Source organism: Lepidochelys kempii, chromosome 5 (assembly GCF_965140265.1).
Source record: "Lepidochelys kempii isolate rLepKem1 chromosome 5, rLepKem1.hap2, whole genome shotgun sequence".
NCBI lineage: Eukaryota > Metazoa > Chordata > Testudines > Cheloniidae > Lepidochelys > Lepidochelys kempii.
In genome coordinates this window covers 43,132,007-43,708,722 of record NC_133260.1, presented here as the reverse complement: position 1 = coordinate 43,708,722, position 576,716 = coordinate 43,132,007, and the positions used below count along the sequence as shown (strand labels likewise).

General features: G+C 41.4%; 2 protein-coding genes across 6 annotated transcripts; one reads left to right on the top strand and one right to left on the bottom strand.

Moving 5' to 3' along the window:
• Window positions 1-87,404: 87,404 nt before the first annotated feature.
• On the top strand, window positions 87,405-97,797 carry CD180 (CD180 molecule). The gene is made up of 3 exons (XM_073346196.1): window positions 87,405-87,569; window positions 93,792-93,958; window positions 94,761-97,797. Exons 1-3 carry the CDS (start codon window positions 87,480-87,482, stop codon window positions 96,490-96,492), a joined length of 1,989 nt encoding a protein of 662 aa, XP_073202297.1. The 5' UTR covers window positions 87,405-87,479; the 3' UTR covers window positions 96,493-97,797.
• Window positions 97,798-109,263: 11,466 nt separating this feature from the next.
• On the bottom strand, window positions 109,264-555,139 carry MAST4 (microtubule associated serine/threonine kinase family member 4). Of its 5 annotated transcripts, XM_073344102.1 has the most exons (29): window positions 554,729-555,139; window positions 445,040-445,193; window positions 406,275-406,396; window positions 312,201-312,232; window positions 208,031-208,119; window positions 197,539-197,608; window positions 193,912-193,990; window positions 186,997-187,154; window positions 183,497-183,572; window positions 180,753-180,962; window positions 177,132-177,233; window positions 171,807-171,939; window positions 160,023-160,090; window positions 155,830-155,915; window positions 145,425-145,633; window positions 139,769-139,907; window positions 138,452-138,584; window positions 137,525-137,690; window positions 132,709-132,810; window positions 128,390-128,512; window positions 128,041-128,153; window positions 126,388-126,515; window positions 126,010-126,242; window positions 124,438-124,638; window positions 121,706-121,935; window positions 119,987-120,109; window positions 117,759-117,895; window positions 116,422-116,603; window positions 109,264-115,582 (listed from the first exon to the last, which is right to left on the bottom strand). In XM_073344102.1, the coding sequence occupies exons 1-29, from the start codon at window positions 555,050-555,052 to the stop codon at window positions 111,693-111,695; spliced, it is 7,812 nt and encodes a 2,603-aa protein (XP_073200203.1). In that variant the 5' UTR covers window positions 555,053-555,139; the 3' UTR covers window positions 109,264-111,692. The 5 variants fall into 5 exon arrangements, with proteins under 5 accessions (XP_073200203.1, XP_073200206.1, XP_073200204.1 ...); XM_073344105.1 differs by lacking the exons at window positions 406,275-406,396; window positions 445,040-445,193; window positions 554,729-555,139 and adding an exon at window positions 372,850-372,918; XM_073344103.1 differs by lacking the exons at window positions 312,201-312,232; window positions 406,275-406,396; window positions 445,040-445,193; window positions 554,729-555,139 and adding exons at window positions 275,144-275,224; window positions 279,125-279,226.
• Between the last annotated feature and the right edge of the window lie 21,577 nt (window positions 555,140-576,716).

Genomic DNA, 576,716 nt, shown 5'->3' with positions numbered 1-576,716 from the left:
AAAAATCCTTTCTCTACAGAGACAGCACAATATGGGCTAGTTTCTTCATACCATCTCTCAATTATGGGGAAGATGCAGGAACCACTTGGTTAAATTTTATGGTCTGTGTTATATAGGAGGGCAGACTAAGATGACCATAGGAATGTAGGGCTGCAGGGTACTTCACTAAATTATCTAATCCATTCACCATGCGTAGGAAGGATTAAATACACCTATGGTCACTGTTGTCCTTTCTGGCTACTAAATCTATGATTCTGTAAGTGTGGGAGAGTAATTCAGCTTTCTTGACTTATCTAATCTTGATCTTTTTGCTGAGCGTACCAACTAAGGCCAGTTTGCTATGTGTACATTCAGCTGCTACAAACTAGGCTGAGAACACCCACGTGCTTCACACAGACTACAAAAGAGCATCCCATGTTCGTGATTTTTATCCACCACCAACATGGTCCAGATTTCAACCAATTATGAACTAAAGATGAAATGGCCTGTACCCTATTTTCAACTCCAGTTCCCCACAACTTTATATACTCATTTTTACCAAATGCTTGTTGAATGAAGCTGCTGCACTGGCTGCAGTGTGTGTGTGACTGTCTTGTCTTTTATGGATTGCATTTAGTGTCTCATGCAGTAAATAGTTTGCAGACTAAATTCCATTAAGATGTTTTACTCCAAAAGTGTGATCAGTTAATAGAATCATGAAATGATTTAAAACATGTTATGAACCATAACAAAAAAGACACCGATTTTTAACAGTTCTTTTTTAACAATGTTATAAATTATTTTGAAGGTCTTAAAAGAGATTATTCTCAAAACTTTTATGCCATGGAATCGGTCAGTTTTAGTTTTAAAAAAACTAAATTACCAAATACGTCAATGTTTCTTTGAAATACCAGGGCACAGCATTATTTGTATGTCTAGCTGCTAGGTTCTGAAAGTGGGGCAGTAATCACTGGTAATTCCTAGGTATTTAAGATTATCATGGAATAATACTAGAAATAGCTTAGCAAATGATTTAAGAATACTTCAGACTGTAATTATGTGCAGATAAAGGTCCCTGGATAAAATTTTCCTAATATGGTTAGAAGTGTATAAAACAGTAACAGCCTTATTGTGGGGCACTCCTAATCCTATTTTGCATAATTTGGTTGGGAAAGTGGCAGCATGTTACCCTCCGATTTAATTTATATGTAATCAGTATCTTGCTAATAGGATTTTTCCACTGAACAATAGGATACATAGGCAGTATGTGAAAGAAGGGTCAAGGAAAAAGGGAGAGTCTGCACATATCAAAGGGGCAAAAACCATCCTGAATAATTTGCACCTGTTTGACAAATGAAGAAAGTAGACACACTCTATAAAAAGTCAACATGCATAAAATCTTCTACCTCTTCTTGATATCCAACCTCTTTAAATGTTTCCTTTGTGACAGGGTCCCCACTACTAATCCCTACCTCAATCCGTTGTCTTCTTAGTCATCTCACATTAAGGCAACACCCACTGAGAGGAAGTTTGATACAGCCACTCTCTCCCTTTGTAAAAAGAAGGGTTCTCTTGTGTTAGGAACCGAACTGGGACTCAGTCAGGAATCAATGCCCAGTTCTGCCAAAGGCTTATTGGGTGACCATGGGCAAATCCCTCTGTGCCTCAGTCCTCTATCTGTGAAATGGGAATAATAATATTCCCTTTGTCTCTCTCATTTAGTTACATTGTAAACTGTTTGGGACCAGGGCTGTTTTTGACTATGTACTTGTGCAGTACCAAGAACAAGGGGGTGCTGATTTGGGCTGATGCCTCTCAGTTCTACCATAATATCAGCACAAACAATCACTGCTGAATTAGTGTTTGCCATGAATCACCAACATATGCAAGGTCACTGATAACACTACAGAGAGTTTTCCTGTACACGGTAGCCACTGTTACAGCCGAGTAAATACTGCCCCCCCACCGCTCCCCAAAAAAGTGCACACAAACTTTCAGCTTCAAGAAGACTACTCAGCTTCACCATGTTCATGTCTCTTTTCATTTCCTATTTGCAGAATAGCTGTTCTTCACTGAGCATGTCATAGTTCAGGGCAACTGCTTCTGTATTTCCCCTCAGTGGCCCAGCAAGGGCACAAACACTCAGGCTTTCGCCTCCCCTGGCTGTCACCTCTCATGAGTGGAACCACATTTCTCCTTCCCTTCTGACCAGGGATATTTCCAAGATGCAGAGTTCCCAAATCCCTGCCTTCACTGTGGTATTCCCAGCAGAGACACACTGCCCAGGCAGGCCTGCTTGCTTTCTCTGCAGAGATGGTAAACAGTGTGACCGCCTATAATTATAGGTACCACACAGCTCTTTTTATGCCAGGGGCGAGCAAACTTTTTGTCCCGAGGGCCACATCAGTGTTGCGCAACTGTATGGAGGGCTGGGTAGGGAAGGCTGTGCCTCCCCAAACAGCCTGGCCCCCACCCCCTCCCACTTCCCGCCCCCCTCAGAACCCCCGACCCATGCAACCGCCCCTGCTCCTTGATCCCTGACTGCCCCCTCCCAGGACCCCCCACCCCAACCGCCCCCTGGAACCCCACCCCCATCCAACTCCCCCTGCTCCACGTCCCGACTGCCCCCCCTCCCAGAACCTCTGCCCCATCCAACCGCCCCCTGCTCCCTGTCCCCTGACTGCCCCTCAGGACCCCCTGCCCCTTAGCCAACCCACTCTGCTCCCCGCCCCCTTACCATGCTGGAGCCAGCCACACCGCCATGCTGCCCGACAGTTTGACAGCGGGAGAGGGGTGACAGCAGGGGAGGGGCTGGGGACTAGCCTCCCCAGCCGGGAGCTCAGGGTCTGGGCAGGACAGGCCCGCGGGCCGTATGTGGCCCATGGACCGTAGCTTGCCCACCTCTGTTTTATGCAAACCTATTTTAATCTTAAGGTAAAAGCACTACAGAGAAAATATATTAAAATAATAAATGAACCTAGATGCAGACTAACATGCTTACCAGAGATCACCCCAACCCTAAGGGGCTCTGGTAGGAGCAGTCCTTCAACACCCACCCACAGGGTTTCCTTGTGGCTTCAAGTTCATTACAGCTTCAGCTCAGAACTAGCATCCAGTCTTACATGGCCTCAGTATGCCAGGTCCTGCCAACCCTCCCCTAAGGACTGGGGACCTTTCTGGACTAGGGGTCCTGTCCATTTGCTGGATTAGAAAGAAGGCACTGAGCCTGTTTACAATCAGGCTATTTATCCAAAAATCCTTCCTCTATCTGTTGGTCCCTGGACAATCCTATCGGAACTAGCATATGCAAACCTCTCTGGGGTGGGACTCCAAAGGGCTGGTAACCCAAGGAATTACATAGCATCCTCCTTGTCCCAGAACAGTTACATACAATTCCGTAATAACACATACACAATTGCATTTTTAATACAGTGGACCCCAAAAGTACTAAAACGAACTGAACAGGGTTTAACTTTATTGAATTAAGTTTATCTCAATTCCATAAGGTTTGTGCAGGATGGTGCAGGATATTGTCAGATGGCCACAGGCCAAACTTGCGAAGGCCTTACACTCAACCCAATAGGGTTTCTCAGTTTAATCTGTATGTATGTACGTAATGCCATAATTTCTGAATGCCCCATCCAACCAATTCCAGAATTTCAGGGAATGCTCACGGCATCAGTGGCCAGAACCCTGTTGATTTGGAGAAAATTGAAAACCCAAAAGGGGGGAAATGGAAGACACATGAAGCCCCCTGAAAGTGCTTTAGTGTAGCCATAGCCTCAAGCACCTCTGCAATTGTCTATAGATCAAAGAAAACTGGTTAATGACACCAATCAATGCCTTCCAACATAACAGTACTCCTATCTCATCTCTGGCTTCAAGGTACTGTGCTTGGTAAGTTTATGGAGAGGATGGTATGATGAGCCTGCCTACAATGGCACATGGGCCCCATGTGACTTCTAGTAGGAAATATCCCCAGTGGCCGGATATGGGACACTAGACGGGGAGTTGTGATTGCAGAGCCATTGGCCATTATCTTTGAAAACTCTTGGCGATCCAGGGAGCTCCTGGATGACTGGGAGAAGGCTAATGTAGTGCCCATCTTTAAAAAAGGGAAGGAGGAGGATTCAGGGAACTACAGGCCAATCAGCCTCACCTCAGTCCCTGGAAAAATCATGGAACAGGTCCTCAAGAAATCAATTTTGAAGCACTTTGAGGAGAGGAAAGTGATCAGGAACAGTCAGTATGAATTCACCAAGGACAACTCATGCCTGACTAACCTAATTGCCTTCTATGGTGAGATAACTGGCTCTGTAGATGAGGGGAAAGCAGTGGACATGTTATTACTTGACTTTAGCAAAACTTTTGATACGGTCTCCCACAGTATTCTTGCCAGCAAGTTAAAGAAGTACGGGCTGGATGAATGGATTGTAAGGTGAATAGAAAGCTGGCTAGATCATCGGGCTCAACGGCTAGTGATCAATGGCTCCATGTCTAGTTGGCAGCTGGTATCAAGCGTAGTGCCACAAGGTTCAGTCCTGGGGCTGGTTTTGTTCAATATCTTCATTAATGATCTGGAGGATAGCATGGATTGCACCCTCAACAAGTTTGCAGATGACACTAAACTGGGAGGAGTGGTAGATACGCTGGAGGGTAGGGATAGGATACAGAGGGACCTAGACAAATTAAAGGACTGGCTTAAAATAAATCTGATGAGGTTCAACAAGGACAAGTGCAGAGTCCTGCACTTAGGACGGAAGAATCCCATGCACTGCTACAGACTAGGGACCGAGTGGCTAGGCAGCAATTCTGCAGAAAAGGATCGAGGGGTTACAGTGGACAAGAAGCTGGATATGAGTCAACAGTGTGCCCTTGTTGCCAAGAAGGCTAACAGCATTTTGGGCTGTATAAGTAGGAGCATTGCCAGCAGATCGAGGGACATGATCATTCCCCTCTATTCGGCATTGGTGAGGCCTCATCTGGAGTACTGTGTCCAGTTTTGGGCCCCACACTACAAGAAGGATGTGGAAAAATTGGAGAGAGTCCAGCGGAGGGCAACAAAAATTATTAGGGGCTGGAGTACATGACTTATGAGGAGAGGCTGAGAGAACTGGAATTATTTAGTCTGCAGAAGAGAAGAATGAGGGGGGATTTGATAGCTGCTTTCAACTACCTGAAAGGGGGTTCCAAAGAGGATGGATCTAGACTGTTCTCAGTGGTAGCAAATGACAGAACAAGGAGTAATGGTCTCAGGTTGCAGTGGGGGAGGTTTAGGTTGGATATTAGGAAAAACCTTTCCACAAGGAAGTTGGTGAAGCACTGGAATGGGTTACCTAGGGAGGTGGTGAAATCTCCTTCCTTAGAGGTTTTTAGGGTCAGATTTGAGAAAGCCCTGGCTGGGATGATTTAGTTGGGGATTGGTTCTGCTTTGAGCAGGGGGTTGGACTAGGTGACCTCCTGAAGTCCCTTCCAACCCTGATATTCTATGATTCTATGAGTTACTACAGTGAATTCTTTCCCAGGTGTCTGGGCTGGTGGGTCTTGCTGACATACTCAAGGTCTAACCGATTGCCATATTTGGAGTCAGAATGGAATTTCCCCCCAGGTCAGATTGGCAGAGAGCTGGGGGCGGGGGATGAGGGGGGTTGCCTTTCTCTACAGCATGGGGCACAAGTCACTTTCAGACTTAAACTAGAGTGAATGGTGGGTTCTCTGTAACTTGAAGTCTTTATGATTTATGGACTTCAGTAACTCAGAAGTTTATTACAGAAGTGGATGGGTGAAGTTCTGTGGCCTGTAATATGCAGGAGGTCAAACTAGATAATCACAAAGGCCCCTTCTTTAAAGTCCATGAGGCTATGCCCATCCTCCCAATAGAGTTTAACACCCTGGATTACTTCTCTCCTGGGCAGAAATCAGCACAATGGGAAGGGGAAACAGGAGGAGAGCATGGGGGCTTGTACAGTGCCCTTAGAATATGGGGGACCTGATGTGGGGACACAGGAGCAGGCAGCATCTAGCATCAGGGGAAGGAAGGAAGGGGGGGAATGAGGGACGCTGGAATGTAGGACAGGGTGCCACAGAGCCCCTGACATTGTGGTAAATGGAAGGAAGACAAGCCTCTGTCATGGAGTAACAAGGGTTCACACAGACCCACTGCCATGGAGGAAGAATGTGGGAGGGGCGGTCACGAAGAATCCTTGCCACCAAAGAAACAATGGGGGACCTGGTAGAGGAGGAGGGGGATTGGGGTAAAACAGAACACAGGGTGGGGAGAGATTGGGGGTGGGGGAGTTGCAGTGAGTCCATGAAATAGAGTGGGATGGGAGAGTTGCACACAGGGAGCTTGTGAGGCAGGGAATGGAAGAATGCAAGGAGTCCCTGGAGCATGCAATAAGCTTGGCCTAAAGACGTTTTGAAGTATGCACCCCCTAGTGTAAATACCTGTGTTATCATGCAAACAAGGGAACTTCTGCGCTAACAGGGAGTATTCACTACTTGCTGTTATCAGCTATTTGCGAGTCATCGGTCATTTGTTCTGCTTTTAAGAAGTTTAATTATCCAATCAGGGACCAAATACCATTGTTTGTGTTTTAGGTGGGCACTCATACACACCCTACGAATAGTCAAGCTGAACAGCTTGCAAACAACTCAGACTGACACTTATTTGCACACAAAAATAACAGGTAGTGCATGGATCAGAAAAACTATATGTGAACAGAAAGAAAGGCTACATAAAATTGGCTATTTTATTCACAGCAAATAATTTGGCTCGTTTTGGCCACTAAAACAAACCCATAGTCTATGTGATCAAGATTCAGAAAGTAATTACAGTTATATCATATGCAGGAAGTCTCTCTACAATTAGATCATCAGTTTCACTGCCTAATAGTTGAATTAGAGAACAGAGAGGTCAAGGAGAGGGGGCATGGCACTAGAGTCATGCAAAGACGTCAACGTGAAACTAACACTCAAAACCCGCCTATTTTCGAGTCAGAGGAGCTGCCATGAACATACTGGGGTCTTTAGAAAAATATAACAGAGTAATGTGGATTTATTATAAAGAAAAATAATTCATTATAATAAAAATAATATTTTGAGAAATTACATGTAAATTATATTTTGCCAGGAAGCAAAAACTGACTATCAAATAGAAATTTTTGAAGGGTCATTATGGCAGCACATATGTGCTTCTGTCACATTTCACTTCAACTCATCCTTCTCAAGTTGATCTAAAATAAATAATCAAATCAGAACATTTAGCAGCAGGATATCGGCCTTTCCAAAGAGCCTGGTCTGCAAAACAATTGCTCCTAAAAAATAGTTCTTGGAAACTGAAAGAGCTGAACACAGTTTCAAAGAAATCTGTTTGCTCAAATTGAAGCTGAGTGCATTTTCTGGTGGGAGTTGATCAACTACCCTACTGCCAACAAATCAGTTTTTTTCTTTTTGACAAGCCCTCTGTACTGCTTACCATGAGCATTTCATGGAATTAGACTGAAGTTCAAAGTCAGGGCAGAATGTGCAGTTCTCAGAATATCAAATAATTTGTCTGCTGGGAGAAATCAAGTGCTCCAAACTATCACTTTAAAAACTGTGTGGAAAGTGCTTCTGTAAAAGCAAACTTTGCATACAGGATACAATCTCTTTTGATTTATGTCAATGAATGTGTATAAAGTAATGACTTCTGTGCACGTTAGACATGAAGGCTTTTCTTTCCAAAGAATCTGAGGGAATAGGCACCCAACTCTTTTTGAAAGTCAATGTGAATTTGATGCCTCAACTTACTCAGGACCCTTTGAAAATACCAGCCTAAAATTCTGGATCTCTGGAGGCATTGCCATTATAACCTTCTGTTGGAGTAGTTTTATCATAATTCACTCATTAAAAATTGCTTCAGACTGAAATCAATAATAAACTACATTTATTTTAAGTTGAATTAGGAGTTTCAGAAGCTTTTTGTCAATTGAAAAATGGGCTTATTTTGGTCTTTGCCCTGCTACTGTGCAATATTTTGCAGGGTGTGTTAGGGTGTTGTGCTATAGTGAGTAGTACATGTTACCAGAGTAATAGCACTGATGCAGGCAAATGGCTGCTGCCTGTCCACAGCTCAGCTGGATGGATCCTAGCTGAACTGCAGACAGGTGTGATTGGGGTCTTGCAAGCATAACTTGTGGCAGCCCTGAATGAAATACCTAGCTATTCTAATACCTAGCTCATCTGAATATTCTTTAACCTGTTCTTTCCCTTTTTGGCTTGCAGTCCTTCCCCCCTTGTTGTACATATTTATTGTGTTAAGTATCTGGTCGCAATTAACATTTCTAGTGGAGACTGACTCAAGATGGGTATTAAATACCTGAGCCTTTTGGATGTCATCAGTTATTAACTCTCCTTCCCTGCTAAATTAGAGGACCTTTATTTTCCTTCATCTTTCTTTTGTTCCTCCTCTTATTGCCTTTTCATGTCCCTTGCTAGGTGTAATTCATTTTGTGCCTTAGCCTTTCAGATTTTGTCTCTACATGCTTGTGCTATTCTTTTGTACTCCTGAGCAATTTGTCCATGTTTCCACTTTTTGTCAGATTCCTTTTTTATTTTCAGGTTATTAAAGAACTGCTGATGGAGCCATATCAGTGCCTTACCATCCTTTGGATCTTTCCTTTGGATCAGAATAGTTTGAAGTTGTAGAAAAGTCTCATCCACCTCCTCTTCCTGATTTGGTGGTGTATAATAGACGCTATCATGACATCACCCTTATTTTTTCCCATTTTATCTTTACCCAGAGACTTTCAACTGGTCTGCCTCTCACCGCTTTCTGGACCTCAAAACAAGCAACACCACCTCCCTTTTTTCCCCTTTCTATCCTTCCTGAAAAAGTTGTACCTCTCTTAACCAGTATTCCAGTCATGAGATTTATTCCACCACGTCTCTGATGTCATGTAGGCACTACTTCTGTTCTTTTTCCTTTGGTTGTTCTTTTAATTATAAAGGTCATTGTGACTGAAAGCATATAGTTGTGCTAGTTCTGTGGAAAATTTAGATGTCTCTGTTTATTGCTCCTGGCTGGAAAAAGGAAACAAAGCTGAATAAAAAAAGAAGTGGCTCGAGACAAAAAAAGCATCCTTTAAAAATTGCATGTTAAATCCTACCAAGGAAAATAGAAAGGAGCATAAACTCTGACAGGTCAAATGTAAAAGTATAGTTGGGCAGGCCAAAAAAGAATTTGAAGAGAAACAAGCCAAAGACACAAAAACTAACAGAAAAATAAATGTTAGGTACACCAGAAGCAGGAAGCCTGCCAAACAATCAATGGGACCAATGAATGATTGAGGTGCTGAAGGAGCACTCAAGGAAGATAAGGCCATTGCAGAGAAACTAAATGAATTCTTTGCATTAGTCTTCACTGCAGAGGATATGAGGGAGATTCCCACACTTGAGCCATTCTTTTTAGATGACAAATCTGAGGAACTGTCCCATACTGAGATGTAAATAGAGGTGGTTTGGGCACAAATTGATAAATTAAACAGTAATAAGTCACCAAAACCAGATGGTATTCCCCCAAGTATTCAGAAAGAACTCAAATATGAAATTGCACAACTACTAACTGTGATATATAACATATCAGCTGCTGTACTACCTGACTGGAGGATAGCTAATATGACATCAATTTTTAAAAAAAGACTCCAGAGGCAATCCTGGTAATTATGGGCTGGTAATCCCAATAAGCCTAATGTCACCACCAGGCAAATTGGCAGAAACTATATTATCAGAGACATAGATGAACACAATTTGTAGGGAAGAGTCAATACTGCTTTTGAAAAGGGAAATCATGCCTCACCAATCTATTAGAATTCTTTGAGGGCGTCAACAAGCAGGTGGACAAGGATGATCTGGTCTATACAGTGCAGTTGGACTTTCAGAAAGCATTTGAGGTCCGTCACCAAAAGCTTTTAAGCAAAGTAAGCAGTCATGGCATAAGAGGGAAGGTCCTCTCAAGGATCAGTAACTGGTTAAAAGACAGAAACCAAAGAGTAGGAATAAATGGTCAGTTTTCAGAATGGAGAGAGGTAAACAGTGGTGTCCCCCAAGGGTCTGTACTGGGACCAGTTCTATTCAACATATTCAGAAAAAGGAGTGAGGTGGCAAAATTTGCAGACAAAACAAAATTACTCAAGATAGTTAAAAGTCCAAAGCAGACTGTGAAGAGTTACAAAGGGATCTCACAAAACCGGGCAATTGGGCAACAAAATGACAAATGAAATTCAATGTTGATAAGTGCAAAGTAATGCACATTGGAAAACATAATCCCAGCTGCACATACAAAATGATGGGATCTAATTTAGCCACTATCACTCAAGAAAAAGGTGTTGGAGTCATTGTGCGTAGTTCTCTGAAAACATCCACTCAACGTGAAGCAGCAGTCAAAATAGTTAACAGAATGTTAGGAGCCATTAGGAAATGAATAGATAATAAGACAGAAAATATCATAATGCCACTATATCAGGGGTGGGCAAACTTTTTGGCCTGAGGGCCACATTGGGATTCCGAAACTGTATGGAGGGCCGGGTATGGAAGGCTGTGCCTCCCCAAACAGCCTGGCCCCTGCCCCCTATCCGCCCCCTCCCACTTTCCGCCCCCTGACTGCCTCCCTCAGAACCCTAGACCCATCCAACCCTCCCTGCTCCTTGTCCCCTGACCACCCCCTCCTGGGACTCCTCACCCCTAACTGCACCCCCGGGACCCCACCCCCTATCTACGCCCCTCTGCTCCCTGTCCCCTGACTGTCTCGACCCCTCTCCACACCCCTGCCCCCTGACAGGCCCCCTGGGACTCCCACATCTATCCAACCCCTCCCCCCCGTTCCCTAGCCTCTGTTTGACAGAAGCTGGGAATGGGCAACAGGAGATGGATAATTTGATGATTACCTGTTTTGTTCATTCCCTCCGAAACACCTGTAATGGGCCACTGTCAGAAGACAGGATACCGGGCTAGATGGATCATTGGTCTGACCCAGTATGTCATTCTTACACTCTTGATGAAAAAAGGTGAACTACACCACCAACTGTTTTATGGGGAAAGAATTACATCCAATCACATTTTCCCTGCCCTACCTCCCCCCACCACAAAAAAACAAAACAAAAAACATTCTGTGAACATTTCTGCGACATAGATCCACATCCGTCTCAAAAAAGGAGTTTTCAGCACTGTCCCATTGTGCTTAGTAAGTAAAAGCTGTTTTATCAGGTGTGTTGCGAGAAGGGGGTATGCCAGTAAATGAAAAATGCCGGTTAACTAAGAGGGAGGGAGTTTGGGTGTGGGAGGGAGTGTGGGACTGCAGGGCAGGACGTGGGAGGCGGAGCAGGGTGCTGGACGCGGGGGGCACTCATCTCAGGCGGCTCCCTGCAAGCGGTAACTTATCCTGGCTGCTCCTAGGTGGAGGTGTGGCAGAGGGCTCCGTGCACTGCCCCCACCCCACCCAGGAATTTGGTCTGGGGAAAAGCTGTCCTAGGTTCTCTGAAGTTCTTTTGAACCTTCATTCCTGCAGAAGAGAGAAGCTGAGGAATTTTCACGCATTAAAAGCAAAGATGGCTTTTTTGTTCACAAACCACAATGCAAATTCCTTCATTTACATATATTCTGCACCTATTCTAGAGAACTAGGAGACATGGAATGTTTATGAAATTCATCTAAGATCTTTCCATGCCAGATTCTGATGGTATATATGCAGCCTGGTTTTTCCTCATCACTGAATATGTTAGTTTTCTTTTCAATATTCACAACATTTGACTTTCATTATAAAAGGATTCATGTACAGATTTGCAAAGTAGGAGGTTTATGTGATGAGAATCAATTGGATTCCTAGTCAAAAAGTGTCTCTAATTCTACTAACATAACTGAAGAAGTTTTTTTCTGACATATCATTTAATGGTACCTCTTATAAATGGATGGCTGAAGGAGGATGGTTTCTTTCATTCCTTTATGGGCTTTAATGCTTCTTAATTTACAATATTTTGCTTTATTATACAAATATGGTTCATCAACATTGCTTCCTTTTCTAACAGATATTTCTTGATAACCCTACGAGTCGTTGCAACACACAACCCCACAAGCATTCCTTCTTCCCAGATCAGCAACAATGAGTGCAAATGAGATTAGAGATTACTACATTCTTAAAAGTAGGGTGATGCCATCTACTGATGGAGGCATTATATGCATTTCTCATTACAACATGTATATTCAGTTTCTAAAAAGGCTCCCTTTGAAAGCAAACTTTCTTTCCAGTAGAAGTACTTAGTTAGATGAGACAAATATAAATTAAATGTCTTTGTAAGAAAAATTTTCTTTACTGTTTGCTTGTTCACCTGCACATCTACCAATGTGATATATGCCATCATGTGCCAGCAATGCCCCTCTGTCATGTACATTGGCCAAACCAGACAGTCTGTACGCAAAAGAATAAATGGACACAAATCAGATGTCAAAACTTATAACATTCAAAAACCAGTCAGAGAACACTTCAATCTCTTTGGTCACTCAATTACAGACCTAAAAGTGGCAATTCTTCAACAAAAAAACTTCAAAAACAGACTCCAACAAGAAACTGCTGAATTGGAATTAATTTGCAAACTGGATACAATTAATTTAGGCTTGAATAAAGACTGGGAGTGGATGTGTCATTACACAAAGTAAAACTATTTCCCCATGTTTATTTCTCCCCGCCCACCCCACTGTTCCTCAGACATTCTTGTCAACTGCTGGAAATGGCCCACCTTGATTATCACTACAAAAAGTTCCCTTCCCCTACCCCCTTCCCCGCCCGCTCTCCTGCTGGTAATTGCTCACCTTACTGATCACTCTTGTTACAGTGTGTATGCTAACACCCATTGTTTCATGTTCTCTGTGTATATAAATCTCCCCACTGTATTTTCCACTGCATGCATCCAATGAAGTGAACTGTAGCTCACAAAAGCTTATGCTCAAATAAATTTGTTAGTCTCTAAGGTACCACAAGTCCTCCTTTTCCTTTTGCGGATACAGACTAACACAGCTGCTACTCTGAAACCTGTTCATAACCAAGTTGCCTTCACTGACATTATTCTGCTCATAAACAGATCTCTTCATAATTTCTTCTCAGAGTGAATTACTAAGCAGATTGACAAACTGAGCAAGGAGAAGCAAAGATGTAAATTACTATGATTCGTTATTATACTCGCACAAAAAAATATGCATCTTTAATAGCTGAGAGAAACCAGGAACCCTTCCATTTGATGCATTACACAAGTTACAATCATGGCCATGCCTAGGTAGTCACACATGCCCACACACTTCACCTCTAATCTGAATTTAAATCCTCCACCTCTTGCCCTCAAGCATCGTAATTTACATTGTGTGCATGTGTTTACTTGCACGTGGGTGGTAATGTCTGTAGGTAATTTTGCTAATCATCTGGCTCCTAAAATAAGAATACTATGCCCATATTGCACATTTTCCATATTTTATTGACCCATCAAAAAGAGATGCTGTACTTGGGACCAGAGCATATTCTTTTTCTTAAAATAAATAAAAATAAAATACCTCCCACACACTCTTCTTACAAACAAAAGATCTGAACTTCACCTCGCTTTGGTGTCACACCTAATAAGAAGAGAGAAACTCTGTTAAAGTCACACACAAAATGGCTGAAATTAACATCACTGATCGTGAGCTGATGGCTGTAATATACTACAGTATATACGTTTGTTTTAAGCTTTTGCCTGAGATTATGGAACACAAACAGCATTTTTCAAACACACACACCTAACAACCCAAACTACAACAGGAATTAAACACTAACTCATATATGTAAGGAACACTCTCAGATTACCTTACAAACGGGGATGCTAGGCAGACTGAAAATTTTGAGGCCTATGATCGAAAAGCACTCTGAGTGTGAGAACTGCTGATCGCTAAAACTGATAAGTGACCACGGTAATATTTTCATGCATTTGGTTTCCAGCCTCTCTTGATACCACTGTTCTTTAGTATGGTTTCTGTTAGAGAGGCACACAAACAACTGCGGCCCTTACCAAGCTCTTCTTGAATAAATAGGCAATACACCTACCTGGTACGTAATTAAAGGGGACCAGAGCAGACCAAATTCATCTCTAGCATAAATCCAAGCAAGTTAGTGAAGTTACTAGCAATGAATTTGGCTCAGGATGTCCGGAACTCTGTTTTCTGCCTCCTTTTCTCCCTCCCATTGTGACTTGCCCTTGTCATCACAGTCACATACTGGTAAATTTGCATTCCTGTTGTTACTCTGAATTTAATTCCCCAACTGGGATTCAGTGGCAGAGAACAGTGAGATTGTGAGCCCCCAGCCTGTTTCATTCTGGCTGGACAGATCCGCCCCAGGATCCAGCAGCCACACTCAGGTTGCTTAAAGCCACCTTTGACCCTTCCTGTCCCAGTCTTGTTTTGAACACAGCTCATGTGGACCAGAGAAAGTAGCCCAATAACTTGCTCTAATTACTAGTTCTTACATTCTTTTAATTCTGGTCTGTTTACACAGAGCTGCTAATTATTAAATTATCACAGAGTTGAAAAATATGGGAACACCCCTGCCACTCTTACTGAGTTCATCTCAAACCAGTGGAACTGCTTGCAACATAAGGAGTATGCCTGAAGCTTTGCCTGTTGGGCCCTACAGAGTAAATGTCTAGGCCAGGGGTGGCCAACCTGTGGCTCGGGAGCAACATGTGGCTCCTTGTATAGGTACTGACTCCAGGAGTGGAGCTACACGCGCCAACTTTCCAATGTGCCTGGGGTGCTCACTGCTCAACCCCTGATTCTGCCACAGGTCCTGCCCCCACTCTACCCCTTCCCATCCTCTCCCCTGAGCCTGCCGTGCCCTCACTCCTCTCCCCCTCCCCCCACCACCCCAAGCCTCTTGCACGCCATGAAACAGCTGACCCAGAGGTGCGGGAAGGGAGTGGGAGGCACTGATCGACAGAGCTGCCAGTGGGTGGGAGGTTCTGGGAGCTCTGGTGGGGGGAGCTGATGGAAGGCTGCTGAAGTATTACTGTGCCTCTTTGGCAATGTACATTGGTAAATTCTGGCTCCTTCTCAGGCTCAGATTGGCCACCCTGGACTATGCAGACAGATTTTCCAGAAAGAGCTGCATTCCTCTGTAGGCACCAAAATAAGAGGGCAGATCTTTCTAAAAATGTTGGTACACTGGGTATCATGTTCTTTTAAAATCTGGCTAGATGCATCCAATGGGAGCTTGTGAGTGATTAGCACTTTTGAAAAACTGGCCCCTATTTAACAGGGAGCGAAGGGCCTTGAAAAACCAGGTCCCCATTGTGGGTGCTGGGAATTTGGAAATCTGGCCCTGAGCTGTTTTGAAAAGCTGGCCTATAAGGAAACCAACACTAAGCTTGAAATATAGTAGCACCTCTGAGGCAGGATGTGGCAGTCATACAATGGCAACAGTAACATTACACCACAATGTAAGGACAGAAAGTGAAGAATACTGTACCCAGCTAAAATGAAAAGGAATTTAATTAGGTGGAGTGTAATTGGGAGGCACTCCTGCTCTTGTGAAAGTTGTCATGGGATCTTTATTTCAGGATTTGCATTTGGAGCCAAGCTTTGCACCTAACTATTCGGTTTCTTTTTCTGTTTGTTCTTGTAGTAAAGTCATAAATATTATTATTACCTCAATTTGTTGTCCTGGAAATGATTGACATCAGCAACTCACATTGTTTCACTTCAAGATCAAGTAAGAAGAGAAGATTGGGTTAAGTGGAGAAAAACTATTTAAGTTAGACACACATTGCTTATGAGTAGCAAACTGGTACAAGAAGGTGTTAAAAATGTGTGTTTGATGAATAGATTTAAGGTCTAGGTAAAATCCTGGAATATTTTCCAAAATGTGAGTGTACCTCTTTGGGTATTGTCTATACAACCTGCAGCAGTGAGCCTTCCAGCCGGTTCAACAGATTGGCGCTTCAGGGGCTCGTGCTAGCTTTTGAAAAATAGCTGTGTAGACAGCCCTTTGAAGTTGTGGCTTGACCTGCAGCTCTGAAACCTAGGGAGGAACTGGGCTTCAGAGCCTAAGCTTCAACTTCTAAGCACTGTCTACACAGCTATTTTAAGAGCAGCATGAATCCCTCAAGACTGAATCTGCCAACCCAGGCTGGGAGGTTTGCTGCCATGAGCTGTGTAGACATAATAGCCTTGCAGACTTGACAAATTGGTGTGATAGCTAAAGTGTCAGTCACTAGACCCCCCCCCCTACTTTAACACCACTTCTATTGCTTTGTGTTTACTGTTAAATTTCAGATCATTCCACCATTGTAAGAGTTCCAGCCAGGAACTCTCTGCCCTCTTACTCCTTCCTCTTTTGCAGATAAACTAAATATTTGCTACATCCATTGTTCCACTCATCAAAACTATTTCAGATGGCACATCTAAAAATGAATAGCATCAATTCCTAAAACAGAGCTATTGATCTAGATGAATTAGAGCTATGCTGTTGGTAAGTTACCTTAAGACTATAACTTCAAGCAATAAGATAGGCATTTGTTTTGGATAAGATGTCTCTCACATATGACCTATGTTTCTTTATTAGGTCCCAGATAAAGTTATGACAGGATGCAAATTGTAAGGGAGAAAAAAAGAGATCAATTTTCTGGTCAGACACCCACCATTAACTCAGAGAATGATAATAAATAAAGTTATGTGCATTAATTGGAGATGGCCAACCTCCAGAATTCGTATTCATACTAGTCCAATCTTCTCCAAAGGTTTGGATGTGGAAGAGAACATTCACTCATGTTATCATGCTAGGAGCCCTAAAGCCCAGTCATGAAAGTTTGGATCCAGGCTTTTGATTTGGGCCCAAGCTAGTACCAATATTTCTTTGTTCAGATTCTTCCCTTTATCCACCCATAGAAGACCCTGCTACCACACCATTTAGAGAATTCCGAGTCCTGAAAAAGAGAGGTACCGGTACATTCCTATGCTTGTTTTACAATAAAAGTACACTGTAAACTCTTTAAATATTTCCATCACTTCAGCACACAGCAATACAGATTAATCTGCTAAAGATATGGCCTGTAAGAACCGAGCTGTCAGACTGAGGTAATGTGAATGCTTGGGTGTCCGGGAGGTGGGGAAGGTGAATAGCACAGTCTCTTGATTCATGACCATGCTAGATGACCATACTAAACTATTTAAAATTACATTTTAGTTTAGGCTAATCTCAGCCTGTCTCTGGGACAAAATGTTTCTCACAGGAGGACAGGACTAAACAGGCAATATTTACTACAGTTTTGTTCTCAGTGACTCTTTCAGTGTAATTCTCATGTGCTGGCTAATAATGTGTTTGTCCAAAGCCATAACTTTCAGTGGATAGCAAAGAAATAAACTTAAAGTGCTCACAATTCTGTATCATCTTCTGGCCAGTGATCTCAAAACACTTTTTGAACTAATGAATTTAACTTCACACCTCCCTTGTGAGGTTGGTAAAAACTGCTGTCCGTGTTCACCATTCAAACATAACTACAATACCTTTGTAAAAATCAATATTTCTCACCCATACTCCAGCACGACAGGACCCATAGTTAATTTAAACTGATTCACAACAAGATCATTTTTAGCACTTGACAATCTTTAGCACTTGAGTCTCCTCCATTGCCTTTCATTTTTTTCATAGATATTACACCCTAGCACTAGGCTAGGGTTTCTATCACAAGAGAGGAGTACTTGTGGCACCTTAGAGACTAACCAATTTATTTGAGCATGAGCTTTCGTGAGCTACAGCTCACTTCATCGGATGCATGCCGTGGAAACTGCAGCAGACTTTATTTATACACAGAGAATATGAAAAAATACCTCCTCCCATATTCTTTGTGTATAAATAAAGTCTGCTGCAGTTTCCACGGCATGCATCCAATGAAGTGAGCTGTAGCTCACGCTCAAATAAATTGGTTAGTCTCTAAGGTGCCACAAGTACTCCTTTTCTTTTTTGCGAATACAGACTAACACGGCTGTTACTCTGAAACCTATCACAAGAGAGGTTTCAGCTTACTCATGGCACAACCCTTGAAACAGTTGTGTGTGGCATAACCTGACTTGAATCAGTGCACACACCATAATCCTTTAGCAGTTACAATTAAAATGGCCTCTCTCTTCAAAGAGGAATTCCAGCTCTACAACCCATGGGTCAGTCGAGATCCTGAATTTCTTGATACCTGAACTGTAAGCACTATTGTTCAGCAAAAAATCTCTGTTGGGAGCTGTTTTCCCTGCAGGAGATAGTTGAGGGAGATTTAAATCACTCCCACCAAAATGATCAGTATTCCATAAGAAATTTTGTGAAGGAGCTAGAGAAAAGCAATTTCTCCATTTCTGTGATTTTTTGAGTCAGTGACAGCAAGCGTCTGCATCGTTAAGGAGATCTTTCAGCACATACTACCTCAAACACCACACACAATTCTCTTGGGATGGAGAAAAACTTACTAGTTCTAACTCTCTGACTTCACAAAAAGAAGCTGAAGACGTCTGGAGAGGAGCAGGAAGCTCAGTTGCATTAAACATAATACATACTTACAGTCTTTGTTTTAACTGGGTTCCAGTAATACCTCTTGGTAAGTCTTCAAGCCCAACTGTATTCAGATGAAATGCCTCTGCCTTTGTAGGAATCAAGAATAAAAGAGGAATGATCTTCTTCAGAAGTATGGGTTACAGAATCTGTCTCAAAAAAAAATTGGTGCTGAGTCCTCAGAAAGCTGTGTGAGACTTGCACGATGGTTTAGGGGGTTCTCTTGCTTCTCTAGTGGATAGTTGCAGGCCGTTGAGCAAACCCATTTCATCTGAAGACTGGCGGGTCTGGACTGAGAGGACTCATGCTTTCCCACAGTCCAGTTACAACAAGTCTGAATTTGGCTGTGAGTGTCGTTATGCAAATGAGCAATGTCCTAGACTGAACCATTTATGCTTTTCAGAGGCACAAGACAAGGTCCTCAGCTGATATAAATCAGGGCAGCTCTGTTGAAGTCTTCCATTAAACAGAACTCATCACTGGTCTTTTGGGCCTGATTCACCATACCATTACACCAATTTTTCAGTAGTACAACTCCATTGAAATCACTCCGTATATACTTACACTGGTGTAACAGAGTGATGAATCAGGTCCCTTACATTCAAATTAAATGAAGCAGAGCTAAGGGCATGTGGCCTCCAATCAGTGCTTTGTGTTACTGATCGTGGGAATTGCTTCTCTTAAACCATGAAGTGAAAGAATATGTGTACTAATCCCTTCCTGCATTGAGGGAACTGCTGTTCACCAAGCCAAAGAGTCTCCCAGGAAGAATGGCACCTAGCATTCATTAATAGCTTTATGCTTTAGATAGTAGAAGAGGAATGTTTAAGAAAACGCCCTTGATTGCTGATACCTGAGCTAATCTGTTTTATTATAAGATTCTGACCACCCCGTGAATTGGTTAGAGGATGCAATCATTAAAATAAATGATCTCTGCTTTTTCGGGCTTGCAATTCAGCAACTCAAGCTACCCTATTATCTTATAGTAAACAACAGACTGTAATCATACAGATATGTAATTAAGCCAACTAAACATTAAAAAGAAAAAAGTCGAAGGATTCCCTTGTTTGTTTCTCCCCTTCTCCCCCCAAGCTGAGTTATCTATTAGACATTCCATGTGCTCCCAGTCAGCCCTCCAGTCTAACTCGGCTGAAAAAAGGGTCTTTCGAACCTCGTAATTAGTTAGATTAAAGGTTTAAATGTCTTTTTTCATGAAACAACTAAATTAAATGCCGATCAGAGGGAAAGCAGCTATTTATGTACAGGAGTCCCCATAAAAGCTTTGCAGTGTGTTTATCATTTGAAGGCTGCTGTTTGTTGCAAAGGAAAGTGAGGTGGGCTAGATACTTATGATATAATATATGTGAGTTTACGTGCCAAGACATAGAGAGCTTTTTTGAAAAGGCACCTCTTATCTAGGTTTATAATAAATCCTAACAAATAAATGTGCAAATTAAACTGGACCCAAATTCCAGTCTTGCATGGAAAATTGACCATGTTGTATTGTACACTGAGTTAGGGCTTGATTCTTGCCTTTTTCAAGAAAAAAATCAAATCAAATATGTGTTTCTCAGTTTGCTGAAGAGGCTATGTAACATATACCACATACTTCTCTATTTGGTAAGGCTGCAGATTTCACACAAATCTGCATGTATATGTATATTGTGACAGGGTCAGGCCAGGTGGCTACAGGAGAATAATAGAAGGCAGATATATTAGCCCCAGGTTAAGTAGGTCCCTTTTCCCTGGGTAAGGAAACAGGGAAGGTTCCAGAACAACCAGGAACCTTCTGGAGACAATTAAGACAGGCTGATTGGCTGAAGGTGTTCTAATCAAGAAGCTGCTACAATCAATTAAGACAGGCGAATCAGGGCACCTGGGTTTAAAAAGGAGCTCACTTCAGTTTGTGGTGTGCGTGTGAGGAGCTGGGAGCAAGAGGCACTAGGAGCTGAGAGTGAGAACACAGACTGCTGGAGGACTGAGGAGTACAAGCATTATCAGACACCAGGAGGAAGCTCCTATGGTGAGAATAAAGAAGGTGTTGGGAGGAGGCCATGGGGAAGTAGCCCAGGGAGTTGTAGCTGTCACACAGCTGTTCCAAGAGGCACTCTAGACAGCTGCATTCCACAGGGCCCTGGGCTGGAACCTGGAGTAGAGGGAGGGCCCGGGTTCCCCCCAAACCTCCCAACTCCTGGTCAGACACAGGAGGAGTCGACCTGGACTGTGGGTTCAGAAAAACGGCCAAGCTGAGGGCTGCCTTGAAGCTCCAAGGCGAGCAAATCTGCCAATAAGCGCAAGACCCACCAAGGTAGAGGAGGAACTTTGTCAGAATATGAATTTCCGTATCTGTGCTTCTTGCATAAAGGTTCAGATCTTCATTTACAGGTTGATAACTAGCAAGGCTGTCAATATCAAGAGATGAGCCTGACCCTCTGTGATGGGATACACCCCATCCCACTGACTGTAAGACTAACTAGCATCCCTGCACTTGGGCAGTGCCAGGTAAGTGCAACTTTCTTGGGGAAAATTTGCCCAAGAAGAGAGGCTGCTAGAGACTTCTAGGAAGCCTAGTAGTCAGGGGAATGCAGCTCAAGGCAGTGATTAGTCTTCCCTTTTTTCCCCTCCTTGTTTAGGGCAGACAGACACTACAGCCCTGAAAGAGGCTATGGACATCTGCTCTCCATCAGTGTCCTGTAGCTGGACCTAAGAAGCAGTGCCAGGAACTGCAGATAATTAGAGTCAGAAAGGACCCTGGGAGTGAGCCAAACTCCTGCAGAGAACAGTGAGCTTGCCCTGGAGTGGGGTTCCAGAGTGGATCCAGGGCAAGAGACATAGAGAGACAACAGTTGAGCTTAGGCTGACAGCCAACTGACTAAGCCCCCACAATAGCATTCTTAATGACCAGCTGCACCCTGGCCTCCTAAAGGGTGTAACTGAAAATATCATGCCCAGTAATTCTACACTGGCCTTCAGGAAGAACATGATCCCAACATGCGGGTTTCAGCCCAGTGCACCTCTACTAATTGTACAACCTCAGTGAAGGTCACCAGATAGAATTCAGTAAGAGACCAGTGAGCATATGTTCCTTTGAGCTGCGTTTCCACCAGAGAAGCTGACAGCTATGGCTGGATGACAGCAATTTTTTAGGCAAAGCAACATGAAAAGGCAACACAGTGAAAGAAAAACCTAACTAAGTGAAGGCAACCGTGTTTAAAGAAGCTGCTGTCCACCCGGAACAGTTCAGATTTTCAGAATTCTGATGCTACTGAGATGGAGGTGAAAACAAGATTAAGACCCTCCTGTGTAACCATGAGTTCTAAACATCTTTATGCTGCAGTTCACCAGACTCAGCAATACTTTAATCACCCCACACACACACTTTTACTTTGTCCATCACAGACCAGCTGTAAAACCATGGTGCTCTTTGAGAATGAAGCCAGGGGACAGAGTATTTAGGGGCCACTGAAGATTATTATGAAGTCCTCGCAGGCAACTGATAAATTGGTCCATCTGCCAACCATTTTTTCCCCTTAAAGCCATTTGAAAATGTACAGGTTTCACTAGCCTCTGAGGAAACAGCATTTTAAAAGTTCCAATGGGAAAAGTTTCAGAGTAGCAGCCGTGTTAGTCTGTATTCGCAAAAAGAAAAGGAGTACTTGTGGCACCTTAGAGACTAACCAATTTATTTGATCATAAGCTTTCGTGAGCTACAGCTCACTTCATCGGATGCATTCAGTGGGGAAAAAAATGGGAAAAGTGTGTCTTACCAAAGGAGATAATAGTTGGCCCATGACAAGGGTTTAACTTCCAGTTCCCAAATTCTAATCCCTATCCTAATACCAGATCTAGATTGCAGCCAACAGTTTCACTTGAGCCAAAACCCAACTGTGACAGTCATAGCAACCAATGAAATTTTGAGCTAACCCCAAGGAATCACTGTCACAGGGCAAGCATGCCCCATCCCCTTTTGAGGCGGGGTAAGGGTTATTATAGCCCCTGACTAGGTGTGCGTGATCACCCTTAGTCTCAGGGTATTGTGGCGTAGGAGCCAAAGCCAACATGGCTGCCCTTTCTTTCAGGGCTGTGTGGCCCAATGGTCAGAGTCAATATGGCTGCCCTTTCTTCCAGGGCTGTGTTGCCCAATGGTCAGAGTCAATATGGCTGCCCTCTTCCTGAAGGCTGTGTGGCCCAATGGCCAGAGTCAATATAGCAGCCCTCAGAGTTGTGTGGCCCAATGGGCAGAATCAACTAGGCTGCCCTCCTCAACAGGAATCCTGTCAGCCCGCGTAGGAACTCCACCATATTGCTGGATGATCATCCCTCTCATCATAACCCAAACCTGGTCTCACACACAAGATGCACATTCTCAATCAGATCTAATTTTAGGGAGATAACTTCCTGCATTTGAGGTCCTATGAACAGTTACATAACTTCCCCAGCTCACAATCAGCTCTCTCTCTCACCTCATGCAAGCTGGAGACAACTTCACCAACATGGATCCTGCAGAGTCATCCAATCAAATCTAGATTATACCTCAAAAAGCAGGGGATTCATCCTTAATCAAGTAATATGGATGATTATAACTTTATTAGCTGCTGAAATTGCATTAAACAGCCTGGATAGTGATCAATTTATTCTGTTATATCTGGGACTTACACATCTCAAAAGTCCCACCAATTTAATTGGGTGGTAGAGTCATAGACTCCAAGGTCAGAAGGGACCACTGTCATCATCTAGTCTGACCTCCTGTATAACACAGGCCATAGAACATCCCCAAAATAATTCCTACAGTGTATCTTTTAGAAAAACATCCAGTCTTGGTTTTCCATTGTCAGTGATAGAGACTCCACTGTCACACTTGGTAAATTGGGCCGATGGTTAATTATTTTCCCCATCAAGGCATGCATTTTTATTTCCTGTCTGAACTGATCTAGCTTTAGCTTTCAGCCATTGGGTCCTTATTCTGCACTGCCACTCCCACTGAATCCCAATTTAGATGCAGACCACTAGAAAATGCCTCAGTTACATATATGTAGGGGTAAATTAAGGCCAGCTCCAAGTAGTTCCATGGTCCCCTTAAAATCTGAAATCAAAGATCAGTGAGGAGACACTGATGAAAAAGGTAGCATTGGCAGGACAAGGACGCAAGAGTGTTCAAAGGCATTTTAGGAAGAGTCAGCCCTTTGATTTGCTGCAGAAACCGGCAGGTGGGGAGTTGATTTGTTGGGAGCACTTCAGCGGGATTGATCCTAGGCTCTATTTGATCTGTTACTGCATACGTGCGTTTAATGTACACCTTTTTGTACCACCACTCCTGAATCTGGTCATGGCCTCACAATCCAGAATGGTCTTCATGTTTATTTTTTAATCAGGCATTACACAGCTCTGTGAGATTGATGTTAGCTGAAAAATAAAATCTTTGGATAAAACACTTTAGGCAACATATGTGTAACAAGGAAATTAAGCAGGCTTGTAAAATGTGTGTGTGTATGTATAGTAATTCATGCTTCATTGTCGCATCCTATTCCTGAATGTTACAAGAAAAACAGTCATATATCCTAGTGATACAATTCTCTCTCTCATTCTATATAAGCAACATCCATTCTGTGTTCTGGCACATATGATATTCCGAAGCAGTTAAATAGCAGGAAGTGTATTTTAAATTATATTAGTACTAACCTGTATTGAATTGTTCTTCAGTCTATTAATAAACGCAGATTACACATAGACTACCTACCACATATGAAATAGCCTATTTACAGTATAATGATGAGTGTTGTATGCTCATTGGTTTATGGATACAAAGACCTCTAGGGAGCATCACAAATAAACCATACCCTGCTTTAGCTGAAATTTTGTAAAAATACACGGCGACAGATAGCTTACAATATAAAAGACATTCAAAGAGGTCTGTGTAACTTGTTTGTTCCAGGAAAAGATCAAGACTCAATTACACCAAAAATGTTGTTTCTGATCGGCTCGGTTTATAGCATATGAATAGTTCGCGTGCAGAGCTAAAACCTTCCACTTTTGGTCAAAGCAACCCCATTTTCAGATTTTTAAGCAAAGGCAAATTAGACAAGCCTGTCCCTCCTAATATGCCTTCTGGAAAGGCAGCAATATCCTGGAGGCTGTCCAAGGTTTTATGCAGCAACTGATGATCAACTCCTCAAACACATAGATTATGCCAATTTTGAGAACGTCATGCTAAAAGGTGTTAATGGCTGCCAGCAGGGTAGTCTTGGAACAAAAGCCAACTACAGACCTCATTAAAGCAATGGGTATGCCAAGCACTCTTTCAGGATTGACAGAAGGAGCAAACAAGTCCCTTTATGTAGCAAAACATCCGGAAGCTAGGAAGCTACTACCCACGGCCTAGGCTGCATGATAGGTCAGAACTAAGATATGTGGACTTAGGGGTTTCCCTCCCTGGTTGCAAACACAGAAGCTAGGAGATCAGTTTTGCAGTCCATGTGTGCTGCAGGCAGAATGCCAATGGGAGGAAATGTGAGTGTGACCCTGAGAGGAAGCAGAGGGACAGAGCTTCTTGTGCACAGAAATCATTGGAGTGGCAGAATTGGGGATTTTTTGGCCAAGAAACTGCTGGTTTGTTTCCACTGTATTCAGAGAAACAGGACTTTGTGGACATTTTTGTAAATAAACAAGATTACACCAAGAAAGTACATGACTCAAATCACTGACATCTCATCCTAATGGAAACAGCCCTGGGAGGACCTGAAATTTAGCTAACCACTCAGTCCAATGGAGCAATAATAAAATCTTTGTGCATAACAATTAAGTCCTTCAGCTGTAATTAAGACAGACTATCTGAAGGATAATTAACAGTGTCTGGTATTCTTTTTCTTGGTAAGTCACTTTGCTCACCATCTTCCAAGTTCTATCATATTTGATGTAAATTTTATTCAAGATTATATATGCTTTTTTCCCTCCATGATTATTTAGAACACGCCCATCTGGATATTTCTGCAATTGCAGACATCATATAGTGAAACAAAATTAATTCAAAATCTGTAACAGCACTAATAATAATTCTAGGGATTAGTTTTTGTAACAGTTGTAAATATTTGTTTAAACACTTGGGTTTGTCTCCATTGCCTATCACAGATGTATCTAACCCTGGATATTATTACTATGGACCCCACATATTTTTGTGTAACTTATGTATTCAGCTTTTCCCTCAAATACTCTAGCATACTTACCTTTTCCAAGCCTCCCGTATTATTAGAGGGTTATAGCTGATAAACAGCCTTATTTATTTTAAGTTAAGTTTTCTGTTTCTTTCAATTCCTCCATTAGGAGGCTAGGTCAGTCTCTGAGCTAGTACTTCAGTGCTAAAGACACTCTTTTAGTCTAATACTTCTCTTGTAATTGGAGAATTTATAATGTTCCTATAGCCTGCCCTGCATATTCCCAAAGATTCCAGCATGTTAACTGTAATGTATGAAAAGCCTTGGGTATATTCAAATTATGCCAGGGAATCCGTGTTCTCACAAAAAACAGTAAGAGAGAAGCAAAGGCACTGACAATTTGGCGAGTTTCATTCTGGCTACTCAGGAATATGATTTAAAGTTTAAAAGCGTTCACACTGTGCCTGAATTTACAATCAGTTTGTGGCTTCCTTCCTACAGCCTAGTTCCAATTCCAGATAAGACAGGAGCTCAATGTACTAGGAATTTAAGGGGGAAAAAACACAGACATATGCTGCAAACAGGGATGGCCTCTGCCTGTTGATAGTGTGGGAGCAGAGTGCAGGCAGCCGACTACAGCACTGTTACTGAACATGCTCAGTCCAAGCCAAACAGCAAATCTAGGGGGCATGTGACCCTGCATGCCCTCCCCATGAGTTGCCTCTGGCTGCAAAGATACTACAGTGATGAGTACCTCTTAAACACAGATGATAAAAAATTAAGAGCCGAAATCTTGAAGTCCTCTCTCCTTCCCCCAATAAACTCCTAGTGAAATTAATGAGAATTTACCTGTGTAAAGACCGAGTGAAAAATGGGAGGCTGTACCCAACAAATAATAAATACAACGATGATCAACCTGAGAGTTCACGGGAACATTTTTAAGGACACATGAGAAATTCAAAGGAAATACTGGACACTGTTTCCAGATAAATAAACAAATACCCGCGCTGGCTCTGCATTGTAATCCTATATCTGCTCTCTGCTTCTTTAGCAAAGATTTGCAGTTTGCAGCATATCGTCTTTCTGGGATTTTTTGGCTAATAGCTCTCCTAGTCGTGTGATTATATCTGAAAGCTTCCCACTGACTCCAGTGAGTATTGACTCAAGACTTTGCAGTATTCTGAAGCTCTTCTAAAAGGCATCTAACCTGGCAAGACCAGTCAAGGAATTTAACCAGTCAAGCTGGATAACTGTATCGGGTGGGGTCCCGCAAGGATCAGCTCTGGATCAGGCTCTGTTCAATATCTTCATCAATGATTCAAATAATGGCATAGAGAGGACACTTATAGAGTTTGTGGATGAAAGCAAGCTGAGAGGGGTTGCAAGTGCTTTGGAGGATAGGATTAAAATTCAAAATGATCTGAACAAACTGGAGAAATGGTCTGAAGTAAATAGGATGAAATTCAATAAGGACAAGTGCAAAGTACTCCATTTAGGAAGGAACAATCAATTTTGCACACATACAAAATGGGAAATGACTGCCTAGGAAGGAGCAGGAGCCCTGGAACTGAGGGGATGGGGGAGCCAAGGGGCGATCACCCACATCACTTTTTACCAGCAATCAGAGCAAACCACAGGGGAGAGGAAGTGGAGAGGAGCGAGTGGGGGGCAGGGTCTTGGGGAGAAGAGGCGGCGGGGGAGTAGGGCATTGTGGGGAGGAGCAATGTGAGGGCGGGGGCTCAGGGGGAGGGGGTGGCACAGGAGCGGGGCCCTTGGGGGGGGCGGCATTGTGGGGGCAGGGGGTCATGGTTTGGGCACCAGTGGCTCTCCACACACTTTTAGAGAGCTTCCACCACTCCTGGGAAAAAGTACGGCAGGAACGGAGCTGGGGGTCATATTGGCTCATAAGCTAAATATAAGTCAACAGTGTAAAGCTGTTGCAAAAAAAACAAACATCATTCTGGGATGTATTAGCAGGAGTGCTGTAAGCAAGGCACAAGGAGTAACTCTTCCGCTTTACTCTGCACTGATTAGGCCTCAGCTAGAGTATTGTGTCAAGTTCTGGGCGCCACATTTCAGGAAAGATGTAGACAAATTGGAGAAAGTCCAGAGAAGACCAACAAAAATTATTAAAGGTCTAGAAAATATGAACTATGAAGGAAGATTGAAAAAGTTGGGTTTGTTTAGTCTGCAGAAGAGAAGACTGAGGGGCACATGATAACTGTGTTCAAGTATATAAAGGGTGGTTACAAAGAGGAGGGAGAAAAAATGTTCTCCCTAACCTCTGAGGATAGGACAAGCAGCAAGGGGCTTAAATTGCAGCAAGGGAGATTTAGGTTGGACATTAAGAAAAACTTCCTGTCACGGTAGTCAACACTGGAATAAATTGCCTAGGGAGGTTGCAGATCCCTGTCACTGGGAATTTTTAAAAGCAGATTAGACAAACGCCTGCCAGGGATGGTCTAGATAATATCATGCTGCCATGAGTGCAGGGGACTGGACTAGATGACCCCTCCCAAAGTCTTTTCCAGTCCTATGATCCTAAGACCTATTCGGATGCATTTAAGGTCTTACATTAACTGGTTGAATTTACTTGCTGTATTCAGCTGGCTTCTTTCAGTTATGTCAACATACCACCTGCATGGAAGGAATTATCATACACAGTGCCATGCTATGGCTGCTACTCAACTTGTTTTAGATACTTTTGCCAATGTGAGATCAAGGATTCCTTGTTTTGCTATTGCATTCCCCTTCCTCCCTTCCAAACAAAGAATCTTTCCAGTCTCCAAATGGCCAATCTCCTTCACCACTTCTCCATCCACTTATTCCATGTTCCCTGTTCCATCAGGCTTGAGAGATGCAATGTCATGTTGGCTTATTATTTTGGGATAGCCCGTTACCTTTCTCCCTTTCTCAAGTACACAGGTATTGAACGGACTTTTGTAAAAGATTTTTTGATGCAGGTGGCGTATGAAGTTAAGTCTCCACTTGGCATTTTCATCTGCACTATAAATCTTCCATCTTTCCCTTTTTTATTTCCCAAACAAATCATTTGCTGTTCTTACTATTCCATTTCTAAATTGATGCCCTGCAGTTTTGTAATCACCAATTGGTGTTTTGTACACCTTGGAGGGTTTTTAAGCTTGCAATGCAGCTGGGTTTGTGTATGGGTTTGGGTTTGGGTTTCTGTTTGTATGTGTGCACGCGTGACACTCACCCCCCTGTGGAATGCATCCATCTTTTTGATCTGAGTAATTATGTTGCCTGCCTGAGGGGCATTCTCTCTCATTTGTTGAAATGAAATGAGCAAGCCATCAGTGTTCCCCTCAGATAGCCTTAAGGGATTTCCAGCATATTGCAGGTGATGTAAAAGACAGTGGTACTAATTAATTTCTTTCAGTTCCAAACCATGGTTAAAGTAGTTGATTGTCAAAGGTCCAGAATCTTTCTGCTTTCCAGAATTGGTATTTCTGCTTTCAATACGTCCTACTGATGGAAAAGTGAACTGAGCAGAGTAGGATAATGTTCTATTTTTGGTATTTGTCCATTGTACTTTTGGATACTATGAGCAAGAAAGCTACAGTGAGTGAATGTACTTTTATTAGCATCTAATTCACTCCAGATGCTTTACAGTAATTAAATAGACAATATTTTAAATAAAATTGGACACACTAATGGAATTATCTATGCAACTCTAATGTGACTGGCCACCAAATAATGATAACCCCAACATCAAACCTCATAGAGTAGATGTGATGGACTAGTGAAATCCTTGTGTGAATTCCTCTTTTCACATACCAATGAGATTCAGTTCTTTTAGATATTGTTTATTAAGTTTGCAGATGATGCAAATCTTGCAAGTGGGACTTAATTTTGCTAACCCATGATCTAAAAATACAGCACATCTTGGGCTCATGCAAGATGTGCAGTGTCTGGGTTGCCTCTGTTATGCTTGTCATCAATACATTACTTACATGCCACTCTGACAGAATTTTGGATCTCTCTAGGTCAGTATTTCCCAAACTTGGGACGCCACTTGTTCAGGGAAAGCCCCTGGCGGGCCAGGCCGTTTGTTTAGCTGCTGCATCCGCAGGTTTGGCCGATCGCAGTTCCCACTGGCTGCGGTTCACTGTGCCCGGCCAATGGGGGCTGCGGGAAGCAGCGCAGGCCGAGGGATATACTGGCCACCGCTTCCCGCAGCCCCCGTTGGCCTGGCACAGTGAACCGCGGCCAGTGGGAGCCGCAATTGGCCGAATCTGTGGACGCGGCAGATAAACAAACCGGCCCAGCCCGCCAGGGGCTTTCCCTGAGCAAGCGGTGTCCCAAGTTTGGGAAACACTGACCTAGGTGATTCATGCACATCTCAGAAAAACTTTAAGACCAGCTCTGTCTAAAGAAAAAAAGCTAAATTACCCTCCCAGATCAGTTCCTGAAATTCTGCCTTTGCCAAGAAAATGCAGTGGTGAGATTAAATCACTCCACATGTTTGGGCTATACATATCTATGTTTGTGATTATTAGTTATATTGGGGTATATATGTAGGGTACCATTTTTAAAACATCAAAATTTGCTACTTTTTAGTCATTGCGGGAGTCTGGTATCTCCTATTTGAGGTCTAAGAAAGACCAATTATACTAGTTACTTGGGAAGAGAAGTTAATGTTGAGTTTTTAATAGTGCCCATTGTAATGGGGAGGGTCTGTGACCACAATTAAATGAATGCAGATCTTCTGCGTGATTCAGGGAACCCGTGCAGCGCTCTGCACTAGAGCTGGCTGAATGCTGGGGGAGAGGGAAGCAATACCATATAGTTTCACAAATCAGAGTGTCAAGTCTGATCTGCTGCGATTAAGGGGATAATATTCTTTGCTTGTGAGCATTTGAACCAACACAATGTATTTACAAACATCTTCCCAAGTCCTGAAAGTTGTGCACTTTTTAACACAAGTAATTATTCATCTGCAAATCTGCACCAGCAGTGTGCTCCCTGGTAGTCCTTATTCTGTCTAAACTGGTTCATTTAGCAGCTGAGGCAATATCTCCTGCACCCTGGGACTTAGGTGCCCAGTCACTCAACGTGGACAGCTGAAGTAAAGCACTCACGGTCACGCCATGAGAGGCAAGTTACCCATCCCAATGAGTTGGCGGGTATTAATAAAGAAAACCAGGCTCTGCTCCTGGGTGACATGAACAGGGCAACAACAAGGCCGAAAGAGCCCAGCAGCTCAGAGGCAGCTCTGCTCCTCCTTCCCTTCCCCTCCTGTAAAAGTAATTTCCGCCAGGCCTGCTCCATCCTCACCCCTTTCCTATCCAAAATCCACTGTTGGCTCTTGGGTAGTAAAGGCCTCAGAGCTGCCCAAAGCTTCTATTTTTTTTTATCCCCACCACCTTCTCCCTCTCCTATGCTACCTGAGAATGCAGTGCAGTGGGACAGGGTAGCAGCATGAACTTCACTGCAGTACGTACTGTAACAGTGCAGTACGCTTGAGAGCTCTGCATTTAAAACAGGTTTCACTGTATATACAAATGTGCCATGTTATACTATTATCTCACTGGCCTCATGATTCAGACTTCTAGCATGTAACAAGCTGTGGAGTATGAGTGCCTCAGTAGAAATCAACTGGCAGGCTAATATAGTTATCAAATGTATGCCCCCCAGAATGACAAAGAGGGAGGACTATTGTAGCATCACTGGGAACATGAGAAAGGCTAGGAGCAGCTTAAAATGCAAGATCAGAGCCGCCAGGGAGCAATCACATAAATCTGAGAAACTGGGAGACAGAAGTAGCTTAGGCTGTGTGCCGGAGAAGAGATCAAAGGGAGGCTGTGAGAATGAAAAAGATCAGATCTAAAACTAATTTAGCAAAGAGCAAATGGGAGAACTGACACAAATAGCTGTGCATGCTATTTACCAAGACACTAAGTTAGTGGCTCTCAACCTTTTCAGACTATTGTACTCCTTTCAGGAGTCTGATTTGTCTTGAATACCTCTAAGTTTCACCTCACTTTAAAAATTACTTGCTTACAAAATTAGACATAAAACCACAAGAGTGTCATAGCACATTGCTACTGAAAAATAGCTGACTTTCTCATGTTTACCATATAATTATTAAATAAAACAACTGAAATATAAATATTGTACTTACATTTCAGTGTATAGTATATAGAGCAGTATAAACAAATCATTGGCTGTATGAAAGTTTAGTTTGTACAGACTTCACTAGTGCTTTTTGTGTAGCCTGTTGTAAAACTAGGCAAATATCTAAATGAGTTGATCTACCCCGTGGAAGACCTCTGCATAGCCCCAGGGGTTGAGAACCACTGCATTAAGCGAACCTTTTTGATGATACCCTATTTGTCCCCCAACATAGGCTCTTACACTAGTACCATGAATACCTCTCTCTGACTTTGCAAAGAGAATTATGGAGGGGACTGAGGAATTATAAATACAGAGCATTATAAACAAGATTGGGACAGTGGAGGTACAGTTAGACTGAACAGTCTATAATGCAATTAAAACTGTTGCGTTGTAATCTATTGCTTCCATGTTTTAGCTTCTTCCATTGTCTAAGCAGGTCTCAAATAGGGATTCTAGGAGTCAGGAGGACATTTGAAGTTGAAATATTTGTGTTCTGTGGCTCTCGGGTTGAAAGGAGTCCTCTATGTGCGTTCAAAGGAAGATGTCCCATGGAACAGTGAGCTGGAAAATGTCCAAGAAGAATTCCAGACATTTGAAAACAGAAAATGGTCTCTAAGATTGAAGCCACTGGGAAGTGGTCTGTGTGAAAGTGAAGTTCTTTCAGCCAGGTTTTTTCAATGTTGACACACTATCTGTAATTTAAATCATGTCTGGAGATGAAATGGTAGGCCAGATCCAGCCCCTGCATCCTCCATTTCATGCTCTAACCCTTTCACCCCAGGACAGCTGTCTTCAAGAAAAATTCCAGTGCCATTATTCTCGTTCCCCAAAGCATCTTCCTTAGAGAAAGACAATCCTGTTTAAAGGTACATGGCCTACCACTCTATTCCCCACCAACCTCCAAATGGGTTATAGACCCAGGCCTTTTAATTTAGAAAAAAAATTAATCTTAGAAAAAACATTTTAAACTTATGAAACACAGGTTTAGAAAACATAGTGATAAACTGGTGACATTAGACTGAAATAGTGATAAGGTCCCTACATTAGGGGATACTTTGGGGTTGGGCCAGGATAAATGAGCCCTAGGAGAATGATGACCATAATGCCTAGTCTGTGCACACAAGGAACACTGAGATGAGGCTTTCACCAGCAAGAACAGTTTTCAGAGGCAAAGTAGTACCACCAACTAGTCAGAACTCCTTACAGTGCTAGAAGCTGAGAAATGAGGATAGTTTACGAAGGAACAGCCCTCGAGCCCTGATGTACCAAGGTACTTCAGCGCTTGCCTAACTTACCTGGAATGGAGAGGGAAAATCAATGGCAGCTGACTGGAGACTGAGGTAACAATACCTTTTGCCAACTGTTTAGTAAATATGCATTTTCAATATTAAATGTCTTTTTGCTCCTTCAGGGACAGGTGGGGAGGATAGTTCTAGATAATACTTTCAAAAAAGAGGCATTTAGCAGCCTGGGTGCACTTTAATGTATCCTAACGCCCAGGCAGCTTTGTTGCCCAGTATTATTTAATGTATCCTAAAGGTCTAATTCCCCTCATACCAAGATGACCAGAGAAATACTGCAACACTAAGAAAAGCTGTTTTCTTCCGAAGACGCTTTATAGTGAATTAACACCATTTTGTGACCCGATCCTGCAGGCTGATCCCTGCACCTATGCAGAGTTCATTAAAGGATCTGAGCCTTAGTTAGCAGTCTAGGTAGCAAAGAAAGCTCGCTCTCTACCCCACTGCCAACATAAGGAGGTGTAAAACAGATTAAGAGTCAGTGAGTGATTGGAAAGACATATAACATTTTTTTGATTAATTAAAAAATAAGGGGACTATCAAATACAGCAAAAGGACCAGAAAGGCATGTAGGGAGACACTGGGAAAAGGCAGCAGATGTTGTAAAAGATCCACTTTCATGTTCCTCGTGCATCAGAAATGTGCAAATGTATGTTGGCAGAGCCACAATCACAGTCCACAGTGAGGCTATATCTTACACATCTGGAAGCTATTTGGCAAAATGTAGAGTTCAAATGCTTTCTGTTTCAGTTGGTTTCAGACATACCTTTTCAGTGCAGGGGCTGAGCTCAGTGCGGTTCAATGCACAGACTCATTAACTGGGAGTTGCTATAGCTTTAGCATAGCTGGGTTCAGCTCTTTTCGCAGGCATGCATGGTGTTTTTTTTCCCCTTCTATATTGTCAGCAACACCAAGAAATGGGAATGATGATAAAGAACAAGGAGGAGAGGAGGGAGGGAGAAGGAACGGCACCACAACTGAGTGGAGCCTGGCCTGGTATCAAGAAACAAAATGTTCTTGGACAAAATCCAGTGCATGAGTTAACTTAAGTGCAAAGCAAACCATCCAGGAAATAAACGACTGCGCTACACAGTAACATGGAGGGGTCACACGCCTAACCAGTTTACTCTCCACAGAAATCCACCACATTCTGCCTCTCTTTTAAAAATGATAATGCAAAAGCTTGCTCTGTCCTGGGAGAATTGGCCATTTTACATCAACTGTATGAACTAATTCTACAGCAGAGAAAGACAATCTGTATGGCTGGGTTCAGGCTGCAAACCGTTACGCTGCTCTGGTATGCGAACTATGGGCCTCCCCAGATGTGCAGCTCTTGTAGGAAGCAAACTCATCTTTGAAACTGAATGTCTCCCTGCAGAGTAGGGCTTCTGGGATTGCCCCACTTTCTAGACCGTTTTTGTTTTACAAGCCTGAAGACATAATTTGAGGTAAATAATGTCCTACAGAGACAGATGGGAATATGCCTGGGTAGCACGTACCACCCAAAATAAACAAGTACACAGGTTGCCCGACCTGTGTGTAGGATCTATGGGTGTCCTGATTATGGCTGAGCAGTAATTAACCTCTCATTAGTGTTCTGTGGTGCCTTGATATAAGCCAGCTCAACATTATCAGCTAGCCATCTCATGACTTCTCATCAACACCCACTAATATTCTTATGACAACTATGGTAATACCTGGCACCTAAATTAATAAACTAAGGCAACATCACAGGGGCCAAGTTTTCCTGGCGCCGGTGGGTGCTCATGCCCCCCTGCCCTGTCCCCATTCCAACCCTTTCCCCGAAGTCCTCGCCCCAACTCCGCCCCCTCCATGCCCCTATTGGACCCCTCCCCAAATCCCCACCCCAGCCCCACCTCCTCCCCTGAGAGCTGCGTTCCCCCTCCTCCCCCCTCCCTCCCAGCACTTGGAGCCAGGGGGAGAAGCAGGATGTGGCAGCGCGCTCAGGGGAGGAGGCGGAGGCAGAGATGAGCTGGCTCGGAGGGGCGGGGTGGGGAGTTGCCGGTAGGTGCAGAGCACCCACCAATTTTTCCCCGGAGTCAGCGCCTATGGGCAACATAAGCTTTTTTTCCCCCCACATCTTAATCTCTCTCTCTCTCTCACATACACACACAGTGCTGACCGGTTGGACTTGCTGGTGGATGACTGATTATTAAGTACGTATGGCTATGGCTGTACAAGGGACAATCATTTATGGAGAAAGAAACTCCCACTCTGACTGATATATTAAATGGAACCTAATCATCTTGAGGTAACTGCAGCTGTCCCTTTGAGACAGTACAAAGATCACCAAACTGATGTTTTCCCCACAGATTTATTATATTTTCTCTGTTTTACCTTTGATGAGTCCCAGACATTCAAGTCTTTGAATGTCACATCAAACCTTTGAGTGGCATAATAAATTGCTACAGCTTTCTGAATTCAAGACTTAATGCCTATCTAATTGAGTTATGCTACTGTACTCCACCAGTTCCACCTTGCAGATCTCTATCTAGAAGAACACCTTGATTAAAATGGGGGGGATAAACGATCCAGTGGAATTCCTAGCACCTGATCTTGCGTTCCACACTATACGGACTTCACCATATACGGACTCAGTGGCAGGCCAGGTTTTGCAACTGGGTAGGAAGAGTGCTGGGTCAGTGGTGGTGGGCTGGAGAGTAAGCCCACCCCGCATTCACCTGGCAGTGACAGCTCCTGTCCCATGCTGCTGGGCGTGGCTCCACACTCTGGGCATAGCAACCTGGCACATGAGATCTCATTGCCACTCAGATTTGGCCTGGACACCCCTTTTATCATGATCTGATTGGAGCCAATGGGATTGTGATATGGCACATGAAGTCACAGCATGTTGCCATGTTGCTGTAGTAGGGAGCCAGGTCCAGCCCTGCATGACAGGAGCTTCCATTGTCAGGTGAGCGTGGAGTGGACTCACTCTCCAGCCCCTTGTGAAAAATCTGTGTCATACATCTCCTTTTTGTCAATTACATAATGTGTTTGAAAAGGTGCCACACACACAGGCTGTCGGTGGGACTGGGCAGTTGCCCCCCTGCCCTCCTATTAACTCTGCCACTGTACGACCTGCTGTCCTTATTTGTACTCTGCACTCCCATTAAAGACCTTTTGTCCTAAGGATGTGTGATTGTATGTGCTGAGCTTCAGTTCTCACTTGCCAGCTTGTTTTATTATTTATACAACCCAGTTTTATGGGTACACGTTTCACTGGCCAGTTTCTCAGCCAAACACCTGGGCATTCTTGGTAACGATTCAGAATGAAAGGAAAGCTATGAAGGGGAAAGAGAGTCTTCTATTCCATCCACCTATCTACATAGCTAGTGTTCATACCCTGCAATCTTGCCTTCCTAATATACGTGCCTGATCAAGGAACAGACTCCTTTCTGGAAAACATTTATGGTAGTTTCTGCTATTTCGGTACTTCTGGTGTGGGAGGAGATTTTAGAGGTGCCGCTGAACGGAGGTAGTACACTAGGATCATGAGGAAGCACCACAGGACCTTGTTGGGGGAGGTAAATCTCCTATACTGAATGTTTTCCAAAACTTAAAAATGTTTGGAGTTCAGGCAGGTTCTAACCAGTCCATCCATCTCTACCCATTAGCCTCTAAACACTTCTTGTGGCAGCCACCTTCACTCCCATAAGCTCTCTCAATTTCAACAAATACAGGCCTAATTTTGCTAATCTAATCCTGTAACCTTTGATACCTATTGTTTTCTTCAGAGCCCTTCTTATTTCTTCCAATAATCCTATTGTAACATAGTGCCTACGAATCATGCACAATACTGTGGGTGTGGTCTCACCAGCAGCCCTTTGAACAGTCCCATAAACTATTTCCTTGGATTTTTTATCTATTCTACGAGTGACACAGCCCAGTATTATGTTTACTTTTCTAATTGCTGCCAGACATTGGCTGATGGTTTTAAATTTACATCGCTATGATTGCCAGATCATTTTCCTTTTAGCATCATGCAGCCTGTTTCTATTTAAGTCATAATTCCTTTTGCCATTGTTTCACCCAGTTCTCTGTTCTCTACCTGTTTTCCACATTAAACTACATTATACCATCCCTGCCAGATAGAACATTGATATTTTCCCCCAGTTTAAACCCACTTTTTCAGACCCAGAAGACTGAATGTGATTTGCTTTGGAGATGGTTAATACAGCTAGAGAGGCCAGAGAGATTGTTGTCGAATCACCTGGGGCATTCCCTTTCTCATCACTCATTCACTGTGCTGCCTCCACAACAGTCAGACACATGCCAGCCAGGGAGCCAGAAGAAGGGCAATGAACACAGATTCTGTCCTGCATGGCAGTGTTGATCAAAGCCAGCACTTAAGGCCCGAAGTTGGCTTAAAGAAAAATATGTACTATGCCCTGCCTTATGCTAGACCCTGTACAAACACATAAGAAGGCATGATCTCTGCCCCAAAGAGGTACACACTAATTTGCTGTGCCTTGTTTCAAATTAGATTAACAAACAGTATGAGGGGGAAGAAAGCTGAGAACACAACGGCAAAGTTAAGCTTGCCCGGTTACATAGGTGATCTATAACCCTGAGTCATTTGAAAGTGTTTTCTGTATATATTGTACGTATGGCTGACCATCTTATCCAACAATGATGTCACAGCATCATCTGTGTTCTTAAGTGGTAGCACAGTCTTATCCATGAGGTGCGTGATCATGAACAGATGTCACATAGGAACGCGAAGACTCCCACTGAAGACTTAGCATGATGGTTGGCCCTTTTTTCGATCCATTTTTTGCATTTGTCTTCCTCAGAGTGTTTAAAATCTTTATTGATAGCTGCTCTCCATTCAGGTCAGTGCTTGGCTGTGTCTTTGAAGTTATATCAATATAGCATGAGGTGAAATTCTGATTAAGCTTGTCCTTTAAAGCATTTCCCTTGGCCAGCCCTCCTGAACTTTCCAAGCTTCAGCTTGTTAGGATATAGATATTCAGGCCTGTCTGCAAAGGCCTATACGCTAAGAATTTAGGTGTATTCTTATCACTTAGCTAGTTATAGAGGTATAATAGAAAGAATCAAAATCACTGTCTGCTGTCTGTCTTACTGTGACAGCCTGAGGCCCTGTTCTTAGGCTAATATTTCTGGCTAAACAGCAGAGGCAGCCATAAACTGGGAAGCATATGGTCACATCCTCACATTCCAAACTAGTCACATTGAAATAAGGCAATCTGGGGCTGTTGGAAAGGTGATCCAATCTATCACCTCCAGAGAAAGGAAAGAGCCTAGAGGATGTAAAAGGAAATTTAGTTTGATAGTTTTCTGTTTGGTAAGAACTCACTTATCAATAGACACAGCTGGGAAACCCTTATGTCTTTATAGGTATAGCTGTGAAATCCTCACTTCTGTGTTGTTTTGTCATTATAGTTCCCACTTTGCTATTGTTTGTCTGTATAATCTGTGTCTGGTTCTGTGATGGTTTCTGTCTGCTGTATAATTAAGTTTGCTGGGTGTAAACTAATTAAGGTGGTGGGATATAATTGGTTAAATAATCATGTAACAATACGTTAGGATTGGTTAGTTAAATTTCAGGAAAATGATTGGTTAAGGTATAGCTAAGCAGAACTCAAGTTTTACTATATAGTCTGTAGTCAATCAGGAAGTAAGGGGGAGGAATGGGAACAGGGACACAGGTAAGGCTCTGTGGTGTCAGAGCTAGGAAGGGGGGCACTACAGAAGGAAACTGGAATCATGCTTGCTGGAAGTTCACTCCAATAAACATTGAATTGTTTGCACCTTTGGACTTCGGGTATTGTTGCTCTCTGTTCATGCGAGAAGGACCAGGGAAGTAAGCGGGTGAAGGAATAAGCCCCTAACACAGCTCACCATAGAAAACTTTTTTTCAGGAGTCTATCATCACCCATTCTGATAACATGACTTGTCCATCTAAGCTGAGCTTTGATACTTGTTGCTTTGATGCTGGCTGGCTTTGCTCTTCCAAGGATGTTAATGTTTTAAGACTCTGTCTTGCCAGTGGACCTGCACAACAGAGCGGACACAGCACATGTGAAATTTTTTAAATTGCTTATGTGTCTGCAGTAAACTGTCCATGGTCCACAGTCATATAAAAGAGATGCCATCACGACTGCATTGTACATCATCAGTTTCGTTGATTAACGGTGTGCTAGTTGAGTAGCCTATGGCAAAGTCTTCCAAAGACCTAGCTCACCTTTTAGATTCTATTTGATATTTCTTGATCCAGGGATACCCTCATTTGATATGGTGTGGGCACTATGGCACTGCCAGGTTTGTCAAGTTGTTGATGCTCTTTAGTTCTGCACCATTGGTGGTGATGTTTGACCCAGTGGTGACTGGAACTGGCTGGAAGAGGACTTCAGTTTTATCCATGCGGATAGTAATTCCAAACTGCTCAGGCTCATCTGTCTAAGTAAATAACAGCCTTCCTTGTCTCTCAACTTGGCCTTAGCTGGCTGCAGTCTTGTAAGTGTCCCACAGAAGAAGGTCTCAAGGAGGGATCTGAAAGCTGAGACCCCATAGATTAGTTCAGGAAGGGTGTTCCAAGGTTGCCTATGTCTGCTGGGTTTACCTGTGCACAGCTAAGCTCCTTAGGAGCTGCTAAGGAGGGAGGGTATGGAACAGGGCAAGTTGCTGAGACAGGAGGGACAGGAAGTTGGAGTATAGGAAGTAGCAAGGTATACAAAATTGCCTCTCCATAAGCCCAGCCCCCGCAGTTCCAGAGTGCGGTGTCCCTAGTGGTAGAGGAGAGAGAGAACAGACTATAATGAATACAAGGAGGATTTTTTTTATTGATGCCATGGTAGTCAGTCAGGATCCTGTTCCTCTCCCTCCCCCCAACCCCCCCCCCCCATCCCAGCTCTCTAGCTTGCAGGCAAATTAACCAAGCTTATGCTATAGGAGTGTCACCACACAGGGCCTCCCTAATTCTCAGCTTGGGCTAAGAAGTCAAGAAAGAGGCTGCTGACTACACTGCACTGAACATGGAGCTCCTCTCCTGCCAAGCTTGAAAGTTCAGTACCCAGGAAGGCTGGGCAGAAGGACAGCTGCTAATGGAGCCAATGGCTTAAACTTGTTCTAGGGGGATCTCTGTCTCCTCCACCTCCTATACAAGCCTTGCCTGCCTGTAACTCACTATCCCCCACAGCCTGCCCTGCATCAGGACTCTCACTTCTCCAGAGGAACCTGCCTTGGCCTGCATGCCGGGCTCTGCTTAGTGAAGTGTGGAAGCACCACAGGAGTTATGTTTTGGCCTGCAGAGCTACTAAGCTTCATGGGAGCGTGGCTATAGGTTATCTGAAGGCAGAGGTGACACTTGGGGGGGTGTCCCCCAGATTTCTGCCAGGGTTCATATGTCCTGCCCTGAACTCTGCTTCATACCACCAGAACCTTTATATTGTGCCCCCCCACATCAATGGTTACATCTCTGTCTGAAGGTTTCTGCTATTCTTTTTGAGACCTTTGGAATATCAGGTCTTATCTGTAAAGGAACAAATATAAAGATATTGAAAATCACTAAACTTTCAGAGTAACATAGCCATGAACAGTGGGCAGCATGGGTTAATAAAGAATAAAACTTGCCAGACAAACATGATTCCTTTATTTATAGGATTAAAAAATTAGTGGGAAATGGGAACACAGCAGACGTAGTGTGAGCTGGGGTTAAGTACCTAGCAGCGTAACACAGGGATTGTTATTATACATCTCCATTAATGATCTGAGTTAAAGAATAAAGAACACTCTAATGAAATTTGCAGATGATACAAATTGTGTTAAAAAAAGAACTAGCTAAGTTCATAGAGGATAGGTCCATCAATGGCTATTAGTTAGGAATGCAAACCCATGCTCTAGGTGTCGCTAGACATCTGACTGCTAGAAGCTGGGACTGGGTGACAAGGGATGGATCACTCAATAATTGCCCTGCTCTGTTCATACCGGCTAGATGGACCGTTGGTCTGACCCAGTGTGGACATCTTTATGTTCTTATGGGAAGAGTTGCAAACAGCAGCAAGACAAGAAAACAATGCAAAGGGACCTTGAAAAATGAGGTTTTCTTCCTCTCTGATTTCTATGATTCAGAAACGCTTATTTCAAATGACTGAGCAAATCTTCTTCAGGAGATATGTGGGAAGGGGTGACTAGCGCAGGCACATGAAAATTGCAGGCATCACAACCCAGAGGCCAAGAACAATTTTTTCTAGAGCAGGGGTGGGCAAACTACAGACCACAGGCCGGATCCAGCCCCTCAGGGCTTTGGATCCGGCCCATGGGATTGCCCCCCATGGTGCCACAGGCCCCGAGCCGCTCTCAGAAACGGCCAGCACCATATCCCTGGGGCCCTGGGAGGGAGGCAGCAGAGGGCTACATGCATTGCCCATGCCTCCAGGCACTGCCCCCCGCAGCTCCCATTGGCCGGGAATGGGGAACCACGGCCAATGGGAGCTTCAGGGGAGGTACCTGGAGGCGTGGCAAGGGCAGCTCGAAGAACCCTGTGCCGCCCCCTCCCCCCCCCAACCCCCTGCCATGGCCGCACAGGGACGTGGTTCCGGTCACTTCCCGGAGCAGCGCAGCGCGGGGCCAGGGCAGGCAGGCAGGGAGCCTGCCCTGGCCCCGGTGCGCGCCGCTGCCACCGTGGAGCCACTTTAGGTAAGCGACGCCAGGCCAAAGCTCAAACCCCTCCTGCATCCCACCCCCCAACTCCAAGCCCTGCGTCCCCTGCCTGCATCTTGCACCCCAACCCCCTGCCCTGAGCCCCCTGCTGCACCCCAACCCCCTTCCCTGAGCCTCTTTATACACCCCGCACTCCTCCTTTGCCCCAATCCCTTGCCCTGAGCCTGTTCCTGCACAACTCACCCGCTCCCACATCCCACACTCCCTCCTGCACCCCAACCCTCTGCCCCAGCCGTGCATACAATTTCCCCACCCTGATGTGGCCCTCAGCCCAAAAAGTTTGCCCATCGCTGTTCTAGAGACTGAAACTGCACAACTGGCTGATCAAGAGAACTGTGTCTGCTGTTGCTACTTTTGCTATAAGTTCTTTATTTATTGTTAAGGAGCAGCTATTGGCTGTAAAGTTAACAGTTCACTCATTAAGTACAAGGAAGAACTGGAAATGGCATGCGGTAAATAAACTAATCCTGTTCAGTACAATGAATAGTTTTGTCAGGTTTCAGGAATTCTGTCCTGTCTTGGAGGAAGTGTTCTTTGGCTAGACGGCACCCCAGGAATGGACAGAGCAATCTCAGCAGCAGTGATGGTACAAAGCTCATCTACATCTATCAGCTTTTACGCATGGCAGAGAAAAAATAGCACATAGACTTTACCACACTTAAACACTGAAGCACTAGTGTTTAGATACAAGTGGAGTCTCCCCATAAATCCTAACAAATGCCATGACTGCCTCTCCTCCTGGCCCTGCCCAAGACAGCAGTGTGGGGCAGCCCCAGGGCTGGGGGACATGTCACCCAGCACATGAGATAATGGACTGGGGCACCAGCATTCCCGCCCAATGGGGGAACCTCTGAAGAAGTCCCAGTTCTGTGGGCTGGGAGGGGAAGCCCTGGCAGTTCCCTGAAGCCCCTACCTCAGGCAGGGCAGCAGCAGGAAGCGGGGGACTGCAGTCCAGATGCAGGGGTTTTCCATGGGGAGCAAGAGTGCTGGATGCCCTCAAACCTGCACTGTACCTCCTTCCAGGCTATGTCCTGCCCTGACACTGGTGGCCTAGGCTCCCCATGCCCCAGGGCTTCCTTCCCCAGCTGCAGCCCTGGGAATCTGCTTGAACTGGCTCTACCTTTAGCAAGCCATGTGCCAAACCGTGGCATGCCCATGCAGCACCCTGCCGCCCACCATCTTCTCCACCCTGGGACTGGTGCCCTGTTGGAGAAGGGTCTTGTCCCTGGGCCCCCTCCTTAGGAAAACTGCGGTTGTGCCCCTATCCCAGGGTGAGCTGGAAGCACACCTGGAGACAGGAACCCTGATGAGTGGCTGCCTGCCTAAACCCCTGAGTAAGGAGAGGAGAGTGCCAGCCCCGGTCAGTGGGGTTGCTGGATCACAGGTGGTTGGGGTGAGGCATGAGGACAGATTACAGCAGCAAAGGTGAGCCTGTGAGGAAAAGGTGGGTTTTGATTTTTTGGGTTTGGCGGGTTTTTTTGGTTGGACTTTGATAAAAGACTCTGTGGCTCCAGAAGGGGTTGGACTGTGCAAAGTGCTCTGGCTGGAGGGCCAGGTCACTCCTAGAGCTGGAGTAGGCTAAAGGACAGATAGGGGAAACTGAGGTAGAGTTGCTGCAGCACTACACCTAATGGGAGGGCATGCTGGAGTGGCAATTTTGCTACACTTCCAAGCAGCGCTGGACAGAGGACGGAAGTTCCATTTCACTAAGGATTCGGAGATTTTTAAATCTGACTTTGGAGTGAAAACCAAAAATTTCAAAATTCTCTATGAAGGAAAATTCTGGGGGAAACAATTGTTTTGGGTCATTCAAAATGTTTTATTTTGATTTCTACATTTTTATTTTGCACTGTAATATATAATAAAATTAATATCTTCAGGGTTCTTTTTCTAAATGAAATTCTGGTGAAATCAAGCCGGTTTTGAAAAGTATTTGATTTTTGACAGACCCATGACAGAATATGGTTCCTTCAAAGTGTTTCTGACCAGCATTACCTCCAAGGCCCTCAAAACACTGAGGCTTCCAAGGTCCTGTAAAGAACCACCAGTGAAACGAAACTAAGGTTGAGAGCCAGATATTTCAGACCAGTTTGCATATTTAGTACTTTGCTTCAGCCCCACCTAGAAGCCTATGTATGCACTGGAATGAAATCTTATGACAAACAGCTCTGGAAAATATTATTCCTGAAAGAAATACCTGCTTCAGTAAGAATATGAACAAAGACGTCTTTGGTAATTAAGAACCAGCAACTACTGTGTGCAGACACACAGCAGATGGGGCACCAGACTGCTAGAGCCAAGCTGGACTTTGTAAAATTCATCATCTACTCCTTGTTCTTTACAGGCTGGATCTTGCTAATGTACCTCTTTACTGAGAAAAACCACCAAAGCCACATTCTTTCTAGTGTTGTTTTCTGCCTCCTCTCCCAGCAGCATCATGTCATTTCATATTTTACTATAAAACAGACTGACAGAGGACTAATTACCAAACCAAGAAGTAGCACACATCAGGTTACCAAGAAGTACTGTCTGATAGCTCCCTTTATTTGGCCATACTGCCTACCACACAACCTGATACCGCATCCTCCAACAGCCACACTAAATATAGCACATAGTTAAGCAATCAGCAACAGCCAAGTTCAGAGCTGCTGTTGAAAGCCTCCAAGGTTAAGATTCCAACTTGTACTCAGTAATCCCAGATCTGAATCTGGCTCTGTGTGTCTGGCTGCAGCAGCATTACCTTGACCCAGTACACAAGCTTCACTTTTCATTTCCCTTGTGTAGTCTGAGGCCCAGAGAAGGACCTGTGAGAACAGCTGCTGTGAGAGGGCTCTGAGTGCCATGAGCTGGCTAAGTGTTTTAGGCTGAGTAAACCCCAGGTCAGGGACTCTGGTAAATGATTTTGAGGAATCCTGTGAAAGATTTGCTCCTGCTGCAAAATCCTGCTGATTATGAGAGTTTATTTCTGCTGAGTCACCCCATCAGTGATTTATCTTTCGTTTTCATTCCTCTGTGGAGTGGGAGAGTTAAAAAGAGGGATAATATTGAGGCAGCAGTGGAGCAGAGATGTGCTCCAAACTCTCCAGGTTCACCTTGCACAATTGAACAGCTGCCGAGTATCATGCCCACAGAACCTAGCAGCTTGCAGCAAGTTAGAAGCCAAAACCTCACATTAAATATCAATTACCGTTTCAAAGGTTTTAGTTTGCTGAGCAGGGACATTTCAGTACAATTCATTGTCTGATGTTCTAAGGAAGTAAAGTGCTAAGGGACCAGCAAAGTTCTTTGCCAGAGCAAATTTCAGATACAGAAATCAATTAGGGGGAAGGTAAAGTGGGCAATACAAGGTAGGGCTGAACTATGGTTATTCTCATGTCACTGTAACAAAAGCCCCAAAATTAGCATTTGTAGCCTTCACAACAAGAAAAGTTTCAGTCCACTACTGTAGAGACAAGGTGGGTGAGGTCATATCTGTCATGGGACCAACTTCTATTGGTGAGAGAGACAAGCTTTCAAGCTATACAGAGCTCTTCTTCAGATCTTGGAAAGATACTCAGGGCATGTCTACACTACAAAAGTTAGTTCGACCTACAGCCACTGCAGTAATTAAATCAGCTCTTCGTGTCACACTAGGCTCCTTCTGTCAGTAGTGTGCGTCCTCACCAGAAGTGCTTGCAGTGAGTTAAGTGGGGCATCGTGGGGCACTGACAGCTGGAGCCCTATCAGATGGTGGGGCTCCAGCTGTTAACCCAGCAGGGCTCTGACTGTCAACCCTAGGGGCGTGGGGCTCCAGCTGTCAGCACTGGGGCAATGGATCTTCAGCTATCAGCCCGGCGGGACTCTGGCTTTCAGACCTGGGCAGTAACAGGCCATGTAAAGACTGTGTTGACAGAACTACATTGACTCACGCACTATGACTCTTGGAGATAGTTAAGTCGGTGTAGTGGGCAACTTGCATTGGCGGGAGGGACATTTTAATGTAGACGGTTACAGAGTTAGGTCAATGTAAGCTGCCTTATATCGATCTAACTGTGTAGTGTAGACCAGGTCGCAGAGTGTCACAGCTAAGAACAAGCTGGAACAGATTGTTTAGCATAAGTAGTTAACACATATTCTAAGGGACCATTCAAGATGAAGTTAACACCCCTGTAGTCATAGGACAAAAAGGGAGGTTAGTGGATTGCAGGTTGTTGTAATAAGCCATAAATCTGATGTTGATGGTGGATCACAAATTGAATATATGAGCCAACAATGTGATAGATTTGCAAAAAAAAAGGCTAATATCATTCTGGGATGTATTAACAGAAATGTCATATGTAAGACATGAGAGGTACTGTCCCCACTCTACACAGCACTGGTGAGACCTCAGCTGGAGTACTGTATCCGGTTCTAGGCATCACACTTTAAGACAGATGTGGACGAACTGGAGGGAGTCCAGGGGAGAGCAAGAAAAATGATAAAAAGTTTTGAAAACCTGACCTATGAGGGAAGGATTAAAAAACTGGGCATATTCAGTCTTGGAAAAAGAAGACAGGAGAATGGTGAGAGGGAGGGAAGACACCAGATAACAGTCTTCAAATATGTTAAGGCTTTAATAAAGAACGCAGTGAGCAACTGTTCTCCATGTCCTCTGAGGGTAGGACAAGCAATAATCTATTTAATCTTCTGCAAGGGAGGTTTAGACTTTTGTTAAATATTGGGAATAACTAAAGATAGTTATGCTCTGAATTGGGCTTCCAAGGGAGATTGTGGAAACCCTATTACTGGAGGTTTTTAAGAACAGATGAGACAAACATCTTTCAGGGATGGTCTAGCTCTACTTGGTCTACCAGTGCAGAAGGCTGGACTAGATGACCCTTTGTGGTCCCTTCCAGCTCTACGTTTAAATGATTCCATGATCTCAGCAAAACAAGGAGCTATTAGACTACAAAAGCCCTTTGGGGCCTGTTCTGATCTCACATGCAAACATTCATTAGCTCCAGCTAAATAGATAGTTGTGGTTAGCTAAAAATGTATTTAGACAATAAAGGGGAGATTTTTGAAGGCACTAAAGGCCCTGGTCTCACTTTCCATGGGAGCTAGGCACCTAGCTTCCATTTGGGCCTTTAAGAATCCTCCTCAAAAGGTGTGTTGTTGATTCAGCTAACCCTGTATATCAATATATGCAGTATATGCATTCTGGTTGGTTCATACTACACCAATCAGTGTGTCCAGAGCTGAAGTTGAGCAGAGCCTTCTGTTTAAGAGCTGATTTTTCAGTTAACCTAAGATGCTATATTTAGACTGCAAGCTCTTTGGGGAAGACACGATGTCTTTGTATGGCATTTAGTACAATATAATTATTAAATGGTAGTAATAATCTACAGACCCAAGAAAACAGATGATTTAATAAAAACACTAAATACAGCTTTTACCCAGTTATTATGAATGGACGAGCTATAATGAATCAAGTGTCTAGTTCTGAAACACAATCATTTGTTGAATTTGAAAAAAATATTTTAAAAGAGGGCAGCTCAGCCATTTAGTCAAGTAACCCTTGACATTCACTAGACAGAGGTTTTCAAACTGTGGGGTGTGCTTCCCTCAAGGGGTGTGGAAGAATGTTCAGGGGGGCAAGGGGCAATGCCTGGCAGAGCTTGAGCTGGGAGCAGCGACACCCAGAGGGGCTCAGGCCAGCAGCACCACCTCCACCCCATGATTCACCTCAGCAGGCCACCCAGCCTATGGGTCAGTGTCAACTGCTACAGCCATGCTGATTTCCACTCCCAGCAGCCTTTGTGCCCACTGCTGGCTCTTCCCCTAAGAGACCATCACACGCGCCTTCCCCAATCCTGAAAACCCGAGTTGGGAGGGGCAGGTATTGTGTCTATTTTTGTCTGGGTTGGGGGTGGGCCACGCAACCAAAAATTGTAACTCAAAAGTTTGAAAACTGCAGTTCTAGACACTGCAAACCAGGCAACGTTGCACAGATCTGTACACTAAACCCCATTAAAAACAGTGATGTGTGCCATGATATACATCCACCATGTCAATCTCAGACATTCCAACAATACACCAAGGACACAGCCAAGGACTGAGAAACCTATATGCCAACACTTCATATACTTATCGTTCAGAAATTTCTTCAACCACTTTCTTTTCCAGCCCTGGCATAGTCCGTTCCACCTTCATGGTATGCGAATTGTGTACCTAATGATGAGAAGAAGGAATGTTTTATAAAGTCACTAGACTGGTTATTGTCAGAAAGAAAGAGAGGTCACATAGGCTTCAAATGATACCTTTGCCTCTCCATCAGAGAATCCCTGATTCAGGAAAGCTTCCCTATCAAAATCAATGGGGCCTAAGCATGGGATTAACATTATGTGCATATATAAGTGCTTTTTTGAATAGAGATGGATTTAAATATGCGCTTAAGTGCTTTTCTAAATCAGAGCCAGTCCCCATTTCCAATGGAATAAAATGTCAGATCTACAGTAGATTTTATTTAATCCCCACTTTAAGTGCAAAACTCAATTAATCCGTAACAATGGAGCTGTGGTTGGCATCTCCATACTATTTTCAATGAGAATACGAAGTTTTAATATACATAGGACCACACCTACCCCAGCAATTGATGCCATGGAAACCAAGGAGGGAACTTACATTTATTTTGCTCTACAATGTGTAACACAAACTGTTCCAAATTACAGCAGGCATCAGCATATTTTAAAGTCTAATTTTCTCTAAAAACCACTGTGATGTTGCACCTCATAATGTTTTATGGAAATATGCTTATGAATGTATATATGACATAACTGGAATATGTTTTATGCTACATATGCCATGTAACATATCTCTGCAAAGGTTATGATCTACTGAATATATTCATCCTATTTGTATACATGTATCATTTTTGTATTCAAAGTTATGAATATTGGCTGTGTACTTGTTTGATTTTAAGTAGCCTTAGTAAGGCATTTGGTCAGCTTCTGAAGAAAGGAATTTGCAAGTTAAGTGTCCAAATCAAGTAACACTTAATCTGACAATGAACTTTGAGACGCCAATCCACATTTGAGCTTTCCTGGGAATGTGGCCTGGCTTGTAAGGACTGAGTTATGCATGGACATGTGACTTGCCCATGTGACTCCAAAACTCCATCTTGGAGCTGGATTCTGCATAGGAGAGGGTCTCCACCCACAAGAGAAAGTCTATTTAAGCTCCTGGGAGACCCCTCTATTTGGTCTTCAGATGGCTCAAGAAATAGCCTCTCCATGCCCAAAGGATACCTGAAAGAAACTGGAACAAAGGACAGTAACCCCAGGGGTGTGAGTGATTACTGGATCCAGACTAGAAGGCGCCTAGTCTGTAAAAGAAGCTTACTGGAACATCTCTGAGGGTGAGATTTCATCTGTAATCACTTTCTTACTGTATTAGGCATAGGCTTGCGTGTTTTATTTTATTTTGCTTGGTAATTCACTTTGTTCTGTCTGTTATTACTTGGAACCATTTAAACCCTACTTTTTGTATTTAATAAAATCACTTTTACTTATTAATTAACCCCGAATATGTATTAATACCTGGGGGAGCAAACAGCCATGCATATCTCTCTATCAGTGTTATAGAAGACGAACAATTTATGAGTTTATCCTGTAAGCTTTATACAGGGTAAAATTGATTTATTTGGGTTTGGACCCCATTGGGAGCTGGGTGTCTGAGTGTTGGAGGCAGGAACACTTCTTAAGCTGTTTTCAGTTAAGCCTGCAGCTTTTGGGGGACATTATTCAGACCTGGGTCTGTGTTTGCACCAGGCAAGTGTGTCTGGCTCAAACCAGGCAGGGCACTGAAGTCCCAAGCTGCCAGGGAAAACGGGCTTAGAGGTAGTCCCAACACATCAGGTGGCAGTTCCCAAGGGGTTTTCTGTGATACAGCCTGTCACAACCACCATACCAGGAGCATTTGTTTGAAAGAATTCATGTAAATTCGCTTAAAAAAACAAAGCTATTTGTCTGCAATACTTACCTCATTCTACAAACTAAGTGGTGATTTTATACATTCTGAACAAGTGTGCACTTCATTATTCTATGAAATATGTGCAAGTGTCACATTCCATTGACTAAATTTAAATACTGCCATAATATAAATGTTTTTTAAAGAAGATACATCTGCAAAACTATTTGAACATGTATGATTTTTTGTTAAGTCCAGGTAAATATTTATTTATTGATCAGATGATATCAATATTTCCTCTCCATAGGCTCTTCCACCACCATTTTATGAACTAAAAATAAAAAAAATAACTATGATTACATCTTATGCAGAGTCAGTCAACCAGAATGAGCAGGCATCAGGCCTAGTGGTTGGAGCAGGCATCAGTAATCAGGAACCCAAAGCCTAGAGATAACAGTGGAGGGCAGGAATAGGATACCAGAGCCAATGGGTCAAGCTGGAATCTGTAGTCAGAAGCCAAAGCGAAGGTTCAAATGGGAGAGCAAGAACGGGAACTGTCATAAATATAAAGGGAAGGGTAAACCCCTTTGAAATCCCTCCTGGCCAGGGGAAAGCTCCTCTCACCTGTAAAGGGTTAAGAAGCTAAAGGTAACCTCGCTGGCACCTGACCAAAATGACCAATGAGGAGACAAGATACTTTCAAAAGCTGGGAGGAGGGAGAGAAACAAAGGGTCTGTGTCTGTCTGTAGTCGTCTTGGCCGGGGACAGAACAGGAATGGAGTCTTAGAACTTTTAGTAAGTAATCTAGCTAGGTATGTGTTAGATTATGATTTCTTTAAATGGCTGAGAAAAGAATTGTGCTGAATAGAATAACTATTTCTGTCTGTGTATCTTTTTTGTAACTTAAGGTTTTGCCTAGAGGGGTTCTCTATGTTTTTGAATCTAATTACCCTGTAAGATATCTACCATCCTGATTTTACAGGGGGGATTTCTTTATTTCTATTTACTTCTATTTTTTATTAAAAGTCTTCTTGTAAAACACTGAATGCTTTTTCATTGTTCTCAGATCCAAGGGTTTGGGTCTGTGGTCACCTATGCAAATTGGTGAGGCTTTTTATCCAACATTTCCCAGGAAAGGGGGGGTGCAAGTGTTGGGAGGATTGTTCATTGTTCTTAAGATCCAAGGGTCTGGATCTGTAGTCACCTAAGCAAATTGGTGAGGCTTTTTACCAAACCTTGTCCAGGAAGTGGGGTGCAAGGTTTTGGGAAGTATTTTGGGGGGAAGGACGCGTCCAAACAGCTCTTCCCCAGTAACCAGTATTAGTTTGGTGGTGGTAGCGGCCAGTCCAAGGTGTAATATTTTGTACCTTGGGGAAGTTTTGACCTAAGCTGGTAAAGATAAGCTTAGGAGGTTTTTCATGCAGGTCCAAGGTTTGGTAAAAAGCCTCACCAATTTGCTTAGGTGACTACAGATCCAGACCCTTGGATCTTAAGAACAATGAACAATCCTCCCAACACTTGCACCCCCCCTTTCCTGGGAAATGTTGGATAAAAAGCCTCACCAATTTGCATAGGTGACCACAGACCCAAACCCTTGGATCTGAGAACAATGAAAAAGCATTCAGTGTTTTACAAGAAGACTTTTAATAAAAAATAGAAGTAAATAGAAATAAAGAAATCCCCCCTGTAAAATCAGGATGGTAGATATCTTACAGGGTAATTAGATTCAAAAACATAGAGAACCCCTCTAGGCAAAACCTTAAGTTACAAAAAAGATACACAGACAGAAATAGTTATTCTATTCAGCACAATTCTTTTCTCAGCCATTTAAAGAAATCATAATCTAACACATACCTAGCTAGATTACTTACTAAAAGTTCTAAGACTCCATTCCTGTTCTGTCCCCGGCCAAGACGACTACAGACAGACACAGACCCTTTGTTTCTCTCCCTCCTCCCAGCTTTTGAAAGTATCTTGTCTCCTCATTGGTCATTTTGGTCAGGTGCCAGCGAGGTTACCTTTAGCTTCTTAACCCTTTACAGGTGAGAGGAGCTTTCCCCTGGCCAGGAGGGATTTCAAAGGGGTTTACCCTTCCCTTTATATTTATGACAGGAACAAAAAAGGTTATCAGGCAAGGAGGGGTTCAAGGCAGGGACGGGACAGAGGCAAGGCTAGGAGCAAGGCAAGACCAGGAGGAACAAGATCACGCAAGAGGAGTCAGAGGGATGAGAATGAGCACTGAGAAGCCAGCAAGCTGCTTCTGCTGGCTTAAGAGCCAGTCTGCTGGCCCCTGCAGCCAAATAGGTGACATGGCTAATCAGGCAGCCTGCTGCAGGCCAGCTGAATTGATGAGGGGGCCTGGAGACTAGCTCTGCTGCAAACCCTGATTCCTGAGGGAGGGGGAAGGAAAAGGAAGGTAGAAAACCACAGATACTAACATTCGAATGACAAAGACTTCTGAATAAATTCCAGCCACCAACCATGTGATACATGTGTAACATTTCCACTCTGAGTCACACATAGAAAAAAACTGTTATGAAACACAGGCATGATCACACGCGCACATACACTCAATGGGCTTACAACACAAAACAAAATTCTAGCCTTTTCATAGCATTAACCAAGCTTCAAGAAAGATTTTTCATGTTTCACCTGAGATTGGCTCAAGCTGGCAATGTACTTCCCTTGCACATTGGAACAGGGCACCATAGTTTGGATATTTTAAAGGTACAGCCAAGGAAGGTGTTGAGCCTATCACAGCACACGAAATACCCAGTTCACAAAAGAGGGTAATCCTCTTGGACCCTGAAAATTCAATCCCATTCCCTCTCCCTTAAATAATCATTAGCTTGAGCCACACACTCCAATGTGAGATCATTGGAAAGTCCAAGCAGTCTCCAGCACAGACCTTTCAAACCATTACATCATTTATATGGAGATTACCAGATTTTTTTTTAATCTTCTGATAGAACATGAAAAAGCACCCACAGCACTGTTGTTTATTACCAGCTACCACATGGAATCTTCTCTTCGACAATGGTTTATGTGAAAGAGCTGCTTATTGTTCCTTATAGTCTGTGGCCATGAATAAGGCTGTGCGTCTTTCATGGAGATCACGGCAGTCACGGATTCTGCCACTTTCCGGGACCTCCAGGACTTCAGCGGTGCCCGGTGCGGCTGACCCCAGGGCTGCACGAGTAGCTGGGGCAACCCCAGGGCCAGTCACACCAGCTGCTGCTTGGGTGGCTCCAGGCAGCTGGCCCCGGGGGCCCCTGGAGCAGCAGCAGTCCCAGGCACTGTCCCACAGCAGCAGTCCCAAAGCAGCGGGGGGGCCTTGGGCCACACACACACCCCCACCATAGCAGCAGCGGCGAGTCCCCAGGCCACACACCCACCCGCCGCCGGAGCAGCAGCGGCGAGTCCCCGGAGGCACACCAGAGAGCTTTCCCCCAGAGCACTTGCAGCGCCCTGGAGCCCCCTAGGCTCCCCAGGGGGAAGGGGCGCCTATCCTGCAACCCCAGGCCTCGAGCTCCCGCAGCAGGGAGAGGCAGCTCTCCCCCCCAGCCCAGGTGCTGCTGTGGGGGGAGAGAGAGTTGTGGGGAGTCCTCTCTCTCCACCGTAGCCCTGGAGCACCCTCCAGCACCCCAAACCTCTCATTCCCAGCCCCACCTCAGAGCTCTCACCCCCTGCACCCAACCCTCTGCCCCTCATCCCCGGCGTCCTCACACCACTGCACCGCAGCCCTCTGCCGCAGCCCCGAGCCTCCTCCCACATTCGGAATCCCTTAACCCCACCTTAACCTCCTCCCACATTCAGAACCCCTTAACCCCCACACATCACCTCCATATTGGTGCACATAACAAAATTCATTCCGCACTTAGGTGGGAACAATTAGAGGGAATGCTGCCCATGACTAAATCATAGCCTTAGCCATGAACAGTCTCCCCTTACCATTCTTTTTGTGGCTGGCTACCTCAGGAGCCTATATACAACTTGCTACCTCCCTTCCCTGTTTTGTTTTGTCCTCCTGCCTGAGGCAGGGACCTGAACGGAAAGAAAATTATCCAGTTTGGCTCATCAATTTTTCACCCATCCCTTCATACCAGAGCTAACATTCTCTGTATTTCACTCCCACACAAAGTAATCAATTTGTTCCCTCTCATTGTCTGGGCAGCTCTCCCAGAGGCAGATTAAGGCAGGTGTCTTGGGATCTGGGCTAGGTGGTCTGAGGGAATTTATGCCATAGTATATCAAGGTAAAGCTAAGTAAGGACTGGATGCATGCACTTGTATCTTCAAAAATGTACGTGCAATCCTGAATCTAAATTTCATGCACAGCTGCACATGCACATTTGTATGTGGACATGCAGATTGCCATTATGCGTCTACACAGCCATTTGTATGTGTATACCTAATCCATATGTACAGTTGTGGTAATATTATATACAAATTGGTACAGAAATAATCATGCTCAACTGTGCACACATATTTCTAAAAATCAGGCCCTGCTTAGGGAAGCTAAATAGAGGAAATCTAAAGAGTCTGTTGGGAAGGGGGGTGGCACAGGTAGGAAGAGTTTGTCCAGGGAGAGGGGCTTGGAGAAAGTCCATTTGGGGGCTTGACAAAGGAAGATCAAGGAGTTCAGCTGAGTGAGAAAGCTCGGGGGAGGAGGTTGCAACATTGCAATAGTCAATCTGAGCCCCCATTTAGCCTTTAGGGACTCCCTGGAGCATTCCTCAGGCACTACAGGATGTTCTTAGGGTGGCATGCACAAAACCTCCAGCCAGCCTACCATTTTCCCACTGAGAAGCAGGAGCCCAAGGGGCATAAATCTATGTAGCTAGAATAGATTCTACCCCTACCAACCCCCGCCCCCCCATGTTTCTTAGAAAATGATGGGATAAATGTTGACATTTATTGTGTCTGGGAGCCGTACCTCAGAGTATTACATTTCCACAATAGATTCTTCTATCATATGTCACTAGTTTTTTATTTTTTGGAAAAAACAATAATTATGGGCTGGGCTTTTTTAAGACTACTTGGAAAAAATGTTTATGGACAAATTAAAGCCCTTGCAAGCTAAGATTTAAAATGGAAACTCTGGCAGATGCTGCTATGATCACACACTGTCCTAAATACCAGCCCCGTTTATCCCCAGTGATATCTATCATACCATCTTCTGCAGCAGAATAACATGAGTAGCTGTGACCAACTTTACTGCTGCTGGCAGTGGAGGCAAGCTGGGGAAGCCAACAACCTTCCACCCTCCTGGCCTTTCCTCAAGCGGGAGACCTTCCGTCCCACCTCTCAATCCACTTACTGCAACTATCGCCACAGAAGCACAGCCACAGGCAGTTACACATTTGCAGCGTCAGCTTTTTACCCTGAGAGCGTTTATCTTCCGGCAAATGCGTTCGCTGGGTATGGTCGATATTAGCTCCTTGCAACAGTGTGAGCACCACACCAAACCGAGCACAATACAAACACTGAGTAACACATTTCTAGCAAAGCAAACTCCTTTTACAGCATTGTTGATATTAAATATTTCCATGCAGTAGTGCTCCAACAGCCTGTTAAGCTAGGCCTTGTGGAAACACCCAAGACACGGTTTCTACCCCAATGAACTTGCAGGGTAATTCAATATAAGAGACAGCCAGTGCAAAACAAACCACAGAGATGGAGGAGGAGAGGAACAGTTACAAGGATCTGTGGTGTGGTTACACACGTGACTTGATGGTGTCAGATCATTCAAAAGGGGATCTTAAAATATATATTAGGGAAATGTTATTTTAAATGTTTTGCTGGTGGTGTATCTATTTATAATGAGGCCGAGACTGGGTCTGGGAAGACAAGGAAGAGGCTGAGCGGTGGTAGTGGGTGGAAGAAAACAAGGGACAGGGAAAAGGATAAGACTTGTCAGATACATACATAAGGGAGGTGCTATTTGGGAAATGTGTCCATGACATCAGCAGAGCAGGTTTAGGAAGGCAAGGATCCCGGAGAGGGTAGGGGGAGAGGTGTACTGCTAGGGCCTGCAACATCACCTGGAGGTGACTCTAAGCTGGGCAGGCAGGTTTTAGCTGTGTCAGGTTGAAAAGGGAGCAACCCACACTCACCCCTTTATTAATTAGTAGTAATGCTTCAGCGAAACCCAAAGCTCTCAGTCAGAATCAGGGCCCCATTGTGCTAGATTCTGTGGCTACAGCAACAGCTGGAGGCCAGCTTCCCCACAGTCACTGCCCACTCAGAACCACATTTCTTGGAGGGCCAAGATCCAAAAACCTGAGTCCCTGTCAACTTCAGTTTTCTCCCCTGCAGTGAAATGGGGCCACAACAATTTTCAAGCAAAACTAGACACTAGAACTCAGTCTGAAAATTGATTGCATGTGACAAACTTTACCAATCATTCTGACATTAGGAATGGAGTACTGCTGAGCTGATCCCAAGAGATCTGGTTGGGATTCAGACTGCTAGTGGTTTCAGAAATGGCTGGTTGATTTCATTCATTAGAAGCCTCTTTACAGTGCTACCTAAAAAAAAGCTTGCCTAATGTCACATTGTTTTTCTGGATAATTATTTTGTGTGGAAGCATATCCAGTTAAAAAGTATCTCCATAGAAACAGAATATACAATAGTGTCCAGTTTTCATCTCTCTTTGAGTCTTTTTTAGGGAAAGGTGAAAAGTATAGCTCTAATATGTTAGAATAGCGCCAGCTTGTGGAAATTAGTTGCAGAAGCCAGGGTAACAAACAGTAAACTAGAATTACAGCTACACAAAAACTGGGCGATTTTGCTTCGCATGGGTTTGTGCTGATATCTGATCTGGTTTCCACCCACAGGAGTTTGAACAGCCCCTTCCTTCCTAGAGTTTTACTTTGAGTTGCAGGTTTGAATTAAGTAAAAAAAAATCTCAAAGCGAAGCCCCACTAAAACAGCAAATGTTGCCCAATTTCAACGTCACCCCGGAATTGAGTATGTTCACTCTGTGAACCTATCTGAAGTTTGGGACAAAGATTTAAGGATGGGCTTGGTTCAGGTTTCCGGCAGAATATTCTACACAGCTCTCCCCAGCATTTTTCCAAAACTCAACCAGCACCAACCTCCTTTACACACTGCTTTCTCCGTTAATTTACAGCTGCACCCTGTATCCATATTCAGCAATATTTGGCTTTCTTCTCTTTGCTTTGCAGTTTGCTGAGCTTGAGGGATCAATGTTACAAAGGAGTTTTTAATCACAAGCATAAGCATCTGAGTCCCCCCGACAGGCATCTCCAATTTGGATACTTTACATAATTTAAATGGCTGAAAGGAATTAATCATACAGCCTTAGGCCATGTATAACACTTTAAAACAATAAATAAGCCTCAAAATTGTATGAATAGCTTCAATACCTGCCAACAGAGACTTTATGCATCCATCTACCTCAAGCTTCTTCCTCCACTCCTGGGAGCAGCTGCTAACATGATTCACACCGCAAGGCCTATCTAATCCATGTTTTTTTGGACAGGGGAGAGAAGCAATTTTGAGAGAGAAGGACCTCTCCCTTCTTCTCTCTTTCAGCCAAGGGGTTATTAGCTCAAACACTTCCATCAGTCAGAGCTCTGCAAAATTCCCTAATAAAATAAGTGTTCTTGTGGGATTTATAGATTAAAAACCAATCCCATAAGCTGTTCTAGGAAATCAACTGGCAGCCAGTGTAGGTCACAGTGCACAGATGTAATGAGCATTGTGTGTGAAACTTCATTCAGTCCCTGAGTCAGCAAGATACTTAAGCACTTGCATAACTTTATGTACCTGAGTAGACCCCTGGACTTCAGTGGAACTACTCATGGGCTTGAAAGTACAAGTTACATGCTAGAAAAGTCATCCAGCCACTCTAGGTAATTCAGAATTTGGGCCACTGATCAGAGAACATGTTGCCGTTTGCACAACTCACACTGCTGGAAACAAAAGAACAGACTTAGTAAAAATAAACAACAGGCTGGAAGGGTAATTTATGGGCAGTTTGTGGGAAGGCTCATCTGCAACACAGGCATTTCTTTTTGTCCTTTATTTTTCAAACTGCTATTAATCACTAACTTCCACCTATGTGAAAAGGCTTCTCCCTCTGGGACTATTGTCCCTCCTTTCATTTAGTCATGGCAAGCCAACTCTGAGCAGGAAACGCTTACCACTCACAAACAACAGCATATTAAAAGGCATTGATATTCCGTTCACATCAGCACCAGACAGCACAAAGGTTCTCAAGAAATTGTTTGCTTGTTTATTAAATGAGATGTCCATCCCCCTAGCTCCTCTTGTATTTCCTTAAGAGCCACTTTTCATGCAATGTAGTTCTGGTGCCAAAATGTATTCAAATGGAGTTTTGTAGATTGACAGACACTTGTGTGTATTTGACTCAACTCCATGGTTCTGGCTTCTCTCCAGCTCTTCTGAGAATCAAGATAAGGCTTGTATTTGGTGAGAACTCATGCCTGACAATGTGTGTGCCAGCTAATCAGCGTGACAGTGTAGCAAAATACAATTAATGCACCTGCTGGGGGACACTGGTTTAAGCTTAGTTTTGTTTCTGTGAGTTGGAAACTTGGTAATGTGAAGAACAGCTAAAAAAGCTGAACATATAAAAATCTTGAAAAATACAGCTGATGGGGAAAGGGGCATAGTAGTACAAATATCTTACAGGATGTAACTCAGAGGAAAGCGTCAATTATTCTCACTAGTCGAGGACAACAGAACAAGGAATAACAGAACTGAACTGGAGCAAGGAAAATTTAGTTTAACCAATAGGAAAAATTTTCTAGTTGACTGCAAGCATGATTAGATGATGGAACACACAGCCAAAGGAAATGCTGACAACAACAGACACCATCCAGGCTAGACTTCATAATCATTTTGTTATAGGATATTGGAGGCCTGCCACAGCACAGCAGAATGAACTACGTGACCCATTAGTAACCCCTTCCTTTTTGACTACAGAGATTATCCTCATAAGAAGGGTTCCCAGGCCTTCCCTGCAATTTGGTATAATGTTCCAAATAGTACATCCATTGTATAACTACTATACACTCGGTAGGGAGAGATCTTGTGCATTTCTAGACATTTCTTGGGCATTCATGGGAGACAGCCTCAGTCATTCTGCCAGCTGCTTCAAAATCACTGCACAAAACCAAAAGGAAGAAAACAATATTGCTTGCCTGGTGCTGTAATTCAACATGAACATTAAATAAATGTCTCATCCCACCTTTGATAGCCCATTTGATTATCCTTGGTTAAGTATGTTCATAAATCAACATTTCTTATTTAAAATTGGAGGATATATATTTTTCAGGACACTTTAGGTGTCTTAGTAACAGAATTTCCTTTTACGATGCATCTCTCCAGGGATCTGTGCCAAAAATATTTTAAATAGCCGTAACTTTTGGTTTAGTTTCTTAAACTTAATCCTTTTCTTTATCTAAATTTGATTTCATGTAATCAATAGTTTAATCTCCACAATCTCCAGAGGCAACAGGAATAAGATAAAATACAACTTCAAGCCATGCTTCACTGTAAACCAGATCACAACAAAGGAAAACGGGATGCTCCTCTTTCACAAATGCACCTTTCTTCAAGCTGCACCTGCAGAGTGGGAGAGTTTGTTACTTTTTCTTTTTTTTCCCCCTCCTGTGACAGCTGCTCAGATCTCAACAGACAGACAGATGTGACGAAAGCTTTCTTCCTGTCACTCCCAATTTCACTGTGCAAGCCTACAGCAATCCTGCTCTTAGATGCTGTGAAAACAGCTCCACTGGGCCTTATTAGTAATAATAAAAATCCCTATTTTATTACTGTTTTGCCATGTCAGAATGCTATGTACAATTCAGCCACTGCCAAGTTTTTACTTGGAACTAGGGAGAGTCCAGCATTACCTTACACAATAGCTAAAGGAATTCTATTCAAGGACTGTGGTATTCAAACATATTTTTAAATATGATTTTTGAAAGGTAACCGCATTCCCCCCATTGTCTCCCCTGAACAACCCAGCAGCTACCATGCATAATAATTAAGAAGAAATAATATTTGCAGGAAGAATTTTAAAAGGAACGTAGTTTCCAGATGAAATTTGGATGTTTTTGGAAAGTATAGGGGACAATTTCCTGGTGCAAGTGCTGGAGGAACCAATTAGGGACAGAGCTCTTCTTGACCTGCTGATCACAAACCGGGAAGAATTAGTAGGGGAAGCAAAAGTGGATGGGAACCTGGGAGGGAGTGACCACGAGATGGTCGAGTTCAGGATCCTGACACAGGGAAGAAAGGAGAGCAGCAGAATACAGACCCTGGACTTCAGAAAAGCAGACTTTGACAACCTCAGGGAACTGATGGGCAGGATCCCCTGGGAGAATAACATGAGGGGGAAACGAGTCCAGGAGAGCTGGCTGTATTTTAAAGAATTCTTATTGGGGTTACAGGGACAAACCAGCCCGATGTGTAGAAAGAATAGTAAATATGGCAGGCGACCAGCTTGGCTTAACAGTGAAATCCTTGCTGATCTTAAACACAAAAAAGAAGCTTACAAGAAGTGGAAGATTGGACAAATGACCAGGGAAGAGTATAAAAATATTGCTTGGGCATGCAGGAGTGAAATCAGGAAGGCCAAATCACACCTGGAGGTGCAGCTAGCAAGAGATGTTAAGAGTAACAAGAAGGGTTTCTTCAGGTATGTTAGCAACAAGAAGAAAGTCAAGGAAAGTGTAGGCCCCTTACTGGATGAGGGAGGCAACCTAGTGACAGAGGATGTGGAAAAAGCTAATGTACTCAATGCTTTTATTGCCTCTGTCTTCAGGAACAAAGTCAGCTCCCAGACTGCTGCACTGGGCAGCACAGCATGGGGAGGAGGTGACCAGACCTCTGTGAAGAAAGAAGTGGTTTGGGACTATTTAGAAAAGCTGGACGAGCACAAGTCCATAGGGCCGGATGCGCTGCATCCAAGGAGAGTGCTAAAGGAGTTGGCGGATGTGATTGCAGAGCCATTGGCCATTATCTTTGAAAACTCATGGCAATCGGGGGAGGTCCCAGACGACTGGAAAAAGGCTAATGTAGTGCCCATCTTTAAAAAAGGGAAGGAGGAGGATCCGGGGAACTACAGGCCAGTCAGCCTCACCTCAGTCCCTGGAAAAATCATGGAGCCGGTCCTCAAGGAATGAATTCTGAAGCACTTAGAGGAGAGAAAAGTGATCAGGAACAGTCAGCATGGATTCACCAAGGGCAAGTCATGCCTGACTAATCTGATTGCCTTCTATGACGAGATAACTGGCTCTGTGAATGAGGGGAAAGCAGTGGACGTGTTGTTCCTTGACTTTAGCAAAGCTTTTGACACAGTCTCCCACAGTATTCTTGCCAGCAAGTTAAAGAAGTACGGATTGGATGAATGGACAATAAGGTGCGTAGAAAGCTGGCTAGATTGTCGGGCTCAACGGGTAGTGATCAATGGCTCCATGTCTATTTGGCAGCCAGTATCAAGTAGAGTGCCCCAAGGGTCGGTCCTGGGGCCGGTTTTGTTCAATATCTTCATTAATGATCTGGAGGATGGTGTGGATTACACCCTCAGCAAGTTTGCAGATGACACTAAACTGGGAGGAGAGGTAGATACGCTGGAGGGTAGGGTTAGGATACAGAAGGACCTAGACAAATTAGAGGACAGAGCCAAAAGAAATCTGATGAGGTTCAACAAGGACAAGTGCAGAGTCCTGCACTTAGGACGCAACAATCCCGTGCACCGCTACAGACTAGGGACCGAATGGCTAGGCAGCAATTCTGCAGAAAAGGACCTAGGGGTTACAGTGGACAAGAAGCTGGATATGAGTCAACAATGTGTCCTTGTTGCCAAGAAAGCTAACAGCATTTTGGGCTGTATAAGTAGGAGCATTGCCAGCAGATCGAGGGACGTGATCGTTCCCCTCTATTCGACATTGGTGTGGCCTCATCTGGAGTACTGTGTCCAGTTTTGGGCCCCACACTACAAGAAGGATGTGGAAAAATTGGAAAATGTCCAGCAGAGGGCAACAAAAATGATTAGGGGACTGGAACACATGACTTATGAGGAGAGGCTGAGGGAACTGGGATTGTTTAGAGTGCAGAAGAGAAGAATGAGGGGGGATTTGATAGCTGCTTTCAACTACCTGAAAGGGGATTCCAAAGAGAATGGATCTAGACTCTTCTCAGTGGTAGCAGATGACAGAACAAGGTGTAATGGTCTCAAGTTGCAGTGGGGGAGGTTTAGGTTGGATATTAGGAAAAACTTTTTCACCAGGAGGGTGGTGAAACACTGGAATGCGTTACCTAGGGAGGTGGTAGAATCTCCTTCCTTAGAAGTTTTTAAGGTCAGGCTTGACAAAGCCCTGGCTGGGATGATTTAGTTGGGGATTGGTCTTGCTTTGAGCAGGGGGTTGGACTAGATGACCTCCTGAGGGCCCTTCCAACCCTGATATTCTATGATTCTATGTTTAAGATGCCAGTAATGGTGTGGCCACTAATCCCCATCAGCAGTTCCCACCCCACCCATCAATTTTGTTCTGGCTATTCTCAGTTCACTTTTTACAATTCACATTTCAATTCCTGTTGTTTGTTAGGTCTTTCACTTCCCCGATGATGGTGCGCTCTAACTTCCTGCTGACACACTACAGGATGTGTGCTTGATTGCCTTTGGATACAACTTCTCTGAAGCTTCTGGCAAACTGCAAGTGTTAGCTGTAAATTGTTATTGTCTTTTTGCTAGCTAACTGTATTGATTCCCCCACCTTCCCAGAGCCTGAAAATGAGGCTTCAATGACTAAATGTCCCTGCAGGGAGACAGTGCCACCCAACTATAAATCCACATCAAAGCTGCCACAAAGTGAAGTTGAGCAATCCTGCTGGGTCAGAGGAGTAAGAGCCCATTTTTATTTTGGGGGGATAATTATATGTAAAATGCTCGAGTCATATTACTCCCCATGGGTTAATCACACAGAGGGAACAAGAAGATCTTGTGGGTTTGGACCATTATTCCGGGGCAGGTGAGAAGGCCCACTGAGCAGACAGGGATTGAGCCTGCAGAAACTGCAGATCCATACAGAAACCCTGTGAGTATGCCCTACGTCCTACATTAACCTTCCTTCCATGTCAGTATGGCTCCAAAGAAACCACACGTCCACCAGCTTCTGCCCCAGAACACCTATTCAGGGAAGGGGAGCAAAAAGAAGGAATCCTAGTTATAGGGAAGGATGATCCAAAGAGCCCTCCAGCCCTGCCCGTCCCCACCTGCAGATCCCAACCACTAGAGCATTTGTGGAGGGGCTTCCACATGGTCAAACCAAAAAAGCAGGAAGGATTTAGGGGAAATAGCACTTCAACCTTTTTTCTGCGTCCCTCCCTAATACCAAGGCGGAAAGGGTGTTTGTCCCCATCTGCAGGTGGAGGGAGCATACTGCCTTTGGATTCTGATGAGTAAGTCTGACATTGTTTCAGGTGCCAGCACAGTGTGACACAGTGACAGCCCAACCAATTCAAAACACAGTCACTGTTTATGATTTTATTAAACTTAAAGGATTTTTGATTCTGACTAACCAGTAGTTTCTAGTCCTTACGACACATGATTTGCTGTTCTTCAGCCTGGACAGTGGCAGGTGCACTCATGTGATACCTGTAATTCGCAAACACTCTCCAAGAAATTCTGGACACCTTCAGTATCAGTGGCTATGTGTACATGTTGAGCCTCACTCAGCATTTTATTCCATACCTAATGTGACTGTTCACGGGAATTGCACCTGTACTTCCCCTCAGTGATTCAGCAAGGGCACCCACTCTCAGCTTCCAGCTCCCTAGCCATTGCCTTTCTGGGATGGAGACCTACATCTCTCTCCCTCCTCAGTAGGGTATTTCCAGGCTGAATAGTTTCATGCCATCACTGTGTTATTCTCAGAAAAGGACAGTCTGCCTAGACAAGCCTGCTTATTTTCTCTTCAGCGACTAACACCACAGTAATTGCCCACAGTTATAAATGATCAATTATCACCCAGCAGTTCCTATGCAAGCCTATTTTACTCTTAAGGTAAAAGCGCTAGAGAAAATATATTAAAACAATTTTTGTGTATTTTTTACCTTGCATAAAGATATATACCAAATTAATTTTCTTGGGGAAAGACATGGGGCCCTATTACTCTACCTTTGAAGGATTTGCTTGCCTAAAAGTGACAGCCCCTGTCAGGCATCATTTCTGTAGGGAGGGTGATGGGGTAAGTTAGAAGCGTTGCCACCTTGCACAAATCATCCAATTTAGACCCCACTTGGAGCCAGTCTGCCTCTGATGATAGAAGTCCCAGTTTTCATGGGAATTCCAGACCTGCCTGGGAAAATCCCCTTTTGAGTGGTCGTCTTCCACATTTCCCCACCTCCTGTAGAAGTGCAGCCAATCAGAGCTGCCAGAGGAGACAGCGCTCTCTCTGCTCCTACCCTCGGGGGCCAACAAAACTGTTTGCGTAGTGAATGGTGAGAGGGAGCAGCCAATATCACTTTCACAATGGGGGTTGGGGGCAGGAGGTGAAAGAACCCAGCAACTCAGGAGAGGCTGAAGGAACTGGGTTTATTTAGTCTGCAGAAGAGAAGAGTGAGGGGGGATTTGATAGCAGCCTTCAACTACCTGAAGGGGGGCTCCAGAGAGGATGGAGCTAGCCTGTTCTCAGTGGTGGCAGATGACAGAACAAGAAGCAATGGTTTCAAGTTGCATTGGAGGTGGTCTAGGTTGGATATTTGGAAAAACTATTTCATTAGAAGCGTGGTGAAGTACTGGAATGGGTTACCTAAGGAGGTGGTGGAATCTCCATCCTTAGAGGTTTTTAAGGCCCGGCTTGACAAAGCCCTGGCTGGGATGATTTAGTTGGTGTTGGTGCTGCTTTGAGCAGGGGATTGGACTAGATGACCTCCTGAGGTCTCATCCAACCCTAATATTCTATGATTCTATGAACTCCAGCCTCTCTGTGTTCCTCTCCCCTCCCCAGTACCACTGCAACCCCAGGCCTGGGAAGGGGGCGAAGATGACCCTCCTGGAGCTGAACCCCACGCTCAGGCCTAGGGGGAGGAACCCTGAAAGCTGGCCCCCACCCATTCCCTCAGGTCTGGAGGAAAGGTGAAGAGCCCCTGAAGTTGCCACCCTGTCCATGGAAGGGTGAAGAACCACCACAGCAGCAAACGGAACAGAACAGGGCAGATGTGGGGCTTGGGTGTGTGGAACTGTTGTGTAGCTGGGTGGGAAGAGTTGATATAGGCCTGGGGCAGATATGAGGGCTTGGGACACAAAAATAATGAAGTGGTGGACAATTAATTGCTGGCCTGGGTGGATGTGGGGTCGGGAAGAAGGGATAGAGAATAAATTAACTGGAATTTGTGGGTTTGGGGGGAAGCTGGAAGCTCCACACCATCGGGCAGCACTTTATACAAATTTGCATCTTCTGGAAGGAGCTTCTGCCATGGAGCCAAACCCGCATGACTCACTATAGTTTAGTGAGAGCTGGTAACATTAACTGTCACACACGGATACTTGAGGGGGGCAGGCTGGTCTCAAAATCCAGAACATGCTTCTTAAAACTATCCCTCAAAACTCATGCTTTGGAGGTCTAGCTTATGATTTTTAAACTTTTGGGGTTGGCAATCCTAAATTAGGTAAAACTATCACACTGCCCTTTCCTATAACGCGGCATAACTCATTCAGGACTTTTTGGAACACATTACCCAGCATCAAGCCCCAGAGATATTGTATTGAAAGCCCTGTTTGTTGGTGCTAGTAACAGCTACCAGACAGCTTCAGAGATAAAACTCCCAGATCGTTGCTTAGTACACAAATATTTAATTCACAAAGCTTGTAAACAGTATTTGCAATACCTTTGAATAACTTTTATAACTTACATAGACTTCCTTCTCTCCACTTCTGTTACACATAGTACAAAGGAAGATTTCCACATAAACGTGTGTGTTTCTGTATTTTAGAGAAACAAGGTGGGTGAGGTAATATATTTTATTGGACTAGTGTCTGTTAGTGAAAGTTACAAGCTTTCAAGTTATACAGAAAATTCTGTAATGTGACCTTAAAATGTGGCGAGTGTATGTTACCTGGATTTTTCTTCAGAGCTTGAGAAGAATGGCAGCATCTTTGTTTTATTCCATACACTTCAGCCTTTCCAGCAAACAAAAGTGTAAGTTCCTTAAAGGCTTCAGCATTTCAGGTTTATAGTTGGCTGGTGAGACAGGAAATATGTGGCCTGAATCCAAAGTAATACAGGTTTATGGGAGGATTGGGATCAGGATGGAAAAGATCGATTTCCCTAGATTTTTGTAAGTCTTTCTTTGGAGAACTCTCTTTTCACCATAAGCCCAACTAAGTCAGTTAAGGATAGTTCTCTGAAAACATCCGCTCAACGTGCAGCAGCCGTCAAAAAGCGAACAGAATGTTAGGAACTGTTAAGAAAGGGATAGCTAATAAAATAGAAAATACCATAATGCCACTCTATAAATCCATGGTACGCCCACACCTTGAACACAGCACGCAGTTCTGGTTGCCCCATCTCAAAAAAGATCTATTAGAACTGGAAAAAGTACAGAGAAATGCAACAGCTTTCATACAAGGAGACATAAAAAGACTGGGACTGTTCAACTTAGAAACGAGGCGGCTAAGGGGAGGATATGATAGAAGTCTATAAAATCATAAATGTTGTGGAGAAAGCGAATAGGGAAGTGTCATTTACCCCCTCACATAACGCAAGAACTAGGGGTCACCCAATGGAAATTAGTTGGGAGCAGGTTTAAATCAAACAAAAGAAAGTATTTCTTCACACAGTGAACAGACAACCTGTGGAACTCATTGGCAGGGGGTGTTGTGAAGGCCAAAAGTAAAACTGGGTTCAAAAAAGAATTAGATAAGTTCATGGAGGATAGGGTCATAAATGGCTTTTAGCCAAGCTGCTCTAGGTGTCCCTAAGCCTCTGGTTGCCAGAAGCTGGGACTGAACAACGGGGGGTGGATCACTCAGCAAGTGCCCTGTTCTGTTCATTTCCTGTGAAGCATCTGGCACCAGCCACAGTCAGAAGATAGGATACGGGGCTAGATGGACCGCTGGTCTGACCCAGTACAGCTATCTTATGTTCTTAAGGATCTACTAACCCTCAACTCACTTGAGCCCCTGTTCTCTCTTTTACACAGATAAAATCTCAATTTAAGACAGTTAGTTAATAGTTAGATGTAAATTACACAGGCTCTTTAGCCTTAGGGGCAACAAATTCTCTCTTTCCATCTCCCTCCCAAATACACTGCAGCAGACCAGACATTCTAACTGAGGGCTTTCCTAATATGTAAAGATGGAATAACACTCACCGCTATCCAAACTGCTTTAGGTATTGGGACCCAACCTTGAAAGTAGACAGATCTCTTGATCCTGAATCAATCAGCCACATAGTCCACTACAGTTTTATTTAACTTCTATATTTGTTTCCTCTCCCCAAGATCTGTCCAGACTACATCTCCCATAAAGCATCGGCAGTCATGTGCCTCCCATGATGCATCATGTGGCTTGGTTAGTGGGGAGACTATGTTACATCATGAGAGTCATGGGTCAGGGACCCTGGCCCAGAGGAGCCAATGGGGTATCTGGCACCCAACTACAACTCCCATGAGGCAATATGGCACCACAAGTAGATGTAATTTAATGTTGAACTGATGTGAAATGGGATATTCTGGATCAATTAAAAAAGCAAAATACTTTAAGTTAAATAGACCCAAAACAAAATATTTTATTTCAATTTTTCCTTCGGGAAAACCAAAAAAATTCTGCTAAATCAAAACTTTCCTGTGGAAAATTTTGATTATGCACAAACTGCCTTTTCCATGAAAAACCATTTCATTGGAAAACTTCCAACCAGCACTAATGAAAACTTTCAATACAGCTTCAGAAAAAGGTATTTAGCATGTCTAGTAACCAATAAACACAACTTTACTTCTGGATGGTTCCGGCTGAATTGCCCTGTCCTGCTTTGCTCTCTACATGGGTGCAGACACACACAGGCAGTGTTACCAACTCTCATGATTTTGTCATGAGTCTCATAGTAATTATTGTTTTCATTGAAGCCCCAGCTCCTGGAGTCAAGTGGATAAGTGATTTCAGCCTTCATGCTCAAAGAAAAATATTTCTAGCCCTCGTGGCTATGGAGAAAGCTTCAAAATGTGACCCCAGTGCACCCTAAACGCTCAAAAAGCAGAAGGCAAATAAAAAGAACACCAAATCTGCTATTTTTACATAATCTAATTATTTCAAAGCCAATCTCATGATTTTTGAACATTTGAAGTTGGCATCCATTGTTGGATTCAAACAAAAAAATGTCTCTCTCCTGCTATTAATATTCTCCCTTTCTTTGGACTTAAAACAAATCAAAGGCTGCAGTTTAAAGCATGTGGGTTACACTGGCTTAAAGTTCAAGTAAGTACATCTGTCTTTCTTAAAAGGTGGAGGGCACAGTGGTACCTTTTGCCTTCCCCAGTCTGATTTACATCTGTAGTGCCTCAGATTATATTTTAAATGTTTGCATAGCAGTATCCATTATAATATGTGTCACTTTCTACAGCATAGCACACATGTTCTTTTTTCTTTTTCTTTCTTTTTTTTTTTGTTTTGTTTTTTGACCAGAAGATAGATGTTCCCAACACAGTACAGGAAAAGACTAATTGATCACATAATACAACATGAAGCTCTGTAATTTCCCTGCCTCCTGCTATTCTAACTAGACACTGGGTGGCAGTATTGTATGAACGTTAACAGCCATACAGTCCCGTCTGAGTTTAAAGAAACGTATTGATACATGAAATCAAAAGCAAGCTTTTCGTTTGATTACCCTGTGGTACTGGCTAATTCACCAAAGAAAACAGTCACAAATTATTTCAATTTCTAGATGCTGTAGTTGTATGCAGCCTTGTTGTAGTCCTGTTGGTCCCACGATATTAGAGAGACAAGGTGGATAAGGTTATATCTTTTATTGGACCAACTTCTGTGGGTGAGCGAGACAAGCTTTCACACTTACATAGAGCTCTTCTTCAGGTCTAGAAAATATCTTCAGAGTGTCACAGCTAAATACAAGGTGGAACAAACTGTTTAGTATAAGTAATTAACATATTTCAGAAGACAGATGAAGTGGCCCATTAACACGTCTCCAGCCAGGGCAGGGGAGTGATGGGGGGGGGCGCTAGTGTTGGTTTTAGATGATTGCAATAAGCCATAAATCATGGGTGCTGTGTCCCATAGGCTGGCAAAGGCTGCGCCTCACCAAACAGCCCTAAGTGGCCCCACCCACACTCCTCCTCAAAACCCCCTCCCCTGCTTGCTTTTCCCCCGTGGCCCCAGCCCAGGCAGGCCAGGCTGCTCCTCTTCAGTTCTGCTGGGGCTAGGGCAGCTGGGACCTGGGGAGGTGCCTCCTAGCACCACCAGAGAGAGGGCTGGAGGCACTGGGGCTGCCCGCACTGTGTTTGGGGGAGAATGGGGGCACTGGGCCTGGGGGGGCGGCACCCACTGTCCCTGTGGTCGGAGGCCAGGGGGGCCACGCACTGCAGGCCCTGCACTCGGAGGCTGGGGGGGGGGCGGGAGGAGTCATGCACTACCCACCCGCCCTGCGCTCGGGAGTCGGGGGGGGGGGTGCTCGGGGGCAGGGCTGCACACCATCCGCCTGTGTACCCAGTGCTTGGGGTTGGAGGGGGTGCACGCCACCCACCCTGCGCTCAGAGGCTGGGGAGGCAGTGCTCCACCCACTTGTCTGGCACTCCGGGGCTGGGCCGGGGGCGTTGGCGACTGGGGGGAGGGGGTCTCCAGGCTCCACCGGGGGAAGGGGGCCGAGTCCACAGGGGGGCGGGGCCTCCCCTGCCAGCGGTTCACCTGCCGCCCATGCCATAAATCCAGTGTCTCTATTCAGGTTTCAGAGTAACAGCCGTGTTAGTCTGTATTCGCAAAAAGAACAGGAGGACTTGTGGCACCTTAGAGACTAACCAATTTATTTGAGCATAAGCTTTCGTGAGCTACAGCTCACTTCATCGGATGCATTCAGATGAAGTGAGCTGTAGCTCACGAAAGCTTATGCTCAGATAAATTTGTTAGTCTCTAAGGTGCTACAAGTCCTCCTGTTCTTTTTGACTCTATTCAGTCCATGATTTTTAGTGTCTAGCAAAGTTATGAATTTAAGCTCCGAGTCTCATCTTTGGAAGGTGTTGTGCTGGTTTCCTTTGAGGATGAGTACTTATTAGAACAATCTGTAACCCACTAACCCCCAGCTCCACACACACGCGTCCGCACACACACAGAGCTTTTTTTTTTTACTCTCTCTCTCTCTTTATGGCTGGAGAGCTGTTAACAGGCCACTCCACCTTGAATGATCCCTTGAAATAACTCCTTATGCTAAATAATCTGTTCCACCTTGTGTTTCGCGGTGACACTCTGAGTACATTTACCAGACCTGAAGAAGAGCTGTGTATAAATTTGAAAGCTTGTCTCTTTCACCAACAGAAGTTGACTCAATAAAAGCTATTGCCTCACTCATTTTGTGTCTCTAATATCCTGGGGCCAACACAACCACAACAACAACACTGGAAGATACCAAATTTTGCTGACTGAAATGGAAACTCCACAACATAAAGAAAAAGGAAGCAGAACTTAACAGCAACATGTACTTCCTGAGCAAATGCAAGAAACAAAACATCATCCCCAGAGATCTCACCATCTATATCTTGCTGACCACTACATACAACTACAAATATGCCGAACAGCTCTGCAGAAGAACTTCAGAAAAGCTGAACAACTTATTGCACCTCACATACTCCAGAATGGACCACCTCAAATAAGAAATCATCACACACGCCAACACACTGGGAAAAAAGAATTAGGAAACTTACCTGGAAATCATGCAAGAAAGCCAAAACCACTATTAAAAAAACCTGATGACAGCCATCCAACACAGAAACAAAAAGTGGAATCAGCTATAACAACTCCACAACCAATGAAACACCACCTCTGGGAGAAACCATGGCACCCGGACCCACCACATGGACTCCATCATCATCAACTTATCAAGTCTACCCCTAACCAGGGCTGAATTCTCTATGCTCTCCAAGGAACTGAACTTCTGCCCCACCACCGAACCGGAACCATTCTCACATAAGAAGAAATAAAAGAATTCTTGCGCCTGCTCTGCTTCAAAGAATTTTTTCACAGCAATGATGAAACCACCCACAATTACCACTTTCCCACCATCAGTCATAAGAAAAAAGAATCATCCAACTGGACACCACACGGCAGATAAAACTTCACTCTCGATCATTACATTGATTGCTTCAGGAAAAAAAAATTGACTGTGAAATCCTTAACAAACATCACATCCATCACAATCTCTCCACAGCCAAGAGGACAGATATACCATCCCTGAAATCCAGCCACCAGGTAGTGATCAAACCATCAGACAATGGGGGTGCCACTGTAGTCCTCAACTGTGATGACTATGTTAACGAGGGCAACCGACAACACTCCAACACCACATACTATAAAGAACGCAAAGACGACCCCATACCACAATTTACCCAGGCATTTAAGGATATGATTAAATCCTTTCCCAAACAACTCTAAGAGAAAGTCTACAACCTCATCCCCCATGAACCCACCTCAGGGACCTTCTACATGCTTCCCAAAATACACAAACAAGGGAACCCAGACAGGCCCATCATATCTGCCCACTGCACTCTTACTAAAGGAAAATTGGGATTCATAGAAACCATCCTCAAACCATTCACCAGACAAAGAGCCAACTTCCTCCAGGATATTGCCGACTTCATCCAGAAACTCTGCAACATTAACAGCCTCCCTCAGAATACCATCCTTGCCCTCATGGATGTTACTGCCCTGTACATTAACATCCCTCACAATGATGGTATCACTGCAAAATGTTTACAGGATAATGGACAACACTCAGATATCCACCCCAAACATAGCCACACCGATGACAATTTTACATTCAACAAGAAACACTTTTCCCAAATCATGGGAACCGTCATGGGTATTAGGATGTCTCCCCAATATGCCAACCTCTTCCTCAGCCACCTTGAAGAAGTCAATGATAAAGCTGAGATACACTGATGATATTTTCATCCTCTGCACAGCCAGCCTAAACACCTTCATAGATTTCCACCCCAACTTCCACGATCACCATCCATCAATTAAACTCTCTTTAGAACACTCCCACACTAGCACCAACTTCCTGGACACCACAATCAGCCTCAACAATGAAACCCTACAGATAACCATATACAAGAAACCCACCGTTCACCACACCTACCTTCACAGATTCAGTAATCACCCCAAACACACCAAAAATCACTTATCTACAGCCAAGCACTCAGTTATCACAGAATAGGCTCCTAGGAGAAAGTCTGGGATATACACTTTAATACACTTGAAAGTACCTTCACCGAACAAGGACATTCCATCAGAGAAGTAGATCACATCATGGAATGGGCTACCCAAATACTCCAAGAGAACGTGCTTCAATACAGAAATAAAATCCCCTCCAACAGCAGAACCCTAGTTGTCACCTATCATCCCACACTGGAACCCATAAGGGGCATCATCAAACAATTACAACCCATATTCAATGGAGACCACATCCTGAAATAAATCTTTCCTGAACCCCCTCTTCTGGCCTCCAATCAACCCAGGCAACCTTGCCAAGCTCATCAGAAAAAAGACCAGGACACACCAACTCAAAGAGGCACCAGACCCTGCCAGAACAACAGATGCAAAACCTGCAGAGGTATCTTCACTGGCACAATAATCAACACCCCCCACAATACACCTTTCAAGATCCATCTGTCCTACACATGCCCTTCACAATGTGTGGTTTGCCTCATCCAGTTCACTAAATGCCCCAACAACTATGTGGGTGAAACCAGACCTTCACTATGCTCTTAAATGACCAAACACAGAAAAATGATAAAGGACATAAACATCATTTCACCTGTGGGTGAATACTTTTCACTAAGTGACTATCCATATCTGGCTTCTCAGTTTCATCCTCAAAGGAAACCTGCACAATACCTTAAAAAGATGAGCCTGGAAGCTTAAATTCTTAACTTCGCTAGACACTAAAAATCATGGACTGAATAGAGACACTGGATTTTTGGCTTATTACAACAATGTATAACCCACTAACCCTTTTCCACCCCCCTGCCGCCATGAGCTGCCCTCCAGTGACTGAAGAGGCATTAAAAGACTACTTCACCTTGAATGGTCCCTTGAAATATATATTATCTATGAATGCTAAATCATTTGTTCCACCTTGTATATTAGCCGTCACACTCTGAATATCTTTCCCAGAACTCAAAAAGAACTCTGTGTAATTCAAAAGCTGGTCTCTCTCACTACCAGAAGCTGGTCCAATAAAAGATATTACCTCATTCACTTTGTCTCTCTAGATGCTTCAGTGACAAAAATCCCACGAGATTAGATAAGCAGTACTCCCTAAACTCAGTTATAGCTGCAGGACCAAAATGAATGGCATGGTTTGGTTCTTGGTCAGTAGAAAAAGTTAGTGCATCGTTGTAGGCTATTTTAAAAAATAAATTAAAAAAAAATGTATGGCATCTTTCTGTCCCAACTAGGAAGGGCAAAGAGTCTAAACAGGCTTGTACTCCTTAAAAACCAGACCCTGCAGTCCTTTGAAGCCAATCAGAGAGTTATAGATCTTAATAGAGAATGAGGGCTGACATTTTCAAAAGTAACTGATCATTTTGGTCCTTTCTATTTTTGGGTGCACAATTTGAGATAAAGGGGCTGAATTACCAGAAAATCCACAGTGCTGCAACATCAGAGGCTTCTGGCAGGATTAGACCTCATGAGAGTTTGGCTTAAGCAAGAACCGCAAGATTTGGATCTCTAGATCTATCCAAACTTCATCCATCACTGGCCGTGATGTAGGGGGGGAGGAGGGGAAGAGAGATGAGGCAAAGGTGGCTGTTTATCATTTCCCAATTTTTAGGGCAACCAGGGACAAATTCAGCCTCCAGCATAGCCTTCAGGCTACTCCAAGCTGTACTGGATTATAATGGCTTTTACTGTGGCTGGGGATTGCAGAGCCATAACATATGCTGGCCAGGCTCCTGTATGTCTCTTACATTGGTGAGCCAGGACTGATAGTGCAGTACCAGATATGCCAATTTTATAGTCAATAGGGATTTCACAGGGGGAATGCTGTTTAACTGGAGCAGAACAAAGAGATCATTAGCAGGGCCAGAACTTGGGACTGAAAATAGACCCTGTCATATTTTTTCACATGGGTACAGACCACAGATATACCAATACAATTTTACTATCTGATATCAATATGATATTTGGGACTACGTCATGCCAGCCCTGTTGGCTGCTAAGGAAAATGATTCTATTAATTATGGTTAGTAATAATAATTTACATAACTGTTTCCATCCAGAGCAAGAATCATTATCCCCATTTTACAGAGGACTGTGTCACAGAACTGTTTAATGATTTGCCTTTGTTGCTCATTTCTGTTAGCTTCCTGGATGGTTCTTCTATACAAACTCAAACTAAAAGTCAAAAAAGGAACTTCAAGAGAATTTATAGTTCTTTTTATGCCATTTTTGATTGCAAGGGAAATGTGAGTTGTCTGAAAGAGTTGTCTTCAGTGCAGTTATAGTTACAATACAGGACACTCTTCGGAATTCTTTAATCATGCAGCAAAGTTTAACTGTGGTGACATTCTTCCTGAGTAAGGTTGGAATAAGCAGTGTGGAATATACTCTAACAGTAATCTACTACTAGAAACATAGCATATTCTAGAGCAGTAGTTCTCAACCAGGGGTACACGTACCCCTGGGGGTTGGCAGAGGTCTTCCGGGGGTACATCCACTCATCTAATATTTGCCTAGTTTTACAACAGGTTACATAGTAAGCAGTAGCAAAGTAAGTACAAACTAAAATTTCATACAGACAATGACTTGTTTATATTGCTCTATATACTGCATGCTGTAATGTAAGTACAATATTTATATTTCAATTGTTTTATTTTATAATTATACAGTAAAAATAAGAAAGTAAGTAATATTTCAGAAATAGTGTGCTGTGACACTTTTGTATTTTCATGTCTGATTTTGTAAGCAAGTAGTTTTTAAGTGAGGTGAAACTTGGGGATACGCAAGACAAATCAGACTCCTGAAAGGGGTACAGTAGTCTGGAAAAGTTGAGAACCACTATTCCAGAGAACTCAGCATGGGGCTGATAGCTTGTAACTCCTATGTGCTAATCTCAGATTTGGCTTTGACCTTGGACAAGTCACTTAACCTCTTTCTACCTCTGGGTCCCTCATCTTTGAAGAGGGGATAATATTTACCTCACTAGGCTGTTGAGAGACCTAATTACAATAATATTTGTACAGCACTCTGGATGTGTAAGTTCTTAGTAGTTACAAATATTCTTGATACTAAAGCTTTACCGCACTGGTACTCATGGGCATTTGGGGAGCAGGATTACAGTCACAGAATGTACACAGAAAACAAAAGCATCTGCAAGTATTATTGGGAGCAAATAAATATTCCCAAGAAGATCCTCACTACAACTGCTCTTGCAGTTCTTATGGACATTTTTTTATATGTACAAGATTCATCCAACAATTACAAACAGCAAACCAATTCATACAAATCAAAACATTCCAAATGAGATTCCTCCAGGTTTAGAAAGCCTACATCAGTCACTTAGGGAAAAAAAATGCCATGTTAACCAATAGCATGCATAGGGGAGAGACCTCAATATTGATGCCAATATGATATTAATAAAATTCCTACAACTTAATATTTTAAGTTGTTACAAAACTTGTTTACATCTTTACTGAATATTAAGATAAAGGCACAAGAATATTATAAACAGGATCCTTGGAAATAACAATAGATATGTTTAGCTAGTCGTCGTCTTTTTCCTTTATGCCGCTTTTCCTGGTGAGGTTCGTGGTGGCAGCATGGAGAATAGAGAGGACCAGACCCTCTTTTCCTCCTTAACAGTTTCCATCTCCTCCTGGGGGATTCCCCAGTGTTTCCAGGCCAGCTGGGAGATAGGATCCCTCCAGCATGTCCTGGGTGGGCCTCGGGGCTGCCGTCCAGTGGGACTTGCCCAGTACAGTTCCAATGGAAGCCTCCCAGGGGATTTCCTTATCTGGTGCCCGAACCACCTCAACTGGCTCCTCTCGATCTGGAGGAGTAGTGGCTGTACTCAAAAGCCCTCCCGAATAGCCAAACTCTGTTTAGCTAGTTATGTTACAAAATGTTAAAGCTAATCAAAGATATTCCAGAAGGTTTCTACTTCTATCTCCCAAGAACAAGCAAACCTCAAGAAGACAGACCCTGTAAAACATTCATGTTTTAAGTAGAGGCCTAATTGTAAAAAAGGAACATAGAGTGTGTTATCAGAGCCAAATATCTAGGCAAAGTGGACTCTACCAAGACCCACCTTCTTGCAAGAAACCTGATTGTGTTCTTAAAAACTATGGAGAAAAACACGTGTAGTTGGAGATGTTTTAAACTTTTGTTTATTTCTTAAATATTGACATGACAAACACCTTTGTGAAATGCAGACTTGCAAATATATTAGCTAAATGAAAAGATCCTAATATCATTGCTGGGTAAATGCTTTATATGCCAACATGAAATCTAATTACTTTGCCAAACTAGGGTAAGGAGCCAATTAAGTATATGATATTTATATTAATGGATAATTAATTAAGTACTAACAATGCACAAGCAAACTCTCACCACTGCAGAAGACAAGAATCATCTCTACAAAGCCAACAACTTTGAATTATTTAAGCTAGAGACTTTGTAAGAGTTATTTAATTTTAAAGGACTGTTTTGAGAACTAAATCCTTTTGTATAAAGAACGGGAATGGTTGGACTTTTTGAAAACAGAATTTTGTTTACCGTCAAACGCTAATAATATTGAAGAAACACTTAGAAACTGGACTCCATAAAAAGAAAATGTTACAACTAACTTTAAAGGTTATTTGGACCTTTTCTGACACAAGAAGAACAAAGGCAATTACAGAAATGTAGCATATTCATTAAACTGATTGCATGTTCAGGAGCTAAGTGTGTCACCTGAGCCAACATTGAAAGGGTGACAACAACCAACTCTGAGTCTAAACAAGCCTGAAAGATGTGTGTTTTCCTGTAATTTTATGACAGTTGGAAGAAGGGTATAAAAACTCTGAAATGAGGCCCCTCACACTCAGTTTCTGCTGTACTCCACAAGCAAGTTGCCACAGGCAGATGCGAGAAACAGCGAAGACTCAAGAAGAAACCAGTCCATGGAAAACTTTCCCAAGTTAAATGAAGTTAACTAAGACACTGCCAAGGGATATGATTTACAAAACTTGTAATGATTTTGTTGGAAGATTGAAATGCTGTTGTAATTTAACAGACTAAGAGTTTCTCCTGTTAATCAGCAAGTGGTTTGACCACGCATTCCTGGAAGGGAGACAGGGGCTAAACACTGGTAAACAAGGAAATAGTGGGATGTAACTGGATTTAAGACTCTTAATATTTTTAATTGGCCTCTCTTAAGACAGGCAAAGAGTCCTGTGGCACCTTATAGACTAACTACGTCTGTTAGTCTATAAGGTGCCTCAGGACTCTCTGCCACTTTTACAGATCCAGACTAACACGGCTTCCCCTCTGATACTTGTCTCTTAAGACAGTTCCTTAAATGACTCTTTCAAGGTAACTAATTTAAATATCTTCCCCTATTTCACAGGACTTAGTTAAGATTGCTTTCTTTGTCCATCTATAAACTGTTTAAGTTATTATTAATACCTAGACAGGCTTCACTGCCACAAAACAAATTATTTTGCTGATCATAAACAGTTTAAAGTATCTAATAAGCTACGAAAACTGAATTTACAATAATTTTGGAAAATAATATATTTTGGTGTTAACTTCCCATGAGAAACGTACCCTCAGAGCTCACTCTCAAAGATGTCATCTCTGTTAAAAGCTCTCCACAGAGACATAGTGAAGAGATTGTAACGGAAGTAATCAATTTATCATTTGTGTTTGGTCCTTTGTGTTGTTTTATCTAATGTCTTCTCTTCCTTTCGTGAATAATAAAAAAGCCCTGGTTAATAATTGTGATTATTTTGCTTGACCATGGTGTTCCCCTAAGCTATGTAAATGAACGCCTCTGACTAAACAGTGGGAGCTACACCCTTATTTTGACAGTAAGCATAACACCAATTAATAAGAGCTGGTGCACCATTTCTCATTTCTCTCAACTAAATATTTTTAGTAATTTTTAAAATAAAAGTAGTTGGCGTCCAACAATTTGAAACGAATCCTTTCCACCCCACACATGGCATCAACACCAAATAGCAACCAGCCTTGAAATAAGCTATCAGCTAAAATTCATTCACTCAAGCTGTTCAAACAGTGAACCACTCATATAAATTATGACTTGCCCATGGATAATTTGTGAAAACAACATTTATCAGAGAAATATACGCAGTGAATAATTAAAACACCTCCAGTTATGATATATGGTTTTACTAAACTCAGCATTTACGCAGGCTTATGTACAGGTCAAACTTTTAAATGAAATAGATCTTCAATTATCCAATACCCTTTTATATTGAAATCTCCATTAGCCAAAACTGGGCAGTCCCTGGAATGCATAATTTGCACTGTAAAGTTCCCCTTTTCCTCAAAAATCCATTTGGCTAGATAAATTCCATTAGTTATCTCTTTGGATTAATGGGGTTCTGTCATATGGTCTGTAATAAATCCACTGGTGGAATGTAATAGCCTATTTGGGACATATAAAGGGGTCTCATATTCCTCATTCCTTTAAAAGTCACTCTCTACAAAAACAAACTTGTTTTCTGTTCAGAGATCCAAGTTTTCAAGTTGGCTGAATTCAGCTTGAGAAGAAAGTAATTCTACCTTTCTACTCCCATTCCCATTCCAAGGCTTGTGGGCATCTCAGCAGATTATAATTTATTTAGAAATACATAATTTGCAATATAAAGCAGTGACTGTCTTCACAATGTTGTCTGGCTTTTATTATGGGCAGATTAAGGAAGGATCCATGCATCAGGCTGCAAGAAACATTGTTGAACTTGCACAGAGCTTGGACCTAATGAGTTACAGGAAAAAAAACAAGGCCAGAATATGTTGGGGATGCCAGGAGAACTGCGGAGGAGGGGTTTACTAAAGCTGAGAGCCAGGAGTGACATGAACATTTGGGGGAGCTGCCTTTTGTTTAGATTGGAAACTGGGCCTCATCATCACACAATCCACCCTACACCAGCCCTTTTTAGGCTGGGTGAAGGAATGGGAGAGATACAGGAGAAATTGCGTGCCTACACCTTTACGGGTCATTATCAGCATTTTGTATGGGGAAACAAGCACATAGCTCACATTAGTGATGAGAGTTGCATGTTGCCAGATTTAGAATTCATTTCTAAGTGGCTGCTCATGTCTGTCTTTATACCTTCAAAAACCACCTTTCTGGTTCTCTTACAGTAGCATAGCACAGACAGTCATCCTACACAGAGACATACTGAAAGAGTTTTCCCACATAATGAGCAACAAATCCATGGATCAAGGTATTGGACAGAGACTCAGAATACCTAAGTTCTGTTCCCGACTCTGCCACTTAACTGCTACGTGATTATGAGCAAATCACTTTGCCTTTCTCTTTCCCTTTGCCTGTCTTGTCTCTTTAAACTGGGGGAGGATGTAAGTCAATCTGGAGAAGTGTGAATAACTAGATTCTTGTAATACTGTTAGTTCATAAGATGATGGAGACAGGTCAGTTATAGAGACTGGCCTGGAATGCTTGGTAAGGTGAACTTATTTGAACAACATGTGTTTTACTACAGCCAGATGCAAGGTCATATATCTAGAAACAAAGAATATAGGTCACATTTATATGATGGGAGACAGTATCCTGGAAGGCAGAAAAGGACTTGGAAGTAATGGTAGATAACCAGTTGAACAGGAGCTCCCAATGCAACACTGTAGCTAACAAAGTGAACACGATCCTTGGATGCATTAGTAGGGGGAACATCAAGGAGGAGTGAGGAGGTGGTATTACCTCTGTAAATGACATTAGTGAGCCCATTATTAGAATACTATGTCCAGATGTCCACACTTTTAAAAGGCTATTGAAAAAGAAAGGATTCAGAAAAGAGCTCCAAGAATAGAGATCTTCTAAAACATGCCTCATAGAAAAGATCCTAAGAAGCTTACTCTGTTTGGTTTATCCAAGATAAGATTAAGAGATGACATAATCAGAATTTAGAAGTACCTCCAAGGGGAAGAGATTTTTGATAGCAGACAGTGTCACAGTTCCTGTATCCCCCCTCCATGGTCCCTCAAGGACTCCCACTTTAGGCTCCCAGAGCCTCAGCTGTCACCTCTCTTGGGTAGAGTCCTAAGTCTCTCTCCCTCCTGACTTGGGCTTTTCCAGGCTGCATGGTTCCTGCCTACCCTGTGATATCCCCAGCAAGCCAACCTGCCAAAGTAGGACTGGATCTGCACTTTTCTTTCTCTCTGAAGGCTATGAACAGCACCACACAACCTTTTCTGGTGAGCACATTTATTAAGGTGAAAGCATTACAGAGAAAACACATTAAAAACAGAAAAAGAACCTACACACATGCTAAAAAGCTTACCGAGGTCACCCTGACTCTAACCACAGGCTCTGGCAGATGTTAGTCTTTCCAAGCCCACAGCTAGGTTTTCCCCATGGTTACAAGCTCATAACTGTCTCAGATTCAGACCCCAAAGAGCTATGAGTAGTTCAGTCTTTCCTTTATACATCTTGGGCCTTTGATCTTGAGACTCTGGGAAGAGGTAATCAGCACATAATGATCCTTTCCCCAGGGAATATCTTCAAAAGGCTAGGTTGTTGCATAACCAGAGGTGGGAATTTGCATTCACTTCCCCCTAGAGATTTCCCCAGGCAAACCACTTGACACTGTTTGGCCCAAAAGTCTGTTCTTTTCTAGCGCATTGTTCAGTGGAGTCCTTGGAAGTTTGTAATACTTCCCAGGCTTCACATCACATTTCCCCCTACCCCCCTTCTCCCTTCATTCCCCCCAGAAAGATTACAGACAATCCCAGCCCACAATAATATGTAAACTTTGCATTTAATACAGCAGATTCCAGAGATACTTAAACTCAATTCCGTAAGGTCTCCCAATGTTATTGTAATTTCTTTCCATATATGTCACAGCTGGCTCTTCAATCTAACACACGAAGACACAACAAAAAGCCAATGGTTAGAAGCTGAAGCTATATAAATTTAGACAAAATGTTACAATTTTTAAACAGTGAAGGTAATTAACCACTGGAACAATTTACCAATGTATGTGGTGGATTCTTCATCACCTGAAGTTTTAAATCAAGACTGAGTAGCTTAAATGGAAGTTATGGGCTTGTTGTAGAAATTGCTGGGTGAGGGTCCATGGCCTTTTTTGTGCATGAGGCCAGACTAGATGATCACAATGGACCCGCTTCTCGCTTAAAATTTATGAATAAGGCCCCAGTGGAGAACTGGCAAATGAGACAGGTGAGGAGATAATGGAGTGAAAGACAAAAATTAAGGCAGAAAGATAGAAATTGAATAGTGGGGAAAGGATTATAGGGCAAAAACAGGGTGAAGGGGAAATGGAAAGAGGAAAATTCCCCTCAGGAGACGCAGCATCAGTTTTCAGGGAACATAACTTTTTGTGCTTTAGTTTACAGAATTATTGGGTGTAATTGTAAATAAGGACACCTTTTCAGTCCTTTCATAAGATGTAAATATAAAATAAATGTAGGAGTAAGACATACAGCTGAAAATATAAGGGTGCATATGACAATGGTATGCATCTTCCCATAAAACAGCTGAATGAGCCTTGTGAGTCCTACCTACCATTCCTGTCCAGATAAATTCTCTCCAGGAAGAGCTCTAGTTTCTTGAGATTTACGTGCATAAGAATAAAAAAACAACCAGCCAAGTCAGGAAAGCACAAAACCAGCCCAATAACAACAATACAGAGCCGCAAATCCAAGATTTCCTGATCCCAAGCTCCTTCACAATATATTTGGAACTCCCAAGATCCTGCAAGTGTTTTAGACTGTGTAATTTTTAACCTTAGCTCTGCACATTAACCACCCCTCCTCCCCCATTCATTTTATGTACTACTTTAGGCTTGTGCTGCAGGCAGCTGTCCAATTGACTTGTCCAGCTCCAGTTAATGGAGCAGTGATAGGATGTAATCCAGAGACAGAGGATACAAAAGGGACGAGCAGCAACACACTGTAGGGCCATTAATCAAGAAGAGATGTGTTCAATCCAGTAGCTGCTTTGTCATCATTTGGGGTTCCCCTCCTTTATACTACATCTAAAACCTAATAAGCTGATTGTGATGCATGGCAACTATACTGAGGGTTTTTTCCCCCAGCATGTGAAATGTAAAGCCTCTAGCTTTCAGCAACAGAGGGTGCTTGAGTTCAGCACTGTATTTTCTGTGTAATTAAGAAAACTGTGTCAGTGTGCGGCTGGCTGCAGCCTGCAGGCCCAGGAATTAAGTATGCATGTCCTTGGCATTTAGAAAGTCCAGATGTCTTTATCTTCTCGGGCATCGCGTCAGAGTTTGTCCAGATGGCATCTTGATTGCTGGAAGCTCAACTGATTGAATTACTGGGGCCGTTATCTGCGCGGCAGTTTAGGCACCTAATGCTTTCACCATCATGTTAAAATGTGTTTGCCAAGTGCCAGGTAGGAGGCCAGATCACTAACTAACAAGTCGGTAGCATTTCTAAGCACGTGTAGTTAATGCCCCAGGCCCGAGTAAAGCCGACAGCCCCCGGTCATTGGCGGGCACGATTGAACCAGGGACCTTTGGAGCTTAATGCATGAACCTCTATCGCTTGAGCTAAAAGCCAACTGGCTCTTAACTAAGACTGTAGAGCAGATTCATTTTATCTCTCTGTGTCTCTAAGTGTCTCGGTGCCACTAGATGGGACAGAACACCACACCCAGGAGGTGTGTGGCTTACACCTGCTCTAGATTTCAGCTTAATTTAGCTAAGCCCTCTGTGTGGAACACCTGGTGATACCTTTGGTCACCCCCATAGCCACCAAGTAGGGAGGCTTCGGTGTTCTACCTGTTGGAATAGTTTCATTTTAAGACAGAAACATCTGTGTCTGCTACCAGGCACAGCTAACAGAACAGACTGTGCTGCACAGAGGCATTTTCTAAAGCGCTCAGCACTGGCCTAACATTGCTCCCATTGAAATAATGTTTTAATTAAGCCAAACTGTCCATCTTGGACTTGTTTTTATAGTTCCCTGCTCCCAGTCCCCAGAGTATGTCTGAAATTCCCTTCCCAGGCAGAGCATCCACCCTCTCTATATTCAAATCCCTCTTCCAAATTCACAAACACTGACTTCACGTCAGCAAAAATACCGAAAGAAAGGCCCTTCTCCTTTGGGTCTCCTAGCATGTTCTATGTTGTCCATTTATTTAAAAGCTGCAAACTCCTCAGGGCAGGGACTGTGTCATCTTCTGTGTCTTGTGAAGCACCAACTGCACAGTCAGCTTTAACTCAGAAATAATAACGAAGTGAGAGCACGAGCATGTCAAAAAGAGGAAGGACTGCTTTGCAAGAGGATATCCCACCCACAACTTGCTCACCTTTGTCACACAATTACCTCTCGTGCTGCAGCTTTCCACAGTCACCTCTTCACCCTCTTCCCCTTTCCTAGCCTAACAGGTTTTGATCACATTGCTCCCGGTCTGACTGCTAATGAAACACTGTCTACAATTCTCTTGAATGCCGGCTTGGTTTCTTCTTCTTAAGGAAGAATAGGAAACATATTCTAGTTCTAATGGAGCATAACCACAGTCAGGTGGAACAGTGAAGTGGTATTTCAAAGCATCTGAATTCCATTTGCTAAGCCAGGGAACTTGCGTCTCAAATGTACTGTACATGTTTCAACTGAGAGCAGGACAATGCGGGTGTAAAGATTAGATCCAACTTAGATATAAGGTGGGGTTTTTTCAGCTACAGTTATTAGACCAAATCCTGCCCTCACACCCCATGCAACCTCAGTGAAAGAAATGGGCCCATTTTAACTATGGAGTAAGCAGGAACAATTCCCCAGAAAGCAATGGAATTGTAATCCACTTGTGCGAACAAAGTCAGTTGGAGCCCATGGGGTTGCACAGGGTCTAAAGCCAGAAGATCAGGCGATGTTGCAGGGACTAATGCCAGGCAGTTTAGGTTTGTTTGTTTTCCTATTTGCATTCTTGCATTTTTTATATGTAATCACAAAATGTTATGAATCTCACGCCCTGCCCTTTTGTTTTCAGCTGTGGCTGTGCAGTGAGAAACACGGTTAAAAAGGGAAATGCGTTTGCTAATTCACTGAAAAGCTGGCAACAGCCAAGGACAACTGTGAGCCAACCTGCTGATTCAGCAGAAGTAAAATGTGCAAAATCTCAAATTCAAGACGTAGGCTCTGTCCTTCACTCCTTGGAAGGCGAGGGCTGGGGGCAATAGTAAATTTTCATTTTATTTTAAATGCAGCCACCCTTTCCCTTCTCTCTGTCAATGAATTTCACCCCAGCTTTCCCCCCTCACTAATCTTTATCCCTTCTTCCAAACTGTCCAGGACCCCTGTAGCCCTTTTTCTATTCCACTGAGCAAACCACTTGTAGTGTCCCTCATGGGAGAGAAGAGATTAGACCTGGTTGTACTAAATGCAAAGCAGATTGTTAACTGTAGTTCCTGCTCTGTTGCTCTCTCTGGCTTGCCAGCAGACAGGCTGGGACTGTCTAGTAGCAACACACAGGGTCTGCTTACTGTGAGTAGTCAAGGAAGAAATGGCTGATGACAGTACAGAAGTCACCCTTTTGTTTGGCAATGCCTCCTCAAATTCAGTTCTGCAATACCCAGAAACATTGCGCAATGAAAGTGGAGTACTGTCACACCACTCTTTATAAAACAGCCAAAATTGCTCTCAGATAAAACCTTCTTCTAGATCTCTCAGTGCATTCAGGTCTGATAGATGTTATCTGGCTGGTTAGACTGTAAACTCCTTGGCGGCAACCTGTCTCCTTCTGTACCTTGTACAGGGTGTCTTGTACAGGGCTGAGTATTGTTCTCTCCTAACAAACAAACAGCAGCAATCATTCAGATAATCTACCAACTCAATCCCATGCATTTTGGATTGGAGATGATTCTTTCCATAGCCACAGTTTTTGAGTTTCTAAAGCCCAGAGGCTGAGATTTTAAATGCTGCATAGGGGGATTTAGATGCTCAATTCCCATAAAAATGTACTATGAATTGTGTATCCAAATCCAAGAGGCAGCTTTCAAAAATGTCAGCCATAGTGTACAAAGAGGCTCAACATACTGTAAATATATCCTATACCTAATGCAACAGTTCTCCATAAACTCATGGTCTGTTGTCCCTGTTTGCAGATCATGGCTATTCGGTCTACATCAAGTGATGATGGGTAACTACAGTATCAGGTGTGAAGATGAATGTTCCTATAAAAGCCAGCAAGGAGGGAATAAGGAATTTGGAGAAGAATTAAAAGGTAATTCAATGTGTAAAGGTTCTCTTAATTGGCTAGAGTGCTGCTGAGTAAAAATGTATTGTTTTGGCTAGGGAATCCTGCTTGGCTAGATAGTCACATGGCTACAGTATCATAATTGTAAAAATATGTACATCATGGCTGATTTACCCTCATATGGCAGCATGACCTCCACAGCACCCCTTTCTGGCCCACAGCTCTGCCTTTATTGCCCCAGATTCATGACTGCCTCCCTCTGTCCTTATTTTGGGGGTCAATCGAGAAGCATACATTCTCCCCCATTTGTGATAGTCTTATCTCACAGCACCCTCCATGGCAAGACTCAGCCTTGCAACTACTCTGCCACACTCTCCTCCTTAGGACTTGCATGGTCTGCGATGGTGAGTTGGCCCTCTTGCCAGGTCACTCTAACTAAAGTCTCACCCCTTCTAAGGTACCCAAAGTCCAAATTAAGTGCATACAAATGTAAATTCTTCTGAGCTCAGTCCTTGAGAGACTCTTCACCGCCTCCTGGGCTCTGCAGAGCTCTTTCCCAGGGCTTTCTCCCTAGGTGGCTAGTTCCTGCCATGCCACTGACCTTCAGATCTTCTCCCTTGGAGTCCATTTCTTGGACTGAGTCTCTCCAAGCTGGGTCTGACCTTGTCCCTGGTTTACCCCCAGGCTGTCTGTCTGTAGTGTTGGTCTTCTCCCAAGCCTGCTTCAAGAGTGACCTTTGCCCCTGCTACACTCTCACCTCAGGGCCAGTCCCAGGATATAAGCCTCCTCTCCCAGCTCCTCCATGGTTCCTTTCCCAAAGAGAGAGCAGAAACTCCAAAACTACCTCTCTCCTGGGTTGGTTCCTCATCCGCCTTAGGATCTCTCTGGTAAGTTCCACTCCTCCCATCCCAAGCACGCCCTCTCCAGGTGTAAGCAATAGGCCTCCTCAAATGCTCCAGCTGTTCATGAAAACCTTTTCAGCCTCTAACTCCACAGTAAGGCATTTACATAACAATGATCTGAATTTCAAAGGTGCTGTGCACCTGCAGCTCCCCATTGCTTTCGGGGCTGAGTGTGTGGCAGCACTCAGCACGTCTGTAAATCAGACCTCTTGTACTGAAGAGCTTAAATAGGGATTTAGAAGCCTAAATTTTAGGCATCCAGGTTTCAATATTTTAGTCCATACTAGAGCGGATTTGAAAATTTGGGGGAGGGGGTTCTTGCAGTAAGTGGGGGGAGGTTGGCAGAAATTCAAATACCAAACAATTTCATCCTTTCATAGCCTTCTGTGACCCTCATAACTGATACAGTGCCATTTATCTGACATGGAAAAGACATGAGATCTCTGGGAAGTTAACATAAAAGAACCCCACTCACATTAAATTATTTATTGGTGAAAAACACAATCCTAAACCTCCTGATTCCTTTTTCTAGGAGACTATTTCTGCTCTGACTCCTAATTTACATTGGTGTAACCCCACTGACCTCAGTGTAGCTATTCCTGATTTACAGAATGGTCTTGTGCATAGCACACTGGATAGGGACACATAGAAGATCTGGGTTCTAACCCACACACTGCCTCTGGCCTGTTGGGCGACCATGGACAGTCACTCACCCTCTGTGACTCAGTTTCCCCCCTCTGTAAAATGGGAATAAAGATACTGACCTTTGTAAAATGTTTTGAGCTCTGCTGATGCAAAGTACTCTATAAGAGCTAATTGTTATTATTTATACCCATGTGAACCAGATCAGTGTCAGTCATAGGTTTGTCCCTCTATTTTCATTTTCTAGATAAGCTCTGGGCCCACAAAACATCATTTCTCTATCAGTCATTTGAATGACTATATTTAAAACAGGGAACTTCCCCTTTCAAGCTGTGACTATGATTTCACCATGCTAAGCCTGAGAGGTTTATCAAACTTTTTTTCTTTTTCTGCCTTTACCATTTAGTTAATTTCCAGCAGACTGTTTCAGTTTATGTTGGTTTTGCTTTCATTAAGAGAAGATACCACAAGATCATCTGAGTTTAGAAGCCATCTAATGCCTTAATGGCTTGCCATATATATTGGTTGATTTTGATGGGGCTTTTCTGTGTTAGCTGCGAAGTATCTGAGCCTATAGATACGATGTGCACTGAGGTGAGTGATAGTTATTTCTTTCTCTTGAGGCAAGGGTGTAGTATACATAGAGAATCAATAATGAATCTTTGGTGATTATTTGCATGCTAACATCTGATCGTTTTGAAGTGCAGGAGGATTTGTTGGGGGGTGGGAGGGGGTATCTGTAAACCTTGGACTGGGAAAGTAAGGCAGGCCTTTTCAGATACACTCCATGATACTGCCCAGGCACTAATATGGCCCTTTTATATGGGATCCTTCTGTATCTGCCAGAAACTGACAGTGTTTTATACATTTCATAATGCTTTGGGCATATTGAAATCTCACATGCATGTCTACAGCAAGACATCAGAGCTGAAAAAAGAACAGGTTATAAGGGGTTTCTTTCCTGTCATTTTTGTCCAAGAATTTGTATACACCAGTACAAATGGGCAAGACAGTGATTCTCTTTCATGTAGTGGATAATTGTAGCTGAACAGATATAAGATTCCACACCAGAGCAATAATATAAGGAAATACCAGGCACTCCTTAGTTCTTTTTGTCTGGTCTGATTCGTTTTTAATTAAAAGGGCAGGGGAAGAAGGCAGGGAGGAAGAATGAAGGCAAGATGCTTCTCAGGGTTCTTTTGGTTGGGGAGGGAGGGGTGTTAGAGACTCATAGGAATTGCCTTCGTATTTTATGTGCCACAGAGGCCTATAATAGATTCTTTGCTTTAGTGAAGTTGTGCAACTCCCATAATCCTCCTAATTGTGCAAAACTGTACCATGAGGGAATTTCTTCCTCTGCTCCATCTGGAGACCAGTTTCTGCCCTGAAGCGGGAGGGCTGATGGCTCCTGTAATTTTATTTGAAAGGGCATAATGCAGGCAATCTTCTCAATTACATCAGCAGCTAAACCTTTCTTTTCTTTCTTAAATCTTACTCAGCCATTTTCCCCAATAACAAACTATGGCTGCAACTTCTACAGGTTAATTATAAAGTGCGTAAAAGCAGTGTTTTTCTCTCATCAGTCTGGAATGTACTGGTTTTTCTTAGGTCTGTATTTGACATTTCCCTAAAGTGATCGTCTAGGAACTTCTAAATTAGAACTGTCTCTTGTTATTTAATTCGGGGATAGAGCACATGGGAGCTACTCATTTGCTGTCACTCTATGGTTATTTTATATACTTCTTTATATTTCCTGTTATTCATAACTCCTGTTTGTGGTTCTACTGTCTGTATTTGTGTTACTTGCAAAATTCCTACTGAGTGAAGAAAATTTTGAGTGACCTAGGAATAATTGGAGCCTCTACTTGTAAAGAAATGGAATTATTTTGTTACAAGTCAGTTTGCATCAGTAGCTTTCTGTGAGCACGCCCTGTCGGCCACCCACTGGGACTGCTCTGGGGGGAATACAAGCCTTTCTGCACTGGATCTCCTGGGGTGTGTTAAGCTTTTAGTGCCCAGGCAATGTGGCAGAGAGGCCAAGGGAGGAACCAGTGCTGTAGCCTACCAAGGCTCAGGCTATTACCCTTTCTCAGAAATGGGGCTCCTCAGCCCACCCGCCCTAGAGGCCCCCAGGACCAGCACTGACTCCCAAGATACCCCAGTTACTCAAACACACCCCTCTCCCGGAACTCCACCCTGATGGTGCATAGCTTCCGGTCCTCAGCTTACCGCTCTCAGGGGCATGCAGTAGTTGTGCAGTGGTTAACATACAGAGACACGCTTTGTTCAGAGTCTGTCACCTCTATGCCCTTTTACACTTACGTAAAGCACAGGAGAGTACAGATCATACAAAACAATAAGCACTCAATGCGTGTCCCTGTCCAGTGGTGCTGGACCTAGGAGTGATGGGGGTGCAGCCACACCCCCTCGCTTGAAGTAGTAAAAACTAACATCAAATATATGGTTTCCATTAGCAGCACCACTACCACTCTACAAATTGTTCCAGCACCCCTGGCCCTGCCTCGGTTTCCTCACCACTCTAGGACATTCTTTAGGCTGGGGTCCAAGTCTCTTCGGTCGTCCAGAGTCCCTGGGGCCATATGGGCTCAGGAAAGCAGGCAGGGTCCCCCAGCCCCATGAGGCTGCTGTCTTGCTGGGTGACCTCTTCCTCCTGAAGGCCCCCACCCAACTTCTATGATTTTGTCTCTCCTGCCTCATGTTTCCTTTTCCTGTCTGCCCTCCTCATCTGTGGGTTTCTTCATCTAAACTGCTGCTGGTCACCTGGTCTTTTTTGTTCTACTCCTGGTAACTTTCTACTGCGCCTACCTTCTCTGGTCCCTTCAGACAAAACAGTGAAACTTTTCCCCCCCTAATGATTTCTTTATTAGCTGCTTTATTAGCATAAGCTTGGTGCGGTCTAAGTATCATTGTTAACCATAAGTATTTCCCATTGTCCCAGCCTGGTGTGTATCTGCTATAGGTCTAGTTAGTAATGGTGGATGCATGTTCATATAGGCACAGAAGGATGCAGCAGTTTTTCATAATATAACTTCACATCATCAATCAGAATTCATAAATGGTCCAGACATAGCCCAAATTCATCACACCTTCCCATTATGTGCTGCAGGCATCTATTTGCGATAAGGACAGGTCTACACTAGGAACTTATATTGGTATAGCTACATCTCTCGGGGCTATGAAAAATCCGCCCCCGAGAGACATAGCTATACCAACCTAACTCCCGGTATAGACAGCACTAGGTCGACAGAAGAGTTCTTCCATCAGCTTAGCTACTGCTTCTTAGGGAGGTGGATTGCCTGCATCAGTGATGGGTGAACCCCTCCTGTCGGCATAGGTAGTATTTACACTGAAGTGCTGAGGTGGCGCAGCTGTAGCATTTTAGGTGTAGACGTTCCCTGGAATAATCCAGTAATCATTTTGGTTGTGCATTGAGGCACTGCTCTTTTCAACACAAAATGATTTAAATAACGCTTCTCCTAGTTAGTAAGCCAGGAACATTAAGAAATCTTGTGGTCTGACTGGCACATTTTGGAACCATTGCTAGTAGGGCGTATTGAGATGTGGTTAAGTAAACAAAAATAGCTCCACCTCAGAGCCTCCTGCCAGGATCTCGTAGTGGCTGCTAACCAGTCAAATCAAGATTTCCCAACATAGGGCAAGCTCCTCACCCCTTCTCAGTCTTCTTGGCAAAGTGGCATAAAGGAAATCTCAAATTCCAGGATCTGGCTGGGGCAGGATTCCCCCACTGCAGGAACAGGGAAAGAGAGTCCCTCGCAAACGCTGGTTTTGTGGGCAGAAAGCAGCATAGCTGGGGGCAAGGAGGACATGTTTAAGTCAGGACTGCAGCAAGCAGTGCTGCATCCCATAAGGCAATGAACGGAGGCTGCTGTAACTTCGACACTCCCTCGGGACTGTATAATTTACGCCAGGAGTCCCAGAGCAGCCCAGGATCAGGAGGGCACCATAGGCGCCGACGCCATGGGTGCTCCAGGGCTGGAGCACCCACCAACAGTCCCCCTATCAGCTCCCCCCATCCACTCCCAGCAGTTCCCGCCTGCCGGCAGGCCCAGCAGGTCAGCACCTCCCCCTCACTCCCAGCATCTCCCACCTGCCGCAAACAGCTGTTTCCTGGTGTGCAGGAGGCTGGGGGAGGGAAGGGGAAGGAGTGAGGATGCGGCGCTTGGGAGAGGGGTGGAGTGGGGGCGGGAAGAGACAGGGCGTGGGGAAGAATCGGGAGTTGAGCACCATCCGGCACTTTGAAAAGTTGGTGCCTGTGGAGGGCACCTTAGGCTCTGTCTACACTACCGCGGTAAGTCGACCTATGCTATGCAACACCAGCTACTTGAATAACGTAGCTGGAGTCGATGTACCTGAGGTTGAGTTACTGCGGGGTCTACACTGGGGGGGGGGGTCAATGGGAGAAACTCTATCGTCAACTTCCCTTACTTTTCTCGTCGGGGGGTAGAGCACAGGGGTTGACTGGAGAGTGATCTGCTGTTGATTTGACCGGTCTTTACTAGACCTGCTAAATCATCCGCCGATGGATTGATCTCAGAGTGTCGGTCCAGGCTGTAGTGTAAACATAGCCTTAGTTTTTCCTCAGTTAGGAGTTCTGTGCTGCAACTCTTAGAGACTTGTCCACTTGGGCTGGCCCAGATGTTTTGTCACCCTGGCAGAAAAATTTTTGGCACTCCCCATGCAGCTACATAAAAGGCACAAGCAAAACACACACACACACACACCCAAAAAACCCAACCACCCCAAAAATGAGGATTTTTGGAACACTGAACGTTGGTGCCCTAAGTGACCACCTGATCACCCAGCCACCCCTGTTGCCCCTAGTTTCATAATCAAATGCAATGAAAAAAAGTGTTAGTTTAGTTCTCCATTTGGCAAAGTTGTGAAATTCTCAGCACTGCTGCATAGCAATACAATAGTCCATAGTTTATTAGAGGACACCATTAAAATCATTCACATCCCAATAGCTAATGCAAGGTGAAGGCCACACGCTCCTTGCATTACCCATCTATGGGATGATCGAAAATGAGTAATGGTTTATAAATGGAAGTGTGTAGATTATCAGCTACTAATAGACTGATACCTGCTCTTAAATCTGGCTGGCTTCTCTTGGAATCTGGTTGTTGCATTAACAATAGTTTCCAATGAACGCATTACTGTCCAATGATAGAAATTCTCTATTAAAGAACAGAATAGGGTTGGTCCAAATATTTTTATATCCAAAATTTCAATGAAAAAACAGGAAAAAATTAAAGCGTTCACAACTTTTTCTTTCTTTTTTCGACCAGCACTTGTATAGATCTGTTCTTTCAAAGCTTAGCTGTGTTTTCTGTAGCGAGTTGAGAGTTATTTTATTTAAGACTTTAGACAATGCCAGTTATATTTAATCTCAGCATTTGAGAATCTGTAGAGTAGGCTGGGAAATCTTCAAAGGATTTCTTCTCTCCTTGGAGCTAATTTCAGCAGTAATTAAGAGTCTTTGAGGAGACAACATAGCCTTTTTCTGAAGGTTCCTTTAAGAAAGAAGGCCTGGTCTTACTTAAAGGAAGGCTTGAAGTCCTCTGGTGAGTGGCTGCCTCTTCCCTGCACTCTCATTCCATTGGTTCTGATGGGCAGACATTCCTTAGGCATTGATTCCACTGCACTTGTGAATGTCAGCCTGTTTGCTTAGGCAGCGATCATGGGTTTGAAGCCTGAAATAAAGATGGACTTTTCATGCACCTGTTTTTCACACATTGGCGCCGATCAGCCTACTGAGGACTGTGCCTGAGCGTGCATAACACCCTTGTGTTTTGATTGACAATATAGTCCCCTGTGAAGTCAGAGGCAGGTCTGGTATATTAATGAATCCCTCTGTTTTAACTTTGGAGGGGTGAATATATTTGCATAAGAGACAGATTATTCCATTTCCAAGACTGAAAAGTCTTTAAAAGAATTCAAAAATCTCAGTTTCTCAGATACTAATTTTTGTCTAGTTTCAGCTAAATGTGCTTAGCAGTCCCTTGCTGAGAGTATAAACACAGCTCAGCTCCTTTTTTATTTGAGCAGACATTTTCTGTTATAAAACAGTATTTTAGCACTCTGAGCCAAGCTCTCTTTGCAAGATCTTCATAACTCCCTGGGACTTATTTTACAGTGAGCCTTGTTACAAAACCCACAGATTATTTATTGGGGATTAATAATTTATACTGTCCTACATATTTTAATTGGTTAATGAAATACAGAATGATGTGCACTTAATATTAGCATAAAAGATCCAAGCCTGTGGTTTAAAAACTGCATTCCACAAAGTCCCAGGATTGCATATTTCAGGTTGATATTAAGAGTTCAAAAAACACTCTCATATGTTGCCAATAGACTCCTGTTAGGCTTTCCTGCTGCTGATCCGCGGCACTCCCACCTCCATCCTTGCAGAATCCAGCAGTTTGGGGTTTTTTTAATTGAACTCAGTTTCCTCACCATTAGGCATCTGGGTCATAATAGCTCTTTCTCCACTCACTTCACTGCTATCCAGACGTTTAATCTTTAAGGGGGGATTGTTTGTTTCTAAATACAGTGCTACATTAGGTTTTTGAATTGTTCTAATTCAAGATTTTGGAATACAGTGGAATGTGATCAGGTATTGTAAGTGCTATAAGATATGTTTAGACTGTTATGTTTTTAAATGATTTATTTCTAAGGCAGCTACTTGGTAGAATGTGCATGTCAGAGCTTCGTGTTTACATTCAGAGTATGCCTATATTGGTGTATTTAATAATAAATATATGATTTCCACAGGTTATAGCCAACAAAAGCTATAGCTGTGAAGATTTAGGACTGAGAGAGATTCCTGAAAGACTCCCAGCCACAACAGAAATCCTTGACTTCAGCTTTAACTTGCTTTCTTCCCTTCACAATTCAACCTTCAGCAAACTAAAGAATCTGGTATATTTAGACTTAACAAGGTACTGGAAATCTTTGTTACTTCCACTGATCACACAACTCATAACTTATTTTGAATTTGCCATTGCTTATATGCCATTGTTTCAACCTTTTGCAATACCAATAAAGAACTGAAGGCTTCCATAGCATACCATGGCAACCATCTTCACAGCAGAACCTTCAGAGACTCTTGCAGATAACTGTTGCATTGTCTTGCCAATTAAGAATGCCTAGATATTTGGAAATAGCGTTTGTTTGGGCTCTCTCCTGTTAAGGCTTGGAGTCACTGGACCATTTGCAGGACAATGGGTGAAACCCTCACAACCTATTATTTATGTTAGCACCAACAAATTTGCTGTAGGAAACATCTCACCTGCTTTTCCATGAAAATATCATTCATGGAATGTGGGGAGAAGGAGATTCTAGCCTTGTAAGAAGTGCCCTTATTATAGGGATAAGATTTTGGTTGTGTTGATTAGGGAAGGCAATGGGAAAACCCCCCCTTACTTATCATGTCTCTGTGTGACTTTCATGAACAACGTCACAGTCGGGACCTCCACACCCGATCAGCCCTAGACAGTTTTCACTTCCCATTATGTCATCTTCTTATCTGAGTTTAAAACATAGGGGCTTCTGAATATCAGCTATGTGCCACCAGCAAAGAAAATAATAGCTTTTAACTCAAAGAAGACCATAGTTCATTGGGTTTTCTTTGTACATGAGATTGCATTTCGATTGTTGTTTTTAAATGACCATGTAACAGTGGGAAAATTTCATCAGATTGATTTATTACTAACGTCATTGGATTATTGTGTTCTTTTCAAGGTGTCAAATTAACTGGGTGTACGAAGGTGCCTTTCAAAGTAACACTGATCTGAACATTATTGTCTTGACTGGAAATCTACTCATGTTTCTGGCTGATACAGCATTTGTTGGCCCACAGTCTCTGAAGCATCTTGTCTTAACTGAGACAGGTCTAACCAGTTTAGCATTTATTCCAATGCAGAATCTGGATAATTTAGAGACTTTTGACTTGGGCAGCAATCACATCTCCTCACTGCAGCTCCCTCCAAGCTTTCCAACCAGAAACCTCAAATACCTTGATTTTCAAATGAACAACATACAAAGAATAGCAGCAAAAGACATAGATATTCTGCTGCAGACAAAGAATTTAACTCTGATCTTGAAGGGAAATGATATTATGCACATTGAAGCTGGGGCATTCCAGTCCAACTTATTTTACAGCTTGGACTTTGGAGGTTGCGTTGACATTTCTGTGGTTTTAGCAGGGATGCAGGATACCAAAACCCATACTCTTTGGTTGGGATCATTTGAGGATGTAGAAAATGGGCTTCCCATAAACCCTACTATGCTACAGAACCTGTGCAATATCTCTGTGGTGGATATCAATCTGCAAAAGCGGCATTTCCTTCACATGACTGCTGCCACATTTCAGTGTTTGAGCAAACTCCAAAGGCTGGATCTGACTCACACCTATATCAGCATGTTACCTCCTGACATCAGTGGCATGAACATGTTGGAAGAATTAATTCTCAATAGGAACGCCTTTAAGCACATTTGCAACATTAGCTCCACCGCTTTCTCCTCCCTCACCCACCTCCATATCAGAGAAAATGCTGAGAATCTGGACTTAGGCTCCGGCTGTTTAGAAACACTGTCAAAGCTTCAACACCTGGATTTAAGCCACAGTTACATAGAAAATGGAGACTGCTGCAGCAAGCAGCTAAAAGGCCTGATCGGATTACAACACCTGAATCTGAGCTACAACAAGCAGCTTCAGCTCCAAGATTTGGCCTTTAAGGAAGGTGCGAACCTGGAGCTCCTGGATTTAGCTTTTACACGTCTTCACATCAATGCTTCCCAGGGTCCTTTCCGCAATCTGCATCTCTTGCGTGTCCTGAACCTTTCTTACTCCTATATTGATACCAACATTCAGCACCTTTTACAGGGGCTGCAAAACCTTTTCCTGTTGAACCTTAGGGGGAATAAGTTTCCATCAGGGACCATTCTGCATGACAATCTCTTTCACCAGGTATCCAGTTTAGAGGTGTTAATTTTATCATTCTGTGATCTGACAGCTATACAAAACCAAGCATTTTACACCCTCAAGAAGCTAAAGCATGTTGACCTGAGCCACAACAAGCTTATTGCATTCAGCACAAATGCATTTTCCAATCTCAAGAGCATCTATCTCAATTTTGCCAATAATAGGATCCATATTATACCACGTGACATGTTAACTAACTTATCTGACCAGAGTATAATCAATTTAAGTTACAATCCACTGGAATGCACCTGCTCTAATATTGGTTTAATAACTTGGTACAAGCAGAATATGGATAAAATTGAAGACTCTGAAGGGACAGTGTGTTGTGAGCCCAAATCTCTAGCAGGTACTAAGCTGTCCACTGTAACATTGTCCTGTGGGATCAGTGTTGCAGGAATTGTTTGTGCTGTGCTGGTTTTGATATTGCTTGTTGCTGTTATCTTGGTTTGGATCACCCGCTTTTTAAAGAGACATTACCAACAACTCTAAGTGAAGGATGGCTCCACCAGTGTCATTTTTAAAGAAAGGAAGAAAGGACAGTGAGTAGACAAATTCTGAAGAAAAGGTCATTTTCCCTACTTGTTGCTTTGTTCCTGGGCAATATTCCTTTTAATATTAGTATTACACGCCCCATTCTCATTTGTAGCAACTGATTAAAGAAAAATTACTATGAAAAAACAAACCAGGGCCAGAACTTGTGAAGAGCTTTAGCCACACAAGTAACATATTTGGGTCCTGATCTATGACAAGGGCTCCTAGGCTCTCAGGTAATACAAATAATAATAGTTAGTCCCATTGAAGTCTGTCACTAGCCCTCAACTATAGGCTTGTCCTGGGGCCTCAGGCAGCTGAGTGGGCTAAGGGAATGTCACCGAGGAGGAAAGGGGTGAGAAATGAAGTGGGAATACCGGTTCCCCCAAATGAATAGGCTGCTCTGAAGTCAGAATTTAGACACCAGTGCTGTCTGAATGGCTTAGGCAATAGCACGGCTGGTCCTGCACACATGGTTGCTCTGAAAGAAAATTAGACTGGCCTCTTTCCTGATCATTGTTCACTGAATCACTGGGTGTAGGTGAAATGCAGGGCCTTATTTCTTGCCCTCAAAAGTGTGTGTGTTTGTGGGGGGGGGAGAGGGGCGCAAGGGTTTGTGAGGAACCAGAGGCAGCTTGTGGGGGAATCAGGGCAATCTGAGGAACTTTGCAGTCACTGGCCAGAAGGGAACCTCTTATCAGGGAATATCTAGACGCAGTAGTTCGTGTCTTCTTTACTAGCCTGTCACCCACATCTCTTCCATATTAACCCCTTCTCCTCCCTTAGCTCCTGTCCACTTCCTTTCCCACCAGTAGCCCCTCACCTTTTCCTCAATAACTCCTGTCACCCCTTTCTACCTCTTGCCCCACCATTTCTCCCCAGTAGTTCTTGGTATCCCCATCAGAGCTCAAAGCCCCTGCTGGGGCACTGACCCTGGAAAAGCAGGAGGAATCGAGCAGGCAGAGAGGCTGCAGGAACATGAGAGGGGGGCCTGTGTGGGGGGGTGTGTGTCACAGGAGCCGTATGCATTTTGCAGCATTGAACATGCTATGATGATTTAATGAGAAAATATTGTTTATTTTCTCCATATACTAATTGTGGGGCATTTGTAACAGCGGTCGTGACAATGACAATACCCCTTCACAGCTGGGCTTGTACAGGGGAAATAACTGAGCCAACAATGCAGCTGTGATCTGTGAAATGCAGTAATGATGACAGCCAGGGCCAAGCATTTCCTGGAAGTTGATGGCCAGCTGTTTTCAATTCCTCCAATGCCAGGAAGTGCCCAAAGCTGGAGGTCCTCACTGTTCAAATGAGTTACTCTCCTCAGAGCAGAGAAGTCCTGTGGATCCTTGTCTGTAATGTCCTTTACTGAGGGGCTAGAGAGAACTCAGTCACTCACAGGTTAATTTTTCAGCCCAGCTTCCCACTTCTCAGCTCCTGCTTCCACTCCCCAGGCAAGCAGCACCTTTCCCTCTCCCTCTTAGGGCGGACCAGGGAGAGCTAAGCATGTTCTCTTGTGGCTCACAGCCTGCACAACTTCCCTGCTTCTGGCATGTTGCAGGTTCTCCCAATGCAACCTGCCTCCCATCTATTGGTTCATGGACTGAGGGAGGGGCCAGGAACATGCAGCAAAAAGAGATGGGTCATGTCAAAAGGTCAGGACAAGTGAAGAGGGAGGGAGATTCCTGTGTGGGGACCATCTCCACCAAAACCTCACCTTGCCATTCAAGCAGCCAGAAATTCTCCTTTCTCCCCAGGACCACTCCTCAGCTGAATGATCACAGATATCAGTCGCACTTACATAGCACCTTTTGTCAGAGGAACTCAGAGCACTTTGCGAAGTTGGGTTAGTCTCACTTCCCCTTGACAGATGCATGAACAGAGGCAGAGAGGTTAAGTAACTGGCCTCAGGTCACATAATGTGTCAGTGGCAGAGGTGAGGAAAGTATCCAGATACCATCAATCCCAGTTTTTCTTCTCAGTTTTGATTTCAATGCTCTGCAGTGCACTATTGTAGTGGCATGGGCAGTGGGATGGGATAGTTGCTCAAGTACCCAGGGTCCAGAGTAGGATTGTATTCAGAGCCGTTAGCCTCTCCTGCTTCCTGCACCATTGAGGCTACTCTGCTATTTTTAGTGCACTAGCTTGATCAAAGCTGATGCACATATGTCTACCGAGCTGGAATTTACACCTCCAACTCAAGTGTAGACATGGCCACAGAAAGAATGACAAACTAGCACACAAGAAAGGAAGACCTTAGGGAATAAAAGATGATATTCAGTCCAGGATCATGAATGTGTGTTTGCAACTCTTGATATATTAAAATACCCTCCAAATATTGCAGGCATTTTACCTATTTTTCCAATGTATTAGTAAATTTGCCATTTTTTTTTTTTATAAATTCTATTGGGTACCTAACTTCAAAATGTGTTTTCTACATTGCAAAAAGATGCATGCTAGGTTAATAAGTAAAAGGATTTTTTGGGGACAGGGGAGGGACATGCATGGATCCAATCTGTGGTATGTAACCTATCATTTAAATCAGCTTCTGTACAGATGACTGGAGGATAGCTAATGTGATGCCAATTTTTTAAAAAGGTTCCAGAAGTGATCCCAGCAAATACAGATGTGTAAGCCTAACTTCAGTACCAGGCAAATTGGCTGAAACTATAGTAAAGAACAGAATTATCGGACACATAGATGAACATGATTTGTTGGGGAAGAGTAAATATGGCTTTTGTAAAGAGAAATCATACCTCACCAATCTATTAGAATTTTTTAAGGGGTCAACAAACATATGGACAAGGGTGATACAGCGTACCTGGACTTTCAGAAAGCCTTTGACAAGGTCCCTCACCAAAGGCTCTTAAGTAAAGTAAGCAGTCATAGGATAAGAGGGAAGGTTCTCTCATGGATTTGTAACTGGTTAAAAGACAGGAAACAAAGGGTAGGAATACATGGCCAGTTTTCAGAATGGAGAGAGTTAAATAGTGGTGTAGCCTGAGGTCTGTACTGGACCCAGTCCTATTCAACATATTCATAAATGATCTGGAAAATGGGGTAAAACAGTGAGACAGCAACATTTGCAGACAATACAAAATTACTCAAGATAGTTAAGCCCAAAACTGACTACGAAGAGTTATAAAGGGAGCTCACAAAACTGGGTGACTGGGCAACAAAATGGCAGATGAAATTCAATGTTGATAAATGCAAAGTAATGCACATTAGAAAACAGAACCCCAGCTATACATATAAAACGACGGGGTCTAAATTAGCTGTTACCACTCAAGAAAGATCTTGGAGTCATTGTGGATAGTTCTCTGAAAACATCCACTCAATGTGAAGCAGCAGTCAAAAAAGCTAATAGTATGTTAGGAATCATTACAAAAGGGATAAAAAGACAGAAAATATCATAATGCCTCCATATAAATCCAGGGGATGGATCACTTGATGATTGCCTGTTCTGTTCATTCTCTCTGAAGCACCTGGTGTTGGCCACTGTCGGTAGACACGATACTGGGCTAGATGGACCATTGGTCTGACCCAGTATGGCCATTGTTATGTTCAAACACCCTCTGCTCCTGACAGACTTGGACATGAAAGTCTGCAAGGACTCTGGGTCTTCCCTATTTTCTGAACAAATCTTTGGTCCTTGGTTCTCATCTCTTTGATCCATTTTGCCATTTGGACTCCTCTGTTGTCTCAGGAATATGCCTTGCAATTGGTCTATATATTTGGCCTACCTGGTCAGCACCACCCCTTGTTAACAGGGAGTATGAACAAAACAAGGCCTGAAAGCCCAATCACATGCTCCACAGAAACAGAACTAAACAGAACGTTAAAATGCCAGACCTGCCCCAGGGCCTGAAAGCAGAATCCTCACAAGGTTGCAGCTACAGATATTATCATTTAAAAAGGCAGAGAATATTTTATCACATATAATTATATTTCTCTTGATTTAAAAGGGAAGACGGCTGTATTCTTATTCACACGATTATTGCCTTTTGGTGGGGTTGGCTTTTATGGAGCATTGATCTCTGAAAAAAATATAGAGAATTTAATTAGTAAATGAATATATAAATACATCATAATATTGAGAAGTCGGACTAAGCCTTGGAAGGATTTATAATTAACTTAAATTGTAAATGGGGAGTGGCTGGACTAACGTTCCACTAAAGCCATATCACCACTTCAGTTTTCTCCAACCTTAGTATCTGAATGTTCATAGAATCATAGAATAACAGAGTTGGAAGGGATCTCTGGAGGCCATCTAGTCCAACCCCCTGCCCAGAGCAGGACTAATCCCAACTAAATCATCCCAGCCAGGGCTTTGTCAAACCTGACCTTAAAAACTTCTTAGTCCAGATGCTGGATGGGCGGAGATCAGTGTTGTTGGCAGCCTTTGTGTCAGCTGTGCTGGTAAATGCCAACAATTTCCCTTTGTGGAAGTGCAGAAAAGGAAACTAAAGGATGTAAGCAAAATGAGATGAGATGCCTAGTAGGTTCATGTGCATTCAGATACCCTGAATGCTCATGGAGCTGATGGCTATTTCATAGTGGGACTGGGGTCTGTACTTCTAGTGCATGGCCTTTTCTAGTGAGCTCTGCAAAGTTCAGAAAAGACTTAGCATTACTTAATAGTGTTGAATTAGGGAGTTTCTGCTTTACTTTATCACAGGTTACTAAATCCAAACAGCAATAGTTAGGAGTTAATATTTATACTTGGCCCAAAGCCTGACAAGTACTAGGTGTGTCTATTAGTGGCTAGAATGCAAGTTTTTGCACCAGTGCTTCCATAACAACTCAACCCTGTTGTAAAGAGCCAATCCCCTCTAAAGCTGTGCACTGTTCTCTTTCCACAGAAATGTATATACACTGTATGGAACAAAGGCTCTCAGTTGTGATGAATGGAATGTTGCATTTACTCTATGCATGGGAGCTGAGTTCTTCTTTGAACACTCTATACAGTTCAACTTCAGCTATTATCCCAGAGGCTTTTCCTTGAATGTTCTCCCTATAAAGTCTAAGACAGTTAATGTATTGAAGATCACCACTGAGTTGGAAAGTTTCCACTCCATTCGCGAGACTTACAAGATAGAAGAGAAAACATTGATAATATTTCTCTCCCTTTTGTAGCAGGTACCAAGTTTGGCTCGTGTAAGTCTACAAAATGGAGACTCTTGTAGCTCTTTAAAATGTCTGCACTTCACGTATACAGATTGACCTACAACTTCCCTCACATATTATACAGCCCCCAACCTATTTAACTTAGATAAACAATTATCTGACGGCATCCCTATTTTAAACATGAAAGCCACGTTGAAAATCGCACAGTAGGCAATTTTTGATGTCTGCTGTCCATTTCACAGCTGTGTATATCACTGCCATATCTTGGTTATGATAACATAGCATGTCCATACACTAATGTCAATTGTTTTTATACATTACAAGTTGTTGCTGTCAGAGGCAAGCTATCCAATGTAAAAATGACCTAGTGAGCTGACCCTGTCATGCATATGGTATTTGTATAGACAGAAACAGCAGAACAGGCAGCCTCCATCAAAACGATGCTTGCACCCAGAGTGATCTAAGACAGAAAAAATGTCTTGGGGCAAACCATGTCTATGCAAAGCCCCCTTTAACACTGGATTGGGTATTTGCCTGGTCTGCAAATAATTCTTTGCAGTGTGGTTGGAGCCAGGACCTGAGGAAGAGCTCTGTGTAAGATCGAAAGCTTGTCTCTTTACCAACAGAAGTTGGTCCAATAAAAGATATTACCTTACCCCCGCCCCCTATTTGAAAAACAATTGCTCAATTGACCGGACAAACATTGGTCAATAATGTCAAAAATGGTCAAATATTGTACAGCACTGGTTTATTAGAAGAGTAAGAGTAAGACTTTATGGTTGCCAGTAGGCTTAGCCTTAGATAGATACTTGTGGCTAATTACAACAAACATTTAACTGAGTAATTTAAACTCACAATAATGGAAACACAATGAAATGAAGTGCTAGAAAAATGAAAGAAGCATGATGCAACCAAAAAGGGAGGCCACCAGCTACAGCAGGGCATTCTTGCTGGAATATTGAACAATATTTGACAGTGGCCAAATAATAGGTGGTCAATTTACATGATTTGACTGACTTGTCAAGCCTACATCAGCATATCTTTGAGAACAGTGCAAAGCGAGCTACATAAAACCCAGAAACTGCTGAACTTTCACTAGCTGATTCAAGGCACATCTTCCAAAACAGAATTGGTTCAATACAGTAAGCTCTGCAATTATTTATTTGTATTACCATAGTGCCTAGGAGCCCCAGTCATGGACCACTATGTTAGGGGCTGTATAAACACAGAACACAATGATGGTCCCTGCTCCAAAGACCTTACAATCCAAGTCTAAGACAAGAGTTAACGGTTACAAATAGGGGAGTGAAAGGAAGATGACGACAGTACTGGCCAGCACGACAGGCAGCGGTCTTAGCATATCAGCCGCCTAACCGTTGTCACATTTTTTGAAGTCATCACAACAAAGAAGAATTTTAAGGAGGGATTTGAAGGAGGACAATGAGAAAACATTGTGCATGTTTATGGGGGTGCAGCAGGAGAAAACATGAAGGTGCCTGCTTGAAAATGTAAGTGGAAAGAAAGATGCATCTCGAATAATTTATTCTCTACAACAGTTTGCTACAGAAGTGATCTACAAACAGTGGAGTCAAAAGTGAACAGAGCAGCATTACGGCATGTGAAAGCATTGTGCCAAGGTTTCCGAAACATTTCTGCTGACATACCTCAGTTGTCAAACTGCAGCTCGGCAAGTATCAACTACTCACCCTGCCTGGGACCCAAAACTGTAGCATCAGCACTCTTATTCCAGCATGCATCACCGTGCCTTCTGCAACACCGCCTCACCTTGAAAGAGGAACTTTAGGCTCAAACCTTGCTCAGCTCCCAGAGACAAAATCTCCAATGTGATCCCCTTTGTAGCTGCAGAAACCCGACCCAGTCTCCTAGGGCCATGAGCAGAGCTAAACTTCAACCACTTACAAGTCAACTAAGAAACAAAAAGTCAGCAAAGAAGGTAAAAAACTGAAAATGAGCAAAAATAATTTAACAAGAATTAAGTGTACCAGGATGCTTGGAGGGCCAGGTGACCTAGTGGATGGTGTGCCTGACTTCCAGTCCCTTGTTTCCCTGGGTCAAGGTGTCTCAGTTTTTCAGGCAGTGGGGGGGTAGAGAGACCTAGGATCTCCCACTCCACCGGGTCCCAGCCCAGGACCTTGTGAGAGTCAACAGAAGGGGGGCTGAACAGGGGGCACTGCAAGCAGGGGGAGAGAACGTGCTCCCTGGGGGCTGCCTTGGCTTCTTCCTTTCAGGCAGCTAGCTCCTGCCTCTTCACCAGTCAACCCTGAACTGGCCCAGGCTCTCTCCTTTTCTCCCCACTCCAGGCCTGTGGTTGGCTGCAGGTATAACGAGGTGGGGCTAGCTGGGCCCACAGGCGCTCCTTAACCCCTGCTGAGCTGGCAAGCAATTTCTCCACTTCATCAAATGAACATATTTGCTCTCTCTGGGAGATCTGTGCTTCTCCAAGTACAATACAATACACGTCTCCGCCACGTTACCATCTCACTTCTTTTTTATTTTTATCCCACCTTGGTCTGCTGTCATTTTTGTTTTCTCTTTTATTTAATTTAGAATGTGAACTCTCTGAGCAGGGCCTTTGCTTTTTTATTTGCCTGTCAAGCACCATTCACACCTAGAAGTTACACAAATAATAAAGGTGAACAGCATACGTTGCTCATTACTAGGTATGCAAATCCTAAATATACAGATTGGACTGCCCCTTCTGAAGGAATATTTTTATATGAACACAATGCAGCACAAAGCACTGATTATATACAGGGAAATTCAAAGTCTAAAGGTTTAGTTTTTTGGGGATTACTTAGTGAGGATATAAATCAACAGAAAGTGACATTGGATTTATCTTTCTTTATAGGATTTATTTTACCCAGTAGAGCTCTGATCTGATGCAGCACTTGGTTTTCAGTCAGATTTTGCTTTTATCTCTTATTTTTTAAACACAGCTGGAGAGGTGACACACAAAGAGATTAAGTGAATTGCCTGAGGTGAATGATGTCTGATGGATTTGAACTCAGGACCATCCTGGCTCCCAGCTCACCAATGTAAACAACATTACAATACAAGTACAAACCTTACAGTGACTTGCAATGTAGTTTTTGAAGTCATTATTTAGATGGGAAATGAACCTAAACTGCTTGTAACTAACAAGTTGAGTTTCTGAGATTAGGGAGTAAATTGTTAGATTTAAAGTAGCAGTTCCCTTTACTCCACATTGAAAAACCAGCAATGCTCAGAGCAAAGTTCTTCCTTCCCCATCTTTGGCTAGGAAAAGGCTGATGCTCTAACCAAACTGCAGACCTCCATGGCAAGATGCAGGCCAATTTCTCGAGTGAATAACTTAAAAATAAAGTGTGTGTGTGTTCATCCCTTTCTTTCCATCACCAAGCTTGTCCATGCCTGGGACTGAACCCACCTTGACCAGTCACACTTCTGATTCTGGGCCAGCCACTCAGACCATGATACTCTCCCATCTGAATCCCTCCACTAGTTTCCTCTGGTCTTCTGATTCAAGTACAAGCTTCATGCCTACACCTTCAAGATGCTATATTACACACCATTGCTACCTGCACTTCTGCCCTTGTTTCTTCCTATTCTTCCCTAGCCCTGCCAGAGCCTCGCCTCCCACCTTGCTGTACCTATAGCCTTCTCTAGTCATTGTTGTGCTGTCATCTAGGCTCCCTCCTTTAACCTGACCTCTATATTCTGGTGTTACCTATCAGCCTCCCGTCATTCAAATCCCTCAAACACACTTCTGCTGAGCTTATCAATGCAAACGTACCCACAGCCTGGAAGAAATGCTGTTACGCACCTGTTGAAACATGCAGCGTGCCCTCCTTCTGGTTATCTAGGGCAGATTATCTGCTCATTTAATCACTGCCAAATTCTCTGCAGCTCCCAGTGTGACATCTGTACAAATTATTTTACTAATTTATTATCTATCATTTGTATATGGGGCTAAGTACCATAGGCGCTGACTCCATGGGTGCTCCAAGTCCGGAAAAAAATTAGTGGGTGCTTAGCACCCACCGGCAGCCAAATCCTCCCCCTTCCCCCAGTGGCTCCGATCCACTGGTGGCCCCACCGATCAACTCCTACCCCTCCCTCCCAATGCCTCCCACCCACCACTATCAGCTGTCCCGCGGTGTGCAGGAGGTGTTGGGGGGGAAGGAGAAGTGGGAGAAGTGGGGGGGTGGTGCACTTGGGGGAGAGGGCAGAACTGGGTGGGAAGAGGTGGGGCAGAGTGGGGGCTTGAGAACCCCAGGGCCTTGAGGAAGCCAGCGCCTGTGCTAAGTACCTGTTTTGAAAACACTGTGTGCATTTCGTGCTGGTGAAAAGCATTGAATAGAGGCTAATTTCCCTTTCACACTTTTCCAGAGCTCCCCTGAGCAGCTGGGAGCAGGTGTGGGGAGTGTGGCACTGCACCCCAATATTCTTCACAGTGATATTATTATGATATGAGTATGATGTATTTTATGCAAGATAAGTTATGTGAGATGTCATTGGAAAGGTTATGGTTTGTGGAATAGAATTATCCTATTTGTATGCACGTATCATTTTTGTATCCAAAGTTTTCAGTATTTCAAAATGTTGTTACACCTGGGCAACTCCCACTAGGCAAAATGCTCTCAGTCTAGATGGCTGACTGGGAAGGGCCAATTCAGGTTAACGAGCCATTAAAAAGAAACAGGCCTTAGGGGAAGCTTATCTCCCACCTGGGGAGCCTTCCTGAGGCTATAGACAGCCTCCGAGTTATGGCTACTGTGACACTACAGGGACGAGTGACCAGTTCCCCTGGTGCTGAACTCCATCTTGGGATGTCAGTATTTTTCCACTGACTGGTGTGGGAACCAAGATTTGAAACAAAGGGCTCTCACCATGGCTAAAGGGATTTTTAGCCTCTGAATGGAACACCTGGGGATTCCGATGGGTAAGCAAGTGCAGCTTGCCCCTTAAGAATCTGCAGTCTGCTTATATCATCACTTTGGGTGAGAATCTGCTATTCATAATCAATCTATTTAGTATATTAAGATTAGTTTGTGTATTTTTGTTTATTTGCTAGGTAATCTGCTTTGATCTGTTTGCTGTCCCTTATAATCATTTAAAATCTCTCTTTTGTAGTTAATAAACTTATTTTTGCTTTATCTAAAACCAGTGCGTGGAAATTATAACTCAGGGAGACAAACCTGTTGCATATTCCTCTCCACATTGAGGGAGGGGGTAAATTTTAAGAGCTTATGCCATACAGTTCCCTGTGCAGCACAGGACGGTATAATTTTGGGTTTACACTGCAGAGAGGGTGCGTGTCTTAGGAATTGGGAGGTGCCCTAGCTGAAGCCTTCCCATGCAGGGGCTGGTTAAAGAGCCTGCCTGTGTGTGTACTGCAGCTGGGTATGTCCCTACCTGCATGTATGCTGGTGAAAGTGCAGGCTGAAGCCTGCAGGTCTTGTAAGCTTGTCAGAGCAGTACAGTGTAGAAGGGAGCCCAGGCTGCTGGGTCGGGGGGGCTCAGTGGTACCCCACTTCCAGGTGGCGCCCTGGGGGAGGAAGGAGAGCCTATAACTCAGGTCACTTCACTTGTGTTGCCAACTCTCATGGTTTCTTTTGTGAGCAATAACCTATGATTCCCACTCTCCTCCCTCCAGCTTCTCATCTGACATTATACGGACCCCTCCTCCTCTCTGCTAGCTAGGAACGCTGGAGACAATACTGGGAGAGGCAGAGAGCAGCCTACTTGGCAAGTGCAATCACCACCCATGGTGGCGACAAGTCTGACCGGCAGCTTCTACCTTTCTGCTTGCTCAGAGTCCAGCATGGCATTTAGTGTAGGTCATGGGTGACCATTCCAATATTAGGGGCTTTGTCTTATATAAGACTATTACACCACAACCCCGATTTTTCAGACTTGCTATCTGGTCATCCAAGGGGTGGCCTACACGTATGTCAAGCAAGATGCTGGACACTTGGGAGATTTGTCAAAGAGCTGTAGATCAGCGACTGTCTTCCTATGTATTTTGTACAGTCCTCGTTTAACCAATAACTATATCGCTATAATGACACTGACACCTGGTTTTGTAGGGGGGAAATAACTGAGGGAACAATGCAGTTTTGACTTAATAGCAGCAATAATGAGGGTCAGGCATTTCCTAACAACTGATGATCAGCTGTGTTCAAGTCATCCCACTGTCCAAATCTGGAGAATACCACTGTCTCAATGAACCACCCTCCTTGGAGCAATAAAGATCAGTGTACCCTTTTCCGTAATGCCCTTTACTGAGGGGCTGGACAGGACTCAATCACTCCCAGGCTAAGGACTCAGCCCAGCAGGAGCCCCACCCGCTTTCCACTTCTCCTACAAACAGTACCCTTCTCTCTCTCTCTCTCGCCCTAAGGGGCCAGGAATGCTAAGGATGCTCCCGCATGGCTCACAGCCCCCTCAGTCCCTCTACTTCTGTTCTCACTCTCATAATAAAAGAATCAGGGGACATTCAATGAAATTAAAAGATGGGAAGCTCAATAAACAACACAAGAGAATACTTCTGCACACAGCCTATGATTCAGCCGTGGCACACGCTGCCACAGGAAATTGTTGAGGCCAAGAACTTAAGATTCAAAGAGGGATTGCATATTTACACAGACATCAGGTATATCCAGAGTTACTGTAATTAAAGATAACATTTTGGAAGGGATATTGAAACTTGTGCTTCAGGGCTTTCTCCAGTCTCTATCAGATGAGAACAAATACCACATGTATGCAGTGGAGGGTTCTTACACCTTCAATTGAAGCATCTGTTCCTGGCCACTGTCAAGAGACAGGACACTGGACTATGTAGATCTTGGGTCCAGATACAGTACAGTAAATCAGTCATACGTCCCATGAGGAGGGGCTCCCACTGTCAGACCCGGGGATGGCTGAGAGCGGGAGGGAAAGAAATCCTGACATTTGAGAAATTTATCGCGAGATCACGAGTCAGACTAATTTTACTTAGAAATCACATCTCTTGCAATTAATTCACGAGAGTTTCACACTTCACAGATGAGAAAACTGAGGCAGAGTGGTCACCTAACCAGCCCCAGCTCACATGGCATGTCAGCGGCAGAGTTAGGGAGATCACCCAGAGAAACTGAATCCTAATCCCCTTCTCTAACCACTATTCCAGTGAGTCTCAAACTTTTGTACTGGTGACCCTTTTCACATAGCAAGTCTCTGAGTGTGACCCCCCCCTTATAATTAAAAACACTTTTTTTATATATTTAACACTATTATAAACAAAGTGGTTTTGTGGTGGAGGCTGACAGTTCATGATCCCCCACATAATAACCTCATGACCCCTTGAAGGGTCCTGACCCACAGTTTGAGAACCCCTGCGCTAGAGCATGCTGCCCCACGCAAAATATTTGGTTAGCCTGTTCCAAAACTGGCTTGGTGATAAGAAAAAACTAACAGAAACAAGTTTAGATCACACCAGAACTTAATAAATTAGAGCATGTGCCATCGAATCACATGTAAATGCAGCGTAGTACAGAACTGCATTGAGTGATGGGCGAAAAGGGGATTAAAGAAATCTAATGACTATCTTTTCATGCTCAATTTTTATTTCAGTTTTATGCAACTGCATAAGTATAAATATTTTTGTTCAATATACAACAATTATGACATCCATAGGGAGTTTCTTAAAGAAAATAAGACTGCAAACACTTTATTGCACAGATCCTAACAAACTGGTTTTGTAAGCTGATAAATCTACAGCAGGAAGTCTACAAAGGAGCACGTCATAATCAACAATCACACAAAGATAGACCATCTAGTACACAGGTGAAAGGATCTCGAACAGTTCACTGGTAAGGTAAACTCCAACAACAGGTACTACATGAACACGAGCTTAAGCACTGTTACGCTTCCAAAATGCAACAAAAAAACCCAACAACAACAAACCCCCAAACAAACAAAACAAAAAACCAACAACCCTTATTTGGCAGAAGTGATAATGCACTATACAAAATATACATAAAAGATACATTTGTAAACAAATAGCTAGGTGTGTTTTAAAGGAAACAAGAGGACAGTTTAAAAATGCAAAAGACTGTAAACTAGGAAATACCTCCCAGCCAGAAATGTCATGATACCTAAGTGCATTAGTGTTTGGTTATAAACAACCGCCAAAGCACAGATATATACTGTAAATGCTGAGACCACTTTCTCTTCAAAATTTTTCAAAACTATTTTCTCCAATTGTATTCTGTGAGAGCACAGAAAAAGAAATGAATGTAATAGCGCAGTGTGAAAAATTAGGAGGACTTGCTGGCAATTTTATCTTTAATTGGAATGAATCTAAACCCAACTAACCAATGGGGGTGGAAAATTAACACACTAGTAGGTGCCTTACAAATCTCCAAGCCTAAATTACACTGTGCTTTGAGGAAAAATTGTATAGCTCTAGAAAGAGAAAGAAATTCCAGAGGAAACTGATAGTAGATTGGCTCTTATATGGATATTTAACACAAATAAGCAAAAATACCATCTTATTGATACCAGTAATTATAAAATACTCATCTGTGTGGATATTTCTGTAGTGCTCCTGTACATATTTCAAACTTTACCTTTTGTCCTTCAAAACAAACCAAATACCTCCGCACTAGAATGACCAGACAAATTCAACATGTTCCACAGTATACAAAATTTAAATAAGGCTTAGCAAAAGTAATAAGGACAGTCACATTCTAGCACCAAATAGCTCCAACACGTCCCTTCGTTACAAAAATGCTGCTTTTTTAAATTACAGTATTTACTTTTTTTTTTTTTGCATACAAATAAAGAGATCATGTTATGAAATGCCCGGAGCTACTCAATGCATTTAGAAATGAATGTGAAACCCAGGGATTACTTGCTAAAAACAGCAAGTTTACTCTACAACATAAGGCCGCAGCTATGTATTAAAATGCATCAGATGTCCTGATCTTTTGTGAAGATATGATGATACTGAAATCACTTTTTTCCTTTTTACCAGACTTGTCATATAAAAGAGAAAAAAGCTAAACTGCACGAAGCTAGTTACTCAAACCTACATACCATGATAATTGATATTCTTTAAATTCATTAAAAAACAGGGATGGGAATAGTACTGCAAGTCATTTGCTTCTACTTGTGCCTCACCTCTATAAAGGCCTGAATTTAAAAGAGCTAAAAGGGAGCCAAGACAGGATTGCAGCAGAAACTAAGCACCCGTGCTTGCAGTTTCAGCCTTGTCTGAAGCAAAGGTCCCAGGTAGCCTCCCTAAAGACAAGATGAGAACATCTGTTTCACCAGATAATGCTACTCAACTGGGTGAAGTGTTAACGAAGGCTTTGCCCTTCACTGTAACTATGCCTATTCTAAATGAGGGGCGGACTGTGCACTGGGGAGATTCGGTTAGGTCTTACATTCGATCCGGTGAAGCAATTAGCCAGATACAGTACTATCAAAATCTGTGGTTATTTAAAATATACATAAAAACCTCACAATAAGCCACCATATTTTTTCTATTGTTTTTAACACTATATAGAATTTTTAACACATAAAAATGTGGCTTATTTTCTTTCCCTTTAAATCAGACCATATTTGTATGTGTTTATCCGAGGTCTGAGTTTCAGTAATTCTGCTTCATATTTGAGTATGGCATATAAGTGGCAAAGCAACTTTCTCTAAAGAAAAGGTAACAGTAAACAATGCAATCAGCAGCAACGTATATATGCTACATTCAAAACCAAACACGTCATGAGATATTTACAGAGAAAATCTTTTTCTCAACAACTCTCAACTGTAAAGGTACTTTTATACAAATACTCTATGGTAACAGTTTTACCGGTTACATTTGGGAAGGCATTTTGAAAAAGGTCCTCTCTTTGTACATGCTACCCCCTCCTGGAGTGGCATGAAAGCTTTGCTGTGTAAAGATACCACACAGTGCTGGTTTCAGAAGGTAGTCAAGTCACAAACAATTTTCAGTTAAAGTCTAAGTCATATCCGCCAAGTTACTGCTATTGAGAGGACTTTTTGTGAGGACTGCTCCATGAAGCATCCTTTCCTCGCCTCTGCCGCACTGAGTCTTTATCAGATGAAAGTGCATTAGGACCATCAGGGGTGGTTACTGACCTGGGTAAATCTTTACCTACATTCTGTTTTTTCGCAGCAGGAGGCTGAGCTTGAATGGCATCTTTTCCCTTTACATCCACAGTGTTGATTGCAGAAAGAGGCTTTTCTTGATTTCCAGGTTTACTTCCAAGGTTTGAAGCAGGATGAAGGGCTTCTACTGGAACAGCAGAGCTATGCAAGGTCAACAGTGAAACGCTCTTTGTGATTTCTCTTTTACCATCCTCTGTAGAAGAGGTGGCTTGCTTTTCCAGTTCCTTGCAGCTGGTGACAGGAAGCTCTGGTGAGCCTGTTTTAACCTTGGTTGAAGTCACATCATTGTTTGCTGAAGACAAACGAGATGCTTCTTGCCTACATTCCGGGAAGTTGGGTGGACAAATCAGCTGCTTTGATGGAGTTACAGCTGAATGACATGAATTCTGCACAGTGGAAGCTGATAAAAGCTTTGCTGTAATCTGCTTGTTCGCATCTGTTAACTGTTTTTGATTAACTTGTCCCTTCCCTTTTGAATCTGGAGAGCCTTTGCTAACTATGGCTGCCTTTTCTGCTACTTTCCCCCTGTCACAGTTAAGGAAAAGTCTGGGCTCCAATTTCCCATTGTCACTCTGAACATAAAGTGCTTCAGTGCATTTTTGTCCTTCAGGTCTTTTGTCTGCAGTGATGGCCTGATTACTGGGGCCCTTGTCTGCCAGTTTGTTCAATAAGAGACAGTCTTTCACAGTGGAAAACTTTGGAGGCATGTTTTGCTTTTCACTTACGTAGAGTTGCTTTTGATCAGCAGTCTCACTGAAGCTTGCTGTTTCCTGACTTAGAAAATGCTTGGAGTTTTCTGGGCCTGCTGGTGCATGGCCGTTACAAGAGGATTTAGGTTTGGTTTCAGGAGTGCTGCTATTGATTTGGATTGAAGGTGCTGACCCACGTTCCAGACCCAGAGGCTTTTCTACCTGAACATGCTCATTGCTTAGTTTTCTCTGAGAAAGTGGAACAAAAGCAAGAGAATCCTGCACATTTTTATTGGCATGTTTCCCATCTTTCCGAGAGCCAGCAGAGGGCTGAATAACTGTTTCTTTTTCTTTTATGTTTGCAGTGTACTGTTTTTGTGCAAATGTGAATTTGTCACAGTGCTTAAATTTAGAGGAACAAGTTTCAGTTATTTGCCTGGATTTATTATTACTGCTTTCCATGCAGGCTGAACCAGCTTTGACTTGCTCTTGAACACCTAAATGCACATGAGCATCTATTACACAGTTTCTGTTTACAATTTCTCTTACAGAAGGGGAACCTGAAGAGCTAAATTGCTGCCTAGTTATCAGGTTGGGTAGCTCTCTCTCCGTAGTTTGAAGCTGTGTATTGCTGGACTGTTTCTGATCTTTCTTTCTCAAATCTTTGGAGTTGTCCTTCTGCACACAGGAACACACAAGTGATTTCTCACTTTTAGTATTAGACTCTACTGATTGTTGTACAGGCCTTTTGGGCAAAGACATTTCACTCTTTGAGTCCATCACTTTCTGCTTGTTCATGTCCCTCTCTACAGAAGTACCAGCAGGGGTAATGTCATCTTTGGCAAATTGTTTTGGTAGATCTTTGCCATCTTTAGACTCCACCTTAGAGCCAGCTGCCTGCACTCTCGTTGTTCCATGTGTTTGAAGGGGAATGGCAAAGTCAGCAGAGTTTCTCTGAATGGTTTTGGAGTTGCTTGTTTTAAAAGCATCTGGGGTAGATTTCTTGACAGATGAATCTCTGATCCCCTCGGCCTTCGCAGGGAAAGATTCGTAATTTCTTTGTGCCTCCGGGTACTTGACAGGCAACTCCTTTTGGGTTTGCCTCTCTTTTGCTGCAGTTTTTTCAGGTGTGCCTGGGACTGTGGAAGGTGTGGCAGATGCCAGGGCAGTGTGGAGACACTGATTTTGGACGGTGTGTAATTTTGCCTCAGTCGCATGGTCCTTCTGTTTTGAATGGGAAGCCTCTCTCTTTTGATCAACTTCTCTGACAGAAATGTTGCATGTAGCAGCTGGGCTGGAAATCTTTTTTCCTGTTTCTAGTTCAGAGGTCACAGGGGTTGTTGGTGCATTTTGAAAACTGTTGCTTGACTGTGAAAATTGGGGCTCTAGTAGATTAGATTTATTAGACTTTGAACGGGGTGACACTACCTCTTTCTGACAGGATGTCTCCTCCTTTACACCATTGAATTGAGATACCAGAGGCATGGAGGAACCCACATCATTGCTGGTGTTTTGACTTTCTGGTAGCAGGCATGAAGGCAGTTCTGTCTTTGAAGCCTGTGGCCCAGACAGTAAGGCAATGTCTAAAGTGCCTTCAATTGGTTTCAAACAAGAAACCGATCTCCCTTCTAGTTTATACTCGGATGGACTTTTTCTGGCAGGAGTCTCAGTAGAAATCAGGGCTGATTTTTCCACACCCGTTTCCACTCGGCCATTCAAGGCTTTGAGAGGAACAAAAGAAACTGAGCTAATCTGAGCAGCATGTGCACTACTAATAAATGCTCTGCTATCAGCAACTGTAGTGGAATCCTGCTGTATATTGATGGGTCTGACTGTGTTAAGTTGAAGGCATTCATGAACATTTGATGTCAGTTTGGGCTTTAACACTGGACAGAGACTGTCACCTTTTTCTTCAAAGGACATTTTCTTTCTGAGATAATCAATATTTGCAAGCTTACCATCTATTCTTTCAAATTTGACAAATTCTTTTGTTGGTGCATTTTTATCTGTGTTTTCTCCCTTTCCATTTAGCAGCCTGTCAGATGAGTGAGGTAGCACATCTTGCAATGTACATGGAGGGGAAATTCTTTTGAAGTCATAAGAGAGATGACTGAGTTCATGAAGAGGAGGCCCATGACATGGCATGTGTGTATCTAAAGGAACGGAGTCATTTGGTCTCATGTTTGCATTCTTGTGAAGGGTGTCTTTGAGTATGCCACCTACTGATGGAGTCTCCAGAGCAGTAATTTTAGTTTCAAAGTGATTTGATCTTTCCAAAGCCTTCTGAAATGTTTTTTTGTCTCTTTCTTCCAGTCTTAAGGTAGCAGGATTTTCTGATTCACCACAAGGCTCATGTATAGTGCTTGCTTTCTGCAGACAATCTTGTTTCTCAGCAAGATCTTGCTTTTTCATAACTATCTTGACCTTTAATTTCTCTCGATCCAGCTCATCAACGGACTCTTGCCTACCCAACTTTCTGCAGACAGGGCGTTTCAGGCAGCCTTGCTCTGCAGGTCTGACTCGGGTGAGTGATGGTACATCACACACGTTCTCCTCCAGGCTCTGAAGAGTTATTTCTCTTTGGGACAATTCCCTATTCACCTCTTCTTGAGTCACTTCCAGACTGTGTTTGCGTGAACATAAGTGTTTCTTGTCACAACCATACGAAGGCGCAAGTTTCTCTTCAGACTGGACCCTCTTTAGCAGTGGAGACCTGGGTGGCTCGGCACTCTTTGGCCTCACTATATGTCTTACAATAGTTGGAGGGGAGTGCATCTTGCTAGGGAATGCCTGAACTATTTTTGAATTTCCAATTGAATGCCCCAGTAAAGGTGATGGAGATCGTTGAGGGGATGGTGGCTGGGGTGTTGGAGAAGGTGTTCGTGCCAAAGGGGAGAGAGGAATGCTGCCAGCTGACTTGCGTCTTCCTGACCGGTATCTTTGTCCACCAAGCTTTGGACCCAACCCGTGAAGAGTGCTGGGTCTTATGTGACCTGAGCCAGCTGGAGAATTGGGTGCACTTGAGCTAGGCGAGCTGCTCTGGGAGGAATTGGTACCTAAAAAAGAAAAATATAAAACTAGGAAAGTTCTTCAGCTCTTGTCTCTAACAACTAACACGGACGCAGCACACAAAAAATGTACTGATAAGCATTTGTTCTATTTGCCAAAGCATTCCATGGTTTGGTAGGCTGTATGTTACTGGACTATAAAATAACATTACTCTTATAAACATGTTTTTTCCCTTATATTTAAATTAGCAATTATTTTCTGCCATTTCAAAGAAAAGTTCCAAGCTTTCAGATGATTTACACCTTCAGCAATGGATAGGAAGCAAAAACACCACTCATTTTTACTGTTGCTAAAATCATGAGAGAACTAAAGTGGGGCTAGGGCAGGGGAAAATCTAGAAATCAGAATGATGTGACATTTAAAGTCTACTGTATCTCTATGCCCATCCATCTTTCCAATGGTAATCCACATTTATTATACCCCACACACTGGTCTCATGATCTAGCCATGTTTTTTCCAATGTAATTTTCATTCCTTTATTAGTAATATTCTCTCAACTAGTTTTAATTTTTCCAGAGGTAGTTTCTAGACATGATTTATGCATTCTTTACGTTTTATTTTCTATTAATTTTCTATTTTAAAAAAACGATCAATAATAAAATTTTGTACACAAACGTACCACACAGTTTCCTTTTAAGTGCTTCTGTGCCATACTAAAATCTTTGACTTAGTTTCATGGTTTTTCTTAATCCAAATGAAATCAAACTATTCAAAGTGTCTTGGATTTCACATAGCTGACTATTCTCATTTGGAATTCAGTACAGACTTAGCTTCATGAAGGTGGCACATATTTCCATTTCCCTTAATTTTCTCCCCAACAACTCACCGGATGGGAAATCAGGAGTGGAGCGGTAGCTTGGGGTAGGAGACCTGGGAGACAAGCTGTGAGTTGGGGAGCCAGGCAAGCTCTCTCCTGATGAAAGGGATCGGTTAAGGCAGGAGAAACTTCGGCTCGTGTGAAGAAGGGGAGAGGGCTGCTTGGCTAGCTTTTTGAAGAGAGACCTCCTCCTAGTGTGAGAATGGTACAGAATTCATCAGGAGAGACGCTGCACAAATCATCATCCCAGCAGGAGCTCTTAATGCTGGCTTTTAATAACATCCCCATTACCTTCCCCAAAAGTGAATTGTACAAAACTGTAGAACTGCTAAGGCTTTAGAAAACAGGATGAATTGCAGACAGATGGGATAGAAAACGTGACCACAATCTACCATCTCTAAAAATTACTCACTACACTTCCAAAGAAAGTTTGAGTTACATATAAATGAGTGTAAAATCTGGTATATTATTCCTTTGTTTCCTTAGTTTAAGACCATACCAAAATTTATGGAATTGTTTAGTGCCAGTAAGGGGGGCCGGGGTGGGAAGGGTGCCCTCCAGCCCCTCACACTGTCTCCCCAACCCTGGCTGATGCCCAAGGGGGTTCTTGTAGCAAACAATCAAAAGTCCTCTCCCCTCTTTCCTCCCTTATGAGAGAGGGGAGTCTGTGGGAAAATACAGGGAAGTAAGAGTGACCTGGAACTCAGGCAGGACGAAGCCACTTTCAATAGTGTTCTCTTAACCATTGTGCCACTGTCTGGCACATTAACCATTGTGCCACTGTCTGGCACATTAACCATTGTGCCACTGTCTGGCTCTTAACCATTGTGCCACCCACCCACTCCTGCCCCAGGTAGAAGAGGCCTTGCAGGAGCATCTCATTGGTACTGGACAGGCCCAGAGGAGTTTGCTAGTCTCCTCTCTGCCAGTATGAGGGCATGTCCCTTCACAGCCAGCAATATGTTTGGAGCTGTAAAAGATACACAAGACAACTCTAGTCTCAGAGAGGTTATTTAAAACAAAGATGCACTGGAAGACCCAAAAGAGGGGGCAACCACAGTTATTCACTCTCTCATTTCTATTTCTGTGCCTTGCAGAAACAGTGCATCTTCAGGAGGGATTTAAATAAGGATAAAGTGGGAGGCATCCTGGCACAATAGGATGGGGAGGATGTTTCATGAGCATGGGATACAATGGATGAAGGTAAAAAGATGAGTGTGGGAGGTCAAAGAGAAAGCAATGGTGTAATAGGACGTTTTGTGGATGTGGTTATACCATACATTATCACATGCCTACACACACATGAAAAAGCAATATATTTGTCATAAAACAAAACTACCACTCACCTTTCTAGGCTCTCTTTCTTTTTGGTTTTCTTACTGCGTCTAACCATTCGACTCCTGTAGCTATTCCTCCTGGCCGGGCCTGTTTTGATTGAAGTGTTCTCGAAGGGGGTTGTAGTAATTGACACTTTGTTTCCACTCTGCCAAAACGATTAGAATGTTTTGGAGTGAGTAATACAGAACCACTGTCCTGTAAATTGGAAGCTCCATTACACTGCAAATGCACCAAAACACAACTCCAACTTGGGAGTAGGAGCTGACAACGTATGCAAGCACTCTATATACTTATGAATCAATCATGTTGTAGGGACTAGTCACAAGGAACCAAAACACACACAAATTGGCAGGTTACTGTATTCACCACTTACAAATTCAAATCAGGTGCCTGCTATTAAACATGAGCACAGACAATTCTCAGTCAAGCTTTTGTGAAGGTGGTCACATTGTAAGGGACTCAAAGTTTAAAAATTTCCTTCATGCCCAGACCCGTAATTTTCAGGACTAGTGTAGATTTTCAATTATTTTAATTAGTTAAAAGGAGACCATGGGTTGGCCAAAATTGCAAATTGTGAAATAATTTAATAGACTCCCCTCCCACACCCATTTTCCCACTACAGGAATTATAGTCATTATATCTTGAGTGAACTACTTCAGTGAACACACACACTCTCTCTCTCAAGAAACCAGTTATTGCAACTGTGCAGCTGAGCTGGAGAGCCCACCTCAATGCCAGCCTCAAACAAGTAGCAGCAAAGACATTTATACATGTTTGTTGTTTACACAAGTGATGACTTAGTTATTTTAAGCTAAAAGCTTCTCGGAATTGTTTAACTGAACTGCCATGGGCTGTCCCAAAATTCCATTCGCATATAAGCCTGACTGAAAAATAAATAAATACCTATAGTTCTATGTTAATAACAAAACCACTCGACAAGAATAGTATAGCATCAGGATAAAGTTTTCCTTTGTAACAAGACTGATGATAAATCAAATTAATTAATTCCAGGTCTGGTTTTTGGATGAACTGCATCATCGTATGCTGAATTTACTCTTATGAATATTGTAAATACCATCAGCTAATCATTTTTTCTTTTCTTTCTGTAATTTCTTATGAGCTTTAAAAAATACTACTTTGGCTAATAAAAACTCAAATTTACATTAATTCTTTAGACAAGGAACACACATCCAAAGAACAGTGAAGAAACCTACAATAGGCAACTGGCTGCCTAAAATTATTTAATCACTGAGTATTCTATAACATATCCTTCTCACACAATTTATTAATTTCAGAGTTCCTCTGGTTTCAGAGAGGAGAAAAATTTATTTCTGAGCAAAATATATATTTTTGACCTTTTTATTATCTCTATATTTTGTTACACGTGTGGCTTCCTAATCCACTTTTATGACTGACTATTCATTTCGACGCATGAAATTGTTAATAACGTAGGAAGCAAATGTACTGCTGTCTAAAATAATGCTGACCTACTTTTAGTCTGTGCTGCAAATATTATAGAAGAGCTGCAATATAATGAGCTACAGTGAAGCAATGTGTAAGAGAATACTGAACTCTGAAAAACTCTGTAAAGCCTCTAAGGAAAAACAAATATAAAATGATCTAATAAGGCAAGTCCTGGTCTGCCTTGCAGAACCCCAATGGAGCTGTGTAAATGTTCAAGTGTTTGTCCACATGGATCCATCTGCAGGATCAGGACCTTAGAAGCTCAGTTGCCTTGCTACTTTTGAGACCTCTGGAATCTGAGACTTAATGGTCCCCACTTTTCTTTCTTTATCTTAAAGAACAAGAGATGTTTTTTATTTAATTATTTTCTTTCGGAATTTTCTCTACCGATTCCATTTTAAAATGGGCATAAAGCGTAATTAATGACATTAAAGGAAATATGCTTTCCTATTTCTCCACTAAACGTTATCTTCACTTTTGGAAGGAGAATGGGTTGCTTAATGTGGACATGTCAGTATCCTGAACGTACTCCTAGCTACCTGCTACATCAATAGCAGTGTCAAGCACTAGCCCAGAAATGAAAGGCTTCGTTGTGCTTATGGATTCAGTGGCTTCTTTCCAGATCTGTCCAGCTATCAGTTTAGGATCTGTTCAAGTATAAAATAAATTTTCTGATAACTAAACTTTGAAGGAAAGGGATACGTACACCAGACAGGTAGGGTGTAAAATATGAACTAAGATACAATGCTGGTCTAAAAAAGTAATATTGTACCTTTAACAACAGCTCTATGACTTCAGTGTGAACAAGACCATGAACTGGCTCTCCATTGATATGTGTGATCAGATCCCCAGCCTTTAGGCCCGCTTGATAAGCTGGGCTTCCTTCTTCGACATTCTGGAGGTTAGGGAAAAAGAGAAGAGTTCTTTGAACAAAGCAGACTCATGGTAATCCTCATTCTTCTGAACAGTGCTCTGTTTTAATGAACTAATTATCTGCAAACAAACTTTGACTTTCAAACAGTAAACTACATTGAAATGGCCTGATGGCTTAATGTGATATCAGAAAAAGGAATTCAGACAGTCCATTCCATCTTTAAGAATTCATTTGTGTCCAAGTTTTATAGCTCACGTTGGTGCAAAACGCACTGAAATCTTTCCACTCACTTCAATGGGCTTTGGATCAGGCCCATTATTCCTGGCATGAAATAAAAAAAGTGAGTGATATGCTCACTAAAGCAGAGAGTGCAGATGTGGAATCAGATTTTGAATACCCCAAAGTTTACAGATGTGCAAATCTAATATATCTAGTTGAAACCATAATAAAGATAGTGATTATTTGCATATTTAGATCCAGACTCTAGTTTCTGTACATGCCTCCTTCCTTCACTCAAAAAAAATAAGAGGTTTAGGAAGGTTCATATCTGGGATTTTGGTATGGACAGTGCAACATCAAAGCACTGAATTCAAATGGTCAGATATAGAAACTCTGTGAAGAGGATGCTCCTGCATCAGCACTCTGGATATTTTCAAAGTTAAATATTGTAGTAATTTAAAATAAAGACATTTTAAATTTAATTGAAAAATAAATAAAATAAATAAAAAAATCAGACTACAGGTGTCATCCAAATTAAAAACTGCCAGCAAAATTTCATTAAAAAAATCTGTTAGTTCATTTATTTTTTTACAGTAAAAAGAAATCAATTTCCAAGAAAATGAATGAATGGCAATGAATACAGAGCAACCAATATCCCATCCTTTGGCCTAGTTCAGTAGTGACCAGAAGAGAATATGTAACCCAAGAATAATTATTTATTAAATCAGTTTAATCTTTTTTTCCTCGTCATAAGATGTCCCATGAACAGGTAATAAAATCCACAGATTAATTCATTCTTCAAAATTATTTGCAGACTTCTACAGTAAATATTCTTCTTTAAATTATTCTAATTGTGACTATTATAATCAACTATACAATTTGTGCTTAGACACTGAATTCAACTAGTTATATAAATTAATTACATATGTAATTAACTTAAATAACTAATACATCTTAAGCAACTAACATACACAAATAAATTGCTAACACAGCATGAATTTTGAATTGTATACTGAATTGTCATAAACGTAATTCATTTAGCAATTCACACTATGTTGATTCAGTATAGAACTCATCCAGCCAGAGAACAAAATCAATATCATGTGGCTTATGAAACTAACCAACACAGCACAAATTGCAAAATGTATAACTAAATATATAGTTTGAAAATCATTTGAATATTCAAACATTCTAATTAATGGTGGCCCTTTGCACAAGGACAAATGTCACCCTAAAAAAATAATTTGCCAGATTGCCACCCTTTAAATAATGACTGCATACAAGTGGATACACTGTCTGTGAGATATAATCTGATGCAGTTTGAAAAGGCTCTTAACTGCAAATATATCAGGTTCAAACTTCTGTTGTGAGAAATGCTGAGGAAAATTTTATTCTTACCCAAACAATATGGTGCACTGTGTAGATATCACTGTCACCCACATAGACCCTGATTGCTCGGATGGTGAAGCCATACTTTTTTCCTGAACTGTGAATTAATATAGGTTGATACGGGGTTGAAGAAGCAATTGAGGAATCGCGGCTAGGGGAGGAATCTCTGGAGGATGAAAGGTCTGAAGAAAGGGAATGTGGGGACATAGGACTTCCCAAAGGAGAAACACCAAACACATCTGGAACAGATGAACTTCCTGTTAGAGCACATTCCAATTCTACAGAAACATACACAGATCAAAACAGTGACAATTTTAAACTTAATAAACTGGATAAAGATTTATAGCATAAAAAGCAACTTATTTAACGATGCTTGAATTGTTAAGAACACAAAACTTCACTTTCATGATCAACATTAAAATGACACTGGAAAGATATTTTCAAAATATTTATAAACTCTATATTTTATTTAGTCTTTATAACTCCTCATCAGAAGCTTGAAATGACAATCTACTCTTGGAATAGATTTTTTCTTCCACCACATGCACTGTTTTATTACTCACCAGCTCCTCTAATTCTCAAGCTGTAAACTGTTTGTTTTTTCTTTGAATGGAAAAAGGTGATCAAAGACTCTGTTTTGAAAAACAAGTCTCCAATCTATTTCCCAACAAACAGACACAGAAGGAATGTCGTAAACTTTTCTACTAAATATATCACACAGACTTGTAGGCCCCAAAATAATGGAACTGTCCACTAGCAAAAAAGACAGTTTTCATGTAGCTGGATTTCGGGTAGCTTTTCTGATAATTCCAATTTAAAATGAATACTGTAATCGAAACCATTAATTTTAGTTCCAACTTAAAAGAATAACTTGACATTGTCCCAGCAAACCACTATTACTTTTGTCCTGCTAGTTTAATTAAGGCCACATATTTATGTTTGCCAGTATAGCAATGATATTTAGGGGTGCAACTTTTTGATAACAGTTCTATGCTGACAAAAGCCCTAGCGTAGATGCAGTTATACCGGGATAAAAGGGCTGTTGCCCGGCCTAGATTATTTCGCTCGTGAATTTGTACAAGCATGAAAAACAACTTTTTTGCCAGTATAAGCTGCATCCACACTAGGAGGATTTTGTTTTATAGCTACATTACCAATTTTTTAAGTACATTATGCCTAAACTCTGATTACAATGTGATTTCATAGAGCCATATCCAATTTAAAATAAAAGAAAAGCTTGATTTAATGCTTTTGATTAATAACAAATCAACCTGCACCATCTTTGAACTATTAAACCCCTTTCGTGACAGGGGTCACAGGATGCTCAACATACAACTACTGCACAGCTGGATTCACAGCACTGAGTGCTAACTGGATGTGTAAATTACCCGGTCATCAGTCTCTCAGCCTGCTGTAACATCTAATCTAATGTGCCCCAAAAGTGAAGATTACAGCCACTCCTCAAAAAGAAAATCTGAAACACAGGACAAACTCTAGACTTACTGGTAAAGGATTGCTCAGGAACACATACGTAACATCATATAAAGATCCTGTTTGGGGGAGGCAGCATATACAAGGAATAAGCAAGGAATTATGTATTGGGCACTCCTGATTTTTAACCCCAGCCCTGACACAGACCTGGGTTTATCATACTCCCTCTTTCTCCATCTGTAAAATAAGGATACTTTCTCTTCCCTCACAGGTATGTTGTAAGGATTAATTATTGTTAATATTTGCACAGCACTACAAATGCTAAGTATTCTTTCTATTGCCAGTGGGTTGGCCTGCAGGCATTCAAGAACAGGCAAATGCTCTTCAGACTTTTCCTCTGATTTCCCTCATTTGACACTATTTGTGAGCAGCAAGTGCATGGTGCAGAAGACAGAAAAGCTTACACTGTTCCTTTAGTTGTCTAGTAAGTAGGGAGAGAAGAAATTGAGTGATGCATGGGAACCCTTTGCAGTGGGAGTGGGTGGATTGGCTTTTGTCTCCCCTCAGCATTTGTATGCAAGCGCAGCGTTATCATATGTGCATTTTCCCACTGTGATTCTTGGAAGGGGTGGGAGTTTAATGTTTTATTCACACTCCTTGCCTGACTACGAGAGCATCTTTCCTCCCTCGCCTTAGAAGACCAAGCATAACATTTTAACAATGTATATAACTTCCACTAGCCTGATGACCAGGGTCCCTGCTGAAGCTATTGTCAAATCCATCTCTTCATTTGCACAACAAGTGCAGTGGGTTGGTTACCAGACTAACAAATATTCAAATATCATGCTTGATATATGGGTCTGAAATGGACAGGTGTCCAGGCTGAAAAGCTGAGATCCAGCCCTACTTATTAAAATCTCTCCCTCAAAGTACAGGGGTGCTTCGATCTTGAATTTGGCCTATAATACAGAGAGGGTCCAACAATGACATTTTTATCTGGATTCTGCACTCTCCACAAGTATGGGGAGCTTCAGATCACGGTTTACTTTTACTCTAGTATAAAGACAAAATATATACGTTTATAAAATAGAAATTAGTTCTTCTTTCTTCCTGGAGCATGAAGGAAAGCAAACAAGATTGAAACATGGAGTGCTCCACACAGTGACCTGTGAGAATAACCATAGGCTTGTAGGTAAACAAGGGAAACAAAGACAAGTCCATTTTGGACTCAAGAAACCTTGTATTTAGATCATGTTCCACACTGATTATTCACAAGTCACACAATTTCATACTAATAGATTTATTTCTACCTCCTGGAATCATGAGGGACAGAGCACTGGCAGACAGGGACTTTGTGACTTTTCCAGATATTTTCTTTTTCTCTGTGCTTTCTAATCGCTGACGAGCCATATGAGAGGCAGGTTCACTGGATGGCTTTGAGGAATTATCTGTACTGTCCACACTCTCGTTTCTTCCGTTTATCTGATCTAAGTGCTCTGAAAAACTGCCAACTGTACAAAGAAGAAGGGATAAACACATTGAGGGAAACTGGGGGTCAGGGGGAGGAAAACAATGCAATCGCAAGGTGGGACTATGTATTTTAGTTCACAAGTTCACACAATATTACAGGTAAAATAAAAACGACTAAAGAATTACAGGTTTTACAAAGGTTAACAGGGTAAGGTGAAGTAATAGTAGCTGACATGGTTTTACATCACTGACATAATTAAAATGTAAATAAAATCTTCAGCATGTTGGTAGCACAGACAGGCGACACACAACTTCTACGACTTAACCGTACACTTATTCTGTATGTAGAACTCCCACTAAGGTCAATGGGAGATTTGAGTGTGGGTTTACTGCAGCATCCAGCCCAATCAGCTCTTCTAACAATAAAAGAAAACACCCCTTGTGAAAGCATTAAAGTACCAAGGAGGATTCCCTTTCTAAGTTTTGGGTGTTTGGCGGGGGCAGGGGGTGAGTTCTGTGCCGCGTACCACAAACATAAGTATGGGGCGTATAATAGTTGGTAATTTAAGACTCAGAAGCACAATGATGTACTTTGTTATTTATGATAAAATGATACCATTTCAGACACTACTGATCATGGAAGGAGGAGAACACCACTTAAAATAATAAAAACGGAGAAAAACCTTATACCAGCTGATCTACTGCAAAGGACCTGTTGAAATGTACAGTGATGGATGCAGGAGAGTTCTGTGACCTTACGGGATGGGCACATAGAAAAGCTCAGCCATTTTATTTAAGCGGCTATCAATAAGAGCCCAGCAATTTCACAGATCAAGGAACATCCCTGCTGCTAGCACTTTGTAGAGCAAATAAAAATATATTCTCTAATTTAACTGACATTTGCATATCTTAAAGTGACAAAAAAACCCAAGCAAACAGCTTGAATTATGCCTCGTATTGGTCTGTAAATTACCACCAACCACACACACACACAAAACACCTTATTTTAATGTCTATGATCTAGAACTCTTGAACCTGCATTACAAGGAAAAGGAGCTGGTAAAGGAAAGTTCATACAAAGTAAGAAAACGTGAGTAGAACAGAGCTGAAGCAGCTAAAGAGAAATATATGGAGGAAAAACTGATTTTCAGCAGTTAAGTAGTAGCAGTAATTTGTGAATTTGTTGTGGATAGTTTAATTACATGTAGCAGGAGAACAGCAGATTGGAGAGACTCAAGCAGTGAGCTAAGGGAGAGGTGGAGAAGTCTTGGCAGCAGGAATGTACAGTACACTCATGGATTTTGGTGACAAATAGAAGGAGGGAGATAAGATAGTATTAAAGAGGTAGATGGGTGGGAGGAGGTCTACCGTCCTCCTCTGTCCCCTGCAGTATAAGAAGTTAAGCTCCTTACCTGATAGTGTTGAGCTGCTGATGGTACTGGCTGGAGTGGTGACCTCAGGCTCATCTTGAGCAGCCTCCTCACTTAAAGAAGCAGCCTTTTCTTGCTCCTCCCGGGATCCTCCTGAGCAGGTGGTTTCATCTTGATCCCCCTCAGACGATATGGCCAATTTTGGAAGCAAACCTGAACTGTGCCGCTGCCTGGTACTTTCAGTATCAGAGGAGTTGGATGTAGATGGCTGTTGCCTGAATTTAAAACAGCATTTACACAAATCGTGTTTAATGATATTTTTTAAGCGAAGGCCAATCATAGTGGAAGTGACTGGCTACAAAGCAATCATTAATGGCTGTTAACTTGAATTTGAACTCTCTGACAGTTGTTTCTACTTACATTTCAGAATATTCTGAACTCCAGCTTAAAGATTCCACAGATGGCAATGTCACATTTTTTGTTTTGTCTCCTGTATCTTCCTTTTCTTCACTTTGATTTCGAGTTATTCGATCTATGCTACTAAAAACCTATTACAGAAAAAAATTGCATCATTAACACGCATTTGATACAAAGAGATTTTCAGGAAAACACATCTAATGCAGGGCTCTGGATACACGCTTATGCAGTGTCCTGGAGTTTAAAAGGACTGAGGTGGTTTAGGTTTAAAGTCTAGGAGTTTGTGTTCTTGAAATGCTTTTCAATTTTATTTTCTTGGTTCCTCAGCTACAGGGTCATGAATAACATCTTTTAGTTATGAATCCATCACCTTTCTCTCACCACTTCACTGTGTGAGCTCCAAGTTTGCAAACAAAATCCATAAATGCTCTTGGGCTTTTAGATCACAGGATCAATGCACATTCTGAGATGGCTTCTTAACCATAAAGTCAATCAAAAAGAACCGCCACCCAAGCTAGTAATTCAATGGCCACCAATGTGGGGTGGGAAGCAGAAAAATGAATTGGAATGGACTGTGAAGAGGAGCATAAATTACTTGGCTAAAAGATTTAGAAAAAATAAATTCTGGTACTAAAACGTCAGTTGTTCAGCTGATGAACTGCACACAGAGACTGTCAGCTGTGTGTTCTACAGCCTCTACGCCACAGCTAGAGATACAAACAATGACATACTGGCAAGTTTTAAGGTATCAAGCTGCTCTTGCAGGTTCACTCCTTACAAAAGGATAAAAAACACCTCTAAGGAGGAGATTAAGAACTCAATCATTCATTCCTCCCTCTTTGAATCAGGTTCATGCTGCTAAGTCAGGACAGAGCTCACATACCAGGATAGCAAGACCTGCAATGAGACTACTGCCCCACACTCCTCCAGTCTAGCATGGTCTCTGTAGTATAGGGGAGTGGTATTATGGAGTGTACATTTATGAAAATATAAACCAGGATGAATGGATTAGAAATGTAAGCTTTCCTTTCCTTCATTGGCTTTAGATTTTAATTAAATATTTTTGAGAAAAAACACCAGTATCTGAAGAAGGTGCACAGTAAATGTCTATTAATGAAAGCTTTTGAAACTCAGTGCTGACTACCTTTTAGGATAAAAAGCCCATTATATAAGACATTCAATTCTCTAACCATTTATTGTCTGCTGTTTTTTCTTATAAAGCATCTCCAAAGTCTGTCTGCTTTCCAACTGCTAACTTTTATCCAGGTCCTAATCATCTTTCATTTGACTACTGCAATCTCCCCTTTTTGAATTCCCAAGTTCGGCCCCTGTTTAGGGCATTCAAAATGTGCCACACACAAAAAAAAATCTATATACCGGTAACTCAGAAAACAAAAATTGTGGAACAAAATGTGCTAACCAGTCCCAATCAATCATTGGATACCACTTTCTATTACATTCTCTAGAGTTTTAGCGTTTTCACAGATGCCATATTAAATTTTGATTTGAACCCTACTGGTTTCATCCCTATTAAATTCCACAGGATTATTCAATAAGGGAATAACGTACCACATACACACACTGCTAGCCCTTTTCAAACCCCACAAAAGTCATTGAGTGTGTATGCAAACCAACATATACAAACACTTGACTTACTTTTGAAAATCTATGTGAACATGAGGAAAACTGCCTTATCTCCAGATTAAAGTCTTCATCATTTGTGTCATCCTCTTCTTCAGTTTCCATATGGTGGTATTTCTCAGAACGAGCTATAAACAAGGGGAAAAATGATTTAAACTTATCATGCAGCATCAGATTCCAAGGCTTAATGTTAATTAAAAGGGTAATTTTATTTTTAAAAATTAGTTTTCCTGAAATGTCAGACTGGCATTCCACTGGTTCTAACAAACAGGATTTTCAACCCACGCTGAGGAAAGGTAAAAATCAAAGACAATTATTACGTAAATTCCCCCAAAATGCAAACATATTTTTATACAATACATACTGTCAAAATAACTTGTGTCATCCTCAGATTCCAGCTGTGGAATGAATTCTGCTTTCTGTCTCAGCAAACTATTCCAGTCTAAGCTACGAAAGAACTGGTGTTGCTTTACTTCATATGCGCCACCTGGGGGAGCCAGAGAAAAACATGTGGGTGATTTCTAAACAAAAATACTTCAGTAAATTCAAAGCTAAATCCTTGGTAAAAGAAAATGTTAATTAGCATGAAGAGGTACAATCACCATTTCAGGCTGGCATGTCGAAGTCTAGCGAACTAGCTGCAAAATCATGGATAAATATATTTCTTCAGCATTTTTGTTCAGTGAGAAATGTGTGCTATTGTGTTGGCATTGCTATTGTTCTGTGAGCATTTCCATCAAAAACTTGTGTTTTAGGAGTTTAATTACTATATATCAAATACATATTAGGCTGAAACCTGAGACTGAGTGTTGTTAGCAAAGATACAAATCTCTTCAATACAAAAAAGTGTATTTAGCAGCACTTTGTAACAAGTAGAGGATTGTTTGGATTTTAGTATACTGTATTTTAATAAGGTTCATCATTAAGAATCTGTTTCATATTTTTGGGATGGTAATATGGAATTTCAATGGAATATCTCTATAATTTAACTTTCTATGGATTAATGTGCACTTATTATAAAGTGCTTTAAATACTGAAATAAATTAATCTATTTCTGATCAAAAACATCCATAAAACCTCCATGGATTACCTGGAGTTTCTGCCTCTTCTCATGGTAACCTACTGACCACCATAACATAAAAATGATTTCGAAAACTAAATGGAAAAGTGACAGGAAGCTCTTACACAACCTACTTTACAAAAAAGAGTAACTATGAGAAGTGCTGAAGTTAAAGCTTCAAAAGAATCAAATCACTTTAGCAATTTTGAAACAAACTCATCAAATTAAAAAACCCAATCTGAAACAAACAGTTGAAAAATAACCTGCAGGAATTCATGAGAAACTTTTCTTTTTTCAGTTCATCATTTATTAAAATTTGTTATAGTCTGTGAACATTTTTGGTTTATGATTTCATTGAGAATTTGAGCAGTATGATGTGGAAATAGTGAAACCTTGGAGAATAATGAAAGTATCATTTTACAGGCTCACCAGCATTAATGCATGCAATGCTGTTAAAACCAAGTTAAATCCTGACACATTTGTTGGGTTCAACACACATCCTGATATTGCTGTACTGTAACATTATTGCAAAGTGTAATATTCTTGCAACCTAGAATACCTTCCTAAGAAAATAACAGACTATTCTTTTTAAAGGTTTCAGAGTAGCAGCCGTGTTAGTCTGTATTCGCAAAAAGAAAAGGAGTACTTGTGGCACCTTAGAGACTAACAAATTTATTTGAGCATAAGCTTTCGTGAGCTATAGCTCACCTCATCGGATGAGGGGTACTCATACTGGGAAATACTGGGAAATGTTATATCTGTAGAATTTGGACAACACAGATTATTTTACTGTGTTGGTTACCTTTGTCTCATCTAAAATCATCCATCATACCAAGAAAGTTTACAAAAGCTAACAAATCTAGCATACAGTATTTACCTATACACTCTTCTAGGCTCAAGAATGGCCTTCAACAGGCATTTTAACCAAATTATGACTTGTTCTTACTGGCAGAAAAAAAATATTAGGAGAAACAGTTTTGAAAAACAGATTTTTAAATAGTTTATCTTGAACTTGTCTTTTTGCTAAGACAAAAGATTCCCCTCCTTCCAATGTTTTTGGCATGAGATGGGGCTCTCTAAACAGGATCTAGCAAGCTAACTGTGTGAAAAAAGGGGTCTGCAGGAAGTGTACACAGTTTATGCTTGTTTGAGTCTGGGATGGGGAAGAGAGACAGAAGAAAGAACAGAACTGCAGCTTGTTGTTATTTAAGTAAGGGTGTCTGTCTATTTTTTTAAAAAGTCGTGTTTTGGGTTCTCTATCTTGTTTCTAAAGAGGGAGGTTGGCCCAAAATACTGTTTCATGGAAAATTTAAAACAAATAAAATAATAAAAACAAAAGTGGTCTAATGGCAAGAAACTAGTCCAGATAGTCGAAAAAGGGAAATGCAACAGCAGAATCTGTTGTTTTTTTTAATTGCAATGGCAAGAGTACAATGATTTAACCCCAACGCTGATCTTGAAGCTATGTGATTATTTTGTGCCACATTTTAGTGTAAATACAACGTTCCTCTTATATTTCTGTTATTTTTCCTTCTTTTATGGAAGTGTTTTAGAAAATCTGTTCATTTCCTTACAATCTGACCAAGCCACTCCAGTCTCCTGAGTAAATATGCAATTATATATTTTCATGGAGCATTATTCAGCCAGCTAAATATGTATTATATACACAAGGCTGTCATTTGAAATGCGTGGCAGAGCAGTATTTTCCAGTGCCCCTATGGGACCCATCACATTGCAGCCGCTGTTTTTGTGAGCTGCTTTTGACACTTCAAAAGCTTTGCTTTAGTTTTTTAATATCCCTCTGAGCTTCAAAGCGGCTGCAGGATTCCCCTTCTCAGATTGTCAACTCTTAAGAGACCAAGAACAGTTGAAGAAATAAACTAGTAAATAAATTGAGCAGATGTTACATTTGGAGGCACTGACCATTACCACACGAGAGAAAGAGACAGTGCGCGCATGTGTTGGGGGAGGGGACAGAGACTCTACTAGTGACTCAGTCTCTCACTCATAGAAGAACAGCTTTGGCATGAATACTACATGTATTATGAAGGATCAAGCGATAAAGTGAAGGGGTCTACAATGAATATATTAAAAAAACCTTCCATCAAGTGCTGAGCTAGTTTTGGCTCTTCAGACATTTGCTTACAGCAATGCCCTATGTATGTGGTGGTACAAAGCTGTACAGCCTCAGGAGAAGCCATGGGAAAGAACTGTGATTACCACCTTGCTCCGAGGGGCTGTGATATGGGGGAGAGAAGAGAGTAATCTGATATAGCTCTCTCCTGGATGTTGCATACTGTATGCTAACAAGTGCATTGGAGGTGGGGTCAGAGTTGGAACCAAAGCTCTGCCCACTCCCTGCCCACCTATTTTGGGACATTGGCATGTGGCCTCTCTTCCTGCTCCCACTTCACCTCTCACCACACCACCACCCAAGGTCTGGAGAACTGTAATGTGGTCATAAAGGCACTGCGGATGGGTCACCCCTGCCTGGGCTGTGTTAGGGCCAGTCAGAACGTAGTCCTTACTATTCAATTGAAAATGACAGTTCATATTTTAAAATTATCTCTGTAAAAATGCACATCACTGAACATTTTAAAACTCTGGACAATGGACCCAACCTCTGCAATAATTTTGTGACTCCTGCCCCTTCCCCAAACTTATAAATCCCCAAATAAGTCCATCTGTAGGTGAGCTAACACACACACACACACTTTAATATGGACTGCTGCATTATGGGCCTATGCAGGTCTATCTGCAGTTGACTTCAGATGTCAGCCTCTTTACCTAGCTTGGCTTGGGAGCGGCACTGATGAGAGAGAGAATGCCCACAGCACAGTAGGCAGCAGCTTATCTTAACTGATTGAAGACAAGACGGGATCATTGTGATCATCTAGTCTGACCTCCTATAGAGCCATAAAACATCCCCAAAATAATTCCTAGAAGAGATATTTTAGAAAAAATATCCCATCTTGATTTTAATATGGTCAGTGATGGAGAATTCACCACTGCTCTCCATTTATTCCCTTAACTTCTCATGCTTTTCATTTTATTCTTTTTCGTACTAAGGCAGTATCACAGAATAAGAGTAATAAGACAGTTCATGATCTAATCTCAGGCAGTCATTTTTGAGTAATTAGTTCAAGTAGCAATCATATGCCCTGAAGCCGGTGGGGGCTCATTGGCCAGGTCATGGTATTTGTGGCACACGAAGTGGCTCTTGTATGTTGGTTCACTGCTCTCTATTTTTGCAACTAAGTAACTTAACAGTCTGAATTTTCATCAGGTTAATAATTCCAAGCACTAAATAGATTGCCTTCATGAGAAGTTTATCTTTTATTTATTGAAACAAGATAAGAGGAAAGGAGAACAATTGTATAAGATGAGAACTGTATAAGATGACAACTGCACTAATATATGTCCCCCTACAGTATTACTGCTCTGAATCAGCAAAAGAGAAACCAAACCAGCAAAACACACTCGTGCTCTAATGAGTTGGCATCATGTTGTACGCATGCACAGATGTTTCCTGGGCAAAACAATAAAGCAAATAAAAGCCTCGACATGTTCAACATAGATGCTATTTCTAGCGCATGCGCAAAATTTAAATCCTGTCCCCTAACCTGTTCCCAGTCTCTCCAGGGGGTTTTGTCTGAGCAGTAGAGTAATCAGATCCTGGGTATCTGGAGGTGGGGCTTCATCCTTTTCAGGCCAGTTGATCTCATCTAGTATGAAAGAAAGATGTTCGTGAATTTATTTTAGTCCCATTCCAGTACCATAAAGGATGCTGGGTATCCGCTGGTCAGCTTAGTCAAAATGAAACAGACCTTTCCTACACAGCATATTAGTCAAGTTGTTTTTTGTTACGTGTTCATTGCTTTCGAACATAACGCAATCTGCACCTATTCTTCAAAACTCAGTTATTTAATCATCATTCATATTATTTGCAACAAAATGTGATTTAAACAGATCTTAATAACAAGAGGCAGAAGTGATTATTGTGTTTACAAAATATTTGTGCTTAGCACTGCTATGCTGTTCTTCCCTTGAAAGATGGTTATGGTTTAAATTCTAGTTCTGTTCCTTGGTCACTGCTGCTAAAATAGACACATCTGGCCTGATCCTGTAATCATTGCTCACATCTGTAATCCTTACTCATGCTAGTCATTTCACTGAAGTCATCACTCACATGAGTGAAGGCTGTATGATTGGCCCTTATGGTTTGGAGCACAGGTGCCGGCTTCTAATTTTCCCCAGGGGTGCTCAACCCCTGATCAGCCCCAGACCCCACCCCAAATCCACCCCTTTCCCCCAAATCCCACCCTGCCTCTTCCCACCTCAGCCCCACCCCTTTCTGCCCCTTTCCCTGAGCACTCCCCATCCCTGCTACTCTCCCTCCCTCCCAGCACTACCTGCATGCTGCGGAACAGCTGGGGGGTGGGGTGGGGGGGTTGATCAGCAGGGACTGCCGGTGGGCAGGAGTGGCGGGGAAGAAGGGGAGCTTGGCTGTTGGTGGGTGCTAATTTTTTTTCATGGGTGCTCCAGCCATGGAGTCAGTGCCTAAGGTTTAGAGAGAGACAAGCCAATGTGGTAGTTTTTTTTCCTACACCTCTTCTACTTAAGAGAAAAAAACCATCAACATACTTCAGTTAACCCTGACTATTGCTAAGGTCTTATGTACTTCATGACAAGATGGACTTAATTTCTGTGGCAAGGCTCCCGGATTCTGCAGCACCCCGGTCACAGCAGACTGAAAATTCTGCCCAACCTTCCTTTAAATTAAAGCATGGGAATTGGCAATGACTTCACATAAAAATGAACACCAAAACCATAAGGAGGAAGGATGGTCCAGTAGTTAGCACATTAGCCTAGGATATGGGAAACCTGGGTTCAAGGGGCCTGCTCTGCCATAGGCTTCCTGTGTGACCTTAGGCAAGTCACTTAGCTTCTCTGTAAAGTGAGGAACCAGTATTTCCCTAACTCACAGGGGCACTGTGAGGATAAGCATATTTAAGACTCTGAGGTGCTCAGATACAATGGCAATAATTTTCGTATTAAATTCAATTTATTCTTTGTGCTGATTTTCCATAGGTTTTCCATGTCAGATTTATCTTAATCTACATATAGACTCATTGTACAAGCTGTCAGAGAGAGGCTAGAGATGTTGGCAGCTGGATGGGGACAACTGGGACTTTAGGTACCAGTGGGAGACATGGGTGGTAGTTTGGGATTTTGCATTAAGCACAATAGAAAAATGGATTTTTCTATTAAAATGACGAGCAATTAAATAATTAGCAAAGACGACATTTAAATTACCATGTTTAGATTGCAGAGGTATATAAGATATCGAGAGGATGGGGTACGGGGAGTTATCGCTATTGTTTCAGGCTTTCTGGAGACTCATGCAGAAAATACTACAGAGGTTAATGTTTGGTTCATGTTCTTAAGGGATTTTCCCCACATCCATATGGACTAAAAGACTTTTTTTTTTTTAAATGAATGCTTAGCTAGAGATTTTGCTTCTACTGTAATTGGCATTAACTGACTGTCAATTTTCTGGAGCTAAGACTTTGGTAACCTGACATGCCAAAACATTTGTTTCAGGACACAGCCAAGGGTAAACTACAAATGACCCTGGAGTGTCTAGCTCACCAGTTACAAAGATCTTAACTAACTCAAATTAATTAGTAATCAATTTACACAAGTTACAACAGGAGCAAAAACTATTCAAAATATAATCAGAGAGAGGTTCAGAACTGTGGGGCACACCCTAAGGTCCCGAGGATCTGATGGGCCATGCTCAGGAGGGTGGTCTATCTGGCAGGAGTAGCGGACAGTGCTCTTTGCGGGAGGTCTCGGCTGCCAGGACCAGGCTTCCTGCCTGTCTCACTTCCTATTCCTGCAGTTATGCTCCTCTGATGGGGATGCTGGGGAGAATTCTGCAAGCGAGGAGCAGAAGGCTGCACCCCAGAACTACTGACCGCCCCCCTGCTGAACAGAGGCCCCACCGGACTCCACCTTCTCACTGCAGTCCCAGAGCCCCATTCACTTCCCCTGCCGGACAGGGCTGTGGCCGTGCTGAATGGCTGGGGTCAAGAGGGAGCTCTGCCTGGCAGGGAGCCAGTGAGGTGCAGCCTTCGACTCCCCTTCTGAGCTCGGCCCTTCAGAGCTACCCCATTCACTTGCTGCATGGGAGGCAGGCGAGACTGCCCAACTGTGCAGAGAGCAGGCGGCTTCCTCAGCTTCCACATGATGAGTACACTTTGCCTCTCCCGTGGGTACCAGCCATCCCTCCCCCAGGGGTACAGGTGGCATACACAGTGCATGAATCTCTGAAGTGGAGAGCTTGACAAAAAGTGTTTGGGAAGCTCTGCTGTAGGGATAGGTCTATAGAGCAGCCAAGAGGTTTGATTCCCAGTGCAGGTAGACGTACACATGCTAGCTCTGAGTGTGCTAAAAACAGCAGTGTGGCTGGCGGCAGTGTAGGCAGTGACTCAGACTAGCTGAGCGAGAACTGTCCCGCCCAACCGCCCTGTATGTACTCAGGCGGCTAAGCCCAAGCCACCAGTGTCACACTGCTATTTTTAGCTGCTAGCCTGAAGAGAGTTAGCGTGAATGTCCGTCTGTGTGGGCATTACACCTCTCAGCTGGTGTGCAGACACACACCTACAGTGAGCCTGTGGCACCACTGACGGCAGTTTTCCCATTAACTCCAGTGGGGTCAGAACTTCATCCATGAAGCCCGGAGGACAAAACCGTGGCCAGGGTTAGATTCTACAGCCAGTTCCATGGCTGTGCAATACATGTGGACCTGGCTATTTTCACTGCATAAAGGAGTTATCTTGAATCATTTGGCAATAAGAATGACTTCAATAAAATAATTACAATTAAACAGAAAGGAAAAATCTGACAAAGGTAAAAAAAAGTCAAAATCTGAATCTAAAATAAAATAAAATGAAAAAAAAAAGGGGCTGAGTTTACAAATACTTCCATGAATCACCCATATCAGGTCATTTGGAGTGGTCAGACACAGAAAGTTACTCACAAGCTTATGTATCGATTGGATCAGGGCCTCAGATTTAAAATGTGGCCATTTAATTTACAAAAAGAAAGAATATAACATGGACTATAAAATTCCAAAATACATTTTTTAAATTGTTATAAATAATAAAATATTTCTCCTTCCCCCCAAAATCTAAGAGATCAGCCTAACGATCTATACTTTGGGTGTGTGTGTGTGCATGTGCAAATGCAATAAAAACCATGAGCTATTTCCATGTTTGTTTGCCTGCAGCTTCTACTGCAGTTTAAATCTGATTTGGATAAAATAAAACATGAATATGCATTTCAGCCGTAAGGCATCAAGAACAAAGCCAGCATTTGCTGCTTGTGTTAATTAAACAGTTGATTCCCCTTGCCACTCAGGCCTTGGTGTATCACATCAGAAAACAGCATGGTTATAAATCCATAAACAGCTAGGATATTGTATAAAGAGGTCATATACTGCAGGCAATTCACAAATCCACTTCATTAAAGATTACAAACATGCCCGGCTTGCAAAGTTAGAGATGGAGAACAGTGATATAACAGAACACCTCCTTACATACTAAATGGGATTTTTTTCTCTTTTTTAGCTAGTGGACCTTTTATATATACTGTAAAATGGACTGGGAGACATTCAGTAACAGAGATGTCATTCTGATAAACTTTTGGCATAAAACGGAGGCCATCTACATCTATGCATTTGGGAAATTTATGGAAACAGCAGGTAGGATAGTGAGAGATTCTGTTTAATTATCATTTAGTTTTGCCACAAGCTGCATGACAATACTTAGGGTCAGCTTGCAGGTTAAGATCTAAAAGGTTATTGAATTTTAAATGAAAGAAGAACAGCTGTTACAGAAATAACATTACACTATAACAACCACCAATGAAATCATTAACAATCTGTGAATTGAATTCGTTTCCCACTCTTTTTCATTATTTATTATTTGGGAGACATTTGTTTTAGGGTTTTATTACATTTTTGTTAATTTCTTCATTGTGCCATTAGGCATTTTTCCATTTCTGCAAATGCAGTCCACATTAACCTTTCCTTCTCCGGCACAATTCCTGGAAAGACTGTGACAGTCAAATTATTTGACTGTCCAACTGTTAATAGTTATTTTCTTTTTAAACAGTTTACTTACAAATATGACCTATCATGTTATTGCATTTCTGAACTCATTACTCAAGTATAATACAAGTTCAGTTTTTAGTTCAAATTTCACCCGTCATTTTGATGGCTTGTACTATGGGAACATGAGTGATTTCATTTTTTAATTTTTTGGCACAACTAGTTGAAAAATGCTAGCTTTTTAGTAAATTCTTAAATATCTTTTTCATTAAGTGATTGGTTTCAGCAGGTTAAGAAATTCAGTTTTTCATGGTGATATTTACCACTGATAACTTGTCCAAATAGCTCTTCTGGTGTATCACCAAAGAATGGCACACACCCAACAAGAAATTCATAAAGGATAATTCCCATGGCCCACCAGTCCACTGGCTTGCCGTAACCCTGCCTCAATATCACTTCTGGTGCTATATATTCAGGTGTGCCACAGACCTAAAAATGAGAAAAAGAAAATGTTTAAACAAGCAAAGTTTAATAACCCTAGTTATTGTGCTTAAATTTTCCCAATAATTCTCATGATGTAGCAAAATCTTACAAAAAACATGGAGAATTTTAAACTTTCTTTTCAGCATGTTTTACACTGTTCAGCTTGCAACACAGTTAATATTTTTAGAAGAATGACCTACATTAAGTGGTTGTATTGTATGCGAAAAATGCATTTTGTGAAAAATACAGTTTTAAAAGATTGTTTTTTATACACAAGAGTCAATTAAAACAATAGTTTTATTTAATCTAAACATATCTTCATTTTTACTTGAAAGTTGTGATGGTTTTACCTTAAGTAACTTTTACAGTGAACAGATTGTGGGCAAATGGTAATGAGGCATGCTTAAAGGGAAATGGGCCATAGCTAGGATTTTAGCACCCTTGATTGTACAATGCATCATGAGTTCTGCAAATACTCTGCTGAGACTCCTGAATTCCCTATAAAAACAGTTTTCCATTTGTCTCTCTCATGATCTCACTTGCACACAATTAGATCGTTCATCTTACTAATAGACCATAATGTGGGGGTGGGGAGGAAGGGGAGCATGGAACAGTCTGCAGTGCACCAGTAAAGGTAACTCTCACACATACATCTGAAATACCAATGCAGAAATAATAATGGCTTATATAATATTATGGTATATCCCATTGGTAAATATGGCTTTATTTAATCTCTCAGTATAGAAATGAAAAAAAGCATCTCTTACCTGCTTGTCAAGGAACTCTCTAGCATCCTTCTCAATGTGACCCTCATAAAGATTTGTAGTCATGCTCATTAGCCCCACCTTAGAAAGCCCAAAATCTGTAAGCTTTATATGTCCCATGGATGTTACCAATAAACTGCAGATCAGAATGACACTCAATTACTATAACAAACTGAAATTGTACTAGTTTGTTTATTATAGTCACAGGATAATGCTTTAACAGCACTACACAACTGTTTAAAAAAACCATTTAGGAAACTACTGGGCTAGACACAGAGGCATCCTGGAAGTTACCAAATGCATGATACATATGTTGTTGTTATTGAATTTAAACAAACCATAATCTATATCTGCTTGAACACCTAATAGTTAAAGGATCTTAAAAGGATCCACATAAAGGCTACAAAAAATATGGCACAGCGTAGTTAGCACAAGAAGAAATGGCAAGCATTCTGGAAGACGTACAAATAGATTGTAACTTTAAAAGGAGAAACAAAGAGTAGTCCGGTGGCACCTTAAAGACTAACAGATTTATTTAGTCTTTAATATGCTGTCGGACTCCTCGTTGTTTTTGTGGATACAGACTAACAGGGCTACCCCTCCGATACTTTAAAAGGAAAAAGAGGCATTAGTTTTTTCTACCTCTAATTAACTGTGCCATTCATTTAAATAGGGGAGAAGATGGGGAAAAAAAGGAAATTGATGGATATTAAGTTGGCAGACAACAGATATCCAGTACCAGGTGGGTATTTTGACTCAGACTCATTTGGGATTCAAATGTGTTTAGAAACAAGTGACAATGAAAACTAGTGGAAGATATGTCAGGTTCTGTCTTTATTTCAGCAACCTGCTGTAATGCAGTTTACATTTATAGAAGACATGAAATATTGTAACCCCAAATACTGCAGAAATGTGACAGAGGGGAAAGATTTCCCATTTAACACTGACCTTATAAGAATTTGTATGTACAATTTTTTTTTCATATTCAGCATTAAATAGGGTACAAAGTATATGTAGAGAGAGCTTGCTCTTATTGGCCAGACTTTATTATCCTTCATTTCAGCCTCAAGAAAAAAAATGTATTTCTCTCATGCTAGTCTTACAGCCTCTCGTTGCCTAAAGGATTGTAAAAATCAACACATCATCTATAATTATGGCTAAACCACCCAACTCATATTATGAATCTATTATCTGAGAATTCTGAATGCATGGGATAATATTCATAACCAAACATCCATTTTCTGCAGAGCAAAATTACACCTTTCATATCTGACTAATTTTCAGACAAAGTTCTTTTGTGGTTATATTCTATACACTTACTTGTCTGGCTTCAAATCCCTGTGCACAATTCCATAATTATGCAGATATTCCAAGGCTAGCACAGTCTCAGCAAAATACATCCTTGCCATATCCACAGGTAAAGGACCCATATTCTTCATTAAAGTAGCACAATCTCCACCTGAAAATATAATAAAATGGTCTAGCTGGTATCATATTTTGAGGTGCACAGACATAACTAAAAGAAAAGGAGGACTTGTGGCACCTTAGAGACTAACAAATTTATTTGAGCATAAGCTTTCGTGAGCTACAGCTCACTTCATCGGATGCATCTAAGCCATGCTCCATATGCAGGCATACGTGGACCTCCATATATTTACCAATTGTACAACGGGGATTCTGAATGTTCACTATTTGAATACTGTCTTTTAGGTTTATTTTACAAAATATTTTCATACAAGCAATTTTTTTTTGAGAGGGAGAGGAAGGAGAAACTTGTGCTGAAACAGCATAAGAACATAAGAATGGCCATACTGGGTCAGACCAAAGGTCCATCCAGCCCAGTATCCTGTCTACCGACAATGGCCAATGCCAGGTGCCCCAGCGGGAGTGAACCTAACAGGGAATGATCAAGTGATGTCTCTCCTGCCATCCATCTCCACCCTCTAACAAACAGAGGCTAGGGTCATTCCTTACCCATCCTGGCTAATAGCCATTAATGGACTTAATCTCCATGAATTTATCTAGTTCTCTTTTAAACCCTGTTATAGTCCTCCTCAGGCAAGGAGTTCCACAGGTTGACTGTGCACTGAGTGAAGAAGAACTTCCTTTTATTTGTTTTAAACCTGCTACCCATTAATTTCATTTGGTGGCCCCTAGTTCTTATATTATGGGAACAAGTAAATAACTTTTCCTTATTCACTTTCTCCACACCAATCATGCTTTTATATACCTCTATCATATCCTCCCTTAGTCTCCTCTTTTCCAAGCTGAAAAGTCCTAGCCTCTTTAATCTCTCCTCATATGGGACCTGTTCCAAACCCCAATCATTTTAATTGCTCTTTTCTGAACCTTTCCTAATGCCAGTAATCTTTTTCGGGATGAGGGGACCACATCTGTACGCAGTATTCAAGATGTTGGGGTACCATGGATTTATATAAGGGCAATAATATATTCTCTGTCTTATTCTCTATCCCTTTTTTAATGATTCCTAACATCCTGTTTGCTTTTTTGACTGCCGCTGCACACTGCGTGGACGTCTTCAGAGAACTATCCACGATGTCTCCAAGATCTTTCTCCTGATTAGTTGTCTCTAAATTAGCCCCCATCATATTGTGTGTATAGTTGGGGTACTTTTTTCCAATGTGCATTACTTTACATTTATCCAAATTTAATTTCATTTGCCATTTTGTTGCCCAATCACTTAGTTTTGTGAGATCTTTTTGAAGTTCTTCACAGTCTGCTTTGGTCTTAACTATCTTGAGCAGTTTAGTTATCATCTGCAAACTTTGCCACCTCACTGTTTACCCCTTTCTCCAGATCATTTATGAATAAGTTGAAGACGATTGGTCCAAGGACTGACCCTTGGGGAACACCACTAGTTACCCTTCTCCGTTCTGAAAATTTACCATTTACTCCTACCCTTTGTTCCCTGTCTTTTAACCAGTTCTCAATCCATGAAAGGATCTTTCTTCTTATCCCATGACAACTTAATTTATGTAAGAGCCTAAGTACACTATGTCCACTGGATCCCCCTTGTCCACATGTTTGTTGACCCCCCTCAAAGAACTCTAATAGATTAGTAAGACATGATCTTCCTTGACAGAAACCATGTTGACTTTTGCGCAACAATTTATGTTCTTCGATGTGGCTGACAATGTTATTCTTTACTATTGTTTCAACTAATTTGCCCGGTACTGACGTTAGACTTACCGGTCTGTAATTGCCAGGATCACCTCTAGAGCCCTTCTTAAATATTGGCGTTACATTAGCTATCTTCCAGTCACTGGGTACAGTAGCTGATTTATAGGACAGGTTACAAACCATAGTTAATAATTCCTCACTTTCACATTTGAGTTCTTTCAGAACTCTTGGGGTGAATGCCATCTGGTCCCGGTGACTTGTTACTATTAAGTTTCTCAATTAATTCCAAAACCTCCTCTAGTGACACTTCAATCTGTGACAATTCCTCAGATTTGTCACCTACAAAAGATGGCTCAGGTTTGGGAATCTCCCTAACATCCTCAGCCGTGAAGATTGAAGCAAAGATTCATTTAGTTTCTCTGTGATGACTTTATCGTCTTTAAGTGCTCTTTTTGTATCTTGATTGTCCAGGGGTCCCACTGGTTGTTTAGCAGGCTTCCTGCTTCTGATGTACTTAAAAAACATTTTGTTATTACCTTTTGAGTTTTTGGCTAGCTGTTCTTCAAACTCCTTTTTGGCTTTTCTTATTACATTTTTACATTTAATTTGGCAGTGTTTATGCTCCTTTCTATTTACCTCACTAGGATTTGACTTCCACTTTTTAAAAGATGCCTTTTACCTCTCACTGTTTCTTTTACATGGTTGTTAAGCACGGTGGCTCTTTTTTAGTTCTTTTACTGTGTTTTTTAATTTGGGGTATACATTTAAGTTGAGCCTCTATTATGGTGTCTTTGAAAAGTGTCCATGCAGCTTGCAGGGATTTCACTCTCGTCACTTTTAATTTCTGTTTAACTAACCTCATTTTTGCATAGTTCCCCTTTCTGAAATTAAATGCCACAGTGTTGGGCTGTTGAGATGTTCTTCCCACCACAGGAATGTTAATTATTTTTATATTATGGTCAGTATTTCCAAGCAGTCCTGTTATAGTTACCTCTTGGACCAGATCCTGTGCTCCACTCAGGACTAGATCGAGAGTTGCCTCTCGCCTTGTGGGTTCCTGTACCAGCTGCTCCAAGAAGCAGTCATTTAAAGTGTCGAGAAATTTTGTCTTTGCATTTCGTCCTGAGGTGACATGTACCCAGTCAATATGGGGATAATTGAAATCCCCCACTATTATTGAGTTTTTAATTTTGATAGGCTCTCTAATCTCCCTTAGCATTTAATCGTCACAATCATGTCCTAATCAGGTGGTCAATAATAGATCCCTACTGTTATATTCCTATTAGAGCACAGAATTACTATCCATAGAGATTCTATGGTACACGTGGATTCATTTAAAATTTTTATTTCATTTGCTTCTACATTTTATTTCACATATAGTGCCATTCCCCAAACCGCACAACCTGTTCTGTCCTTCCGATATATTTTGTACCCCGGAATGATTGTGTCCCATTGATTGTCCACACTTCACCAGGTTTCTGTGATGCCTGTTATATCCATATCCTCCTTTAACATGAGGCACTCTAGTTTACCCATCTTATTATTTAGACTTCTAGCATTTGTGTACAAGCACTTTAAAAACTTGTCACTGTTTATTTGTCTGCCCTTTTCTGATGTGTCAGATTCTTTATGTGACTGTTTCTCGTCCGATCTAGCCCATACTTTATCCTCTTCCATCCTCTCCTCCTGACTAAAACCTAGAGAATCTCTATCAATAGACTCTCCTCTACGAGAAGTCTCTCTCTGATCCACATGCGCCTCTGCAGCAATCGGCTTTCCCCCATCTCTTAGTTTAAAAACTCTGCATCCTTTTTAATGTTAAGTGCCAGCAGTCTGGATCCACTTTGCTTTAGATGGACCCCATCCTTCCTGTATAGGCTCCCCCTATCCCAAAAGTTTCCCCAGTTCCTAATAAATCTAACCCCCTCCTCTCTACACCATCGTCTCATCCATGCATTGAGACTCTGAAGCTATGCCTGCCTACCTGGCCCTGTGCGTGGAACTGGAAGCATTTCTGAGAATGCCACCATAGAGGTCCTGGATTTCAGTCTCTTTCCTAGCAGCCTAAATTTGGCCTCCAGGACGTCTCTCCTACCCTTCCCTATGTCATTGGTACCTACGTGTACCACGACCACCGGCTCCTCCCCAGCACTACACATAAGTCTATCTAGATGCCTCGAGAGATCCACAACCTTCGCACCAGGCAGGCAAGTCACCATGCAGTACTCCCGGTCATCACAAACCCGGCTATCTATGTTTCTAATGATCGAATCTCCCATTACTAACACCTGCCTTTTCTTAGTGACTGGAGTTCCCTCCCCCGGAGAGGTAATCTCAGTGCAAGAGGATACCCCATCATCATCTGGAAGGAGGATCCCAACTATGGGAAGGTTTCCCTCTGTTCCCGTTGACTGCTCTCCTTCTCTGGGCTTTTCATCCTCCTTAACAGTGCAGGGGCTGTCTGATCGGAGGTGGGAAAAATCTACAGTATCCCAGAAAGCCTCATCAACATACCTCTCTGCCTCCTTTAGCTCCTCCAGTTCCACCACCCTGGCCTCCAAAGCGCATACACGGTCTCTGAGGGCCAGGAGCTCCTTGCACCAAATGCACACAAACGAGCTTTGCAAACAGGGACCGCTAGCAGGGAGTTTCGAGAGGGGGTTTGGAAGGGGAGTGGAAAGGGGGCGTGGTACACTTGCCAGTCTTTAAAACCTTTAAACTAAACTATAAGCAAAACTTCTTGATTTAAACAAAAATCCTATCATTAACCTAGGTAGCTGTAGGAGAAAATACAGGCAAAAGCCTAGCAGCAGAGTGGGGGCTATCCTGTTTATTGCACTCAGTGTAGCATGTATGATTGCCTGCCCTGTGGCCGAGTGGCGTACGTGTGCATTTGGTGCAAGGATAAAGATATCCTAGACCCTGAATGAGATTCAGGTGTTTTCAAAAAGAATTTTTTTATTTTTTTTTACTATATTTTTATTCACTACCTTAAATATCATCATCAAGACTTAGGCTTGGCCTACACTACTATGTCACTCAAAGGTGTGGAAAATCCACGTAGTTATACTGACCTAACCCCCAGCATAGACGGCGCTGGGTCAACAGGAGGGCTTCTCCTGGGAACATAGCTTCTGCCTTTCAGGAAGGTGAAGTACCTACACCGACAGGAGAAACTCTCTACTATCTACCTACCTAAGATATTTATATGGACCCATCAACATAGAATCTGCATGCCTCTTACTCTTTAATGTATTTATTCACAATACCCCTGTAAGGTAGAGAAGTAGTGTTATACTCATTTTACAGATGGGGAATTGACACCCAGAATGACCAACCAAGATCACACAGGATCTTTCTCTCCTCCACGACCCAGGCTAACAATCTAACCACTGGACCTTCTTTCTCTCAATGTCAGGGTCCCCTTGAAGGTGTCTCTTTGGTGTTTCAAGCTTATTACTGTAAATTGTTTTCAGATACACTATCATTTTCACAGTGGTGAAAATTTCAAAAGCAGAAGATAACTTCTTAACTTTATTTTCACATGAATTTCCAGTGTTACAGGACACTTATGATTATAAATTATAACAAACTCATTCATTGAGCATTACTTCTCTTTAGAGCTGCAAGATAAGCAGTTTACAGGCAATCACCAAAAGATAATGATTGGGAATGAAGCCATCTCATTGGTGGATTTAGATCCTACGTGTACATAGCTACTGTACAGAGAACACACAGGCGAGCTTTTGTAATGTAAATACAGTGTGGGTTGATTTTCCTTTTTTGATGCTAAAATACACTGTTCTTCCCACTGTAAAGAGAACAAATACTTTACCTTCCACATACTCCATGACCATACATAAATGGCGTCTAGTTTCAAAGGAGCAGTACATGCTGACGACAAATGGATTTTCTGCAAATGTCAGGATATCACGCTCAACAAAGGCCTGCTGAATCTGGTTTCGGAGGATGAGATTCTGTTTGTTAATTTTCTTCATGGCAAATCTCTGTCTGGTTTCTTTATGTCGCACAAAATAAACGGCACTGAAACAGCCCAAACAACAGGAGAAAAAAGGGATTGGTGATGAGATTTATTTATATTTATATATAGTACAAAACAAAGATGGCAGTGACTAGTCTTTCAAATCTGAGCTCCCGAATACTGTTTTGTTTCGTGACCAAGATGCAGCCTCAATTGACACATCAACCTCACACAATTAAAAAACCTAAATAAAGCCTGCAAATGGTCTCAGCTCAAATGGACTCTGGGCATTTCCACCTGCAAAGGATTTATAGAGAAAAAACAGCTATGGCCAACATTATAAATCATTCTGACAAGTGCCTATTCTGCAAGTGTGTGTCATAATTATGATTCAGCCTCCATTTCAGGGAATTTTCAAATAAGTCATGGACTTCTCATGAGGTTTCATATGTGAAATGCCTGGAAGGGCAAAAGCTGCTCAGTGGGGTGGCTCTTGCTTTGCTAGTTGCCAAGTGCCTCATCTGTTACCATCACCCTGTCCCTGACATCAGCATTTACCACTACCAAGGGCAGATCAGCAGTGGCTGATTCCATCAAAATGGATCACTGTGTTAGCTTCCCTATTAATGTGGGATTAAGTCTTGCCCTAGATATGTAGAAATTCCATTGGGGCCACACTGACTGGGCTTCCTGTCATCTGGGATTTGGGGGTGAAAGCAAAGCAGAGTGAAAGCAAAGCAGCATCTGAGCAGCCCTGGTTGCTTCCAGGATTTGGTGAAAGAGATCACTCATTCCATGATCCCTGCACTGGAGCATGGACACAGGATGTAAATTACTACATTTCCTAAAAATCCCTGGAGGCAAATCCTGAAAAATCTTTATATTGCATTACCTCTATTTTGTCATATTTATTGCTTAGGGCATTTTTAGTATGTAATTATCATAGCAGTTTGGGTGTGTGGAAAGGAAAGGATGAGACAGAGAAAGCAGAGAAAAAGGGAGAAGTTGATTATGTCGTTTCTAATTCAATTTGTGCCCCCCAGAGGCCCACTTATATCTCCATATAATTATTTAAATAAAAAAGGCAGCTCAGAATTTACTTTTTGTCTCACTATTTTTGATAAAGAGTACTCTAACCCCACACTAGAGTAATTTATAAACCCTTCTGAACAGCCAAAGTTGTTTTTCATTTCTTTTGTGGCGTGATATTCCTGGTGAGTGTTTTCTCTGATTGAAAAGGTTGTCATTAATCTTTTCCATTGTCTCTGAAAGTACAGTTCCCAACCAAGGGTAGGGCAGCTGAAAGACATTACATCATAATGTTTAGGTAGAAAACACCTTGGGCAGGGAGTGAAGTGAGTCAAGCCCCACCCTTTGTGCCTTTTACAAAGATCTGCTCCTGTTTCATGCCCCTCCCAAGGTGGAATAAAAAACTGAGTTAGTTACGCAACTTCACAGATCAGTTCTCCTCCCTGTTGGCTTCTTACTTTTCTTCCTCCATCTCTTCCCACCCCTCCCTGAAATGGATTTTCCTCTCTGCCCCCACCCTCCCTTTCACTGAGTTTCTAACACCCTTCTTTTCTCATTTTCTGTCCTCCCTCTCCCTTCTCTTTGTCCCCATTTCCTGTCAAGCTCAGCCTCTGTCTACCGATTTTGTCCCTTTGTCCTCCTCTCTTTTTCCTATTTCAACCCTCTTATTCTGGTTACCTTCCTGACATCTTACGTGCGGGGAAAGTGACCCCTTCACCTGCCTGAAACCTTGATCTTCCAAGGAATTCTTATGTCAATACACAGTCTCATTGAACTCTGCAGGACTCTGTGCAGGAACTCCCATTTCAGGATTGGGGCCAATGAAGCACTGCTGATGGACTCCAAAAGCTGCCCTTCAGCCAGGCCTGGCAAGTTGAGCTCTTAAGGATGCAGTAATAGGTATTAATTGGAGGCTATTAAAATTGAGCCTTAATACAAATGCTTCCTTCTGCACAATCTATGGAGCTGTGCAGCTAGTAATTTAAATTTAAAGACAACATCACAGGAACTAGTAAGATAAAATGTATCTGACCTGCCAAACAAATTATCATCATGATTAATATCAGAACCTTTATCTAATTAATGTTACACTTCCTTATGCCACCACCTCAGCCTTTAACGTCACAGGTAGGCACCCATATATGCTTCCATGTAAACAGGGCTCAGCAGTCCACATTTCTTCAGAAAATATTTCTCAACTTCAAGCAGTATCAGACTCAACAGGGAGCGGGAGCAGGAGACAGCACAATTATATAAACACATGCATGCATTGTTTATATTGTGCAGCGTTTTACATTCCCATGTGTCTGACAAAGAATACACACTCATGGCACCATTCACTATTCAATTCCGGGGGATCTCACACTGCCATATTCACTCAAGCAACCAGAAACTGAGTATTCTGAGTTTCATGCAGGTGCCACAGGAGGACAACTCAACTTGCAGCATTTTTTGACTCCTTGTCCTTTTGTTTGTATTTGCATGTGAAGCAATGCCCTGTGTCAATATGGATGGAGACATGGGTAAACACAGGTTTTTGAAAGTGTCTAGTGGAATTCTCTCTCCATATTTGTGCTTGCTGAAATGAAGAAAGTGGCTCAAGATACACTCATATTGTAGATTTCCTTTCTTCCGCTGAATTCATGGTAGTTATGCTACTTTTCTCTCCCCACAACCTGTCAATATCCTGAGCATACCTGAAACAACTCTATACCACAGTTATTGAAATCAAAGCGCCGAATCCTGAAGTGCCCTCAACTCCCACTGAGTTAAAAGTTGGTAGTTAAATGTGCTGAATGGTCACTGAAATGGTTGTTGAATAGCAAGACTCTCCAAAGTAGAAGAGTTAAATGAAAAGGTACAAAAATTGTTGCAGTTTCAAAAAATGGGGGAAAATTTAGTAATGTGAATTGCCATCTATATACATCACCAAGAACGCAGGTGCTTGTCTTTTAGGCCAGCTGCTTTCCAAGTCTTTGTATATGTTGCACTCCGAATGGAAGGGAAGGCTAGGAGGAATATACAGTCACAGAGACACTTGACTGAGAAGCTGAACTTATCACAACTTCATTGAAATAAGACTGAAAAAAAATTACAGAAACTTCTCCTGCTGCATCTTAACATTCCTAGGCAGGCCTCTTTTCTGTACCATGCTCTTTTGTACTCTGATCTGCCCCGAACCCACGGAACTGGGCTTCTATGACTGTACCATAGCTTACCAAATAAAGGGTGAAGTCCCACATTATACTGAAGGGCCCAGTCATCTTCCCACATCCTCTACACCCCCGCATCTCACTCCCTCTTTTTTCTTCCCAGGTCTGATTTTCCTGCCTTTCTCCGTTTCCTTACTTTTAATAATGACACAGCGGTGCTGCTTGATAGGAGCCACAATGAACAGCTCACCCTACTGGTCCAGTTTACAACTATACCTTGATTTTAGAGATTTCTTCTAGGATTGGAGGGTAACGATAAGCCATATAAATTAATTAATAGTAGCAAAAATTAATATAAATTAATAGTAGCCAATATAAATTAATTAATAGAAATTAATTAATAGTAGCCATATAAATTAATTAATAGTAGCAAAAATATGGTCTCATGACATCAGCGGAGATGTTATTGCTATAGATGGGAAAACCTGGAGCATACTACAGATTATTCCTCAACTGTTCAGTGAGACACATTTCAAAGTCACGATTTCTACCTTCCTTGAATGCAAGTGGTAGCTTATTTCTGTCTTGGATAGATGCTTCTGATCAACAGGCTATTACTTGAAATGTACAGCACTGCAGCTGAAACAATATTGTCCCCCCATGTATTGGCTGAAGCATCAAAGTGCAAAATGAACAGCTGATCAAACTTGGGATACGTCATCACACAGGAGGGGACTGATGAAGAGGAAGCAGATAACAAAACAGGCCTTCAGCCTCTTAGTGGATATCTGTCCAGCTGACTTTGATAAGACAATTGGCTTTCTCTTCCAGCTCTTTCCTTGTTTTTTATTATTTTTAGCAGGTCCCAAGAGTTTAGTAACATGAGAACAGCCCCTAATTAACCCACGATAGCATCCTACAAAATCCCTTCGCTTTTGTAATTCATGGACTATTTTTGTCTTCTTTTGCTTCCAATTTTGCATGCTGACCATATTTAAAGGGTCAGCCCAATGCACTTCACTTGATATTAATCTTCCCAGCTATCAGATTTCTTTTAGAGAGACTATATTTACAGGTTTTAATTTTACTTCACAGCTAAACAATTGCTTTAGCACTTTTCCATATGTTGGTCAAAACCCTTGCTATAGACCATGATAATATGTAAAATGGGATGCATATTTAATCCCAAAGGCCCATCAAACACTCCTCTGTATAACATTGGAAAGCTGCCAGCGCAATAGTCAACGCTGAAGGGAATACAAGCTCACTCAGAGTCCACATGGTGTTACAAGAGATTCTGGGCATCCTCACTCATAAATCCCTGGTGATAAGCTTTATTTGCAACAAGTCAGCAAGCGATTCATTTCTACCACAAGTAGAAACTAGTAAACTATTATTTCTAGCACTCTGGAAGCTCTGGCCCATTACTTACCAGGACTTTTACCTGGCCGCATTCACTGCTTGCAAACCAAAATTTTCCTTGGTGCCCAGACACTCAGTAAGTGGGCACAATCGCACAGAGTAAATACTTTTTCATCCAGACTACATTTAGGAGACTCATTGGGGCACCTGTTTCTTACATTGCACTTGTTTTTACGTCATTTAAGCAGCATTCAACTAGAATTTCGTCTCAAACAGATGGACAATCCAGAGTTCCAGGTTCTGAATGGCATTATTCTAATCCTCTAGTTTCTGGAACTGTGGATTTGGGTTTTTTACCTTCCTTTCTATCTACTTTCTTGGCATGGCTGCTGGAGTTTGCTTCCATGGTCTGTCTCACTGTGATGATTAGCATTTATATTTAGTGACAAAGTTTTGCACTGGTATCCTATATTTTATTGATCTTACATTTAATTACAATAAACAAAGTTTACTCCTCCAAAAAAGTCTCATCACTGACATACGGATCTTTCGAATATTGCCTCCTTTCAGCTCTAATATTAATTACTTCAATAATCCTGTCATTATTGCCTGAAAACATTGGCTCTGATTTGGCTGGGCTAGATGCAGAGGATAATACACTCCTACAGACAAAGGAGGTTTAAAAATAAAATTTCAAAAGGTTTACCTAATCAAATGCAGATGTTAATTGTGGAAGACTTTTCCTGCACAAGGTAGCCTCAAAATCTGCCACAGGAGAAAGAGCATTTGGGTTTCTCTTAAATAACTACCGTGCTTCAGTCCTGGTTTAAAGCCCTTATTACAACTTCCACAATTGCATTAGAGCCATTTTGTAACCTGGGGTAGATTTGGTGCTTGAGGCTAAAGAAGCTGCATTAGTCTCTTTGACCCGGTTCCCTAATTTATCAAAGAACCCTGGACTCCTTAGGGAATAATCAGATACCTTGCTGTATTTGCAGTTTAAAAGAGACAGTGTCTATCTTTCAAGTGCTAGCAGCTTTATTTTCAAGTAGTTTCCTGAGAAGAGATTTGTGAATTCTGCATCACCCTAGAATTGAGGCTTTGTTGTCTATGATGTAGGGAAAACATCCAGGCAACTGTGATTTATGGTTTGTCAATGTAATATGCATATAGGTGATAGTGAAATATCCCTACTTCTGATCTTAAATTATCTGCCAGCTAGCTGATGCCCAAACACTAAGTGATCAACTACCCATCTCATAAAACCCAATAATTTTGCTTTCCTCCTACTACTAGTTGCAGGTGTTTGACTACTTCATGTAGATTTTCATTCTGAAGCTGAAAAAAGCATCTCTCAATATCTAAGGGCAGGTCTACACTACTGCTTAAGTTGATCTAACTTACATCACTCAGGGGTGTGAAAAAGACACCCCATCAAGCAACGCAAGTTACAGCAACCTAAGCACTGTCCACACTGACGCTATATCGGCAGGAGATGCTCTCTTGCTGACATAGCTTCTGCCTCTCTCAGAGGTGGAGTAATTATGCCGATGGGATAAAGCTCTCCCTTCGGCATAGAGCATCTTCACCAGATGCACTACAGCAGCACAGCTGAGCCAGTGCAGCACTTCTAGTGTAGACCTGCCCTAAGAGTATCTCCTCCCACTTCTAATACTGTTCGTAAAAGTCCATGTAAAACAATGATACTACTGCCCAGCTTGTTTATAAAATGAACAATCTCAGTGAAAGTTCCACTTTGTTGCATTCCGAATAAAAAAAGAGGGCTGGGAGTAATTGAAACACTCACTTGAGAAATTATTTTCCAGCCCTTTGAACACACCCTACAGTCAGCAGTGATTGAAAATGGGACTTTCAGCATCAAAAGCATCTGCCTCTACTACTTGAGCTAACTCCGTAGCTGGTAGCTTTAGAAGGATCTTATTCTCCTCTATGTACCATCCACTGGAGAGAAGCAAGACACTTATCCAGGGTGTTACTCCCCTTATTATGGGACATGTATCTGAAGGGCACAAGAGTTCAAATTCCCAGATAGGCCACCATGCACAGGCCCTCAATGGGGACTGAACCTAGGGCCTTCAACATCAAAAATACGAGCATCTACCATTTGATTGACAGAAATTACTGGATTTGCTAGTAGCAGTATTAGGCCTTTTTACTCTAAATGGATCAGATGCTAATGGGGAACGAGACACACTAGGCCAGTATGTCATGTGTACCCAACCCAAATATTCAATTCATCACCCCTTTTTCAACTGATGTAATTGGCACCAGATCATTGCGTAAAGCAGGCACTATTACGCAAAACTAAAACAACTGCCTAACAAATCCAAATGGGGAGTTCACATGCCCAATAAAACTAACTGTAAGATGTAATTGATTGAGCTTGTTTATGCAGCCATGCTGACGGCAGCTGCAGCACGATGACCAAAGAGTTCCTATATGTTACCATTTGAAATTTTAAAATTTGGAGAAAATCTGCTTGAACAGTAATGAAAATTAAAAATGTGGGGAGCATTAAAGGAATACCTTTTGGCTGGTGAGAGAGTCTAAGACAGACAGCTTGTGAAACCATTAATGATTTGGCCTGCATCCTACATGTTTACTGATTCACAGCTTGTTTAACTTCTTGTATATTCCCAACCATTCCCAAAAGCCCGATGTACCTCATTACTATACAGTCATTTAATTACACTACAAATGAGTTTATTCAACCAATTACAAAGCAGAATACTGCTAAGATATTTACTCAAACTTTCAAAAAAAACCAATGGTTCAAATTTAAACTCATGAAGTTTAACATATCTGACAAATCTCTGCTACAACGTGCCAAGACCAACAATTACACTGTCAAATTGTCAAAGCCTTTAACTTCACTGTGAAGGCAGGAACATCCATAGCAAAACCAATCAAACAAAGACACTGCACTCAGTAACATTTTCTTCTCATTTGGTTCAGGAAGAATCCTTTCACTACATCCTTGAAAGAAATGAAATATTACAACAACATAATCAAGTATTAGCAAGCCACATCACAAAATACACCTAGTGACATATTCCTGAGAATAAATCAGTGAAGCACAGGCAGAATTCACACACATTTAGATTACTTCAGAGAGTTAATGAAGTGGAAAAACACTGGAAGAGAAAAAAAAAACCCGTGTAGCATAACAATAACTTTAATTTCAGCTGTTTATACTTGTAAATAAACTGTAATAAATTCCTATGAAGAAGTTTATTGCTTTGTATCAACAGATGCAGACATTATTGCTTAATTATATTCCATTTCTTAGACAGGATAAGAGGAATTCAGGGTACTAATGATACGTTACCCTTTAAACATACTGATAATAAATGTACAGTAAATCAACCAATCACATGCTGCCAAGTCAATTAAACACACTAAATGCCTGAAAAATGTCAATGCAAATTAATCTACCTCCTACCTTGTAAAGCGGAGTGGAAATCTAACCAGAAAGGTGCTTATGAGTTCCTCTTCCAAGACATGAATGCTTTACAGATATGGCAGAGTGAGTACACCTGGGCCCAGAGTTGCTGCTTGAACCCTTCCTTACAGTGCGGGGTTTGTATATCCCACTACCAATACTCCATTCTACATTGGTTCTCACAACACCACATACAACAGAACAGAACACAATACTCATTTCTCCTCACTTGCTATGAAAGTTTGTGATGTGTGGGGTCCTATTATATGCAGCTTGAGAACATATCGACAGCCACTGTTTATTCATGAAAACATCTGTGAATCCCAAAGGTTTCACACATTTTAGCCTGAATTCATTTGAAACCACAAGTTATTGGGCTTGCTTCAAATTACTGGGTGAAATTCAGCCTGTGTTATGCAGGAGACAAGACTAGATGATCATAAATGTCCATTTTGGCTTTACAGTTCTATGAAACTTGGTCTGCTCTGGGCTAGAGGTGACTCTCTGCACTATGTTGCTCTATGACTGGCTGAGGCTCTTAGAGTGTAAGGAGGACGAGGCACAGACAGACCTGCCTAGCCTTTGCCCTTTGGGTGGGGGCTCAGGGTTCCTGGCCCCATCTCTCTTTTCCTCTCCCCACCAGGAATTCCTCCAAGGTTGGGTGGGTACAATGGCTAAGATTCTCTTTTGTTCTTCACCGGCTGGCCAAGTCAGTGCCTTCCCTATCCCTTTCTGAGCAGCTGTCAGGGGAAGGAGAGAGAGACGTATGCACTGGTGAAGCAGCGGTGGCAGCAGCTGCTACCTACCTAGAAGAGGACCTTTTCCTTTTCGAAGTACTGAGGCAATTGCAAGAATTGAATATGTGGTGATGAGGTGCCTAGGGGAAAATCATTGAGGGGATGATTTGTGTGAGGTTGAGAAATGAGAGCTGTGTTTGGATTTTTATGTAATTTTAATGAAAATTATGCTACATTTTCTTCAAGCTTTTTGCTGAGCCACATAAGCAAGTCTGGGCACAGACAATAGCCCTTGCATGCACTGTAGTGACTGACCATCACTGGCATGAAGGGTGAATTAGCTGCAGCCCGAAATACTCCTACTCCCTGGGTCAACGGGTCACAACAAAGAAATAACTAACTGTGACCAGAGAGGTGCATTAGCTATGACCTTAAGCCTCTGGCCATTAAAAGTGAGCATGAGATAGGAAGGTGGACTGTAGCTGCTTTCTCTTTTACATTCAGGAATTCTACAGCGAGTGCTCAGTCGTATAATGCAGCTGCCCCATTTGGGCTGAGAGCAGGAAGGGCTAGAATCAGCATGAGGAGCTCAGGACCAGGAAACAGCTCCTCATCCCACAGCAGAGCCAACTTTTTTTGGTAGTGGATTCCTCAACCACCCTGGGGTTGACCCAAATTGTTTTTTCAGCCTCTCTTAGCACAGCAGTTTGGATCTATGGACTTGCCTTAATCCTTTCGTGAACAGAGGGGGAGCCCAAAAAAACCACAGGGCACAGCATGCAATGTCTGATCTTAATCAGAGCCTGCAATCTCTATGTGATGCATTTCCAAATGAAAGATGAGTGGTCTCCATTTTTATCCAGGCAAGCAAGGCCCTTGAACTGACAAATTGCCACTGGAGCTCTCGGTAGGACATCATTCAGGCATCTTTGGTTTAAAGAGACTGGTATAAGCGTATTTTCAATTGGGAAAAAATATGTTATGTATTCACTTAAAACAGTGACTATGTTTTCTTCAACTTATGTTTTTAGGGCAAGAACACTATTTTACAGTGTACTCCTTACGAATCAATTACACTCCTTTCCAAAATTTGAAAAAAATTCTGCTTTCAATATTAAGTTTAGACTTCTTAAATTTTCTTCAAAACTCCATTTTAACATTTCATCTTTAGCTTCATGTGGCATTTAGTTCTACAGGTTCACAAGCATCTTTTTTGGTGAGAATATATGTTATCTTAATTCACAACACTGAAGTATGCTGGCTATACTGGATTTTGTTACTGACTAGCACCAGTTTGCAGAAGGCTCAGTTGTTTCTTGTATATCACAACTGTCAGTAATAACATGGGAAATGCATTTGGAATAGAAACCAGAATTAGAAAAGCACCCAGGCACACATGGGTACATGCACACACATACATTCACACGCCCCTCCCTGCTGTTTACAGTAAGAAATAATGGGAAATTATGCAAAAACAAAATACAGAAGAGCTGTTACACTCATGCATTACTCACCCATAAGCTCCATTACTAATCAGTTTAATTGTTTCAAAATCGCTTTCACGAGGTTTCCTCTGGAGCTTCACTGATGTATTAGAGCTCTTTTAAGTAAAAAAGGGAAAGAGAACAAAGTTAACACTCTACAGACATATAGAGAACAGAAAAAATTATTTATTGCTTTCAGGCTGCAACATGCTCATCAAAACCACGATGGAATGTTCTTATGGCTCTGGCCAATCAGCCACAGCTCAACTGGTCAGGGGCCAGAGAAGGCTCTGAAACAAGCTGTCATTCCATCAGAAAATTATATGCTATTCTGCATCTACTGATCTACTCACCTGTGGTGGGGTGCTGGCAGATATACATAAGGCCAGATTTACAAAAATATTTAGCAAGCTAAGGATGCAGCTAGACATTGGACCTGCTGAGGCACTTAGGTGCCTGAATACTTTTGTAAATCTGGTCCTTGATGTATAGATAAGTACTAAGAAAGGATGGATGAACTCGTTGCTTAATATGGGAGGTCAGAGCAGTGAGGGGGAAATGCGGAGAGGTGTTGGAGAGGCACAGGAAAGAGTGGGGTGGAAAGGAGGAGGTCAGAGCTGTGCAGTGGGGCATACTAGGGGGCTTCAGTTCTGTCCCCCAAAACTCCCCACATCCATGCTGCCCCCTCATGTTTTCCCCCGACTCCAAAAACATTCCCACTGCCTCCATGGCAGTCCCTGAATCCTCTCCCCAGGTCCTCAGCCTGTGGGGCCCTCGCCAACACCCGCCTCTCCTTAGGGAGGAGGGCTGAGATTGGAAAACTGGGCTGGACTGGACTGGCAGAGAGATTGGAGATGAGGAGATTATATAAAGGCAGCAGCGAGACTAAACAGTACATTTTGTGACTGGGGTAATCATTGCCAAAGAACCAGAAGAAATGGAGGCAGAAACCTGGGCTGTGGTACATGGGGAGGCTGAGAATTAAGGGTCCAAAACCTTAATGCAGAGTTATGGTTAAGATTGCCCAATGGTGCATCATGTCCTTCCAGAATGTCAAATCTCTGAAAACCAGGAAATTCAAAGTTTGGCCACTCCCACAACACAACCTTAACCCTGTCCCCTGGAACTGGCAACAGCCACTAAGAATGGTTCAGTACCTGGGGGTGGGAATAATTTACCATAATAAACAGACATGAGGAAGGACTAAGAGAATGTGTTGTTTATGTTGTGCTCCACATATTTGAATTCTAGCATTTATTGACATGCACTCCAACAGTGTCAGTGTAGTTGTATCGAATGGTGGAGGGATTTGTTGGAGCATACTGGCACAGCTATTACGAGACGTGCACGAGGACTTCAAAGGGATCAAATGTGCCTCATTTCAGCACAAAGTTCTGTAGGTTGCGTTAGCAGTGGTGCACAGCGGTGTACTCGTCCTGGGAATTATCAATAATGTGGTGGCATACTTGAGAGTGATTTCTGGGGCTAAGTAGAGGATAAGTGAAGACACTATCTTGAAAGAAATCATCGGGGAAGAATGACAGGGGGCAGGGAGGTTGCATTTTGCAAGTCTGGGGGTGGTTTGTGTGGAGAAGGCCCAGTGCTTGAGTGTAGGACAGATAGTTCCTTTTCACTATGCTTGAACCTAAATCCCAGTTTTGCCTTAGCAAAGAGACATGTCAAGACAATGTTCTAGAGAGCTCATGTGTTCGGTCCTCAGAGTGTTCTGTATAAAATGAAAAGACTAGTATGCGCAGAGGACAGATTTAAGGTTACACTGTAGGGGTGGCATGTATCTCAACTCTTCATATCCTGGTTGCGAGAGTTTGGAGTGTAGCTGACCTTGACATTCTGGAAAGGTGTGAAGCACCACTGGGAAACCTTAACTCTTAATTAAGTTTGGGGATACTTAATAATACAAAGCTTTCCTATATGTATGGCAAAGAAATCCTTCCTCCTACTTGATTTGTTGTTTATGTGCTCAGCAACTTTTTCATTTCCTGCAGGACCAGTTTAAATAAATGTTGAACCCCGGTGAAGCCACTCAATTGGGCCCCAAGATTTAGTAAAGAACTTTCTCTCCCATATCCTTCCTCAAAATAGGTCTGATATGCCAGATGGGAGGGAGGTTTTAGTTCCAGAGAGTATGTCTGAATTGGTATGTATATTTCTTCACAGAGGGTTCAGGATATTTCCACAGAGCTTTCTAGCAGCAGGTACCCTCCCACACCAGGTGGCACTGAGGTATGAGTGGTAAACACCTAATTATTTTAACCTATCCCTGGTGGGTATGGCCCAATGTGGCAGCACTAAATGAATTAGCCTTGCTTTCCTGTATTGCCAAATTGCAACTTGCAGGTCTTCAGAACCTCTGAAACTATCCCCCATTGAAAGGGGAGGGACCAACACTGATGTCGGTCTGGGCATTTTGAAAAGGACAGGAGGCAGTGGGGAAAAAGCACTCATATATATATTGTTATATATACCCTATTTTGCACAAATAGGGTATATATAACAATATATAACAATACAGTACATGAAAGCAACTAGGCATATTAATAGAATGATATAATCTGAAGCTGGAAGTGAAGACCTATTAAATCATTTAATTCATCTGCTTGCCACAACAAGACTGTTCCTAATTACACATTTATGAGTGTTTTGGACAGTCTAGTTTTACATTTGCTAAGCAACGTGGTTTCCAACACGTCCCCTGGGTGATTATTTCAGAGACTAACACAATACATTATCATGAAGCGTTTCCAGATATGTTGCCTCATATCTAGACTTATGATCCCCTAGTCATTGCTTATCCAAAGCCATACGCATTTAATTGTTGGTCACTCTGCATAATTCAGTAACTCCAGCCCCCTAATCATTTTTGTTATTCCTCTTTCATAGAATTATAGAATATCAGGGTTGGAAAGGACCTCAGGAGGTCATCTAGTTCAACCCCCTGCTCAAAGCAGGACCAGTCCCCAATTTTTGCCCCAGATCCCAAATGGCACCCCCAAGGATTGAACTCACAACCCTGTATTTAGCAGACCAATGCTCAAACCACTGAGCTATCCCTCCCCCCCCAGTTTAACCTCTGTCCAGTTTATCAGTATATTTCTGATAATTAAGTGCCCAGATTTATGCAATATTTCAGATGCAGAGGGACCAAAGGTGTATATAAAGGTACAGTTACCTCCATGTCACAGCATCCGAATGCTTTGTAGATGGCATCCTGCCACCAAATCAGGAATGATCATAATATGAAAAAACCCCAGACACACTCCCAGGCCTTTTCCTGGAAATACTGGAAGTATTTTCATCAGATACCTGAGGATTCTATTTTACACGCTAGCAATACTTGTATAGCTTGTCATGCCAATTAACTATTACTGAACTGAATTATGTATGCAGCCCAAAGGCATTTGCTTTTTTTGCTGCAAAGGTACACTGCAATCCTACCTCTGTGTTTTCTATGTTTGTTTGGATTTTTTTATTATAATGGGCCAGATTCTGCCCTTAAGCACACCAGTAATTCCAGTCATCTCCACTGACTTTTATTCTACCTTGGGGCAATTTAAACAAGTCACCACAAAGGATTATTTTATATTACTTATTACTACCCACAGCCCTAGTAGAATATCTTCACAATATGTATCTTCAAGGTGCAACAAAACATGTTTTAAACTTAATGCACAATCCTCCTACTCACAGATCTTAATTTCCAAATCTAGAGCTACCACTTTAACCTATTGACATTTATCTGTCCAGTGCATTGCACCTTTTAAAATTTTGGACCACTGTGTAAATGGAGCACTTAAAATATGTGCAAATATTTCTAGTTTTATTTTTGGAGGGATTTTTAAATCCTTTTCAAAAAGAGGAAAAAAATAGTGATTAAGCAGAAATGTAAAAAGTACCAAGAAAACAAGCGAGTCTCTAGCAATAGCTAACTCCATACACAGAAGTAAATATTAGTAACTTTATGAAAATAGTGAAAATTACAACTTCCTGAAAACAGAAGGCATAATGGGGCTATTGCTTGTTGCTATCTTTAGTCCATTATGCACCTTGGTATTAGTTTGAAATTTAACCTATATTCTGTTTAGCCAGCCATGTACAAAATCTGCTAGAGAATGTAATGAAACAATGCAATTAACACATCATTGTATTTTTAAAACTGATATGCTAAAAACATCAGCCACCACCACTGTAACAGGAAGACTTACACTTAGTGATTCATCTGTTTCTGGAGTTTCTGATGTGCCACTGTCATAGTTAGCTAGCTGAGCTATTTCTGAAAACAACAAAGGACAGAAACTTCATTTTAGAATACATATAGCAAACAGAAGCAAGTGCCAAACAAAAACATGAAAAAGTCTCTTCTCTGGAACAGAGAATTAACAAGTGTTCTATTATCTATATTAGTGATTGAATGACCTTTAAAATTCAGTTAAGTCCTCCAGTTTAGGAGGATAATTCCCTTTTGGAAATTCTGACCAGTTGTCCAATGCCTTTATGAATCCTTCTGTGACAGAAATGGAGCTGCTATGTAATCATATTATGAATACTGAGATGTAACAACTTTATGAATTCTGTATGTGCCTGGGGCAGCGAGAAGAAGTTACTGTATACTGGGGTTACAAAACTTCCCTGTCGGAATGTATTGATATAGCAGGAGAGGGCTGTGGGAACACCATACAAGGAAGCAACACAAAGGCTTCCTAAATACGATCATTTCAGTAGACACTTGAAAGTCAATGGGGCAAACTGTTGGCTTAAAAGATCCTGTATCCTGTTTCAGGTATGTTGTAAACCTTGTTTTGCCAGAGCTGGGAGTTACCAGATCTAAGGAATAAAATAATTAAAAAGTGATTCCTGTGAAGGGAGGTGAGTTACCAGGGGCTGTCCAGAGTCAGTTAGTGAGCTCCAACAAAGACAAGCTGACACAGATGCACTGGGAAGAGCACAAGAAGCTAGTCCTACTAGGGGCCCTATGTGGAAAATGTTAACCACCTAGTAAACTAGACACTCACATGGTGTGTTTGATTGTTTTTAAGATATGTTTGCTCTGTAATACTTGTGCTCTAAATAAATGATACTTTGCTTTAATGATGCTGGTTGGTCATTGATCACCACTGTCATTGCCCCTGAAGGAACAGATCTGCAGGGTCTAAGCCTAAGTTGGACCTGCTGAGGCAATCACAGTTAATCCAAACTTGAAGAAAAGTTCTGTGTAAGCTTGAAAACTTGTCTCACCAACAGAAGTTGGTCCAATAAAAGACATTACCTCACACACCTTGTCTCTCTAATATCCATCTTAACGGTTTCTACCATGAAAGATGATGGAGAAAAATATACTGAATAACCAAATAGCTCATCTTAGCTTTCACTATCCTGCAGAAATAGAGGTTACTTATCTGTAACTGGCGGTTCTTCAAGATATGTGTCCCCCTCCCGCCTCGTCCGTATTCCACATGCTGGTATGTATGCACACCATGCGCCTGAGACTGGAGATTTCTAGCAAGCAGCGTCCATTGGTCTGTGCTGTTGCCCTCCTTGTGCTCTGAAACAAGGGGCAGTGCAGACCACTGCCAACCCACTTCCTCCTCTTACCGCAAATCAGTTAAGATCAAAATAGAGGGGAAGGAGCACTAGTAGTGGAATACAGATAGGGAACAAACACCTCAAAGAACTTCCAGTTATAGATAAGTAACCTCCATTTCTTCTGAGTGTTGGCTTCTATGTATATTCCACATGTGACTGACTGGTTGGCAGAAGTCAAACGGGGGTTGCAGGGATGCAGTTAATATAGATGTCTGTAAAACTGCTGTTCCAACTGTTGCCTCTGCAGAAGAGGCCTACACTGAGGCGTAATGTTTCATGAAGGTATGGATGGCGCTCCAGTAGAGCCTATGCCCTACGAACATCCAGCATAGGCGCTTCTCAAAAAGATACTGTTGAGGTTGCTTGTGCTCTAGTAGAATGGGCCCTCACCCTGTCAGGAGGAATACACACCAAGTGATAACAAAGAATGATGCAGCCAGAGATCCATTTAGAGAGTCTCTGAGCAGATAACGCTGGTCCTTGTGATAGCTCTGCTACATAACCTTGGTGGTTTCCCAATTGGTTTTGTTCTTTGCAGATAGAAAATCAAAGCCCATCTGATGTCGAGAGAGTGAAATCTCTCCCCATTGGAAATCTGAGCTTCCAGAAAGTGAATAGGTTGACTCATGTGAAACTCAGAAATTACCTTGGGGATGAATTTCAGGTGGAGTTGAAGGGTAACCTTCTCCTTATGAAGTATGGTGTATGGCGAGTCACTCATGCTTCTGGCTGATGTGACTGTGACTAGGAAGGTGACCTTCATGGACAGGTGGAGCACGGAAAATGTTGCTAATAGTTCAAAGGGTGGTCTGGCAAATATTGAGTGTGCAAGGTTGAGTTTCCATTGCAGTGTTGATTTCGCCATTGGTGGGAAGCTCCTAATGAGACCTTTCAGAAATCTAACTGCTGTTGGGTGAGTAAAAATAGAGTGGCCTTTTACTGGAGGCTGCTAGATGGACCTGCAGTGAACAAATGGGAAGCCCTCAAGTCTTCAGGGACAGGAGATAGTCCAAAATAGTAGGATTATCTGCTGACTCTGGGGATAACTGGTTTTGTTGCATCCAGATAGAGAAATGCCTCCATTTAGTTAGATAGCATTTTCTAGAGCCTTTTCTGCTTTGACTGGGGATAGACTGAATGGCCTCTGAACATGAATGCTCTAGGTCTGATGCTTATGCAAATACCAGGCCATATGGTGAAGAGAGTACAGTTTGGGATGTTTGATCTTGACATTCTCCTGAGTTAAAACAGATCTGGGAAGGAACAGATGCTTATGATAAAACAGGTTGACATTTGTAAGACAACCGGAAACCAGAACTATTTGAGCCAGTTGGTTGCAGCGAGAATGACTCAAGCTTTGTCGTGATGAATCTTTCACAGTGGTAGCAGTGGGACAGGAGGAAAGGTGTACCTCAGGTGGTCTGTTCAGGAAAACAGGAGGACATTGCCCTGGATTCCCGGCCTAGTGCTCCTCTACAGCAGTTATAGATGGAATTTCTCGTTCATCTGGGAGGTGAGCGGATCCGAGGATGGCATTCACCATCAAGTGGGGCCATCATTCAGGACAGAAATGCATATCTCCCATTCGTGGTCTGTACATAAATGCCTGCTGAGATTGTCCACCACAGAGTTCTGTGCACCTGGAAGGTATGTGGTTCCTGATGCACCAATACCATAAACTGACTACCTCTATACAGAGAGGAAGAGATTTTGCTCTGCCTTGTTTATGTAGAAGACTTCATCATGTTGTGTGATGTTATCTGGATATGAGGAGACCATATAAGTGGAAAGACTGTATTGCAAGCTGAATGGATTGCGCTCAGCTCCAACAGACTGCTATATACACTGCCTCCCCCCCCCCCCCCCCACTCCCAGGAAACTATGTGCCTTGCACAATGTGGGCTCCCTAGCCTATGAAGGATGTGTCTGTGATTATGGTCATGTTGGGTGTGGCTGGAAGGAAAGGAACTCCCAGGTCCCAGTTGTTCCAGGTTTGTCTAACATACGAGAGCAGCTGTGACCTTAGGATAGATTGTTATCTTGGTATTCATATTGTTTCTGTCTGGTGAGTAAACTGACCAGAGCCAGGCCTTTGGGCAACGGAAGTCTGGTGAACGAGGTTATGTAGGCACATGAGGTCATGTAGCCTAGACAGACCTTGACTGCAGGAGGTCTATGGGAAATTGGTCATATCAGCTGTTCATGGCCTAGAATCTGTCCATAGGAAGCTAGGCCTTCGCTGAGATCGAGTCTAGGGTTGCTCCTGAAAAGATTCCTAAAAAGTGGACTTTTCTTTGTTTACTCAGAGTCACAAGGATGCCAGAAGAGAGTAAGAATATGGTCACTGACTGGACTCTGGATTGGATTTGCCCGTTAGTAGCTTATCATCCTGGTACCGGAAGACGATGTAGCTCTTTACTCTCATCTGGGCCACCACCACTTAGAAGAACTTCGCAAAGATAATGCGAGGTCCTGTCGCTATCCCAAACAGGAGTACTCTGACCTGAAAGTGCTCCTCAGGAATCTGAAGAACCTTCTGTGGGATGGATGAATGTCCACATGAAAATAAGCATTTTTCACATCAAGAGCCACGAACCACATGCCCTCCTCCAGAGAAGGCATTATTGATGTCAGTGTGACCAGGCAAAATTTTGATTTTCATAAAAAAACATTTAGCTGGCATAGAACGAGAATTGATCTCCATCCCGTTTTTCTTGGGAACTATGAAATATGTAGGTAGAATCCTTCCCTTGATTTTGGGTGCCACTTGCACTATAGCCCCTCACTGCAGGAGAGGAGTTCACTTCCTTATGGAAGATTTCATGACAACGGTATCTGAAGAGGGACCCAGAAGAGGGCTTGTGTGGGGAGGGGGAGGGAGAGGAGAGAAATTTGATTATGTAGTCGGAGTTGATGATCTGTAGTACCCACTAGTCCTTTGTTATGTCCCTCTCTGGCAAAAAGGGCGAGGAGGCCACAAAGGTTTTGGGGGCATTAGGGAATGGCATCAGTAAGGGGATGCATTTCTCAAGCTTCCTGTCAAAAGAAATCCCTGGTTGGTGGGTTGGGTTGAGCAGCGGTGGTTGAAGAGAAAGCTGTATACCTAATCTTTGTACCCTCTAGTATTTGCACAGTGGTTTGTAAGGGCGCTGGTGGTAAAACAGCTGGGGGGGCAGTCTGCCTGTGGTGTTTTCTCTTTGTGGGCAGGGTATGAATGCCCAGGGAGCGGAGCGCTGTCCTGGAGTGCTTTACCAAGTGTAATGTCTCATCAGGTCTTTCACTGAAGAGAACAGACTCATCAAAGGGCAAGTCCTTGATAGTATTATCAAAAGAGTATCTTGACCACCAAAGAATGAAGCCATGATTCATACATCACGACTATGGCTGTAGCTATAGCTCTAGATATGGTACTGGATATGTTTACTGCTGTTTGGAACCAGGTTTTAGCCACCAGCTTACATTCATCTAGGAGGGCTTAGAATTGAGCCCTAACCTCTTCGGGAAATTTGTCATTTAACTCCACAACTTTAGAGTAATTAGTAAAATGGTATTTTGCTAACTGGGCATGGTAGTTAGCAATTTTAAATCTGAGGGTGGTTGATGAAAATACCTTCCCTCCCAAGAAGGTCAAGGCATTTGGCGTCTGTGGGTCTTGCTTGGGGTGTTGCAGTCGGATCTCTCCATGGCTGCCTATGCCACTAAAGATTTGGGTGCTGGGTGAGTAAACAGAAACTCTGCCCCTTTAGCTGCTACAAAATATCATCTCTCAACCCTTTTTGGGGGCACAGGATGCAGGGGGTATGCTATACTGTCCTGGCTGGTTCCATAAATGGCCTTGTTGACTGGGAGGGACAATCACCAAGGACCAGAGTGTTGTAAGATGTCTGGTAGCCTATGCTGCATGTCATGAATGTCCTCTAATGGAAGCCGGAGCCTGGGCACCACCCTCCGCTATGCTGCTGGTATGGTCTGTGATCATTAGTAAGGCTAAGATTTTGGCATGCATATTTTATTAAAAGTCACAGACAGTACATGGGCAATAAACAATAAAATCATGGAAATGTACACAGGGCCGGCGTTAAAGGGTAAGCAAGTCCAAGCCCCGGAAGTTGCGGAGGTCTCATAAAATCACAGAATCTGTGACTTACTTGTAGCCTTAATTATCAGTTGGGGATGGCGATGATGGAGAAATTGCCTCATTGAATGAGGAGGAAGTCATGCCTGTTGGAACCATCGGTACTGCCGGATCCAGTTTGATTTTTTCCTCTGCATACTCAAAAGAAGTTTGGTTTTGGCTAGGAAGAGAAGGCCAGTGTGAATCATGCACAAATCCAGAGTGACTAGCATAAGGATCCCATGCCATGGACCCTAATGTGACCAGTATGAAAGTTTGACCAGTTGAGGAGAGCCCCATGGCACTGAGTAAAAACAGTCCCTTGGGAAGTCATATCTGGGAGGAGGAGGGCTGGAAGATCTTCTGGAGTCTCTATCTAAGCTTGCCTCCCTGTGAGGCAAGGGTTTGTCTAGAACACTGGATTCAGTTGACAAGAAGGTGGATTCAGGTTCTATCAGCAGTGCTGATGATATCAGTGAATACCAACTCTGACTTGTAGAAAGGATATGGGACAATCCATTTCTCCATGAGGTGGTTTCTTTGTCTAATGTTGACAAGTCCCTGAGGAGGACTGGAACTGAATACAGAGGAGACTAAAGGTAGGGAAAGGTAAAATATGCCCTGGAGAGGTAAAGGTTCCAGTACATTCTGATCTAGAGTGTGAGAGGTCCCAGCGGTGGTAAACGATGGACCCAGTGCATCCAAGGGCTTGGGGGTTAGTGGATCCTTCTTGAAGTGTGGCAGTACCATTGAAGGGAGTCCAAAGTGCAGCTCCAAGTTGGTGCTGGCAGATGCCAATCCTTTGGCTTCTGAGTTGGAGTAGGTGCTGGTACCAATGGACAGGACCCTTTCTCCTTCACACCTTACCCGCTTGGTCAGGTTTATGCGGACCTAAGTATTTAGGAGCCATGCGCGGGGACTCACCTGACCGAGACGAAGTCAGGGAGTGATCTTTTCTCTTAGAGGCAAACCTAGAAGGGGATCAGTCCTTATGCCTATGTCTCTTACTCTCGTGAGAGGTCTGAGGGAGTGATTTCTTACGCTTAATAACTCTGGCCTCTGCTCTGGTTTTCATCCTTGGAGGCACGCTGCTCGCAGCCTGCAGCCATTGTATCAGGGGTCTCTCCATCCTGGGTCCAACTAGGGTCTCATGGTTCTCTCCATGATATGTTTCCTCAGACAGAGCTCTCCTCCCTCACATGTTCAGAGAGGGAAGGAGCAGCAGATGCTGCACTTGGTGGTGACGTGAGCCTCCCCAAGGCAGCAAAGGCAGTGCTGGTGTTTGTCACTGACACAGAAGAAAAAGGGACAGGGGAGACAGTTCTTAAACCCTAGAACTTTAGGCACAGTCTTTCTCCTGAGGGGAGGGGCGTGGGGTAGGGTCCCTGCGGTGAGGAAGAAACTAGAAAAACACTAAAAACAGTAAAATACTAAAAGCTATTTACAATATGTATTTACAGACAGGAAAGCTATGCAGCAGCTTCAGACACAGAGGAATCCCACTCAGGCCATGTGGGGGTAACAAGGAACTGGAGAGGTGTGTCCACACCTGCTCCTCAGTAGGGAGACGAAGAGAGCAACTTTGCAGACACAGATCAATGGACGCTACTTGCTAGAAATCTGATCTCAGGTGCACTGTGGGCATGTGTATCCATAGAATATACAGAGACCAGCACTCGAAGAACTCCTAATTCTGCAGATCCCCTGCCTTGTTAGACTGAGGAACTCTCCAATGTAGTGAAAATTAAGGGAGGCAATAAAGTTGCTCAGAATCCTGTGGAGTTTAGGACCTTCCTCAGGGCATCACTGGTATTTAGGAGCAGCTACTGTCCTAGTCGGGCTTCTTAAAGTCTCATAGTACTAGAAGCTAACTGGCTAACAGGTGTCTAGTTTATCCAGATAAGGGCTTCAATGCTTTAAATTTTATGAAGACAAAAGGTGAAGTGCCTAACAAGATCAGCTAAGAGCCATTTTCTTGTCTAGAACTTTAAGAAATGTAATAGGGTTTTTGGCTACCCCATATCTACTACCCTGGGGAAGTGCTAAGATTCCCAAGGTCTCCAATTACCTGGTTGTCCCTCTCAGCTTCAAACTGAAACCCCAGAGTGTGCTCTGTGGATCCAGACACAGGAACTCCTCAGGGTAATAAGAGCTAAATGGGACAAGTGGTAGCTGAAAGACCTTGGGAAGCTTAGTCTTACTCTAATCCTATACATAGTTAATTACATACTTTACACAACTGAAGATACACCTTTTAGTTCATAAGTATATGTTGAAAGAGTTTGAGAGTACGTGCTATGATAAGAGATAAGGTTGCCAGAAATTTGTAAAGTTATTTTTTACGTGTCAATATTGTCAACTGAATGTGTAAACTCTATGGATAATGGAATATTTATATAAATTAACTTAACTGGACATTTCCATAATTTTAATACTTAGGGGACTTATTTTATGCATCAGAACAAATTTAAAGTACACAGTTCTTGTTAGGGAATTACTATACAGGTTTTTAGAAGTTACTCCCATGTGTGGATGATGTGTTTTAAATGTAGATAAGCCTGTTGCTTAAAATAAAAAGCAAGACACAAAAGGAACAACTTAGTAAAATATGTGAACCAGAAGTCTGTAAAAAGTCATGCTGAAAAAACAAAGATTTCTTTAGCAATACAGAAGTACAAGAAAATCGTTCAAGGGAACAAAGTCAACAACAGTACATTTTTCATTAATGTTCCAATTTTTTTTTTTAAATTTAAACCGAAATAAATTCTCCTGGGTTAAGACTACTTATACCAAAAAGATTCAAGCTGGAGTGAATTCTACTGCCAAGTTATAAAGCTGTGTATCGGGTGGAGAGGCAGGGGGTTATAATGGAAGTGTTGATGTAGCCTTTATTGGATGGGTGAGAACCAAGCCAGTATAATGTACTTTGACAGCCTTCTCAGCCCAAATTGCTTTCATAAATAGCAAATTAAAAAAGGTTCTGTTTTAAACAGAACTTTTGCAAAATACCATTATCTGAGAAATACATATTATTTGCAAACAGTAGGTAGTAATGGAATGGAACCAAGAGTCAGCTTCTGAAGCAGGGAACTAAGGAACCATTTTGCAATGCCTGAAGAGATTTTTAAAACTCATCTAAATACCATTAAACATCTGCCCTTTTTATTTCATTGATTTAAACCATTTCTGAAGACTCATGATTCAAAAAGGTAAAGATGGTAATTTAAAAGCCACAGGGAAAAATCTCTCCCCAGGGAACTTTTCAGAAATGCAGCCACCAGTTTTCTGATAAGTGATGAATCTGTTGTGGTACTGCTTTCAGTACAGTATACATTTATCTGGCATTATCTCCAAGTAACGCATGCACCATTTCACTTGAAGAAAAGATACTATGGCCATGGCAGCAAACAAAGGTGGAAAAAGTATAGAAGGGTTTACATTGGCAGCTTCCCTTGCAAGGGGAAGGAAATCCTTTCTGTGACCATTTGCCAACATTGTATACACATTTTAATGAACTGTCTGGAAATCCAACAGTAATTCAGGGTGACATTTCTGATTGATAACAGCTATTATTGTGTTTTAGATCTTTTCTCCATGCAAAATTTAAAGAGTTTTCAACAGGATGATCTAGGTATAATGCTCAGAGAGAGAGAGATGTTTCCAAACATTTCTTTGTGAAATCACTATATTGAAATGTATAATACCACTAATGCATATTTTTTAACCTCTGCTTCTGAACTAAAATGGAGGATGGAGATGTCACTTTTTAAGAGACATTTAAACAAATTATTTATACAGATACAAAAAAAATGGATTTTTTTGGCCACAATAATAAGCAATTCATGGTATTTATATTTGTTACTTTTCTGTGAGGAGCAGAAAGAGAATTAGTATGAATTAGATGACCTAGTTTATTTGATGATAAATTTACAGAGAGAATTAACCTTTAAAAGATACACAGAATAACCCATTTCTCTGAATCTCCCATTTAACCAAAGGTCAGTAATCTCCTTTCCCCAGCAACAAACATTATATATTACAGCCCCACTTTAGCCCATTTTTCTGACAGGTGTGGATAACTCTGAAACCCTCTAAAAACTGAAGTTATATTTTACACTATTTAGTTTAATGTATATAAAAACATGTATATAAGTGATCTATTCAAAGTACAAAGACAAAGTAAACATTCGGTTTGACAAAAAAAAATCCTTTTCATTTCTTTCGTTTTTTATTTATCTATGGTGTTCTTCTCTCTACTTCTCTCACAATTACCAGAAGTTTACATGAGGCCAAATCCATATTGAGTACCATACATGTGGCCTCATTGATTTCCAGGGGGCTATTTGTGGAGTGACAATTAGCGAGGGTGGCAGAATCGGGTTCATAATATTCAAAAGAGACAGACTCTCAGCCTCCCACAGAAAATCAAACCCTCCTAATTCAACCCACATAGTGTACAGCAGAAACACAGGCATTGTCATACTAGATCAGACCAAAGGTCCACCTGTCCCACGGTTCTTTGAGCTACAGTAAGCTGAGCCACTCTGATTCTTTTCCATTGAATTGTGGGAGAAATAGTCTGTCCTTCTGGGCACGGGGAGAATTGTGGGAAGGCAGCAGAGGACTGTCAACACTTGAATTATTTAGCCTCTGTTCTCACTACAAAGTGGGCAGGTTACCAGCCCAAGTGAAAGCAGCACCCAAGCTGTAACCCATACCATCAGCTGGGCCAGCTAGCCCAGCTTTAAAGCAGCACTAAACTCAGGTGAGAGGCTTTTGTGTATAGACAGGAAGGAAGTTAGGGGAAATATCTGAGTAAGAGGCTCAGTTAATGTTGCAGAAGACCCTGCAGAAGACAACTGTGGAATGACCTGCCCCATAGGCAGCTTCTTCCTAACTTCCATTAGTTAGAAATTGGTTTATGGCCTTCCAAAACTCTTGAAGTTTTTTTTTAAATCCTGACTATCAACAGTCATCTATAAAGTGTTATCCCTATATATGTCCAACCCTTTTTTGAATCCTGCTAAGCTTTTGGTCCCAGTAATATCTTGTGGCAATGAGTTCTACAAGCTACGTATGTCTGGGTGAAAAAAATATTTCCTTGTGTTAGTTTTAAATTCACTCCCATTTAATGTTCTCTTATTCTTTTATTATGATATTGTATATGATATTATAATTTTATCTATATTCTCTATTATACATGTTTATATAACCTCTTTTATGGGTCTCCTCTCTGTGGTATTCTCCACATGAGTTTTGCTATGTCTCTAACCAGTATCATCACCCGTCTCTGAACCCCCTCTGTCCTGGAGCATTACTGAAAAAGGCAGGCAGGCAGGCGAACATCACATATTATTCTCTGCCTTTCTTATCAACATTTTCTTCCTGACTCCCAGCCTGCAGTATTTATACATGGACCCTCAGCCAAATTCTTCATTAAGAAACAGGTGTAATTCTAATTCGCCCTGGCATTGTCCGTAAAACAAGATCCCAAGTGATGAGATTTCTGTATTGAACCAGCAACTAATGGGATCTTGAGTCAACCTAGTAAAGTCATCTTCATGGACACAGAAATCACCCAGGACAATAAGGCTTTGTAATTTGAATGCCTGTGCAAGAAAATCAATTAGCACCTTTGGAAAATCTGAGATGTAGCAGGGCTGCTCATACAACACAGAACGTTAGCCCTATCGTGGGACTCTCAAACAAGCCAGGCCCACACAAATCCAGTTTGGGAACAGAAAACCTCCTACATGTAAGGTCAAATGCAACCTGCAAGGCACACCACTTCCCCAACCTTCTTTTCACTCATACTGAACGGAGCACCTCTCAGGACACAAGAGGACTAATAAAGAAATCTCTGCTTAGTCCAGCCATGTCTCAGTTACGCATCCAGAACCTGGAGCTTCATCTATGATCAAATCGTGGACAGTAACCATCTTATTAGCCACAGTCAGCACATGCAGATTTGTATTGCTTAGAGTGATGGAGAGTTACATCATTAGATTGCATTTCTACTAAAAACTCAAGGCAGTCTTCAAAAATAAAGTCAGAAATCTGTGATGGAAGCTCACCCCAGAAATCTAAAGAGGCTAATAATGTTCAGAGCTTGTCTCTAAGCAGGTGCAAACTAGTTAATATTTGTATTTTTGCCCTTCACCCCCACTCCCGCCTTAGATTTATTATTGGACAGTCACACTGCATCACAGAGACCAACCAGCACAGCAGAAATAATTCCATTTCTTACCGTCTTGATTTGGTAATTGCTAGTTAGACCATGACATACATTTACCTTCCAGAGGATCCTTATTCAGGCCCAGCTGGCTTATAATATATCTAGGGATGTCCGTTTTAATCACATGCCCCTCTTTGGCATGTCCTTCTGCAGCTTCCAAGAGATAGTAAAATTCTTCAGGATCAAATTCCTGGAAGAGAAGAAAAAATACTCACCATAATTTTCCTTGTTAGAAACTGTACTCCTAAACTCTCACATCAAAGCTTCCTTTACAACTCCAAGCCTTTTGTTACTTACCTAATTAAAAGCAATACTACATCATTCCATTACTAGTGGTCCAAAACACTATAGTAACATGCTGTAAACTGCAATGTTTTAGACTATTACTACCATAGGCCACGGAGCCCCAGGGGCCACCCAGGACATAGCCTGACCACTTTTAAGTAGTTAGGGTTGCCACCTGGCTGGTTTTGGACCAGCCTGGCCGGTTTTTCTACAGCCTTGCCCATTAGCAGTTGTGATGTGCTGGGCAGTTTTTAAATTTTACAAGTGGGAAAAAAACAACCTGGCACATTGCAACCAGCTACCGTAAGCCGTCCACATGCATGGATGTGGCAGGTGCTGCGCAGATATCTTCTAACTGTGGCATGCAGGCACGTGGTTGGGAATGCTGCTAGCACAAGCACTCAGGTCCCGCTCTGTGTGCCAGGCTCTCGAGGTGCCAAAACCTTGGCAACTGAGACTCCTGCTCCTCTTTGTGCCAGGACTGGAAATTGAGACGGTTGGACCAGAGGCTTGCCAGCAGGAAGGGCTGAGGTGGGGAAGCCAGGAGCTCCTGGTAGGGGGGCTCCCTTGAGATTCCTGGGAGGGAGTGGGTCAGGGGTTTAGTGATTCATGGGGGGAAGGCACCTTCTGTATCTAGGTGACCTTGGGGGACTCCCCCTTCCATGAGGGCTAAGGGAGGCTCCTGGGAGGGGATGGGTATAAGGTCTCATGGGAAGGTAGCAGGCAAAGAAGACCTGCACTGCTGCCTGCGTTCAGGAGGAAGGGATGGAAACACCTGAGAAAGGAAGAGGAAGGTCCAACTGGTGGGTGGCATACTGTTTAGAGCAAATCTATGGCCTCCCCACCCTTTCAATGGCACTGCACAGCTCAATTAATACAGAATACTTTAATAAGTCCTATAAAAGGCAGGTAGTAATTTTTTCAGCATTTTTCACAGTGTTACTGGTTGAATAGACTACGATCATCAATATGTTATTCAGTGATTACACCTCACATGTGGAAGATGTCCTATCCTCTCACGCCTATATGTGCATGCTGTAAAATAAGCCACTGTTCATATAAACACATATCAGATGTACATACATCCCAGAGCCCTCCTTTTTCCCCTAACTGCAATTTTAAGGTAATTCTAATTAATTAATGTGTACTGTATTTTAAGAAAATTAAATTAAAAACTTTCAACAGCTCTACATCTAAACCACAAAGGCCAGAATATTACTGAAAATGTGGTACCTTGCAAGGGACTTCACATCTGAAAATGAAAACGCTCTTACAAAAACTATTATCTTATTACTATTTATCCCATGACTAAAGGGATGTTAGATGCCTCAGAAAATCAAAAGAACACCTAAGCCTCTTTTCCTAGCTCCTTAGATTTAAGTTATTTATCTGACAATCTAAATAGACCATACACAAGAGGAAGTGTAGGAAAGAATAAGGGAAGTTATCAGATAACAGCTTTCTTATTTGCTTTTTTGTTAAACTATAAAGCTGTCCTAAACTCATGTTCTCCCAAACTGCATTTTTCTTATGTTAATTCATGCCAGAGGTCACCTATTTCACAGATCCCTTACATTCTCATCTGTCTCCATGTCCACCTTTAACTGAGGCAAGAGCAACTTTGTTAGAACTAGGACTGGTTGAAAAAATTCTGACAAAACAGTTTCCACCTCCAAACACGCCATTCATAATATGCTGACTCAGCAGAATTGAAACATCAAAGCTTTTGGTGGAAACCTGGCAGGCAAGATACCTGGTTGCCCAGCTTCCTGGTTCTCCTGCAGCCCACTTGGTGCAGTGCCAGCGAGCAAGCTGGCTGGCTCCCGAGCTGCCTGGGGAGCAGTACAACCTGAGACTGCAGGGAGCATACTTCATTCCAGAAACACCAAAACATTGGGCAGTAGAAGCATTTGAGTGTTTCCAAAATGAAATATCTTCGAATTTTCATTCCTGTGAAAAATTCTGAGTTTTTTACTTTCCATCCCCATTCAGGATGATTTTTTTTTTTTGAGGGGGATAGGAGATATATATATATTTAAAATATTAAGTGTGCAGAAAAAATAAGTTAACTTATTGATCAATGTCAACTTTGAAGTGATGTCATTCATCACTGAATTATACACCTAGGTAAGCTAGAGAAAAGAGATGGCCCCTTATACTACGTTCTGATGGTAAAAAGACTGGTTCTGACAAATCAGCTGGGAAACAGGCCACAAAGGTGAAGGTCTTCCAAATGAGAATAAGCTGCATTGAGCCCATGACACTTAATTCTGAGGACTATTGGCCTGGGTACTCCAGCTGATTTCACAGGAGTAGAAAGGAGGCAAACCAGGTAGGGTTTATAAACGGGCACCGACTCTTTGAATAACACTTAAGTTCCTGGAGGATAGGTCCATCAGTGGCTATTAGACAAGATGGTCAGGGATGGAACCCCATGATCTGGGTGTCCCAAAACCTCTGACTGCTAGAAGCCAGGACCAGATGACAGGGGACAGATCACTTCATAACTGCCCTGTTCTGTTCACTCCCTCTGAAACATCTGGCACGAGCCACTGTCAGAAGACAGGATACTGGGCTAAACAGCCTATTGGTCTGACGCATTATGCCAACTGTTATGTTCTTACTTGGAATAGGAAAGACCGTGAAGTCTTCCAAGAACTGGTTTAAAATATTCTCTAAAATTCACACTGCCAACCAAGCAGGTATTTAAAAAAACAGATTTGTTAGTTGTAGCTTCTAAGAATCTTCAAGGTTGGCTCAGTGTAAACACAATAAAAATCACAAAAGCATGCTAACTATGGCAAGGACCTCATAATAGACGAACAGACCACTAGTTCCACCCGAGATTCCAGAAGCAATCAGGGTTTCCAGAAGCCCCCCACTTCCTCTACACCCCCAACTAGGAACATAGTTATAGAGCATACATTTGTTGTTTTATCTCAGTTCACTGTGATTTGGTGTTGACACCGGCCATCTGACATTTCTTCCTGATGTGCCAGTGCTCATCACTCCCTACCTCAGCAGCACCTCTTCAGTCCGAATTGAACAACAAACACTAAATGCCATTTTAGCTTCTCTTCTGCAATGCTGCTCATCTTACATGTTAATATGCTCCCCTTAGATATCAGGACATTTTCTTCTCCCCACTTGCATTAACAGTGGAAAGACTCTACAGCGGCACCTCCGTTTGTTAACACATAGAGTAGTTTTAAGATAGATAACTTTCATCAAATTCATGTATACACAATTACAAGTGAGTTATTTTCTGATCTCTAGTTTTATCCTCACATTACCTTTTTCAGATACAGAAACCCAGTAGAAATGAATAAACCTTTAAATATTTGGCAGTAGCTCACAGCACTTCCACAAGCAGAGAAAGCTCTACTCATCTGACTAACAAATGAATACAAATAGGTGCTCAGATACCATGAGCCTGGTATACATACCTAGCTAGAAACATAGTGGGGCTGGCAGCATCATCTATTAAGGCTGCCCAAAACTTCCCATTATAAGACCCTGTTTTCAGTTACTTATAACTTTGCCAAATTCTAACTGATTGGGTTGAAATTTTTCAAGCTCAGTGTCTGTAACAGGCTGAATTTTTCTGGAAAAATGCCAGCCAAAATGGTTCAGCATTTCCAATAATGTGTTATCTTGCCCAGGTTAAAAAAGTATGGAGAACTTTTCTTTGAGACATTTTAGAACTCTCGTGCCCCTCCTTCTCCCCCATACTTTGGGGAAGAGACTGAAATTTGGCAAAGGGTGTTGCATGTGTGTCCGGGATATACCTTTTTCTGTCTCTGTCAAAATCTGCCCAAATTTGGCCAAGTTACAAACCTTCAAAAAATCACTATTCACAAATGAGATGTGCCAGACTAAAAATCTTCTAAGGTTCCAACTACACTGGGCATGCTCCAACCCTAGTGCAGGTCCACATACTACTGCCATCAGTTCTCCGTTAGCTCAAGTGACACAGCTCTGTGCAGCGGATCTAAAGGTTCCGACCCGGCTGATGAACCATGTGGGTGTCAATAGGCATTTTGAAATTTTTTTTTCCAGTTTGCTTTTTTAAAAAGCTAAGACATCACACACAAAGAACTATGCTGAAAGAACATTATTAAGGTTGCTAAGTCAAGCAATCAAAAGTTAGGATATGCCAGAATTAAGGTTGCCTGTGCCCTCCTCCTTCTGCATATGTATTATGATACAGCCTTTTATTACAGCTCATATAGTATTTTGTTGAGGATCCCTGCCTCATTCAGTAAGGGACCTGCTCTGGAGATGACCCGGGGTGTCTGTACAGTCCCAGTTTCATTTGTTGCAGAAGTTAGAAGATGTGTCGGGAAAGAGGCAGGAGACTGCAGAAAGAGAAAGAAGGGGCTTATGATTAAAGACAGCTGTGTGCTGCCTTGGAGAATTGGATTATTTCCCTGTCTCTGCCACAGAGTTCCCATGTGATGCTGGGCAAGTCACTGAAACCAAAAATTTCACAAGTGATCACTAATTGGGTGTTCCTCATTTTCTCGATGTCTGACTTGAGACCCTAAAAATCTGATTTGAAAAAGTGTTGCGTGCTCATAGCTAGAGCAGAAGCCAATGGGAGCTGCTCTACTTTGAACATATAAAGTGCTTTATAATGCCAAGTATTCTGAAAAAGCAGGTCCTAACGGTCTCAAACCCAGCATCTAAAATTAATGAATAATTTTACCTTAATCTCTGTGCCTTGGTTCTTCAGCTGTATCATAATGCATACACACAAGGGGACCGAATTAATGTTGCCTGGTATTTCCTATCTTTCGAGTGTTTGACTTCATCTTTGATAACATTCTTCTAATGCAGTTTGTGTGTGCAATATGAGATATAGTGCATTCAAATAAAAAGGAATTCAGAATGATAGGCACTTATGAAAGTTATCAGCATTGGAATGGATAGGAGTTCTCACACTAAAAACAACTTTGGAAAGTTCCAAAGAATACATAAAATACTTTTACATACTAAATAATATACTTTTATTTCTGGTCTTTAATACCAGCCCAAATAGTCAAGCTTTCCACCAGTAACAAATCAGAATCCTGCTTACAATAAGCATCAGCTTACCAGGCATTCTAATAAGCGAGCAGGACGAGCAACGACTATGAGGATCTTTCGGACTAGTTGCTTAATAAATGCCAGTTCTCCACTTTCTGATCTCTCTTGACCCTAAGAGAGTCAAAGGAAAAGGATGATTAAAAACTCCTACATTAAATATACCAGTCAAGAAAGCACGTTAATATGATGACCATAAATACAATCAGTAGTATTACATATAGTTTCTAACTACAGTGTTTAAGCTCCATTTGAAATCCTTGCAGTATAGCTCAGAGAGTCAAAATTTCTACAACATGGAACAGGGTACCTTCAATTCATATGGCAGATATATTACTATCCGATTTTCATTCATATGGCTTTGAGGTGAATCAGTATTTGTTGTCAAAAATTATTAGAATGAGTTGTGAATGAGCAACTAAAAAGCATGTATTACAGCTGTGTCATTGAGTATACTGTAGTAAAAACAGAGTCAACATTTCGATATGAAATCAGGATTTTTAAGAGTGAAATCTCTTGCTTCTCTGAAATCAAATCAGACTAATGCTTTGTGACATGACTGGCCAACCCAAATGATTCAAACGAGTTAAGACATTTTTTAGTTGCATAGTGGCTAAAGCCTAACCTGAGTATATTTCACAGTGATCTAATCAACTCCAGCCCCTCCCCTAATACCATTGTTATTAAAAATGATATTATGTATGAGACACTAATGAGCATGCACAATAATTCATTTTCAGAAAGCCTGCTGTAATAGCAAAGATTCTCTTTTCATTTGAATAAGACTTACCATTTTTACACTAACCTCAAGGCAAAATTAGTGCAAATCTATGGTTCTAACATGATAGTATCAAAATAAAGGTTATTGCATTTTCAGATGGATGGGGTATTCTTTGTTTTCACCAACATATTCCTGTGCACTGTTATAGCTACTGTTTTACTGTGAATAAAAGATATTACAACACATATAATAAACATTAGCAGCATCCATGTGGTATCGAAACTGATTTTCTATGATTAAATGATGGCCATGAAATTCTAAAATGACCACTCTGAGATGTACAAATATAATGAAACGATGCTAATCCATCCATATAGGAACCGAGTACAAGTATGTGCAGTAAAGGAAGCAAATAGGAAATTGAGTTCTGCGAAGAAGAAGAAGAAGATGAAAGGAGAATAATGATGTTAAAGAATCTGCACAAAAGAAAATATGTTTCTGGAGAACTTAAAAGAGAATTTTCACAAGGGTCTGAATTGCATTTCAAATTTCATTCAAACTTTCTTGTCAAGCAACAAAGAATAGACTTTATGATACCTAATGAATGCAAAAGAAGCCATATGTTCTTTCTTCTGGCTGAAAGATATTGATGGTCTTTTGCTCATATATCAAAAAGGCATTTCTTTGCTTCGAATAATAGAAGTTGTAGGATAAATTCCAAATCTCATCTACTGCGTATTCTGTGCTATGTGCCATGTGCCATATATTTAAGCATACAAAGAAAATTCAAACAAACTAAAACCTTACAATTTTAATTATAAAAGTAGTTTATGTATTTGCGATTGCAAAATCCATGTAAATACTAAGCTAAATAGCAATCTCATGCTTAATACCATAATTAAAAACACAATGGAAGAAAATGTAATCTAATTGTGAAGTTTCAAAGAAAACTGAACAAACTTCACTACAATGCTTCTACCTCAGCTTTGAGAAAATGCTAATGAGAGGCAAAGATTCATATTCTATACGCTGCCAGCTACATTCACGAGGAAAATGTTAATGGGCTGAACACACTTCTGTTTTACTCACTGGCCAAAATAAAAGTAATATTACACACTTCTGGATCTAGGTAGGTAGGGATATTTACAGAAGATTCCATATAAGTGAAAGAAGGGTGAGATAGGAAAGCATTCAAAATCAACTTGACCTTGACCTTAGCACTACAAAAATGTCAGTTAAAATCAAGCTGCTCAAACCTCAGGGGACTCTTTTCCTGGTTATGCAAAGCAACCACAAGGTGCCAAGTAGCAGTAGGAGCTACAGCTTTCCACTGAATGTCACAGTTGGGAACTGACAACAAATGCATCCTAAGAAACCCAAAGTATGTTCCCACAGATCAGTTCTGTATCAGGCAAATTTCCCTACAATTATTTTATGTTTTTAGCTTTTAATGAATATTGTAAAATTCACCCAGATAATAATATAATACTTTGAAAAGAAATAAGTTTACAAAAGAAGTAACACACTTGTACACACTATTTAGGAAATTATACACAAGCTTATGTTTTTTGAACAATTGATATTATATTGTAAAGCACATGGCTTAGAAAAGAGCAGACAGCTATGAACAGGGCCAATTTATATCAGCCAATGTAGGTAATATCAGTGCTGTCAATACATGCAATCAAGTGAACCTTAGCTCTTAAGGCATATTTCTTCATACTGTACTGATATCATCACGCTGTAGTGCAAAGTCAAGTAGATATCTGTAACCAATTATTTAGCAATTTACCTGCACTTTGGCATCATAAAACCATACAATAAGGTTTAAATTTGTTTTTAAATAATTAAGTCTTCATGAATCTTCCCTATTTACCTTAACTGATAACGACAAGATAACAATAATATAGAAATGGTGCATTGTTGTCCAGTTTTTGCAGTATTTTTCCTTTTTTTGTGTGTGCGGGGGTGGGAGGAGCATAAGGGGAAGTACAAAAGGAAATTTGGTACCAGCAGAAAGTAGTGTAAGAGAAGTGTTCTCTGATATAACCTAACCAGGTTTTACCCCCAAACCAGCATAGTCTGGAAACAGGCAAACTATTAAAATACAGGCTGACATTTCTGTGTATTTAAAATCAAAGCAAAACAAAACAATAACATCTTAACAAAATCTTGCTTGGTATATTTCACTGTATTGAACCCACTTGCCTACCAGATTGACTCTGGGGCACACTGTACCATCAGTCCACATGCACAACTGCCAGACAATGAATCAAGGACACAACATGGTCCTTTGTTTTAAAAAAGGTATATTTATATATTTGATGAGCTTCATGTCACAGCACAAGTCCTATTTGCTAACTGAGGATTCAGATTTCTCTTATCAACTGATTATTTTAAGAAGATTCTTATGAATGTTTTTATGCTGAAGTCAATTTTTTTTTTAATTACTAAGGTTGGTTTCTGAGATGTAAGGAGACATTACAAACTTCTAAATAAATAAATAACCTGCTGCTAATGAAAGGCTAAGGGTTGCTGTCTGCTGCCTCAACTGGTGTTAGAAATTAGGAGGTTATGTAATCTGAAAGGAGAATTTATGGAAGTAGGGGGTCGCCTCATTGTGGGGTGCATATACACAAAAACATAAGCAATTTATAACTTGCAATGTATTACAAAATGTTACTGAGTCTAAAAACCTTTATAATCCATTTATCCCTGAGTCACACACCATAAGACCCTATGGTTCCTGTACAGGTCATTTCATTGAATAAGCCCACTATGAATTTACACTACGTTGGCATCTATTTGAGTAGAGCAGCCATAATTATTTCATAGCAACTTACTTTAAATAAACATATTTGAACAATTTTTAAACAAAAGATAATTATCTTTGCACAGTGCACGGTTCATACCTCCTGTAGTAATTTGTCTAATTTGTGCTGTAATTCAAAGAAGTATCGTGACGTGATGAGGCCCTGATGGGATTTATCCAAGCAATCTCGAGCCAGCTCAATGATCTGATGGTGGGTAAAGCTGAGCACTCCATCTGCCAGGGGAAGAACGTTATCAGGAGAATTGTTGGTGATAATATCCTGAAGCCGTTCTTCCATCTGAGCTGTGGCCTGTTAAAAAAAAATATATTGATAGATTTAATCAGTATTTTCTGAAACTCTATTACCACTCCAGAACAATATTTTTCCTGATTAAACAAATTTCTGAATAGCTTAAAAATTTCTTCTAACACTATATATGAAAATGGGTGATCAGGGGACACCATCATAGGGCCTAATCACTTCAGCCACACTATCAGAGGCTCGTTCAACTGCACATCTACCAATGTGATATATGCCATCATGTGCCAGCAATGCCCCTCTGCCATGTACATTGGTCAAACTGGACAGTCTCTACGTAAAAGAATAAATGGACACAAATCAGACGTCAAGAATTATAACATTCAAAAACCAGTTGGAGAACACTTCAATCTCTTTGGTCACTCGATTACAGACCTAAAAGTTGTAATTCTTCAATAAAAAAACTTCAAAAACAGACTGCTGAATTGGAATTAATTTGCAAACTGGATACAATTAACTTAGGCTTGAAGAGAGACTGGGAGTGGATGGGTCATTACACAAAGTAAAACTATTTCCCCTTGTTTATTCCCCACCCTCACCGTTCCTCAGACGTTCTTGTCAACTGCTGGAAATAGCCCACCTTGATTATCACTAGAAAAGGTCCCGTCCCCCGTCCCCACCCCGGCTCTCCTGCTGGAAATAGCTCACCTTAAGTGATCACTCTCCTTACATTCGATGAAGTGAGCTGTAGCTCATGAAAGCTTATGCTCAAATGAATTGGTTAGTCTCTAAGGTGCCACAAGTATTCCTTTTCTTTTTGCGAATACAGACTAACACAGCTGCTACTCTGAAACCAACCAACAAAAACAGTGGTTTGTCCAGCTAGAGAATGAGCAAACATGCTCCATTTCCCCACATTATTCTACTAATGCTGACCAGCAGCTCCCCTCCTGTTATTCTACTCTGTGCCTCTTTAATGGGGACTGCCAGTCATGCTAAGTTGTGTGGCAGTTGCTTGATATGCACAAAACAGAAGAACACTACAAACTTAGCTTTTACTACAGAGCCAAAACAAAACATGACCTCCGGGGAAGGGGAGGGCAACTTTTTAAAATTAATCTTCATATACTGCAAGACAAAATAGTTTTCTATCCTTGATATTTGTTGTATAAAGAAAACATTATACAGAATAATGGTGAGTATTTCCAGGGGAATATTGTCTTTTAGAGAGTTAGTGCCAGATTTTTAAAGATATTTAGGCACCTAACTCTCACTGAAATCCATGGTACTTAGGCACCTAAATACCTTTAAAAATCTGGACCTTGCTGATTAAACCTTATGCATGCTAGCAGCATTAAAGTACATAAATTCAGCTGGTATTTCTGTTACCATGTATAACTATATCTTTTTTCCTGCTGAAGTGTAATATGTAAGAGAAATCTGAAGCAATCTTTTTTAACAATACCATGTACAGTAGAACTTCAGAGTTATGAACACCTTGGGAATGGAAGTTGCTCGTAACTGAAATGTTTGTAACTCTGAACAAAACGTTATGGTTGTTCTTTCAAAAATTTACAAGTGAACATTGACTTAATATAGCTTTGAAACTTTACTATGCAGAAGAAAAATGCTGCTGTCCCTTTATTTTTGAATAGTTTATGTTTAAATCAGTAGCATACTGTGTTTGCATTTTCTTTTTTGTCTCTGCTGCTGCCTGATTGTGTACTTCTGGTTCCAAATGAGGTGTGTGGTTGACTGGTCAGTTCGTAACTCTGGTGTTCATAACTCTGAGGTTCTATTTCACTCTTATCTCACCATCGAGTTGAATGGTGCAGTTCATACCTCAGTTACAGTTTAATCTCTTTGCAAACTCAGGCAGAAGTCTCTGAAGGAGTTACACTCACTTCATGTTTTGAAGGTTCTCTTTGCAATGGTAACAGCTTTCCAGCTCTCATTTTTTTGTTATGTGACATCAGACTCTGCAGAACCACACAGGGGTCTGCCAATGACCCCAGCGATTCACCTGTACCTTGGGTCACAGTTTTGTTTCCCATATTTGAGATGAGGCAACAGCCTTCCATTGCTTAGCATCCAATAGACAAGCACTTCCAGCAGTTCACTGATTTTTCACAATTTAAAAAAATAAATCAATATATAATGAACCTTTGGGAAACATGAGAAATATCAGAAAGGGACTTGAAACATGCGTTTCTGGATGCTACACAGGATTCTGAGTGAAGGACAAATTTTCTTTTTTGTTTGCAAAGTTCAAACTATCGAATACCTATTTACAGCAACTGTAAAACTACAAATTATTGTATAATACCTTTCTAGACACGCATCAACATATATTACCAGCATGCTTTATTTCAAAATCAGTTCAGCAGCTTCGCTAAATGAATGTCCAGTTCTCAGCAGGGATTTTTTTTTAATTGTGATTTTATCTTTCTAATAAGAGTTTGGTGATGCTTTATGAAAGCCATTACTGGCTTAGATCATTCGTTCCCATAACAAAAACATCACTTATTTAAAACCTATGCTGCCTATTAGTTTAGATACTGGGTATCTTAAATGTAATTCATTACCTTTGGGAACCTCTCTTTGTAGACATGGTTCATCATAATTATTTCATGGTCACAGCAGGCGGGAGAACGTCCGGGGCTGCAAGTAAAGCAAATCATCCCTTTAAACTTGTCTCAGCATGAATTGAAAGAAGTTTTTATATTTCTATACAATCTGCTTGCATCAAAAGATGCTGTAGCCTTCATTAGACAGGTATATTTGCTAACTAACTACAAAATCAGTCCCTTTCTACTACATACTGGCAGGGCCTAAAGCTGCCTTGAAGAAGTGTTGGGCCTGTTACTGCCAACAATGCAACTTCTTTAGTTTATAACTATATGTTAGAGTGCAAACAGTTTACTATGTTCATGATGTTACTTATTCCTCAGACAGGGCAAGGAAGTATATTTTTCATCTTAAATAACCAAAGAAAAATAGCTACTTATTCATAAATTCCAAGCAAAAAAAAAAATCATTGTGATAATCTAGTCTGACCTCCGATATGACACAGGCCACAGAACTTCCCCAAAGTAATTCCAAGAAAACAGCTTTCAGAAAAAACACTTGATCTAAAAATTGCCAGTGATGAAGAATCCACCACAACAATTGGTAAATTGTTCCAACTGTTAATTATCCCCATTATTAAAAATTTACGCCTTATTCCTAGTCTGAATTTGTCTAGGTTCAACTTCCAGCCATTGGATTATGTTACACCTTCCTCTACTAGATTGAAGACCCCATATTTTTTCTCTATGTAGATACTTATACACTGTAATCAAGTCACCCTTAACATTCTCTTTGTTAAGCTAAATAGACTGAAGGAGCTCAGTCTATCACTACAAGGAATGTCTTCTTATCCTTTAATCATTCTCCTGGCTCTTCTCTGAACCCTCTCCAATTTATCAACATCCTTCTTGAATTGTGGGCATAAAAACTAGATGCAGTATGTTAGCAGTAGTTGCATCAGTGCTACACAGGTAAAATAACCTCTACACTCCTACTTGAGATTCCCCTGTTTATGCATCCCAGGATCGCATCAGCCCTTTTGGCCACAGTGTTGCACTGACTAGCAGCTCACGTTCAGCTGATTATCCCTCAGGACCTGCCAAATCTTTTTCACAGTCACTGCTTCCCAGGACACTGTCCTCCTAGTGCAACGCTGTAAGTATGGCTTATATTCTTTGTTCCCAGATGTATACATTTACATTTAGATGTAGTAAAACGCATATTGTTTGCTTGCGCCCAGTTTACCAACCAATCCAGATTGCTTTATACCTATGAACTGTCCTCTTTATTATTTACCACTCCTCTCATTTTTTGTGTCATCTGAAAATGTATCAGTGATTATTTTACATTTTCTTCTAGATCATTGATAAAAATGTTAAAAAGCATCGGGCCAGGAATCAATCCCTGCAGGACCCTGCTAGAGGAAACACCCACTCAATGAGCGCTCCCCGGTCACAATTACATTTTGAGACCTGTCAACTAAGCCAGATCTTAATCTATTTAATTTATACCATGTTAATTTTACAGTGCTCTTGGTGTTTAATCAAAATGTTGTGTGGTAACACAGAAGTCTAAGTGTGTTACATCAACACTATTACCTTTATCAACCAAACTTGTAATTTCAGGGGCGGGGGAAGATATCAAGGTAGTTTGATAGGAACTATTTTCCATAAATTCACATTGATTGGAATTAATATTAACCTCTTTCATTCTTTATTAGTCAAGTCCCATATCAAACACTCACTAGGCAAACTGGCCTCAACTGAATGAGCTGGCCAACCAATGGGTGTTTGTGGCTACCTTAGCCCATTTATTTGCTCACTGGGGATGGATAGAGAACAGCAATGCAGCAGTCTGAAGCAGTGATTCCTGAATTGCAAACAGAAGAATTGACAATCCCAAGAAATCAAAAATCAGAGAAAAAACAATAAAATAAACCCAACAGATCTATTTCCAACTTGAAATGCAAATAAATGTGTAGCTAATACACATATAGATTGCCAAATATTTGCATTGTGCTACCTATGCCGGTAGCATTATATCCTTAAAGGAGCAGGAGATTTACAGGAAAATCTTCTGAGGTGACCGACATGCGGTACCTCATCTGATATGGGAGAACTGCTTCAGACCCTGCCACATCACTGCCTCCACATCAATGATCCACCCCCCCTCAAAGAAGTTGCTTACTTGGTTGGTTACACTACTCTTTTAGGTCTCACATAAAGATGTACAGAAAGAGAAAGAAAGGAAGGAATTCTCCTGCTCACCAATTTTTTAAAAAATATAGTACTCGTGGTATTTTTAGATTTTATAGCATAATAAAAAGGAGATCTTTTGGTTTGTTCTAAAGGACAAAAAATGAGGACTGAAATTTGCTTTACCATATCAAGGTGCTAGAAACTTCAACTATCATGGCTAACCCAAGCAAATTACCTATTTGCATAAATAAAACAATATATTCAGTACTTAAGTTCAGTACACCACTCAACTAGCGCAGTAACACATCTGAAAGCAGTTTGGCTATTATTGTCTGGTGTGACTATGCATGTTTCATAAACTAAACTAGGAATTTTTTATTTTTCTAAACTGGAAAATAAAGTGGTAGAAAGAAGACTGTACTGGTAGGTGAAGAATGTTTTCCATGTCTAAGCTTTTAAAGAACAAAAAAACCCATCTCATCTTACTTCTCAGTAATTGCTCTATTTATTCCACTGCTCTACAGATTATGTAGGTAGCAACTTAATTTAGTCATGGCAATCTATACAGAATTATAAATAAAGAATAATCGTGAAAAAACTGAGCTAAAATAATTTGCACTGAAATTATGAATTCTGACAGTTTGGCTACCTGCAACATTGATTTTAATTCTGAAGTGACTAAATACTATTTTTTTAGTCCTAGAAAGATTAGAGATATTGCCTTTTTGCATTCTCCAAATAGTACAGTATATAAGTATATAATACTTTGATAGGTAAGAACTGATCTACTAAAAGTGTATCTTGCACAGATTTCCAGAGTATGGGAAATAGGATGGGCTATGTCTCTGGCGAGCAAGAAATTAAAATGCTCCATAGCTAAGTATAATAAATTCTCCCTCGTCCCCATAACTTTCTGACACACTTTTCATTTCTTTTATACTAAGTACACCTAGAATATAAATAATATTTTGTATCATTCTTGCAAATATAGGCTTGAATCCTATGAACACTTGCACACAGAAGTAGAATAAAAGCCATCATCACAGTTTAAGCGGTCAGAAGTTACTAGTTTTGTTCCATTCTATTAAAATCTAAATTACTATGTCAATGAGAGAATTAACCAATAAGGAGGACCTAAAGTAACAATTTATTAAATGGAGTTTGGTTCAGCCTAAGACGCAATCAACACTGACTTCTATTACATTTCAGGAATTATTCAAATATCACAAATTGGTTAATGCCCCAAATTTATATAACCATGATGCGCCAGTAGTATACAGATTCAGATGTAGCCACTATTTCCAGAGAGCTGAATTCACCTGAGACTTCTGGATCGAGGGCGCATTGGTGTGGTCCTACATCTGTTATCACTGGCAATGCTTTCAGTGGTACAGAAATGTTTAGACAAAAAATGTAGTTCATCAGGTGTTGGTTGGTATGGTAACTGGTGTAACTTCTCTTGGGAGGAACAGGATGACTGCAAAGGGCAAGACAGAACATTAGCTAATATCATAGGCAAAAGCCATTTCCAAGATTATATTCATTGCATTATACAGAGTGCACTTAAACTGGGAACTACAGATATCTTTTCCTGTATTCACTTAACAATTTGTGGAGCAGAATAAGTAAAATACAAACATTTAACTTCATGAGCTAGATATACAGTAAACATAAAAATAGTTCAGATTAAAATTAAAAATGCAGCCACAGACATAGTGACTGCACTTAAAGTTGCTTCTATTTTGAAAGATTCTCCTGCCTTGAGAGCACTTCCCTATACTTAACATGAGAAAGAGTGCTGGAAATAATAATATACATCAAAATAGAAGAAACTTTAAAATGGAGTCTGCTAAATATTCATTATTTCCAGTAGTAGAAGATATTCATTATTTCCAGTAGTAGAAGATAAGGTTAATGGTATGATAGTTTATGATTTATCGCCACAAAGTAAAACCCGTAATTTTACATACTGCAGTAACAAATGTGTTTGGATACCCTACATTTTTTGGTGCCCATCACTTGTTAAAAACACATTATTTTGATTCTAGGAAGCCATCATCAACATTTCTAATGTTGTTTATTAATTATTACTTGAATTCTCTCTGAAAATATTTTACAGACCATTTTTGACAAAACTTGTACATCTAAACTGAAATGTAAGAACTTCATATAGTTATGAAGACTAAATAAATAAATTCCATGGAATATAAAAACTAAAGATACATCGTCAACCCATCCTCTTTGTTTAGAAATACAAGATTCAAAACTCTTTCAAGATCTGAAGTTTTTCATAGTTTATCATCGCTTAAGTTACTAGAAATAGGTACACAGTATAAACAAGTAAAAATACAGATGACAGCTATGCTACACATTCATATATGTAGCATCTAGACATGCAAAATGTTTGCACTGAATCTTGACGCTGCTCCACAGAGATTCAATTTGATGTTCCTTATGTCTTGCCAGTATGAGGGGAAAAAGTCTATAGAGTGGCAAAACTCCATGAATGCTACTGGGACATGCTCTCTCTACTCAGCCAGCTGACATCGTTCCCTACACCCTCCCTACAGATCCTCAAGAACTGGCATAATTCCTTATCGTTTGTCTTCCCACTGCCTCCTGGGCTTACTGGCCTCTCACGAGTCTGGCTATTTCCCTCCATCTTCTATGTTTTGTAGGCCAACAGGCAGGGCTTCTGTAGCCCCTCAATCCCAAAGATTTTCTGAAGTGAGAGGAGCATAGGCTCTACTAAGTTGCCAGGTAAGGTAGCACTTCATGATGCTAAGCATAGTAGGTAGCTAGCCAACTTTCAGAACCTCCTGGTAACTGAATGCTAGAAGGCAAACTGTCAAGATTCCTCCCCCACTCTGAACTCTAGGGTACAGATGTGGGGACCTGCATGAAAAACCTCCTAAGCTTATCTTTACCAGCTTAGGTCAAAACTTCCCCAAGGTACAAAATATTCCACCCGTTGTCCTTGGACTGGCCGCTACCACCACCAAACTAATACTGGTTACTGGGGAAGAGCTGTTTGGACGCGTCCTTCCCTCCAAAATACTTCCCAAAACCTTGCACCCCACTTCCTGGACAAGGTTTGGTAAAAAGCCTCACCAATTTGCCTAGGTGACTACAGACCCAGACCCTTGGATCTTAAGAACAATGAACAATCCTCCCAACACTTGCACCCCCGCTTTCCTGGGAAATGTTGGATAAAAAGCCTCACCAATTTGCATAGGTGACCACAGACCCAAACCCTTGGATCTGAGAACAATGAAAAAGCATTCAGTTTTTTTACAAGAAGACTTTTAATAAAAAATAGAAGTAAATAGAAATAAAGAAATCCCCCCTGTAAAATCAGGATGGTAGATATCTTACAGGGTAATTAGATTCAAAAACATAGAGAACCCCTCTAGGCAAAACCTTAAGTTACAAAAAAGATACAGACAGAAATAGTTATTCTATTCAGCACAATTCTTTTCTCAGCCATTTAAAGAAATCATAATCTAACACATACCTAGCTAGATTACTTACTAAAAGTTCTAAGACTCCATTCCTGGTCTATCCCTGGTAAAGACCAGCATATAGACAGACACAGACCCTTTGTTTCTCTCCCTCCTCCCAGCTTTTGAAAGTATCTTGTCTCCTCATTGGTCATTTTGGTCAGGTGCCAGCGAGGTTACCTTTAGCTTCTTAACACTTTACAGGTGAGAGGAGCTTTCCCCTGGCCAGGAGGGATTTCAAAGGGGTTTACCCTTCCCTTTATATTTATGACACGAACATATAATATAAATGTAATATATACATATATAACCTACTTTAATAAACTTTTACTAAACTAGTGACTTCTTCATTCTCTTCAGTTTCATCTTAAAAAGGTTAAGAAAAAGTAATGAGATAACTTAAGGTGCACTGCATTCATTTGGATATAAATAGGGTGCACTACAGACTTTCCTTTGTCTACCTTTTCCTCTACTTGACCTTCAAAGATCACAAGTATCTTCAAAGTTTGGTACTAGATATTACGATACTATGTGCCAAAACTGCCCTTGCTTACACAGAAGTGTTCTAGCAGTTGATGAGAATCACAGTAATCCAGAGATGTATTTATAAAATGCTAGAAGTAAAAAGTACAGTAGAAACAATGAGCCACTGCTCACGAACTAGTCTCACCTCATTTCCATGAATTTGTAAAAATATACAGAGGGGTGAGGATGTCTAATAGTTGCTGTTTCAGATTCTGACAAAGTATGTGAAACAAATCAGAGCAGCAGAGGTTAAAGTTTTCATTCCTTAATTCAAATCTTAAGTTCACTGTCTCTAGCTTGAATGAATAATGCAAATGAAGCATATCACTTCTGAGATCACCTCTATTTCTTTAAAATCAGCAGTTGTCTCGGTCCTTGCGCAAGTTGCACCAACAGTAGGAACCAGCAGAAAAATCAACCAAACAGAAGAACGTATGAAAATACAGGGATCCATTTTTATGCTGTTGGTTGATTCAACAAAATTCACACTTATTTATTAAAATGACAGACTTCTTTCCACCAGTCAGAAACTGTTAATCAAAGCCACGTGTGTGTTTGTAGAAGGACATCTGTTTTAATATTTGTAAATAAGATATGGCCTATTCATGAACTACCAAGGGACAGCTCAACATACAATCCATTATACAGTTTTAGATAGCTAAGGCAATTATGGCAGTGCAAAATGTGTTTCCATAAGGAATAGGAAAGATAGTTGAAACGGATTCATGCATTCTTGTCTGTGTACATCATCATCATGCAACAGCAAGCGGGAAGGAGGAAACAAGAAACTGAATTAGAATTACAGTTTTAAAAGTGTGTCTTAGTCAAGGAAAAACCTTCATATAACTTGGAAATTAAACATCTGTTTTGATATAATGTTCATGGTGTTTTTCTTCACTCCAGTTTTTGGGTACGTCTGTTTCATATAAGAAGAACATAAGAATGGCGCCACTAGGTCAGACCAAAGATCCATCTAGCCCAGTATCCTGTCTTCTGACAGTGGCCAGTGCCAGGTGCCCCAGAGGAAATGACCAGAACAGGTAATCATCAAGTGATCCAACCCCTGTCGCTCACTCCCAGTTTCTGGCAAACAGAGGCTAGGGACATCATCCCTGCCCATCCTGGCTAATAGCTATTGATGGACCTATTCCCCATGAATGTATCTAGTTCTTTTTTGAACCAGGCTATGGTCTTGACCTTCACAACATCCTCTGGCAAGGAGTTCCACAGGCTGACTGTGTGTTGTGTGAAGAAATACTTCCTTTTGTTTTGTTTTAAACTTGCTGCCTATTAATTTCATTTGGTAACCCCTAGTTCTTATGTTATGAGAAGTAGTAAACAACACTTCCTTATCTACTTTCTACACACCATTCATGATTTTATAGACCTCAATCATATCTTCACTTAGCCGTCTCTTTTCCAAGCTGGAAAGTTCCAGTGTTATTAATTTATCCTCACACGGAAGCCGTTCCATACCCCTAATCATTTTTGTTGCCCTGAACCTTTGTTTTGAACCTTTTCCAATTCCAATATATCTTTTTTGAGATGGGATGACCACATCTGCACACAGTATTCAAGATGTGGGCATACCATGGATTTATAGAGAAGCAACATGTTATTTTCTAAAAAGAAAAGGAGTACTTGTGACACCTTAGAGACTAACCAATTTATTTGAGCATGAGCTTTCGTGAGCTACAGCTCACTTCATCGGATACATACCGTGGAAACTGCAGAAGACATTTTATACACACAGAGACCATGAAACAATACCTCCTCCCACCCCACTGTCCTGCTGGTAATAGCTTATCATACACATTGTGAAGAGAGCGGTCACTTTGGATGGGCTATTATCAGCAGGAGAGTGAGTTTGGGGGGGGGGGGGGGGGCGGAGGGTGAGAAAACCTGGATTTGTGCTGGAAATGGCCCAATTTGATGATCACTTTAGATAAGCTATTACCAGCAGGACAGTGGGGTGGGAGGAGGTATTGTTTCATGGTCTGTGTGTATATAATGTCTTCTGCAGTTTCCTCGGTATGCATCCGATGAAGTGAGCTGTAGCTCACGAAAGCTCATGCTCAAATAAATTGGTTAGTCTCTAAGGTGCCACAAGTACTCCTTTTCTTTTTGCGAATACAGACTAACACGGCTGGTACTCTGAAACCCATGATATTTTCTGTCCTATTATCTATCCCTTTCTAAATTATTCCCAGCATTGTGTTCACTTTTTTGGCTGCTCCTGCATACTGAGTTGATGTTTCCAGAGAACTATCCACAAGATCTCTTTCTTGAGTGGTAACAGCTAATTTACACCCCATCATTTTATATGTATAGTTGGGATTATGCTTTCCAATGTGCATTACTTTGCATTTATCAACATTAAATTTCAGCTGCCATTTTGTTGCCCAGTCACCCAGTTTTCAGAGATCCCTTTGCAGCTCTTTGCAGTCTGCCTGGGTCTTATCTATCTTTAATAATTTTGTATCATCTGCAAATTTTGCCACCTCACTGTTTACCCCTTTTTCCAGATCATTAATGAATATGTTGAATAGGACTGGACCCAGAATAGACCCCTGTGGGACACCACTATTTACCTCTCTCCATTCTGAAATTGACCATTTATACTTACCCTTTGTTTCCTATCTCTTAACCAGTTACCTATCCATGAAAGCCTCTTATCCTGTGGCAGCTTATTTTGCGTAAGAGCCTTTGGTCAGGAACCTTGTCAAAGGCTTTCTGAAAATCTAAGTACTAAGTATAATGGTGATAGAGTTGCTATAGCAATTACTTAGTGGTTGACAAATTCCATTCTGTCAATATTTTCAAGCATTTTCATGGAGCACAGCACATCACTTTTCATCTGAATCCAAAGGGAAGCGTCTGCATGTGCATGATGGAAAATGGTTAGGGAATTAATCCTAAACATGACAAGTTACTTGCTAAAAGGAAGAACTACACCAAGTGTGTGTGTGTGTGTGTAGGGGCACAGTGAGGAGGAAAATCAGTGCTGTTGAGTTATTTTTAAGCTATGCACATTTTCTCAACTTGTTTTTGAAGTCAGGAAGACAAGAATATGCTTAACCTTCACAAACCCTTTGTGGAAAAAACAGACTAAGAGCTGATTATTAATATGCACCTGTCAAATGCTATCAAGGCTTAGTATGGGTAACTGAACTATTTCTCGAGAAAAGATTAACTGTGCATAAGGAAAAAGTAAAGTTACCTGAATGGTTCAAGGAGTGAGTTTAAGAAGGGAACACCAGATATCTAATAAAATATACATGATTTTACATACTATCTCACTAATTGGGACAAGCTGTGGGCATAATACAAGACTGAAGACAAAATCACGAACTTTCAAGGTGGGGCTAGCCAACAGAACTGCTTAGTTGCAGACTATAAGACACTTTGCTGCACCAGAACACTCTCTCATAGACTTTAAGGTCAGAAGGGACTATTACGATCGCCTAGTCTGACCTCCTGCACAACGCAGGCCACAGAATCTCACCCATCCACTCCTGTAACAAACCCCTGACCTATGTCTGAGCTACTGAAGTCCTCAAATCGTGGTTTAAAGACTTCAAGGTGCAGAGAATCCTCCAGCAAGTGACCCGTGCCCCACGCTGCAGAGGAAGGCGAAAACCCCCCATATGATGTGTAGAAGTGCAGACCCCCATAACTTATGCTTCTCTCACTGTGAATCTCCTCAGTAGTGGAAATGAACCATTACCTATGCCATTCTGCTCTCATGCATTTCCCAGTATAGGCAGAATGTGTGTTGAGAAGGAACGGCAAGGGCAAGATTAGCCTAAAATCAAATAGTCTACACTTGTCAATAGTTTTAAGACAAGATGGTGGCATAACAAGTACAAAGATAACAATGCCAACTGTTGTATGTAGCACACATAATAAAGTTAGAGCTATGCAAAGGGACATTTAGATCGCCATATCCCATAATAAATATGGGAGTCTCAGTAAATCAAACATAACCTTGTACATTCTTCCACTACTGGGTGATAATGTAGTTATGCATCACAAATGAAATGCCAGTACTGAAAGTGTGCATATCTTCCTTGTCAGCACATCGTCTGATGCATACCTTATCCGGGGTGACAAAAGGCATATGTTATATTTTATTTCTCACAAGGTGGCCTGTTTGAGAAAATACTGTATGTAGTTGAAATCTATCTGTAAAATAAAGCTGGCACTTACAGAAACCGTTGAGCTGGGTGTATTTGTACCATAGCCAGAGGAGGGGAGAGAAGCCAAAGACCAGCGGCGTCCATCAGTCCTGTTGTGAAATTGAGGTTAGTCCAAGAGAACACTGCAGAATCATTACACAGAAATACCTGGAAAACTATTATTCTTTAGAATTGCATTCCAGAAGGATGATACAATCAGGTTATTCACCAAAGAGTAAACTTTCACAGGCGGTCACAATAAACAAACATTATACAATTTTAATAGAATCAATGAGATGAAATAACTCGAAAGTGAATGAGCTGATTCATAATACTGATCTCTCGCTAATACACTCTGACAAAATGAAGACAGGGAATAATTATAGTTGTCAGGTTCAGCAGATGCAAATTAATGACAAGCAAATAAAAACATGTGACCAATACACAAACCATGATGCTACGAAATGTGGTGTAACCAACACAATCAACTAAAAGCAAAATATAATGGGAATGATTATTTCCATTATAAAAATGAAATCAGTACAAATTACTAGTAGGTTACTATCATTAAGTGGAAAGAACAATTAGACTAGAATTTAAACTCTTAAGAGCTATGAATACATGTAAAACACTCACATTTTAGTTAAATTACACCTTTGGAGGAGGAAATATTTATAAGCAAATACAATTTATAAGATAATACAATAAGCTAACCCCTACTGCTTCATGTGGCCCACATACAGACAATATGGAGCGTACACTTTCAAATAGACAAATCACAAAACAACTGTTATGGTTTTTGGTTACATTTACCTGTCATTTCGGTGCCCATGACTGGAGTACAATTGTGTATCAAATATGTTAAAACACAAGCAAAATAACAAAATGTATAAACATAACAAAATAGGGTTTGTTTTTAATATACAAAGCAGGTATTTTTGAAAAAATATTTTAAAAAAACACTGAATTTGAGATCAGGTACAAAGACCCCCAAACAATTCTGGTTTTGTGTAGGAAATGTAATTTCATAAAATAGGGCTTCATATCTCGAAATCTAAACATTTTGATGCTGCCTCCTCACCCTCCAAAAAAGTCTGTCTGAGAACATCACCATTATTCATTCTGGGCGAAATTTCAAGGTATGGCTTCCTACTCAGCATTACCCAATGAAACTCCAACTCAAGTCATCAGGATGGATGTGGACTGAGTAAAACGTGAGTAAGGAGTTCATGATATAGTCCCACAGATACAGATGATTATGTGTATGCTCAGAGTCACACAAGTTTGTGGCAGAGTCACTAACAGCATCAATAAAACCAGGATCAGAACTCAGGAATCCCTGGCTGTCAGTCCCCCATGGTAACTCTAGACCATGCTGCCTCATGTAAAAAAGTAAATGATGTAGGTCTGGTTAGTGTCACAGGGGTGAACAATGCTTGCCTACACTATCCATTCACCATTGAAATTTTTCCATTTTTACATAATCCTAATCCTATCTATTGTATGAGTTCTACCAGGATTAAATAGTATGAATTGTATAGTACTGTAGAACTAGTGTTGCTCCACACTAAAGAAAACACATGTCAGAACAAAGGGTATGATTTGTGGAGATTTATTCGGTCCATTTATTCACAATGAACAAACACGGAACACACTGGAAAATTTTGCACATCTCTCTGTCTCCATGATCTTGTTTTGTAATGTATTAACCCTCTTTTCTCTGAGGTATTGATGAGCATCTTTCCAGTGAATGAACAATTCCAAAAAGAGGTTTGTTCCTTTTAGCTCAGATATATAAATTAAATTTGTTTAGTATAGAAAGAAAGACCAGCTGAAAGATGTAAACAATGGCGTATCCTGTATATTTTGCAGCTGTGAAGCAGAAATAATTTGTTTCATCAGATTACTTGGGTTAAACATGTTTCCTCCACTAATACACAAAGACCAACCCATTTTTATTACCGTAACATGGTGCATGAATATAATCTTGAGATACATAGCGCCTTTCCCTAAGAAAATGACATACAAATACCGTATGGATCAAAAATGTTTAAGTTAATGTTTCATGTATAAAATGCTATCAAGCAAATTCGCTACAAAACTTAAATACACTGCTCTTCAAGTTCTGAAGCTAGATCCTTTACTTTGATCTGCAAAATGGAAATGTCCTGGAAATTACTTTCACTTTCCAAATTCATCTCTTCTACCCCCTCCCTCCACCCCCACAAATTAATTTTAAATAAAGATAAAGTTTGAAAGTAGAAGAGAATACAAGATGAAAAGGATTGAATCCAGAACCTGATATATGGTATTTGTAATATGGGCTGCCATTACTGCTGAAGTAGTACAATATTATACATCCCAACAGAAAAGATGTACAAGAATTCCAGGTAAACTGCGCGTGGTATCAGGTATCATGAACACTGTCATGACAGAAATAAAATGGACTTTTCTTAGTATTTCAGTGTAATTTACATGATAAAGCATTTAATGACAGGAATTGTTTGAGATACTTTTTTAAATGGTACCAAACACTATCACTAACATCCTCATCTTAAGTAATGTTCAATTTCTCTCATTGGTTTTTCTCATGAGCTATTTTAGTGTATTTATAAATTTATTAAATATCTCCTCCTTCATGGAAATATATTTTTGGATACTATTTTACATGGTAAAATACTGATTCGGCTAGTTTTTAAATCACAGTCAGATTAAACATAGATGACAACAGATGCTGGTTATATTCCTCCATAAGAATTTCAAAACATAGATTTGTATTAAACACCACTGCAGATGTCAGAAGCTAGAGTTGAGCCACACAAAGCATGTACAAATGAAGCTCTCTCCCCTCGCTTGAACTGTTTCATAAAGAGCCAAAGCCCTTTTCTTACACTGGGTATAAGATTTATCCCCGTCTGACAACCTGTGTATCTGAAAGTCCTGAAATGAAACAAAGTTGCACCAACTAGTGTTCTCTCACTGATGAATGAGGCAGCTACGTGAGTAACTGCCGTGATACTTAATGCATCACCTAAAACACAGCCATCTGATGTCATTTATTTTGCGGACACACTGAGGTCAACATATAAACTCTACCTACCCCGCCAGCCAGGTAAGTGGAAGAGATTTTAAGTAATATGAAACCACACTGGCATGAATAGGCGGTCTGCTGTGACAAGTTATTTACTCAGTTTATGGTTAATTTATTAATAATTTACATCAAAACTGTACCAACATAAATTAATTAATCCTCACAACACACCTGCAAGTCAGGTAATTGTCTCAACTATACAGCTGGGGAAACTACTTAGGTCTGTGACTGAAGCTTGCCTATGCTATCCATTTACTATTGAAGTGTCTCAATTTTTACAAGATCTGAATCTGACTGATTGTATGAGTCCTACCAATGAAAAGAATTTGACTGAAGATACATATGAGCAAAATTAAATTTTAAAACGTACTTTTAAAAGGCACAATTGCATTGCATCAATCACTCAGCGAGGTTGTGTGTTGTTTAAGGACTAAAATAGTTAATATAAAAAAATCAAATAATTCTGAATTACTGACATTTCCACATATTTTGTGAGTCAGTCCCTCTGTGTATAGGAACATTTCCACCATACAAAAGGTACTTTACGCATAGCAAACAAACTCCTACCTTCGTGCAAAAGAAAAATGGGCTGAGGCACTGGGGGAGAAATTTCTTGGGCTGTCTTGAGGACTGCTTCCTGTCACGGGGCAAAGATAAAGGAGAAAAAGAAATCAGACACAAAGCAAGTATCTTACAGTTCCAGAGAGCCTAGAACCAATCCTCAATACAAAGATAAGTCTGTAAGGGTTCTGAAAGAACTGGACTCCCAATATAACATCTTATTTAAAGTAAAATTTCAGTTAACGAAACTAGTAATGAAGATCAAATTTAATTTCATATAAAGCCAGTTCTCGCCATTTTCAAAAGCACAGATCAATTAATTCAACATTACAGGAATAATATGTTAATTTGAAAGAAATACAACTTGAAGTTTGGAAACACACTATTTTTAAAGTCATTATCAATATTTAAAAATATTAGAAAACCCCAGAAATTGACTGCCGTAAGAATATAGTCCTTAAACATATTTTCTCTATAGTTTTTCCTCTTGCCAACTGTACTGGGAATTCCTGGAGCTCTCTAAAAGCCAACAGTGTCACAAAACAATTGAAACGGAAATTTTTCCCCTGGACTGGTTAGACCAAAGGCCTGCTTGGAGAGGTGAAGTCCTTAAGTGACGTGCAGAAGTGATTGCACATTGTGAACAGGAGGACATCTCCTTTGGGGGCTTGTTACTTTCTCACATTAGACATGCTACCTGCCACTGATCAGAGAGAAAGCTTGATGGCAGCTGTTAAGGGGAAGTTCACCAGTGCTCCAGCTTGCCTTGGCCATTCAGCATATGTTATTAGACCATTTGGATTGTCTAAAGGGGAAATGTAAAGGTGACACTTGCAAAAAAGAAAAAAAAAGTTCTTTTTAAAGGAGCATTGCCGTATGAGACATATTAAAAAAACTTCTAAATTAAAGAATAGATTCTGATCACACACATTTAAAGAATAAGTAGAAGAGCAACTTATTTACTGTACTGTTGGACACTAAATGAAATCTGCAATTATAATTAGGAGTAAGGAGAGCAAGACTTCTGAGTATATACTCAAAGTAAACATTTAAAGAGGATACATTACTATCCATGTTCAAAAAGAAAAGCCTAATCCAACAGAGGAGCTGTCTGAACGACTTCAAGTGTGCTCAATTTCTACTGAAATTTTTCAATTAACATTACACATTTTATAGTGATGTCCTCAGCAGATGCCATTAATTTTATGATACAGTATAATCATCAAGACATTGAGTTGCTAAACACTAAGAAACCCATTCTTTTTTGGGAGCAGAATCAGGATGTGTTTACAGCTGCGCTGAAATCATACCTTTACATCTGTTCTTTCCTGAGCCCCAGGAGACAAGAATTCCATGTTAGCTAGCCAGCACCCCTGACTCTTTTTTGTCCATTTATCTATCACAGCAGAACTAAGTTTTCAACTTTCTCCCCTCCCCCAATACCACAGCTTCTTCATTACTCTTCATATACCTCTGGGGGCCTTGATAATTTCAAGGTGACAGGGATTTTTGTTCCCTAAGGGGAAAAACATCTAAAACCAGACATCGTGGCATAGATTTTGATCTTTGTTTGAGGGCTAGCACAATTTATTCTTGTCCTGCATGAACTGCAAACACCAAATTACTGAGAGCAACAGTTCATTTAATTTAACAGCTCCTAACTGGATTCCTCTTGCTACTAGGATAGCTTATTAAATAAAGATAAGCTTTAAAAAAAAAAAAAAAAGACATGCTGTGCAGAGAAAACGTGGCCACTCATTCCAGATACCACACCAAAAAGCAGGGAGCTGTGTCTGGGAAAACACAGTAGGCTTAGATGAATGAGAAGACAAAGAACCTGCCTTGGCATTTTACAGAGACCAGAAATCGGTAATTTAAAATATAAACGTTGTAGATGATAAGCACCTTCTGACAGTAAAGGGTTTGAAATATGCACATGAGGTCGTTTTATAAATCTTGACTACTGTTTCCATTGATAACTATTTAAACACCACATATTTACATTTGTTTACATTAAGTATGCTGCTGAGAGATGTAATTACCCATCGGTCATTTATTCAGATTATATTCTTAACTTTTTCATGAAAAATTGTACTTTTCCCCCCACAAAATATGACCATTGCTTTCAGGTGATACAGAACCTCTACTTCTCTAGCATCACCAGGAGCAGCATAGAACTTTTATCATTTTATCATTATCATTTATCAGATAAAATAAGAAAGATTCAATAAATCCTCTTCATGCAGGAGAGTCAGACTTGACTAATGTCAATCAATTTGTAAACTGATTTCTCTGGAATCTTCAGATTTCCAACAAACACATTACAAATAATTCCTGAATACCAGTTGAATCATGGGGGTTTATCTAGACGTCTGAGTAACAAAATAATTCAAACAGTCAAGACTGCAAATAGGGAAGAAAAAAACCTCAGAGTGACTGGGGTGACTAGTACTACTGCTGTGGTATTCCAGAAAAGCAAGACAGATTAGAACCAGAGTCCTATACGTGACCTTCATCCCTCACAGCATTCATCCACCCATCTGCAAGTCAATACCTGAGAGACTTTCAAATGAAAACCATTGCCAGTTAATTCTCTGCCCATATGTGCAGTGCTTGCTTATTATTCAAATCCTGCTGTTTCCAGGGATTTGTTGGCTGTTGTATATTTTAGTCCTAAATTATTTTATATACTTCTGAGATTACTGCTGATGTTTCTGACCTGATAAAGTACACCTGACTGGTGACCAGACATTAGGTGGGTAATTAAACTATCAACCCCAGGGAGAAGTAACAGAGTGAATAGGTAATCAACATACCAAAACAATACTTTACCTAATGGCAATACACTCAGGGTGCCTCATTTTGCAGGCAGTTATGGTTAAGAAAGCTATATCCAGATTAATTAAATTGTTGGATTGTTTTGTAATTAGCTTCAAGAAATCCTGTGTATTCACCACAGAGGAAAGAACTGCAAATCTTTCGGAAAGGCATATGTTGCACTCACTATAGATTATTAATGCATTTTTAATAGCTGTCTACTTACAAAATAAAGAGTTTCTGATGCAATGACTTTCTATTAGCACTGAGGGAATCTAGCACTGAGGGAATCAGAGATTAATGATAATTGCTATTATAAACTCCTGGTGGATCAGAACATTAGCCCCACTTTGACGCCTTGTTGTCATTTGATGATCTCCTTAGCATTTTAACATCACAGCAATATAACATAACAATAGGTAGAATATGCCTTTGTATTGGGGTTTCCGCCTAGCTATTCAGTCATGAAATCTTGTCATAAAGCAGACAAAATCCAAGAAGCCATAGAAGGTTGCAAGTTTGGCTTTTGTAATGTAACCAACTGTGCTAGTCAGTGAAACACAAAGCTCAGCAGCAGAATAATTTTCAGTTAGTTATCCAGGTGCTACTCACTGAGATCTGTGCAGGGGTGAAGAGCTCAAGTTATTTAAAAAAACTGGATGAAGCTACCCGTGACACCCACAGATGACTGTCCCCAGTTCGAGTAAGGAAAGGGTTTGCAAACTCTTAAGATCTGGTTGTCTGCTAGTGGGGGCCCTCTCTACTCTGATAAGAGAACTACTAAACATTTTGCTAAATGTGTTTGTTATGGTTGGCAGCTGGCTTGCTTCTTGGATATTCTTTGCTCTCAGTCTAGATGACATTGACATCTCTTGGCAGGTTTAGCAGTGTTTGCTTGATGCCATTAGAGATTAACATTGGACAGATATGGGTCTACAGGAGAATAGGAAGGGTAGAAGCCCAGGGACAAAATATGTATCTACAAAGCACATTTATTATTATTTTCTCTAAACTGGAATTAGGTTTCAAGATTATTGATATGTACAGACAGGTGAATCCTCCACTCACTAACTGGAAATGCAGAGTTCATGCCATTCAATAGCATTAAATAGCATTAAAAGCAGCAGCAGTTTAATAAAAAAGAAAGTAAATATAGTTAAGCATCGGATGCCATCTCTGTTGCAAAACAGAGGTTGTGGGCATACTAGGGGTAGGAAGAACTTTTGCAAATTTTGACCAATTTAACTCCTTTTTAAAAAGATGTTAGGATTTAAATTTTAAATGGATTTAGATAGTGTTAGGAAACTTGAATCAGAGTACAATTTATAATTTAAAACTTTTGCCCCCTTTCCCATATACATTATAAACAGCAAATTACCTTAATTTTAGTTGTACAAGGAAAGAAGACCACACATTATTAAAATCCTCCATCTATTAATAATGTGATAACTCAAGTCACTCAGAGCGATTCAGAATTCTAATTTTTTTTTTCATTTTCTCAGATAGTTAATGATTAGAGCTGGTGGAAAACAGCTATCCCATCCTGAGAAAATTTTCAAGTTCAAAATTTTCATAACTTCAAGTTTCAAGTTAGATGTTTCAAGTTTCAAGAATAATTCCCATTCTACATCAGGGCAAATCCGAGACTTCTTGAAATATTTTGTGAAAAAAATGAGAACAGCTATTAGCCCAGTGGTTAGAACACTCAGTTAGGTCTCCCATATCACGAGTACCCAAACCACCAGGCTACTGAGTCAGTCTCTTTCTCTCGCCCAATGAATATATACACATACAATGTGGGCCAGGAGAGACAGAGAACCCCACACTACAAAAGTTAAGGAGGTCACCTGGGATATGAGAAACCAAGGTACAAGTCCCTGCTCTGAATCACTCAGAGTAAAGACTTATTAAATGTTCATTAGGTCAGAGAGAGAAATAAGGTAGAGAACAGAATTAAACTAGTGTTTCCGACATCACAGGTGAGTGCCCAAACCACAGAGCTATTTGTATATTTAAAGGTGAGTGGTTTCTCTTTTTCCTCTCTCAATTTTATCCTGGGCCTTAGATACTTTCCCGGGAAAAGTTTCTGCTTTGATGAATTTGCATTTTCTGATGGAAAAAATTACATTCAAAAATTCCCAACCAGCTGAATTAATGATGTACCAAGGAGTGATACAACAGTTATACCCATGTGCAAACGTGTGCGTAAACACACTTCAATTAATGGAGAATTAAAAAAAAGATTATACATTCATGCAACCTCATGTGATTGATGAATTGGCACCGGTGCCTTTAGATGGGTCAAGTGCACAATGCTGCTAAGTACATGAAGGCTCCATGCACTGCTTTGGATCAGACTTCACACTCTAATAGGCATGAGTGTAAAGTCTGAACGAGTGATCAATGTGCTTAGCCAAGGTGCCAACACCGTGGGTGCTCCAGGGCTAGAGCACCCATGGGGGAAAAAATGGTGGGTGCTGAGCAGCCATCAGCAGTGCCCCTATCAGCACTTCCCCCTCCCCTCAGCGCCTCCTGTCCACCGGCGGGCCCCACAGATCAGCACTTCCCCCTCCCTGCGCCTCCCACCCCCTGCAATCAGCTTTTTAGCGGTGTACAGGAGGCTGCCCGGGGGCGGGGGGAGGGGGGAGGAGGAAGGGGAGGAGCGAAGATGCAGCGTGCTTGGGGGTGGAATTGGACAGGAAGAAACGGGGTGGAGCGGGGGCGAGAAGAGGTTGGGCGGGGCATAGGGAAAGGGTGGAGTAGGGGAAGGGCCTGGGGTAGAGCTGGGAGTCAAGCACCCCCCGGCACAATGGAAAGTTGGCTCCTGTGTGCTTAGCTCCCTTTTAATACAGGTAAGTCAATTAAAATACATTAAACTAGATCTACATAATGCCATGGCTGAGATTTAAATCACAGATACCAGCATTAAAGTTTACCATGAAATGCAGAACAGTTATACTGTGTATGCACAGAAGGATCAAGCAACAATTGCTGTGGAAACACACACAAAAAACAAAACAATACAAAACAAAAACAACAATAACCCTGAATTTCCTGACCTGGAGGAGATTCTAATTGCACACTTTGCCAATTTGGTTGTTCAGTAGAGGAGCTGGCTATGCTGGAGGCATTTAGCTGGAAAAGAGCTTTTAGTGACAATAGCACTAGATGCTGCCCAGGGTGGTGCAACAAACCCTTGCCTCCTATAACTCTGAATTTGTCTGTGGTTCCTGCAGAAATCAAAGGATCTATTGTCAAAGGTGTCATGGATCCCAAGGCCAGCCCCAGAAGGCTATAAGGGAGACTGAATAACCCAAGATCGTTAGTAAAAGGCTGAATGACAAGCTTTCAACCCTACCAATGAGATTACATCCATTCATATTAGTTTTCTGTTTTCACAAGAAAGAGAACTAGAAACATCTTTTAAACAACAAAAATGGAGACGTCCTTTATATGTGCAGGTGCCCCACACAGACATGCCTGTCGGGTGGAGGGGGCTGCAAGCCTTGTGGGCTCCAAAGTCTGACTTACTACCTATATCAGTTATCTCTGCACAGCTGCCCCGGTATCTTCACAGAACACAACAAATTGGTGCATATGCAAGAGAAGTTCTATATCTGATGCGCACTTCAGTTTGCTCTCTTCCATGGGCAGCTTGTGAACCTCTGCGTGCGGGAGGCTGGCCCCCATCCCCTCCCTTTCCACCCGAGACCCCGCCCCTTCCTGGAACCCAGAACCTCCCGAACCGCGGCCAGCAGCCCCCGCCTCGCAGCTCCCCCCAGCCCTGGGGCACCAGGAGGGAGAACGCACAGCGTCGCTTCAGCCTCCCCAGCCGCAGGAAGGCAGGCGGTATGGCCCAGCCCCTGCAGCCTAGCAGTGCCACCAAAGTGAGGCTCTGGGGGCGGAGTGTGGGCGAGGCCATGCCTGGCTGTTTGGGGAGGCTCAGCCTCCCCTACCGGCCACCCATGCTCTCTTTGTTTCCTTTAATCCCAACCACACCCACTTAAGCCTCCTCTCTGACTCAAGTTTAGAACTACTTAATGTTATGACAAGACACTACTGCAGTACCCGGGCTGCTCCCGGTTCCCATTACTTATCAATAAATCTGGCTAATCTTTGGCTGTTGCCACGCATTCAACAATCTCTAGTGACCTGCAATGCAGCTGCTTCATCAAGCAGCTTGTTGCTTCTTCACTCACTTCTCTTGGTCTCTCTACTTCGTATTCCTGGGGGAATTTCAAATTCTGTATATTTTTTTTTGTCAAAAACGACACAGTATAATCATGCCCGTTTCAATTATTTTGGTAATTTATTTCAAAATATGTGTCAGCATGTATGTTTGTAAGAATACAGACACCAAAAAGATTCCCCCAGGAGTACAGAGTTAAAGAAACCCCCATGACAACCCTGTTCCTATTTCTCCGTTATGCTTTTGTTGGGTGCCTCAGTCTGGGTGTGTCAGATGTGCCAGCTCTGCACATCTCGGGGGGAAAAACTCTGGCCCTCTGGTCTTTTAGTCAATTCCTGTTTTTCGCCCTGCCCCCATAGGGTTACCATATTTCAAGTTCCAAAATAAAGGACATTTCTGGGGAGGGGAAGGGAGAGCTGGAGGGGTGGGGGTTCAATTGGGGGGTATAAGAGGGGTGTGTGTGTGTGTACTTGCAGGGGGTATTAGAAGGTGCTGGAGGGAGTATTTGGGGGGCATTGGAGGTGGCTGCGCAGCCCCCCCCTCAGCTCAGACACCAGCACCCCCTCCGCCCAGAGCTCAGCCATGGGCCCAGGCATCTGCATCCCCTCCATCCAGAGCTCAGTCGCAGGGCACCCCCCTGGCCCAGACAATCGCACCCTCCCAGCCCAGCCACAGGCAACACTCCATGCAGCTTTGTTACGGTCTTGACAGGCAGAGACAACCTGTACCTGCTGATAGTGAGGGAGGCAAAATTTAAAGATTTGTTCGCCACCATAACAGTTCAAGTCACGTCCCCCTGGCAGATACTCCCCCTTACCCTCAGTCTCCCCTCCCGGAAAGCAGTGGCCCCTCCCTGAAACTCCCAGCCGTTGCTCCTGTCTCTCCTAAAGGGTGCAGCTCACAGGCTCCAGCAGCTGCTGCACAGGGAGGGGCCCAGCGGCACCATGTGACTGACCAAATCCAGGAACCGCAGCCCACCCTTGTGGGCACGCTGCGAGCTACGGAGAAGGGCTCTGCCGGGTCCAGTGGCCCCAGCAGCGGCCAGCAGCTCTGCAGCACCAATTCTGTGGGAAAAAAATGAAATTCTGTGCAGAACATTAATTCTTCGCAAATTCTGAAGGTGCAGTGGTGCAGAATTTCCCCAGGGATAACTTTGGTATGACAACTAGGCTGCTAATTAAAACAATTCTCCATGTTTCTCCCAAGAACTCCAGATTTTCCCATCCCACTAGCATATACACGAAGGGCTGGTAGCTAGAGTTGCCAACCCTCCAGGATTGTCCTCAAGTCTCCAGGAACCAAAGATTAATCTTTAATTAAAGATTATGTCATGGGATGAAATCCTCCAGATACATGTCCAACCAAAATTGGCAACCGTACTGGTAGCTGTCTCCTCTACAACAGACATCAAACAGTGGTCCCAGAGTAAAAGGTGGAAAAAGTAAAATAACAAAGGGGCTCTGCAGTAGTAACAAATAATTCTCAAGAGCTTCTGCAACCTTCCCTGCTTCTTTCAGCTGCATCATGGAAAAATGACCTTCCAAACAATCATGAACTATGGAACAATACAGTAAAGATACAGCCTCATCTTCAAATAGTTTTAGAAGGTGTTTATTTAGTACAGGAGGGCAGATTTTAAAAACCCCACACACATCAGGAGCAATTCTGATAAGCCATGAATCTGATAAGCCATAAACCTAGTGTACTGAGGACTTTTCTATACTGAGAATTTGTCTCGATTCCAGCCATCAGCGGCCAGCTACTGGTGTAGCTGCACCAGTGTTAACTTCTAGTGTTGACAAGCAAAACCAGGATTTACACTGGTGCAGCTTATCTCTGTCTGAAAGGAGTGCAAACCACAGCTTTCCTGGTCTACAACAGATGCTTGAACTGTGGTGATTACATCAGTGGCTGGAATTATGGCAAATCCTTAATACAAACAAGGCCCAAAACTACACAACTGCAAAAACAGTCAGCAAACACATTAAGTGTGGGGTGGAATATATTAGAACATAAGCGATTCCAGTGGATCACTGGGAACTATTAACAATTATTGTAACAAACAGTCATGATAAGCTCTTGAATGGGTTGCATATATTGTGTAATGAAGGGGATGCCAAGTGGTTTCAAACCCCACATTTTACCTACCTTAATAATAATTAATACTAGCACTTATACTACTGTTTTTCATCTTAAAAGCTTCTCAGCCATATGACATCAATATAATTGTTCCCATTTTATAGATTGAAGAACTGAACAAGAGAGGTTAAGTGACTTGCCAAAAGCCATACACAGTCATTATCAGCCATGAATAAACATCAGAAGTTCGTGACTTCCAGGCTTTTGCTCAGGCCAGTAGACCATTCCTGTTGCTCTTTAAAATGATTGCAGCTTGGTATGAAACGTGTCAGATTCTAAGCACTGATCTATTTGTTTAAAAAAAAAAATGCACCCACTCTATTGCTGAGTTTGAAGCCTCACCAGTCCCTGCCTTCATGAACTGAAACAAAAACTCAAGCTCTCTTTGCAGGCTCTGCAATGGCATTATTCATCAATATTTATTCCTATAGCTGCATTGGGCTCTTGCCCACAATTGTGAGGATAGGCATATTTCTCACCTAACATTGCTGGTCAGCTGCATAAGACAGCCTGCTAATGTCTTACTGACTGAACCTACCATCCCCTTTTAAAAATGCAGATGAAACCCATCTTTCTCCTGTCTCCTTTAACTTGTAAGCTGTCAACCAGCTCCCCACAGCCACACTTTAACAACCTTTGACAGCCTGCCTGCCTATGGCTAATGCCAATTCCCACACTCACACCTTCTTATTGTAGCACTCCCAGGGATTTAATTGTGACACAACTGTACACACAATGCAACACAAAATAAATCTTTGTTGTACTGTATTCTGCTGTACAGACAAGATTCCTATACAAAACATATAATAAATAATAATAAAGCTGCTCTTATTTGCAGATTCATCCATAGATCTCAACGTACTTTTCAAACAAGGCGTCATGATCACCAATTTACAGACAGGAAAACCGAGGTACAGAAAGTTGAAGTGACCCTGCCCAATGTCAAACATAAGGTCAGCAACAGAACTGGGAACAGAACTCAAAATATCCTGATTTGCTATCAAATGTCCCATCCACTGACGACATTGCCTCTACCATACGTTGAAACGTATTGTATGTTCATTTCACACTGCACTGAGGTTGGAGATTGGGGAAAATCTCCATCTGTCAACATGTAATAAGGCAAAAATAATATTATCCACAGAAGCTATTTCCAGGGTGCCTATCACCATAGTTTAGTAGTTCCAAATGGTAATTAGGGCTCTCATCATGATTATGCACAAGCTTTAGTTATTACAAACAATGGAGAGAAAAGTTACACTGCAGGAGTGTAGTGGACTAGAAGATGTGTTTCTCTTAAAGAATTAAAGGCTTTAATACATATCATGGCACAGATAAAGGTAGGTGGTTTACCTGCATGAGCTGAAAGAGGTGAATGAGGCCGAGGCAGAGCTGGAGATTGGCCATTGCCTATTAAGCTCTTTCGGTTACTTGTCCGACAACTGTAGGGGGGAAAAAAAAGGTAACTTAAAACCAAAAAATGGTACACCCTCTAAACAAGCATGCTTAGTTATTATTTATAAAGACCAATCCCCCATTCAAATCAAAACCATACATTTCAACAGGAGTTTTGAGTGTGCAAGAAATCTAGATCAGGCACTTACTGGATAATGGCAAGAAGTGTCACTTCCCATATAACTGCATAAGATAATACATTACTGATAACTATCCAGCTTGAAATACATTTTCCACCATTCAGTTAGCACAAAGACCTATGCACCAATTCACAGTACTTTAGTCAATGTTCTGTGTCACTAGCGTAGCCTAGGATCAAGTTACAGCTTGTTTCCTAGATGTAATATCTTGTGACATACTGCCTTTTATTATACACACAATATGCATAAATACATCAAAACAAATCTGGGTTCAGAATGGTCAGGCAATGATTAAAGATATTTGTGTTTACATTAACTTTCTCACTCCAAATCACATGGAATGAAGAGCAATGATTAGTCAATCTTATGATGATACACTAATTAAAAATCTAATTATTGGGATAAATTTTACATCTGTGCCTTTCATTAATAGAACAGACGATGCCAACAAAGATAAATGCATTCACTCACAGAGTTTTCATCTCAAGTACTGCACATTCAGTTTCCCCCCATCATATATTATAATGAGAGATAAATATTAAATTCATACATCTATTAAAGTAAGGGAGAAGATGGGACCTTTTCCTTTAACTGCATCTTAGTATTTGTAAAAATTTACTTTTTACTAGCTTGAAACCATAATCAAACATGGGCACTACTTAACTTTATAGGTATAAGCAGCTCCATGAAACAAATGGGACTACTCGTGCATAAACTTAAGCTGGTGTGTAAGTGTTTGCAAGAGTGAGTGAGGGGTCATAAATTTTACTTGCAAAGTCTTTAAAGGGACACTGAGATCAATTCAGGCCAAAAATTTAGCCTAACATGATCAGAAATATTTCCAGTATTATAATAAGTTCCAATAAAAGTAGTTTTTTAATTAAATATTTCCCTGCATTGTTTCCTACTTAAACATTACATCATTGTTCTTTGTATGACTACCAGAAAAGGAAATTGACTAGTTTCCTCATTATACAAGCAGAATAAAATATTAAAAAGGTGAGCAAACAGCATAAATGGTTAACAGTAAATCAGATTTGTTTAAAATCTAAGGCATTACTGACAACATAGTCAATGTTTTAAAAACATTGCTTTTAACTGCACAGCATGTGTTGAATTACTGTAACTTAGTTCTCATTAACAGTATGCAATGGGGCAGCAGAAGTGCCCATCAAAAAGGCCATTTGGTTTCTGCTGACCATATAAGAACAAAGTAAGACCGTCACACTCACCTGGTTGGAAACAGAGAAAATATCAGACTGATTTTAATGTATTACACATTTGTTTGAAAAATTCTAAATTTAAATGCACAGGGAAATTAAAAACTGCATATGTGGTCTTTTTGAGATGGTGGAACATCTGCAAAAATGCATCCTGCTAAATATTTTGTCATCCCCAATTTAAAAATGAGGTACAAATCTCCGAACTCCCACCTATTACCTGGATGTCAGTGAAAATTTTAATATGGTTTTTGTGGTATATTTTTGACTTGTAAAGATTGGTGGTTTAGGTTCGGTCATATGGTATTTCTTCTCTGATTAAACCAATCATATATACTCAATAGGATAGGAGCCCATTGGACTTATTCTGTAAGATTGTGGGAGAGAAAAAATAACATCCAACTTCCAAAGGTGCCAAATGGTGGTAGGAGAGCACCAGAACTCTCTTCCCAGTCCTCAAAGATTACATCACTTGGCTGGGGTGGGAGGAGACATTAAAAAACAAAAGTATACTTCGATATTACCATATAATAACTCTACAGAATTTGTCAAGGGTACTTAATGCTTAAGATAGGTGTTTTTTTATGTAGTCAATATTTATTTTATTTAAAATTGTCCATATAAAATACTCCATATTTCTACAGAACACAAATCCAAAATTATCTTGCCATATTCCATCCCTAAATTTTATATAGCTGTGGTATCCTGTGGCAAACCCCAGCTTATCTTCTGCTGCTTCTTTTTAATATATTATTAACAGTTCATTTATTAATCTTCCATCCTGAAACTGTGTAGAAGGCACATTTGAAACAGTGAGAAGGGATCCTGATTTGGAAGCAGATTTTGAGGACCATCCATTGCTGACACTGCTGTACACTTTTTGGCATTTGTACTGAAGCCCTTTTCTCTGATGAGGCACTAACATGCTGGAGGGTTTCTGAGGTGTGTCAATATTACTGTTTCCTATACACCACTAACCTGCTTCCCATATTCTGTACAGTTAGTATAAAATTATTATGTAAAGTATCCCAAACCTCTCACGTTGCCCTTCCATCATCATGTACATCTAAAACATCCTCTCTCTGTGTCACAGAGTATGCTTCTAAATACTTAAATGTTTATCTCAAAGATAACAAATTTGGCAAGCACGAAATGTGGCATGAAAGTGGCTTTTTTTGCACTTGAATGATTTAATTTAAAAATACCACACACTGCTTCAGTATTTCAGAGGTATGAAATTAACAGAAATCTCACTAAAAAATACCCTTACTTTCATCAACTTTAGCTCTAATTATGTCCAAGTACAGGACTCCGTGATTCATTTATTTAACTGGAACTATATAAGTGGCATTGCTGAAGTTAATTAGTTTAATAAATAGTGTTGCTAAAAATTCAGATCTAAGCAAATGAGGGCTGTATTCAGTATTCCAGTATATTCTCCAGACAAAAAGTTAGTGACACCTTTTCCACACACAAAGGTAAGGATCATTACCAAAACATTTCATTCAAATGGCCCCCGACCCCAGCTCTTTCTAATGGTTCCCCACTTTACTTTTTTAAAGATAATACTGGAAACTAGGGTGGCATTATTGTCACTGGGCAAAATGTATGCAATAAATAAAGCCTTATTTTCAAGATATATTCTTAGATGTCATTGTGGCTTTAAGCAGAAATTTATTAATTACCATGCTGATTTAAATGTTCTTTTAAAGAGAACAAAGAGAGGATGACATCTCCTTGCATTAGCTGTCTTGATAATAAGGTTAGATGTGAATCACTGCATGAAAGGGAAACTTCTACTTAGACCAGGGGTGGGCAAACTTTTTGGGCCGAGGGCCACATCGGGGTGCAAAACTGTATGGAGAGCTGGGTAGAGAAGGCTGTGCCTCCCCAAACAGCCTGACCCCTGCCCTCTATTCGTCCCCTCCCACTTCCCTCTCCCTGACTGCGCCCCTCAGAACCCCCCATCCATCAAACCCCCCCTGCTCCTTGTCCCCTGACGGCCCCTCCCGGGACCCCTGCCCTAACCACTGCCCCCCCAGGGACTCCACCCCCATCAAACCCCTCCCACTCCCCTGACTGCCTCCCCCCAGAACCTTTGCCCTATCCAACTGCCCCCTGTTCCCCATCCCATGACCGCCCCAAACCTCCGCCCCATCCAACCGCTCCCTGACTGTCCCCCGGGACTCCCTGCCCCTTATCCAACCCCCTGATCCCCTTACCATGCGGCTCAGAGCGGCATGTCCGGCTGCCGCACCGGCCGGCTGGAGGCAGACGCGCTGCCCTGCATGAGTGAGCAGCCCCGCCGCCCAGAGTGCTGCCCGCGCAGCAGCTTAGCTGCGGGGGAGAGGGAACAGCGGGGGAGGGGCCGGGGGCTAGCCTCCCCAGTCAGGAGCTCAGGGGCTGGGCAGGACGGGCCCGCGGGCCGTAGTTTGCCCACCTCTGACTTAGACTGTGACCATAACTTAATTTTTTATTCTGTTTCACAAAGACTTTGAATTAAGTCATCCATCCTACACCAGTGCAACCCTAAGAAGTGTGACTCTTCCTCCCCGCTAAGGCCTGCATTAAGGAGGACCTCTGTGGGTAGAAAATGTACAGGGAATCATGCAAAGTGATCAGGGCTGTTAGAACAAAAAAAAGTTGAGAACTCATGGTAGAGGAAGCAAAGGGTTGCCAACTATCCCAGCAATTTTGCTGCATTTGGCCCTGCAACACCAACTTTCAGTATGCAAAAAAACCCCAAAACATCCCAGAGATAGTTCAGGTGGACAAAATAATTTATCCATTTATTTAATCTTCCAAGCTCCATGTGGGCATCAAGCCAGCCTTTCATCGTATTGCCTTTCATAACAGTTATTTTCCCCCCAACCGAATCTGACAGGATAAACCTTAGCTGATCAGAGGCAGTACTGACAGGAGAAAGACTTGTCTTGAGCAGAACAAAGTCAGAACAGTATTGGAACAGTCTACAGAAATGGTAACTTTGGGTAGCACAGACCTTGGTAAGCCACATAGAGAACTGTGCCCACAACACAATTATATAGGACCCAGATTTTATATCCTAATAAGGATGCCTATCACAAAGAAGAGACCTGCCAGTGGTGAATAAGCCAGACAACAGGTGTGACTCATGATTTCGAGACTACCCAAGGAAAAAAATCTTACAGGGAAACTACTGTATGTCTTAAATATTCCTCATTTAAATTAATATTAATTAATTAATAATATTTAAAGACCTGGGGCAACACAGAAGAATGCCAAATATACAAGCTTAACATTTTCTGTCAGTCTCCCTCTCCTCTTTCCCAGGCACTCCCTCTTTGGACTGTTCTTCACCCACTGGTATGAAGCCAACGGTATGAAGCATGTACATAAAAAGTTATGAACCCTACATGTCTGGAAAGGGAGTAATTACAGAATCTGATAAAAACACCTTATAATCATCTCCTACCCACAGTCTTGTTGTAATTTTATGTTACATCACGTCATCGACATCCTGGATCACTGTTACTGCTTCCTACCTATCTGATTCCAAATCAGAATTACCTACTTGGTTTTCAAATTCGTCGTCGACTGGCTTCACCTTACTGCCCTGTTCTCATATCCACCTCCTCCCCTGCCCACTCACTCTCCTCTTCCTATCCTGTCTTCCTGTTTCTCTTCTCTCAACTTTACAGGGTTGGGGAATTGCTTGTTCATTTCTGCTATTCCCTATCAGGAACAATGACCTCCCTTCCCCTCCCTCTGAGTCACTTCTTAAAACCAAGTTTTCAACTTTAGCATAGGATTGACTCTCCCAGTGAAAGGGTTTTGTGATATAATGGATGAAGGATGCTACATAAAAACAATTTGTATTGAATCACATAAAATTAATCTCATAACACGAGTGCAGTGTAACTAACGACTTATAGGATTCAGTTAAATGAAACCTAACCCTATTGCTGCTGAAACAGCTGCCACTCTTGGTAGACCAGACAAAATCCATTTGGGCAGTTTGTTAGAACAGGGCCAATGAAGCAGATGACAAAACTGCTAATGTGACTATTGAAGGAGAGCGGCAGAGAGAAGTCGCCATCCACAAGTGCTTGAAATACAAGGGTGGAAGAAAAAGTTGGGGCAGAAGCAGAGGGCTCAAGGAGAGGTAGATAACACAGAACAGACAACTTTCTAAAAATTATAATCCCATAATTCACAACTGTCAGTTTGTTATTTTCTATCATATCTGTGTTAACACAATATTGTTTTACTTCCAAGGCGCTCTAACATATATACAGCTTAAACTGGTGGGGTCTGAATGACTTTTAAAGTAGAAAATATGTTCAAGAAAACAGGAGTGGTTAAAATGCTGATGAACACCATGACTGATCAGTGCAAGAATCTGAAAGGCAAACATGGTACCGACCTAAATAGTTTAGGTGAAAATAGAAATTTCTTCTTCCTTTATTTTCGGTAATAAACCTTGTAATTTAATCACCACATCTCTATTACAGTATTCAGAATATCTTATCACAATTATACAAAAATACATTTTATAACAAATATTATATGCATCTTTAAATGAAGTATGTCCTGTTACATGCAAAGAAGAATCTATGACTTCTTTATAACTACGAAAAATATTTTCATCCCTAAACATTTGATGATTTTGATCTGCTATATCCAAATCAATGTTTTACAAGTAGTATTTAGCATTTGTGAAAGTTGCCAAGTTTGCAGCTCTGGAAATTGAAATTCTCTACTTATCCACAGAACAGAGACAACATGAGACTGCAGTGAAAGCCATCTTAACCCTTGGCTTCTTAGTAAAAGACTTTCAATAAGGGTACCAGCTCTGATGTTGACAGAACTGGACTGAAACCATTAACTCATTGCATATACCGATGAAACCACCATGACACCAAAAGGGTATTTATTCTTTACAAATCAAGGCTGTTTAAACAAACACTAAAAAAAGACAGCATTTCAGAGCTGAAATATTAAATGCAAGTTTCCTGATAAGGTAATGAAGAGAATGGCTAATGAATGACACTGAGAGGTGTGCTATCATGGAAGAATCTTCTTCCGCACAAGCATATCAGCGCTAATACATGAGTAATTACTGGCAATAAAGGTTAATTGCTAAAAAAAACTGTAGGGAGCAAAGGAGGTATTGACAGACTACCACTTGCCATGCTTTCCACAGGAAAATTGGCATCTGTTTTAATCATTTATAATGATTTCATTTCAACATGCTAAATTATTCATAATTTACACTTATAATGAAGATGGATATGGACTATAAACTCCTCTCAAACCACCTTTAGCAGTGTGTGCTGACAACAGCACTGTTCTGCAACATAACCCTTAATTTCTGTGTCAGTGTAACATATTGGTTTAGTTGAAGGTAAAGATTAAAGGGGGATCCTGTATATTTAATGACCTATTGCAAACAAAATCTTATATTTGCTAATACAAATCTGGAGAGACTAGCCTATTGTGGCAGCCAGAATGCAAAGGCTGGCTATGTAGACACAAGACAGACTACTAATGTAAGAGCAGCTCTGGGGAAAGAAAAGGCAGTTACAATTTCTGTAACGTTAAAAATGTATAGCTGACAAGCACCTCAGGAGAAGCAAACTGTCTCTAGTCAGACATGGGAGGTTGCCCATTTTGTTTACACTGGAAAAGTTCAATTTAAGTTATATTTAACTTGTTATGAAATGTGCTAGCCTATGACTCCACAGTTATTTATTGTCTTTATGAACACAGACACTAGAAAGTCAACTATGCACAGTGGAGAGGCTTAAAGAGCAAAGTTTATCTAGTATTTTAACAGAAGATAAGAGCGGGTAAGAAGTGAGCAAATTCTCTACACTACACCGATAGCAACATTTTACAAATAAAATTAAAATAAGGCATGCATTGATTTTTCTTATTCCTTTATGAAAAAGTAGTTCTTCTGTATTACTTTAGGACCCCTAAGAACCCTTGTTGTAATCCTATGGGAAGTTGTCTCTGCCCTCAGATAACCTAAAAGCCAGCTGCAGTGAGGGAAGGATGGGCATTGCCTACTGATGAGGCAGAGCAGTAGTCCCGCATGGTGCGCTTCTCCCCACCAAGAAGAGATAAAAGAAGGCATCCTTTGAAGACACAAGGGGTGATGTTTGACTGCATCATTAAATGGAGTTTTGCATTGCCTTGGGGGGAGAAGGAACATCTAAAGGGATTCTGATGGTGCCAGGGCTGGGCAGTTTTACTGGGGAAACCAGACCAGCAGGGGTGTTCCACTGGGAATTCCTGCAGGATCTGGGTTGGACCAGAACCCACAGATTTCATTCAGCCCCATTTATTTTCACATCACTTCACTTATTTTCATTAAGGCTAAGAGGCTTTAGGCTCAGAGGCTTAAAAAAATTGAGTAAGGCTGCCACCCTTTAAAAGTTTTGGGAAATACTTTCTCTATTTCCACTTAAAAGGTTCAATTAGCTATACTGACCATGAACAGTCTAAAAAGTACAATGGGACTTGTTTTCTCAGAGATCCATTCTGTTAGCATTTTAGAGCTGTTATTCAGCTGTTCAACATCTTTCCAACTGCATATCATGGCATATACCAGGTAGTGCAGTACTACTTTCTTTTATTAATTGAACTGGTCACATGTAACATTTAGTAGCTTAAGGATATTAAGAGAGACAAACCTTAATAAACTAGCATAGTACTTGGGAAATAAGATTGAAAGAATGAAATGAAATAACAAAAAAGATTCTATACTTATTAAATCACCGTAACATAAAGGTTGTCATAGAAAGGGTAAAGAGAATAAGGATTTGAACACAATTTTGGTTTCAGGCTCAACTGTGGAACAATGGCCATGGTTTCATACAGGTATAAAGGTTAATTTATATTTTACTTATTTTATTTTACTTTTGAACTAATCTTATACACAGTCAAGCTAAAATCCAGCCACACACCCCACTCACTGTAAGTAAATAACTCACAGCAATCTCTAATGAGCTAAAGGAAATCTTTTTTTGAATTTGACTAACTGTTATAATGCAAGCATCCAGGGCTTATTTTTTAGGTCAGTTCATTTAAAAGAGGCTGACTTTCCTCTAAAAGAAGGACTTATGTCAAAATGTAAGGATTAAAATAAAGGGCAGAGCTGCCAATAGTCCCAGTTTGTCAGAGTCTGACCTAGATTTTTGCAAAATGATCAGAGATATTTTTATGCTTGGCCATTGTTGCAGGGAACGTGGGCAGTTGGGGATGGCTACCGTCCTGTTGCAGAGAGATGCCTCTCTAGCTGCTGATGTAGTTGTGATCAACTCTTTCCTCTCCGGCCCCTGACAGCTGCTTACTAACTGCCAACCTGTGGCTCCAGCCCAGCACACTAGCCGGCTAGGTCTCACCTTCTCTTAGGAGCAGCTCAATGTAGCTCCTCCCACTGAAATCAAAAATATGTAATGCAGGTGGCTGGGCTGGTAACCTGCATTCCTGGCATGTGAACAGGAGACCAGACACAGGAAGGAAAAAACAGCTAAGAGAAAATGGGGAGCGGGGGAGAAGAGTCAGGAGTCTCTCTACTCCCTGGCTTATCTGAAAAGTTGTCTAAGAGTTCCACCCCATTGCCCATTCTCTTCCTCAGAAGACACACGTGTATTTTGGTGGAATTCAACTTCTCTCTTTTTCCCCTTCTTTCTAAAAATAAAATGAGACACAAGGTGGATAAGGTAATATCTTTTATTGGACCAACTTCTGTTGGTGAGAGTGTGAAGCTTTCAAGCTTACACAGAGCTCTTCTTCAGGGCTGGGAAAATAACCTACAAGAAAAACTGTAGCTTGAAATGCAAGAGAACGCACACGTTATGATGCTCTGGAAGGGTCATCTGTGAAGCTTTAACCCAGGAAGTTCAGTGCCAGAGCACAAATTTTCTCTGACTTGAGCTAGAACAGAAATTCCATTAGCAGGTAGCAAGATTAGGTTATCCTTCAGCAGACACAATACACCTCTCCCCCGATAGAACATGACCCGATATAACACGAATTCAGATATAACGCAGTAAAGCAGCACTCCGGGGAGCTGGGCTGCGCGCTCCGGTGGGTCAAACTAAGTTCGATATAATGTGGTTTCACCTATAATGCGGTAAGATTTTTTGGCTCCCAAGGACAGCATTGTATCGGGGTAGAGGTGTACTGTGAGGGAAATGGATGCATACAAAGGCTTCCAGGGGTCAAAGGCCTTTCAAGTCTCTATGTCACTGGCTTATTTGATAAAGTATTTCTTGAATAATAAAATTAAAAAAAAAAACACATAGGGAACTCTGAAAGGAACTTACAGCTGTGCCTAACATACAACTTTTGTGATATCTATAATTTTATTGTTAATTGTAACTAACCACAAATTATTTTTCTTTCACATACAGCAGAGAACTCAACAAAAGAAAGAAAACCAGGTTATAGCAATATTTTAATAGACCTACATCTTTCCTAAGTGACTATGAGGGCAGCCTCACCCACTCTGCTCCATATTATCTCTACAGAAATTGATTCTGAGTTTAATTCTTTACAGAGATAAAAAAATAATTAGGGAATGTCACATTTAGCTAAATAGTCTATTTTAATTCCGTAGTCGGACAATATTCATAAAATAGCTCCTTACATGATAAAAATCTGTAATACATGTAAAATGGGTAGGCAGTGGAGAGCAGACAAAATTTACATTGTTCTGGGCCACACACCAGTCAATTTCACAATTCTAGTTCATTATCCAGAGAATGTAATATTCACAACCTCACACTGTACAATTGACTGAATACACTCCAATGTACACATTTAACCTACTATAAGGCTCTTTTATACCTTATTTCTCCTCTTCAAAGTAACACACAAAGTTATGAGCTGAGTGAGTAGCATGCTTACTACTGTAACTGCACTATTACTTTCAGATAACGTAATTTCACAGTACACAAACATTTTGCTTTTAATATTAAGGTAAAAATTGTGTCACCAGTAGAGAAAAATTTGAGACATGGAAAATGTAATAAGACTACTATCAAATCTACAAAAGTCCTACAGTCAAAGTAATTCCTAGGTTCATCCTATCCTCTAAGTATGTATATGTTATTCTATTTAAAACTATTTTAGGACATATATAAAAGGAAAAATAGCCCACTAACAAAAAAGTGAGCCACCCAGTGATATGCTGATAACATTTTAACAAGTGTCTTCCTTAAATATTTGCTGCCTAGGTCAGTCATATATCATACATTACCTGTTAAGACTGAAAGTTCAGAAGTTTGGAAATATTAATCAAATGACCTAGTGTCCTAAACTGCATATTTTGTGAGTATGCATAAATGATTGTAAATGCCCAGAATTTAGATCTATCAAGGCTGCAGCCAGGAATGAGTTTTAATACACATGAATCACTATGCTCCTGGATACCTCTGACATCTCCCTGGGTGGGCGTCCAGGTGACTCTGGAGAATTCTTGAGACTCTGCCTCTAGGTCACTAGCCCTTGATGCTGGCTGCTGTTTGCCCTGGGATAGGAGGTGAATCTGGCCACTCCACTTCCTGATATCAGCTGTGGCTGCTATTCCCTGGCTGGTGCAAAGCTCTAATTACTCCTGCTCCTTGGTCCCTGACTGGGGTTGAGGGGAGCAGGGGAAGAGTGGGGTGTTCTTGGGGCCCTGGTTCTTCCTGTTGCTCCTTGGTTACTGCTTGTAGGCCCGTGAGCCTAGGGAGAGCTGGACAGAGCCTCCCCAGTGCTGCTCTAGCCATAGATCCAAGCCTCTGGCTACAGTTAGATTTGATGGAGGGGAAGTATACTCTTCTAGGCTATGTCTATACATCTAGAGCTCTCCTAGTTGGATCTCTATGGCTAGCATTCCCGAGAAGCAACCCTAAAGTTGAGTACCCTGGCTCAGGTATTCCCAATCACTGAGACTGGAACCAAGAGCATCTCCTGAGCTCTCCACATCAGGAGCTTTAAGCTCCCAGGCAGGCACAGATCCGAAAGCGGCTAAGAGTGGGAGCCTCCCAGCCCCGTCAAGAGATTTGCTAGATCAAATACATATCATGGGTACAATGCTATCCACCGTGCCCCTCACTTCATCATTCCTTCTACCTCCTGCCCTCTGAACCACCTCCTCTCACCCAGCTCTGCTTCCCCATTCCCAGCACACTGCTGTGGCTCCCCCACCAGGCAGCTGTTCCTACGAGCAGCAACTGTGGTGGGGTTGTTCTTAAGTCACTGGTTGTAGAGTGGTGGATCAGGTGAGTAGCAGGTTCCTCCTGGAGGTGCAGTGGGGGAACAGGATTGCTTTGTTTCTTGAGGTGGACAGGTGTCCCCTGACCCTTGAGGGTCAATCCCTAGCTGGGTGGGGGGTGGGTAGTGGGAGTGGTCTCCCATGGCTGGACGAGTGTGTGAAGGCCTGTGCACAGGGTTAAAAATCTTAAATTTCTGAAGTCATCATGTCTGTATGCCCTAGGACCATCCTCAGGATTTTGGCACTTTAGTGGGAGGATATTTTAGGTGAGCCCCAAAATTAACTGGTCCATTTTACATGCAAACGCCTGAATGGGGAAGGGAGGGGGAATCTTTTAGTCTCCCCAGCCTCCTGCTGCAGAAAGGAAGCTGCACAGTACTTCCTTTCAGTCTTCAGATTGTCGGTTGCACTGATTTATGTTTCATGTCTACCCTCACATGGAAAAGGTCTAGAGACTTACTAAAGAGGGCCAGCAGCCTTCTTTACGAGGCCCAAGGCTAGTTCTGTTAACAAGAGGGACCCATTGGCTCCTTCCAGCTCAGTAATGAACCCACCTTAGCAAAAAAAAATCACTAAAACAAGAAGGTCAGAGAAACATTCCCCCCTAATTATCACCACAAACTTATTTTTAATGGTTTCCTTTGGTGTTTCTTCTATTAGTTTGTTTCTCACCTTGCAGGAATGAGATTGGCCAAAGCAGGTCAAATTCTAAAATTAATGGCCAGGAAAAGTGGGAGCTGAAATGGAAAGATTGTATATGGTTGTACATTCAATCCACGCAATTTTCTGAACAGTTTTCATGTCTAAACTAATTTATACTTACCCTGCCTTATTCTTAGGCAAACAAACATTAGCAATACTTTCCCTCAAAAGAATAATGGGCCTGTCTGGGCTGATTTTCTCCTCCCTTATAACCCTCCCTGAGTATCCATTGATTTGGGCAGCTCTCTCCCACTCCATAATCTTCACTCAGATTCCCTTGTCAGTTTCTGCTCCTTCGAAGACTGCACTGGCCTTATGTGGTTTTGCCAGCTCACACCTTTGCCAGTTGTTCCTCCGTTCACACTAATTCTGGCAGCTCTCTGCTCCCTCAACAGTCTTTAGACTTAACCCTCTTACAATACACAGTTGGCACGTCACATGGGGCACAATACTAAACTAATCTATACAAACTCACAATAGCATTATACACAGGCAACATTTATACCTCCCAATGTGTTCATGATAATAAGATTGTACCATAAATTAAAATATTTTCATGCTCAAAACTTCAGCAAATATTACCCTGGTGAGAATCACTTAATATCCAATGGGTGAAGTCACCCATGCCTCATGCACTACCCCTTAATAACACATCTAACAGGAAGAAAAATCACATACCAAAGCCAAACTGACTGGAAGCACAAGTACTAGGATTTCACTGCTTGTACTGGCATGAAAAGAACACTAAACAAACTAGATGAAATAAGGCTGTAAGGCCTTCCACAGGAGTATTTTTCTTGTTACAAAAAATTGGTCTATTCTCTGAAGTGCTGAAAAGTAAATACCTGACTAAAGTACTTTTTAAACAATCACTATAAAATGAATTTCCTTTTGAGAAAAATCAAAAACCGATCTATAAGAGGTTGAAAAGAAAACTAAGTGCTTTTCAATGAGTCACTTTTGTGATTCTTTTCTAGTTTATATTTACCATTAGTTTAATCAGAATATGGTAGCTCTCCATTGTACATAATTACTAGAGCATTAGTGATGAATATTTCCATTGCAGAACTATGAGACTACTACCTCCCCAAAGTCATGCATCTTCTGACATGGGTAGAATTAACCTTAATTATTTCACACCAAAAAAAGCCAGGATCACAGCACATATGTAAATGAGCACAGCCAAGAAGCCACCCTTCAATTCATGTTATCTTTCAACCAGATTGGGTTTACATGAGAGACACAAGAAAAGTGAGTGTAGGAAGATTAAAATTATGTGGAATTAATTTTAAAAACATTTTATAAACACCTGACTCCATAATTCAGCATCTGTGATGCAAACATTTCATAACAGCAGGAGCCACTTTCACATAAGATAGAGGCAAATTTCAGTTTAAAAAGGAGGAAAGTTTGAAAAAAATAACTCACCATTAATACAGGTCTGTAAACAAACGCTTCATTTTCTTTGTAATTTTGTGACAAGGTCCACTGGAAAACTACACAATGGTTTATAATGCCCCTTTCCAACTACATTAGTAAGGAGGATTGTCGCCTTGACTTAAGAGCTTTGTACATCATTTTTCACCTAGGAAATCTGGGGAGGGTGTCACTTCCCTAGGTTTTTAAATGTCCTATTGTTCAGTCTGGAGACACTTAGCAGCTCTCTGGAAGAGCAGACACCCACCTAGTGCTTGGCATACACCACAGTGAGTACATTTCTAGAAAATCATAATCCTCCCTATAAGGTGCACAATTAAGCACAGTGAAGAATGAGCTATTTCCTGTTTCTCTCAGATACCAATTAAGGCAATCCAGGGTCCTAGGCAGAACGCTGCATAAGCTCCTTCATCACCCCACCTTCTTGTGGTGGTGCTCAGAAGAGTGATGCACATAAGGACTGTCTGCTGGGGGGCTTGCCACTGCTTCTCTTAGAGCAGCAGGCTAAGCCCTCTTACCTCTCCGGATTTGCACTCCCTGATCTCAGTTGGGTTGGGAGCAATTCCAAAAGAGAGCAGAGTCAGCCTTCATCTGAAATTTTTGGGCGAGTGGGAAAACTTGCCAACATCAACCTGATAGCCTACCAATGAGCCTGCGTGCACACACATAGCTGGAACCTTATAAGCATGTGCTTATTATACTTATGATTTAACCCAGCCCTGGCTTTCTAGAAGTATGATGAGAAAGTCTTGGACAAAAAAAGTGAATAGAAATCTGAAAAGCAGTAGTCCTCTGAAGGAAATTTACTCTCCAAGTACAGAAGGGAAGATCCTGAGCAGATAGCTAATTCACCCCACTATGAATTGGGAGGAGAATGGGAAGTAAACCACAGAACAATAGGGGAGAGCTGAAATATCCCTTGTATGAAGCAAAGTTCCTTGCAGAGGTCTGTAATATAGCAAAATCAGGGGAATATGCTTTTTCCATGTCATACAGACATTACTTGTAGTCGTTAGCTTTTACAGTAGCCTAAAATTTGCAAGAAGCAAATAATTCTGTAATTTTAAACTAAGTAGTAAAATAGTCATTACTGGAAATCAGTAATAGTGAAGCCAATGTGATTCTCTTCTTTAAAAGGCTGATTAAAACAATATGGCAAAGGGGATACTATTTGATTTTGTTATTGAATGTTTTCCATATGAATCAGAATTGGTATTGCATATCCAAACCATGCCCCCAGTCTATCCCCATAAGTTTATGACTTATATTGATAATACTTTGCACTTAATATGCTGTACTGTCTTCCATTTGGATACAAGGATTAGATACTGCTTGTGGCTAGGGTTTAAGCAAACAGTTGGCTTGTAAGAATTAAATTCAATAAGAAGGAAATATGCCTTATCTCTATTTATTGAGGCCAAAATGTTAGAACCATTGGGCTTCTGAAAACTAGCTCCTCCTTTATTTAAAGAGCCTAAATATGGATTTAGGAATATAGCTTTCAGAATTGCGGCTGCTTTACTATAGACATCGGTGTGACACCCACCATTGTACTGTTTGGGTGCACATATAACTGACCACAATTCAAACCTGAAGTTTACAAAAAAATAAATCGCTTTATTGTCAACAATATTTTCCTTTACTGGCAATGTAAACTGAGAAGAAAAATTATTACAAATCATTCATATTTAAGAGTCTAGGATCATTTATATTCCTTTGTTTTCCCAGGAAGGATAAATGCTAATTCATTCACCACACCAGTCAGTTGTTGGCCTCTGCTGAGATTGCCACTAAGTGTGCCTATTAGTACAAGGAGTGTGTGTGTGTGTGTGTGTGTGTGTATAAAAATAAAAAAAAATGAAACTCATTACCAGTCCCTATCTAGTCCCCATACTACATTTGTGTCCTTCCGTCCATTAAATCTTCCTTGTGCAAAAAACTCCCTTACAATAATCAACCCTAACAAACTCTTTTCTTTTCTCACCTGCCATCGATCCAACAATGTGTACAGTCACTCCTTTCCCCGGATAGGATAACATATTGGCTATGTCATTTCCACGAATATTACATTAATGTCAGTTTTTGAATAAAGGATTGATTCACAGCCAGTTTGAGAGAAAATATTCATAGATTCTAAAGCCAGAAGGGACCATTGTGATCATCTAGACTGACCTCCTGTATAGCCTAGGCCACAGAACTTCCCCAAAATAAAATCTGGAGCATATTTTTTTTTAAAAAAAATCCAATCGTGATTTGAAAATTGTCATTGATGGAGAATCCATCATGACCCTTGATAAAATCATTCCAATAGTTAATTATTCTCACTGTTAAAAATTTACACCCTATTTCCAATCTGAACTTGAGTTATCCCAGTTGCACTCTAAATTGGGTTTAACCACGTAATTCACTGTATTTACAAGATTACAGTAAACCAAATTACTTTATTGATCTCCGTAAAAGGAACAAATGCATAACTTCATTGAACATGTGCTTGTCTACATAGAAAAAGTTGAACTGTTTTAACTAGACTGGTATAGAAGAAACACAATCCCCCCCCCCCCCCCCAGATGTTCTGGTTTAACTTGGATTTAAACCTGGAGAATGGTCAGTTTAGATGAGCTATTACCAGCAGGAGAGTGAGTTTGTGTGTGTATGGGGGTGGGGGGATGTGAGAAAACCTTGATCTATGCAGGAAATAGCCCGACTTGATTATGTAAAGAGTTGTCACTTTGGATGGGCTATCACCAGCAGGAGAGTGAATTTGTGTGGGGGGGTGGAGGGTGAGAAAACCTGGATTTGTGCTGGAAATGGCCCACCTGTTGATTACTTTAGATAAGCTATTACCAGCAGGATAGTGGGGTGGGAGGAGGTATTGTTTCATGATTTCTGTGTGTATATAAAGTCTGCTGCAGTTTCCACGGTAAACATCTGATGAAGTGAGCTGTAGCTCACGAAAGCTCATGCTCAAATAAATTGGTTAGTCTCTAAGGTGCCACAAGTACTCCTTTTCTTTTTGCGAATACAGACTAACACGGCTGTTCCTCTGAAACAATCCCCTAGTATGGATGGAGTTATACCAGTATAAAGGTGCTTTTTTACTGGCACAGCTACTAGTACTGTACTAGGCAAATTAGCAATATTTTGGTTTGTTGGCAATTCCAAAGAATCAAAAAAAAGTTTTGTTTCAGGTCTAACCAAAATTTTCCAAAATTTGGTGAATCAAAAAGTCATTTTTTTTCTTTTTGTTTTAACTCAACACAAAGTTTCTTGTTTCCAGCTGGGTCTCCCATATTACAAGGGAATACTCTAGCCACTGGACAATGGGATATTCTGGTTTGGGGTGCTCTCAATCTCTCCAACTTCGTAAAAAATAAAGAAACAGTCACTGAAACAGGGATTTGCACTTGGATCTCCAATATCCTGGGTGAGTGCCCTAATGACAAGGCTACAGACTCATTCTCACTCTTTTTGCCTGACCCAAATGACTTTATAAATGACAATGAACATTCATTAGGCAAGGGAAAGCATGTGAAAATGATTCTATAGCCTACTCAGTAGGGCGCTCATCTAGGATGGGAGAGATTCAGGATTAAATGTTTTCTCTGTATCAGGCAGAGTGGGGAATTGAACCTGGGTCTCCCACATCCCAGGAGAGAACGCTGGGCTAAAAGTTATAAGGGAAGGCATCCTCTCCAAACTACCTTCTCATATCCAGTGTTTAGTGAATCAGTCTTCCTTTGCTTTTGTCAAAATGTGTGAAATCACAACAACAAAAAATTGAATCTGGTCAAAATTAAATGTTTTGTTTCAACATTCCCATAGCATTTTATTTTTGGTTTAGTCAAAACTATTCAGCTGACTTTACACAAATTCCTGAATAGTTTCGGATCAACTTGAGCCATATTTTTCAGCAAATAAACTATTTACCAAAGAAATTTCAATAGCTACTCCCATGTGGGAAAGGGAAAAAGCTAGACCAGTATAAGGCAACTTTGTACTGCATCCACACTTGGTGATATATCAGTATAACTATTTAAGTTAAAAAAAACCACAAAAAACAAAACAAAAAAGCCCAAACAAACATAAAACCCAAAACATAGAAAAACTGTGTGTAGACTAGGTCTAAGACTGAATTAGATGAAGCTTTCCATTTCCATACTGAAGTACATCTACTTAAGGAAGGCAATATATTATACATGCAGAAGACACGGCTTTGGTGCAAAGTCATTGTGAGGAAATTGGAAAGGTCTGAATAATCTCCAATGAAGCAATTCAACATCTACAGGCAGTCAGCAGTGAGTACAACACAAGGCTTTAGGCTTCACAGAGGAGTCTCTTTTCAGTTATGCTTAATCACCAAGTACCACACAGCAAGAAAAACCAGGGCATTTTAAGTACACTGTATGTGTATTAACGATGCTGTGGTGTAGTAAAAATGGGTTTTACTGGAGTGAGTTTGGGATGGCTGCACTTCTCACTAATAAGTTATGTAGTTCATTCCAAACAAGTATTAATACATTATTTATACCACACCACTACATGCACCGCATTTGTCACTTGCCTTTTTAAAGCATAGAAAAACTATTTTAGAAACTTTTGAATTAAAATTTTATGGCACTGTTTTTCTTCTCTCTTCACATGGAAAGTAAGCCAACTGGGGAGCTTTCTGAGGTTAATGTCTGATATTCTCTGTATCTTCCGGGACTTGAAGAAGGTACTGTGTAATTGACTGAAATTCTCCCGTCCAATGGTATAAAACTCCCAAATGTAGCCTTTCAGGCAGGGTCATGAGACAATCAGAGTCTCAGATTTTAAATCTGTCAGTGGTACCAAAGTAAAAATTGACCATCCTGTGCTTCTTACTAGTGTAATATTGGAGAGAATTAAGGGCGTGGTTTTTTTGTTTGATTTTTTGTTTTGGGGAGGAAGAGATGGAAGAGAAAAATGCTCCTCTGGCAGGCTTTTTCATTCTAAATAGGGGAAGTCTGAAGCTGTTCAGAGGCCTGGAGTGTCTGAAATAGTCCAAGTGGAGACAAATTAATGGGCAGCACACAGGTGAAGTAGCCAAAGGTGCCTGATAAAAACAATTTATCACATGGATATCACCAGCACACATATTGTGTTTTTCAGCACTACTTGTAATCCTCCCCCTCCACCCACGCTTAGAACCAAAGACTGCTAAGCCTCAAATTTAAAATCCACGAGTGCAGTGCAGTATCTCTCACATCCCTTCCCACGTTCTATCAACACTTTCATTCACTCTTTCCCTATCTTATCCTTTGCCTTTGACTAACCTCTGACTCAATTCCCTCTCCCCAGCTGGCAGAACCACCAGAAGCATCCATTGTAAAGGAAGACCTTGAGTCCATTCCTCAATCTTCCCCAGCAAGCTGTTGGGTTGCAATCTGTCCAGGTTTTCCCAGAGTCATTCCTCTTGATAGGTGTCCCAGAAAATCTGTAAGGGTGCTCAGTACACACAGTCAGCTGTCCAGTTTTATGGATTCAGGATCATCCCGGATGTCATGATTTTTTGTATCTCAGGAGGAGGCAACCCTACTGGCAGCACTAGGACCATTCAGGGAAATGGGGAGTTCTCAAATCCCTTCCTTTTGTCACAGCACTGAAAGCAGTCAAGAGAAAGTGAAGTTCCAGAACCCAGATTCTCCCATGCACAGTAGCCATCTATCTATCCATGCACAGTGCTTGTCAGTAGAGGTGCAACTGCATAGTTTACCAGGATCCCTGGTGTTTAACCATCTACACAGACACTCTCATGGTGGTGAAATCCATGTAATAAATTGCAGTGCCAAGTGCTAAATTGCATTTATCATGAAGGGATAATGATCACAATGGACAAGATTACTATCTTGTCAGATCTCAAACTCAGCAGGGCTGAGCCTAGATAATATTTTTTCCATATATACACACTCACGAATGTGTACAGAGGGCTTGATTCACTCTGCTAGCACAACTCAAGTTGTGGGCCCTCTGCAAATCCACCTGGAGCAGGAGCACAGTCACACCGTGTGCCTGAAAACCCTCCTCTACTGAAGCCCTTTGAGGCATACTTAGAATGCAAGACTCACCTTGGAAAGGGACAAGGCCACACCTGCCAAGTGCAGAGACAGTCTAAGTGCCTCTCCCAGGCAGCCTAAACCAGCAGAGCTCATACAGAACCCTGGCCAGAATATAAAGCTGCCTTCCTCCCCAGTGGTGAATTGCCTCTCTGAAATACATGCCTCTACAGGCACAGGATGATGCAAATTGCCCCCCATTGTGCCTGCAGGGATGAATATGTACTACTAAATCCTTTTTGCATATACTCTGTCTTTACTCACAAGATGAAGCCTAGATAATGCTCTTACAGACACCAGAAATTTCTAGAACTTTTACTTCTCAAAATACTCACAACCCTTAAAGCGTTAACAGCTTTATATTTTCTCATGAACATCCAGAGCACAAAAACAGAAAGGTAAGATGTTACCTCATAACATTAATATATAAAAGTATAATCTAAAAGCTATACAACAGTGATCATGTAACCCACAACATTCAGAATTAGACAAATGCCATCTTGAACTCATCCTGCTGTGCAACAAAGTTGTGAGGTAAAATTTAGCATATACATGTTCTCTGTCTATAGCACATCTGAACCAGGATAGCTGTATGTACTTTACTTTTAAAGTAATACCTTAATTGCCTGGGAAGAGAAGAAGTAGGTCATGACTGAACAATAATCCATGATTCACCAGATATGTAAGGAGAGAAAAAACTCCCAAGAAATGCAAATGCCTTAAGAAAAAGTATCTGAAGGAAACAATCTCTATGAAGATTGTTTTAACTCACTCACGTTGACAGGGAATAAAAAATATCTGAAAGGTCCAATTCATCCATTGGACATTGTCTTTAAGAGTAAATAAAAATATGTTTCAACATTGGTGAGGCCTCATCTGGAGTACTGTGTCCAGTTTTGGGCCCCACACTTCAAGAAGGATGTGGATAAATTGGAGAGAGTCCAGCGAAGGGCAACAAAAATGATTAGGGGACTGGAACACATGAGTTATGAGGAGAGGCTGAGGGAGCTGGGATTGTTTAGCCTGCAGAAGAGAAGAATGAGGGGGGATTTGATAGCTGCTTTCAACTACCTGAAAGGGGGTTCCAAAGAGGATGGCTCTAGACTGTTCTCAATGGTAGCAGATGACAGAACGAGGAGTAATGGTCTCAAGTTGCAGTGGGGGAGGTTTAGATTGGATATTAGAAAAAACTTTTTCACTAAGAGGGTGGTGAAACACTGGAATGCGTTACCTAGGGAGGTGGTAGAATCTCCTTCCTTAGAGGTTTTTAAGGTCAGGCTTGACAAAGCCCTGGCTGGGATGATTTAACTGGGAATTGGTCCTGCTTTGAGCAGGGGGTTGGACTAGATGACCTTCTGGGGTCCCTTCCAACCCTGATATTCTATGATTCTATGTAAAAGGCCCAATAAAGAAGGGAAAGCAGATGCAGAGGTCAAAGAATAAGTGTGCTGAGATAGTTGGAGGTATACAACTAGCAATATAATGGTTTGTACACACAGATTGACCTGTTGTCCACATAAAATATATCCATGATCTCCCATAGTAAAAGGCTTATTACCCACAGTATGATCACCGATCCAACAGATGCACAGCTACCAGTATGCTGGCAACAACAAAAAGAACTTTGGTTGCTACAGAAACATTGGCCCAGAGAAATAAATTACGCCCCATTGCATGTGTCTGCTTTCAAACTTGGCTGTTTAAACAAAGGCTGTTCAAGGATAGCAGGACTAGAAGCAAATTAAAGAGATGGGATCACAGCGACCATGTTTCCAATTCTTGCAATTTTATCACGAATTTCAGAATATTTGGTTCTCTTCTTAAAAGCCCTAGCTCTTGGAGTGATATGATGGCATGAGAATCTCAGCTTTCATTTACCAATAAATAAATAAATAAATTAAGCCCTGACTGTAGAAAAAAAACTTGAAAACATGAACTCTACAGGCTCAAAACAAGAACACAAATAAAATGAACTCAATTTTATTATTTTTTTTTAAAGCTCATGGTTCTTTGGGATCTGATTCATTAATTTTGAATGCTGAGAGGTCCAATTTTGGGGAAAGAAGCTGTGTTACAGTGGTACTGTAAGGCCCAGTAGACACACAAATGGGAAAGAGAACAGAGAGAATAGGACATGCAATTTATGTTTAGGATCATCAAAAACAGAGTGATAAAGAGTTGGGAGCTGACAGGAGATAAGGAATTTCAGCTAGTTCTGAATAGTATTTAACTGTTTAAAAACCTACACAAGAGTTCAATTTGTGACTTAAAAGGGAATGCTACACCCAATGGAAACTATAAGGGTAAATTTACCTAGGGAGGAGATTGCAGAACATTTTTTTAATTCCCACAATTAAAATGTTCTAAAGCAGGTTTCATGCTCAAGATTGGTTCTGGACTGAGAGCTCAGAAGCCCTCCATTTGTCCTGAAAACAGTACAGCAGGATCAGCAAAAAAGCACACTCCCCCATTGTCTTAACCCTGGCCTAGAAGAACCACCATATCAGGTTCAAGTCAAAATTAACAATTCATAATTATGATACATGCACATTAGGGATGAGACGGTCGACTCACTTCACTTTTAGGTCCCATTACCAGACAGCAATAACTCGATCACTGATGTCCTGGGGTCAGATTCACACCAGTGATCTAACTGGGAAGGGACTCATCCCACATTACCAGTCATCCTAAATATCTTTGATGGGGATACATGAGATTTGATCCTAAGTCTCCTTAAGAATTTTAGTGCATTTGAGTCATCTGTCTATTCCGGAACTCTGAAATCTTGCCTTCGTACAACTTAGGCATACCAACCTTTTGTTGTAATGGAGCTATGTTCAAGCACAAGGGCTACACATAATATTCTGTTTTTCTGAACCCTCTGAATGGTAAATTAGAGCATTGTATGAAGGACAAGTTTTGAACATTAATCAAAACTTCCTCTTTTGTGTGTGTTAGTTAGACCCATCATCAGTTTGGTAATTTAATTAGTCAAATATTGATGTTACTATTGAGAAATACAATATATCCTCTAGGTCAGCTTTCCAAACAAAATAACTGATACTACAAATCATTTAAAATTAACTGCGTTATTACATTTTTGGGATATGGCTACTTGAGCTCTTCAACTCTTGCATGGAGACAATGCAGACAACCAGGCTGTGGAGACAGGGCAAAGTGGTTGTACTACTCAAAGACTATGAGGAGTCCGGGGGCATCTTAAAGACTAACAGATTTATTTGGGCATTATCTTTCATGGGTAAAAAATCCACTTCTTCAGATGCATGGAGTGAAAATTACAGATACAGACAAATATATATTGGCACATGAAGAGAAGGGAGTTACCATACAAGTGGAGAACCAATATTGAAGGCCAATTTAGTCAGGGTGGATGTAGTCCACTCCCAATAATTGATGAGGAGGTATCAATACCAAGAGAGGGAAAATTGCTTTTGTAGTGAGCCAGCCACTCCCAGTCCCAATTCAAGCCCAAATTGATAGTATTAAGTTAGCAAATGAATTGTAGCTCAGCAGTTTCTCTTCGAAGTCCGTTTTTGAAGTTTTTGTTGTTGAAGTATGACTACTTTTAAATCTGTTATTGAGTGTCATGGGAGATTGAAGTGTTCTCCTATTGGCTTTTGTATGTTACCATTCCTGATGTCTGCTTTGTGTCCATTTATCCTTTTACGTAGAGACTGTCCAGTCTGGCCAATGTACATGGCAGAGGGACATTGCGGGCACATGATGGTATGTATCACATTAGTAGATGTGCAAGTGAATCCCCTCTGATGGTGTAGCTGACGTGGTTGGGTCCTATGATGGTGTCACTAGAGTAGATATGGGGACACAGAAGGCAGTGGGGTTTGTTACAGGGATGGGTTCCTGGGTTAGTGTTTCCTGTGGTGTGGTGTGTAGTTGCTGGTGAGTAGTTGCTCAGGTTGGGGGGCTGTCTGTAAGCAAGGATTGGCCTGCCTCCCAAGGTTTCTGAGAGTGTGGGATGCCTTCAGTAGAAAGGAAAGACAGAACAGGTGCATTCCACCATCCAAGAGGCCAAAGTCCAGAAAAACTTTGCCTTTGAAAATTCCTTACCCAAAATACCACTGTGGAAGCCCACAGAGTAACAAAGGGGTGAGCAATTCAATGATCCTGGAGAATATGGATCCTTCAAAACAACTTCCCCCAGGCACTGACCTCAAGTGGAAATACTGGTGTACTTTCAATCGAGTGAGAGCTGGGGTGGAAGAGTGGTGACAATATGACCAAGTGGAAGCAAGGAATGATCCCAAATGTGAATGTGAGAGCCTAGACAAAACACTTGAACAAGATCCCTGTCAACATCTTATGCCCCCAAAGGAACTTTTAAAATAAGTAACACCACCATGTCTTGGCTGCAGTTTTGGAGCAACAAGCTATGATCAACTGAGTTCAGCCCACAGTCCACATTTGGACATAAGTCTGAGATAGAGGAATGTTAGCAAAATCATTTTCTCTGCTAAAACATTGGATTTTATGATAAGGAAAGTGTGGACATATTTCCTGGAATTCATCATTTATGACGACTGTAGAAATTACAATTACTCATAAAAACAGTCTTGCTCGCTGAAGATGAATATTAATCAATATTATGAAGCAAACACGAAAAACTTATTTTATCATAACTGTATTCTCACATATCATCTCCACTATACAAATCCATAGCCAAACATCCTCCTCCAAACGGTTTCTTTCTTTCAAAACAGTCTCATGACACGTGTGTAACATTAGGGTAGAGTTCAGAAGAGAATGACACTTTCACACTAATCTATATGTCGGAGGAGTGACTCATTTAAAAGTGAACGATAGGTATTTCAATCTGGTTTGAAAAAATATTACAATGATCTGACTAGAACTAGGAAGGGAAATGCGTCTAAAGAACTTTGATTTACAATTATGTTGATTCACTATTACTAGCATAAGCTGCCTTGATACACGGAAATTAAATAGAGAAAATAAAATACTGATTGATTAAAAAAAGACATTCAACATCATCATATCGGCATTCAATAGATCAAATTACTTCTTGCAATTTGGTGGAGTAACAGAAAACAGTCCCTTATTTACAAAAGGTTCTAGCTGATTTCACACAAGTTAACTCTTAATACTGGCAGGAATAGATTAGGGTTTAGTACTGAAAATTGCTTTATTTCTGTACATTGTTCACAACTTCAGAAAAAAATTGAGATTAACTAATGGGGTGTGCATTTTGGTTAATTTTTCCTTAATTTTCCTTTATTCATTCTTAAACTTTCTAGTCAATTCAAAATGAGCAGCACAGTTCAAGCACAATAACTTAAGACAAAGATTACAGTGCATGTTTATATATTTTTAATTATATAAAAATAAGCAGCAGTTATGTTAAGACTACTGAAGCATCCCATATGTTTCAGTGACCTCTGCTTCTTATTTGGCTGAAGTAAAGGTAGTGAGACAAGTTCAGCAGCTAGCGCCAAAGCAGCAGTAGAAAGTAAAAATGATAGTTTGGAAAATACATGCATCTTGTATGAAATGCAGCCACAGTGTCATATATAATGAAAGGGTCATTTTGCAGTATCCTGGTGAGCCATTCCAGTACCTAAAAGCTCATAGTGAAGAGAGTGATCCAACCGGTTTGGTATTTAGGCGAAGGAAATAGTTATTGAAATGTTTTAGTGTTTTCCATTCCAGATCTTAAAAACAAAGTCACTGTAATCACTTCAGAAAATAATTGTTTTTATAACCTCTTTAAGTCCAAGTTAGTCAATTTTTAAAAATATAATGAGTTAATTATTTAGTCATTCCTTCAGAAGGTCAAATGCGGATCTTTCTATTCACTGACGTCTAGCTAACTACCTCCCATTGCATCTAATCCATCTAAGAAAGTGGAAGTGTGTCATTGTTTAGTGACGAAGAGGAGATAGGATATGGTTGTAGCGTATAAAACTATACATCATATTCATTACCAGTCTAGCTCTAATAGTCCCAATGCCTACAGCCATACCACCCAGAGCTGTGATTTCATCAAATCTCAGATCAAGCAGAGTTAGGTTAACTGTAGGTGCTGCAAGAAATGATGATGATTCCTACTGAGTCAGTACGAAACCAACACCCCAGCATGGTGCTTCTGGGCATGGTGTTACCTTTCAAGTGGAATGTAAAACAGAGTTATTAACTATGTGAGGCAACTAAAGAGCTCATAGCTCTTTTTGTAAGAGTAAGGGTAGTTAAAGGTGTACTTTCAAAAACGTGAGAAATGTCAATAACTTTAAAGCAACTGAACCTATTTACTTCAAACTTGGGTCGATTTTGTAGGGTTCATCGAACTCTAGAAACAAAACATTTTCAAGAAAAATAAGGGCTTGTCTACATAGAGGCTTAGTGCATGGTTAGCCATGGTTTGAACATACAGTGAACAAATTCACCATATGGATCCTGTGGAAGGTATACTTTATGTTTAGCAGGCTCATGCTCTGTAGATTTACACCCTTGGTTGCCACCGTCATGTAGACACACCCTAAAGTCAGTAGTATTAAAAAAGTTACAAATAGTTTGATGACAGCAAACCCTAGGAGTATCTTAATTTGCTCTGTACCGATAAGTTACTAGAAGCGTATCTTGTTATGTCAATAAAGTTACTGAAATTGAAATATCCAAACCTATAAAATGTTTATATTAATATAAATATTAAAATCTTATAGTAAAAAACCAATTACTGGTTAATAAAATACAATCAGGATGTTTTGAATTTAGATTTAATCGAATAGTTAATGTATATAATTGCAAAGTATTACTTAAGTTTCTTGTAGACATTAACTCAATAAATCTTAAAACATCTCTAAGAAGTAGGTTAGTACTGACAGCTCCTTCTCCCTTTGTATGTTTTGAGAAACCAAAGCAAAGAAGTTCAAAGATTTGTGAAGGCCTATATAGTCTGTCAGAGCCAGGTTTAGAACTCAAGAATTCATTCTCATTCCTGTACTAAAAGCACTGGCTCATAACTCTTACATTAAAAATATATTTTGAACGAATAGGAGAGAAAAAAGATCAAAACACATCTTAAGTACAGCTATTGTTACTCAAAGTCACAGCAAGGGGCTTCAATCTTATTTCACACACAAATCAGATCAACTGAAATGAAAAATGCATTATACATTTTATACAACCAGTTCCAAGCTTTGGTAGCTGCTAACCCGCTATGTGTATTACCAGTGATGTACATTTTATATTTTATATTAAAAAACAGAACAGTATGAGGAGGAAATATTACACACTTTCATTTTCTTTTCCTAGGAACCTTAGAAAAAAAGATTGAAAACATATAGTAAACTGGAAAGTTAATGAATTCATAAGCAATTATTGGCAGCTATGAAGTATTCCTCCCAGCCTAAACTGTGAAAAAGCCTAATATATGAAGATTCAAGGATATAGATTTTAGAAGCACTTTAATGTTAATACACAAGCATTTATTCCAAGCACTCTGATCATATATTTACATTTATTCCAAGCACTCTGATCATATATTTTACCTGAAATTTTAAGTGATGGTTAGGCTTCTTTGTTATTGTTAGAAACCGGGCCATGTTAATTTCAGGCTGAAGCCATTATACAGGAATATCTTCAGATTGCAGAAACTTTGCAAAATTGAATCAGGACAATTTTGTTTTGAGACCCCCAAGAAATCTCTCTGTACGCTATAGGAGGGGCTGCTGGCCAATCAGTAAGTAGCACTCTTTCTTCTTTCTCAGCAATGGAACCACTGGCTCAACATGATAGAGGGCACAATGCTAAGGTATAGTACTACTCTTATTTAGTATTTATATTGAAATAGGCCAATCTGGTCAGGGCCTCCTGGCGCTAGCCACAATACAAAGTTATTGTAAATGACACCCCTGCCACCCAGAGCTTACAATCTAAAACCCAAAGCATGATAGGTGGATAAGACATACTGGGTAGCGGAGATATTGCAACAAAAAAAAAAAACATTTATGCACAATCCACCACTCACCTAGTCAATGATCAGACTGAAGTTTCCATATGCATCATGGCATACGGGAGTTTTCAGAAGTAATAAGGTTAAGGTAGTGGCTTTACAGATTTTGACCAGGAGTCTGCAGTTGTCTTTACCTATGTTTGGAAAGTATTTAATATTGGGGGCATTAACCAAAGTATAGTGGATGGAGCACTGAACTGAGGCTCGAGACGTGGGTTCAATTCCCCGTTCAACCGTAGACTTCCTGCGTAACCCTGGGCAAATAATCTAATCTACCTTGTGCCTCACTTTGCCATCTCTAAAAATGGGAATGGTACTTTCCTACTTTACAGGGGAGTTGTGAAGATAAATGGATTAATAAATATAGACATCAGTAATTATTGATAAATGTGAGGTGCTCTGATACTGTGCTGATGAAGACCTTAAAAATATTTTAAAAAAAGTCTTGACTACTCATCATTAAAATACCTATGGCACCTTTCATAAACAGAGGTGTAAATTCTAGTGTCTAGGCCAAATGCCCTGCTATGAAACAGACTTTGTCAGTGTCTTTAAACAAATTTCTTAGCCTCTCATGTCAGCCTTTATCTGTAAAATTAGGTTAGTCCTTATTTTATATTATGAAATGGGAATAATTAATTATAAATGTTCTTAAATTTCCCAAAGCGTGGAGCACATCTTAAGAGATTGTGTGAAGTGCCTCCCCTTCCATTTATGAACATATATCATCCTTCTCACAACTACATCAGTGGCTTACATGGAGACGTAACATTACACAAGTTTAAGTACATTAAAGACAGCTTAAAGTGCATAAAGTGTTTTGTCTTTTTTGAAGAAACTGGTCACATACTGTATTTTTGTTTTTCATGTCATCTACCTGTCCCATCTGCTCTGATCCTTTCTTTCCTCCAAACCCCTTCTTTGCAGGGAAGAGCCTGGATATATGTAGTAAAAGATGTGTACAAGGAAAAGAGTCAGATCTCTGTAGACAACCAGTAAGTCCTCTGTAGGCCACAGCCTGGGAACTGCTTATTGATCTAAGTACTCTCAGGCTGTTGCAAGGATTAATTAACACTTGTGAAATAATATGAGGGACCATATAACTGCAATTTAATATTTTAATAAGAGTGGTAACCTCAATAAATAGTATGTGTCTGTACAACAGCTAGCACAGAGGTTGTGGTCTGGGACTGGGGTTCCTAGGTACTACCACAGTATAAATAATAAATAGTAAGAAACTGTAATACTAAAATAGGATCCTATGTAGTTCAAAAACTGACAGCCATTCTAATATTCTATGAATACATTCATCCCATCTTGAACAGGATATACAGCCATACCTCTTTAACAACTCACCACAAAACAGATAACTGGTGTAGGGTGACCAGATGCCCCGATTTTGGGGTCTTTTTCTTATATAGACTCCTATTACCCCCCCACCCTCTGTCCCAATTTTTCACACTTGCTGTCTGGTCACCCTAAACAGGTGTCAACAGAAATCTAGGGCAAATGTTGGTGAAATGTTGGTGAAATCTTTTCCTTAAAACCTGCGGAAGATTAAATTAGCATTCCAAGCTAATTTAAAAGGCCAAATTAATAAATCACTAGTTATGCTGGTACAATGTTGAATTATTCTGGGCCTGCTTCACGCAGGAGGTCAAACTATATGATAATAATGGCCCCTTTTTGCTCAATAATTTATAAATATATGTCAGGAGACATGTGATGGTTATGAACTATTGACCCATAAATGATGTTGCATTGCTTATATCCAATCTAAACACTTATATAGTAATTTGCATATTTAGTCTGTAATTTAATATATTTCCTAAAAATTTTGAACGGTATTATAGGTTAGCAAGAAATGTTTTATGTATCAAGGTCTTGCGGTGGACACATCTGAGGGGAAAAAAATGGGAAAATATTTTCCTCCACAAATCAATCCCTACGATTTAACAGTTTTACGTCTGATGAGACAGCATAGAAGATATCAGAGACAACAGGGCAGGAAAGGGAGGAGGGGGACGCGGAGAAGAGGAAGTATATTCTTTAAAAGAATCTGAGCTTCTTGTTAGTCACAAGTCAGAGATGGGAAGCAGATGCCTCCAGATAAAAGAGTTCAGCAATCAAAGTGGCAAGCCCATTAGAGTAGAAGCAAAATCATCTTGCCTCTGGTAAAGAGAAAAGGTGAGCATGATGCTTATTTTCAAAACTTGTCTCCCACTTTCTACATGTCCAGATTTTTAGGGATGGGAAGGAGTGAAAGGAGGAGGGTAGAGAAGAGACAGTTTTGAATCCTGATAGTTCCCTTTTGTGCATGTGTTTGCACATTTAGGCATGAGTCTTCCAAATCATAACTAAAACCAGACACAGCTATCCAACCTGTTTGACTACCTTTTCTTCTACTACTGGAAATGCATGTGTTCAAGCAGCAGTTAGTTATTCATGTAAAGTCCCTGGAAATAAACACACATGCTAAGTATGTCTAGCACCACTAAAAAAGCACATCTGATGAATGGATAAACTAACTGCATTTTGTTATTCAGCAATGAAACAGTTAGTGTTAGTTTATTAATTTATTAAGATTTCTCAATTAACTACACTGTCAAGGTGCAAGAGTGTTGTTCACATGGGGTCATTTCAGTTTTGCTACAGGTAGAACAAATAACCCCTGCATTGGTTTACATTGTGAAGACTATCCTGGCAACAAGTTCTGGTAAACACAGCAATACCAGTGGTAAGACCAACAACCCTGAATTATGATTATCCCTGATCAACAGTTTTATTATTAGCAATAATAGTGATAAAAGGATTTCATTTTGTTTGTAGATAAAAATGAGGTTAAGAGAAGTACGATTAAATTACTTCTCTTTTACCATGGATATTATTATGATGATTAAAAATGTATATTTTAACATATCAAAAACAGCTAAGGAAAAGTCAGTATTATCTTTGTGTAAAAACCTACTGGGAAATCTTCAGTGATTTACCACTCAGAAGAAAATTGAAAAACCTATAAAAAGTTTATATTGCTGTATGTCTTTTAATGTGAGACCTGTCCAATTTATAGAGTCAATCATTGAAGGCAAAATTCTGAGCCACACCAACACCTTTTACTGAAATGAAGGGGAGTTGCTCATGCCTGATGGCAAAATTTGGCTTTAAGAATTCTCATTGTTAAGTCACAGCTTTTGTTTTTAAATGGCTCAGTGGCATATGTTTGTTTTGTGCAAAGCTGAAAGCAGTTAAACCCTAATTTTCTAAGCATATTTGTTTTCACAGGGGGAAAATAAAAAGAGAAAGATCTGATTAGCTTCACACCCACCTCCAAATGAAGTCAACTGTACAGCATTCACTGACACGATTGTAGATGATCAAATAACCAAGCAAGTCTGTAGGTGCTCATCTCGCTCTGACCTCAAGCAATCACAGGTGCATGTAATCTTGGGCATTTTCGTTGAAAATAATTATAAACTGATTTGTTAAAGAACAGAATATGTCCAAACACATAAGGTAACAGCCTTATTCAATACTCTGCTTATACTAATGTATGAATTAAACAAATCCAGATTTTTTTCCTAGTTCTTTCTATCCATTCCTATGGAGTAATCTCTCTCAGGGCAAGAAGCCACAATGACTGTCCACCAAAAAATTAAAAACACACACCACCAAGATAGGACATCAGAGTGAAATCCAACCATATTTTTAAAAAACTTACGTAAAGGAGTTTGAAGAACCACACCTATTCCCAAATCTTCATTACTATTTGTATAGTTTTAATTGGCTGGTAAAAAAAAATTACTTTTGTTTTTAAACACAAAAAGGACAAATTCCTGTTTTTTTAAAAAATCCCACTTCTCCATCGCTTGCTTTGTGGAAGATCCGTCCATATACACAGCAGGGGAAACAAACTAAGGTTCCAAACCTGCAACCAGTTCCACATGGGCAAAACCCTTTGTGCACTTGTGGAGACAACTTACTGACTATACTGATGCTTTGCACATTTACTTGTGCCAATTAAATGACAGGGTTGGAGCCCAGATTATTAGATGGGAATGTGATTATACACAAAATGCTGCCAAATGCACTAAGCAGCAAAATGGGGGAAAATGCACCCCCTCTCTAACATTTTAGGTACAGAAATCATTAGTATTACTTGTAATCATCATAGGAAAAAACAAATCAAAGTGATTTTTGTTGTGTGTCCCTTTAAGATGGTCTCCAAAGAAAATTAAGATTCGCACAGACCTTATTGCAGTTAAAAGAAATCTTTAAGGTAACTCTACTCTTCCCCTACCTCTTCAAGAAGAATGATCAATTTACATAGCATTTCACCATGTAAGATTTGTCCCAGATGGAGGTTAGCCAAGCACATACGAGAGAAATCTAAACATTCTGGGCTCAGATATTGTAAAATGTTCAAATTGTAAAGGAACAAATGTATTTTTTCCAACGGTGCACAGGAGAACTGCTGCAGTTTGGGACAGAATATAAACCCCATTTTCTTTCTTCTTCCCCTTGCATTCTAGGAGTCAGATAAGATGTCCCCAGTAAAAACTGGAAGTAGCAGGAATTTGGGAATTTTGTAAAGGCGAGAAGCAGCAGGAAAATCCCTGTACAGATTAGACCTACCCTAGAAAAAATACCTTCTCCGAAGGGTTTGAGGTACTTCATTATTCATATCAATTCATGGCTGGATGTGTCTTTGAATGGAGCTTGTGTTGTATGAATTATTTTCTTCTGAATATTTAACTGAGTTCTTCAAACTCATCTCCTATTCAGCTTCTCAGTGGATACACTTCGGGCTTACTCAACTATTGTTATGTACACATTCAAGACAATGCATGGATTTCAGTAACAGTGAACATGGGCCACACACCCCCTCCCCCCCCCGTCCCCCTCACAAAAGAAGCTTACATTTATCACAACCCCTTGAAAACAAACTGTAAAAATGCCCAAACAGATTCAATTACAAATAGTGTTTTTAAATTCAGATAGGCAGATGTGGTTTTTATTCATCCAAACAAAAGCAAGAAATTAATTATTTGTTTTACAGCCAACTTATTTTCTTGATCTCATGGAAATAAATCTGTTTAAGCTCCAGAGTACGCTCAGATAATCAAACGAGGGTGGGGGAGAGGCTATATAAATTTTGATTAAAATAAATAAATACTTCAATATGCAGCACTTAATTTTATTATTTGCTTCAGCAGTTAGACATCCTATTTCTTCATTAATTTGTTGATTTTATTCACATGAATCTATAGTAGGCCTACCTTGAAATCTGCCTACCATTAAGACAGAAACAATAAGTTTTTTTAATTGCTAAGCAAATGCTTATAAATTAAGGAAACAACATTTTTTATGTATCCCTGAGTTCTCTATAGCCTAATGGCCTCGGAAGATTTGGTAAAATTTTTAGTAGCCCCATTAAATAAGAACATATTTAGGTCATGTAATAATTAGCCATTTTCCTCCCAACAGGTATTGCATTATTTGACCTCATCTGAAACATATTATGAAGAAAAGAAAATCCATTAGTGGGTAACCTTTCAAGGAATTTTCTGTTAACTGGCTTTGAAATCAAATGCACTAGCCAAATGATAGAGATCAGCAACAGACCATTACAAATTAAAACATTTACATAATTAGCACCAGTTTCAACTTTCTAACCATCAAACTGAGCATGCCAGTACTGCATGGGAACAACAGATTCTACTTAAAATAATAATTATAATCTTTTGAGAACAATAGACCATGGTGATTTTCCTTAATTTCTAAACAATTATTTAAAGAAGACTACTGTTAACTAAAAGAAAGAGAGGGAAAAGCTGATGTATGTACACTAGCATCAGCCCAATATTTCTGCACTTATCTGTCAGTAGCAGGGATATTTGCAGTATTTGAAGCATCTCTATTGGGCAGATCAATCTGGGAATTGCTCCGGTTTTACTGTACTTCTGAGATATGTTTATAATTAGTGGGAACAGTGCTCAAAGAGTTTCAACTTGCTACCACTGAATTTGTACAGGCTCACTATTTGAGAATTAAAAACAGAACCACAAAATCGACCTTCCCTGATCATTAACACTGCCCTGAAAGTGTTTCTCCCCCTTACTTTTATTCAGATTGAAGAAGAAATATTCTACTACAGCAGATCTAAATAATACTAATGTATATTAATGTTAACTTAACTCACCTCTAAATACCAAGAAAAATAAATCTGTATTACTAGAACAACAGGTTGGCACATTAATACCTTGTGATAAGATTATTCTGTCTCCTTCAGAAAACACGAAGTGCTGTGCCTGAGTAAATTTTTTATTTACCCTGGGTACATTTCAAGAAATTTACCTGCTTGTATAACACTATGAAAAGGCTCGTATAATGGAGTAAACACAAAGCACAGGAGCCTTTACATTAGTAGTTAAAACGGTTATTTTATTTTAATGTCTTAAATATCGTAACCAATGCCCTCAACTTAAGATTTTATTTTGAAAAAAAAGTCCATAGGATCTTGCTTAAAAGAACAACCAAGAACTTACACTCTGATTGGGTAGTCAAATTCATTGCTTTTATTGAATAGGGAAAAATACCAAGAACCATTGCTTTGACCTTATAATACCCTCTTTGCATCCCTCCAGCGGCTCCCCCTTCTCTATCGTATTAAACGTAAGCTTCTGGTCTTCACTTTCAAGGCTCTTTGCAACCTATTCCCACCCTACCGATCAGCTCTCATTCACTATCAAGATGTCGACACCCACCTTCAATCAGCCAACACCACCAGCCTCCATTACCCACTTGTTAAACTTTCAATCAAGCACCTTTATGCTTTCTCCCATGCCGTCCCTCACATTGGGGAGAAGCTCCCTATAAACATCTGCAAAACGTCATTATCCTCCTTCAAATCCCTCTTTAAAAGTCACTTTTACCATGATGTCTACAAAAAACTTGACAAAGGATAGGTTGATGGTGTGTGTCAAGACCACTGCCTATCATGCCGACTCCTGGCACTCCCAGTCTGTTGTCTCTTGTCTTATACCTAGATTTTAAGCTCTCTGGGTAGGGACCATCATTTATTCTGTTTGTACAGCACCTAGCACGATGGGGTCCCAGTCCACGACTTGGGCCCCTACATGCTATGGTAAGGAATTGCTTTCTTAAGAAATACAAATAAGAATGGAGAAAGAAGTTGTATTCAACTTATTAAATAGTTTCACCTCAGAAAAGCAGTATGACACCTTTTTGTTTAATGTACTCAGTCAAAGCTGTCTAATCTAAATCGGTGTGCAATATCTTCTGTTATGCTGATAATCTATTAACAAATAAATAGATTTGTTCTCAAGTCTAGTAACTAGCAAAACAATTTCTATGTAAAAACTGTGTATTAACTAAATCAAAGTGCTACCATACTGACAATACTTAATAGATTCATATAGCTTGTTTGAAGAGAAGGAAGATGTGGCTAAAGCGCATGTCTGAGAGTCAGGAGATCCAGGTTTACATTCCTATCTCTGCCAAAGACTTACCTTGGGCAAGGTCATGAAACAGTCAAGCCCATAAAATGAAAGACTCCTCTACCCACAATAATTGTTCATAAACATTTGATTTCCTGCAATGGAAGTTGCAACAGAAGAGCTTTACCAAACTTCCACCTATCCTGCTCCTGCTTTCTCCCCTCCCAGCTGATTCACAGAAATAGCTATGGGCAAAATCCTGAGATCTTGACTCAGTTGTCAGTCAGAAAATGGGAGTAAGTACCAAGTAAAAACCTCAGGATCTGGCCACATGAATCCTAGCACACTGGCTGAAGGAAAGAAACAACGATAGTTCATCATGGAGCAACTGGGTGTCACCAACATTTAGATTGTCTGGGAACCTGAAAATAAACTAATTGCTTGAGCCAAAAAAAAAAAAAAATGCTCACCAAAATAAATCAGCCAGAATAAAGAAAACAAGACCCTCTCTCTCTGATTGTGAAAACTGTATAAGTAAGAAATTCTCCCTTAACACACAACACTTTACGGTGAATGGAAGGAAACACATTTAGCAGGCTATGTTAGCACACTGTTCTTAAACATACACAGCAATGGGACCATTAGTTTAACAGATCATCATTTAAAAAAACATATTCCTTGTCAGTGTGCTTGTGTAAGCTCAAACAGCATGCACAGGCCTATTTCTCACTCCCTTAGTTGTAGCATAATTATCTTCTCTCTATGCCTGTCCAGTAGCTATTAATGTAATAAACATACAGAGGGTCTCTCTCTCTTTGTATGTGTAAGGTTTAACGTGAATATCTAAAAAGCTTAAGACTAAAGGGAAAACTCTCCTAATTACTATGAACACACCCACAGTAAACAGTAATTCTTTAGCTATTTTTTAATTGACACGGTACTATGTAATATGACTAAAATAACTAAAATTGGAGCAATAGAAGATCCATCCACTACATATAGCAATTACAGGGTATTTTTGGCTGTTCGTGATGTTGTTAATCTCGTCCCTTTAATTATGCCCACTTTTCTTATGCCACCCACAGGACCATTTTTAAGATTCTTGTTCCACTAAAGAATTAGCTTTTAGAGTGATGAGTTAATTAATTTCTTTTGTACATGATACTACGTAGAGAAGTAAAGAGAAATAATGCAACAGGACCTATAAGAAAAGTTTAGTATTTTATGGTCTACTATTTGAATTTAGATAGCCTCTGTCAAATCAAGAAGTTCAAACCCTGATTATCATCCATTTTAAAACAAAATTTGGAAAAGAATTTAATCTCGATTTTAAATGCTTATTTCAGGATATTTTCTTCTCCTTAAGAATCCACTCTTTCAGCCCCAAATCACACAAATCAGTAAAGAAAAAATCATTATAATCAATCTTGTAAAATACAATTCTAAACAATGAAATAACATTTTTAAAGGAACTCCTATCAAAAGGGGTTCTTACTAACAGAAAGTGGGATCTATCTAAACTCCTGACCTCCTCAGCTTTTTAGTCTATTCTATAAATATAGTATATAATAATTCAACATCACAGAATCATAGAATTGGAAGGGACTTTGAGACGTCATGTAGTCCAGTCCCCTGCACTCAAGGCAGGACTAAGTATTATCTAGACCATCCCTGACAGGTGTTTATCCAACCTGCTCTTAAAAATCCCCACTGATGAAAATTCTACAACCTCCCTAAGCAATTTATTTCAGTGCTTAACCACTCTGACAGTTAGGAAGTTTTCCTAATGTCCAACCTAAACTATACAGTTGAACCCACTCAAACTGACAACTCATGAGTTCAAAACGTTTGTTCAGTATCCACCAGGGAACATACTATTTCCAATCCCAGTAAAATCTCAGACCTGGGTGACAACTATGTACACTTTGAAACTCAAAATGACTTCTGAAACTCATTACTGCAAATTAAACACAATTATTAATTAAAAAAGAACTAGCATCTCCTGAAATCAGAGTTGTTAGATTACATAATTGATCACCTGATGGCATATTCTATCCCATATTAGTAAAGTCTCTTCAATATCACACTGCTCTGTTCATACAGAAAAAATAAAACCACTATGTAATATTAATCAATGTTCATCCAAAATAGGGCAATGGATGATTAGGTGATTATTTATAATCCTGTGTTTTAGTATAAAAGGGTTCTGACACAACAGAAGACAGTTTGCAGTAAACTGTTCCACTGTGACTCCAATGAGAAGGACAGGGGGGAATAAAAGGGCAGGCTTAAAAAAGTTATATAACTTTATAAATGAATGTGAGACCACGACATTAAATATTAAAATGGTGACATATGAAGTCTGGTTCTAACGCTGTAAAAGAGATGTTTTGTGATCCATGTTTAGTGACTCTCAATGGCTTGTACATCATAGCTGTTCAGTTTACAAGTAGAGGGCTTTGTAACTGCCAGCCCAGAAAACCCACCATGAGACATGAAAGGCATACTGGGGTATTTCTTGCTCATGCTTCATTACCAGCAATAAAGCTGCTACAATTGGAATTCAGTTAACAAGTCTGTTGATGATACATGAGTCACAATAAAATCCAACCCATTCTCCCTTAGGTGTCATGATTCTGCAGGGATAAAAGGAGTAAATAACAGTAACAACTTATTTTAGTCACTCAAGTCAGCAGAAAGACAGATCATCTTTTGGATAAGAAATTTTTACTCAGTTCATGTCTGCACTTCGAGCAGCTATGCTGACTATTGCAATCCCCCATCCTCCCTGAAGAGGGAGATGGGCTATCCCTGCGTCTGTGTGTCTCTGAGGCTTAGGAAAGGGAAAAATTCCTAGGCTAAGAGACTTCGTAGGAAAAAAAAATCCTTAGTGTGTGTTAGAGAAGAATCCCCATGAACTCTGAGAACCAGGAGAAGAGGAATGGGTTCTGGGCTTCTAACTACGCAGATAGCATGGAGTGGAGGTGACAGAAGAGACCATCAAGATAGCCCCAACCAAACACCAAAACTGATACCCCATTTCTGAAAGAGGCCCCAAATTCAAACGTGGGTGAATGCCAATTTGAGATAACCTTGAATTTCCCTTAATAAGTTTCCATGAAGAATCAATGTTTGCCTATACTTCAGTTCAAAGGTGTTTCACTGACAACTCTAACATCTAAATAAATCAGTTCAGTTTCAATTGCCATGAGTGGACCTGTGCCAAATTCACTGTTATTGGTTCCCACACTTTCAGTTAACCACAGCCATTAGGTTCATTTCACAAGCCCTTCAAGTTTGATTGTGTTCTTGGGTTTCTCCAAAACTTCCATCATTCACTGTAAAACTAGAAAATTTCATCATCCGGTCCTTTAACCAAGACCCAGTGTTCCCTGGGCAGGTCCAAAGCCCCAATTTTACCCAGAGCTGTCTTCTAAGAGAGGGGATAGCCCAGTGGCCTTCACCTCATTGCCCTTCCCTCTCCTCAGATACTACGGAATAGCCTTCTCCTTCGATCATGAGCCTGTGAATGAGAGGCCAAGTACTATAGGGCCTCTGCCCCCAGATCCAACCATTAACTTCTGTGTATCAAATCCCCTTTCTGCAGCAGTATTGGGAGATGTTCCTCCATCCCAGCTATTGCCTCCTTTCTGGTCCTTGCTTCACTCTGGATTATGTCACCTATGGGTATACTTGTGCAGGGGAAGGGAGCAGGTCTGCCTTACTGGACCACTTAAAACACTGTATGGAACAGAAGGCTGACTGATCAGTTCTCGGAGGTGCCACAAACTGACAGAATTAGTTGGAATGGAGGAGGGGGGAGACCTTATATATTTTGCTTTGGGTTTTTAACAGAAAGTTTTACATGATTCTACAGTGTATGTAAATACATAGAGGCAGACTGTGTACCTCGCAATACACAGAGTATTTTATTATTCGGTTAGCAATTAAAGTTTGGGGATATTCTTAAAGTATTGCTTTAGAAGTTCTGTATCTACATTTTGAAAGATCTAGAATAATGTAAATTTAGTGACAAAACAAAGAGTACAGTAAGAATTTAGAATTAAGGGCTGGCTCACAGATGTATTATAACTGTGCTCTCATTTGGCAGAAAGTCTATCAGGTTCCTCCTTGACCTGCTTCACAGCAGTACACTTCATAAAAGGTATTTTTAGGTCCACATGAAAGTGCAAGACCTGCTTGAGTTAGTAGAGTGAGGAAGAACTGAACAAGCTCTGAGGCTTTTTATTTTATTTTTTTAAGGAGGCATATTTGTATCAGGAAAGTGCAAACGTGCTATCTGTGCATTCAGTTGGTCATATTTATTAGTTAAAATAATTTTTAAAAGAGGAATAAGAAAACATTTTAATAAGTAATCTAGCATGTAATGGGCCAGACACAAATATAAATATAAGTGTATATATACACACACACACACACACACACAGAGAGAGAGAGAGAGACAGACAGACAGAGGAACAAGTGTGCATTGACAAGGAAATAGAAAAGAACTATTAAATCATCTGGCCTATCTCAAATTTCTGTGATACAATACAGACCTTTTTCTTTTGTAAAATGTCAGTGTATGAATACTTAAAGCTTATGAACAGATCGGCTAAGCCTGTTTCCTGCTTTCTTGGTGTTACTCTTACAGATAGCAAGACAGAGAGGGAGCAATATCTAAAGATGATTTAAACACACAGTGGTGAAAATATGTAAAGAAAATATTTTAAAATATTTCACTGATAAAACTAACCACATTTAAAACAATAGAAATGATGTAACTCAAAGTGACAAGCCTGGGAGTTGAAGAGATAGTCATAAACCTATATAAACAATTCTTACTCAGTGTGACAGACACATCAGACTTTATAGCAGTAGCTATAACACATCCCAAAGTCTCAGCATAGCTTCAGATTGCCTGTTTTTTGTTGATATATGGCACAATCTTTAACTTTACTTAAAATTTGCTTTTTTCTAGTCAACTTTTACTCTTGTCCAAAATGAAAAGGTCATTACTGTATTACTAAATGTCAGCTAACCAGTAATAAAAAATGACACCATGACACAAACCTGTCTCTTTAAGAGTACAATATGAAATAAGCTATCTTGGACTATCTATATAGAGTACATGTACTCCAGATAAAGGTCAAATATTTGATAGCTGAAATAGTGTTAAAAAGAAAGAAACTGAAGTAAAAGAGTATGCTGGAGAGGGAAAGTAATAAATACTATGCAACAAAAGAACAAAAAACAACACAGACTCAAAGGTACAGATCCTTACTTTAAGATAAGTAAACCCAAGCAGCTGAAAGTACCAAATAACCTACAGTTTTGTAAAAGCGGACAAAAATGAAACCAGGAAGTACTGGAAAGTATTTTAAATTAGAGAGATTTACCTATACTCTAAGTAAGTTCAACAACTATGTTTGGTAAACACCATATTTAAGTTCTTTACAGCGTGGAGAGACAAGTAAAGACAAAACCTTCAGAACAAGATTCCATGTAACCACAGGAGAACTTGGAAAGGATTTTTACCTTTGTGTGCGACGCAGCCTGTTTCCACTCCTCAAATGAGGCAAGGTATAGTTTGAGAGGACAGTCCAAAAATTTGGATCAGACATATCCAGTCCCTTCTTTTCAGTTCACTAAAAGTTCAAAGACATGATACCAAAAAAGAAAAAAAAATCCCCAATTATCTGATCACTCGCTGCAAAAACGTGTTAACATTAACTCTGATCTCAAGAGAAACTTTTTAGTGTAACTAAGAAGCAGTGTCCTGTTGGGTTATCTAATTAGTATACAACTGCTTCCCCAAAGGTTCAGTAAACTTTTCCTCTCTAACATGCGCACTCCCTGGCTAGAAACAATAATTACAATAGTTTAGCCCCACCTTCTGCTGAAAACGCTGTCTCTGTGTGTGATTCAGCCCAAGGTACTTTGTCATCTGTTTAGCAGATACCATTCAGATCTACCCAGAGGGGGAGTAGCACATTTTATACTTTCAACTCATCCCTTTATTTATCTTGTTTTAAAAAAGCAATTGTCTGGTTTACATAAAATTCTTACAAATAATATATTTACTTTCTATTTGCCTTTTATAATAATATATTTTGAAAAATAAAAATTCCATTCACTTCCTCCCATCCCCACAAATAGTTTTAGAAATAAGCTAATCTTTGAGAGTCTTTTCCAAGACTTAAACCTGTCACCTTTGATCTCATCTTGCTGCTTAGCAAGGGGCTGAGAATGAAGTTGAGAGCTCCTGTATTACAGGAAATGAAAAGACACTGCATTCTTTAATCTTTTCATCACAGGTAAACACTTCACACACCACTGTAGGCAGCAGTGACGGAACGCAACATGCGGCAATGGGGGCGCGCACTCTCACACACTTCCTTTGTGGATTATTCTGAAGTTTAGAGTAGAAACAACAGCCTCGAGTATTTATTGTACCTACAAAGATGAGTAAGAGGTACAGAAGTGTGTGACTCACGAGCACCTTATGTAGTGAGCTACACCCTGCTGACGGCCAAGATCCATAATTTGGCATAGCTAACACACATATTGTTTGTTCTACAAAAATACAAGCCACATACAGGTTTCAGAGTAGCAGCCGTGTTAGTCTGTATCCGCAAAAAGAAAAGGAGGTCTTGTGGCACCTTAGAGACTAACCAATTTATTTGAGCATAAGCTTTCATGAGCTACAGCTCACTTCATCGGATGCATTCAGTGGAAAATACAGTGGGGAGACTTATATACATAGAGAACATGAAACAATGGGTGTTACCATACACACTGTAACCAGAGTGATCACTTAAGGTGAGCTATTACCAGCAGGAGAGCAGGGGACGAGGACACACCTTTTGTAGTGATAATCAAGGTGGGCCATTTCCATCAGTTGACAAGAACGTCTGAGGAACAGTGGGGGGTGGAGGGGGGAATAAACATGGGGAAATGGTTTTACTTTGTGTAATGACCCATCCACTCCCAGTCTCTATTCAAGCCGAAGTTAATTGTATCCAGTTTGCAAATTAATTCCAATTCAGCAGTCTCTCGTTGGAGTCTGTTTTTGAAGTTTTTTTTAATTGAAGAATTGCAACTTTTAGGTCTGTAATCGAGTGACCAGAGAGATTGAAGTGTTCTCCAACTGGTTTTTGAATGTTATAATTCTTGACGTCTGATTTGTGTCCATTGATTCTTTTACATAGAGACTGTCCAGTTTGACCAATGTACATGGCAGAGGGGCATTGCGGCACATGATGGCATATCTCATATTGGTAGATGTGCAGGTGAACGAGCCTCCGATAGTGTGGCTGATGTGATTAGGCCCTATGATGGTGTCCCCTGAATAGATATGTGGACACAGTTGGCAACGGGCTCTGTTGCAAGGATAGGTTCCTGGGTTAGTGGTTCTGTTGTGTGGTGTGTGGTTGCTGGTGAATATTTGCTTCAGGTTGGGGGGCTGTCTGTAAGCAAGGACTGGCCTGTCTTCCAAGATCTGTGAGAGTGATGGGTCGTCCTTCAGGATAGGTTGTAGATCCTTGATGATGCGTTGGAGAGGTTTTAGTTGGGGGCTGAAGATGATGGCTAGTGGCGTTCTGTTATTTTCTTTGTTGGGCCTGTCCCCATTGTTTCATGTTCTCTACGTATATAAATCTCCCCACTGTATTTTCCACTGAATGCATCCGGTGAAGTGAGCTGTAGCTCACGAAAGCTTATGCTCAAATAAATTGGTTAGTCTCTAAGGTGCCACGAGCCACATACATTCTGCCTTAAATCAATAACCACAGTAAGAGGTGCTTATAGGTTCAAGCCTATCCAACAAACCTGATATTACAGGTACCTAATTAATTATTTTCAGCATGGCTGCCTGCAACTACGTAAACCATATTTTTAACATGAAAAGCTGTGGCACCTGTCATGGGGGTGGATGTGCAACATACTGATAGGAAAGGCTGCTGGCTCCAAGCCCATACTACCTACCATTTCCTCTTTTGACATAAAAAACAGACATATTGCAGTGCAGGGTGGGACAGAAGGAAGAATCTGCAGCTCCACGCACGACCTTTTACTTGGTATTTAATATATTAACGTGCATATTTAAAAATAATGAGTCCAAGACCATAAACTTGAGCTTAAAAAGAGAACTGAATGGATTTAGCATTGGTGAAAGGCATTGGCTTAACAATCCTGGCAAATGAAGTCCTCTGTTTACCATGAGGACAAGTTTCTGACACACACTGCCCTACAAGCAAGCCTCTTACTTGATGTGGGTGGGGAAGTAGGGAGAGAAGACTAACTATGAGTAACCGGGAAAGTTCAGTCTCCATGACCCAAACATTCTCGGCCTCTACTGAGATCCATCAAACTCACCTCATTTAATGATGGCCACTAAACACAGGCACCATGAACAGACCATCCCAGAAATCACTCTTCACTGGCTCCCACTGAATAGAGAGTCCAATTCAAAGCCCTCCATTATTTTGGTTCTGCTACCAAAGATTGCCTCCCTTCCACAACCCTGACCTTCAGAGAGAGCTACATTCCACCCAAAATTAATCTAGATTATGAAACTACTAGCTACAAAAGATAACCATTTTCAGAACTAAATGAATTTTGGATTCAAACTTAAACCTCCTGAGGAAAACCAACACATATGCTACACCATAGCCAGACATTTAAATAAAACCGTATGAACAACTAATCAAGCTGCTTCTCCTATATGTAGGGAGTTCAAATGATTGTTATTTCAATTTTTAAATGAGTAGCAAACACTCAGATATTAGGGAGATGAGGGATTGCACATAGACATGTAGATGAAGGGGTAGAGTAGAGAAAAGTGCAACAGAATCCAAAGACCGTTATATGAATTTTATTGCTTGTGTAAGGTACCATAGTGGAGAGCTCAAGTCCCCTCTCCTAGGAAAAAATACAGTGAGTTTAAGGGTGGTGAAGTAGAAGTAGAAATAATGACCTGTCGATATACAACTTAACCGTGACCTGGAGAAGCTACTCTTGAAGTCCACCTATACTACAGAAGTACACCATTTCAGGGTCCAATAGTGCAGTCGATCCTGCCAGTGCCATTTATTCCTGCTACATTTCAGTAAGTCCACTTTAAGCAGCTTTTAAAAAAAAAAAATAGTGCAGAGCATCCACAGACAACATTCACTCCATTTTTTTTGCTGTACCTGAGCATAGTGGCACCAACTATCCAGCTTCTGGTACAGTTACCTGGAGCAGGCACCTGAGATGGTAATAAATGAATATTTAGCAATATATTATTACATATATTCCCTCATAATAGAGCTTGTCAACTTGGAATTAAGTTTGAAAAAACTTGGGGAAAAAATCCCTTTTCTCAAAAATACACAAAGTGACTGAAAGCCTGAAAATTTCAGGCCAAGTTTCCATGTCACAAAAATTTGAAAACAAGAAAATACACAGTTAAGCTCACTCAACCTAGCTTAGCTCTTCCCTGTAAAGCCACACTGAAGACAACCAGAAACTAAAACTACCTAATAATTTCTGAAATGCTTTACTGAGATAATGGATTATAAAAAGATGACATTCCATTTAAGCACAAAATATTAAAAAAGATTATCCTATTTTCCTCCATATATGTACATTAGGAAGCTAAAAATGTCACCCTCAAGCCAGTAAAGATTCCAAGGCAAGTAACCCAGCATTCCTTTGAAGAAAATTAAGTGACCAAAAATAAACATACAAAGACAAGCTTTAGCTGAGAAATATTCCTTTACAATGAAGAGTGCAAAAACTCAGACTAGTTTTCCAGTGCTGATTTAGATACTGAAAACTAGATAGCTAAATCCAGACAAGCACACATTAAAAATGCATTGTAATAAGTCTATGGTTAGTAGGATTAAAGAAAATAGGAAGGAATTATTTAAATGCATCAGGAACAAATTAAAGATGGTAAAATTCTCGATCATCATGCAGAAAAAGTGAAGGATTCAATGAATATTTCTGTTCCATATTTGGAAAGAAGGATGATGTATTTTTGTCTTAAATGACAAAGAAATACTTCTTAATCCATCAGTAAATAGGGAAAAAATAAAACAGCAACTACAGAATTTAAATAGTTTTAAATTGGCAGGATTTGATAAGATGAATGGAAGAGTACTAAAACAACTGGCTGAGGAACTCTCAACTATGAATGTTGATTTTCAACAAATCTTGGAACACCTGAAAAGTTCCAGGGACTGGAGAAAACCTTATGTCATGGCAATATTTTAAAAGAGGGTAAACAGAATGAGTCAGAAAACTATAGGCTGATTAACTTAACAGTGATGCCAGGCAAATTCAAGGAAAGATCAGTAAGGCACACAGTCAGTAAAGAATTCATGGATGCTAGCATAATGAATGTCAATCAGTGTGGTTTTATGGAAAACTGGTCTTGTCGAACAAACCTGATGTCTCTTTTCATGACATTACAAATTTGTTGATAAAGGTAACTGTTGATATAATAGACTTAGATTTCTGTAAAGCATTTGAAAAAACACCCCCCCGAGCACTGCAAGTTTCAGCACTGTAAAGTGCCAGTGTAGACAGTGCACCAGTGCTGGGACTAACTGAATTAAAAATGGTTTAACAGGTAAATATCACAAAGTAATTAATTGTAAATGGGGTGTTTCCAGTGGGAACTCCAGGGATCTGTTCCTTGCTCTATGCTATTTGCAGTGATATGAAAGAAAATAAAAAAACATTGCTAGTAAATTTGCAGAGGACACAAAAATTAGTGCAGTAGTAAGTAACAGTGGGGATAGGTCAGTTATACAGACCAACCTGGATCATTGGGTCAGGTTGACCCATTTGAACATGTGCTTTAATACAGCCAAATGCAAGGTCATATATCTAGGAACAAAGAGCTTTAAGTCACAATTACATGATGGGAGACAGTGAAAGATTGGACAAATGACCAGGGAAGAGTATAAAAATATTGCTCGGGCATGCAGGAGTGAAATCAGGAAGGCCAAATCACACCCGGAGTTGCAGCTAGCAAGAGATGTTAAGAGTAACAAGAAGGGTTTCTTCAGGTATGTTAGCAACAAGAAGAAAGTCAAGGAAAGTGTGGGCCCCTTACTGAATGAGGGAGGCAACCTAGTGACAGAGGATGTGGAAAAAGCTAATGTTTTTTTTGTCTCTGCTTTTTTTGCCTCTGTCTTCACGAACAAGGTCAGCTCCCAGACTGCTGCACTGGGCAGCACAGCATGGGGAGAAGGTGACTAGCCCTCTGTAGAAAAAGAAGTGGTTCGGGACTATTTAGAAAAGCTGGACGAGCACAAATCCATGGGGCCAGATGCGCTGCATCCAAGGAGAGTGCTGAAGGAGTTGGTGGATGTGATTGCAAAGCCATTGGCCATTATCTTTGAAAACTCATGGCAATCGGGAGGAAGTCCCGGACAACTGGAAAAAGGCTAACGTAGTGCCCATCTTTAAAAAAGGGAAGAAGGAGGATCCTGGGAACTACAGGCCACCTCAGTCGCTGGAAAAATCATGGAGCAGGTCCTCAAGGAATCAATTCTGAAGCACTTAGAAGAGAGGAAAGTGATCAGGAACAGTCAGCATGGAGTCACCAAGGGCAAGTCATGCCTGATTAATCTAATTGCCTTCTATGACGAGATAACTGGCTCTGTGGATGAGGGGAAAGCAATGGACGTGTTGTTCCTTGACTTTAGCAAAGCTTTTGACACGGACTCCCACAGTATTCTTGCCAGCAAGTTAAAGAAGTATGGGCTCGATGAATGGACTATAAGGTGGATAGGAAGTTGGCTAGATTGTCGGGCTCAATGGGTAGTGATCAATGGCTCCATGTCTAGTTGGCAGCCGGTATCAAGTGGAGGGCCCCAACAGTCAGTCCTTGGGCCGGTTTTGTTCAATATCTTCATAAATGATCTGGAGGATGGTGTGGATTGCACCCTCAGCAAGTTTGCAGATGACTCTAAACTGGGAGGAGAGGTAGATAAGCTGGAGGGTAGGGATAGGATACAGAGGGACCTAGACAAATTAGAGGATTGGGCCAAAAGAAATCTGATGAGGTTCAACAAGGACACGTGCAGAGTCCTACACTTAGAACGGAAGAATCCCATGCACTACTACAGACTAAGGACCAAATGGCTTGGCAGCAGTTCTGCAGAAAAAGACCTAGGGGTGACAGTGGACCAGAAGCTGGATATGAGTCAACAGTGTGCCCTTGTTGCCAAGATGGCCAAGACAGTAGGGGCACTGCCAGCAGATCGAGGGACGTGATCGTTCCCCTCTGTTCGACATTGGTGAGGCCTCATCTGGAGTACTGTGTCCAGTTTTGGGCCCCACACTACAAGAAGGATGTGGAAAAATTGGAAAGAGTCCAGCGGAGAGCAACAAAAATGATTAGGGGTCTGGAACACATGACTTATGAGGAGAGGCTGAGGAACTGGGATTGTTTAGTCTGCAGAAGAAAAGAACGAAGGGGGATTTCATAGCTTCTTTCAACTACCTGAAAGGGGATTCCAAAGAGGATGGATCTAGACTGTTCTCAGTGGTAGCAGATGACAGAACAAGGAGTAATGGTTTCAAGTTGCAGTGGGGGAGGTTTAGGTTGGACATTAGGAAAAACTTTTTCACTAGGAGGGTGGTGAAACACTGGAATGCTTTACCTAGGGAGGTGGTGGAATCTCCTTCCTTAGAAGTTTTTAAGGTCAGGCTTGACAAAGCCCTGGCTGGGATGATTTAATTGGGGATCAGTCCTGCTTTGAGCAGGGGGTTGGACTAGATGACCTCCTGAGGTCCCTTCCAACCCTGATATTCTATGATTCTATGATCCTGGAAGGCACTGACACTGAAGAGGACTTTGGAGTCACAGTAGATAACCAGGTCTCAAGTAGCAGCCGTGTTAGTCTGTATCCACAAAAATAAAAGGAGGACTTGTGGCACTTTAGAGACTAACAAATTTATTTGAGCATAAGCTTTCGTGAGCTACAGCTCACTTCATCGGATGCATTGAATATGAGCTCCCAGTTCAATGCTGTAACTAATACTGCAAAATGTAATCCTTGAATACATAAGCGTGGGAATATCATGTAGGAGTAGGAGGTGGTATTACCACTTTACAAGGCACTAGTGAGACCATTACTGGAAGACTGCGTCCAGTTCGGTGTCCACACTTCAAAAAGGTTAAAAAACTATTAAAAAATTGCTATGGTTTCAGAAAAGAGCTACAAGATTGATTCAAGGTCTGGAAAATTTGCCTTATAGTAAGAAACTCAAGCAGCTTGGTCTATTTAGTTTATTCAAGAGAAGGGTAAAAGCTGACTTCATCACAGTCTACAAGTAAATGGGAAATTTATTTCTGATAACAGTGGCTCTTTAACAGAAAAAGGCAAAACAAGATCCAATGGCTAATAAACTGAAGCCAAATAAATTAAGACTAGAAAGAAGATTCGATTTTTAAAATAGTGATGCTAATTATCCATTAAAACAACTTGCCAAAGGACGTAGTAGATTCTCCATCACTTGAAGTCTTTCAATCAAAGTTGGATATCTTTCTAAAAGGTATGCTATAGTTCAAACAGAAGTTACTGGGTAACGTGCTTTGGCCTGTATTAGGCAGGTCAGACTACATGATCATAAAGGTCTTAAAAATCTATGAATCAATGAAATGATAATTTTTATGAAAAATGTCTGGTTTTAAAATCCACGAATCAAGGAAATTATTTCATTTTGCCCTATTATAATGTTTGACCTCTTGCGCCCTCTAGTGGTTGATACTGTTGATGTACCACTCACTTATTACCTGTCTTTAATTAATTCAAACATTTTATTCAGTGTGTGAAACATGGTATCCAAATACACTTTAAAAAAAATATCAGAATAGACGCGGTGTTTGTGTAGAAGATACATCTGCCAAATTTTTAAGAATATCCACTACTATTTATAAATTTGTGTAAATATTACTCTAAGCAGGTGTCATACCAGTCAAAATTCAAATTAACCTCCCACTTTTTTGTTGTATTATAGCTTAATAGAGGTAAACATATTTAAGGAAAGTGACAATCACTTTGTAAAAGGGTCACTGGAGTGCTCTTCATTCACAAGAGATTATGAATTATTAAAAGGATCTGAAACATTAATTAAAACCTAAATATGTTTTGAGCAGAAAATATGCATATAAATCAGGCAAAACCATTTTTAATTTCTCCTAACTGTGTATATATATATATAGTGCTGCCATCCATGTAAATAAGTAGGCTAGTATACATTTGCTCTGGCCTGGAGATTGGCTTCTGCTTCTGAGCCAATAAAGCAAATAGGCAGACTAATGACAAAATAAGAGAACAATGTCTGATCTTCATTGTTCTACATCATTTCTACAAGTGAGGAAAGCATTACTGTAATTCAGAAATCTTGATTTATGTTGCAGGAAACACTTGCAAGGGAGAGCAAAGAGAGCGCCAGATAAAAATTTCATCAGCTTTCCAAAGTAACCTGGTGCTTGGAGCCAAACTTCAACATCATATTATCAGAAATGAAATATTTGTATCTATTTTATAACTGCAATATAAACAATTCTGTTTCTATTTTTGAAATGCACTTTTTCAGGACTAAATGGCTTCTTAAGTGTAGCAACTTGGCTGAAGATGGGTAATTAACCACTTTGGCGCCTATAATATGTTTGTATAAATCCAATGGTACATTGATGCACATGGGGAGAGCTCCAATTCCACCAACATTTCCTGCAATGCCCATGTTTGCATGCACTTCAAGACGATACTCAGAGGTTACAGACCTATTTTATTAAACAGTCCCAACCTGCTTTTAATATTTACACTTTCACCGACACTCCAATGCAGTACCCAGGCACATCTTAACTTGCATCTCTTAAAACCATCTACCATGTTCTTCAAAATATGCAACAATGTATACCTGTGTATCTGCAACTATGATTGAGATTCATTTTATAATTTATCAGGAAAGTTTAGGAGCACGGTACTCATGCTTAGCCTTTACTATAAATGTTGTACAACTACAGCGGCCTCCAGACAAGCCATATTTTGTGAACAATTCTGTTGTAGAGTAAAAAACCAAACAAATCTCAAACACACAAGAATAAGTTACCTTGCTAACAAAATTGTTTTAGTAGGTTTTAAACTAAAAATGAATAATTATAGTAGCTCACGGCTACATTCCATACTACATATACTTTTCTGTAACATGGAACATCTTCGTTAATGAACCCATGAATACTCTGACACAAACATTTATTTGCTATCTATAGAAAACACGTCTATTATTTCTTCAGGGGAATTGGGGTTTAGATATTAAATTGTCTCGTTTCCCAGATGCCATGAGCAAAAATGGGGCAGTTTCCTAGGCATACACATTGTGGAATAATCTACAACAAATTCCTAGAGCAGGGCTAATAGATGAATACAGACCCCTAAGCAGAACTAGCCCATTACATTCACCTCCTGTTGCTGAGCACTCCACAGCTGCGGACAATGTCCACGTCCACTTCTAATAGACTTACCAGGCTGAACCCAACCCTCTTCCAAAGCCAGTTAAATTGGAAATCAAGCTGGAAAGAGGATTGGAGAAAGACTGGGTATCATTCATGCTAGGGGTCATTCCTCTCTGTAGCATTTGGGAATGTTGCTTGAGTTCTTAATTTCTCGTTTTTAAAACACCTGTTTGATGATGTTCCCTAGCTCAGCACAGAGATCCTCACCACAGCTATGAAGCACCCAAATCAGTCAGTCAAACTTTAAATAGACTGAGTGGTAGAAATCTTCAAATTAGCACCAGCTGCTCAGTCTAAAGGAGATCTGCAAAGAAAAATGCATCAGCTGTACAGTTATATGCTAAAGTCCCAAACTGAGAAGATTTTCTAATTCACAAACCGCTGTACCCATCCCACATGGCTGCCAACCTGTGCTGTAATGATGACTGCACATCAACCGTGGACATCTGTTGGAGCATGGGAATTGATTGATTCTCCCTCACACACTGGCGTGTGCCGTTTTTCTGTTTGGATTATTTATTTAACAAAAATAAATCCTGATTTTTTACTGCAGCAAGTATAAAAAGGATACTAACAACTTTGGAACCTTGGGTGCTATATACTAAGTTACTAGAGCAGCAGCATTTCCTTGATTCTCCCCTGCAGTAGGTTGGGTTCATGTTCCAGCTGACTTCAGTGATTGATTCAGTTGATTCTGCTGTCAACAGAATAGCATGTGATGGAGTATCCTGTGCAGTGGGAGCTGGCAAACTGGAACTTTGGGACACAGGAAATTACACAGGAAAACAATGCTTAAATAATATTATGGGGAAATGCCTGTCTCCATTACCCTTGGAATTTAGGGCACTGAGCACATCGCTTTACAGTCAATACATTCTTAAATCTGTACATGTCATTTTTAAATGACTCTCCTACTCAAAAGCCTAAAAAAATTCCAGTTTTAATAAACCCATGTCCTGCAGTCTGAATTTTCAAATAAACCCAAATATATGTAGGGTCAGAAGGAAGAAAGCTGAGTTAGTGAATCTTCCTGATTCACAGAGGATGAATATTTGAAAGAAACAATTACAGGGACAACTGAGCTCAGCATAGTCTCAGGTCTAATTTCTTTTAAAAGGGACCAGTTAATTAACCCGTCTCTCAACTGATGCCAAACCTGATACCATTGCCCCCAAGCAGCATGTACCAAACATAACATGCTGATCTGCTGCATCAGTGAAACAGAGCATCATGGGAGACGGGAGGAATTTATAGAAAAGAGTTTATTTGCCCAGAAACATGAAAGTGAGAATGAACAACCTTCAGATACAACCAACACAAGGAAAATATGGTTGGAGTAAGTGAACGCAAACATGATGAAGGAGATAGCGTTGAAAAAGAAGATGGACTTGTGGTAAAAGTTCTATTCCTGGATCTGCCACAGATTCCATGTGTGATCTTGTCATTTAATTTCCCTGTGTCCATCTGTAAAGTGGGGTTAATAATGCTTCCCTATTTCATACGTATTTGTGTGAGCTGCTCAGAAACTACTGTGGTGCCAAAGAAAGAAAGAAAGAAATGTAGCTAGACAACAGCAGCGGGATTTTTCTCATGCTGGCTTCTACCATGGTTTCTATAATTCTTCTCTTCTGAGGTTGTGGGGAAAAGTGCGGCAGGAAGACGTGCTGAGCTGAGGAGATGAACATTATCATCTTTTCACCGCACCGAGGACAAGAAAAGAACACTTATGCCTTGTCATAGGCGGGGAGAACTGGCAGCTCTCTCTTCCTCCACACAGAAAACAGGGAAGGGGATGTACAAAGGGTAATACTTCTTCACTTCTCTATGGAGTAAATAGGCAAGTGTGCCTGGTCTGTAGTCAACATCTCAAACACCATCCACTAACTAAAACATGCAAAGCTAAGAGTTCAGGATCAGTACTGTATGTTCCAAACCCTGGCATTACTAGACCTAAAACACTTCTATCAGCAATAGCTAAAATTCATAGATATTTAGGTCAGAAGGGACCATTATGATCATCTAGTCTGATCTCCTGCACAACGCAGGCCGCAGAATTTCACCCACCATTCCTGCAAAAAACCTCACACCTATATCTGTGCTATTGAAGTCCTCAAATCGTAGTTTAAAGACTTCAAGGAGCAGAGAATCCTCCAGCAAGTGACCCGTGCCCCATGCTACAGAGGAAGACGAAAAACCTCCAGGGCCTCTTCCAATCTGCCCTGGAGGAAAATTCCTTCCCAACCCCAAATATGGCGATCAGCTAAACCCTGAGCATATGGGCAAGATTCATCAGCCAGATACTACAGAAAATTCTTTCCTGGGTAACTCAGATCCCACCCCATCTGATATCCCATCACAGGCCATTGGGCCTATTTACCATGAATATTTAATTACCAAAACCATGTTATCCCATCATACCATCTCCGCCATAAACTTATCGAGTTTAATCTTAAAGCCAGATAGATCTTTTGCCCCCACTGCTTCCCTTGGAAGGCTATTCCAAAACTTCACACCTCTGATGGTTGGAAACCTTCGTCTAATTTCTAGTCTAAATTTCCTGGTGGCCAGTTTATATCCATTTGTTCTTCTGCAAACTAATATTCCATCATCCCATCATAAGCTAAAATTACTTAGCTAAATTCAGATGACCCAAAGTCTTGATTTTAGTGATACCAGGAAAACCGACTATATGATTCACCCATCCTTAGCGCATGATCGTTCAGAAAAATTTCTCTTCCGCTGATTTACATGCATCCTGACACAAAAGAGCGTGAGTCATTTATCTCTAGTCAGTTTACACATACGGACATTCTTGAGATGGCTTCAGTACAACACTGGACAGATTCTGCACATTATTCTGCATATCTTGGTCTGAAAGGAACTATTAATCTTTCAAAGGGTCTCTCTTTTGAGCAGCTCAATTCATGTCTACCTTTGATAGACCACAGATTTTAAGGAATCTATATGCTTGCAGTGAAAAATTATCAGACTATTTTAACATCTTCATCTCTTCTTGTAAAAGAGTTTAATTACCTCTCTGTTTTGGAATTGTTCCAAAGACAATCTGCAAATGAAAATAATCCAGGTTCTAAATATCTAGTTATTCAGAAAAGACTACCATTTCCGTACTGAGGAATTTTAAAGGAATAAACAACAGCAATTCCTAGTTGAAGCATCAGGGATGAGGGATGACCAAATAGTGGAAGCCTGAGTATGAGCAAGCCCTCTTGGGGTGATCTCCACTGATCTTTTCTTCTGTCTTTGTTGTTACCAGTCTTCATAAGACTAAGTATGCACAAGGTTGTAAGTACCTCAGCACTGGAGCTGCTTTATCTTGTACCAGCCTAAGACCAAGTATGCATGATTCAGAGAGTATTTTGTTATATGCATCTGTTTTTGCATAATTATGCTTATGCTTGGATTTATCTGGATTTTAAGTAAAGCCTTCATGTTTGTATTTGTGTGCTCAATCAAATTCAATAAAATATCTTATATAGCTGCTGAGTAAAAGAACCTGTTATTAGCGACTGGTGCAGTCTGCTCCCTCGATTTATCCCAGGATACTGGATGGATGCAGACAGTGCCATCAATGCTCTTTCACCCCTCACCTCAACTACCGTTCTCCTACCCTCCCTTTCCCCGATCATACTGCTCAAAATGGCAGACAAGCAGAGGGAAAATACACAAACATGCACTTTACTGCAGATGTATGCAGTACTTTTTCATTAAAAAAAGCCTTTGTATTGAAGTTAAAAGGTTTGTTGCCATATACCAGTCACAATGTAAATTGCCATAAAATTATGCTTAAAGGCACTCACTATCATCCCATACCACCTAAAGGCACCCTGCTGTTAGTGCAGAAACTGGTTTGCTGTTGATCTGATTTTGGATCATTCCTGGAGAATAAAAAAATAGAATTTTTCACACAGTAAAAATTCCATGCAGTCTCCAAGATTCCTTCAGAAGGCAAATCTCCCTCTGCCACAGCTGTTACTTTGAATCCCTGTCCAGTCATCAGATCATCAGTCATGAGATACAAAAGATTTCTTTAACATAAATGGAAAATCTCATCTCTGATGCCTGGAACAACAGATCTTTCTTCCTTTCTGGTATCTGAAGCAGCATATCTTGTAAGATGGCAGCAGTCTGGGAAGGGTTTAACATCATCACCATTGATGCTATCTTCCAGTACCTGCCCCCACAATACATCATCTTCTCCCTGCTGCCCCACAAAAAAAAATGTTATCGATAGGTGGAAGGTAGAATTAACTCTTCTCCTTGGATAGCTTTTTCAGAAAAGCTCTCAACAGACAGAAATTTGATTGCAGAATGAATAAGCACAGGGAATAGCATTCTATCAAAAGGAAAAGCCTTACTTTCTTGTGATTTGCGGTTGCACCAACAGTGAATTAAATAGGATGAATTCAAGAGCACTCATCAGGTTTTTTCCCTGCATTTATCAGGAACAAGTGCAACGGCCAAAGACTTATCAAGGAGATAGGAGTCTGAATTCTGGGAAAAGCAATGGAGAAGTGGGGAGGTATATAAGAGTGCTCCAGGAGGTCAGAAGAACAAAGGAAGGAAGAAGGTGCTATAAGAGTATCTTCACCATACTCAAGAGATGCAGGAGTGAGACATGTTTAAGAGATTATTCCAGGGCATGAGCCATAGGGGTAAACACCCAGGAATCATGAGCCCTATTTAATCATGTGGACATCACCATGCACTACAAAACATGCAAAATAATATCTGGGGGAGCCATTCAGTGAGCCACAGACTGCCACACCATCAGAAGTGCTAGCTTAAGTCTTCCCCGATCCAATGCACCAGAAAGAGAAGAGATACATGATATATAATGTCCTTAGGAATGACACGGTTTTACCTTATGTTTGCACCACATTAGGGCAATGATATGCCCACTTTTTTAGCATCCATGAACTTCTACAAAGGTGAAGGGAACAGAATATATATTTAACACATGCCTAAATACTACACTTGAATACAAGGAATAATTTCACTACACCCCATGCAATCCCATGATCTTCTTCTGGTCCTCATTGGTGATGGTGATGCCCGGTCTCAGTTGGGTGTCAGTTCTGGGGATGGCAGAGTTCACAGCCACCTTCCCTACGGGTGGTGGGATGGCTCTGACTAGACAATCTTGGATGGTGTTATGTCACAGCTTCCAGGCTCTGGAATGGGGCTTGCAGCTACAAAAGACATGGGGTAGTGTCTCGTTGGCATAGCTGCACTTCCTGCATCGCTTGTCCTGATTCCCATGGTGGATGGTTCCGTTCAGTGGAACACAGTTGATCCGGGTCCTGTGGATGAACCTCCAGTTGGCAAATCGGGTGAAGCTGCCCCTGGGGAGGAAGACGTTGCTGGTGTCCCACTTGTACGTCACCTCGAACACCTTCATAGAATCATAGAATATCAGGGTTGGAAGGGACCTCAGGAGGTCATCTAGACCAACCCCCTGCTCAAAGCAGGACCAATCACCAACTAAATCATCCCAGCCAGGGCTTTGTCAAGCCTGACCGCAAAAATCTCTAAAGGAGGAGATTCCACCACCTCCCAAGGTAACCCATTCCAATGCTTCACCACCTTCATAGTGGAAAAGGTTTTCCTAATATCCAACCTAAACCTCCCCCTCAATGCAACTTGAGACCATTACTCCTTGTTCTGTCATCTGCTATCACTGAGAATAGTCTAGATCCATCCTCTTTGGAACCCCCTTTCAGGTAGTTGAAAGAAGCTATCAAATCCCCCCTCATTCTTTTCTTCTGCAGACTAAATAAGCCCAGTTCCCTCAGCCTCTCCTCATAAGTCATGTGCTCCAGCCCTCTTATCATTTTTGTTGGACTCTTTCCAATTTTTCCATATCCTCCTTGTAGTGTGGGGCCCAAAACTGGACACAGTACTCCAGATGGGGCCTCAACAATGCCGAATAGAGAGAAATGATCATGTCCCTTGATCTGCTGGCAATGCTCCGAATTATACAGCCCAAAATGCCGTTAGCCTTCTTGGAAACAAGGGCACACTGTCGACTCATATCCAGCTTCTCATCCACTGTAACCCCTAGGTCCTTTTCTGCAGAATTGCTGCCTAGCCACTCCATCCCTAGTCTGTAGCAGTGGGATTCTTCCGTCCTAAGTGTAGGACTCTGCACGTGTCCTTGTTGAACCTCATCAGATTTCTTTTGGCCCAATCCTTTAATTTGTCTAGGTCCCGCTGTATCCTATTCCTACCCTCCAGTGTATCTACCACTCCTCCCAGTTTAGTGTCATCTGCAAACTTGCTGAGGATGCAATCCACACCATCCTCCAGATCATTAATGAAGATATTGAACAAAATCGGCCAAAGGACCGACCCTTGGGGTACTCCACTTGATACCGAATGCCAACTAGACATGAAACCATTGATCGCTACCTGTTGAGCCTGACAATCTAGCCAGCTTTCTATCCACCTTACAGTCCATTCATCCATCCCATACTTCTTTAACTTGCTGGCAAGAATACTGTGGGAGCCTGTATCTAAAGCTTTGCTAAAGTCAAGGAATAACACATCCACTGCTTCCCCCTCATCCACAGAACCAGTTATCTTGAAATAGAAGGCAATTAGGTTAGTCAGGCATGACTTGCCCTTGGTTAATCCTTGTGCTGGTCCGGTTCAGGTTTTCCATGTATTGGCAGTGGATGGCATCCTTCAGGGTCCTGTCCAGCATGGTTTTAATTCTCAGTGTGATGACTGTGTGCTCTGCATTCTTCACCTGTGGCACCAGGACTCCCAGCTCCTGGCGTTCCTCGCACCACATCTAGTGGCAGCCAATATGCTTCTCTAGTCATCGAGTAGTGTTGTGGGCATGAGTCCAGAGCGAAGTAAAGTCTCCCCCGTCTCTTCCAAATTTGCCTTCTAGTGAGCTGGTCAGGTAGGTGGCAACATCTTGGTTGGAGGAGATCCTTGCGATTCGCTTCTTGATGACATCCCACATAGCACTTTCTGCAGTGTTCCTCACCATTGCGTCCAGGCATGTCGGAAGGCAGAAGTGATCACTGCAACATCACAGAGATCACCCATATGAGGGACAGTGGCCCTGCTTGAGCAAGATGTACACCAGTTCATTGCTGGCTCTCTGGGAAAGAAACATCCACTTATTCAATAACTGCCTGATAGTGTTGTCTGCCTTGTTAAGAGGTACCCTCACCATGGAAGATCCCCTCAGGACAAATAGGATATGGGGGATCAGGAAGGCATTCAAGGTGTTGATCTTCTGCCATGGTGCCAGTAGGGAGGAGTCAATCCTGGCCACATCTCGTAGGATCTCTGTGATGGTATCCTCAAGTGTCTGCTGCACGCAGAAACCTGCGGGCATGACAAGATGTTGGTATGCTTGCCCGTCCTCGAGGAAGATCATGGGTTCACCCTGGATCTGAAATGGCGTAAGCTGGTCAGAGTGCCTTCTACTGCCATCGATATGCAAGGATGCACATTTCCTAGCATTGAAGTGGAGTCCCATCTAGTTGGCAGCCTGGCTGGTGATGTCGAGCATTTGCTGGAGACACTCAGGGTTGTCTGCGATCAGGAACAGATAGTCTGTGTAGGCCAGCATATTCACTCTGTTGCCATATAGGTCAAAACCGCCTACACTGCTGAAGATGGCTCAAATGAGCAGCTCCATGGCTAAGTTGAAAATGATGGGGCTGAGGGGATAGCCTTGCTTCATGCTGCTATGGCTAGAAATTTCAGGTGTTTCTCCTTCCATGGAGTGGATGGTGGTGCTGCAGCCTTCATAAAGTTCCCGGATCAGTTGGAAAGTTTCCTGGCACTCCAAACTCTCACAGCATGGCAAAAATGTGCTGTTGGGGCATTGATACAAAGGCATTAGCCAGGTCGAGCCTAGCTATGGCACATTGCCTCCGTGCTCTCCTGGCCACGTGGATGGCAGTCTGAAGGACAAAGTTGTATTCGTAACAGCCTTCATATGACAAAGCCTTTCTGAACAGAGTGGATGGCTCCTCCATTCACAAAGCAGTTTGTTATTCTAGCCACGAGGCAGCGGGCATACAGTTTGTACATCGTTGAGCAGAGAGAGATAGGTCACTAGTTGCTGGGGTCGTCTTGTTGTCCTTTCTTGTAGACAAGCACCATCATAGATTTTTTCCAGGAGCTGAGAGTACGGTGGGACCGTTTGCATTTGTTGAAAATGGCTGTTAATACCAGCAACCGGGGTCTCACTTTTTTCAGGAACTTCTAGCAAATGCAATCTTTTCCTGGGGCTGTGTTTTTGGTCTTTGTAAGTCTGGTTATTACATCCCATGAGGCAAAGTCTTGTTCCAGGTCCCCTGCATAGTCAACCCGGGGTAGAGGATGAAGGCATCCTGGACTCTGTGTGACATTCTGAGCTACACAGAACCCTGCCTTGTTGAGCCAGACATGCCGGTCTGCTCCAACACAGACCCAGGGTCTGAACCACACACCCCAAAGCTGCAGACTTAACAGAAAATGTCTTAGCAAGTGCTCCTGTCTCTAGCACCCAGCTCCAATGGGATCCAAACCCCAAATGAATCCGTTTTACTCTGTATAAAGCTTTTATAGGGTAAACTCAAATTGTCCACCCTCTATAACACTGATAGAGAGAGATGCACAGTTGTTTGCTCCCCCAGGTATTAGTCACTAACTCTGGGTTCAACAATAAGTTAAAAAAAAAAAAAGTAGGATTTAAGTGGTTCCAAGTAATAACAGACATAAAGTAAGTTACCAAGCAAAATAAAATACAACACGCAAGTCTAAGCCGAATACATTAAGAAACGGATTACATTAAGAAACGGATTACAGATGAAATCTCACCCCCAGAGCTGTTCCCATAAGCTTCTTTCACGGACTGGACTCCTCCTTAGTCTGGGTCCAGCAATCACTCACACCCCCATAGTTACTGTCCTTTGTTCCAGTTTCTTTCAGGCATCTCTTTGGGGTGGAGAGGACATCTCTTGAGCCAGCTGAAGACAAAATGGAGAGGCTTCCAGGGCATTTATATTCTCTCTCTCTCTTGTGGACGGAAACCCCTTTGTTGTTCTGTGCAAAGTCACAGCCACAAGATGGAGTTTGTAGCCACTTGGGCAAGTCACATGTCCATGAATGATTCAGCTTTTTGCAGGCCGACATCATTGTTTACATGTTAGTTTGAATGTTTCCAGGAAATTTCAGATGTGGATTGGCATCTCCCAAAGTCCATTGTTAGTTAAGTGTTTCTTGATTGAGCACTTACTGAGAATAGTCCTTTCTCAAGAAGCTGACCAAATGCTTCACTGAGGCTACTTAGAATCAAACATTTTGAGATACAAGTACATAGCCAATATTCATAACTTCAAATACAAAAATGATACACACATACAGACAGCATAATCATAACCAGCAAATTATAACCTTTCAATAGACACAGCACTTGACCTCCTCTGTACAACTATAGGACACTGGTTGCAAGAATGATGTATACAGTCACAGTTAATGTCAATAACCTCAGAACTCCCATTGGAATTATTTTGTTTCACTGAAATTTCAAGAAAGATTATTTTTTTTCTTCAGATGACTTTGTTCTAATAGACTGTGTTCACTCTGCTCTTCCACCATTCACACAAAGGTCAAGAAATAAGCCTAGGAATTACACCTCATTCTTTTCTGTAATGTCATTGACAATAGCTGAGAGAAAGCACTGGGTTCATCCAAAGTAAAGACAAACTTATATCCATTCTATGTGGTTGCACACATTAAACTACTTAGGTTTTGCTGTCAACCAGTTTAATATTTTGTGCTCAGATAAACAGATCATTTATCTTTAAAATTTGTGAAGCAGAACTGTTTGCAGATTAGCAGATAAGCCCTTTTTAAACAAAGTAGGCTAGGAAGTCATATGTAAATTAATCGGAGCAGTATCTCAAGTTACAGTAAAAAGCAAAACTGTGAGAGCAAATTTCAGAAGAATGCTGCTAGAAGCTTTTCATTCTCTATTTTGCTTTAGAAAGTAGTTAAGTAGTTCAGGAAATCTTCATTTGGGTCACTTTTACAACTACAGTATATGAAGACTTTTGTATAGATTTCCAAACAAAAGTTAAATTCTTTAATACCATCAGCATCAGAGATCTAATATTACCAAATGCTCAACCATTTTGCAGAAGCTAATCAAATTCAGATAGTTCTTTATCCTCTCCCAAACTGTTGGCTAATCTAAATCACTAACTTGCAGCAGTGTAGCAAATCTCACATTAAATAAAATATATGTATAAAGCGTAGCGCAGACAATCACATACTTTTATAATAAAAACTAACAGGCAGCTACTTTGGGGAAAATCTTTATGTGAGCTAAGGGAAAGGGGATCAACGGAACAGCATTTAAAATGTCTCAGACAAGTTATCTCTTACAAAAGAAAAAGATAAAGCAGTTTTCAGACTGCGACAAGGAAATAATTGCCTCTAGAGCACTGGATGGGCACCTAAAGATGTATTTTAAAAAATGTAATAAATAAATAAATAAAATGTCACTCCAGAGCACCATTCCAGAGAGGTGCAGGCTGGCAATTTCTCAAGGTTCTTTTCTCCCTCATTAATCATTTCCCTATTTAGAATATACCGTTTTTATTAAATCTTCCTCCTAAACTTTATGAAGCAAAAAAAAAGAAAAAGAAAAAGAAAACGAAGAAGGCGTCAGATTGAAGCATTTTATAAGACAGTCAAATTTGTACACAACTATTTACATTTCTTCCGGTTGTCCATAAAAAAAATATTGATTTCTAAGGCATCCAGGGCCCAGATCATTGAGGGCATGTCTTCACAGAACAGTTTACCTGAGCTTTAGCTCAAACCCTACTACCATCGACACAGACGGACTTCTGACCCTGGTATGGAGGTTCTTTAAGCTCAGGCTATCTTATCTTGCTTGGGATATGGGTTAGAACCCAGGATCCTCTTTAATTTGGGCTGGAACCTCCCACTTTGCAGTGAGGACATAGGCTAAATCCCTATGTGCTGATAGTCCTCCAATGTCCTTTCATCAATACCGGCCTCACCAAGGAGAAGGTAAGTTTTCCCACAATTGGCTGGAAAAGAATCCTAGAGCATCTCAGCACAAAGAACCATGGACTATGCCCCTAGACAAACAGGTGAGTGCCAAAACAGCGAGGACACAGTAACTCAGGTATGGCTTTGCTGTGGAGATGCTCAGATCTGGGCTAGGCCAACCCAGATGCTCAGATCCATGTGCCTTCTCCCTGGTTAACTCTGCAGTGAAGACAGTCTGTGAGGATTTAAAAGGTCAAATGCAACTACTTAAAGTGTGGTTTTACTCTGAATATGACTCAGAACACCATTGTAGGGTTCTAGGTCTATCATCTCTCTGTTTTCTTACCAATATGCTCTATTTACTAGTAAAACAGTTTTCCCACCTACCAGCCTCACAAACACAACATAGGATCTGAAAGTCAAGTTGCTGTATTTCCTTTTTGAATAGCAGACCAATAATAAAGATTCTGCAGACAAAACTGTGCTTCTATTATCTTCAAATTATACCCCCATTTACACCTGTGTAACTCCATGTGCTTTTAATAGGTTTGCACGGGTGTAACTGATTGGCACTCAGTAAACAATTCCATTGATGGAATATTAAAACACACTCCCTCTCAGCTGTGTTGGCTCAGCAGGGCTAACAGGCATAAAAAAGCTTCAAAAACTTAGGACTCGTCTACAGTACTAAAAAGTTACATTGGCATAACCACGAGCACACCCCCATGAGATGTAGTTAAGCTGACCTAACCCAACGTAGACAGTGCAAAAGTTGACAGAAGAATTCTTCTGTTGACCTAGCTACTGCCTCTCAGGGAGGTGGATTACCTACCACGATGGGAGAACCACGCCTGTTGCTGTAGTATCTATACCAGGGGTCAGCAACCTTTCAGAAGTGGTGTGCCGAGTCTTCATTTATTCACTTTAATTTAAGGTTTTGTGTGCCAATTATACATTTTAACGTTTTTTAGAAGGTCTCTCTCTCTATAAGTCTATATATTATATAACTGAACTATTGTCGTATGTAAAGTAAACAAGGTTTTCAAAATGTTTAAGAAGCTTCATTTAAAATTAAATTAAAATGCTGATCTTACGCCGCTGGCCCACTCAGCCTGCTGCCAGCCTGGGGTTCCGTTCACCTAGGCTGGCAGCAGGCTGAGCAGGGCCTGTGGCCAGGACCTAGGCTGGCAGCCTGAACCCCAGACCGGCAGCTGAGCGGGGCCGGCGGCCGAGACCCCAGACCAGCAGTGGGCTGAGCGGCTCAGCCCGCTGCCAGTCCGGGGTTCTGTCCGCCGGCTCCTGCCAGCCAGGGTCCCGGCTGCTGGCCCTGCTCAGCCTGCTGCCAGCCTGGGATCCCGGCCCTGCCCACATAGAGTGGTACCTACCTTCTCCCTGGTTCTAGCCCATTCTCTTCCTCTCTCTCTGCACGAAGCTGAGAGTGGGAGTGCACTGAGCACAGGGCTGGGGGTGAAGGAGCAGGTTGGAGGCTGGGGTGTAGGGTCTGGCCAGGAGCTAGAATGAGGGAGGGGGCTCAGGGTTGGGGCAGGAGGTTTGGGTGTGGAGTGCTTACCTGGGCAGCTCCTATTTGGTGCAAGGGGTGCAGGCAGGAATGGGGGGGGAGGGGGTGGGTGCAGGAGCTCCCGTTTGGTGCTCAGGGCGGGGGTGAGAATGTGGGGGGTGCAAGAGTCAGGGCATGGGAGGGCTGGGTATGTGTGTGGGGGGTGCAGAGGTCAGGGCAGAGGTGTGGGGGTGTGGGCTAGGGTTGTGGGGTACTCCCAACCCCTTGCCCAGAGCGGCTCATGGCAGGGGGCTGGAGGGGATATGCCCGGATTCTTGCCGCCCCCCCACCCTTTCCCCAAGGCCCTGTCCCCACCTCTTCTCCGCCTCCTCCCCGGAGCAGTGAGCGCGCTGCGGCTCCACTTCTCCCCCTCCCTCGCAAGGGCCATCAGCTGATCGGTGGCAGGGAGGGAGAGGAGGAGGGGCAGGATCCCAGCACGCTGGGGGAAGAGGCGAGGGAGGGGGAGCTCACCTACCCTGCAGCAGCAGCAGCCGCCAGCAGGACCAAGCTTCTTCACCCTGCCCCCGCTGGGGGCAGAGAAGAGCGAGCCAGGGTGGGCAGGATTTTTAATGGCTCGCTGCTGCCTGCCGGGGTCCCAGCCTGGGTTCGGCAGCAGGCTGACTGGGGCGGGCAGCTGGGACATGGCAGGCAGCAGTGTGCCATTAAAAAAATTGGCACGCGTGCCATCTTTGGCACGCATACCATAGGTTGCCAACCCCTGATCTATACTCAAGTGATTCAGTAGCTGCAGCTGCACTGCCATAGCATTTTAAGTGTAGACATAGCCTTATTTTAAAGGGCGCACACACACACAGACAGCCCCCCTGCCTTCCCAAATCAGCTTCACAACCTAACAAGCTCCTGGTCACATCACACAGTTCTGAAATTCAAGACACTGCTTTTTTCTACCTAATCATTGGCCATCAGTTCCTCCCCTCAACCCCACCCCATTGTTTTATTTTAACTCCTCTACTACTCAGCATGCTTTTTGCCCTCTTCTTTCAAGAGCTTTATCTCCTCCGCTCTCCCTGCTAATTTTGGTCTTGCTATACACGTATGTTTGAACACCCATCCACCATTCCCATTCCCCATTTCCATTCCAAAGAATGCCCACCCAAAAGACGACTAAAATAAATCCAAACCTATTAGATTACAAGTGTGAATAGATAATTTTAAAATCCATCAATATCTGTGCATCACCTTCTAAGCAACTCCTCGATCTTCTTGCAACCCTTTTATTCTCTTCTCCTGCACACCCCCATGTTTTTTCATAGTCAGTTGTTTGTGGTTTCAGAGGAAGCTCTTTCTGGAAGGGGTCATTTCTTCTGTATGTACTGTAAAGCACCTGGCACACTGGAGCTTTATATAAAAACCATCATCTGTATAAGTTGGAGATTTTCGAATGTACAAATGGCAGATATGTGCCTGTTTCCCACTGACTCCCAACGGTTGACACCTATCATTCCCATTGTATTTTTTAATACAATATCCCTTACAGAGAGTAATACTAATGACTTTGAAATGACCAATGCAATAGTGTGATGTCAACGACTGTAAATGAAACTTACAGAGGATAGCTTTCTATGGTTCAACTGTAAGGGAAAGGGCTGGTAGGAAGGGACCACAGCCGAGGGCTCTAGCCCACACAAATTCTATTCAGGCACATTTTTCTAAGGCCCCAGTCCTGCAAACACTTATGCACCTCATTATTTTTAAGCAAGAATAGTCTCAGTGAAGTCACTGCCTCTCACACACACACACACTTTTTTCCTATTGACCTAGACCAGCCTTGAATGACAACTATTATTTGATGCATTTGCTGTTCTGCATTTTTCAAACCCCCTGAGTTTACAGAAATATACAAAACAAAAAGAGAAGGTCACAATCCAGAATGAATCAGAGTTATATGCTTTCTCTTGGCTGCATAAGAGGCTGTTTGAAAACATTTGTTTTTAAAAAATGACTCACTATTTTCCTGCTATCAAGACAAACACTATAGCATATAATGCTGCTGCAGACCACGAGCTAATTAACATCAGAGAGCTTTCAAACACATTAAGAACAGAATATATTCAATGACTTCTTAAATTATATTTAAAAATACACAAAAAAATCTTTTTTTTACCCCTCCTCCCCCCCCACTGCACCAAACAGCAAGCATTTGGAAAAAAAATAACCACTATCAAAATGTTGAGGGGGAAAATCCCAAAACACAGAAAATACCACATTTCCCAATTTCATCTCAAATCACATAAATAAGGATGACAGTGATCCACCTGTTTTTAATAAAGAAAATTGTATATTACCAAGAATAATACATTCACGTAACGTCTTCCACACAACGTTCAACCAAAGCTTTAGAACGATATACTTAAGGCCTATTTGTGTGTACTTAATGCACACAATATGTGCATTACTATATAATTAAAAAACAAACTACTTTTTCAAAGTTTTTTCACCCTAAGAGCATCTGCTGAAACTCTTGATTAACAAAATTACATAGTTGCTCATCCCGGATATGTATAACAATGTATTAATATTTATTTTGAGAACATTCTCCGTTGAGCAGAACCTTGTAAACTCTGACTACTGAAAAAGACACAGGATACAGTAATTTACTTAATTCTGTGAATTAGCAAGACATTGAACAAAGCAAGAATGATGCATCACCAAATAAATCTTGTTTATTTGACAAGTGTACTTCAGTTTTCATTATCTATGATTATATTTCATAGTATAATAGTAAATATTCTCTCGTATATTTTGACGAAGTAATCATGTCTTTGACATAAGACCTCACAGAGCATATTTGTGAAGTTTTACTGTATTAGAATCACAACTTCTATTGCCATGACATTTCTACTGCTGGAAGAGGAAACAGTCCAAAGGACCTACACTAGATGACTATGTGCATTCCTAGGTCAGTGTAGCTCCTGGACATCAAATTCCTATTTTGAAAACTGTTTGACCTCGTAAAAGTACATCATTGTCTATCTGCTACACAAACATAACTATTTGAATAATGAAACATCCTTACCCTCTGAACTGTTCTCAGACTTTTAACGTGATGGGAAACAGTGCAGCATCTCTCATTAAACTGATATAATATTAAATTCCAACACCACAAATTTAAAAAAGCCAGTGTATCCACTTGCATGTTTGTACCTCCTATCACAATCATTTCATCATAAGGAGGTGAGCTCAGTGACAAAGTGAACCCACATGCAGGCATCCCCTGTACAGACAATGCACCAAAATAAATGCAAAACTGCAAGGCCCATAAGAACTAGTAACAATTGTTGAAATTTAGCTACAGAAAACAGAATATAATAAAAAGATTTGATTTTTCAATGACTTCCAACTCCCTATGCATCAACATCTTGAGTCTCTTTAATCCCTCTCACAACATTTCTGTCATATTTGAAAAATACTTTAATGCTGGAACAAGATCTTGTTTTAAGTAGACATACTTTCCTGACTGCACAGACATATTTGATTCAGTAATCTGCCTTCCCCCACTCTCGCCCCCAGTGTGTCTTCTTTTTTTTTAATGAAGAAAAGAATGGCAATGACAGAAGTTTACTTGCTTACCTCCAAAAATGAAAAGCGAACAGAGGACTGCATGGACTGCAAGGGCTTGTTGGGGTTGGGCTCAGGCTCCTTGGGGTGAGACTGAAAGTTAAAATAATGTCATCTCTAGTAAACAAAAGCTTCAGTAAAAGTAGCATGATTTACTTTGGGGTTATGGTCCTTAAAACAGAATTTTTAGAGCGCTGTTTTGAATGAAATGGTACACAACCATCTACTAATTATAACTTCTATTAGCCTCATCTGTTTTGGTCCACCCCGGCTATGAAATTGATAAAAAATTTTAAAAAAAAAAACGTGGGAAGCGTGGAATACCCTACACATTTGGCTTTTTTCAGGAAATGATTACTGCCTTGTGAGTCCTCTAGGGAAAACTGAAAGGAACTTTGTAAAGTATTGTGTTTATAATAAACAACCTGAGGTGCTCAAGTGCTATATAGCAGTCTTTACACAAGAAGATATTCAGATACCTAAAACTACGTATTTGATTTTGCACATGGGCTTTATAAAAATATGATTTTTGGTTATAAGAAAATTTTGGTGCAAATTTTCAAATCTGGGAGCCCAAATTTGGGCACCTAAATAAAAGGGCCCCATTTTCAAACATGATGCACTACCATAACAGTGGGAAACGCAGATGCTCAACGGTTCTGAAAGTCAGGCCAAACATTTAAAGTGACTCAGTGCAGATGTGTGTTTAACAGACAACCACATCTGACAATTTTGACCTTAGAAACTGTCTTTAAAAAGCACTTTGGACCGTAGTTCTACTTCAAAAGGTTCGTCTGTAAAAATAGCATTGTAGGGCCACTGACAGATTCCACAGTTGCACCTCTGAAGTGTTCTCAAACAGTGACATGCACTTTTCCCATGAATGCTTGCTGGAAAGCTTTTTAGTATATCCGTAACATGCCTCTAGTTGCAACTGGCTAAAGTTAGCCATCTTCAATTCTTGTCCTAAAGCGACTAATTAACTTTGCTTGCACTTTTGTGTGCACTCAAGACTCTCTCAAATTCTCCCACCTTTGCTCTAGCTTTGGTGCTAGCTCCAGACAGAGCAACAGTGGGAGCACACAGATAGACCAATCATCAGCCTTTTTTCCCCAACATCCTGTCATCTACCTGAATGAACCCTGTGGCCAACCTCTGCTCGCACTCCCAAAATTAAATCACAGGCTGAGTTGCACCTGTGCTAGTGCAACCATGGGGATAAAATGTGATTGGTTTAGAAATCCTCTTTGCAAAATTTATGTATGCTTGATCCAACTATTATGGGCCTTGAGAAACTAAACCAGTGTCCCCAGGAGGATGGAGTTCTGGGGAGTGTAAGCTTGTGCAACTGGGTTGTCTTAGCTGTGAGCATTGATGCTGGGCACATAGGGAAGGTAGACTGCGGGGATCCCATTCCCTGAAAGTGCTATGAGACAGAGTCTGTGTCCAAGAGGCTAGAGCAAGAGACTGCAAATGAAGATCCAGGGGAGCTCAGAAGTACGATGGATCCAGGGCCAGATCCAAGCACAGCAGCCTGGTGAGAACCCAGCAGGGGAAAGGTCAACCAGGATCTGACACACCATTATAAACCTTTTTTTCAGTTGTTTATAACTTGGCTAAACTTTAAAGTGGTCAGGCTGAACTTTTCCATGCTGTGTCAGACTGGGTTTATTTTGGTGGGGTTTGTTGGTTTGTTTGGGGGGTGGGGGAGGCTTAAATTCAAGCAAACATGGTCTGGCCATTTCCAAGAATGAGATTAGGGAAAATATGTTGTTTTGACACATTAAAAAAAAAATCCTACAATCTTTTCATTGAGACGCTCTAGCGTCCAAGCTTGGGAGCAGGGACATGAAATTTGTAGGAGGTTGCAGGAGTGTTAGGGATGTGCTTTTTGCATTCATGTGGAAAAATGGATTTGAAAAATATCTTCACACATGCTCAATAGACACTTCTTAGAATTTGGCAGCTAAATTCAGACTCTGTCTGTACTGGCCATGCTCCATTCCGGGGCAGCAAGGGCTGAGTAACATTTTCCCTGCTGGTCCTGGGTGCTATGGACAGGAGAACTGAGAGCAGGGAGCATGTTTCTCCTGTGCTATCAATGTGTGTGTGTCGTCCCCTCACCTCCGCTGGAGCTTGGGGTGCAGTAGAAGGTTAGTGGCAGGGGTAGATTGGGGTAAGGAGCCAGTGGTGAAACCAACCGTAAATTTGCCATGTCCTTTCTCTGTCCAAACAAGTAAAATATAAGAAAGTATAGAGACAACTTAAAGGTAAAGAGTTAATTTTTAAAATTTTGTTCAATTCTAATAAAACAAAAAGTATTAGTAAAAGAGGTAAGGTAATACAAATAGATACATAATTTTTATTGTGACAATATTTTAACTACAAAAAGCAAACTAGTATTATAGTAATATACATTTTAACAATATATATGATTCAAAATCTGAGCACTGTGGCAGAGTAAGCATAACCGTGGGAGGTTGCTCCATGAGGAGGAAGAAATATATACTGTTTGGTACAAGTCATTACCTCTCTTTACAAAAACAAAAGTATTTGTTGAAAAATAGTGTTGTAAATGATTTTCCAACTTTTGTAGCTGGAGACATCATTTGCATTAGATTACTATGTATTTCTGGTGAAGTTTAATTTTTAAAGTATTTAAATTGTGATTTCTTCAGAAAAGAGAATATAACTATAAATTATTCATGGAAACTATTTTAAGGAGCTCCTTAAGAAGCTCCTTCAAAATCTGTGAGAAATTAGTAATGTTATTTCTCAGAATACACTTCTGAAGTCCTAAAAGGTACCTACAAGTTCACAAACCCCTCCAAAGTAAAAGAAGCAGGAGCATTATTAAGTCTTCATTGAAATATGGATTTTTTCAATAATGTTTTAAAAGCATAAATGGGAAAACTCCAAAGTCATTTTCTGTAATAAGGCTTCTGGCACCTTTAAGCAATATTAGAATGGATTATTTTCCCCATGTATATATATACACACATACACTTACTTGCATACATGTCTCCCTTTAAAACTTTCCCAATGTCTTAGGTAGTATCTTTTATAACTAAAATAACTTTCCCTTTGTATTTTCAGTGCTCAGGCATTTCCTGTAGCAAGAATGTGGAAGTCCAAGGGAATACTGTAGGAGGTGAAGTAACCATATCTATTCATCTAGCTAAAAACAGCACATTTTCTGGGGTGCCCACTGTACGTATAAACACATGCATAGCATATGGAGTCTCTGTGTAAGTACGTATGTACAGATATAAATACAATTGGCTGATTAATTTAGAATATGTGCTGACACTTTGTGAATAAGAGGCTTTGTCCAACATATTCGCTATAAAGCCAATTTGTATATTTTCATGTAGCTACTTTCAAAGTAAGAACTGAAAGCGGGCAAATGAGTTAATCAGCTTTAAGAAAATACAAAGTAAACACACTGCTAAACTAGGTAAACACATTTACTGCAGAGACTAGATGCTAAGCAGGAATCATTCAGAATGTAAGACACTTCATTAATATTCTGTTACACATGTAAAATATGTATCATACTTAATGAATGCTCACAAATAGCATGTCTATTATGTTCTGATCTCTTGCAATGCTCTCTATTATTCAGCAGAGACAGAGGCCTTTCTGAAAGGCAACACTGGGATAAACAAACAGTAACAGAGAGGGGGAGAGAAAGACAGACACCATGGCCTACAGATATATTTTTTCACTGTGAGCTGTTAGGATGCTTCATGCCCTGAGATTCAGCAACTTTAAATATGCAGAAATGTTTTCTTCTAAATATACTGCAATGTCCTGGCTCTAGGCTCACACATTTGCTGAAATCAACTGCAATGCATTTAAAACATGTTCCTTCAACCTAAAGCTGCAGTGCTCCGAGATTGTCAGTACAAACATATATTACATAGCTATTGGTTGCACAAAAGCTAATGCCATGCAGAAATCATTAAAATATTAAAGACAGACAATACTTACTCCAAGGTCAACCCTGGAATTTGTAGCCTTTCCCGCTGGGCTTTCATTGCTGTTATATGTTACCACACTCTATTGTAACCATGACACACATTCACTGGCAGCATCCTGGTGATGACAGAGAGCCAAAATGAACCACTATAAAGGAATGGACTAACAATCTCTGGGGGGAGAGGGGATGTACTGCAAGTTTGGGTCCTTCCACCTTTAGCTGTCATGAAGAGACGTCCGCTGCCTTTTTCAAGTTAACAGCAATGCCCACTGCACTGATTTTGCAAAGAGAATGAAGCCTTTAGTTCTGCACGTCAAGTAATTAATTTATAATAGCCTAAAAAAGCAATTGCCTCACTGACGCGCACACTTTTTCACCTCGACAGAATGAAAAGTCCCCCTCGCCACACAGACTGACAGCTCAGAAACATAAAGCAACGGCACTGTACGCTTACACCAGTTTCCCTCGGCAAATGTCAAACGTTTACCACCCCCTATGAGCCTATCAAATAGGATTTAGCTATCTTGCTTAAGTCACATTATCCCTTTTCTTGGTAAACAGAATTATTCAGTGTCTGCGGCAATAAAATAGCAAGTCACTGAATGACAATGTAAGCTCCTTTTCTTGATATAGAAAATGATTTTAGGAGACTTAGGAGCAAATACATTATATTACTGTAGCACTGATTGTTAATGTAAGACAAAAAGTTAGTGTTCTGTTTTGGGGTGGTTGTACTTGAATGTTAAAAAGGGAAAGGTTATGAATATTTTATTAAGGATGAGACCCAGACTGCAAATTGAAGACAGACATTTTAGATTGCCTTTAAAATACAGAATTTGAAAACAATCTCATTTTAACAACAGTAATATGCAATGCTTTACAGAGACACTCAAAGTACAGTGTATATCTGATGTCTCTTATTTGATTTAAACTTACCCATTTCTTTTCCCTATCCCCTTCTTTGGTCTATGCCTTTATGCTAAAACTTTATGTAAGTGTTTATTACAAATACTATAAGAGTCAGAATATTTTACCCTATTCAAATCAATGTTTTCTATGGCAAATGCTTCATGCCAGTCTAATGTAACAGTAATGTGAAAACAATTTATGTGAATCATTTATGTTGTTTTTATGGTTTTTCTACTTGCCAACCATTAGTTTTTTAGTTTTAAAAGTCTGCATCCACAAATTTCTACTTTTCCTTGTGATAACATATTATATATATTTAAAAAACAGCCCGTTTCAAAAGAACATTATTAAGGCTGCAAAGTCAAGTTTTCAAAAGTTAAGAAATACCAGAATTAAAGTTGCCTGAGCAATCTTAGTTCACCCCCATTGTGCACATGCATTAGGATACAGTTTTATTACATGATCACATTTTTAGGCAAGGTGCATGGCTTCTACTGAATAAATCTTTATCAACTTTCATGGCAGATTTAAAAGAAAGACAGTTCTGTCCTAACAGGGTAAGAGCTAAATAGCTCCAAAGTTTTTACTGGGTCAAGGCAATGCCACAGCCTTTTCCATATAAAAAAACGATGAAAGGAGTAAAGTTCAGAAGCATTAAAAAGGCAATACAAGTTTCAGAAATTAATCCCATATGCCACCTTGGACATGAAGGTGAATTAAGAAGGCAGGCCTATACCAGAGGCCTATAAAACCAACTCTGCATGGTGACGAAAAGCCAGCAGCATGCAAAAGGATAACGTTACCCATGCTGCATGACAAGATATAAGAAAATTATTTTCGTGTAGAACTTTATAAGCAGACAGGACATGCTCCTGGCCAGCAGGAAAGCACCACTGGTGTAGGTGAGGCTATAACCGAAAGAACTGGACTGCCGGCCGAGCATAGCAGTTTAAGAGAAGCAGCTGTGAAGCTGTGTACAAAGGCTACTTTAAGACCCATAGAGACCAAGAGAATCCAACTTCGGGTCAGATCAGGAGTGTATTCTTAATTTTTCATATTACTGTTCAGTTGACTCATGCTGGTACTTCGAGTCAGCATCACTGGTACTATTTTATTCTCACCTTGGATTAAGCTTTGGGTTGGTACGTGAGATTTTCTTCCCTACATTCTTGATTTCCAGAAGACTTGGGAAGATGATTTACTGAAGAACATAGTGGTGAATTCTGACAAATTCTGTTCTCGGTTGTACTTATACAGCAAAATTGAGCCTTAATTTAATTAGATGAAGTCTAGCTACTAAAAATTGACTCCCCATTTAGTTAAAACCATTCTTTGAGTTTAATTTCAAATTGATCAGCTACAAGTCACGCCTGCCAATTTATGGTTGGGAAAACAATAATTAAAATGAGGCTCATATTGTTGCAGAAAATCTCATTCATTAATTTAACGCAATTCAATTTTTTGTTTCTGGAATAAAGAAAATTAATTGTACTTTCAAGGGGCAGGGATAGGATCAATGTCTCAGTCAGAAATAATTTAAACTTCATTTCTCTCTACAGTAGTGTCAGCCTCGAAAGAGGTGACGTAAGTGTTTTATTGACTTATCCAACACTTTTAGTTTAGCACTGTAGATCACTATTTACTATTATAAAGATTAACTACTGCAATACGGCATTAGAAAGTTACATTTACTGTTTATTTGCTATAAGTGGATAGTGGCTACGTGCTTGCACTGACCTCTTGCCATTTAGCTCAAGGCTCTATTGTACTGAGGTTACTGGAAAGAGAACCTCCCCTGCCCCTCATCCATGAGTAGTTTAGTTGCACAAAGATGGTTTTTACTAACAATTTTCTGGAGAACAGAACCATCACCTCTTCATACTAAATTTAAAACGAGTTATTACAATGTGGGGGTAAGGCAGCTTTTTAAGGTTTGTACACCAAGTTCTTGTATGCCAGTGGGATCTGCAAGCAAAGCAGAGGATAACTAATGCTTTACTTTCTTTATATATTCAAAGAAAAGGGAAAATAATGTGAACTAAGTGTTAAGGAGAAAGTCCATTCTTAAAAACAGTGAACTACTGCAAGCAGTCTAATTTCCTGGAAACCAACCACTGCAAAATATCACTTCTCCTATCACCAAATTGCTTCTCAGGCAACATAAGTCTCTGACCAGCTGAAGGCACATCCCTATTTTAGTTTCTGCTCTGTACAATGTCAAACACTCAGCAAGTCTGCAATTAAAAATCATTCTTTCCTGCCAGTTAGATTCACCTGAGTATTGACAGATACTGCCTATGTTGACACAAGCTGCCACTGAAGTGCTGTCTTAGCTTGAAAGAATAGCCTTGAAACAAAATATGATGATCAGAGCTAGGGGGAGATTTTCCAATGTACAAAAATGGTGGTTAGAAACCTAGATAGGCTAAAGATTAAGGCCAACATTTTCAAAAATGGGTACCTCACTGTCATCACCTAAACCCCTATTTCCGGTACCTGTGGATTTAGGAGTTTAACCTGAAGAGCACCCACTTTTAAAAATCTTGGCAGAAGAATTTAAGATGTACATTTAATCCCTAAAAATCTATTCAAATGAAAACATCTGAAAAATTGATCTTCCTCACCACCATATCGAATCTCACCATATTGCACACTTTCAGGGCCTCCTCTCCTCCCTAATTTCTGGCGACTCACTATAGTTCTTTGGTTTCTTCCTTCTATAGTTCCATGCCAATCATAACCCCAGTGCAATTCTGACAAACCCACAATGACTATAAAACCCAAACAGGTCAGGTAATAACTTATTTCATCTGTCTTTCCCAAACTGTAATCAATAAGATCTTATATCCTTAAATGATGGTAACATGGTATAATTCAGCCAATGAAGTGCTAGTGAATCTGTTTTATTATTATTAACATTGATATAGCAGTAGCCCCCACAGACCAATCAGTATGCTGTGAAGCTTGATTAGTTAAGGTTCACTCACACTGTGCTTTGAAGATATAAAGTGTCACACATAATAACAGTTATTAAAATAATAGATTAACTTTTTATTTTTGGCAAAACAACTGTAGAACGAAAACCTGTCTGCTGTGTATTTAATTTGACATGATTTGACAAAGCTGAATTATAGGACTCTGTGGATAGTATTGTTCACAAAAAGGGGAATTACTATTATTGTGACCATTCTACTGGCACTCTGGATCAACAAGCTTGGCTCACGGTCCTTTCATCCATTTTTAAACCAGAAAGCACCCTAAATCAAAATGGAAGCTTTAAGATTCTCACTGTAGAATCTCATAATTCCATGAGTCGCTCAAGATAATCTGCCATCAGTGAGAGAAACGTATGAGTAAATAACCCTGATGGGATCAGACTTTGTCTAATGTATTCCCAGCTCTGGAATTTAAGTCCTCCAAATACTGTTCTCCTTTTCTAAAAGGAAAGATAAAGCCTCTATTGCCAGTTCTCAAGAGTGCATTACATTCCTTCCCCAGAGTGATTTGACATTCCTGTTAATACTTTCAGGGCAGGGGAGAAATAGAGCCTATCAGATTATAATTTAACTTGAATTGCAGTCTTGAAAAGAGGACATACTACCTATAAAATGGTCTCTATCTGAAAACCACTCATTTTGAAAAGGACAAAGACATACATTAGTACTACAAATCAAAAGAAATCAGCTACACACACTGAACGACAGAATATTTCAGGTTATGTAATAAACTAAACTACAGCCCTATAATATAATAGTGTTAGATACAGTTTGCTCTCAACTAATAGAATTTGGATTTAACTGTCAACACCAGCACTGGGGTTCACACCCAATGCTGACAAAGTATCAACGAACTAGAGGTGCCATACTATTAGCAGTGCTGTCTTTGGCAGGAGATATGAACTTTGTGTCCCCTTCTGCTAATGAGGAAATTAAAGATTGTATAGTTGCTTACCATGGACCGGGGGGAAGGGGAGATTAACCCTGATGTTATGGCAACTCTCACCACTAACAGCTTCCACTTTCCACAGATCTGCTCAGGCAACTTGCTGAGTTTACCTATGCTGTCACTCCTATTACCAATATTTAGCTTTGTGAAGTGGTTCAAGGCTTACAGCATGAACAAGTACTATAACATCAAATTCAATATTCTAATATCACTCTTTAATTACAAATACAAACAGTACAATAGTGCCTAGCAAAGTTATAGTTTGATGGCACTCAAGATTTGTAGCAGTTGCTTTATTGCTAAGAATAGGGTCTCAGAACGAGTTTTAGTAAGAACAACAGAACAACCTTTCTGTGCAGGTCATCCAAGAACCATGGAGATCTGTGGAGGCTTTCAAGTGGGCTGGACACCTACAAACACACCTTCCACTCCTTACTAACACAGAGGCCAGACAATGCATGGAAAAGATTCACTAAAATGTTAGAGCCACAGCATCAACACAGGCCTGCTTGCTAGCCAACATTAGAAATAGTACATACGGTACTGCGTCTTAGTGGAGACTAGCAGCAGAAGACACAGAATTAGGGCATCACAAAAATGGAAAAGAAATAACCCAGACTATTCCTAGGAGACTTTCCTACAGATTCTAATTTACAAGAATACCCATAAATATGCGCAAGTTGCGGTGATGCATTTTATTAATGCTTCAGTACAGCACAATGAGGTAAAACTGTGTGGTCCTAGAGAACACTTCATCAAAGTCTACCTGGGGTGGAAGGTGTTCTTTACTATTCTACAAAATATTTTTTTTAATTGTAGCTTTAAACAATGGATTAATTTTTTTAAACCACTTCTAAACATGAATTGTATGGTGTACTCATAGGTCTATTGTATTTTTATGTTGCCATGCAAGGAAAACAGAGCAACAACTGTATTCATTAGAAATGTTAATTAACTTTTGTACCATGAAACAAATCTGAAAAATAGACCTCTGGGAAGTTAAGTAATCAAGAATAATTTCAAAACACAACAGAACCATTTTCCATATAAAATACTACAGGTAGAAATGAGGCTGCAACATTATGTTTGAGAAATCAAATGTACAAAGTCAGCAAATTTGAGAAATTAAGGTTTCTACTGGAATACTTACTTAGCCACGTTGCACATTCTGTATATTTTTAAACATATATATTTAACAGCATACAACAGTACTGAAGTTTTGGAAAAGAGTGGACATGACCATATACATGCAACCTGAGTTAAAGACCATATGATTATCTTTTTCTTGAAATTGCATTTTACATCTAGATCTGAACGTGATTGGTGCTCTTGGTTAAAGTAATTTGATAAGAAATCTCCTCTGCCTCTGCCATTAAGTCAGGCCTTAATAGCAGCGGATATCTTAACAATGCCATCTTGATCTGCCTTGTCAGTGCTCTAAATCCTTCTTGGCTAAGGGTACTCCAAAAAGCTAATGAAATCTGTTTTTTCCATGCAAGTTAGAATATGTACATTTTATACATGAATCAATGTTCTTCAAGTGAAATTCTTAAATTTTTCTTCCTTCCTTCAATTTTTGAGCAACACAAGAGCAAGCATTTCAAATCAGAAGATATAGGGAAAATGTATTTTTCCCCATATTCACACCTCCAAAATAGCTAGACTGATTTTGCTCAGGTTTTTCAGAAAAATTGAAGATTTAGAATAAAATAAACCATGGCAATTATTAGCCCAAGAGTAAGTTGCTTGAAAGCAATTCAAGGAATTATGGGGGTTCTTAGGGCTTTCAAGCTCCCACGAATGTCAGGTCAATTTCAGGAAGCCCTGGCATAGCAGGGCTGCCCCAGAACTTGGAAACTCAGACTTGTCAGCAGCCAGATTTCCCATTAGAACCCTGTCTATGACTCAACAAAAAATTGTTGAACCTGAACTCCAACCAGCGTGTGTGTGTGTGTGTGTGTGTGTGTGTACACAGAGTATATTCCATGCATACTTTCTAAATTAATTTAAATTCCCACTGACATACCTCTAAGATGGTACTTTTATAAAACAGAGTACTTAATGGATGTTACAACACTGTCTGAAATATAGTGTCATCCTGAATATTTATATATGGTTAGTCACTGGAAACATGAAACTGTATCTCCATCACATAGAGGCACTCAACCAGTTACTCTTTCCCCTCACTCTAACTGACTGAAGGTAGCATGCTCCCTCACAAAAGCAAATCCTAGCTGCTTGAAGGATGCACTTACATGTGGCAACAGTCAACAAGGTATACTGTGTAGCCCTTTAAATGTAAGAATGTTGATTGAGAACCATTCGCTTCCTTCACAGTTGAAATGTCAAATAACCTAGCTGCAATATACTAGTTCATATCACAAGGCAGAAAAGATAGGAAGTATGGAAGATGGAGAAATATAGCTCTTTTCCCATCTCTAATGAAAACACCCACCAAAAACTTAGCACTTTTTCCACTTGCCAGTGAGTTAAAGCTGTGGGTTCCAAACTTAGTCCTGGGTGATACAACAGACTCTTTGGGGCCGTGGGGACAGAAGAGTTCAATATAAAGTGGTCCATGCTGGATGGTTCTGGAATACAGAGAGTGCAGAAGGTAGTTAAAATCATTTCAGGGGCTGTACTGAGCAGAGGTTGGTCAGATCAAAATATCAGGGCCAGCATTTCTCATCTCCTCTGTAAACACCACTTGGATCATTGCTACTGTTTCTCTTCAAACTGTGCAAAGGAATAACCTGTTACTTGAATTATTCAGTAAAGTAATATGATTTTTTGAAATGCTTGATACTGCAAACAAATACAACCCCTGTTGGCCAATTCTAGCTACCTCCACTAAGTACTCCAATGGTTCTGAAATTACAGAGACAGTGCCAACATATTAAAAAAGCTTCGAACTACTCACATTCCTGAAGTTAGTGCTGCCATTGCCACATTATAATGATATAGGTTATCTTGCTAAGAACACCATGGTCAAGGAAGCCTGACAACAAAAGATTCCTAAAACCGACTTCCGCTTTGATATATACAATAAATAAGAGCTGTCACATTCTACCTGTCTAAGCAACTGATAAAACATAACTGCTGTTAAAATTTCAAGGTAAAAATCTCTTTTCCTTCTGTTTGATGGATTATCTGTTCTAAAACTCACCAGATTGAGCATCTATTAAAAAGAACACAGCAGCTATCAAGTGTAATGGTGCGTAAGACATCAATTTAGTTTTCCCCACAGACCTTCCTCCAAATGCCGATTCTCTCTCACACACCCTTTATTATAATACATCACTTCAAACTTTCCTACAGAAGGGCCAATCAAAGCAATGTCTCATATGATGATACAAGCTACACCAGTTCCACTGTGTTCATTTAATCCAAATCTCCTTTCTTGGACTCTTTTTCCTGCAAAGTAGGTACCCCAAATATAGGCAGCCTCCCACCATATCACACATATGAAACTATGAGGAAAAACAACTCATACCACCACCTAAAAACTAGTTTAGAAGGCCAACAAAAATAACTGTCTGTCTCAGTCTCTTGTAGACAACCAAACTACTTTCAAAATCTGGAAGAATTTGGGTAATCTAGACTTTAATAATGATGGAATCAGTTTGTCTGGCTTCTAAATCTGAAAAAGTAGCAACTGAAAAAAACTAAAAAAGAAGTCAGAAAGATGGTGCTACATCTTGGAATGTATTGAACCAATTAGGACTAAAATAACTATTGTTTGTTGTTTAAATTCAAAGGACTTGTCACCCAGTGCTAGGTTGATTAAATCCAGGTTGATAATTCGCATTTGTTTATTTGTTCTCTGTTGATGCTGGTTTCAGTTTTAACCGAGGTATCATACATAGGGTAACTGGTATTATAAAAAAGGAAAAGAAAAATGTTTGCACATAAATTCTCTTCTGTCTAGGTTTTACAAACATCACCTTGGTATCCAAATACTAACCAGGAAAATTCAGAGCATTAAAAAAAACAAAACAAAACACAACACAAATAAACCCCTCACTTTTTCAGATCACCTAGCAGCAATCAAAAAAGTTACATTCTTTAAGGGTTTTCATAAATTCACCGATTCCAAGGCCAAGAGGGACCATTGTGATCATCTAGTGTGACCTCCTGTATAAGACAGGCCATAGCACTTCCCCCAATAATTACTAGAGCATAGCTTTCAGAAGTGTATGGCCTTATTTCCAGTCTGAACTTGTCTAGCTGCCACTTCCAGCCATTGGATCAGATTAGACTTTCTCTGCTAGGTGAAGAGCCCACTATTAAATATTTGCTCCCCATGTAGGTATATTTTAAAACATATAAATATAAAGGGTAAGATTCTGTGCTATGTCTCCCAAAGGTGCAGCACAGAACTCACAGCCCAAAACTGTCAGCCTCCTGGTAGCATCCTCTGCCTGTTCTATGGACCATAGTACTACCCAGAATCTCCACAGTGAGCTGAAGCCCTACCCCTGACATGCCCCTCCTTTTTATTGAATGATTCGTATGAAACCAAAATGTTGCTGAATTGTTACATGTTTGTAATGAGCCACTAATCCCTGACTGACATTCCCTAGGGTCTACTGCACATTAATATCTATTCACATACAAACACACACACATACACACAAACCATGTTCACCGTGTGTGTGTATACACACACACACACAAAATCAGGGCTGTCACACTGTACCCCCCCACACACACACAGACAAATACATATACACACTGTGATAAAGTTCCTCCTCTGCCTTGGTGGGTTCTGCGCTTTCTGACGGATTTGCTCGCCTCAGAGGTTCACGGCAGTCCTCAGTTTGGCTCCTTTTGGTAGTGGCACACACCTGCCATTCACTTGGCTAAGCTCATCACTGGCCAGCATGGGGAAAAGGAGAACAATCCCCACAGTCTCTGCTGGCCCACCTAATGGGTCGGAGGACAGGCCATTCCACTCTGGTGGGACCCATAGTCCAGATCAACTCCTCTTATATCAAGTAGGGAGTTGGGAGACCCTGGGCCCACCCTCTACTCTTGGTTCTAGCCCAGGGCCTGTGGATTGCAGCTGTCTATAGTGTCTCCTGTAACAGCTGCGTGACAGCTACAACTCCCTCAGCTACTTCCCCATGGCCTCCTCCCAACACCTTCTTTGTCCTCACCACAGGACCTTCCTTCCAATGTCTGATAATGCTTGTACTTCTCAGTCCTCCAGCAGTATGTCTACTCACTCCCAGCTTCTTGCACGCCTCTTGCTCCCAGCTCCTCGCACGCACCTCACTAACTGAAGTGAGGTCCTTTTAAAACCAGGCACCCTGATTAGCCTGCCTGTCCTAATTGATTCTGGTGGCTTCTTAATTGGTTCCAGGTGTCCTAATTAGCCTGCCTTAATTGGTTCCAGCAACTTCCTGATTGTTCTGGAACAGCCCATTATCTTACTCAGGCAAAAGGGACCTGCTTAATCTGGGGCTAATACATCTACCTTCTATCACTCTCCTGTAGCCAGCTGGCCTGACTGTCACAATACACACACACACACACACACACACACACTTCAGAAACCTTTCAAAAATGCTAGCTCCAGCCCCATACATCCTGCACATCCCCATCAGGAAATATTAGCTTTGGTTTGGGAAATAAAGCTGTTAGTCAGGAAGCTTCAAGAATGATGGGCAAATACTGCAGTAGCAGGAGGGCAGTGGGCAGATGCAGCATCATTCTTCTGAATTTCAGAAAAAAGGTCAAGAGTTTTTTCAATTTGTTTTATATTTTTAAAAAAAAGCCAGAGAATGTTGTCATTAAGGAAAAACATTAATTATTCACTACCGGAGTGCATTTTCTCTCATGAGCACACTTTTTTATTAATACCACACCAAATTTCAGCAAAGACCTTAAATTTCCCATCAACACCTACAATCCCTCAGCTGTAAATGACTACATATTTTGTGCAACACTCCCCAAAAAAGACATTGCCCAGGCTTCTTACACTTGCCAGTCCAGCGCCCTCTTCCTGCCTAATGTTTCTAGCCACATACTGCAAATCCATAGGTCCTTAAAAGTGATTCTTAAAAGACATAAAGAATAATAATTAAAAGGAAGATGTGCAGACATGAAATATTGGCAAAGACTGCCTGAAAAAAAAATCAGTTTGACAGAGCAATATTTAAATGCCATCCTGATTAAAATTCTCCTCAGTACCCATGACAGATAGAATTACATTAAAATTCTTTTCAACCATAGAGTGACCCCATTTTTTATGTAAATAAAAATATTTAAGAGATTTTCTTAGCAGAACATACCAAAGGAGCAACTTCGTGGCATAACAATGTTCCATAACAGCAGGTTTTTAGCAGGACTGCAAAGCTTCCATGGTTTAGCTAACTAAAAGGAGATATAAAACCTTTCACTTGTAAGATCATCAACCTGAATCCAGCTCAGGTCAACTCTAAGTAAAATTTGATGTTACAGTAGGTAGGGCACTGAAGAGCCAATGTGAAATGAGTTGATTATCTCAATCCAGGTACTAGTGGACAAGTATATACATTTCAAACTCCCCACCACACTTGACATCCATGACACCAGATCAGACAAAAATGAAATGGACAGGACAAGCTCTCCCATTGCTAGCAGCAGTTCCCTTCAGGTCACTATTGGGCAACATTGGAAGGACATTAACAATTTGGATCATTCTGTGTCTTGCAAAAATTCACTAAAACAAAGGCCAAAAAAACCCCAAAAAACAAAAAACAAAAACAACTAACCAACACTATTTTTTCGTATACTTCAGGCACTTTTTACAGTGTACATGTATAGAAACTTCAAATTTAATATATCCTGAGGTTTCTTGCATTAGTCACTTGAATATGTGAGGAGAAAAAAATTAACTGATTTTCAAGTGTGCGCTTTTCTCTTTCCTGCTTTATTTGCTATAAAGAAACCTACAGATTTAGCATAAATTATTTAGACATCTATTAATGGTACTGACTTATGACCAGAACTCACGCAAGTCATTAGGAATTATCTAATTAATAAAGTAGTAAAAATATACCCCTCTTCTATATATATTTTGTTGATTCATAGACATAACACATACTGAACTGAAATCAAAGTCATAAGTAGGTGAAGCATGCCAAGGGCTATTTATTTTCAAAAGGTCAACATCCACTACACCTTTCAACAGTACTACATTGTATGGACAGATTCAAAGATTTTCTTTGATGCTCTCATGCACCGTTCAATAAATCCAACAAAGGTACCATACTAAGCCAAGTTGGATTAGTTCTCCATAATATGGCTCTGATTAAACTTGTTCTCACGGTTAGTATTTTCTTCGAAGGGTAACTTTTCAACCTACTAAAGCAAGTTAATAGATTTCACAATAGCATCTAAAAACTAATATCTCTTCCCTAAATGTGAAATTAGAACAAAGCATTTAAAAGTACCTAAGTATACTTAACTGATTTTTCTTTCCACATTTTATTAAGGAAAAATATAATTAAACTAAGTACTAGAAATACTATAATTCAATATTCATAGTAACTTGCATATCACAACAGGCTCCTGACCACAAGCACACTCATTTGGAGTTTTAAAGAATGTAGCAATAGAATTAAAACTACAAGAATTATTATTTCTTTGGTAATGAATTTTAAAGATGCTGACTTTATTACAGTGGGTGAAATATGATTATTTATAATTGTGCAACAGACAGACTGCTAGGCATTTTGCAGACAGAGAAGCCCCAAAGAGTATGAATTGTAAATGTACACAGAAATAAGGGAAGAAAGAGGGCTAAAAAGCAGTGGCACCATCAACTTGGACAGGGTCAGATTAAGGCAGATGCACTGGAGTTGCATGATTACATACAAAACCCAGCCTTCATTAAAATTATAATAATTCAGTTTCTAGCTTTCATAGTTGTGCACCTTTCCTTCCCTCCTGCATCCCCTCTCCCATCCCCTTTCATTCCCATTTTCATTGCCCCTTCTTAGCAACTTAGCCCCTACTTCCTCCACCCTAGCTCATTCTCACATCATTATGGCACCAATACATAACTCCTCCGTTCCCCATTCCCTCAAAAAGGTAATAATAGTAAATAATTCAGCCAACAATTGTGCACACTGTTAGCCTATGTAACCAGATATCATTAAACCCTCAGCCTCTCTGCTCTCCTTATGTTTCTTCCCAGCTCCCCATTCAGTTGGAATGACTTAAATACCCTCTATTCACTCTTCTCCCCTATACTTCTTTTGGATCCTGCTTTCAGACCCTGCTCCTGAAAGCAATATTTACTTCCTGTAAGGTTGGAAATGCATTAGTCATGGTGAATTCACTGAAGGGTCCACCAATGAATTCAAGGGAATAGGAGACTTGAGTGTTTGTTTTGGTTGTGTGATAGCCAAAAAGCTCAATAATTGATACAGGAAAGAGATACAGAATGATATTAAGTCATGAAGAAACAAGAGGGTTTTACATCAAGCCATAGTAAATATGCAGAAAGTAACACAAATTTCTCTTCAGTTTACCTGGAAGCCTGTTGACGGGCTTCCTTCTTCTCCGTGGAAATATGATGCTCCCAAAGCTTTCAAAAAATCAAGATTTAAGTCAGCTATAGCTCAAGCAGTCAGCAATCCGGAGCACATCAGTGTTGTCAAAATACCAGTGTGTCTACCTGAGCTCACCTGGAACTCCTCCTCTCTGTCCCTGCCCCAAAAAATTACCATCTCCCTTGTTTCATTTCCTCTGTCAGGAGCTAAAATAAGCCCTATTGTTGTGAAGGCATTTTCTATCTATCTGGGTAATGTTCAGATTAGGACTAAATTCACTGCCTCTATAGCAGCAGATCTGTCAAGAGCCAACTAAGGTGAATCTTTCCCTGGTTGGTCTCAGTGGGGTTCTACAGGCACTAGAGACAATTAGTGTGTGATTTGGATTTATATCATTCACAACAGATAAAATTTAATTGAGGGAAGGAGGAAAGTTGGATCCGTTACTGGAGATTGTCAATACCTTTGGAAGGGCTAGTTTGGAAGGGCAACCTGCCAACATCTTGAACAAGCAAAGACAAAGCCTAACTTCAGGAAACAGTCTGATGCTAACAATCATACCAGTTACTACTAGCCTTTTTTTGGAGGAAAAAATGAGAGCTGTGACAATGCAGCTTTGGTGTCCTCAGAATTTCCGAAACCATTTTCAGGTTTGTTTTAGGTCTCTGGTACAAAAACCATACTGGGTCTCACTGATGGATGGATTTTCTTTGCAACAGCAAAGATCAAATATATTTGTTGAATATTTTGGTTTAATCATCAGCTTTTGATACCACTGATGGGTTTCTAGACACTGGCAGGGACAGAGTAGGTTGTACCTCTTACCTTAGAAGACCCAATGGGGAAAGTGATGCCCTTTCTCAGGGCCTTTTTTTCTCTTTGGATCTTCTCTGTATTCTCTCCTCATTTCCTGACAGTTTCCCCTTTATTACCTCTTTCCTGTTTCACACTTTGCTCTAATTTTCTTATCTTTCCTTTGCCCAATCTCTGCCAGCCTTCCACCACTCAGTCTCCCACGTCCTGCTGTTTCTCCACCGAATCAAACTCTCTGCTTTTTCCCAAAATCACTCTGCCAATCCCCAAAACTGTCTCCAACTTTTTCATCTCTGTTTCCACCACAACCTTCTCCCTGGAGAGATGAACCTGTGCATCGGGGATGGTCTAGATAATACTTAGCCTACCTCAGTGCAAGGGACTGGACTAGATCAGTGGTTCTCAACCTGGGGTACATCAGCTTATCTTGATATTTGCCTAGTTTTAAAACAGGCTACATAAAAAGCACTAGTGTAGTCAGTACAAACTTGTTTATACTGGTTTCAGAGTAGCAGCTGTGTTAGTCTGTATTTGCAAAAAGAAAAGGAGTACTTGTGGCACCTTAGAGACTAACAAATTTATTTGAGCATAAACTTTCATGAGCTACGGATGAAGTGAGCTATAGCTCATAAAAGTTTATGCTCAAATAAATTTGTCAGTCTCTAAGGTGCCACAAGTCCTCCTTTTCTTTTTGTTTATACTGCTCTATATACTATACACTGAAATGTAAGTACAACATTTATATTCCAATTGATTTATTTTATAATTATATGGTAAAAAGAGAAAATAAGCAATTTTTCAGTAATAGTGTGCTGTGCCATTTTTGGATTTTGATGTCTGATTTTGTAAGCAAGTAGTTTTTAAGGGAGATGAAACTTGGGGTACACAAAACAAATCAGACTCTGAAAGGGTGCAGTAGTCTGGAAAGGTTGAGAGCCATTGGACTAGATGACATATTAAGGTCCCTTGCAGTCTGACATTTCTATGATTGTATGTGTGTGTTTGTTTAAGGGGGAGCCAAGGGGATCTCATCTCATCTTGTACCTATGGCTGGTAGAAAAATTTCTATTGAAACGGTTACAGAAAAATTGGGTTTTTGACTAAACAACATTTTTTGCAAAGTACCAACTTTTTTTTTGAAAATTTCAGGTTTTCCATTAAAATCTGAACACCCAAACCCTGAAATATTTTGGCCAAAAATAAAAATATTCCCTCTTCGCTACCAAATGAAGAAGAGGCCACCATATTTTTTCACCTCCAGCAGTGGGCCCATCTTGTTTGTATAATTCCTGCTGGGTCTCCCTCAATCCCCCTCCTATCAGGCAATTAAGCATGAACCACCACCACCTACGGCAAGAAATTAATGGCTACTGTGTCACAGTGGTCACTGAATCACGTGTGCAATGGTTCCTGCTTCTAGATCAATCTTTTCCAGCAATGGGCTTTGGAAAACCCTTAAGTCATTGTAAATATGAAATAATTAACCTGAGACAAATCTGCTAATTAAATAGTTTCTATTGAGAATAAAAGATTTTTGGTTGCTCATAAATTCAGGATTGGTTTGCTATAGTATTCCCAATAATACATTTAGAATCAAAGAAATGTTTGTGACTTGAAATGGCAACAATGGGGAACTAGATCAACTATCGTCTAAACTTCGATGCTATCACTGGCTACCTTGGAGCAGGGATGCTGGGACAATTTGTATAATGGGGGTGCTGTCAGCCATTGACCAAACTGTAAATGGAAATCACTTCATGGAAATCACTTAATAGAAATCACTGTTCCCGGCCAATGGGAGCTGCAGGAAGCAGTGCGGTCTGCAGGGACATGCTGGCCGCCGCTTCCCGCAGTTCCCATTGGCCAGGAACAGCAAACCGTGGCCACTGGGAGCTGCTGGCGGCCATGCCTGTGGACGGTCAATGTAAACACCGTCTCGTGGCCTGCCAGCGGATTATCCTGATGGGCCGCAGGTTGCCCACTACTGCACGACTCAGAATCAGCTGAGATGCAGCAGTCCACTGAATAAAAGGCATCTAAGGGGAAAGGAACATCACGTGGGATGAACACGACTGTCAGGAGGTACAATTTGTTGCTCTTTGCTTCCTCCCACTTGCTGTTTTCTACCTAATTTTGTCAAGTTCAGCTGTTGGGTCCTGTTAGTGATTCACGGGGACCTTTGTCCTGTGGTTTCTATTTTTTTATTGCAGCATGCCACCCTGAAAACACAATATGTCAAAAAGGGAGCCATACTGGTGAGTAACACAGAATATATGTGCTAGTTACCCACTCCGTGTTTAAACCTGAAGATTAATAGGTAATAAATTACCATCAATTTGATGTCTCCAAATCCCTCTCTGCCAGCCAGAGACTCAGGTATAGGTCCTCTGATTACCAGATGAAGACAAAAATAAAGCAAAACTCTTGTAACATCACTCTCCCTATTAAGGCGGCTGACTGGTTGGTCCTGCTCAGTTACAGACTTTGTGAGCAATAAAGATTCTATTAATTCAAGTCACTACTAAATTCAAGGAGAAAAAGTCAGAAAGAACAGTATCAATCTGTACAGCTGGTTAAGGTCAAGTGTTGCATTACTCAGGCGAGTAAATAATGTGGATGCCTGTCCTTTCTGCAAGTTATAACAGCAGCTGTTCTCAAAGGAAATAGTATAGGGGTGAAATAGTGGCCCAAAATAATACAATCAGAATTCTGCCATTGACTGCAGTATAGCCAGGATTTCACTCAAGGTGTATTTCTTTTTAACACACATATTTAGGTTGAGTTTTGTGCTTGAAATATAACTTTGCACCTCACATGTAACAGAAAAGCTTCTATGGCCCAAAACATCCTTTCATTTTGTTACTTTCATTTGAGTGTAAGCATATACTTTAAAATTCAGCTTTATAGGCAAGGTTCTATTCCAAAGCAGTACCAGGTTTTGGACAAAGCAGACAAATCCCCAAGCCCCAACCATCTCTGCTCCTACCAAGAGTGGTCTGATTCTCTACCCTGCTTATACTGCTTCCATCTTGGCCATTATTTGATGCCAATGACTGACCCCCTCTGCTAGTTTTCCTTTCGCCTGAGAGATCACACACTTCCTCCACCTGATAAAGAGAAAGGTCTTTAAAAATATGTTCATTCCCTGATGCTATGCTACCCCTGCTGATGTTGGTCTATTAGTCAGCTGAAGTGCACTTCCAACTGTATTCTCTACAGGCACATGTGCACACACAGAGCACACTTCATCAGGAAGGAAGCATGGTGGCTGACTATGAATGGGCTCAGTATTCTTTTTTCTGTTGGCCTTTTACTCTAAAGCCACAGAGAAATGTGGCAACAAGAAGAATAGATGTTGAGAGTTTATTACAATCAATTGCACTGGTGTCTACATACTTTTTCTTTACTTTTTTTAAATTTAGACAGACAAAAAATAAAAAAGGTAACAGTATAGTACAACACTAGAGAAATGGTCAACCAGATATTATAGTCCTAGAAATTCAAAACTTGAACATCCATTGAACATTCAATTCTCCATAAATTAGTCCCACTGGTAGTGCATTATAATAATAGTAGTAAATCACTTCTTAAGGTTGTTGGCCTTTTGATCAGCTTTGTATGTTCCTCTTTAAATGAAAGTGCAGAATGAGATAGACAGTGGTTGTATTAACATATGGGAATGACAACAGGCTTGGTAATGGGACAAGGAGCATTTCATCTACAGATCAGACTGACAAAGTCATTACTTCCAGATTGCGCTTTGATGTACTGGATGCAATGACTTAATTGTCTTTTGGTATGCCTACTCTGCAATCAGGAGACGCGATTGTCGCACGTGTAGATATACCCAAGCTAGCTCTAATGTAGTTAGCATGTTAAAAATAGCCCAGAAGCCACAGTAGCACAGGCTAGCCATAGCATACAAACCCGCCCAGGACCCTGAGTACCTACTCAGGGGGTAAGCCCGTATCACCACCCATGCTTCTATAGCATCGCTGCTATTTTTTAGTGAGCACAATCAAAGGTAGCTCAAGTATGCCTACATATTCTGCAATCATACCTCCCGACTGCAGTGCAGATACAGTGAATCGGTGTCTATCATATAAACCACCTGCATAATTGACACCACTAATGGCTTTCTCAGAAGGGCTACATTGGATTAGAGACCGATTTATTCCTTCACTTTTAGAGGTGATCCATTTCTGGGGCGGTATGGGAAAAGCTGAACTGATGTGATCTATACTAGAACTGTTTTCATAGAATCATAGAATATCGGAGTTGGAAGGGACCTCAGGAGATCATCTGGTCCAACCCCCTGCTCAAAGCAGGCACAATTCCCAATTTCCCCCTCCTGATGGCCCCCTCAAGGATTGAACTCACAACCCTGGGTTTAGCAGGCCAATGCTCAAACCACTAAGCTAACCTTCAGCTTAGACAAAAATTCTGTTTTGCATTGCAAGGTTCAGAGCTAAGACAAAGGTGAAGGAGATTGTCATAAGGGACCTGTTTGCAGAAGATGCAGCCCTTGTGGCTTATAGTGTTGATGCCCTACAGCGTCTTGTTATTAAGTTCTCTGATTCATGCAAAATCTTTGGCCTAGCAATAAGCTTGAAGAAGACTTATCATACACGAAGGCTCTTCAGAACCAGTTCCAGATATCACCTTAGACAGATGTTGTTGACCAATTTTGCTACCTTGGCTCTACTGTTACCAGCAGTGTAGATCTTGATGCTGAGCTCACTAGTTAAAGCAGCCAGGAACATTGGTCTTTTGCAAGATAATGGAACAATAACAAATTGTCAACTAAAGTGAAAATCTGTATTTATGAGATGTGTGTTTTATGCACTCTCCTATATACTCCTATACGGCTCAGAAACATGGACGACTTACACCAAACATACCAAAAAGACTAAACAGCTTTCATATCAGATGCTTGCATAAAATTCTTTGAATAATATGGCAACACAAGATGACAAACGTAAAAGTGTTAAATCATGCTGGTATGTCATTCATGGGAACGTTAATTAGTAAGAAAAGACTCAAGTGGCTTGGACAAGTCAAGTGAATGCCAGATTACAGGATCCCAAAGAGTGTGCCGTACTCAAACTCGAAGGGCCTAGAAAAAGAGGCACACCTCTGTGCAGATATTGGGATGCTTGTAAAAATGGCAGTATCCTTTGGAATCTCTGTGGATGATTGGGAAAGGAGTGCAGAATGCTCACTCTGGCTGGTGTGATGACCGGTATCAGATGAGGAAAGAATCTACTGCTTGGATTCAGAGCACTGCTCGCGCATTGGTGTGCCCTACCTGTGGACGGGACTGTCACTCACCCATCAGATTCAGCAGCCATTAAAGAACTTATTGGTGCATACGCCATGCTCTATAAAGAGCAATGGTGCCAGTGACTGATGAGGAAGGCTGGATTTATGCTGTCTATAATGGGACTGTTGTGGGGTCAGTAGGTTTATGTTTCCATTGCAGTCAACCTGGTAATTTTCGGAGCATTAAAGTCACTTAAAAATGAAAACAAAGGTCAATGGGAAGAAATTGTGGGAGAGAGCCACTTGTTGACAAGGACTAACAATGGCGATAACACTGATTAAGTTGTTAGACAATAAAAATGCATTGTTAGCTTGACAGGAACACCATAACCACTAGGAATAAGGATTATATTGCCTTGTGGGTGGTCTGATATAGTGTTTCACTCTGCATGAGACGCAATTGAACAAATTCACTGCTCAACTCCTATAAACATATAGATGCCCAGTTAAAGCAGATTTAAATATTGCTAACCAGTGGGGAAAAAAGCCATCCAATCCTCTAGAACTCCATTTGGAGTTGTTCTCTCTGATTGAAGCTTCATGATTTCCATAAACAGTGGTGTTGCAGACGCTTATAAATACTTAACGTTTCTATGTTGATGAGACTGGGAATAGTATTTGAAGACCTTTAGCACAAAGGAAAAAGGGACATAATGGGAAATGAGTGGTGTTTTAATAGGAAGAAAAATTACTGATCACTGACAGGCTATTAGTTAACTGTGACATTTTTTTAAATTCTAAAGACACACTTCACTCATACAGCACAGATATACAGGTGCTCCAGATACACAGGTAACTCCACTGCTAAAAAATCGTAAGATATTGTGATGCTCTGGAGCTCAACCCAGACCACTAAGGGGCTGCGTCACAACCTGACTTGTAACTGAGTGCCTCCGTGCTGTACAGCTTTGGCTCAGAGCCCCAACACCATCAGCCTGCTTACAGCACAATGACCTCATTCTGGCTTCCACCAGCCTGGTTTCTTCTTGGAGGGTGATACCAACAGCCCTTCCAGCCCCGAATTCTCCCCCCAAACATGACTTTTCCTGCACCGCACAGCCCTTTTCATTGTAGCATTCACACAAGCTAACAAAGTTCACTGCTCCTTCAAAGAGATAGTACACAGCAGCTTATTAACTAAACTAGGGTTAACACACCTTTGCTTCAGTCACAGCACTGAGGTGGTTTATAATAAAAGTAACACAAGTTTATCAACATAAGGACATATGTTAAAGTGATACCAAGTAGAAAGAATAAAGGCAGAAATGGTTACAAATGAAAAAGTAAAACACACTTCTAAGACTAAAATCTGACTTAATTTAGAGTCTTTTGTTCAAAAGTTTTTCTCATCACAATCTCTCTTCCAGCATGGCTGACCAGTCATTAGCCAGGACCCAACACCCGGAGACAAAGTGCTTGTTTTCTGTGACTCCTCAGGTGAACAATAACTTAGGGGCTTCCTCCGCCTCTCTTTATAGTCCAGTAAACCTTTAAAATATATTCTTCTGAAGTGTATCCCCAGATAAAGTTCCCTTCCCCGATTGGTATAGATGTCACGCTGTCATTTACATTGTAAAAATCACAACTGGGGGAGAAGTTAGCATCTGATTTCTCTCCAGCTTATGATTTTTGCAATGTAAATTATCTTACTGTAATCTCTGATACAAATGAACAGGCCACTGTCTTTGGCCACAACTGGCTTGAGGTGTTGACCCCTTTCCCTTCTCTAGAAAAACCTGCTTTTCAACTTTCCCTGATATACCTAGTTTAAACACATTTTAGGTACACATTTGCAGCACATCTGTAGAATTCTTTGTGGGTTAACTGTACATACATCCTGCAAGGATATTAATGATCAGTGAGTTATTTGCTTTCCAGTGATATAGTACTTGCCACCTTTTGGATAAATATCATGACGAGAGTGTGTGAGGTGTATTAAGCTGGTCAGGCCAGTTCAGACTCGCTGCTACATACCAGGGAATGCCATGCCCTCTGGACCGCTCTTTGGGTCACAGATACCTCCAAGTAACATGTTCACCTGTTCATGGAAATGATTATTCAGATTAATTATACCACAGATACCCAGACTATGAGTCAATTTATGGCTTTTAAGAGTCAAAGTAAGAGGGTTGTCTGACCAGCCAGCATTAGCTCATGCATGAAGAAGGCCTGGGCAATGGCCACACAAAAATTCCCTCAGGGATGTGAAGCACCAGTTGGGGTACTGATATGGGTCGGTACTTGTAAGGATGCGTACTGCTTCTTTACATCTACAGCAGAAAGCCAGGCAGGATAGGGGCTTGATTAGGTTCCAGCAGACAGACTAACTTTAAGGATAATATTGTCTCTTACTCTTATAAGGTTTCTTGCTCCATGATATAAAAAAGCAGATATTTCTCTGACTCCTTACCATTGTCACATGACCCCCTGATATTTTTCTGAAACTAAAACACAGTGTTTTGCCTATTCCAAGGGTTATGGCATGGAGGGGAGAGGCCTCTTTTCTCTCCTCTCTGCACACTTGGATAGAACCACATACATATATAATTTTTTTAAGTATCTTACGTGTCTAGACACCATGTGTACACACACAATATGCATGAAGTCTTCTATTGTAAATTGCATTCACTTCATTTAGTGACATTGAATACGTCTATACTGTGATATTAAAAAAATTGCAGCAGAGTCTCAGAGCCTAGGTCCACTAACTCAGGCTCACAGGGCTTTGGCTGTGGGGCTATAAAATTACAGTGTAAATATTCAGGCTCAGGCTAGAGCCCGGGCTCTGAGACCCTCCCTGCTCGTGGGTCTCAGAGCCCAGGCTCCAGCAATCACAGTGTAGATATACCGGAAGTGATTTCTAAACCAATCTCATGATTTTTTGGAGCCTGACTCATGAATTTTTGAATGCTTGGGATTGCCCATATTGAAGACATTGTGGAAACTTTCTACATTAACAGGGTCAAATTCAATGTATTAACTCAGCCTTTACATAAAAATAAATGTGATGCTTCAGAGGAATCATAGAATCATAGAATATCAGGGTTGGAAGGGACCCCAGAAGGTCATCTAGTCCAACCCCCTGCTCGAAGCAGGACCAATTCCCAGTTAAATCATCCCAGCCAGGGTTCTGTCAAGCCTGACCTTAAAAACCTCTAAGGAAGGAGATTCTACCACCTCCCTAGGTAACACATTCCAGTGTTTCACCACCCTCTTAGTGAAAAAGTTTTTCCTAATATCCAATCTAAACCTCCCCCACTGCAACTTGAGACCATTACTCCTCGTTCTGTCATCTGCTACCATGGAGAACAGTTTAGAGCCATCCTCTTAGGAACCCCCTTTCAGGTAGTTGAAAGCAGCTATCAAATCCCCCCTCATTCTTCTCTTCTGCAGGCTAAACAATCCCAGCTCCCTCAGCCTCTCCTCATAACTCATGTGTTCCAGACCCCTAATAATTTTTGTTGCCCTTCGCTGGACTCTCTGCAATTTATCCACATCCTTCTTGAAGTGTGGGGCCCAAAACTGGACACAGTACTCCAGATGAGGCCTCACCAATGTCAAATAGAGGGGAACGATCACGTCCCTCGATCTGCTCGCTATGCCCCTACTTATACATCCCAAAATGCCATTGGCCTTCTTGGCAACAAGGGCACACTGCTGACTCATATCCAGCTTCTCGTCCACTGTCAGCCCTAGGTCCTTTTCCGCAGAACTGCTGCCTAGCCATTCGGTCCCTAGTCTGTAGCTGTGCATTGGGTTCTTCCGTCCTAAGTCAGGACCCCGCACTTATCCTTATTGAACCTCATCAGATTTCTTTTGGCCCAATCCTCCAATTTGTCTAGGTCCTTCTGTATCCTATCCCTCCCCTCCAGCGTATCTACCACTCCTCCCAGTTTAGTATCATCCGCAAATTTGCTGAGAGTGCAATCCACACCATCCTCCAGATCATTTATGAAGATATTGAACAAAACCGGCCCCAGGACCGACCCTTGGGGCACTCCACTTGATACCGGCTGCCAACTAGACATGGAGCCATTGATCACTACCCGTTGAGCCCGACAATCTAGCCAGCTTTCTACCCACCTTATAGTGCATTCATCCAGCCCATACTTCCTTAACTTGCTGACAAGAATACTGTGGGAGACCGTGTCAAAAGCTTTGCTAAAGTCAAGAAACAATACATCCACTGCTTTCCCTTCATCCACAGAACAAGTAATCTCATCATAAAAGGCGATTAGATTAGTCAGGCATGACCTTCCCTTGGTGAATCCATGCTGGCTGTTCCTGATCACTTTCGTCTCATGCAAGTGCTTCAGGATTGATTCTTTGAGGACCTGCTCCATGATTTTTCCATGGACTGAGGTGAGACTGACTGGCCTGTAGTTCCCAGGATCCTCCTTCTTCCCTTTTTTAAAGATTGGCACTACATTAGCCTTTTTCCAGTCGTCCGGGACTTCCCCCGTTCGCCACGAGTTTTCAAAGATAATGGCCAATGGCTCTGCAATCACACCCGCCAATTCCTTCAGCACTCTCAGATGCAACTCATCCGGCCCCATGGATTTGTGCACGTCCAGCTTTTCTAAATAGTCCCTAACCACCTCTATCTCCACAGAGGGCTGGCCATCTCTTCCCCATTTTGTGATGCCCAGCGCAGCAGTCTGGGAGCTGACCTTGTTAGTGAAAACAGAGGCAAAAAAAGCATTGAGTACATTAGCTTTTTCCACATCCTCTGTCACTAGGTTGTCTCCCTCATTCAATAAGGGGCCCACACTTTCCTTGGCTTTCTTCTTGTTGCCAACATACCTGAAGAAACCCTTCTTGTTACTCTTAACATCTCTGGCTAGCTGCAGCTCCAGGTGCGATTTGGTCCTCCTGATATCATTCCTACATGCCCGAGCAATATTTTTATACTCTTCCCTGGTCATATGTCCAACCTTCCACTTCTTGTAAGCTTCTTTTTTATGTTTAAGATCCGCTTTTTTATGTTTAAGATCAGATAACAACCCTGCGTTGCATACGAGAAACTGAGGATTTTCTGGCCAAAACTCAGGATAGGCTTCTAGGGGCACAAAGCTCTACAGATATAGAGCAGGTTGCAGAGAGGAGCCAAGAGGCCAGTGAAGAAGCTCGGCAACGTGTCACCTCCAGAAGAGGTAAGCGGAATGTCCGGGTTCCAGTAACACAGACACAGGTAACTAACTGCTTTCATGTTCTCTCCACAGGTATCGTTGCGGAGAGTGGACCAGATGATATGTCTGGGGCGAGAAAGCAGAAGGAGACTCCTCTGGTTGGAAGGCATGAGATGCTATGTCCTGAGGTTGGGAGTTCCACGACCACCACTCCCAAGAGGAGAAGGCGGGTGGTGGTGGTCGGGGACTCTCTCCTCCGGGGGACTGAGTCATCTATCTGCCGCCCTGACCGGGAAAACCGAGAAGTCTGCTGCTTGCCAGGGGCTAAGATTCGCGATGTGTCGGAGAGACTGCCGAGACTCATCAAGCCCTCGGATCGCTACCCCTTCCTGCTTCTCCACGTGGGCACCAATGATACTGCCAAGAATGACCTTGAGCGGATCACTGCGGACTATGTGGCTCTAGGAAGAAGTATAAAGGAGTTGGAGGCGCAAGTGGTGTTCTCATCCATCCTCCCCGTGGAAGGAAAAGGCCTAGGTAGGGACCGTCGAATCGTAGAAGTCAACGAATGGCTACGCAGGTGGTGTCGGAGAGAAGGCTTTGGATTCTTTCACCATGGGATGGTGTTCCATGAAGGAGGAGTGCTGGGCAGAGACGGGCTCCATCTTACGAAGAGAGGGAAGAGCATCTTTGCCAGCAGGCTGGCTAACCTAGTGAGGAGGGCTTTAAACTAGGTTCACCGGGGGAAGGAGACCAAAGCCCTGAGGTAAGTGGGAAAGCGGGATACCAGGAGGAAGCACAGGCAGGAATGTCTGTGAGGGGAGGGCTCCTGCCTCATACTGGGAATGAGGGGCGATCAACAGGTTATCTCAAGTGCTTATATACAAATGCACAAAGCCTTGGAAACAAGCAGGGAGAACTGGAGGTCCTGGTGATGTCAAGGAACTATGACGTGATCGGAATAACAGAGACTTGGTGGGATAACTCGCATGACTGGAGTACTGTCATGGATGGTTATAAACTGTTCAGGAAGGACAGGCAGGGCAGAAAAGGTGGGGGAGTAGCACTGTATGCAAGGGAGCAGTATGACTGCTCAGAGCTCCGGTACGAAACTGCAGAAAAACCTGAGTGTCTCTGGATTAAGTTTAGAAGTGTGTGCAACAAGAGTGATGTAGTGGTGGGAGTCTGCTATAGACCACCGGACCAGGGGGATGAAGTAGATGAGGCTTTCTTCTGGCAGCTCACGGAAGCTACTAGATCGCATGCCCTGATTCTCATGGGTGACTTTAATTTTCCTGATATCTGCTGGGAGAGCAATACAGCGGTGCATAGACAATCCAGGAAGTTTTTGGAAAGCGTAGGGGACAATTTCCTGGCGCAAGTGCTAGAGGAGCCAACTAGGGGGGGCACTTTTCTTGACCTGCTGCTCACAAACCGGGTAGAATTAGTGGGGGAAGCAAAAGTAGATGGGAATCTGGGAGGCAGTGACCATGAGTTGGTTGAGTTCAGGATCCTGACGCAGGGAAGAAAGGTAAGCAGCAGGATACGGACCCTGGACTTCAGGAAAGCAGACTTCGACTCCCTCAGGGAATGGATGGCCAGGATCCCCTGGGGGACTAACTTGAAGGGGAAAGGAGTCCAGGAGAGCTGGCTGTATTTCAAGGAATCCCTGTTGAGGTTACAGGGACAAACCATCCCGATGAGTCGAAAGAATAATAAATATGGCAGGCGACCAGCTTGGCTTAATGGTGAAATCCTAGCGGATCTTAAACATAAAAAAAAAAGGAAGAATTGACATATTTTATTGAATATAATAATTTAAGAATCCTGTATTTACCTAATTACCTCGAGACAGATTCTCGGGAGAGTGCAAAAATGCCTGGTTAACATACTGGTCTTAAATATGAGCATTTACAATGACGGTGTAAGTTTTATTTTCTCCCAGGCAGATGAAAAATACAACCACTGGAAACTCACTGCAAATGAAACCCTGAGGTTAGCAGCAATAAGCCTTTGAACTCTTCCATGACTAGAATTCTTCCATGACTTGGAACACTGTTGTATTCCAAACTAATGGGGCTGGGTCTTGAAATTATTTATTCAGGATCCAAAATATTTCAGGTCAGAGAACTTTAATGTTTCTTGATATGTCAGGCCAAATACAGCCCTGTTGGCATAGGTTTTTATTTTCCAAATAAGGCATTTTGTATCTTCAAATAAAAACTTTTCTGCTGTTTCCATTTGAGACATAGTGAGACTTCAAGGCATCTCATTTTTTATGATGCAGATTGTTCTGTGCCTATTAGAGGAAAAGCTGATTTAATACGACTTGAATCACCATTAGCCATACCAACTGAATGAAACTTTCCATGTGATTTATTTTTTGGCTCTCTCTTAGCATACTTAGACAGAAGTCTTACCAGAACTCATTCAGTGCTGGTATTTCATTGTCAAATCCACAATGATGTTCTGAAGATTTGCATTAAATGCAATTTTTTCTTACATTGCAAGCCCAACCCTTCCCTCACTGAAGTCAAATGTGTGTCCCTTATTACAAGTAGCTACAAAAAATTGAATGTTCTCACTCTGGGGAATAAACCTCAGTATTGGTGCAAAAATGGTTATTAGCCCAATATTATAATAAATTATAAGAACACAAGAATGGCCATGCTGGGTCAGACCAAAGGTCCATCCAGCCCAGTATCCTGTCTATCGACAGTGGCCAATGCCAGGTGCCCCAGTGGGAGTGAACCTAACAGGGAATGATCAAGTGATCTCTCTCCTGCCATCCATCTCCACCCTCTGACAAACAGAGGCTAGGGACACCATTCCTTACCCATTTGCCATTAATGGACTTAACCTCCATGAATATATCCAGTTCTCTTTTAAACCCTGTTATAGTCCTAGCCTTCACAACCTCCTCAGGCAAGGAGTTCCACAGGTTGATCGTGCGCTGAGTGAAGAAGAACTTCCTTTTATTTGTTTTAAACCTGCTACCCATTAATTTCATTTGGTGGCCCCTAGTTCTTATATTATGAGAACAAGTAAATAACTTTTCCTTATTCACTTTCTCCACACCACTCATGATTTTATATACCTCTATCATATCCTCCCTTCAGTCTCCTCTTTTCCAAGCTGAAAAGTCCTAGCCTCTTTAATCTCTCCTCATATGGGACCCGTACCAAACCCCTAATCATTTTAGTTGCCCTTTTCTGAACCTTTTCTAATGCCAGTATATCTTTTTTTGAGATGAGGGGACCATATCTGTATGCAGTATTCAAGATGTGGGCATACCATGGATTTATATAAGGGCAATAAGATATTCTCCATCTTATTCTCTATCCCTTTTTTTTTAATGATTACTAACATCCTGTTTGCCTTCTTGTCTGCTGCTGCACTCTGAGTGAGTGTCTTCAGAGAACTATCCACGATGACTCCAAGATCTTTCTCCTGATTAGTTGTAGCTAAATTAGTCCCCATCATATCGTATGTATAGTTGGGGTACTTTTTTCCAAAGTGCATTACTTTACATTTATCCAAATTTAATTTCATTTGCCATTTTGTTGCCCAATCACTTAGTTTGGTGAGATCTTTTTGAAGTTCTTCACAGTCTGCTCTGGTCTTAACTATCTTGAGCAGTTTAGTATCATCTGCAAACTTTGCCACCTCACTGTTCACCTCTTTCTCCAGATCATTTATGAATAAGTTGAATAGGATTGGTCCTAGGACTGACCCTTGGGGAACACCACTAGTTACCCTTCTCCATTCTGAAAATTTACTATTTATTCCTACCCTCTGTTCCCTGTCTTTTAACCAAGTCTCAATCCATGAAACGAGCTTCCCTCTTACCCCATGACAACTTAATTTACTTAAGAGCCTTTGGTAAGGGACCTTGTCAAAGGCTTTCTGGAAATCTAAATACACTATATCCACTGGATCCCCCTTGTCCACATGTTTGTTGACCCCCTCAAAGAACTCTAATAGATTAGTAAGACATGATCTTCCTTGACAGAAACCATGTTGACTTTTGCGCAACAATTTATGTTCTTCGATGTGGCTGACAATTTTATTCTTTACTATTGTTTCAGCTAATTTGCCCGGTACTGACGTTAGACTTTCCGGTCTGTAATTGCCAGGATCACCTCTAGAGCCCTTCTTAAATATTGGCGTTACATTAGCTATCTTCCAGTCATTGGGTACAGAAGCTGATTTAAAGGACAGGTTACAAACCATTGTTAATAGTTCCGCACTTTCAGATTTGAGTTCTTTCAGAACTCTTCGGTGAGTGCCATCCGGTCCTGGTGACTTGTTACTATTAAGTTTCTCAATTAATTCCAAAACCTCCTCTAGTGACACTTCAATCTGTGACAATTCCTCAGATTTGTCACCTACAAAAGATGGCTCAGGCTTGGGAATCTCTCTAACATCCTCAGCCGTGAAGACTGAAGCAAAGATTCATTTAGTTTCTCAGTGATGACTTTATCGTCCTTAAGTGCTCTTTTTGCATCTCGATCGTCCAGGGGCCCCACTGGTTGTTTAGCAGGCTTCCTGCTTCTGATGTACTTAAAAAACATTTTGTTATTACCTTTTGAGTTTTTGGCTAGCTGTTCTTCAAATTCCTTTTTGGCTTTTCTTATTACGTTTTTACATTTAATTTGGCAGTATTTATGCTCTTTTCTATTTACCTCACTAGGATTTGACTTCCACTTTTTAAAAAGATGCCTTTTTATCTCTTGCTGCTTCTTTTACATGGTTGTTAAGCCACGGTGGCTATTTTTTAGTTTTTTTACTGTGTTTTTTAATTTGGGGTATACATTTAAGTTGAGCCTCTATTATGGTGTCTTTGAGAACTGTCCATTCAGATTGCAGGGATTTCAATCTAGTCACTGTACCTTTTAATTTCTGTTTAACTAACCATAACTATAACTATATTATTACAAACTTGCCTTTACTGAATTTAAGAGATTCAATTATTTTAATACACATGACACTTGAAGAATGATAGCATATATGCTTATGTTTCAGTTGCTTATTTAATTCCATTAACTATTCAAGCTAATTATGGACATTTCTAGGAAGATCTTTGCTTTCTGTTAACCAGGGACAGGTCCACAGTGCCTAGGAAGATAACGCCTCCTTAGCCATAAAACATTGTTTATTACTGCAACAGGTATTTACAGACAATGGAATGCAGTTTTATAACTCTTATTTTTTAACATTCTATATTATTTTCTTTTGTAATATTTTTGAAATCACAATATTTTAGTTTCACAGATATTAATTACTTCTAACTCATGAAAAATTCTGTGGCCCCTCAAATGCTTAAGATGAATAACCTTCTTCTGAGATGTATATTTCTAATTTAGGTTTCAGAGTAGCAGCTGTGTTAGTCTGTATCCGCAAAAAGAAAAGGAGTACTTGTGGCACCTTAGAGACTAACAAATTTATTTGAGCATAAGCTTTCATGAGCTACAGCTCACTTCATCGGATGCATGTAGTGGAAAATACAGCGGGGAGATTTTATATACATAGAGAACATGAAACAATGGGTGTTCCTCTTAATGGTAATAGCCATTGTTTCATGTTCTCTATGTATATAAAATCTCCCTGCTGTATTTTCCACTAAATGCATCCGATGAAGTGAGCTGTACTTCACGAAAGCTTATGCTCAAATAAATTTGTTAGTCTCTAAGGTGCCACAAGTACTCCTTTTCTTTTTGCGGATACAGACTAACACGGCTGCTACTCTGAAATCTGTCAGCATGAGACGCTCTCATCAGTCCTAGCAAAGGGTACCTACCAACAGAGCTACCAAGTCCCTAAGGAAGGAACTGCAAGATTTCAGTCAGTCTCCATGGTGCTTCACGATCGTACTTCAGCTCTTTATCAAGTGCAATTTCCACATTTCAACTCTCTGTCTTGGCATTTGTGATGCAACAGATATGCTAAGCTGGGAACTTGTGATGACAGCCAGATGAATAAAGTTGGACAAAATATTAGAATCAAGGCTTAAATCATAGAAAGACTGGGTTTGAGGTTCAATATGCTTTTTGCACTCAGAGAGGGAGTGGATGAAGTTCAGTCAGTGGGGAAATTCCCATGCCTCACTGGGACATCTTTTCCTAGCCCCATAAACTACTGCACCTCCTGCAAAACCCCAGGACTCCCTTACTGTTACCATTTGCGGAAGTATCCTTGCCATCCACCCGCTGACTCCTCTCCCCATCCCTATCCTCTTCTTGCTGGATCCTTGGAGGGAAAAAGGAGACATCTCCCTCCAACACAAAGCCTGCTGGGGGAGGAGGAACCAACCCACCCTTTCCCTTGAAGCCACCCAGCCATAAAACCACTACTCATTGTGTGGCCTTGTGCAAATCACTTAACTTCTCTGCTATTGGTCCATCTTTGAGATGAGGATAAGAATACCGATGTATCCCCTCTGCCACAGCACTGTTGTGAGGATTAACTGGATTACTTTCAAAGCACTTTACGAAACAGGAGAGTTACTAAGTACGTATAAAATTGTAGTCTTCCTTGTTCAGCCACTCACAAGTGCAGTCACTGTGCAACATTTTTGGGCAAAGTCACAGAGCATCACCACAGTGATGTTCTCAAAACAACAAGACCCGAAAAGGCAGCCTGGCATTGGGTATACAGACAGCAATATCAAATGAGACAACAGTATTGACAAGTGCCGGAAATAGAGCTCTCTACAGTCTGAAGCACTTACTGGTTTCTGTGGCCTGTCTTAGCCAACACGAGCTAAACAGAAGTTAAAAATATGAGTTCCGGCAAGGGTATCCATGTGACCAGTATCTTGAACTTCGAACCCTTTGATCCACGTCAACGCACTAAGTAGAAAAAATGAAATACTATCACTCCAGCTCCCCAGAGTCATTTCTGAAAATCCCATAAGGAGACACATTGTTTTGTGAGCAAAACAAACGAAAGTGTTGAATGTTCAGCATGTGACCAGTTAGAATAGCGACCTAAAGCCACACGCAAGGCATGTTATAATGCCAAAGGGAGTAAAACGTTTAGCACTTAGCATCTATTTTCATGTAATATTTCAAGAAGAGAATGGACCCAGACTGTTGGCCACTTGACAGCTGCAGTTGTTTAGATCTAGTTAGTGACTTCACACTTAACAGATAGCGCTTTGCATGCTCTGGCTTGGGACCCATGCAAGCTCTTCAATAGGCCCAAAACATACATAGCCAGAAGAAATGTCATAGCAACCTGGGGTTTTGAAATACCTAGACCATCTGGATTCACTGGTTCTAATCTTAGATTCAGTCCATCTTCTGAGGTAAACACATGTTTTCCAGAAATTTAGCATGTATGGGTCAGAAAAAATCTGTAAAATCCTAAAACGTCTCCGCTCTGCATCACTTTCATAAACAATGTATTTGTTCTTGGCCAATATTTTCCTACCTACATTATTAAGCAGCATGTTATAGATCAGTGCAACCACTCGTATGCCAAAAGTAGTAGCATTCTGATGGTGCTGTATGTTTATATAAAACTTGGGACCTCCAGGATAAAGATTCTATATACAGTATTCGTATTCTTCTCAGCTAAGATCTCTCCTTTGTTAGATTTTGTTCAGAGTCATGAGATTATGAAATCAGTCTTAAATACAACATTTCTAGGTTGCCTCTATATATGGAACAGCTGTTAGTAAAGTACTCAAGTACTATTAAATTATAATCGACCAGTTGTGCGTTGTAGAGTATGTAATTCTGCACAGACATCCTAGAAGAGGAGATACAAAAGAAATGCAAATAAAACCACAACTTTTAAAATATAATAGTTCAAAATGTAGGAAAGATAAAGTCAAGGGACATAAATCTGAAAAGTGCAAGTAGCCATAAAGTATCAGCATATTTGAATACCTTTTCATTAATGCATTAGCCCAATAATAATATATGCTAGGATGTGCACAATCTGTACTTCCTCTGGTTAAAATACTACATACACACAATTACATACATTTACCCAAATTGTTCAGTTTTTTATTTCTATTTTCTCTATATCAGCAATATCAGGTTACGTCAATTTAGGTTGCACTGTTCATGAGAAAAGCAAATATTTGCTTGGTTACAACAACAAAAATCTGAATTAAAATAATGTAACATAACATAAGGAACACTTATTTTATTAATAACCTCAGCATAAACCTTCAAAGTCTTTCACAATAGCCTCTTTCATAACAGGCCACACCAGTATAAATCTTCAGAACACAGCATATCGACCCATGGGTATTCATTTATAATCTCAATTTTCTGTGTGTGTATTGTAAGGCCAATCAACTGCCACATTTAACCTTCATTCCATCTCCCACTGAAAAAAGAATAGACATATCGAAGAACTGTCAAACCACATACTGTGCAGTGAGCACAATGGAAGGAACTTTAGCTACTTACAAACTTCCTCTTCTTGGAAGACTCAGCTCCTTCTGTAAAATGAAAAAAGATCACATTACATTTGAAATCAAAATAATGCAGTTGGAAATATCCATTTTTTAAAATTAAGTTCCATAATTCTTCAATCTCAACAATACTGTACACAGACAACGCAGATATGTTTTGAATATAATAAAGGATTATACAAATTTTGTATAAATCTTCTTTCATGGTCTGCTTCATACTGTTATTTCAAACTCTGATTTTCTTTAGGTTTATCTTTGGGAATGTTCAATAGAATCTGTGACAGAAATGTTCTCAGATCATATTTCAAACAGAATAACCTAACAGCCAGATTCACTGGGGATTTTTAAAGAAAGTAAAATTAGCAAGGGCCCAGTTCTGCTATATGCTAATCTTCCGTAACACCTACTGTGTGCAAAAATAGTTGAGGATATTCAGCACCTGACAAGGTCAGGCTCCAAGGAATCAGTCACAAATATCAAGGATCTTACATCACAACATGGACATTGTTCATTTATTTTGACAAGCATAGCTTGACCGGTTACACTACTTCATTATATGCTCATACAATGTTCTGGAGTACATCATTTTATGAAGTCTTAATACAAAGCACCACAATACACTTTTTTTTTTTTAACACAAAACTTTTGCTGAGAAGTAGGGTGAAACTGCCATTAGGCGAGAATTGTTCTGATTGTGTATTAGCTATATGAGAATTAGTGAGAAGTTACTATATTTTCAATATAGCTGATATATTTTCAATTAGTATTTCGGATAGAAGACAGCTAGAAGACCCACCAAGTTCTGTCCATCTAAACGATGCATGATATATGCCTAGAAGTGGGATAGCTAATATCAGATAAATTATGTAATTTCCATTTTCTGCTTTCCAATTTCCAAGCCCCACCACACACACCCATATCTTGTTACACTTTGGTACCCCTCATTCACCTCCCTCTATTTCTGCCATTCCAATTATTTTCTCAAAACTACATTCGTGAAGTCTTCTTTGTAATCTTGTTCAGATGGGAATACAGCCTGCATTTAAATGAATGGGCACTCATCTGACCTATGAGATACACAGTACTAGATGTTCTCTAGGCAGATACTTTGATTTCAAAGACAACAGAACAGAACAGAAGATCTGGCTGTGTTACTGGGTTGTGAAGGCCTGTGAGGTGAATATTTTTAATCACCCTGGTTTAGAATAATTTTATACGTGTATCTCCTATTTAATCACACCTAGCATACTGTTTTTACACATCTAATGGATGTATAGTTAATTTACATTACCAAACCAAACTAGCTAGAAGGTGAGATGTTAGAATTTTCTCTCTTAAAAAAGCATCAGAAAAATAAGATTCTACACAGTGCATAAAATGCATGTGCACCCTCTGACTAGATAATGCATATGAACGTGTTAAAAAAAAATAAATGGATAAAAATGGCTCACTCAGTCACCCTAGAAAGGACCACGAAGAAATGAATACTTCTATATTCTTTGCAGACTTTAGATGGTGTACAGTGAATAAGGCAGGGGCCACTAAAATATCAAACTGTTTCATTTCTGAGCACCATCCATCTTGTGCAGTAAATGAGGCAGGGGACCTGTGGACATAATGTAATTAAGAGTCATAATGCATATGCTCAAAAAGGCAGAATATTAAGGGCTATTCACATTTTGTGAGCAAAGATCGCATTTATATCTTGTCAAGGGTCCAGAAACTGCTTCTAATTTAACACACTCTTAACAAGTATACCAAATCAATCCCTTATACTTGGATCTTTCTTGGTAGATGAACAGATTTTTTTCCCCGAGTTTGTCATTATTAGTAACAAAATTGCAGGTGATCAGTGTTGTATGCAGGTACAGCTGCATTTGGTCCTTTGGCTGTGCTTTGGGCACTCCTGCTATACTGCCTTGTAATTACTGGAGAAGCTCCATGTCAGATAAATCACTAAGGATAACTAGTAGAGGGTAAAGATGTACTAAAAGATGTTGGCAGCTTTTACAAAGTAAATTTCACACCCAAGTTATTTTTACGCACACAGATCTCATTTGAAGCAAAGCAGCGCAAATATCACTTTTTAAGCATGATTTTAAAATAAAAAAGCATGGCAACACCAATAAGCAGCTAACCAAAAATAAATGAATAAATAAAACAAACTTCCTTTTTAGACAATGTCTGTATCGTCACATTTTCCCTATATACCATAGTGTTGACATCCAAATGCCAGGTCAGTTCTCTCACATTTATCACAGGCTTGAGTACCTCCAAAATAGAAAACTTCACTGCAAGTCATCATCCAATTTATGGTTTGCACTATCACTAAGTACATGAAAGGCTCGCAGTTTATAGCTCTTAGACATGTCTCACATCACTTGTGGCTTTTCTACATTAGGGATTTTTGCATCAGGATACAAAATTCCTTAATCAATGTATTAGCATAGACCGTCTTACTCCAGGTAAATTTCTGCAGTTCAATCCTTCCTCTACCCCGGTGCAGTACATTGTTTACACTGGTGTAGATACATCCCAGGGAAAATATCCCTAATGTAGACATGCCCTTATTCTAAGACTTAGGAAAAGGGGCATTTTGTTCCTATGCATCTGAAAAGCTGTTATTTCACAAACTGAAGAGACTAAGTATGACTGAATTATACAGCTTTTAGTATATAGTGGGGAAAAAAGCTTAACAAGGCATACTGGAAACATGCTAATCTTTAACTTTGGAACTGTGGGTTCGAATCTCAGTTGCATTAAAAAGGCCATAAAGTTGGCTTATGATTCCCAGGCACTAAAAATTGTTGTTTAAGAGAGGATCTTCATTAAGTGTAAAATCAAGGGCCAGGTTTTCATGGGTGGGTGTTCCAGTTCAGATGAGCTGTGCCCAGTGCAGGACTCGGGGATGCAGGTTGCACCAAGGTGGCTTCAAGCCAAACTTTGAGTCTCTATGGTCCTGAGTTCATACACCTCCGGGACAAATCAACACAAAAGCTCTACTTCACGATGGGTGCCTATGGCCCGAAAAAACATTCCAGCAGTCAAGGATCACCAAGAAGTAGAAATATAGGGCAGAAGGGATCTTGACAGGTAATCTAGTTCATCCCTCTGTGCTGAGGCAGGATTAAATATACCTAGACCATCCCTGAGAGATGTTTGTCAGGGGTGGTCTAGGTTTAGAGATAGATGACCTCACTATATATCTTTGTTTTCTCTTTAAGCTGGCATTAAGGTTGCTTTACGCCACTTCACAAACAAGAGAATCTTGTCCCAACTATGTAATGTCCTTTCTGCCTTAAGTCTGTTGTCTGCAAACCTACAAATATATTAAGTTGGGTCTCAGGTTTGGGAGATACGTACAAGCCTTTGCTAAATTACATTGAAGTTACAATAAGGACTGTGTGTACATGATTTAATTAAGCTAATCATTAGTCAGTGAACTGTCACAATACAGTGAGCATTTTATTTTTAGTAACATGTCTTCAAAACCACAGAAGCTTTTTGGGTTTATAACTTACAAAATATTCAGAAATTCAGTACGTGCCGCTGTCCTTCAGGTCTTACGAAATTTAGGTCAGCCAGTACAATTTTAATTCACACAGCAGCCTGTAGGTGTCCAGTCTTTTAAAGCCCATTGATAAATAAGGCGTATCAACTCTACTACTAACTATGTTTCCATTTAGTAGGGGAAAGACTTTGACCTACAACAGAGTTTTTAAATAAAAAGGATATACACCACAGCTGTGACCCAGAAAACACAGCAATTCTTTCAGTTCTTCTACCTATTACCGGTAAATTACAGTAAATTCAAATATTGATCTACACACCCCTATATGGAAGGGGAAAGGTGCCATCGACTTTTATTGCATGTTGCTGAATCCCATTCTCAGGAATCAATAAAACCTACAGTGTTCATAAGCTGCTAAAGAGTGAGCGAATGTTGTGGATACTGGGTACCTTTTAGAACCACAGTAAAATCAGCTTCATCTTTCAATAGTTGCAAGGTTTTCATATATTCAGAAGCCTGATCTTAAGAGATTTTTCAGCTGTCCATAAAAAGCTTCATAAAGGAAATCTTTCAAGTAAATATCAATAATTCACTATTTTTTAAAAAACATGAAGAAATAACATGAGAAAAAACAATACTGCTATTTACCGTCTATAATTTGCTGCCTTAGATCTGAAGGTCTCCAGCTTCTTGCATCTCATTAAGATATGGTCATTCGGTTAGTTGGTGACTTTGTTTAATGTGTGTGTACACACAGAGTACACCAAAAGGCACCTGGTTACAAGCAGTTTCATTACATAATTATTCTGCAACTTAAATACCAACCGCTTCCATGGCTTACATATAAAAAATAATAATCTTATGTTTACCATTTTTCCTTTTCACCTATAGGTAGCACCAACAATTTTCCATGGTGAGTCCTCCTGAAAAAGGGTGCCAGGGCATTTAAACATCTAAACTGAGCCCTTGAATTTATAAACAATATTACATTATGTTTCAACTTTCTCCTCTCACCTAATGCTAAGAAATCAATGCAACCAGTGAATCAACTTCAATGTACATCAATAGGGGTCTACTGCAGATTTCAGTAGGATGCATATAAATTGAAGGAAAGAGCCACTTAAACTCAGATTTAACCTGAAGAAGCCTCTTGGGTTATCTAGGCTGACGTCAGGCACTTGACAATACAATTCATTTTTGTTTTTTAAACTAACCTCCCCACAGTTATTTTGCTATAGTGACTGCTGACAGTCTTTTTCAGGGCAGAAATCTATCAGTGGATCAACTCCAGGGGTATTGAAATGTGCTGTGAAGGGAATACCCAGAAGTCTGCTTAAACCTTGACATTATCATCAATGTACAGGCAAATTAAGTGGATGGGGAGGACACTTTAAAGAAAACATATATAAAAAAACACAATATAGAATGAAAAAAAATCAGTGGCTCTGTCACACACAACATGGAACTGATTTAAACAGTCATTAAGTGTTCTACCATAGATTAACAAGATACTGTGGCAATATTAAGATTTATAATAGACTAATCAAATTATGTAAAGAGTTGACAGTTAGATTTGTTTTACTTTGCCTACCATATGTTTACAAAGTTTCTTAGTGTTTGAATCCCTATGGAGCAAGAGGATTCTGTATTTTGGAATAATGCTTTGCGCAAGCAGAAAAGGTCTGGTCTAGTAGTAGATACACTATATGTTGTCTCACATCTCTCCAGCGGCCAGTTTGTTGTAAGATTCAGCAACAAGAAGAGCACTGAATTTACCTGTTATGAATTATATTGCCTAAAAGATGTCCCTAAAAATGGATTTTCATTGTTAAAGTCATGGGAGCAAATGCACAGAAGATGAAGAAAAGAGCAGGTCGTGTTCTGTAGCCAGACCAAATACTTCTTTAGATTTCAACCTAACGTTGGCTAAAGTGAGCTGTAGCTCACAAAAGCTTATGCTCAAATAAATTGGTTAGTCTCTAAGGTGCCACAAGCACTCCTTTTCTTTTTGCCAATACAGACTAACACGGCTGCTACTCTGGAAGCTCTTAATTGTTCAGACAGCAGCAGCAGCAATTTAAAAACGCTGCTGGCCATAGATATGCTCTGCTGTTTAAAAGAAGAATACCGCTGGAATTAGTTGTTTCCTCCATTTTTAGAGACTAAGTACAACCACTACCTTGGAAGGATAAAAGGTTGACCCTGCTAGGATTCAAACCTGTGCTTTCAGCGAGTCCTGGTGTGCTGGTATTTGGCATTTGGAAGCCAAAACACCCACATTCCAAGACTCAGGGCACCATTTACTTTGTACAAGTGTGCAAACTTAAACTGCCTTTTTTTTTTTTTAATAAAATTTATTCCATGTTAGATACATGGGTATTTTAAACCTAGTGTAAGCACACTTTTGAGGGCAAGTATCCAATTCATACCCATGGAAGAAATTAATATTGAAATATTGAATGAAACTGAAAGTAATTGGTACAATTCTCAATGATTTTATCTATAAACCATTTCTCAGTTGACCAGTAGATACATTACTAACTAACTTCATACTCCATCCTAAGTTCACAGTTGATAGCAGCCTATGCTATCCAAACTCTACTACTTTATGAGTACAGTTAAGTGCTGGTTACTTGAATAGTGACTACTGATATTAATAAAATATAAAAGCCTTTCCAACTCTAAAGAATAGCCCCATCAAAAAATAGTATTTTCATACCAACATGAATACAGTATATCCTGATGTGTACTCTAGACACTTTATAGCCATTTTGTCTTTTTGTTTTTTAAAAGACCTCTTAGGAAAATGCAGGAGAAAATAATTACTATGACCAGGAATAATAGTTAGATTTGATGCCTACTATGCTGCATTCTATATTTTCTCAGTGTGACTTTTATCAATAAATAACCGTGTTTCTTTAACTAAAAAGTGTGGAAAATTCTGATTGAATTTTCCACTTCAAAGTACACAAAATCATTTCATCTAACACGCTGTGTTAGAAAATCCATGCTCCATTCTGACCTCCTGTTGCACAGTCTATTTCACCCATTGGCAATGTACCATATCACTGCATGACCGGTAGAGCAGAGTAAACACATTGTCTGAGAAATGTTTGAAAACACCAATCTCACATAGATTCCAGCTACTACCAAACTCAAACAAACATTCTCATCCTTATAATTTAAGAGCACTATAGTTCACTCGGAAAAATTCATGCAAGACATAAAATCCCAGCTGCTTGTACAACTGTGCAGCTGAACAAACATAGGAACACTAGTATTGTTTTTCAGTGCTTTAGGTTTGGAAAAAAACTTCCATCAACTTTCAGATAAATACCTGGTTTTTCTGGGCTTTTCGTATGAAGGAGGGGATGATGGAGGAACACATAAGGACAAACTCATATGGGCATTTCCAAATGCACCATACATTTCCCATTAAAACACAGCTGTGCAAGCTCCCGGTAACAGCTTTCTCACTCTCCACTGCCAAGCATGTGGAAACATTGCAGCTCAGGTTCCTCTCTCTCACCCATATCTATTCTTTTTCACCCTACCCCCAGCCCATTTTCCACACTTGCTGGTGGATGGAAACTAGACACCTTAGCACTGCCTAACCCACACCTGGGTGAGCAAGTGGTTTCTATTTCATTTGTTGTACATATAGCTGGGCTGCTCCAGGGGCCCCACCGGATGCTACCAGCCACGTTTATCAGCTCCCCAGCAACAGTGGGGGTTTTCTATAGTGATGAAGACGACATAGCAAACCCCCACTCCTGCCAATCTGTATCTTCTTTCTGCTGCTTTTACACACCTGGTTAAATGTAACCTTAGCTCTGAATATCCTGGTTCTTATTTAAAATACTTTTTGAACTACAAAGGTTCCTTGAAGAGATTCTTCCCCTTAACAGGCAGAACTGCACATCATAAACATTAGTCCTTTGCCATGAATACATGTCTGTAATGTATTTAAGATAGTCTACCACAGTACTAGCTTACCAACCAGATAGTCTAGCCTCTCTCATTATTATGGTATGATCACATTAGTAATTTACGCATCTGCAGCCTTAGCTTTACCATTTTTCACTTAAGACCTTAGGATCTCAGTTCAGGTCCCAACAGCTGGTGATATTAGAACGTAAGAATGGCCATACTGGGTCCAACTATCCCAGTATCCTGTCTTCCAACAATGGCCAATGCCACGTGCTCCAGAGGGAATTAACAGAACCAGTAATCATCAAGTGATCCATCCCTGTCGCCCATAACCAGCTTCTGGTAAACAGAAGCTAGGGACGCCATCCCTGCCCATCCGAGCTAATAGCCATTGATGGTCCTATCCTCCATGAATATATCTAGTTCTTTTTTGAACCCTGTTATAGTCTTGGCCTTCATAACATCCTCTGGCAAGGAGTTCCACAGGTTGACTGTGCGTTGTGTAGAAAAAATACTTCCTTTTGTTCGTTTTAAACCTGCTGCCTATTAATTTCATTTGGTGGCCCCTAATTCTTGTGTTATGAGAAGGAGTAAATAACTCTTTCTTACTTACTTTCTCCACATCAGTCATGATTTTATAGACCTCCATCATATTTCCCCCCTTAGTCATCTCTTTTCCAAGCTGAAAAGTCCCAGACTTATTAATCTCTCCTCATACGGCAGCCGTTTCATACCCCTAATCATTTTTGTTGCCCTTTTCTGAACCTTTTCTAAGTCCAATATATCTTTTTTGAGATGGGGCGACCACATCTGCACGCAGTATTCAAGATGTGGGTGTACCAAGTATTTACAAATAGGCAATATGATATTTTCTGTCTTATTATCTCTCTCTTTCTTAATGATTCCCAACATTCTGTTAGCTTTTTTTGACTGCTGCTGCACATGGAGTGGATGTTTTCAGAGAACTATCCACAATGACTCCAAGATCTCTTTCTTGAGTGGTCACAGCTAATTTAGACCCCATCATTTTATATATATAGTTCATACATATAAACATTAGACTATGTTTTCTAATGTGCATTACTTTGCATTTATCAACATTGAATTTTACATGACATTTCATTGCCCAGTCAACCAGTTTTGAGAGTTCCTTTTGTAGCTCTTTGCAGTCTGCCTGGGACTTAACTATCTTGAGTAGTTTTGTATCATCCGCAAATTTTGCCACCTCACTGTTTACCCCTTTTTCCATCATTTATGAATATGTTGAATAGGACTGGTCCCATTACAGACCCCGGCGGATACCACTATTTACACCGCTCTCCATTCTGAAAACTGACCATTTATTCCTACCCTTTGTTCCCCATCTTTTAACCAGTTATCAATCCATGAGAGAACCTTCTCTCTTATCCCATGACAGCTTACTTTGCTTAAGAGCCTTTGGTGACGGACCTTGTCAAAGGCTTTCTGAAAATCTAAATATACTATATCCACTGGATCCCCCTTTGTCCACATGCTTGTTGATCCCCTCAAAGAATTCTAGCAGATTGGTGAGGCATGATTTTCCTTTACAAAAAACATGTTGACTCTTTCCCTATAGATTATGTTCATCTATGTGTCTGAAAATTTTGTTCTTTACAACAGTTTCAACCACTTTGCCCAGTTTTGAAGTCAGGCTTACCATAATTGCCGGGATCACCTCTGGAGTCCATTTTAAAAATTGGCGTCACATTAGCTATCCTCCCATCATTTAAATCAGTTTCTGTACCAAATGATAGGTTACAGGCAACAGTGTTTCTTTTATTATTGAACAATATATGTTTAACATCTCAAAGTTACTAGCACTTATTCTTGGGATAGCTAGAAATGAAAACACAATCCTAAAATATTTTCACTAGCTTGAAAAGTAGAACATATGCTTTGTGGATACTGTAGCTCCAAGGCCGATTTCATCAGCAGAGGAGTCTATTTCCAGTCATAGAAACTATTGAAAATTATAGAAGAGATTCAGTGGATATTACTGCATCCTGTAACTAACTGTTACGGCATTCAGTCTTGAATTAGGATTAAGAAGGATTTTTTAAAAGTCAATATCTTTGTTGCAATATTCTCTCCCTACATTCAGTTTGAAGACTGTGTTATTTAGCACACTGTACTATCAATATTTTCTCCAGGCTGACAAAATTTCAGAGCAATCCTCAGGAACTTACTAATGCTCCCAATTTATACTGGCAGCTCATCTGGAATAAACCTTTATTACCATTACGTATTGAAACACCTCAAGATTTTGAAACTAATCTTCTGAACACTTTCTCTTGTCCCTCTCCCACCTCCTCACCCCACATGCTCCCACATCAAATTGATTTTTATTTGGATGGTTGCCTTTGCCATCTTCACATATAACAATTTCATTGTGTCCTTTAGATTATTATTCCTACAGCATATTCTCCTTTACCATGGTTTACCCTTGTTCATTTCTTGCTCATATTTGCTATCTACTGAGAAATTTCAGTAAACAAAATCTCTGAGTACACTTCAAGTAAGTTTGGCTTCTAATTTTAGGCACTGTGCAGTTATGTAATAAGCAAGGCTGGTGAAAACTGATCAAAATTACTTTAATTTTTTAAATTATATTAACAATGTTTTAAAAAAATAAAATATTTCACTCAACATTTTTGTATCTACCACCAAACACATTATTTATTTTTATATTTTTATGCATGAAACTCTGCCTCTTAGCATCTTTTGTGCATGAAACTCTGCCTCTTAGGATCTTTTGTGCTGTTATATGCAAAAAGTTCTAAATGCTGTAATATCTAATGCACTAATTTTTATTAATACCATATATAAGAAACTTGTGCAACTCAATTCAACACATTTAAGAGTACATATAATTTATGTTTCAATGATCTAAGTCACCAACCACAGAAATCTCGATGATACATGAATGACAAGCAGTATAATATTTGTACATAGTATCACTAAAACTATCTGCTACTGGATAGGAACTGTTGGAGTAGTGAGCCAACATATCACAATAAGAGGCCCTTAGCTTTGTGTAATGAAATCTGAAAAAAAAGAACAGGAAAATACCAAATAATTTTGAACTGAAAAAAAGAAAGAAATATGACAATAACTTGAGCCTGTAGGTACAAGGCAAAGGGAACAAAGGAGTTATCCAACGGTGACTACTATTGTTGTCATGGCTGCCATGAATCAGTTAGGTTCTAGGAAGAGGGAACAATCCTCATCTCCTCCATCCTTGGTCTTCTCTTCTCCCCACTATCCATTGATAGCCTCACCTGGTCATGTGGCTTTGCCTCCAATTCACTAATTACCCAAACTTTCCCTCTCTTTGGACGCTTTTTTGGGTCTCTGATCTCCCTTCCTGAATGGCCCAGTATAAACTCAAATATGGCTAAAACACTTTCTCCATAAATACTCTCTTCTTAGTCACCATTGGCTTCTCTATTATGCTTTGCAGATAGGGTTACTGGCTTAGTGGATGGGAAAAGCAGTAGACATGATTAAGTTTATGTTTTAGTCACAGGTATTTTTAGTAAAAGTCATGGACAGGTCACAAAGAGTAAACAAAAATTTGTGGAACAAGACCTTTCCATGACTTGTCCCTCTTCTGAGGGGGTCGGAGGCACCCATCTGCCACTCTGACATGGCATCCTGGGAGGTATGCTGCCTGCCAGGGGCCCGTATCCAAGACGTTACGGAGTGATTGCTGAGGATCATCCGGCCCTCTGACTACTACCCCATGCTAGTACCCATCCATGTGGGTACAAATGATACTGTGAAGTATGACCCTCAGCAGATCAGAAGTGACTACAGGGCTCTGAGAGTTAGGGAGAAGGAGTTGGGAGCACAGGTGGTATTCTCTTCGATCCTTCTGGTCAAGGGTAGAAGCCCAGGCAGAGACAGATGCATCCTGCAGGTGAATGCCTGGCTGCGAGGATGGTGTCACCAGGTGGGCTCCAGCTTCTTTGATCACAGGATTCTGTTCCAGGAAGAAGGACTGCTAAGCAGAGATGGGGTCCCACTATCGAGGAAGGGGAAGAGCATATTTGGGTACAGACTGGCTAACCTATTGAGGAGGACTTTAAACTAGGGTTGAAGGGGGCAGGTGACCAAAGCCCACAGGTAAGTCAAAAACATGGAGACCTGGGAGAAGGGTTGAAATTTGGTGGGGGAGCATGGGCTGTTTAGCAGGGATAAAGGAGAGACAAGACAGAACTGTGGAGGGAGGAGGGAAATCAAATCAGTATCTTAGATGTCTGTATACTAATGCGAGAAGTATGGGGAATAAGCAGGAAGAACTCAAAATGCGGGTAAATAAACACAACTATGACATAGTTGGCATCACAGAACTTGGTGGGATAATAGGCATGACTGGAATATTGATATAGAAGGGTACAGCTTGCTCAGGAAGGACAGGCAGGGAAACAAGGGAGGAGGTGTTGCCTTATATATTAAAAATGTATACACTTGGACTGAGGTTGAGATGGAAATAGGAGACAGACTTGTTGAAAGTCTCTGGGCAAGGATAAAAGGGGTAAAAATACAAGGGTGATGTCACGATAGGCGTCTACTACAGACCACCTAACCAGGAAGAAGAGGTAGATGAGGCTTTTTTAAAACAATTAACAAAATCATCCAAAGCACAGGACTTGGTGGTGATGAGGGACTTCAACTACTCAGACATTTGTTGGGAAAATAACACAGCAGAGCATAGATTATCCAACAAGTTATTGGAATGTATTGGAGACAATTTTTTATTTCAGAAGATGGAGAAAGCAACTAAGAGAAAGGCAGTTCCAGATTTGATGTTGACAAATAGGGAGAAACTGGTTGAGAATGTGAAAGTGGAAGGCAGCTTGGGTGAAAGTGATCATGGAATGGTAGAGTCCATGATTCTAAGGAACAGTAGGAGAGAGAACAGCACAATAAAAACAATGGATTTCAAGAAGGCAAACTTTAGCAAACTCAGAGTTGGTAGGTAAGATCCCACAGGAAGCAAACAGTTGGCAGTTTTTCAAAGAGACATTAAAGGCACATGAGCAAACAATCCCACTATGTAGGAAAGATAAGGAGTATGGCAGGGGCCACCCTGGCTTAACGAGGCGATTTTCAATATTCTAAAAATCAAAAAAGAGTCATACAAAAAGTAGAAACTAGGTCAAATTACAAAGGATGAATATAAACAAACAACAATAGTATGTAGGGACAAAATTAGAAAGGCCAAGGCACAAAACAAGATCAAACTAGGTAGAGACATAAAGGACATTCTACAAATACATTAGAAGCAAGAGGATGACCAAGGACAGAGTAGGCCCATTACTCAATGAGGGGGGAAAAACAAGAACAGAAAATGTGGAAATGACAGAGGTGCTTAATGACTTCTTTGTTTAGGTTTTCACTAAGAAGGTTGGTGGTGATTGGACATCTAACATAGTGAATGCCAGTGAAAATGAGGTAGGAGCAGGTTTCAGAGTAACAGCCATGTTAGTCTGTATTCGCAAAAAGAAAAGGAGTACTTGTGGCACCTTAGAGACTAACCAATTTATTTGAGCATAAGCTTTTGTGAGCTACAGCTCACTTCATCGGATGCATACTGTGGAAACTGCAGAAGACATTATATACACAGAGACCATGAAACAATACCTCCTCCCACCCCCACTCTCCTACTGGTAATAGCTTATCTAAAGTGATCACTCTCCTTACAATGTAGGAGCAGAGGCTAAAATAGGGAAAGAATAAATTAAATGTCTTCAGGTCACCAGGGCATGATGAAATGCATCCTAGAATACTTAGAGAGCTGACTGAAAGGATATCTGAGCCATTCGTGATTATCTTTGAAAAGTCATGGAAGATGGGAGAGATTCCAGAAGACTGGAAAAGGGCAAATATTGTACCAATCTATAAAAAGGGAAATAAGGATAACCTGGGGAATTACAGACCAGTCAGCTTAACTTCTGTACCCAAAAAGATAATGGAGCAAATAATTAAGCAATTAAGCAGTTAAGCAAACATCTAGAAGATAATAATGTGATAAGTAACAGCATGGATTTGTCAAGAACAAACCATGTCAAACCAACCTCACAGCTTTCTTTGACAGGGAAACAAGCCTTGTGGATAGGAGGGAAGCAGTAGACAGGTATATCTTGACTTTAGTAAAGCTTTTAATACTGTCTTGCATGACCGCCTCAAAAACAAACTAGGGAAATGCAACCTAGATAGAGCTACTATAAGGTGGGTACAAAACTGGTTGAAAACCCATTCCCAGAGAATAGTTATCAGTGGTTCACAGTTATGCTGGAAGGGCATAATGAGTAGGGTCCTGCAGGGATCAGTTCTGGGCCAGGTTCTGTCAATATCTTCATCAATGATTTAGATAATGGCATAGAGAGTTTGCAGACGATACCAAGCAGGGAGGGGTTGCAAGTGCTTCAGAGGATAGGATTAAAATTCAAAATGATCTGGACAAACTGGAGAAATGGTCTGAAATAAATAGGATGAAATTCAATAAGGGCAAATGCAAAGTACTCCAGTTAGAAAGAATCAGTTGCACACATACAAAATGGAAAACGACTGCCTAAGAAGGAGTACTGCAGAAAGAGATCTGGGGGTCATAGTGGACCACAAGCTAAATATGAATCAACAGTGTAACACTGTTGCAAAAAAAATAAATAAATAAAAATATAAAAAAGCAAACAGCATTCTGGGATGTATTAGCAGGAGTCAGAGTAACAGCCGTGTTAGTCTGTATTTGCAAAAAGAAAAGGAGTACTTGTGGCACCTTAGAGACTAAGTATGCATCCGATGAAGTGAGCTGTAACTCACGAAAGCTTATGATCAAATAAATTGGTTAGTCTCTAAGGTGCCACAAGTACTCCTTTTCTATTAGCAGGAGTGTTGTAAGCAAGACACGAGAAGTAATTCTTCCACTTTACTCCACACTTATTAGGCCCCAACTGGAGTATTGTGTCCAGTTCTGGGCGCCACATTTCAGGAAAGATATGGATAAATTGGAAAAAGTCCAGAGAAGAGCAACAAAAATGATTAAAGGTCTAGAAAACATGACCTATGAGGGAAGACTGAAACAACTGGGTTTGTTTAGTCTTGAAAAGAGAAGACGACTGAGAAGGGACATTATAACTGTTTTCAAGTACATAAAAAGTTGTTACAAGAAGGAGGGAGAAGAATTGTTGTTCTTAACCTCTGAGGATAATACAAGAAGCAATGGGCTTAAATTGCAGCAGAGAAGGTTACGCTGGACATTAGGAAAAGCTTCCTAACTGTCAGGTTGGTTAAGCACTGGAATAAATTGTCTAGGGAGGTTGTGGAATCGCCATCATTGGAGATTTTTGAAAGTAGGTTAGACAAACACCTGTCAGGAATGGTCTAGATAATACTTAGTCCTGCCATGGGTGCAGGGAACTGGACTAGATGACCTCTCGAGGTCCCTTCCAGTCCTGTAATTCTACATAGTCGACTAAATCTTGGATGCTCTGGGGAAGGGGGCGGCCCAGGGGCACCATGGGTGCTCTGGGTAGCGGTGGGGTGGCCCAGGGACATTGCAGGTGCTCAGGGGAGGGGGGAGGGTTTGACACTGTCCCATATGACATTCTCATTGGCAAACAACAACGTGGTTTAAATAAAATTACTCTACGTTGGGCGCAAAACTGGTTGAAAGACTGTACTCAAAAAGAAGTTATCAAAACAGTAGTGGGGAATACATCATGGAATCACACAGGAGATTGTCCTGGGTCCAGTACCATTCATTATTTTCATTAATAAAAAAAAAAGTGGAGAGTATGCTTATAAAATTTTCTGATGACACCAACCTGGGAGCACATGAACAGAAGTGTCTGATGTAAGACATAGAAAGTAACTGTCCTGCTCTACTCAGCATTGGGAACTCCTCAGCTGGAGTATTTTGTGAAGTTCTGGGCACCACATGCAAGAAAGATGTGGACAAACTGGAGAGAGTGCAGAAAAGAGCAACACAAATGATCAAACAGTTAGAAAACCTGACCTATGGGGAAAGGTTAAAAAAATGGGCTTGTTTAGTCTTGAGAAAAGAAGACCAAGGGGGGACCTGATAAAAGTATTTTAATGTGTTAAGGGCTAGGATAAAGTGATCAGTTGTTCTCTATGGCCACTGAGGGTAAAACAAGTAGTAATGATCTTAATCTGCAGCCAGAGAGTTTTAGATTAGGTATTAGGATAAATTTTCTAACTATACGGGTAGTTACGCACTGGAATAGGTTTCCAAGGGAGGGTGTGGAATCCCTGTCCCTGGAGGTTTTTAAGAACAGTTTAGACAAATACCTGTCACGGATGGTTTAGATACACTTGCTTCAGTGCAGGGGGCTGGATTAGATGACCTCGAGGTCCCCTCCAGCCCTACATTTCAATGATTGACATTTCTCCAATTCACAGCCCTGGTATAATTATCAACTCTTCTCCCCTCACAGAAAGTTCTTTGCAAGTTATAGCACTTCTTCCTCTAATACTCCAAAGTCCACTCATTCCTTTTGTCTACATTACCATAACCCTTGGTCAACTCCAGGCACATCCTCTGACTTCACTTTATTTCACCTTTAATTCATCTACAGTGCTTCCATAAAAATCATTTACCTGGCCGAAGGCTCTGACTATGTCTAGCACCTCTTCAAATCCATTAACTGGGTTTCTGGTAACTTTATCAGTACTAAACTCTTAGACTTTGTCCTCACCATCAATGTACTGTTCTGCTTACATTAATTATTGTTGTCCCCCTAACAAGGTCCAACTTTCCTGAGTAACTCCCCCTTTGGGTTCACCTCCAAGCCTCCCTCCACGCTGTGCTATGCAGCATAATGTGACTCTACTCTCTCCTCCTTACAGTCCTTCCTGAAAACACAAGGATGTCTGTTAACCCTATTTCTTCCACCTCCATCCTGTCTTAACCTGTAAAACAAGAGTTCACATAATGGTTTTGGTACTAACATGACAGGAACCTACTGTTAACATATTCAGTTTCATTATTTCCCTAACACTTTGCCCTTCTCTGTACGATCTATTTAGTTCTGCATACAGGGATTTATCTTCCTCTCTGTGAGGATCCAGCATGTTTGGCTCTATACAAAAATAACTAGGTAACAAAATAAGAAATGGCTTGGATCCTAGTTAACAAGTGACAGCCTCTCTCCCAATAACCTGTTATAACTGTTGAGGTTAGTTGTGGTACTCAGGATAACGGTCCCTAACTTTAGGTGCCTGGGACTTGCTGACCACTTTTCTTAGTGGATGGCCCATGACTCAAATTCAGTTCTCCCAAAGGTCCACCAGAATCTGAGACTGCTGAGCTTTAGGATAGAAGGGAAGCCGTATGGCCTTTCTCAAATGTACAGTAATCTTGTGGGAAAAGGGGGAAACTAAGGGAATTGGGGCAGGGGAGTCCACTGTGACTTTATTTTTGTTAGATTCTTGCAAAAAAAGTAGGAAAAATTGTTGCAGTATTATGCACATGATCTGAAATATGCAATGTGGTACTTTTAATTAATCTAGAAAATAAAACTAATATCCACAATAGCTATTGTTTTCCACATCATGCTGATTAGATTTCTTGAACCTTACCCAATTTTTATATACCTCTAACTGAAATGATCTTCTAGGAAAGGCAGAATCAGCTTGTCAGTATATCTGACATTGCTGTTGAATCTGCCAGCATAAATACGAATGCCCAATGGCATCTTTAATTTTACACATTTGTATCAGGGCTTGCTCAAGAGACTAATCAATGTTATCCCAAGACACCCTTCCCAAATTGTTTGTGGCATTATTATAAGAAATATTCCATTTTAATATTGTGAGAGAGAAGAATTAATTGTATGTCACGTATTTGTGAATACACTTCAAAAATGTGAAAAAATACAGATAACGAACAGAACACATAGCAAAAGCAGCAAATATAATTATAATTTTCTATATACACACTGTACATCTAGATAACTCACCCACAACTCTTAAAGAAGGTGCACCAATTATACATGCATAATGAATATCTTCAATATGCAATTCATCTTTACGAAACAGTGCTGACCGTATTACTCACAGGTGGGTAATAATTAAGTGTACATCAGATCTTCACTACAGCTGTCACATTCCACTGGTACAACATTCCATTTTTAAAACTGTCCTTCAGAAAGTCCACTCACTTTTGTAGCTGCTGGTTCCACTAGTCTCTGACGGTGCCGTGTTGAGCTGAAATGGCTCTTCTGAGGCAGCCCTTCCTGACAGTGAATGGAAGACGGGAAGGGAAAAGAAGAGAGAAAAGGGAAGATGATAGATCATGGAGGGGATGGAATGAAGGATGGTCAGAGAAGGGAGAGGGAGAGTATTTAACTGAACTATCTAAGAGCTTTATGAAATATATTCCACAGTTTCACCATATGCGTATCAGAGAAAAATGAAGTTATTTTGCTTGTAACCTCATGAGGCTTCTATATATGTATTAATGAGAAAGCATGAATATAGATGACAAAGATATACACACAGATGTTACAAAAGCTTTGTCTTGCCATTATCATGTACTTAAACTAGCAAATGTATCATCAATTTTGAAAGTGCACAGAAAAATCTTATTTAACCCAATTCAATCCATACTCTAACTGAAAAATCTGAAGTCCCCTAGGTAAAAAAATACCTCTTTAGATTTACATCCATCGTACACACTTTTTAGAGCTTCAAAAGATGAATCAACTACATTATATTTTTCAGATTTACACTTAACAGGTATGAGAGATTCATTCCTTCTTTTCAATGAATTGTTAAGGAATGGGTTGTAAAAGACAACTGTTCTGGCTTATGGACCAGAATCTGAAGGAACACTCTGTTGGAAGAAATGCAGGTACATAGTCTGAAATACAGACATAAAAATTATCTAGGTCATTGGCTCACTTGCTTTGTAGACTGATTCCGACAAACCCATCTGTTGGATTGTCAACACCTGCTGCGGTTTTCACAAGAACAAGTGCTCTCTGGGGATTGACTACTGTAACCTTTGGTACCCTATTCTTGCCATTCCTCATGGTACCCCTTAGGGACCATGGTAAATGTGGGGGTGACACCTCAAAATGTTGCTTCAATCAAGGGCTCCAATAGGCACCATTCTCCTCTACCCACTTCTCATGAGAGTTAAGATGGCTGCTTTCCTTTCAGGGACTTTACCTCAACATGCTAAATCAAATTGTCCAAATAAGAAACAAGATTTATTGAGAGAGAGAGAGAGAAATCAGATTAAAAAAACCAAAAGAGGTATGCATACCATATAATCTGCATCTCTGCAAGAGATAAACTAAGCAAAAGCATCCTGTATTAGCTTCAATAAAGAAATAAAATGTTTTACATTTCTATTAAGCACATCCGTCTTTGGCCAGCCAGCTTATCAGAGCCATATGACATCTTCTGTTCTCCCTCTTTCTCCTCTTTACCTAACTCACAACCCTGACACTCTCTTTTCAGGATTATCTGAAGTGTCTGGCTTCCCATACCAAACCCACCCCAATGAGGTATTCTGCTGGGGGTTTCACACCATGAACGTTGTCTATATTCAAAATCCATTCAAGATTGCATTAGCAAATCTGAATGAACAATTTCAGTTCTCATTTATCTTTACTCTGACACCCTATACACACACCCTTTTGTTCTCTTAATTATCATGATATATCATTTTTATTTGTATGGGTATTTGTCTGAGTATGCTCAGTTTTCTTTTAAAGCTATGATTCCCCCAATTCATGCTCAATATTAATTCTACTTTATATCACATATGAATCAGATCAATTTAATCTGTCATAAATATAAACAGGAGACTGCATATGAAAGAGGAATGTGGGAAATAGCCTAAAAATATCTTAAACATTTTTCCTCTTCTAAAAGATGAGGAAGTGTTCCTGAAACTCTTCATGAAGTTACAAAATACCTCAATTTGACTACTAAAATACATCAGATTTTACTACCCATTAGAATATACTGTAAACTACACATCCACCGGTTTGAAAATCTCCTAATTTGAAAGGAGTCAAAGTATTACTATGCTAATGATTTTCAATGCTGAATGAACTTAAATGCTAACTTCCGGGCAATATGTTTTTAATATCACGAGCTTTCCTCTCTAATATCAGAAAATCCTTTTCTAGATTACAACAGAGTCCCATGCTTTGGGGTCAAAAAGGTTAGGAAAGAAGTTGTTAGTGTTTTGGATATTAATAACAATGCAGTCCCTTCATAAAATGTACTATAAATATTTTATTTAAACAAAAGAAGCTAGAAAAAAATTAAACTGAGATGAGGATTGCGTTATCTATTATCCAGGATATGGAATTATAATAATTACCTTCTAGTTCTACCTAAAAAAAAAAAATTTATATGCCACAGGTGAAGCTATGTCACCCTTTTTCTGGTCCCAGCTAGATCTCATTAGCCAACTACAAAGAGGTTGAGTCAGTAACAAAATGGAGGACTCCCAAGGAATATCTAATATCAAATTCCAGGGTGCAATCTACACCAGATTGTGTTAGCACCTGCCCTGCAACTTTGAGTGCCTTCCAATACTTTGCTGCTGTCACTCCCACATGGGCTGCTCACAAACAGCCCTCCAGCATTCAGGTCATACCCTGAGTGTCTGTGTAGAGCTGCAGCCTGCCAGCCACACATCAGTCACACTCTGGCTTCCAGCAGCCTCCATTACTACTTGCAGGGTGACCCCACCACACTCCCAGTCCCAAATTTCCCCAAAACATGTGTTCTGAACTGTGCAGCCCTCTTGTGGGCTGTTCAGATATTTTAAGTCCATTGCCCCTATAAGGGGACAATGTACAACAGTTTGCTACTTTTATTGGAGTTACCAAACAATTCAGTTTAAAGACAACCCTGGATTAGTTTTGATTAAAGCATAAACCAAGTTTTATTTAGTTACAAGCAGATAGATTTTAATATACTACAAGTATAAGGCATTAAAGTTGGAAATGGTTACGAGAGAAATAAAGACAAAACACTTCATAGTAACTAAACTTAAACAAACAAGACTTGGTTCAAGGTGAGGAACCTTTGATTAAATATTTCACAACAGGGCTGACCAAATTCTCAGTTCAGAATGCCTCCCAAAGTCCAAATACTAGCTCCTTTGTCTTCCCAGGTAAAAGAGATAGAGGATATGTGGGGTGGTTTTGCCCCTCTCTTTTATAGTCCAATTGCCCTCTGAAAGGCATTTTCCTGAGGGTTTCCCCTAGATAAAGTTCCTTCCAGATGGAGACATGGCATCTTGTGATGAAAGAGGTTCCACATTGTGGTTTGTTAAAATGCAAACTGATCTGTTCCTACCCGACTTCAGTGCCAAAAAATGGCCACTTTACCAGTGATTGCCAGTCAACTTTGATAAGATCTGGCTAGAGATGTCCTTTGTCTCCATCTAGTCCTTTGTCTTTGTAAAACTGGTATATCCACTCCCCAGACTAGTCTGGTAAACATATTTGAGTCATAACTTCATCTTATGTTCATAACTTTACATATAATGTTGCTACATACGTCACCATGATATTATTGACCAGAAAGTTATTAGTTTTCAAATGATACCTCACAAGGCATGTTTTGTACAAAAATTATTACAAGTGTATAGGGTGTGAATACAAAGTTGCATTTGGTGACACCTCGGTATTGAGGGAATCTGTGCTAATTCAGAAGGTGGCACTTTTCCTACTTAGTCAGTATTGAACTACAGCCCCAGACTAGAGCCAGGGGTCATTTCTGCTGGAGATTAAGTCGTCTGGATGAGATGTAAAACTTGAAAAGTAGAGCATTACAAACCTCATGGCACTCTTCAGAAAAGTAGGAGTGGTGTCCTGACCAAATTCCAACGTAGGCAAGTATATTCTGGAGTATCTAATTTCTCCAAAGTTTCATTTGGATGTGGCACTCCTCTTCATCCCTCCTAAACACGTTGAATAGTAGTGCTCAGAACTAAGACAGTTGCTGCATGCCATCTCAGGAGTGGCTATATTCTGTAGCGGATAAAGTGATCCCTTACCTACATCACACAGATACAGAATTGCTTAGCTAAACATATATAAAGTGCTTTGAAAGCCTTGGACAAAAGCTTCTATAGATATGAAAATCATAAAACAGTAACTGACTTCTGCACTGAGGATCATAGTATTAAATACACACTTACAATGAAATTATAAATTAATTGAATTCTACGATGCTGTAGTTTACTTTTTGGTCCTCTTACATGAAGGTGAAATTTGTTCTTAATATTAGCTAATCACCTATAGTCAGGGAGGAGGAGAAGTGGTTGTTACTATTAATTCTAAGATGTTACACTGAATTCAAAATATAGAAACTCACTATTTCCTCGGAAGTAATTTTTAAGGTAAATAAAAGTGTTTGAATTCTTTCTTTTTGGGTCACCCATTTTCTAATTGAATCAAATAAATCCTTGACATAGGAAAAACACAAGATTAACAAACAGGTTTTTTGTTTGTTTGGTTTTTGGGGAGGTTTTTTGTTTTTTCCAGTTACAAGCAATAAAGAAAAAACTGCAAGGCAGCTTGATTTAGTACTCTTACGAATTTCATAAACTGCTGTAATGAAGTTTAAAAAAAACCCTCCAAAATCCAGTCTAAACCTAGGTCACCAGCTGAATTTGGCACCCTTTAGTTATTAGACATGAAAATCCTGACATCCAAAATAAAACTCAATAAATGTAACTTCCATGCTCTGTATAATTTTGACCTACTACAATGTATTTGTTTGGTGCTCACTTTTCCAATAGGTGCCAGTAGCAGGCAAAAGATCGCTCATTACTGCTCTGAAATGGTTTGTACAAAGTCAGGTTTCTGGGTAAATTATAGGATTCAGCTATCTATGAATACTATGAATAATAATACCTCAGGGAAATAGATTCAGCAGCAGTTCTGCCACTATATATGGCATACTACTAGACTCCAGATTTGGTACATTATAAATTCACATTGCTCCCCATCACACTGGATTTTTAGTTTTCTATTTGGAAAGAATAACTCCTGCATGAACACTGGCAGAGTGCACTCCTCATTCAGACCCTGGCTACATTATATATAAAGGCAGGCTATTGGGTAATCAGCAGAGGGGATACGGTTCTGGATTCCAGGTTCTGAAAAAGAGCCTATACAAAGGCCACAGGGTCATTATATAAAATGCATTATAATGTATATTCTGAGCAATAAATAGCCATACTTTACACTTACCTAGAACAATGCATCTAAATATTTCAAAGAATTTTGCAAAAAAATTTATTTTACATTGTGAGAGAGGTCGAAATTATTAGCAACCATTTACAGACAGGAAACATAAGCACGGATGTCTTGTCCAAGGTCACATACGTTATTTGTGGCAAAACTGGGAACAGAACCCAGGTAGAAGGAAAAAAGACAAGGATTACATACATAATTAAGAACATACAATTGCTTTTGTTGGAACTATACATGTATCTTCAGGGTTACTTTTTTATGACTTATTAGCAAGGGAAGACTAGGACACACAAAGTGAGAGTTTTCAGGAGAAATTTGGAGTAGGTGAAGTAGCCATGGTAGATCAGATCAAGACATAGGGTATGGGGAAGGACTGAAGAAAGTTCAAGACCAGATAAGAAAAAGAAGTGCGGTTAGTTGTGCAATTTGAAAAGAAGGGTATTGTCAAGATAGTCAATGTTAGGATCAGAGCAGGCAGCAGAAGCTAAAGTATTTTTAAGTTCCATTTAATGCTCTGCTTTCATTGCTCATCTTTAACATTTGAACTGCAAAGTTCGTTCTCAAATGCACACATATTACATTTAGTGTTGTATAATTGTAGAATCATAGAAATGAATGGCTAGAAGGGACCTTGAGAGTTAATCTAGTCTATCCTCTGCACTGAGGCAGAACAAAGCATATCTAGACCATCCCCAAGAGGTGATTCTAACCTGTTCTTAAAAACTTCCAAGACAGGCATTCCACAACCTCACTTGATTATCTGTTCCAGTGCTTAATTATCCTTGTAGTTAAAGTTTTTTCCTAATATTTAACCTAGATCTCCCATGCCACTGACTGAGCAGATTACTTTTTATCCTACCTTCAGTGAACATTCACATCACCTCCAGACACCAAGCTGGGACATAAGATCAAGTCTGACTCAGAAGCAAGAGGACTTCCTTCTAAAATATGCTACTTCCTAGAAACCCCTGGTTGTTCTTTGGAAGTCTATCAGATTCTGAACAGAGCCAATTTTGTTTAGCTCTAGAGATCTACTGGGAACATTAGCCCAGGGTGATGTACAGGATCATAAGTCTATAAGGTGCCACAGGACTCTTTGCAGCTTTTACAGATCCAGACTAACATGGCTACCGCTCTGATACATCACAGGATCATGTACATCACATTCACCCACAATAAACAGATACTGTCATGGAGAAGAGGGGTGGCAACCTTAATTAACTGGAAGTGACACTGAAGAATTGAAGAAAAGTAAATTAGCAAACAAATAAATATAGGATCTTTTCAGAAAAAAATTGAAAAAGCCCTTCCCAAAAAAATGCTATCCTGAGGACAAACCAGAAAAAGAAGAAACAAATTCAGAACTTCTGTTATAAAGCAGTGTCAACACTAAAGATTCCATATGTAAGATTAAGTATTTCAGTTACTAGGCTACAACTAGTGCTGGTCACAAATCTGTAAACAACAAAAACAAAAGTCTGGGGAAAATGTTGCCATTCTAACCCTCATTCCCTCCCATAGCTCTACCCCTTTTCCAACCAGCTCTACTCACAGCTAACTATAATTTACAGAGAAGGGAATCAAAGCCCAAATGTAACAAAAAATACCTAAAACCTTCATAGTTACACTTCCTATGAAAATGATCTGCCCTCTGCGTCTTTGAATTTAAGAAAGTGAAACAAGTATAAGGCTCAAAACATTTTCCACTATTTCAAAGGATCTATTAGTCTTTTTCACTTTATGCAATTCTACTCTGGGGAATAAAAAGTGCCCTGATTAAAGTTGGGATCCGGTTGAACAATAAAATAAGTCAGTCATTCACATTTTCTGAAATAAAATAACTTAATTTGTATTGCAATAGGCCTATAACCCGATCAGGGATCGGGATCACATTGTGAGAGTCCCTATACATACTAAGACAGACCTCCTTGCTCCAAAAGGATCAAGATCTCACATGGCAACATGTGGAAAAAGCAGGAAGTTCACTTAACTGTTATTTATTATGCATCAAAGTGTGATTTCCGCTATTTAAAAACAGTCATCTAGACAGGGAACATAAAAAATAATCCTTCATGTGCTTATATGCAAGATGTTCATGAGCACCACACAGGCTGAAATTTATTTGTGTAGCCTATTTAGTGAATACGCTTACAGAAATGAGGGCCAGCTCTTTAATAAGTCTCAGACAGAAAAACTGCAAACACAATGAATTATATGAATGTGTCTAAAGATGTCAAAAGAAAAACCTATTCTAATGTTATTTTACAGAGAACTACAAACGAAAGCAAATGCTTAATAGAATCCACATCCCCTCAAGGTCATATTTTTATACTATTATTGAGAGACAACAAGTGCTTAAGTTGTACAACAAAGAAAGAACACGATTTGTAAGACAGCTTAACAGTAAAGTCAGTAACTTACTTTAGAACTGGTTTAAAGAATGTTTTGCCTATTTAAACTTTCTGTACAATTTCCTGAAGGAGTTTTCACAAGTTTATGTTGCAATGCCTGTGTTTTATGAATTATGCTGTGGTAAATCCAGTGCTGTTTTTCAAAATAATTTTTATTCCCACAACTGAACCAATACTATCAAATGGCTGTTCGACAACATTTGTGAATATCCATTGATTCAGACTAATTCTGTGCCCAGTAAAATTTGTTTAAAAGTTCATAGGAAAGAGAGACTTATGGATTGAATTACTTTTAGATTCTGAAGCACAATATAGTTATATCTATTACAATAGAGTTTTACATCAAAGTTCTAGGTTAAACATCTCCATTTAAGCTAGACAAGGTGGATGAAGGGAAAGCAGTGGATGTATTGTATCTTGACTTTAGCAAAGCTTTTGACACGGTCTCCCACAGTATTCTTGTCAGCAAGTTAAGGAAATATGGGCTGGATGAATGCACTATAAGGTGGGTAGAAAGTTGGCTAGATTGTCGGGCTCAACGGGTAGTGATCAATGGCTCCATGTCTAGTTGGCAGCTGGTGTCAAGTGGAGTGCCCCAGGGGTCGGTCCTGGGGCCAGTTTTGTTCAATATCTTCATAAATGATCTGGAGGATGGTGTGGATTGCACTCTCAGCAAATTTGCGGATGATACTAAACTGGGAGGAGTGGTAGATACGCTGGAGGGCAGGGATAGGATACAGAAGGACCTAGACAAATTGGAGGATTGGGCCAAAAGAAATCTGATGAGGTTCAATAAGAATAAGTGCAGGGTCCTGCACTTAGGATGGAAAAACCCACTGCACAGCTACAGACTAGGGACCGAATGGCTAGGCAGCAGTTCTGCGGAAAAGGACCTAGGGGTGACAGTGGACGAGAAGCTGGATATAAGCCAGCAGTGTGCCCTTGTTGCCAAGAAGGCCAATGGCATTTTGGGATGTATAAGTAGGGGCATAGCGAGCAGATCGAGGGACGTGATCGTCCCCCTCTATTCGACATTGGTGAGGCCTCATCTGGAGTACTGTGTCCAGTTTTGGGCCCCACACTACAAGAAGGATGTGGATAAATTGGAGAGAGTCCAGCGAAGGGCAACAAAAATTATTAGGGGTCTGGAACACATGAGTTATGAGGAGAGGCTGAGGGAACTGGGATTGTTTAGTCTGCAGAAGAGAAGAATGAGGGGGGATTTGATAGCTGCTTTCAACTACCTGAGAGGTGGTTCCAGAGAGGATGGTTCTAGACTATTCTCAGTGGTAGAAGAGGACAGGACAAGGAGTAATGGTCTCAAGTTGCAGTGGGGGAGGTTTAGGTTGGATATTAGGAAAAACTTTTTCACTAGGAGGGTGGTGAAACACTGGAATGCGTTGCCTAGGGAGGTGGTGGAATCTCCTTCCTTAGAGGTTTTTAAGGTCAGGCTTGACAAAGCCCTGGCTGGGATGATTTAATTGGGGATGGGTCCTGCTTTTGAGCAGGGGGTTGGACTAGATGTTCATCCTGAGGTCCCTTCCAACCCTGATATTCTATGATTCTATGATAATGTAATATATTTTATTGCACCAACTTCCATTGGTGAGAGACACACTTATAATTAAGCTAGACACTCATAATTACTTCATATTACGGACTATCTGAATTTAAAAATTTAAGAGAAAACTATTTTGAAATGGGGAGGGAGGGGAATCAAGGAAAATCAGGACAATTCAGAAAACCAAAACTTTTTTTTTTTACATTTTTTAGAAGCTATAAATCAAAACCAGAGCTAACCTGCACAGTCAAGTTTCATCCCTAAGTAAATTAGTACAGACACGTAAATAAACTGGTAGACGTGGTATATCTTGACATTAGTAAAGCTTTTGATACTGTCTCACATGACCTCCTCATAAACAAACTATGGAAATGCAACCTAGATGGAGTTACTATAAGGTGGGTGCATAACTGCTTGGAAAACTGTTCCCAGAGAGAAATTATCAGTGGTTCACAGTCATGCTGGAAGGGAATAATGAGTGGGGTCAGTTCTGGGTCTGGTTCTGTTTAATATCTTCATCAATGATTTAGATAATGGCATAAAGAGTACATTTATAAAGTTTGTGGACGATACTAAGCTGGGAAGGGTTGCAATTGCTTTGGAGGATAAGATTAAAATTCAAAATGATCTGGACAAACTGGAGAAATGGTCTGAAGTAAACAGAATGAAATTCAATAAGGACAAACGCAAAGTACTCCACTTAGGAAGGAACAATCAGTTTCACATATACAAAATGGGAAATGACTGCCTAGGAAGGAGTACTTCTGAAAGGGATCGGGGGGCTCATAGTGGACCAGAAGTTAAATATGAGTCAACAGTGTAACACTGTTGCAAAAAAAAGGGGAACATCATTTTGGGATGTATTAGCAGGAGCGTTGTAACCAAGGCACAAGAAGTAATTCTTCTGCTCTACTCCGCACTGATTAGGCCTCAACTGGAATATTGTGTCCAGTTCTGGGCACCACATTTTAGGAAAGATGTGGATAAATTGGAGAAAGTCCAGAGAAGAGTAACAAAAATGATCAAAGGTCTAGAAAACATGACATATGAGGGAAGATTGAAATAAACTGGGTTTGTTTAGCCTCTAAAAGAGAAGACTGAGAGGGCACATGATAACAGTTTTCAAGTACATAAAAGGTTGTCACAAAGAGGAGGGAGAAAAAAATGTTCTTGTTAATTTCTGAGGATTAAATTGCAGCAAGGAAGGCTTAGGTTGGACATTAAGAAAAACTTCCTGTCAGGTTGGTTAAGCACTAGAATAAATTGCGTAAGGAGGTTGTGGAATCTCCATCATTCAATATTTTTAAAAGCAAGTTAGACAAACACCTGTCACGGATTGTCTAGATAATACTTAGTCCTGCCATGAGTGAAGGGGACTGGACTAGATGACCTCTCAAGGTCCCTTCCAGGCCTATGATTCTCTGAAACCCATCTAAACTGAGAGTTAGAATGAAAATGATGACAGAACAGCTACAGCTAAACACCAGTGTCATTGTAACAAAACATGCCAACTGTTGGATATTTTGTCTGATAAAAGGTTACACTCTTGGAGAAAACTTAAATTCCCTAAATGATAAATCCCGTTTATTCTTCACAAGGTTCCTTGGCAAACCCTATACTACAAATGGATTATTTGCTACATTCTAAAGTCTAAAACCAGGCAGTGTTATTTTTTGCCTGACAAATCTTTATCTTGATTCTATTATAAACATGACTGCCATTTGAAACTGTTTTCTCATTATGTCAATACATTGCCACACTGATTGTCTAAATACCTTGTGGAATACAAAGGAGGTGGGGCAGGGGGAGTGAGTACAGGACAGTGGGTGAGAAGAGTACAAATACACAAAAAATGAAAAACTGAAATCTGAATAAATTAAAAATAAAAAGACATCTTGGAAAAGCAAAGATACTCTCACCAACCGAGAGCGTGTTAATCTTAGATCGGTCTCCAAATCCTTAAACCTGAAATAAAACCTGTAGCTTTGAACAATGCTTGTCTCAATTTTAGCAACATGTTATATACTTTAGATTTCATCAATTCTAACAATGCAACACATCCCCACTAACATAGTCTACACCTGTAACACACTATAGTCAGTATTAATTAATGTGAATGACACTATAAGAGAAGTTTCTCTGTAGCTGGAAAGGGCATGCCTAGAGAGAGACCACTTCCTACACAACAGGGAGCACTGGTAGGGACTTTTAATTCTCTGCAATTGTAAAAATGCTCCTTCCCAACTGTGGGAGCTCTCCACAGGCCTTATCTTCTCTCCCATTCATTAGCAGGATCAGCCCAGATATTCAAGCCCCAGCAATGAAATCAGTAGGTGGGGATTCTTGCACACCCAATCACCCATAAGTCAATGGCAATTTTTCCACCTGCGGAACAGGTTTTAATCAGGGTTTTGGGAACTCTGACATAGTTTGTCCTTACCTACAGTTGCAGTTAAACAGCGTTCACTTTACTAGTTGCTGATGCAATAAGATCTGGTCTACATTTTAAGTTTTAGTGGTATAATTATGGCAGCAGGGGTGTGATTTTTTTTTTTTTACTGAAGTAGTTATATTAGCATAAAACATGAAAGTGGTATAATTGTATCCCCTTCCCACACAGAAGTAGCTACACCAATACAATGTGCCTTTATACTGATAAGTGCATCCACAATATGAGGGCTGTACCACTTTAAACTATACCAGTATAGTTAAAACAATACAACCTTCTAGAGTACACAAGACCTAATAGTTAATTTTGCTAGTGTAGGGGCCAGAGTAACTATGAGGAGGGGCAGTGGCAATTCCCTTGGCAGGCACTATTTAAACATCTATCAGGTATGTGATAATTTCCAAGGTAGGAACACAGTAGAAGGAAGCATTATTATAAAAGGGGAGTAAATGGAAATGCACTGAAGCAATTAGGCCCTGTCACTGGGTGGCTGGCCTCTTAAGGCAGGTTGGGCCAGTCTGACCTGTGACTAATCAAATAGGGATCAGACGATAGCTTGAAGGTCACCTGATCCTTGCAAAAGCCAGCAAAACCAAAGCTCAGTTGCTGGGGAAAGCTGTAGGAAGCAGGATGGCAAACGGTATCTTCTTGACCTGCTGCTCACAAACTGGGAAGAATTAGTAGGGGAAGCAAAAGCGGATGGGAACCTGGGAGGCAGTGACCATGAGATGGTTGAGTTCAGGATACTGACACAAGGAAAAAAGGAGAGCAGCAGAATACAGACCTTGGACTTCAGAAAAGCAGACTCACTCCCTCAGGGAACTGATGGGCAAGATCCCTTGGGAGAATAATAAGAGGGGGAAAGGAGTCCAGGAGAGCTGGCTGTATTTTAAAGAATCCTTATTGAGGTTGCAGGAACAAAACCATAGCAATGTGTAGAAAGAATAGTAAATATGGCAGGCGACCAGCTTGGCTTAACAGTGAAATCCTTGCTGATCTTAAACACAAAAAAGAAGCTTACAAGAAGTGGAAGATTGGACAAATGACCACGGAGGAGTATAAAAATATTGCTCATGCATGCAGGAGTGAAATCAGGAAGGCCAAATCACACTTGGAGTTGCAGCTAGCAAGAGATGTTAAGAGTAATAAGAAGGGTTTCTTCAGGTATGTTAGCAACAAGAAGAAAGTCAAGGAATGTGTGGGCCCCTTACTGAATGAGGGAGGTAACCTAGTGACAGAGGATGTGGAAAAAGCTAATGTACTCAACGCTTTTTTTGCCTCTGTCTTCACGAACAAAGTCAGCTCCCAGATTGCTGCACTGGGCAGTACAGCATGAGGAGGAGGTGACCAGCCCTCTGTAGAAAAAGAAGTGGTTCAGGACTATTTAGAAAAGCTGGACAAGCAAAAGTCCATGGGATCAGATGCACTGCATCCGAGTGCGCTAAAGGAGTTGGCGGATGTGATTGCAGAGCCATTGGCCTTTATCTTTGAAAACTCATGGCAATCGGGGAGGGGGGGGGCTTTCTGGAAGACTGGAAAAAGGCTAACATAGTGCCCATCTTTAAAAAAGGGAATGAGGAGAATCCATGGAACTACAGGCCAGTCAGCCTCACTTCAGTACCTGGGAAAATCATGTAGCAGGTCCTCAAGGACTCAATTCTGAAGAACTTAGAGGACAGGAAAGTGATCAGGAACAGTCAGCATGGATTCATCAAGGGCAAGACATGCCTGACTAACCTAATTGCCTTCTATGACAAGATAATTGGCTCTGTGGATGAGGGGTAAGCAGTGGATGTGTTATTCCTTGACTTTAGCAAAGCTTTTGATACGGTCTCCCACAGTATTCTTGCCAGCAAGTTGAAGTAGTATGGGCTGGATGAATGGACTGTAAGGTGAACAGAAAGCTAGCTAGACCATCGGGCTCAGCGGGTAATGATCAATGGCTCCATGTCTAGTTGGCTGCTGGTATCAAGCGGAGGGCCCCAAAGGTCAGTCCTCGGGCCGGTTTTGTTCAATATCTTCATTAACAATCTGGAGGATGGCATGGATTGCACCCTCAGCAAGTTTGCAGATGACACTAAACTGGGAGGAGTGGTAGATACACTGGAGGGTAGGAATAGGATTCAGAGGGACCTAGACAAATTGGAGGATTGGGCCAAAAGAAATCTGATGAGGTTCAACGAGGACAAGTGCAGAGTCCTGCACTTAGGACGGAAGAATCCCATGTACTACTACAGACTCAGGATGAAGTGGCTATGCAGCAGTTGTGCAGAAAAGGGCCTAGGGGTTACAGTGGACGAGAAGCTGAATGAGAGTCAACATTGTGCCCTTGCTGCCAAGAAGGCTATCGGCATTTTGGGCTGTATAAGTAGGGACATTGCCACCAGATCGAGGGACGTGATCATTCCCCTCTAGTCGACATTGGTGAGGCCTCATCTGGAGTACTGTGTCCAGTTTTGGGCCCCACACTACAAGAAGGATGTGGAAAAATTGGAAAACGTCCAGCGGAGGGCAACAAAAATTATTAGGGGACTGGAACACATGAGTTATGAGGAGAGGCTGAGGGAACTGGGATTGTTTAGTCTGCAGAAGAGAAGAATGAGGGGGGATTTGATAGCTGCTTTCAACTACCTGAAAGGGGGTTCCAAAGAGGATGGATCTAGACTGTTCTCAGTGGTAGCAGATGACAGAACGAGGAGTAATGGTCTCAAGTTGTTGTGGGGGAGGTTTAGGTTGGATGTTAGGAAAAACTTTTTCACTAGGAGGCTGGTGAAGCACTGAAATGGATTACATAGGGAGGTGGTGGAATCTCTTTCCTTAGAGGTTTTCAAGGTCAGGCTTGACAAAGCCCTGGCTGGGATGATTTAGTTGGGGATTGATCCTGCTTTGAGCAGGAGGCTGGACTAGACCTCCTGAGGTCCCTTCCAACCCTGATATTCTACGATTCTATGCGCTTATCACAGAACTAAAAATTAATGTAGCTTACGTAAAAGTGATAAATTATCACATTTATAATATGCAAACAGAATGAAATCCAGACTATTAATATATATACTTGGTGCTTTAATACAGCCAATTTCACAATGCTGAAAACAGTTATGAGCCAAATCAGCTGGGAGAAAGAATTTAATCAGATTAATGTGAATGATAATTGGGAATAATTTTAGAACACCTTACTAGATGCTCCTATTCCACAACTGAGGAAGAAGGCTGTGCTGGTTAAAAAAAACTGACCTGGTATAGAGCGGAAAGTGAAGGCAGCTGTAAAAAAAAATGGAAGAAAGGGGATATTGACAGCAATGACTATAAATCAGAAGTTAGGAATTGTAGAAAATTGACAAAAGAGGCCACAGGACAAAAGGAGAACTCCACGGCCAGCAGAGTTACAGACAATACGGAGAATTTAAAAATATACTGGAAACAAAAAAAACCCCTGCCAATGGTATCGGTCCATCACTAGATGGAAATGGTAGAATTATCAATAATAATGCAGAAAAGGCAGACATATTCAATATATATTTGTCCTGTATTGTCTAATATAGTATCATCATATGGTGATAACACTCTTTCCATTCCATTAGTATTGCTGGAGAATGTTAAACAGAAGCTACTAAAGTTAAGACATTTTTTAAATCAGCAGGTCCAGATAACTTGCATTCAAGAGTTTTTAAAAAGCTGACTGAGGCGCTCTCTGGACTGTTAATGTTGAATTTCATTAAGTCATGGAGCACTGGGGAAGTTCCAGAAGACTGGAAGAAAGCTAATGTTGGGCCAATTTTTAGACAGTATACGCGGGATGACCCAGTCTGACATCATCAATCCCAGGCAAGATAATGGAGCACCTGATATGGGACTCTAATAAAGAATTAAAGGAAGGTAATGTAATTAATGCAAATCATAGTTAATAATGTTGACGTAGTATACTTAGACTTTTGTAAGCCATTTGAATTGGTACCACATGACATTTTGATTAAAAAACTAGAAAGATATAAAATTAATATGGCACACAGTAAATGGATTAATACTGGCTAGCTGATAGGTCTCAAAATGTAATTGTCAACTGGGAATTGTCACTGAGTGGGTGTGTTTCTACTAGGATCCCGCAAGAATTGGTTCTTGGGCTTATGCTATTCAACATTTTGCATCAATCACCTCAAAGAAAACATAAAATCATCACTGATATATTTTGCAGATGGCACACAACTTGGGGGAGTGGTAAATAATGGAGAGGACAGGTCATTGATTCAGAATGATCTGAATTGCTTGGTAAACTGTCACAAGCAAACAATGCATTTTAATGTGGTTAAATATAAATCTTTGCATCTAGGAACAAAGAATGTAGGAATGCGGGATTCTATCCTGGGAAGCAGTGACTTTGAAAAAGATTTGGGGGTCGTGGTGGATAATCAGCTGAACACAGGTGCGACATTTGAATAGGAGTAGAAAGCTTATTTTACATCTGCATTTGACACTCGTGTGACCATTGTTAGACTACTGTGTCCAGTTCTGGTGCTCACAATTCAAGAAGATTGTTGATAAATTGGAGAGGGTTCAAAGAAGAGCCACAAGAATGATTAAAGGATTAGAAAACATCAGGAGCTCAACCTATATAGTTTAGAGAGAAAGTTACGGAGCTGGCTTTCTTTTCTACTTGTGCTTCAACAGATTTGTAAACTAAATTCCAGATACAGGATGAATCAATTAAATCTGTGGAAGCCCACTGAATGCACTTAAAGGGTGCCACACTGGAGTTCTAAATGAGGACAGTAGAATTACACAAGTGTGTGTCACCCACTGCACAGTGTACATTACAGGTCCCCTTTTACACCCAATCCCAAAGTGAGAGTCTGTCATAGCCTTTAGATACAGAGTCTGCTCATTTAGTTAAGCAACTCCCTATTATCTCTTCAGTTCAATCTCCAGTGTGGTAGTTAGAAAAAATTGTGAAGGGAACACACTTGATATGGAAGTCATAGACAAATAACCTGAAGCTTTGTAACATCATTTATACAGGGACAAAATTCAGCTCTCAAGAGACACAAAAATAGAAGACTCCAATTCTGTCTGTCCATCTCCCCCGCATTCTCCCCCCATTCAAATTTAAGAAAGTCTGTCACAAGTTAATATAGTGGGCATGCTACACTTGTGTTTTACTGAAGAGAAATGAGTAGACAACACTTATTCATATGAAAAAAAATAGAACTGCTCAAAGAAACATTAATGAAACCATATTCTGTCAGAATATGCAGTTCCACTGAAATCAAAAAGCTTCACGAAATCAAGTCTTTGTTTTGCAAGAAAACTGAGAAAGAGTTCCAACAATATCAAAATATCCCATTTTGACATTTTTTGGAAGGAAATGTTTTTATTTGTTTTTAAATTATTTCATTTTTAATTTTTTTTTATTACATATTGTAACAAATGTAAACCAAAAAGTTGAAATCAAAATGAAATGTTTTGATTGACCCCAAAAAAATTTTAGCTGCGTGATTTTCCTTCAGAGAATTCCAAGATGTTTAGTTTTTGCTCTGATTTGAAAAGATGACAAATTTTGAAATCTTTCATAAAATGGATCTTCAGTCTTCCGCACAGCTCTACTAAAACAAGACCAACAGTGTCTCAGTGACATCATGAATGTATAGCTGTGCAAACATGTGAAAACCCAACAGAAAAAGTATAACCACAAAGGGAAAAAAAGGCAAGTAAAACAAGAAAAGAGCCTGGAAGGTAAAAGTATAATTTTAAAATATATTATTCTTGCTGTGACTATTTGAGATCTCTCCTTACAGCCTCCTATTACCTTGCCTAGCTGGGGCACATACACTGAGGCCTGGTCTACAGTACGCGGTTATTTCGGAATTAGCTGAGTTAATTCGAAATAAAACTGATTCCGTCCATACGACCAAACCGTTTTTTTCAATTTAAAGGGCTCTTTAATCCGGTTTCTGTACTCCACCTTGGCAAGTGGAGTAGCACTAAAATCAAGATTGCACTTCTGGATTACAGGTACTGTGGACGAAATTTGACTTTATTGGCCTCCGGGAGCTATCCTAGAATGCTCCCTTGTGACCACTCTGGCAATGCTGTCAACTCCGATGCACTAGCCAAGTAGGCAGTAGAAGCCCCGGGAACTTTTGAATTTCATTTCCTGTTTGGTCACCGTGACAAGCTCATCAGTACAGGTGACCATCAGCACAGTCCACCAACACAAGAGACCACGCAGTCCTGGATTCACAGACAAGCTCCAACATGGTCTGAACAGGAGGTACTGGATCTCATCGCATGTTGGGGAGACGAATCTGTTATGGCAGAACTATGTTCCAAAAAAAGAAATGCAAATACGTACGCTAAAGTCTCCAGGGCCATGACGGAAAGAGGCTACTCCACGGACATAGAGCAGTGTCGTACAAAAATCAACGAGCTCAGGCAAGCGTACCAAAAAGCCAGGGAGGTGAATGGGTGCTCTGGGTCACTGCCCCATACATGCCGCTTCTACCGTGAGCTGCATGCAATTATGGGGAGTGATGACACCACTACCCCACCACTGTCCATGGACACCTGCAAGGGGGGAGTTGCATGGAGCGAGGAGGATGAGTTATTAGAGGACGAAGAGGAGGAGGAGGAGGACAGTGCACAGGCGGCAAGTGGGGAATCCATTTTTCCCCATAGCCAGGAACTTTTCTTAACACTGGAGCCAACAGCCTTCTCCCACTGCCAAGGCGGGCTCCCGGACCATGACCCTGGAAAAGGTACTTCTGGTGAGTGAGAGCCTGATCAGAGCCATGCGGTGGGGTGGGGAGAAACCCAGCCACGCTGGGCTGTTTGCGTTTAGTTTAAAGGGCTCATCCCCGCTCAGAGCTTCATCGGAGCCATGCAGTGGGTGCAGGGGGGGCAGGGGTTGTGTGAAGCGATCATCCCAGAGAGCCCGCAGGCCCTCCTTTTATATGGCAAACCCACAAGGCATTGCTTTTTATGGGAAAGGGGGCCCGGCAGTTTGAAAGCATTGAAAAAAATGCAGAAGAAGCAGAACCCTGCATGCCCCTAGGGCTTACAATGGCTGCCTGCAAGCTGAATTCTGTTGCCCGGCCGCATGTGATGGCTTACTCACACCAACGTGGCAGGCACTTCAGTATAAGATGCAAAATGCGACTTTGTACAGAAAGAACATGTGCCGTGTACTATGAATTGCCTGTTTCACTGAGAAAGTGTCCCCTTTGTTCTCTAAAATGTATCTTTTAAAATACTACCCTCCCTTTTCCTCCTCCGGAAGGCTGGTCCAGATTAGAAGGCTGAAAAAATGAACTCGGGACGACATGTTCACTGAGCTCATGCAGTCCTCCAGCAATGACAGGGCCCAGCTGAATATGTGCTGGCAAACAATTGCGGAGTCCCATAAAGCATTCAATGAACGCGAAGAGAGGAGGGACGCGCGCAATGAGAGCAGGCAGGATGCTATGCTCAAGCTCATGGGGGAGCAAACTGACATGCTCCTCTGTATGGTGGATCTAATGCGGGAAAGCCAGCAAGACCACAGACCCTGTATAACTGCTCTCCCTCCTCCCCAAGTTCCATAGCCTCCTCACCCAGACGCCCAAGAACACGGGTGGGGGGAGGGAGGGGGGAGGCTACAGAGACCCACACACTCAACCCCAGAGGATTGCACAAGCAGTAGAAAGCTGGCATATCCTAAATTTTGATTTGGTTTCTGGACTTGTCCTTCCCCCCTCCTCCACCCCTCTAATCGAATCCCCCACCTACCCCAGTCTACCTTCTCTAGCTCAGTGGTTTGAGCATGGGCCTGCTAAACCCATGCTAAGCCAGGGTTGTGACTTCAATTCTTGAGGGGGCCATTTAGGGATCTGGGGCAAAAATTGGGGATTGGTCCTGCTTTGAGCAGGGGGATGGACTAGATGACCTCCTGAGGTCCCTTCCAACCCTGGTATTATATGATTCTCATTTCTTTCAATGTGTCATGCAACAAACAATAAAGAATGGTTTTTAAACAATTGTGACTTTATTTCCTTTCACATATTATAGGGGGTGGCTAACTACAAGAGAAACAAACACAACTGTCACACCATACCCTGGCCAGTCACAAAACTGGCTTTCAAAGCTTCTCTGATGCGCAGCACGCCCTGTTGCGCTCTTCTAATCACCCTGTTGTCCAGCTGTGCAAAATTGGCCACCAAGCGAGTTGCCTCAACCTCCCACCCCACCATAAACGTCTCCCCCCTTACTCTCACAGATATTGCGGAGCACACAGCAAGCAGCAATTACAATTGGAATACTGGTTGTGCTGAGATCTATTTGAGTCAGTAAACTGCACCAGCGCACTTTCAAACATCCAAAGGCACATTCTACCACCATTCTGCACTTGCTCAGCCTATAGTTGAACTGCTCCTTACTACTGTCCAGGGTGCCTGTGTACGGCTTCATGAGCCAGGGCATTAAGGGGTAGGCTGGGTCCCCGAGGATAACTATAGGCATTTCAACATCCCCAACAGTAATTTTCTGGTCTGGAAAGTAAGTCCCTTCCTGCAGCTGTTCAAACAGACCAGAGTTCCTGAAGATGCGAGCATCATGCACCTTTTCCGGCCATTCCACGCTGATCTCGGTGAAACGTCCCTTGTGATCCACCAGTGCTTGCAGCACCATGGAAAAGTACCCCTTGCGGTTTATGTACTGGCTGCGCTGGTGTCCCAGGGCCAAGATAGGGGTATGTGTTCCGTCTATCGCTCCGCCGCAGTTAGTGCATTAAAGCCATCCACAGTGGTCTGCACATTTCCCAAAGTCACTACCCTTGATAGTAGCTGGTCAATGACTGCATTGGCTTCTTGCAGCACAGGAGCCCCTACAGTAGATTTGCCCACTCCAAACTGATTCCCGACTGACCGGTAGCTGTTGGGCATTGCAAGCTTCCACAGGGCTATTGCCACTCGCTTCTCAACTGTGAGGCCTGCTCTCATTTTGGTGTCTTTGCGCTTCAGGGCAGGGGACAGCAAGTCACAAAGTTCCATGAAAGTGGCCCTATACATATGAAAGTTTTGCAGCCACTGGGAATCATCCCATACCTGCAACACTATGCGGTCCCACCAGTCTGTGCTTGTTTCCCGGGCCCAGAACCGGCATTCCACGGCATGAACCTGGCCCAACACCACCATGATCTCCCAGTCGCCACATGCCGTGCTTCTAGGAATGCCTTTGTCCATGTCCTCATCAGTATCGTAATCGTGCTGTCGTCACTTCCTCGCCTGGTTTTGCAGGTACTGCACATACTGCTGGATAATGCGCAAGGTATTTACAATGCTGAACACTGCAGCAGAGATCTGAGCGGGCTCCATGTTTGCCGCACTATGGCTCCTACATGGGTAATCCTGGAAAAAAGGCGCAAAACATAGGAGAGCAGAGTGGCAGTGGAAGAGGTGCTGTTTGGTTCACGATAGCCGAAAAAAGGCGGAAAATGGTTATCTTCTGTAGCTTTTAAGGAGGCGGGAGCCCAGGACAGACAACATGGAGAGGCTCAGTAGCTTGGCAAGAGCGGGAGAGCAGAGTTGGAGGCGGAAGCTGTGCTGCTCAGTTCACGATGGCTGAGCAGAGTTGGCAGTGGAAGCGGTCAACAAGGAAGAGAAAGAGTAGATGTTCTAGAGATTACATAGGAAGACAAGAGGAAATGCGAAGTGGACTCATAGTAGGAGAGCAGCAGTGCACCGTACTGCACCATCTGCTGAAAGCAGTATGGCGTCTGCACGCCAAAGGCTCAAAACAATTGTCTGCTGTAGCTTTCACGGAGGGAAGAGCGACTGACGACACACCCAGAAACACCCACGAGAATGTTTTTGCCCCATCATGCACTGGGAGCTTATCCCAGAATTCCAGTGGGCTGCAGGGACTGCGGGAACTGTGGGATAGCTACCCACAGTGCACTGCTCTGACATTCAATGCTAGCCTCGGTACTGTGCACGCACTCTGCCAAATTCACACGCTTAGTGGGGACACACAAGACCGAATGTATAAAATCGATTCCGAAAATTCAAATAGAATAATTTAGAAATAATTTTATACTGTAGATGTACCCTGAGAAAACTTGCCACCATGGGGTACAGGAACAGTGAAAGTTCTAAGATGTAGCATTGCAAGTTGCAACAGTTTGCTTGTGGATACACTACTCACTCATTTCCAACACAATTTTGAAGCATTACAGTGATATGACTTGATACATTTGAAACATTATCAAAATTATGACCTTGTTACTTCATCTATTAATTAATCTCAATATACTGAAAAAAAGGAGTAATATTTCTGCATGTGCGTAGCTCCTGGAATTCATTGTATATTAGCTGGAGTGCTTTCCACCACCTCCTTTATTAGATAGATCACTGAAAGCTAGTGACTCAATTTTTGGTCAGTCCAGGGTCATACTGTGACCCACATGCCTAATAGGGAGATATCTCTTCAAGAGATCTATTGGAGGGAGGAACAGGTTGTGTCAGGGTCATTGTTACTAGGCAGATGCACAATTAGCATTCCACACCCATAAATTTCTGGATTTGGGTGTGGTATTGGGTTTGGGGTATTCTCAACAGGTTCCCTGTTGCTGGACTCAGACTCCATGAAGGTAAGTAGTCAGGGCAGCTGCTTTACAAAAGGCCACATGGCCTGTGTGGGTTGGAAGAAGCTGAGCCACAGAGAAGAATGCAGGCTGTTTTTCCCCGACTCTGAAGCATTTTGCATCAAGTTAAGGATAGTGTTAACTCTCCAAGTGGCAAGCCCTGGCAGTGTTAATATTAGAAAGGGGAAATTGGGAGGGGAAAACTAATTTCTTTTATTTTAATTGTACACTGGGAATGTTGTTTGATTTTAGTCAAACTGTTTTAGTTGTCTCATCTAGTAATATTCACCAACTCTTCTCTTATTTGAATGTGATGATGGTGAATGAGTCATTTATATTTTGCTATTCTCAGTTTTGTATTTTTCTTGTAAAAGGGTGTTTTAATCAGTATACATAAACTGAGTGGTTGGTTATTTAGGCCATGTTTACCCTACCACTTTTTTTGCTATAATGTATGCTGCCCAGGGGTGTGGAAAAAAAAATATACCCCCAAGTGACATAAGTTACACCAACAGAAGTGCTAATGTGGACTGTGCTATGTCAGCGGGAGAGACTGTCCTGCCGATATAGCTACTGACACTCACTGGGGGAAGAGGGGGTGGTTTAATTATGTCAACATGAGAGCTCTCTCCCATTAGCCTAGAGCGGCTACCCAGGACATCTTATGCTGCTATAAACTCTCTAGTGTAGACATGGCCGTAGTTAGCTAACTGAATGATCTGCAGCAGAGGAAAAGAAAGTCTGTAGGGAGTCCAACTGGAGATTTCTAGAAGCAAGTTGTTGCAGTGCTTTTGACTCAGAAAACTGGATAGCTTTTGATGATCACAGATTGTAACAGAGACTCAGATGAACTCAGCCTTAGCTTTCGGAAATTCTGAGTTACTTCTCACTGTGTTTCTGTGCATTGCTCTGTCCATGTGGCTGAGTTGCTTCCAGCACATCTCTTCACATCTCTGTTCCCCTGGTGTCCCATCAATAGTAGTCCCTCCAGGGATGGTCAGGCCCTCTGACTTCAGTTCCATCCATCATGATACAATGGGCATTTCAAAATGATTCCAAATTCTTAGGCTGTAGAATTGTCCATACCCTGTAGATTAATATCAACAAAGCAGTGCTCTCTTAAAGGCCATTACCTCTAAAACGAGGTAGAAGAATTCAAGCCTGCCACACAGAAGATATGGGTTTGAGTTCTGGCTATGCCTACTAATTTCTGTGTGACCCTGAGCAAGTCACTTAATCTCTCTGGGTTTCAATTTACCGAGCTATTGAAAGGGGATATTAATGATAGGGATCAATGAAAGGGAGCAACTTGGGAAACACTAATGCTGAAAAAGCTTGGGATAATAGTAGATAATAAATGAGTTTGAGTTTGCAATGCTACATGGTTGCATATCTGCTCGGTGCCATTTTGGGTATCCATGCAAGGAGATCACATCACTGACCAGGAAGGTAATAATCCTGTTTCTTACAGTTTGGTTCAAGGAGGTAATAATCCAATTCCATATGCTACTTTATGCTACTGCACCTAGAATATTGCATTTAATCCCACCAGTACCAGGCTATTTAAAAAAAAAGCAACAAAAATGCTTTTCAAATCACTGAAAGAGTAAAAAAGATTTCCATATGTGTAATTTAGTGAATTGAAGACCAAAGAGGCAAAAGGAGGCATTGAGAACCTACCAACATTTGAAGGGTGTAAACACCAAGGAGAGAGAGAGAGAGAGAATTATTTAGTGTGAAACACAGGGATATAACTGGGAATAACAGCATAAAACAGAGAACGGATTAATTTAGACTGAATTGGAATAATCTCCATAGGGAAATGTGAGACACCTGTAATTTTTAACAGGTTTCAGAGTAGCAGCCATGTTAGACTGTATTCGCAAAAAGAAAAGGAGTACTTGTGGCACCTTAGAGACTAACTAATTTATTTGAGCATAAACTTTCGTGAGCTACAGCACTGAATGCACCCAATGAAGTGAGCTGTAGCTCATGAAAGCTTATGCTCAAATAAATTTGTTAGTCTCTAAGGTGCCACAAGTACTCCTTTTCTTTTTGTAATTTTTAAGAACACCTGAGCAACACTCTAGAAGATAAGCTGTGTAGAACAATTCTGCACTCATATGGGATAATCAGACCGTTTTCCCTTTCTTACCTCTATGATCCCTCACAGAAATGTTGTGAAGCTAATCCCATTTATTTTTGTGAAGTGCATAGAGCTCTTCTGAGGAAAGGTGCTATACAACATGAACTAGAGCTGGGTACAAGCTACAAATTCAGACAAGTTTTTCTGAGGGTCCAGGCAAGTGCAAGATGGTACATTTCTTATTGATGATAAGCTTTCACTTTTTGCTAACCTTATTTGCCTCCAACATTGGGTTATCAAGTCACACTGAAGTAGGCTCTGTAGCAAGCCAATAGACTGATCAGAAAAGTTATTTCTATTAAAGAACAATCTCAGAGCTAGCACATCTGACTATAATAGATCAGAAAAGTATGCACAAATACTTACAGAATTTTTCAAAGATATTTTTCAATTACTGTATTTATTATTTGCGGAGAGTATTAGAAAGTATAGCAGAACATTCAGACAATGCCTCAATTTAAATTAAGAAAAAATATGTCCAATGTCTACTTCAGGTCTTAAAACATTAAGAAAATTGTAAACTGTAAGCAAAGAAATCAGAGCCTGGGCTAAAGCAAGAACAATTGCTAGCAAGGGAAAAATGCATCAGCGATAACTTGCTGCATCTCGCTCTTGCAGCACTATCACAGATGTTTTATAAGAAGAGCCATACTGGAACAGACCAATGGTTCAGCTAGCCCAGTATCCTGTCTTCCAACAGTGGCCCGTCCCAAATGCTTCAGAGGGAATGAACAAAGTCAATTATCGAGTGATCTATCCTCCAGTCCCAGCTTCTGGCAGTCAGAGGTTTAGGGACCTGGGGTTGCATCCATGACCATCTTGCCTACTAACCATTCATGGATCTATCCTCCAGGAACTTAAATAATTCTTTTTTGAACTCCGATATACTTTTGGCCTCCATAACATCCCCTAACAATGAATTCCACAGGTTGGGTGAATACCACCTGGTCCTGGTAATTTATTACTTTTTCTAATTTGTTCCAAACCTCTTCTATTCACATCTCAATCTGGTACTGTCAAGGTTCCTCCCCCACTCTGAAGGCTAGGGTACAGATGTGGGGACCTGCATGAAAACCTCCTAAGCTTATCTTTACCAGCTTAGGTCAAAACTTCCCCAAGGTACAAAATATTCCACCCGTCGTCCTTGGATTGGCTGCTACCACCACCAAACAAATACTGGTTACTGAGGAAGAGCTGTTTGGAAACGTCTTTCCCCCCAAATACTTCCCAAAACCTTGCACCCCACTTCCTGGACAAGGTTCGGTAAAAAGCCTCACCAATTTGCCTAGGTGACTTCAGACCCAGACCCTTGGATCTTAAGAACAATGAACAATCCTCCCAACACTTGCACCCCCCCTTTCCTGGGAAATGTTGGATAAAAAGCCTCACCAATTTGCATAGGTGACCACAGACCCAAACCCTTGGATCTGAGAACAATGAAAAAGCATTCAGTTTTCTTACAAGAAGACTTTTAATAGAAATAGGAGTAAACAGAAGTAAAGAAATCCCCTCTGTAAAATCAGGATGGTAGATACCTTACAGGGTAATTAGATTCAAAACATAGAGAATCCCTCTAGGCAAAACCTTAAGTTACAAAAAAGATACACAGACAGAAATAGTTATTCTATTCAGCACAATTCTTTTCTCAGCCATTTAAAGAAATCATAATCTAACACATACCTAGCTAGATTACTTACTAAAAGTTCTAAGACTCCATTCCTGGTCTATCCCTGACAAAAGCAGCATACAGACAGACACACAGACCCTTTGTTTCTCTCCCTCCTCCCAGCTTTTGAAAGTATCTTGTCTCCTCATTGGTCATTTTGGTCATGTGCCAGCGAGATTATCTTTAACTTCTTAACCCTTTACAGGTGAGAGGAGTTTTCCTCTGGCCAGGAGGGATTTTAAAGGGCTTTACCCTTCCCTTTATATTTATGAAAGGGACAGTTACTCAGATTTGTCACCTCAAAAGAATGAGTCATGTATGGGAATCTCCCTCACATCCTCTGCAGTGAAGACCAATGCAAAGAGTTTATTTAGCTTCTCTGAAATGGCCTCCATCTTCCTTGAGTGCTCCTTCGGCACCTTGATTATTCAGTACCTCCCCAACTTTTAGCAGGTTTCCTGCTTCAGAAGTACTTAAAAATGTTGCTGTTAGTTGCCCTCCAAATTCGTTTTTGGCCTGCCTAATTACCCTTTTACACTTGACTTACCAGAGTTTATCCTCCTTTCTTTTTTTCCTCCGTAAGATTTGACTTCTAATTTTTAAAGGATGCCCTTTTTGCCCCTCTGACTTTTATTCCACTGGTTAGCCGTGGTGGCACTGTTCTGGTCCTCTTACATTTAAAATGTTAAATTTTGCTTAACAAAAATGTTTAACTAATGGATTGGCTCCAACTGCTTGACCGTCTAAAACCATTAGCCTGCAGGATACTCTCCTATTAACATTGCTAGTTATGGCAATGCCCGCAGTAGTTACTCCTTTCTCCTACTGCATCCCATTGAACAGAGATAATCATTATGACTGTTCTTTGTGTAAAAGACACTACAGTGTTGTGAGGAGAACAGAGGATGGATAAATATTAAACCAGATTCTCATAATCAATTACTACATTTCTTTCGTGGTGCTTTAGTGGGAAAACAAAAAAAAATAGTGAGTTCATATTTACAGTTTCTAGAATGGCACACATTGGAGAAATGCATCAATTTATAAGTGCCAGGATTTCTCCTCCCCCCGCCAGCACTTGTTAGAGCCTAAAGACAAGAACACACTGCTTTATGCATCTATAAGCCTCACAACCAGCTTTACTGGGTTCAGCACCAAAGGAGCATGGCATTGATCTGTGTTGTCTAGACTCACTAACAGAGAGAAAAAAAGGCAAGCTAAAACCACATGCTGTAAGTTTATTACCACTTCGGGTCAACTCTAAAATTCTGATTTTAACGTTACTGTTGTAGCACCCATCATGTGCTTAGTGCTACACAAACACTGAAGAAAGGTATCGTCCCTAAACTGAAGAGCTTACACTCCAAGTGAACAAAACAGAGGGAGCATAGGAAAAAGGAGACCACTGTATCAGGAAAATCGACAGATGACTGGCCACATTCTCCGAAAACATATTTTTAATTTTGCAGACAGAGACCTTCATCAATTATTTCAGAGCCTTGTCATAGGTGCCACAGCATGAATCTTCAGTTGAGATGTGAATGAGAAGATGGCAGTGGCCTTACAAGGCTAGCTCAAGGAAGGCACTCTACACTGAGGGGATGGCACAGAAGAAAGCCCAGACAACTGTGTGAGAAGGACAAAGGGGCACAAAAGTTGGCATCATTAGCAGAGTGGAAGGGAGGCAATGTAAAAATGGATATGCAGGGAGAGGAAAAGCTACACAGAAACTCGAAGACAAGGAGAGGAAGAATGAACTTGATGTTGTAGAGGAGAGTCCGAACTTGAAGAAGGGGTAACATCCAGACCAAAGAGTAAGGAAGACCATCTACCAGTAACATATTTTTAGTTAACGCAGCTTCTTAAGCCATCTTTGGAAGATCAGAACAGAGACTTATGTGAGATGGCTTCAAGTGCCTTGTGTATATTCTGCCAAGTGTCAAACCTGAATGGTCACTGCAACCATACCATCCACGAGAGCCATCAAAGGTTGAGATATCTATGAGGCATGTCAATACAGTCCACAGAATAGAAAGCTATATCAACTGTAAGAATGAACAAAACAAAGCTGAGAATACTTCAGAAAGCAAATGGGCTTCAAGTGAAGACAGGAATACAGCAAGAAAAGAAAAGGAAGCCTGTAACATTCCATATTTGGTGATCAACTATATATTGGCTCAATGTAAGATCTTCCCCTTTCCACCCTCAGTCATCACAGTGTCCACCCATCTCAGGTAAATTGTAGATTTTGATCACCTTGGCCTTAGAACAACTCCAAATTGTAGCTAACAGACAAGGTGCAGTTATTCAGGGCAAAACTGATAAAATGTGAAGTTGATATGCAGATTCATGCCTGCATGTCAAATCTGCTATTTTTCAACATCAAATAGTATGAGATACAGTCTAATAACCTAACCCATTTGATCACTACTAAACTCACACCCAGTAAATTACTACAATCTTTTGTGTTTAAAAAAAAAAAAAAGTATTGTTTGCTCTTGAGCGGGCAGGAGTGGCCAAGACATCAACTAAGCAATAAGAATGAATCCAGGTAACATGAATACAGATTTCAACTTGGGCATGATATTAACACCTCATTCGTTCTCCTCTGCACTGTTCCTTCATTTTACTTATGTGTTTATTAATCTTGCAAAAACAGAAACCACTTAAAAGTAAGTCATTGCTCATAAAAAGCATTAAATTCTACTAGCAACTTTCCAGGTAAGGAGTACATTTTCCAAAGACATGTTCCTGAGCTGCACACTCAAAAAAACCCACAAAATCCACTGTGATCCTACTGAGTCTGTAAAAAACAATGGGTAGCCCTAGGCATGTGGCTCTCTCAAACACACTACTAGATTTTCAACACAAACTCAGCCAAAGGATTTCCAGTTTTTGGAATTAGAGATCACTAAAAAGCAGACAACGTTAAGTTCCTGAAGAGAGCATTTTAAGCACAGTTATAGATGCAAGACTGAGCATGTGCAAAAGCAATGATCTTCTGTTACACAAGAATTTTGCTTCAATTACAGTTTTAGAATTGTTTATTTTATTTATTTATTTATTTGCAGACCCAGTTCCTATCATTACCCATCAGAGAAACTCACTTTTAGATAGCTTCTCATAGCTGCTGAAATTAGATTTATTTACTTCCTCTTCACTGGCTTAACTAAACGAAATTAATTTTAAGGAACCAATACCAAAAGTAAACTCAAATTAAAAAACAAATGGAATCAACTCCTTGTACACTGCTTTCCAATTAGCAGTTTTCATTTTTCTCTCTTTTTGACTGCAGTCTCTCCACTTTTCTACTCTGCCTTCCCTCACAACCATGTTCTGTTTTATTGTGCCAGACTAAGTTTCTTGGGGCCAGGCCCTTGTCTTCCTACTTAATATAGTACTTTGCAGTGGTACATTATAGGCAGCACTGGTAGTTAAGGTTGCCTGAATTTCCATGATCAGAGACACTGCTCTCAGTTGCTTAGATCTTTGCCACTTTGCCAAGCTAACTGTTTGGACTGCAATTCTCCATTCTAGGTATCTGCCTCAGGCTGAATTTTTAGGAAAGCTGCAGCTAAAATGGTTCAGCTGTTTCTGAGAACACAGAGAAAAAACACATTTTGCCCATGTTAAAAAAAAAAAAAAATTATTTTGGCTTCATTGAGAAGCTGTAGCATCTACCTGCTTTGGAGCAGAGGCTTAAATACTGGCGAGAGTGTCACTGTCACATCAGGGATGAGTCTTTTGCCATCCCTGTGAAAAATGTGCTCAAATTTGGATAAGTAACAAGCCTCCCAAAAAAATCTCATTTCTCATATGCTCAATAGAGACGTTAGCATGGCAGCTAAAATCTCAGAAGATTGTCGGACCGAGCATGCTCCACCGAAAGGCTGCAGGAGCGGATCAGGACTTAATCTCTGTACTTTCAATACCCCCTCTGCTGGTGTCCAGGCAGAGGATGAAAAACGGGATGGGTGACCATGAGAGCAGGAGTCAGGGGATGTGTGGTTTGAGAGGAGAAACTGTGGGGGTAGGCAGGATGTGAGAGAGGATCTAGATTAGAACTGGTCAGAAATGTTTCTTCTGAATGGTTTTCTCACCAAAAAACACTGTTCACAAAACCAAAATTTTCCATGGGGAAAAAAAACCCTTAAGTTTTGCTGGAAATTTCCGCCGTCAAGGAAATCTAAATGACAGTTCCCCAGCTGACTACTAGGAAGGGTCTTGTATATTTCACTTTCTGCCTGGCCCTTGGCAGAAACTGAAATAGATAAAAGCTTTCCAGGAGGGCTGCCAAGGCTAAGCATCCAGACTCTCCACCTCCCACTCAACTCCAGGGCCAGACAGGCTAAGCTCCACAGCTCTCTCTGTCCTTCTGGTTGCCAGACCGGAGGGAGGCAGAGTACTAAGGTGCTTTACCTCTCCAGGAACTGGGCTGGAAGGCTCTTGTCAATTTCACTTTCTCAGAAAAATTAAAGGAATTAAAAAAAAATCAAACAAATGAAATAAACTCTTTGGTACACTGATTTCGCTCAAAGGGAAATTGACAAGAACCTTATGGGAGAGCAGCTGGAAAGCCTAAAACTTCCATTTTTGTTTTCCAAAAACAGAATTTTTCCTGAAATTCTTCTAGCGAAAAATTCCACTGTTTTGACATTTCATGCCATTTCAGAATTAAATGTTTTTTCAAAAAAATATGAATATTTTTACAGGAAGGGATTACCATTTTCCAGCCAGCCCTAATCACCATCCGTCTTGTGTAGTGAACGAGGCAGGAGTCCTGTGGAAAAAATAGCGTGAGTTCATGTAATTAAAAGCTATCAAAATACACTTGTACAAGGTGGCCAAATGAAGGTTGCATGGGCAGTCTTGATTCTGGCATTTCCTAACTTTGCAACCTTAACATTCTTTTAGGATTGTTTTAAATTTATTTATTTGTAATATATAGATGGATAACACTACTGTAATCAAAAAGGCAATGGTTTCAACATAATGGAAAATGGATTTAAGAACATGTTAACATCTGTGGGAGTGGGAACAACCTATAACTTGAAGAACTAACACATATAATGTTTTATAAGCACAAGTAATATATCAGAAAGTAAAAATAAATTTGAAAAATCCTTAGGCCAAATGTGATCGAAAAAAGTAGCAATGGCATAGGCAAGTGGAAGAGAAATTTAAAGCAATTTAAGGGAAGCTTCTCACAATGGAGCGGAAGGACAATTACAATGACTGTTACTATTTCCATGTGATTTAACAGCAACTAATTTAATTACTTGTTGCCACTGCATTAAGTCTATACTAGCCAACCTGTTTGTCAAACCATACTAGGTGGGTACAGCTATGAGATTAAAAAAATCCCACAAGTTACAATTCTTAATGTAATCAAGCAATGATAGTGGTACTAATTAGAGGTATGCAGAAACTATTTAGTAAAATTTAAAATATACATTGTTTTCTAGGACAAGCTGAGTTATTTGGGAATTGGTGCTAACTATTGCACACTGAACTGGAAAACTGGTTTTGCGTATGGCTCAAAGAACATGACAGAGCTTGAGTCAAACCATCTCAAGATTCCTCTTCTGAGAGGCACTGCTCACAAAAGGATCTGATATGAAGGAACATTACGTTTGTGTGTCTCCTTCCCAACATAATACCAAACAGTCAGTTCTGAGACATATCATAGGCATTATCAAGAAATGGTAGTACAATTATCAAAAGGCATTAGTGAGAAGTATAATATGGGCTACAGACACAGTCTGGCCTAATGCCAAACACACTGGCTAAGAATATAGCAACTCTCTTTACTTGCTATGAGGCGACCACACCACAGAGACAAGTGAACCAATGAGAGCAATGTTAACCCTTTCAGGAAGACTGACTTTTATAGCTGTCATAATAGCAGAAGAGATGTTAGCCAAAAGAAAGAGTCTTTTAGAAAGCTTGACCAACATGTAACAATGGATGAATATCTTGAAAATACAGGTGAATTAACTGATCAAGAGATTGTGCACCCTATCAGGCCCACAGAAGTGACAGCTAATGAGGAAAGGAAAAGTGTTTTTTGCATCAGTCTCTCATCTTACAGAAGCATTGTCTATCTCAGGCACTTCTAAGACAGCTGTCACTGTGGTATCTATCCATTATAAAAGCAACACACAAGGTTCTTATTTTTCTATGTCAGGATAGAAGAAGATTATTAGATAGATTAGATAGAATATTTTTCTATGTCTGGCTCTCAACACAGTGCCTACAGAAACTGTTAAAAGGAATCTATACATAGTTATACCCACAAACACTGAACACATTTCACCAAGAGTGTATGAAAAAAACGGTCACTTACTTTCTCATAACTGTTGTTCTTCGAGATGTGTTGTTCACGTCCATTCCACATTAGGTGTGCGCACGCTGCGCGCACAAGCGTCGGAAACTTTTTCCCTTAGCAGCTCCTGTCGGGCCGGCGGGCCCCCCGAGTGGCGCCACTGTGCCCCGCATATATACCCCCACCAGCCTGACCCCTCCAGTTCCTTCTTGCCAGCGACTCCAACACGGGGGGAGGGGGATGGAATGGACCTGAACAACACATCTCGAAGAACAACAGTTACGAGAAAGTAAGTAACCGTTTTTTCTTCTTCGAGTGCTCGTTCACGTCCATTCCGCATTAGGGTGAATTACAATCTTACCTCTGGAGGAGGGTAGGAGTCACAGAACAACTGCTCGGAGGACCACTCTGCCAACTGCTGCGGCCTCTCTGGCCTGCTGGTTGACTGCATAGTGAGTCATGAAGGTGTGCACCAAGGACCACGTGGCTGCTCTGCAGATCTCCTGGATTGGGACCTGTGCCAGGAACGCTGTGGAAGTTGCCTGCACCCTGGTGAAGTGGGCCGTGACCGCTAGGGCCAGAACACCTGCGAGTTCATAGCACACCCGGATGCAGCTTGCAATCCGAGACGAAATCCGCTGCACCAACACTGGGAGGCCTTTTAAGTTCTCGGCCACAGCCACAAACAGCTGCACGGATTTGCGAAAGGGCTTGGTGCACTCCAAATAGAACGCCAGTGCTCGATGCACATCCAGGGTGTGCAAGCCGCGGTGACTCGGGTCCGTATGGGGTTTGGGAAGAACACCGGCAGGCAAATGTCCTGGCCCAGATGGAATTGGGACACCACCTTAGGGAGGAACTTGGGGTGCGGCTGGAGCTGCATCTTGTCCTTGTGAAATACTGTGTATGGTGGCTCAGAGGTGAGGGCCCTCAGCTCAGACACCCTTCTGGCCGAGGTAATGGCAACCAGAAACGCCACCTTCCAGGAAAGATGGAGGACAGAACAGGTAGTAAGGGGCTCGAAAAGGGGTCCCATGAGTTTAGAAAGGACCAGGTTAAGGTTCCATGGAGTGACTGGGGGGCGGGAGTACAGTAACACCCTCTCCAACCCTTTAAGGAAACGCCCCACATTGGGTGGGAAAACACCGAGCCCCCCCCAAGAACCCCGGATGGAAGGCGGAGATGGCCACCAGGTGCACTCTGAGTGAGGACAGGGCTTGTCCTAACTGCTTGAGGTGCAGGAGGTACTCCAGAATGGCCTGCACCGGGGCCTGGCCCGGGGCCGAACCTGTCGGGGTTCACACCAACACGAGAACCTTTTCCACTTGGCCATATAGGCCGCCCTGGTAGAGGGCTTTCTACTGCCAAGCAGAATCTGCTGCACAGGAAGGGAGCACAGGCTCTCCAGGGCGTTTAGCCACAGAGCCTTCACGCCGTCAGGTGCAGTGACTGCAGGTCGGGGTGGAGAAGCCGCCCTTCGTCCTGTGTAATGAGGTCCCGGTGTAGGGGCAGGACTACTGGGGCGTCCACTGACAGCTCTAGGAGCCATGTGTACCAGTGTTGGCAGGCCCAGGCTGGGGCGATGAGGATCACCACCGTCCTGTCCCTGCGCACCTTGAGCAGGACCTTGTGCACCAAGGGGAGCGTGGGGAAGGCATACATCAAGGCCCCTCTCCACGGGATTGCAAACACGTCCATGAGTGAGCCTGGGCTGCTGCCCTGGAACAAGCAGAACTGCAGGTAATGGGTGTTGGCCCTGGTGGCAAACAGATCTACGCGGGGAAACCCCCACCTGCGGAAGAGCAAAAGCATGACGTCCGCCTTGAGCGTCCACTCGTGCATGCGGTACGACCTGCTGAGGGAGTCCGCCAGCTCACTCCACAACCCCGGGAGATAGGATGCCTCAAGGTGAATTGCATGGGATATGCAAAGGTCCCAGAGGAGGAGAGCCTTGCGACAGAGTGGTGAGGAACGAGCCCTGCCCTGCTTGTTTATATAAAACATGGCAGTAGTGTTGTCTGTCAGAACTGTCACGCTGTGACCACTTAGAGTGGCGTGAAAGGTCTGGCAGGTGAAACAAACCGCCCTGAGCTCCTTCACGTTGATATGGAGCGACCGCTCTGCCTCGGACCACAACCCCTGCATCATGAGGTCCCCTAGGTGAGCCCCCATCCGTGGTCTGAGGCGTCCGTCACCAGCATCAGGTGCACAAGTGGGGCGTCAAAGGGGATGCCTTCGCAAACCACAGGCTGGGACTGCCACCACAGCAGGGAGTCCAGCACATCCCTTGGGGCTGTCACTACCAAGTCCAGGGGGTCCCTGCCTAGGAAGTACACCCAAGTGAGCCACGCCTGCAGAGTCCCGAGTCTCAGTCTTGCATGCCTGACCACGTGCATGCCATGCTGCCATGGGGCCACTGTTGTTGGAAACTGGCGCAGGGAGGCCACTGCTTGTTGGATAGCCTGGAATCGGGATACCGGAAGGCTTGCCCTGGCCTGCACCATGTCCAGGATCACCCCTATGAATTCCACTCTCTGCGTGGGTACGAGAGTGGACTTGGGGATGTTGACCAGGAGCCCCAGCTTGTGGAACAATCTCAGAGCCACCTCCACCTGGCCCCGCACCTCTGCCTCAGATCGGCCCACCAGGAGCCAGTCGTCGAGGTACGGGTAGACCCGGATTCTCTGCCTCCATAAGAAGGCCGCCGCCACTGCCATGCACTTCGTGAACACCCTTGGGGCCGTGGCTAGACCAAACGGGAGAACCGCAAACTGATAATGTTCTCGGCCCACAGTAAAGCATAGGAACTGCCAATGTGCTGGGAAAATGGCGATATGAAAGTACGCGTCCTTCATGTCGAGGGCAGCGTACCAGTCCCCCGGATCCAGGGAAGGGATGATAGTGCCCAGAGACACCATGCGGAACCGGGCCTTGACCAGGAATTTGTTGAGCCCACACAGGTCTAGGATTGGGCGAAGGCCCCCTTTGGCCTTAGGGATGAGGAAGTACCGGGAGTAGAACCCTTTTCCCCTTAGGCTGTGAGGCACCGCCTCTACCGCCCTCGCCCGTAGCAGCAAGCGGTCTTCCTCTTCTAGGAGATGCTCATGAGAGGGGTCCCTGAAGAGGGACGGGGAAGGGTGGGGGGGCGGAAGGGGGCAAACTGCAGTGAGTACCCATTCTGCACTGTGCATAACCAATGGCCCAATGTAATGGTGGACCACGCACGGAAGAAACGGGACAGGTGGTTCAGGAAACCAAGGGACGGATCCGGTGACTGGTCTAGTACGCTGTCCTCAAGCGCACCTTCAAAACCCTAGCTTAGTGCCCAGCTGGAGTTTGTGTTGGCCTTGGTTCTGGCCCGGCGCATTATTGTTGTTATGCCGTCACCTGTTATCCCTGCCTCATGCCTATGGCGAGGCTGGTACTGGCGTTGAACGGGAGGCTGTGGCTTAAAGGGCTTCCTCTGGGTCGCCAGGGTGTGCATACCCAACGACTTGAGCGTAGCCTGCGAGTCACTGAGGCTATACAGCCTCGTGTCTGTCTGATCCGAGAAGAGCCCGGACCCTTACAAGGGGAGGTCCTGAAGCATATTCTGGACCTCAGGGGGCAGGCCTGACTCCTGGAGCCACGCAGAGCGCCTCATGACCACCCCGATGTGTTCTAGCCGCCGCCTCTGCCTAATCCAAGGAGGCCTGGAGAGAGGTCTTGGCTACTGCCTTGCCCTTGTCCACCAGGGCCGTGAACTCCTGTTGGGAACCTTGTGGGAGGTTTCCTTAAACTTCCGCACCGCCGCCCAGGAGTTGAAATTGTGGCTGTTGAGAGTGGCCTGCTGGTTGGCAATGCTCAACTGAAGGCCCCCAGATGAGTACACCTTTCTACCAAAAAGGTCCAGGCGTTTCACCTCCTTGGCCTTAGGGGCCGGGGCCTGCTGTCCATGGCGCTCCCTTTCGTTCACCGCCGAAACCCCTAGGGAGCATGGACTTGGGTGGCAGAATAGGAACTCATAGCCCTTAGATGGGGCAAAGTATTTACGCTCCTCTCCTTTAGCTGTTGGAGCGCTGGAGGACAGGGTCTGCCATATAGTCTTATAGTTAGACTAAATGGTCTTAATGAGCGGGAGCACTATTCTGGATGGCCCTTTGGGGCTCAAAATGTCCACCATGGGGTCCTCCTGCTCAACCGTCTCTTCGGCCCGCAACCCCAAATTTTGGGCAACTCTGTGCAGTAGTTCCTGGTGGCCTCTATGGTCTATTGGTGGAGGGCCGGATACCTCTGAACTCACCACTGCCTCATCGGAGGAAGACGAAGAGGTTAGCTGCTGCTCGACCCCCTTTGGTTGGTCCTCCTGCTCCCCATCTTCTGTGGCAGGGGCCCCCGGCTCAGGTCTAAGTTGGGGGAATGCTGGAGGCCTGGATACTATTGCCTCCAGCACTGTCTGGCATTGGAGCGGGGACCGGGACCGCTGCACCGAGTAACTTGCCCTGGATGGGGCCCTTTGGTGCTCCTGATAGGCCCAGGGGGTCCAGAAGGGCCAATGGCCTGGCGACCCCCATTGAGGTTGCCAGCTCCCCTGAGGGTCCCTGCTGTCCGGGCCCCGGTGCAGGTAGCTATAGTGGCCGGAGCTGGCGCCAGACTGCGGCGATGCCGATCGCGAAGGCCATGGCGGTGCCAACCATCTGCGCCAGCGGGAGAATGAGCGGCTCCTGGCTGAGCGGGACCGGAACCCCGGGACCGGGACTGGCGCCGGCGTTCCCTGGATCGGGACCATCTGCGGGAGACCTCTGGCGAGGGCTGTCTCAACTCCTCCCAGTGCCAGTCTCTGGGCGGTGCCAGAGAGCGGTGAGCACTTCCTGGCGCTTCTTCGCATCGACCCACTGCCGGTGCCGCAATCTCCTTCTGAGCCGCTGGCAAGTAAGAGTCTGCGGAGTCGGAGCTCGACTAAGACCAACTCCGGGAGCGGTGCCGGGACAGTGTCTTCGAGCGGCACACCATTGCTGGCTTACCCCTCGAGGTCTCCCCATACGGGAGGGGGCTCGCCACCGACAGCTCGATGAGGTCCTTTGCGGCCTCAAAGGTGCCAGGCGTAGAGGGCTGATCCATTATGCCCTTGAGCCCATCGTCCGCACTGAGCTCACTTAGATCTGGGCTCGGTGGGGCTTGTGCCGCCAGGACCACCTGTGTCAGCAGCGGTACCATGGCCTTCCCACTCTTGTTGGTGCTCGGTGCCTTGGGAGGCGCCAACCTCCTGTGTAGGGAATGGCCACGCCTTCCTTTAGGCTGTGCCGGGGGCCACACCGGGGAGGACGATTGGTGCCGGGGCCTAACCTGGCGCTCCGGGGCCAACAGTTTACGGTGCTTCGCCAGTGCCAGGTCTCCCCAGCTCTGGGGCACTACGCACCGAGGAAGCCTGAGCCGGCGTCGGGCACTCCGGGCCCAGCAGCTGTAATGCGGCCTCCATCAACAGTTGCTTTAGACGAAAAGTCTCTCTCTCCTTGTCCTTGGTTTGAACACCTTGCAAATCCTACACCTTTCAGTTTGATGTCCGTCCCCCAGGCAACGTAGGCACGAGTTGTGGGGATCACTAACTGGCATAGGTTTGCGGCACGTGGGCCCGCGGCCCGTGGCCAGTGCTGGAGGCCTCCAAGCACCTAATCACCTAAGTGTTCACAATCTATATGTAAATGAAGCCACAGATGGTAAGGAGGAACTGGAGGGGACCGGGCCGGCGGGGGTACATACGCGGGGCGCAATGGCGCCACTCAGGAGACCCGCCGGGAGCCGCTAAGGGAAAAAGTTTCCAACCTAATGTGGAATGGAGGTGAACAAGCACTCGAAGAAGAACTACATTTTTAACTACAGTCAGACAATCTTGCTCACACGAACACCTTTTTCAATGTTCAGCTCTATATAAAAAATAAACACACAACCAAATGCATCGATTCTTTGTGGCTTAATTGAGTGCCTATTTTCAGAAGGAAACCCATACAGAAACTACATGTTAGATACCAAACCGTGCAAGCAAAGATTCCAGATCCTCTTCCTGCTCTCAGCACTGGGTTTTCCCTTTTCTTTTCTTCCTACTAACAGGAAAAGGCACGTATCTAGGGCAAAATTCACAATTGTGTCACTCCCCTTCTACAATGCTATGACTCCATTCAGTGAAATTATACCTTTGTAAAAAGAGGAATCAGACCCCTCATGTCCTAAAAGAGGGAGAATGTATTGTACACAGCTCCTGAGTGAGTAGAAAATGTTAAGAACCTCTCTAGCCCCTCCTCTAGAACACAAACTTCTCTAATTCTCCTTCCTCTGAGCCTGAAACACAGGCTAAGGTCTAATGAACATTTTCCAGATTCTATCACCAGTTTTCTCCAACAGGCTACCATCAAAACACATTCCCATTCCCAAATTAAGTCAACTAAAAAGGCAAACAGTTATGTCACTGTCATTTTCTTGATTTCATTTCCTTCCATACATAGTATGTTCTCCCCAACCCCAATGAACAGATTAAGGGACCAACTTTTATGTCAATTTCCAATATTTTGAGAAGAATTATTTCTCTAGAGGTAACAGGATTCAGGGCATCCTTTCCCACCGAGGAAACTGTGTGGCATAGCGGCCTCAAACACATTTTTCTGGGAAATTACTCCTTCTCTGTCTGAAGTTGTAATGGTAGAAGCAGTGAGTAAGGACTTGGGGAATCCCATATTTCTATGTTACGGAAGACCTGGACCTGTTATGTCCAAGATTTCAGCGCATGATAGTTTCACTGTGCATGGCCAATTGCACTGTGTCTCATACGTTAGCCTAACATCAATTTATATATTACTCCAGGGAAGCTCCTTTGTATGCTTTACGCCAGGCTATGCAAGAAGGTGTTTACCATCCCCAGCTACAAAGCCAAAACAGAAGCTAGAGAGACAATGTGGTCCAATAAAAGACAATCTCTTTTATTGGACCAACTTCTGTTGGTGAGAGAGACAAGTTTCCGAGCCTCACAGAATTGTTACTGAACCAGCTGTAGGGGGCATGTGACCCTAATGGAACAGAAGGCCCAGTAAGACTTTTCTAAACAAGTATGTCCCTTCATGAAAAAACACCCCTTTAATGCAGAAAAGAGATGGTATCATCAGAATGCCTATCTGGCATTGGCAACAATAATTCTACTTTCCCATGCCCACTCCCTCCCCAATGAAGGGAAAGAGCATCATTTCACCCATGCCTTATCACCACAAAAAATACTTTAATGTATTTTTTGAAGGATAGTGTAAACACAAACTATATTAGACAAGCTCTGGGTCTGAGAGACCAGTCAACAGCAAGGAAATTCTGAGCTACGGATCCTAATCTCAGCAATGTAATGTCTACGCATTTCAGCGCATGCCACTGAATATATCTCAGCTGCCTCTCTGCTTTCTGAAACAGAACTCCAGAACAAGACAAAGACAAATTATGAACACGGAAGGAAATCAGAATCACTGTGACAAAATACAGGACTGTGGAAAAAAACCTCTAAATACGGAAGTTGCTTCCGTTGTTGGTTACTTTTAATGATCATCATCTTCAAGTGGTATCTTTTCACATACCCACTACAGTATACTTGACATTTCAGAATCAGAGTGAAATGTCAGTGTTTAATGACATCACCAGAAGGCAGCTAGAAAAATAAGTTAATTTTTTGGTTGATGCCTCAAAATCACTTTATAGAGAACCCATTCATTGAGAAGTTACAAAACTCATTTAGAGCTTCGTATTCAACTATTTCTGACTTTTTATTTAGCAATAATAGCAGTAACAGGAAATAAATCAAAATGTTGTTAAATGATTAACAGATGAGTTAGTCAGGGTGAGATGTAGGAAGGGCCAGTTTCTGTTCGAAAAATTGAGTGTCTAAACAAAATCAAAATGCCAGAGGTTACTTAAGTCTATCAATTTACTATGGTTTTTATATATTTTGAAATGCAATCCAAGTAGCTTCCTGCTTTTTCCAGAGTAAGGTGATGGCTGGGCAGCAGGCACCACCATACCAGGACCCCAGCTCAAAAAAATGACAGGCGTGTTCTGACACAAGGGCTGAAGTGAACAGCATACAAAATGTATGAAAATATGCAGTTATATAGAATCCTTACCCTTTACAAATCAGGTTTCAAAGTTAAACGTGTAAGATCTATTATCACATGATCAATTTATAAGAAATCAGACTTGTGATAAGATTACTCTTTGAAGGTTAAGTGAACCTTCACCTAAGCAAGTGATGAAGTGATCTTCTGCTCAGAGGCACATATTTATAATGCTTCTCTATGGCTGTATTTCTATGGTCCTTTAAAATTTACTGTTCAACTAAATATACACATTACTTATTTTGCATTACTAGTACTACTTAAGGCACCCATCACCTCTAGTGTGTTGTATTATACAGGTAAAGGTTGAGTCCCTGCCTTGGAGAGTTTACAATCTAGAGACTTAATCTGGCCAGCACTTGCTAATGGGCATAGATTTCTGTGGAACTATGCTTGAAATTAAGTGTTTGTAGGACCTGGTCCTTACACTGTGAACATTCCACTTTAGGACCAGATCCTAATCACAGGTATGTGGTGTGCATCACACACCTCTTTAAAAACAATCCAGTATTGCATGTGTGCACTGCTAGTTTTGATATTAGGAATATATTTAGTGAATGGCTCTCAACACTCTTTAAAAATGCTCAGCTAAGTATAATGGGAAAATGTAAATATACAATTAAATGTATTTGAATATCCATACAAAAAGATTTAATAAAGTTATAACAGATTACAGAAACAAATTACAGAATGTTTTGTTATCTTGAAAATATTTATGCTACAGAACGTTGCAACAGACACAAACCATTACAGTTTTACCTATACCTTAATCCGTACAGAATGCTGTTCAATTCATGTCAAAAGGCAGCTATCCGGTTTACATTACTGAGTGGATTATAGCAGGTTTAGTAGGAGGAAATCTGTTTTTACTGTGAAGAGCTACCTCTTGAAACTGTTAAATCCTCTTTTAAATGCTGTCACTGGCAACTCCAACATATAGTAGTTGAGATTCCCCCACCCACCCACACACACACACAAAATCAGTTAATATAAAAGAAGGATTCAGGCTCTAAGAGACTAAGGAAAAGCATAAAAGCAGTTTATTTTAAAAAGTTAACCTAGTTCTTATGGCCAAATAAAGTAATACAAACTTAAAGAAAAACAAATGGACTTTAACCAGTAAGAGGTCCCAGGGAGTTTGAACAGATATTTTATCACAGTGACTTAAAAGGTTTGTTATACAACGACGACTAAAGATTTCAATTTGGTTTTATTTGTCTGATAGAAATTACATCAGTCTTTAGAAGAACTGGGTTATCTGGAAGCATCTCTCAGTAGGAACAACCAGGTTTCTGTGAAGTTCACAACTTTTGGAAGTTCAGTGCATTGCAGAGCTTTTTTTGTAAGTTGTACATTGTTTAACAAAACCATAGTGATCCCACATACAGCATGGGCTTTCCCTCTCTCTCTCTATTGAAATATTGCAGAAAGGAAAACAAAAGAAAGGAAGTACATTCATTGCTAAGAGTGACTTGAGGAAAGGGTTGGGTTTTTTTTAAATAAACAATAAAATACAATCATGTAGCTTAAAGTGGTGCTCTATTTTTCTTCAGTTTTGAAGAGTCACCGTATTCCATCCCTAACTGTGAATTTTCTTACACATATTTAGTATTATTAAAAAACTGATTTTCAGAGCTTAATTAATATTAACTACTTTCAAAAAGGGCTAATATGGTCTAATATGCAGTTAGCATAAGCAAGTATAGATTTTGAGCTAAAGTAATAACCATTAGAGATAAATGAAAAATTCCCAGTTGTGCACAGCACTTGCGAAATGAACAATTTGTCTGAATTATTATTTTTGTGGCATACTGTGGAATGATGGCTTGAAAAATGTGATTTAGATGATAAGCATGTTTTGAATTATTTATCTTTCTTACAATGCAGCTCAAATGGCCATGATTTTGTTGAAGTTTTAAAAAATAAAAAATCCCACACACACTCCCCCTCCCCCCCACCAAATAATGGCCTTATTTTACCCAGTTTTAGCTTCAAATACATGTTTATATTTAAGTTACTTTGTTTAAAATATAACAAATTCAAACATGGTATCACAAATCAATTACTTTTTTAAAAAAATACATAGTATCTCTTCTGATTTCCCAACCTACAGAAAAAGATAAACTTGAAACTATAGCCCATATTAATTATTGCTGAAACTCCAATCAACAGCTGCACACATCTGCTATGAATGCCCAGTGATACTAAGCTTAGATTCCCCTTGACATGCTAGTGTGTCAAACATATCCATATACTTCACCATAGTTGTAGTTAACTACACAGAACACTGCACTTTTAAATCTTTAGTGTCAACATATTAAAAACCAAACTTCTTTGCTGAAGAAAATGTTATTCTAAATATACTTTATAGATATTACTCTCCTCAACCTCATCCTCCTCCCCCCCCCCACCCCCACCCCGAGACGGACAAATCATCAGACAGTTCCTATGGAAGGGAGAGCTGATGAGCATTCTTACATGTTGTACCTGTAGCATGACACCCAACACATCACACTGAGATATGTAGTTTAAAAAATTGTCCATACATTTGTGTACAGTAAAGGAATGAAACAAACTTTGAAATGATCAGTGGTTCATTTGAGAAAACAAATTTCATGAATGGACCGTTTCCTACCTGAAGCCCTCGTCTCCTCAGAATGCTGGACTCATCCATTGCACTGTTTAGCTTCTCTCATTCCTCCCACAACAGTATAGCCATGCTGTACTACCTCAGACTTCAGCACCCTTATTCAGATCCTAGCAGCTGCTAAACACTTACATCACAGTTTATCTGATTGGAGATTGAAAGTCAGCTGATTCTGGTTTAGTTATTCACTCCAGCAACTTCAGAGATCATGAATGCTTGCAGTACTGTGTTACAAAGCAGCAAGTGGACTCCAGACACCTAACACATTCATCCAGGCAGGAATAGCTATTAGACAGAGGAAATCCTGTGAGCATTGTTCTATTCAAACAATAACCCTGGCATCCTGTGCTAACGGCAAACCGCTCTGGGCACGGACTTCTAGGTCAAGCACTTTCAGAGGCAACTGTAAGGTCAAAGTGTCTGAGTAAATCAGCAGCGACACCTCAGTACAGGCGGCAGCTGATTACGATGGTGAAAAACTGTGGCACAGCCGGTCAGTCAAGCAGCACGACCAAGTCTGGCTCTCATCGTTTTGATGGCATCAAAGAAAACAAAATGTAGCATAACACACAAGCTGCCTTTTAACAACACAGAGGCAGTTTTCCAGTCACCGCTGGCATTTTACCTAACAGCTTGAAAGCCAGTTTATTTACATAAATACCTTGGAAGCCTATTCTTAAACCACAAATACAGAAACATTTTAGAGTTTAAATGCAATTCACAGTAATATGAACACCTGATCAAAATGTGGTAAAGTAAAAATGAAATGCATTCATTAGGTGAAATGTTAACCCAGATACAAGAGTATAAACAGTCAAAACATAGGATTCCCTGCCTGGCTCATTGATATAGCTCACCTCACAGCTAACGAACGGTTGGCATTCTGCAGAAAGGGAATGCCTGGAAAATTCAAAGCAATTTGGGCTGACTTTTTAGAGGTCTATGATTAACATAGACCCCGAAGATAGATATGTCATGTCCCCACCCTTCCCTTTATTCTAAGGCTCTTTATTTACTTAGTGTATTATGATGAATGTGGTATTTTGGTATATGTTTTATTTGGAAAAAATAATAAATAAACAATAGGATTGTAGTTTCACAGGCTATTTCAGCTTGTTTACCTTGTTCATAATCATTTAATTTCAATTCAAGGCTGCCAAGAGATGAATATTAAGTTTTCATTATCTGCATAGTTCATTAGTAACACTGTGCTGTAATGCCACTTTATAAGAAATTACCCCTGTTTTCAAATTGCACATGTTTAAACTGAAGAAGCTGTGTGGGGTCTAATGGTTAAAGAAAAACAACAGGAGACAGCCACTAACCCACCTAGTGACACTGGGCAAGTCACTTGGGCTCCTAGGCCTCAAATCAACCAAACTGGACAAAATGGATGGAAAAAGAAACAATGAAGACAGCTCCGTACTAGAAACCAGACGCTGTGTCTGAGGTGGTCATTCCTGGATAAACAAATGCCAAGAGGAAAAGTAAAGTATTTGACTTTTCTTAACAGTACAGCTGCTACTAAACATTGATTTTTTTTGAAGCTGTCAGACTATTAGCCTTGATATCAATTGATACTAGGTCATTAAAAATCTTAGAGGTTTAAGAACTCAGCCACTCAGTTAAATTGATTGCATTTTATGTTCAAAAATGATCTCTGCATACATCTGTAGATTTACATGGGAAAAATCTTGTCAAGAAATACTAAACACACTAGCAAGAGAGAGATCCTCACAAGCACGCCTGTAGATTTTCAATTTGGGATTGATCAGTTGACACAAAATAAATTGGGAAACATCCAGGCATTTTAATTTCCTACTCTTAGGAAAAGAGTTGCAGCATTTCCAAAACCAAGAAGCACAATCAAACCCTGAAATGTCAGATTACCAAAAGTCCTACTGTAAAGACAAAATAAATTTGACAGATTCTGGACACAGATGTGACTGCCAGCTAATATTCAGAGAGGGTACCACCCTTTTTTGGGGGGGGACTGTTTTCTCCTCAGAGCTATGGAAACTTGGTACTTCACAGAAGGGAATTTTAATCCTTTGTCCTCATCCCAGTGAAGTTAACTGCCCTGATTGGCTGGTGTTGGGGAAGGTTTTTATTTCAGAAATGTCATCCCATGAATGACATCACAGCCCATAGAAATGAAGTTTAGCTGCAGGGATACGCACATCTATAAAGAAGTAGCAGGTACTTCTGCAGATGCCTGGCTCTCGTACATTTTCATTGAAAGATATGATGTACCTAGAAAACTTTTCTGGGGGGAATGGGTTGGGGGTGGAGGTGAAAGATACAATTCTTAGCAAAGGATATAAAAATCAAGGTTAGTATTCAGCCATTAACAACGTCTAAGAGGAGGATTATGACAATCACACCATCAAATCTAGTATGAAAAGGTATTGATTTCCTGTCAAAATGCATCACTTTGAGAAGTGGACCACATACATTTTACAGAAATAAAACCCGCTAGAGGCAGAAAAATTTGGGACAAAAATAAAAGGTTGCTGAGAGAATAAACACTGAACAGCAATAGCATAGCTGAGGAATAGGAAAAGAAAAGTTGCTCCATTTGCCCTAGGGCTACATACCTTAACATGATCAAAAATGTATGAGAAATGAATGTAAAAGTGAAACCTGTCGTTATACAGTAGTGGCACTCATGCACAGAGTGCAGAAGGTTCTGACACTGACTTGATTATAAACACCAATTTTCTGAGGCTTGCCATTATGCTGTAAAAGATTCAACTTTGCCAAAACTTCCTAAATTAAGTTGCACTCGGAGTAGTTTTTAAAAACATATTTTTAAAAACAAAAAAAGTGTTCGCATGTCAGATGTTTAAATTAAATACCTACTAACTCAAAGACAGCCCTTTTATTCCACTGATGTTTCAAATCATGTATATCTAATGAGCCAGATCCACAGCTGTGTCAGAGTTCCAGTTAAAGGCACCTTGGCATTCTCCCAGTTCCCAGGAATGGTAGCAGCCAATTCAAAACCCAAAAAAAGCAGCACAACAGCTATTTGTTAAAACTTCAGTTTAACCACAAACCCGACTAGATAGCCAGCAATAATGACCTACCAAGTACTGAAAGTAGGTCAACATCTCATTCCTTTCCCCAAGCTTAAAGAGAACTAGGACATAGGTACTACGCAATATAATTTTTAAATAAAGTCCATTAAACTAGAACCTGTGGCTTTTCTGATTTATTCTTTATTTCCTTTATGCCTCTCCTTCCAATTCATTCTGGTACCATTCTCTTCCCAGTTCCATTTTTAATCTCCTTTTCTTGTTTCAGCTTTTATTTCCTTTTTTTTTTTAAATAAAACTTTCAAATTTGTTGACACTGTTCACTCCACATGCTCTCATGCATCTTTTTTTGCTTGCTTTCTCCCTCTCCAAAAAGTGAATGGGGAAATGAGTCAAAATAATGAAACTTTCTGAAGTTTCCAGTGAGGACTCTCAAAATGAATCTGAAATGCCAGTTGGGGTTTGTGGGATCCCTTGGTACAGTACAAAACCCGGCAGTTTGTCCCATGGAGTGCACCACATATTTCAGCTGGTAATAAATAAATAAATATAGATATAGATATATAAAGAGATAGATATAGATATATTTAGCTAATCCTAGGTGCACATTTAAACAAATCATTTTTTTTTTAAGTTTAAGAAAAAGAAAATTTCTTAAAACGCAAACTGTTGCACTTGTTTTCCCCACAAAAATGTCATCAACTGGTCTAAAAGACAGGAATGTTAAAGTTAAACATTTTGTTAGTTGTATCACGACAACAAATGTACAATTTAAGACACAGAAAATTGTGTCTGGTTTCCCAATGTACAGCTTTATGAGTGACTGTACTTCTGTTTAGCTTCAAAGCCTGTAAGGTATTAAGAATTCTGCATACCGAAACTCAGGTCATTTCACAAGGTTAAAACTGTGATAATAAGTAACCCACTGCTTAACAGCATAGCTCACAAATATCCACAACCTGACAAGAAACCAGAAATGTCAGTTGAATCCAAATCAAATAATATAAGGAGTGTCTATTTCTGGGAACAGACAACTGAAAAGAACTAGGAATAATCTGTACAGAAAGGAATTTCCTGAATGAAATTACAACTTTAATTAAGACAAAATATTGCCTCTCTGTTGCTCAAGATGTAACATTTACATAAGAGTTATGTGAAAGGAAACTAAAGGTTATTCATGTAATAACCTAAATAGGTAGGCAGGCATGTCAAGGAAATAAAGACGACTGCCTTTCAGTGAAAGATTAAATTTATCCCAGATAGAAAAGCACAATCACCTTTCCACTGACCATATATATTGTATCAATTCTAGGAATGGCATTTTAATATGCTTATATTGCATTTTAGCATGAATTACAGAGGGGCAAGCAGCATACATTTGCGGCCATGCTATCCTACCATTTAAGCAATTGTTTCCATTCAATCCATAAGCTTTTTTAGATGTTTCATGATGCATGCACTTGGTGTTTGATGCAGCATAGTACATGTAATTTGCATCACAGCTTTTCACAAGATGTTATACTGCTGTCTGGAGGTGTCTAATTATTTCTACCACATTAACCAACAAAAGTATAACTGGTGAAATGACAGGAATCATACTACTGAACAAAATGACATTCCAGAAAAAAAATGATAAAATATAAATTATATAAATAATGTTCTTTGGAACACTAACCATGACATCCTCATATACATATGAAATACAGCAGACTGTCCCCATAAATACCCTCACATCAATCACAGGAGGAAAAACACTGGATTGGTTGCATATATATACACACACACACCCCACAAAATACAGCATGTCTCATAAAACTGAAAAGTAGAACTTGATTTTTTTTTTTTCTGTCAGGAGGAGCAAAAGCATTTTTAAGAAAAACCAGCAAAATTATTTCTGAAAGATTTTTTCCTCTCAGCTGTATGGACAGAGTATGGCCTGATTAAATATGAAGAAGGTCTCAATATTTAGCATAGGTACGTCTCCACAATAACATTGTCTGTTTTTACTTGAAACTGCAAAGAGGTGATGGGAAGTAACATCACTACAGTAGATAATTTAAGAAGCAATTCCACAAATTTAGGCAGTTTATAGTCTAATTAACATTGCTATTCATTGCAGTCCCCATATTATTTTTCTAATTACATCAGCTAATCTTCAGTGTTTTGAGAGAAAAGTTAGAAATTACTAAGCCATCACTTAATTGAAAAAAAATCAAGCTTGACCGTAGACCCACAAGTTTCTGTAATTAAGAATTTAGACTGCACAGCTGTTTCATATGACTTTATACATAAACACGCTCCATATGTGGTGGTAATATCCACATGACATTCTATGGTAGCATGTGACAAATTGTATTTATTACATACCCTGTGTCAACTCACCTGAACTCTACCCACTAAATTGCCTCTGTCAGTACTATTCTAAGAACCTAAATCTCTCGGCAACATCAAGCCAACATCATTGCATTTTTAAAGTCAATCTGCTAGAGAAGTTTTTTATTTCTTTCTCTTCAGATGTGGGAATTTAAGGTTTAGGAAAATCCGTCCAACATCAGTGATTGGTTTAAGGTCAGATAACTTGCAACCCAGGAGGGCTAGAAACTGATATTTTACACTACTGGAAAGGGGAGAGCCCCATCTAGCTTCCAGTGCTGGAAAGCCCTAAGATATTGGCCTTTAAAATTAATGGTATTTTTATGCACAAACATAGCATTTAGATGATTCAAGAGGAATTTTACATTTGCTATATTTTTCTCCTTGTCTTAAGAAGTGCAGATAGCTGGACTTAACATAACTAAGACACTTAGTTTTACAACTAGATGGATGCAAAAAGAGAAACGTTTAAAACTAACCATTTCCAAGACAACTTTTCTGTAATGAGGGTTAGAAAGAAGAACCAGGAAAAAAAAAAGACAGGGTGGTGTGATGTGTTTTATTGAAACTCTCAGCAATGCCACTTAGGAGTATCTGAAACTCGTACTGATAAATCCATTACACAGTCACACCCATCACCATTTATTCTCTCGACATATGCACAATACCTCCCAAAGTAGCCTTCACGCACCCACAGTTCACACAGACATATCTTATGCAGCACACCAGACCTAAACCATGCAGCAGGGTCACTAATCCAACCCATCTCCATTCACTGCCCACTTCCCTTACTTCAGTCCCATCAGTACAATGTTGGGAGGGTGCTGTCAATGTTAAACTCAGTTTCAAAAATTAAATACAGATGTCTTGCAAAAGGCGTCAGGGGAACGCAGGTAGTTTGAGCAGCTAAATAAGGGAACACTAGTAGTCGAGTAGTGTGGAAGGTGGCTTTAATATTTTGGTACTCAGGAAATCTGGCACAAAGGATGGATATATCACCTCTTTCCTGCCTCCCTTTTGAGCAGGGGTATAGGAGACTAAAATTTCAGGGTGGGGTAGGTACTGAATTTACTTGTCCCCCCTTCCAGCAACTCTTGACAGCAGCTACCCCACTACACCCAACCCAAATATCAGCCACAATTGCTAGCAAAGACAAGAATGGTTCCACTAAATGGTCACCAGTCAAAGCATCAATGCTCTCATTAGGTTGACTGGGCAGTTCACACAGCTCACAACTATTGTTTCAGGTGGTGTGCAAATATTAGGGAGGTTGTGGAATCTCTGTCATTGAAGGTTTGTAAGAACAGGTTCCTTTAGACAAACACCTGTCAGGAATGGTCTAGCTATTACGTAGTCCTGCCTTGAGTGCAGGGAACTGAACTAGATGACCGTCCTACAGATCTATGATTCTAGGCTTATTGCTTCTTGGTATTTTTGGGTCACATTTTGAAGGTTCCCTTTGCTATCGTAAGGGTTAGAAACTGTTTTTATCTTTTTTAAATTAAAGCTTAGATTCTGGAGCACAAATACACAGAAATTTAAAAAAATAAGCCCTAACTATAAGGCACTTTTGTGACCCAGTAATTCGGTTTGATTTCAGAACCCACCTCCCGCAACTGGCTTCCCTTCTCCATTGCATCAAGTTTAATTTTATTAGGTCTGAGCATGTTAAAAAATCCAGATGTTTGTAATGAAAACCTCAATGTAGGACTATCTATACAAGGTAAAATGAAACATTGATTAGAGCATGAACGGCACTGAAATAGGGCAAAACCACTTTGTATTTTAAATCTGAAATCCCAAGCCTGAGTCAAATTCAAGTCTACCTAGAGGCTTTAACTTCAATGAATTTTGTCTTCTTCGCCAAAGGCCTTTATTCTGATCTTATTGAGTGAATACAAACATCCTAGTATTTGCAGCAGAGCATCTATGCAGTTTATAAAGTGCATAATACTGATAAGAACCTTCAAAGATATGGAGGCTCAGTTTGGCTAAGAATGCAAATGTACATAGTTGAACTTTCAGCTATCCAAATGCTCTACTAGCCCAACAGCTCTCCCTGCACCAATTTAAATGTTTTTTTTAAATATTTTGGGTGTTTTCCAACATTTTCAAACATATTGATTTCAGTTACAACACAGAACACAAATTGTACCGTGCTCATGTTATATTATTTTTTATTACAAATATTTGCACTGTAAAAAAAGAAAAGAAATAGTAATTTTTCAATTCACCTCCCACAAGTCTACTCTGTTCTACTTCTTGTTAAGCCAATTGCTAAGACAAACAAGTTTGTTTACATTTATGGGAGATATAGCCAGCATTGCAAGGTATTTACGTGCCAGAGATGCTAAACATTCATATGCCCCTTCACAGGCTTTGACTTGTTTGCTCTAAAGGTTTACATTGTTTTGTTTTTTTGAGAGTGATTACGTTAAAAAAATAATTCTATGTTGCTAAATTGCACTTTCACAATAAAGATATTGCACTACAGTACCTGTTTGGGGTGAACTGAAAAATACTATTTATTTAGTTGATTTTTTTTTACAGTGCAAATATTTGTAATAAAAAATAATATAACATGAGCACGGTACACTTTGTATTCTGTGTTGTAACTGAAATCAATATATTTTAAAATGTAGAAAAACATCCAAAAATATTTATAATAAATTTCAATTGGTATTCTATTAACAGTGCGACTAATCATGACTTTTTAATCTCACGATTGTAATTATTATTTAAATAGTTTGAGAGCCCTAATAAATGCTCATTCATTTCTATATTGAACAGTGGCATTTGGGGCTGGGATTAGAGATTCAGATTATAACTACTTTTATTTAATACAGTACTTGTTTATAGTAGTATTCCACTACGTGTTAGGCACATTCCAGATGAACAAGAAGGAACCGCTTCTGTCTTAAGGATCTCAGTCTAATGATGGGCAGACAAGGAGACAATGTAGTGGGAATGGGAAGATTTTTTTTTTCAAGAAAAAAAAAAGAGTAATCATTACAACCGGGCTCACATTGTTCTTGTTAGGGCTGGGGACACACATCATCTGCCCAGAGGTTCCTGCATCTGGTGTAGTTTGAGATCTTTTAGGAACCATGCTGTACATCAGAGTCTCACCAATGACCTAACAGAATATTATGACTATCTTTCAGCCTCTACAATTTATAGACAATTGACAGTCTCTTTTGCCTATAATGGATCCTTAGAGATCACACTAGAATTGTTCTATAAATGGACAAGCAACAGGAACAACATATATGGGACTGAGGTTAAATTACCTATGGTGATAATTGAGCTTCAGTTCTTAACAGCATCATAGAGAAACAATGAACTCCTATTTAATGGCTAGGTGGCTTTCCTCTACCACAGCACTCAAAAAGTTCCAAGCAGATAAACTGTATTAGTACAAGATAGTGAATCTGGACTGCATTTGCCTGGAAGCAGAGTCTAATGTATCTCACAGCAAGGAATTTTGTTCTAAATTTGCAGTTATGAGTTTTAAAAAAAAAATCTCTAGTCTTTATGGTTGTCAGGACAACCTTCAAACTGTGAACCTAGTCTGAACTGATGAAGTTATGCCTGCCTAACTCTTCAGACAGACAAACAGTAGCTCCGAGAGGTGTGAACTTTCCCTATTATCTAAATGGAGTGTTAACTTTAAATTTCTAATAATTTTTAGAAAGTGAGTATGATCCAAACACGCAAGAAAGGAGGATATCATGAAAATCTGCACAATACATGTGAGCAGAATCTCATTTTGGCATCTTTACGTGATGTCTTAATGTGGGTGGAGCTTGTTATTTTACCAACTGCTAATTCAATCCCTATTCTTTAGTTATACAGTTCTCTCATTGAGATCGCCCAAAGGATACAGATGCACAGAATGCGAGGACAAAAATATCATATCCCTAAAACATGTTGAATTTATGCTGTATGCAGATTACAATCCACTGAGATCTTAGGTTTTCATATATGGAATCCTGGGTTCATTTGCTGATTGTTCATTGCTTGTGGACTAGCAGACTGTTTACTTGAGACCAAATTAGGTCACTTAAACGTTCCACTCATCCCATTGTGAGGGCAGCACAGATGTCATAGGTCAAGATTAAGGTACATCGGTACATTAATATTAACCTCATCTGCCTGCTACAGCATTCTAAAATTCAGTGGTTTCAGTTCCAAAGGAATCATAGAATCATAGAATATCAGGGTTGGAAGGGACCCCAGAAGGTCATCTAGTCCAACCCCCTGCTCAAAGCAGGACCAATTCCCAGTTAAATCATCCCAGCCAGGGCTTTGTCAAGCCTGACCTTAAAAACCTCTAAGGAAGGAGATTCTACCACCTCCCTAGGTAACGCATTCCAGTGATTCACCACCCTCTTAGTGAAAAAGTTTTTCCGAATATCCAATCTAAACCTCCCGCACTGCAACTTGAGACCATTACTCCTCGTTCTGTCATCTGCTACCATTGAGAACAGTCTAGAGCCATCCTCTTTGGAACCCCCTTTCAGGTAGTTGAAAGCAGCTATCAAATCCCCCCTCATTCTTCTCTTCTGCAGGCTAAACAATCCCAGCTCCCTCAGCCTCTCCTCATAACTCATGTGTTCCAGTCCCCTAATCATTTTTGTTGCCCTTCGCTGGACTCTCTCCAATTTATCCACATCCTTCTTGAAGTGTGGGGCCCAAAACTGGACACAGTACTCCAGATGAGGCCTCACCAATGTCGAATAGAGGAGAACGATCACGTCCCTCGATCTGCTCGCTATGCCCCTACTTATACATCCCAAAATGCCATTGGCCTTCTTGGCAACAAGGGCACACTGCTGACTCATATCCAGCTTCTCGTCCACTGTCACCCCTAGGTCCTTTTCCGCAGAACTGCTGCCTAGCCATCCGGTCCCTAATCTGTAGCTGTGCATTGGGTTCTTCCGTCCTAAGTGCAGGACTCTGCACTTATCCTTATTGAACCTCATCAGATTTCTTTTGGCCCAATCCTCCAATTTGTCTAGGTCCTTCTGTATCCTATCCCTCCCCTCCAGCGTATCTACCACTCCTCCCAGTTTAGTATCATCCGCATGGAAGTTTACACCCATCATGTTTTGCTGAGTTCCATATCTGATAAAGGAACTCCATATGAACTTTTCTTCATTTCATGTTAAAATTGTTCAAAAGTGCTGACTCTTCCAAGTTCCAAACCAAAGACACAAATCTAATCCCAGAATCCTTATGGAAGAAAGGGTCCACTAAAAACTCTCACCAGATGTTGAACCTGGGTCAAATTTCAGATGTAAAACAAAAAACAAAACCAGGTAAATTTAATCCAATTTATTTGGGTGACATGGGTGGGGTGGTGAGATATTAATGAAAGTTTCACCCAGCTACTGCCTGTGATATTTTTGGCTCCAGCCTGTTAGGGTCTCTCTTATTTTCAAGAGAAAAGACACTGTACCTAAGGGCAAAATATGGACTACTGCTTAGCAGACTATTGCTTATTATAAAGCACTCTCTCACTGGGGCCCAATTAAAGTTGCTGATGAAAATAGTCTCAAAACCACATGAGAAGTCTTAGTAGCAGGTGAAAATTTGCAAGAGCCCACACTTTGTTGAATACACATACAAGTTTTCCCAATGCTGTCATTTATCTGAAATCTGCAGAAATTAGGAAACAATGAGACAATTAAATCCTAAAACTACTGGCAAAGCCGTATGGAGGGAGGTGGAGGGAACTGCATTTCATTTTATCAACTGTCCCAGGTAAGCGCAGAAAACATTAATGTTCATATACAGATAGACACAAAACACACGTCTATTATTTAAACAAAACCCCAACCGTAATGCCATCTACTGAGGAATTCCCAAAAGACTTTCTCCAAAGAAACCCTTCAAGTTGTTAGGTTTTCTGATAAAGCACTTTAACTAAGGAAGTAAGTCAATGGTGATTTTGGACCAATTTTATCACATACCATGTGATAAACGATAAGTATTACCAGCTTTCTCTCTTTTAATGATTTATTTACTCTTCTAGACCGTATCTTATACATACAGTACATACACAAGGCCATTATAGGTGATTTATACGTTATCTTCAGAAAACAAGCAAATACATTCTCAGATTCTACACTGTTATAAAGTCAGTATTGTCCTGTTTGAAATTCTTAGCTCATCCATTTATATTAATTAATCTTAATGGTATCATTAACATACAATGTGGTTTGCAGCAACTAATTGTATTTTGTTAGACTTGAGCACTAACAATTATGGATTCTATTACCACTTAATAAGGCATAGTAAACAAATCTCCACACAATTCCGGATATTGTAATGAATACACATTTTACCATTTAAAATGTGAAAGATACAATAAATTGAGCAGATATCATTAACTGCTAAGAGAACCTTCGGATATAAATATTTTCCCAAACATAATTTGATAAACTTTAAATGTAGAATGTTCTCTTCTTGCTCCTTTGACTTCAACCAGTTGTACTGCAGTGAATATGTAACTCCTGAATGTTATAAAAGTGGCGTATACCACTAGATAAAGTGATGTGAATTAAACTCATCTCTTTACCTTAACAATTAGGAGAACAATCTATTTGTTGTATGGCCAAAAAACAGTTCCTAATTCATCCAATTCTCTCCTGTTCAACACATCTTGGATCTCAAGGTTTAATTCGTAAGAGGCTATTATATACAAGAGACCCTCTCACTGCTAACTCAAAATTTCTCTCAAGCATCAAATCCTGTCAACCAGGAAGCGGTGATATATTTCCATAATCTTCTGTATAATTTATTAAGAGATTTTTTTATGTATACAAAACATTAGTAAAATATTCTTGCCACACAATTTCTTAAAATTAAGTCTCATACATATTGAAATTCTTAACATAGGTATGTACTTTTCCTTTCTCTCTTTTTATATTATACATGGAATGTGCATGAGAGAGAAAAAAAAATTTAAAACTGCAGCAGCCAATTAGAAACACTATTTCTGTCTTAACTTTAGAAAATCCCAAATATATCCATAATGCATTGCGACACAAAACTTCTCCCTCCTCTCTTGTATCCCCACTTCTCTGTTCCCTTTCCCTATATTCCTGCTTACAGCCAACACAAACCTTGCTGAAATCTTTTCAGTACCTCTTGGAGCTCCGATTCCTCTTTTCCCCCTACAAGCCCTACATAGTCTATTTTTCCCCCACAAGCCTCCAAGCTCTGCATTGTAGCAAAGATCCTTCTGAAAGAGACTCGAGACAGTCAAATAAGTTGGTTCTTCACCAGCTAGTAGCATCACTTCTGGACAACAGGAGCACTGCTCCACACTGGGTGGGCATCAGCATGCTTCTCACACCGTTGGCCCAGAAACAAGAGGACAGGACTGCGATGTCCTGCCAGTGCAACCTTCAGGCACACAGAGAATCCCTTTCAGTATTAAAAATCGAACCAAAGCCAACCAATTAGATTAGACAGATTATGAACATCCAAACACCTTTTATTATTTACTTATGTTTTTAAACTATGTTGAGAGTTTGCTAACCAAGTTTGCTAACTTTCATTGAATTGGCAGAATGCTACTTAATTTGCATTCATTTTTACTATCACTTTAATTATCATTAGCATAACTATTACATACTCTTCAAAGAGCTGGTCAATTAGCCAAGATATTTAGTTGTATATCCAAGAGAGGTTACTAGTAAGTCATTCCAACAACATGGTACAATAGATTGTTTTGCTATTTTCAGCAACCAAATGCCATTCAGAATATACAGCATCTGGAAGAAATTCAAGTTTAATATTCCCTTTACAAACACTGTTATTTTTGCTCTTCTAGAACTGATAAATCTTTAAAGACTTTCTTTATATAGGTGGTAGATTCTTCAAATAAAATTATGCTCTACTTATACTGTCCGGGTACAGAGATTACTGTGGGACAGCAACACCAATCTACAAAATATAACAAAGACCAGAGGAATAGCAGTTGCCTTTTCTGGAAGGGAGGGGAAAAAAGGCTTTTCTATTTAAATTACTTTCCAGGCTAGACCATCTTAACATTCTTGAAAATGAATTTCTCTCTCATATAAAGACATGTGTTTACAAAGTGTGACTTGGTAATAATTTAATGAGTATAACAAAAGTAACCATTCAACAAGGGTCCAGAGATCACAAATACACAACACATTAACTTTTGAGACACATTTGGCTCTTGTGCCACCTCCTGGACAAAATACTTCTTGCACCAGCTCATTTTAGAGAGAGACCGAGAAAAAGGGAATGTGTGCTATTTGTTTATTTATGAAGTTTTAACGGGTTTACAAATTATTAATATGCAAATACCAGAAACAATATTATAAAAACTAAGCTTAATTATTGTAATGATTGTTTAGAGAATCATTATGCGGTAATATAATCATCAAATCTCTATTTAAGACAGTGGTCTATATCACAAGGTATAGTTACAGGTAATTACAATACATTGATGACAGTAAACACTCAAGCAATTTAATATTTCTCTTTCCATCAAATGTAGTGCTGCTTACTGTGGCAAAATGTAGCATATACGAGTTCACCGTACTGATCACACCATGATTCACAGAGTCAGTAAGCCTGTTTCCAGCTTCAGAACACAACAGTTAACCCCACTGTTCCCAGTGTATATTATGCAGTAGCATTAGAGAGGGAAAGTCTTTCCAAATCTTCACAGGTGATACTTCTTCACTAAAGCATGACATATGATTTCTCCACCAGCTATTTCAACATGAACTGTAAATTGTTATTTATGCTCAAAGTTATACTTTACAAAATTCTGCTAACCTACCAGCCTCAATATTATCCTACCACAATGATTTCCAAAGAATGAAAATACACACTGCAAAAGAGTTTTGTTAACTTAAAATTCAAAACTTTTCAGTTTCATCAAGTTCATCTTTGCTCTTCTTATGAGAAAGGATAAAAAGCAGCACCTGACTAGGGTTTATTATACCAGCATTTTCTAAACTTCACCTCAATTAAATACACTTTCAGTTTTCTCCTTTCCAAGATAAATGATCCAAGTCTTTATAAATTCTCATGGTATGCAAGATTATTCACACTCTAACAACTATAATTATTCCTTCTCTAGATCTTTAGGAAATGGTCTCTATTATGTGAATTCAACAGAACAGAATAAATAGATCAGTATTCCAAGTGCAACCATTAACATAGGGTAGGTTTCCCCCACAACACAATGACATAATTATCTCTATTACTTTCTAATCATTTTTAAATGAAGCCAAATCCCCAGTTTTGCTTTTTAAAGACTACTGAAAATCTGTTTTATTTGCAATGAACTACCCAGAAGGACTTATTTTCTCAACCCAATGAAGCTAACAATGTACTTACATATAAACAATGCATTCCTCCCTGTGCCGCTTCTACTGCAAAATTTAAACACTTTCCAGTGAGTGCGCCTTCCTCTTCATGGCATATACCAAATGCAATTTTCCTCCACCAGAGCTGGGTTTGAGGGTTTTAAATATTCTCATCAATTTGGTGATCGTTGACCTTGCCAATCTCTGGCTGTACAGTTATCAACAGATTTATACCACTGATAGAGATAACCACTACAGTAAAAAATGAAAGGAGTAAGTAAAGGAAACACTGATTTTCCTGTTGGTCATTTATTTCATTTTTTCCAGTATTCGGTACATTAAAATTCAATTGATCTTTTATGATGAAGCTAGTTTTCCGTGATGAACATACCCACAAGGCAGCATTTACTTTTGTAAATGCTATGTGTGAACAAAAGTGGTCCCATGCAAGGAATGTTTCCTGATTAAACTCTTCTCTGTCATGCTTGCCCTGAATGAGTGAGCTCAAGTCCAACAAACTTTTGGTTTTTCTTTTTTAAAGAAATCCTGTGGGTATGCACATTGAAGTGATATTTACCTGCTTTCAAATAGCATCACCGTTGGTGGTTTGGAATCTCATGATTTAATTCTTTTCTAATGGCTACCAGCTTTCACAAATTTTGACCCTAGCATCTAAAACACTGTATGGCTGTTCAGACAAGTGTAAATTATTCCCAAACTGTTCTACCCCTTATAAAGACTTCAAAGATGGTTTGGAGTTTAATTGACTGTGTACTGCCCACACCATGTAATTGCAAATATGCAGGGAGAACAAAAGGTTAACTCTATTCATGAAAGAATAGAAGTTAACTAATTTACCACTGATTACTGTATCTTTTACTCAAGTGGCACCAGGTCAAGTAGAGCACTAATGTTTCCTTTTCTCTTCTTTAATCTCCAATTGTTCCACAATAGGATAAGAGAATTCCTAAGAACCAATTCTGTGGCCTTCAAGTAAATGTTACAGAACAGCCTAGGTTGTACTGAAAATAAGGTTTAATCAAATGGGAATGAGAAGTCTCTATATAAGGATATGGAGTACTTGTAGCACCTTAGAGACTAACAAATTTATTTGAGCATAAGTTTTTGTGAGCTATCGCTCACTTCATCGGATGCATGCAGTGGAAAATACAGTGGGGAGATTTTATATAAACAGAGAACATGAAACAATGGGTGTTACCATACACACTGTAACAAGAGTGATCAGGTAAGGTGAGCTATTACCAGCAGGAGAGAAAAAAAACCTTTTGTAGTGATGATCAAGGTGGGCCATCTCCAGCAGTTGACAAGAACATGTGAGGAACAGTGGGGGGGGGGGAAATAAACATGGGGAAATAGTTTTACTTTTTGTAATGACCCATCCACTCTCCATCTCTATTCAACCCTAAGTTAATTGAAAATGGCCCACCTTGATTATCACTACAATAATAGGTTTCCCCCCCCCCCACCCGCTCTCCTGCTGGTAACAGCTCACCTTAAGTGATCACTCTCCTTACAGTGTGTATGGTAACACCCATTGTTTCATGCTCTCTATGTATATAAAATCTCCCCGCTGTATTTTCCACTACATGCATCCAATGAAGTGAGCTGTAGCTCATGAAAGCTTATGCTCAAATAAATTTGTTAGTCTCTAAGGTGCCACAAATACTCCTTTTCTTTTTGTGGATACAGACTAACACGGCTGCTACTCTGAAACCTGTCATTATGCAAAGCACTGAATTTAGCCATATGGAGTGGAAATCCATCAAATTCATGAAAAAACTCATACAGATACAGAAAGACATCTTCCTTTCCAAATGCAAACAGATGGACATTCAAGTTGCAGTGGGGGAGGTTTAGGTTGGATATTAGGAAAAACTTTTTCACTAGGAGGGTGGTGAAACACTGGAATGCGTTACCTAGGGAGGTGGTAGAATCTCCTTCCTTAGAAGTTTTTAAGGTCAGGCTTGACAAAGCCCTGGCTGGGATGATTTAATTGGGGATTGGTCCTGCTTTGAGCAGGGGATTGGACTAGATGACCTCCTGAGGTCCCTTCCAACCCTGATATTCTATGATTCATACCAAAAGGACTGAAGGTAAAAAATCCATTACAATCGACATACCACACACACTATGCTGACAGCTTGTGCCACACTCTCTCAAAGAAACTGTGGAATCACCTGATCAACATCCTCTACAGCAAACAGGGAAAGATTAAGAATGAGCTCTCAAAACTGGATACTCTCATAAAAAACAACCTTCCACACAAACTTCCTCTTGGCTGGACTTTACAAAAACTAGACAAGCCATTTACAACACACACTTTGCTTCTCTACAAAAGAAAAAGGACACTAAACTATCTAAACTACTACATGCCACAAGGGGCCACAACAGTGCTTCCCTTAACCCACCAGCAATACTGTTAATCTATCCAGCTATACTCTTAGCCCAGCAGAAGAATATGTCCTATCTCGGGGCCTCTCCTTCTGCCCCTCCACCCCCACAAACATGATACAGTTCTGTGGTGACCTAGAATCCTATTTTTGACGTCTCCGACTCAGGGAATATTTCCAACACATCTCTGAACAGCATACTAACCCGCAGAGACCTTCCTACCAACACTACAAAAAGAAAGAAAGATTCTGGGTGGACTCCTCCTGAAGGTCGAAACAGACTGGACTTCTACATAGAGTGCTTCTGTCGACGTGCACGGGCTGAAATTGTGGAAAAGCAGCATCACTTGCCCCATAACCTCAGCCGTGCAGAACAACATGCCATCCACAGCCTCAGAAACAACTCTGACATCATAATCAAAACGGCTGACAAAGGAGGTGCTGTCGTCATGAATCGAAATATGAACAAGAGGCTGCTAGGCAGCTCTCCAACACCACTTTCTACAAGCCATTACCCTCTGATCCCACTGAGGGTTACCAAAAGAAACTACACCATCTGCTCAAGAAACTCCCTGAAAAAGCACAAGAACAAATCCGCACAGACACACCCCTAGAACTCCAAGCGGGGTATTCTAACTGCTACCCAAGATCCATAAACCTGGAAATGCCCCATCATCTCAGGCATTGGCACCATGACAGAAAGATTGTCTGGCTATGTAGACTCCCTCCTCAGGCCCTACGCTACCAGCACTCCCAGCTATCTTCGAGACACCACTGACTTCCTGAGGAATCTACAGTCCATCGGTGATCTTCCTGAAAACACCATCCTAGCCACTGTGGATGTAGAAGCCCTCTACACCAACATTCCACACAAAGATGGACTACAAGCCTTCAGGAACAGTATTCCCAATAATGTCATGGCAAACCTGGTGGCTGAACTTTGTGACTTTGTCCTTACCCATAACTATTTTATATTTGGGGACAATGTATACCTTCAAATCAGCGGCACTGCTATGGGTACCTGCATGGCCCCACAGTATGCCAACATTTTTATGGCTAATTTAGAACAACACTTCCTCAGCTCTTGTCCCCTAATGCCCCTAGTCTACTTGTGCTACACTGATGACACCTTCATCATCTGGACCCACGGAAAAGAAGCCCTTGAGGAATTCCACCAGGATTTCAACAATTTCCATCCCACCATCAATCTCAGCCTGGACCAGTCCACACAAGAGATCCACTTACTGGACACTATGGTGCTAATAAGCCATGGTCACATAAACACCACCCTATACCGGAAACCTACTGACCGCTATACTTATCTACATGCCTCCAGCTTTCATCCAGACCACACCACACAATCCATTGTCTACAGCCAAGCTCTATAATACAACAGCATTTGCTCCAACCCCTCAGACAGAGACAAACACCTACAAGATCTCTATCAAGCATTCTTACAACTACAATACCCACCTGTTGAAGTGAAGAAACAGACTGACAGAGCCAGCAGAGTACCCAGAAATTACCTACTACAAGATAGGCCCAACAAAGAAAATAACAGAACACCACTAGCCATCACCTTCAGCCCCCAACTAAAACCTCTCCAGACCATCATCAAGAATCTACAACATATCCTGAAGGACAACCCACCTTTTTGCAGATACGACTAACATGGCTGCTACTCTGAAACCTATATAAGGATATGTACACCAGGATGGGGGAGTAGTGATTCGGAAAAAACATGTGAAAATTGTCAAAAGATGAATTGGTAATACAGTTGTTCTAAGACCATCAGTCCAACATAAAAGCATAATGACCTGATGAGTAACATGGTAACTATGCTTGTCCCATAAAGTCCAAAAGCAGTTTATCAATATCCAGGGGGAAATCTTGAGAAAAATCATAAGAAATACATAATTTTTGGCCCATGCTCATGTTTGTAATATCCTCTCTCTCTCTCCACAAGGGAGAGAAGTTGATGTTCCCATCTGTTTCTGGAGGATATTTATGTATTTTACAATAAGATCTGATTTAATGAGAAAGCAGTAGTACAAGGCTTGAACGGAAAGCATTTACAGAGACATGCAGAGGCATATAGAGCAAAACAGATCAACGTCAACCCACCCAGCGTTCAGATTGTAACCTAATAATAAGGAAGTATATATATTTTTAAGCCTACAACATGACGGAAATCCTAGATAGTCAATAGGGCATCAACAACCCATTGTCTTCCACAGGAGTAGGCTCTGATTATCATGGGAAGGTTTCTAATGAAAGACTGAAGAACTATCGCAAAAGGACTTTTTTGTAGCCCTCTGCATAGTTGGAAAGGTTGTGAAATAATGCCATTAGCAAGAATGGAAGCTACTGAGTGACACACAAAGGTTCCTCTAGATTAAATAAAGTTTTGTCCCAATGAAAATTTGAACAGCGAGCCAGTTGAGCCATTCAACAGTATTTAAGACTCTTCATCTTGAAAAGTTATGGCCATCATAAAAGCACTGGGGAGTCATGGCTGAGGGATGAGAGTTACTGTTCTCAAGTTGTCAGCTTCCATCCTTCCTTTAATAAACCCTAAACCAATCACTATTCAGGAAGGAGAGCACTGTAGTGATAACTGGGCCTGTTAGGCTCACAACCAGGGTAGGCCTAACTGCGGGAAAGTGCATAGAAGTTAATAAAATGTCATGATAACCTATACTATGTTGATGGGAAAATATGTAAAAGGAAGACAGAAAAATTGAATGAGTCTAAAACAAGATACTGATATAACTCAAGAACTATGTTAAGATTATGCCTGGTAAACAAGAGATGTGTACGACTACAAATTAAGGGACCAAAATTGCTGTGTTGCAAATGACGCCTAATTGGTGAACAAAATAATGAGGGGATGGGTTCTTCCACCTGTCACTCTCTTTTACGGTTCTCAAAAATAAAAGACTTTTGGTTGCAAATTCGCACAAGAAAAAGCTGCCTGACAACAACTGGTGGTTGGGTAGGTGGAGAAGGAGTGACAGTCAACGATGGGAGTCAACGCCAGTGACAGAAGTGCAGCTTCTATCTTTGCTGCTCTTTTCTCTTTCTTTGTGTGTGTTTATCTTGTTTTGTGTTTTAGGAAATGGGATTGGACTTAAACAACAACAGCTTCAACCTATTTCAATTAATTTCTTTTCTTTTTCCCAAAAAGGATGAGTTTTTACCCTCTTTAATACCATCTAAAAGTCTGTCAAATGAGGGGTTGAGGGGTCTTATAAAAAACTTTCCAGCTAAAGGAAAAGGGAACAGTGGATATTACTAAAATTAAAGCCTTTCTTAATAGTTCCTGTTAACACCTTTAAGACTTTGGGCCCATACGTGCCAACCAAATTAATATAATAGTACCATTTTGTGATGCAAACCGTTTTAGCTGCACTCTTATATATAGTATTTATTCACATTTATTTTGAAGCACCAGCAATATGTTCAGCATAATACAGAAAGTAGATGGCCCCTTCCCTCAAGAAACCTACAGTCAAAACAAAACAGGGAGGAGACAGGATGCATCAGTAAGATGTTTTCATTTTTGTAAATCAGCATTAGAACGGTTTATCCATGTGGATTAGGACCCCAAATTGGAGAATTTTTGTGGTAACCAATTGTAGCAGAACATGTCAGCATGAAATACGAATTCCATTGCTTTCCAAAGACTCAGTGCGTTTCTGATGTCTAGGATTGTAATGCAAGTCTACAGATATTAACTTTCTCCTTTTAATTTTCCATTGTGACAATTATTTGCAGGTAACATCCTGAAGAAAATACTCTAGCACTTTGGAACAGTAGACCATTGTTTCCAATTCATTATAGGTCTATCTAAATAATTAATTTCTTGGTGATAATCTGTAGCTTCATTATTAAAATTTAGATTGATACAGCAGCACTTTCTCTCTCAGGCAATTCAACATTTGCTCTTCTCCTCTGTCATGACCTGGGTATAATAAGCAGGCATACAGCATTAAATTCTCTGTTCCACTGAAGCTCTGCTTGGCCCTAGAAGGGGGGAAAGGAATATGGATGCACACCCCATGTATAAGGTTAAAAAGTCATCAATAACCAGTCCCTCGTCGTGGATATTATACATACATATTTGGGTGGGATTTTTCAAAGCACCTATGCAATTCAGAAGCACAGTCCTACTGAATTTCAATACCAAATCTGACTTCCTATAGAATTGGTGCTCTCATACTTATTTGAACTAGATAGTGCCAGCTAAGAGACATCCAGGATATGGGCAGTGAACAGGTGGATTTGGTGCCCTTTTACTAGCTTCTTGATCAGCTTACTGAAAAATTATTGTAGGCTGTTAATACTTAAAAGCATCAAATCTTGGATTTTTTAATGTCATGTAGAAAACTCAAATAGGAATCTGAAATTGAAAGGAGTTGGTTTTTTTTCCCTTTATTCTGGCACTCAGAAAAGTATAACAGTTGAGATTCTCCTCCCCCACCCCCAAGTTTAAATAAGAATGTAACAAATAAAATAAGGAGAAAAATGTGAGTGTTTGAATATTTAAATATCTTTTAGGCCAAAATTTAGTGAATAGATTAAGCCCTTGTAAGATGTTTACTGTGAAATATATAATGCAATACAGTTAATTGTCTTGTGTTATTTTACCAGCTACACATTGTACGCTGTAAACATCTGAATTAGGTTTGCTGCACCTCCAAATTCCAGAGTTGTAGGAGATGTGGTGTTCTAACACCACCTGTAATTTATTTAAAAGGAAAAAGAAAAAAACCCACCACCACATATTTTCCTCCTTCCTTCAATAAAAATGTTACTGTTAAATAAAAAATTTCCATTAACATCCCCTTAAAAGAAACATAACTTGAGGAGGAGGTGGCATACAAAAAAGACCACAGTCACATATAAGAAGTAGCACAGAAGTTTAACACAGAGATAGAGAGAGGGCCAAAATATAGAAGTGCATTTGCTACAGTTATTTGGTATTTTTAACATTTCAGAGCAAATATTTTCCAACTTGACAAGTTTGTCGTAGCCTGACTGTATTTAAAATCAACTCATGGACAGAATCATAGGACTGGAAGAGACCTCAAGAGGTCATCTAGTCCAGTCCCCTGCACTCAAGGCAGGACTAAGTAGTATCTAGACCATCCCTGACAGATTTGTCTAACCTGCTCTTAAAATCTCCAATGATAGAGATTCCACAACCTCCCCAGGCACCAGCATTTAACTACCCTGACAGGAAGATTTTCCTAATGTCCAACCTAAACTGCCCTTGCTGCAATTTAGGCCCATTGCTTCTTGTCCTATCCTCAGAGGTTAAGAACAATAATTTTTCTCCCTCCTCCTTGTAACCACCTTTTATGTACTTGAAAACGTATGTTCTCCCTCAGTCTTCTCTTCTCCAGACTAAACAAACCCAATTTTTTCAATCTTCCCTCAGAGGTCATGTTTTCTCGATCTTTAATCATTTTTGTTGCTCTTCTCTGGACTTTCTCCAATTGTCCGCATCTTTCCTGAAATGTAGCGCCTAGAACTAGGCACAATACTCCAGTTGAAGCGTAATCAGTGCAGAATAGAGTGGAAAAATTATTTCTCATGTCTTGGTTACAACACTGTTGCTAATACATACCAGTATAATGTTTGCTTTTTGTGCAACAGTGTTATGCTGTTGACTCATATTTAGCTTTTGATCCACTATAACCCCAGATCCCTTTCTGCAGTACTCTTTCCAAGGCAGTCATTTCCCATTTTGTATGTGTGCAACCAGGGCTGGATTTAAGGGTGACTGCACCAGGCTTGGGGTGTTGTTTTTGTTGTTAGCAACAAAAGGGAAAATAGAGTGTTTGAAATAAAATGTTTCAGGTATTCCGTATGTGGGTTCATTTTTCATTAACCTCTTAGAATGTTCTGGAACTTTGTAGAATCTCATGGAACCTTCCAGACTTTGAGAACTACATTTTCCTTGAACCTCCTAGCATGTTGTCAGCCATGCCTTCACAGGTGTTTAAGAGGCAGGGTGTCACTAGTCAGTGAGATAAAAACAAACTGAAGTGAAGTGAGAGAGAGCCCAGCTGCGATATTGTGAGCCTTGTTTTATTGTGTAATTGTGAAATTGTGTTTTAACAATTGAAGAGTGTAAGTAGCAACTAATAAAGGACATATCTAATTTTTAATCTATTGAACCCCTATTTATGCAACAATATAAAAGAAACACAGTTAATTCTTTTGCCATGCCTAACCTGTAATGTTTAATGACTTTGTTTAATGTTTAATGATATGTAATGTCTAAGACTGTGGAACTTAGACTTTAGCTCTCCCTACTGTTTTCCCCCATAAAAAATAAAAGATGCCCCCAAACAAACCTTCAGGAGCTCAGTATAGGAAGTGAAAAGCTCACCGGCAATCTAGTTTGCAGCAAGGGGCAAATGTGATGGAAAAATATTTGGAACAGAACAACAGACTGGGCTGTAGGCAGCAGTGATTGTCCCAGTGCAGAAGAAATTGAGGAGCGAAACATAAATAATGGAAGGTCTTTTACTAAGGAATTAGCAGATTTACCTGAAGATAAGGAAGGGAGATGTGAGGAAAGTGATGGAGAATCATCCAGTTTTCCTGGTGGCGTAAAGGAGAGTGATGATAAAGAGGAAAGTGGCTCACATGAAAAGGAGAGTAATAACAAAGAAAAAATCTGATTTACATGAAAAGGAGAGAAACAATAAAGAAGGATCAGCCTCGCATGATGACTTCTACTACTTTGATGAGAAGCTGCCTTGATTTTCTTGTGGCCTACAGAGACAATGGATTTGAAGATGCCATCACTGTTGCCAAAGAAATGGCAAAAAACTAAGGGGTGAGCCTGTCTTCAAGGAAACTCTTATTCATTGGTAGAAGAGACAGTTTGTTTATGAGGACAGAAGTTAGGGGATGGGAAGCTCAGAAGAAAAATTCAAGAGGGAGGGGTTTTTTTTTTTTGCTCATTGACAATGATCGATTGTCCATTGAAGAACCTTTTGAACTAAATGACTAGAGATAATATTCTAAGGCTGTCACCTACTGTAACACTATTTAATATTGGTCCACCGAATATTGGTATACAGTTCATTTTCTTGATGATAGTACTAAACTTTGAGGCAACAAATTTTTTTATTTGATTATGTATGGCATGAATAAATACAGGTTTACAGAGCCTAGAGTGCAAATGTATCATCCTCTATGACAGAGATAAATCATGCATGCAAATTGTGCATCCAAGTCGTGAAGTAGGCTACAAATGGAATAAAAAATAAGGTATTCAAAAGTTTAACAAATGGAGGTGGGGGGCCAAAGATGCTCCTCAACCTGGGGCACCATTTGGTCTAGTGCCAGCCCTGCGTGCAACTGATCATTCTTTTCTAAATGCAGTACTTTGCATTTGTCCTTATTGAATTTCATCCTATTTACTTCAGATCATTTCTCCAGTTTGTCCAGATCATTTTGAATTTTAATCCTACCCTCCAAAGCACTTGCAATCCCTCCCAGTTTGGTATCATCCGCAAACTTTAAAACCGTACTCTCTATGCCATTCTCTAAACCATTGATAAAGATATTGAAAAGAACCAGATCCAGAACTGATCCCTGCGGGACCCCACTTGATATCCCCTTCCAGCTTGACCGTGAACCACTGATAACTACTCCCCAGGAACCGTTTTCCAACCAGTTATGCACCCAGCTTATGGTAGCTCCATCTAGGTTGTATTTCCCTAATTTGTTTATGAGACGGTCATGCGAGACAGTATCAAAAGCCTTACCAAAATCAAGATATACCACATCTACCACTTCCCCCCCATCCATAAAGCTTTCCTTGACAGGGTAACAAGCCATCAGGTAGGCTTGACACAGTGTCAAATCCATGCTGACTGTTACCTATTACCTTATTATCTTTTAGGTGTTTGCAGATTGACTGCTTAATTATTTTCTCCATTATCTTTCCAGATGTGAGAGCAAGGAAGAGGCATTCAGATTCAAATTACAGTTGGAGTCCAAGTCAAGCCCATGGTTCAGGTTCAGTGGCACTGAAATCTCGTTAACTGTTCTTGGGAGATTTTGAACCAAATGGCAGATTAGTTGTTCAGGAGATTTCTACCTTACCTTATCCAGTCTCTCAAAAAAGCTCTATATGGACCTTTTCATCTGTACTTAAAGTGGAAAAGAGATCCCTACTCACTCTAGATCCAACCCAGAACCTAAGCTACAGAAGCAAGTTCACATTCATGGACTGATCCTAAAACAAACACTAGATTTGAAGTTATCTTGATCTAGGATACTGATGGTCATTCATGTTTCATTTTAAGGTTTGCTCTCTTTTTTAATAAAAAGAAAAATTGAAGGTATTTTATTGAAAGCATAATTTTTAATTTGAAATTAGTAACAAAGTTAGTCTACTGAATCTCTAGGAAACATTAAATACTTATAATATACTATGGTGAAAATAGAAAAGTTGTATTAGCTTATGCTCTAAAACCATACTGCTTAAAAATCTATTTGAATGAAAATCTTTAAAATGGATGATTTTATAGGCATTCCTTTTGAATTGCATGTTTTACATGTACACATTTGATACTGTTATTCACACATCTACCCAATTAGTATTTCCAATTAAATGACTTTAGTTGTTTGTAATCATGTGCTATCTAAGCCATAATTTTGCCACTTCTCAGGCGACAAATGGATGACTTACATCTGGGAATAAAATTCACAAAGGGGTATTGGTGTGCTGTTTCAACACATGCAATTACTGGTAGTTACATTCTAATCAGCATAATTAGTTTTGAAACAGCTCTCACAATAACTGTCAACATTTATGTCAATTTAGCAGCAGTTGATGGCACGTTTAACAAAGACTTGCTTATTCATTTTCAATATTATTCTATATAAAAGAGTAAGTAGTAAAGCCTCTTCACTGGTATTGAGCATTTCTTACTTAGCTTAGCAGTAGGGATTGCTGTTCCCTTTCAGCAGCTGATCCTTCACAAACCATTGGTTCAAAGAATTACCACCCTCTTGCTTTGGTAGTACATCCTTACAGAATAATTTGCAGTGATTACGAGAAATTGCAATAAAAAGCAGGTAAATTGCAGTGTAGGTATTAATAGATTTAATACCCTAACGGTTTTGGAGATTGACAAGTTTAACTTTACTACGTTTTTTAAAAAAAAATTTAAAAATAAGGCGGGGGAAAAGAGGAGGACTAATGCCCCTCTGCTCCCCAGTGAAACAAACCTATTCATACCATGAATTAACATTACTGCAAGCTCTCTTACTGGAAAAAGTACTGGCTACTGACAATGACCTATTTTAGCTCTGTTGTAAGCTTCAGAGAGCTAGATAAGACACTATTCACAATTGCCCATAGGCTTCAAAATACGTTCCTCAGAAAAACCACCAAAAGTCCGCTACACCAATATACAAAGTTTGCTGCCAGATAAACTGGCTAATCTTTTAACCTCCCTGGAAAAATAACAAAAACAAAGCGATACCTATTCCCGGGCCTTTATTACATTGCTCATTTTATACTGTCTTGTAAACAGTCATCTTCCAAAAGAGACTCAGGGAAAGCAAACTTTTGCTCTGCACTGCTCACAAAACCGAAGCCATATCAGCCTTGATGCAAACATCCACATAGTAAAGAGATCTTTTAAATGCTAGTTCATGAACAAAGTGAATACCCGGGGATAAATGATTTGGCAATAGATTAAAGCATAAAAAAGTACTTAATTACCTCCTTACTTGGCTCAAATTTATAGATTTATATTTATAATGAAACATATGCAACTATTACTTTATTTCTTTTCTGAATTTCATTAGATAAAACAGCATCATAGGAACTAAAATATATCTGAGGGAAGTTACAGATTTTAATTTTTACTAAATGTGCGTGTGCTTAGAAATGGTAGAAACTAGCACACCAAGAACATCCAGAGAGATGCTGAAATAGATAAAGGACAGAGGCAAATTAATTGTCAAAGGTCAATTGATACTCTTGTAGACTTCCTTTTTGCCTCTGCCATTATCAAAAGGAAGATGCTTTTTGGAATTCATGGAAAATCAGCTTGTGCAGAAATAGAGGATTCCTAACTAGAACGTTGGTACTAAAATAAAAAGTTTCATTCCTCTTCAACAGTTTATGATGTTGAAAGAGAGAAACTTCTCGAAGGATATTGCATAAGAACATCAAAGATCCATAGTCCAAGAAAACTTTAAGGATCTGGGACACTAAACACAACTTATTTCATGACACATGGCAGTAATACTGGTACATCAAGGGTTAGAAGAATAATGAACAACTCCAGATAAGGAGAACCTAGATCCAAGTAAAGGCTTCTTGTAGTCAAAAGATAACTTCACACTGCAGCCTCATATTACTTCAGGCAGGATGACTCGCCCTTGAAAAGAGATGAAATACTTCCATACTAATTACAAAAAAGTAATAAAATTGATTTCAAGCATAAGCATAAGGTTGCTAGCAGGCTACCTAAAAAAATGTTCCCTTACTAAATAAAACTACCTTGTTGCCATATAGGGCCAAATTCCTTCATTGGATACATCCACAGACATCAATAGGCATTACGAACACATGCACAAGAAGAGAACTGAGCCTTAAGAAATGGAAATATTTGTACCCCTTTGCTACAGGCTGCTCAAGGTTTCTACTACCATGTTGCCACCACCACCACCTTTTTTCAGGAGTCTTACTGCAAAATTGGCACAGCCCTGATTGAGCTGTCCCTGTTGGACATTCATCAAGCTGCTGTGTTGGTATCAGTCTGCTTGTAAGCTCCCCTTGGTAGGGTCCAGCCACAGTTTCTGGCTCCCGCCCCTCCAGCGTACTTCTTGGACACAGACACAGTGTGATACCCCTTCTAGAAGTGGGGCCCTGCAGCCCAAATGCCCGAGGCCCCAAATCCAATACTGAACCCACAAAACAGCCCAGTGGCTGAAGTGTACCCTCCACCCTTGCAGGCATTCTGGTTTATAGTTTAACCCTTCAGCGACACGTGACAGTTGAAGCAAATGAACAAAGACTTTGCAAAAGCGGTTTCTAAAAATAACCACTCTTTAGACAGTCTGAGAAGAAAGAAAGAGAAAGAAAGAAAGAAAGAAAGAAAGATAGATAGATCGATCGATAGACCAATCTTCATGTAATTTGCTGCCTCACCACTCTTGATGATCATCTCTCCTGAGCTGGAAGAAGGCTAGGAGGCAGAGTCAGGACACTCAGCCTCAGAAGCCCACCAGGAAGGCTCTTGTCAGTTTCACTTTCCATTTGTAGGAATACCAACATTTTTCAGCAAAACTGAATTTCTCCTGTGGTATTTGTGAAAAGGATTTTTTCACCGGAAAATCATTCCAGTGAAAGATTCTCACCAGGTTCTATTCATAATATCAAACTGAATTCATAAGCTGTACATAGACAAATCCCCCAAACTGTCACACTGGTCATTGTGACAACTGACAAAGCTGGTTTTAGAGAAGCTCTGTGTTTGTGGCCACATTACATTAGCTTTGCTATATGGCAGCTCTCGATGCCTAGCTGAATTTAAAATAATCCCTGCCATTGGTACAATCTGTTTGCAACTGCCATACATAATGCATCCTGTTTATGTAGCTATGATAAACAAGGTTATAGTCAGGCAAAAATTTTAAAAATGAGGGTGGGTAGACAGAAGGTAGACGTGTGTGGCTATAAGAAAAAGAAAGTGCAGTAAAAGCCGACTGGTGATAAAGTCAATGTTTATACAGACTTAAAAGGAAGTGTGACTGACTGAACTTCCTGTGAAGTTGTATTTCTTTACAATACTGTTTCGTGATCATTTAAACATAGCAATGTGTTGTTAAAAATTATTTCTAGCCCATGATTGCATTGGTTTTAAGTACTGTATTAAAAGCAAAACATTGCTAACACAAGTGTAAGTCACATATTGACATTTGCAAGAGTGTCAAAAAATGCAAAAATGGAACTTCAAATGTTTTACTCAGCTGCACAAATATGGGTGAATTAACATTGCTTTTGGAACCTTAATGTCTGCAATTCCTGACTTTTATATATTATTTTACAGTTCAGCTTTAACACTGCATTAAACACTCTCACTCACTTAATTCCTAGGTGTTTAAAAACAAGAAAAAAAATCTGGAAGTAGCTTAAAAGCTGCTTGTCTGCACGATATTTGATTGCAGAGCTTAGAACCTCTGATAGATTCCGTGTACAAGAGCAAGCGTCACTAGTTGCCAGTACATATCCTTGAACTGAAGAGCATGCACTAATTAGCAGTGAACACATGACTGAACATTTTCCACCAGGAGGAATCACTATGCAGCTTTCAAATTTACTCTGCACGAACTGTATTTTTCCCCCATTTCCGTCAAAGTCAGAAACTGTTAAAGAGACCTTTACTCATGAATGTGAAAACATGTGCTCATAAAGGAAACTGATTTGCAATTTTAATTATACTGGAACCTAATGGTGTCTACTAGAGTACTCTAAATAATACATTATATGGGGCAACTAGAGGTGAAGGCGAACATAAGCCATGAAATCATTATCCTCACCCACTTAAGAAGAAAAGTGGGTATCTTCCCAGTCACTGAAATTTAACAGCTCCTGCCCAATAACATTAACCACATGCCTCAGTTTTTAGTGACATAGAATAAGGGCTCCATGATTCTAACTTCCTACATTTGAGTGTCAGTAGAATTAACATGTCTATTTAGCAATGTGACAGGCAGAGACAAATTTCTTTGGAATGAAGTTCAATTTCTTAATGAATAAACACTGCTAAACAAGCACTATCTCTACCCACATATGGGTCTGTAAACTGGCAGTTTCCATCTTGCTCCAAACAAACTACTAAAAAATGAACAGGAGTACTTGTGGCACCTTAGAGACTAACAAATTTATTAGAGTCTCTAAGGTGCCGCAAGTACTCCTGTTCTTTTTGCGGATACAGACTAACATGGCTGCTACTCTGAAACAAACTACTGACTCCTCATAAGATATCAAAAAGTCTACTTCCTAAAGTGATTACTAATAAAATGAGTAATTCAAAAGTGTAACACAAAGCTCCAGTTTAAGCCTTCACTTCGCACCATACTGCTTCTGGGTTCCTTCTTTGGTCTCATCTACCCCAACCTCTAGCTTCCGCTGAGACAGCTATTTCCACTTCTTATACTAAATGTGGAGTCTAATAAGCCATATGTGCGCCAAAGAATCAGGGGTAATTAACCTGCAGCTCTCTGAGGTTTCCAATACTTTACAAAGGTGGGGCAGTAAGATTATCCTACCACCTGGTTACAGGCTACTATAATCTATTGCCCCGTCACCACTCTGTAATGGAGCTGAGCAAATAATGGATTTTTCAGTTTGGGAGCTCAACCAGAAAGACAAAGACAGAAAGGAAAGAAAAGAATTAAAAAAATTATTTTGAAGTTGATGAAACGATTTAAGTCAACTAAGTTTAAGGTTTTCACCTGTTTTGAATCAGCTGAAACAGTTCATTCCAAGCAATTTTTTTGAGCTTTTCATTTCGATTCAGCTATTTTGGGAGGATTTCACACTTTATTTTTTATTTTTAATTGGCCTAATGTAAAACTGAAATGAAACACTTCAACTCTTTAAAAAAATATAACAAAGCTATTTATCAAATTCAACAAACCGTTTCAGGCCCCCCAAAATGCATTTTTTTAATTAAAAACAATTAGTTGGAAAAAAAATGTTGCACAGCTCTACTATGAAATACTGCAACAACAAAAATCAACTGACTGCATCAAGCAGCAAACACTCTACTACCATTTCTTTATTATTTATTTAAGTAATTCATCAATATTCATATACCTGGCCCCACCCTATCAAATAGACCAAATGCTAAGCATCACCATAAGGTCATTATGGAAATCAATAAGTTCAATTTTTATTAGTCTTCCTTTTACAGCTGTAATCAACAAAACCCTTCCTGTCCATAAAATGAGAAATCACTCTACTGGTATACTATAAGGCTCGGTGCTAAAGAATGTAGCTGACTGGCTCACAGAAGATCTCCAGATTTAAGAAAGAGGCTTTAAGAAGGCTGTTGCCTCACTTCTTTCATCTTTCACAGTGGCTCCCAAAAAAAGTTCTCACTGCGAACTGTGATCCAGCAATGAGAGAAATTGGGACTCTTCCATCTTTCTACCTCATTCCAATCCCCTTCTTCCTTCCAATTAGATATACAAGTTACTGGATCTGAGAAATGTGGGCATTAAAATAATATCCAATAAGGCAGTAAGAATGTGTCTTCTTTGCATTCTGAGGCTTGATTGAAAAGGAACAAAGCAGAAAAATAACTGTAGAATAATGGGAGAGTGGGGGAAATATCATTAAAAGCCCAGCACTACACCCATCTCACCTGTGGTGCTTGAGGAGAATATTCTAGAATTTATTCTTTTAGAAGGCATTACAGTAGCTATCCCTACAGAGATTGGGGTTCAACTGTGCTAGATGTTGTGCAAGCACATTAGAGAGAGTCTGTACATATAGTACCCATTTTGGCTCCCTTTTCTATCATTATCCCTGTTAATGTCCTAATCTGAATCAGGCAGGTCACAAACAAAAAATCCTGTAGCTATTAAATTAACATTTTCCATCCTACCTCTATGTTGCTCCTACGCAAATTTCCAGGCTTTGAATTAACTCTCTTTTAGTACACTGATTGGTGGAAAAAAAGTTGGCATTTGCCAACAGTCAGCACTTAACTTATGTTTCAGTCATTTCTTGTTCTAAGCATAGGAGGAAATTGCAGTTTTGAAAATAGCAACTTTGTGGTAGTTATTGACAGTTATTCAATGCAGACTACTTTAAGCTCTGTGGTACCTTGATTACTGCGTACCATCTTTAACAACATTTTGCTTTTGAGATTTAATGTTCTCAGAAGGCAGCACTGGCTGGTAGTTAGAGCACAGAAGAAACTCAAGAAAACTTTGTTCTAGGCTCAGCTTTGCCAATGACTTTCTGGGAGGCTTTAGGCAAGAATATTTCTGTGCCTCAGTTTCCCTCTCTAATCTGAAGGTAATATTTCCCTACTTCATAAGGGTGTTGTGAGGTTTAATTCACTACCATCAGTAAAGCACATGAAGATCTACTCATGGAAGGTGCCAAGGAATAACATCTTTGTACTTATCTTTTATTGCCACTATTAGCATCACTATGGTTATGCTAGAGAGAGAGCTTCAGAAGCTCAGAAATTTAATTTCTGATGTGTATTTTCTCTTGTTGTTTCTCTGCATTAGGATGAATTTTTAGTGGAAAATAAGGTGGGCTGATAAAATTGTATTGGTTGTTAGATTTAACAGAGCATAAGAACCGCCACAGAAGAAAGTCCCTAGATACTTTTCTACTGTTTTGAATCAACTTGAGCTCCCTCTCTTCAAAAACTACATACTTCTCATGGAATTAGCTCTAAAAAAAGGATAAATACCATTGACATTTTTGACAGAACTCGGTTTATAATTAAGTGTTTGAAAATCATATCTTATGCATGGGGCATATGTGATTTTCTTTTCTTTTTCTCTTTTTGGAACACTTCACAAAATGCAATATACACCAGCACAAAGCAACATGTTGCACACTGAAACCCAAAGCAGGCAAGTTAAGATGTATCAATCAGGAAAAGCCAGACTTAACGCTGACTGCTCCAGACCCTCCATACAGCCTGGCCAGTTATCCCTCCCCCTACCTTTACTTAAAAGCACGATCAATGAATTGCACGTTCAGTTCATACTTTACACACTACAGAACAGTGCTCCTGAGTGCAGAATCCTATGGAAAGCATGAACTATAAAACTGATTCAATAGGTGCCCATCAGAAAGGTTAGGCCATTCTACTGCCTTCTTTCAAGATCGACCATTTCAACACAAATAGTTATATTAATGCAACATTTCAGCTGAGACTGTGTGTAAAAACAAGTAAGGCCATTCAAAGTTACAGTTCCCATCACAAAAGTAATTCAGCCACTCCGCACATATTTAGTATCATTATGTATAGTAACACACAATTATTATTGTGCACTAATTCACAATTATGTGAAAGGCCTGAGTTATTGGGGGTTTTCGAGACAACAAAATGCGGCTTATTGACTTTTGTGCACATAAAATCTCAACCATAATATTGCACAGGACTTTTGCATACAAAATAGTCTTCTGTTTTGAAAATGTAACTCACCAAACTAGCAGTAAGTGAAGGAGCCGATTGCCCAAGTGCTTGGCTACGCATACGAACAAGATTGGAGGTTTCTGCAGGTTGCCACAACTGCTGTGCAATAGTACTGGGAAGCAGGTACCTGCCTGACAATGTAAAGAAAGATCATGTTACGCACTAGATGTAACAGAAGAGGAAGCCCAATTCACATAGTTTACTATAAAGGGTAAACTCTTATCTAGAATTTTAGTTTCTCAGATAGGCATTCTAAATGTTAGGTTCTCTCACAAAAACCCTGGTGAGGCAGGATTCCACTGAAGTGGAGATCTTTTACCACTTATTCATTAGTCATCTGGGAAGTACACCCTTTAGCAGGTAACTTTTCCTTACTGCATATTCCCTGCACTAAATGTCCTGATAACTGGAACTGCCCCAGAAACACTACAAATGCACTAGCTGATACAAACATCCAGAATAGTGGGATTGAGGGGAGGAAAAAAACAGAACAAAACAAAAGCACTAAACAAAAACAACCCACCGTTAGGCAAAAAGTTTTTTTTCCCCAAGAATTAGATAAGCATAGACAATACTGAAGGGGGTTTATTTTCAGTACTGAGAAGACTGACAAGCAGCTTTTAAAATATGGTGCCATCGTGGCCTGTTATATACATTTTTTTATTAATTTATTTGTACATACAGAGACAGATATTGTTACAAATTAAGAGAGAACCCTAAACAAAAATAAAAATAGGAACAGTACATACGTACAGAGGTTATTTTACTGCATTAAGCATTTTTGGCTACCTTGCAGGGGAAGGAGGCAGAGCAGGAGCAGGGATGAGTGCTTACAGATATTTGTTGGGCTGTGAAGGGACAGTTTATTTTGTTCTAAGATTTGAGTTACTGGGCGAGCATTGACAATATAAGCTTATTAATTGTTTACATTTGTTAGCATCCTTGCTTTTTAGCAGTTTTTGGTTTTTTTGCTGGCTGAATTTTAACTCCTTCCTGACAATTCCCTCCTTTCGACAAATTGAACTTTTAAGTGAGATAAAGTTAATATTTTAAATACTTTGATATATATGATTTGTTTTAGGGTTGCCCAAGGAAGGTGGGAGGGACAGGGGAATTGGGGGAAGGGTGTAAAGGTAGGAAACATAGTAAGATTTTTAAGCATGTGTTTAAAGTACCCACATGACAAGAGAGGTTAGCAACACAAATATTGAAGCAGTGGCAACTTATTTGGACAATTGTTTCCCAGGAGATGGGGCTGTAGGATGCATTACGAGTAAAATTTTTTAGTTGGGTGATGGTTTGATTGCAGAGCTGGACTTGAATGCAACCTTTGGTGACGTGGTTATAAACGGTGGTAAATGCAGACACCGCAGCCAGGACCACTTTGAGAAGTAGCTCCTTAGCCAGTGTATAGTATTGAATCTGTGTATCGTCCAGGTATAGACTGTTGTATTATTGAGGAGCTACTGTTATTCCAGTGAATACACGGCCGGGGAAGTGCACATCACCTAGGGTAAATGAGTCAGTAATTTGCAGGCACGTGGAAGCGTTTGCCTGCCACTGTAATGGTCCGTACATGTAATAAGATGCAGCGGTGATGAAACACCACTGAGTAGAGGATACTTGTACAGCAACTTTATCATCTGCAAGAGGAAGGACATGCACAACAACAGAAGAGGACAAGATTAAAGGGCGAAGGGTAGAACAGGAGTACACGATATAATTGTCTGTTTTTGTGCAACAGTTTGAAGTTATTAGCGTAGCATTGTTAGGGGATGGTGTCAGGTATTTAGACAGCTTTATTTTTACACTATATTAGCAGCCACAGATTTAATAGACTTAAAACGAAAAGAAGAAGGAAACACATGAGTAGGAATGACAGAAGGCTACACAAGAAGGAAAATGAAGGAGGAGGGACAGTCTGGAGGAAGTACAGAGGCTACTTTTAGTTGTGTAGAAATGCCTGTGATGTGGGCAAGGATGGGGAGGAAAGGGTATGAGATAGGGGGAAACCCCAGGCATATATCTAGCATGTTTTTTTGCAGCGTTAAACAGATCACAAGCCAGCATCTCACAAGTACGACCTTTAGCTTGTGACTTGGCCGGGTTGACTATAGCATTTGGGTAACTAACCGCTTTCATGTTCTCTCCACAGGTATCGTTGCGGAGAGTGGACCAGATGATATGTCTGGGGCGAGAAAGCAGAAGGAGACTCCTCTGGTTGGAAGGCATGAGATGCGCTGTCCTGAGGTTGGGGGTTCCACGACCACCACTCCCAAGAGGAGAAGGTGGGTGGTGGTGGTCGGGGACTCTCTCCTCCGGGGGACTGAGTCATCTATCTGCCGCCCTGACCGGGAAAACCGAGAAGTCTGCTGCTTGCCAGGGGCTAAGATTCGCGATGTGACGGAGAGACTGCCGAGACTCATCAAGCCCTCGGATCGCTACCCCTTCCTGCTTCTCCACGTGGGCACCAATGATACTGCCAAGAATGACCTTGAGCGGATCACTGCGGACTATGTGGCTCTAGGAAGAAGGATAAAGGAGTTGGAGGCGCAAGTGGTGTTCTCGTCCATCCTCCCCGTGGAAGGAAAAGGCCTAGGTAGGGAGCGTCGAATCGTGGAAGTCAACGAATGGCTACGCAGGTGGTGTCGGAGAGAAGGCTTTGGTTTCTTTGACCATGGGATGGTGTTCCATGAAGGAGGAGTGCTGGGCAGAGACGGGCTCCATCTTACGAAGAGAGGGAAGAGCATCTTTGCCAGCAGGCTGGCTAACCTAGTGAGGAGGGCTTTAAACTAGGTTCACCGGGGGAAGGAGACCAAAGCCCTGAGGTAAGTGGGAAAGCGGGATACCGGGAGGAAGCACAGGCAGGAATGTCTGTGAGGGGAGGGCTCCTGCCTCATACTGGCAATGAGGGGCGATCAACAGGTTATCTCAAGTGCTTATATACAAATGCACAAAGCCTTGGAAACAAGCAGGGAGAACTGGAGGTCCTGGTGATGTCAAGGAACTATGACGTGATCGGAATAACAGAGACTTGGTGGGATAACTCACATGACTGGAGTACTGTCATGGATGGTTATAAACTGTTCAGGAAGGACAGGCAGGGCAGAAAAGGTTGGGGAGTAGCCCTGTATGTAAGGGAGCAATATGACTGCTCAGAGCTCCGGTACGAAACTGCAGAAAAACCTGAGTGTCTCTGGATTAAGTTTAGAAGTGTGTGCAACAAGAGTGATGTAGTGGTGGGAGTCTGCTATAGACCACCGGACCAGGGGGATGAGGTGGATGAGGCTTTCTTCCGGCAGCTCACGGAAGCTACTAGATCGCATGCCCTGATTCTCATGGGTGACTTTAATTTTCCTGATATCTGCTGGGAGAGCAATACAGCGGTGCATAGACAATCCAGGAAGTTTTTGGAAAGCGTAGGGGACAATTTCCTGGTGCAAGTGCTAGAGAAGCCAACTAGGGGGGGCGCTTTTCTTGATCTGCTGCTCACAAACCGGGTAGAATTAGTGGGGGAAGCAAAAGTGGATGGGAATCTGGGAGGCAGTGACCATGAGTTGGTTGAGTTCAGGATCCTGACGCAGGGAAGAAAGGTAAGCAGCAGGATACGGACCATGGACTTCAGGAAAGCAGACTTCGACTCCCTCAGGGAACGGATGGCCAGGATCCCCTGGGGGACTAACTTGAAGGGGAAAGGAGTCCAGGAGAGCTGGCTGTATTTCAAGGAATCCCTGTTGAGGTTACAGGGACAAACCATCCCGATGAGTCGAAAGAATAGTAAATATGGCAGGCGACCAGCTTGGCTTAATGGTGAAATCCTAGCAGATCTTAAACATAAAAAAGAAGCTTACAAGAAGTGGAAGGTTGGACATATGACCAGGGAAGAGTATAAAAATATTGCTCGGGCATGTAGGAATGTTATCAGGAGGGCCAAATCGCACCTGGAGCTGCATCTAGCCAGAGATGTCAAGAGTAACAAGAAGGGTTTCTTCAGGTATGTTGGCAACAAGAAGAAAGCCAAGGAATGTATGGGCCCCTTACTGAATGAGGGAGGCAACCTAGTGACAGAGGATGTGGAAAAAGCTAATGTACTCAATGCTTTTTTTGCCTCTGTTTTCACTAACAAGGTCAGCTCCCAGACTGCTGCGCTGGGCATCACAAAATGGGGAAGAGATGGCCAGCCCTCTGTGGAGATAGAGGCGGTTAGGGACTATTTAGAAAAGCTGGACGTGCACAAGTCCATGGGGCCGGACGAGTTGCATCCGAGAGTGCTGAAGGAATTGGCGGCTGTGATTGCAGAGCCACTGGCCATTATCTTTGAAAACTCGTGGCGAACCGGGGAAGTCCCGGATGACTGGAAAAAGGCTAATGTAGTGCCAATCTTTAAAAAAGGGAAGAAGGAAGATCCTGGGAACTACAGGCCAGTCAGCCTCACCTCAATCCCTGGAAAAATCATGGAGCAGGTCCTCAAAGAATCAATCCTGAAGCACTTGCATGAAAGGAAAGTGATCAGGAACAGCCAGCATGGATTCACCAAGGGAAGGTCATGCCTGACTAATCTAATCGCCTTTTACGATGAGATTACTGGTTCTGTGGATGAAGGGAAAGCAGTGGATGTATTGTTTCTTGACTTTAGCAAAGCTTTTGACACGGTCTCCCATAGTATTCTTGTCAGCAAGTTAAGGAAGTATGGGCTGGATGAATGCACTATAAGGTGGGTAGAAAGCTGGCTAGATTGTCGGGCTCAACGGGTAGTGATCAATGGCTCCATGTCTAGTTGGCAGCCGGTATCAAGTGGAGTGCCCCAAGGGTCGGTCCTGGGGCCGGTTTTATTCAATATCTTCATAAATGATCTGGAGGATGGTGTGGATTGCACTCTCAGCAAATTTGCGGATGATACTAAACTGGGAGGAGTGGTAGATACGCTGGAGGGGAGGGATAGGATACAGAAGGACCTAGACCAATTGGAAGATTGGGCCAAAAGGAATCTGATGAGGTTCAATAAGGATAAGTGCAGGGTCCTGCACTTAGGACGGAAGAACCCAATGCACAGCTACAGACTAGGGACCGAATGGCTAGGCAGCAGTTCTGCGGAAAAGGACCTAGGGGTGACAGTGGACGAGAAGCTGGATATGAGTCAGCAGTGTGCCCTTGTTGCCAAGAAGGCCAATGGCATTTTGGGATGTATAAGTAGGGGCATAGCGAGCAGATCGAGGGACGTGATCGTTCCCCTCTATTCGACATTGGTGAGGCCTCATCTGGAGTACTGTGTCCAGTTTTGGGCCCCACACTTCAAGAAGGATGTGGATAAATTGGAGAGAGTCCAGCGAAGGGCAACAAAAATGATTAGGGGACTGGAACACATGAGTTATGAGGAGAGGCTGAGGGAGCTGGGATTGTTTAGCCTGCAGAAGAGAAGAATGAGGGGGGATTTGATAGCTGCTTTCAACTACCTGAAAGGGGGTTCCAAAGAGGATGGCTCTAGACTGTTCTCAATGGTAGCAGATGACAGAACGAGGAGTAATGGTCTCAAGTTGCAGTGGGGGAGGTTTAGATTGGATATTAGGAAAAACTTTTTCACTAAGAGGGTGGTGAAACACTGGAATGCGTTACCTAGGGAGGTGGTAGAATCTCCTTCCTTAGAGGTTTTTAAGGTCAGGCTTGACAAAGCCCTGGCTGGGATTATTTAACTGGGAATTGGTCCTGCTTTGAGCAGGGGGTTGGACTAGATGACCTTCTGGGGTCCCTTCCAACCCTGATATTCTATGATTCTATGATTTGAGGTTTTTTAAATGATTTTGTAAAAAAAAAAAAAAAAAAAAATTATGGGAACATTAATTGCAGTTAAAGCATAAGATAACCCAGTGTTAGTATACTTAAGGGTTTGGGTGGTTTGGCCTTTGACCCAAAAATTGTATGACTTTGCACTCCGAAATTGGGGGTCCTATATGTGTGTTTACACATCCCCTGAAGCTAAATACCCAGTTACAGTCCAGATCCGGTGAAATGCAGGGAGGGAGCCAAAGACTGCTCCCGGACTGTGGTAGTCGGATTGAGATCTTGGAGCCTCGATGTTTTTGGAGGCGAGCTGTAACCACAATAGGACCCAGGTGGTTCGGTCTGGGGGTAAGCCAAGTGTCTGGTTTCTTTACCCATTTGCCACTGTTTTTTGTAGGGAGTTACACATTCTGGCCAGCTTTGAAACAGGTATTTTGTGTAACATATACCAAGGGCAGGTCCCAGGAGGCTGCATTAGGTATGTTTGCCAGGAGGATTAACATGGGGAGTCACATTTGTTACCAAAAAGGATACAATATAAATAAAATGAATGTATTTATACATTTTAATTTTGGTTTTATGCCCCATGTTGGAATTTTTTGCACTTTTACAGAGGTATTTGTATGGACTAATACCATGTGCAGGCCGGAGTATTTTGACTGAAGTATCCCGGGATTGTATGTTTTACCATGACTTTTTTCTTTTTTTTTTTTTGTACATTTGCCCAAGAGGGGGTCTTTGGAGAGTCCCGGGCTTAAGAGGGTGCACTTTTACAAGGAACCAATATGCCTTGCTGAAGTAAAGAGTGAATAATGTTACCTATTGCATTTATGTCCTTAGGTTTGAGAGGGTATTGCTTGGGAGGTGGAGGGAGTTGACTGATAACTTGGACAAAAATGAGCAGGCATCGAACTGCAAGACAGCTTATTTTTTTGCCTAAACAGAGGGGAACCTGGAACATAATTCTTGAAAAGGGTTAGAGGTGTCCCAAGTGAAAGCCACAGATTAGGCAGTTGCAACAGAAGAGAGAAGTTTATTATTACAGAGAGGAATGGCATGAGTACGCATAAGTTTATTAGTAAATATAACTTTAAGCATTTATGGCTACCTTGTGGGGAAAGGAGGCGGGGCTGGGGGGATAGGGATGAGTGCTTACAGATATCTGGTGGGCTGTGAAGGGAGGATTTATTCTGTTCTAAGATCTGAGTTACTGGGCGGGCATTGACCATATAAGCTTATTAATTGTTTAAAGTTGTCAGTGTCCTTGCTTCTTAGCAGTTCCTGTCTTTTCTGCTGGCTGAATTTTAACTCCTTCCTGACACCACTAAGTTCAAGGTTAAAAAACAAACAGTGCTCTATTTGTACAAATGCTACATTCCAAACCCTGTACTCCACATTTTTATATTCTTTTATCCAAGGGTGACTATTGACCATGTCCTCTACAGGTTTCAGACATCAACCAAAACAATTCAAATGACATTGCCAAACACGATGACTTACATGTGTTACCTTGAAAATCTTATGTATTGAAGACAAGCTTCTCTCTCTGCCATTAGAGGTCTCTGTTCAGAAAACCTTAATACCTACTGATCTCTGAAAATCATATAAGATGTGCAATTAAGAAAATGTAAACCAGCCATTGGTATCTTGCCTATTTTTCTTAGGACCAAAACAAGCTGCCACAACAGAAGACTGCAAATGGAAAGTGCCAAGATGACAGTTGTGCATTACTAGTCCTGAAATCTTCCTCAATGCTTTAGAAAAGCAAGTTCAAGATCATGATTCTAGATTTTGGATCATCAGATCTCCCAAAGGAGCATCATCTTCCAAGTCACAAGTTATAATAATTACCTCCCAAAGTGAACAAGATACCCACTTTCTAATATTTTGTCTAATATTAAGTCTTTATACCTTTCGTTGCTGTTTTTACCCTCTTCTAAGAGTTAGCCTCCCTACAATAAGAACACATCCGCCAGTGTGAATGAATTACCTTGCCAGTGGCCCAAATTATAGAAAACCTGCACAGTAAAATGCAGACTACAATTTCGAACTGATCCTGTGAAAACTGATCACCTTGGAGTCCCATCAAAGTCAACACATAGATCTGGCTCTGTATCACAAATGGGACCACCAACAAAATCTATTTTTTCTCTAGCCTGTCTCATACTAAGGTAGACATTAAAGCAGCTATTTCTTTGGCTTATACTCCGTCAAAATAATATACACCATGATTGCACAAGTGAAAAGGTACAGCGTATTCTCAATGTAATGAAGTTTCAATATTGCCTCAGATCAATCAGCAGTTTAGTTACAAGCTACAGCTTTTTCCTCCATTCTCATAACCGAGCAAACCAGGTTCTTCGGGTTTTTTTGTTTTGTTTTTAATTGAGAGGGTTGTTTGTTTTGTATTTTAGTATTTTTATAATATACTTCCTAGTGCATGAGAGGTCTGAGTTTGAAATGCACAGAGGAGAACAAGTTTTGTAGCCTTCACTGACTTGCATTCTAGATGGAAAATGTTTATGACACCCCCAAACTGACCAAATGTTTCAAGCCCCTTAACAAAATGCTTCTGGGGCTATTCCTTGCCTTTTGGTTGTGAATTAACCTGGTTTTGCTTATATTTGGCCCTCTAGTCTATGAGGTTTCATTCAGAAACTCAGGTCTGGCGGGAGAGTAGCAGAAAAGAAACTCAAAAGTTCTCAATCTTCAAGAAAACTTTATAATTAAAAAAAAAAAGGAAGGCAGAACCAAGGTGGCACTGCTGGTATTCCAAGTTCCTGCCCAAACTCACATCGGTCAGCAAGTGCATTTGGAGTAATGGGGTAATCTAATCCTGACTACATGATGGGCTACAGTGACACAGAATTAGAAGTGATCTCTGAAGTGTTCTATCTTTTACAATCATCAATACTTCACTTGCTGTAAGCTCTCTTGAACTGCTCAAAGATCTCAGGGACGTCTTTGCCCCTGGAAGAAACTACAACAGAAGATGGAGAAAGGGTACGTGACTGGCTACTGCATAAAGTCTACTCCCTTTGCTGTTTTTTTTCAATTGATAGGGTTTTGACTGATCGATAGAGAACAGACCAGGATAACAACATCTTTAGAGTCTCCTGCATGATTAACCTCCCAAATTAATTACAAATAATGTTTGAAAGCCTGTGATGTAGCTAATGAAATAGTCAGCATGATTAAATCCACTGATACAAGCATAGACGTGATGCTGAAGTGAAAAAATTCCCCCCCCCCAAGAGCCTTGAGGGCACAGCAGATTTCACAACCTACTGAAAATAAGGCAAGTGTTCTAATTGTACAAAACCCAAGTAAAATCTTTTAAAAGCAGCTATGAATATATTAGAGCATGCAAAGTTTTGAGCTTACACAAACACATGCACCCAAGCAAAGCGGCACTAATCAATATCACAACTAATATACTGTCCACTTCTGGAACAGTTTTAACTGTTGTATGTGAAGGTATACTACATGTGTTGCACTACCTGAGGGCACAGAAACTCCAAGATTATTTAAATGAAATTCCCCAAAGATTGGTCTCAGTGCTCTGGAATCTAAGCTCTAATGGGAAATTAGTTTGTTTTCAGTCTCTTTTGCAAAGATGACTGCCAATATAAGATGACACATTCTTGCCTTTTTGATCTGCAGTCAAACATTGAGAACTTCCTCCACTTAGAAGACTAGAGTGTTTAACATTGAGGCCTCATTATGATGTCTGAAACAAACAGCCTCTGGAGAACATATCCAGATAGGGTGACCAGATATCCCATTTTTAAAGGGACAGTCCTGTTTTGGGGGACTTTTTATTATATAGGCGCCTATTACTTCCCACCCCATCCCGTTTTTTCACAGTTGCTATCTGGTAATCCTATATCCAGACACATCAAGATAATGGAGTAGGAATTTTGTTGAATAAAATAAGCATCCAGTCATTAAAATCTGCAACTTTGTTGTATGTTAATAGGCAAGGGAGAAAGATTACCTACTTACTACTAGGTTGGTCAATGTTTTTCTATCAAAAAAACTTGATTCATCTAAATCAAAACGTTCCACGGGACATAATTTCATTTTAAAAAATTAAAATCAGGCATTGTGACTATCAGAATGGAACAATTCAATTTGTTTCAAATAAGTCAAAAAGCAAACAAAACATTTTGGATTTTTTGAAATGAAGTTTTCACCAACTTGGAAAAAAAATAGAATTTGCATTTTGCAGAAAATTGACTTTCCATTCAGATTTATAACAAAAAGTTTCAAAATGCCAGAAATTCCCCATAGGATAGAAATTCTGAGTTTCAGCCAACTCTGCTTATTGGGATCAGAAAGTCAATATGGTAAGCATAGCAAAAACGTGAAAGAAATACTCCCTGCCCAGAGGAAGTTGTCTCTTTCCTCAACTAGCTTCCCAGATTCTTGCACATGAATTTCAATCTTCTCTTCATTTTCAAAGCACTCCACACCTGCTTACATCCCTGTCCTTGGTCTCCTCCTAGACTCTGTCTTACTAAAGCTTCATTCACAATTGCTCCCCTTCTTTTCTTTCTGCATTCTTTCATGCTGCCAATATGCCTTGTAAAACCACCCAACATACATGCATTTAGACTCCTGCATGGATCTATATAATCCACTTATTCCATGTAATATTTCAGTTAGAACTATTTCCCTATATGTGATAGCTGTCCATTTTGTTTTTTTACCTCACTCATTCTGCTTTTCAATTGAAAGCTCAAAAGCATTGTGTTCCCCTGGGGGGGGGGGGGGGGGAAATAGGGGAATGTTGTGGCAAACCAACACTAACTACACCTCTCGCTCATTGTATCCTTATCAATCTAGTTATAGACCTGGATATGACATAAAACAGTGCCAGTGTCCTAGCATGACAACCTCCATCCAGTAATGGACTGAGGTCATGTGTTCTTGGTAATTATATTAGGTCTTTCAGCAGATGTATATACAGTTGATCATGGTGAGGCTGATGCATCTACCAATGTGGAGGAGATCACTTCACAGATTCTCCATTCATTCCTTTAATGGATGACATTGCGGATGGATATGAGCTTATCCTTTGCGAAGTCTCTTGTGTACATGTTCTGCAGGCTTTCATCCTGCATTCCAGCCTCCCTAAAAAAATAGCACAATGCTACCAGGATGTAAGGCTTCTAGGAGAGACCGAGGAATGCTTTGATTGGTAGTCCCATCAGAACATTGTTTAGTCTCCAGATCACATCTACTCAGACCTGCATCCAATGATATCCTTGCTAGTCCACCACACAGTCAAGATAGATTTACTGGATGAAAATTAGCTGTTAGATAATTCCAAACATAATAGATATGTGGGTGGCTACGGGGAACCCATCTCCAGGAATTACAAGAGTTTATGTCTTCTTTCTCTTGACCTGTCCTTTAATACAGCTCCTGCCTCAGTTATCCATGGGAACATTTTTAAAAGTTTGGAAATTATTTTCTTTTCTGGTTGTGTCCAATCAGTTTATATGGTTGTGCATTGGTTACTCAAGAGAAAGTCTGAAAAACTATAATTTGTTTTGTTGTGTTATGCTTCCACAATGATTACTCCTTTGGGAAGATGTTTCTTTTTTTTTTCTTTTTTTTTTTTTTAATTAAAAAACTTTTGCAATTCGTAAACCATGCTTTTTTCCTCCTTTTCCAATGTCAAGAGTTACATTTTCATATTCAAGCTTATAATGCCTTATATATTACATTTCAATCATGTCATAAGGTATTTGAAAAACATTTTAATAAGAGCTTAATGTAATATCAATAAATCCATTATGCACAGTTATATATTTTTAGTTGTCTTTTAAATTCGTATGTTTAAAATTTTATACAGAAGGTATCCACACAACATAGGAGGAAAAAAGTAAATGACAACACCTTAAATGAGTTTTGCTTGTAATGATGGAGAAAAAATTATTTAAAACAGAAGGTAGATTACACTGCTGAAAAAACTGTTAGGAAATTAATCAAATAATGGCTTTATTTGCTTTGAATGGGACATCTAATTTTGGAGTAAGTGACTGATTGGAGAGACTAGGGAGAAAAGAAAAGGGTAAAATGCACTATTAAAAGACTTAGATCCTAGGGTCCACATCAGTCTGGGGAAAAGTAAAACCTTCCTTCAAGACTCTTTGTACTTTTTTTTTTTTTTGGTGCAGTATAGGAAAGGAGGGGATGAATCTCTTCTATTTTAGAATCCTACCATCAGGCTAGGCCTCTAGGCATCATATTTTATTGCCTCAAATTTATTATTCTTCCAGAGCCAGCTGTAGGAAATTATGTGGAGACTATACATTTTAGGGTCTGTATTCTCATCAGTGCATGGGGAATTAATGCATATAATTCCCATTAATATTAATAAGAGAATAAAAGGATTATGGATGGATTTAAAACCATTATGAAACTCTTCACCATTCTGCCTTCGTTCATTGTCGTTACCTCAACAAACTTTATTTAAACCCAATTTGGGATGAAATCTGATTTGGGATGACTACCAGAAGGCACCAAAAAATATGTTGTTGTTTTATGTATGCATCATTTGCTGCTTGCAACTTAAGAAAATTAGCATCTGTTAACTGTATTATTCAGCTGCCCATGGTTAAAGTTAATAGACTGCCAGTTTCCCAGCCTGATATAAGAGAGGTGAACATTTTTCACCAATCCGTCCGCTAAGCCTAATATTATTCAATCAAGCCTAGAATGACAACTGATTCAATCATCATTTATTCTGTTAACATAAGAAATATTTGTAAGAAACCCAATTAATGAAGTCCAGTTTCTTTAAAAAAAAAAAAAACACCACACACATACACCACACATTACAGAGGTACTAGGTATGAGCACATTCTCCCTTTACCATTTAACCAATGAATGGTAGTTAAAATCTGTCTGGTAGTTCTAAAAGTGATTGCTTGTATTTTATTATCAGCCTTATTTAATTATTTGCTCTTTGGATGTCTGATTTTTCTTCTCTTGTACAATTACATATGTTGAGGAAATAAATATATAGAATCAGCACCACAATGCACAAGTTACAGTCAGTGACAAAATACAAGTAAACAAAAAAACCTGTTAGAAGGTGGCTTGGATCAACACTCTGTGTTTTTTGCTCAAGAGACTTTGGTTTAAATGGAAGCCCCAGTCTATCTCACTGAACAGCAGTGACAAACGGAAGTAATGTATGGGCAAGACATTCAAAACATGGAGGGCCTTTCCAGTTTCATTTCTTTATTTCCCTTCACTGAGGGATGGGCATCAGAGTCCCAGGAGCTCAAAACAAGAGTGCTTCAGCATTGATTTTTGAGGCATCTAAAAGAGAGGCTAGCCCTTTGCAGGGAGAATCCCTCAGCAGTTCTTTAAACCAATGGTCATATGAGGTTTGTGCAATCCTGGGATGATCTGCCATATATCCACTTCATTGATCCTTTTAGTGCAATTTAAGAAGAGGAAGAGGAAGAGAAACTATTCTGGTCATCCCCTTATTCCCAGTTCCAGCCACCAACTGCTGATGAGTCAAATGGGAACTAAGGCACAGATTTTTAAAGGTATTTAGGCACCGCTGTGCTCATTGTTGCAATGCATAACTCATTTAGGAGCACAAATCTAATTTTCAAAAGGGATTTAGGCACATAGTCAATTCAATTTAGATTCCTAAGTGCCCAAATCCCTTTTGAAAATGAGATGCAATCTCCTAAATCAGTCGGGTATTGCAACGCTGAGCACAGTGATGCCTAAATACCTTTAAAAATCTGGGCCTAAAGCAATTTTATAATATTTATTGATCTTTAAATGGCAGAAGCAGAGCAGGTTAAAAAAATCTTTGAAGTATAAACTTACAACTAAGTTAGTGTAAATAGAGAATACATGGGATTTTGTGGAATAAAGGTTTTAGCTACATGACTTTAAATACAAGGGAGCGATGGAGTTTATCCCAAATAAGGGCTTTTATAGCCTTTCAACCCATTTTGTATTCTGTATATGCTATGTTTTAAACAATAGCCTATATGTAAAACAATTCTTCTCCCTCCCTCCTTGGAACCTTGAGACCAAAAGCCCAATATATTGAGGGAAAGAAAAATTATAACTATTAAGGTTTCTAAAATTTTAAGTATTCTCTAAAATAGCGAAATTATCTAAAATAGATTTGTATTCACAATGTTCCACATATAAGGTCTGATACTGTATTTCACAACATACTGGGACTAGAAACAAGTGCTATGTTTCCATTGGTAAATTTGAAATCACCCCTTTCCAGTGTTATAAAGCTCCAGTATCTAGATAAGATTTAGGTCTGACACCTTGTTACCAAACATAGAATCATATAATATCAGGGTTGGAAGAGACCTCCAATCCCCTCCTCAAAGCAGGACCAACACCAACATGTCACTGATTCGGGACTGACCATCACGATAAGGTGCACCAATTTTGACAGGAAACCCAGTATTTAGAGGAAGAGATTTTTAGGGTGACTAGATGTCCTGATTTTATAGGGACAGTCCCAATATTTGGGGCTTTTTCTTACATAGGGTCCTATTACCCGCTACTCCCAGTCCCAATTTTTCACACTTGCTGTCTGATCACCCTAGAGATTTTGTGGCAAGTTATTTTTATTTATTTATTTATTTAAATGGGCTTTCTTTGAATCTGCTGAAAGATTTAGATTGTAGTAACAGCCCACCCAATAGTGGCAAATTAGAATTTAAAAATATCACCTCTACATACACAGAAAATCCCCCACAAGCTGCTTGTTGTAGTAGCCAGGCAAGGTACTACCAAACTTCAACAGGACTTTAAAAAAAAATGAAGTGGAAACCTCTTTTCCAAGCTGCTGCTGCACTCTCAGTAGCTCTCCCTCAGCCTCTTCAACTCCTCCCCCCTCCTTCCTGTTTCCTGTCCTTTTAGACTCCCAACTCTAATAATTGCAAGCAACATCGAAACACCATATTCCCTCCTCTCTTAAGAAACTCTCCCAATTACAACAAACATTGTTCTTCTAACCACAGAAAAAAATAGGAAACAACGTACTATACTGTTAACAGAATTATTACACTAAAAACACTATAGATACTACATAATAGTCTCTAGTCCAGACAGGTGGTAGTCTGGGTCTGACAGGCGGTCTCTCAAGCCCCGGTTCCAGTGCAATGTCTTGTTGTGTTGATACTACGGTGAAGTCATCCAATGCAGACTGGGTGTTGGCGTAATCTCCTCTTGGTGCATAGGCAAGTGCAAGATAAGAAGTCTTCCATACCTGCCCATCAGAAGGTCGATAGGTGTAAGGTCCCTTCCTCTCTATGATTTTAAGAGGAGCTGTGAAGGTATGGTCCCCTTTGCATAAAATTCCAGCTTTTCGTATTCTAACGAAGGAACCACACTCTAAAACTTTGGTTCCTTAGCACCCCACTGCGTGTCTGTGAAAGCCTTATACTTTGCTTGGTTCTGTTCAACTGTTTTTCTCACATCATCCTCGGTTGGGGCCTCAGGTCATGCCTTTAACAATCCAGCAATGTTCAGTTTAGTATTCATCTGCTTCCCATGCACTAACTCTGTGGGTGATCTCTGCGTTGTGGCATGTTGTGTAGCCCGGTATGCTTGCAAGAAATCAGTAGTGAAGGTTATCCACAATCGCCCTTCCAGTTTAGCCATTTGCAAACTCTCTTTCAAACTTCTGTTAAACGGTTCGATTTCCCCATTGGCTTGAGGGTAATATAGGGATACCTTCTGTGTAAAATGTTCCTCTCTGCTAGAAAAGTTTCAAACTCCAGGGAAGTAAATTGACTACCATTATCTGAAACCAGTTCTTTGGGGTTACCTTCCCTGCTAAAAACTGAAGAGAGGAACTTAATTACTGTAGCAGAAGAGATTTGCGATGTAAACGCTACCTCAGGCCATTTACTGAAATAGTCTATTAAGGTGATGGCATGACGACAGTCAGTTGGAGCAGTATCAAAGGGTCCTACAATGTCAATTGCCACTTTTTCCCATGCAGACTCAGGAAGAGGAACAGGTTGTAATGGAGGGGTACATGTCACTGCTGTCTTATCATGCATTTGGCAAGTGACACAGGATTTTATGAGTGCTTCAGTTTGAGAGTTCATCCCTGGCCACCAGTTCAGATCCCATAGCTGTTTTGCTTTGACAATTCCTTGATGAGTATCGTGTGCCAGGTGTATGAGTTTTGACTGTAATTCTTCTGGCACAAATAGCTGGTGTGTACCTCGTAGCACACAGCCATCAAGCAAAGAAAGTTCATCCCAAACTCCAAAATAAGGCAGCAAAACTGGATCAACGTTTTTAGGGTTACTGGGCCATCTGTCAGAAATTCCCATAGTTTTTGTTGAATTGGACACGCTGAACAAGCAGCTTGAAACTGTTCTCTTGTAACTGCAGTAAGAGTGCTTGTAATAAGCTCAACTACTACATCCTCATCCTCTAGTGGACCATCTGGTGAAGGCAAAGGCAGGAGAGAAAGGCAATCAGCTACCACATTTTGGTTTCCAGGCTTATATTCCAGTTCATAATTGAAAGAGTAGTCTTGCAGACCATCTAGCAATACAATATCCTGCTCTTCCCAGTCTTTTCATGGTGAGCAACGTCGTCAAAGGGCTGTGGTCTGTGCGCAACTTGAACGTGCGGCCTCACAGGTAAGTTCTCCATTTTTCAGTAGCCCAGACACAAGCAAGTGCTTCTTTTTCGACTGTAGAATATTTTCTCTCAGCATTACTGAAGCAAATGCAACAGTCCTCTCTGTGTTGTCCTCACGAAGTTGTGTGAGGACAGCCCCAAGTCCATAATCAGAAGCATTAGTAGTTACAACTGTGGGCAATGCAGAACTGAATAGCGCAAGTACTGGACTATGTACAATCAAGTCTTTCACCATTTCGAAACTAGCTTGTGCATCCCGTTGTCCACGCTAAAGTTGAACTTCCCTGTAGTAATTCTCATAATGGTTGAATGACAGAAGCATAATTGGGAATGAATTTTGCATACCAGGAAGTAAGACCCAAGAAGGAACGTAAGGTTTGCAAATCTGTTGGAGGAGGAGCCTTTGAAATTGCCAGGATATGAGACGGACCAGGTTTTAGTCCAACCTGTGAAACTGTATGCCCCAGAAAGGAGAGTTCTGTTTGTCTAAATTTGCATTTGGACCTATTGAGCTTGATGCCTGCTTTGCTGATGCTGTTTAGTACAGACTCCACGTTATTGTCATGCTCCTCAGAAGTATTTCCAAACACGATAATATCATCCAAATAGCACTGAAGTCCATGTTGATTCTTCAAAACCAATTACATCCTTTTTTGGAAGGCACTTGGGGCTGATGCGAGACAGTATGGAACATGTTTAAAATGGAATAGTCCCTTATGTGTAATAAATGCTGTGAGGTTTCTGCGATCTTCATGCAACATAACCTGGTGGTATGCGCTCTGCAAATCAGGAGTAGAAAACATCTTTGCTCCACGGAGTTCTGCAAATACTTTTTCTATGCGAGGAAGAGGATGGCTGTCAATCACAATAGCTTTATTTGGCTCCCTTAAGTCCACACAAAGGCGAATGCCTCCACTCTTGTTCTGCATCACTGCTATAGGTGAAACCCATTCTGAGGAGTCACTCTCTTCAATAACGTCCCTTTGAACAAGTTCTCAGTTCCTCTGAAACAGCTTCCTTGACTGAAAATGCTAAGCACCGTAACTTCTGTCATACAGGTATCACATTATTCCGCATTTTAACTTTATGCAGAAACCCATAAGCACAGCCAAGTTTCTCCTCAACCTGGTGTTCGGTCCCAGCTGAAACTGGTGTGTGTACCGCAAGAGTGCTTTGCTGAAGAACATCAATTCATCCATTAACTACCCGGAGATTTAAAGCAGCCAATAAATCTCTGCCAAGGATAGGAGTGCCTCTGTGGACAACGTAGAACTCTGTAGTTACACAGCAATCACCAAAAGTAACTATTGCTGGCAGGCAGCCATGTACTGGAACATGGTTTTTTCAAATAGAACACCAAGTGAAGCTTGGGTTCAGTAAGAGGCACATCTTTAAAGTAATGCAAATAGATGGAATCAGGTAGTATAGATACTGCTGAGCCACTGTCCAACATTAGCTGAATAGAGTGTGATTTGCCTGAGGCTACGGTGGAAACTTTTACCGTGCACTTTATTTGTTCTGGAACATGTGCAATACTGATTTTGTCCACACTCAGTAACATCTGGTATTGTAACTGCATGCACCTGTTGATTGAACTGGCTGCTGCGACATACGATAGCAAAATGCCCAATCTTTTTGCAATGATTGCACTAAGCTACTTTTGCCGGACATCCTGTGTAGCTTGCAAGACGCTGTGGGGATCCACAGTGAAAGCATGCTTTTACTGTATTTTGAATTTGCTGATTCAGTGGTTTTTCATTAGTTTTCCTCTTGTAATTGTTTGTCTGCAGCGACAATGAACTTTTCTGCAAAGGAGTCACAGCCTGGACTGTTCCTCCTGTATCCATGCTCATTATTGTGGCTTCAGCTGTAGCTGACTCAATCTGGGTAGCAATGGTTATTGCTTTTTCTAGTGTAAGTTGTGGTTCTAGAAGTAAGCGTTCTCTTATACGAAGCATGGTGGTTTTCTCAATGAGCTGGTCTCTAATCATCTCATCTGCCATACTCCCAAAGTCACAAGTTACAATCTGACTCCTCAGGGAAGCAATATACTGCATTATAGTCTCCCCTGGTTTCTGCTCACACTGGCAAAATCTGTAGCGATTAGCTACTACATTCACTTTTGGTACAAAAAAGTTCTTTAACGCAGTGAGTGCAGTCTCATATTTATCATCTGCAAGGGGAAAAGTGTAAAACATACGCTGCCCTTCTGCTCCAAGGCAGTGGATTGGCAGAGCACGCTTTCTTACTTCAGAAATCTCTGTAGCACTGACTGCAAGCAGATAAGTCTCAAACATATGGATCCAGACAGTAAAAGCAATTGGAGGCTCACCTGGGCTTTGTAGAAAGGGTGCAGGTGGGTTCAGAGGCAGAAGATCCATCCTCATAGACAAAATGTTGTAGAAGCCAGGCAAGGTACTAACAAACTTCAACAGGACTTTATTTTTTAAAGTGGAAACCTCTTTTCCAAGCTGCTGCTGCACCCTCAGTAGCTCTCCCTCAGCTTCTTCAACTCCTCCCCCCTCCTTCCTGTTTCCTGTCCTTTCAGACTCCCAACAGCCAGTGCTCCCAATTCTAATAATCACAAGCAACATCGTAACACCACACTGCTGTCTGTATCTTTGTTTTCACTTTTTAAGATGGGCTGAAGCAGTGGTGTTGAGATGTAAATCATGTTCAGGCTTTAAGACCAGATTCAGTAGCACCTAAAATCTTGCAAGTTGTTTGTAATAGGAGTATCATACAAAAAGATTGTTTAGAAGGATTTCCACCACCTTGGCCAAACAATCTGGAAATAGGACACTTCAAGTTTTGGATCAGACTAAGACAAAAATAGTAGAGGGGGGTTTGGATCTGTGAATTTGTACCCAAACAATCCATGTCCCTCTCAGCTGAAAGGGGTTCACAGTGAAGGCTCTGTATAAGCACATCTCTATCATCCACCCAAGAATTTACACATCCTGCAACATCCTCCTCCAAGGATTGAATTGTATTTTGTTCAGATTCATGTAAATTATCCTCATTTCAGAAATAATGTTAATCAATTCCAGGCTTGTAATAAATTCCATTATTGCCCTTCCAACATCTGAAAGGGACTTTCTTAGCAATCAAAGATATATACATTTGTTCTGGTGGAGCGGCACATATTAAAACACACCTGATAAAAGGAAGTCCAGTTTAAATTTTGTTTAAATTGTTTCCAAGTAGTTTTGAAACTTATCCAAATTTTATGACCCAAAAACTATAAAATATTTGCTGTAGGCTCTGATGCCTTCCAAACACCTACAGCATTTTTTTTTTTTTAAGATAAGCAAACTATCACCATGTTTTAAACGTTTGTATGCCTGGATTGGCCTCCGCAGCACCACTCTGTGGCCAGTCATGTCACTAATCAGTCTTCAGGGCTTCGATGATCAGCCGTCACTTCCAACATGGTCTGGTGTTATGGTGATTTAACCAAACAGCTACTTCATGCCAAAGTTCCACTCCTTCTAGGGTATCCAAGCTCCAAAACAAATGTAACAAAATCACAAAGGAGGGTTGTCGCCTTCCAGTTTGGAGCTGGACCCAGACCTAGCTCTTCCACTCAAACAGTCTTTTCTAATTAACACTTGTCTAGGCTCCCTGATTCAGGCCTCTCCCACCCCCCGGGAGCCCTGGCAGGCTGACTTAAATTCCTGGAGATCTTCTCCCCTTCTTGGTCAGCCACCAATTGACTTGGTACTCCCTTTTAACTCCACCATCCAGAGTGAACACCTACAGAAGATGTATCAAGGTGGGGCTGATTGAACTCACTAGCTGTTGTTAATCCCTTCCTGGGCAGTGTGGGGTTGGTACACCCCATCACAGCTGCTTTTAAAATAAGGTCTTCTGTATTGAAAGTGTCTGCAGAAATATTATTATCACTGCCACATACAGGCAGGGTATCTAAATGATGTAGAACCACAGCCCAAAGCTATCATTTACAACTCAGCTTCCTAACTGCACTGAAATACAATTCGGCACAATAAATGGTTAGAGATGTCTAAACTCAGAGAAATGACAGTTATGGATGAATAGTACTGGCAAAATATATGGAAGGAAACAGCAAATAGATCCCATTTTCTAAGCAGCTTTACAGCTTTGGTGCAACTGCTAAAATTGCACTCTCTTTATCCATACTACCACAAATCCCTACCACATAGACACCCCTGTTTCTGCCTTCCTCCCTCAAAATTTTCCCTTATCCACGAGGACACTAGAAGAATGTTAAGGTCGCGATTCTGATGCAACAATGATGGATATGACAGAATACCCAGATTTGGGGATCAAAGCAAGAGCGGAAAGAAACAATTTAGGCAGAATACCATAATATTCCCTGCCAAGACCTACACATAAATGGAACCACATTAAAGTTAAGGATGAAGATGGTTCCATTTATTTTGAATAAATAAATTCAAATTAGCAAAGAAAATGTTGCAGAAGCATCTTAAGAATTTCTGCACACAAAAGATAGCTTTTTGCTGCAACATTCTGACGACCACCACCACCAGCCTATATCAGACTGTGCAATAAATTGTGCCTCGTGTGTATTTTTGTTCTACTTTTATAGCCTTAGCAACATTCACAGTTACTCAATTCAACTTCCAGAAACAAATCCTTGACTTTCTTCTGTCAGTCAATTTTCCTGAATCACAATTCTCCACTAACTCCCTGTTTTTGGGTCACTGACCTCATGGGAGTTACAAAAGGAGATGGGATTATATCTTTTCCCATAGGGCTAGCAAATTAAAATATAGCTTCTACTGTTTGAGGACATTTATGAATGACAAGAGCAGCATTTAGGGCTCTTTAGTACTGTACCACTCCTCAGTCTTCTATATTGGTTCCACAGCCAGACCTCTGTTGCCAGTGGATTATTAGCCACTAATTGAAAGAGCTTAACAAAAATATTTTCCCCCAAATAAAAAGAAGAGGTTACTCATCCTGTGCAGTAACTGTGGTTCTTCAAGATGTGTCTCCCCACTGGTGCTCCACTATAGGTGACTACCAAACAGCACCCTCTGAAGGTCAGGAGGAGAGTGCTTCAGGGTCAAGTCCAAAATTGAAGCAAGCACACCAGAGCCAAACATGGTATCAGAAGCTGAGTCATGGGTTACCTTTTCTGAACATTATGCTGGATATATAGGAGATGCAAGTCACGGCTCTACATACAGTAATGAGAACGTTCTTCAAAAAAGGCTACAAGAGATCTCGTTGAATGGGTCCGTACTCTCAAAGGAGGCTGGAGACCCTAAGATTAAGAACAAGTAATGCAGTCCAATATGCATCCAGAGAACAACTTTGCTTGGAAACTGTCGATCCTTTAGATCAGTCTGCAATAGACACAATTTGGGAGACTTTCTAAATGGTTTACTCCTGTCAAGATAAAAAGCTAAAGCCCTTCTGACACTGAGTGTGTGCGCAACACCACATCCTCTTTACTCAGTATGGTTTAAAGAAGAAAACTGGGAGATGAATAGGCTGATTAATGTGGAACTCAGAAGACACTTTTGGTAAAAATTTGGGATGTGGTCATAATGTGACTTTGTCCTTGAAAAACACTGTGAAAGGGCAGTATGCCCTAAAAGCCCTCATTTCCTTAACTTGTCAAGCAGAAGTAATGGTTACCAGAAATGCTGTTTTCGCCGATAAACGGGAGGAAGGAGCAGGTAACCACAGATTCAAATGGTGGACTTGTAGCATTTAAGATCCAAGTTGAGGTCCCAAGTCAGGGTAGGGCACTTATGTAAAAAGATTTTTCAACCCTTTCAGGAACTTTGTCATTGGATGGGCAAATAGGAAAAACCTCTGTCAGGGAGTGGAAAGTCATAACGACTGCCAAATGAACCATACTGGAACTCAGTGACAATCCTGAGTTTTTCAATTCTAGTACATTGTCTACTACGTCTGAGAGCAAAGAGGAAGAGGGAAGAATGTATCTCAGGTCACACCAATGGCTGAAGATTGTCCATTTTTGCAAGTAAATGTAATGAGCAGACACTTTACCACTGTGTAACTGTACTCTTATTTCCTTGGAATGTGTTGTTTCTAATCCTGTAAACTAACGACCAGCCATGGTTTGAGGCAAAGAACTCTAGGATTGGGGTGAAGAATTCACCTGGATTCCTAAGGGAGAAAATGAGGGACAGTCTGAAGAGTGATTGGTGGACAAATGGGCAGCTGGAGGAGGTAAGGGATCCATGTCTGCCTTGGCCACGTTGGGCCTACCAAAATAACCCTGGCCTTGTGTTTCCTTATCTTGATCGTGACCTTGCATATTAGAGGAGTTGGAGAGACTACCTACAACAGACCCAGAGTCCACCAAAGAAGAAAAGCATCTCCCAAAGACCAGTGATCCAGCCCACCTCTCAAGCAGAACTGGGAGCATTTCTTGTTTCTGGCTGTGGCAAACAAGTCTACCTAAGGGGAGCCCCAGCACCAAAATATACAGTGGAGTATGAAGGAATTTATTTCCCACTCATGATCCTGAGAGAAGTGCCTACTGACAATCTGAGCACCCAGACAGTAAGCTGCTGGGATGTAGATCTTTTGTGAATACACCCATTCCAGAGCTTGGGTTCTTTAGCACAGAGGGCAAGTGATTTCACTCCTCCTTGACAGTAGATATAAAAACATGTATGATATGTTGTCCATCAAAACATTTACGCATTTGCCCTTGATCAATAGTAGAAATTGGAGCCAGGAATGGCTGGCTGCCCTGAGTTCCAGCAAGTTGATATGTAGAGTGGCCCTGGGCAGTGAGAGTGTCTAGAGGTGCTCCCCATCCTAACGGGGATGCATCTGTCTTTATTACTACTGTTGGGGAAGGCGGAGGGGAAAAAAAAAGTCTCCTGCACAGATGATGTGAGGGTCTTTCCACCAAACCAGGGACTCCTTCATGAATGCGGGCATCAATAATATCTTGTTTATACTTTGCAAATGTGCTGCCTCCAAGGGTAGCTCAGGACTGCTTATTCCCGCAAGCAGGCAATCTTGTGTGGACTATCACAAAAGTACCAGTTGCCATATACACCAGCAGCTGAAGAGAGTTCTTTACCAATGTTTAAGTGCTGAGCTGGACTGTATGGACTAAACTGGATAGCACTATAAATCCATGAATAGGGAGGTAGGCTCTGGATGATATTTCATTAAGATAAGCTCCTATGAATTCCAGTCTGTAGTGGGGCCTACGTGGATTTTTGAGCATTCAATTGTAGACCCAGCCTGAGGAAGAGGTTTATGGCCTTCTGAGTAGCCACCGAGGCCTCTGTGTAAGAGCCCCCCTTCAGCAGCCAATCATGGAAGTAAGGGAATATCAAGATTCCTTCTATGGGAAGGCAAGCTGCTACCACTGACAAACTTTGAAAAGACTCTGGGAGCAGAGGAGAGGCCGAATGGAAGCACTCTGTATTAAAAGCGGTTCTGACCTAGGGTGAAAGTAAAAATCTTCTGTGGGAGTGGTGCATCGCTATATGGAAATATGCATCCTGATGGTCAAGGACTGAGAACCACTCCCCTTCATCCAGTGATGGAATTATTGCTGCAAGTGTTACCATTTTAAACATTTGTACTTTCACAAAGGTTGTTGAGTAGTGTTAGATACAGGATGGGTCTCCAACCACCATTTATTTTTGGAACCTGGAATTAGCTGGAGTAAAACCCCTTGCACAGGAACTGGTTCAATAGCTCCAACATGTAGGAGAGAACCTATTTCTTGCTTACGAAGGTGTTAATAAGAGGGGTCCCTGAAGATGGACAGAGAAGGGGGACTGGACAGCAGGACGGAAATAAAATGAACAGAGTATCACGTGAATATGGTCTCCAAAACCCACTTTTCCAAAGTGATAAGTTCACCTCCACTACTTTCAGCAGGCTTGAGGTCGCCAAAGCATGGAAGGCACAGGAATCACTGCAGCTGGCCTGCAGGGGGATGGTAACTGAGAACCTCAACAACCCTGTCAAAACTGGTGTTTAGAACAAAGTTTGCAAACTCAAGGCCTGTAAGGAAGATGGTGTCTTCCTCTGGAACCTTTGCCTCCTACGCTGGGGTTCACACAGTCTCTGGGGACCAGAGGTGGGGTGGGGTGAGATCTCTAAGCTGTTTCAGACTTACTATATATTTCCTGTATGTGCAGGTGTGTAAATTCCCAGAGAATACAGGTTGGCCCCGGAATCCTTCAGTGTGTGCAGAGACTCACCCGTATTCCCCACAAACAGTTTGGAGCTGTCAAAGGGAAAGTCCTCAATGGTGTTCTGGACTTCCCTCAGAAACACTGAGTGCTGAAGCCAGGAGGCTCTCCTCATAACTACCACCACAGAGATGAAACAAGTGGCAATGTCAACAGCATCCAGAGAGGCTAGTTCTGGCAAGAAGCTGGCCTTCTGCAATGATCACCTGAAGCTATTCTCTGTGCTCTGATGGGAGATGCTCAATAAAGAAATTCAACTTTGAGTAGTTCATTTGATTATATTTTGTCATTAACACTGGTAGATGGAGATTCTGAACTGCAGACTGACTGACTAATATGACTTTCAGCCAAACAGATAGAGGTGCTTCTGGTCTTTATCATAGGGTGCTAATTTAGCACAGTACTGCCTTCCACATTCATTAACCACTTCAACAACTAAAGAGTTGAGAGAGGGATGCGAAAAGAAAAATTCTGAGTCCTTAGAAGGAACATAGTATTTCTTATCTGCTCTGTTACACATGGGCAGTACTGTAGTCAAGGTATACCAGATAACTTTTGCTGGATCTAGCAGAGCCTTGCTAATAGGTAATGTGATCCAGGCAGAGGACCCTGTATGCAGGATATAGAGCAGTTTATGTTGTGACTCCTTAACCTCATCCAGTGGAATCCATAAGGAGTTTGTTATCCTCTTAATGAGTCCTAGAGCTGCTCAAAGTCATCAGCCAGGGATGGTGGAGGTGGCATAACCACTTCATCTGGGGACAAAGAAGAGATATTGGTTGGTGGGGTGACCTCTTCATCTGCCCTCACTTCCCATTCCTTGAAGGTCTCTTCCAGTGGTTGCAGCCTTCTAAAGAGGGAGGAGGATGGGGATTGTTTATCCTTATGGTGGGTGATACTAGATACCCGAGAATTGTTGATAAGCCACCCACAGGTCCCAGTAAGGCCACGGAGGGGGTGCACCTGGTATAGGTGGGGGCACCCAAGAGTGTTCATATGATTGACATGAGGTATGCAAGTGTGTCTGATGAGCATACTCCGTTTCCCCAGAAGTCTCCCAAAAATACCCTGTTGGCAATGAAGAGGAGATCCCTGAACTGAGATTTGAGAGTCTGAGTCCTCAAATATTCTCCTCTTCCACATCACTCTGAAGCAGGAGAGTGCCAAAAGAAACGGAAGGTAAGTCCGTCAGTACTGAATGGATGTCTGGAGAAATGCAGGTCCTCCGTACTGAAAATGGGATGGTACCAAACAGAGTCACACTTTTCAGACACCACAAGATCTCAAGGAAATCGGAACTCCTGTGGTACCAGGAGAGTTGTCAGTACCATGGCAGCAGCCTGGGCAGACGTGATCATGGCTGAGGAAACCGACAGTACTGTAGACTCACTGGACACTCCTCGAATCATGGAAGTGTCAGATTGGTCTTCTTTGGTTCTGAGTGAGGAGAGGTAGACCTCTTCTTGCCATTTCGATCCCTGTTATCACCAATGATCTGTCAGAGCCCAAAACTTTAGAGTCTTTGGACCAGTGACTCTCTCAGTACCTGAGGAGACTGCAGCCTCGTGGGTACCAGGTTGGTGCTGAAATAGCTGATTAATTCGGCAACCGTACTTTTTTTGAGGTAGATTCCCTACCTGGAAGGCTCGAGGTCCATACTTCAGAGTGTTTATGAGAGGATTCTTGGCTCTTCCTCTTAGATGCCCTAGAAGAGTTTGACACTGAAGTGGTTGAGGGGCTGACTTTTTCGGAGACCAGTGTAAAGGGAAGGTCCTCTGGCCTGCATCAGAAGCCAGGCAGAGAGGTCTCTCCATCATGAGAAGAGAGAATTTAATCTCCCAGTTCTTTCTGACCCTAGATTTTAACACCAGACAAAAGTTGCACTTCTGGGGGATGTGAGAGTTCCTGAAGCAACGAATATACCGGTGGTGCCTGTCACTCACCAGGATAGCCCCCGAGCAGCATTTAAAACCAGGAGAACTGGGTATGCCCTCCCAGCAATATAAAGTCCCCAGGAGGGGAGAAACTACTACAAAGACAATGGTCCATAAAACAAGAAAAAAACGACTATGTAAATTTTAAGATTTTTTAAAGCTAAAGCTACTACCACCACTATTCTAATAGTGAGTATAACTATAAGAAACTAAACTGCTTAGTCTACTAAGAGAGGGATCCCATTTGAGGTAAGCTCAACTGAGCCTCTGCTAAGGCTCCATGTCAGACGAGGGTGGTTGAGAAGGAATTGAAGGTGATTTGCCGACACAGCACTATATAGCCACGGTGAGGGGCACAAGGGCTGAGTGGGACACATGTGGCTTGAACAGACATTTCTATCTAAAAATCTCTTAACAAAAACACATGTGAACCTGGAGTGAAGCACCCATAGGGAAGAAGCAGCAGCTACCCGAAGCAGCAGCAGAATTTTAGACATTCTCAATTAGTCAGATTTCATTGCATGGCATCACGTTACCACTTTCAAGTAATCTACAGAGTCCTCCAGGAAACCGTGTAAATGAGACCCAGGTTTCTAATAAAAAAAAATCAAACAGAGAGAGGGGGAGGATTTCAATAACTTTCAGGCCATCTTTATACATCATAAAGCAGCTAAAAGGGGTTTAAGCCCAATTATTCCCCACCTTTTGCAAGTCATGTTTAGTAAGAACACTTTGTTATTAGATGATAACCAGATATTCTGCTGGTGCTGCTTTAGTATGCTTTGATCTCAATAGTAAACTTCAAGCCTTTTGTTGACACAAGCACAATTAAGCAGCAATGGAGGAGTTAAAAGCAAAATAATGAGACAGGCATACAGTTTCTTCTGCTCTAATTTCTGATCATCTGAAGCAGGATCCAGACACACTAACGTCAAAGAACAGGGTGATTATCTAGCTAGGAGCACACAGGAAAATAAATTTATCCCTGACTATAAGGGCTGATTAAAGACCTGAACCATAACTGAACGTGACAATGACAAACGCAAGCAAACATCACCTCAGTCATTAGTGCATCAAAAACACTTTCTAAAATTATAAATATTTATACTTCACAGCAGAATGTATTTACTTTGTCTGCATAGGGCTTTTTAAATATTGCATATTTAAATATTGCATATTAAATATTGCATATTTAAATAATGCAGTTTTATTTTCAGTTTGTCATTACACAACAGGCAAAATTCCTTCTACCTCCTCCCTCTCTGCTGCTACTGGAAACAGTTCAACACAAACCAACAGAGTGCCTTAGTAGGTGCCGACAGTTCTTGGAATGGGTTTCTGGGTTGCGGTTTGCCTTGCTAGTGAATCCTCTCTCCCTTTACAACTGAATGCCTGTATTCTCTGAGAGCTAGTCTGTCATCTTCTCTCAGCAGCTGGATAAATGATACCCCTGCAGCTACTGTCAGGGAGTGCTGACTGAAAATGTGAAAAAGGACACAGACTAACCTGAACAAATATCTAGGTTTGCACTCATTCAGTGCCTTAGTAAGGTGAAAGTCATTTGGGATATGCCCTCGCTCAAGCACGTATACAATGGAAAAAAACCCTACGCTGATGCCTAAAAAACCAAAACACAAGATAAAAGTTTCCAGTCAAACTCAAGTCTTGTTTAGTTTGCAAGTAGATTAATGTGCCTCCCATGCATCGTGCACAGTAATTAAGACTGTGCAAGCCTACTTCTGGCTCCAGAACCTGTACCACCCCATTGTCTTCAGACTATATCCCCAGTGACATCTATGCAACTCCTCTGCCTTCAGTGAGTTGTACAAGATTAATTAATTGGTCCCATAATTGGGCGCAGTAAACAATTCTGATGGTGCACAGAAGGGAACAGTATCCATTTCTCCTTTCTACACTGATTGGAAAGCACTTATACCAAGAAAACATGGTAAAAATGCTGTCACTGAAGTTTCTGACATAAAAGTGGGATACTGGGAATCAGGATTACTGGGCTCTATTCCTGGCTCTGGTAGAGCTTGGTCTAGTGGGTAGAAGAATAGATCAGGACAGCATAGCCAAGCACACAGATAGCTACACTGCCTTTTAAAATGAATGTGCCAAAGTGAATAAGCCATAGGTCATATTGGAGAGCTGAGTTCTCTGACGTCACTTCATATGACCTCTCAGTTACCCATTTGTAAAGTGGATCAATGACAGCTGCCTGCCTGCTTGGTAGCAATATAACAACCAGGCCAATAGCAGAGAGCTGTGAACTCCACAGATATATTAAATACCTGCCAGTAGAAGTACCATCAGAAACCAAAATCTTCTAGCTCCCAGTTCCATGCACCTTCACACAGGCCAAAGGCTATTTGGAGAGTGCTTCTCTCTAAAGAGACATTTCACCTAAACAGGCATGAGAAGGCTCACAAAATGCACAAGTGTCACACAAAATAAGCTATACTTGGCAGGTTCGATTTACCCATCTCTAAAATTCATGCTTTTCATTTCACTGGGTAATGGTGAAGCTTAATTATTGTACAATGCTTTGATATCCTTGTGTCAAGGTTCCTCCTCCACTCTGAACTCTAGGGTACAGATGTGGGGACCTGCATGAAAAACCTCCTAAGCTCATCTTTACCAGCTTAGGTCAAAACTTCCTCAAGGTACAAAATATTCCACCCGTCGTCCTTGGATTGGCCGCTACCACCACCAAACTAATACTGGTTACTGGGGAAGAGCTGTTTGGACGCGTCTTTCCCCCCAAAATACTTCCCAAAACCTTGCACCCCACTTCCTGGACAAGGTTTGGTAAAAAGCCTCACCAATTTGCCTAGGTGACTACAGACCCAGACCCTTGGATCTTAAGAACAATGAACAATCCTCCCAACACTTGCACCCCCGCTTTCCTGGGAAATGTTGGATAAAAAGCCTCACCAATTTGCATAGGTGACCACAGACCCAAACCCTTGGATCTGAGAACAATGAAAAAAGCATTCAGTTTCTTACAAGAAGACTTTTAATAAAAATAGAAGTAAATAGAAATAAAGAAATCCCCCCTGTAAAATCAGGATGGTAGATATCTTACAGGGTAATTAGATTCAAAAACATAGAGAACCCCTCTAGGCAAAACCTTAAGTTACAAAAAAGATACACAGACAGAAATAGTTATTCTATTCAGCACAATTCTTTTCTCAGCCATTTAAAGAAATCATAATCTAACATATACCTAGCTAGATTACTTACTAAAAGTTCTAAGACTCCATTCCTGGTCTATCCCCGGCAGAAACCCAGCATATAGACAGACACACAGACCCTTTGTTTCTCTCCCTCCTCCCAGCTTTTGAAAGTATCTTGTCTCCTCATTGGTCATTTTGGTCAGGTGCCAGCGAGGTTACCTTTAGCTTCTTAACCCTTTACAGGTGAGAGGAGCTTTCCCCTGGCCAGGAGGGATTTCAAAGGGGTTTACCCTTCCCTTTATATTTATGACACCTTGGAAGAAAGGTGCTATAATATATGTGCCAAGTATTGTTAGTATGTAAAGAAATGTCTGCATTACTCCTCAATAATTAAGTTGCGGCTGATGTCTACCTACAGTTGATCTCACCACAATCTAAACAACAGAGAACTTGGCTAATCAAAAGGATAGAATTATAATGGGTTCTCTGAAACACTGAAAGCAAAGAGCATTAAAGCTGCGAACCAAGAAAGAAAAAGAGAACTTAAATGTTCTTTTTCTGCTAATAATTAGATCTTTTAATATGATAACTACTCTGTATTAGGACCAATACATGAAATAATAAACTTACAAATAAAAAAGCATCTAAGCAAGCAAGGCAGCTGCATAAGATAATATTTGAAGGAAAATGAAAAAGTTTACTCTCAAAACATTGAACATCTCCCCTCAGCACCAGTGGGGAAAAACAGCATCCATGTCTTTGTTGCTAGACACAGACGTTTCTCAGAGAAGGAACTGTGGAGTAGAAGTGATAGAGCTCTCCAACAGGACAGCATAGGATCATGGAATTACCCACAATACAACACAAAATTTAAATCCCTGACAATGGCATGTAATTGAATATTAATGGTAAAGTAGAAAGGTAGTGTCTCATTAGAGCAACTGGACAAACTGAACAAAAAAATCTTAAATAATTTTATGATAATTCATGATGGCCCATTAGCCTGATGAACAATGGAGCACGGAAATTAAACACATCTTAGTTTGCATGTTGGGACTAGTTAGCCACATTAACCTCCAACATACTTACATACCCATGACAAAAAAGACAGAAATGCACTATTTTCTGCTATGAATTCCATTTAAATGTCTCTGAACACAGCAGACTAAAGCCTGTAGAAGCTCTGTTGATACTAACGATCTCCAAACCCTCTGATTGTAGGCAACCGTTTGAAGTTATTGAAGCTCAGGGAAAGCAGCCACTGCAGAAAAGCAGCTTTTCAATTAACTACTTTTTCCCCTGATCAGAAACAAGTTTTAAAGCTCCAATCTCCACGCCACTGGAATTTTTAAGACGACGATTTAAAAGCCAAGGGTTTTTTTTGTTTGGTTTTCTTAATACATTTAGGTTCTCATTAAGACAAGGACAAAATTTATTGCTTGGTCCAAAAAGAGTTGATTTTTTAAAAAATAATTTAAAATCAGATTTTTGTTTAAATATTAGTTTAGAACATTTGATTTCACAAAAAAAAAAACTGATGTCTCCTACGCAATACCTGATTGACATGTTCTTCCCTGGGAGTGGTGGTTAGCTTTGAGATGTTCAGGCACACAGTCCCTAGATGTAGATTGGAAGTGAACTGGTAGCAAGGTATACTTGGTGGGTGGGGGACCCTTGAATTCCCTTCCCCACCACAGTATACTGGTCTTCTAAGCACTTTTTTACTGTCCTCAGTCAAAAAGAAAGGGGGAAGGCTATCTGTGTGTGCAGATTTATGATTTGGAAGGAATAAATTTCACTCCATCTCTTAAAGTAGAGAAAGTTGTATGTATTTGAATGCGTACATTAAATTATTGAAGGCCATATTTTATATATAATTAAGTCACTCTGGGGTAACCCCTGCTTTACATCAGGGCATTTACATTGACGTACTTGCACTCTCTCTAATGTACACCGTGCCCAAGGGCATGTTTACACTGCAGCTGGGAAGGTGTGACAGATGTGTAGGTGTACCCAAGTTAGCTTTGATCTACATACATTAAAGCTAGCTTGAACAGCTGTAGTGAAGCCATGGCGCTATGGGTAGCGGCATGGGCTAGGCACTTCAATGTGTTCCCAGAGTTGTGGAAGGCAAGGCTCTATACCTGATGCGATAGCCTCACTGCTAGTGGGAACTCAAACTACCTTTTAGAGTATGTCAGCAGGGTCTATATAGGGCAGTTAGGATATTGGACATTGCTGGAAATGGCATTTTGCCCAAGAATAAAAGATTAGACAGAGCAGTAATTAGCATGATAATTAGCATCAAGTTATTGTTTCTTGAGGACCTGCTAGCCTACTGTGTGTGTTTCAGATTGACTAGTAGGTACCCTTCATCAAAGGAGGCACTATGTGTCAGTAGAAGAGGGAGCAGGAACTGCTTAATGGTTTTCAACAGACACAGTAGACAATTCATTCTCACATGTGGTGGCTCAGATTACTTTCCCTGCTTTGAGAACTTTCCCTCCTTGTTGCAGGAAGTGTATGGCAGCCAAAGTGCACCACAGGTAAATGCCGTTTAGTTACAGGTTCCTTGAAGTGGGGAAGGGAGGGTGGGAGGAGAGTTTGAGACAGTTATATATCTAGGGGAGACCCACAAGCCTAGTCGTATTCTAAACAAGAACTGAAAGGCCACTCTACCAGAGCTTGCATCCACTCCAGAAGATGCTGTAATGGCATAATGTTCATAAATGTATGGATGGATGTCTAAGTAGCAGACCTGCAAATGTCCAGAATTGATACATTACTAAGGAATACCATTGACATTGCTTGCATTCTCATAGAATGAGCTCACAGCCGCTGAGGAGGCATAACCAAAGCTATTTCATATATAGTCTTGATACAGAATGTTAACCATATAGAGATAGTCTGTGAAGAGACCACTTGTTCCTTCATATGATCTGTATATGACACAAACAGGTGAGGCAAAAAACAAAATACTTTAGAACTGTCCAGATAGATGTTGGGTGACCTCTAACACATGGAGGCGCTGCTCCTCCAGAGATGAAAGCAGCTTAGGAAAGAACACCAGGTAAATATATTGCCTAGTTCAAATGAAACTGAGAAAATCCCTTTGGACAAAAATTTGGGGTGTGGTCTTAAAATCACTTTGACCTTAGAGACCTGTGTATAAGGAAGCTCTGTCATCAAAGACTGCAATCCACAGACTCTCCTTGCAGATGTTATCGTTACCAAGAATGAAGTTTTCTGACACAAAAGCAGAAAGGGACAAGATGCCAGGGGCTCAAACATGGTCCCATTAAAGCTGCTAGAACCATGTTAAGGTTCCACAGAGAAACAGGTTCTCAGACTGGATGATGGAGACGGATGTCCTGATAGAAGTCAGCATTGGTTGAATTCTGCGGCCAACAACCACACCGAAAACCACTTCCATTTAGCCGAGTAGGCCATATTGGTAAAGGGCTTTCTGCTGAACAACAGTCGAACACCACACTTCCTCCTCATTCAGCCACGAAGCAGCCAAGCTATGAGATGCAGGGAGTTGAGCATGCGATGTAAGGTGCGACCATGATTCTGTGAGAGTAGGTCAAGATGGAGAGGAAGGGGTATGGGAGGCTGAATTGACAGCGTGAAGTAAGAGAACCATTACTGCCTCAGCCACATCGGGGCAATGAGAATGAGCATGGCCCAGTCTGCCTTCATCGTGAGGATTACGTGAGATGATCAGAAGAAAAGCATACAGGAGAGCCAACTGCCAGCTGAGATGGAAAGCACTGGACAGGGAGCCTGGACTGAGACCCCCTTGAGAGCAGAACAGATGATGGTTCCTGTTGTCCCTCGTAGCAAACAAGTCAATCATTGGAATGCCCCGAACTGCGAGGATGACCAAAAGATACTTGTCTTTAGGGACCACTCATGAGACAGGGAAGAATTCCTGCTGAGATGCTCTACAAGATGATTCTAGACCCTGGGCAAGTGGTCAGCTATCTGAGTGATACTCTCCTCAATGCAGAAGTGCCACAACCGGATTGCCTCTTGGCAGAGCATCCTGGAGTGGCTCCCCATTATCTGTTCACATACCAACAACATTATGGTGATGTATTAAGTATGTGAACCACTGAGCCCCGACACAGTCCAGAAAAGCGTGACATGCATCGAGGGAAGGAAAGGCTGCCCAAATGTGCACTGCGGACAGCACTGCTACTGCTGATCACCATAGTGATGCCTCTGCACTCCTGGTGTACACATCACATCCCCAAGCACCATAGGGTACCCTAGAGTTCTTGAAGGAGCGTGGAGTCTCGTCCATCTTGTCCAAAAAAGCACTCGGCTACCAAAGGACAAATCCTGTATGGCCTGCTGCACATAGAGACGTGTGCCTGAATTCTGCAACCAGGACCCCTTCTCATGGTCACCACCGAGGCCATCACTCTGGCCAAAGTATCCATGATGTCCAAAAGAGACTGCAATGAAGTCTTCACCACTAAGCAGCCTTGAATGATAAATGCCCAAAAGCCTTCTTGAGGCTTCAGGCAGCTGGTCTGCAAACTTAAACACAGCCATCCAATTCACATCGTATTTGGACAGCAACACCTGCTGGTTAGCAATGTGCATCTGCAAGGAAGAAGAGATATAAAACTTCCTACCCACCAGGTCCATCCATTTAGAGTCCTTCTTAATGGAAGTGGACTTAAATCTGCCCTGCTGGGCTCTATCATTCACTGTGGTTACAACCAGGGAATTTTACACCCTCAAATCCCTTCACCAGAATGAAGTGCCATTTCTACATGTGCTTCACAGTAGGCGGTACCAAAGCCGGTGTGCTAGGAACGCATCACTAACAGGAAGGGTTACCTTCCCGGGGCAAATGGCTGCAGGATATCCAACAACCTGCAGGAACTGTGCTTGAATATCCAGGGAAGCCACCCTGTGCTGCAAAAGGTCCTGGTATGCCTTGAAATCCTCCAGTACTGAAGAAGCATCCATCAATTCCAAGGAGGCCACTAATATGAATAGTGCATTGGTGGCTAGTAGGCCCTGAGCTACAGGGCTCGCATCCCAACCACGCGCCAATCCTGGTACCCATAACACTCCATGAACAGCCCCGATGCATGTCAGGCAATGGAGAGCAAAGAGAGGAAGATCCTGCCCTAGACGCTGAGGAGTCCCAAGCTTCACAGGATAAAAGTGGAGCCAGTCCTGAGGGTGTAAGTAACTGGTCTGACTCATCCATAGCCCACGATGAAGAGGGAACTGGTGCTGACAGCCCTGAGTATGCCTCTGTCATTTCCGGTGCTGGAAGTGGTATCAACCCTGAAGTCAGCAGCAACATCGAGGAGACTGATGGTGCCAAACAGAAGGCAGTGAGTGCCAAATGCTGCCACAGTAACACCAATGGCGCCAACAGCAATAAAGAAGACAATACTGAAGAAGTTCCCAGTGCTGAGGAGGTTCCTTGTGCCAACTGTGGAAGGGAAGCATCAGCAGGTGGTACACACAGACCCACGGGATCAACAGACACCCAGCCAACAGGGCTATGAATGATACAGGCCTGGCAAAGTCCTGGATCAAAGAACCACCAAGACTGATTTAGAACGTTATTCTAGTTAACATCTTTCCCTCCTGCTCTCCCCTCCTCACCGCCACTTGAATTCTTTACATCATTTTAGCAGGCGATACCTTCAACTGCTAGAACTGCCGCTTATGTTTTATACTACTGTATTTGGAAGTTGGTATTCCAAACTGCTTCCAAACTAGCGATTTCTACTGCTCTGCTAGTGGTTCTCAGCCCAGTGGCCACTAATAAAAACTTAATGGAATAAAAACTGGGAATAAAGCAAGACACTAATCAGATTTATGTGATTTTTAAAGATTAAATTTCTTTCCAACTGATAAGTCTAGGCACTCTGATGAACCAAATGCATTCAGGACAAGTACTTTTTCCCCCAAGCACTGATCCTGAACCAGAAATTAGAGAGAAAAAAGTTAGTCTTCAATTAAAAACTGAACAATTTCAGGCATGAGACAGTGTCAGGACTCCTGGCATGCCTCACTTTAGCTGTCTCTAAAACACATACCCCCAATTTTTATTATTGGTATCGTGGTAGCACCTAGGAGGTCCAAATCAAGGATTGTTCTAGGCACTATACACATGGAGAACAAAGAATGTCTGGCCCCGAAGACCATATAACCTAGAATATATAACGAGACAACAACAGGTGGATACAAGTAGATGGGAGAGCACAAAGTAACACTGAAAAGATCAGCCCTATCTTGCTGGGCAGTTGTAAGAATGCTTGTAAATGTTTTTGATATACACTGATACAAGTTGATTTGTGAAAGTTCAGACAGTCCTAAAAATAATGTTAAGAAATCTCTGGAGCCATAGTGATTTAGATTTAATTGATCAGCATCAAGGAAGCTATTAAGATGTATAAGCCATTGTAAGGTCCTAAAGCCTGTGGGGTATTCAATTCATTGAAAGTGCATTAATAATGAAGCAGTTAAACACTAGTAAATACTATTACTCACTGTGTTCCCAAATCCTAACTTTAAAGCTATTTATCACACACTGCAAGCAGACAAAACGTAGGTCTGTTTCATTTTTGAAGGACCAACAGGAATTCAAGAACCGTGTTAAAGACCAGCATGTTTACAGTGGCAGAGTAGGTTTGTTTCCCACCTTTATTATGCTGACTTGCCCCTTACTTCTCTGGAAATAGGGAAAATCTGATTCACAAAGACCATTATTCTAGTTTATAGGGCAAAAAGCATCTTCTGAAATCACAACTAGCATATGGCTACCTCTAGTTTCAGCGAAGCATCAGTTAAGTCAATTGAACCAATCTATAGAGTAGCTTTTGCCAGGAAAAGCCGGATATAATGCACACCTGTACTGCAGACTAAGTTTACAAATAAGTGTGGTACAAAAACACTTCTGTCACTAAAACCTATTAAAACATGAAAACACAATTTATATTACAAAGATCAATAAAAGAACTCCTGATGAGACACGACTCAAAGAACATGGTATTGTTTATACTGATGAAACTTAAATCATGTTTGTTTTAATATTCTGATGCAAGAGACTTTCCACTGTAGTAGGGTCTATATCTTTTCCCTCATGTAACCTCAGAGCCAATGCAGTGTTTCACATTCTTTTCCATCAAGTATGTATAGATATTGTACCCTTGGAATGTTCCAGTTGCTTCTAATCCAATGATTAACACACAGTAGAACCCTGTTTATCCGGTGTAATTGGGACCGGGGCCAGACCAGATATCCAAAACTCCAGATAAACCGGAGAATGGGAAAATGCAATGCTGCAGCACCATTTAATGTCCGCAGGAGAGATTGTCTGCCTACGGCCTAAGAGTCCTGGTTGTTTGGTAAGCGTGGAGACACAGTTATGGGAGGGTCGGAGAAATTGGGTTCTACTGTAGTCACTGCCAATTTCTGGATTCTTTTTAGGTTTGTCAGACGAACTGGACAAAACCCAAGTTACAGGAAAAAACAGCAAAAAATGGTATGAAGGGTAGAATAAATACATTTTAAAATGCTGGAACTGGCACCAAGAGGAAAGCACTAATACTGACAGCTCAAGTCACTTTTTCATCCTTTGTGGCATTAATTAGCATATATTTAGAGGTGCATAGATTTTCATTTTAGATTTTTTTTTAATGTTAACATGATACTCATTCTCTAATCTGAATTTCATCTCTGAATTTTTGAGATAGCCAAACAATATGCACAAACATGGGAGACTCGGGTACTCTCTATTCCTACCCGAGAAAGTCCCATGTTTGTGCATCTTTTGGGCATAGAGTCGCATTGGAAGCTCATACTCGGCTGATTATCCACCACACCCCCAAAATCTTTTTCAGACTCACTGCTTCCCAGGATAGAGTTCCCCCATTCTATAAATATGGCCTACATTATTTTGTTCCTAGGTATATATATTTTCATTTAGCTGTACTAAAATGCATATTGTTTGCTTGCTCCAGTTTACCAAGCAATACAGATCACTCTGAATCAGTGATTTGCCCTGTTCATTATTTATCACTCTCTTAATTTTTGTGTCATCTGCAAAATTTATCAGTGATCGTTTGCTTTCTTCCAGGTCATTGATAAAAACGCTGAATAGCATAGGGCCAAGAACCATTCCCTGATGGATGCCTCTGAAAATGCATCCCATTGATGACTATTCCTTGCTTACATTTACATTTTGAGATCTATCAGTTAGCCAGTTTTTAATGCATTTATTATGTGCCACATTAATTTTATGTCATTCTAGTTTTTTAATCAAAGTGTCATGCAGCCAAATACCTCTCAGAAGTCTAACAACATTATATCAACATTATAACCTTTATCTACCAAACCTGTAATCTCATAAAAAAAATATTAAGTAAGTTTGACCAGATCTATTTCCCATGCTGATTTGCATTAACAACATTACCCTCCTTTAACTGTTTATTAATACAAACCTGTATCAGCCACTCCATTATCTGGCCCAGGGTCTATGTCAGGCTGATAGGCCTACCATTATCTGGTTCATCATTATAAAAAAATTGTGCCTAGCTGGACTTAACTTTTTCATATTCATTTTGTGGACTCAAAGCCAGATTTTCAAAAGAGCTCTGCAATCAATAGCTCCCATTTAGGCTCTTAAACATGTGGCCAAATTTCAGAAGCGTTCAACACTCTGTAGCTTTCACCGAGAACAATTAAGAGCTACGAGGGGTTGAGCGCTTTTGAAAACTCTGGCTTCAGTGTTGAGATTGCTGCTGTAGCTCACAGAGAGTAACTCAGCTAATGGCTGGTCCCAGTCTTTTCACACACAAAAAAAAAAATTCATTGGGGGATTTGAAAGGGAGAAAAACATCTTAGACAAATGAGGCCAGAGATGTGTACATGATGCTGCATGGCACTGTTAGACCTTCAAGGAAATCAGGTCCAAACAGATCAACTGTGCTTTTAGTTTTCAGGCCTCCTATGCTCACCAGTCAAAGCTCCTCCAAGGCTTCCTCTTCTAAATGGTCTTCCATCTTCACTCAGCTGTCTTTTAAACTTAAATGACTTTCCAGGGCCAGAAGAGACTTCAGGGTTGCTGGATTTCCGAAATAGCATAGATGGAGGAGATAATATATGATCAAGCTGCAACGAAACAAAAAATGCATACTCTTTAAGGATAGATCCCACAATAGAAAGACACTGTCAACATGAAAATTATATTTGTATGAAGGTTTTTTTTTTTTTAACTTAGCAGTGGGTTCACAAAGTAAATTACATTTTAAAAAATTATATATTGCTAAATGAAGCATTAAAAATCAGGAAATGCCAGTATTGTTGCCTGTGTAACCTTAAGTCTGGACCCTTGTACATTAAGATACAGTTTTTCCATTATGTGATCACACACCTTTTTCCATGCAGAACCGCTGCCTCATTCAGGGTGGAGACACAGAGCCAGAATTAAGTCTGCACGGGCCTTCATAAAACCAACAATTTCATAACTTTTGAGTGATTTGCCTAAATAACATTCTTTTAAACAAAAAGAAAAGGAGTACTTGTGGTACCCCTTTTCTTTTTGCGAATACAGACTAACATGGCTGCTACTCTGAAACCATTCTTTTAAACAGTTTTTGACATGTATATACTGCAACATTAAATAAAAAAGACACCAGATGGCAGTATGTCATAAACAGGAAACCTATTTAAAACATCAAATAAGAACTTAAAGTTCCACTAACACCACAAGGTAAAATGTTCCATTTAAATATTATTCGGCATATAGTGAAATCATTTACTTCTACTGTCTTTATTTCAAGGGAAATACAAATAAGGATGTTTGTTATTTAGGAGATTATCGCTCATCCTATTTCTTCGTACCCAAAATTACAGTCCTCTGGTTGTGACAACAATTTGATTAATGTGGAGATTGTTCTAAATTTCACAAATATGAGATGGGATGCAAGAGAGGGCGAACTCTTAAAAAGATGTAAGTATCTAGTAATAAAAATGTAGGGGTGGAAGCAAAGGGTGGGAATTTGGTCAATGTGGTAGAAGGAGAATTTTTTCAAATAACTTTTTTCTGTAATGTACATGATTGACTCCAACATCATTTGTTCATTCTGCTATAATATTTTGCAACATCCACTCTAATTTCATTGCTTTTAATTTAAATTTCTTTATCTTAACACTAAGACAATTTTGGAAACATTTGATCACTTGCTAGAAGATCAGACTGAGTCCAAAGCCTGGATAGCTAGAAGGAAAAAAAAAAAAAAATCTTTTCAATAAAAGATGGTCAAAATCAATGCTCATATTTCAAAATCCCACTCCACTGTCTCAAGAGCAGGTGGGGGTGGGGGGAACTGATTTTGTACCAGGATTTTTTTTTTTTAATTCTGTGCAGTGCTTAGACACCACGGGGTGAATCTTGGCTTCATCGGTCAGCAGGGCCAGGATTTCAGTTCCTAATTCACAGGACTAGGTCCAACACAAAATCTTTAGCTAGATTAAGATAAGTAATCTTACAAACAAAACACATACTCCAGTGCAAATTAGGGATCAAAATCAAGGCTAACATATTAATGCTCCTATTTCTAAACTTCTTTGAGGATAGGGGTTTAAATCAGTCCTTTGGAACCTATTTGAACTAGAGATGAGATCAAATCTCTCACACACACACACCATTAAGTTTACAAACAGTAAAGGAGTACTTGTGGCACCTTAGAGACTAACCAATTTATTAGAGCATAAGCTTTCGTGAGCTACAGCTCACTTCATCAGATGCATATCGTGGAAACTGCAGCAGACTTTATATATACACAGAGAATATGAAACAATACCTCCTCCCACCCCACTGTCCTGCTGGTAATAGCTTATCTAAAGTGATCATCAGGTGGGCCATTTCCAGCACAAATCCAGGTTTTCTCACCCTCCACCCCCCCACAGAAATTCACTCTCCTGCTGGTGATAGCCCATCCAAAGTGACAACTCTTTACACAATGTGCATGACAATCAAGTTGGGCTATTTCCTGCACAAATCCAGGTTTTGTCACATCCCCCCCACCCCCATACACACACAAACTCACTCTCCTGCTGGTAATAGCTCATCCAAACTGACCACTCTTCAAGTTTAAATCCAAGTTAAACCAGAACATCTGGGGGGGGGGGGGAGGAGAGAGGAAAAAACAAGAGGAAACAGGCTACCTTGCATAATGACTTAGCCACTCCCAGAAACAGTGTTTCAGCTGGCCATGAAAAAACAAGTCTCATCAGCTGTAATAATATAGTTCAAAGAATCTAATCTCATACTTCCATCTTCAGTTACTTGGCAATATTAACATATTACATCTTTCATATTGTTGCATAGCTTTAGTTTTAGAGAAGGTGAAAGTCAATTTATCCTGAAACAAAATGCTTCTAAAACTATTGTAAAGGATTGTTTTGGTTTCTGATGAGGAAAAGAAAGCTATTTATGTAATGAAATGTATAGTACATATCTCCTTGAAAGGAGCCTAAAGGTTCTATCCTTTGCAGGCTACTGAAACAGTACTTTCCTTACAAAATTTGCACCTCATTGCAAGCCAAAGCTAAGGCAGCAAGTAAAAAGATTTTCTATCCACAACAGGACAGTCCCCCACGCAAGTGAAGTGTTTGCTTCCAAAGAAGCACAACTACCAACTGAGAAACATTTTTAACAGTTCCCGCTTTCCTGAAATGCTTCTTTCACTCTGAAGATGTGTTTTAAGCAGTGTGGTACGTGTGCATCTTAAAAACAAATGGTAATTAGGTCAAATTAACTTTATGTACTGGCTCATGGATAAGACTTTCACACATTTTAAAATAGTGAAGCAATGGAAAGACATACTTCAATTAAATCCATGCTCATTCACTGTTCGTTTTTCTGGAATCTGTAAAACCACAAGAAAAGTGAGGTTTCCAAATAGCTAGGGGATAAAAACACTTATCCCAAAGAAAGGTGGAGAGACAGAAGGGTTTTTTGTTTAAAATATGCCTCAAATATTTAAACAGTTCAAAAGTGTTCATGTCTTTTCTGTTCAGCACATAAACCACACACACACCCCTTGACAGTAGATTCCAGCAGAGTTGTCATCTTCATAATAGTAGTGTCCTTGCTAGGTGTTTGGGGATGTCATGATGCTGCACTCATGCAGAATGGATAACCAGAGAGAGGTATACATAACCAGATTCTACAGTACAGCTAGCCAGCCAATAAGGTAGCAGAAAACAATTGCTATGTTAGTCTGCACAAACTCCAAGAGGCAGAAATCTGGGCTGAATTTAAAATTTGACTTTCTCTGAATGTACATTACCCACTGTCTCCCACCCACGTTAGTCATTATCAGCTTCAAAGACTGGACGGCGGGGGAGGGAAATGTATGATAGTGATTGGGGAGACATTACGAAAAAGCTATGTATTACTTAGCTTTTCTGACACCGCACAAAAACAAAACTAATTTATTAAATTGAGATACAGCTCAAGTTACACAGAAAAATCCCTCATTCTGAGGAGCCCACTTGTGGAATACAAGAATAGATACTTCTCAGGGATGTAAAATGGGTACACATAAAATTTATCTTATAGATAAGTGGATATATTTGAGCGTTCTATATCTTGAACATACTGTGAATTAAATATTAGTCTTGGAATTTATACAAAAAAGAGGCAAGAACTGTATTTTTAGCTTAGTGCACACCATTTATTAATGCCTTTGTTGCTAATATTCCTATAAGTGCATGAATCTGAATTTATGCAAAATGCTTTCCTGGTATCAAACATTTAAGAATTTCCTCCAAGAGAAGGCGAACACATTTCATACGCTAAACTAGCTTAAATTCATTGTTATAAGAGGAATAATAATAATTTATTTAAAAATAAATAAATAAAATAAACACCTAGTACCTGCATAATACTTTTTGATCAGTAGATCTAGTGCTTTATGAAAGGTCAGCATAGTTATCCCCTTTTTATTTCCCCCGCCCGCAACCAAATACCATCTTGAAAATATTTCACGAAAACAAATGGCTTGTCTACCTAGTAAATAAAGTAAGTTGCACTGCAAGTCTCATCTCTTATGATTAGTATGACAGAGTGCTGAGAGATGGTGGTTGACCCACAACTCTGGACATTACTGGCACCAAATAGGGCATCCCACCCCCCTCCTCCTCCTCCTCCTCCTCCCTTCCCTTCCCCCCACCACTCAGAGAAAGTCTAATTGGTCAGGGATGTGCCTGATTATTGGGGCAGAATGAGGTTAGGAAGTTAATGATCTAATTACTCCATTAACAGGCAAGTGGTTTAAAAAGAGCACAGGAAAGAAGTGCTCAAGGAAGAAAGGTGCAGGAGAGTTAAACAAAGTTAGGATAGCCTGACGAAGGGAGTTCTGTAAGTAGATACCTCAACCATCCCCTCCCACCTACCATCACCACCACTGGAGAAGGGGCTGCAGGGCTCAAAAACAGTGCAAAAGGGGGGGAGGTGGGTGCACTGACATGTACTGGTGGAGGAACTGAGACTGTATATAAAGTACACTCTGGTGTTTACAAGCAAGGAGGTGTCAGACACTCCGTGTTCATGGAAGAGGCATGGGTATGGTAGCTATGCCCACATCACAAGAAGTCAAAGAATTTAATATGCAGGAAACAATAGGGTTACATAAAAAGTATTCTAAGAACCTATAGAATGTAACAGAGAATGATGTAAAGAGAATGGGTTGAAAAATTCTCTACTGCATAATGAATTATATCCCCGCTACAGAATTCTTCTCGTTGGTTAAAAATTCTATAAAAATATGGACAGAATTTGAGTGACAGCCTCACTTCTGTTCTATAGGAATTTTCCCTACAGAGCTAGGAGACCACTGATTTGTTCTCAACACATATTTTATTAATATTTTGATATAGGTGCTGTATAAAGTTTATAGACAATACCAAGCTGAGAGGGCGTTGCAAGTGTTTTTGAGGACAGGATTATAATTCAAAATGATCTGCACCAACTGGAGAAATGGTCTGAAGTAAATAGGATGAAATTCAATAAGGACAAATGCAAAGCACTCCACGTAGGAAGATACAATCAGTTGCACACATACAAAATGGGAAATGACTGCCTAGGAAGGAGTACTGCGGGAAGGGATTTGGGGGTCATAGTGGACCACAAGCTAAATATGAGCCAACAGTGTAATGTTGCAAAAGAAGCAAAGAGCCTTCTGCGATGTATTAGCAGGAGTGTTGTAAGCAAGACACGAGAAGTAATTCTTCCGCTCTACTCTGCGCTGATTAGGCCTCAACTGGAATATTGTGTCCAATTCTGGCGCCACATTTCAGGAAGGATGTGGACAAATTGGAGAGAGTCCGGAAAAGAGCTATAAAAACATGACCTAAGAGGGAAGATTGAAAAAAATTGGGTTTGTTTAGTCTGGAAAGGAGAAGACTGAGAGGGGACACGACAACAGTTTTCGTGTATGTAAAAGGTTGTTACAAGGAGAAGGAAAATTGTTTTTCTTAACCTTTGAGGATAGGATAAGAAGCAATGGGCTTAAATTGCAGCAAGGAAGGTTTAGGTTGGATATTGGGAAAAACTTCCGTCAGGGTGGTTAAGCACTGGAATAAATTGCGTAGGGAGGTTGTGGAGTCTCCATCATTGGAGATTTTTAAGAGCAGGTTAGACAAACACCTGTCAGGGATGATCTAAATAATACTTAGTTCTGCCAGGAGCGCAGGGGACTGGACTAGATGACCTCTCGAGTTCCAGTTCTATGATTCTATTTATGTCTGTGTCTAGAATCAGCTGTTTCCTGAAAAGGCATTCCCCTTGCCTTGTCCTGACACTAGTATAGTCCTGGATCCTTAAAAGTACACCTGTTCTGCAGGAAAGATGGATTTTTCCTTTTTTTAAAAACGCAAAATGTTAATCAATAGAATTCACCATGCAAGACAGGTGGATATTTAAGACTCCAGGGCTGCAATGCATCTATATGCCAAGCTGTAACTATTACCCATGTCAAAAAGATACATCAAGTATGTCAACTGGTTAACAGTGAAGCCTTATGAATGATAAACATTTATACAAGATAGTACAGTTACAGACTACAGCTGATGTTGATTTTTTGAAGTGCAATTGACATTTCATGGTAATCTATACGGATATTATCCTCCTTTTTTCTGTTCATCATACTTCATAATCAGATAAACAAAATGTTTCTTCTTAGAAGTTCATCTACAACAGCAGCTTACTTTTCACCGTAGCCCAAAACCAGGGGCCTGGCAGTAGTGTCGCAGACACAAGATTATGGATTTCAGGAGGGAAAAGTGTAGCTGAGTTAATAAATTAAGATCATGTAGTCATCCAAATAGTAATAAGTTAAAAAGAAGAGAAATAGGCTGTGGCTTCATCAGGAGCTCTTTAATTATCTGAAACTGAAAAAGGAATCCTACAAAAAGTGGAAATTGCTAAGGAGGAGTACAAAAGTATAGCACAAGCATGAAGACACAAAATTAGAAAGGCTAAGGCACAAAATGAATTATACATAGCAAGGACCATAAAAGGCAATAAGAGGCTCTATCAATACATTAGGAGCAAGAGAAGGATGACAGAAAACATAGGGCCTCTACTGAGCGGAGAAGGTGAGCTAATAATTGATGACATCAAGAAGGCTCGGGTGTTTATTGTCTATTTTGCTTCAGTCTTCACTAAAAGGTTAATGGTAACCAGATACTTAATACTATTAATAACACCACCACCACCACTAGGGAAGGAGTATAAGCCAAAAATTGGGAAAGAATAGGTTAAAAAACTATTTAGCTCAGTTGGGTGTAAGACAAGTATGCAGGACCTCATGAAATTCATCCTAGAAAACTTAAGGAACTAGCTGAAGCAATCTTGTAACTTTAGCAATTATCTTCAAGAACCTGTGACGGATGGGTGAGGTCCCAGAGGACTGAAGAAGGGAAACCATAGTGCCTATTTTTAAAAAGGATAACAAAGATGACAGAGGGAATTACAAATAAATCAGCCTAACTTTGATACCTGGAAAGATACTGAAACAATCAGTATGCAAGCACTGAGTGGCTAACAAGGTGATAATGAATAGGCAGCATGGATTTGTCAAGACCCAAGTCATGCCACACCAACCTAACTTCCTGCTTTGAAAAGGTGACTTGCCCAGCTAATGTGGGAAGGGAACAGTAGACATGATATATTTAGGTTTTAGTAAGGCTTTTCACACAGTCATACGTGATTTTCTCATAAGTAAACTAGATAAATGTTTGATGAAATTACTATAAGATGGATGCAAAATTGGTTGAAAGACCATACTCGAATAATAGTGATTAAAGGTGGGACTTAGATAGCGGGATCCTGCAGGGTTCTGTTCTGGGTCCGCTATTAGTCAATGTTTTCGTTAATGACTTGATGGAGTGGTGGAGAATATACTTAAATAGCATTTACAGAGGACACCAAGCTGGAAGGTGTTGCTAGCACATTGGAGGACAGGATTAGAATTCAGAACAACCTTGACAAATTGCAGAACTGGTCTGAAATCAACAAGATGAAATTCAGTAAAGACAAGTGCACAGATCTACACTTAAAATGGAAAAATCAAATGCACAACTACAAAATGGGGAATACCTGGCTAGGTGTTAGTGCTGCTGAAAAGCATCTGTGGGTTATAGTGGGTCACAAAATGAATATGATTCAACAATGTGAAGTATCTGATAAAAAGGATAATATTCTCAGGTGTATTAATAGGAGCGTCATGTGTCAGACAGGAGATAATTGTTGCACTATATTCAGTACTGGTGAGTGCTCAGCTGCAGCACTGTGCCCAATTCTGAGCACCAAACTTTAGAAAGATGTGCACAAACTAGACAGAGTCCAGAGGAGAGCAACAAAAATGATAAATAGTTTAGAAAACCTGACTTATGAGAAAGGTTAAAGAAATTGGGTACGCTCAGTCTTGAGAAAAGATGAACGAGGGGGGTCCTGTTAACAGTCTTCAAATATGTTAAGGGCTGTTATAAAGAGGACCGTGATCAATTATTCCCTATGTCCACTGAAAGTAGGACAAGAAGCAACAGTCTTAATCTGCAGCAAGGGAGATTTAGGTTAAATATTAGAAAAAAAATCTTTCTAACTATGGGTATGTCTACACTGCAGTGGGAAGCAAGCCTCTCAAACCAGGTAGACAGATGCACCCTCATGAGGCTTGAGCTAGCGAGCTAAAAATAGCAGTGTGGAAACTGTGCCACGAACCAAGGCTCAGGTTAGCCACCCAAGCTTGAACGAAACTGTTGACCTGGGCTGGGAGGCTCACTCTAACTTTTTTTTTTTTTTTAAAAGACATTTTTGTTTTTCAAAATACTTCCCTTTTCTGACCACTTCTAATCTCTAAATAGAAGGAATATTCAGATTTCCCATTTAGCATTAAAATAGAGGTGTAGGTTTTAAATGACTTATCCCAAAGTACTCATGCAAAACCTAGGATTGCGGGTGTCTAATTTGTTACTCTTAAATGTAGCAAGATTTAATATCATTATCATATCTTTCATACAAACCATATACAGACACACATTTCTTAAATACAGTGTTTGCTGTCATTCATACCAAAAATCTTTTAACCATCAGGCATCAAATGTAAAAAAAGAGAAACGTACAATTACCTCAAAACATGTACAGACTACGGGTTGAAAATGAAAAGTGCCTGCTGTGCATTTAGTGCTAAGCAGACGCCCTAAAATAAAGACCCAATTCCTGTCGTTAGGAATGTAAGCACCAGGATGTCCACTTATCTCAATAACTGAAGGGAACAGTGTAGCAGGATAAAAAGTATCTTGCTCAAAATTCTTCTCTCTGCTTATCAGAATCATGTCAGTCTTACCTGGATAGAATTTGAGCATCCAGTAGGAATTCTGATCTCACTTTATAGAGAATGCCTGCCCTTTGTTATCAAAGCAGTGCACAACCTCAGGATCCCGCTGAACTATACGGATCTCTTCTGTATTCCCAAATAGTAGCCGTGCCAGAAAGAGTCCTCTGTGGTCACCAAGGAGTTACAGCTAAGTTCAATAAGCAACTGCTCACTTACAGATGAGGAAACCAATAAGAACACATCACTCCATTTCTTCATATTTCCATTGGGATCCTTGTGTAGCTCTGGTTCCGTTTTGGATTCCTTTGTCCTGATCTCTAAAGCCCTATAAGAGCTAGGGTCAAGCTCAGAGGTTCAGTAATGGAATGGCCCCAGCTAGATACTCAGAGTCAAACCACCCAAGTTGGTTTAAACATGAAGAGAGAGGTGTTCTTATTCTTTGAAAGAACTAATCTCCCTAAATTTAATTAGGAAGAGCCCAGATACTTTGGTAACAGCTACCTTTGAAGTGTGTATAAAAATGCTGATAAGCTGCTTCATTGGCAGTCATCTAAGCAGAATAGTGAAGGAACCATAGCATTAAATACACCAGTGAAGAAAATCAGAAGCAAGTCTTCTTTTAAATAGAGAATCACCCAAACCACATGCCTAACTGTGTGCAAACCTTCTTGAGCAATGAAAATCACATCTCTCGGTTATCACAGCTACCAACTCAGAATCCAATAGAAACAAACTGGAGTTAAGAATAGGCATTTAAAAAAAGAATGGAAACAGCATACTGTGGATACCAGGAAGGGTCTCTCTCACATGTGCAAGAAATATCTAAATAGTGCTCCACTGAGAATCACAGTACACTTAAAGCTGATGGCAGACACCACAACCTCCTGCTCTCAGAGTGAGGAAGCCTTGTCTGTGCCTGACTGGGTCAACTCCACAAGCTGTGGGAAATACAAGCACTGCCCTCTCACCCTACATGGGCTCCTTTAAGAGGTTAGCAATAAAAACACTCCAACCCCCAAGCCTCTCTCTGGACTGCGCAGTCCCTGGTCCACTGGACACTCAGAATTGACAGATTAAGCAGTACACATCAAAAAAAGCTGGATTCAATAGTTTACCACTTTCCCTTCAGATTACCCCTCTATGTAACACACAGCACTTAAAGATATATTTATAGTGAAAACAAGGAAGTTTATTTAACAAAGTATAGAGATTCTAGAAGTAGCAAGTGAAAGTATTAGAAACAAATGATTAAATGTAAAATAAAATTTTTACACATTTTTTAGAGCCTAGACTTAACTAACAAGATGCTGCGTTGGCAAATGGAGTTTAGCTCATCCATGCTAATACCTTGCAGCATTTTCCAGCCTCTTTTATCAATGCTTTGACCCTCCTTTCATAAAAGACAGAACACACTGACTGTTTGTCTCCTTGGTGAAGAATCCCGTGTATACTTCAGTACCCCCAGGTTTCAGAGTAAACAGCGGTGTTAGTCTGTATTCGCAAAAAGAAAAGGAGTACTTGTGGCACCTTAGAGACTAACCAATTTATTTGAGCATAAGCTTTCGTACCCCCAGTTACACCCCAAAAATTCATAGTCTTTATTCAAACAGGATGCCCCCCTGCTACATTTGATTTTTTCTTGCAGATCTTCTCTCATATGAATTCACAATCTCTTCATTAGTATCAGGCTCAACAGATTTACATTGTAAGCCACACAACACACAATGACCAGCCAGAGAAAAAAGTGTCTACTACCCCCGGCCTAAACAGAACCCGTTTAATCACCTTCTGGTGACCTATCTGAACTCCCATACCTTAAGAACATAGTTTTCAGTATAGCTACATAATTCCTTAAATATGTATGCATACATCCTGCAACTATTAGAATGATAATTGCATTACTGGCTGTTGGTAGAGACCTCACATGCCACTGTTTGGCACATACTATGTAGACATCAGACCCAGGAGATCCCCATAAACCCCTACGCACCCCTTTCTGCCTTCTGCCAGTTGGTACCAAAGTGTCCCTGGGTCACAGTGGAGTTATACTAATGAAAAAAATCATTACGACAGCTGACTCAGGCCCCAAATATTGAACAGTGGCCTACATTTACACATAGAAATGATGCACACACGCACTCGCTCACTCTCGAGGATATGTCTGCAACCTTTGTGAAAGACAATAATCAAGAGTGGAATAGCAGGTTTTTTTGGTTCCAATTAATTTAATTGATATTAGAAACAGACAAACTGAACACAGAAATTGCCAATCAGCAGTATTAGGTCAGCTAAATAATTTTCAACAAAATTTAGATGGCTGGAAATGCCCTGTATCGTGAATGCTGAGCCAGCAGTGGGTTTGAGGCATACTGCTCAGCAGGAAGGATATTCCCTTCCCTTCTTGTATTGTGATCTTTTCCTTTTCCCATCTTGACAGGGGGAAAGAAAAAGTGCTCTGAGGTATTGAAATCTTACTGTTGTCTACTACTACATCTGTCTTGTGCAGAAACTAAATGAGTACAGAGGGAGTTTCATGAGTAAGCCCGCAGACAGGTGTGCCAAACACTCTAGGCTTCTGTTACAGAAAGAACATAACCGATCGGTCCTGGACTGGTGAAACCTGAGGGGGCAAGGAGCCAAATTTGCTGTTGTGCATTCAGTGTTATTACTGGGAAAATGCAAACATTCAGGATAAATTACAGAATGTTATATTGTCCCACAGAAGCCCCACATATGCCTGCAGCCTTCTAGGTTCCATGTGACTAATTGGACAAACTCAGCTTTCTGAACAGAAAATTAATGCTCCACACTAATCAAGCCTGAGATCTAAACAGTTCTGAACTCAGCTAGAAAAACAAATTAGAGGAGACAGGGTGAGGGCAATATTGCTTGGTTACCATACAACAAGACATGCCAGCTAAAGAGCGAGCAACTCTGAAGAAAATGTTAATTTTCAAATTTAAACAGTCTCCACAGATAAACTAAAACACTATAATTATCTGTCTGCTTCTTGCAATCTGGTGTGCCAGCTATAAACAGCAGTGCTCATTGCCCAATAGAGTATTGCTAGAAAACTACTACCAATATTTAACATGAAGTCTAGAATGTGTACTTGATACAAGAAAGCTATGCAATTGGTTCCTCAAAGGACAAAATACCGAAGATACTCTTTTACTGATTTGCCTGTAGGCAAAAAAAAAAAAAAAAAGCAGCTATAAAAAAAGGCTATGCACACGGGTTTCTCTCACTACCTTTTTTTTTTTTTTAAAGAGATTTTAATGTTTATTCTCGATCAGTTGTTAAATTGTTATTGCATTGTTAAATGCCTGAAAGTAACACTCCCCTCCCCCCCTCTCGTGTGCACACACTTTTCTTTTTGGCAGATGCATTTTTGTTCCTTCATACAGCACAGTGTGACCGTTTTACTTCCTTGTTGTCTAATATTAGCAGAGTCTTGGCAATTGTGTTTGTTTGTGCTCTCTGCTAAAGCACAACATAAACCATTAGGTATTGAGAAAGTAGGAAAAAGACAACAGACTTCAAAAAACCACCATTGACAAAACTGCATCCTCAAGTACTTTAACGACCTTCACGATGGCATAAGAAAGCCAATTACAAATACAATACATTCATTAAATATTTCCATATGTCACAGTAAATTTAACATTATTTTTTAACAGTGTGGATTATACATAGAGACTTTGGGGAGGAAAGGGGATAAGTATCACTGACAGATGCTACACTGAAGAGGATTAAACTATAGTAAACTTTCCTTCAAAGTCACCTTCAATTCCAGAAAAAAAAAACTGAGGTACATTAAGAAGAGGACCTATTCATCTCCATCAGTTGTTGACATCATCATCATTTGGTTAGTGAAAAAATGCTTTAATTTGCTGAAGAGAACATATATCTTCAGAAAGGGAATTTTTCGATTTACCATGAATGCTAATGAAGTGAAAGCAGTTTAGTTCATTTGTAAAATCTATTTCTAGTCAGTCACCACTGAGCTCCTAACCTTACCTAAAAAGGTTTCATTTGCTCAGTTGCCTCAGTCAGCTAGTTGTTTATTCAAGTCTATGCACTGCATCCATGCTCAATTAAGTCTCACTTTCCCCTCAATTACATTGAAATTAAAAATAAAAATGCAAGGTAAAATGTTGCTAATCCCACTGACCAGCTTGTTTTAACAACCCATATTTAGAACAATTGCAATTCCAAGCAGCACAGAAGGTCTCCACCAAAATACTGCATTTTTTGTGAAATCCAGCCACTGACTAACAAAATCCCATTCATTAACTTACTCCCTTGGCAAGTGTAAAACATTCTTTCGGCCCCAGAAGCTTGTAATAAATAGCTTTGAGCACCGCAGTATTTCTGAATTCTACATTTAGAAATTTTAAAATAAGATAAAATACTCGTTACTTGCCTTGAATAGAGAATATTTTTCTAGGTCAATCAATTATATTTTATATAGACCATTAAAAATACTACACAATCCTTTTGGCCCTGTGAAGCTTCCAATCCACAATCACTTTCCTTAGAAATAACATCTATCAAAGAATTCTCTGAACATTATGCAAGTCAGGTACAAAGCAAAGGAAAAGAAAACCATGGCAAAACAGGCTTAGAGGAGGGGGTTCTCAGTATGTAATAAAGCTGAAGTTGATCTGTAAATCAATGCATGATGACTGAAAAGCTATTTATGTGAAGGACTTGCAAAGTTAATTTACACTTTGATTTGGAAAAAAAAACATGCTTTACTGGGTGTATTAGTACAAATGCTATGCGCATATACTTCAGTGCAAGATGCATAACTGCCCATTTGCAACATTCCTTTTTGTATTTTTAAACTAAATAAACAGTGTATCTAGCACCAGAGAATTTAGTTTAACTCTGTAGCCACTGAGCTTCACATTTAACATAGTTCTTAAATATTTTTAAATAATGCAATATTGCCAAAAGAGACTACGCAGACAAAGGCTTTTTAATCTTTTCCATACCATGCCTGAGATAGTTCAGTTGGAAATATACACTTGAAAATTTGCTCAAATTGAACTGAAATAAGGGATTTAGTGGCCTGGTAATTTTTCGAGAAACCTGTAACATAATAAATCAACACCTAAATCTCTTTTCTTAATTGTAGTTGACATATCAGAAGCTCACAAAAAAAAATGGCAAAAGATTCTAGAGGCCTAATGACAAGTGTAGATGGGAGGAAGAGCACTGCCCAGATCACTTGTACCTAATTTGTCCTCTTTGTTAAGGGCAGTAGTAAAAAACTGTACTCAATTTTTAAACGCCTCCATTCATATCACATCTTTTGGCAACTGTCATTTGTCAATCTCAGACTACTTTAAAATGAGTACATCTTAGGTTTTGTCAACAGGAGTTGCTGAAGGGGCTTAGCAACATTATCCGGCTCAAATAACCCGTTCAAAGACTTAAGGGAGAAAAAAAGTTACAAGCAGCAAGGAGAATCTGGGAAAAAGAAAGAATGCAGTCAGAAGGGAATCTGTGCTGTACTGTTGCTGTCCTTAGTCAATTTTCCAATTCATCTGGTATAAGCAGACTTAAGCACAGCATCCTACTCAATCCCATCTATCCCAATCACTGTGGTATTGAGGATCAGTGCTTAATATAAAAAGCACTTCATATATTCCACTCATCCTCATCCTTTTGGCTTTGTCTAGAATGTGACAGACACTCAACACTCCATTATTAAAACATAATGCCATAGGTTGAAATTTAAAAAAAAAAAATCCCAATCTTGAGGACCTTGGAGTCGAAAATTAGACCAAGAATTACACAACTGATGAGGACAAAGCTGCATATTGTGAATCTTACCATAGCTTTTGGTAAAAAATTGTACAAGGTAAAGATTGGAATGCAGCACACTCTGAAGAAATGCTTCCACTGACTGAAGCAAAACACACAGTATATCTCCACTACAACATAAACCCCTCTCCTAAGACAGGTGCTAACCTCTGACTGGCTGAGAGCAGTTTTGCAACAAACAGGACAACATGCTCAATGGTACCAGTTCAATCTGTGTGTGGCAGGGAAGGGGTAAAACCCCTTGAATGCCCTGCCAAAATGCTTGCTAAGCCCTGCTTTCTGGTAGGGAAGCCAGGTGCAGGGGCCCAGGCAGCCAGCAGAGAGCCCATCTGCAGGCCCTAACGAGGGTAGGCTCACAGCAAGGACTTAAGCTAAGTAGCGGCAGCTGGGCTGCAGAAGGGAAGGGCTATAAAAGCCCTAGAGAAAGCTCAGTCAGGAGGCTAGCCTCAGAGGGAATAGGAGGCTACAGCTCTGTCTCCTCTCCACAGGAGACCCTGGAACAGGTTTGAAAGGGGATAACTGTTGGGGAATAAAGGGGACTACACTGTAGCACCGTAAATAAAAGCACAAGGGTGAAACACCGGAAGAAGGTGTGAGGACTCTTACTTTGCCAGCCTAAGCATAGGGAGAGAAGGCGGAAACCTGTGCAGACCCTGTGAAACTGTGCAAGAAACTATATCTCCATTCTAAAAGGATGTTTGTAAGAGGTATGTTTGATGGAATCAAGAAAACAACAGATCCTTCAGCCAAGAAGGCTGCCCTTCTACTCAAAACTCTTCATGAAGACATCACTGACAGAAGCAAATAGATGCAACATAGGGTGGAACATTACCACAAACTCTACTCATGTGAAACCACTGTTTCTGAAGCAGCTAAATGTGATCACCAAACTCCAGAGGACCAAAGAACTTAATACATCTATAAATGACTTTGGAAAAGCAATCATTTTCATAGCATCAAGAAAGGCTAAAAGAGAGAATTCCAGGTGAGTTCCTGAAACACAGAAGGGAAGTTGTGCTTAAATATAGACCCATAGAATATCAGGGTTGGAAGGGACCTCAGGAGGTCATCTAGTCCAACCTCCTGCTCAAAGCAGGACCAATCTCCAACTAAATCATCCCAGCCAGGGCTTTGTCAAGCCTGACCTTAAAAACTTCGTAGGAAGGAGATTCTACCACCTCCCTAGGTAACCCATTCCAGTGTTTCACCACCCTCCTAGTGAAAAAGTTTTTCCTAATATCCAACCTAAACCTTCCCCACTGCAACCTGAGACCATTACTCCTTGTTCTGTCATCAGCTACCACTGAGAGCAGTCTAGATCCATCCTCTTTGGAACCCCCTTTCAGGTAGTTGAAAGCAGCTATCAAATCCCCCCTCATTCTTCTCTTCCGCAAACTAAATAATCCCAGTTCCCTCAGCCTCTCCTCATAAGTCATGTGTTCCAGTACCCTAATCATTTTTGTTGCCCTCCGCTGGACTCTCTCCAATTTTTCCACATCCTTCTTGTAGTGTGGGGCCCAAAACTGGACACAGTACTCCAGATGAGGCCTCACCAATGTCGAATAGAGGGGAACGATCACATCCCTCCATCTGCTGGCAATGCTCCTACTTATACAGCCCAAAATGCCACTGGCCTTCTTGGCAACAAGGGCACACTGTTGATTCATATCCAGCTTCTCGTCCACTGTAACCCCTAGGTCCTTTTCCGCAGAACTGCTGCCTAGCCATTCGGTCCCTAGTCTGTAGTGGTGCATGGGATTCTTCCGTCCTAAGTGCAGGACTCTGCAATTGTCCTTGTTGAACCTCATCAGATTTCTTTTGCCCCAATCCTCTAATTTGTCTAGGTCGCTCTGTATCCTATCCTTACCCTCCAGTGTATCTACCTCTCCTCCCAGTTTAGTGTCATCTGCAAACTTGCTGAGGGTGCAATCCACACCATCCTCCAGATCATTTATGAAGATATTGAACAAAACCGGCCGGAGGATAGACTCTTGGGGCACTCCACTTGATACCGGCTGCCAACTAGATATGGAGCCATTGATCGCTACCTGTTGAGCCTGACTATCTAGCCAACTTTCTATCCACCTTATATCTATTCATCCAGCCCATACTTCTTTAACTTGCTGGCAAGAATACTGTGGGAGATTGTGTCAAAAGCTTTGCTAAAGTCAAGGAACAAGATGTCCACTGCTTTCCCCTCATCCACAGAGCCAGTTATCTCGTCATAGAAGGCAATTAGATTAGTCAGGCATGACTTGCCCTTGGTGAATCCATGCTGACTCTATGATGTTTTGCTTGCATGTTTGAGGGAAAGAGGAGGAGATATGAAGGATGCCAACCTCAGAACGTTGCATAAAAACGAAGGATATTGGAGTGATTGCAACAACTACAGAGGAATTTCTCTCCTTACTCTTGCTGACAAGCCATTTGCCTGGTTCACTCTCAAAAGACTACAAGTTTTTGCTGAACATATATATCCAGGGAGTTAGTGCAGCTTCCATGCCAGTAGATTGACTACCAACATGGTCTTTGCACTAAGGTAACTGCAAAAAAAAAAAAAAAAAAAGCATCAAGACCAAGGAAAACCTCTCTACAAGGCCTTCATAGATCTGATTCAATCCTTTCACAGTGGCAAAAAGGCTACAGTCCAGTATGATGGCGATCAATTTGACAGCTTTGAAGTCTGCAGTGGCACCAAATAAGGATATGTTTTGGCAAAAAAAACTCTTTGGCATATTCTTCTGTCTGCTGCTTTGTCATACTTTCTCATTTAACACTGAGGTTACACATCTCCATACAAAACCAGACAGAAAAAACTCTTAAATACTGCATATCTAAGAGCAAAAAGGATAGTAAAAACACCTGCTGATAAAAACTTTTTTGAGAACAGCACAGTGCTCACTGAAGTGAAGACCTCCAGCAATTTTGCAATAGCATTGTGCTAACTTGTTATAAATTTGGATCATGTTTCTAAAGAAGTCAATGACTATGGCACAAGATGTGTTTATTGCACCAGAAGTTTTAATATCTAGCACCACCCTAGAAGTTGTGCACAGGAGGTCTCAAGCGCTAGGAGTGCACCAGCTTCATCTTCTGGGCCAGTGCCTTATGCCTGCATTATCTGTAGCAAGGACCGTCATGCAAGATTTGGACTTTTTTAGCTACTTGCAATGCTGCAGCAGGACACACAGTAACTAGGGCTGTCAAGTGATTAAAAAAATTAATCACGATTAATTGCGCTGTTAAACAATAGAAAACCATTTATTTTAAATACTTTTGGATGTTTTGCTACATTTTCAAATTATTTCAATTACAACACAATAGAAAGTGTACAGTATATAGTGTACAGCTCACTTTATATTTATTACAAATATTTGCACTGTAAAAAATTTTCAATTCACCTCATACAAGTAATATAGTACAATCTCTTGATCATGAAAGTTGAACTTACAAATGTAAAATTATGTACAAAAAATGCATTCAAAAATAAAACAATGTAAAACTTTAGAGCCTACAAGTCCACACAGTCCTACTTCTTGGTCAGCCAATCACTCAGATAAGCCGGTTTGGTTACAATTCACAGGAGATAATGCTGCCTGCTTCTTGTTTACAATGTCACCTGAAAGTGAAAACAGGCATTCGCATGGCACTGTTGTAGCTGGCATTTCAAGATATTTACGTGCCAGATGCGCTAAAGATTCATACGTCCCTTCATGCTTCAACCACCATTCCAGAGGACATGCTTCCATGCTGATGACAGGTTCTGTTTGATCATGATCCAAAGCAGTGCATAGTGACACATGTTCATTTTCATCATCTGAGTCAGATGGTGGTTTGGGTTCTGCAGTTTCCACATTAGAGTGTTGCTCTTTTAAGACTTCTAAAAGTATGCTCCACACTTAGTCCCTCTCAGATTTTGGACAGCGCTTCAGATTCTTAAACCTTGTGTTGAGTGCTGTAGCTATTTTTAGAAATACCTTTGGTACCTTCTTCGCGTTTTTATCAAATCTACTGTCAAAGTGTTCTTAAAACGAACCTGTGCTGGGTCATCATCCGAGATTGCTATAACATGAAATATATGCAGAATGTGGGTAAAACAGAGCAGGAGACATACAATTCTCCCCCCAGAGAGTACAGTCACAAATTTAATTGATGCATTATTTTTTTAACGAGCATCATCAGTATGGGAGCATGTCATCTGGAATGGTGGCCAAAACATGAAGGGGCATATGAATGTTTAGCATATCTGGCATGTAAATATCCTGAAAGTGAGAACAGGCATTGCAAGTAAGAAACAGGCAGCAGTATATATCTCCCGTCAACATAAACAAACATGTTTGTCTTAGCGATTGGCAGAATAAGAAGTAGGACTTAGTGGACTTGTAGGCGCTAAAGTTTTATACTGTTTTGGTTTTGAGTGCAGTTATGTAACCAAAAAAAAAAAATCTACATTTGTAAGTTACACTTTCACGATAAGGAGGTTGCACTTCAGTACTTACATGAGAATTGAAAAATACTGTTTCTTCTGTTTATCATTTTTACAGTACATATATTTGTAATAAAAAATATAAAGTGAGAACTGTGCACTTTGTATTCTGTGTTGTAATTCAAATCAATATTGAAAATGTAGAAAAACATCCAAAAATATTTAATAAATTTCCATTGGTACTCTATTGTTAGAAGTACAATTAATTGAGATTAATTTTTTAATCATGATTAATTTTTTTTGAGTTAATCGCATGAATTCATTGTGATTAATTGACAACCCTAACAGTAACTGAACTGCTTTAGGACTTCTACCACCATCTTCCGAGATTCATAGTTGCCATGCATGCATTCTTTCATTAGCTGAAACAGCACTGAACAAAGGAAGACATATTGAAAACTGTAGTATCCCAATACCTTGAAGACCACTCAGGTTTACCTGTGAACAAAAAAGGTCTTACTGGAACCCACTCTAGACTTCTCTTCCTCATGACTCCCACGGGTGCCCCTCCTTTTCCTTGTCCTGGCTCCACTTCGTTTTCTTAAAGGAGCCATGCATCATAAGCAGTCATTCCCAAATACTACAAAAAGACATCCTATGTGAGCATCAATTGCCAAATCAAATTAATCTTCAACCCTCCCCTGCCACCATTGTCTTTATAAAAGTTAATCAAAAACTTATTTGCTAGATTAATGGCTATCCCAGTTCCAGATCCTAAATGAGTACCTATTTAAGAAGAAATAGTATTACAAATAAAAGGTGAAGCTGCACAAACTATATTTTCAACTCACTTAAGAGCAAAAAAAAAAAAAAGATACTGTAGTTAATTTTTAATAGAGTACATAAGGTATGCAAGACTGCCTTAATTACAAGCTTTAGTTGTATATGAAGCTACCAACAGTTAACAATTACTTTTATACCACAATGAAAATCTCTCCAGTTTTGTTATACAGGTAAGTAATTTAAAATTATTAATTCTTACTAAAATGTATTGTGACAAAGTTCCTCCTCTGCCTTGGTGGGCCCTGCGCTTACTGGCGGATTTGCTCACCTCAGAGATTCACGGCAGCCCTCAGTTTGGCCACTTTTTCTAGTGGCTCAAACCTGCCATTCACTCCGCTAACCTCATCACTGGGCAGCATGGGGAAAAGGAAGGAGAACAATCCCCGCAGTCTCTGCTTGTCCACCGAGTAGATCAGGGGACAGGCCAGGGACCTTCCCCTCTGGTGAGGCCCACAGTCCAGGTCAACTCCGGGGTAGGGGGAACCCAGGCCCGCCCTCTATTCCAGGTTCCAGCCCAGGGTCCTATGGATCACAGCTGTCTACCGTGTTTTGTGTAACAGCTATGTGATCGCTACAACTCCCTAGGCTACTTCCCCATGGCCTCCTCCCCACACCACCTTTATCCTCACCACAGGACCTTCCTCCTGATGCCAGACAGCATTTGTACTCCTCAGTCCTCCAGCAGCACACCCCCTCACTGACTGAAGTGAGGTCCTTTTTAAACCAGGTGCCCTGATTAGCCTGCCTGTCTTAATTGATTCTAGCAGCTTCTTAATTGGCTTCAGGTGTCCTAATTAGCCTGCCTGCAAGTTCCTTACCTTACCCAGGGAAAAGGGACCTGTTTAACCTGGGGCTAATATATCTGCCTCCTATCACCCTCCTGTAGCCATCTGGCCTGACCCTATCACAGTACCCAAAATAAATCCTAGCAGCATTTTAGTTCTGTGATGTCTGCGTAGATTGACAGTAACATTTGAGTTAAAATTTAGTTATTTTCAGTGGTATTCTGTTAGAGTACCCTAGTTTAATCAAAAAGTTTTAATATATGATTCAACCTTGATGTTTTATTACTACTTCGCAGAATTTAAAAGTTAATTTCTTGATTATTTTTTATTATATTTTTAGTTACAGGTGGTAAAGGAAAAGTAATCCACTCATTCTTTAGGGCACTGCAGGTAGCAGGTTAACCTTCCTCTTAAGGATCAAACTAGAGACAGGATATGACACTGTCTGGAATATGGGTGACCATTTATGATTATTAATATCAATGTTATAAAACTGAAATGAATCTGACCAGATATGCCATGTAGGATGTCACTGAAAGTGTTATGATTTGCCAAGTTATAATCTTGTTTATATATTTGTATCACCTTTGTATTGTGAGTTATAGATATGTAGATGGACTTTGAAGTTCTTGTATGTATCTGAGTGCTTTATTATTTAACACCTCTCTTCTTTTTTTTTTTCTTTATAATAAACCTTTAGTTTTAGATGCTAAAGGATTGGCTGGCAGCATGGCATTTGGGATAAGATCCAACTTAATATTGATCTGGTAATGTGGCTGGCCCTTTGGGGTTCAGAAGAACAATGTATATAGTGAGCGGAGTTTTTTTGAATAACTTCTCACTGTACCGGATTCATGTTTTGATTGGAGGCCAGCGAACTGGAATGCAATAAAGGGGACTGTGTGATTTCTTTTTTTAGCTTCTTGATAACCAGTGTAGGCGAGTTTAACTTCAGTATTATTCACCAGTTTGGGGAGAACCTGCTCTCCTTTTTGCACCCTGCGCTGACCTTGGCATTTTCAGTGAGGGCTGCCCCAGGAACACTGCATCACACAGGATATTTGACTTTATGGAACAACTAGTGAAGTATACCAAATATTATGCTGCTGCAGTATTAACTGCAGTGAACATGGGTCTGGGGGATTTATGATGGACAAAAATAAGTCTCACCAATGTTCGCTGAACAAATTAGTAGGGAGTTAGAGCTTAATAACACAAGCTTCCTTACTGCTAAAGAAAGCACCCAACCAAAAAGAAAGTGAGCTTAGTAAAAATATGTCTGCACCACTGAAGTGGTATGTGATGTTAATATAATTTCGAAACAGAGGTAACAGGATGTTGCCTCTGGCCAGGAGGAATTTTATAGCACTGTATACAGAAAGATGGTTACCCTTCCCTTTATATTTATGACAACAGTATTAGGGTAAATTAAGTTTTTGTTACTTTCTCAAATGCCAAGCTGAGTTGGCTGTAACTGATCACAGGTTAGATGGCTGTGTTTTGGTGCTCTAGCTGTCTGAGTCGTGAAGGTTAACAGAAATCACGATGAGCATTCTTCCCCCGAGCAGAAAACAGCAGTTTGCTGCAATGGATGTCTCCAGCAGCCTGAACTCCAGTTTTCAAAGGTCTGCTCTTGATGGTAGTCATCCATCAGCACACAGGTATGCTGAGTGGGAGGCAAAATTAAAGTTTCAAGAGATATCTGGGCCAGTGCCCACTCCCATTCAGTGGCGAGGAGAAATCAAAAAGTTGCTGTGCTACCTCCTCCGCAATGACTGCTTGCACCATACATTCTTCTTCTATGTTGGTACAGCACCTAGCACGGTGGTGTCCTAGTCCACGACTGCGGTTCCTATAGGCTACACTAATACAAATCAATAAATCATTCATTCATCGCCACTTATTTCAGCTCAGGCCAAGCAAAGAGACTGGAGGATTGTGAAAATACAGAGGCACATACAGAGGTTTGTGTGTGTCAAGTTGGACACAGATGTGTGTTCCTGGTCTTTTGTTCTATCCCTCCCCATTTTCTCTTCACTTGCCATAATTGCCAAAAAACAGCTGTCCATTCAACTTTCAAGCAAAATTCTAATTACATGAAATTTCAGGCTGCAAGTGGATTGTGCATAGAAATCTGCAAGAAATTAGTACTCTCAGTGTGATCAGAAATGAATTTTCAGGGACTGAGATATTATGCAAAAATGAATGGGGAAAAATTACATGCAAAAATTGAGAGGAATATTTTTCCCCAGTTCATCAGCCCTAATCTTGCCACTTCTTCATTAAGAAGCTAATTTATGCATGAACATGAAATATGCAGTCAAAAGTGGGGGAGTTTCACATAACATTCAAAGTCTACATAAAAATTAACAGCATAATTGTGGTTTGCAACACCTCTCTATGCTTACACCTTGATTACGTTTATGAGAAGTACAAAACAATTAACTATGAATAGGCTTGGAAGGGTTAGATTTCTACCAATAAATGTCAACAAACACTGACTTCACTGAGCACACAAACCAACACAAAATATTCCCATCAATAATAGTTTACAAACAGTAAGAAAAGTAAGAAAAATGCTGCTTGAGAACTCAGTTTAATTTAAGGATATTCACTTTGTATATTTTGACGTGATGTTGACAATTTATTACTGTTAAAAAAAAACTTTTTATATTTCAGTGTCTATTGTCATGAAATAATTTATCTGACCCCCAATAATTTCTCACAACTGAAAATTTTTAAAAAAATTAAAAATGCTTTAAAATTATCAAAATTTTAAAATAAAAAATGAATTCCACCAACCCTAACTATGAGAAGCCACCCAGATAAATCAAAAAACTCGTACTAACAGCAGAAGCTGATTAATTAAAAAAGTCATAAACACAGTTTCTCAAAAGACATTAATTGCTACTTGACAGGGATTTATCATCAAGGTTGTAAACTATATGTTATACAACTGCTAACTGACCTATCAGTAACATTTATGATAATTTGGATGGAAGTAATCAGGATCTGATAGAATTCAAGATTCTAAGGAAAAGAGGACATGATAGCAAAACAAGGACACGACTTCAGAAAAGCAGATTTCAACCAACTCAGAGAAATATTAGGGAAGGTTCCATTGAAAAACCAATTAGGAAGAAGAGTCAAATGGGGCTGGCAGTTACTAAAAGATGTAATACTTAAGGCTTAGCATCAAGCTATTCCCATGCAGAGGTAAGATAAGTAGATCCACAGGAGGCCAATGTGACTGCACAAGGTGCTTTTTAGCTATCTAAAAACCAAAAAGAACATATCCAGGGAATGGAAGGAGGAGCATGTCACCAAAGTAGTATACATGGGAATAGCACGAGCATGTAGGAACCAAAAAAGTTAGGAAAGCCATGGCAAAGGATGACTTACAACTGGCAAGAAATGTTAGCGAAAACAAGAATGGATTCTTTAAATATAGGTCAAACAAAAAAGATAGATCAAGGATGTGCGTCCGCTGCTCAAATGTAGGTGGTGAGCTGGTAATGGAAGTTAATAGGAAGGCAAAACTGGTCAATGCCTACTTTGCTTTAATCTTATTAAAAAAAACATGTGATCGGATGACTACGAAAGTTACCATAGGCAATAAAGGGGAAGGGATGCAGCTTGGGATAAGTACAGAACACTTCAGACCTTCTGACCAATTTGAATGAATTCAAATCAGCAGGGCCAGATGCTATTGATGTCCAATTAGCTGAAGAAATCTCAGAGCCACTGGCAATAATATTTGCAAACTCATGGATGACAGAAGAGGTTCCAGAAGACCAGGAGAAAAGGAAGACCTGGGGGACTACAGACCAGTCAGCCTGACTTCTATACCTGGGAAGTTTCTAGAGCAATGTATACAACATTCAATTAGTGAATACCTGGAGGATGAAGGGGTAATCGCTAGCAGCCAATATGGATTTATTAACAACAAATCATGCCAAACCAGCTTGATTTACTTCTTTGACAGGGTAACTGATTTGGTGGACAGAGGGAATGTGGTGGACATAATATACCTGGCCTTTTCCAAGGCTTTTGACACAGTCCCACATGACATTCTGATATGTAAGCTGGCGAAATGCCATTAAGCGGATACAGAATTGGTTAAACAGCAGCAAAGAAAGAGTAACTATTAATGGAATAATGTCAGATGAGAGCGAGGTCTGAAATGGGGTTCCACGGGGATCTGTTCTGGGTCTGGCGTCATTACACATCCTTATTAATGACCTAGATGTAGGAATAGAGAGCACACTGAACAAATCTGCCGATGACACGAAGCTGAGTAGATTGCCACCACTTTGGAGGACAGAGCAAAAATTTCAAGGGATCTTGATAAACTGGAGGACTGGGCTATAAAAACAAAATGAAATTCAACAAAGACAAATACAAGGTGCTACACTTAAGGAAAATGCACAAATACAGAATGGGGGAGTTGTGGTGGATCACGAGTCGTCATGAGTCAGCACTGCAATGCTGTTGCAAAAAAAGAAAAAAAGCACATACAATTTTAGGTTGCATTAACAGAGGCATAGTATGCCAATGAGAGTGCCGTTCTATTTGACGCTGGTTAAGCCTCAGCTGACCTAGTCTGAATTTTGGACACCAATATAAAGAAAGGATGCAGAGAAACTGGAAAGGATCCAGATGCAAGATGATCAAAAGGAGGGAATGCAAGGCATATGAGCAAAGTCTGAAGGCACTGAGTACGTTTAGTTTGGAAAAGAGGAGATTAAGGGCAGACATGATAACAGTTTTCTAATACTTGAAAGACTGCCATAAAAAAAAAAGATGGACAACAGTTTCTCTCTTTTGCCACAAAGGCCAGGAGAAGAGGCAATGGGTTCAAACTACAGCAGAGCAGATTTAGATTAAATCTCAGGAAAAAATTCCTAACTGTAAGAACAGCAGGACAATGGAACAGACTGCCTCGGGAGGTTGTGGAAGCTCCTTCAATGGAGGTTTTCAAAGAGAGACTGGATAGCCATCTGTGTTGGATGGTTTAGATCCAACAAATTCTGCATCTTGGCAGGAGGTTACACTAGATGACCCTGGTGGTCCCTTCTAACCCTATGGTTCTCTAATACTATGATATCTACCTTTACATCAAATGAACCATTTATTCAGTGTGTTCTCAAAGGTAATTTTTGCTTCAAGCAGGATAACATTTTATACAGCAACAGAAGCTGTCTGGAACAATACCAAAAAGCATAAAAATCCTGAGTGGCACCTTTTGGCTCTGCCTAATTGATAAGTTACAGGTAAAAGTCATTCTGCATTAGTGGGGACAACAAAAATAATTTGTTGTAGAATTAGATTTTAAAAAACAAATGACACCCAGGAGAGATGGGTGCATAAATACATTTGAAAGCATTTGAAATGATAAGTAAGACTTTGAGTCTGTCTCGGAAGTCACGGATTCCGTGACTTCCATGACTTCTGCAGCAGCTGGTGCTCCAGGGGTTTGGGTGTGTGGGAGGAGGCTCAGGGCTAGGGGTAGGTGTTTGGGGAGGGAGCTTACCTGGGGTGGGAGGGCCCCTTGCAGCTCCTAGGCAGCAGAGGGTGTCTCCATGCATGTGCTGCTGGTGTCTGCAGGCCCCGCCCCCACAGCTCCCATTGACTGCAGTTCCCAGCCAATGGGAGCTACAGCAGCTGGCGCTTGCAGCAGGAGCCCCTACCTCCGCTGCCTAAGAACTGCAGGGTCACGGATCCAGGTAGGGAGCCCCACCAATCCTTTCTCCTCAGTACCAGCGGGGGTCCTGGCAGTGTGCCACGGCCCAGTACCCCTCTACCTCAGCACCAGAGGGGGTCCCGGGTCACCTCGAACCCCTCCCCCAGCACCCGTGACACCCCCAGCTTGCCCCCTCCCCAGAGCGCACACACACCCCACCCAAGTTTGAGTCATGATAGATATTTTTAGTAAAAGTCCTGGACAGGTCTCGGGCCCGTGAATTTTTGTTTATGGCCCGTGACCTGTTCATGACTTTTACTAAAAATACACATGACTAAAATGTAGCCTTAACAATAAGTGGTTTTCATTCAACTTCAATGGTTGTAGCAATTTTGTAGAATTACCTGTCTTTTGTGAGGCAAACGTTCATTTTTCAGAAATTAACATTAAAATGTAGTAGAAGTGGTTAAAGCACACAAGACCAACTGGGACATACAAAGTGGTTTCTTAGCGACCTCCTCACTATTTCCATAGCCACTTTTTCTGAAGATTATTGGTAACAGTCAGCCAAATAAACAACAAATGGACATAAGAACTCACATCTTTGAATCTCAAAGCCACAAACACAATTTTATTTTACTTTAATAATTAATAAAGCAACTTGCTCTGACTAATGTTTATATAATGTTTTTCTTAATTAGGTGCTAGTTGGTGGTTCCAAACATCAAGATAAAGTCCATTCAGGTTAAAAATAAGACCATATTTGGTATATAGCAATGTTTTACAATTTACTTCCAACAGGGTGAACACTGGGCAGTTTAGTTTCAATATTTAGGTTGACTTCAAACTATCAACTGCCATTCTAGTTCACCAGCAATGTAATCCACAGAGATAACAAGAGGGAATCTGAAAAAATGATTCTAACATACACATCCCCTTCCCCTCCCCTCCACACTCACTCACTCTTGTATTTACCATGCAAACTGAAAGGCCACATTTTGTGGTAACCCCTCCCTCAAGCCAAGGATGCTGAACTCTGTTCCCTTGGGATTCAGTCAATGCAACTCATCTCCATCGCCCTTGGAGCTGCTTCTGCCAGCCCTAAAAATTCTTTCCTATAAAAAGTACACACCATGCCAGCCAAAGACAGTAAGATTTAAAGCCAAGACCGATAATTACATATGATTTTCTTTTCCCCATTTTTGAGGGAAATACAGCTTGCGTGCATGGTGAAAGTTTTATAAATGCTCATAGGAAGTAAGTGTTTGGTATGTGTTTAATATTAAACTAAAAAAGTTAGCACTACAAATCAGTCAGCTAAACAGAGGCAGGCAGTCTGGACTCACTAGGCTATCCTCTTCTCAGAACAGTTCCACTGATCAAGATTTTGTGGATACTATGGTGCTAAACCATACACAAGTGACGAGACTAAAAAATTCGTCGTCGTAATGGACTGCTCTTTGTACATGTCAATGATACACACAATCTAGTGTCCTCTCCAATAGCTTTCTCAGACACAAATCACCCGCACACAAAAATGTTTTGTGAGGATGATGTGAGAAGAGTACATGTCTAGAAGCTACTGTGAATAAAAAGACAAAAATATTCCATAAGACCATTTGCAAAGCAATCAGAGTACCGCACCTGCTATTTGACAACTGGTAAAAAAACCCTTTTCTTAAACTAAATATTGTATACACACACCCTCAAACAACTAACCCTTGAGTATATTAAATCCCAATAAGCAGAGAACATTTAAATAGTGGTTCGAGTTTTGTTTTGTTTTTTTAAATAGCACCTACAAAGAATAATTTTTCTCAACCACTTTTGAAAAGTGGGTATTTGGTTTTCACAACAGAAGTGCTAAAATATATTTATCGGAGGCAGTCACATTAAGAAAAACATAATAACTTACACCCTTTATTAGGTTAGTAATGGAACAATGAGGAAAAGTGGACCATGATAAGGATGAAAAAGTCACATATAAACTTTTGTCACAGTTCAGGGCAACTTGCACCTGTATCTCCCCCAGTGGTCCAGCCTGGGCACCTACTCTCGACTTCCAGCTTCTCAGCTGTTGCCTTTCTGGGACACCCAGGTCATGAAGTTGCGTCCCTGGCCATCTTGGCTAATAACCATTGATGGACAGAGGCACAGAAACTAAGAGTGCAGGGATGCTGCAGCACCCCCAGGCCCTGTGCCCGGGCGTCCCTAGGTGCTGGCCCCATCTGTGGCCCTCTCCTCCCTACCTCTGTCCACATCCCCCTCCCCTGGCCCCATATCCCTGGTGCTGGCCCCAACTCTACGGAGTGGTGGGGAGCATGGATGAGGTAAAGGGGGTGCAGCACCCTCGCTCTAAAAAGTGTTCCAGCAGCACTGTTGATGGACCTATCCCCCATGATTCTTTTTTAACCCAGTTATATTTTTACCCTTCACAATATCCCATAGTAATGAGTTTCACAGGTTGACTGTGTGCTGTGTGAAGTACTTCCTTATATTTGTTTTAAATCTGCTGCCTATTAATTTCTTGGGGTGATCCCTGGTTCTTGTGTCATGCACACCAGTCATGCACTCACTCTCAACATCCCTACTTAGGGAGGCAAATACTCTGGAGGTGCAAGAAGAGACTTTGTCATAGCCAGTGTCACGGAACCCTCTGCTGACCTTACAGAGCCCATCCATCCCTATGTCAGAGAAAGCAGACAGTGTGTGGAGCATCCAAGATAGGACACCGGCACTTAGAGTGAGTGAGGATGCTGCCGTGGCGAGGGAAGTAAAAGAGGACAACATTTCTTGTGGAAGGAGGATCAAGGCTACTCTCAGCTGTGCATGTATATTTTATGAGGCATCCCTGAAGAGCTGCTTTGAGACTGGGGTCAGATTCAGGTGGTTTTCATGGCATCCCAAAAAGAACAGGAAAGTCTCAAAATACCTCCAATTCAAACATGCAGAAGCAAGTCAAACAAAAGCCATGGACATTTCTTAGGTCTGGATCCTTGTGTGCATTTTCACACTCATTTTTCCCACACCATTTTTATGAGGGTTCCAAAGAAGTTTGCCTAATCAAGAGGAGCCTCCATATTCATAAAAGTGTCAGACTAGCAGAGAACGCCATGATGGCCACAACTGGTGAATATTAAGTATGTCCCCATCTCCCCATCAATTCTGAATCTGCAACCACAAGGTCCAGAACCATACAAGAAGTCAGGATGCTTTGCTATTTTGGATTAGATGTCACACACAAGAGGAGATTATCAGATCAGGTGATCTTTATTATGATGCTGTCGAAGAAGTCATTAACTTCAAAGGTGTACTTTTAATTTTGAAGACACTTTGTGCGCGTCTATGACAAGGAAGGCAGGGTGAAAATAGTGCTGATTGAGACCAGACCCCCAGTTATCCTTGATTTCCAAGGCACTGGTCCTAATATTGACCCTGCGTAGCAGTCCCATTAGTGATTGACATGGTTATAACCAATGGTTTTCAGATTCCTGAAGGCAGTAGGTAAATAGAAGCTAGCAGTTAAGTCACCTGATTCCTCCATGGGCCTCAAAATCTGGTAGTGATTGTTTTCTTGGCTCCTTTTTTTGAGCTTCCAAGACAGATTTATGTATCGCTTCTGTCCTGCCTTTAGTAGCAGTATGTTTGACAAGTAGAGCAGGGGAATTACAGCACTTTTGCTGCAAGCAGCAGTATATGATTTTTCACCAGGAGAAGATCATCCTGAGGCCTGTGCCATAAGTCAGGCCCAAGCCAACATTTGCTTTTCATATGAACCAGGAAATTGTCCTACTCACATCTTGTCCCAACAAGATTCCTATAGGTGGCAGGCTACGTTGTCAGAGGTCCATAGGTCCCTAGAGGTTACGTCTATACAACAAGCAGTAGCGAACCTCGGAGCCTAGGTCTAGAGATTCAGGCTGGTGCCACAGCACTAAACATAGTTTTGTAGTCATTCAGCCACAGGCTGGAGCTCGGGCTCTGAAACTCACCCCTCCCTTGGCTTTAGAACCCACGCTCCAGCCCAAGACTGAACAACTCCACACTTATTTTTAGTGCCATAGCAGGGGCCCAAGTCTGTAGATGTGAGCTCTGAGCCTTGCTGCTGCAGGCTGCTGCACACTATGTAGACACACCCACAGACTTGCACAGAAAAGAAGAGCAGACTTCAGACACTGTCACACTCTCTTTCCTGCAAGAGGACTTAACAGTCAAGTGGACTCCCAATCCATTCTCTCTAGATAGATTTAAAAAAATTACTCAGATTTATATTGCAATAGGAAAGTTAGCACCAAGCACCCAAATCAATTTTTCTAAATATCACTCTCCCTGTTTAGTAGGATCTTCAGGTGCCGAAAGAGGAAACGCCTCTTCAAGAGAGATTTGCAAGGCTGCCCACTGGCTTCTGACCACACCTTTGCCCAACAGGATAGGTTTGTAGATACAACATTTACAGAAGGATATTACAATTGAATGATAGTTCAACTACAGGTTACTGGTTTCATGCAAACATTTTTTTCTGGTTTGGTCTGTATTAGTTCTCATCCATCATTTTCACTGTTAACAAGGGACAGGGAAGTCACAATTTTGAACAGTTGTTAGTAGCATGATTAAGCGAACATGTGGCTGGAGGATAAATTTGGCATTGTATTTGCTATTCTATAATATATCTAAAATCAAAAGAAAGAAGAGCCTTAGAATGAAAGTTCAGTTTCAATGTATTGCACTTCTCCAGTGTTTTGAAGAAGCCATAACATGTTACCACTTTGAAATGTTTTACTTTTCATTAAGCAGAACAGTGGTACTTTATTACAAGACATATTCAGAAGGTAGCACTTCTTTTCATTTTGCAACCTCACACTTGTTGCACAATTGGAGAAAAGGGGAAGTTGCTGCTGAATTCAATTTTCACTTGTACAGTTTATCATCAATATGGAGACTGTGGGGAAAGGAATTAAATTGAATCAAGAGAAACATGTCTGACCTATTTGGGTTTAGAGTAAATACAGAAATTTCTTCCTCTTACATTCTGAATGTAGAAAAACCAAAGGAAAGCAAGTTATATATAGCACAGTCACTTTTGCTCATAATGTTTATTCAGCTGATAAGCGTAGCCCTATATATACTAACCTAAAAAATGAGTTGGTTTGACCTTTCCCAAACAAGTTCAGACTAGCTAATGAAGAGGATAGGAAGATCAGATTGCTTGTTCTGAATAAAAATGAGTGTGCTTAAAAATGACAATTAAGTACAAACAAAAAGGCAGAATCTACACTAATGAATGTTTAGCTTGTTTTAAATGGTTAATTTCAAAGCAAATCTAACGCTCTGCAAACAGTGTACAATATGCTGTTTACTGAATGGGACAGAGTTCCATTTTCATGTAAAGTTAAGTACAAATTAAACATTAGAACCTTAAAAACTAATGAGCTAGAGACCAGATCATTCAGGATATTAAGACTCCTAAACAAGACTAAGACTACACCTGAGTTAGGAGAAGACAACAAACCGGGGAAAGTTAACTTTGAGCACATGCAGATTAATCGGTTAGGTTGTATTTCAGGTTTTCCATTTTGGAAGAGCTTGGAAGCTAGAAGACCTAGAAAACGCCATAATATGGAACTCAATCACGCTATAAGTTGTTCTCAGATTCCTTATACTTGCACAAGTCTAAAAGTAACAGTAACTGTCAGAGTCATATGATGGGCAACTTGTTATTCTACTGCATGTACACTAAACAGGATAGCTCTCAGTCTCTAATTTTATGGTCTTGGGTGCTCAGCTGAGAAAATTCACAAATAAAACTGATCATGAGTTCATAACTCAGTGCAGGAAACTGATGCAATCAATGATCTTGTCCTCCTTTTTAAAGTACTTTAATCAACTTTTATATATTTAGGAAAGAATATGTAGATTGACTAAATTACAACTAACAACGGGAATATGACAACTCTCTACAAGGATTTGTAGAGGGTAGAGGAATTATTTATATCTTTGAGTTGAAAGATAGAAAAGACTTAAGTCTTCTTGCCTATCCATTCCTCATTTCTATGATTCTGTTGTCACACTGGAATCTGCCCCAGGACAGTCCCACAAGCCAAACAGTGTAATTGGGAAGAATGCCAAGGAAGTTATTTTTATGGTAGTTATCTCTGGGATGCTTGACAATAAAGACCAGCACTTTCTTTATATTTGCATTTTGATCGGGTTTAGAACATAGATACCTCTCTTCCCTAATCTTTTGCAGTACTAGGGAATCTCTGCACCACAGCAGCCACCATGACAGGCAGAGCGCTTATCCAGCCTTGCAGGGAAACTTACTATCACCTTCCTCAAGGTGACCTCCTGAGTATCAAAGATGGCATGAGAGAAGACCACCACTTCAGCCACCATCACAAGAACTCCCTCTCCTCCAGAGCTTCACTAGACCAGGCAATTAGCTAAAGAGCTGAACAGAGCAGGAGGGACAGGAACTGAAGGCCCTGCTCAGCATGAATCCAGTGATCATGGAGCCTTGTGAAGCTATTCATCCTGGAGACACCTCTAACGTTGACTTTCAATGTACATAACTCCTACAGTCATGTACTGAACTTAAAGCCCGAATGACAGAATAAAGACTGATTATACAGAGCACAGAAATTTGTTTGAATAGAAAATACAGGCAATGCAGCTAAGGTCAATTGTATTTAAAACAGGAGATCTATCACCCACAGTAAAAAATAGCACTGAGAGAAGTGTCTTATGTTCAGGCAACAATTTTAAAAGCAAATAAACTTCATCCTCATCTTTCTTATCTGAAAAATGAAAGTAATGGAAGTATTTAGTTTCCCAGACATAGGTGAGATTCTGAGTGAAGGTAATACAGTTAGCTGTGTATATGTGTTAAAAAAACAGAAGTATAGCTAAAATTGATATTTAGGTCAACAATTCGTCGGGTGGATCATTGAGACTTGCTTATTGGGAATTTTGACAACGTATGCACTGAATAAATTATTCAGTGCTATATTTTCCATTATTTGATCAGCTCTGTAGGTGGTAGAAAAGTTATTAACGAAGTATGTCAACTGACATACAATTCATTACCCAAAGTGGTGCTAAACTAGACTTTAAACAGAACACTGAGCACTGTGAAATCACCACTGCATCCAGCATAACTTTTAAAAAGTCAAAGCAACAAATGAAGCCAGTTACACAGAAAGCAAATGTCTTCAGACGTGTGTAAAATGGTGGGCTATAACTTGCTTCTTAGTTTTGTTTGTGTTAAGCATATCAATTCGGAAAGTTGTTGGAGATCCTCCTTTTCAAAACAATGCCATGTACAGGAGGCCTTTAAATACAAGATTTTGCTTTAGTGCGCTGAAATGCTTTTTGAATACAGCTTAGTGCAGGGGGTGGCAACATTTCAAAAGTGGTGTGCCGAGTCTTCATTTATTCACTCTAATTTAAGGTTTCATGTGCCAGTAATACATTTTAATGTTTTTAGAAGGTCTCTTTCTATAAGTCTTCAATATACAACTAAACTATTATTGTATGTAAAGTAAATAAGGTTTTAAAAATGTTTAAGAAGCTTCATTTAAAATTAAATGAAAATGCAGAGCCCCCCAGACCAGTGGCCAGGACCCTGGCAGCGTGAGTGCCATTGAAAATCAGCTTGCGTGCCGCCTTTGGCATGTATTCCATAGGTTGCCTACCCCTGGCTTAGTGAACAACACAGACAGCGTTACTTAGAAAGGACAGATCACTTGACAAAACAGCAATCAGATATTCTGGGCACTGTACCAAGATACACAGTCCCAGGGGATTGACAAGGCTGTCCTAGGCTTCAGTTATTGTGAGTCTGCTAAGGACTTTTTGTTTCCTGCCCACCTTTCAAAATAAAAGATTTGTCCTCCTGCATGGATTACACCTCCACCCCAGCTCTGCTCTGTTCCTATTACTCAGCCTCCTGGGAGCTCATTCTCATTTCCCATGCAGGACAAGAAGCACTGCCTCCAACAAACAATGTTGATGCAACATGGAGAAGATAGAGAAAGCCAAAGGCCATAGCAGAGAAGCAGTCAACTGCCAAACAATGGTGAAATTCACAAGAAGCAGGACAACTGATTTTGAAGAATCCACGAGGGGTGGCTTTTAAATTGGTAAATTATTATTTTAAGATCATCATCCAGGAATCACAAGTTAAAGAAGTTAGAGCCAACCAGGCTTACATGCCACATGTAAGCATACATTTAATACAATTGTATTGTAAATGTTTAGGAACTGCTGGTAAATGTGGATTTTTTAAATGGCTACCTTGGTTCTCTAATTAGATGTTAGTCATGAAAGCTTATTACCATGAGAAAAGCGTTCAAAATCATACATGCATCTAACAGTTTAGTTTGGCTTATGGCTCCCCCATAGATCACGTGTTTCTTGCTTTCCAAGTCTATTATTTTTGCAGTAGCACCAGTAATTATGTACCAGGGCCTCACCGTGCTAAGCACCCTCGATACATAATTAAAAGATAATCCCTGTCCCAAATAGTTTACAATCTAAGTAATTCTAAACATACACCATTTAACAAGGATAAATATTTTATTACACGTTGCAAATGCAATAATTTAGAATATAAAAAAGCAGAAGAAAATCTAAAGATACTAAATTCTGTTAAATTTGGGTACAAGCCAAAGAACAAATGCTAACTTGTGGAGTGCAAAAAAATAATAATTACGAATCTATGAATTTTAGGACATTCTTTGCTAAGGAATTGGGTAGAGTGAATAAAATCAGACAGGCTGAAGCACAAAACATATAAAGACGGAGGGGAAGGTATTCAGAGACTTTTACTCTAGCTGGGCATGCTTGGTGATAAAAAACACCATCACACACTTCTGTCAATTAAGTGACCCAAAGGATACGAGTAGCAGATATTTCATAACATGACTGAAGAAAAGCAACGCACTTAACATGAAATTTAGGAAAGGTGGAGGAGGAAGAGGAGGTACACAGAAATAGCGGGCTCTTTTTTTTAAAAAAAAAAAAGTGAGTAAACAAGCCTGAGTTAGGGCCTGAGGCCAACGTTTTTAGTTTAAATGCCTAAAGTTAGGTCTTTAAGCGTCTAAGTAAAAGTTCCCAAATTTTCAAAATAGGCTGAGCACCTGCAATTTCCATTAATTTAATAGGGTACGTGAGCATTCACTACTTCATTTAGTTGGGTGCCTAAATTTGGATTCAATTTCGAAAATTTTAGCCTGATATATATAAAAAAATTTTAAAAAAAATCCCACTTTGCTGCCAAATAGACTCTGTCCAAAATAAAGGTAGGGGTAAAAAATGTGGGGAAGACAGAATCTAATGCGCTTTTGCATTAATTGCTTTTCCTTTTAAAATTTCTGTCAAAGAAAATATTTACATCTAATAAGCATTCCCCTATAGCACTAGTGCATGAGAACCACAAAATGGCTAGAAACAAAAGCCAACCAGTTTAGCTTCATTATTCAAGCCAAATGATATGAAAATAGAAACAAATTGACTTGATTTTTGCAGTAGCAGCATTTTTAAAAATCATTTTAGCTTCGAACACCTAAGAGTCTATTAGCATAGGTACGGAAGTTTTTAAGGATTTTTTTTTTTAAACCTTAAATGTCTGTTTTTAGGGAAAAAACCTCAAGAAATTAAAATTGAAGTATAAACAAACAATATGCTAGAAAAAAGTCAACAACAACTAGAGTGATTACAACGTCAGCTGAGTTAGAAATTGGTCTGGGTCAAAGCTACCATTTGACTGAGAAAGAAATACAATTTCCAGAGAGGTAAGTATATGTCTACACAGCAACTACACACCTGCAGTTGGCCCATACCAGCTGACTTGAGCTCACGGGCAGAAGTGACACATAACTGTTGATAGTGGGGGGACACAATTTAAAGGTTAGAGGGAGCGGCACATGACTGCCCTACGCGATGTCTTTGGGTACAGGAACCTTCCAGGCCCCACCTCCCTGGGCCATGGCAGCCAATCCCACCAGCTCCTGGCGGGGCTGGAGCTGAAGGAGCAGGGAGCATGTGCCTCCAGGCCAGCCCCGGCCCCAGAGGGGAACTCACAGCAACAGAGTTTCTCCCTGAAGCTCCTGTGCCCTCATGGACACCTCACCTCAGGGGGAGGGGCCCAGGCAATGTCCCCAACTCAGGATGAGCTTCGGGAACCTGCTCCAGACACCTTTCCCAGAGACCCTACCCCCGGCCCTCCCACGCTCTCCGCACCCCACCAGGGTTACCTGCCACACAGGCCGCTGCCGCCTCCCTAGCTGAGCTCTCGCAGGCAGCCGCCACACTGCACAGAAGCAACACAGAGCAGCCTCCCTCACCTGCCAAAGCAGCAGCTCTGCCACTCTCCAACACAGAGCCGCCCCCTCCACCCTCTGCCCCTGGCAGGCTGAGCAGAGCAAGCCCTGCAAAGGCAGCTCGGTACTTCCAGAAATCTGGGGGGGCACGTGACCCCATATGACTCCCGCAACGCCTCCAGTCACGGGAATCAGGCTCTGGGGCTGTTTCATTACTCTGTAAACCTCTGGGCTTGGGCTGGAGCCTGAGCTCTGTATCCTAGAGCGTGGGCTCCAGCCAGAAGTCTACAAAGCAGCTAAACAACTAAACTCACAGGCCGAGCGCTGCAACCCCAAGTCAGCTGGCACAGGCCAGCTGTGGGTATCTAGTTGCTGTGTAGACATATCCTAAGTGGCCTAAAAGATTCTGGTCATGACAGTACAGATATTTAGTAATTTAAACAGATGACTAAACACTAAAATGAGTTTAGGGTTGCCAACTTTCTAATCGCACAAAACCAAACACCTTAGGCCCTCCCTGCCCCGCCCCCCATTCACTACATTTTCCCCTCCCTGAGTGGCTTGCTCTCCTCCACCCTCACTCACTTTCACTGGACTGGGGCAGGGGTGTAGGAGGGTGTCAGGGCTCTAACTGGGGGTGTGGGCTCTGGGGTGGAGCCATAAATGAGGGGTTTGGGGTACAGGAGGGGGTTCCGGGCCAGGGCAGGACATTGGGGTGTGGGAGGGGTTGAGGGCTCTGGGGGTGGGACTGGGGATGAGGGTTTGGGGTGCAGGAGGGGGCTCCAGGCTGGGGCTGAGGGATTCAGAGTGCAGGGGGGGCTGCAGGTTGAGGCAGGGAGTTGGTGCAGGAGGGGGTACGATCTCTAACTGGGGCCATAGATGAGAGATTCAGGTAGTGGGAGGGGGGGGTCTGGGCTGGGTCAGGGGTTGGGGTGCAGGGGAGAGGGCTCCAGCTGGGGGTGCAAGCTCTGGGGTGGGGTCAGGAATGAGGAGTTTGGGGTGCAGGAGAGGGCTCCACGTTTGGAGGGGCTTAGAGTTGGGGCAGGGGGTTGGGGCGTGGGCTTACCTCGGGCGGCTCCCAGTCAGCAGGGCTAAGAAAGGATCCCTGCCTTTCCTGGCTCCGCACAACACTGCGCCCCAGAAGCACCCAGCAGGTCCAGCTTCTAGGTTGGGGGGAGACTCTGCAAGCTGCTCTTGCCTGCAAGCACCGCCCCCGCAGCTCCCATTAGCCACGGTCCCTGGCCAATGGGAGTATACAGCCGGTGCTCAGCCGAGGGTAGCACACGGAGCCCTGTGGCCCCCCCACCCAGGTGCCAGACCTGCTGGCTACTTCCAGGGCACAATGCAGTGCCCCAGACCAGGTAGGGACTAGCCTGCCTTAAGTCCTGTTGACGGTCTGCGGGTCTAACAGCCTAGTCGGCACTGCTGACCGGTGCCGCCACGGTCCCTTTTCGACCAGGTGTGCCAGTCGAAAACCAGACCACCCCCCTCCCACTACCTGAATCTCTCATCCATGGCCCCAGTTAGAGATCGTACCCCCTCCTGCACCCCAACTATGAGATGAATCATAGTTCAGATTTATCATAGAAAAAGCCAGGGTAGTAGAAAAGCCACATACAAGTTAGCCAGGTCATGGAGAATTAGAGTGACTGGAGAATGTTAGTGAGGCTCAGTAGGTAAAGAATGAGGACCAGATCCACAGCTGATGTAAAAGCATAAAGGCTCTAGTGAGGAGATAAACTGATTTACAACAATTGAAGATTTTTCCTTAGAGGGAAGATGCCAGGAACCATAAACAAACCCAACTTTAATTTCACTGGTGAGGAAAGTTACGGGAAGCTGACTTAACCACAATGTTTGTTTACCATTTAAGGACTGAAATTGTAGGAAGGAAAAATAAAAAGCCAGAATACATTTATCAAAAGCTGCATTTATCAAAAGTTCTACGTTATAACCTAAATGCAAAAATAAATTGACAAGTTTATTTTAAATTGATCCATTTAAAAAAAGAAAAAAGCAACATTCCTGACAGAGCAGCCTTTAAATATGCACACATTAAAAACAAAGAATGCACTGGGTTTTTTTGGTCCCTGAATGGCTTTACAGTCTTTAAGCAGACCCAAGGGTACTACCATCTAATATGACAGGGACCCATCCCTTCTCCACTTCCTTTCTGTCCACTGCCTACTGGCAGTTCAATTTGAGCTTTACTGTGGAATTTTAACAGTAAATCCCTTCCTGCAAAGCCTGGGGAAATGCATGAATGAGAGCACCCCAAGAGCACTGCACACGTGGTGGTCTCATGCTGTCACATAAAATAGCAATTGCAACTATCAACAAAATAGGAGAACTGACAATACACAAAGTACTTTCAAATGACCAGCATAAACACACACAAATGAATCGGGAAAACAGATTTTTTTCCTCTAACTTCCTTCAGTTCTTCTAGGACTTCTGTCTAACAATAGTAGGTATAAAGTATTCATGAGAAGATATGATTTTCAAATTAGAGGTGCTTCTCCACATCTGAGGCAATTTTAAGGCAAAAATTCCTACAGCTAAGTGTTTCCTCCATTATGCTAACTTAGCTCGTTTACAAAGGTAACATACAAAACAATAGATAAAACTATGTAAATAAAACACTAATATATTACTGTTTACATTTTAACAAGAGCAGAGAATACTATATTTTATACCTCATATCTGAGTTAGCGTTAGCCTTATGTTTCGAATTGTCTAATTGAACTGACTGATAGAGAGGAAAGTTAGCTGAGTGGTTAGAGTACTAGCATGTGACTTAGGAGACCCAGGTTCAATTCCCTCCACCATAGCCTTCCTGTGTTACTTTTGGGCAAATAATATAGTATCTCTGTGCCTCGGCTCTCCATCTGTAAAATGGGGGCAACAGTGTATTGTGGGGATAAATACATTAAAGATTGGGAGGTGCTCAGATATTATGGTAAAGACTGAAAAAAAAAATCCATCTATGAAATCTTCCATTTACAGTGGACTGGTGCACCAAAAATTGGACAAGGGCACAAAACTGGAATAGAGACACATCACTTCACATGCTCTGCTTATAAACTTTCTTTAATTCACTTTTAACCTCATTTAGCCTTGGTCTACACTAGGAGTTGAGGTCGAATTTAGCACCGTTAAATCAATTTAACCCTACACCTGTCCACACTATGAAGCCCTTTTTTCCAACTTAAAGGGCTCTTAAAATTGATTTCCTTACTCCACCCCCGGGGATTAGCACTGAAATCGGCCTTGCTGGGTCGAATTTGGTGTACTGTGGACGCAATTAGATGGTATTGGCCTCCGTGAGCTATCCCAGAGTGCTCCATTGTGACCGCTCTCAACAGCGCTCTCAACTCAGATGCAATGACCAGGTAGACAGGAAAAGGCCCGCGAACTTTTGAATTTCAATTTCCTGTTTGGCCAGCGTGGCAAGTTGCAGGTGAGTGGAGAGCTCATCAGCAGAGGTGAGCATGCAGAGCTCATCAACAGAGGTGACCATGATGGAGTCCCACAATCGCAAATGAGCTCCAGCATGGACTGAATGGGAGGTAGCGGATCTGATCGCTATATGGGGAGAGGAATCCGTGCTATCAGAACTCCGTTCCAGTTTTCAAAAAGCCAAAGGATTTGTCAAAATCTCCCAGTGCATGAAGGACAGAGGCCATAACAGAGACCCGAAGCAGCACCGCGTGAAACTTAAGGAGCTGAGGCAAGCCTACCAGAAAACCAGAGAGGCGAACGGCCGCTCCGGGTCAGAGCCCAAAACATGCCGCTTCTATGATGACCTGCATGACATTTTAAGTGGTTCAGCCACCACTACCCCAGCCGTGTTGTTTGACTCCTTCAATGGAGATGGAGGCAACATGGAAGCAGGTTTTGGGGATGAGGAAGATGATGATGATGATGAGGTTGTAGATAGCTCACGGCAAGCAAGCGGAGAAACCGTTTTTCCCGAAAGCCAGGAACTGTTTCTCACCCTGGACCTGGAGCCAGTACCCCCCGAACCCACCCAAGGCTAACTCCCGGACCTGCCAGGCGGAGAAGGGACCTCTGGTGATTGTACCTTTTAAAATTCTACACATGATTTAAAAGCAAGCATGTTTAATGATTAATTTGCCCCGGCATTCATGGCTCTCCTGGATGTACTCCCAAAGCCTTTGCAAAAGGTTTCTGGGGAGGGCAGCCTTATTCCATCCACCATAGTAGGACACTTTACCACTCCAGGCCAGTAGCACATACTCGGGAATCATTGTAGAACAAAGCATTGCAGTGTATGTTTGCCGATGTTCAAACATCCGTTCTTTATCTCTCTTGGTTATCCTCAGGAGAGTGATATCATTCATGGTCACCTGGTTGAAAGACGGTGCTTTTCTTAAGGGGACATTCAGAGGTGCCCATTCCTGCTGGGCTGTTTGCCTGTAGCTGAACAGGAATGTTCCCCACTGTTAGCCACGGGGAGCAGGGAGGGATGAGGGGCTAGCCACGCGCTGGGGGGAGGCAAAATGCGATCTTGGACAGAAAGAACATGTGCTATGTATGTAATGTTAACAGCAAGATTTACCGTGAAAGAGTGTACCCATTGTTCTATAAAATGTGTCTTTTTAAATATCACTGTCCCTTTTTCTCCACCAGCTGCATGTGTTTCAAGGATCACAGGATCCTCTCCTTTCCAGAGGCTAGCAAAAATTAGAAGGTGAAAAAAACACACTCATGATGAAATGTGCTCTGAGCTCATGCTGTCCTCCCACACTGACAGAGCACAGACGAATACATGGAGGCAGACAATGTCAGTATGTAGGAAAGCACAAAATGACCGGGAGGAGAGGTGGCGGGCTGAAGAGAGGCCTGAAGCTGAAAGGTGGCAGCCTGGCCAGTCATGAAATTGGTTTTCAAAGCTTCTCTGATGCGCACTGCACCCTCCTGTGCTCTTCTAACCACCCTGGTGTCAGGCTGTGCGTAACCAGCGGCCAGGTGATTTGCTTCGACCTCCCACCCCACCATAAACGACTTCCCCCTCATTCTCACAGATATTGTAGAGTGCACAGCAAGCAGTAATAACAGTGGGAATATTGGTTTCGCTGAGGTCTAACTGAGACAGTAAACTGCGCCAGCGCGCTTTTAAACATCCAAATGCACATTCAACCACCGTTCTGCACTTGCTCAGCCTGTAGTTGAACAGCTCCTGACTACTGTGCAGGCTGCCTGTGTATGGCTTCATGAGCCATGGCATAAAGGGGTAGGCTGAGTCCCCAAGGATAACTATAGGCATTTCAACATCCCCGATGGTTATTTTCTGGTCTGGGAATAAAGTCCCGTCCTGCAGCTTTTGAAACAGACCAGAGTTCCTGAGGATGCAAGCTTTCCCGGCCATTCCACGTTGATGTTGGTGAAACGTCCCTTGTGATCCACCAGTGCTTGCAGTACTATTGAAAAGTACCCCTTGCGGTTTATGTACTCGCCAGCTTGGTGCTCCGGGGCCAAGATAGGGATATGGGTTCCGTCTATGGCCCCACCACAGTTAGGGAATCCCATTGCAGCAAAGCCATCCACTATGACCTGCACATTTCCCAGGGTCACTACCCTTGATATCAGCAGATCTTTGATTGCGTTGGCTACTTGCATCACAGCAGCCCCCCACAGTAGATTTGCCCACTCCAAATTAATTCCCGACTGACCGGTAGCTGTCTGGCATTGCAAGCTTCCACAGGGCTATCGCCACTCGCTTCTCAACTGTGAGGGCTGCTCTCATCCTGGTATTCTTGCGCCTCAGGGTGGGGAAAAGCAAGTCAAAGTTCCATGAAAGTGCCCCTACGCATGCGAAAGTTTCACAGCCACTGGGAATTATCCCAGACCTGCAACGCTATGTGCTTGTTTCCCGAGCCCAGAAACGGTGTTCCACCGTATGAACCTGCCCCATTAGCACCATGATGCCCACATTGCCAGGGCCCGTGCTTTGAGAAAAGTCTGTGTCTATGTCCTCATCACTCTTGTCACCATGCTGACGACGCCTACTTGCCAAGTTGCACTTTGCCAGGTTCTGGTGCTGCATATACTGCTGGATAATGCGTGTGGTGTTCAATGAGCTCCTAATTACCAAAGTGATCTGAGCGGGCTCCATGCTTGCCGTCTGCACAGAAAAAAGGCTCAGAACGATTGTCTGTCGTTGTCCTGACGGAGGAAGGGGCGACTGACGACACAGCTTACAGGGAATTAAAATCAACAAAGGGGGTGGCTTTGTGAGAAACAGAATGGCCCCCTCAAGGATTGAACTCAAAACTCAGTTTAGCAGGCCGTTGATTTCACGGAGGGAGGGAGGGAGGGAGAAAATGAATACAAAACAAATCTGGTCTATTTCTTGTTTTGATCCACTTCATCTACCTTTACACATCTTGCTGGCAGCAGACTGTGCAGTACGACCGCTAGCCACCATCATCTCCTAGGTGTTTGGCAGAAGACGGTGCAGTATGACTACTGGCCATTGTCTTCTGCTAGCTGCAGAAACTTAAAAGGGAAATGACCTGGCTGAGTCACTCCCATGTTTGCCCAGGCGCCCCTGACCTCATCGAGGTTGGTTAAAAAAGCACCCTGGACTATGTCGACCACGGCTACCAGTCATACTGCACAGTCTGCTGCCAAAAAGCAATAAACTGCTGCTGTGTAGCAATGCAGTACTGCATCTGCCAGCACCCAAGAGACATACGGTGACCGTTAGCTGAGCGGGCTCCATGCTTGCCGTGGTAGGGCGTCTGCACAGGTAACTCAAGAAAAAAGGGGCAAAACGATTGTCTGCCCTTGCTTTCACGGAGGGGAGGGAGGGAACAGGGGCCTGACGATATGTACCCAGAACCACAATGTTTTAGCCCCATCAGGCACTAGGATTTCTACCCAGAATTCAAATGGGTGGCAGAGACTGCTGGAACTGTGGGATAGCTACCCACAGTGCAACACTCTGGAAGTTGATGGTTGCCTCGGTACTGTGGACACACTCTGCCAACTACATGCACTTAGAGCACTTGTGTGGGGACACACACAACAACTGTATAAAAACACTTTCTACAAAACCAACTTCTATAAATTCGACCTAATTTCGTAGTGTAGACATACCCTAATAATATTTGCCACAAACATGGCTAAGAGCTATGCTAATACTAATCACATGACAAATTTAAAATTAGCCATTTTGAACTGAACAGACAAAGTAATACTATTTCTGCCTCATGTGACTAATAGCGATGAGGACTTTGTTCAAGCTTTCACCAAGAATTTTTTACATCTGCTAGGGCACTAAGCATAACAAAATAAATAGCAAAAAGCACAAAAGGTTTGAAGCTAAAAGGGATTTTGTTTTGAAGAGAAAGTTACTAAGCATGGAGGAGAATTTAATTTTAAGTGGATTTAAAAAGATTAGATATAAACATACAGAAGTTTTAGTGTCACTAAGTGACAATGGAAAGTTCCAATCATGCATACAAAATCAAAACTTATTTACAAACACTGCCCAGATACATATAGGTATTACGTCCACACTAGTTAATGTACAAGTCCTGCGAATTAACTTAAGCTGTGTGCATTGCTAGTTAGTAATGTGTGTGTCACACACAGTTCTGAATTTCTGATTCAAGTATCCTGCAGAAGAAGTGGACCTACAAGCCCCATTCTGTTCCAAGTCTTTAACTCTGAATAGCTGAGGGCACTACTTTTGCTAACAGGGAGAAATATCTTGCTTTTCTCAATAATCACCTCTTCAGATGATTAAGGAGAAATGACAGGTTTCAGAGTAACAGCCGTGTTAGTCTGTATTCGCAAAAAGAAAAGGAGTACTTGTGGCACCTTAGAGACTAACCAATTTATTTAAGCATAAAATATCATGAGCTACAGCTCACTTCATCGGATGCATACTGTGGAAAGTACAGAAGATCTTTTTGTACACACAAACCATGAAAAAAATGGGTGTTTACCACTACAAAAGGTTTTCTCTCCCCCCACCCCACTCTCCTGCTGGTAATAGCTTATCTAAAGTGATCATTCTTCTTACAATGTGTATGGTAATCAAGGTGGGCCATTTCCAGCACCAATCCAGGGTTTAACAAGAACGTCCTGGGGGGGGAGGGCCGGGGGTAGGAAAAAACAAGGGGAAATAGGTTACCTTGCATAATGACTTAGCCACTCCCAGTCTCTATTCAAGCCTAAGTTAATAGTATCCAATTTGCAAATGAATTCCAATTCAACAGTTTCTCGCTGGAGTCTGGTTTTAAAGTTTTTCTGTTGTAATATCCCAACTTTCATGTCTGTAATCGCGTGACCAGAGAGATTGAAGTGTTCTCCAACTGGTTTATGAATGTTATAATTCTTGACATCTGATTTGTGTCCATTTATTCTTTTACGTAGAGACTGTCCAGTTTGACCAATGTACATGGCAGAGGGGCATTGCTGGCACATGATGGCATATATCACATTGGTGGATGTGCAGGTGAACGAGCCTCTGATAGTGTGGCTGATGTTATTAGGCCCTGTGATGGTGTCCCCTGAATAGGTATGTGGGCACTGTTGGCAACGGGCTTTGTTGCAAAAATAGGTTCCTGGGTTAGTGGTTCTGTTGTGTGGTATGTGGTTGCTGGTGAGTATTTGCTTCTAGGTTGGGGGGCTACAACCTATCCCGAAGGATGATCCAACACTCTCACAAATCTTGGGAAACAGGCCAGTCCTTGCCTACAGACAGCCCCCCAACCTGAAGCAAATAACATTCATAAACCAGTCGGAGAACACTTTAATCTCTCTGGTCACATGATGACAGACATGAAAGTTGGGATATTACAACAGAAAAACTTCAAAACCAGACTCCAGCGAGAAACTGTTGAATTGGAATTAATTTGCAAATTGGATACTATTAACTTAGGCTTGAATAGAGACTGGGAGTGGCTAAGTCATTATGCAAGGTAACCTATTTCCCCTTGTTTTTTCCTACCCCCGGCCCTCACCCCTCAGGACGTTCTTGTTAAACCCTGGATTTGTGCTGAAAATGGCCCACCTTGATTATCATACACATTGTAAGGAGAGTGATTACTTTAGATAAGCTATTACCAGCAGGAGAGTGGGGTGGGGGGAGAGAAAACCTTTTGTAGTGGTAAACACCCATTTTTTCATGGTTTGTGTGTACAAAAAGATCATCAGATGCATACTGTGGAAAGTACAGAAGAAGTGAGCTGTAGCTCATGAAAGCGTATGCTCAAATAAATTGGTTAGTCTCTAAGGTGCCACAAGTACTCCCTTTCTTTATTCATTTTCAGTTTAACTTAACAAACACAGTGTGATACAAAGACAGACAGCATTCTGCAATATTTCAAAACCCGTAAGAGAAGCAAGATTTGGAAAATAACTTTTTGTCTAAGAATTTCAAGCGCATTACCGATGCAGCGTGCAAAAACAGAAGCAGTAGATTGAATGTACTAGATTGCAGAAACCCCTTCAAAATAATATCATGCAAAAGGCTGATAGGTAGTACAAAATGGCCTCTTTAAATCTGTTCAAGTAGAAAGGAAATTGTTTTAGCTAGTTTTCAGATAACTAACACACACACAAAAAATCTACAAAACCCATTTTCACATTGAAAGTTATCCTTGAGTTCCTGGTGTCAGCATTTCTTCAGAGGAAATCATCTTCTAGTGACCCAAGAACGATTAAACCCTTTTGTAGAAAAATCAATCTTCATAATATTTTAATGAAATGAGAAAAAACAAGGCTTGTAGAAACCCAATCATCAGAAAGTGTAAAAATGTATTTATTCCAAGTAATAGATGAACAAAACTGAGTGCAAATTACTCTGCCAGTATTCCAAGGCAAAAGAGAAAGTTAATCACCTGGTGCAGTAACATAGGTTCTTCGAGATGTGCGCCACTGCACTCATAATCAGAGATTTGTGGTAGCAGTGCCCAGTTGGGTCACACATGCACAGTCCAAGTCTCGAGCCGCTTCAGGAGGTTAACCCCACCCCCACCCCAATTTGTTCATTCTCTAAGGCAGAGATTAACTGATAAACTCAGAAGCAGAGGGGAGGAGGAAGGGTAATGGAGCACCCACAGGAACACACATCTCGAAGGACCTACAATACTGCGCACGGTGAGTAACTCTCTCTTCTTCCAGTGCTGTCCCTATAGGTGCTTCACTTTAGGTAACTTCAGAGCAGTGCCCTTTGGTGGAAAGAGGGGTCTTGAGAGTTGAAGTCATGACAGATGACAGTACAGTGAGTCCGAAAGAGGCACTGAATGTTGCCTGTTGCTCTAAAGCGTAATGCTGTGTCAAGGTTTGGGCTAAGGCCCAGGTTGAGGCCCTACAGATGTCCGTGATGGGTAGATCGTTGAGGAAAGCTACAGATGTCAACAGGGCTCTGGTGGAACATGTGCGAGTCTCCATAGGGGGTTGTTGATCACCTTGATGAGAGCACAGTTTTATGCAAATCAGAGATCCACACTTGGAGAGCCTCTATTTGGATATGGCACTCCCTTTGGAGCATTCAGTGATAGAGACCAATAGTTTCAGGGTTTATAAAATGGTCTTGTTCTGTCTATGTAAAAGACCATTGCCCTCTATACATCGAGAGTATGAAGTGTGGACTGCCTTCTATCCTCATGCAGTTTGGAATAGACTGCCAGTAGGTGGATGGGTTGATTGAGGTAGAAGGATGAGAAGACTTCAGGAAAAACTTGGGGTTCTGTCTCAGGGATACTTTATCTTTTTAAAAAAATAGTGTGGGGGGCATCTGCCATGAAAGCACCCAACTCTCCTACATGTCCGGCAGATGTAACACCCACAAGAAACACCACCTTCATGGAAAGGTGAAGTAGTGAGCATGTAGCCATAGGTTCAAATGGGGAACAGGTGAGGGCCCGAAGGACTAGGTTGAGGTCCCTTGGTGTAGTAGGATCACGCACTTCTGGGTAGACGTTGGTGAAGCCTTTGAGGAAACGTCTGGCAAGGGGTGAGCAAAGACAGATAATTGACCTGCTTTGTGATGAAACACTGACAGTAGACTCCTGGAGAGGCCTGACCTTTTAAGATCTAAGAGGTAGTCTAATATTGAAGTGTAAGGAGGTTGAGATGGAAGCCATTTGCTTTCGTTGGCACCAGGCATCAAATTGCCACCATTTGTGTAGGTACATGCAGCAGGTAGTTGGTCTACGACTATTTAGCAATATGTTTTGTACCTCTTCTGAGCAGGTCATCTCAGATCCCTTGAGCAATGGAGGAGCCATGATTTGAGATAGAGTCTTTGTGCATCCGGATGCAGGACACGACCTGCATCCTGGGACAGCAGATGAGGCAGAAGCCGGAGCATGTGTGGTGGACGTACCATCATCCTGAGAAGGTAAGGATACCAGATTTGCTGGGACCATACGGTGGCTATTAGAATTACTGTGGATCTGTCCTGTCTGATCTTGTGGATCACTCAAGTCAGGAGGGGGGTGGGAGGGAAGGCATAGAGGAGGGGAGCATTCCACTTGATGAGAAAGGCATTACCTAGGGAACATATGCCAAAACCTTCTCTGAAGCAAAACCAGGGGCATTTGGTATTTTGAGCAGTTGCAAAGAGGTCTATCATTGGGAACCCCCACTATTGGAATGTGTGTAGGAGCACGCAGTTGTCGAGTTCCCACCCATGGTCCTGAGAAAAGTGCCTGCTTAGGGCGTCCGCAGTGGTGTTCTGGCATCCAGATAGGTATGATGCTGTGATATGGATATTGTGCCTGATGCACCATTGCCAGAGTCTCATGATTTCCATTCATAGGGAGGGTGATTGTGCTCCCCCAGTCTGTTTATGTAAAACATACAAGCCACGTAGTCCATAAGGATCTGAATGGCTCTGCCTTTGATGATCAGCAATAAGTGGGAGCAAGTATTGTGAACAACCTACAGTTCTAACAGATTTATGTGGAGAAGAGATTCTGCAGGGGACCCGCGGCCCTGGTTGGAATGCAAATGCAGGTGTGCCCCCCCCCCAGCCCAAGAGCAAAGTATCTGTGGTGATCATCAGTGTTGGTGTCTTCGGGGCGGGGGGGAGGGGGGATGGACACCTCCATACAGACGTTGTCTGGTTGTGTCCACCAGAGTGGGGAGTCTTATTTTGTCCGGCATTGTGAGGTGTTTGTTTATGCTGTGTCTGTGTGGGACACAGTTTATATGGAACCACGTTTGCAGGCAACGCATGTGTAATCTCATGAGTCTGACTATGAAGGTCATGGCAGCCATGTGGCTGAGAAGTTGCAGGCAAGTCTGGCAGATACCTGTGGACTGTTTCATGTCAGGGATATCAGGTTGGTTAGAATGAGAAAGCGTTGCCTTGGTAGAGAGGCTGTGGCCTCAGGAGAATTGAGATGGGCTCCAATGAACTTCAGCTCTTGCACTGGTGTTAGAGTGGACTTTTGTGCATTTATTTGGAGGCTTAATCTCATGAAAAGGGCCACCGTTTGTTTGGTGGCTTGTACCTCTGTTTGCCATGTTCGTGCTTTCAATAGGCAGTCACCCAAGTACAGGAATATCATGATTCCATTTCTGCAGTGGATAGACCAAAAAGGGAGGCCCCTGTATTGGAAATGGTCCTGTCCTATCATAAAATCTGAGAAATCTCAGATGAGAGGGATGAATCAGATGAAAATACGCGTCCTGGAGGTTGAGGGCCAAGACCCAACCCCTTTTTCTAATGCTGGATTTATGGTGCCTAGTGTAACCATTTTGAAGCACTGCATCTTCATGAACTTGTTGAGTCACCGTAGATCGCGTATGGGTCATCCAACTTTTTCATTGTGAGAAAACAGTGGGAATAAAATTTCCTCCCTGTGTCTTGTTGGAACAGGTTCAACTGCTCCTAGATGTATGAGGTGGATTACCACTTGACACCGTAGATGCACATGAGAGGTGTCCCTGAAGAACGACGGGGAGGTTGGGTTGGGGGTTTGAAAAGAAAGGGGATGGAGTAACCAGACTGTATGATTTCTAGAACCCAACTGTCAGATGTGATGGTATTCCAGATTGGATCAAACTAGGCGATCTCCGATGGTTGGGAGAGAGGAGTTTTCAGCACAGAAAACATGGGGTTCTCTGGCTGTCGAACAAGGCTTCAAATTTGTTGCCTGGATGGCAATGGCTGCAATACAGGTGCTGGAGGAGTAGACTGTCTCCTCGATGGTCTCTCTGTTTGCGACCCTGTGACTCATACTGCCATTGCTATGAATATGGAGTGTGCATCAAGGGGCATACTAACTCCTCTGCCTTTTCCTGGGTCTAGGCATATAAATCCCCAGGGATTGGAGTGTCACCCATGAATCTTTAAGCATATGGAAAGAGTCATTGGTCTTTGTGGCAAAGAGTTTGGGCCCTTCAAACGGTAAGTCTTCCACTGTGGATTGCACTTCCCTAGGGAAGCCGGAGCGATGGAGCCAGGAGGCTCTTATCACCACCACAGTGGTCGCCACTGATCTTGCAGCTGTGTCCGTAGAGTCCAGTGGAGCTTGCAAGGCTGTTCTAGATAAAAGTGCTGTAAATTGTTTTTTTTTAATCTTCAGCAATAAAGTCAATAAATTCAGAAAACTGTGTAGTTGTAGTAATCATACTTTGCCAGCAAAGCCTCATAATTGGCTATCCAGAAATGTAATGTAGCTGAAAAATAAAGCCTTGCAGCCGAAAAGGTCAAGCCTTTTTCAGTCCTTATCATAAGGTGTGTTCTTGGGCTGCTGTTGTCTGCCACATTCATGGACTGCATCGACCACCAGTGAATTAGGTACTGGATGAGAGAAGAACAACTCTGTGCCCTTCGCTGGCACATCATATTTTTTGTCAGAACTCTTGCAGGAGCAGTTGCAGGGGTCTGCCAAATGCTCTTGACAGGTTCTATTATCACATTGTTCATAGGTAAAGCGATTTTGGAAGAAGAGGATGTATTCAAAATATCCACTAGTTTGTGTTGTGTCACTTGGACCTCTTCCAGAGAGATGTCCAGAGAACTCGCTATCCTTTCAAATAGGTCCTGGAATTGTTTGAAATCAACCCCCATATTAGGGGGATGGGGCATGATGGTATCATCCAGGAGGCTGATGACAGGTGGGTAGGTGGTGCCCCTTCTTAGTCTGAGGGTTTTTCCTCCTCTTCATCTCCTTCCCCTGCCGGTTCCGAGGGTCCAGATACCGAAGGTGTAGGCGATTGCTATGTGCTTAGTCTGAATGTTGTCGTCAGTCCCTGTTGTGTGGGGTACCTTGCTCACCGATTCCAGTATGCCCACTGGAGTGAAAAGGGCATGGTTGGGATCCAGGGTTGGCTGTACCACTGTGGATGTCTGGAACCAGTATAATATGTCCCCTGAGAGGGTCCCGGTTGGGCGGCTCATGGTGGGCAGGAGATTCTGGAGGAGAGTCTATTTGCCCTTCTTTATCCTCCTCCTCATTGCTCGAAAGGGGTGGAGCACAGAGCAGTGGAGTCGCAAGGAGACTCCGTACTGAACGCACCAGAGTCGCAGCAGTGCTGAGAATGGGAGAATCAGGTGTAGATTGAACTAAGAGATCTTTGTGCCGTAGGAAGTACTGTGGTGTCTGTGTGGTCTGCACCAGCAGCTGCATGGTGATTGGTGCTTGGAGCCATGGTATATGTGTCGGTACCATGGGCTGGGTGTGTAGTGGAGGTGGAAAAATGAGCCAAAGTCTGCAACCGTGCCACGCTGCTGTGTGCTGATCACAGCTTCAGCTGCATCAGTGCCAAGGCATGGGGTTTTGATTTCCCCTTCATGCCTGTGACCGAGCTGGCTCTTTTAGAGTCCTTAGCTCTTGCTAAACTAACCAGCTAACTATCCTAACTAAATAATGGTAGTAAATAGGCCAGAAAGAGCTAAGTAGCAAGGCGCTGCTAACTGCTCCAACTCAAAGCCAAAGGCAGTAGAGAAGGAACTGAGGGGGTTCGTTGCCCAGTGCCAGTTAACCACCTGAAGCAGTGCAAGATGGGGACCGCGCATGTGCGACCCAACCAGGCACAGCTACCACAAATATCCAATTATGAGCGCAGGGTCACGTGAACACCTAAAGTGGAGCACCCACAGGGACAGCACTCGAAGAAGAATTTCATTTCTCACCAATATTTTTCTAGTAAAAAATATAACTTCTCCTGCAGCTCATCCCAAACCATGTTAATACTAGAGCATCTGAGTGTTTTGTGAAGCACCAAGCATACTATCAGCACTTAAACTGTTAATAATATTAACAGGTTGGTTCCCTTTGCAAAATCAGTGAAAAGGAATAGAAAAAAAACAAAACTATTCAAAAGCCACTAGATGTGACAAGTTTCTCAATTCATAGTAAAAAATGTGAATATATTGGGGAATAAGAAAACATGTGAGCGTTTCTGGACTTTCACATTAAAATAAAGTGAACTGTAGCCAAAAAAAAAAAAAAGTGAAAAGTACAGTCCCAGACTGTGCAGATGATACCTCCTATCCATCCACAACAGCTAGGTAAGCCTCTGGTGGTGCTTCTCCCCAATAACTGGTTTCTTATGGGAGGAGGTAGAGCATGCATGTCTAATGCTAGAGTCCTAGCACAAAAAATTTCCTGTCAACCTATTACTGCATTTCCAACAGCTTCTACCCTTTATATTAACTGAACAGCAGTGTCAGTACCTGCCTCATGGGCGGGCGGGGGGGTGGATTAAAACCTCCAGTTGAACACCTGAAGTGAAAATATTTACCACATTAATTGGTATTTTTATAAAAACAAAACAAAAACAAAAAACTGAAACTGGCTTTGAGGCCACGACCTTTTACGTCTGGGCTGAAAAAAGCTTACACTTAAAATATATTTTCCCCAAAGTGACTAATCACAGTATTGTCACGCATGTTTCTGTAAACCTAATGAAAATATTCTTTAGTTAGTTTTTACAAGCTACAAAACGGAAGTATTAGAGTATTTTAGAATAAGGATACTGAACAAACGCATTATACACATTTACCATTGAGAGACATTATAAGCAGCATCTCTAGTGAAATGTAAGAAGGAAACAGTAACTAAGTCCATTTTTCAGAATTAAAATATAAAAGATTGCTATATTTTAAGAAACAAAGGTTTGGGTATGAACTGGGTATTCTGACTAGAACCTGGCATAGTGACTGGGGTAGGGAGAAGATGCTACACACACACACAAGCTTACTTTCACAGCTCTACCAACGTACCTCAGCCATGACATGAAAGACACTTACACTCTGCTCAGGTCTAGCAATCACATTAAATTGTTGTGATAGTGATCGTGTTTTAATATGGAAATATAGTGACTAGGAACTAGAATCAGATCACAAATATAAATGATTTTTGAAGCTCTTGATCAAGGCTTCAACCCATTTCCCCCACAGTAAAAGGCTAGCAATGTGCCACCTAGCTCCCGATTTAAAGTCTTATCTCAAAATTAACTTGTAATTTTAAAAAAAGCTACATGCTCTCACTGTTTGTAATCTAACAAGTTATTCCTGTTTCTTAGCTACAAGATCTGAACATTTTGCACAAAATAATCAGTCTCTATAATTCCAAAGCCTTGTCTAGACACTGAAGCTGCACCAATTTAACCAAGTCAGTAAGGAACTGACTTTTAATTAAATCAATATAAAGCAGTCAAAACTGATTTCAGGAAAGCATTCAAACAAAGTGACTGTTCAGATTTAGTTAAAATCAGTGCAAATTTTTGTTTACATAAGGCCAGAGGATTTTAAAGCACTACAAATATTAATGAATTAAGCATCTGTAGGGGGGTTGGCTGCGTGTTCTGGGACAGTAGTAGCGCCTAACAGCGATACTCGGAGGCATAACACCTATTGAGCAGAGTCCAAGCTTCAGTTTCCCTGGCAGGTTTCCCGGCTCAGGGTAATGTCGCCCACTGGTGAGAATCCAAAGGCTGCCCTGCCTGGTGACAATAGCTCAAGATAGTATCACTCCCTGGCGAGTGGGAGGGAGTAGGGAAATCCAGGCCCACCCCACTCCACCATGTTCTGACCCAGGGCCCTTCGAAGCAGTAGCCCTTGTACCCCTAAGTGCACTCCCTGACTCACTTCCTACCCTTGTTCCAGTCCCTCTGGCACCAATTTGGGCTGGACTTGGGGTCCCTCTTGTGTTTCCCACTAATCCATCTCCTGAGTCAGCAATAGTGAGCCATCATCTTCAGTTCCTGTGGTCAATAGGCTTCCATACGCTTGGCTATGAGGCTTGATCCCAGCAGCTTGGTATCCTGGTGGCTTCCTGGCAGGAGGCTGCAATACCTGACTGCTGTCAGCCATATTGAGCTGAGTCGCTCTTTTTCAAATGCTCCCTCCATTGGGAGCACACCCAGTAGAGGCATGGGGGCGTGGCCTCTTAGGCCCAGCAGATCTTTAACCCTTGCCTCACCAGTGTGAGATTGGTGCACTCTCCGTCAGCATCATAGCACCCTTATGTGGTAGTCAAGTTTTGGTCATTTTTTTTCCACATTCTACTGGCAGGAAAACTAAAAAAAAGGTACTGAAGTTAATTCCCAAGGTCACACAGTAACCAGTAACATCCACAGTGCTTTACTTAATATACATTGTGTACCACTAGTAACATTTTACATAAAAGAGCTTGTTTTTTATCTCTGCACCTCAAGAATTGGCCTGGAAAGTGTGTAAAAATGACTGGAAAGGATTGGGTGGGAGGTAGAACTATAGAAGTGAGTTTTATTAAGAGTTACTCTAACTTCAGCTAGCACAACCACACAATAATGGCTGAAATCTCCCTACACAAAAAGTTGAATGGGTTTAACTAAATTAGAGCAATATCAGATCTTCAGATAACTGGCACAACTTCTGCATTCATAATGGATTGGGTTTTTGTTTTTTTTTTTCCAGTAACAGACAAACTGTCCAGCTGTATACTTAAAACAAAAACCAGTTATACATGAAGCATTATATAATGCACATTATTATACTCAGCTTAGATGTTACTTTTAACGATAGATGCCAGACAATTTTCAGGGCGAAATGCAGAATTTCAATTTGACAGTGCTAATTTAATAAGGTTCATTGATCACACAGATTTGAATTTCTCCACTTTTAGTTCTCAGAAATTCAGTGTATTAAGTAAGAACTTTATCAACCTATGTTTGGGTTGTTTTTTGGGGGGCAAGGAGGAGAGAGGAAATGAATTAATTCCCACCTTTTAATTCTATTTTTTTTAATTATGCACCAACTCTTGTTATTTAATTAAATTAATACACTTAAAATGTGTTCAATATGTAAGTAGATACTGCATATGAATATCCGGATCTATATGAAGGATGGCATCACCCACCAGTAAAACACTGTTTAAGATTGACTTAAACCACTTATCGTTGTTCCCAACATTTTGTGCACCGAAGACCCAATCTAATGTTCTCAGTCTGATACACCAAGCCCACACTTGATAGCCTGACGCATTCAAATAAACTGGCTCTACACAAAAGGAAATGTATCATCGTGTAATTCATGCATATTGAAGCTGCTAAAACACATCTCATAATGGGCGTAACTTGATCAAAGCTACATGAGAAAGACATGAATTTGCTAGCTCTCTGTACAAACTGTTCAGATATCTATCCGATCAACAAATCATGGCATGCACACCAGAAGATAGGCACATTTATAATACATATTGTGGGTGTGACATTAGCATTCAGGTTAAATAGCACATTTTATGGAAACCTTGATTATCAGTCCTCTAATAACTATTAGGTGGAAAGTAATTTTTGAGGGGGGTTGTTTTGTTTCTTTTTAAGTTTTTCAGGTGACCTCAGCACAAAATTGAGACTTCGGAAAGTTTCACAAAACCCAATCAATCAGTTATCTGTACAGGAGAAGAAAGAGTTTTCAGTGTTACATTTTTGGCTGAGTTCTGAACACATATTGCAAGCTGTCCTGCACAAAGACTAAAAAAGGCAACTTGAGAAACTTAGCAGACGTGGTTTTGAAGTGAAATTCTGGCATGTTTAAAAGTACTATATTAAATATATTCAAGGGCCAAAACTGAAAAAATGCCAGCAATTGTTTGTGGTCATGAGTAGTTTCATTATGTTTATAGATAGCCATTTACCAGTGTAGAGAAACACCACAAAAGCCACATTACAAAAAGTATTCTTCAAAGGATTGCCTTGTCTCCAGAAAGTGACAGTGAAATTGCAGAAGTACTCATTAAATGTGAAATGTCATCTTGGTGAAGAGCTTCTTACAGCCAACATTCATTTAAAAGAGTGTCTGCATGTAGTGAAAGCAAGGGGCTGCAGAAAGAGACATTTGAAGGAAATATGACTGCAATACTAACTCTGATAGAAAGACCAGAGATGCTCAAATGAGAAACAAGATGACGCAAACTTACAACTGAAAAATAATTCTAAGTAGATGGCTAAACAGAAAAGCCCAGAAATCTTCAAACTTAACATCTTACTGGGACTATTGAGATAAAATTGTTGAAAGGAGTTTGCGCAAAGGACATCATGTTATACTAGCACCCTATAATTCACCATGCTCACTGGACTGTAAATAATGATGAAGTAGACTGTACAAAAATTAGAAGGGATGGAATGGATAAGACAGAGTTTCTGCGCCAAAATCACTTTCGGAAAGAAAGCTACCAGAGGCTCTCCGATATAGTGCCTGGGGTATGCTACAGACCACAAGCACTCAATTTGCATACGGATAGACACCTCTTTAATGTTTTAATGAAATAAATACTACTGGGAATTGTGTGATTATGGGAGACTAACTTTCCACATATAGATTGGATGAGAAGTGCTACTAATAGTAGGGGCCAAGATTTTTGTGGCTGTGATAGCTGACAGATTTCTTCAACAAATAGCTGCTGAACCAACAAAGAGGTGATACCATTTTAGATTTGGTATTGGTGCATAGAAAGGACCTCGTAGAAGAACTGGTTGTAGAGGAGAACCTTGGTCCAAGTGATCTTGAGCTAATTCAGTTTGAACTAAAAGTAAGGATAAACAAAAACAGATCTGCAAAAAGTTTAATGGAATTAAAATTTGGGGGACCTGGATAATGTAAATCCAAGAATATTAAAGGAACTGGTACCTGAAATTGCAAGCCCAGTAGCAAGGATTTTTAATCAATCAATCTGTAAACTCAGGGTTTGTACACTATGACTGGAGAATTGCTAATATAGTTCGTATTTTTAAGAGAGCGGGAAAAGTGATCCAGGAAACTACAGACCAGTTAGTTTGACTTTAATTGTATGTAAAGTCTTGAAACAAATTTTGAAAGAGAAAGTAGCTAAGGACAGAGGTGAACAGTAATTGGGAAAAATACAATATGGCTTTACAAAAGGTAGATTGTGCCAGTCCAACCTGATCTCCTTTGAGAGGATAACTGATTTTTTAGACAAAGGAAATGCAGTTGATCTAATCTACCTGAAATTCAGTAAGTCATTTGATACAGTTCCACACTGAAAATTATTAGTCTTTTCGGAGAAGATGGGATTAATATGAGAATTGAAAGGTGGATAAGGAACTGGTTAAAGGGGGGACAACAACGGGTCATACAGAAAGGTGAACTGTCAGGCTGGAGGGAGGTTACTACGGGAGTTCCTCTGGGATTGATTTTGGGACCAACCTTATTTGACATTTTTATTACTAACCTTGGCACAAAAATTGAATGCGCACTAATAAAATTTGTGGATAACACAAAGTTGGGAGGTATATTCAATACGGAGGAGGACCAGAATATCATGCATGATCTGGATGACCTTGTAAAATGGAGTAATAGAAATGGGATTAAATTTAACAGTGCAAAGTCATACATTTAGGGACTAACAACAAGAACTTTTGCTACAAGCTGGGGATTTTTAAATTGGGAGTGACAGAGGAGGAAAGAGACCTGGGTGAACTGGTTGATCACAGAATGACTGAGCAGTCAATGTGATGCAATTGTGAAAAAAATCTAATGTAGTCCCAGGATGAATCAGGCGAAATATCTCCAGTAGAGACAGGGAAGAATTAGTACCATTATACACGACACTGTGAGACCTCATCTGGAATACTGTGTGCAATTCTTGTTTAAGAAAGATGAATTTACAACTGGAACAGGTGCAGAAAAGGGCTACTAGGACGATCAGAGGAATGGAAAACCTACCTCGGAGACTCAAGGAGCTTGGCTGGTTTAGCTTAAGCTAATGAAGAGTGAGGGGAGATATGACTGCTCTCCATAAATACATCAGATGGATAAATACAAGGGAGAGAGAGGAGTTATTTAAGTTAAGCATCAATGTGGACACAAAAACAAATGGGTATAAACTGGCCATCAACAAGTTTAGGCTGGAAATTAGGTGAAGATTTCTAACCATCAGAGGAGTGAAGTTCTGGAACAGCCTTCCAAGGGGAGCAATGGGGGCAAAAAACCTGGCTTCAAGACTGATCTTGATAAGTTTACGAAGAGGATGTTATGATGGGACTGCTGACAGTGGCGTGTGGCCCATCAGCAACTGCAGTAGCAAAAATCCTCAAGAGCTGTAAACAGGACACTAGATGGGGAGTGCCACCGAGTTAATACAGGGAATTCTTTCCCAAGCATCTGCCTGGAGGGTCTTACCCATATGCTCAGGGTCTAACTGATCACTATATTTACGGTCAGGAAGGAATTTTCCCCAGTCAGATTGGCAGAGATCCTGGAGAGGTGTAAATGGTGAATTATCTGTAACTTGAAGTCTTTAAACCATGATTTGAGGACTACAATAACTCAACCAGAGGTTTGACGTCTATTTCAGGAGGGGGTGGGTGAGGTTCTGTGGCCTGCAATGTGCAGGAGGTCAGACTAAATGATCATGATGGTCCCTTCTGACCTTAAAGTCTGAGTATTGAGAAGTTTAAGAACAGAGCCTGAGAGATCTTATTTCAAGCAGACATGCAGATTGCCAGCAAATATATTGTTTCCAAGGGTGCAACCTGCAGGAAATACTGGAGACAATGTAAGAGCGTCATTTAAACCTTATAAAATTCCTGATTACACTTGGTCCAAGGTAGGTGCAGATCTATTTGAATTCAAACACAAAATTATTTGTTAGTGGACAACTACTCAAATTCCCTCGATTTTACACTGTTGTGCAATATAACAAATAATAGTGTCATAATACATTGTAAATTGCAGTTTGCTCACAACTGGGTTCCAGTTAAATTAATAGTAGATAATAAGCCACAATTCACAAGTGGTTAATTTCAGCAATTCTCTGATAGGAATTCAAGCACACCATGTCAAGTGCTTACTATTCAGAATCAAATGTGTGAATAGAAAGTCAGTACAAATAGCAAAACAATTTAGATTTAAAAAGCCCTGCAGAGCAAGGCATCCATATTAGCATTGTTAGAATATTGTAACACACCTCACAATCGGCATCACCAATTCAGAGACTCACAGTCAAGACGACAAAAAAAAAATCTTAGTGCCAAGATCTGACAAGCTTCCTGGTCCAGTGACACTTAGCACTGACGTATCTACAGAAGAGCTGTAACAGGAAACTAGGACAAATGAAATACTATGACAAGAATCCCAGACAGACAGTTACAAACCAAAATTATGCGTGTCACCCACATCCCAGCCCTGAGGAGGTGCAGAAGTCATTTAAATAAGACTAAGGGCAACCCTGGCTCATTTCTTTGAGGACATCCAGAATGTTACTGAAAGTGCTCCTGTGTTGACAGATTTCAGAGTAACAGCCGTGTTAGTCTGTATTCGCAAAAAGAAAAGGAGTACTTGTGGCACCTTAGAGACTAACCAATTTATTTGAGCATAAGCTTTCGTGAGCTACAGCTACAGATGCATCCGATGAAGTGAGCTGTAGCTTACGAAAGCTTATGCTCAAATAAATTGGTTAGTCTCTAAGGTGCCACAAGTACTCCTTTTCTTTTTGTGTTCATAGATGTAAAACATGCTGCTCACAGACAATGAAAATGATAAACACTAGGAGCAGTAAGCATCACAACTGCTGAACACATCACCACAGAAAGTAGTATTTTTCCAAACAGCCATACCTAACATCAAAACCAATTTTTCTCCTCACACAAGGCAAAGGCAAGGGCACTAGTTCTCAGTGAGAATCGGGTTTATGCCAACTTGTGTTTTATATTTCCCCACTCTTCTGTAATTAGAAGAAAAGGAAATGGGCAAAGATCATGGAAAGTTAGGTTCAAAGGGGATGTTACAGAAAGTTGAGAGAGAGAACAAGGGGTTGTAATGGAAACTGTAGCTGTAGCATTTCAAACACACAAGCCCTTAAAGATATATACAAGCTACACGCAAGATGAGTGGAACTCCACCTCTAACTTTAAAATGGAAAAAAGCTATAAACTACACATTCAGACACAGTAGATTTTGGTGCAACTTTGTGGCTTTCATGGGTCATTAGAATTTTCAATTTGAAACAAAACATCAATAATCAGAACAGAGATCTTTATCCACCAGCCCCCTAGCAAAGCTATCTATTCTTCAACATATTCTAGTTGAAGTGAGCACCCCTAAAAAGAGTAATCTCAATGTTCAGGCAAAACAGACTTGAATACACTAGGCTCAAGTCACACACCCTCCTGGCACGGAGGAGCGAAAATTGCACCCTTCTGTGCCAAACGAGGACCACAGTAACCTCAGCGATTCACTCCAGGGAGAGGTCAAAGCAGTACTTGCACCACCTCTGTCCATCAAGCATATCTGCTAAGTAAGGGCAGCTTTAAACTTGCCCATCAGGACTCTGTTGGATCTGACAGATGTGGGAAATCAGTGCATGTCACTCATCTTTGGCTGGCCTTCACACCCAGCCACCACTGAAGCAGTGGGCACCTCCTGGCAAAGCAGAGGTTTCAGGCAACCTGAACTCTATTATGCTTTCTATACAGTTGCTGCCATGGGCACTCTGTCCTAGGTTACACTAACTGAACCATATCCAAATACTGTTGTGCATTCGAAAGTTTAAGTACTCCAAACTGAAAAAAATATTACTATAGAAGTTGATGCTATAAGCTGTTATCCCCTAATCTGCCCCATTTTCATATCACAAAAGGAGTACCCTTATTAAAGTCATCTTCGGCACTCTGCCAGTAGTGTTACACAACATTATAGGCTCCCATACAGTACACTGAAAAGTTTAATATATACTACTGTTGACCTAAATCATCCAACAACTTCCATCAAATTAGTGCAATATATTACGATAAACAACCTGGCCAGAAAACGAAAGCCTCACTATAAACATCATCTGACAGAACTGAAACAACTGCTCTGGGCATCTTGCCTAGCTACTCTTGCTCCCAAAGTCAATAAAAAAGTACTGTGCATTCATCTCTATACTACTGAACGTCCCAATAAGAACCATAGAACGGTTCTCTGTGTAATTTAACTATGATATCTCTGTACTCCATTAACATTGCCAACTAAGTGATGTCCAAGTCATATAAGGGTAACAAGTTACTCAAATTGTCTTTTAAAAGCAAGACAGTTATATCGCTTCCTTGCACATTATTTAGTTCACTTTTGACATAGTGTAGGTCTATTCAAGGTAAAAGAGTTGCACTATAAATAGTAAACCAAGAGCAGTTCATAGATGAAACTATGCACATAGATGAAATCAGGATATGTTATATCATTTCACCAAACAAGAAAACCCTCCAAGTTTATATTTGATAAACATATTTTGATTAGTCACAGCAAACTAGTCAAATCATGCCTAATACAGCATATTACTGCACACATTCATGTATTTCTATAGATTTGAGTTCTTAGTCACATTCAGTACCAAATAGAACACATGTACCATATAGCGAAGAAACTTTTTTGCACTCTTTTCATATAATTGATAAAACTGGATAGTTTGCCACTGTTTTTGCTATGGCAATAACCAAACTCCTATACGAAGAGACTTCAAAAGTCTATTTATTCTTTGTAACCAAAATTAGATAAATCCTTCCCTTCCAATTAGTCTTAAATTTTCAGTTTTAGACAGTCAGTCTAATTGTACTGCCATTTTATATTTGCATATTCATTTTAAAGGTCATGATCTTAAAAATGTTATATTGCCTGTCTTTTTTTTTTTTTGGCATTAAACATGCACTCCATCCAGCCTAGATGTATATTTATTTCATTGTCAACAGTTTGTTTGTTTTTTAAACAGAAAACACAATTTCAGAGGTTAAAAATATTTAATTCCTTAGTCATGGTAATTAGTGTTTGGCTCTTTTTCTTTTCGCTCCTGCAAAGTAAAAAAATGTATCCAGAAGAAATTACCATTTTTAAATAATTAAACCTCCTTCCTGGGCAATTGAAGAAATAAGTGATTCCCAAATATATTTAATTGAACTTACTGCTACTTCAAATTCAATTTCACTTTAATTGGTAACTACATTGTGTGTGTTAACTAGTAATCCTCAAAAACAGGATATAAAATAGAAAGAGAAAAGGCTTCTAATGTAGCTGCAAGATAAGAAGCAAGTATTTTTCAAGAGAATCTGTAGAATTCCTCCCCCAGGTCTCTTTTATGCTACTATCTACTTGTGAGTTCCACTGGAAGGTTTTCTCTGAGGCGCTACAGAAACTAGCTTGGGGATAGCAATACCGTTATTCTCATCTGCTCTGCACTGTTACACAAAGATTTTAGAGGGACTCTCCACAACAATTTGTGCTGCTGCTTCCACAGGCGAAAAAACAGGTACAGAATTACAGTACTGAGCCAGGCGGTTCTTCATACACCGTGCAACTATTCTATGCCTTAAAAATACTGCCACGCTGGCAGTGAAACTGGCAAGAATCAACTGGAAATATTCTGAGAACATAAAATAATAGGATTATTAATACACAGGACTGAGTGTGCTAACAGCATGAATCTTACAGAGCTATTTCTACGTACACACACACAAAGCACAATTATTGTGAGGACTATTTATATACCTCTTACACCAATCATTTTTAAGATGTTTGAAGTGCTCTTTCTAGTTTCCACCTTCAAGGCAAATATTAATTTCTTCATTGGTATGACCTTGTGTCTGTAGTTAGCAGCATTGCCAGCTCTTGCGACTATCATGAGTCTCATGGTATTTAGTATTTATCCTAAAGCCCAAATTGCTAATCAACAGACTGCAGGAGAATCTCAGCCTCCGTTTAAAATAAAAAGTTTCTAGCCTTGATGGTTGAAGAAAAAACCTTAAGTGAGTGCACCCTAATGGCTCAGAACCTGGAAGACCAAGACAAAGAAACCCAAATTTATGCTTTTAAATCTCATCTCATGATTTTGGGACCTGACCCGTAATTTTTAAATGCTTGAGGGTGGAAATACGACACAGATAAGTCCGGAGCAGGTCTACTACAGATCTAACAACATCATTTGTGCTAAAATGTGTACAAATATTCAAAGAAGGATCTTCTGCACCCCTGTTTCAAGAATTACACTTTTGTCCAGTTGACATGGTTGTCTTTAATCCCACTCAGACAGTAGAATATGTAAGCAATCAAGTACACAGACAAGACCAAGGATCAAAACTGAAACAGAAGGTAATGTTACATAGGTGTTAACACTTGAATGACACTCTTATTTGACAGGTTTCAGAGTAGCAGCCGTGTTAGTCTGTATCCACAAAAAGAAAAGGAGTACTTGTGGCACCTTAGAGACTAACAAATTTATTTGAGCATAAGCTTAGTGAGCTGCAGCTCACGAAAGCTTATGCTCAAATAAATTTGTTAGGGTATGTCTACACTATGGAATAAGGTCGAATTTATAGAAGTCGTTTTTTTAGAAATCGGTTTTATATATTCGAGTGTGTGTGTCCCCACAGAAAATCTTTAAGTGCACTAAGTGCATTAATTCAGCGGAGGGCTTCCACAGTACCGAGGCTAGAGTCGAATTCCAGAGCGTTGCACTGTGGGTAGCTATCCCACAGTTCCCGCAGTCTCCACTGCCCATTGGAATTCTGGGTTGAGATCCCAATGCCTGATGGGGCTAAAACATTGTCGCGAGTGGTTCTGGGTACATATCATCAGGCCCCCGTTCCCTCCCTCCCTCTGTGAAAGCAAGGGCAGACAATCGTTTCGCGCCTTTTTTCCTCAGTTACCTGTGCAGACGCCATACCACGGCAAGCATGGAGCCCGCTCAGGTAACCGTCACCCTATGTCTCCTGGGTGCTGGCAGACGCGGTATGGCTTTGCTACACAGTAGCAGCAACCCCTTGCCTTGTGGCAGCAGACGGTACAGTACGACTAGTAGCCGTCATCGTCATGTCCGAGGTGCTCCTGGACACATCGGCCAGGAGCGCCTGGGCAGACATGGGCGCAGGGACTAAATTTCAAGTGACTTGACCAGGTCATTCTCTTTAGTCCTGCAGTCAGTCCTATTGAACCGTCTTATGGTGAGCAGGCAGGCTATACGGATTGCTAGCAGTCGTACTGTACCATCTTCTGCCAGGCAGGCAAGAGATGAGGATGGCTAGCAGTCGTACTGTACCATCTTCTGCCGAGCAGCCATGAGATGTGGATGGCATGCAGTCCTTCTGCACCGTCTGCTGCCAGCCAAAGATGTAAAAGATAGATGGAGTGGATCAAATCAAGAAATAGACCAGATTTGTTCTGTACTCATTTGCTTCCGCCCCTCCCCTGTCTAGGGGACTCATTCCTCTAGGTCACCCTGCAGTCACTACAGAGAAGGTGCAGCGAGGTAAATCTAGCCATGTATCAATCAGAGGCCAGGCTAACCTCCTTGTTCCAATAAGAACAATAACTTAGGTGCACCATTTTTTTGGAACCCTCCGTGAAGTCCTGCCTGAAATACTCCTTGATGTAAAGACACCCCCTTTGTTGATTTTAGCTCCCTGAATCCAACCCTGTAAGCCGTGTCGTCAGTCACCCCTCCCTCCGTCAGAGCAACGGCAGACAATCGTTCCGCGCCTTTTTTCTGTGCGGACGCCATACCAAGGCAAGCATGGAGGCCGCTCATCTCACTTTGGCAATTAGGAGCACATTAAACACCACACGCATTATCCACCAGTATATGCAGCACCGGAGCCTGGCAAAGCGATACCGGGCGAGGAGGCGACGTCAGCGCGGTCACGTGAGTGATCAGAACATGGACACAGATTTCTCTGAAAGCCTGGGGCCTGCCAATGCATGCATCATGGTGCTAATGGGGCAGGTTCATGCTGTGGAACGCCGATTCTGGGCTCGGGAAACAAGCAGACTGGTGGGACCGCATAGTGTTGCGGGTCTGGGACGATTCCCAGTGGCTGCGAAACTTTCGCATGCGTAAGGGCACTTTCATGGAACTTTGTGACTTGCTTTCCCCTGCCCTGAAGCGCATGAATACCAAGATGAGAGCAGCCCTCACAGTTGAGAAGCGAGTGGCGATAGCCCTGTGGAAGCTTGCAAAGCCAGACAGCTACCGGTCAGTCGGGAATCAATTTGGAGTGGGCAAATCTACTGTGGGGGCTGCTGCGATGCAAGTAGCCCACGCAATCAAAGATCTGCTGATATCAAGGGTAGTGACCCTGGGAAATGTGCAGGTCATAGTGGATGGTTTTGCTGCAATGGGATTCCCTAACTGTGGTGGGGCTATAGAGGGAACCCATATCCCTATCTTGGCACCGGAGCACCAAGCCGCCGAGTACATAAACCGCAAGGTGTACTTTTCGATAGTACTGCAAGCTCTGGTGGATCACAAGGGACATTTCACCAACATCAACGTGGGATGGCCGGGAAAGGTACATGACGCTCGCATCTTCAGGAACTCTGGTCTGTTTCAAAAGCTGCACGAAGGGACTTTATTCCCAGACCAGAAAATAACCATCGGGGATGTTGAAATGCCTATATGTATCCTTGGGGACCCAGCCTACCCCTTCATGCCATGGCTCATGAAGCCGTACACAGGCAGCCTGGACAGTAGTCAGGAGCTGTTCAACTACAGGCTGAGCAAGTGCAGAATGGTGGTAGAATGTGCATTTGGATGTTTAAAGGCGCGCTGGTGCAGTTTACTGACTGGGTTAGACCTCAGCGAAACCAATAATCCCACTGTTATTACTGCTTGCTGTGTGCTCCACAATATCTGTGAGAGTAAGGGGGAGACGTTTATGGCGGGGTGGGAGGTTGAGGCAAATCGCTGGCTGCTGGTTACGCGCAGCCAGACACCAGGGCGGTTAGAAGAGCACAGGAGGGCGCAGTACGCATCAGAGAAGCTTTGAAAACCAGTTTCATGACTGGCCAGGCTACGGTGTGACAGTTCTGTTTGTTTCTCCTTGATGAAACCCCCCGCCCCTTGGTTCACTCTACTTCCCTGTAAGCTAACCACCCGCCCCTCCTCCCGTCAATTACCGCTTGCAGAGGCAATAAAGTCATTGTTGCTTCACATTCATGCATTCTTTATTCATTCATCACACAAATAGGGGGATGACTACCAAGGTAGCCCAGGAGGGGTGGTGGAGGAGGGAAGGAAAATGCCACACAGCACTTTAAGCACAGCACTTTAAAAGTTTACAACTTTAAAATTTATTGAATGACAGCCTTCTTTTTTTTTTGGACAATCCTCTGTGGTGGGGTGGCTGGTTGGCCGGAGGCCCCCCCACCGCGTTCTTGGGCTTCTGGGTGTGGAGGCTATGGAACTTGGGGAGGAGGGCGGTTGGTTACTCAGGGGCTGCAGTGGCAGTCTGTGCTCCAGCTGCCTTTGCTGCAGCTCAACCATACACTGGAGCATACTGGTTTGGTCCGCCAGCAGCCTCAGCATTGAATCCTGCCTCCTCTCATCACGCTGCCGCCACATTTGAGCTTCAGCCCTCTCTTCAGCCCGCCACCTCTCCTCCTGGTCATTTTGTGCTTTCCTGCACTCTGACATTATTTGCCTCCACGCATTCGTCTGTGCTCTGTCAGTGTGGGAGGACAGCATGAGCTCGGAGAACATCTCACTCTCCTGAGGATAACACAGAGAGATAAAGAACGGATGTTGTTTGAATGCCAGCAAACATACACTGCAATGCTTTGTTCTACAATGATTCCCGAGTACGTGTTATGGCCTGGAGTGGTAAAGTGTCCTACCATTAAGGACACAATAAGGCTGCCCTCCCCAGAAACCTTTTGCAAAGGCTTTAGGAGTACATCTAGGAGAACCGCGAATGCCAGGGCAAAGTAATCCTTTCACATGCTTGCTTTTAAACCATGTATAGTATTTTAAAAGGTACACTCACCAGAGGTCCCTTCTCCGCCTGCTGGGTCCAGGAGGCAGCCTTGGGTGGGTTCGGGGGGTACTGACTCCAGGTCCAGAGTGAGAAACAGTTCCTGGCTTTCGGGAAAAACGGTTTCTCCGCTTGCTTGCCGTGAGCTATCATCATCATCTTCGTCCCCAAAACCTGCTTCCGTATTGCCTCCATCTCCATTGAAGGAGTCAAACAACACGGCTGGGGTAGTGGTGGCTGAACCCCCTAAAACGGCATGCAGCTCATCATAGAAGCAGCATGTTTGGGGCTCTGACCCAGAGCGGCCGTTCGCCTCTCTGGTTTTCTGGTAGGCTTGCCTCAGCTCCTTCAGTTTCACGCGGCACTGCTTCGGGTCCCTGTTATGGCCTCTGTCCTTCATGCCCTGGGAGATTTTGACAAAGGTTTTGGCATTTCGAAAACTAGAACGGAGTTCTGATAGCACGGATTCCTCTCCCCAAACAGTGATCAGATCCCGTACCTCCCGTTCGGTCCATGCTGGAGCTCTTTTGCGATTCTGGGACTCCATCATGGTCACCTGTGCTGATGAGCTCTGCATGGTCACCTGCAGCTTGCCACGCTGGCCAAACAGGAAAGGAGATTCAAAAGTTCGCGGTTCTTTTCCTGTCTACCTGGCCAGTGCATCTGAGTTGAGAGTGCTGTCCAGAGCGGTCACAATGGAGCACTCTGGGATAGCTCCCGGAGGCCAATACCGTCGAATTGTGTCCACGGTACCCCAAATTCGAGCCGGCAATGTCGATTTAAGCGCTAATCCACTTGTCAGGGGTGGAGTAAGGAAATCGATTTTAAGAGCCCTTTAAGTCGAAATAAAGGGCTTCATTGTGTGGACGGGTGCAGGTTTACATCGATTTAACGCTGCTAAATTCGACCTAAAGTCCTAGTGTAGACCAGGGTTAAGTCTCTATGGTGCCACAAGTACTCCTTTACTTTTTTATTTGAACAAAAAAATCTGAACTCTTATTTCCTAATCTTAATAAAGAGAAGAACAATTTTGTATGAAACACTGACCAAGAGAGATACAGTGAACTCTTAATGGCCGACAATTTAAGTTTAGACAATGAAGCACGTGACAACTTTTTCAACTGCTTCATATGCATGAGGGAGAGATTTGTTTATCCAATCAAGTGTAACATACTACCCTGAATGGTCCATTGTCAAAAGAGACTGTTGTAACACTACCAGAAATGCTAAATAACCTCAGGAGAGAATTTAAAAGTTCAAAGTACAAAGCAGAAAATGGATTTTACAGTTGAGATACCTTCTGTAGCAACCTGCATGGAAATTGGAAGAAGGAGCACTGAATGTGCCTTCAGTTTTCTGATCACACTTCTTGACTGAGTGTCTCCAGATAATCCACTTCCCAGAAATTAGTCTAGCCATGTGGACAAAGACTGAGCTCCTGATGCCTCCTCCAAACGTTTCCCTCCTGCAACTCAGTCTGTGTGCACATGACTGAGTGCAAGATGTCTTCTCCTTGATATTCAAAAATCAAAAGGCAGAGACAGCAATAAAGACAGCCAAGACATTGATGGCAAAGACAGGAAGGGGTCCCTACCTGGCAATATTGGACCATTGCAATACACCCTCCCAAGGGCCTAGATAGTAGCCCAGGACAGAGACTGATGGCCTGGAGAACCAAGACTCTGCTTCCTACGAGGGGTAGTGTGCTGCAGCCTGGCGGAAGGTACTGTATATAAAAGTAGTTAAGCGAATACCAACCTAGGCAGGCAGCCTTGCTACAACAAAGGAGCCAGGGTCCTGAGGCCACTCTACACATAGATGAGTAGGTCTGGGCCCATCCATCAAATAGCCACACAAAGCAATGGCAAAAGGCAACAATCCCAGCAGAGTTAGCATGAGAGAAAGCAATCACAGATTCCCCAGTAGGTAGCACCAATACAGTGAGTCCATGACAGTTCTGCTGGAGGAGAACATTTAGCAAAAAGCTACTTGAGTCAAAAGGTTTTCAAGGTCTTAGCAACAGAGTGATAAGTATGAATAACGATTTATTAGTTCATTGGCAGATCTGAAAAAAATTAATTTTGGGCTAACCCAAAATTTCAGTTTGCAGAAAAAAAGTTTAAAGAATTGTTTCAGGCCATCTATTTATTTATTTATTAAAATAAATTTGAAGGAACATTTGAAATTGGAAGGCTAGAACTTTTTAAAAGGGGGAAAAATCTTCCCCTGTGTCTCTGTTGTGGTTCTCCAGGAAAGAAGGGAACAGGGAGCAGTTATGCCATGAGAAGCTTTAAGCCAGGTATGATCATAGATCATCATATCATACCTAGAACTACTTATTTGGAACCCCCAAATGTGTAAGTAGATCAGGAATGTTTAGAAAGATGCTATTAGGTTCATTTCTGGTTATTTCTTATGGCTAGTGGACTCCTCTGTGCTAACCCCAGATGCCTTTTTTGCTTGTAACCTTTAAGTTGAACCCTTAAGAAAGCTATTTTGGGTGCTTAATTTTTGGAATGGCTCTTTTAAAATCTAGCAAAAGCCTAAGTTCCAGATGTATTTTCTTTTTGTTTTTAATAAAGTTTACCTTTAAGAACAGGATTGGATTTTTGATGTCCTAAGATGTTTTTGCATATGTTGTTTAATTAACTGGTGGCAACAGCTAATTTCCTTTGTTTTCTTTCTCAGCTCTTCGGGGGGGGGGGGGGGGGAATAGGCCTTGAGGGTACCCTACAGGAAGGAATTCCCAACTGCACCTTCCTGGATTCCAAAAAGGGGTTTTGCATTTGGGTGGTGGCAGTGTTTACCAAGCCAAGGTCAGAAAAAAGCTGTAACCTTGGCAATTTAATACAAGCCTGGAGTGGCAATTAATTTTTAAAAATTCTTGCAGGTCCTCACCTTCTGAACTCAAAGTGCCAGACTGGGGAATCAGCCTTGACAACTTCAGTTAGAGAAGAATCAGGACCTCAGTCAGAAACTAGACTAGACCAACCTTGTTAATCAAATTTCAAGAGTCTTTGGGTTAAAAAAAAAAAAATTAAGGGGAAAGGGACAAAGGTCAGAGATTAAGCCTCTGAAACGTGCTTCCAGCACAATCTCTTTCATGAGAAAGACATTTTGATTATGTCAACTTCAAACACTCCTCCTGTCTTTCTTTCCCGTAACCCACAGCATAATTTTTGGAGGACTGAGCAGAAAAGGGTGTCCCTTGAGGATAACAGAACATGACCAAATGCTTCAAATTCCTGTTACTCGGCATTTAAAAAGGGTCTATATTCAGCTATAATCTGACACCAACTTTTACTGTGAGTGAACTGCTTTCAGTCTAACCTCTACTTACAACAACTTATAAGGGCTGCATGTTCAGTAGGGATCTGGGTGAAAAAAATATAGTTCTCTATTTAATTCTCAAGTGTGTTGTACTAGTACTTTTAAAAAGATCCTGTCTTTACTTTAATTACCCCTGCAGCTGCAAAAAGTTACCCTTTACAGGATTTACATAAATATCCTTTTTACGCCTAAAACTGACACCTACATAGATGAATCAATATATCATTTTCTGGCATGAATCATATTTCATAAAATTAAACATTTAAAAAAACTACATACCAAACAAAACATTGCCCTAGTCCCGATTATCTTTAAAATCTAATCATACATGGCATATACATCATCAAGTACCTCTATCCCTCTTGACTTGTTTAGAATTAAGACAAAATGGAGAAAACCTTTTATATATAAAAGACATGCTCTCTCAAAACCAGCAATTTAGCTAGCATTGTGGCCTCCTTGGCATTAATTATAAAGAAAAATCTCATTCTGACTGATCAAAAGATCAATCCCTTAGTGACTTCATCTTCCCAAATAAAACAATTTTGTATCCTTTATTATGAGCCTTCTGCAAACTCTTAAGGACAAATTAATATTTCTACATTTAAGATATTTTCTCACAGCCGAAAAGTCAGATGATTTGCAATAACAGCCACTGAGAAGAGGAATCATAGAATTATAATCTATTGCTACGTAGTTTGGCATACAAATATGTGCACTTCCACTATGCACTTTTCCACCTTAATCAAAGAATTAAATAAATAAATAAATAAAGGCAATCACAAGCACTAGAGACACATACACAGCAGCAACCCCGGGTCTCTTACTGCTGTGACTGTCTGGGCCCATGCATCATAGAATTAATCCAGGAACTTCAGCCTGTACTGGTTATTTTTCATGCCCTTCATCACTAAGGCCAAATCGCAGTTTTAGAATTGCCAGCCACCGAACCTAAGAAAGGATTCAGAGAGGCAACTGGGGGGGAAGAGAAGGGCAGCTGTGGAAGGATAGTAAAAGGAAAAGAATCAATCCATAATGATTAAGTGGGGGCAAAAACAGAGGGGCCTACCAGATTGATCAATATATGGACTCATTTGCTTGAGTTGACTAGTGCTCTCTTGACACAGTTCTGACTGAAATAAGATGCTCTGGGGTCCTTACACACACACACACACACACACTCTAACTATAGGGTTGCCAGACATCCGGTTTTTGACTGGAAAGTCTGGTCAACAAGGGACTCTGGTGGCTCTGGTCGCCAGCACAGTGTGGGCCCGGGGCTAAGGCAGTCTCCCTGCATGCCCTAGCTCAGTGTGGCTTCTGGAAGTAGCTGCCTGGTCCTTGTGGCCCCCAGGTGCATGGGCAGCCAGGGAGGCTCTGTGCTCTGCCCCTGCCCTAGTGCCAATTCTGCAGCTCCCATTGGCCTGGAACTCCAACCAATGGGAGATCCAGGGGTGCCGTCTGCGGGCATGAGGGCAGCGTACGGGAGCCTCCCTTGCTGTTCATGCACCTAGGGACTTGGCGGACGCTTCCAGGGAGCTGCGGTAGGTGCCACTGGGACCCCACACTCCATACCCTGCCCGCACCCCAACCCTCTGCCCCAGAGCCCACACCCTCCCAACACCCTGCCCCAGCCCTGAGCCCCTTCCTGCACCCAAAACCCCTCATCCCTGGCCCCACCCCACAGCCACAGCTGGAGCCCTCACCCACCCTTCACACCCCAACCCGGTGAAAGTGAGGATAGGGGAGAGCGAGTGGCGGAGGGATGAAGCAAGTGTGGGAGGGGAAGGGGCGGGGCCTCAGGGAAGGGGCTGGGTGTTGGGTTTTGTAAGATTAGAAAGTTGGCAGCCCTAATCCATTTTTAAAAAAAAAATCAGTGTTTTTGAACTTCTCTTTAATAGTACTTTATGTCAATTGTCCATTAGACAATCCCCAGTATTTTCTTAATTATGAAAAATAAAATCTCAAGTCATTTTAAATCTATGCTCCTATATAGAATAAATTGTTTTTGTCAAGCTCTTGGCCCACACTTAACAAGTCCTTGCCACAATCCCTAGTAAGTCTTCTCCTATCAGACACTCACCATGCTACCGTGTTTGGGTCCCATCATGTTGGGCTCATGTGCTTTAAGCTTCTCTGAGTCTCAACAGGCTCCAGCCTCTCTGGCACACTTTCTTCTACCCATTCCCAGAATTGGGAGCTCGATGACCAGCTCCCCTAGGCCTCCAGGACCAGTGCTGACTTCCCACATCCTCAAGGTAGCTTAACACCATCCTCTCCTAGAGCTCCAAACTCATGGTTTACCAGATACCTCTTCAGGGACATGTGACATGACAGCTGAAGCACATAACACACAGACTTTGTAAAAGGGATTCATAAACCATCACACTTTACTTTAGTAAGCACAAGAAATATACAGATCAAGAACAAAAACATTTTCCTGCCTCATTTCCTCACCACTCAAGCCTTCTTTCGACTTTGAGGCCAATGTTAAGATTAAAAAACTCTGCCCAGTTTCAGATTTTAAATCTCTAATTTAACTTTCAGGTGACTCCCCCATTCAATATACACAAATGTAAGATCATTCTAGGGCAAAGTTAATCATAAGTATTATTTCAACTATATGATTTTTTAAGCTTGCAATAAGTTCTTTAGCTTATTGTTTAAAGAAAGTTTTGTTTAAAACATTGCTTTCCTCTATTTTAGGTGACTGCCCTGAAATTTCCTGGATTTCATTTAGAGTGAAGTGAATAATTTCTCTTTCTAAATTTTAATTTAAGAGTTGGTCAGGACTTGCTGACAGACAGACACTTCAGGTCCCATTTTCTCACCTCAGCTACTTCAAGTAATCTATACTGTAAGGCTCTGAATAGAATGACTACCCCATGTTAACAGTCTGTCTTAAAAAGGTATGGGATAGCAGTAGCCGCCATCCTACACCAATGTGCCTCTTAAAAAAAAAAACCTCAAAGGAGTTTGAGAGCCTGCAGCTAGAATTTTAGAAAGAGAAAACTCAGAATTTAGCTTTAGCTTACACAAATGAAGCTGAACCCAGCAACTGACTCCATCAATACTGGTTCAGTTTTGGCGGCTTTTTTAGTATATACATATTATAAGAATGGAAGACCAACTAAGCCCAACACATGTATGCCAAAGGATGCCACTACATGGCCTGCAATCACGTGAACACCAAAATCTTCGGTGATTGTATATTCAGTTTATGTCCATCATTGGTCATCAGACCACCTGGAGCACCATGGCAGAGATTGAACTGGGGGACGCTCAACTTGCAGGGAGGCCACGACCATTTGGGATTTACCATGATGATGATTCACAAAAGCATGAAGCATAGCTGCACAAAGCTAAGGGCCTGCTTGCACTTGTGCGTTTTTAATCGGATTCAAGTTTAGTTTAACAAAAAATAAAAAATTACACATTCAAGGGCACTGAGAGTGATGAGCAGCGTACTTATTTAAGCGTATTTCACTGCTCTCAGTTTTCATGTCTTCTCCTGCCAGTCTACTACTCACCCACACAGGGTGAAAGCACAACCCAGAGTCTACTTATCAGTGTAACATTACTTCAACAAACTCAGCCTTCATCACAGCAAGCGGTGGAATTCGCCATTGCAAGAATTAACAAGGCACAAGACAAATAAGATATTTTAGAAAACTATTTTAAAGTTGCAATATGGTGAAGAAATATAAGATTACGTATCAGACAAGTTCTTTTCTGTAATCTCTATGCCGCATCGGAGATTCTACATATAGATCTGATAAAAATGAACCATAGACTTACAATTAGGTCTTATACCTCAGCAACTGAGAGTCAAAGATTAGCATCAGGGAAAAACAACCTTTGTATGACATTTACTGAATACTCAGTCAGACCTGTTCAAGTGTTTAACAGTTTGTAATGTTCCCTTCCTTCTTCAGGGTTTCAGTCTGTTGAGGAGAGATGCTTGTATAGAAATAGTATCTATGACTCAAGGACTGCTGGATGGCAACTGGTAGAGGGCATAGGATCCAAGGATCCCTTGGGTTCAAAAAAGAAGGTCATGTAAGGTCTCTAATGAAAGCCTGTGTCACTCAGGTCATCATAACCTTTGTGAAAAAAATATATGAAGAGTTACCCTAATACAACATAGTTTTTAGTATATACAGGTATGTCAACACTATGAAATTAGGTCGAATTTATAGAAGTCTGTTTTGTAGAAAGCATTTTTATACAGTCGATTGTGTGTATTCCCACACAAACGCTCGGAGTGCATGTAGTCAGCGGAGTGTGTCCACAGTACCGAGGCAACAGTCGACTTCCGGAGCGTTGCACTGTGGGTGGCTATCCCACAGTTCCCGCAGTCTCCACCGCCTATTTGAATTCTGGGTAGAAATCCCAGTGCCTGTTGGGGCTAAAACACTGTCGCGGGTGGTTCTGGGTACATATCGTCAGGCCCCCGTTCCCTCCCTCCCTCCCTCCATGAAAGCAAGGGCAGACAATTGCTTGGCGCCTTTTTTCTTGAGTTACCTGTGTAGACGCCATACCACGGCAAGCATGGAGCCCGCTCAGCTAACCGTCACCATACATCTCCTGGGCAGACGTGGTACTGCATTGCTACACAGCAGCAGTTTATTGCCTTTTGGCAGCAGACAGTGCAGTATGACTGGTAGCCGTGGTCAACGTAGTCCTGGGTGCTCTTTTAACCGGACGCCTGCGCAAACATGGGAGTGACTCAGCCAGGTCATTTCCCTTCTTCCGTCTCATGGCGATTCAGTCCTACCGGCAGTGCACTGTCTTTTAATCTGCAGCTAGCAGAAGACAATGGCCAGTAGTCATACTGCACCATCTTCTGCCAAACACCCAGGAGAGGACAGTGGCTAGCAGTCATACTGTACAGTCTGCTGCCAACAAGATGTATAAAGATAGATGAAGTGGCTCAAAACAAGAAATAGACCAGATTTGTTTTGTATTCATTTTCTCCTCCCTCCGAGAAATCAACGGCCTGCTAAACCCAGTTTTGAGTTCTATCCTTGAGGGGGCCATTCAGTTTCTCGCAAAGCCACCCCCTTTGTTGATTTTAATTCCCTGTAAGCCATGTCATCAGTTGCCCCTCCCTCTGTCAGGGCAACGGCAGACAATCGTTCCGAGCCTTTTTTCTGTGCAGACGCCATACCACGACAAGCAAGGAGCCCGCTCAGATCACTTTGGCAATTAGGAGCACCTTAAACATCACACGCATTATCCAGCAGTATATGCAGCACCAGAACCTGGCAAAGCGAAACTGGGTGAGTAGGCGACATCAGCATAGTGACAAGAGTGATGAGGACATAGACATAGACTTCTCTCAAAGCACGGGCCCTGGCAATGTGGGCATCATGGTGCTAATGGGGCAGGTTCATGCTGTGGAACGCCGATTCTGGGCTTAGGAAACAAGCACAGACTGGTGGAACCGCATAGTGTTGCGGGTCTGGAACGATTCCCAGTGGCTGCGAAACTTTCGCATGCGTAGGGGCACTTTCATGGAACTTTGTGACTTGCTTTCCCCTGCCCTGAGGCACAATACCACCAAGATGAGAGCAGCCCTCACAGTTGAGAAGCAAGTGGTGATAGCCCTGTGGAAGCTTGCAACGCCAGACAGCTACCGGTCAGTCGGGAATCAATTTGGAGTGGGCAAATCTACTGTGGGGGCTGCTGCAATGCAAGTAGCCAACGCAATCAAAGATCTGCTGATATCAAGGGTAGTGACCCTGGGAAATGTGCAGGTCACAGTGGATGGCTTTGCTGCAATGGGATTCCCTAACTGTGGTGGGGCCATAGACGGAACCCTTATCCCTATCTTGGCACCGGAGCACCAGCCGGCGAGTACATAAACCGCAAGGGGTACTTTTCAGTAGTGCTGCAAGCACTGGTGGATCACAAGGGACGTTTCACCAACATCAACGTGGGATGGCCGGGAAAGGTACATGACGCTCGCATCTTCAGGAACTCTGGTCTGTTTCAAAAGCTGCACGAAGGGACTTTATTCCCAGACCAGAAAATAACCATCGGGGATGTTGAAATGCCTATATGTATCCTTGGGGACCCAGCCTACCCCTTCATGCCATGGCTCATGAAGCCGTACACAGGCAGCCTGGACAGTAGTCAGGAGCTGTTCAACTACAGGCTGAGCAAGTGCAGAATGGTGGTAGAATGTGCATTTGGATGTTTAAAGGCGCGCTGGTGCAGTTTACTGACTGGGTTAGACCTCAGCGAAACCAATAATCCCACTGTTATTACTGCTTGCTGTGTGCTCCACAATATCTGTGAGAGTAAGGGGGAGATGTTTATGGCAAGGTGGGAGGTTGAGGCAAACCGCCTGGCTGCTAGTTATGCACAGCCAGACACCAGGGCAGTTAAAAGAGCACAGGAGGGCGCGGTGCGCATCAGAGAAGCTTTGAAAACCAGTTTCATGACTGGCCAGGCTACGGTGTGACAGTTCTGTTTGTTTCTCCTTGATGAAACCCCCCGCCCCTTGGTTCACTCTACTTCCCTGTAAGCTAACCACCCTCTCCTCCTCCCTTCGATCACCACTTGCAGAGGCAATAAAGTCATTGTTGCTTCCCATTCATGCATTCTTTATTAATTCATCACACAAACAGGGGGTTAACTACCAAGGTAGCCCAGGAGGAGTGGTGGAGGAGAGAAGCACCAGGAGGGGTGGCGGAGAAGGGAAGGACAAGGCCACACAGCACTTTAAAAGTTTAAAACTTTAAAACTTAATGAATGCCAGCCTTCTGTTGCTTGGGCAATCCTCTGGGGTGGAGTGGCTGGGTGGCCGGAGGCCTCCCCACCACGTTCTTGGGCATCTGGGTGAGGACACTATGGAACTTGGGGAGGAGGGCGGTTGATTACACAGGGGCTGTAGCAGCGATCTGTGCTCCTGCTGTCTTTCCTGCAGCTCAACCATACGCTGGAGCATATTAGTTTGATCCTCCAGCAGCGTCAGCATTAAATCCTGCCTCCTCACATCACGCTGCCGCCACCTTTCAGCTTCAGCCCGCCACTTACTCTCTTCAGCCCGCCACCTCTCCTCCCAGTCATTTTCTGCTTTCCTGCACTCTGACATTGTCTGCCTCCACGCATTCGTCTGTGCTCTGTCAGTGTGGAGGACAGCATGAGCTCAGAGAACATTTCATCGCGAGTGCGTTTTTTTCGCCTTCTAATCTTCACTAGCCTCTGGGAAGGAGAAGATCCTGTGATCCTTGAAACACATGCAGCTGGTGGAGAAAAAAAGGGACAGTGATATTTAAAAAGACACATTTTATAGAACAATGGGTACACTCTCTCACGGTAAACCTTGCTGTTAACATTACATACATAGCACATGTGCTTTCGTTCCAAGGTCGCATTTTGCCTCCCCCAACCCCAGCACGTGGCTAGCCCCTCCACCCTCCCTGCTCCCCGTGGCTAACAGCGGGGAACATTTCTGTTCAGCTACAGACAAACAGCGCAGCAGGAACGGGCACCTCTGAGTGTCCCCTTAAGAAAAGCCCCCTATTTCAACCAGGTGACCATGAATGATACCTCACTCTCCTGAGGATAACACAGAAAGAGAAAGAACCAATGTTGTTTGAACGCCAGCAAACATACACTGCAATGCTTTGTTCTACAATGATTCCCAAGCACATGTTACTGGCCTGGAGTGGTAAAGTGTCCTACCATGGTGGATGGAATAAGGCTGCCCCAAAGCTTTGGGAGTATATCCAGGAGAGCCACAAATGCCAGGGAAAATTAATCATTAAACATGCTTGCTTTTAAACCATGTATAGTATTTTAAAAGGTACACTCACCAGAGGTCCCTTCTCCACCTGGCGGGTCCGGGAGGCAGCCTTGGGTGGGTTCGGGGGAGTACTAGCTCCAGGTCCAGGGTGAGAACCAGTTCCTGGCTGTCGGGAAAACCGGTTTCCCCGCTTGCTTGCTGTGAGCTATCTTCCTCGTCCCCAAAACCTGCTTCCGTGTTGCCTCCATCTCCATTGAAGGAGTCAAACAACACGGCTGAGGTAGTGGTGGCTGAACCCCCCTCAAATGGCATGCAGCTCATCACAGAAGCGGCATGTTTTGGGCTCTGACCCGGAGCGGCCGTTCGCCTCTCTGGTAGGCTTGCCTCAGCTCCTTAAGTTTCAAACGGCACTGCTTCGGGTCTCTGTTGTGGCCTCTGTCCTTCATGCACTGGGAGATTTTGACAAATGTTTTGGCATTTCAAAAACTGGAACGGAGTTCTGATAGCACGGATTCCTCTCCCCATATAGCGATCAGATTCCGTACCTCCTGTTCGGTCCAGGCTGGAGCTCTTTTGCGATTCTGGGACTCCATCATGGTCACCTGCAGCTTGCCACACTGGCCAAACAGGAAATTGAAATTCAAAAGTTTGCAGGCCTTTTCCTGTCTACCTGGCCAGTGCCTCTGAGTTGAGAGTGCTGTCCAGAGCGGTCACAATGGAGCACTCTGGGATAGCTCATGGAGGCCAAAACCTCTAATTGCGTCCACAGTACCCCAAATTCGACCCAGCAAAGCCAATTTCAGCGCTAATCCCCTTGTCGGGGGTGGAGTAAGGAAATCGATTTTAAGAGCCCTTTAAGTCGAAAAAAGGGCTTCATCATGTGGACGGGTGCAGGGTTAAATCGATTTAACGCTACTAAATTCGACCTCAACTCCTAGTGTAGACCAGGGCTCAATCTGAGAGTTAAGTAAGACAGGTCACTCAAAGGTAATCCACATACTCCTACCAGGCAGGGGGAAAGAGATACTTACCTCACTCTGGCTGGTCATATGCAAATTGAGTACTGTACCAGTTACAAAGAACATCTATTTACAGTCTGAGCAAAGTGTTAATCAATAGATTATGGGGAGGGGTGGAGTAAAAAAATAAGAACAGCAGAAGTTATCCTGTTTTGCAGTAAGATAATTAGCTTTTGAAACTATATCTAGGGGTACAGATGAACCCCTCAGTATTCCTTCAATTGCTGAGGACAGCTTCGAGCATGCTAGATTTTATGAGAAGGGGGTCTCAGCCAAACAGGTTGAAAATGCTGGGGAAAGAATTTGGGGTAAGCGGTCATGCAGGAGATAGGGAATGCCTTGTTAGCCAAGTTTAGTCTAGAAGCATGTTATGATTTTGTTTTAGATATAACTGTTTCCAATAGTCTCATTATCACTTGACTCTGTTCTTTGATAATAAACATATTCTAGTTTCACTACATGTATATCTAAGTGCCGGCGGTTAAGTAAAGCAATGATCCTAAGTTGAATCTCACAAGCTGATGCGTACTACACCTCTGGGGATATCAGATCTAAGAGTTCAGTGAATCAGGGGCTGAGCACTCCAGAGGGATGCTTAGAGAACTTGGGAGGCCTATTGCCAACCTGTACAGAGCAAGGCCTGCAGAGCCCTGGAAGGTAGTATTAATGGCTGGCTGAGCCAGGCTAGTGGTTTCAGGGAGCTGATTCACAGCAGGCAGAGACAAGACTCCCTCATGCCACAAACAGGTAACAGTCAGGTGCCCCAAAACCCTTGGTACTCCTGGGAAGTGTCAGAGTATCTGTTAGTGGAGCAGATGCTTGACACTTCTACTTATGCATATGATTGGCAGATAACCATGATCTCTAAATGTCATAAGTGTTCTGTTTTTGTACAGTACCTAGCAAAATGGAATCTGAGTCCACACTAAGGGCCCCTAAGCAATACAGTAATAATAAAAATAATGTTTTAACATGACCTGCAGTCTCCAAAATGCCACTTAATTACTGTACCACAATGGTGTCTGGATTCTAGGCACCTGATACAACTTTAGCACAATTATTCTAGAACACACTCTGCTTAAAGTGAGAAACTTGTCCTCAATCTTTCTTTTCAACCCAACATTGCTTTGCCAACACTGCTTTACTTCCTTTTTGGCATTTTTTTTATGTCAGAACAATTCTAATACTAGGATTTTTGATTAGCTTGTTTTCTGTTTCCTATCTACTGCCTTTGTGTGAACAGACCTAATTGAAAAGTTGTCTCTTCACATTGAGAACTATATCCTGCATCCACAATGCAAGTTTTTTTAAAAAATGTTGGATTAGATACAAAGCTATATCAAAAGAATATTAAGATTGCAAAGGGAACCAAATTTCCTAACTTCTGAGTGCTTCACTTTGTAGCTTTAACATTCTTTAAAGCCTGTTTTCAATATGTAGTTTGCAGCTTCTGTTTAAAAAAAAATTGGAAAACAAAAGCTCAAGTTCCATCATGTATAACCACATTCACTTGTGCATGTATCATCATTTTTCAACACAGGATCATTAGGATCCATAACACAGACCATTCCCCCCGTCTCTCCCCCCCACACACACACACCCCACCTAATTTATTTAGATTTAAAATAATTTAAAAAGACACCTATGCATGGATCTAGACTTCCTAACACATTAATACAATAAAATCCCAGCAACACTGCAACAGAATCTCAGCCAGTCACCCTATAAAAACTCCTTTCCACCCCTTCATCTCTTCATGGATGTCTAGCCACTAGTTCAAACTCATCACTAAAACAGAGCTTTTATCCTTGGTTCTTGGGCCAACACTATTCAATATTTTTATCAACAATCCAGATGCTATAAAATATTTACGAGTAAATTTTGCAGATGACAAAGATTAATGGGGTAATAAATAATGAGGACCAGTTATTACAAAGTGATCTGAATCACCTGGTTTTAAAAGGTCATAATCCAACGAAATGCATTTTAATATGGCTAAATGCAAAGTAATACATCTAGGAACAAAGAACGAGAAACACTGTCTTGGAAAGCAGTGACTCACAGAAAAGGATTTCGGGGACATTACAGGTAGCCACCTCCACAGGAGCCCTCAGTGCATCCTGTGGCAAAGAGGGTGTATAAAAGGGAAATATCAAGTAGAAGTAGGGAAGTCATCTTGCCTCAGTACACAGCACTGCTAAAACCACTACTAGAATACTATATCCACACTTTAAGAAGGATGTGGAAATATTGGAAAGAGTTCAAAGGAGGGCCCCAAAAATGATCCAGGGGCTAGAAAACTAGCCTTATGATGTGAGCCTTGAGGAGCTCAATTAAGATGCAACTTCCTAACAGCATGGGGGAATCAAACATCAGAAAATCTTATATGCAAGGCGGAAGACTCACCATCACTTGGAGTCTGAGATGAGAGTTTACATCTTTCTTAAAAAAACAAACAAAAAAAAACAATTTAATCCAGTTTCTGGGGAAAATTCTACACAGGAGGTCAGACTAGATGATCACAGTGGTCATTTCTGACCTTAGAGACTATGAATGTTCAGCAACTTTAGCATCAGGCCTCTAAGAAGTTCTACCTAGCAAGTACCCCTTTTCAAAGTTTTAGGAGTTGGAGAAATGTAAGCGGAGCGTCACCTATCTTGACCCAAGCATTTGGCTCCTTGCCAAAATTTAAGTTTGGAATACAAATCAGGAAGGCATGAGAGCTCTTTTAAGAAACTAATGGGGGTGACAAACCCTAAGGTTAACAACACTACCTTTTCTTCCTCTACCTCACTCTTAGAAAGGAGACTAATTTTTGCCAAAATTTAAAAAATCAGCCCAATTCAGAGACCAAGCATGGAAGATTTTAGCCCAAACATTAAAGTTATATGGAACTGAAAACAGGAGCTTATAATGGGAAAGAATTAGGAAACCTTAACTATGGGCATTGCTACCAGTTCAACTATAATACAGAAGAGATTTTATTACCAGATTACAATTCCGTTTTGGTCCAATACCTTGTGATCATGATTTTTCATCTTAAAAGGCAGAACAATGTTATAACTACAATCCAGGTTACTGAATTCCCATTTGCACAAAAAAGGAAGTGCTTTTAGAAAACTGCCTGAATGTGTAATATTTAATTAAGCAAACATAAGGCTTCTCTAAGTACAGTACTTTTAAAAGGGAAGTAATTTCTTCACAGGCTTCAAAGCCTTAAAATTTTTCTACGCACTACTAGAAATTGTGTGTGTCAGTCCATCCACAGTAAGGTGACTGAATACGTTCAGTACTGAAATATTAAAGCCTGCATAAGAACTCAGTGCCACCTATTTGTTATCCAGGAGGCATTATAATTCAGTCCTGCAAGGTAATTACTGCCAAAAAGATAACTCTAAGGTAAAATAATTCCACCTGCTTTGTTTATGTAAAAAATATTTAGTTAGACTGCATGCAGTTTTATATCTACACGAGGATTATGAAATTTCACTGGAAGATCAATTCCGCTTGTAACTAGAATATTTATGGATGCTAATCTATTATTTCAAAAAAAATGGACCCCTCTAATTATTTTACTTGCCATTTCTTTTTTATAAAAAGTACTAATGCAATTTAACTATGCAGATGAAATATTTTAGTGAGCACAAGAGTATTTAGTACAATACTATTATATTGCAATGAAGAACAAAAATATACTAGCTAACATTTTTAGCCAGTTGGAAACAGGAAAAGATGCAACATGGTTGTGTTTTCTTTTATATCAGAATACAACATTTAAATTAACACAAGAAGTGGGTGGTAGCAGAGAGAATTACTGAAAAGATTAAATCCCTAAACACTCATCATTCAGACTTACCCTTGTACCTTTGTACACATTGCATGGTTTGGTGTAACACTGCACAGCACAAATACATCTAAAATCTATTGGTATTTCTCCATCTTAGCTGTTCTGGGAGATTAATAGCATTCTCTAACTATTGCAGCAGTGCCAACTTGTTCAGCCTTCAAGCTGAACATATTATTTCAAATAGGTCAAGGTGCCACTATCAGCAATTGGGGTGGAATCTGTCCTAATCCATGCAAGTGGCACTGAAGGAGAAGAAACCCTGTTAGCCCATTCCCTCAGCATGGAAGAGCCCCCAGGGGACACAAAGCCAGTACAGCCCCCATCTGACAAACCCCGGTGCACAATGTATCTTGGAGAGGCTAGAGATGAAGGTCCTCTGGCTCCTTCCAGCTAGCACATGGTCCACTGGAGAGACCTCAGCCAGCTGTTACAAGCAAGACCAGTCCGCAGACTACTCTAACTTGCTCCAGGACTGAGCCAGAGAATCTAGAAGCGGTACCTGGTTGTTGGTTCCCAGTTCATCATCTTTCCTAGCCTGCGATATGGGGCTGTGGGAGGGAGAGGAGCCATCCACTGCATTGCTAAGTGCAACTCCTAGGCTCAGGCAAAGCTAACTGAGCTCTCATCCTACTACAATAGGGCTCCCACAGTCTGGCAAGGAAGCAGACAATGGAGCAGCCAGAGCTCCAGCAGTTGCTTCTTGTTCTATTTAGCTGTCCATGCCCGTAGCCAGAAGTCATGCCAGCTACTCAGCAGAGGAGTTAGCTGTGTTAACTTTAGTATAATTAGCCCATGCAGCATAACCCACTTACAAATTTCCTAGGACTTTTGTGTTCTCCTTACCAATAAAAGGGATCCATGGGTATATGTATGTTTGGTGGATCTCAAAGGGGAGGAAATGATCTTTCCCAAACAACTTTCAACCGTAAAACATTATAAATTGACAGCTATATTTTCAAGCCTTTCTTCACAAAGGGCTGAGCATCTTCTTTCAATATGAAAGAAGAGATTAGCCTTAACAATTGCACATTCACAAATATCTGGAGCCTTTGCAAGACCTTAAGATAGTTCTGCTGCTATGTTCTGTGCATTGCTTAGCACGCTATCAGGACTGTACAGAAAAGGGTTACTGGGCCAAAGTGTGCACTCATTTACATAGGCATCAATGATTAACATAGTAAGAACAGAATTTAGACTCTATTGTTCTTCTCTACTGAAGATTTAATTCACTTATGTTCAAACTAAAGACAAAACAAATTGGAAAGATTCAATTAAAAAATAAGTTGTCATTTTAAAATCAACTATCAATTGACTTTAATGTAAGAAAAACAGCTATGATGGTCCAACAGCATCCAGTTTACCAGTGTATTTACCACATAGCATTTTCCTATATACATAGCTCACAATAAAGACATCCCACTCAAAAAGGGGGAAGGTGGGGGGAAATCAATAGACTGACAATGTATGTCACTTCCATTTGCATTACAATAAGTCTTGCATTTATCAACAGCCAAAGTTTAAGTTAATTTTTGCTTTGTTTATGCCAATTTCAGAACAATGGCTAACATTTTTAATAAAAGACAAATTCTGATAACATATTTGGTTCATATTAGGTTCCCTGATTTAAAACAAACAAAAACAAATAAACAAAGGGAAAATGTTTAAACAAAAAGCTTTCAAGCCATCTTTATACATCATAAAGCAAGAAAAAGGACAAAAAACCAAGATTTTTTTTTTAAAGACTTGCACTTTTAAGTTGTAGTGCACAGAACACAAGTCATAACAGCTACACATTACATACCCCACCCATCCGGTCTGTCACTCAGGGACACGTTGCGACAGAACACCACAAGAAATGATGGGGACACAGTAACTACCATAAAAATGAATGCATTTTATACTGTGGTGGCACATTTTTCCTCCTTCACTGATCCAAATGGCGATATACTTGTAACTACAATATTTTGGGTGGGAGACAAGGAAATAATCATGCATCATCAGGACAACTGTCTGTTGACCTAATAGATGTTAAAGATGAGCCAGATAGAATTCTGTGATAAAATTTGGCTTTGAACAAAAGATTTTGTTCCCTTTTTTTTTTTTGAATAAAAAAATACTTCTGTTGAAATAGTCATGTTAGTTTCTAGATCTCTATGTGTGGGATCTTAGTAATAGATGGTATTCTCTCCTTAATGATAAGATCGACAGCTGTCCTCTACCACAGGAATAGAAAAATTTATGTGAACCCTAGATAGATAAACTGTTGATTTGGGCTATACGCAGGAATATTAAATCAGTATTACTTCTTCCAAGCATCACTAGCAGACAGTATCATGTCAATGACTACAGACATGAAGCGTTATAAAAACTAGATGAAAGCATTTGTTTAATCATATGAGCACTGCCATCTTTAAAAACCAACACCGGTACAAAACATTAAAAGTGATATACAGGTATTGTATGAACAACATAAAATATCATTGCTAACACACACAAATACACAAGCAAGAAGAAAAATCCAGAATACTGTTTATAACAGAATCCACCCATTGGATAAGCATGACAAGAGGTTGCATACTTTAACTGTTGATGAACAATAGCTTCTTTGGTAGCACCAAGATTTTGCTCTCAAGAATGCTCAATATTTCCACAGGTGAAAGGGAAGAACCATTCCATTTAATCAGTACATAATCTCAAATATATTCAACACGTAAACACTTCTAAGTTGCTAGTTACACAACATGGTCATGATGCCACTGTACAGTAATTGTACAGTACACTGTATTTGATGTCATCAGTTTTGTTACTTCCAGAACGTAGAGTCTAGTTTTCTAGATGGGGTGGACGGGAGCCTGAGATCTCACTTAAATATTAATGTTGTAATTATTTTGTATTTATGGTGGCGCTCTCTCTCTAAGGTTCACCAAAACTAACAGACAACAAACGTAGTAATGGACATTAAAAAAGTCCTGTATTTCTGAAGGCATTTTACAGGGAGCAGCCAATTATTTTAAACTTAGAAAGTACTACCCTATTCACAGATATTTTGGCACACCACTTCAATACTTGAGTACTGCAGCTTTGTTCATCTGGGTAAGCAATTTTTACAAAATGTGCAGCAAAAATTAGATTAGTAGCAAATCTTTTGCTTAAGTGCGACATCTATCTTCAATACTATCTCGTATCATTGTAGTTTATAACAAGATAGAACTGTAAAAGCCTGTTAAATACAAAACTATAAACTCATTATATAAAGAAAATATGACTAAATTTCTCTTTTGACATTAACCTGAAAAAGAAGGAGAACTCATTTGAGTGGTTATACTGTTCTTGAGTTATCCAGGTTCTAACAAGTGAAGATAAATGTTTTAAAAAAGAGTGGTGGTGGCATTTGAGAGATCAGACACTGCTACAGGGAGAACAATGAAGCACGAACTCCAACTGTTGGGTCAGGGAAGGAGAAACTGATTTCAAAAATTTTTATGATGTGCAAATTTTAAGTCATTAAACATAATACTTATTTACTTGTTGCTGATATGAGCCTCAGGCCTACAGCCTTTATTCACGTAAGTAATCTATCATGCAAGTGATTCCACTAGCTTCCATGTGACTCCATCACCTGATGAATTAGCTGTGAGCAATGGCTGCCACATCAGGATAGTAGTTTTGTTTTATTTTTATTTTTTTTAAGTGTTTCCTTTCCCACCAATCCTACCAACAATAAATCTTCCGTTTAAAGCAACCTATCTTCAAGTATTTAAAGCACAAACATTTTCACCAAGTTGTTCAGTTACTTTACAGTAAGCATAATATGAATATTTTTACACTATTCTATTCTGCAGTGTCAAAAAATGCTGAAGTGTTTCTTATATTTGAAGAAATTCAAGGTTTGAGCAGATAATTAAAGTAGTAATAGACTGGAGTCTTGCTGATGCCTGCTGTTTGGGTTTTAAAAGATATATTTCAATGCTGTCAGGCTACGTTTGTGAAGCCTACCCTAGAAACATTGTCGCTTCAAAATTATTTACTTCAAAGTGTGTGGAAATATATTCTCATCCAGCGACTCATGATCAAATAAGCTCCTCATAACCAGATCTGATTTGACAGCAGGTAAAACAGCTTAGAATATTCAAGAGCAATCTAGTTTACAACTGTATCTAAAATATATGAAACACCAAGAATAGCCATTTACGTAGTATTTGCTGTGGCACTACAGTTCAGCTTAGCAAGGGTTAGCAAACTATTTTTTTCCAGCATTTGCAAAAAAACCCACCTTATAAACATTTCATTACCATTTATCTTTCCTCTGCTTTTTCTATAATATAATAAAATGGGGGAAGGAGAAGAAGGGATCAAGGTCAGATGCCAAAAGAATTGGACATGGAGGTGACAAGAGAACTACAGAGGGCTAGTAAAACAAGGGATGAATCCGAATAATACTAAGGCCCAGAAGTCCGAAAAACATTTTCATCCTCTCCTAATGTTGAATGCATACATTATTTCATACTCCAACTCCCTGTCCCTGCCAAGTACTTTTGATAAAATGATGAACAATTCCCAAGGATACTCCTTGGTAAAAATCTTTTACTCTGGCCTTGATAAATACAATTTTAACTTGCTCGTATCCATTCAGAATGCTGCTGTAAAGATCAGCTCCCTAACCCACAGATTTGACCACATCATCCCGCTCTTTGCCTCCCTCCATGAGACAAAATGGCAACAGATACACAGACCGCTGAAGCACATGATGATATGAAGACACTGTACATCATTAGACAGTTACCATCCGACCAGGGGTACGTGCAGGAATTTAAATTTGACCACTTTTGGAGGTGCGCACATGTTAGAGCAGCTGCCAGGGGCTGGATCCGGGGCCAGAGCAGCAGCCAGGGCTGAGTCAGAAATACATATTTTTTAGATGAAGGGGGGGGAGATATGCATCCAACCAGTTCAAAACAATGAGAGCAACTTAACAATGAAGACATCCGAACAATATGTGGAAGCAACACACACTAGTTGAGTATTTTTACAAAAGGTTGTCAAATCTGTCCTCTGAAAAAGAGGCACACAAAGTAAAGATAGAAAGTGTGTGGCAAAGTTCAGATTCTTTGGGAGATTCTTTGTATATTGCTATGTCCTACTGCAAATTATCTGCGTAAGTCCTAAATACCTTGAGTGGCTATTTTATTTTGACATGCCACTGAATGTATGTAATACAGAAAAGATATAAAATGTAAATGGTGCTTTACAAAACACAACAGCTCAAATATGGCTTTTCATAGTAGAACCTGTCCTAGTGAAACACGGAACACTGACCAGTATGGAGCAAGGATAATCACGTTTTATATGGGGCTGGGAAGGGGAAGAGAAGACCAGATGAAACAGGACAACCAAGGCGGGATCACTGAAAAAAAAATATTCAAACAAGGACTGAACTTAAACATGGAAAACACTAAAATACAGCTAATCATCTGACTTAAATTGATCAGACAGAAGATTTAAGGTTTAAAATGTATTTGCTTAATGCAGAGTACCTACTTCTCAATTCACGTACTAGTGGTCTCTGACCAGTCCCTTTTTATTTTAAAGAATTACATAATATATGTCAGGAGTAGCACATGTGTTCAGCTAAGTTTTCAGCATTATCCAGAGTGCTATGCAGAGTAATTCAACCAAGTTAAACTTATAATGGGTGATGAAATAGTAAATAAAATAATCAAGATGTAGGGAATGAAACATCAAGTCCAAAGTGAATGGGAAAGGGATGTTAGTTAAAAGATATGTGATGCAGTACATTTCACAGATTTGTGCACTGCTGAGCAAGCAGAAGGCAATGGAGGGTGACAAAGTGCACAGAGGAACAGTAGCAGCATTATATGTACCGTTAACAGGTTATTCCAGTGTTCAAAGCACACCACAAAGCTCAAACCACAGAACTGCAGCTAGGCAGGAAACAGAAAGTGCTTTGATTCATATGGTAGACGCTGAACATTGTTTGACTAGAGGAGATATCATTTAGTGCAGTGGTTCTCAACCAGGAGTCCAGGGCCCACTGGGGGGCCACAAGCAGGTTTCGGGTGTCCGCCAAATAGGGCCGGCATTAGACTTGCTGGGGTCCACGGCAGAAAACCGAAGCCCCACCCCTGGGGCTGAAGCCCAGGGCTCCAAGCCCTGCCACCCAGGGCTGAAGCCAAAGCCCGAGCAACTTGGCTTCACAGGGGCCCCTGTGGTGTGGAGCCCTGTATAATTGCCCTACTTGCTACCCTCTGATGCTACCCCTGCCTTTTATAAGCAGAAAAGCAGTTGTGGCACAGGTGGACTGTGGAATTTTTATAGCATGTTGGGGGGGGGGGCTCAGAAAGAAAGGTTGAGAACCTCTTTTAGAGAAATGTAATGCTAAATTCAAATATCCAGAACACCAGCATCTTTATTGTTTTCAATAATGACTATAACACCAGTGTTTTATGCCAATCTCTGCCCTAGGAAATGAGCACTGAGACTCAAAGTACATAAGATAGCTCAAAAATATTTTCCCTCACCCCACGCAGACACCCACATACTTTGTTTTTGCAGCTTGCCTGGAACAAATGTTTTAGAACATTTAAGGTGTTCCTCTAAATATTTAAAAATAAAGTCAACTACCACCTACTTTAATCTTCTGTTCAGACATCTTCATGCTTAAAAATTACAAAGAATTTCTTTCTACTTATACTCAAGATATTAAAGAGCAACGAGACCTTTAACACATTGAGCTTCTACAGTTAGACCACCTACACCTTTCTTCCTTCTGCCCCTATTAGTAGGAATCTGGCAATTTCTTACTTAAGAATACACCAGCTCTTACTTTTTATACACCTTTCGACCAAGAATCTCAAAATGCTTTAACATTAAGCCTCACAGCACACCTGTCAAGATAGGTAAACAACAAGAGATTAAACGATTTTTCTAAAGCTACACAGCAAGTCAGCGGCTTTGCTGAGACTAGAAGCTCAATCCAAATAAGACCAAGGTGATGTTGGCTTTGTGGAAGCAAACCAAAAATATGGAGAAGACTATCTCTGCCTTCCTTATTGAAGGTGTCTGCGGTTTGTTACCAGAGTTTGCTATTTGGAGATGCTATTGGATCCCCAGCTGCTTTATGAGGATTGTATAGAATCAGTATCAAGGAATACCTCTCACCTCAGTCCCCATTTCATCTGGTGTCTGTGGCCATTTCCTTCAGACACAGACCTTGCTACCACAATTCAGGCCTCTATCACTCAAGACTAAATAACTGCAATGTGCTGTACCAGACAGAATGGCTTAAGATAACCCAGAAACAAGCTGGAGCAGAACATAGCAGCCCACTTATTAAGCAACATAACTTGGCACGAGCATGACACCCATGCCACAGAATCTGCACTAGCTGTCTGCTGGTTACCAAGTGGAAACTAAGCTGTTGGTTTTGACCTATACAACTAAATGGCTCGAGACCCGCCTGTTAAGAAGCACCCTCTCCAACATGTGCCATACTGTCACAGTTGCGATAAATGGGGGCACCGAAGCAAGAGAGGGGCTGGTGGCAGGGTATTGTTTCAAGCCTATTCCCAACCTGTCTGAAAGGGCCAGGTTTCTACAGCTATCAGGACACACTACAAGTTTTATTTATTCCAGCTTTTGGGGAAGGAGTTTTGTTGGCAATGCTCCTGATTTTATTATGACTCTTGTGATATTTGATACTTTTCTGAAGTGCCAGCTCTGAGGTCCTGTGATTACATGAGATTCTCAAGACTGTTTATTTTTATTTTTAAAAGTGAGTTTCTAGCCTTCATGCTTGCAGATAAAGGCTGAAAAAACGTGAACTCAAACTAAAGACTCAGAAAACAGAAAGCAGATAAAAAGATATCAACATTTATTATTTTTAAAGTCTTAGGATTTTAAAGCCACTCATGATTTCTGATCACCTGGCGTTGGCTGAAGTAGAGAAGGACTTCATGGAATCGACGTTTGTAGAAGTAGGGAACTTTGATCTTTAATTTACAATTTAGTAAAAGCTTACTCAGAAGTTAGTTATTTTGCTTCATCAAGTTAAAAGGATATTTTATGGATTACATTATTTTAAAATAGGTGTTAAAATAGACAAGCCAAAACAACATATTTTTGGTCCCCTACTGTTGAGGAGGTGCTTAAATCTACATGTGTTGACAGGAATTAGAGTTTGTTATTACTACACTGCTCATTGAAATGGCAATATGCAATAAAAATATTAATCTGATTTTTAGAAGTTATGTCAAGTGACTTCTATTACTTTAGCCCTGCCTTCTCTCAGTGCAGGAGAAATTATATTACTATCAAAATGAACAAATGGACATTGACGAGGGAACTATATGGATACCTGATGAAGTGGATAATATTAGATTAAGAAAAAAAATCTAAGTACTAAATTATTTCCTGAGTTAAGCCTTCTAAGTTTATCAGCACAAGTATTTTATTCCCTCTGCATCTATGATGAATGAAATCAATACGTCTTCATTCAGCAAACCCACTTTGGAACATTATATATATGCAATGCATCAGACCTCTTCGTTGTCCAAAAGGCATCAATACTGCAATATATATTTTAATGAGTTTTCAGTTTTTCTTAAAAAGGAGAAGACAAGACTTGACAACTTAAAGTAACTGAAATATATGTACACTTTGACTCTAGTTTTCCAAGTGCTGGATGCAAAAGCTGAGCCAGATTACCGTGTGAAGCAACACCAGCACTACACAGTTCTGAACACAAATACAATTCAGAAAACTAGTGAACAGACACAGGCTATACGGGAAACGTTTTCCCAGACTAGTTGACATTGTTTTTTAAATCTTTCAATTGTTGAACAACTGAAGCGTCATTCTTCTCTAAAAAGGGATTTTGTCAGGTTCCACGCTCGAGGCACATAACTAATTCTATGTATAAACTCAGGATATGTCCACACTTAAAATGCTACAGTGGTTCAGCTGCAGTGCTGCTGCTCTGCCTCAGTGTAGACACTATCTACACCAATGGGAGAGGTTTTCCCATTAGCAAAGGCAATCCACCTCTCTGAGAGGTGGTAGCTAGGTCAATGGAAAAATTATTTTGCCTAGCTCACACTGTCCATAACCAGGGGGTAAGGCAGTATATCTACTTCTCTTGGGATGTGGATTTTTCATACCCCTCAGAGATACAGCTACAGCAATGTAAATTCGTGGTGTAGACCAGTCCTGACTCTGGGTTCTGACAATCTAGGCTCTTTCCATCATATGCACTACCACCATTACCAATGAGAAAGGCTCAGCAGGCTAAGCTCTGTCCTCTCTTACACCTGTACAACTTTACTGTTTGCAGATTTAAGCCCTCTGTAAAATTATCTATCTATAAATTGCTTTGTGCATGTTTGTGAGTATGCTAAGAAAGCATCATTTAAAGAAATGGAATTGCACAGATGTAGCTGAGAGCCCAATTTGTCACGCAAACCCACTGATACTGGTGATACCATTGGAGGTGTTTAAAAAAAAAATCCATTTGATTGTCAAAACCCAGCATGATTTTGCAGGGCTGTTTACTAGTAAATAGAAATGATTTTTGTCTAACAAACAGAGCAAATTTTATATGGAAACTAGTGATATAATGAATATGGAACTATACAACACATTTATATACATACACATTGTTACACTGGGGGATAGAATGCCATTCCAACATTTTTGTACTACATTATACCCTTACATTAGGGAGGCAGGACAACTTCCAAGGTAACAAGGAATTAAAAAAAACACTCTACTAAGGACAATTGGATTCACCTGTGGAACTCTACTGACTACAGTGGGATTGCACAGGTGTATGTGGCAGAACTTGACCCACAGACTCTTCATGCTAGTGAAGATGCAGAAGGAGACGACCACCCCAAAGAGTTAGCCAGGCTAGGAGATAGTCTACAAATAAGTATTTTTGCCTGAGCAAATCTGATCTGGAACTATACAGATGGCCACAGTGCCATTTTTAGTACTCACAGAGCATGTGGGTGGAATGCAAAGGGAAAGATAGGGACAAGAGTATTCCTGCAAACTTTAAGAGATTCCATGGTCAAGCACTCAAGAGCCAAAAATACCAAAGTGAAGGTTGCACATACAGCTATAACTCTCCTGTCTTGGATCTACACAGACTGCATTTTAAGTACTCATGGTATTTCTCAAGTACAATACAGTTTTTACTATAGTTTCAACAGGGGTGGCACCCTATATAAACAAGAGTACATAACACAGTATTTGAAAGTAACTGGTAGGTATGCAGTAAAACACTTAAGGAACTACTACAGATGTAGTAAAACAGGGTAGTAGTAATAATATGAATACCACCTAGCACTTATACAGCACTTTCCATCAGTAGATCTCAAATCATTTTACAAAGATGGTCAGTATCATTATCCCCATTTTACAGATCGGGAAACTGAGGCACAGAGGGGAAGTGACTAGTGAATAGTGTGTGTGTTTACATATAGTCAAGATTAATATTATGAATTCTTAATAGCCAACTGACTATCAGTCACAGGCCTAAATCATTCACTCCATACTCAAACAGATCTCCCAATGATTTCAGAAGGTATTTTGCCCAAGTAAGGACCACCAAATTGAGTCTGCTGTGAATATACCACTCAAGAAACCCACTTGTAATTATATGGAAAAATTCAGGATTCACTTTAGCTTTTTTGTGAAGATCAAGATATACTTAATTTTACAAATAAATTCTTGACAAGTTGTCCTGGAGATGAAAATATAATTAAGGATACGTCTATAGTACGAAATTATTTCAAAATTACTCTATTCTAATTTTCGGAAGTTATTTTATACATTTGGTCTTTTGTGTCCCCACTAAAGTGCATGAATTCGGCAGATTGCGTCCACAGTACCAAGGCTAGCATCGAATGTCGGAGCGGTGCGCTGTCGGTCAATTTCAGCACAACCAATATTCCAATTGTATTGTGCGCGCCACAATATCTGTGAGATTAAGGGGGGAAGATGTTTATGGGGGGGTGGGAGGTTGAGGCAACTCGCCTGGTGGCCAGTTTCGCACAGCCAGACAACAGGGCGATTAGAAGAGTGCAGCAGGGCGCACTGCACATCAGAGAAGCTTTGAAAGCCAGTTTCATGACTGGCCAGGGTATGGTGTGACAGTTGTGTTTGTTTCTCTTAAAGTTACCCGCCCCCTATATATATATTAAAGGAAATAAAGTCACAATTGTTTAAAAACTGTTCTTTATTATTTGTTGCACAAAACATTGAGAGAAAAATCAGAAGCTGGACGGGGGGGGGGGGAATGTGTGGGTCCCCGTAGCCTCCCCCCTGCACCCGTGTTCTTTGGCATCTGGGTGAGGAGGCTATGGAACTTGGGAAGGATGGAGGGCGGTTATTCAGGGGCTCCAGCAGCAGTCTGTGGTCTTGCTGGCTTTCCCGCATTAGATCCACCATACAGCGGAGCATGTCAGTTTGCTCCCCCATGAGCTTGACCATAGCATCCTGCCTGCTCTCATCGCGTGCATCCCTCTTCTGTTTGTATTCATGTAATGCTTTAAACAACTCCGCAATTGTTTGCCTCCACGCATTCAACTGGGCCCTCTCAGTGTGGGAGGACTGCATGAGCTCAGCGAACATGTTGTCCCGAGTTCGTTTTTTCCGCCTTCTAATCTGGACCAGCCTCTGGGACGGAGTAGATAGGGGCCACATTGAAACATTTGCACCTGCTGCAGGAGGAGAAAAAGGGAGGGTAGTATTTTAAAAGATACATTTTAGAGAACAAGGGGACACTGTTTCTCAGTGAAACAGGCAATTCATAGTACACAGCGCATGTTCTTTCTGTACAAGGTCTCATTTTGCCTCCTATACTGAAGTGCCCGCCACTTTGGTGTGAGTAAGCCATCACATGCGGCCAGGCAACAGAATTCAGCTTGCAGGCAGCCTGCGGGCTCTCTGGGATGATCGCTTCAAACACCACCCTCCCTCCTCCTCCCCCCCCCCGCCCCGCCACCACACACACCGCCCCATGGGGCTCCGATGAGGCTAAGCAGGGTTGAGCCCTTTAAACTAAAGACGCGAACAGCCCAGCGCAGCTGGGTTTCCCCCCACCCCCACCACCGCGTGGCTCTGATCAAGCTCTCACTCACCAGAAGCGCCTTCTCCAGGGTCATGGTCCAGAAGCATGCTTTGGGAGTAGGGGGGAGGCTATTGGCTCCAGGGTTAAGAATAGTTCCTGGCTAGGTGGGAAAACAGATTCCCCACTTGCCACCTATGCACTGTCCTCCTCACTCCGTGCTACTCCCCGCCTTGCAGGTGTCCACGGCCAGTGGTGGGGTAGTGGTGTCGTCACCCCCCATAACTGCATGCAGCTCACGCTAGAAGCGGCATGTATCGGGCTATGACCCACGGTGCCCGTTCGCCTCCCTGGCTTTTTGGTACGCTTGCCTGAGCTCCTTGATTTTTGTACGACACTGTTCTGTGTCCCTGGAGTAGCCTCTTTCCGTCATGGCCCTGAAGACTTTAGCATACGTATTTGCGTTCCTGTTTTTGGAACGTAGTTCTGCCGTAACAGATTCGTCTCCCCAACATGCAATGAGATCCAGTACCTCCCGTTCGGACCATGCTGGAACTCGTCTGCGAATCCGGGACTGTGTGGTCGCCTGTGATGGTGGTGACCAAACAGGAAATTCAAAAGTTTCCAGGGCTTTTACTGCCTACTTGGCTAGTGCATCGGAGTTCAGAGTGTTGTCCAGAGCGGTCACAAGGGAGCATTCTGGGATAGCTCCCGGAGGCCAATATCGTCGAATTGCATCCACAGTACCTGTGACTCGGAACTGCGATCTTGATTTTAGCACTACTCCACTTGCCGAGGTGGAGTACAGAAATCGGAGTAAAGATCCCTTTAAATCGAAAAAACTGGTTTGGTTGCGTGGACGGAACCAGTTTTATTTCGAGGTAAGTCAGCTAATTCCAAAAGAACCGGGTACTGTAGACCAGGCCTAAACTATTTAAAACAGCTCAATATACAGATGAGTGCCCTGACTTAACTTGAGAAAGAGTAAACAAAAAAATGTATTCAAGCAACATTGCTGCATATGTATATGTACTATAAACACATTCTCCAGTAATACTGAAATGAGATTCAAGAAGCCTTTGCTAAATGCTTCCAATACCTCGTCAATACATAAAAACCTTACAAACTAAGGCACTCAAACATGCAAACACTTTCATATTTGAGTAACATTACACATGAGTAGCCCCATCAGATTCAATGGAAGTACTCGTGTACATTTCTAAAATTAAGAACATAAGAATGGCCATACTGGGTCAGACCAAATGTCCATCCAACCCAGTATCCGGTCTACCGACAGTGGCCAATACCAGGTGCCCCAGAGGAAGTGAACTTAACAGGTAATGATCAGTGATCTCTCTCCTGCCATCCATCTCCACCCTTTGTCAAACAAAGGCTAGGGACACCATTCCTTACCCATCCTGGCTAACAGCCAAAGGATTTAGCCTCCATGAATTTATCCAGTTCTCTTTTAAACCCTGTTATAGTCCTAGCCTTCAACCTCCTCAGGCAAGGGGTTCCACAAGTTGCCTGTTCACTGTGTGAACAACAACTTTGGCACCCGGATTTGTAACAATGGACATATTTTTGCTTCGTCTATAAATAGAAAGTGATAATTTGTTGCCTGCAATGCTTATTTAAATAACTTTATTGGCTTTAGTTGGTTAGATCGCATCTAAGTACAGGTAGCTGTGTATTACAATTATCTAACTTCCAACCAGCTATAGAAGCCTGCTGGCAACCGTGTCAGAGATAAATTAAAAAACAGGTCAAACCATCACACTTGCCAGCACTACCTAATAGTCTATTTCCTCACACAGTTTCATTCATGTACCATATTTCATCTGGATTTGAAACCAAATTCTCAGACTTGTGTTCAGTCTGCTATTCCCAGTTCCGCTCTTGGCTTTTATACTGACTCACCCATCACTGTGTAAATCTACACTGGGATTCATAATCTCTTTGATTTACCTTTACGTAATTTGATTACTATGCAAAAATCCTTACCTAGTAGGAGTCACACTGGGAGAAGCTGAGCTGGATTCAAATATTTTAGTTCTCTCATAGCTATAACTTGCTTATACTCACTTGCAAGTCTCCAGGACACACATAGTTGTACATACTTTTTCCTCATCATCTAGGAGATAAGTTGTCACACTTCCCTTGCACAACTATACCTGTTGGTAGCATCCAAGTGAATTAAACAGAAGGGTGTAATAGCACACCAAGCTTGCGCCCACTAGCTACTGTAAGCAGTTACAAATGTGTCAGTGGTAGAAGACTTGCCCTTACTTTACCCATCCTCAGAAAGCTAGCCCCGCATGCAGAGTAGGGTGTGTGATTTTTTTTAAACCATTTAAAACTTGTTACATTGACTAACGTCTTAGATTTGTACAATGCATCTTCTTTTGTTCATTTTATTTCTAATGGTTTTTCAGAAAAGTCCACCGTGCTAGCAGAGTGTCACATAGACAGACATGGAAACACAAAGGCTATAGAACATTATGGGGCAGATACTAAAATGGTGCAAGTTGTCCTAGCACCTGTCCTGATTGCAAAGCTAGCTGCAACTTTATCCCAGAGGAAATCCACTTCAGGTGTCAGGCCTTATGTGCTTACCTCTTCTGGAGTGGAGTCAGTTCTCCCACTCTGAGACCAGACTCTGGGCTACAGTAACCTGTGTATCAAACTATGCTTACCTAGCAGTTCCAACTGAGTTTGGTACTTGTGGTCCTTTCCTTCAGGAATCTGTGATCAGTGGTGAATACAGTGACCAGATGGCCTTCTTAAATCAAAGTATTGTTTAATTTTTAACAGTCAGAACAACACATTTAGCGTAAAAGGATTTTAAAAACAAACGGTATGTGCGCGTGTGTCTGTGTCTTACCTAAAGTTCACCATCCTCCAGAGGTGTCCTAGCTTCCTAGATGCTCCAGCAAGTGCCTGCCTTAGTCTGCTTCCCCAAAGAGCTCCTCAACAACTACTTCCCCTCTGGAAATAAAGAATCTCTTTTTATCCAGAGAATGTTCCTTGGGTCTTGTCACTTCCTGGGTTTTGGGCCCTGCTCATCATAAACCAGTTCAGTGAACTCTGCAAGACATGACAGACTCCTCAGGGTTAGGGCTCTGCCAAGGACCCAAAACAACCCTAAAGCGTTTGCTGTGGGGTGGCTTACCTTGAGCTGTTCTTCCTGTTCACTTGTTTTCCATACAGCCCACTATTAAATGAAACCAATATATTCATACAGTGAACATCCCAATACTTCGGTCAACCTACAGTATTCATAAGTTACTACAGAAGAGCTCCATCTCCATCACAGCTCCATTGAAGTTGATGGAACTATGACAATTTACATCAGCTGAAGATATACGTTTAAGTTTTCTCCAATGTGTCATAAGCAGAACGTCGTCTGTGCTAAGAGAGAACTGAAAACTGTAAGAGACTAAGACAGACCAGTTGGGTGGAAACCATTACCACATACAAGTGTGACTTTTTAATAAGCCATTTTTGAGCTATGAGTATTTCCCCATATCTGCTAAAAGATAACCTCCTTTGGTATTCCAGAATCTCTGAACAAAATATGATTATACATTTTCTCCAAAATTTTCTATACACCAAAATTAATAGACAGACTTTAAGGCCAGAAGGGACCATCACAACCATCTACTCTGACTTCCTGCACATCGCAGGCCACAGAACCTCACCCACGCACTCGTGTAATAGACCCATAACCTCATATCTGGTAGGAAAGATGTCTGACCAAGACATTTTTGGTAAGGTAAAGTGTATGAAAAATACAGGCTTATTCTGGAAATATCTTCTCAACCATAATTATAGTATAGTTACATTCTAATAAAAGTTGCCTAAAGACATGAAGATAACTAGCAATCTGAAGTGTTCTGGGTTTTTTTTTAAAAAATACATTGGCTGATCTGTACACCCACGCACAGCACACTATCTCCCAAGGTAGAAGTGCTGTTAGATACAGTAAGATCGCTCACAGAACAGACGCAGCTAATTACACAGTTCTAGCAAAGCATCAGGGAAAGGCTCCATGAAGAATTTGCCAATCACTATATATTAAATAATTTTTATTTCTTGAGGGCAGCAGTTAAGTCACAGTGTGTTTCTACTGAGACCCATGCATGGAGTTCTCCCTAAATCTAACCAACGAACACGATGCACAGTAATGTTTCTGTAGGACAACAGAGAATGCATCATCCCTGCTGTGGATTTTATGAGTTAACCCCACGTTCAGCACAAAGCGTAACCCGGTCAAGGGTTTGTAGGGTAGACGAGAGCCTTAGTTTTATTTGGGTCTCTGTTTGAGTAGGATATCATCATTATATTCTTTCAAAGTGCAGAGTGCAGGTTTTATGGGAGAATTTCTTTCAGCTAGATATTTAAACTCCGATAGTTGGGATCAGTAGCTCAAACTAAAGATCGTAAAAGGAAATGGCTTCATTTTAGATGGAGATTTTTTTCACCCATTTCTTCCTCCTTGCAGTCCTGCAATATTGGGGGGGTTAGTCCTTGCCAGTTCACTCCTCCCCATCTTCTCATTGTCTCCCCATCACTCCCACATGTACTCAGCTATCAGCTCTTTTGACTCTATCACAAGTCACAGAAAACTGTATTTCCTAAAGCCCCAGGTTCTGAAGTCATGAAAATCTCAATTTATTAAAAAAATTAAAAAATAAAAGGTGTTGCCTTCATGGCAGTGAGGAAGAGTTGGAAAACATGACCCTTAAATGCTCAAAATCCAGACAACAAAAAGAATCCAATATTATTTTTAAATTCATTTTGAGGCCTGACTCATGATCTTTGAATAGATTCTAAAACCAGAAAAGACAACTGTAATCATGTAGGCCGACTTCCTGCATAATACAAACCACAGAACTTCTCTGAATTAATTCTTGTTTGACATAGAGCATATCTTTTAACCAAAATACAATCCTGATTTAAAAATTGCCAGTGATGTAGAATCCACCGCAACTCTTGATAAGCTGTTCCAATGATTAGTTAACCTGTTAAAAACTTATGCTTTATTTCTAGCCTGAAATAGCTTCTATTTCCAGCCACTGGATCTTGTCTGCTATAAATTTGTCTGCTAATATTTGTTCCCCACATAGGTACTTACAGATAGTGATCAAGTCACCCCTTAATCCTGTACCTGAGGCACTTGACCACACAAAATGAAGAGATCTCAGAATATCAAAAATAAAAAGTGAAACTGCTTTTAAAACTGGACTGAACAAATAAGTCTTTAGGTGTTGAGGCAAATATCACTAAGAAAAGTGGAAAGATTTATTTAGGGATGGACAACCCCTAAAACAGATATAGCTGATGTATATTTTTAAAAATATACATTATCAATTTATATAGATTGCTTACTTTTTCAATGAACACTTTCAGATAAAAGAGGAACCAACAAAGCTATATGTATTAGTAAACTTTTGTTAAGTAAAGGTTTGAGTTTCAGCAATCAAGATTATGTCTAGAACATATTAATCTCATGACTGTTTTTAGAGGACAAGCCACATAAAGCTATTGAGCTACAGAGGGCAGACTGTCAATACGAAGTAACAGCAAAAGAAGAATGGAATGAGATAATATAGATGATAAATATTAACTGAAATACTAACCAAGTAGTACAATTCCAGTACTTTTTATTTACAGAATGCATGTTTCTCTACCTCTATATAATAAAATACATAATATTGCCCCAGATATCTTATGAAATGCAAGACAACCAGGATCTCTTTCATACATAGGATATGGAACTGCTGGGTGGTAGAAAGGTTTGGAAAATAATCCTGAAAGAAATAAAAAAAATAACACTAGAGAGATTAAAGTTCTCAAGAAGTGTATTAGCAGTTGGCCTGCCAAAAAGACTCAAACCAGGAACAAGGAAGCTACTCCTATTCTTGCTCTTTATAGGGAAAAAAAAAAAAAAGGGCAATCTTTAATTTGGCAACTATTCCTACTGTAGCTCACTGGAATAAACTATTAATAGAATATCTTGTAATGCAAGGTCTAATAATTGTTGTGAAAACAGTTCCAGGCAAATTTTTTTAAAAAGGTTAAATAGTATACCTTGCACAGGAAACCAATCCAATAGAAATACTGAAACCATTGAGATACTTTGATATATAGATGCAGTAATCCTACACTTATAGGATAGTCAGGAAGGATGTACACAGAGGATAATTGAATTATTATAATAATTGAATACTCTAGCCCCCTTAGCTTTCCTTTCATTCTATTCTCCTGCGACTCCTCATTCCACTCCCCAGAAAACATTCACTTTCCCCCTCTCCCCACTGAAAACATTAATATGAATGGTTACATAAGCACATACACACACACCCATGCTAAAGTTGTGTTTAAATAATTTAAAATAAAATAAAATGTTAATATAATAATATGGTCAATAGATAACCATAAGAGCAACATATTGTATTTCTGTATTAAGATATGTACCTACATATATTAAAACAATATTACTGGAGGAGGAGGAGGAGACAAAGCCTTAAGTGTAAGAATCAGTCTCTTCAGCACTCACACCACTGAGGAGACAGAAGCTCAGTTTACATCTTTGTGTGGCATCACCAAGAGTCCTCCAAGGATCTCCTCCAGCAAAGAAAGGGAAGTACTAAATACTTCTAATGTTAAAGGCAAAATGGAAAAAAGAGTGGTTTACATGAATGTTGAGACAGTCCTATATACTTAAGAGAAGGTAGTAACAAAGCAAAACCTTTTCATTTTTAAATAACCCCACTGAAAATATTCAAGAACTTAGTAGTAGAGCTGGCTGGGAAACGGTTTTCCCATTCTGTGAGAATTTTCATAATTTTGAAAAGTTTCCCATTTCACTTTGGGACCAAACAAACAGATATTTCAAAGCTGTTCATGTAAAAACAGAGAAAGACACATCACCTGACAGAGCCAACTGTCCAACAGTTATGGCACTCACCCGAGATAAAGGAGACATAGGAGAACCAGGTTCACATCCCTGATCTCCCAGATTCGGATCTGGGACTTGAATCTATGTCTCTCACATCCCATATGAGTGCCCTAACAACCAAGCTACAGAGTTAATCTCTTTCTAGCCCAGTGAATATTTATACAGACTGAAACAGCTCCAAACATAAGAGACCCAAGCTAGAGTAGCCAACAGTCTCACAGTTAGGGTAAGATCCAGACTCACAAGTGTTCTGAACAAGGCTGAGCAAGCACTTGAACTTGGCTTGCCCGTGTCATCTGCATCTTGGATGAGTGCCATCACCATCAGGCTACTGACTATTATAGGGTGGATCTCCCTGGTTTTGAGTAGCAATTATATCCTGGACACCTTCCCAATGAAAGTTTATACACTGTATATACACAGGAATGACACCTTCCCAGTGAAATTATATCCTGGACCGTAGACACCTTCCCAATGAAAGTTTCATTGAAAATGCTCCTTATCCAGAAGAAGTGTTCAGGTTGATGAATCGGCATTTTCTGACACAAAACTATCTACCCAGCAGTGAGCACGTATTTCATTGTGGCATCTCTATCTCTGACTCTTAACTCACTTTCCAATAATTATGCACTTCATCTTTGAGCAGAAGACGTATTCAGAATGGTGCATGCTCTATCAGTGCCAAAGACTAAAACAATGCAAGGACCTGTATAATTGGTGTCTCCCAGACACCGAACCCATAACAGATGGAGTTTTAATTTTTAGGGAAGTGGAGGAAGAAATAAAGGAAAGGCAAAATACTATCACTCCATTTGGTTAGGTAAGAACGGTATGCCCTGATGTCAGCCACTGGATCATGTAACATCCAGTTACATCTTCAATGGAGATCACATAACATCTCCACTGAAAACACTTCAGGGTAGTTCATATTTTTTTAAAAGACTTAAGTCACACTCCAGCACAGCAAAACATGTACATTATTAATATTTAAGGACACTAGGATGTTCACAAGTAGCATAAGCTACAGCCAACAGTGCTGTATTAAGAGATGGCAATCTGCAGTGACATAGGTATGTACCTACTAGAGTGTTATGCATTCCAGATGACAAATTACAAAAAAGAGTTTACCATCAACTCTATTTTCAGGGGGGGCGGGGGGGTTGCTCCACAATATCGACAGCTTCATGACAGAATCTTGGTTTTCCAGAAATTCATCTACTCTTGTTTAGATTTCTCACATGTAGTCACAATTTTCAAAGCAACTGATTTTTATATTGGAACAGACACAGAGAATGCTCAGACAATATTCTGTATAAATCTATTTCACACACACACCCCTTCTTCCTGCACCTCAGCTTAACCCTTTGGTAAAGCACAGGCCAGAGCTCTGTCTTGCAGTCCTTTCTAAATAGGTTACACAAAGCTCAACCTCAGGGTTATTGAATGTAAAACGCAGATAAATGGACACTCATAGCGCCCAATCAATTTCAGAAGAGAGAGAACCATAGGGTTCTTAGTATAACAAAGATTTAATGCATACAAAACCCATTGTAAATAGTATAAAATGCTGTAAATAGCATTTGGAAGACTAAGAATAACTTTTAAACAAAATCTAGTAGATAGAAGAATCGATTGGTGTAGTTTATAGACTTCCCCCCTTTTGTTTCTCTTTTATGTACATATATTTTCAAATATAAAGTTTCAGCACATCATTTTTATACATTAGCACACACATCAAAACACATTTCTCTCTGATCCTCTCTCAGAGATGATTTCTGAGACTTTAGAGCTAACTATATTATATAGTGTATGTCACCTGGGCTCTTTGGAGCAGAGAAATGACAGTCTCTTGGTCCTTTCAAACACTTCAGAACCCTGTACGCAAATAGTCTGGGGAGCGTCACAACTAGCAGCCACTCAGCTCTGGAATTAATAGCTGACTGTTCTGCTCAGTTGCTGGTGAAACAGAAGTCTTCATCCTGTATCCACAGCAGTACAAAGGCTGGGATCCCGGATATTTATAAGATTCTCACTCTGCAGGGTACCACATCTCCTCATAAGCCTGGCTAAGTCAGGCAAGAATTCACAAAGTATGACCCCATTCTCTCTAAAGCAGAATCCCAGTTTACAGCAGAGCGCTAATAACAAAACAAATTCCACAGGCAGTTCCATAACACACAATGTGGTGGACCAAATATCACTCTAATGGAAGGTTTTCCTCGTAAATAAAGCTGAAACAGAACTCACCTGTTTCTAAAGTGGTACAGGGACTGGGACCAAGCCCTCAAAGCAAACACAATGCTTGGTCCTGTGTCAAACTCCTCTATTTATAACATTTCCCCAATCCCCTGGCTCTCTGACCGACTCAGGTCTCAGAGGATAACTAAGGTATGACCTGGCAGGTTGGTTGCTCACAATGAGAACAGCCTCAGAACAACTAATGAACATATCTACTAACTACCATGCCCTGTTCTGGAAGTTTCTGGGTCTTTCTAGCTGAGTTGCCCTGCCCTCTGCACCTGTGCAAAAAAAGTATCGAACTAAGATCCATGTCTCCTCCCCACAGCTTCTCTTCCCCTCCTGGGAAAACTAAGGCTATGTCTACACATAAACCACTACAGCAACACAGCTGCAACGCTTCAGTGTAGGCATTCATTAGTGCGACGGGAGGGATTCTCCCATAGTGGTAGTTAATCCACCGCCCTGAGAGGTGGTAGCTAGGTCATCGGAAGAATTCTTCCATCAACTTAGCACTGTCAACACCAGGGGTTAGGTCTGCTTCATTACACTGCTCCGGGGTGTGGATTTTTCACACCCCTCAGCAACATAGCTAGGTCCACCTAACTTTTTAGTGTAAACATGGCCTAAGTCAAATGCTATAGTATAGAGCATGTGGGTTAATGAACAGAGGAGTGGGTCTTCAGGTGATCAGTAAGCAGCACCAGATAGAAGAAAAACTACTGTACTAAGAAACAGCTCTGTGTCCCTAATTATACAGAACAAGGGACTTAAGATACAGGAAATCATGCCAACTGGGGGGGAGGGGTTCCTAAGAATATATTTAATTGAGCAGAAGCAACTCTAAGAAGTCAGTTTAAGTTTTCAGTAGAAACCCAGTCATTTTGGGGTTTTAATAACCTTGAAAATAGAACTCAAATCAGACAGATATCTGAATACCAAGTCTCAGTTACAAAGAATACATTTTTTTACTTTACAAAGGTAATTTACCAATTTTCTCAATTTATCATGGTCACAAGGACAGGGTTTGTATATTTGGGAGAAGGTGGCTTTTTCTGAAGCTTTTTTAACCATTTTAGCCAAAGAAAGTATTATAACAAACAGCTATTCTTACTGTGAAGTAGTGCACTCCTGCTGGAAGGCTGCTACAGCACTCTGACAAGCAGGAGTGTTCCCAGTTATCCAGGTGATTCAGGAACTCGTAGCAGAATCAATAATAATTAGTTTCAAATTCAATGATGATCTCACATTATATGTAAGCTCAACCTCAAGCAGTTCAGTCAAAGTCGGAGAATTGATTCACCTATAAACTACATGGCTTCTTTCTTTTTGAAAGATAGACAAGTATTCAGAAACAAAATGATGTACTCATCGCTGATGTTTGGTACCATTTGTATCAATACATTTAACAAAACAAAAAAACTATAAACAACTATGATCCCCTGCTCCAAGCCACTTTCTGGCAGAGAGAAGAGCTGGTGCACAAGGAGATGGAGAGGCATGGTGAAAAAGAAAATGGGGCAAGCACTGCCTCTCTGCCATTCATTCCTTTCCCTTCAACCCCTATGGAATCATTCTCCCTCTCTCTGGCCCAATGACTACTCAAGAGTTTTAAACAATGTGGAACAGATTCAGTAGGACAGCCTGACACACACCCAACCCAAGTTACCGGGCAGCTTGGTAGTTTGGACACTCACCTGAGAAGGGAGAAACTCAAGTTCAAGTCCCTGCTCCAATTGCTACTTAATTATTCATATGTCTGGAACAGTTTCAAGAGGGTTTGAGAGAACATTCTGTAGCCCACTAGTTAGGGCATTCACCTGAAACACTGGAAACTCAAGTCCAAACCCTTGCTCCACATTGGGCAGATGGGGAATTCAACCCAGGTTGCCTACATCCCAAGAGAGCCTCCTAACCACTGGGCTAAAAGTTCTAAGGAGAGCGGCACCATCTCCTCCTGCAGCCATTTTAGCCTTTCATTTCCTTTGCTTTTTATTTTATTTTTTTTAAAATGCCCCAAAACTAAATGAATGTTTCATTTAAATCTGAAATGTATTTTTAGTCAACTTTTTTGATTTGCTGCAATTTTTTGGATTTGTAGTTTGGGGTCAACTGAACACAATTTTTTTTTTTTGGGCACATAACTGCCAAGCTACCAAAAATCAGTTACTGACTCAGTTCTACTCACAAGCAGCAGGGAATCTAAATCACTAGATACAACAGAATTTAAAAGTTCTTTTAAAAAATATTAAAGTTCAAGTTATGGTTATAAAGATAACTTTACAAAAGTGTGAACTGAGGCAGCACGGTCTTCTTGGGACTGCTGACAGCTATCCTACTTCTGCTGCTGCTCAACTTTCCCTGAAGTTGAGATTGAGGAGGAGAGAAGAAATCTAACCTTCCTACCAATACAAAAGCGCACACACTGTGCAGTCAAGTTCCAGAGGGCTATCACTGGTGCATCTTTGGCTGAAATAATGGCCAAGAGAAATCAGAAGCCTGAAGTGCGAAAGGCCCAGCGGGAACAAGCCATTAGGGCTGCCAAAGAAGCCAAGAAGGCTAAGCAGGCAACCAAGAAGTCTACACCCTCTACAACAAAGGCTCCCACAAAGGCTGCACCGAAACAAAAGATTATGAAGCCAGTGAAAGTTTCTGCTCCTTGTGCTGGTGGAAAGCGCTAACTTGTCAAACAGTAGTTGGTTGCATTAAATAAACATCTGACTGACTTTCAGAAAAGAAAAAAAAAGAAAAAAAAAGAAAAAAAGGCACTACTTCTGCACCTCACTGGCACCCTTCTCCTCCTAACCGTAAGGAAGTCCAGTTAGCTTTTCAAACTTTGACTGTATTTAAAAGTAACAAAAATAAAACTAATGGGACAAGACCAACCAGCATGACATCCCCAACTATGCAAGCTGTCATGAACATCCAGCTTTTTGAGAAGCTTCAAGTGAGCACGCAAGTTGGTTTCAGAACTCCCCTGTATTCTCCACTTGTGGGTCCCTATGTAGAAAATGAAGTCTTAACATGCCGCTTTAAGTGTTTCTTCACTTTGAAATTCAACCATTAAGTGCAGCCTTTGTGGGAGCCTTTGTTGTAGAGGGTGTAGACTTCTTGGTTGCCTGCTTAGCCTTCTTGGCTTCTTTGGCAGCCCTAATGGCTTGTTCCCACTGGGCCTTTCAAACCAGCGATTCTGCTGACTACACGGGTTAGCAAATGCAAAAGGAGAGCAGAACCAAACAGCAAAGTGACCTGGCATGAACAGTGCTACATGGCTGCTAGCAGCCAGAGGAGATAAAATCTTACACATACAAAAAAGAAAAACAGCCTGCGGATGAACTGGCTTTAATACAGAGGGAGTGGGTGTTCAAACATGTTCTCTGTGGCTATTGCTCCACTTTGTTTATTTTGATCTACCCTAGTATTATTTAGGTAAGACTGGAGTTTTCAGAAGGACAGTCACTCATCTTCCACTGAATTTCAATGGAAGTTTTGTGCCTAATTCTCTTAGGGCTTGCTAACATTGTGTTAACAGTGCCAAATAGGATTAGATGAAGATTTTAACTGCAGTGTTGCCCTTAACCTATTCTCAACCACACAAAAATCTCTAACTTGAGTTAAGTAGTGCATGAAACCTGAGCTCCTTAGCTCATTAGGGGTTATGGGTTGAAGTTCAAGTACTGCTCATACCTCAGCTAGTAATGCAGTGGAGACTCAGCTACTCTGCAGCTCAAATGTTATTTCAGTGTGACTGCTCTAACTTCAGTCAGAGGATTCTGTGAAGGCCAAAAGTATAAAAGGGTTATAACAGGGTTCAAAAAAGAACTAGGTATGTTCATGGAGAATAGGTCCATCAGTGGCTATTGGTCAAGATGGTCAGGGTCCAGAGACTTGACGCTATGCTCTGGGATATGTCTACACTGCAGTTAGACACCTGCGGTTGGCCTGTTCAGCTGGCTCGGGATCACAGGGCTCGAGCTAAGGGGCTTTTTCATTGCAGCACAGAGGTTCAGGACTCAGGTTGCAGCCCAAGCTCTGGGACTCTCCCACCTCGCAGGGTCCTAGAGCCTGGGCTCCAGCCCAAGCATCTACACTGCAATTCAACAGCCTCTCAGCCCAAGTCAGCTGGCACAGGCCAGCTGCGGGCGTCTAATTGTCATGCACACATACCCTAAACCTTCATCTGCCAGAAGCTGGAACTGGACAACAGGGGATGGATCACTTTACAATCGTTCTGTTCATTCCCTCTCAGGCATCTGCAACAAGCCACTGTTGGAAGACAGGATATGGGTCTGATAGACTGTTGATCAAACCATTCTTACGCTCTTATGAGTTAGGCTACCTCAACAGGAGTGAACCTGAGCATAGCTAACTCAAGCTAACATTGCAGCGAAGACAAACCCTTAGCCTCCCTGGTCAATCCCAGCCATAGCCACAGGAAGATGTAGGATGAAGTCAGAGAGAAGGGAACCTGCGCCAGGATGTTGTGGACAAATTCTTAACAAAAGAAGTTTGTGAGCCACCAGGCTGAGAGAGAACACAGACTGCCCAGTGACAGCATATAAAACCATATGATTCCAAACTAGGTATTATGAAGTTTTATGGAACCAGAGCATGCCAATACGTTTAAAAACTATACAATGTATACAGGTATAATCCCTACCCTGAAAACAGTCCAAATGCCTTTAAAATAATTAGAAAGTAGGCTACAAATCAATTTTTAAAAACTCCATGTGTATACATATATCATGCAACAGATCTGTCTTCACAAAGCCACAACATAATCCACAAGGATATGGCATTAGCTGTTCCAGGCAGATTAGTGTCATTTAAGGGATAACCCATAATTTCCATTTGACATTGAGGAGTTCATTTAACAGCAGCGTTATAAGAGGAAGAGATCGTATTGGATTGTTCCGGGGTGAGGGGGATGAGGAAGTTTTTCCCTTTTCAAAAAACAAACATTTAGCAAAAAGGAACAAACAAGAATCCCATGTGGAACAAGTGAACTGGGGAAGGAATCCTGTGAAGAACGTGCTAGGGAAAGGTTTGCTAGTGAAGCCCTGTCCTGTCTCAGCCCAAGCTCTCCTTTCAGAGGAAGACAGGAGCAGAGAAGCAAGTTCAACGCCCGGCATCCATCAAAACATGCTTCAAACACAAACACACACACACCCCCCAAGTGGTTTCCATCATATGCAGGGTTTTTACAGTTTGGTTCAAAGGCGCTCAGCACCCCCGCTATACAAACTGTTCCCGCATCTCTGCGGCCAACCCACCCAGGGATGCCGCGCAGCACCCGGGATCCTGCCGGGAAATCCCCGCAGGAGGAGAGGGCGCTTTTAACCTCAGGGCGACACCCCTGCCCGCTGCCGGCACCACGCCCGGCTCAGGAGCCAGCCACGGCCACCAACCCCTGCACCTGGCCGGGCCCCTTCCCCGGACGAACCGCACCTCCTCCTCCTGTTCCTCCAGCGAGGCGTCGCTCTCCGGCCGAAGCTGCTGCTGCTGCCCCCCACCTGGGCTCGCCGCCTCCTCGCTCTGCGGCCACCGCCCGGCTTCCCCCCGCTCCGCCCCGCGGGGAGCCGCCGCCGCCGCCGCCGCCGCTTGTCGCCCCGCGTCGGAGCAGCCGCCGGGGCGGTCCCGGGCCAAGCCGGCGTCCGCCTCTTCCGAGAGAGTTGAGGAGCCCGAGGAGGAGCCCGAGGAGCTGGAGCAGGACGAGACGATCCGGCCGCCGCCCCGCAGCCGCTCGGGAGCGGCCGAAACTTTCTCCCCCATCGCCGCCAAGTGCCGCGGGCAACCAGGAGCCGCCGCGGCGGGGAACCAGCTCAACCCCCCGCCGCCGGCGCCTACATGCTCCGCCGGGAAGCAGCCGCCCCCGGGGCACCGCGCGCTGTCCGGGGCAGCAGCGGCTACATGGCGCTTTGGCTGAGAGACCCGCGGAGTCCCTGCCCCCCGCTGCTGGCGCGTAGGACGCAGCTCCGAGCTGTCGGTGCCCGCGGCGGCTCCGCTCCCAGGCAGCTGGAGACGCGCCGAGCCTGCCGCAGCTCCCGCGAACCTGCCTCCGGGACAGGGGAAGGGGGAGACGGGCAGCCCGCGGAGCCAATGGTAAGGACGGCGGTGGGTGGGCGGGCCCTGCGAGGATGATTCCTGGGCCAAGAGCCCAACGTGAGCGGCAGGTGATGGGGGGAGGGAGGAGAGGGAAAAGGAGGGAGCGAGACGGGTGGGAGGAGGAAGAAAACCAGTTAAAAAGGAGGAAAGAGGGGCGGGAGAGGCAGAAGGTCTGTCTCCTTGCACCTCCGCGCAGGATGCAACGTATCTGAAGACAGCAAGTTCTTTCAAACCATCGTGCCGCCACTGGGGCTCATTTGTGAACACGGGCTGGGATCTTATCAAAGGGACGCCTATTTATAAACGGTCCAAGTACAATATATTAAACTTTCTGATAGAAAGTTAGTGTTCTAGGGGTTTTTTTAATCCTTTCAAAATCCCTCTCGGTTGAAGGGACTTTTTGGCGAGACTCAAACATTCTCAGGCCCATTCCTACAGGTGTCCTAGTATTGTTATTTTATTATTTGTGTTGAGGTAAGAGGTCTGGGTCCCAATCAATCCCTGCACCATTTTTTTTTTTAACCATCTCCGTGCACAGTACTACATACTGCCTCTTGGGTTTCAGTGTCCTGCAGAAATGGGGCCTCACACTTCCTTGCAGCATCTTGCAAGGGCATGCACTTTCAACTAGAACCCTGGAATTCACTACATACAAAGCAAACAGACAAAATAATAGAGAAAAAAAATCCTTTAATTTCAGATTTCAGAGTAGCAGCTGTGTTAGTCTATATTCGCAAAAAGAAAAGGAGTACTAGTGGCACCTTAGAGACTAACCAATTTATTTGAGCATAAGCTTTCATGAGCTACAGAAGTGAGCTGTAGCTCACCAAAGCTTATGCTCAAATAAATTGGTTAGTCTCTAAGGTGCCACTAGTACTCCTTTTAACTGCCAGGAGTTAGGCATCTAGGCCCTTTTGAAAATCCCACTAGATTCCTATCTGCATCTTTTGGTGCCTAAGTACCAGGCCTTTTGTCAATTTTTAAAATATATTTTTTCTCTGTTTATAAAGTATACATTTCTATACTAAACCATCTATAATAACAATATGGATCCAATTCTATGATCAGATCATCACAGGTGGACTCCTCTGCCCATTCAGAGTTGCATTTATTTCAACAGGGATCTGCATAGTCTCAGAAACTCACCACATAGGTCCAATTGCAAGATCAGAGCCATACAGTGCTCAATTTTTGCCCTGGCACCTCTCGGCTTGGCAGTTCATAGCCTGGCACCTCTGGGTTTGCTACATCAGTTACGAATTAAGCACTGGAGCCATATTTAGCATTCCTGTACCATCTATCGTTGGAGTCTTTCAACAAATATTATATATTGAGCAGAAATTTATTACAATAGGAAACTTGAGCAGAGCCCAAACTCACACAGTAAGTAGATTATGAAATTAGGAATTCCTGATTCCCAATCCTGTACTTTACCATAAGACCCATCCTTTCCCTCAAATAGTACAGGTGGTGATGATGAGTGGAGCCATTTTTTCAGTGTTATCCTGGACTTCATGCATTGTCAGATTAACTAATCAACAGAGAAAAAAAATCAATACTCTAAAAGTCTTGATCCCAAGCTCCTTTTCCTCTCCTGCTTCAAGTCTCCCCAAAACTTAAACCTACCCTGAGTTACTGAGATTTGAATAGAGCTAAAACTCTGGATGCTTAACAAATGGAGTTTGCAGAACAGGCCCCAAGAAAATGCATCTAAGATGATGAAGAGACAATAAGCATTATACCTCAACAATGTATTTTTAACAGAGATACATCTCAGATTAGAATCACAGTTAAACACAGTCTAGAACTGCAGTGTCACCCCAGGATGCTGTTTGGTATATTTTCAGGTGTTGACATTTAGAACAGTGGTTTTCAAACTTTTTTTTCTGGCTACCCAGTTGAAGAAAATTGTTGATGCCCGTGACCCAACAGAGCTGGGGATGAGAGGTTTGGGGTTTGGGAGGGGCTCAGGGCTGAGGCAGAAGTTTAGGGTGTGGGGGTGAGGGCTGCGGGGTGGGGCTGGGAATGAGGGGCTCTGGGTGCAGGGGGTTGGGGTACAGGAGGGGTCTGGGCTGTGGGTGCAGGCTCTGAGGTGGGGCTAGGGATGAGGGGTTTGGTGTGCAGGAGGGGACTCCGGGTTGGGATGGGGCTCAGAGCTGGGGTAGGGGACTGGGGCATGGGCTTACCTGCGGCAGCTTCCGGTCAGCGGCACAGCCGGGGTTCAGAGGCAGGCTTCCCTACTGTCCTCACACCGCAGACTACACTGCACCCCGGAAGCGGCCAGCAGCAGGTCCTGCTTCTGGGTGGAGGCGTGCAAGCAGCTCCGTGCGGCTCTCGCCCGCAGGCACTGTCCCCCTCCACAGTTCCCATTGGCTAGTTCCTGGTTAATGGGAGTGCGAGGCCAGTGCTCACCCTCCCCCCCCACCTAGGAGCTGGACCTGCTGCTGGCTGCTTCCGGGGCACAGCGCAGTGTCTGAACAGGTAGGTACTAGCCTGGCTTAGCTGGGCATCACCACTAACAGGACTTTTAACAGCCCGGGCGGCAGTGCTGACCAGAACCGCTGCAACCCAGTTACTTCCATTTCACGACCCAATTCTGGGTCGCAACCCACGGTTTGAAACCCACTGTTCTAGAATGTAGAGCTGGGAATGGATTACATTAAATTGCTAGCATTCTGTTGCACTCTTATGACTCTACCCATGAAAACTGTGTTTTGCCTTCCGCTTAGCAAGTCATTTCTAAAGAGAGAAGCCGGTAAACATCATGTCTTTTGGTTTGTATAAAGACCCACACTCCAGTTGTGATTTAAACTCCATGAAGGTGACTGTATGCTGACTCCTTTATAGCCCTTGGCTTGTAGGACTGACAAGAACTGATACAGTTCTTGGCATAAATTAGAGCAGCCCCAAGACAGTTGTAACATATGCCTAGCTGCCCACAGCGTCCAGGGGCAATCGTGGCAGCCAGTAATAGCTGAAGCATAGAGGTGTGTCATAAATATAAAGGATACAATGCTGTATACAGTGCTATAAAATCCCTCCTGGCCAGAGGCAAAATCCTTTCACCTGTAAAGGGTTAAGAAGCTAACGTAACCCTGCTGGCACCTGACCCAAAATGGCCAATGAAGGGAAAAGATTCTTTCAAATCTGGAGGGGGGGAACAAAGGGTTTGGTCTGTCTGTGTGATGCTTTTGCCAGGAACAGATCAGGAATGCAAGCTTACAACTCCTGTAAAGTTAGTAAGTAATCTAGCTAGAAAATGCTTTAGCTTTTCTTTTGTTTAATGGCTTGTAAAATAAGCTGTGCTGGAGGGAATGTGTATTCCTGTTTTGTGTCTTTTTGTAACTCAAGGTTTTGTCTAGAGGGATTCTCTATGTTTTGAATCTGATTACCCTGTAAGGTATTTACCATCCTGATTTTACAGAGGTGATTCTTTTACCTTTTCTTTAATTAAAATTCTTCTTTTAAGAACCTGATTGATTTTTCATTGTTCTTAAGATCCAACGGTTTGGGTCTGTGTTCACCTGTACCAATCAGTGCGGATTCTTATCAAGCCTTCCCTAGAAAGGGGGTGTAGGGCTTGCGGGGGAGGCATATTTTGGGGGAAGACGTCTCCAAGTAGTCTCTTTCCCTGGTCTTTGTTTAAAACGCTTGGTGGTGGCAGAATACTGTTCAAGGACAAGGCAAAGTTTATACCTTGGGGAATTTTTTAACCTAAACTGGTAAGAATAAGCTGAGGGGATCCTTAATGCAGGTCCCCACATCTGTACCCTAGAGTTCAGAGTGGGGAGGGAACCTTGGCAAGGTGCTTCAGCTATGTCCACTATTTCCCAGCCACATTTCCCATCGTGGGGTGAGAAAGGATGGTGACATAGAGCTGGACTGCAGTGCAGACTGTTCACCACCAAGGCATTCTCTGACACCAGGAAGATTCCCAGCTAGTTCACACCATTCAGCTAGTTTTCCAGGTACTGGAATGGCACAAAGTATCCAGGTTGGGGGGACAGAACCAGAGTGAAGGAAGAACTCACCTATTTTCTCTCAAAAGCATCTAGATCACTACAGTGATACTCTATGTTTATTATTTCTATTTTCTACAATAGAGACCCCATAGGTAGCTGGGTGGAAGTCAAAATATACCCTTTGGAATGAATGCAAAGGCCAAAACAATAGAAATAATCAAGAAAGTGTTAGAATTTAGCTTCTGGTTTGACCCTCCCATATAATGGCAAAGCATCTTAGAGTAATGTATTTTACAGCAGTGCTCACCCTATTCAGCAGAAAGACGTAGGTTGATTATTATATTACTAGCATTGATTTGTATTATTGTAGTGCAAAGTATTCCTAATGAGAATCAGAGCCCCACTAGGCTAGACACTGCTCAGAGACGAAGTAAAAGATGATTCTTGCCACAAAAAGCTTGCAATTTATGAAAGACAAGATTCAAGAAGTGGGTGCAGTGAACCAGCAGGAGAACAAAGAAAACACTAATAAGAACATGTGAATAGTTAGGTGGTTTCACATCTGCTAAATCTAAAAAATATATAATTAGGATACAAATAAATAAACAAATAAGGTATATACCAAGTTTCTATTGACAATCTACCTAGCTGGTATTGGTTGGCAAATGCTCACAATAGAAGTGGGGCTAGAGGAGGGATTTGAAGGAAGGCTGGGTACTGGATTTACAGACAAGTTTGGGGTGTATGTGCCAGACATGAGGGACACAACTGAAGAAAGCATGGCTGCTTTTGGGAGAAGTGGAAAAACGGTGAGTGGAGGCTGGCATCATAGGTGGAGTAGAAGGGGTGGAAGGAACAACATAAGAAGATACACAAGCAGATAAGCAGGGAGGGGGTAAGCTGTGATGGGCCTTAACAGTAAGGATCAGGTTTTATTCATTGTGTCGAAGAGAGTGGAGGCTCAGTGAAGAGACTCAAAGAAAGGGGTGACATGGTAAAAATGATAGGCAAAGAAAATGAACTTAGCAGCAGTGTTTTGAATGGACCAGAGCAGAACTAGGTTGGTGTCAAAAAGGCCAGAAAGGAAAAGGTTACAAAAGTCAAGAAGGGAAATGAGAGGGGTGTATCAGAGAGTTTTGGTGTGGCAGGCTGCTGACCTAAGCTCTAGCTTTTTATGGGCCAAACTCCAAAGGTCTGTTGTCTATAACACTTATTGCAGCACATTTATAGCACTGTATATTTTCAAAGTGCTGCCCTTTTATAGTTAGGTGATGTTTTGTCAAATCTTTCTTCTGTAGCTTAGAATTGGTTTCTTACACTTTAATAGAGCACATGTATGCAAAGGTCCACCTTTGCAAAAAGCAACTTTTAAATTTTGTTTTGAAAGTGGGTTTGGTACCGAAGAAAGGTGCTGGTCTGACCGCTCTGGCAAATGAAACCCTCTGTGCATAAAACAATTACTGTCCCTTGCTGTATTGTCAACGTGCATCAATCCTGACCTGGAAGAATCGTTTTTATGGATGAATAAGTCTCTGTGCCTTTTCAGTTCTTGCCCTCCCTTTTGAGACTGCCAGCAATATTGCCAATTAATGCCAATCCTGAAATCAAATTGTAATCTGAATAGACCCTTCAATTTTTTATTCTGTAACTGTTGCACTGGTGGTGTATAAATGTTTCATTACTGAGCTTCTTCTGTAAGAGAGGATTCATGCAAGCCACTTCAATTTCTGCTTTACCTCTGGAAGAAATCTGTCTACTTGAAGATAAATGGAAAGTGCTAGCAATAAGTAGGGCAATGGAAATGTGCAAATTCTGAATATCTTTCACAGATATTACTGCATGCTTTGCAATCTAACTTTCATTTAAAAAAGTATAGTATCTAGCCCTTCTGGTTTCAAATATTGCTTTCACTTATAAATCTTTCACTGATGCCTTTTGTCGGATGTGTTTCCACCAGAAATTAGCAGCAGTGTTTTGAATGGACCAGAGCAGAACAAAGTTCGTGTCAAAAAGGCCAGAAAGGCCAGAAATTAAGCAATGGTCAACGTTCAGTTCCCCCTGGCCTTCTCTCAACCACGATTGAAGAGAGTTTGGTCAATGGTGTGGACAGAAAAGCTACATTCGACAACCAATGCAGAAGAATGGGACAATTGCTTTCCTTGTCTAGCAATAACCAAATTGTGTTTGTGGAATCTGGTTTTATTAAGAAACAAACAAACAAGAATAAGGTAACAAAGACCAGCTCAAATCTTCTCCCCACAATTAGCTGCCCCTAAATTTCCTCCATCTGGATTACTCAGCCCACATCCTAGATCCTTTCTCCCTCAAAAATCCACTTCTTTTTTATAACCAGATGAGGTAATGAGTTTCCTGCCTCAGGGAGTCACCACAACCAATTAAACCTTACGCAAGAGATACCCTAAAATGGTATGTTTTCAACAAATGTTGCCAACCTTTATACAGGGGGGTCAAGGAAGGAAGCTATTTTTGACTGGATGTGAAGTACAGCTCATTTTTAGTAGATAGGGCCTTTGAGACGGCTGGCATATAGACTGAAACATGGGCATTCTGACATGTTAGTTAATTTCAGTCATCTTAATGAAGAACATAAGAACGGCCCTACTGAGTCAGACCAAAGGTCCATCTAGCCCAGTATCTTGTCTTCCGACAGTGGCCAATGCCAGGTGCCCCCAAGTTATAACTGCTAGAATTTAAATGTCACATGTGGGGACTATTATACAAATAGCCTAAATATAAACACTCTGAGTCCTGGAAACTATTGTAACAAAAGTTGTAAAGATGTAAATGATAATAAATGGATTGAAATATGTTGTTGCATTTAAGATGCCCACACCTCTATACAGGAAGAATTAAAAAGCCAATGCGGGCCTCCTACAGCAGATGTTCTTACCAAGTCCAGATATTTTACCACATTGACATCTAGACATGCTCTGACCAGGCCTAAATGAAACCGTGATGAAAAATGCTGGCAGCTGGTCTATGCTAGCATCCCATGAAAGAGCTACGTCAGAGAGAGAGAGCACATGGTGGGAGAATTTCAGAAAATCCTTATATAGACACAGCTCTCCAAGGAAACCTCTGGGGAAACATGAGATTTCTAATACTTTTAAGGCAAAGACCAAGATGAATCCACCCCTTTCTTTGTTGTTGGGGGATGCAGACCTTTTCAGGCCCTTATACATCATAAAACAGGGGGAAAGGACATAGCCCATTTCCTCCTCTTCCAGTCACGTTCAAGACAGGCTAGTGGAGTGCTCAGGCAAGTGAACCACACTGACTCAAAGTCAGAAAATCTTGCTCCCTTTTTTCCTCAAGTCAAGCAACCAGACAGATTGGCACTTTGTGCGGTGATGATTTTGATAATGAATACTTGGATATTCAAAGTGACACCCTGGCACATTAACCTTTAAAAGGATTTTAGTTTGAATGGGGAGGACTTAAGACACAGTTGCAAAGATACAGATGCAAACCACTGTTGCCAACATGGGCCTGTTCATTTTTGCCCTGTGTCGTGTCTCCCTAAGATGACACAAAGGGGCTGCAGAGCAGAGGTAAGGCCCCTTTGGGGAATAACCCTGGTGCAGGGGAACCTTTCGCCAGCTCTCCCTAATCTCCAAAACATCTAGGTGTTGGGCATTTTCTTAGGTGCCCCAAGGGAGGGTCAGGAGGGCATGTGTTTGGTGTGGACTTGTGTCGCTGCTCATCAGTACCCCTTAAAAATCCCATACATGACCCTGCTTCTGTGGCCCAATTTAAGGCAGCTTTCAGAGCTGCTGTAAGCTATGCCAGGGCTCCAACAGCCACCTGAAAAGGACAGGCACGAATTACCTACCTCCATCTCTTCACAACCACAGCTGCTACAACAGTGAGGAATCTGGCTTAGAGTTTGGGGGTAAGTAGCATTTTTCTGTGAGAGTTCAGCTGCTTTGCTGGAGCTGGGAAAATGGTGCTAAAGAACATCTAAATAAGCCTTGCTTTCACTTTTGTTAGCAGGGATGGCGCTAGACCAAATGGTGCCCCAGGTGAGGAGCGTCTTCATCACCCCTCATCCCCATTTGTTAAACTTTTGAATACCTTATCTTTTATTGCATTTGTAGCCCATTTCATGACTTTCATGCATGATTTATTCCTGGCATATAAGATGATAAATATCACAGCTGGGCTCTCGCTTCACTTCAGTTCATTCTTATATCCCACTGACTGGTGACACCCTGCTCCCTATATACACGCAAGTGCATGGCTGACAACATTCTAGGAGGTTTGAGGAAAATGTAGTTCTCAAAAAGTCTGGAAGGTTCCACAAGATTCTATAAAGATCCAGAACATTCTAGGAGGTTAGTGAAATATGAATCCACACACGGAATACCTGAAACATGTTACTTCAAACATTCTATTTTCTCTTTTGTCACTAACAACAAAAATTGCACCCCAAGCTGTGCACCCCCACCCCCAAGCCTGGCACCCCAGGCAGTCACCTGGGAAGCCTGTCCCTAAATCTGGCCCTGCTTGTTAGCCATCCCTGTTCACAGCAATAATAGAAACTAAGAATATATTTTATATGAAAACAGACTGGGGAGGAAATTCCTGAGTTTGTGTCCACTCAGCTCTCTCCAAACAAGAAATAATCTACCACAACAGCCAAAACTCTTCTTGACCATATGGAAGCCAGTATAGTATTACAGCAGGAAAACAGGAGTTTGCTGTTCAGTAGGTGAATCCCATACAAAGACAAAAAATAATTAAAATACCTAAATTCAAAATTCTGCCTGCTCAGCCGGCTAAAGTAAAAATAAAATAAATAAATAAATCAAACTACTGTTTCCCATTTTGTATCTGGATGTAAAAGATTTATTATTATCTATCTTGGGTTTTATACTGGGTAGATGAGGGTATCAGTGTTGGGAGTATTATTCTTGATATAGTGGAAGAAGCAGGTTTTTCACCTTTCCTGAAGATGGTCATAGTCTGGATTCTCTAATCTCCTCTGAAAGTTTGTTCCAGAGCCAGATCTCCTTAACCAGGAATGCACTGTCTCCATTTTTCATGCACTTTGCTGTGGGCTTTATGACCTGCATTGCATCAGATGAGTGCAACTGTCTCAGTGGTTTATAGATCAAAATTTGGTGACTAAGGGCATCGCTACACTTGTGAGTTAGAGCGCATTAAAGCAGCCCAGGCGCCCTAATTCATGACGTGTCCACATTGGCAAGGCACGTAGAGCGCCCAGACTCCGCAGCTGGAGCGCTCCGGGTAATCCAGCTCGATGAGAAGCATAACTCTTGATGCACCCCGGCTGGAGCGCCGCGGCACCATTATGGACGTCCTGGTCTATTAATGCGCTCTGATAGGCCTCAAGAAGTGTCCCACAATGCCTGTTCTAGCCACTCTGGTCATCACTTTGAACTCAACTGCCCTGCCCTCAGGTGACCAACCATCAGACCCACCCTTTAAATTCTCTGGGAATTTTGAAAATCCCCTTCCTGTTTGGTCAGCAAGGCGTGGAGTGCTCTCAGCAAATCTTTCCAGGTGACCGTGCCTCCACGCACCAGGCAAGCCCCACTATGGAGCAGTGGCGAGGTGCTGGATCTCATCAGTGTCGGGGGGAGGAAGCTGATCAGTCCCAGCTTCCCTCTAGCTGTAGGAAATACTATACCTTCGGGCAGATATCAAGGAACATAATGGAAAGGGGCCATGACCGGGACGCACTGCAGTGCACGGTTAAAGTGAAGGAGCTGCAGAATGCCTGCCACAAAGCCCACAAAGCAAACCACCGCTCCGGTGGTGCCCCTGTAACCTGCTGTTTCTACAAAGAGCTGGACGCAATACTTGGGACGACCCCACCTCCACTCCGAAGACCACCATGGACACTTTAGAGCCTAGTTCAACAAGGCAGGAGGAGAAGGAAAGCGGGAGCGAGGGTGCTGAGGAGGAGGGGGACACCCTGGCATCCCTAGAGCAACTGTGTTCCTTGTCCCAGTAAGGCTAACATGTCCGCACCTGTGAGGGGCGGGGGGACCACTGCTGCACATAGGCAAACTGCATATGGGTGAGGGCAGAAGCTGCATTGTAGTAGAAGAGCCGCCCTTGCTTCCCAGGTCACCCTCAGCAGTGAGATATCTTCCAGGATGAACTCCTGTGGAAAATATGGGGACAGTGTTTAGTATAGGGGCCCCTGCAGCTGTTGGCTCTCCCCAAGGCACAGAACCCCAGAGGACAGTTCGGCCGTGAAACAATCAGTCCCCCTTGCCCCTGTGCTTACTTACCATTTTGTGGCTCCTGTGGGTTATGTGCACTCGCTTTGGGACAGGCAATTTCTGCTATTGTGTAGACTCTGCTTGTCTACTTTAAGGACAGCCAAATCATTGCTCTGTCGGGTGTGAACAATGCTGCCTCTCTTAACTGTTGCATTTTGGCTTTACATATGCAACCTTGAGATCTCAACCATCCTTGTTATCAATATCCGAAAGACTCCAAAGAATTAGGAAATACATTACGGGGTTAGGTCGAATTTAGCCGTGTTAGGTCGATTTTAAAATGACCGCGTCCACACAACCAACCCTGTTCCATCGACTCTAAAGGGCTCTTAAAAGGGATCATCCTGGAGAATAGCCACGTGGTGGGGTGGGGGTAGGTGTGTGCTGTACATCTACCCGAATACTGCAGTCCCTCTTTTTAAATGTGAAACCCAACCCACTGCTTGCTCTGGGAAAGGGGGATGCTGCAGTTTGAAAACATTCCCACATGTTATGAAGGCGTAAGAAGCCAACCCAATTTTACTCTCCCTTTTTAATCTCCCCCCGGTGCAAATGTTTCTATGCTCCCCCTATCATCTCCGTCCCTGAAGTTATCGCAGATTAGAAGGCGAAAAAAACGCACTCACGATGACATGTTTTCCGAGTTCACGCAGTCCTCCCACACTGATAGGGCACAACTTAATGCATGGAGGCATTCAGTGGCAGAGGCCAGGAAAGAATTAAGTGAGCGCAAAGAGCGGAGGCAGGACATGATACTGAGGCTAATGGGGGAGCAAATGGACATGATGAAGCGTCTGTTGGAGCTGCAGGAAAGCCAACAAGAGCATAGACCCCCACTGCATCCACTGTATAACTGCCTACCCTCCTCCCCATGTTCCATAGCCTCCTCACTCAGACGCCCAAGAACGCGGGGGCGGGGGAGGCTCCGGGCACCCAGCCACTCCACTCTAGAGCATGGCCCAAGCAACAGAAGGCTGTCATTCAAACAGTTTGATTTTTAGTGTGGCTACAAAAAACAATGTGGCCTAGTCCTTCCCTCCTCCCCCACCCCACCTGGGCTACCTTGTCTGCTATCTCTTTTTTTTGTAATTGATAAAGAAAGAATGCATGGTTTCAAAACAATAATTACTTTATTTCGAAGGGGGGAGGGTGGGAATTAAAATCAACAAAGGGGGCTGTCACAAATATAAAGGGAAGGGTAACCACCTTTCTGTATACAATGCTATAAAACCCCTCCTGGCCAGAGGCAACATCCTGTTACCTGTGAAGGGTTAAGAAGCTCAGCTAACCTGGCTGGCACCTGACCCAAAGAACCAATAAGGGGACAAGATACTTTCAAATCTTGGGGGAAGGAAGGCTTTTTTTCGTGCTCTTTGTTTATGTGGTTGTTCTCTCTTGGGACTGAGAGAGGTCAGACAGAAATCCATCTTCTCCAACCCATCCTAATGCAAGTCTCCAATATTGCAACCAGTATAGGGAAGCCAAGCAAGGCGGATTAGTTTATCTTTTGTTTTATGTGAATTTTCCCTGTGTTAAGAGGGAGGTTTATTCCTGTTTTCTGTAACTTTAAGGTTTTGCCCAGAGGGGGATCCTCTGTGTTTTGAATCTGAATACGCTTTAAAGTATTTTCCATCCTGATTTTACAGAGATGATTTTTACCTTTCTTTCTTTTTTTTTAATAAAATCCTTCTTTTAAGAACCTGACTGATTTTTCCATTGTTCCAAGATCCAGGGGTTTGAGTCTTTGATGATTTTGTAACAAATTGGTTAGGATATTCTTCTCAAGCCTCCCCAGGAAAGGGGGTGTGTAGGGCTTGGAGGGATATTTTGGGGGAAGAAGTCTCCAAGTGGTCTCTTTCCCTGTTCTTTGTTTAAAACGCTTGGTGGTAGCAGCATACTGTTCAAGGACAAGGCAAAGTTTGTACCTTGGGGAAGTTTTTAACCTAAGCTGGTAAGAATAAGCTTAGGGTGTCTTTCATGTGGGTCCCCACATCTGTACCCTAGAGTTCAGAGTGGGGAAGTTACGTCAAGGAGAAACACACACAACTGTCATGAAACTGGTTTTCAAAGCCTCTCTGATGCGCAGCGCACCTTGCTGTGCTCTTCTAATTGCCCTGGTGTCTGGCTGCTCAAAATCGGACGCCAGGTGATTTGCTTCAACCTCCCACCCCGCCATAAATGTCTCCCCCTTACTCTCACAGATATTATGGAACACACAGAAAACAGTAATAACTATGAGAATGTTGGTAGTGCTGAGGTCTGACCTAGTTAGCAAACAGCACCAGCGAGCTTTTAAACATCCCAAGGCACATTCTACCACCATTCTGCGCTTGCTCAGCCTATAGTTGAACTGCTCCTTACTACTGTCCAGGCTGCCTATGTAAGGCTCCATGAGCCGTGGGAGCAAGGTGTAGGCTGGGTCCCCAAGGATAGCTATTGGCATTTCAACATCCCCAACATCCTGGTCTGGGAAGTAAGTCCCTTCTTGCAGCCGCTCGAACAGCCCGGAGTTCCTAAATATGCAAGCGTCATGCACCATTCCTGGCCATCCCATGTTGATGTCGGTGAAACGTCCCTTGTGAACCACCAGTACTTGCAGCACCATTGAGAAGTACCCCTTGCGGTGTATGTACTGGTTGGCAAGATTGTCCGGTGCCAAGATGGGGATATGCGTTCCGTCTATCGCCCCGCCACAGTTAGGAAACCCCATTGCAGCAAAGCCATACAGTATGACCTGCACATTTCCCAGAGTCACTACCCTTGATAACAGAATGTCAATGATTGCATTGGCTACTTGGATCACAGCAGCCCCACAGTAGACTTGCCCATGCCAAATTGATTCCCCACTGACTGGTAGCAGTCAGGCATTGCAAGCTTCCACAGGGCTATCACCACTCGCTTCTCAACTGTCAGGGCAGTTCTCATCTTGGTATTCCTGCGCTTCAGGGTGGGGGAAAGCAACTCACAGAGTTCCAGGAAAGTGGCCTTATGCATGCAAAAGTTTCACAACCACTGGGAATCATCCCATACCTGCAACACTATATGGTCCCACCAGTCTGTGCTTGTTTGCCGGGCCCAGAATCGGCATTCCACTGTATCAACCAGCCCCACTGCTGCCATGATGTCCCAATTGCCACAGCCTGTGCTTTCAGGAACGTCTGTGTCTGTGTCCATGTCCTCATCAAAATCCTCCTCATGCTGGCATCTCTTAGCCCGGTTCTGCGTATACTCCAGGATAATGCGCGATGAGTTTACAATGCTCACAACAGCAGTGGTGACTGTGAGCTGAGCAGGCTCCATGCTTGCCATGGTATGGCGTCTGCAAGAGAGCAGAGTTGCAGCGGAAGCGGTGGATGACGACAGTTAGCAGTCATACAGCACCCAGGAAGACCAGAACGGATCCCGCGAGCTCATTGCTGGGGAGCAGGAGAGCAGAGTTGCAGCAGAAGCGGTGCATGATGATGGTTAGCAGTCCTACTGCACCGTCTGCTGACAGCACACCCAGGACACAACAGCAGTGGTGACGGTGAGCTGAGCTGAGCAGGCTCCATGCTTGCCATGGTATGGCATCTGCATGGCAAAAAGGTGCGAAATGATTGTCTGACGTTGCTTTCACGGAGGGAGGGGTGATTGACAACATGTACCCTAAACCACCCGCAACAATGTTTTTGCCCCATCAGGCATTGGGAGCTTAACCCAGAATTCCAATGGGCGGCAGAGACTGTGGGAACTGTGGGATAGCTACCCACAGCGACCGCTCCGTAAGTCAATGCTAGCCATGGTAGTGAGGACGCACTCCACCGACTTAATGGGCTTAGTGTGGACATACGCAATCAAGTGTATAAAATCGATTTCTAAAAATCGACTTCTATAAGATCGACCTAATTTTGTAGTGTAGACATACCCTCTGTTTCCCAAGCAGTTGTGTTTTATTTATTTCAGTAAATGAATTTTCTTTTCAATAAATGGATTTTTTGGCTTTGAAAACATTCTTTATTATTGCATTAAGTAAGACACCTTAGCCCAGGAAAGCAACAGGCACTGCAAGTCAGTGTAGCAAACACAGATTCCTACTAACATTGGAACCACTGCACTTCACTTCCGAGCAGGACACCAAACATTACTGGTGGCTTTCAGCCTCAAATTGCTCCCTCAAGGCATCCCTAATCCTTGCAGTGCCACGCTGGGCCCCTCTAATAGCCCTGCTCTCTGGCTGTTCAAATTCAGCCTCCAGATATTGAACCTCTGAGGTCCATGCCCGAGTGAATCTTTCACCCTTCCCTTCATAAATGTTATGGAGGGTACAGCATGTGGATATAACCATGGAGATGTTGTCATCGGCCAGGTCCAGCTTCCCATACAGACAGCGCCAGCAGCCCTTTAAGAGGCCAAAAGCACACTCCACAGTCATTCTGCACCAAATCAGCCTGTTGTTGAGCTGCTCCTTGCTGCTGTCAAGGCTCCCTATGTAGGGTTTCATGAGCCATAGCATCAAAGGGTAAGCGGGGTCTCCAAGGATCACAGTGGGTATTTCAACTTCCCCTATGGTGATCTTCTGGTCTGGAAAGAAAGTCCCAACTTGCAGATTCCTGAACAGGCCAGTGTTCCGAAAGATGTGTGTATCGTGCACCTTTCCGGGTCAGCCTGCATTAATGTCAATGAAACACCCATGGTGATCCACGAGCACCTGGAGAACCATAGAGAAATACCCCTTCTGATTTACGTACTCGGAGGCTAGGTGGGCTGGTGCCAGAATTGGAATATGTGTCCTGTCTATCGTCCCTCCGCAGTTAGGGAAACCCATTTGTGCAAAGCCAGCCACAATGTCATGCACATTACCCAGAGTCACGGTTCTTCTGAGCAGGATGCGATTGATGGCCTTGCAAACTTGCATCAACACGATTCCAATGGTCAACTTTCCCACTCCAAACTGGTTAGCGACTGATCAGTAGCTGTCTGGAGTGGCCAGCTTCCAGATTACAATAGCCACCCGCTTCTCCACCGGCAGGGCAGCTCTCAATCTCATGTCCTATGCCGCAGGGTGGGGGCGAGCTCATCACACAGTCCCATGAAAGTGGCTTTTCTCATCCTAAAGTTCTGCAGCCACTGTTCGTCATCCCAGACTTGCATGACAATGTGATCCCACCACTCAGTGCTTGTTTCCTGAGCCCAAAAGTAGCATTCCACTGTGGGGAGCATGTCCGTGAATGCCACAAGCAACCTCATGTCATATGCGTTATGCGAGTCGACATCATCGTCGGACTCCTCACTGTCAGTTTGTAGCTTAAGGAGTAACTCGACTACCATTCGTGATGTGCTGGCGAGACCCATTAGCATATTCCTCAGCACTTCAGGATCCATTCCCGCAGACCAACAGGAAAGACAGAGCACAGTACAAAAAACATTGAAAGATAGCACCAATGTGGATGGAAGCGCTGGGATGCAAAGTGATGCATCACGGGGCATTGGGACAGGACCCAGAATGCCCCGCCCCCTTCCCATTCCCACAAGCCACCGCGCCAGAATGGGAAGAGGTGATCTGTGGGATAGATGCCCACAATGCACCGCTCCAAATGCCGCTGCAAGTGCCGCAAATGTGACCACGCCAGTGCGTGTGCAGCTGACAGTGTGAACACACTGCAGCGCTTTCCTTACTGCGCTCTCCAAGGCTGATTTAACTCACAGCGCTCTACATCTGCAAGTATAGCCATTAATTGCTTTAGTAGAGCTCTCCATTTGAATGTGTTTGCTGAAAAAAAACTGAGCTGTTGGTTTGTTTGTTTTGCCAAGAATATTTCATGAGGAAGTCCAAACATGTAGGCTTTTTCAACTTCTATTTCATATTGTGCTCTCCTGATTGTCAGCAGCAGACTACGATAGTTAAACTTAAACAGAAATACTGCAAAGTGGAATGAGGCTGATTACTGTGAGCTAAAATTGACAATTTCTATATTCTTAGACAAACACACATTTGCCAACAAGTCCTTATCATTGTTTCAATACTATTTTTACCAGTAATTGCCAGTTTAAACTGAAAGGCCTTATTAGTCGGGATGTAGGGAATCTCAAATTCATCCAAACACTGAACACATGAAGTTTAAGGGCAGAATTGAGCCTCATTTTGAGGTTCAAAATTAGAAGTGTTGGCTAAACTTTACAAACCTAGGCGCATAAAGAACGACTTCTAAATCCATATTAAGGCTCCTAAATGACCACTTGCAGGTCCTGGGAAAATCAGGTCTCTTTCATTTAGGAACCGAACTTTAGACAACCAGGTCTGAAAACTTTGGCCATTGCTTATCAAGACTGTCCATAAAAAAGATGAAGTATAACTGACAGCCTCACTGTCAGACAGACAGTTTGATATAGTGGGGACAAGGCCAAAATGCTATACAAAGAAAAGGAAGCATTACTCTCTATTCTCCAACAGAACAATGGATAAGACTCAAAATAAAGTTGATAAAAAATAAAGAGGGAATATGAAATGATGTGGGATTAATTTTTATGGGCTTGCAATTTTCTATAATTAGTTTAATAATTCAGCATTCTGATGTCAATGACACAGCAGACTTGGGCCTAAGCATATATGTGCTGTTCTCTCTTTCTTCGCTTACAAACTAATCTTTCTCTCAATGTCTCTTTCTGTGTTCAAGTCCCCTCTCTTTATTTACTATCTCATGCCTTGGCCCACTTTTCTGCTGTTCTGTTCTCTCTAGCCATGTGTGCACCAGACAAAAAGGCACTGCAACAAACAGCTGGAACATCTTGTCCTTGAAATGCTCGTACAATGCTTTATACTTACCCACACAGAAGCATAATACATGATGTGAGAGAGAGTCTGGTGTAATGGGTAGGGTGCTGCGCTGGGAGTCGAGAGACCTGGGCCACCCCCTACCACTGACTTGCTCTGTTATTTTGGGCACAGGCCCGTTGTCAGCAATTCCAGGCCCCAGGGCAGGCCAGGCAATAGGCTCCCACGTAGGCACAAGCCGTGCCCACACGGATGCGGTCCACCTGACATTTGGGCCGTGCTGCTCCTGCACTGGGTGGTGCCCAGCAAGCTGCCGCCTGCACTGCTGGGTGCGCTCTTCCGGCACAGCCAGGGCTTCTACATGCCTGCCCGGTAGGGTTGCCAACTGTCTAATAATGCAGACCCAAAGACCCTTGCCCGCCCCCTGCCCTAAGGTCCACTCCTGTCCTGCCCCTTCTCTGAGGCTCCGCCCCCTACTCACTCCATCCCCCTCCCTCCATCGCTCACTCTCCCCTACCCTCACTCACTTTCACCAGGCTAGGGCACAGGATTGGGGTGGGGCAAGGGGTGCAGGCTCTGGGAGGGAGTTTGGGTGCAGGAGGGAGTGAGGGATCAGGCTCTGGGAGGGAGTTTGGGTGCAGGCTCTAGGCTGGGGTAGGGGATTGGGGTGCAGGAGGGAATCAGGGGGTTGGCACTTACCTTGGGTGGCTCCCAAAAGCAACTGGCACACCCCTCTGGCAGTAAGAAAAGGAGTACTTGTGGCACCTTAGAGACTAACAAATTTATTTGAGCATAAGCTTTCGTGAGCTACAGCTCTCTTCATCGGATGCATTCAGTGGAAAGTGACAGTGACTCCTAGGCAGGGGGCCAAAGGGTCTCCACGCACCAGTGCCTGCAGGCACCACCCCTGCAACTCCCGGCCAATGGGAGCTGCGGAGTCGGCGCTCAGGGCAGGGGTAGAGCGTGGAGACCCCTTCCCCAGGGTCACAGGGGCGTGCCGGCCGCTTCCAGGAGTGGCGCGGCACAAGGGCGGGCAGGAAGTCTGCCTTAGCCCCTCTGTGTTGCCGGTGTCAGCAGTGGCCGGTGGCCCCCGGGCCCTTTTAAATTGCCTGGGTCCCTGTGCAATTGCCCCCTCTGCTCCCCTCTGTCAGCGGGTCCGTTTGGGCAAGTCACTTCACTTCTTGTATCCCTGTTTTCCTTTGTCTGAGTCACTTGTTTAGTCTCTGAGCTCTTCAGTGAAGAAGTACCAGATGCATTTGGACTATGCCTAGCGCTGTGGGGCCCTGATATTGGTTGGGATCTCTAGGTACTATTGTAATGCAAATAATTAATTGCATTAAAAAAACTGTTAAAAGAACATAAGAACGGCCAGGCTGGGTCAGCTCATTGGTCCATCTAGCCCAGTATCCTGTCTTCTGACAGTGGCTAATGCCAAGTGTTTCACAGGGAATAAACAGAATGGGGCAATTATCAAGTGATCCCCCTGCCATCCACTCCTAGCTTCTGGCAGTCAGAGATTAGCAACATCCAGAGCATGGGTTTGCATCCCTGACCATCTTGGCTAATAGCCATCTATGGACCTATCCTCCATGAACTTAGCTAATACTTTTTTTAACCCAGTTATACTTTTGGCCTTCACAACAGCCCCTGGCAATGAGTTCCAAAGGTTGACTGTGCATTGTGTGAAGAAGTACTTCCTTTTGTTTGTTTTACAGTACTTCAGAAGTAATAGTACTTCTGCCTATTAATTTCATTGGGTGACTCCTGATTCTTGTATTATGTGAAGGGGTAATAACACTTCTTTATTCAGTTTCTCCACACCATTCATAATTATATACATCTATTATATCCCCCTTTAGTTGCCTCTTTTCCAAGATGAAAAGTCCCAGTCTTTATAATCTCTCCTCATATGAAAGTTGTTTCATACCCTTATCATTTTTGTTGCCTTTCTCTGTACCTTTTCCAGTTCTAATATATCTTTTTTAAGATGGGGCAACCAGAACTGTATGCAGCAGTATTCAATGTGTGGGCGTACATGGATTTATATAGAGGCAATATGATATTTTCTATCTTATTATCTATCCCTTTCTTAATGATTTCCAACATTCTGTTCGCTTTTTTGACTGCCGCTGCACCTTAAGTGGATGTTTTCAGAAAACTATCCTCAATGACTCCAAGATCTCTTTCTTGAGTGGTCAAAGCTAATTTAGACCCCATCATTTTATATCTTTAGTTGAGATTATGTTTTCTAATGTGCATTACTTTGCATTTATCAACATTGAATTTCATCCGTCATTTCATCAGTCACGCAGTTTTGTGAGATCCCTATGTAACTCCTCACAGTCTGCTTCGGACTTTACTATTTAGAGTAATTTTGTATCATCTGCAAATTTTGCCACTTTACTGTTTACCCTTTCTTCCAGATCAGTTATGAATATATTGAATAGCACTGGTTGCAGGACAGATATGTGGGAGACACTGTCATTTACCTCTCTCCATTCTGAAAACTGACCATTGATTCCTACCCTTTGTTTTCTGTCTTTTAACCAGTTACTGATCCATGAGAGGACCTTCCTTCTTACCCCATGACAGCTTACTTTACAAAGAGCCTTTGGTGAGGGACCTTGTCAAAGGCTTTCTGAAACTCCAAGTTCACTATATCCACTGAATCCCCCTTGTCCACATGATTGCTTATCCCTTCAAAGAATTCTAATATATTGGTGAGGCATGATTTCCCTTTACAAAAGCTGCATTGAATCTTCCAACAAATCAGGTTCATTTATGTGTTTGGTAATTTTGTTCTTTACTATAGTTTCAGCCAATTTGTCTGGTACTGATACTAGGATCACCTCTGGAGCCTTTTAAAAAAGTTGATGTCACATTAGCTATCCTCTAGACGTCTGGTACAGAAGGTGATTTAAATAATAGGTTACATAGTACAGTTAGTAGTTCTATAATTTCATTTTATTGGAAAGTGATGAACTGTTTGTGCTGAAACTTTCCAAAACAATTCAGTCTGAGGTAAGCATGGAAGATTTCAGACTCAACAGAAAATATTTGGCAAATTACAAGCAGTTTAAAATAGGGTCTTACAATGGAAAGTGTCAGGGAACCTTATTTATTATAGGCATGGGGGTGCCAGCTCTGCCTATAATAATAAATAATAGGGTTTTTTTTTTGTTTGGGACAATGTATTCAGTTTAGTCACAGCTCAACCAGTGCAATCTACAGCTGTTTCTTCCCAGACCTAACCGACAGCTACAAGCAGAGCAGCTGTACACACACAATAACACTTACAGACAGAGACAACAACCAATCATTAATAACTTTGCTTGATTACAGCCTATTTTCTTCTAAGAGAGCCTATACATGAATTTCTAAGGAGATTTAACTATGGAAAAAAATTGAATGGCTGATAAGCCATATTTGAGCCAGAGGAACAAAACAATTAAACACAAATCAAAATTTCAAATCAGAGTACATTATTGAGTCACCTGTAACTGACAAAGCCTTTTACCTTTTTTCTTCAAACTTTACATTTCTTATTCTTCAGAGGAAGCATAGCAATTTCCAGGCCCAAGCTATTCTGTTATCTAAAATTATGAGGAGGAGAAGCCAACAATAGGGTTTATAATGCAATCTGGTCACAATCTTAACTGTGCGGAAACTGTCATCATTCCATAATACACGTGCATGTGATTGCAATTTTCACACTGTCTTGGGAGAGCCTTGAATGTTCGTTTAGAGAGAGAGGGAGAAAGAATTTAAGAACTAGATTTTCAAAAGAAAATAGGCCCAGATCCTTAAAGGTATTTAAGCATCTAAATCCTGTAGGCCCAGATCCTTAAAGGTATTTAAGCATCTAAATCCTGTTCATTTCAATGGGAGTTAGGCACCTAAAGACCTTTGAGGATCCTAAATAAAGTGGGGCCAGAGTTTTGAAAAGAGCTCAGCTTCCAGTAGCTCCAACTGAGGACAATCTTTCTCAGTGCAGAGAGAACAGTAACCAGGAAGAGTGCTGCCAGACACACACAGAGAAAAACAAGCTAGGAAAGACACCAGTCGGTGATGCAGGGCACAACATTCCATCCATAGCCGATCTCTTTACAAAAACTGAGAACAACAGGAGCTGAGCCCTGTTGCAAATTTCACACTACGTAGCAGCTAGCCCATTTTTCCCATCACCTGCATGTAAAGAAATGGTGGGGGTCTTCTTAGCATATGTGCAATGTGCCTCAGGTGGCACGTGACCAGGATTCACCACCTAATTTGATCCACTGGTTGGATCATTAGCTTGCCTGGGCAAGGTACTGATGGGGAGTGCGACATGAATGCTGATCCAT

What these genes read in the sequence shown, in the direction of transcription:
- MAST4 (XM_073344102.1), bottom strand. Translation starts at nt 555,052, where the DNA reads ATGGGGGAGAAAGTTTCGGCCGCTCCCGAGCGGCTGCGGGGCGGCGGC. An exon ending in GAGAGTTCCTTGACAAGCAG is followed by an intron (nt 137,691 to 138,451) that starts GTAAGAGATGCT and finishes TCTCATTTTTAG; the next exon opens with GTCTGTGGCACACCTGAATA. An exon ending in AAGAAAGAGAGCCTAGAAAG is followed by an intron (nt 116,604 to 117,758) that starts GTGAGTGGTAGT and finishes TTCTCACACTAG; the next exon opens with GAGGAGGTCTCTCTTCAAAA.
- CD180 (XM_073346196.1), top strand. Translation starts at nt 87,480, where the DNA reads ATGGCTTGCCATATATATTGGTTGATTTTGATGGGGCTTTTCTGTGTT. An exon ending in TAGATACGATGTGCACTGAG is followed by an intron (nt 87,570 to 93,791) that starts GTGAGTGATAGT and finishes TGATTTCCACAG; the next exon opens with GTTATAGCCAACAAAAGCTA. An exon ending in GTATATTTAGACTTAACAAG is followed by an intron (nt 93,959 to 94,760) that starts GTACTGGAAATC and finishes GTTCTTTTCAAG; the next exon opens with GTGTCAAATTAACTGGGTGT.